The sequence below is a fragment of the Notamacropus eugenii genome, chromosome 6 (genome assembly GCF_028372415.1).
Source record: "Notamacropus eugenii isolate mMacEug1 chromosome 6, mMacEug1.pri_v2, whole genome shotgun sequence".
NCBI lineage: Eukaryota > Metazoa > Chordata > Mammalia > Diprotodontia > Macropodidae > Notamacropus > Notamacropus eugenii.
The window spans coordinates 141,743,523-142,320,238 of record NC_092877.1 but is presented as its reverse complement, the minus strand read 5'-3'; the positions used below and the strand labels follow the sequence as shown (position 1 = coordinate 142,320,238).

Genomic DNA, 576,716 nt, shown 5'->3' with positions numbered 1-576,716 from the left:
CAAGAAGAGAAGAATATTTATGTAACAACAATAACGGTAGAGGTTGATAGACATTCTTAAAGTAATGAGTCACAATCCTACAAAAATATTTTTGGAATGAGCAGACATCTCTTCAAAGCAATTGAAAAGGCTGATAAGAGGTACAGGCTACTGAATTTGTCCAATGTAACTGAAACTAATTTACTTCCAGTTAGAGCCAATGAAATAACTGCAGTTGAAGAATGGAAAAGGCTATGCTATGCCTTCTCCCCTTAAACCATCACCATTACCTCCACCCTACTGGAACCTGGGACTCCACTCCAGTATTAACCTGGGCTCATGGGTGAGCTTTGGCTTTATCTTTGGCTTCCACCACACTTCCCATTCATCACCACACCATGATCTGACACATAAAAACACTCAATAAATATTTTTGAATTGAATTGAACCAGAAGAAGGTAAGAGAGGGTGAACAGAGAGGGAAAGTCACTTTTCTAAGGTCATGTAACAGTTAGTGTGGGCTTTGAGCTTATAGCCAGTGGTAGAGCAAAGGGGGCTCCCTAAAAGTGGGCAACACTTGAGGGATGATCAAAGGGTTGAATTCAGTGCCCCAGGTCTCTGCCCCTTTGGCTTTGGCATAAGATCTACAGGGTCATGTGTTGAACAAGAATTCCTATCAGTCCCTTGTCAATCATTCTCTTCTAGGTGACAGACTATTAGGTGATACTATTTTAAGGCCATTATCTTTTCTTTTTTTAAGGTCTACCCATTGTTTTTCCTGGTCACTGCTCCCATTCATTTTCTAGTTAACTACCTTTCTAGTCTTCTGACTGGAGGAGGAGCTGGCAAATTTGATCATGAGTAAATTCCAATCTTCTTTCTAAGTCATTAAGGAACATCTCACTTCCCTTGGAAGCAGGGTACAATTACCTTTCCTAATGACTACCCTGTCTTCACATTCCCTTTAAAACTAGGATTAGTTCAGAGACAGTTTAAATTATATGGAATGTGTGAGTTTCAACAGGGAGGGTTTTCCTCCCTCATTAGTAGTTTCTTTGGGATGTATTCTAGAAGTGTGCAAGGAAGGTGTAAGTTGTCTTTATAGAGATGTTTTCTGAATATACACATCCATCCCTTGTCTTTCTCTTGAGTTCCAGTTCCTATATTACCGATTTCTTCCTGGACATCTCTACCTGGATGTCCCATAGTATTCTCACTCTAAATAAGTCCAAAATGGAACTCATTATCTCTCTCTTTCCAGCTTACCCTTCTCCCAAATCTCCCAATTTCTGTTGAGGGCACCATTTTTCTAATCACTCAGGTTCTCAATGACAGAATTCTCTTAGGTTTCTCTGTATCTTTAGGGTCTAACACAGTATCTGGCTCAGAGATGGATCCTAATAAACACTTGTTGAACTGAATTGATATAAAAATAAAGGGAAAGCATCATAATTTAATAAAGTGTCTGTGCTATTCTCCTTGGTATTTCTAGGGTCAGGGTCATCAGAAGTAGAGACTAAGTAGAATCCATAATGCCATGCTAATGACTGAGTTCTCCACATTTTGGGGAGTATGGTAGAAGGATTATAGCAAAGACATACATAGGAAGGGGCTAGAATTTCTTTTCTTTTTTTATAATTTCATTGTTGTCTTCTTTTTCCCAGACACCCCGTTGGATAGATATAGATACTGTTTTAGTGGCTTTATCAACTTCTGATAAACTAAAGCCAAATTTCCCCTTTTGAGTATGAAGGCAACAAGGCAACCAACATTTATTAAGTGCTCCCTATGTAAATACAAGCAAAAATAAAGATAATCTCTTTCCTCTAGGTGGTTATATTCTAACAGGAGAAGACAGCGCACAAAAGAGAATTGGAAATTGGTGATGGGGGGAGCAAAAGGAGATAACTATAGGGGGAGCACAGTGTTGAGGTTCAGAAAATCAGGAGCAGAGCCATGAGGTGAATGAAAGTTGGCCGTCCTTGACATCTTCCCAAAAGGGAGTCCCCGGGAGGAACTTGCCAATGGAAGAAGGGGGCTAGTGTGACACAAGGATGTTCTACGGTAAGAAGGCCCCAGCTGCTGAGGGAAGTCTCTAGCAACAAGCACCCTGACACACATCCAGGATGGCCTGCTGGCACAGGTTATTAGATCTGTTTTTCTAAGGAAAGCCACTTCTGAGGGGTCAACAATCTTCTTAAATCACATTCGCTGACAGACAAAATACAAGCAAAGAAATGAAGACCCACAGACAGGGCTCCGACTCTCTGACCATAAACAGTACATACGTCAGAGATCAACAGACAGATCCAAATGTCTGACCATTACATACATACGTAATTACCAGAGAGAGAAGCAGCAGCCTCTGAGTTTTCAAAGCTGGAGGGCTTTAAATGGCTACCTAGAGTCTCCTCTGGAACACAAACCTTCTTCCAAAGAGTAAGCCCCCAAACAGAACCTCACCTCAGAGTATATATATATATATACACACTTTTCAGAGCCAAGGGCGTCATGAACCTTGTGACCCAGTACCTCATTAGAAATTAACAAAAGGGGTTGGCCTTCCTACAAAACAAGCCTCCCCTAATGGAGTTTCTCTTCACCTGAGACCTGTTAATGGGAAAGGAAGATCTTTAAGCACCATTAACATAAATCTCATTAACATTACAAAGTTTCAGGGTGAGACTGCAGCTGAGGTATGATGTAGAAGTCAGGAAAGTCAGAAGCAAACCTGGGAGAGGATTGAACACATACTCATATGATAAACATATGGTGTAAATGCAGATCATATATGTAGTTGTCCAATCCACATTTATAACAAAGATAGCTTGACTATGCCATCTTCATTCTTCCATCATTGTTCTAGCACAATGATATTTTGGTCTCTGCTCCCAAGAGCTTTTCCCCTTCCAAGAAGGATGCCTCTGGCCATGATGTCATCTCCCAGAAGTCCTGCCTGTTTTCTGAAGTGGGGTCTGGATGATTCAGAGTAGTCTCTTGAAGTCTCTTCTGGCAAGCTCATCTTGCTCAGTAGTGCCGCCTTAGCCATCTCAGTTTCAGTTTGCTAGGATATATTTGGGGTTGGGAAGAAAAGAAAGTTATTCTCTGAAATGTAAAGAAAAGAATAAAAAGGAATTCAAAAGGAAACATAGACAAGCAGGTTAGCTTTGAAAGTAACATGCTGAATTTATTACAGATGTTTAAAAACAAGCTGTATATAGTAGAGATATGTGGTTTTGCAAATAATCCTCTTTTCTGTTCTGCTTTGTATATGGAAATGTTCATTTCTTTTTAATTTTCATTAAGCTCAGAATTTTTGAAAAATTAAACTAAAAAAGACTTGGGTTCATTGTTTTGAATCTCAGTTTCCTCATCTGTAAAACATATATAACAATACTTGGGTTGCCCACTTCACAGGGTTGTCTTGGAGACAGTGTTTTGTGTAAGTTCTATCTTATAAGCAGGCCTCCATATACTCAACCATGGTACCCATTTGGATGCCTACATTGTAGGATGAAAAAGAGAGCTGGGTTTTTTGGGACACTGTATTTTTATATTTATATTTTTCATTAGAGGGATTGTTATAGTAGTTCCAAGGACACAGAGAGTTCCAGTGTTTTTTGCCTGCAATGGGGGAAGGAGTATTCATTTGTATAGCATGTACTATGTGCTAGGTACTATACTAAGTACTCTTGCAAATATTACTTCCTACAACCTACAACCCTGTGAGGTAGGTGTTGTAATTATTGTCATTTTATAGTGGAGGTGAAGTAGAGTAATCTGCCCAGTGTCACACAGCTAGTCAGTGTCTGGGGCTGGATTTGAACTCAGGTCTTCCCCACTCCAGGCCTAGCATTTTATCCATTGGGTCACTGAGCTGCTGCCTATGAGGTCAACCAACCAGACAGCCAGGAATCTTGAAAAACTCCAAGGCCAGCTAGCTCTCTACCACTAAAACAGTTAATAAGCTCCCCAATCAATCCTACAAATTGGTGGTTTTAGTTGGATATCCTGAGAATGTTTTCAGGAGAGAGTCTAAGCAGAGTAGCCTGTGTCTTAACCAAGGTGTGTATGTGTTGGGGATGGGGTTTGGAAAGGGCAGGGAGGACAAGACTGGGGAATTTGAGTAAATCCTGAGGAGATGGTAGAGCAACTATGGGAGCTAAAGATGGCAGATACTATCCAAGTTCTCAGAAGTAGATCTTGTTCAGTAAGACTTTACTGGCTCCTCATTGCAGCTGTTCAGAGCAAAAGTGCTTCTCACATTCAACAGTGTCTTTCCAGTGCCAAATATTTCATCCCCGAAAGCCACAAACTGAAATAAAGAGCTACTCCTAGGACTGGAAATTAAATATAGCTTGGCTTTCCTTGCCCCAGAGATAAAGAGATCAATCCAGGTGTGAGACTTAGTTCTTAGCTAAGAACTCCAGTTCTTAGCACCTTCAATGACTGGAAGGGAAAGGAAGGAGCCTCCAGCTTGAAGATGACAGGACATCATCTTCCTTCCCTCCTCTTTTTCTCACAAGCTCAGTAATAAAGGGGTGGGGAGAGTAGGGGAAGAAATCCTTCCCTGAAGGAAATTTTCTTCCTCAGCCAAGGTCTCAGAAGCCAGGAAGGTAGAAAAAACCCAAAACATTCTTCAAGGTGAGAAGTCAGGATGAGCTGAGAGAGGCAAGTCAGCCAACCAGGCTTGTGAAAGAAGAGATTTCAGAGAATTCAAATCTTGACAGACAGAGAGGTGTCAATTATGCCTCCCAATGGATAGTTTATTGTACTTCCCTCCCTCTCGTCTGTGAAAAGACCTGAGCTACCTCCCAGAGTAAGACTAAAATAGCGAGCAGAAAGTCAGCTAGACTGCTTTTTATTTGATTGTCCTAGGAATATTTCACTTTCCCTTTTGGCAACAGCCTTGGCAGAATTGTAAGCAGGAATTTGGATGGAGAAGACAAAACCCCAGCATGCTTTGAGGTCATAGACTTTAACTACTTATCATGGACCTAACCATGTTCAGAGCATCCTCTGGCCAGGCAGCAGGCAGGTAGTCCATGGAGGAGAGTGGCAGTCCCTAGGGGTTGGTGGCCCCTACCTAGACTTGATAAGAGAGGGAAGTATATACTTCCTCCCTCTGGAAAAAGCACGTTCCACCCAGGCATTCTCTGTTGTTGGCTTTGTTACAGTTATTGTTACATTGTGTTTGTCCTTCGTTCTCCAAGAGGAACATGACCTCAAGAGGATGACATGACTGGCAGTTGACTTGGGTTTGAATGAGGGAGGGTTGTATTGTTTCTGCTACTGTTACAAAAGGAAAGCTGCCTCTCCAGTGTTGGTCCCCCTGATTAACCCATGAATGAATGAATGGAAAAGCATTTATTAAGTACCTATGTACCAAGCATCAGAAACATAAAAACAGAAGTAAACTGGTCCCAAGAATCTTACATTCTAATGGGAGAAACAAGAAGAATAGGGGCCACAGAGATGTATTTTGATTTGAAAACTTAAAGGAAAAGTGAGTGGAACCATAGGGAAATAGATCAACATACCCTTGCCAGTAGCACTATTTATTTAATCATAGCATCAGCAATTTTAGAGCTGGAAGGGACCTTAGAGGCCATCCAGTCCAACTTATCTTTTTTACAAATGAGGAAATGAGACTGAGAGAGGTAATTGACTTGTTCAGGTTGACACAGCTAGTAAGTGTCTAAGGCAGGGTTTGAACCCAAGTCTAATGTGATTCCAAGCCCAATGCTTCAGAGCTATGCAGTATAAGAATTATGGAGCTCCAAGTCAATGCTGATTACTGATCTATATGATGACAAGAATATCAGCCTGAGAGTCAGGAGGCCCAAATTGCAATCCCAGCTCTCCCACTTCTATCCATGGAATCTTAGGAAAGTTATCATCTCTCTGAGCCCTAGCGCCCCCATCTAAGAATGGGAGATCTGGCCTGGGTAATTTATTTTTTCTGTGCACCAAATAAAATGTACAGTTCAACATGATCACATTTCCAGGGCGGTGGAGCAGTTTCCTGAAGGATAGTCCTATGATGATGATGCTTGTGGCTTCTGATTGGCTGAAAGATCTCTGAATCTGCTATATTGCCTAAGGGTCAAGAGATCCTGGAAAGTTAGAGAAAGTTAAAAGAGGAAAGGGGCAAATCTTTGAACGGAGGATGGGAATTCTCCCCAGAGTCACAGGCATTGGAGGGCTACTCCCACATGTTCTTTGACCCCTAAAGACTGCTAAGAATGAGCACTCTTAGATGAAACTATCCTTTCGGTTGAGCTAAAATTTTATTTTTGCTCTGAAGTAAAAGAGCTTATTTACTGTTGTGTATCCAGTTAGATAGCACAGTGGGTAGAGCTTCAGGCCTGAAGTCAGCAAGACATGGGCTCAAATCTAGCCTCAGACACTTACTAGCTGTGTGACCCTGAAAAAGTCACTTAACCCTGCTTGCCTCAGTTTCCCCTTCTATAAAATGAGCTGGAGGAAGAAATGGCAAACCACTCCAGTATCTTTGACAAGAAAACTCCAAGTAGGGGACAGCTGAACTGATCCTATTGTTTACCCTAAACTGTGTAACTTCCCCCATTTTTATTTTACTATTTCCTTTGTAAAAGATGCTACTCAGTATTCATGGTCATCTTTTGTGTTATTGGCATTTGGTGGGAGGAAATTAGGTTGCACAGAGTAAGCTGTCACTCTCCCTTTCAGAGTGACCACAGAAAGTAGCTTTTGCTCTAAATTCCTAAAAGACAGTACCATACTTCTAGACTACAAACATTTGAGGTATGATAGATAAAATTCTAACCCAACACCCCTCTTAGAGATAGGGAAGTGAAGATCCTTCTAGTCCTCTACAAAGGTAGAAATCATAATTTCCCTTCGAGATAGAGTGGGCCAAACTCCATATATTTATCCATGCCACACATGGGCCATTCTATATTAAGTGGTCCAACCATATCTATCTATGTAATACAAAACAAAAAAGAAAAAGTGGATTTTAAATGAAGCTGCAGGTATCTAGGATATATAGCTTACTTTTCTTTTTAAGGATATAAGAAATTCAACTTGTGATTTTCAAAGTTGTCTTATTTGTCTGTATTTCCTTTTGACCTTCCATTTGTACTCTTTTGTGCATTAAAAATGCTTCAGTGACTCTTCCTTTCCTTCCTGCCACTTCCTTCCTTCCTACCACTTCCTCTCTCCCTAATTTCCTTTCCATCCTCCCTTCCTTCTTTCTTTTTTCCCTTCCTTCCTTTTCCCTCTTATTTCTAGCCTCTGGTTCCCAGACTTTCTCAGGGCATGACATCCTTAGTATCTCAGTAATTTTTTCACAGTACCCCTAGGCAAAAAGAAGTACCTGTGAGTTTAATTTATTAAATAGGTCCAGCCAACTTAATAAGTATTTATGAGCTAACAACTTAGTAGCCATTTGAAGAAAATAATATACACAAATGGAAAGAAAAGAATAATATTTTAAGTTCATTCTTAAATAACTACAATTACTGACTCAGTAGGGATGGATATGACTTTTGATTACTGCACTTCTTAAACCTTAGAATAAGATTAGACGCTGCCACTCTCATTTCTTGCTCCACATTAATTTTCTCCCTGTGCTTCCCAGTTTTAAAAATACTTTTTCAGAGGCAATCAAGGTTAAATGACATGCCCAGGGTCACACAGCTAGTAAGTGTCCAGTGTCTGAGGTAGGATTTGAACTCAGGTCTTCCACACTCCAGTGTCATGTTCTATCTTCTGCACCATCTAGCTGCCCTGTATGCTTTCCAGTTTTGCAAAGACATGATATCACAAAGGAGAAAGTCTGAAAGGTTACTGGCCTAATCCAAAGCACAAGTAAACCAAAACATATCTCAAACATTCAAGACTGTCATTGGAAAGGATGCAGTGTGATCTGTTTTGGAAACCGTGGACTACCTGTAGCTAGAAGTATGCTCCGTGTCCAACAGATGAAGGAATATCATGATGTTTCTCTCTAAAATTCAACATATTCCACCACACTTTTGTGTTTTCAGCACAGCATTTCCGGGCACCTGGTGCACAGTTTGGAGACTGGATTGAGCCCTTTTCATCCCCAGGCTCAAGGAAATGAAAAGGCTTGTTTCATGTTAACCTAGTGGTGGGGAAGAGGCTGCAATTCTAGCATCCCTTTTGCTTCTTCACTTTGCCATATACTTTTTATTTTATATTTATGTAGACTATAAAGTCCATATTTCAATAAGCTCCAAACCATGGGTTCTTAACACAGAGTCCATGAAGGTTTTTAAAAAATATTTTGGTAACTGTATCTCAATATAACTGGCTTCCTTTGCAATCTTATGTATTTCCTTTTTTGCATTTAAGAATAAAAATTATTTTTCTGAGGCCCTAGGTTTCACTAGACAGCCAAATGAGTTCATGACAAGAAAAGTGTTAAGAACTCCAGCTCTAGACTTCTATCAAATTGAGGTCAAATAGTAGGATATTTCCCACTGTATTTTATCCCTCTGGCTCATTAAAAAAAATTGGGAATTTCTAAGATTAATTCACATGTAGGTGACTCAGAGGAGGATGAAAACAAGTAATAAATTAACAACCCACGTTTTCCTTAATGAATACAATCTTGTTTCCTTTCCCAAAAAGTAGTTTGGGAAACAATCTTTCCAAACACTTCACACCTTCCATTCTACAGAAAATAAGACAGAGGAGTCAAAAAGAAATTCTTTATTTCTGAACAGATACTTTCCAGTAATGACTAGTAATGAGGCCTGAGGCATCCTTCAACCACTGTCTCAGTTACTCCAGTCAAATGAACCTGAGACAATAATATTTACCTACCTTCTTCACAGGACTATCCAAGTGGTTTAATTAGCTAACGTTTATTGTGTGCTTTGAAGATGAAAAGTTTTAAGTGCTGAACAGTATCATGATTCTTTCCTATGTTTTGGAGGAAGGGGGCAGTGGAGAATTGCCAGTGTTGTAGAATCTGTCTATGCCTTGATGCTCAGATATCCCAAAGTTGGATGAGGCAAGAATTTTTTGAGCTTTTCGAGGTGATTGAGGGTTTGAAGCATCCAGTTTCTGGCAGGGATTGAGGGTAGGATGGGAGAAAAAGGAGCTTGTCTGAACAGAAACTCCAAAGAGGTCTCCCCCTCCACTTGGAATTCTTCTGCTGTCTCAGCACTGACTTTGAACTCACAGTTTATTACATGGTACTTTTATAGCCCCATGCTTCATGGTATGCGAAAATATCTTCCCTAAACCCCAGCTACTCCTCCCTATTCTGTTCTGATGTAGCAGGGAGGAAGAACCAGAGTGAAAATATATTACAATCTGCTCTGAAAAGTTTGAGGTCTGTTTTATGGAACACTGAGCATTGGGAAGCATCTGATTTAAAAAAAGATAGCCTTTATGATGAGAAGGCTTGTATGAATCTATGCAAAGTAAGCAGAGCTAGGGACATGATACACCCGATGACTTCAATAATGGAAATGAAAACAACAGTAAAAGGCAGCTGGCCTAGAATTCAATGGAGTGACCAGTCTTGATTGGAAATAATGCATGCTGACCTTTCTCTTCTCGTGAAGAGGTGTGGGATCAACCACAGGTGCAGGATGCTCCCTATGTTGGGGATTTTGGGGTTGTAAGGCAGAGTTCAAGGGCAGGGGTGAAAAATCAGAGAATGACTATGGTATAAAAAACAAAAAACATGAATGCAGCTTATTTTAAGGCAAAACATAATACACATATATTTTACATATATGTGTATGCATACATACACATACATACTTTTTTCACATACACACACACACTTATTTCAATTAACAAAAATCTCTTTTCCTCTCCCTTCCACTTTCCACCCCATTGGAAGGGAAAAGGAAAATTGTGATAAATATGTATAGTCAAGGAAAATACATTCTAACATTGGTCCTGTGATGAAATTAGCATACTCTTTTGCATCCTGAGTTCAAATTTAGCCTCAGACATTTAATAGCCTCATGATTCTTAGTCCTACTAAGTACCCAGAGTACTAAGTCACTTAGTCTATCCATGCCTAGGTTTACAATCTGTAAAAAGGGATAATAATACCATCTACCTCCTGAGGTGATTGTGAGGAGAAAATGAGATCATATTTGTAAAGCACTTTGCAAACCTTAAAAAACTGTAGAAATGCTAACTATTACCATTATCAGCTCTCTATTCAGAAGTGTGTAGTCTGCTTTGTCATCAGTCCTCTGGGTCCTCATTGCTAGGATCAGAGTTCTCAAGAGTTTTAAAGACATTTCTTCATTAAAGGTCAAAAAGTTTTAAGTATACAGCAGGATCCTCATATTTGTTGAACTGAAAATATAGAATATTGTGATTTCCTCCTTCCTCCCTATTTTGTTTGACTTTGTGAATCCCATACAAACTTTCACTGTGGTGATTGGACCATTTTAATCAAGGGGGGAAGAGGGCCACTGAACCCTCTCTAGCAGCTGTCCATAGCTTTGCTGGACAGAATTATCTTTCCTGAAACCTTGCAGCACCTAGGACATCTACTCAATCATCGTGCATTTATTAAGCACCTACTATATTCTAGGCTCTGTGTTAGGGGCTGAAGATACATGTGTAAAAATGAAATAATCTCTGCTCTAGAGGACCTAGAATTCTATTAGGCTTACCACATTGGCTAACTGAGTAGGAAAAATTAAAACAGTGGTCCTTCAGAAAGGAGGAAAAGGTACAGGATCATGTGACTGTGTGAGCAACGGGCATACCAATCCTAACCCTTGGAAATGGGGGAAAAGACAAGGATAAAAGTTCTAGGAAGTAGAGTCCAAAGCATTTTAGGGTGTATTTATCGTTGTTGAGTGGAAGAGGCTATAAAGTTATTTTATTTGACTCCAGAAGAGCAATGGATAGAAGCTGGAAAGTCAAAGTTACCTTAGATACAAGGAAAAACTAAGCATAGTGGATTTCCTAGGGAAGAAGGGTATCCTTCCTTACTCAAGGTTTTCATCCAAACACTGAATAACCATTTGTTGTAGAGGGATCTGGTGGTCAGGTATGGGTGTAGAGGGGTCTGGTGGTCAGGAATGGCTATAGAGGGATCTAGTGGTCAGGTATGGGTAAGACTTGATGGCCCCTGAGATCCCTTTCAACTACGTATGAGAATCCTCTGGAACAATGTGGGAATACTGACTGTATACCAGTGTGGTGTTATAGTTCACTGGACAGATACAATAGAATGTAAGCTCTTTGCAGTCAGGAACTGTTCCATTTTTTGTATGTATCCCTAGCACCTTGCACAGTGCCTAACATGGTGTTATTGTTTGTTGTTCAGTCATGTCTGACTCTCTGTGACTCCATTTGGGGTTTTCTTGGCAGAGATATTGGACTGGTTTGCCATTTCCTTCTCCAGCTCCATTCTACAGATGAGGAAACTGAGGCAAACAGGATTAAGTCATTTGCCCGGGGTCACACAACTGGTAAGTTCCTAAAGATGGATTTGAGCTCAAGTCTTCTTGCTTCTACATCTGGCACTCTACTGTACTACCTAGATGCTTAACATATAACATATTTAATACATGTGTGTTGACTGATTGATAGAGTACTATATGTAGAGTCAAGAAAATCTGTGTTCAAAATCTACTTTTTAGCTATATGGCCATCAACAAGTCATTTAATCCTCAAGCTCTTCCTTCATAAAATGGAAACAGAAACACCTGGAGTACCTCCTGGGTTGTTGTGTGATTCAAATGAAATACTGTACATAAAGTATTTGGTAAATTTCAAAGTGCCATATAGGTGTTAATTAGAAATAATCAGCATTACTAAAAAAAAGCTATTGATAACAAATCATAGAGAAATAGGAAAATTAACAAAACAAGAAGAGAAAAACTCTAAGATCCCTTGACTATTTGCAAATAGTACTAATTAAAATGATTTACATAATTTGTTATGCATCTATTCTTAAATAGTATATGGTCAAAATTATGACTTACTGAACAGGCATCAGACAAAATTTTAGAAGATTTGATTGCACTAAACTGTATCTACTTATATGTAGTCTCTGTAATTCATTGTTCACACAACAATTTGTTAATTACTCTCAGTTGAAAGAAGGATTGAGAATATCATTCCTAACTATTTGAAAATAACAGAGGGAGAAACCTATTCCTGAGCAATATGGGTCCAGAGGTAAAACAAGGGTATTTAACAAAAACAGGCTTCTTCAAAGATGTTTATACTCTGTATATTTGAAATCAATTGAACATCAAGTGAACTCAAGCATTGTGCAAACCATACTCTGGGCGTCCTCATGGGATGTGTTGCTAGTAAGATATCACATAACAACTCAACAGTGGACCAGGAGTCCAAAGCCTCAAGTTTCAACGTTAGTTTTGCCACTAAGTGACTGTTAATGCTACAGGGAAAGTGGCTTCCCCTCTCTCGATCTCTGTCACCTCATTTGTAAAATGAGAGGTTTGATCATGGAGACCTCAAAGGTTCCTTCTTTCCACCTCCCTATCCCCCACATAAGAAAGGGACAGCTTGCCTTTTGTCTTTGTATCACACACAACACAACATAGCACACAACCATAATAGAAAAGGGAAGTCTTACAAAAAGACTAAACCAGGAGAACTCTAGTTCTGTAGTCAGGGGACAAAGGTTCAAAGCCTGTTCCTGATACTTAACTGCCTGTGTGACCTCAGACAAGTAACTTAACTGCCCTGAGCCTCAGTTTCTTCATCTGTAAAATGAGGGGATTGGACTGGATGAATTCTGAGGTCCCTTCCAACTCTAGATCTAAGATCCTGTGACCCTAAGATTGGGTAAGTAGGATTTCATTAGGATATTAACTAGTAACACTGTGATTTCTGTTGCCAGATAAATTCTCATTCATTCTAATTTTCATTATAATGGATACCAATATTGTGAGTAAACATATTGTGGATGAAGGCATGATAATATAGATGATGGTAGATATAGAGGCATAATATTAAAATGTATGCCAATAAGTTAATAAAGCTTATATTTTCCTAGCACTTTCTGTGTATGATCTCATTTGACCTTCCCATAGCCCTATGAACTGTAATTGCTTGAGATGGACCCAACAGCCGGACTCTCTTACTTAGTTCAGGTTTGATATCAGAAAGAAATGAAGCATCTGCAAACTACTGGATGGGTAACACCAGGAAACTTACTTTGCCCTAACATAGCTAAGATATGCAACAAGAATACAGTAGTACTGAGTTTCTCTGGATTTGCCTGTCCCTGCCCCTCCTCCCATACAGAAAGGCATCTGGTCAGTAGGGCAGGCTATGGTGACTCTTGGGCTCTTCAGAAATCCACCAAGGCAGAGGCCACTTGGGTGGGACTTTTTATGCCTTTGGGTAACCATGTAGATGGGGCAAAGGAATCAAGGGCCAGTGATTTCCAGGGATAGCTTTGTTGCCTTTTATGTAAAAGGAATCACAGTCCATAGGGAAGAAGGAGGAGTGGTCTTAACTCATATGAGCTGGAGTAGGAAGAGGGAGAAGACCTTACAAATACTGTGGAAAAACTGGCCAATATTAGTCCTAGCACAGTAATGCAAAAATTATTATCATTATTTTACATAAGGGGAAACTGAAACTCAGTGACTTAACTTTTCCAAGGTCACATAACTACTATGTCTTAGAGCTAAAACTCCCACTCAACCTTCTTATTTCAATTCCAGTACTCTTACTCTATGCCCCATGACATAGTTTTGAGAGTCAGAATTTTATCCTGAGGATGCTATCCTATTGTGCCTCTAATATTACGCCCAGGCATATTTCCTTTCAGAATTCCATACCCCAGAAGTCTGCGAGAGAGTTCAGCAACTTTCAGTATGCACAGGTTAAAAGGATGACCCAAATCTCAACAGGGGAAAGGGAGAAAGATGTGGGGAGATGGGTAAAGTGGAGCCCACCTGACCCTGATGTTTTGGAGACTGAGCAGAGGCTACTTTACAGCATTTACTCTCTGTTTATGGGTATTTGCCCTACCCAGGTAGAAGTTTAGCAGAAAAGTTTCCTTTTTTTTTTGGAGGAGTTGAGATATTGGGGAATTGTATGGGACTGTGATTCATGGATTGCAGGGGGAGTATAAAGAAGCTACAGCCATGGGGATGGGTACTACGTACTAACTCATCTTCATTATTCATCTTGCTTCCTACCTTGGTTAAAATTTTAATGGATTTATATGTCTAGGATAGAATACTCACTGAGTGGCACATAGTAGGCACTTTTTTGTCTAATTGTTGAATATCTTTCTTGCACTAAATTCTCTATACAGATAACTCCCATTTTTATAGTAATTGAAAGTTTGCTCTTATTATACTTGTAACAACCTTGGGTGGTAGGTAGTAAAGACATTTTAATCCCATTTCACAGATGAGGAAACTGAGGTTCACAAGGCTTAAGTGACTTGATGACCCATTCAATTTTAATTATATACCATGCAAATAATGTGGAAGTCAAATTAGAAATGCTGGACTTGGAAATGTCCCTTCTACCTTCATAATACCCTTTCTCCCCATTTCTTTGCATGCAGCTAAATCCCTAATCTAATTATCTCCAGACTAAATTATTACCACTTTGTTCCTGTTGCTGTCCTATTGGCCTCCTCTGCACTCAATGCTTATTTCTCTAATTGTATTTCAGTATATGTGTTCATACGTGTGAGGACATGTTTTCTCAGTGTATGAATAAATGTAAATCATCTGTCTAGTCATCACCATAATCATGAAAAGCATTTATTATCCATTTGCTTGCACGTGCTTTCCCCTTCCAAACAAACTGGCATGGTTCTTGCCATCCAGCTATTTATAATTTGGAACAGAGAATGTGGAGATAGATAAGGAGAGTTGAAGGAGTTAGGCCAACTTCCCAAGGTCCCTAGTTTACTTCCAAGTTATAGTTTGTGTTGGGGCATAGTTGGCTCAGTGTCTTAGATGAAAAACTTGCCTCACATTTTAGAATCACAGATTTAGAACTGGAAGGCCCAGTGGTCATCTTGTCTACAGGGTCTGTACATAGATTTCAGAGGGATCTGTGAATTGGAACTTTTCATAATTTAGTAACTTCATTCCATTAGAATTGGTTGTCTTTGTAATCTAGCATATCTTATTTTAAGTGTTTAAAAAACATAATTCTGTGAAGCAGTCCATGGGCTTCACCACACTTCCAAGGGCATCATGACACACAAAAAGGTTCAACCTCTTCATCTTATGGGAGAATAAACTGAGGTAGAGAAGGAGAAGTGGTTTGCCTAAAGTCATGTAGGAAGTAGGCAGCAAAGCCAGGATTTACACATAGTCCTCTGATTAAAATCCAGGGTTGTTTCCACTGTACCATGCTATATTAGTCAGATGATCACATTCTTAGAGCTGGAAAGGTCTTTAGAATTTTAATAGATGAAAAACTTTAGGTCTAAAAAAGTGACTTAACTCAGCTCATACAGAAAGTAAATGGAAAAGCCAAGGTTTGACCCAAGGACCTCTGACTCCAAATCCTTCTTCTTCCTCCCTCCCTTCCTTCCTTTGATCTTTTGAAAATTCTTTGTTCATAACTTTCGACAACGTGTCAACTGGGGAATGACTTTTGGTTTTATATCTTTATGATAATACCATAAATGTTTTAGATATTAGATTTTCTCAGAAGATACTTGATACAAAAATTTGTCTTTCCATTCTACAGTTTCTCTTTGAATTCTCATTGCACTGATTTTGTTTGTGCAAAAACTTTTAAATTTTATGTAATCAAATTTGTCTAATGTATTTCAGTGCTCTCTTCACTGCCTGGTACAGGGAAAATTCAGATCTAAATAGCTCCTCTAGATTTTCATAACACTTCCCTTCCCAGCAAACTTGTGATAGAGGTAATATAAAGTCATCCTGATTTTATAGACGTGGGAAAACAAAGTTCTGAGAAGTCAAGTGATTGCTTATGATTATATACATTCTTCCTTATCTTCCGCTGGGGCCTAGACCTATCAGATAAGCTTAAGTGAAAATTCAATTAAGTAATGAAGACTGTTCCTCTTTCCCGGAATACTCACCCCTCCCAGGCTTTACCTATCAAATACTACCTAATCTTCAAGGTCCAGGTCAGGTGCCATCTCCTCCAGGAAGCTCTCCTGGCCCCTCTGTTTCTTCTCTAAACTCCAATACATTTTGACCTTTAATCATGTATGTTCTTATATTGTATTTACTTAACTTTTTTATATGTGTATGTTTGCTTTCCCCATGAGATAGTGAAAGAAACAAGCCTTATGCTTGCTTTGCCTCACCCACAGCTAGTGCCATGATGAGATGTTCAAATAATACTTGCTGAATTGAAGATATCTTATGGAAATATTTTTCATATAATATTTTCTCCCACCTCTAACCTTCACTCATGAGAAGCAGCATTGCTTGATGGACAGAGAGCTGGCTTTGGATAGAGGGAGACCTTGGTTCATACAAGTTACCCTGGGTAAATCTAACCTCTCAGTGGTCTAGGCAAATCTGCCTATAAACCACAGAGAAGGTGCCATTTTGCATTGATTGAAACAGTTTCCTCATCTGGAAGTTCCTTATATCAGTGACACTACAAGTCCAGCCCCTACCTCCCTCTTCCCCATACCTAGAAAGCCCTCCCTCACTAGGATCACAGAGTCAAAGATATAAAGCATTTTTGAGTTGAAAAAGACATTGGCAGCTATCTATTCCAACCTACACCTGAGAAAGAATTCTCATTACTGCCTACCCCACAAGTAATCATCTAGCCTTTACCAGCAGAGCTCCATTGAGGGCAGAGTCCACTGTATCTCAAAGTAATCCATTTCATTTTTTTTTGAAAGCCTTGATTGATAGGAACCTTTTCTTCCTAGCTAGCTGGCTCAACAAATAGAACACAGAGCTTGAAATGAGGAAGACTCATCTTCATGAGTTCAAATCTGGTCTGGGTTACTTAGCTGTGTGACCCTGGGCAAGTCAATCCTGTTTGCCTCAGTTCCTCATCTCTAAAATGAGCTGGAGAAGGAAATGGCAAACCACTCCAGTCTCTCTGCCAAGAAAACCCCAAATAGGGTCAGAAAGAGTCAAACCCAACTGAAAGACAACAAAGTATGCCTCCCTCGTCTTGTGTTTATGAATGTTTTTAAAACCCAAGTGTGAGTCTTACATTTATCCCAATTAGATTTCCTCTTCCTAACTTCAGCCCTGGTTTCTAGCTTGTCAAGATCTTTTTGAATGCTGCCCCTGCCATCTAGGTGCAAGCAGTCCTTCCTTGTTTTGGCTTATCTTGCAAATGTCATAAAGCACAAATTAAGGCTGCCATTTGTGGCATTATCCAAGTCATCAATACAAAAAAAAAGCTAGCAGTTTCCCTTCTCTATAGGTTTTCAAATATCAGTGAGAGTTCTTTCAGTACCTCATGACAGAGTTTATCTTGACCAGGTGATGTGATTCAATCAACTCAAAGGTATTAAGTGCCTACTATGTGCCAACCACTGTCCTAGGTGCTGGAGATCGAAGTACAAAGATTGAAACAATCCTTACAAGAAGCTCTGGTTCTAATGAGGGAGACAAATACATAAATATCTAGCTGATCAATGCAGATATTTACCAAGTAGTTAAATACAAGGTCATTTGGAAAGGAGGACATTATCAGTTGAGGAGGGGCAGAGTGCAGCAAAGAAAGACTTCATGTAGAAAATAGTTCCTGCACTCTAACTAACTCAAAGGAACCGAGGCAACTAGATGGCTCAGTTCATAGAATGTGGGATTGATGACCTGAGTTTGAACGCTGCCTCAGACGCTAGCTATGTGATGTCCCTTAGTTTCCTCATCTGTAAAATAGGGATGCTACTAGTACCTACCTCACAGGGTTGTTGTGAGGATGCAGTGATTAGCATATATAAAGCACTGTGTAAAACTTAATGTGTTATTCTCTATGAGGCAGAGGTAAGGAGCATTTCCTACCCATTATTTAAAGCACATTCCAAATATTTCTTCTTCCAGGAAGCTTCCCCTCATGCTGGTCCAATTACTTGCACCCACATAGCATGCTTTGTACTTCTTTTTTGGTATATTTAATGTAATTTGTGTATTAGAGATATTTTATTTAAGTTATATCCCTCTACTAGTCTATAAACTCTAAAGTTTTTGTTGTTGTCATTGAGTCGTTTCAGTCACATCTGACTCTCTGTGACCCCATTCAGGGTTTTCTTGGCAGAGAGTGGTTTGTCTTTTCCTTCTCCAGTTCATTTTACATGTGAGGAAACGGAGGCAAACAGGGTTAAGTGACTTGCACAGAGTCACACAGCTAGTACTTGAGGGCAGATTTGAACTCACTAAGAGGAGTCTTCTTGACTCCAGGCCAGCTCTATCAACTGCACCACCTAGCTGCTCAAGTTCCAAAGTGCCCTGTCTACATTTTGTATCATGTCCAGCATGTAGTCCAATTCTCTGCATCTTTTTTTTGAAGGATGAAAGGGATTAGGACTTGTAATTTCATGGCTGAAACAAGCTCTCTTGTAAAGGAACTCTGTCAATTTGATGGGTGACAGTTCTATAATTTTTAGTATTCAAAGTTGCCTGGAACAGGAACCATTTTGAAGCAACTTGACCAAGGTCAGATAGTCAGTGTGTCAGAGAAGGATCATGAATTGTCCTGATTCCTGATAGACTCTCTTGATACTCTATATATCAGACAGCCTTTCTGTATAAAGCAGGTACTTACAAAAAAAAGGATTTTTGAGGGAATGAAGGAAGAGAAGAAAGGAATTCGATAGGGATATTAAAAAAAACTAATGACACAAGGTTTTAAAACATTTTGAATGAAGGAAAAAGCATAGTGTCCTCATTTTCAATTAAATTTTATTCTTTTCAGTTTTCATGCATTTTTTTCTTCCCTCTTACCTACCCCTCCCCCCTAAAGAAACCAAGCCAAACAAAATTCTTCTAACAAATATTCATAGTCAACTGAAACAAACTGATATATTGACCATGTCCAAAAACTCATCTTTGGTGCATCACCTCTCTGTCTGAAGATGGATAACATTCTTCAGCATTGGTCCCTTGGAACCATGCTTCATCACTGCATCGATTGCTGTTCTTAAGTATTTCAAAATTGTTAATTTTACAATGTTGTTGAAATTGTTCTCCTGTTCCTGTTCACTTCACTCTACATCAGTTCATACAATTCTTCCCAGGTTTCTCTGAAACTTTCTCTTTCATTCTTTCTTATAGCACAATAATATTTTATCACATTCATGTACTGTAATTTTTTCAGCCGTTCTCCCAATTGATGACCACCCACTTAGCTTTCATTTCTTTGACAGCACAAAAAGGGCTGCTATAAATATTTTTGCTCATATAAGACCTTTTATTCTTTCTTGGATTTCTTTGGGGTATAGACTTAACAGTGTTATCAGTGGGTTAAATTATATGCACAGTTTAGTAACTGAGGTATATAGTTCCAAATGCTTTCCGGAATGGCTGGACCAATTTACAGCTCCCTCAGTAATGCATTAATGTACCTGTGGCCCCTCCAGCATTTTCATTTTCCATTTTTTGGGTTCAACCTTGCCAATTTGATGAGGGTGAGATGGAATCTCTGAGTTGTTTTTGTTTACATTTTTCTAAATATTAGTAATTTAGAACATTTTTATATGACTTGAGATAATTTAGATTTCTTCCCTTTGAAAATTGCCTGTGTCAGTCACAATCTTTTATGTTATGTTTTATGTTACTCTTAATCTTTTATTATTCAGCGCTATTTTCTTTTATGTGCTCAATGTGTTTTCTCAAGGTGAAAGAAATGAAGTCTTTCACTTCCTGCTCAAATCCTCCCCTTCATTTAGGCCAAAGGTTCCCAAACTTATTTGACTTACTGCCCCCCTTTAAAAAAATTACTCAGTGCCTCCCTCCCTGAAAATCTACTTGATTTAACCTTTAATGGTGGTTTTTTAATTTGCATATTTTACATATGTTTTGAAATGAAGCATCTTAAATTTAATAAGTTATTGTAAATTTGTGGATTTTTTCCTACATTGAAAATCTGATGACAGTATTTCATCATATAACCTATAGTATCATATTGTAAATAAGTCATCACATGCACATATTCCTGCTGATGCATCAACAATGTACAGCGCACTCTTCTGCCAACACTTACTGGTTAAGACCTGTTTGTGGACTTGACCACTGATCAGTTATAAGTTGCATTTTGTGTGTTTGTTTGGAAAATAATGTAATTACTATGACTTTAACTCTGTTACACAATAGATGAAACATGTACTAATGGTTTTTCAAAATTTTCTTCTCTTCTTTCTTTATTCTTCCACCACCCCCTTATTTTTATAAAGGCTCCCAATTGCACCCGAGGCTACTACAGCTCCCCTCCCAGGGGGCGGTACCACCCACTTTGAGAACCTCTGATAGGCTTAGGTGAAAGTCAGTGGTCTGCCCAACTGAGGTCCAGACTCAGTTGTTCTGTATATACCAACAGATGTGTAAGCAGTGAGAAAGCAGGCAGCAGCAACATCGCCAAGAATTGCAGGCAAGCATGTTCTCTGGCCCCACTCTGTCCATATTCTCTTTTTAGACTGAATACCTGGGGTTAATTTGGACAGGTGCTGGGGCAGGGAAGTGGAAGATGGGGAGGGGTAGTAGGAGGATCAGAGGATGTTAGAGGCCGGAAGAGACTGTAAAGATAATGTAGCCAAACCAGTTCTTTCCACAGATAAGGAAATAGAGATTTTCCACAGAGGGAAAGAGATTTACCTAAGTTCACATAGCTACTCAATGGCAGAGCCAGAAATTAGCTACAGGACTTAGAGTGCTTTCTGTTTTTAACTCCATACTGCTTCCCTACACAATTCCCCCATTATCAAAAAACTGTCACCCATATCTTCTCATAAATTTGACACAGGAAACTCATTTAAATGGGTGGGAGAGTTTCTTCTCTTTCTCTTTACATTTCATAGATATTAATGGAGCATGAGGGCTATCTCTCATGTGGAAGGAGCAACATGGCAGCTGCTGTCCTAAAGCAATTTGGGCTAGTTTTTCCCTAAAAGATGTTGAGACAGTCCTTGAGACTTGATTGGCTCAGAGGGCTAAAGTCTCAGGCTATTGACATCATTTCCTGGTCATCTAAGTACCAAGTAGCCATGATATGCTCCTGGTACCCTCTTTGATGCTTGGTGGACCACTATGGGCAACCCAGGCAATTGAGCTTCACTCAGGTGAAAAAACTCCAGGTGTCCTCAGTGACTGTCTTTGTTGAGTAGCCCTCCTCCTTCTGTTACAGCTAAGTAAAATCTCTTTTGGCTATTTGTTGAATAGCCTCCAAATGTTTCATTTTGACTCAGTATCAAACCTAAACTACTAGAGAACTGTCCCAATTCAGGTCCAACCCAGATCACCTCATTATGTGAGCACCTCATCTTTTTGTTCTCATCATACATTTCTCTAATGATGTCCTCCTATGTAATTTTTCATTTATAAGGAGACTTGAACAGGTTGCTATCTGCATCATTGGTGGAAATATCTGTGCTGCTAATATCATGGAGGCATTGAAATAATAGCTGGCATTTATATGGAACTTTAAGATTTGTAAAGCACTTTACAAATATCTCATTGTATTCCCAAAACAACCCTGGGAGGCAGGTTCTATTGTGATGCCTGTTTTACAAATAAGGAAACTGAGACAGGCAAAGGTTAAGTGACTCACTTACATTCACACTCCTACATTTGAACTCAGGTCTTCCTGACTTTAGGTCTACTACCTCTGAAACTTTACCACATATGTTAAATTTATAAGGTTTAATCCCAGTATGAATCTCCCAATGTACAGTAAGATGCCATCCAGCTGGTAGACTATGGAAGGAGACTTAGGCTGAAGGCAGGGGTTGTCAGAAAGTGATGTGTTTCTTCCCAAATAGGCGATGCCTTAAATAAGTACGACTGTTTCTTTAGGACCCTGTTACTATGCTCCAGAAGTTTTGCAACAATAGCATTTGCTGGTTAAGAAATAATACTGGTTTTTGTTCTCAGACTTATTTCTCTTGTCATTACGTTACTTCTGGGTTCGTATTTCTTAATGTGTGAAGCTTTCTTTTTAGAAAAAGGAAGCAGCCTTAAGGGCAAAAGGTGATAGTCAGGTATGAGGTATAATAAGAGACCTAAGTGGCAACAATGACTTTGGGGGATGAGCTTTTTGGTGAAGCAACTCTTTTTGCCTTAAATAAGTTGGTCCTGCATTCTGGGTCACTGAAATCAAAATTGTGAAAAGCATGCATCTTTTTTTAATGGTATTTTATTTGTCCAATTATATGTTTTAACATTCATTTAAAAATTTTTTTGAGTTCTAAATTTTCTCTCTCCCTCTCTTCCCCCTCCCTGAAATGGCAAGCGATTTGATTTAGGTTATATATATGTGCAATCATGTAAAAAAAAAAATGTTCATATTAGTCATGTTGTGAAAGAAGAAATAAACCACAAAAAAATAAAGGCTGGTATGCTTTGATCTGCACTCAGACTATCGTTTCTTTCTCCGGAGGTGGATAGCATTTTCCATCATGAGTCCTTTGGAATTGCTTTAGATCATTACATTGCAGAGAAGAGCTAAGTTACTCATAATTGATTATGATACAATTTTGCTATTACTGTGTACAGTGTTCTCCTCGTTCTATTCATTTCACTTTGCATCAGTTCATGTGAGTCTTTCCAGATTTTTCTGGTTTACTTGCTCATCATTTCTTATAGCACAGTAGTATTCCCTTATATTCATCTACCACAATTTGTTCAGCTGTTTGCCAGTTGATGGACATTTCCCTTAATTTCCAATTTTTTGCCACCACAAAAACAGCTGCTATAAATATTTTTATACATTTTTCATGTACATTTTCAGTTTTGTGCAGCATTTTGTACATGTAGGGCCTTTTTATTTGAAAATCATGTATTTGGAAAGTGAGTGTTATCCCCTACCAGAGTCAAATAAGAAAATAAGTGAGGGACTGGGGGTGTGGAATGCAGTGGAGTTTGGAAGGATCATGACCAATTATCATGAAAATAGTTTATGAGAAGCTGAGAAGTCTTACAGAAACAAAAAAAGTAGAAACAATTGCTCTGGTAGAGCTTCATATATAAGCATGTGCAAATATGAAATACTGTTTTGGGGGAAATCAAGCCCTTTGGGTCTATGAAATAAAAATTATCCCACATTAGTGTAGCTTAAAGAACATCTTATATTTTGTTAAATAAGACCTTGGGGCATCCTATCACCCTATATTTTGTTAAATAAGAACAAGTTTTAAAATTCAATTTTTTTTATAAATTTATTTATTTATTTAACTTTTAACATTCATTTTCACAAAATTTTGGGTTCCAAATTTTCTCCCCTTTTGTCCCCTCCCCCCACCCCAAAACACCAAGCATTCTAATTGCCCCTGTCTGCCAATCTCCCCTCTCTTCTATCATCCCTCTCTGCCCTTGTCTCCATCTTCTCTTTTGTCCTGTAGGGCCAAATAACTTTCTATACCCCTTTGCCTGTATTTCTTATTTCCTAGTGGCAAGAACAGTACTCGACAGTTGTTCCTAAAACTTTGAGTTCCAACTTCTCTTCCTCCCTCCCTCTCCACCCCTTCCCTTTGGAAGGCAAGCAATTCAATATAGGCCAAATCTGTGTAGTTTTGCAAATGACTTCCATAATAGTTGTGTTGTATAAGACTAACTATATTTCCCTCCATCCTATCCTGCTCCCCATTACTTCTATTCTCTCTTTTGATCCTGTCCCTCCCCATGAGTGTTGGCCTCAAATTGCTCCCTCCTCCCCATGCCCTCCCTTCGATCATCCCCCCCCACCCTGCTTATCCCTTTATCCCCCACTTTCCTGTATTGTAAGATAGGTTTTCATACCGAAATGAGTGTGCATTTTATTCCTTCCTTTAGTGGAATGTGATGAGAGTAAACTTCATGTTTTTCTCTCACCTCCCCTCTTTATCCCTCCACTAATAAGTCTTTTGCTTGCCTCTTTTATGAGAGATAATTTGCCCCATTCCATTTCTCCCTTTCTCCTCCCAATATATTTCTCTCTCACTGCTTGATTTCATTTTTTTAAGATATGATCCCATCCTCTTCAATTCATTCTGTGCACTCTATATCTATGTGTGTGTGCATGTGCGTGTATGTGTGTGTGTGTGTGTGTGTGTGTGTGTGTGTGTGTAATCCCACCCAGTACCCAGATACTGAAAAGTTTCAAGAGTTACAAATATTGTCTTTCCATGTAGGAATGTAAACAGTTCAACTTTAGTAAAGTCGCTTATGACTTCTCTTTGCTATTTATTTTTTCATGCTTCTCTTCATTTTTGTGTTTGAAAGTCAAATTTTCTTTTCAGCTCTGGTCTTTTCATCAAGAATGCTTGAAAGTCCTCTATTTCATTGAAAGACCAATTTTTCCCCTGAAGTATTATACTCAGTTTTGCTGGGTAGGTGATTTTTGGTTTTAGTCCTAGTTCCTTTGACTTCTGGAATATCCTATTCCATGCCCTTTGATCCCTTAATGTAGAAGGTGCTAGATCTTGTGTTATCCTGATTGTATTTCCATAATACTTGAATTGTTTCTTTCTAGCTGCTTGCAATATTTTCTCCTTGACCAGGGAACTCTGGAATTTGGCCACAATGTTCCTAGGAGTTTCTCTTTTGGGATCTCTTTCATGCGGTGTTCTGTGGATTCCTTGAATACTTATTTTGCTCTCTGGTTCTAGAATATCAGGGCAGTTTTCCTTGATAATTTCATGAAAGATGATGTCTAGGCTCTTTTTTTGATCATGGCCTTCAGGTAGTCCCATAATTTTTAAATTGTCTCTCCTGGATCTATTTTCCAGGTCAGTTGTTTTTCCAATGAGATACTTCACATTCTCTTCCATTTTTTCATTCTTTTGGTTTTGTTTTGTGATTTCTTGGTTTCTCATAAAGTCATTAGCCTCCATCTGTTCCATTCTAATTTTGAAAGAACTATTTTCTTCAGTGAGCTTTTGAATCTCCTTTTCCATTTGGCTAATTCTGCTTTTGAAAGAATTCTTCTCCTCATTGGCTTTTTGAACCTCTTTTGTCAATTGAGTTAGCCTATTTTTCAAGGTGTTATTTTCTTCAGCATTTTTTTAGGTCTCCTTTAGCAGGGTGTTTACTTGTTTTTCATGCTTCGCTTGCATGTCTCTCATTGCTCTTCCCAGTTTTTCCTCCACCTCTCTAACTTGATTTTCAAAATCCTTTTTGAGCTCTTCCATGGCCTGATTCCATTGAGTGGGCTGGGATACAGAAGCCTTGACTTCTGTGTCTTTCCCTTATGGTAAGCATTGTTCTTCCTCATCAGAAAGGAAGGGAGGAAATACCTGTTCACCAAGAAAGTAACCTTCCATAGTCTTATTTTTTTTCCCCTTTTCTGGGCATTTTCCCAGCCAGTGACTTGACTTCTGAGTATTCTCTTCATACCCACTTTGCCTCCAGATTCACCCAGCCAGCACTTGGGGTCTGAGATTCAAATGCTGCTTCCCAGCCTCAGGGCTTTGGGCTGGGGCAGGGCTGCTATTCAGTGTGAGATTAGGTTCAGGTGCTCAGGTGGGGGCAGGGCCGCCTCATGGGCTCAGTTCCCTCCAGGGGTTTATGCAGAGACCTTCAACAATGGATCTGGGCTCCTGCCTGTTTGGGGAGCCCAGGTCTGCTCCCACCTCTGCTGCTGCCTCCCGAGGGGGCCTGAGTTATGGGGGCACTCCACTCCCCTCTCGACCTGCCAAAGAGACCCTCTCACCGACCCTTGTCACCTGTGGGTGGAGGGACCCGTGTGGCCGCTGGAGATTCTGTCCCTGAAGCCTGCTCGGATCTGCTCCTCTTGATGCACACGGCCAAGGCAGGGCTCAGCTCTGAGTCCACAGCGCGAAAGACCTTTTGTGAGAGGTTTTCAGGCTCTCTGGAACAGAAATCTCTGTTGTTCTGTGGCTTCTGCTGCTCCAGAATTTGTTGGGAGTTCTTTTTTACAGATATTTTATGGGCTGTGGGTTCAGAGCTAGCATATGTGTGTCTTTCTACTCCACCATCTTGGCTCCGCCCCCAATTTGTTTTCTGTTAACAAGCATTTGTTTTCTCTCCTTCCTCATTGGAAAAAAAGAAAAAGAAAAACAAAACCTTTGCAACAATATACACAGTCCAGCGAAACAAATTCCCAAATTAACCATGTCCAAAAAATGTATGACATCATTAAAAATTTAATAACTTTTGGAATATGGTTCCAAATTGCTGTTCAGAATTGCTGGACTGAGTCACAGTTCCACCAAACAATGCCTATATTTTTAGGTTTGAGCTTGGTTACATGGCAGTCCCTTACCATCTTTGAAATTCTGTGATTCTTAAGTTTGACTCCTTTTCTTTCTCCTTTCTTTCCTCTCCATTTTTTCTGTGTCCCATGCCTATGCCTTAGACATGTTGGCACAACCTACATGTTGCTCAGCCCCACTGGTGGTCTTCAGTACTAAAGAATTTTCAAATGGAAAGATCTTGTAATGGTCTAAGGAACCTGGGTATGAATCCTGCTTCTGCCACCCCTACCACCAGCACCACCACCATTGCTATTGCCTCAACTCAGACATTCTCTTCACCAAAGTTTCTGAAAGCTGAAAACTGGATTAGTCTTCTTCAAAGAATAATTCTTAAATAATGAGCGGGAAGACTTCAGGAAAATGCAGAAACATTTGCCTGCTTTAATGCTTAGTTGAAGTGAACAAAACCAGGAAAACATACATAGTAACAGCAGCATTTCATGATGACCAGCTTTGATAGACTTAGCTCTTCTCAGCAATGCAATGATTTAAGACAGTGCCAAAAGACTCATGATGGAAATGCTATCCACATCCAGAGAAAGAGTCTGACTGCAGATTGAAGCATACTATTTTTCCTTTTTTCTTTTGCTTTTTCCTTTCTTGTGGTTTTTCCCTTTGGTTCTAATTCTTCTTTACAATATGACTAATGTGGAAATATATTTAATATGATTGTATATGTATGGCCTATACCAGATAGCACACCATCTTGGGGAAATGGGGAGAGAAAATTTAAAATTCAAAATCTTATAAAAGTGAGTGTTGAAAACAATAAATAAAAATGTTTAAAACAAAAAGAATGGTTCTTAGACTTCCTTCACTAGGAAAATACAGAATTTTTTCTTGATGTATTTCCAATATATTCTTCTCAATTCCTTCACCTAGACACTTTTATAGCAACACCATCACTTCAATCTTCTCTTTCTTTTACTGCATTGGTGGAAAAAGAAAGCCACCTTGGGACATCCATGGCATTCTCTTAAAAGATCACAATCATCTTTCTTAAAAGGATGATGGCTTTAAGATGCTGCAGTCCAGGTGTATATGAAATGTGATGTAGGGAAGAACACTGGACGTAGTGTCAGGTAAAATATGTCTTCAGATTCCACCTCTAACAAAGTCACCCTCTTCCTGAGTCTGTTTCCTCTTATGTGAAATGGAGATGAAGAAATCCAGCAATACTTCAAGGGAGCAAGGTGGCAAAGTGGATAAAGTGCTGAGTCTGGAGTGAGGAGGACTCATCTTCTTGAGTTCAAATCTGACCTCAGACTAACTGTGTGACCCTGGACAAGTCACTTAACCCTGATTGCCTTAGTTTCCTCATTTGTCAAATCAGCTGAAGAAGCAATGGAGAAACCACTCCAGTATTTTTGCCAAGAAAACCCCAAATGGGGTCAGGAAGAATCAGACACATCTGAAACGCCTCGACAACGACAGCAAAAGTAGTGCTTGGGCTCACAGGATTGTTTAAAGGATCATGTATGGAAAATACTTCATAACCTTAAAGCATTACTTCCTTGATGTAGGTATTTCTCTCATTCACTCAGATGACAGCCCCTTTCATTTTAGTAGCCAGTCTATGTGGCTTGTTGTGCCCCAACCCTCCAAAACAAAAAATCAACTCTGTACGATCAAACCGAGACTGAACCTTTTTGAGTTTCACTAAGACAATGGCCTCGCTCCAGTTGCACAGACCATAGCCAGGCCTGTACTTGAAGGTTTTCCAGATTGGTTAGGACTTGTCAAGGCTCGTGTTTCACTCACATAGTCCTTGAGAACCTGGGGTCACCCCCTTGTCCCAGTAAAGCCCCAGACTAAGATATACCCACAGAAATTCACATCTACACATATATGTGCGTAAAAGAACACATTAATCACAAGCACATGTATCTGTGCAAGTGTGCTAATAGTCCTCAGTCCTTCTTGGGTCCCTGGCCATCTATCACATACAGGAAACCCTCCTATTACTGTTTTTACTGGATAGGAACCCACACTCCTAGAAATCTGCAAACACACCCATTTTCCTTGAAGCCCTCAGGACTGCTAAAGCCCTGCAGTTATTCAGCTTTTAGCACAGTCTAGTACATAGTAGGTGCTTAATAAAGGTTTACTGACTGATTCAAAGATAAGTAGGGGCCCCACCCATGGGAGCAGGGTAGATTTCTCCAGCCCTCTTCCCCTCAAAGTGAAAGCCTTCTTGCTGGATTTTGAAAGAAGAGTCAGGACTGAAATGACTTTGGGGATGAAAGGAACGGAGCAAATGGGTGGCTCATGTTAAAATCTGGCTCTGGGAAGGGGCACTGACCACTGCCCTATCTACTGCAGAAAGTGCATCTTGGGAAGCCAAGGATACTCCCTTTACTCCAAACTGGGCTCATTTCCCGCAGAATCCACGGAGACAATAGGAAGGCTGTAATCTCTGTGCTTTCTACAGAGACAGCCTGGGTGGGTTGAACCCGCCCCAATGGGCACAGGTTCAGAGACAGCCTTGCCCTCACTCCTCAGTCTTCTGCTCATCCTCTTCTTCCTTCTCCTCCTCCCACAGTACTCAGCCAAACCTCAAAAGGAAAGTTAGACTTCCTCATACACAGGAAATAGCCTCACTTGGGCACATGTACAAATGCATTTGCTAAATGTCTGAACAAGTACCCAAACTTGAAAGCAAAATAGAGGAGAGGGAGGAAAAAGACAAAGACAGGGCAGAAGGGAGAATGACAGGCAGGGAGGACACAGAGTCAAAATCAAACAGAAACCAGAGAGGAGGATGTGGGTCTTGGCTGAACAAGCTCCAATGCGCCCAGGGCGGCTGAGGAAAAGAAAGACTCTGAAGGCTTTCACAGGTGATCTCTTCACTTGCTTTGGCTGAGTGTGAGGATTTTTAGCAAGTGAGTTCCCCCTCAGGACAGTGAAGAAATTTCAGAATTCTTCATTATCCCTTTCTCTTGCAGGTATATCCAACATCCAAATGTATGTATGCCACTTAGGGCTTAGTCCTGGGGGGATCTTTTGTATCTTTACGAAATGAGAACATGATTTTTTTATCCTATAGGCATAAATAAAGAAATCCAAGAAAGAAACCAATGGAGAAAAAACCACACAGAACAAAACCATGGCCCCTGATGTCTATAGCAATCGAAGGGAACTACAGATTCTAACTCAGGCATGCAAACTTGACTTCCTAGGTGTTGCTCAGATGTAGTGAGATGAGTCCTGTGACTGGATATGGTTCTGGAAGGGTAGATTTTATTTAAGGGAAGCAGGATAAGCAAGAAAGAGTGGGGGGAGTAGATCGAGGAGTACTATATAGCAATGAGGTGATGGGGAAACTCATGAGGGGAAATTCCTGAACTAGAGGCAGGAAACATAGTGGAAACTATCTGGGGGGAGAGCAGCTGAGGCTTCAGAAATAAGACAATAGGATTACTGAAGTATACTACAGACCACTTATACTCAAAGGGGAGAAAGATGAGGGACCTGGGAAATCATGTTTGTCATAGATACTTTATGTAACAGGGAATAGGGGCCTTCAATTTTCCAGATTCCAACTGGAGTCTCTCTCTCTCTCTCTCTCTCTCTCTCTCTCTCTCTTTCTCTCTCTCAGTCTCTCTCCCCTTTTCTTTTCTCTTTCTCTCTCTTTCTTTCTCTCTCTCCCTTTTCTTTCCCCCCTCTCTTCCTTCCACATTCTCTTTCCCCAAAACAGAACATCTAATAATTTCTTGTGTTGACTTCATAATATTTCATCATTCAAAAAGTGGTGGAACCAATGAAAGGAAACTGCTGTTCTGAATCTCATTCTCAGCAACAAGGAGGAACTATGTGATGGGGTGGAAATGTTGCAATCTTGGTGGTAAGAACCATTCAATTTTAGAATGTCTGACATAAAAGAAGAAAATAATCTAGGCATAGCCTGACCTGCCCCCTAGATTGGAGGACAACAGATTTCAAAGAATTTAGAGGAAGGATTGGAAGGATTGCATGGTATGAAATTCTATGAGGGGAAGTCAGCCCAGATTGGGAAGTTCTTGAGAACGAAATCTTGCAGATACAAAAGGAAATAAATCTGATGAGAAGAAAAGACATGGCTGTTTACAAAGTCTGATGCAGATTTGCAGTGACCTCATCATTAGATTTTAAAAAATTATTTATCTTTAGTTTTCAGCATTCACTTTTATAAGATTTTGCGCTCTAAAATTCCCCCCCCTCCCCTCCTCCCTCCTCAAGCTGGCATGCAATCTGATACAGGTTATATATGTACAATTATATTAAACGTATTTCCACATTCATCACATTGTAAAAGAAGAATCAGAACAAAAGAGAAAAACCATGAGAAAGAAAGAGAGAGAGAGAAAATAGTCTGCTTTGATCTGTGTTCAGACTCAATAGTTCTTTCTCTGGATGTGGATAGCATGTTCCATCATGAGTCTTTTAGAATTGTCTTAGGTCATTGCATTGCTCAGAAGAGTGAAGTCTGTCAAAGCTGATCATCACACAATGTGGCCGTTACTGTGTACAGTGTTCTCCTGGTTCTGCCCCCTTCAGTCAGCATCAGTTCATACAAGTCTTTCCAGGTTTTTATGAAATCGGGAGGCTCATCATTTCTTATGGAACAATCATTTACCACAAATTGTTCAACCATTCTCCAATTGATGGGTATCCCCTCAATTTCCAATTCTTTTCCACTACAAAAAGTGCTGCTCTAAAAATTTTTGTACAAATAAGTCCTTTTTCTTTGTGTCTGATCTCTTTGGGATACAGATCTAGTAAGTAGTATTCCTGGATCAAAGGGTATGTATAGCTCCAAAATTCTCTTCAGAGTGATTACATCAGAAAAAACTTAGATTTTTAAAACAACCTGTAGAAGATGGAAGCAAGGGTTGTCCTTCATTTCAAAGAGGACCAGTAACATCACAGGTGATGTCTTGGCTTGTGTGTGTGAACTGGATTTAAGTGAGGCAGAGTTACACAAAGTCATCAGTCTCATTCTCTCTTCCACAGTCACTGAAGTCCAGTGGCAAGACAAAGTCAGGGTGACTGGTGATGGCCTGGGATGCAGTGGACCCCCTTGACATCTTTGATGGCTGACCAAGTTCTAAGCCTTTATGGACATCGAAATAAATTGTTCCCACTCTCCCTCTGGGGGAAGTCTTCACACGCTTGGGGTAGACATCACCCTAGCTTTTAGGCCTGTCAGTTACCCTCAACCTGGTTTAGCTTATCTGCCAAGATGGTTCTACCAGTGTGTGGTTGCTATTCCTGCTATAGACTCTTGGAGCCACAGGTGAGGGTTAAGTGAAAGGTGGACACCAAAGGGTGAGAGAGTATGAATACAAAAATATGGCCTGGTCCTATAAGAAGAGTGTCAGGGATACTTAAGTTCAGAATTACTTGTGGTTGCAAATAAAGCCATGAACAACAACAAAACAATTTAAGCTATATTACGCAAAAAAGGCAGACCAAAGGCAGATCAGGAATTGCTGCTTGGGGTGAATAGAATGATGATAACCTGCAGCAGAGAGAACATAGAACTGTTCAACTATGACTTTAATTCTGTTTTCTTTTCCAAAGAGAAAGATCTTTGGACTGGAAAGGACAGAAAAAAAAAGTTTAATAGGGAATTGATAAACAAAGAGATGAGATGAGAGCAACTGTCTTCCTTTGAGGACTTGAAGACAGGAGGCCCATCTACTAAGGATATTGTTAAGTTTTGATTATAGAGGCAATCTGTATCTCTGAAAGAAAACGGAGATCAGGCAGAATACATCAGACTCAGCAAAAGGCAAATGCTCTGATTTTCAAAAGAGGGAAGAGAAGGAAGTCTGCAGACTATAGGCTAGCAGGCTTGGCTTTGAATCCTGGAAAAATCAAGACATTTGACAAGGTTTCTCATTTTATTCTTGTGGGGGTAAAGGAAGTGATGGGGGAGAGCTGAAAGTCCAATTAGATGAATTTAGGGCTCTTTGAATGGCTGGACCCAACAAACTGTCACTCATGGTTCCATGTCATTTCCAATGGAGATCTTTAGTTCAGAAGTACAGGGATATGTGCTAGTATGCTAACATTTGTATCAGAAACTTGAATAATAAAATCATAAGTGGCGTGCTTATCAAATTTGCAGATAATCCAGAGTTAGGAGGGCTAGCTCACATGTCAGAAGAGATTTTGAGAGTCTAAAATTTTAGATTAAATCTAAAATTTAATGGGGATAAATGTAAAGTATTAACATGAGTTTTTTTTTAAGTACAAGGTGAACTAAGTATGGCATGACAGAAGGTCCTCCAAAGAGGGTCTGGGGCATTTTAGCAAACTACAAGCACAATAGGAAACAACACTGTGAAGGAAAAAGCTAAAAAGAACCTTGGTTTCAAGTTACCTTAAGAGAGACTTAGGGTACAAGGCTTAGGAAGTGATGGTCCTCTTAAGCTCTATGGTGATCATGACCCATCTATCCTAATGTGTTCTGTTTGGGGTGCCCATCAATGCCCAAGGATATTGATAAACATTGATTGGGCATTATCAGTGCCCAGGGACATTGATAAACCAGAACATGCTGAACCAAGGGAGGACCACCAGAATGATGAAGAGCTACGGGGTCATGCACTCCTGAATTAGCTGAAAGGTAGGGGACTTTAGTTTCAAGAAGACTTAGTGAGGCCATGATAGCTGCTTTCAATATCTGAAGGTCTGTCCCTTGAAAGAGGGATTAGCTTTATTTTGCTTGGTCCCAGAGGGCAAGAGTAAGAACAATGAATGGAAGTTGGCAAGAGGCTAGTAGTGGTTAGATTTACAGAAACAAAAACCCCAAACCCAACTTTCTGCCAATTGAAGCTCTCCAAAAGTGGAATGGACACTTCCATACTTAAGACCTTCCACGCTGAAGTCTTAAGTAAAGCCTGGAGGATGACTTAATGCATATGCTTAGAGGGAATTCCTGTTCAGCTGTTCAGATGGTTTCCAAGGTTCTTTCCAGCTGCAAGACGGTGATTCTGATATAAATAGCATGTGAGCAACCCTTGCACTTCAAAGGAAGAAGAAAAGAAAAAAACTCAACCTTGGAAACCTGTTTATTTCCCAAATACCGAAGGTTAAACAGATACAACCTTTTCTTACTTATTTATTTATTTTGCTTAGGGATCCAGGAGCTAAACTCTGAACATCAAACTTTCTAGCTATCAACTCTTTTATGCTAAGAAGTACAGATGACCCATCATTCTCCATAGTGGCTTGACTTCCACGTGAAAAGGTGCTTAGAATCTACCACCCCACCACTTCAGAAAAACCTGGAAAGACTTATATGAACTGATGCTGTGTGAATGAGCAGAACCAGGAGAACGCTGTACACAGTAACAACCACAGTGTGCAAGGACTAACTTTGATAGACTTGGCTCTTCTCAGCAACGTAAGGTTCTAAGACAATTCCAAAAGGCTCATGGTGGAAAATGCTATCCCCATCCAGAGAAAGAACTATGGAGTCTGAATGCGGATTGGAGCATGCTATTTGCTCTCTCTTTTTTCTTTCTTTCTCATGGTTTCTCCTACTCATTCTAATTCTTTACAACATGACCAATGGGAAAATCTGTTTAATTAGAATGGACATGTATGTAGAGCCTTTATCAGATCGCATACCATCTTGGGGGGGAGGGGCAAAGGCGAGGAAGGTGGAGAAAATTTAAAACTCAAAAGCTTATGGAAATGAAGGTTGTAAACTAAAGTTAAATAAATAAATCTAAAGAAATAAAAAAGAGTCCTCTACCTCAAAGGGCATCATGGGAAAAGTCTTCTTAATTAATGAATAAATCCGCAACCCCACCTTCTGAGACAAAGGACCAGCACTACATCCTCTGAGTTGCAAATCTAGAGTTAGAGAAGTGGCTGAAGTGACTTACTGTATATCTTTACTGAGGACAGAGACAACCAATTTAAACATCATTTTTCTTATTTTGTCTTATGGTCCTTTGTTGCTGTTGTTAGTCATGTCGGACTCTCCGTGAAGCTATTTGGGGTTTTCTTGGCAAAGATACTGGAGTGGTTTGCCATTTCCTTCTCCAGCTCATTTTACAAATGAAGACCTGAGACAAATAGGGTTAAGTGACTGGCCCAGGGTCACACAGGTGTGACACAATAAGTGCCTGAGGACAGATTTGAACTGAGGAAGATGAATCTTCTTGATTTCAGGCCCAATGTTCTATCCACTAGGTCACCTAGCTGCTCAACACTTAATATTATTCACAGAGTACCCAAGCTCCAATCATTTTTCAAGCATTGTTTCCCTGACTCTTTCAACATCCCTATGAGATACTAAGGGAAATGTACACTTTGTTGAGGCAGTCAGCTCTTGGTTACTTTAGCAATAATGGTTGGGAGTCAAGCTGATTCAAAATAACAGATTAAAAACAAAAACAACTCACTACTGTTTGACTCAGAAAAGTGATTCTGTAATTATAGTGGACTCTGGGTGTGTCTGATATTCTGACATTTCAATTGGAAATAATGAAAACGTACAATGAAGACAACTCAAGAGCTATCCAGTTTCTTTACCTAAGGAACAGATCATCTCTTGCTTTCTCTCTATTCCAAGTTCTCTCAAAAGGCTTCTGCAGGGGCCACCAAGAGTCAGGACTCCACAGAAGCATTCTAAGAGCTCACATACTTTGGAGACATTGTGGCACTGGAAAGGGATGTTTGAAAGTGGCTTGAATCTTTGTTAAGAATTCTAGGAAGCCACAGATTGCTGAATAATGGGTGAATCCCAGGAAAGGGACCTGCTTTTTTCTAGCCCAAAATCACCTTTGTAATGATGTAACAAGGTCATTGTCTTCATCTTCAGCTGAAAACTTTTAATGATATGAATAGACATCAACCTTGGCCATCGTCCAAGACTAGCCAGGGAGGAGGAGGTAGATGTGTTCTTCTCATAGACCTCTTTTGCAGGTTCCCAGAGTGGGTGATACTGCCCTCAGGGGGCACTGGAAAGATGGGGGTGTGGTAATAGCATAGGGTGCAATTGGGGGCATTAAAAAATAAGGGAGCAGGGGAAGCATAAGGGGAAAAGAGAAGAATTTGAAAAACCGTTCATGCATGTTTCCTCTGCTGTGTAACAGAGCTAAGAGTTGTAGGGATTACATTATTTTCCAAATAAACACACAAAATGCAAGTTATAACTGGTCAGTGGTCAAGTACAATAACAAGCAAGTGTTGGCAGGCAGATCTGTTGTGCATTGTTGGGAAGTCCAGTATGCATTGGCAGGAATGTGTGCACGTAATGACTTGTTTACAATACAATACTATAGGTTACATGACACCATATTGTGTCATTAAAATTTCAATGCAGGAAAAAAACCCACAAAATTATATTAAGTAAATATCAGATGTGTCATTTTAAAAATATATATATATTTTTTGAAGTGATGCAAATAAAATAAAACATTAAAGGGTTAAAGAAAGTAGATTTTCAGGGGGGCACTGAGAAATTTTTTTGAAAAGAGTTGGCTAAATAAGTTTGGGAACCTGTGCCTTACATGGATGTGGAATTTCTGATGACCCAGCTCTGAGCATGCTCCCCAATGAGCAGCCGTTCTCTCTTCCCTTCTGATATAGAGTCCATTTGGCTTCCATTCCATGAGAGCTCCCAGCATCTATTTCTTTCTCCATGTCCTGTTCACATATGAATTTTGGAAATACTAGATTGTCTAGTGAAGAGATTCTTTCTGCAAGATTTAAATGCTTGTTCTTGATGCCATCACCTTTCCGTTAGAAGGTGAAAAACATGCTTCCTCATAGGTCCCACGACCAATGATTAGTCTTTGCACTGTGTATCTGCTTTCTTCCTTCCGTACCAGTTCATATTATCCAGGATTCACTGAAATCGACTCTTCTGTCATATTCTTAAGGGATAATAATATTAAATTACATTAGTATATAAAAACTTGATTAATCATTCCCCAATTGGTAGATACTCAATTAGATTCTGTTTCTGTGTTTTTATTTTTCCACCTTCCGGATCAAGAAGTTTGTTTTCCTTTTGACCATTCCCTCCCTCATATTTGTTGTTCAGTTGTTTCAGTTGTGTCCAACTCTTTGTATCCCCATTAGGCATTTTCTTGGCAAAGATATTAGAGTGGTTTGCATTTCCTTCTCTAGCTCATTTTATAGATGAAACAAACCAGGTAAACAGAGTTAAGTGACTTGCCCAGGGTCACATATTGTAAGTGTCTGAGGCCAGATTTGAACTTAGGTAGGTCTTCCTGACTCCAGGAATGGTGCTCTATGCATTGCACCATCTATTATCATATTATCCTCTTGATTGCCTCCCCAAACATCCCTATTCGTTTCCCTGTTGAGTTTTATGTATTTCTACAACAAGTTGTGTGTGTGTGTGTATGTATGTGTGTCTGTATGTATGTGTGTGTGTGTGTGTGTGTGTGTATCCAACCCTCCTTTGTCTCTTTTATATTAGGGTTTTCATCTGATACCCACTTTCCTCATCCCTTCCTCCTAGTCAACGCACATAGTAGGCACTGTATTAATACTAGCTATCATCATCACCATCTTCATAATCAATGCATCCCAATTATGAGAAATAACAATTTCCATCCTCTTCTTCCTTTCTCCACACTAGTGTATTCTTTCTTTTACCCTTCCTTTTATTTTACTTCTTAAAACCTTCAGAACAGAAGCAATTCTCTTCCTGCCCAGGATACCTTCTTCACTCTTCCCCTCTACCCCATCCAATTTTTTGTATTGTCTTTCACAGCTTAGTGGGTTCCATGAATTGAGTGGTGGGTCTGGAGTCAAGAAGATATGAGGTTTTTTGTGCAGTCTGGGGGTAGAAGAAGTCATTTTTTTATCATTTCTCATTAGATTTCTGGATCATGATTTTTGCCTGGTACCAATTTCAGGTTTTTCTGTAATAGGTATGTAGAATCTTAGTGGTCTGCCTCCACTCAGGAAGTAATCTTGGCCTGAGGTCTCCTGTAGTCTTTTCAATTTAGCTATTTCCCTGTGTCTCCAGTGTTGTGGGAGCAAATCTCTCTGCACTGTTTGTGCAGCCCACACAAAGCTCTTACTCCCTATTTTAATGATGAAAACATGATCCTCCTCTCTCTATTCCAGTCTTCCCAAGAAATACACTGCTAAAAAAAAATGGAACTGCCATAGCTAGCCCAACTCTCTAATCCTATGAAATGACTTCCCTGATCTCCATCTTGGACCTTCATCTCATCAGTCTGGAGATAACAGGTAAATATTTTCCAATTATTTCCAAAATCATATTCTTTCTATACTGTTCTTAGGAAACAGAGGACTGGAGCAGTTAAATGACCTTTAGTCTAGCCTCTCACAGTGAGGAAGTCAAGGACAAATATATGATCCTAGGAACTGAATGGCTCAGTTGATGTTAAAGTGGTACAAAAATTTCACTTTATTTCCCTGTGGTCTGTACTGTTGGACTTCTCATGCCCCTAAGAACCTCATCATCCTGCAAGATTGGATCAGCTTTGATATTCATACCTCATTCCTACCCTCTGTAATTAGAGAGCTCTTCCCCAAACCTCCTTTTAAGAAGGGTGCCTACACTAACTAGTTGTTCATTTCCCACTTAGCTATACTCCTTGGATGTCTTTGTCACTCTACCTTAAGCTGGTTACCTTCTATTCCTTCCCCCCTTTCAGCTCTCTTTCAAGTACTGTCTTCCCTGGTTAGATTGTAAGGTCCTTGGGAGCAGGGACTGCCTTTTTGTCTTCTGGTATCTATATCTCCAACACTTAGCACAGTGTCTGGAATACAGGAGGTGCTTAATCAATGTTTGTTAACCGACTATTAATTGACAGCTTTTGATTAAAGCTAAAACTCCTTTGAGAGACAGTGTGATGAAGAGAGGGCACGAAGTGTGGAACTGAGAAAGCATGGATTCAAATCCTATCTTAGATACCTAATGTTTATGTGACCCTGGGCAAATAACTCAAATCTCTCTTTGCCTCAGTTTATTCATCTCTAAAATGGGTAGGGTCTTAGATTCAATGACTATTAAGGTCTGTTTCTACTCTAATTGTGTGATCCTATGAACTAGGAGGGTGCCACCTTTCTCTTCACAAATGTTTAGAATCACATGGGATCAGATAGTGAGTTTCTTAGATGCCAATGAGAGGATCAAAAAATCTTTTATGAAGAAAATCTCTCTGAGTAGTGGCAGGCAGTCTGGCCTTTTGTCTGCTGGACAGATTGCATTACATTATCATGGCAATAATTAGTCTAAAAAATGTCATTTCTGTGCCAGTGGTGAAAGGAACCTGTCTGGATGTCAATATAAATAGACATCGGCATACTCTGTGGGAAGTTGAAAATATCTCTGAGATGGTGGGTGTTATGTTGGCAAAATAAAGAGAGTGAGTAAGCACATATGTTGTTGCAGTAAGCCAGGGCCTGCCAGAAACCAGAGTGAAAGGGACTGAAGTGGATATGGGGGTTTCATGAACCAAGCATTTGCTTACTGTTAGCTGCAAATACCTGAGATGTGTCTGTGCAGGCTCAGGCCTGGTCTTTATCCTGGCACAGGGTGTGTAGGAAGGAAAACGTGTGCTCCAAGAAGGTATATGGAATCAGCTCTATTCACAAGTAGTCTTTAATTCAAGGGATAATATATTCTATTGTAGAATGAAGGGTTACATCTTAAAGTGACACGTATGCAGGTTGAGATGACAGCAAATAGCCTAAATGTTCTCTGGCACTTTTTTAAAATAGTAGGGTTTTTACTTTTAAATTTTAAAAAAATGAACAAGCATTTATTTTTTTTTCTCCCTTCCCTCCAACCGCCACTAGAAAGAAGAAAAATAGAACCCTTATGATAAGTATGAGAGGTCAAGCAAAACAAATTCCAATATTGTCCTTGTCCAAAAGTGTGTATCTCATTCTTCATCTCTGTTTCAGGAGCAGGGCAGCATGCGTAATTGTCAGTTCCCTGGAATTGTCATTGGTCATTGCATTGATCAGATGGTTCCCATGTCTTTCAAAGAGATTTGTCATGACGATGTTGTTGTCACAGGATCAGTCATCCTCCTGCTTCTCCTTAGTTTACTGTACATCAGCTCATATAAGTCTTCCTAGGTTTCTCATTATATTCATATGTGATCATTTATTTTCAGCCATTCCCTAAATGATGAATAGGGCTTGAAGGATATGAAGAGGCAGTTTTTGAAGGAAGAAACACAGGCTATTAACAACAACAACGTGCTAAACATCTAATAAGTGAAGAAATGAAAGTCAAAGCACCTCTGATATTCTGCCTTACACCGACTGGATGATAACATTGCCAAAAAAAGGGGGAAATGGCAGATGCTGAAGGGGCATTGTAAATAAATATTTGTGTACACGGGGGCTAATGCACTATTGGTAGAGCTATGAATTGCTTCAGCCATTCTGAAAAGCAATCTCAAACCATGTTCTCTCTCTCTCTCTCTCTTCCTCTCTCTCCCTCTCTCTCCCTCCTTCCCTCTCTCTCTTTCTCTCTCTCCGTGTGTGTGATATTACTGATCATTCATGTGATCTTATACAAGTTATTTCACTACCTTGGGCCTGATTCCTCATCGGTTAAAATGAGAAGATCAGATTAGAGGACCCCTGAGATTCTTTCCAGCTCCAAATATGTGATCCCTCCAAATATGGGATCCTATGTATCCCATATACAGATATGTGTCTGTCTCTCTGTCTGTCTGTCTGTCTGTCTCTCTCTCTCCAAACAGGGTGAAGTGACTTACCCAGGGTCACATAGTTTTCTCTATCTATATGATAGGGGAAGAAAAAAGGGAAAAAAAGAAATTTACACAATAATTTTGTTGCATATTTGGAGAGAATCTGGAGAATAAAATTGGAGAGAATAACAAGCTGTACATGATAAATTTGCAGTTTCATGCACCATCATCTTTTTTGTTTTACTGTGTCATGGAAATGCTTTCTTTCATTCTATGAACTGAAAATAAAATAAATTTTTAAAAACTATACCCCAAAAGCTATTACTCAGTTGTGAATATGCTTTGACCCAGTGATGCCAATACAATGCCTATTCCCCAAAGAGATCAAAGAAAGAGGAAAGGGCTTTACAAATATTTATTAATAGCTCTTTTTATATTGGCAAAGAACTAGATACTAAGGAGGTATCTATTGACTGAGGAAGGGCTGAACAAGTTATACTATATGACTCTAACACTTTTAAATGGATACTTTCAATGGCATTAAAAAAGTATATTCAAACATCCCTCTTCCTTTCCAATCTCAAGAAATGAATGGGATAATAATTTATGGATATCATAGGAACATTTTTGTCTGATAGCAAAGACCTGGAAACAAAGTAGATGCCCCTTCATTAGGGGAGGTAGTATGTATAGTGGAGGCTACTCTGACATTAATGTCAGAGGACCTGAATTCAAATCCCACTTCTTACCACCCATGTGACCTTGAGCAATTAACCACTGAATCTCAGTATTCTCATCTGTAAAATGGTGCCAGTGGATGGCCTCTGTGGTCCCTTCTAGCTCTTTATGATCCTATTTCCTTCTCCAGTTCACTTTATAGATGAGGAAACTGAGGCTAACAGGGTGAAGTGACTTGCCCAGGGTCACATAGCTAGTAAATGTCTGAGGTCAGCTTTGAACTCAGGAAGATGAGCCTTCCTGATTCCAGGCCGTGAACTCTATGCACTGTGCCAAGCAGCTATCCTTTAGCCATTCCCTAATCCCATGATTGTGGGTGCTTGAGGCTACCCCAAAGATGAATTGGTTGATTTAGAGTCTTATCTAAACCTTTGCTGGAGGATTCATTTCTTTACGTTGGCCTGGAGAAGGAGTCTTCATTGCTGATTTTGGGCTGCTTTTTGCTTGGTGCTTTCTACCTTTGCTGTAGAGATGTTAGGGGATGCCACAGCCATGTGTGTTCAGAGGACTTTTCTCCTCCCTCAGCCCCTACCAGGAGAAGCTAATAGCTGCCTTGAGGCAAAAAGAAATGAGAGTCACAAGTTCTCAAGAGGAGAATCCCTGGATGACTTTTCCCTTTCTGAGCACAGGCCAAAGACAGAGAGTAGATTTTCATAGCTCAAGAGATAGCAGCACTCAGGGTGGTAATAGAATGTCCTTGAAAAAGCACATATGAATTATGTGTGCTCGTTTTAGGAGCCTGAGAGGAGAATTTAAAGACAAGTTCTGGAGCCAGTTGCAGCTGGTTGTAGAAGGAAGATTTTTCTAGGTATCCTGTTCCTGGAACAAGAACCTTCTAATCGAATTTCTTGGGCAATGCCCTCTAAGGGGATCATCTTGGTAGTAATCTCAAATTCAAGAATTAGGAGATCTGCATTTTGCTAGAGAAGAAGGGGACTTTCCAGAGCAGAATGGGTGGAGGATCTTCTAGTAGAGAGCCTTCTCAGAGAAGGATCCATGGGTGATCATGTGACTCCCACAGCACAACATGGAGAAGGATCAGGCCTTGGCTTTGCTCCCTGGTGATAGAATAAGAGTCCTAGAGAAGGAGTATAGAACAGAGAGAGAATGCTGGACTTGGAACTGGAGGACCTAGGTTCTAATTCCACCTCTGCTACTACTGATTATCCATGTGACCTTATACAAGTCATTTCACAGCCTTGGGGCTGAGTCCTCATTTGTTAAGTGAGAGGGTTGGACCAGAGGAGCCTGAGATTCTTTCCAATAATATATGATTCCAGAGCCCTAGAAATTATTTGGGCAGTGTAGGTCTTATGAGAAGGAAGTCACTATGAGGCAGCTCCAAAGACTTTCACTTCTAGGGAAGTTCAAATCACAGAGAGTGGCAATGTGAATCCAGAGGGAAACTGGGCAGGTTCCTACAAGGAGAGCTGGCCCCAGTGACACCTCCCCAGTACAGTTTATGTCCAAGGGTAGACCCTACGAAGAAATAAGATTGAGTCAGAGGAATTCTAGGACTCTGTGAAGAGAGAGAAGAGAATTGGGGGAATTATGTTGATTTTTCATGGGCCATTAAGAATCCCTTTATGAGTTTTCTACATTTATTTATAGACTCCTGAGAGTCTTGCTAGTTTCGTGTGTTTTCTGAAAGGTTAAATAAAGACTGTTCTGTATCCAATACTACTGTTGCCTTGAATACTGTGTGGGAGCTGGACAGTGCGAAACCCTTTGGAAATATTATCTTATTTGATCTTCAGACAATCCTGGGAGGTAGGTGAATTAGGGATAGAGCCCAACGGCCTCTTTTGCAGGAGGAAAAAGACACAAAGAGTATCTCTAAGTAGCTTGCCTAGATTCAATACAGCTAGCAAGTATCAGAAGCAGGATCTGAACCCAGATCTTCATGATTCCAAGACCAGCACTATCCATTATAGGTGGCAACCTATTTGTGGAGGCATAGATGAGGAACTGTATTTGCAGATTTTCCCAGAGTAAACTCTGGCTAGTCTTACCACAAAACCACATTGTGTCCAAGGAAAGTCACTGAAAAAACCCAATGTTTTTCTTCCCTTAACATTCTCCTGAAGTTCCCACATGGCTATGAATCAGGCTATACCACGATCTCTATCCTCCCTTGCTAATGGAGTGTGATAGTGCATACAGTGTTCCATACCTATAGTCTCCCACTTCTGCAGAGAAGGGAAGAAGGTCACTTTTTAATCCTTTCTTGGCGACCCGACTTTGGAATTTTAATTACACCAAGTTCAGGGGTTTGGGCAGAGCAAGAGGGGATGTCACTAAATCAGTAAGATCTATGTTGAAGTCCCTTCTCAGACAACATACTTGCTATGTGACCCTGGGCAAGTCACTTCTGCAGGGCTGAGGTTCCATTTGAGTTAACAGAATGAATTCCTCACAGAAAGTTGTTTCCAATGAAATTATGTGTTGTTTTTTTTTTTTAAATCAAAATCTCTGGGTGAAGGCAATGAGCCAAAGAGATCTTTGCCCATCAAATCCAATTTCGGGAATGGTTCATGAAACTAGACCCAGGCCCAGAGCCATAAGTCAACAAGCATTTATTAAGTGCTTACCATGTGGTGTTTTTGGTGGGTTGGTTGTTGTCCTTTATGATGGAAGAGGGCAAAAATGGCATCACTATGTTAGAATCAAGTTTCAGTGTGTCTAACTGTGGCTGATCAAACCAATACAAACTCAGAATGTTCTGTCACAGGTTAGGTGCAAATAGCCCATGTGAACATTTGCGGTGGATTCTCTAAATTTGCACATCTTGTGTTTCTTTTGAACTACTTCAATTCTGCTTTGCTCATAGAGCACAGCAACTTCCCTGATGAGGGCACACCATGCTGGGTGATCCTGTACCAGTGTCTACCCTGTCACACAATCAATTTCAAACTTCTTAAGAGAGACTCTAAGAATACCCTTGTATTGCTTTTTCTGAGCATCATGTGAGCATTTACCCTGTGTGAGTTCTCCATAAAATGATCATTTTGGCAAGTGTGTGTTTGGCATTTGAACAATGTGGCCAGGTCTGCAGTAAGCCCTGGGGATATAAATATAAGCAGAAAGAAAGATATTTTCTGCCCTCAAAGAGCTTACATCCTAATGGGAGAAAATAAAACATAAAAGGAGCTGGAAAGAGGGTTAATGAGAGATGAAGGTACCCACATGGCCATTGTGGAGAAAATCCAGGAAAGGTAGGAGGACAACTTGGGGAGGAATGAAGCTGGGGATGGTTTGGATCGCCTCCTTAAAATGGAGGTTCTGGGAAGAACCAACCAGTCCAAGGGAGGGGCCCCAGAGCCAGAGGATACTTCCAATGTGAAGTCTAGGGGTGGAGAAAATTTCTGGGGTGCAGATGTTTCAGGCCATCACAGAGAAAGTCTGGGAGAGTTAGGAATGCATCCTGGAGAGGCCAAAGTTGCATAAGCTGAATACAAAGTTGAAGAGTTTTTCTTCCTCCTATTGGGAAACAAGACATTTTTTTCACCCAACTGAATATGCAGCATCCATAGACATTTGAGTGCTGTGATCTCCAATGCTGTTTCTCCAGCACCGGATCTTAGGCCATCTTATAGACTCCTATTCTCTACACCAGTTCCCCATACACTCTTGCATCAGCTCTCCTCCATCTCTTGGTCAGGACTCAATGGGTGTCCAAGCACTCTTCCTTGAAAATGACCCTAACTTTCCATAGCGATCCTCCTCTGGGTGGCCCATGAGCCTCCCTCCTGCCGATGTTGGCACTTGGTCAGCAGCTGTTGGGGAGTGTGTTCTCCCTCCTGGCCCCTCCACCAAGTGGACCTTTTACATCATCTACAATCTGTACTGATCTCACCATGGGGGATTTAAACTTGCTTAGCAACTCCTGGTCAACAGTTCAGTGACTAATTTTCAAGTACTCCTTTTCCCAGGTATCTCTCTGGGGATCTAAAAAGACTCCTGAATTTTAGACTGCTCATATAATGCAGTCACTGCATCTTTTAAAAAAAGAAAATACAAGCATTAATTTTCTCTTCCTCCTACCTCCTCCCACACTAGAAAAAAAAAGAAAGAAAAAAGAATAACAAAACCCTTGTAACAAATTGCATCATTTTTTCTTTATGCTGCCCCAGTATCTATCTCCCTCTTTAGGGAGTTGTAGAATTAGAATTAGGACTAGAAGAATCTCAGAGGTCATCTAGTGTACTCTCTCCTCCCCCCAGTCCCCATGCTTAAAAAGAAGGAAATTGAGGCTCCAAGAGGGCCTTGCCCAAAGGCCCAAAGCTACCCAGTATTAGGCTTGGAATTTGAATTCAGCTGACTCCATGGACAGCTAGGTGATGCCACGAGTAGAGTTCTGGGTTTGGAATCAGAGACTCATCTTCATGAGTTCAAATTTGACCTCAGATACTGACTAGCTCTGTGACTCTCTGTTTATCTCAGTTTCCTCATCTGTAAAATGAACTGGAGAAAGAAAAGGCAAACCACTGCAGGATCTTGGCCAAGAAAACCCCAAATGGGGTCACAGAGGGTCAGACACAACACAACCAAACAAATGACATTAACTCTTAGTTTCAGATATATGTATTTGATCACATTAAAGAAAGACCCTGCTATGCCTATAGGTTTTAGGATTTTTAACATAAACAAATACTATATTTTGTCAAAGGCTTTCCCCCCACAGTTACTAAAATTATGTTCTAATAAGCCAAGGGGAGTATATTACAGTAGGACCAAGATGGTTTGTTATGATTCACTGGTATTTAACTATTTTTTAATGTTGTTATCATTTATGTTATTAAAGTCATGGTACATATTGTCTAAGTTGGAAATGCACAAAGCAATGTTATCTCTGAAAATGGGAGAGGCCTTGGGGTATGTCATATGGGTCAGATATTAATGCTAGCTCATATATACTTGCATTTGGAAGAACAAGTATAATGGGCTGCCTTAGGAAATAGGGGAGTCATTATTTCTCTCTCCTCCCCCCTCCTGCCAATTCCCCTGGAAGTTTTTACATGGAGAATGAATGATTAATTAATCCTTGATGATATAGAGGAGATCCTTAGTCCTGTCCAGTTTTGAGAACTTATGGTTCTAGTTCCCATCTGTTACCCAACATGCATTGTGGCCATTCTGTTATCAGTTGGAGTGGACTCAGCATATACAAACTAAAATTATTAAGTCTAAATAAAATATCATTAGGAATAGGTAAATTAGTTTTAAACACCAAAGACAAACAGGACTTGGAATTGTCTGCTTTCCTAGACAGCACAGGGCCAGAGACAGATCCTTGGGACTTTCCACAAGAGATAATGTCATCTCCACGCTGAAATTGATCCATTATTGAACAAGATAAGGAAAATAATGCTCAGAAAAGTTTTATGACATGCTCATGGCCACACACTAGTTTCAATGGTGAAATTTATCAACTCACTATCACATCCTCCACAGCATCTCTTCTAAATCTTTCAATTTGTGGGAATTGAGGGGATTAGGTCAGTTAGTGGTTAATTGATGGAACTGAGTGAACCACACTGACTCCATCTTGTGACTCAATTCTGGAGCTAGCTCAGTTCTATTTCTATTCAATTATGGGTCTAGTTCAACTTCTGTCTTGTGAGGAAACTTTATTCAATTGTAGGAATTGGGAGAAAATGTTATTGTATTGTTTGAACCTAGCTATGCATGGCTGGAAAGCTGGACCACCTTTCCCTATTGCTGAGAGACCCTTAATTAAGAACCTAGGTTATGTTGACCAGAAATCAGTCCCAAAGATTGATGCAAGGAGTTTTTTCGCATCTGTACCTCTCAAGCAACCATATGTCTTAACTGAAAATTGGCCCCATTCTGATCAATCAGTTATTGTTTCCATGTTCCTTTGATTGTTCACAGATACTTGGGGGGAGTGAGCCACCTCTTTTTCTGAATGCAGAGAATTGTACCTGTTCACTCTTCTCTCCCTGTTTAAAAAGTCTCTAATCTTTCATCCAATGAGAAATCTCAGAGGTTATCTAGTATACTCTCTCCTGCCCCCCAATCCCTTCAATGCAATGCAATCCCTTGCATTAACGTTGCATTGTTTCCTTTTAATTAATTGTTCTTAATTGATTGTTTTTAATGTATTAAAGGCTGTCTTCTCCTATATTCGGGATGCAGCTTTAAGCTGAGGAAGGGGCCTTGGTCCCAATTTCTTAGTCAGTTGGCAGGCATCATTTAATAAATCAATGCAAAACCTTCCATAATTCCTCCTCATGCCAGTCTCTCAGCTGAGAACCTTGTCTCATGCTTTAACAAAAAAAATTGAGACTATTTGCTGTAAATTCTGCCCCTCTTCTCATTTCCTATCACTCAGATGCCTTCTGTCACTATCTTCCTTTATTCCTCTATCATATGCTTACCAAGTCTGACCCCTCTACCTGGTCAAGTGATTACATTCCATCATATCTCCTCCAATAGATTGCCCCCTCTGTCATTTCCACTCTTAAACTTATTTTCAATCTCTCCTTGTCTATTGGCTCATTTTCTATTGCCTACGAACATGCTCATGTCTTCTCCATCCTGAAAAAGACTTCACTTGAACCTTCCATCCCCACTAATACCCTACAGTTCTTATGCCCTTTATAGTTGAACTCTTCAGAAAGGTTTTAAAAAGTCATCTACACTAGGGGCTTCCACTTTCTGTCTTCTGACTCTTCTTGACCCTTACCATCTGGCTCCTGACCTTATTGTTCCACCAAAACTTCACTCTCCAAAGTTACTAATGATCTCCTAGTTGCCAAGTCCAATGACTTTTTCTCCATTCTCATTTCCTTGGCCTCTCTGAAGCCTTTCACATTATTGATCACTCTCTCTCCCTTGATATTCTCTTCCTAGGTTTTCGGAATACTGCTCTCTCCTGGCTCCCCTCCTACCCATCGGACTACTCTTCTATCTCCTGTCTGATTGGATCCTCTTTGAGATCCATAAGAGTCCCTCAGGGTTGTACGTTGGACCCTCTTCTCTTCTCTATACTCCTTCTCTTGGTTGTCTCATAAACTCCCATGAATAATTAAATCCATGGTAATTAAACCTTCTCTAGGCTGATGAATACTGTAGAGGACAACACTATCCTCCCAGTCCTTCAGGCTCACAACCTAGGTGTTATCCTGGATTCTTCACTATCTCTCACCTACCATATCCAAACTATTGCCAAAGACTCTTGATTTCATCCATGTAACATCTCTCGAATATGCCTCCTTCTCTTCTCTGACACTGCAATCACTCTAATGCAGACCCTATTGCATTATTGCAATAGCCTACTGATGAGTCTGCCTGCTTCAAAGCACTCCCACTCCAATGCATCCTCCATTCAGCTGCTAAAATGATTTTCTTAAAGTGCCGTCTCATTATGTCATTTCCCAAGTCAATCAACTCCAGTGGCTCCCTGTCACCTCCAAAATCAAATAAAAAATGTTTTGTTATTCAAAGACCTTCAAAGTCCTCTCCTAATTTCCAGTCTTCTTAAGCTTTATTCCCCCAAAATAATCTTCGATCCAATAGCATTGGCCTGGAACACTCTTTCTCCTGCATTCTCTGACTACTGACCTCCTTGGCTTCCTTTAAGTCCCAACTGAGACACTAAGATACATCTTTCACTGAAAGCCTTCTCTAATCCCTTTTTATTCTAGTGCCTTCCCTCTATTAATTATTTCCTATTTATCTTGTATAAAGTTTATTTTGTATATATCTGTTTGCATGTCAACTCCCCCATTAGATTATGAGCTCCTTGTGGGCAAGAGCTGTCTTTTGCCTCTTTTTTTATCCTCAGTACTTAGGACAGTACCTGGCAAATAGTAGGCACTTAATGAATACTTATTAATTGATGACTGAAATTTTAACCAGCTCTCAATTACAGTCTTTCCACTAAGACCCATGCTTCCAAGACAAGTCATTGAGGTAGCAATGAACATGGATGCCTTTCTTACTATCCACCATATTCTCCTGGAATTGTTCAATGGCTATAAATCATGGTATTCCACATATTCTGAAGCATATCAGTTGCAGGTGACCATAAGTAGGGTGTAGCATATTTCAAGCAATGATTCATGAAAAAAAAAATGTGGCATCACAGACATCATCCATTATATGTATGATTGGAAAAGGAGGTGAGACATTTATATAAAAAGAATGAGTAATAAACTTTGAAAGATTATATAATATGACCAAACCCAACTTCTTAAAACTGATATGCTTTCCACTTCTCAGCAGAGAGGTAGGTGATAGAGGAAAGACACAGAAGTTGATGTACATTTTCAGACATGGCCAATGTGTGAATTTGTTTTGCTTGCCTATACTTATTTGTTATGAGAGGTTTTCTACTAGCTATGTGACCTTGGGCAAGTCAATTAATTGACAATTGCCTTGCCTTCCCCTTCCAAAAAAAAAAGAGGTCTTCTGTGGGGATGGGAGGGGAGACAGAAGGTAGAAGGAAGTTGGTGGAGACAGATAGGGATACAAAAGGAGAAGAAATGAAAGAAGCATTAATGAAGCATTTAAAATACATAAAAGAAATCAGAAGGAATATTGACATCAGGGAAGTTTTATTATTGTTGTGTTCAATTGAATATACCCTTTAAAAATCAAATTATATATACTAGTTTACTGTTTTGTATGCAATCCTCCTCTCTGCTCTTCTTTGTATGTTAAAATGTTTATGTTAAGTTCAAATAGAAAAAAGAATGCTAATACATGGACAGCCTAAGTGCCTTAATGGCATCACAGAATGTTAAAGCCCAAAAGAAAGGTCTCCAGCATGTTGGATAGAGCCTCTATGAAAAATTTAGGGGAGAACATGGACAAAAAGAGTTGTGCTGTATACTTCCTACCAGTATTTGTCTTACAGGATTTTCTTTCTGTTCTGTTTAATCGTACTTAATGCTGGTTTTAAAAAAATTGAATTTTTGAAGTATACCAAGTGTTACAGGTTTAGAAATTTGTGGAAAGAGATTTAGAGGATCAGAATTTACAAATAAAATATTTTACATCTGTAAAAAAGAAAGAATTAGACTGTATGATAAGGCAGAGATGGCATGAGAAGACACTACATTATAGAATAACAGATATAGAACTGAAAGGAACCCAAGAGGTCATCTAGCCAAATCCTTCACTTTCCAAGTGTGGAAACTGAGGTCTAAGGAGGTTAGTGTCTAACCTCTACTCATAGGACAAAATTATCAGAAGTAGGATTTGATCCCAGCTCCTCTAACTCCAGAGTCAATGAGTTTTCTTTCCACTCTGCCATGATCTAAAAAAGAAATGTTAGGGGGCAGAGCCAAGATGGCAGAGTAGAAAGACGTACATACTTTAGCTGTTCCCCCATACCTCATAAAATGCCTGTAAAGAAAGACTCTCAACAAATTCTAGAGCAGCAGAAGCCACAGAAAGATGGAGTAGAGTAAATTTCCAGCCCAGGGTGACCTGGAAGGCCAAGGGGAAAGGTCTGTCACACCAAACGCAGAGCAGAGACTAGCTCAGCCTTGGTTCCCCTGCTCTGGGAGGAGCAGGACTGGAGCAGGTTTTGGGGATGAAATCCCTGGAAGCAGTAGCAATTAGTAGATCCCTCAACCCACAGGCACCAAAGGTCAATGAGAGGGCTTTAACAACCTGAGCAAAAAGGGAGCTGAGTTCACCCCTGGCACTGGCCCCAAGGTGGTGGCAGAGGCTGGGCAGTGGAGGATTCTGACCACAGCAGGCAGGGCATCCATTGTTCCATTGTTGGAGCACTGAGCATAAAGCCCCTGGGGGAATTGAGCAGCTGATCTGAATATCAGCCCAAAGCATAGAACCCTCCTCTTGACAAATGATTCAGAAGTCAAGTAACTGGCTGGAAAAATGCCCAACAAAGGGGAAAAAATAAGACCATAGAAGGTTACTTTCTTAGTGAACAGGTATTTCCTTCCATCCTTTTGCATGAGGAAGATCAAAGCATACTGTCAGAGGAAGTCAAGGCTTCTGCATCCAGTACCTCCAAAATGAATATACAATGAGCTCAGGCCATGGAAGAGCTTGAAAAGCGAGTCAACAGCTTGCTAAAGGAGACCCAAAAAAATGACTTGGAAAATAACACCTTTAAAAATAGGCTAATTCAATTGGAAAAAGGAGTCCAAAAAGCCAATGATGAGAAGAAGGCTTTAAAAAGCAGAATTAACCAAATGGAAAAGGAGGTTCAAAAGCTCACTGAAGAAAACAGTTTTTTTTAAAAATAAGAGTGGAGTTCAGGGAAGTTAATGACTATATGATAAACCAAGAAGTTGCAAAACAAAACCAAAGGAATGAAAAAATAGAAGATAATGTGAAATATCTTATTGGAAAAACAACTGGCTTGGAAAATAGATCCAGGACAGACAATTTAAAAATTATGGGAATACCTAAAAGCCAGGATCAAAAAAGAGCCTAGACAACATCTTTCATGAGATTATCAAGGAAAACTGCCCTAATATTCTAGAACCAGAGGGTAAAATAAATATTGAAAGAATCCACCGATCACCTCCTGAAAGAAACCGCCCAAAAAGAGAAACTTCTAGGAATATTGTGGCCAAATTTCAGGGTTCCCAGGACAAGGAGAAAATATTGCAAGCAGCCATAAAGAAGCAATTTGAGTATTGTGGAAATACAATCAGGATAACACAAGATCTGGCAGCTTCTACATTAAGGAATTGAAGGGCTTGGAATAGGATATTCCAGAAGTCAAAGGAACTAGGATTAAAACCAAGAATCACCTACCCAGCAAAACTGAGTATAATCCTTCAGAGGAAAAAATGGTTATTCAATGAAATAGAGGATTTTCAAGCATTCTTGATGAAAAGACCAGAACTGAAGTGAAGATTTGACTTTCAAACACAAGAATCAAGAGAAGCATGAAAAGGTAAATAGGAAAGAAAAATCATAAAGGACTTTCTAAAGCAAAACTGTTTACATTCCCACGTGGAATTCCTATGTGTAACTCTTGAGACTTTTCTCAGTTTTTGGGTAGATGGAGGGATTATACACACACATACACACACATATATACAGACAGAGAGCACAGGTTGAGTTGAATCAGAAGGAATGATATCTATAAAAAATAAAACTAAAGAGTGACAGAGGAAATGGAATGGGGCAAATTATCACTCATAAAGGAGATAAGAAAAATCTTTTTCAATGCAGGAGAAAAGGGAGGAGGTGAGAGGGGAAAAGTGAAACTTACTCTCATCATATACAGCTTAAGGAGGGAATAACATGCTCACTCCATTTGGTATGAAAATCTAGCTTACATTACAGGAAAGTATGGGAGAAGGGGACAAGTGGGGTGAGGGGGACGATAGAAGGGAGGACAAATAGGAGAAGGGAGTAATTAGAAGTAAACACTTTGGGGAAGGGACAAGTTCAAATGAGAGAATAGAATAAATGGGGGACAGGGAAGGACGGAGGGAAATATAGTTAGTCTTACACAACATGGCTACTATGGAAGTCTTGTGCAAAATGACACATATATAGCCTGTATTGAATTGCTTGTCTTCTCAGTGGGGATGGGTGGGGAGGGAGGAAGGGAGGGAAGTTGGAACTCAGAGTATTAGAAACGAATGTTGAGAATTGTTATTGCATATAACTGGGAAATAAGAAATACAGGTAATGGGGTGTAGAAATCTATCTTGCCCTTTAAGAAAAGAAAGAAGATGAGAATAAGGGACGTGTGGGGTGTGATAGAAGGGAGGGCACATTGAGGGTAGGGGTAATCAAAATGCAAGGTGTTATGGGGTGGGGGAACAGGAGAGATGGGGAGAAAAATTGGAACTCAAAATTTTGTGGAAATAAACGTTGAAATCTAAAAATAAATAAATAAAGCTATAAAAAAAAAAGAGAAATGTTACCTTGTCTAGTGTGGGATGGGGAGGGAGGGAGAGAGGAAAGGAGACAGTTCAGACCTTAAAATGCAAAAAAAAAAAAAAAATTTAATTTAATTTAAAAACCCTTTTTTATAAAAAGGAAATGTTCTATTTTTTTTTTTTCCAGATGAGAAAGCTGAGACCTAGGGACATGAAAGGATTTGATGATAGTCACCTGAGTAGCACATAGACAAACTGGGGGCTTGGACTCAGGTCCTCTAGACACCAAAGTCAATGTCCTTTCCACTATATCATGCTGCTTCAAACTTATACATCAGTATTCTAGCAAGCCTCTCAGTAATGATTGTGAAAGAATCAAATGCAAAGATGAATATACTGAGAAGAAAAATTTGCAATTTTTGATATTGTCTCCATTGTTTGGAAAACCACAGCAACGTAGCAATTTAACAGAAATTGTAAGCCAGAGTTGTTAACTACCCAAGGCAAACATCCTTGAGAGAAGGAAGACAAAAGTAGAACTAAATATATTGACAATGATGTGTACTGGGAGTTTGTTTCCTGGGGCTGAACAAAAAGTCAAGTGTCAAGATTTTAATCAATAGTTTATTCATGTGTTCTGATTTCTCTTTGATGAGATAACAATCAGTCCTTTATTTGAAGACACTGAGATCTCATTTGATTTCAGAAGTAAAAAATATGTCTTTTGATCAACAATTAAAAAAAAAAGTATTGTTGGTAAACCCAGGTACCTGAAATATTGGATAAACATATCAAAAGAAATATATTTTTTTATGCACTCAAAGGATTTAGAATCCTAAGGGACCTTAGAGGACATTTAGTCCAAAGTCCTCATTTTGAACTTTTACCAAGGTTCAAGTTCCCCATCTGATCCACACTGACTGTGTCACCCAAGGCAAGTCACATAATCTCTAATGTGTGCTAGGCAGTTTTTTAAGACTATAAGTTGCCAACCTTTCTTGGTAGAAGGAGTTTCCTCTTTGAGAAGTTCCCTATACAAATTAAATCACAGTTTTATAGTCTAACCAAAGACATCTGGTGGTACAGTGAATAGAGTGGTGAGCCTGAAGATCTTAGTTCAAATAAACCCCAGAGACCTATTTGCTGTGTGACCTTGGGCAAGTCATTTTAGCTCATTTGCCTCAGTGTTCTCAACTGTAAAAATGGGAGTAATAATAGCTTCTGTTTCACAGGATTGTTGTAAAAGGACCAAATAAGATAATATTTGTTTAAAAAATGCTTAGCACTGTACCTGGCACATAATTGGTGCTATGTAAATGATTTCTGTCATCTTCTACCCCAGCAGTTTCCAAACTTATCTGGTCTTCTTCCCCCTTTAAAAAAATTATTCAATTCCCCCTTAGAAATCTACTTTCTTTAACCTTTTAACTTAAAAAAATTGTCATTGAAAATATAAAAATATATATACATATATTTAATTGATGCATCTTAAATTTTATTATTTACTGTATATTTGTGGAGGGTTTTCAGCACTGAAATTTTGATTATGCAATATTGTATCATGTTGAATATTGTATTGTAAACAAGTCATTACATACATATATTCCTGACAATGTATGTTGGACTTCCTGACAATGCGTAACACTCTGGCCTGCCAACACTTTCTTGTTAAGACCTGTTGGCAGATTTGACCACTGATTAGTTACAACTTGCGTTTTGTGTGTTTATTTGGAAAATAATGTAATCATTATGACTTTAACTCTGTTACAGAACACATGAAACATGTACTAATGGTTTTTCAAAATTCTCTTCTCTACTTATCCTTCCACCACCCCCTTATTTTTATTCAGTGCCCCCCCAATTGCACCTAAGGCTACTACCACTCCCCCCACCCAGATCTTCCAGCACCTCCCCCAGAGGGCATCTTGGGAACCTATGCTCTGCCCCATGATTTTCAGACAAAAATTGAGTCCCATAAAGGAAAACTGAGTTATGTAAGGTTACAACAGTGATAAGTAATGAGAGAACCCAGGGTTTCTGACTTTAAATTTCTCCAGATCTCTTATTCCAGTGTTTAGTACATTCTGATTCTCACCTTTCCCTAAGATTATATCATATCTAGAAGATTTGCTGATGATGGACCATGCCAATCATTCCTACTATTGCTACTGCTCCTAACATTTAGACATGCTTTAATATGCTTTGGCATTTGCCTTTCTGACTGCTGTTCCATCTAGTCCCAAGCAACCCAGATGTTGTCTATAGATAGCCAGGAGTTCCAAGAACACAGCTTAAGTTCTGAGACTCAGGCTCCTTTCTTCTCCTACCACAGGGAGGAAGAAGAATCAGCTCCCTAGACAGTCCTGGCTATGTATGTGTGTGCTCCAGGTCTCCACTGGCTACTGCCTGTTGGCTTATCCTATTGGAAATTGTGATTGCTCCTCAAGGCTTTTTCAATGCCAGTGGTTTAGAACTCAATTCACTCCAGTTCTCACTGATTGGACCACTATAGGTCCCTGCTCAAGCACCCCTTAATGGCTATTTTGGGGCCCTCCTGGCTCAGAAGGAATGCAAATAGTAATTGTCTCTCTTTGGGGAGCAACCATGAGGGACTTCCTCTCCCAATTTGATTTTTTTTTATGAATGGGGTCATCCCTTGCCTCACTTCTTAAAGAGGCCTATTCACTGAATGGGTTTTGCCTCACTCAAAGTGAGAACTGGGAAAGACCTTAGCTTAAAAAGGCCAAGGTCTCCCACTGCATCCTGGGCCATCTCTAATCATTCTGATCTCCAATCAGGCTACTGGACCCAGATGACTCTGGAGGAGAAAGTGAGGCTGGTGACCTTACACGGCCCTCCCTTACTCAAATCAAAGTCAAGTGCAAGTCATGTCATGACTTGATGTCATGGTCCTCTTCAGGAATGAAGGACAAACACAACAACCACAACAACCTGTAGACCGCTTACCTTCAGCCACACCTCCAACTCACCTGACTCATCATTGGCCCCATGAGCTTATCCCTTTCTAGAGGAACAGCCTTATTATCATAATCTTGGCATTCAAATCTTAGCATAGGAAAGTGAATGCATACTCATATGTGAATTATCTTTGTAGGGGGTATCATCATGTCACCTTTACCCCCACATCTCTCAAAGTTCATATGCTGGCTAGCCCAATTCCATCTCCCCTTGACCCTCCCCCCCAAAGCACACATCTCTCTGATTTTATCTCTAATAAAAAATATCTCTGAGGATGGATGCCTTCCAGATATGCCTAGTATATACATTACTCTAAGCCTTCCTTCATACAGTAGGATAAAGAGAAAGCTTTAGCTATAGTAAATACTATCACTTTCTTTTTAAAATGCTTTTATTTACTTTTTTGTTTTGTTTAACACCTTAGGAAGTAAGGTTGTGCAATGAAAAAGGCGCTGACCCTGGAGCCAGACTGTGGGTTCAAGCTCCATCATTGCCTGTATGACCAGAGGCACATTTAGACTCCTTGTACCTCAGTTTCCTCTTCTGTAAAATGGACACATTGGACTAGACTTCCTGTGAGATTTCTCCCAAAGATCCATATCCCATGAACCCTCATTTCCTCCCATTTCTCCCCTCTCCACTCAGAGAATCATCCCTTACCAAATTTCAAGAATATCGTACAATTTTAACAACTGGAAAATCTAGGAACAGGTCAACAGGACTCATGTTTTCTGTGGTCAGAAAGGAATATAAGCTCAATGCCTCCCAGACCTCTGAGAAGCCAATAAGGTGCAGGAGGGATGTTATACACCAGAGAGCAGAAAAAGATGACATTCAAAAGTCTTTTCAACTTCCTCCAAAGTCTTTCCAGGAGACCTGCATAGAGACCTGAGTTTGAGCTGTCTTTATGAGTTCATCATAAAATCTATTTCAGACTCAGATCAGCTAAAAAAAAAAAAATGTCTTCCTCATCTGCAATATTTTCATAGCTAATTTGCAACATCTGCCTAAATAAACAAAACAAACTTGAAAAATCAAAACATAAAACCATGTGTCTGGTAGATGTAATAAACAAATCAACCCCAGATGGGGCACATGTGGCTGTGGGATGGCAGTCATTTGATTGCACACAGTTTGACGAAGACAGCGTCATTTAAAGTTGAGAGGAAGCTTTGATGCAAAGACGTTCCTATTGTGGATTCTATGACTCACAAATAGAATCACAAAATCTCCTCAGTCGATGCAATTTCACAAACCATCTAGTGCTAATCTAGCCTCTCTCTGAGTGATAATACTCTATAGAACATGCCCAACAAACACACCTCAAATTTAGGGGAACCTAGACCAATCTGTGTTACCTCAAATCTCAGTTTGCCTCTTTGTAACTTCTACCTGTTACTCCAAGTTCTGCCCTCTGGAGTTGAACAGAATAATTCTAACCCATCTGAATAGTTGTCCCTACACCATCTTCTCTCCTCTAAGATAAATGTCTTTAATTCTTTCAATTTATTAGGCCCACCCTCTGCTAGATACCTTCCATCTTCTCAATGTCCTTAAAATGTGATGTTGAGAACTGAACCTGATACTCCAAATGTGGTCTGACCATTGTGGGGTACTGAAGACTCATCTCCTTTGTCTTGGACATCGTGATATCTTTAATGCGGTCTCAGATCATATTAGGTTGCTGTTTTTGTTATTGTTTGGTTTTTTTATTGCCCACTATGTTACATTATTGACTCATTGAACTTGGAGTACATCAAAACTCCCAGTTTATTTTTTCAGATGCACTGTTTTCCAGCCACACCTCCATCTTGCATTATGTTTTCAATTTGAGGTTTCTTTCATGAAGTGACTGCTAGATTCTTTCTATTTTTATTTTAGCCTCTGATTCTAAGAGATTCTTTTATGGATTCTTGAAATATGACATCTGGGACTTTTGTTTCTTCATGGTTTTCAGGGAGTACAATGATTCATTAACATTTCTCCTTAACCTATTTTCCAGGTATACTGTTTTGGAAAATTGATACTTGACATTTTCTTCTATTTTTTTAAAGAATCTTTTGACTTTTTTTCTAATATTTCTTATTGTTCCATGAAGTCATTGAATTTTGTTTGCTCCAACCAGTTTTTCAGGGCACTCACTGCTTAGATAAGGTTTTCTACTTTCTGTTGTAAGCCACTTATTCTCTCAATTTTTTCCTCTAAAGCTCTTACTTTGTTTGTAATTTCATTTTTAATGAGTTTTTAAATTCTTGCTTCACTTCCTCTATCCTTTCTTCCAGCTGGCTGAACTTGCCAATGGACTTAGATTCTACAGGGAAGGAGAGACACCGGCAATGGTGATCACCACAATGGTTTATTAACATTGCAGGGAAAGTTGCAGAAGTGGGAATGACTGGGCAGTCTAGTTCAGTGGGGTACACACACACACACACACACACACTCACACACACACACACACACGCAGAGTAATCAAGAGAAGGGGAGAGGATAGTGGTCCCTTTTGGAGATGTACTGATAATTTATTTTTGCATAATGAGAAGATCTTTCCCATCCATTAATAGGCCCATGTGACGTATCTGAGTCACATGGAAGCCTGATTCACATGAATCTGTGGTGAGAGGAGCTTGTCAAAAAGGTGGAGCAGGAAGGGTGGAGCAGAAAGGGCAGAGTGGAGCTAAGAGGAAGTTGGATACAGCAGTTAGAGCTTAAGGAGAGAGAGGAAACAGGCAGCAAGCTGTGAGCATTCGTTTATGGGAAGGCCCTAGTAGGGGCATGGCTTGGGGATGGTGGTGCTCCCTACATTGTTATTGTGTATAGAGTTCTTTGTTGCTATGATGGATTTGGCTTTCTGGTGTTCAAATAAATATTTTGGTTCTGTCTTCCATATGAAGAGTCTGTTATATTTTGCTATTCAGAATTACCGCAGCATATTCATAGCCACCATAGGCACTGTGAATATCACATTGGCATTACGGAAGGGCAGATAAAACTCATTCTCACCAAGTCACCAGGTGCCTTCCTCCCATGTGCTGTCACTGTCGGACTATCTTTGGGTGGAGAGAGGCATTGTACTGTTGGAGCCCGAGTATTTTATTCCCTCACAGGACCTTATCAGGAGCAGGACAGCCCCCAGAACTCTTGCTGGTGAGTTTTTGGAGTGATGCCAGCCTTCCCACTTGCTTGCTGTTCCAATGATGCCAATATTCTCTCCAGGACTATGAGGCCTGAGCTTGCTGCCCAATCAATTATGTCCATGACATTTTCTGTCTTTTAGGATATGCTTATAATTGTGGCGTTATTCACTTCTATATTTATCTCTTAATCTCTAAATACATCATATTCTTTTCAATGTTGGGCATTTTCTTCTCTTCTTCATATCTGCAGTCTAACTTCCTATTTTAGGACTTTGTGTCAGAGTCAGTATATCCCAACTCCCACACTCTTGGATGAGGCAATCAGACCTGATTTGGTCTTGTTCCTGATTTCTGGTGTTTCTACCACTGGCTTCCTCTTCTTTTGGTGTTTCCATGCTTAGTGAACTGCCAGGCTTTAGATTCAACTAGAGCATTTCCTGTAAGGACTGTGGGCTTCAAGCCCCCATAGAACATCTCTGGCTAGAGTTGTGGGATTCTCTCCTCCTCTCTCAGCCCCCCCCCCCCCCCCAAGCTTCTCCAATTTAAGTGCGGTGGGCTGCTGGGTTCTTGGACTATCCTTGGTCAAAGTTTTCTGGCTTCAGGAGCCACTGAAGTCTTCAAGTCATATTAGTGGGACTTCACTACGTTTCTAGACCATTCCTAGTCAGAGTACTTTGAACATCCCAGTTAAAGCTAGTAAATTTCAGATTTATTTTTCTGAGCTTCTTCTGGTTTCTTTTAATGAGATCTCTCTCTCTCTCTCTCTCTCTCTCTCTCTCTCTCTCTCTCTCTCCCTCTCTCTCTCTCTCCCTCTCTCTCTCTCTCTCTCTCTCTCTCTCTCTCTGTTCCTGTCTTTCTGTTTCTCTTTCTTTGTCTCTATCTCTATATTTGTCTGTTTCTTTGTATGATTCTGCCTGTCTCTTTTTCTTTATCTCTGTCTCTCTGTCCCTATCTGTCTCTGTTTCTCTTTCTTTGTCTCTATCTCTGTTTCTGTCTGTCTCTCTCTGTTTGATTTTGTCTCCTTTTCTTTGTCTCCCTATGTCTCTCTCTGTGTCTGTCTCTCTTGTTTGCAGATTTCTGGTCATCTTTTTGTATGGTCCTGGTTTGGATAGAGAGCTTAGTGTTTCCCTTTTCATTCTTGATCATTATTCAAGCTTGTGGCCTTCTTAGACCTTTATTGGAATATATGTGGGAGAATCAGACTCTTCTAACTCTTTTCATGTTGCCATATTAACTGTAATATTCCCATCAGGCACTGGGAAGTAGACTTGTTGAATCCAGTTGTCCAACTGATAGGACCAATATTTCTCTGAAGCAGCTTCCTTCTTTCCATCCAAATAAGGGGTGATTTACCTGAAAAAAAGAAAGCTGCTCCATGGATGTTGATTGGCCTGGGCTTCCTTGCTATGGTTCTTAGTTCACAAGGAGTCTAGTTCCCACAGACTGGGTAGATTTCTGAAGAGCACACAAGTCACCATGAACTTTACCATCTGCCCTTATGACTAGACTAGTTTCCAAATGGATATGAGGGAGGACCATTTCTAAAGAAGTTAGCTTCTAGAATATCCATACTGTATAGTTTTGCTGAGTAAGGACAAGGGCAAAGTAAATCATTTGTGAACTGTTGAATGACTTGCAAGTACCTCATTTCATTCCATTATCAAACCTAAACTAAGAGAGTGTTGGTGTTAGATCTGTACCACTAACAAAGACATGACATTTATCTGTATTACACTTCATATTCTAAAATTTGGCCCAATATTCTAGCCTGTCAAGATCTTCGTGAATTCTGATTCTTGTCATACAATGTCTCAGAAATACTTCACAACTTTGTGTCCTGTAAAAATTTCATAAGGGTGCCATTAATACTTTTATCCAAATCATTGTTGAAAATGTTACACATCACAGAACCAAGCATAAATCTCTGGGTCGCTTCAGCAGATAACCTTTCAGGTTGATTTAGGACAATTATGACTTTGGGCCTGGTCATTTGATAAAATCTCAATCCATCTGACTATTCAGTCTCCTAGAGGATATTTCTTTCTTGCCCACAGGGATAGCAGGAGACATTTTGTCAAATTCTTTGCTGCAATAAAGCTAGCTTATTATCTATAGTATCCCCTTGATCTACCAGTCTGAAAAACCTGTCAAAAATAGCATGAGGTTAGCCTATCATAATCTGTTTTTGATGAAACCATGATGGCTTTCTGTGATCACTGCTTCCTCTTCTAAATGTCCACCAACCATCCCTTAAATAATTCATTCTCATATTTTGTCAGGAACCAAAGCCAAGCTCGCCAACCTATAATTTATAGATAGCACCATGCTCCTTTTTTCTTTCTTTCTTTTTTAAAAATTGGGACATTTGTCCTCATCAAGTCCTGTGGTCCCTCTTTCGCTATCCCTCATGTTTTAACAATCACTGGCAGAGGCTTTGCAATAACATCTGCCAGTTCTTTAAGTACTCCAGGTTGTAGTTCATCTGGACCCTGCTAACTTGAACTCATCAGAGGCAAACAGTTGCTCTCTTACTGTCTCTTTTCCAGTCAAAAGATAATTTTCCTTGGCAGAGAAAACGAAGATGAATGTGCCTTCTCCTTATTGCCAGTAATCATCATACTCCGAAGAGAATTCCTCCATCTTCTTGGATCTTCTTTCTCCGGTGTAGCTAAACAACAAAACAAAAACAAAACCTTTCTGTCTTTTGGATTTCTTTCAAGCCTTAGTTGACTCTGAGTTTTAGCAGTCCTAAAACTGTTCTTACAAGACATTGCCACCCTATTGTATTCATCATCATTTCCTATCATCTGCTGTACGTATCTTTTAAAAATCAAAGTTAGCTGATAAGTTTCCTTTGCATTCATATCAGCTGATTTAGACAGCCCCCCCCCTTTTTTCTCATTATAATTTTCTTTCTTTGTGACCTCAAATGATACTCTTGAGAACTTTCGTCTCTCCTAGAATAATTTGACATAAAAAAATTTAGCCTCTACAATACTGCTTATCCTTTCTCCGATCCCTTTGAAATTTGTTATCCTAAAAGTTAAATTTCATGGCAGACCTACATGAAACTTTCTTTCTCTCTCTCTCTCTCTCTCTCTCTCTCTCTCTCTCTCTCTCTCTCTCTCTCTCTCTCTCTCTCTCTCTCTCTCTCTCTCTCTCTCTCTGTCCCAAACTCTAAAATGGGTGGTCTCTGCTATGCAAGGTTCCCCTCATTCCACTCCAGCTCCCCTTTGTTGATAAGGAGAGATGGTTTTCCTTAGAGAAAAGACTTGAATTTTTTCCTTTGATCATTGCATTGTAGAAATGAGATAGAGTGAAGACACTGGAGTAGAGTGAAGACGCTGGCTTCATCCTGAACCCAGATGCCACTAGTCCACTAACTTCTGACTGAGAGAGATTAAATTCTGCACTGATGCATTGCTTTCCTCAGGGATCCGGAGATCACTGTGGTTATGCATCACTCATGTAGTAAGGCATGGTTATAATACCCATCTTTCCTTAGGAGTTTCAAGTTATCATTAGTTTCTTTGAATTGCTTAATATTTTTCTTCAAATACTAATTAGAAAGAGATTACAAAGTTATTTTAATCTCTCTTGGTGGTGGCAAAGAACTGAAAATTTCAGGGATGCCCATCAGTTGGGGAATGGCTGGTAGCGATGGAATACTATTGTTCTGTAAGAAACATGTACTCAGTGATTTTAGAAAAACATGGAAAGACTTGCATGAAATAATGAAGAGTGAAATGTGCAGAACCAAGAGAACATTGTATACAATAACAGTAATATTGTTTTAGGAATCACTTTGAGCAAATAAGTTATTTTGACTATTATAAATACCCAAATTAATTGTAAAGGACATATGAAGAAAGATGCTATTTGCATTCAGAGAAAGAATTTGTTTCTAATGGCAGCTGTATCTAGGGCAGGGAAAGGGGGACAGAAGGGAAAAACAGAAAAACAAGATATTTACATGATAACTTTATTATATATTTAAAAGGAATAGCATGTTGTACATTATAAATTTGCAGTTTCATTGCAATCATCTTTTTTATTACATCATGTCATGGAAATGTTTGCTTTATTCCATAAACTAAAAAAAAAAAAACCCATGCCTAGCCTAGTAGTATCCAGTTCCAGGGTTGTATGTGGATGGAGTGGAGTCTTTCAACATATTGCACCTTGCATCTGGCTGTCTCTTTAGTCATGGTTAAGCAAAACTACAGAAACCTGGAGGGTTTCTTTTCTTCTTAACTATATCTCATCATCAATAACTCCAAGCACTTAAGGATTTAAACATACCAGAAATAATGATATTTTTCTTAGACAATTGACAAGGAAAAACAAAACTAGATTACTGGTGAAATTCTATGAAATCTTCTACTTTAAAATTCTGGAGGGGATCCCATGTGGGATCTGGTGTGATTTCACCGGTGTGAGGAGCTACCTGCTATGGAAATTCCCTCCGCTCTTGCAGATGGTCAATTTGTCTGCGATTTACTAGTTCCAAGAGTAGCCTGCAGTTCTGAGAGGCTAAGTCACTGGGCCAAGTTCACACACAGTAAGTTTATGTCAGAGTCAGGCCTTGAACCTAGTTCTTTTTGACTCCAAGGTTGGTTTTCATTGCTTCATGCTGCCTCTTGGCCATCTAATCACAATAATGACTATAACAATCCCTCACTTTACAATTCACAATTCTAAGCACGTTAAAATTCACAAAGCACTTTAGCATCCTATGCTTTCAGTGAATTCTAAGAGTAGGATTCCACATCATGATGTTCTATCACATATTTTTCTTTTCTTTTTTCCCTTTTATGAATTATTCTTATTGACATATTTTGCTTTTTCTTCAACTTTATGCTGCTATATATCCTTCTCCACTCTCCTTAGAGAGCCATCCCTTTTAACATAGGATAAAAAAAGAGAGAAAAAAACCAGCACGTTAACAAAACTAACCAAAATATTCACCAAGTCATTCAATGTTCCAAACCCCTAAACTCCTACTTCTGCAAAGCAGAAAAGGAGGGACATTTTCATATCTCTTGATCGTTATAATTATACAGAATACAATTTCAGATTTTTTTGTCGTTTCTATGTATAAAACATTGTTGTCATTAACACATATTTTTCCATGCTAGAATAATGGCAAATATGATTTGAATCAGGAAAATTTCCATGAGATGTTTTCTACAATTGCTTAAGATGTACTCGTTTCAGCCAGTTACAGGGAATTGATATCCATGTGGATGAGAAAGATAGAACAACCCACTGGCAAGTCAGCTACATAAAATCCCTCCCAAATGTTCCAAAGACACACACATGCACGCATGCACACACGCAACTGCCTTAAGGATAGCCAAAGAACCAGAGGTAGAAGCTTTGTTGCTGCTAGGAGACTCTTGGAAATATTTAGCAAAGCCTATGGTTTTCATATGGTCCTTCAAGATAAGAGGCTTGATTAACAGATGAAACTATGAAACAATATTCGTGGAAATACCTGTGATGCAGGTCATAGATTTTTATCAGCAAAAATATGAATACAAATAGTCCCATTCTGATTTGATCATTCCTTATAGTTTTTTTCTCTAGTCAATGAGATGTTTGTATAGAAAAAGAAAAGGAAGAGTTCAGCATCCACTGACCAAGGAGGTTCAATTGTCTCTGTAGCAGGTTCCTTGCTTACATAAAGTCAAGATAGAGCAGTAACCCTTGGGCGACAGTATGGTAGAAATGTAATCACATGGAAAAAATAGAAGAGGGAGAAAGTCTAGAGCCATGCTGTAGAATTCCAGATAGACTGTGGTTTTGATAATTCCTCAAGCAACTATTGATTCAGTATCCAGCATTTGGGGAATAAAAGAAGTCTTTGGGGAAGAGGGGCTTTATGCTTTTGACATGGCAAGATTTTCACTGTTCTCTCAAACTGCTGCCACTAGGACCAAGACTGTACCTGTAAGGGATCAAGAGAAGGATGGGGAGTCATGCTGTCACCACGTTCTTCACAGTTTCATCATGGATTCTCAATTGATAATGTTCCTATATCCTTTGATCTTAGTAAAGATATAATTAGTATGGTTGTAATACAAATGTTCATCCACACCAGATCAAGACCCTGAAGACCCACCATCCTAATAAAACTTGGCATTTCAGCACTTTTTTTAAAAAATAAGGAATAGATGAAAAGCTGTCTTCTAAAATCAAAAACAGACAAATTCTCCACAATCCTGTTTTTAATGTGAATTAAGACTAAAATGTACCAGACCTTAAAGAGGTATACTTTCCCTATGGTATTTGTTCACTTTTTTGGGGGGTGGGGGGAGAATATAAAGCTTGGAGTGATTCACAGCATGAACTTGAGCCAATTTTAGTGCTAGCAAACTGAACAAAACCCCGCACAATTTTGCTTAATGTGTATGGAACAAAGTTCCATATGGATGGGTTCAAATTTGGGGGTTCCTTCCTAGCATATCTCTTTTGGGCTCATGCCTTGACCCTCCTGGAAATATCAGAATTGACTCATTTAACCCTACCTGGGGTTTTCTCTGGAAACACCAAATTTAGTTTAGGTCTAGGTTGCCATGAAAAGAGATAAAGTCTCTCAATTCTCATGTGAGAACCCAGGCTAGGAACACATTGAGTAAAGGGCAGATTTCATTTTACCCAGTACAACACGCAAAACACAAAAAATTCAAACATAAGCCCATAGTTAAGGTAACTCTGCTGCCTTTTTTAATTATCTTCCAACGTCTCAGGGACTTAGTCTTCCAGACATATCGTGTTACTCTGGTTGAGTTTTTCTTGAAAGTGGAAAGAAGTTGGGGTTGCTATCATGGTCCCCTTCATCAGCTAGAATAGTTCACTTGGCTTGTGGGATCAGTGAAGATCATGCAGCAGTTTTGTTCTTCTATATGTAGGTTCTAAGCCTTGATGCTCCTTTATTCTTTGAGCCAGGAAGTCTTTCCCTCAATCTAGGAATCTAGCAGAGAACTCCTCCCCTGAATGGTGGTTCCTTCTCTGGGCACTCCTTTGTAATTCTGCCAGTGTTAATCCTCTCTGAGGCCAAGAGGTTGGGGATGCCGGAGTGTGGATTAGGTTTCCACCTTACTCAGGGAACTGAGTCCACTATCTGTGTCTAACCTTTCCCCTCTTCGTCCTTCTGAGGCAGTTCTCCAGGTCTATTTCTCCTTTCTTTTTTTTAAGTGCCAAGTGCTTGTCTAAAGGTATTAATTTCATCATCAACGGACTGTAAACTGGGACAAAAGTTCTTGGAAATTTCATCAAAGTAGGGCTAATTTGTGATACCCAGGACAATGCAGGAACCATCGCCAAATGCCAGAAAAAAGTCTCAAATATTGTGTCACTGGAAACACTTAACTCTTATTACCCAAAGACATTTTCAAAACCAGACAATAACAACTGGTAAAATAAATTCAGTTGCAAAGTCATAATTACAATCTACAAAACCATAAGTTGTATGTGACTGAAAAATATAGGTTATATTTTATAACAATAACTTAACACATACAAATGGATGGTAAAGGTTGATCTTGTCCTCCAAAATGTAAACATTTTACACCCTTGTCAGTCCTCTCTTTCAAGGCAAAATGCTTTTTTGATACAAATAAATTAACCCATATCCAGCTCAAGGGGATGAGTCTCAGGCAATATCAAAAAAAAGGTTGGATTTTTTTTCTTGTGAATGTTTTACAGAAAGGAAGAATCAATAAAAGTGTTATTGTCTTTAACGTTGTGAACTCTTGCCTGGGTTTCTCCTGAGCTCACTCTCTCTGCATTAATTCCCTACTCCATCCCCATCCCCCAACTTGTCTCTGAGCTCTTAACACTGATTGGCCTCCCTCCTCTGGTGGTGCTGAAGTTGATGGTAGTTGGAGATCAAAGTGAAAGTGAAATCCAAAGCTCCAAACTTGCTTTCATGGAAAGGTCAAATAAAAGCTTGTATAAAGTGATTCATTTCTTAATGGTGACATTTTAAGAGAGTTAACAATTCAGAATTCTACTCCAGGTCATTAGCATTTGAATAAAAATGCAGCTGTTTTACTCATGAAGCTTCTAACTTCCTTCTTTCTTGGGTTTTGGGGTTTGGTTTTTTCTTTTGGACATAAGAAACTCATTTAGTAAAAGTGACCCTTAAACACACAAAGCACAATTGACTTCATCCAAGGAGAATTTTCTTCACATGTTCATACAGTTGTCATTTGTTTATACTAAATACAAACAAACGCCCTCGATTATTGGCACATTAAGCAACCATTGCCATATGTCTGACATCACTGTAGGGAGAGGGTGAATTTTAAAACACAATTTCATGCATTAAATGCCTTTTGGATGGAGTGCTGAGGAGGGAGTTCAAGGGATATCCTTAGGCAGAAGCTTCCAACACAAAAATTTTAATGCAAATTGAGAGGTGAAACTTGGAAATTCCCCACCACTAACGTATCACACATACTTTTTCCTTTACTGTTGGCCAAAAGATTTTTATTTTAAAGATTCATATGGTATATAGGTGAAATACATGTGTGCAGCTTCACTAAGAATGATGTTCTTGTAGGCACAAAAGCTACAAATATTGAAAAAACACATTTGGTGCACATAGAAAGGAGGGCAATTTTTTCAATAACTGATTACAGTTTAACAGATTAGCATCTTGTTGTATCCTCTGAAGCAGGTTTGTATGGCAATAACTTATATTCCCTGCACCGAGTGCCATAAGACTGGCCAAATGTTTTCTTCTCTGATGAGGTAGATAAGCTTGGTGAACTTATTCCCACTTTGCAAATGAAGAAACTGAAACTCAGAGGGGAAAAGTGACTTTCCCAAGGTTATACAAATAGTGTTAGTAGCAAGGTCTGAATGCACACGTGGAGAACACAAGTCTCATGCTCTTTCTGCCATATTCAGAAACCCCTCTGAAGACAGAATATTGGACTTAGAGTCAGAGTTTGAGACCTGTCCTACTACTTTCTAGCTGTGTGACCTTGGGCAAGTATTTAACTTCTCTCAAATTCAGTTTCCTTATTTGTAAAGGGTGGATAATCATGTTTGTTCTGGTTACCACACTCAGGGTTTTTGTAAGACTCAAATATGATAATGTCTACAAACCATTTTATAAGCCATAAAGACTCTGTAAGTGTCACCCACTAGAATTACTTTATTATTACTTCGTAAAGTAATCAGCAATGCTTTTCTTTTTTAAATGAAATTTTATGTTTTTATTTTGAACATAAGCAATCCCTTTGAAATGAAGGATGGAAGAAATGAGAAGAGAGGAATGGAGGAAAAAAGGAAGGAAGGAAGAAAAGAAGGAAACAAAGGGAAAAAGGAAGGGAAAAAAGAAACTCCCATATGTACAAGTAGGTCTTATAAGCTTTAGGGATATATATTTTTTTAATTTCTTGGGAACCAGAACTGTTGTTCATTATCCACCCTGTTCCTTTATTGAGAAAATTGAGGCCATTTGCCCTGAACTCCTCCTTCTCCTATTCCTTTTATTTTTTTTTAAAATTTCATTTTAGACTTAAACACCAAAACACAAATACAGGAGAGAAAAGAAACAAAAACACATCATAAACTTTAATATTGAAACTTAAATACAAAGTAAGAAAGGCAGGAAAAGCATGTCATGTGCATAGGAGAACATAAAAAAAGATTCAAAATATGTACCAATAAATTTCCATTTCAAAAAAGTCTGTATGATAAATACTATGGCTGTGCTGAGAGCAGTCCATCTTTTCTTTGCTTCCTTGTAAGTTTTCTTTTGTTTTCTGCTGTGCAGCTTTGGGGATCTTTATCCCACTCTTGTGGATAGAGCACTAAGCCTGGAATCAAGAAGACCCAAGTTCAAATCCAGCCTCAGACACTTAGCAGCTGTGTGACCCTGGGCAGGTCACTGAACCCTGTTTGCCATAGTTTCCTCATCTGTAAAATGAACTGAAGAAGGAAATGGCAAACCACTCCAGTACCTTTGCCAGGGGTCACAAAGAGTTGGATGTGACTAGAATGACTCAAAAAAGAAAATTCCACTCTCACAGAGGAGATGAGTTCCTAAGAGCAAGTCTTCCAAGTTTTTCCCCTCATGGTTCTAGAATACTTCTGAGGGGTCTGGGGGGGGGGGGGTCTCCTCTAATGCTCATTGACTTAAACCTCTATCTCAATGTTTTTCCAAAACATCCTTAGGGAATTATATCCTAAAACCATTTCACCAGTTCACATCAATTAGCTATTACAAAGGGATATTTATTTTTTATTTAATTTATTTGTTTTTCGTTTTCAACAATCACTTCCATAAGTTTAAAATTTTCTTCCCTCTCTCCCCAAGACAGCATACAATCTTCTATGGGCTCTACACATACATTCTTGTTAAACACATTTTCACATTAGTCATATTGCATAGAGGAATTAAAACGAATGGGAGAAACCATGAGAAAAAAACAAAACATAACACAAGAGAAAATAGTCTGCTTCATTTACCTTCCAGTTCCATAGTTCTTTCTCTGGATGTGTGTGGCATATTGCGTCAAGAGTCCTGTGGGGATGTTTAAAGTCCTTGCATTGTTGTGAAAGGCTAAGTCTATCAGAAACAGTCCTCGCACACGGTGGCTGTTACTGTGTATAATGTTCTCCTGGTTTTGCTCATTTCACTCAACATCAGTTCATGTAAGTCTTTCCAGGTTTTTCTGAAACCCACTTGTTCATCATTTCTTAAAGCACAGTTGTATTCCATTGCATTCATATAACACAACTTGTTCAGCCATTTCCCAGTTGATGGGCATTCCCTTGATTTCCAGTTCTTGGCCTCCACAAAAAGAGCTGTTGTGCATATTTTTGTACATGTGGGATCTTTTCCAAAGGGATATATATGAGAAAATATAGAATGAATAGTAAAAGAAATGTTCCTTCCCTTAGCACCTAAGGACACACTTTCCCCTATACCACTTCAGTCCCTGAGGACAGTGGGTTCAAACTTCAAAGTATTTGCTTCAAAGCATTTGCCTCCACCAAGTTCACTTCCACATGTCATCTGATCAATGTAAAGAGTTAATCCCTTGCTTGTAAGAGATAGCATTTTGGCTGCAGGGCCAATATATTGCTTGGTTGGGTCCCCTAGGCTGATGGATTGGGCTCTTTTAGATTCTAAACTGCTATAGAATGCAGCTCCTAGACCTCTTATGGCTCTTCCAGCCTTTCAAATGAGACAGGGTCACAGCTTAATCCATTCCATCTCTTTCACCTAAGGCAATAAGAATAGGGACTGCAGGGACAGAAATAACTCCAGGGCCATCTACTTGTGGCCTACTGCTGTCTCCAGGTAAGAGAGGACCTGAGGCTCCTCCCCCAGCTGGAGAGACACAGCAGCTCAGCTTCTTTGCTGGATCCTAGGGAAGGAAAAGAGTTAGGTTGATTCCTTGGGAATCTTTGGTCTGCACTCCTAGCTCCACTTTAACAGCCAAGCAAAAGTCCATTTCATTACCAAGTGATTAGCCATACTTTCAAGTGCATCTCTGGGCACCTTCATTTCACATCATCATGAACTTCCAGAAACAAATCCACCAAAGGAAGATACTCTCGGAACTGATCTCTCATTGGTCAAAGCCCTGTTAATATGAAGTTTGCTATTCAGTCATTTCAGTCATGTCTGACTCTTTGTGACTTAATTTGGGGTTTTCTTGGCAAAGATACTGGAGTGGTTTGCCATTTCCTTCTCTAGGTCATTTTACAGATGAGGAAACTGAGGCAAACAGAGTCAAGTGACTTGCCCATGGTCACACAGCTAGTAAGAATCTGAGGCTGGTCTTCCTGACTCCAGACCTGGCACTCTATCCACTGAACCATCTAGCTGTTCTTAATACTGAGTAGAAGAGGAAATAAGAGCATTATATGTGAAACCCTGAATCTTTTTTATGTATGTCAACAATGCCCTTGGAAACTAATACAAGTGACTTAACAAAGCTGATTGTATTAATGGAGATTTGATTCAACTGCACTTCACACAATTAAAATGAATGAACTCATTTTATCTTTATAATAACAATTCACATTTCTACAGCACTTTAGGGTTTACAAGCATTCTCACCATTAATGGCTCAGGTAGGTCAACCATACAGGCATTATTATCCCTTTTTTACAGATGAGAAAATTGAGGTTAAGCAGAAGCAGCATCACAAAGGTCACCCTAATGTGCATACATTAGAGGGATGGATATGCCCATGTGAGGCTTAATGTTTAAAAACAAATCAGTGTTGTCATAACTCTCCCAGAGTCTAGCCTAATATATTCTAAATATCTACCACTGGTGTACTCTGAGATGGCTACACATAAGAAAGGGCTGTGCTGGTGAATCAGCGTATTGCTGTTCAGTTACGTTTTAGTCATGTCTGACTCTTATTTGGGGTCTCCTTGGCAAAGATCCTGGGTTTGCCATTTCCTTCTCCAGCTCATTTTGCAGATGAAGAAACTGAGACAAACAGTTAAGTGACTTTCCCAGGGTCACACAGCTAGTAACTCTCTGAGCTGGATTTGAACTCAGGTCTCCCTGACTCTAGACCCAGTACTCTATTCCCTGTGCCACCTAGCTGCCCTCATCAGCATGGAATAGTAGAAATTTGATATCAGAGGACCAAAGTTCAAATCCTCCTTTTGCATCTTATTCTTTGAATAATCATGAAAAAGTCTCCTGTCCTTCAGCTCTTCATCTATAAAATAAGAGTGTTGAATTAACAGATTCTAAGGTCTCTTCCAGCTGTGAGTCTGTTATTCTATTTTTTATTTTTAAATTAAAGTTCAGTTTTTAATTTTTAAATGTAACAAAGGATTGGCCAATGACAGGTGAGCCTTTATGTCCAGCTTGGCATAATGAATATGGTGGTTAGTCTCAGACTGGACACTTCCTAGACATGTGATGCCACTAGGCAGTCTGAGTTTCCTTGTCTGCAAAATGGGGGTGATAATAATTCATACCTCTCAGTGTTGTTAGGATCAAATGAGCTCATATATGTAAAGTGCTCTGTAAACCTATAGAGCACATAGAACACATAACATGCTTGGAATTCTGCAGTCTCCTATGTGGATTTCTTTGCATGCACAGTTATTCTGTTTGTGTTTCCAGTCCATTTATTACATGTCCTTTGGATTCACTGCTAAGCCAGAACTAGGCATACATACAAAAGACTCCCACCGAGGCAGCTCAGTCTCTTTGTTCTTTGACTGCATTTGAGTAAAGAAGCAATAACTCCTATAAGCTTCCATGTAGGGAGACAGTCAAAATCCTAGTCTCCTCCACTGGACCAACGTGAAGTGAGAAGCTCATGGTTCTGCTGTCACTTCTCTCCCTGTTGGGAATATTATTTCCTGCCTGACATGAAGGACTATTGGAGATGAAACTCATTAGGCTGTGACCTTCTGAGTTTCAAATGGTCAGCAGGGGTATAGAAATTGAAGGACAATCCAAGGCTGCTGGCAGTTGAGCTGGTTGTCCCTGATAGCAATGGATGGATGGATGGATGGATGGATGGATGGATGGATGGATGGATGGAGCCAACAGCTAACAGGAATTTGGAAATGAGCTTAGTGCAGAATTCATTCTAAGCCTGAGCCTACTCTCCCTAAGAATCAAAATAGTATAAGAGAGAGTGTGCCTCTAGGTCAGCGGACTAAATATGTACCTCTCTTCTTTTTATATCTTCTCAGTAAATATCTCTTTGTGAAAGTTAATTGTTGTTGATTAGTTAAGCGATATTCAGGTTTCAATCAGTGGTATTGATAATATTAGAGAGGACTCACTGAAATGGTAACTTGACCTAATAGTCTTAGAAAAGATCCTTCCTCCAAACCTGGAACCCTGAAGGGTAAAAGCCTTGCCTCTGGGGACAAGCTAGGCTCATTAGCCAGAGTAGGAGTCAAGATAAGGACTGTTGTTGTTGTTCAGTTCAGTCCTGTCTAAACTCTTTGTGACCCCTTTTGGGGTTTTCTTTGCAAAGATACTGGAGTGGTTTGCCATTTCCTTTTCCATTCATTTTATAGATGAGGAAACTGAGGCAAGCAGGGTTAAGCGACTTGCCCAGGGTCACACAGCTAGTAAGTATCTGTGGCCAGATTCAAACTCAGGAAGAGGAGTCTTCCTAACTCCAGGCCTGCTGCTCTATCCACTGTACCACCCTGCTCTGAGATAAGGGCTATCATTTTTATATGGTTACTTTAAAAATCTGTTTAGTTAGATTTTAGTTTCTTCCATTTTTGAATAAAAATATCATCTTTTATTTTAATCCTTTAATCTCCTTTGTGAGGTAGCTTGACATACTGAATACAGTGCTAGTTTCAGACCAGACACTTCTTAGTTGTGTGATGCTGCTGGGCAGTCTGAGTTTCCTTGTCTGTAAGATAGGAGTGATAATAATTCATTCTCAGGATCAAATGAGTAATATGTAAAGAGCTCTGTGAACCTATAGAAATGTTAGCAATTATTATTATTATAGAGTATTCAATAAATCTTTGCCTCAAAAAATAAAATTATGTGGGCACATACACTAATAAAATGTGCTGCACTCCCCTAGGAGGGGAACATAATAGTAACTGTGAGACTTGAACCCAGATTGCCTGACCCTAAGTCCAGCATAACCCACTGAGGATCTAATTGTACAGAGATGTGCTAGATGCTGTACAAAATGGAATGAGGAATGACAGACCACTGGGCATGAGAAAATTGTTTCAATGCTCCTTCTTCTTCAGGCTAAAAAATGGCATCCTTGTGTTGAATACCCATTTAGGAAGGAAGGAAGGAAATAAATATTTATTGGACTAGGTATCAGGTACTGTGCTCAGAACTTTTGAAGCATTATCCACTTTGATATTCACAAAAATTCTGGGAAGTACGGGCTGTCATGACATCCACTTTACAGAGGAGGAAACTTGTGCAGGGTCATACAGCGAGGAAATACCTGAGGCTGAATTTGAACTCACATCTTCCTGAGTCGAGGTCCAGTTCTCCATCCATCTACTGTGCCATGTACCTGTCATCTACTGTATACCAAGAAAGTGATCTGTATGTATTAGGAAGAAAAATAATAAAGCTGGAGAGGAATTGTACATATTGTGGCTTGATGGGATCATCTGACTTCACAGGAGAAGCATTTGGGAAGCCATGAAAAAGCACTCTGAAACTGTCATAACATGGCATAAATATGGCAAAAAAGAAAGAACCATTTCGCCTCATTTACATGAATATTTCATGTGAAGGAAAACAACTACATTTTCCAGATAATATAAAAATAACAATAGTTCTCAAAGCATTGGAGCTTTCATATTTACAAAACATTTTCCTCATAGTGACCCTAATGAGACAGGAGGTGCAAGTATTATTACAGAATCCCATTTTAGAGTTGAGAATACTGGGATTCAGTAAGTGACATTACTTTTCCTGGGCTTAATGGGGTGAATATCAGAACAGGGATTTGAATTCAGATCCTTCTTTACATGTACTTCATATATGGTGCCTTTTCATTTTCTCTGGATCACTTTAACTTACTGACCAGATCAGAGACACTCTTCTTTAAGTGTTACATTGATAACATGATCCTTTTCTGGTACCTCTGTCAGAACTCTTTGTTTCCCAAGTAGATGATATTCAAAGTTAATGCCACTTCAAAAGTGGCCATTCAACCTCAGTTTTCCTGACTCCAAGTTCACCATGCCTCAAGTGTCCAACTCCACAACGATGTGCTTGATACTGCACAAAATGAAATGTCACATGGCATATCACCACACATGAGATGGATGTCCCTTTTCCTTTTTCTCCATATTTTTCTTCTTTAATTTAAAAGATACCATCAATAAAAACAAGTGTCCAGGAAAGATTGTGACCCTTAACTTCAAATAATCCTTGTAAAGAAAGAGGAATTTTTGTTCAAACTGTCATTGGTTATTCCAATAAACATGTATGAAGGAGGCTTTGAAACAATACATCTCCTCTGAGTTTAACGACAGGACACAATCCTTTTTTTTGTTTGTTTTAATAGTATCCTATTTTTTCCCCAGTTACATGTCAAGAAAATTTTTAGCATTCATTTTTACAAGATTTTGAATTCCAATTTTCCTCCTCCCTCCTTCGTCTCCCTTCTTCTGAAAATGGTAGGCAGTTTGATATAGTTTATATATGTGCTATCATGTAAAAAAAATTTCCATATTAGTCACAATTGTGAAGGAAGAAATAGACAATAAAAAAACACAAGAAAGAATAAAGTAAGCAAAAAAAATGTGCTTGTATCTGCATTCAGAGTCCATCAGTTCTTTATCTAGGTATGGATAACATTCTCATTTGTGAGTCCTTTGTACCTGTCTTAGATCACTGCGCTGCTGAGAAGAGCTGAGTCATTCATAGTTGATCATCAAACAATGTTGATACTGTGTACAATGTTTTCTTGGTTCTGCTCATTTCACTTTGCATCAATTCGTACAAGTGTTTCTAGGATTTTCTGAAATCTGCCTGTTCATCATTTCTTATGGCACAATAGCATTCTATTACATTCATATACCATAGCTTGTTCATCCATTCCCCAACTGATGGGCATCCCCTCAATTTCCAATATTTTGCCACCACCAAAAGGGCTGCTATTAATATTTATGCACATGTAGGTTCTTTTCCCTTTCTTATGATGTCTTTGAGATATAGACCTAGTAATGGTATTACTGGATCAAAGGGTATGCACAGTTTGGACATAGTTCCAAATTGTTCTCTAGAATGGTTGGATCATTTCACAACTCCACCAACAACGCATTAGCGTTCCAATTTTCCCACATCTTCTTCAACATTTATCATTTTCCTTTTCTGTCATATTGATCAATTTGATAGGTGTGAAGTGATACCTCTGAGTTGTTTTGATTTGCATTTCTCAAATCAAAAGTGATTTAGAGCATTTCTTTATACATGATATCTTTGATCCCTTCACTTGAAAACTGCCTGTTCGCATCCTTTGATTGTTAATTGGGGAATGGCTTGTATTCTTATAAATTAACTCTGTTCTCTATGTATTTGAGAAATGAGGCCTTTATCAGAGACACTGTAAAGATTTTTCCTAGCTTTCTGCTTCAGGACACAATCCTTTTGAGAAAAGTACCCACAATCCTGCTAATGAATTAATTTTTATTTATAACAATCACCTCCATAAAATTTAGGGTTTCAAATTTTCTCTCCCTTTCTCTCCTCTCCCTCCCCAAGACAGCATGTAATCTGATATAGGCTCTACTGATGCGTTCTTATTAAGCATATTTTCACATTAGTCTTGATGTAAAGAAAAATTAGAATTAATGGAAAGAACTATGAGTAAGAAGAAGCAAAACAAAAAACAACAGAAAAGGAGAGCAAATAGTCTGCTTCCATCGGCATTCAGACTCCAAAGTTCTTTCTCTGAATGTGGATAGCATTTTCCATCATGGGTCTTTTGGAATTGTCTTAGATCCTTGCAGTGCTGGGAAGAGCCAAGTCTATCAAAGTCAGTCACTGCACAGTGTGGGTGTTACTATGGACAATGTTCTCCTGATTCTCCTGGTCATTTCACTCAACATCAGTTGATATAAATCTTTCCAGACTTTTTCTAAAGTCCTCCTGCTCATCAGTTCTTATAGCACAATAGTATTCTATGACATCCATCCTGCTCATGAATTTTAACCATTAGGCATGATACATTGGGCAAAAAGACAAATCAAATTGTGCTGCAGAAATGACTGAGTTCTAATATACCAACAAGTTTGCTGGTTAGGCCTCAAAAAAAGAACTGAAAGAATCTTTACTTCTTAGATTCCTATCTTTGCTTATACCATGATGGAACAAGCATGGCAGAGTGAGAAGACCTGGCTGAGAAGTTAAGTGTTGCCATTTACTACTTTGTATCTCTCCAAATCTCAGTTTCTTTATCAGTAAAATGAGATGCCTGGATTAGATGGCCTTTAATGCGCCTTCTGGTTTAAAATATATGACCCCGTGATTTGGCCTGATTGGCCTGTAGCTCCCCTGTTGTGGTGACCTTTGATGAACTATGCTACTCACCTCCTGAGACAGAGAGGTGATGGAATCAACATACAATAGTAGACATACATTTATGGGCATGGACAACATGGGAATTTATTTAGCTTAACTATTCATATTTTTATAAGGAATTTTTTTCTCTTCTTTCCAATTTCAAAGCACGAAGAAGAGAAAATTAATGCTTTTTAATTGAAAAAATATTCCAAAAATTTGAAATGACCAAATTCTCTTACAGTTCTACATCAACACTTCTATGCTCTGGAACCTGGACAGGTCATGTGATCATAGATTTTTGAGGTGAAAAGGATAGTAAAAATCATTGAAGAAAAAAGGGGAAAAGAAAGTTAATCTCCTTCAATGTGATAGGAGGGTCTTAGAGGGGGGAAAAAGAGGTGACAGATCATGAGTCTCACAGCCTTCTAACAGTGGTGTGATAGAGTCAGTTCTTACTGGTGAGAGCCTGTTGTTAAATTTTCAGGGTGAACATTTATACTTTGACAATTCGCAAACATTACAAATCAGTGCTTGGTTTATTGTTCTGTTGATTTTCTGAACTTGAGAAAGTTACAGAGAAAATGTTAATAATGAAAATTAAACTTAAGAAGATATCCTAAGTACATTTCCCTCCATGGGGGGCTATTGCTAAATATTTACCAGCATACCCTCTGGCTAAACATTCACCAACCCCCAGAATGTGGGACTTCCTATAGGTGATTCTGTATCTTGTTGGAATGTTTGTCTGCATTTCCCTGGTACTTGATGTTGCTAATAAATTACAATACCAGTGGAAAAAATAAAGGTCATTGAGGCCAATTCCTTCCATTTATAGATGAAGAATTGAGATCTGAGAGATCATAAATTCCTTTCACAGTGTGGTACAATGGACAGAGCACTGGACCTGAATGAAGTCAAATCCAACTTCAGAGACTTAGACCAGCTCTTTCATCCTTGTCAAGTCACTTAATCTGTCTTGTCTCAGTTTCCTCATTTGTAATGTGAGGGGATTAGACTCAATGACCTCTAAGGTCACTCTAGATCTATGATGCTCTTATAAGGTGGGGGTCAATTTGATCAGTTACCTCCACTGTAATTAAATTAACTAATGAGATGCTCATACCTTTATCAGAGTAGGGGAACAAGCATTATTAAGTGCCTGCTATGTGCCAAGCATTTTACAAGTATTATCTCATTTGATCCTCACAACACCACTGAGAGGTGAGTACTCTCATGATCCTCATTTTATAGTTGAGAAAATTGAAGCAGAAAAAAATAAAGTAATTGATCCAGGGTCACACAGCTAGTTAAGTGTCTGAAGCTGGATATGAACTCAAGTCTGCCACACTCCAGGTCCAGTGATCTAGATCACCTAGCTGCTTATATGAGAACACCTCTACAAAAATCAATAAATCAAAGGCATTAAACTAGGTGTGAAAATTCCTTAATCAAATTTGGAGGGAGCAGTGGGATTTCCAGTCTTTTTCAGGACTGGTGAAAGAGTTAGTCATACCCTGTGGGGCTTGGAATGGTAGTGGAGCATAGTCATGAAGTTGGACACAACTTAACAACGAAAGTGGAGCTTGGTATAAAACTAGGAAGATACTTTGGAACAGGTCATTCCAATGGGAGGTGAGAATACTGGTGGAATCCATTGCAGCAATAGCCAGCTCCAGAGATAGAATCACCTGATAGAGGGCTTGGGGGGTGGAGAAGGGAGAGAGAGGAAAGAGGCTCCATCTCTCTCCCTCCCCTTGAGGAGAGGGTGACCTTGTGAGCTTTAAAAGGTCAAAAGATTTTGGACTTGACAAGAGAATTGATGCATTACAGAGCATAGAAATCTTCTCTTAGTAGAATTCTAAATTAAAAATATATGTATATATACATGTACATATGCATATGTACATATATGCATATACATATATGTACATGTATCTGTGTATGTTTCTATGTATAAATACATCTATCTATATAACAATTTTCTTGGCTAACCAGCACCCTTCCCATTTAACTGGGCCTTACTATACACATCTAGCTTCTGTGCTGTTTCAAGAGAAAACAATATGCAGGATCATCTCTCCTTATACCCTTCATATCCTTTTGTCTTCAGTAAACAAAAAAGAGGAAAAGAGGTATCTCTGCTGAGATCAGGAAGCTATGCCAGGGATTTGGGATACCTGAGGGCAAGCATGATATCCAGTAACACCAGCCTCCCTGCTGTTCCTCATATAAGATATGCTATCTCCACACTTGCCACATTTCCACTGGCTGTTTCTCATGCCTGGGATTCTCTTTCCTTATCTCTGCCTCCTCACTTCCTTCCCTTCCTTCAAGTCCCAGCTAAAATCCCATCTCCTATGAGAAGTCCTTTAATGCTAGTCTGGTTGTCATGACTTAGGCTGCATTGCCACTGGACTGCGATGACTTTGGAGGACAGAGTGAGGCTGATGAATCTGCACAGCCCTGCGTCACTTAAATGCAATTCACCTGAAAGTCATGACATCATCCTCCTGAGGTCATTGGTCCTCTTGGAGAACTAAGGACGAACAACAAACTATAATTCTAGTGCATGCCCTCCATTGATTTATTTTTCCAGCTTGCCCTGTCTGTATCTTGTCTGTAATAGTTGTTTGCATATTGTCTCCCCATTAGACTGTGACCTCCTTGAGAGCAGGTTTTTGCCTTTCTTTGTATCCACAAGGCCTGGCACAAGTAGGCACATCATAAATGAGACTGGCGGGTGACAGAAATAGAGACAGACAATGGAGCAGAGGAGACAGAGGGCTAGGTTTGGAAGAGGGCTTGGGTTGGAAGGAAGACTCTGTTATACGTTATCTATGGGCGCTTGGACAGACCACTTCTCTGAGACTCACTTTTTTAATTTATAAACTAGGAGAAAAGTAGACTAAGTGAGGCCAGCAAGGTGACACAGGAGATAGAGCACCAGGTCTGGAGTCAGGAATCCAGCCTCAGACTGCTAGCCGTGTGACCTTGGGTAAGTCACTTAACCCTGTTTGCCTCAGTTTCCTCATCTGTAAAATGAGCTGGAGAAGGAGATGACAAGCCACTCCAGTATCTCTGCCAAGAAAACCCCAAATGGGATCACAGAGAGTCAGACATGACTGAAAAAAAATAGCTGAACAACAAAAATGAGACCAGGTGACCTCCAAAGTCCCTTCTGGTGTTGTGTTCATAATCTTTTGATGACCTCAACAACTCTGGGATGTGGCTGATACTACAGAACACCCAAAGAGAAGCTCTCCACCACAGGGCTAGGTTTGAGGTAGGGCTTTAAGAGTTGCTACCTGTCCATGGGTCACAGAATCTTAGACCTGAAGGAGACCTCAGAGTTTTGGGGGTCCAATCTGGAGCTCAATAAGAAGCCTGTCTTTCGTCACCCAGATGAAGGGTCCTCCAGACTCTAGGTAAGAAATTCTAGCAAGGGGAGACATCCTATTGAATATCCCCTGGCATTTCATTTTGGAAGACCCTACTTGTTAAGAAGTTTTCCTTTTGTTGGTGGTGGTGAGTTGTTTTCAGTTGTGTCTGACTCTTCATGACCCCATTTGGAGTTTTCCTGGCAAAGATACTGGAATGGTTTGCCATTTCCTTCTGCACCTCATTTTGCAGGTGAGGAAACTGAGGCAAACAAGGTTCAGTGACACAGCTAGTAAATGTCTGAGGCCAGATTTAGGTGAATCTTCCTGACTGAGTCCAGGCCCAGCACTTTATCCACTAAGCCATCTAACTGCCCCACCTCCCAGGCTTATAGTGAGCCAAATGTGGCCTTCTTGTGTCTTCTACCCATTATTCCCTGTTCCATCCTCTACAGAGAAGCAGAATAAGCTGAATAATACTTCAGACATTCAGAGATAACTGTCATGTCTCTCGTACATCTCCTTTTCAGGGGCTATTTAATTAGTTTTTTTATAAGTGCCATTTTTTTGCTAGATGTGACATTCAAAAATGTATGTTCTGGAAAACACCTTTAAAAGGCCAACACTTAGCCTTGTCCTATTTTTGAGAGAATTGCCAAAAGTCCTTACCCTATTTCACTAAGATGATTAACTCCTCATACATTCCAGGAATATAACCCATGATTCATTCTGTCTACTGATGTGATCTAGGAGTGGGAATAAGCAATTATTTCCATCATCTCTTAGTCAGAGAGCACTGAATTGTTCAGCTTACTGTTCAGCGTGTTCAATAAAAAAACTTATCATCAGAATAAATAGAAATTGCTATCACTTGACCCTCAGAATGATGAATGCTAGGCAGATGAATCAAGGCTTCCCATCCTTTCAAGTAGGTTGAAAACCAGAAAAAGTATTAACCTCTTTGGAGTCAATTCATTAATCCTAGTTCTATCAATAAGAGCTCCATTCAAAAGCTTAACATAGTAACCAGATCTTAATCAAAATTTTAATAAAGTAACTTAATCACCCCAAATGAAAAATTAGGCAGAGGACATACGTGCTTAAGAAAATACAGGCATGGGAGGACATGAAGAGCAAACTAAAGGGTTATCAAAGGCAGACAAAACCAGGAATTGAGCCTGATTCCTTGAAAGTCCCTGTGACTCCCTATCCTCGGCATATATCCCAGATCCCCATTCTACCTTTCAAAAATACTGTCTGACAATAGTATGTTGTACTTTGTACCAAAATGAGGCAAGATTTCAACAGGGAAGGGAAGGTGATGAAAGATAGGAACATTGAGAGAACAGCAAAACTGGGGAAAAGAAGGGAGAACCTATGAGGAGGATATATGACTGACAAAGTGTTGGAAAGGCCAGGGCGATGGGCTCTCTGACACCTTCAGAATATCCCTCACCACATCCCCACAGGGTCACAATTTCCAGTTTGAGAACAGTCGGTATAAAGCATATGGAACTAAGGAAGACAATCTCTAGAATTTTATTTCTCATGATGCTTGGGGTTCAAAGAGAATTTCTCATGGACAGCAACATCCTGAATTCCATTTCTCAGAGACTCTGTTTGGACATAGAGTATTGACATCATAAGGCAAGGATTCTGGTTGGCAGGCCGATTTTTGGAAGAATGACTATTTTAAAAGCATGATACATAAGGGTGGAGCTGATGGAGAAGGAGAGAACCTAGCTGGTCTGTGGTCAATGGAAAAAAAGTGAGTCTGCAATGTTGTCCCTGAACCTAGGGTTTGGGCAGCCTGGAAGCAGGAAGGTAAATGTTTGGTAGGCTGCGGTAAAGGTCCACACTGGCTTCAGAGATGAAGCTGAAAGAAAATGTGAATCAAGTGACTCTTTGTCCAACCTCATGTACCCACATGGCTTTCTCTGCTGGTTGTTTTCTCATTGTCATTTACGTTGATTTAAGGACACTACTGGTTTGTGATAGGTTGGGCAGTGGAATGGAGCCTTGACCTCTATTTGCATAAATATCAAGGCATCCTGCTGACCTTAATATTCCAGAGAAGTGCTGGAGTTGAGAGTGATTCATGCTATATGCAAGATTTTGAAAGTAATCTATACAGATGTAAGATTTATTATTGTTATTGCCTTCCTTGTGATGAAAGGTAAAATAGCTTTATCGTGGACCCTATACAAACTGACATATAAATTGTTTGGTTCTAATGAAATTTTATTAAAATGAATGTTACAACTGCTAAAAAGCAGAGCTGATGTTCAGACACTAATAAATTCATATTAGAATAGAAATGCCTTGAGCTTAGTAGGACCTTAATAGGATATCACACACACACACACACACACACACACACACACACACACACACACACACACACACACACACACACACACACACACGCCCGAGCACGCACGCACTTTATATTCCCCATTCCTCTTTCTAGATCTTTGAGTGTGTTGTTTCATTTGAGTGGATCTGGAATTTAGGTGAGGGTGAGGTGGGTGGTTCAGATGTTTGAGGTAGGAAGGGATAAGAGTTCTTTAAAGAGGAATGTTTTAGAGAAGCTTTGTTTTATTTCCTTGCCTGCAGTGTAAACTGTCTACAATAGTGTCCTTCCATTATAGATTTCAGGTCTGTGAACAAGGTTGAGATACACAGAAATTCTTATTTTCACTAAGCTTTGTTCTCCTTTGTTGATATATGTACTTTAGTTTAGACATTTAGAAACACCATCTTGAGAAGGGGACTTCCCCCAGCTGCCAAAGGGGTCCATGATATAACTAAGATTAATACCCCCTGAATTAAAAAGAGAGATTGCTAGATGGGGAGTGGTCAGAGAAAGGATTGTGGCAGTTGTAAAGTGGCATTCTAAAATACTGTAAGTGTCATTCCTTGGGTAGAATCCACAAGCATGGCTTTGTTGTATAGAATTGTTCTTTGCAAGAGTATTCTTTATAATGAAGCAGCTTGGTTTAATGGAAAGAACATAGTGGGAGGTATGTGTGGAGGGATGGAGATAACTTAGAACTGAAAATAAAAATTAAATTAAATGAAAGAAAGGAAGGAAGGAAACAAAGAAGGAAAAAAGAACATGGAACCTGGAGTCCGAAGGATTTGGGTTTGAATCCTACCCTGGACACTTACTACATGTCTAACCCTGGGCAAGTCTTGGAACCTCTTAGAGGCTCAATTTCTCTACCTGTGAAATGGTGATAATAATATCTATTTCTCAGGGTTGTTGGATAAAATAAAATAGCATATGAAAATCACTTCATAAACCTCAAAGCTTTATTCAGATGTTGGCTATTCATCATTGTGATGGAACTTTTCTTGTAAAGAACAAATCCACAAATCATGATGGGGGGAGAGGAAAAGGGAGAAAGGGGTTTTTTTTTAAATTATTAACCTAACATACTAAATGCTGTAAAATGCACATGGTAACAATTAAAAAGTATGGGATATGTTTTAATTATTGTTACAGTTTGATTGAATGTACTGATACTAACATTACACAATTTTATTGAATGTGAATTTAATACATGGCTGTGCCACATAAGGTGTCTGCCTTTCAAGTGATTGTTCTAAGGCAAAATGATGTGGAGGAATTACACATAAAATACGCATGTAAACCCTAAGTGCACAAACGTGTTGAGCAGTTTTCAAAGTTTTAGATAAACAGAAGAAATTCAGAGAACCATGGGAAGATCTGCATGTTCTGTCATCAAATGAAACAATTAGAGCCAGAAGAACCATATACACAATTCAATAATAAAAATGAAAACAGAATTGGAAAGCACTTGATGTCAATTTAAATAAATGCTCAGCTTCTTCCAGAAGATACTACTTTGCTCTCAATAGAAAGGTGGGAGATTAAAGGTGCAGAATATCATACATTGTTGGATATTGTTACTTTAGCAGTAGGCTTGCTTAGCTGGTTTGCTTTATTACGAGAAAGGGCTCTGGGGAGGTGGTATACTGGGAAATGACAGTGGTATAAAAAAATTAATGACATCAACACTGCTTAAATAGGAAAATCAGCATTCTATTCTCTTGGAAGGTTTTTGCTTCCATTTTTTCCTAATGGTTAATTTTTTTTTTGATAGACTGAAAGAGACTCTCATGGTGGAGGGACAGTGGATGATGGAAGCAAGAGTCCTCATCTGACCTCCCTAGGCTAGGAATGTTTCTAACATGAAGTCAGATTTAAGAAGAGTCATAATGTCCCGACTTTTGGCTAGCCCTACACAGATCTTTTTCTCTATTGTAGACTCCCGGGATATGTGTGTGCTCACTTAAAAATAAAAATAATTTGAACATTGCCTCTAAATATACTGGACATTCTGCATAAGCATTTAAAAGCAAATCAGATATCAGTTCAATTCAGTTCAGCTAATATTAAGGTCTCATTTCATACATTGTGGTATAATGGATAAAGTATTGGTCTCAGAGTCAAGAAGACCTGGATTTAAATTCCACCTTTGACACTTATTAGCTGTATGATCATGAATAAGCCATTTAATTTCACTTAGCCTTGGGTAAATCTGCAAGATTATGGATCGATTGTAATCTGCATCAGCAGAGGCAGGCCCATACCAATAAAATCATAGGTCCTTTATGCATTAACGTTTAACTATAAGAACTACTGTTGGGCCCAGGGACCGAAACTCTACATCTCTTTGCATTCTGAAACCCTTCCACTCTGAACCCTAGGAGGTATATGGATTCAGTCCTGAGAAAGTCTGACTATCTACCTCACACGCTGGCTCTTTATACACCACCAGCTTGGAACCCCGGGGGAGAAATTCCTTACCACTTAGGTTTTGCCTCATGTCTAGTGTCTCTCCAAAGAAAAGCACTCAGTGAATAGTATAGATCAGCTATTAATTTCTTCTACTCAAAAGAAATACTAACACTCATAGGACCCATAAGTGTTTGTTGACAGAGAAAAAAACACCAGAACAATCTAAACCTGATCAATTGGAGTTCTTTCTTTGAAAATGACGTTTAAATATCCTTTGACTATTTGACTATCTGGGCTTTTAGTTTTACAGATTTGAATCAGTTCCATATATATCCTGGAAATGAAAACTTTATCAAAGAAACTTGCTACAAAGATTTTTCTTTAATAACCTATTTGCCTTATAATTCTTAATATGGTAAATTTGTTTGTGAAAACCTTTTTAATTTTATGTAATCAATGCTATCCATTCTGTTGTTTGTGTAGTCCTGAACTCTTCCCCTATCCATAGTTTTAAAAAAATGTAATTTTAGTTAGAAAAGTAAAAAAAAAAAGTAATTTCTTTCCTCAAATTTGTTTATAATATAAGACATGACCATTTCAAGTTTTTCCTTGTATGTGGTTGGAGGTGTTGGTTCAAACCTACTCTCCTCCAAACAACTATCCAATGGTTCCAAGAGTTTTTGACAAATAGTGAGCCAAGTAACTGGGATCTTTGGTTTTATCAAATACAATGATTGTGTGTTTCTTTGATTGCCTGTGTTGTGTACCTAATCTCTTCCAGTGATAGACCTTTTTTCTTTTAGCCAATACCAAATCATTTTGATTACTATTTTGTAGTACACTTTGAAATCTGGTACAGAGAAGCCCCTTCCTTTCTATTTTTTTTCCATGATTACCCTTGAGATTCTTGACCTTTATTTCCTACTTTGTTTTCCTTTGCCTGATCATAGGTGACTGGACAACAATCTGGATTTGATAACATCCAGACCTGGAAGCAGTCTTATGAGTTTGGCACAACTGAGTGGTAGAGGTGGAGAGGGGATGTAGAGGGGCAGGGTAGATGACTATTCACAGGGAGAAGTCAACCCTTGACTTGGCTTGCCAAAAAAACATGGACCTGGAAGAAATAGTTTGGACAAAACAAAATCAAAGTGAAGTATAAAACCCTTAATACTTAAAACAGCAAGATATGATGCAGTTTGAAAGACTCAAACTGCATCATATCTTGCTGTTTTAAGTATCAACCTTCTGGGAGAGTTTGACAATTATTATCTTTTGTTTGGTGGCATCTAAGGGACACCTTATCATGGAGTATAAGTTGATAGAATTGACAAATTGCATATAGGACACAGGGAGCTCAGTACACTTGGTGAAGGCAGATGAGAAGCTCTTTTCCATTTTCCCTATATTCTATAAAAGCAAGTTAATGGATCCTTTCATCACTAACTTTCTACAGGATTTCCTTTTTCTTTCCCCTGTTCAGAAGACAGATGACTGTGTAGTATAGTAGACCTGCATTCTGCATGAGAGTGAGAAACTAGAAGGGTAGGATCTATGTCCATGCATAGTTTTCTCTTCCAGGAGTGCTTGGTATCAACTTGCAACAGAAGAATATGGTCAAGGTAAATATGAGCGTTTATGTGACCTGAGAAAAGAAATCCTACAAGTACTTTCCCAATTCAACAAATGGTAACAACCAAGACTCTGATAGGTTTTCTACAGAACCAAATGGCAGGCAAACATGTGCTTGTCCACTTGACCCCAGAGAATCTTTTATACACGATATTCATGAATATTACCTATCTCCTGTGTGGAGGAAGAGGGATATTGAATTCCACTGGTAGTGTGTTCCCAGCATCCAGCCCTCTAGTCATAAAATAGAGATTTCCTAAGAAGTATCTCATAGGTTTGGGAGTTCTTGAGTTTGAGGAGCACATATTCTAGAGAGATGATATAGTATGCTTCTTGGAGAAAGATGATCAACCACATAGTCCAAAAGTGGATGCACCACACCACACCCTACTTGGATAACAGGACCAGTGAGTTACACAGATGATGCTGTTGCATATATGTCCTTAATTTTCTTTTTATTTTCTTTTATTTTTCATTTTTAACACAGTTCATATCACATAAAACAATTCCAACTTTTGGTCAGGTGATACCTCTTTTTAAAGCATTTACAATATAGACCACAAAAGAATTTTTTTTAGACATTAACCAACTGAGACACAAATAATATTTATGTTTGCTAACTTCACAAGCTTTTGACCTCATTGTATCCACAGTATTACTAAGAATTAAAGGATTCTAACTTATTGTTGTTGGTCTAAAGTCCTATGCCTAATAGCTTAATTTTAGATGACCTCAGATGTTCCCCTACCAACAATCTATAATTTAATAGATCTGGTATTAAGCTTACAAGCCTAGGAAATTGCCATTGAGAGTAGGTGTCCTTCCTTTTCAAAGAAGACCAATGACATCACAGGGTGTAATAAGAAAGGAATTTCTTATTCAGTAGCCTCCAAAGAATATGTACCTTCCTGAGGAGTCTAAACCAGAGGACGGAAATATGTGTCCTGCGGAGACTATGTAGAACTCTGTGAGAAAGAAAGATTCAGTACAGTGTCAAAGTGTTACCCTGATAGCAATCCCCAAGTTCATTTTCTAGAAGGAAAGAAGGCTGTTAAGCTAGTTGAATGTCTATGTGTCTTCTGTGTCTGTTTATGGGTTCATATTAGTGTCTTTTGCATTTTTTGTGGGGTGAAATAAAGGTTGTTCTGTACTTAATAAGCATTCAGTACCCAAAGAGCGAGTATGGGAACAAAGGCTCCCTTTTACCCATATTTGGGGTTACCTAGATGCAAATTATACCCTGAGGATATTCAGAGATTTTCTTGGAGCAAATCTGGGTATAGGCAATGAGCCAAAAAGAGCAAGTGATCAATCCCCATCAGGAAAAAGTCACCTGAATCAGACAAAGGTCTCTGTGAACCCAGAAATCATTATGGGGGGGAGGGGCCTGGGCCACAGGTGATGTGTGTGTGTTTGTCCTTCGTTGCTGAAGAAGACCATGCCATCAGAGAAATAATGACATGACTTGCACTTGACTTTGTTTTGAGTGAGGGAGGGCTGTGCAGGTCACCAGCCTCACTTCTCCTCCAGAGCCATCTGAATCCAGTGACCAGATATTCATCACGATGACTGGAGATGACCCAGGATGAGGCAATTGGGGTTAAGTGACTTGCCCAAGGCCACACAGCTAGGGAGTGTCAAGTGTCTGAAGTGAGATTTGAACTCAGGTCCTCCTGACTCCTGTACTGGTGCTCTATCCACTGTACCACCTAGCCACCACAGGTAATATATTATGAACAAGGCACAGAGTTATTCCTATGAGTTTTGAATGACTTACAGATACACCTGTATTCCTGTGAATCATTCTATATCCCTGTATATGAGTCTTTGGAAAATGATTGTTTTCATAAGACCTTCTCATTTAATCAACAAGTTGCCAGATAGGGTACACTACTTAGAAAGCAGGGGGATTTGGGACATAAGAGAAATTGAAGGCATGGGGAACTGGTGTAACCTCTAGTATAATTCAGCCTGGTCTGACCAAGGCTAGGAAGGCTCTATTGCCTTAGGACCTAAAGTTATTGAAGAGCTTCAGGAAACACCACTGTCTAAAATGTTCCTTTAATTTCAAATCATAAAATCCACAAACTGTGTTAAAAAGACAAAACATTATTATACCATTTTCAGTGCTTACTAAATTTTAGAATTAAGGTTAATCTTTACTAGAATATTCCAATATGCTCTTACTTGCATGACCTTTCATGGTCTATTAAAATGGGAAAATAGAAATATTTTCATTATGAAAAAACATTGAATTATCAGAGTCATACACTACAGGTAAATAATACCACCATCTTTCAAAATACTTACAAATTTGGTATAATATATGGTTAAACATTGTAGTTCCATCATAGAAATTCAAAAAATGTCATTGGAAAAAGATTAGAAGAGAAACTAGGTTCCTAGGGGTAGAGGCAAGAACCTTGAAGTTGAGGTCAGGAGGTTCAGACTTTAATTCTCCTTCAGTTACTATCAGTGTGACTGCAAATCACTTACTTAACAGGACTTCAGTTTCCTCATTTGTACAATGAGAAGGTTTTTCTAGATGATTTTGAAGGTCCTTTACAATCCTAACATTCTAGGAATTATAAGATATCCCCCAGGGCATGGAAGATATTCTACCTCCCATATCTTCCTCCTAACCTTAAGGCCAAGTTTCTTATCTTTTAGCAACTAAATGTTTATTCATCACTGGAACAAAGGCACATAATCCTAATTAATTTAAAGTGGATTTCAGCAATTCATTTTTTCAAGAGATTGTCGAAGTCTCTTATTTGCACCAGAAAATAAGTCATAATTGTCTGGCTGATTGTTTTTATCTCGTCTTTCTACGGTCCTAATGGGATTGAGACAACTAGAGCAAGAAGGAATTATTGTACCCAAATGAGCTGTCGTCAATAAATGCAGAGCTGAAGGGGGAAAAGACACAGCCCCTTGTCGGGAGACAGAGAGCCTGAGACACAAGCGTGAGGTTGTCATTGAGGAGTCTGAAATAAAGGAAAAGAAGGGAGGGCCAGACATCCCACTCTAGGGCCAAGACAGAGAACTTGAGGACGTTGGTTCAGTGGTGGACAGCTTGCAGAGGGAGCTCTTCCCAGGATACCATCTGGTAGCTTTCCATCAGTCTTACTAATTAGATGCTAAGCTCTGTTTTTTCTGTGCTTCTGAAGGACTAGATTATTGTAAGCACCCTTTAAATTTCTGGCCCTGGGGAAAAGCTCTGATCACCACACCCTAGTTAGAGCTCTGGGTAGGGGTGAGAGAGAGGGCAATAGCCTAGGGAAGAACCTTGAATAGGGTGAGGAAAAATTCTCATTGTCTCAGAAAAAAAGAAAAAATCAAGCATCTGGAAGCATTTTTTACAGGGAGGAAAGGAAGAGGAGAAGCTTTGCTGAACCTAATGAAATTAAATTCTTGACTCATGCCATTCTTTCCAGAATAGAGTGATTGTCAGTGAATAAGTCATCCTGAAGGCATTGGCACAAGACAGACTTCTGACTGTTCTTATTTCATGACCATTAGCACAGACCCACGTGAGTATTCCCAACATCCACATTACTCTGTGTTAACACATTTAACCAATGACCTTCGCTATGTTGCTTTTTTAATACCAAATTGACTTACAGCCTTATCCATTAGATTTAAATACTTGGATGATTCATCATTTACAGTAAGTCTATTAGAGAGGTTACGCTGCAAAATTCTCAATTGTCTGCATAGCACGCCTGCCTGGAAGTTAAGTATGGGAACGGAAACTGAAGCAGAGAGATTCCTATCCATGGTTTGAAATTTAAACTTAGCCGGCTATGACAAACATCTGAGCCCAAAGCCGGAGAGGGAAGAGGCATCTGTCACATGTTTTACATAGTTTACTCTAATAATAGTCTCAGATTGTTTCTGAGAGGAGACGAATGCCTTTCTCCATAAGGAAAAAACCTTGTATATGGCAATACATGAAAAAAGCAGGAATTTTTCCCTCTTTCCCCTTCTTACCAAATTTCTCATCTTAAGGCTCACCACACTGCCTAGGCAGGTGTGGGTCCCAGCTGTTGGCTTTGTGCTGGTTAAATATAGTCCTAAGCCAGGAGCTAGAGCTGGCTAGAGCTTACAGATGTTATCCCACTAATAGTAAGTGAGCTCATCTTGGTGCAGAGACTTATTCATTTGGGAGAGAATAATGAAAGTGATATGGTCATTACATCATCTTTTCCTGTACATTATTCTCCCCCCAGCTAACAGAGAGAGCAGTATGCTGTGTCAGTCTTAAACCATCTTATATTTTGCTTAACAGAAAGACACAAACCTAATCTAGGGACTCTCCTAATTTGAGTTATTTGGGAGGTTTTCTTGGATGACTTAGATAGTGAAACGTATGAGCTGGACTTTGTGGCTTGTAATTGTCTGAATACATGTGCTCTGGCTCTCTGGACTTGTGAGAGGTGCTTTTTTTTTTTCTCCGAGGCATCACTTTCTTCTCGTTTTTTGTAGGAATTGTTTTATTTCCCCCAAATGACCACTGGAGAGGAAAAAGACTTGGTTCTAGACATATGGAGACTTCTGAATAATGGAATAAACTTGTTAAAAAAAATGCTCATGAGATCATGGCTTGATATATCTAAATGGCTCATTACCTACCAGACTCCAACTCTAATACAGGGTATATTTATAAGCAATGGAGCAGAGAAGGACATGAAAAACATCCTTAGGTTGTATAAAGAGCAGGAAGCAGCCTTATAGGGAGGACTGTTATTTCCCAGAGAAATCACTTGACCCTCACTACTACAGAATATTTCTATAGGTCTTCTCTAAACAATATCTGTCCCTCATATATCCTTTCAAGGCTAAGCTCATGTGCTATCTCCTTCAAGAGATGTTTCTGATTTTCTCAAATATGTGTTTCCCTTCTCTCAAAATGACTTTATTCTATCTTTATTTATCCATATGTATATTCTGCCCCCAACGCTATCAGTAGTAAAATATAAACTCCTGAGGGTAAGGATTATTTCATTTTCATTTTTGCGTTCCATGAAGGAAAATGTATAGCTTCCTGCTGGGTTTTCAAACCCATCTTGTCTTTCTTTAGTGCTTTGCTTTCATAGAATTACAAACCAATGAGAGTAGAAGTATAGTAGTGCCAACAGTAATGATAAGGTCAATGTCCAGTTACCATTTTTCTTCAGAGGAAGTCCGCTGCTTCAATGGACATTCATATCCTCAAAGTTTCTTGGATTACATGAATTTTCTTCCCAGTGACCAAGTGCCATTCTTGGCAATAAGCACACTTACTTTTTGATGTCACCAGCAAAATGTTTCCATGTGAAATGGAGTATGGATATAGATTTGAATTGTAAGGATGTTGTCTGATGCTAGACCAGAAACAATGTCAAAGATAGGTGGTCAGGAATAACCACATCACCTGTTATAGGTGCTTCTCCTTGTTAACTTTCTGAGTTCAAAGACAGTGTAGTATGTATGTTGTGGTATAATAAATTACTCAAAATACAAATCTCTTTCTCTAATGGCATGAGCCCCCATTTTTCTTATGGATTCCCCTTCCCCTCAGTCTGAACACCAAAATCATGTAATTATGATTGCTGAGTTGTTTCAGTCACGTCAGACTCCCCATGATCCCATTTGGGTTTTCTTGGCACAGATACTGGAGTGATTTAATATTTCCTTCCCCAGCCAATTTTAAAGATGAGGCCAACAGGGTGAAGTGACTTGCCCAGGGTTATATAGCTAGTGTCTGAGTCTGAATTTAAACCCAGGTCCTTCTGACTCCAGGCCCAGCACTCTATCCACTGCATGTAAGATTAGACAAATCAGTGTTAATGGCTAAGTAATTTTTAGCAACCTCAAATACCATCGAATAACTCAGATATTGAAACAATGCATGAAAATACTCAGTAACATGGCTGCCTAGATTGAATTCTCCTTTATTCTTCCTCCCTGGGGGTCTGAGGGAGGTTAGAAAAAAAAGGGATTGAGATTTCAACCTTGAGTGGGAATTTTCCCAGCACTTCACTGAGGAGAAACGGAGAAAGAAAATGTGTACTGAACTTCTCTTGTTGTCATCAACCACAGGTGTCTCTGGTCTAATCCTAATCCAGGCAGCATGTTATGTCTCTACTGGGCTCTCCACTTCCTCCAGCTGGGCTAGTCTGTTCCTAATCTGGGGAGCTCCTCACACCTGCTCTCGCTGCTCCCCTTTCTTTAAAGAAATTGGGCTGGCTTCTATTCCTTGCTGGGCTTGACAAGAGGACTGTGGAAACCAGTAAGCTTGTAGTTCTCTTTCTCTACCTTGTCTATCATACAACCCTCAAAATCTGAGTAGAAGGACTCTTCCAAGCCACCAGAAGCAGAAAGCTGGGGATCTCCTACATAACCATGAACATTCTAGCCAACCAAATCGCTATGCCCTGGGGAATTACACTTTCTCACAAAAACATGGAAGGAGGTGGAAGGAGGGTGTCAGCCATGCTTACATGCATATACAATGAGTGCATCACAACGGGACCACTGATATATCCTACTAATCTCTCCTTTTGGTCCTTGGTCTCTTTTCTCTTATTCTATCAGTGCATTCTGCACCTTTCCCCTTTCCCCTCTCCCCTCTACTGATTTTCATCAATGAAATAGAGGAATCTCAGGCTCTAACTCTTCCACATCTTACCACAGAATGAACACAGCCTCTCCCATCCCAAGTCTATATTTTCCCTGGAAGGAAAGGCACTGGGAAGCAGTGAATGGTGAGAAGTAAGGGTTTCAATATATTTTGGGGGTCAACAAGCATTCATTGAGGACTTAACTGTGTGCCAGGTGATATGCTAAGTGCTTAGGAATACAAAGAGAAGCCAAAATGAGGTCCCTGCCTTCAAGGACCTATCTTCCCCTATAGGGGAAGATAACATGTGAACAACTATGTATGTACATATGTGAAGTAAAATGAAGTAATGTGAAGTAATCTCAGCCCTACCTCATTCCCCCATCCTTAGATACTCTCATGAAAAGATCAGAATCTCTAGAGAAGAGAAATATGAGGGAAAAATCTAACTACTAAACTTGGCTAGAAGTCAAGAGATTTGAGTTCTCATCCATTCTGTCACTAACTAGATGGGTGATAATAACTTGTCTAATGACGTGATTTCTTTTTATCTTTAGTTTCTTTGTAAATTATGAATAGTACTACCTGCCTTACCTCCTGTGGTAGTTGTTATATAGATCAGGTAACTGAATATATTTTAAAGCCCTTTGGAAAACAAAAAGTTTACATGTGTGAAAATGAAAGTGAAAAATGCTATTGTTATAATATAAATCTGGACCCCAGGCTTAGTTTACCTACCCAAGGACACTCTTGTCTCTTTGGTCCATATTATTGCATTGTTCATTTGAGTATATTTTTTAATTTAAAATTTTCTGAATTTAAACACACCAAAAAAAAAACATTTCCATTTACAAAAGACAGAAAGAGGATTTTATGTAAAACTGCAGCTCTTTCTCACATAAAGCTTGTTTTTTCAAGGTATATGATAAATTCAACATGTTAATTTCCAAACTATCTTGTTTATTTCTCAGTCCGTTTTGTGGATTCTATTTTTATATTTAATTTATTTTGTAAATTAATAAAAATCCATTTGGTTGTACATTTAAAAAAACTTCATCTACTTCTTTTCTTTTGTAACAGGGGCCTAGTTAATGAGCATTAGTCCTGGGAGCATTCAGAAATGAGGTGGTTTGGTGAGCCTGATTCTGGAAGTGAACCATGATTATGTGGAATGGAGGTGTCAAGCTCATCACTTGAGAACATTTGTATGTATTCTGGAACTGTTTTCTGTCTATACCCCAACTGGTGAAGAAAGGTCTTTTGGTTGACTTCTGCGATGGAAGTGGGAGTGTCTACAGAAGGATGCAACAGAGAAATTTGCTATTTCTTTTCTTGCTGGACATGAGATATAAGCACACACTACTCTCTAGGATTTCAAGAGGGTTAGGGTGCATTGAAGAAGGTCTCTTCCCTGACACTTGGATGGCCCCTGGGTGCCTGGTCTCCTGGCCATGCCTATGCCTGAAATGAAGCCATTTCCTGTTTGTGTCTTCTTTCCTTTGGTGTAGGGCCTTCTGAGACTTTGAGAGGCTGGAAGAACCACCAGATGGATGTCCAGCAACCAGACTCAGGAGTAACCTGCTCAAACCAGCCCAGTAGTGAATCTAACTAGAAGCCCAGTTGACATGAACTGGCAGCAAGGGTGTGGACCAACTCTTTGACTATGCCACGTTCAAAAGTGGGGAGGGGAAGGTTTCCAGCTGGGGGCATGAGTAAAGAAGTCCAAAGGAGTGTGGGTGGGTGGGAAATGAAGAGATAGCTGCTGTGGGTGTTCTCCTTAAATGGAGATTTTAGGAGGAGTTCTCTATTCCACTCTACATTCAGAGGAATCCCAGGGGCAGAGGGAACTAATGAGTTGTGAGCACCAAGGCTGTTATTTTGCAAGATGATGAGGTTCCTGGGAACAGGGGAAAAGGCTAATCTAAAAAAGATAATTGATGTTAACCGGTTACATTGATAGTGAGACACTAAGATAGGAGGCAGTTAGGTGACACAATGGATAGAGCTCTGGGCCTGCATTCAGGAAGACCTGAGTTCAAATGTGGCCTCAGACACTTACTAGCTGTGTGATCCTGAGCAACTCATTTAATCCCATTGCCTCACCCCTCCCCCCAAAGAATAGTATTTAATGACTATCTAGATATGTTTTTTAAGGCAAATAGAAACATTCATTTGGGTTGTAGGTCTATATGAGCAAGGAATGACATTTTCCCTTGAAACAATTATGGGGTGCCATTTTAAGTTATATGTTCTGATTTTTACCAGTGTTAACCATTTTGATAAATCTTTCAAATTTTTAAGTAATATCTCAGGATTTTGTCTCAATTTTTCCTTGAACGGTATTGTTTTTAAACCACTTTGCCTATTCTTTTCTTTCAATTCTGTCTTTTCCGTTATGAACTGGTTAGAACCATGACCTCTGTGGAACCAAAAAAAACAAAGCAGTAAGAACTGGGTTAATAAAAACAATTAATATCCTGTTGGTAGGGTAGGGGGAAAGGTAGACTCCAGAACATCTGTGTGTCTAAAGGTGCAGAATAGACATCTTCAAATAGCTTCCTACCACAGCAAACAATGGAAGGATGTTCATACATTCTGTATGAACCATGATAGCCCCCATATCCCCCATTCCTGACTCTTTGGATCCAACAACGCCAGAGACAGAAAGCCCTTCTCTGAACTTGTCAGTTGCTATCAGGGAATGACATCCACTCGAGGGAATGTGGCTCAAAGTGTTGTATATTTACTCTGACTATGTAAGACTGCAGACACAGACACGGTGGCAGAATTACATTTGGTCTTAAACAGAGAACCACGTGTTCTCTGTTTTCTATAAATGATCCTATTGATGTGAGCTTAGGAATTCTACTATTGCAGGCTGTCTGGTCCCTTTTTCCTGTGCTGTATTTAACCTATACTGTAACCTTAAGCATTGTTACTAAAGAACGTCACTTGTCTTAGTTTTCTCTGTAAAGAACACCCTGGTGCCAGTTTCTTCTTCTAAAATGTATTTTTGCAGAATCACAGGATCTGAATCCAATCCAACAAGCATGTATTAATTGCCTTCTATGTGCAAGGCACTGTGCTGAGGACAGGAATGCAAAAACAAAACAAAAATAGCCCCTCCTCTTAAAGAGCTTGCTCGGAGTTGGAAGGAATCTCAGAAGCCATCAACTTCAATCCATGTCTGAACTAGAATCCTCTCCACATTAGCCAAATAAGAGGTCATCTGGCCTTTACTTGAAGATCACTAGTGTTGAGGACCCTTCACTAAGATGACCTGAGGTAGCCCATTCTGTTTCTAATTCTTTGGGAAAGGTAGCAGTGGAGAGTGTGATGAGCCTGTAAGTCACGAAGACCCTGAGTTCAAATCCAGCCTCCAACACTTATTGGCTGTGTGACTCTAGGCAAATCACTTAACATTGTTTGCCTCACTTTCCTCATCTATAAAATGAGCTGCCAGGAAATCAGAAGAGTCAGATTGAACCACAACAAGTTGTTAGGGAGTTTCACCTCCTTCCTACTATCCCTCTTTCCCTTCCTTCCATCTTGGATTCAGCCCAACATTTTAGCTGGTTGAGATCTTTCTGAATCTTGACTGTTGTCTATTGTGTTAGCTACCCGTTCTGGTTTTGTGCTAGTTCTAAATTTGCCAAGTAATCTATGTCCATATCCTTTTCATTAATATCTCTTTTTAAAATTAACCATTCTAACTACATTTATATTAACTCAATTAAGCTTTCATTTTTTCTGTGGAGTCTTTCATGATTCCCCCAGATAAAAATATTTTCTTCTTCCTCTCATTTTCTGGATCTCTAATCTCTAAAATATTCTATCTTATATTTATCAAATTTGACTATATCCTGTTTTCTCCAATGTAGGCTTCTTGAGTGCAGTGTCTTTCATCTTTTTAATCCCACACCTCATGTGGTGTGTTGTATGTATATCATAAGCAAATGTAAACAAATTTTTATTTAATTGAACTGAATTGCATCTTACGCAACAGCAGCAACTTCGTAAAGAGAAACAATTTTGAAAGATTTAAACACTCTGATCAATGTAATAGATGCAGTAGTAATAGTAAGTAGTAACGTAATGGTAATAGTAAATTGAGGAAGCATGCTTCTCATCTCCTGAAAGAGAGGTGATTTCTCAAAGTGCAGAATAAGACATAGAGTTTCAGAAATTGCCAATGCAGGCACTTTTTGTTTGTCTACGCATATTTTTATAAGACTTTTCCTTTTCTTTTTTCACTTTCTCATTACTATGCTGCTAACTCAAGCCTTGACTGATATCACATCCCTCAACTTCCTCTCCCTTTTGATTGGAGGGCTTGAGGGTGTAGTACTAATTTCCTCCCAGTGCCTTCCTTTATAAGAGGGCAGAAATTAGACTTTTGACTCACCCTGAATCTGCTGCTCTGCCTGCTTTCAGTTCCACAGAACAAGATGCTCCCATCCTGGGTGCCTCCAGTCTCTTCCCTGCCTCCCTTTCCTACACTCTTTTGTGTTGTTAGATTAGATTATAAACTCCTTGAGGGCAAGGATTGTCTCTTAACTGTATCCTCAGTGGTTAGCTTAGTGCCTGTTAAATAGTAGACACTTAAAAAATCCTGAGTACCTTAGATTGGAGTTGCTAAAGAGAGAGAATAGTAATAGGGCTGTCAAAAAAGAAAAAGAAGAGAGTGTCATTGAAAAAAACTTTTTAGATGCACAGAAAAGAATAGAAGGAAAGCCAGAAGGAAATACAAATGAGCAGGATAATGTAAAAAGTATATCGTTACAAGGAAAGGGAAATCACACATAATGGAGATTCACCATTTCATGGATAATGGAATGCTTATTTTATTTGTGGAGTTCAAAATGAAAGATTTTTTAAAAGAGATTTAAAAAAGAACACTCCTCCCCAAAATAATTATTAAATATTTACTGTATGTGATGGTAAGCAATGGTGAAGATAAAAAATTTTGATGAACATAGTATCTGCTTTCATGAAGTTTACAGTATCATTGGAAAGTAAGATACAAACTATCACAGAAAATAATACATAGTAAGAGAATGAGAGAATGAGCTATGTGAAGCCTTCAGGAAAAAAGGAGGTATTCAGGGGTTGTTTTTCCGTTTCACCATTATGAAGGTGTTATTGCTCCATTAAAATCTGATACCTTAGAGTAGTGTCAAGTTCTCTAAGTCTACACTAGGGTAATACCAGCTATAGTAGGTCATACCAAGCTAGTGTAGTCAGGGGATCTAGTCCAATCACACAACTCTCCTCATTGGTGAAGATTGATTGATTATTCAGTATACCCTGGCTCTGTGGGGAATAAAGATGAAAAGAATTCTGGGGAAGAGAGATCTTTGGTTTTTTGGCTTCCAGATCTTCCAGGTCGAGGTTCTCAAAGTGAAAGACTCTGGGAAGAAGGTGATATGCAGAGGATTCAATATCTGTAGCCAACCTCAGTCACGTTTCTATCTCCAGCTTCTCCACTAGAGACTTCAAGAAGTTTTCCCTGGGGGTCCACATGTGAGGGGATAACAAATATATCGACTATATTAAAAAGAACTATTCAATCAGAGAATTCTATATTATAAAATATAGAATATGCTATATAGCAAAATTATAATACTGAGGTTGGGGGACAAGAATAATCTCCATCTCTACACATAGGAGGTATGATTTTTGCCTACTGTATGTTATAAACTATATAACATCAAAGACTAAAGAGGACCTTCTTTAATTTTATAATGACATTTCAGAAACCTTAGTTCAAAGGAAAGAGTGATGAATTTAGAGTATAAAGCTAACTTTGCATTCCTATTTCAGATCTGCTACCTATGTGGTTTTGCACAACTCACCAGTTTTCAGTTCCTTCATCTGAATGGACTAAATGACCTCTAAGTTTCCCTTTAGCTCTAAATCTGTGATCCTATGACCCAATTCTGTGTTCAACAAGTTAGGCATCACTTTTTCGTAAACATACTTTATCAACTCTCTACATTAATAATCAGTAAATCTTAAGGTTTCTGACCTCTGGACAGATACTTCACCTACAGAATTCCTAAAATCTAATCAAACAAGTTGAGTGACAAGTGGCATAGCACCCTTGGTCCCACTATTATTGGTAACCACCAGTTTATCATGTTGGCAGAGGTGGTTTCATAATAATGGGGTCTGGTCCTAATTTAAGGTGACAAGGTATGATCATGTGTTAACAGTGTAATTAGCAGATCAAGTCCATTGATATCACTTCAACAAGGAAATAAATAACAGAAAGGATAAATAGAAATCCAGTTCTGTAACTTGGTGACAGGTAAACCGCCTCATTTCTCAGACAATTAAAGCTTAGTCTTTTTATTTTACTTCTGAACAATAAAAGTAAGGAGACAAAAATGATTAAGAAGCTTAGAACAGACGTGAAAAAGCGAGTTTGTCTTCTCTACCTGAGAACAAGTTCCCTTGATGTGGTAGCAAGCCTTTTGTGGAGTTTGTAACTGATAGGGAAATTATTTGGATAATAATATTAGTTCATAAAAACAACAGCAAATGAAGGTTTCCAAAGCACTTTACTCATATCACTATCTCATTTGATTCTCATACAATACTGTGAATAGATAATTGTATTATCCATAAGTAATAGATGAGAAAACTGAGGTCCAGAGTGGTTAAGTGATTTTCTCAGGGTCACACGGCGAAAAAGCATCAGAGGCAGGATTCAAACCCAGGTCTTCTTGATATAAAATTCCAGTGCTCTATCCACTACTCCGTGCTGCCTCAGTAGTAGAGCACTTTGATATCATAGCTTGACATAGAGATGCAAGTAAAAAATGATGAACCCAGCTATGGTCCCCAGCCTGCATCTAAGGACTGACTCCCAAAGATCCCATCCCCAAGCTTCTTCCCTTCCTCTCATGTCCAAATACAAACATTGACCATTGGTGACTACACTTCCCCTCTAGTAGTGAGACCTTTGACCATTGCCATAGATCCTTGCTGTGCCTTGAAAAATCCCACAGTAAAGGTGGTGACCAGTGGTAGCTATGGGTAATAACTTCACTCTAATTATCCCTGTTTTGTAGATGAAAGGCTTAGGGGCATGGAGATAAAGAGATTTGGACAAGATCGCCTAGTCAATTACAGTGGATACAGATCTTTTGACTCATTCATTCACTGTCCCAGGCACTAGCCACTGGTTCATATTGTCTCCTTTTGCCCGTATTTATGGAATATGCAATCAACTTTTCCTTACAGTACAGCTTTATCCTTTTTGCTTGTTAAAATTAATTTTATTTTTAATACATGGAATGAAACAAGTATTTCCACAACATAATACTTACTAAAAAGATAATTATACACAAAACTGTAAATGCACAATTTACTATTCCTTTTAAATATATAATAAGGTTATTGTTTTTTCTTTTTCCTTTTTTCCCCTCCCTCCTAGTGCTAGAAGAATGTGTCACAGTTTCCTTTGATGCATTATCTTCCCAATTAAGATCGTAACCTCCTTGAGGGCAGGGACAGTCTCTCTTTTCCTTATTTGTATCTCTGAATGGCACATCAAAGTCATAAATATTTATTGAATTGAAATGAAGGCAAAATGAAGTAGAATCAAGGAAAAAAACATACACAATGACTATATCATTGGAAATGAAAAGAATGACCACCACAAAACAAGCAAAGGTGAATGTTTGTAGAAGCATAAAGAACAATTTTGGCCTCAGAGAAAAGATGGTAGTCCCCTGACTATCACCTCCTCTTCCCCACCCCCAGCTCTGTGAAAGCAACATGCTAGTTGGAGGAGATACTTGGGAGAAGAGCTCCAAATATAAGCTAGAGGATGTGAAAAAAATGGGACACATTCCCTGTTGGTAGAATTGTGAACTGATTCAACCATTTTAGAGAACAATCTGGAATTATGCCCAAAGAGTTATTAAACTACCTTTGACCTAGCAATACCACTACTAAGCTCTATTGCCAAAGATGATTAAGGAAAAAGGAAAAGAAAGAACCTCTATGTTCTAAAATGTTTAGAGCAGCTCTCTTAGTGGGAACAAAGAACTGAAAATTGTGAGGATGCCCATCAATGGGGGAATGGCTGAACAAGTTGTGATATATGACTGTGATCATATTTATCAGAAGATTTGAACCTACATCCTCTGACCTGAGAGCCAGTGCTCTCCTACACCACACTGACTACCCATGTTGAAATGGAGAAGGGTCAGTTTTTAGCCTCCATGGGTTTGGGATTTGTTTCTAATGTCCTCTGTTCTTCTATCCCCTGTTTGACCAGCTATCACAATTCTGTGACTTCACTGCCCTTTCGCCCTACACTTCTCTTTCTCATACTGTTTTCTTTTGATTTGAAATTTTATAATTCTAACTGTTCTGTGCTTAAAAGTCTCTCCATTCAGCATCCTAAGCTAGGAGAAAGAAAGACAGTATACTTCTCAGATGTCTCTTTTAACCTAAAATCCTTTCTGCTGCAATTTAAGCTGTTTTCCTGACATTTCTAAATCATAACAGGGAAAGAGACTAACAGAGGATCCTCTGGCCTCCCCTGGGGGGCCCCTCTGGAACCTTCCATTGTAGTGACAGAGATGGTAAAATCTCCTTTAGCTAGCTCAAGCCCTGCTAAGAAACCTCAGCCAGTTTCTCAGGTGCCTGAAAGGAGAGAGAGTCATTGCTCCCCCAGGAACATTGAAAATTCCATATGCCACTGAAGAGGCAAGGGCATCTTTGTTCTTGTCAACACCTTTGGAAGAGTGGGGTAAACCAAAGTCCTACCCTGGGCCAGGGATGCCAGAGATGAATAGCTTACTAGGAGTTTTGCCAAGTATGATTTTCTTTACAAGGATACTGTGCCCATCTCGTGGCTTTGGCTTAAGGGATGAGAGCTTAATGATTTTTTTAAGGTATTCAAATTCCTTTACCTTATAGACTAGTGATTCAGTTACTAAATTAATTTTGATTAAAGTTTATTTATACTATGTGGAAGGTATCCTGCTAAGTACTGGGGATACAAAGAAAGGCAAAAGTTCAGTCTCTGGTACAAAGGATTTCAGATTCTAACAGTGGATTATATATTTATATACAATATTTATATTTATATACAAAATATAGGCAGTGTAAATGAAAGGCTGTTGTGCTTGTCCTTCACTCTCAAAGAGGACCATGACATCAAGATGATGACATGACTTGCACTTGACTTTGATTTGAGTGAGGGAGGGCTGTGCAAGGTCACCAACTTCACTTTCTTCTCCTGTGCCATCTGGATCCAGTGGCCTGATATTCATCAAGAAGGCTGGAGATGGCCCAGGATGCAGTGTGAGACCCTGGCCCTTTTAGGCTAGGGTTTAATAGCATTCTCACTTTGAGTGAGATACATCCATTCAATGAATAGGCCTTTCCAAGTAGTTGCTCAGGGAATGGCGCCTTTAACAACAACAACAACAAAAATCAAACTGGGAGGAGAAGACCCTCAGGGTTCCTGGGTAAAAGAGAAACAATTACTGTTTAATATTTAAATCCACTCTGTGCTAGGTGGGTGGGGACTTGTTGTCCAGTTTATGAGCTCCAGAATGAATTGGGTTTGAGGCTTGATCTTTGAGCAAGAGATGTAGCCAGTGAACCCAGAGGAAACTATACGTATGTGTGTGTGACATATGTGTGATATATACGTGATATATGGAATATGTGTGTATAGTTATACATATACACACATGTGGCTTTCCATATTACGTGAGATTTTAGTGGGGACATAAAAGAAGTCAAGAAGGTCAGTGGTCAGAGGATTCTGTATCTTAATTAGAGACAGGGATTGTTTCATGTTTTGAAACTACTCAGCACCATCCTTGCACATTGCCTACCACATAGCAGATACCTTAAAAATATTTGCTGACGATTTGATTGGCTGACTACTTAGTCCCAGTATTTGACTTGATTTCATGAAACCATTAATATGGTGTGATAATGTATACAAAATCCTTTTCCCACACCAACACTATGAAGATAATAGTACAGTATTATTACCCCTATTTTATAAATGAGGAAACTGAGACCTAAGGAGACTCAGTGACTTGCTCAAGGTCTCATAGCTAAGATTAGAGATTCGCTTAAAACTCCACATCTCGTAACTTCCAAGTTGGGTCCTGATGAGACTACTTGGGTTTACCCCACTCTCCCAAATCATTTATATTATGAATGAATCAATGAATAGACAAATTAAATGAATGAAAAGCATTATTGTCTATTATGTATCAAATGCAAGGAATACAAACAGAAAGGTTGATATCTATATTTATTAAATATCTAAAATGTTCAAAGATTTGAGAATCTAAGATGTCTGCTATTTTTCTTAACTGTTTGGAGTTTTTAATTGTGTGTTTTTTTGCTTGCTGACACTCTTGCTTTTGTACTTGTCTGCTTTCATTTTCACCCATAATCTGATTTCTTCTATTTGCCATTAAAGGGAAAACTTAAGTTACTGATTTTTACAATCCAAAGAAATTAAGTCATAAATTATCTCCATTCAGGCTTTTTTACACTCTCACAGAAAGTGCCAGTAACTTCTAGCAAAAGACAAGGCATTAATAATTTAGTTTTACATGGTGTTAAATCACAAAACCTCAAAGGAGTATGTGGCAAAAAGAACAAATCAATAGGTTGGAGACTTCACATATCCTGAGTATGAAAGGAAAACAAGAAAAGGACAGGATGGCCATAAAGAAAGAGACTGAAAATCAAAATCACCGCCCTGCAGGAGAAGCTCCAGAAGTGTGAGTACCTGTGAAAAGTGACTACATTAAGTCAAGAATTCCAATGAAATAAAGATTCTTTATTTAATTTTAACTTTTTAATTTTAATTTTATTATATATTAATTTATTGTTTATTATAAGTAAACATATACTTTATAATTATATAACATTTAATTTATAATTATTTTATTCTTATTATTCTATCTTAATATTTATATTTATTTAATATTATCTTAATATTTTGAATCATTTTATCATGAATTTATGACATTATTTATTAGTTGTGCACATTAGATTTAATAATATTAAGTGGAGGCATTTTTCACTTAGTCAAAAATTTTAAAAAAGTTCTCCTCTCTCTATGAAACAATGAACTACAGTAAAGTAAAACAGGCCTAGAGTCAAGAGAGACTTGGGTGTGAATCTCAATCCTCTTTCCCTCTTCCTTTGTGTTATTTTGCTTGGTGATCTCATCAGCAGCCGTGGATGCTTTTTATCATCTCTACTCCTGATGATTCTCAAATCAGTTTTTCCAGTTCTAATCTCCCTCCTCACTCTAGTCTTGCATCTCTTTGGTCAGCTAGGTGGTGCAGTGATTAGAGCATCAGTGAAGAAGTCAGGAGGACCTGAGTTCAAATCTCACTTCAGACACTTGACACTCACTAGCTGTGTGACCTTGAGCAAGTCATTTAACCCCAATTGCCTCATCCTGGGTCATCTCCAGTCATCCTGATGAATATCTGGTCACTGGATTCAGATGGCTCTGGAGGACAAGTGAGGCTGGTGATCTGCACAGCCTCCCTCACTCAAAACAAAGTCAAGTGCAAGTCATGTCATCATCTCTCTGATGGCATGGTCTTCTTTGGCAATGAAAGATGAACACACAGTTTTGCATCTCTACTGGCTATTGGGACACCTCAGACTCAACATCTTAGATGTATTAGACTCAACATATAAAAACTGAACTCATCTTTCCCCCAAACTCTTCCCTCTTTCTTACTTCCCTGTTACTATCAAAAGAACTACCACCCTCTCAGTAATAGCCTACATGTGCCATCCTTGTCTCCTAACTCTCTCAGCCCTCATGTTCAATCTGTTGACAATATACCTTCTTTTCTCCTCTAACAATACCATCATCCTCATGCCTGTTGTTGCTCAGTCATGTGACCCCACTTGGGGTTTTCTTGGCAAAGATACTGGAGTGGGTTGTCATTTCCTTCCCCTGCTCATTTTGCAGAGGAGGAAACTGACTGGATGTGATGGTGATTTAAGGTTAATGGTATGTGGGGGGAAGATTTAAAGATCTTCCTCACCCATTAATGGGCCTCAATACCTTTTGTTAATTTCTACTGAGGCACTGGGTCAGAGAGTCCTGCCTTGGGGCTCTGAAAAGTGTATACATACTCTGAGGTGAGGTTTTACTTTGAAGTTTACTCATTGGAGGTATTTGTTTGGCCAGAGGAGACTCTGGGTAGTATCTAAGGAGCACCCAGATGTTGGTGCTTCTCTCTCTGGTAACTATGTACATATGTATGTATGTATATAATGGTCAAGCAGTTGGATCTGTCTATTGATCTGTGATGTATGTATTGCTTATGATCAGACAGATGGAAGCCCTGTCTGTTGGTCTTTATTTCTCTGCTTGTATTTTCTCTGAAGTTCAGGGTGCTGACTTTTTCCCCTGAACTAAGCGAATAATATATGTGCTTGATTAAAGTGATTGTTGACCTCTCAAAAGTTGCTTTCCTTTTTAAAAAGCAGATCAAAGAGCCTGTAATAGCAGGCCATCCTGGATGTGTCAGGGTGCTTGCTTTTATACTTGCCAGGATCATACAACTGGCAAGTATCTAAGGCCATATTTGAACTCTGAAAGAGGAGTCTTCCAGACTCTAGGTCTGACATTCTATCCACTGCACCACTTAGCTGCACTTCGTGCCTAGACTATTGCAATAATTCGATTGGTCTCCCTGACTCATTTTCCCCTACTCCAATATATCCTCCACTCAGCTATCAAAATGATCTTCCTAAAGTGCAGGCCTGATGATGTCACCTCCCTATTCAATAAATTCTAATGGCTCCCTATTACCTCCAGGATCAAATATAAAATCCGCTATTTGACTCTGAAAGCCTTGCATAGCCTTATCACTTCCTATTTTTCCAGGCTATCCACTTGATTTCTCTCTATATATTCTTCAATCAGTTGGAAATTTCTTCCTTATTCTTCCTCAGGAAAGACACTCCAACCCATTTTCTGCTGGGGATGGAAGCTCAATTCCAGGTGGACAGTCTCGGGCGGGTAAAGGTGGGAACTTCTAAATCTTAGAGTTCTCACGAGACCCCCCAGGAAACGACTGGGAATCGAGGTGAACCGAGCTATCTCGTGTATTTCCGCCTCTTCCCGTGAGAAACGTGATGGGAGAGAGCTCTCCCCGCCCTCGAGATTGTCCCGGATCTGGGCACACTATTGTTATCTAACAGCACGGTATTCAGATGCAAACTATGCTGCTGGAGAGTTTAAGTAGGATCAGGAAAGCCTGAAAGCTCTCTTGGGTGGAGGGGCGCGGAGCGGACAGGACAACAAGGCTCTGCTTTTCCTCTCTCCTCTCTCCCGTCCCCCTCTCTCCCCGCTTATACTTCTACTTCCAATCTCTTATTGTAAGATCTTTGCCTCCTTGGGAGATTCTTCGCTCCCTCCTAAGGAAGAATTCCCCTGCACTTGTAACTAGACCCTGAAATAAAGCTCAACCCTTGTTTGACTCTGGAACGTCCTTTCTCTCATACGAGCATCCGGTTTGGCCAACCGAAGACCTCTGATAGAGGTAAGGGAAGACTCGGGTAGCCCTCAGGCCTCTAGGCCTGGCAGTTGGCGTCCGAACAGGGACTGGGAGCACAAATATCCTGGGTGCTTTGGGAACACCCGGAAGGGGCTGTGAAAGACGCGAGTCCCGAATCCTAGATTCAGAAGGAGAGAAAGAGTGAGAGTAGCTTCCCACACCCATGGGAAAAGGGCAGGGATGGGGAATCAATTGCCAGTAATAAAGCCAGAGGAACAGGAGGTCTGGGCTGAGATACTTTACAGGGAATGCAGGGAGGCGGGGGTCACTATAGAGTTAAACGACCTCCGAGAATTTTGTAAAAGGATTTGGAAAGTTTCTCCTTGGCTCAAGCAGACAGGAATATCAAGAGAAAGATGGGGAGCGGTTGGAGAACAAATGACCGCTTATGAGCAACTATGCCCCAGGGCGCTGGAGGATTTAGATTTCCTGATATACGGTGTAATTAAGAGCCTTTTGGAAGGGCCGGAGAGGCCAGGGCGGGATTGGAATGAGAGTGGAAGCGGAGAGAGGGGAAGGGAGAACCCTGGTAAGCAGAAAGTTAAGGAGTGTAGAGAAAAAATAGATTCGGAGCTCCATCTAGCTGATGGGAAAGGTGAAGCAGGGGAGCATACGCCGTGTCTTCCCTCTGCGCCTCCTTATAGCATGCTCCATTTGTCAGACAGTCCAGGGCCACAGTCCAGTTTGGAAAAGGGAATACGAAAGGCTATAGAGAATGGAGAAGACGTAGGGACATTTCCTGTGCTAGAAATAGCGGACCCCAGTGTCCCCGGTGGGGTTCGGAGGAGCCACATACCTATAGAGTGGAAGAGAGTAGCGACTCTCAAAGAGGCTTGTACCAAGCACGGCCCTAATTCACCCTTTGTCATAGCCATGCTTGAGACTCTCAGTGGTCAGTTCGTTCTGACTCCTAATGACTGGAAGAGCTTAGCTAGAGCCTGCCTTACCCCTGGGCAGAATGTGATTTGGGTATCAGAATTTTCTCAGAGGGTAAAGAGCACTACCAGTGGGCTAGGGGCTCAGGCCCCCCAGGCTTATCAGCGATTTACAGGAACAGGGCAGTTTGAGGCTACAGGAAATCAATTACAGTATTCGGCCGCTGATTATGTCTTGATTGCTGGAATGGCTATTGCGGCCTGGAAGGTTATAGCCTCTAAGAAAGAGAGAGAGTTTCCCATGACTAGGATTACACAGGGAAACACTGAGCCATTTACTAATTTTGTGGCCAGGCTGCAGGAGGCAGTAGGCCGAGACATGGGAGAGGAGAATCAAGGGACAGAGATAGTGTTGAGGACATTGCTGCGGCAGAATTGTAATCATGACTGCAAAAAGGCAATGCTGGGACTGCCAAAGAATGCATCTGTTGAAGAAATGATGCAAAGATGTGACAGGGTAGGAAGTCAGGTCTACTTGGCACAGGTGCAAGGGAAGTACCTGGCCGCAGCCTTAAGTAATATCTCTTTGGAGAAAAAAATGTTTTAACTGCGGAAAACCGGGACACCTTAAGAAAGAGTGTAGGAAAGAAATAAGTACAGGGAGGGGCCAGGACCCTTGTTTTTCATGTGGAAAGCCAGGTCACCTAGCTAGACAATGTAGGAAGTCGGGAAACGGGGTAAGGGGCCCCTCGAGGGCCCTGAAAGTGTACCCTTTGGCAGAGAATCGGGATGGCCCCTTGGAGGGAAAATACAGGAGATTATGGGGCCAGAGGAAGGAATGCAACACCTTTACAGCTTAGAGAAGTGCCAGCTTGCAGCTCATCAGTTTACTATGATTCCCCTGAGAGACCCCATACAGGAGGAATCCCTGATATTACAGAACCCCTCTCATGCACCCGTAGTTATATATACAGGAGTTTATCCCACCGGCACCACAGCACTTCCATGCTCCAATGTGGTAGCCGAGCCAGCTCATATAGACAATCAGCTTCCCATAGCTATTGCCCTTCCCTTAAAGCACTCAGTTCAAATCCAGTTACTAAAGGAAATAGGACAGAATAGACCTGAGTGTACAATCTGGCTCAATGGAATTCCCATGACTGGCCTCCTTGATACTGGAGCGGATAGGACCTGCCTTAGCGGTCGCTCAGTACCCCGGCACTGGAAGCTTAAAGAAAGCCAGAGACCAGTGTGGGGAATAGGAGGGTGCCAAAATACCTTAGAGACAATGCACCCAGTAAAGTGGGAGGCAGAGGCTCGCCAGAGTACCGTATGGCCGTTGGTGATTCCAGGACTTAGTTTTAACATCTGGGGCAGGGACATTATGAGCCGCCTCGGAATGAGGTTATCAAATTTTTAGTAAGGGCCATTGCTGTTGCACTGGAGTCCCCACCCTTGAATTGGAAGTCAGACACCCCGATTTGGGTGGAGCAATGGCCCCTGACTCCAGAAAAACTCCAGGCACTACAACTATTGGTTAAGGAGCAATTAGAAAAAGGAAATATAGAGCCATCACAGTCACCCTGGAATGCTCCTGTGTTTGTTATAAAGAAAAAATCTGGGAAATTCAGGTTCCTTACAGATCTAAGGAAGGTAAATCAGTCTCTCATGCCTATGGGAGCCTTGCAACCAGGTCTCCCTTCTCCTAATGCCATCCCGGATAGTTGGTCACTTATAATCATTGACATTCAGGATTGTTTTTTTTCCATTCCTTTAAACAAAGTAGATTGTCCTCGGTTTGCTTTTACAATACCTCACCCCAATAACGAAGGACCTGCAAAGAGGTATCAGTGGAAGGTATTGCCCCAAGGTATGAGTTGCAGCCCCACCATCTGCCAGTGGTATGTTAATCAAGCATTAGAAAGCCCCAGACAGCAATACCAATGCAAAATCATCCATTATATGGATGACATCCTTATAGCTGCACCTCAGCTCAAGGATCTGGAGAAGTGTTTCCAAGCAGTAGAAAGGAACCTTCTAGGACTAGGATTAGTTATTGCTCCTGAAAAGATACAGAGAGGACCCAGTTACAAATATTTGGGATATCAGATACAGGGCACCATCATTTGGCCGGAACCCCTAAAATGGGATATAAAGATCCAAACACTCAATGATGCTCAGAAACTAGTAGGAGCTATCCAATGGATAAGATCAAAGGTGCCTATACCTCTACCTCTCATGCAACCTTTATATTCACTATTGACAGGAGACTCTGCTTTAAATTCCCCACGAACATTGACTCCTGAAGCAGCCAAGGCCATAGAGGCAATAAAAAAACAATTTTTAGAGTCCACCACATTCCGGTGGGATCCAGGAAGAGATGTGGAGGTATCTATTATCTCCACCACACCTCCCTATGCCATCATACACCAAAAAGAGAAGCCCCTAGAATGGGTATATTTAAGTAAAACAGGAAGCAGCTTACTAAACAAGTGGGAATTTCTAGGACGGTTAGCACTAGAGGCAGTAAAAAGGGCTACCCACATGTACCAAAGACAGCCAATTCTTTATGCTACACTCACCACTAAGGATGTAGAAGAGTTAGCTCAGAATCACGTTTCTTGGGCCACTATACTCCACTGGGCCCAGGTGAAACCAAATTCGACTTTCCTATTCAAAGAGTTATTACAGTGGGCCCCAGCACCAGTGAAAAGGTACTCACCAAACCCAGTAGAGGGGCCTAACATTTTTACAGATGCCACAAAACATCACAAGGCATCTATTTATAATTCGGCCTCCCAAGAGATATATATAGTTAACACACCCTACACCTCTACTCAACAGAACGAGTTGGAAGCTATAATCCAAGCTCTCCAAATATATAATGACATACCCATTAACATTATTACTGATAGTCAGTATGCATCTTTATTAATTTCACGGATTGAGGACTCTATTGTAGATTATCGGTCCAATATTTTTTCACAGTGTGAGCGGCTATTGACCACCATTAATAACAGAACACACCCTTTTTATGTTTTACATGTGCGCTCACATGCTAATGGCACAGGACCAATTTTTGAAGGAAATCAAATAGCAGACAATTCACTATACCTTGTAGGGTACACTGTGGAACCACAGGAAAGGGCCCAAAAGGCTCATGATAGGTTCCACCTAGCCACAGAAGCCCTCTGCAAATTATATGGGATAACTCAGGAACAGGCCAGAAAAATTGTTAAGAGCTGTCTCCAGTGTATCCCATTCCACCCATCTCTAGACCAGGGTGTCAATCCTCGTGGCTTGGCACCCAATGAAATTTGGCAAATGGATGTCACCCATCTTAAGGGCCAGTGCATACATGTGACAGTTGACACATGGTCCAGATTCCTTATGGTGACTTTACAGCCAGGTGAATCAAGTGCTAAAGTAATTCAACATCTTTGGCACTGTTTTTCTGTTTCAGGTTTACCCTTAGAAATAAAGACAGATAACGGTCCTGCCTATACTTCTCAAACCCTTACACACTTCCTCCGCGATCTAGGGATTCGACATGTTACAGGAATCCCCTACAATCCACAAGGCCAGGCCATAGTGGAAAGGGCCAATCTCACCTTAAAGGTGATTCTCGCTAAACAAAAAAGGGGGAGATTAAGAGGTCGCCTAACACAATCAGAGCTTGATACAGCTGTGTATACACACAATTTTTTGCATATCTCAAAAAATTCACATACTACTCCAGCTATGAGACATTTTGTGACTATTCCAAGACAACCCCGCAAGGAAAGTAATACCCAGGCTGGAAATAAGGACACATGGGCCATGGTAAAGGATATGGCCTCAGGGAAATGGAAAGGTCCGTATAAGATACTAATATGGGGCCCAGGGTATGTTTGTGTCTCCACAGGAAAAGGGAATGCGTGGATTCCCATTAGAAGGATCCGTAGGTGTAAACCGATGTCGGAGACGGCGGAGACGCAGGAGGCGGAGACCCCGGAGAGCCCAGAGACCCCGGAGAAGGATCATGTACCACCTGAGTCTGCTGATGACAGCTTTAACCCTGCTGCCCAGAGAGGAAGCAGCACTCATCCCAACATTGCTGCCCACTCCATCTAGGCATCTCTTTCCAGCGGCTGAAGGAGGACTTTGATATCACAAACCCAGGACATTGGGGGGGGGGGGGAAGGGGTGACCAACTTTTCGGGAGATGACCAACTTTTCGCCTGAACACCACAGGCTTGGCCATTAGGCTTGGCCGTTGAGATGCATTTGCATGACTGAGGGGGTGGTGATGTGTAAGGCGCCAGCACTAGCTGCTGCTCTTAGAAAATGCTTTGGAATTAGTGATTGCCCTTCCCCTTGTTGTAATTCAGCCATTTAGCTTCATCTTTGTTTTATTGGATGCCTCTCTTTGTCAGTTGTGCTAGCTGCAGATTTCTGTGTGAATGAAGTCTTGTTGTGGGGTACTCATATGCTAAAGGCCTTCCTAATCCACTCAGCCTCCAGCCACTGTTTGCTCTAGAGCCAGGTGCGTGCCGCGCAAAACAAAAAGGGGGAGATGCTGGGGATGGAAGCTCAATTCCAGGTGGACAGTCTCGGGCGGGTAAAGGTGGGAACTTCTAAATCTTAGAGTTCTCACGAGACCCCCCAGGAAACAACTGGGAATCGAGGTGAACCGAGCTATCTCGTGTATTTCCGCCTCTTCCCGTGAGAAACGTGATGGGAGAGAGCTCTCCCCGCCCTCGAGATTGTCCCGGATCTGGGCACACTATTGTTATCTAACAGCACGGTATTCAGATGCAAACTATGCGGCTGGAGAGCTTAAGTAGGATCAGGAAAGCCTGAAAGTTCTCTTGGGTGGAGGGGCGCGGAGCGGACAGGACAACAAGGCTCTGCTTTTCCTCTCTCCTCTCTCCCCTCCCCCTCTCTCCCGGCTTATACTTCTACTTCCAATCTCTTATTGTAAGATCTTTGCCTCCTTGGGAGATTCTTCGCTCCCTCCTAAGGAAGAATTCCCCTGCACTTGTAACTAGACCCTGAAATAAAGCTCAACCCTTGTTCAACTCTGGAACGTCCTTTCTCTCATACGAGCATCCAGTTTGGCCAACTGAAGACCTCTGATAGAGGTAAGGGAAGACTCAGGTAGCCCTCAGGCCTCTAGGCCTGGCAATTTTCATTAACAGTTGCCCAAGCCTAGAATTCTTTCCCTTTTCATCTGTGTTTCCAAGCTTCTCTGGCATCCTCAAAATCCTAAATAAAATCCATTCTACAAGAAGACTTTCCCAATCTCCCTTAATGCTAGTACCTTCAGTTTGTAATTATCTCCAATTTATCTTGTATATATCTTGTCTGCATACAGTAGTTTGCATACTTTCTCCCCTATTAAATTGTGAGGTCCTTGAAAGCAGGGAAGGGATATGTTTGTTTGTATTTTTTTGTATTCCTGGCACTTAACACAGTGCTGGTACATAGTAGGTTCTTATTAAATACTTGTTTTCTTGATTTGATTTGACTCTGACACTTATTGGCTGTGGACTAGCAGTATGTAACCTCTTTTCTCCTGGGGAAAGTAATATTTGCACCATCTTCCTCACAAAGGCCCCTTATTTGGCATAGACTGGAGCAAAGGAGAAGAGATTAGGGATAATGAAGAGGAGTTTTGAGCAGTAGAATAGGGAAGCAGATGATATACTTAAAAACATTAGTAATGTCAATTACAAAGAACAATTACTTTCTGAAGTGAAAAGAAAAAAATTAAGACAATTATCCTTTCAGGGAATAATTTTTTTTATAAATATTTTATTTTTTCCAATTACATGTAAAAACAACTTTTAACATTTGTTTCTTAGAATTTTGAGTTCCAAATTCTCTCCCTTCCTTTCTGCCCTCCCCCTCATTGAGAAGGCAAACAATTTGATATAGGTCATACATGCACAGTCATGCAAAACCTGTTTCTATGTTACTCATGTTGTAAAAGATAACAGGCAAAAAAATGGGAAAAATAAAGTAAAACATAGCATGCTTTGATTTACATTCATATTGCATCAGTTCTTTCTCTGGAGGTGGATAGTATTTTTCATGTTAAGTCCTTCAAAACTGCCTTGGTTAATCGTGTTGCTGAGAATAGCTGTCATTCAGTTGATCATTGTACAACATTGTCATCACTGTGTATGACATTCTCCTGATTCTGCTGACTTTACTTTGCATCAGTTCATGTAAGTCTTTCCAGAATTTTCTGCTTGACACTTCATATAACACAATTGTATTCCATCACAATCGTATACCATGACTTGTTCAGCCATTCCCCAATTGATGGGTATCCCATCAGTTTCCAGTTCTTTGCCACCACAAAAAAGAACTGCTATAAATATGTTTGTACAAATAGATCCTTTTCCCTTTTTCAAAAATCTCTTTGGAATGTAGACCTAGTAGTGATATTGCTGGGTCAAAGAGTATGCACAGTTTTATAACCTTTTGGGTATAGTTCCAAATTGCTCTCCAGAATGGTTGGATCAGTTCACAACTCCACCAACAGTGTACTAGTGTCTCAGGGAACAATTATACAGATAATTGCTCCAGATCTTCACTTGGCTTTGTCAATAATCATAAGCCAAAAAATATTTATTTAGATCTCAGCTGTAGGACTGGTTGTTCCACTTATTAGCTGTGCAACTTACATTGGATAAGTCATGTCACCTCTAGGAGCCTCAGATATAATCATTTGCAAACTGGGAATAATAAGGCCTGACCTTCTTCACAGAGTTACTGAGTAGATCAAATTAGATGACATATGTGAAAACACTTTGAGGACTTTACATGCAATTCAAATGCATTACTATTAGCATTATTTTAACGACTATTATTGAGCAAACCTAGATTGTCAGGCAGCACCACATTACATGTTAAGTGGTACATAATAGGATTTATATTAGGCACGCACTCTCAGGTAACTCATAAGTGGTAGCAGGATAACAGCTTAATATCTCCTTGTAAAATGAGGGTGATGTGGCTGCATCACTCCCCTTCTTAAAAAGCTCAAGTGTTTCCCTTTTGCCTCTAGAACCAATTGCAAACTCTTCTGTTTGGCATTTAAAGCCCTTCACAACCTGACTCCTACCTACCTTATCAATTTTATTATATGTTATTCCCCTTCATATACTCTCCAGTCCAGTCAAACTGGCCTTTTTTGCTGGTTCTCACACATGACAGGTTATCTCCTACCACCATGCCTTTGCATGCCCCCGTGTGTCAAATGCACTTCCTCCTTTCTGCTGCCTTATAGAATCCTTATTTTTGTTCTAACCGCAACTCTAGTGTGACTTTCTACTGAAGGCCTTTCCTGAACCCTTAAGGTGCTAGTACCTCTAACTCCTACATTACCCTGTACTACACTGAACATATTTTATGTTTATTTATATGTGCATAACTTTCCCTTCATAGAACAGAAACTCCTTGAAGACAGGGATTGTTTCATTTTTGTCTTTGTGTCCCCAGCACCCAGCATAGAATCTGGAACAAAGAAGGTGCTTTAAAAATGCTCTTTGGGCTACAAAAATGTGCATACCCTTTGACTCAGCAATATCACTTCTGGGACTGCATCCCAAAGAGATCATAAAATGGGAAAGGGTCCTGCATATACAAAAATATTTATAGCAGCACTCTTTGTGGCGGCCAAAACTGGAAATCAAGGGGATGCCCAACAATTGGGGAATGGCTGAACAAATTATGGTATATGAATGTAATGGAATACTATTGCGCTATAATAAATGATGAATAGGAAGACTTCAGAGAGGCCTGGAAAGACTTATATGATCTGATGCTGAGTGAAAGGAGCAGAACCAGGAGAACTTTGTACACAGGCAACAACCACAATATGCAAGGAATTTTTCTGATATACTTAGTCCTTCACAGCAATATAGGGACCTAAAAAATTTCCAAAGGACTCAAGGCAAAATGTCTTCCACATACAGAGAAAGAACTATGGCACTGGATCACAGAATGAAGCAGATCATTTTCTCCTGTATTATGTTTGTTTTGTTTTGTTTTATGTTTTCTCCCATTCACTTCAATTCTTCTATGCAACATGACTAAGGTGAAAATCTATTTAATAAGAATGTATGTGTAAAACCTATATAAGATTGCAAGCTCTCTAGGGGAGGGAGGTGAGAGGGGGGAAAAGTCTAAGATATATGGAAGTGATTGCAGAAAACTGAAAACAAATAAAACAATTTTCAAAAAAAGAAATGCTCTTTGATAGAAATAACAACAATTGAGATAATTGACATTTATCTAGTGTTTTCACAGAATTTTTGTGAGGACAGCATTTTGTAAGCCTTAAGCACTTTCAAGTTTTATAATTTTATCAATATTGGTCCCCTCTCCACTGACATAAACGATGATGCCTTTGCAACTGAGTAAATGGTCTTCAAGAGATGTGGCTGAACTATTCATCATATTGGGGATGAACTAGTTAATGACCTCTCTTAAATGTTAGGCTGGACTCCAGTAAACCATAATGAATATTTTCATGTGGAGCAAAAAGAGTTGACCATAGATAGGAGTGGATGGAGAAGGAGATAGTGGTGATGGTGGTATGTATAAATTACCCAAGGTCATTCTCTACTAAGTGGCAGAGGCAATGGAAGCGACCAAGAGAACTGGGGATGTGTTCTGCTCTGATAAATCAACGGTTCTCTATCATCACACCTAACATAAATCCAAGTCCTCTGATTCCAAATTCATGTTCTTTTGACTATTCCCATATGACCCTATGGTACAGATATGGAAACTGAGGTTGAGAGAGCCTCAGTCTCACCCAGGATGATACAGATTGTTAATGAAAGAGTCAGGATAATAGCTCTATTCAAGTATTTAACATGGCGTCATGGAGAAGGAGGTATTAGATTTATCTGTCCTTAAAGAGTAGAAGTAGGATTGGGTGGTGTTGGGGGTGTAAGCTCAGTTCTCACGTGGACAGTCTCGGGCAGGTAAAAGTGAGGACTTCTAAAACCTTAGAGTTCTCATGAGGCCCCCCCAGGGAATATCTGGGAATTGAGGCGTGAGACACGGGCTATCTCGTGCATCTCTGCTTCTTCTCCGTGGGATACATGCTGGGGAGAGCATCCCACCCTTGAGATTGGCCCAGGGTCTGAGCACACCTGTTGTTGACTGAACTAAGGGCTGAGAGAACGCCCGGTATTCACATGCAAACTATGCAGCGGGAGAGCTTAAGTAGGGTCAGGAAAGCCTGAAGGTGCTCTTTGTGCTGAAGGGCCCTTAGAGGGCAGAGGGTCCCTCCCCTCTCCCACTCCCATTCTCTTACTGTACGATCTTTGCCTCCTTGGGAGGAGGATTCCTCTCCTGAGGAAGAATTCACCCTGCACATGTAACCAAGACCCTGAATAAAGCCTAATCCTTGTTCGACTCTGGAAAGTCTCTTCTCTCACACGTTTATCCAGTTTGGCCAGCCGAAGACCTAAGACAGGTAAGGAAAGACTCGGGTAGCCCTTCGGCCTCAAGGCTGGACAGGGTAGAAATTGCAGAGAGGCAGATTTAGGCATAAGCTAAGGAAAAACTATCTAATATTCTGAGATGCTGGTTTCAAATTCCAAAATGCAATTGATTAGTCAGGAGGTAGTGGGTTCCTCCTCACTGAAGGTCTTCAAGCAAGGACTGACCACTAGTTGGGAATATTCTATCTAGAGGGATTTCTTCATCAGCTATGGTTTATAATAGACTATTTGAGATTTTTTGGTAATCTCTATATCATGAAAAGACATCAGAAGAGAACTTTAATGTAGAAATAGGACAGGGACCTGTAAATAGAGATAGGAGAAATGATGCTAACAATAAGAAATTCATGCTGGAGTATAGAGAATTTTAAGTGGGTTTGGTGGGAGTTGGGAAGGGGAAAGACAGCAGGTAAAGTTGGACCATGAGCAGGAGCCCAGTAGAAGAAACTCTCTGGCCTTCACTTCCATAAATGTTTGGGAAAACGGCAATCTTGCCAAAATGGCACGAAAGAAGTAGCTAATGACCACACAGTGACCTGTGATGGTGGGAGAACAGTGACCATTAAGATGGCTCTTCCCATAGAGGTAATAAAGATGGATCTGTATGTCAGCATCATAGACCAAAGCCCACTAACTCCATGTAATTCATGAATCTGAACTTTAGGACAAGAGAGATTCAATCCATCACCTGGCACACCCCTGAAGTTATACTAATTAAGGGGAAACCCATCAACTGAGGAATGGGTTAACAATTTATAACACATGAAAATAATGTTATATTATTGCACCACAAGAAATAATAAATGGGAAGGTTTCAGTGAAACCTGGAAAGACTTGTACAAACTGATTCATAGTGCAGTGAGCAGAACCAGTAGAAAAATCTAATAGTGATAATAGAAATAGTACACAAACAACTTTGAAACATTTCAGAACTCTGACCAATTGCACTTTCAGAGGACTGATGAGGAAGGATGCTGCCCACCTCCTGACAGAGAGGTGATGGACTCAAGATGCAGAGTGAGACATACATTTTTAGATGTGGCCAATGCAGGACTTTATGTTGCTTGAAAATATGTATTTCTTACAAAGTGTTTTATTTTTTTCAGGGGGAGATGGCAAGGAGAGACTGTAAATGCTTGTTAATTCAAAAACTTAATTTAAAAAAGATATTTGTAATGGAAGTTCTCCTCCCATCCCTCACCCTCCAGTTTTGTAGTACATCCTGATGGAGTTTCTACTACAGTGGCATAGCCTTCAAGAACTCAGGATGACCTTCTCTGCTAACATGAGATATGGGTAGGAAACTGTAATGGGAAAATGACTCGAGATATTACGATAATACAACTTATTTTTTAATAAGCAACGTGTACATCATAGACATTCAATATGTCCTTGTTGAATAAAGGGATAAATGAATATGTTGTCTTACCTCTCAAGCAGTAAAAGCACCTAACCAGATCTCTTTAGTAAACTTTATCATTTTGAAGATAGAAAGATCAAAAAATAACTTACTTTTTTTTTACATTGTCAGTTTTTCTTGAGAACAACAAAACAAAGAATTGATTTTAAAAATATATGGTAAAAGCTGGGTAATAATCTGACTAGTCAGACAACTGATTATAATCTTATGGGGTGGGAGGAATGGAGCTTTAATGAAATAGAGGACTTCCAAACATTCCTATTGAAAAGAATAGAACTGTGTAGAAACTCTGAAATACAAATGCAGGAATGAAAAGAAACATAAAAAGTAAATATAAATGAGCAATCACAAGGGGTCACAGAGAGAATCCAATAATACAGAGGACCTGGTGCTGGTTGTTTTTTTTTTATGTTTTGTTTATTTTTTTTAAAAGGAAAGATGAAAGAAAAGAACCTATTGTGGTAGGGGCGAGGGAAGGAGAGAAAGGTCAGGGAAAATTATTTCATATAATTGGTGTGTGTAAAAGACTATATAAACATGGAGAATGGGGTAAGAGGCAGAAGATATTTGAATCTCACTTTCATCTGAGCTGGTTAAAGGAAGGAAGAGTACATACACGCAGCTGGGTATAGAAATACATATTACTTATCAGGGAAATTGGAAGAAAAGAGAAGGAGAGAACAAGACAGAGGGTTAAGAAGAGGGACAGGGAGGAGAAGCAAATTGGATCAAACCTAGAGCACTGTTGCTAAGCACACCCCATTCTTATCACCTTCTACTTTATAAAGAAATTGATTAATCCAGTGGCCAACCAAGTGGTTTTCCTCAGGTGTCCTAGATGGGGGGGCAGGGTAAAGAGTAAGAGAATTTAAGAAAAAAAAATCCTGGTCCTTCTCTTTAGGAAGCCCAACTCCCCTAAGGTTGAACCTGGGTTTTCATATGAACTTTAAGCTAGGAGTGCCTTAGTGGGACAGCCTCCTAGGTTGTCACAGGATATGTTGTTACATTTACTTTATGAAAATCCTGCTAACAACCTGAAGGATCATTTTTCACACTAAAAAACAATTCCCTCTGCACCAGGATAAAACCTGATTCACATTGCTCCCCTCCTCAAAGAAGAATACTTTGATTTATGCTTTTTCTCCAAAACATTCAAAGTGTCCATTTGCATTGATTTTCCTAGGCAATACAAGACAAAGGCTTTATCCCCTTGCTTTTTGCAAAAGGAGAACTTTAAGGTTAAGAGGTTAAGATTCCACAGAGACTCAGTTGCACTACTCTCCAGATTGCTAGTCAGGTATTTGCTGGGAAAACCTATTACCTGCTCCCCTGCCCTTGTCCTGTAAGAATATATTCACACAAACAATAAAGTGAGTTCTCATTCAGAAGGAGAGGTTCCTTCCGGCTTTCAACAGCGCTTTGGTTTCATCTGAGAGACAATGTGGTCTAGTGGCTAGACGGAGCCCTGATCTTGGAGCCAGATGAGTCCTGTACAGGGTGAGACAGCTGAGCCACAAGGTCACCAATGGTGTGTGACCTTGGGCTAATCGGTTGCCCTCTTGAGCCTTGATCAAATCTACTGTAACAAAATAAAAGGACTGGAGTCTGGCTCATGCTTTTTTTTTTTTTTTTTTTTTTAGTAAATAAATACTCCTTTCAAAGGGAATTAAAAGAGACTGCGGAACAGCACACTTATTTCAACAACTCAGTAATAAATAGAAAAGAAAGCCAAGAAAGCGAACACAAATGTGAGGACGTAAGATTAAGATCTGAAGAGCATCTCCAAAGAGACATCCCTTCCCCTTGGGCTTCATTACTGGAAGTTTGGTTTCATCTTCCACTGTGCACAGATCTGCTAGATTCCTACTAGGCAGGGCTGAAAGGTAATGACATTTGAAGTGCTGAATTAATCATTCATTCAACAAGCATTTACTATGTGCCCCTATGTGCCTGGCATTGTGCTGAGTGACAAAAATGGATAGTGAGACTAAATTTAAGTGATTCTTTACAAATGTAAGAGAAAGAATCCTTCATCTTTCTAAACTTTTATATTTCAGTGGGAGACAGGTCATGGTGTGGTACTTGGAGTTAGGGAAAACAACTCCAGATACTGGCTGCTTGTGCAACCCTGGCAAGTGACTCACTTTCCTTACGTTTTCATTTCCTCATTTGTAAAATGGAGATAATAGCAACAATCTCAAAACATCTTTGTGAGGATCAAATGAAATGAGATCGTGTATGGAAGCATTTTGCAAATCTTTTATGGTACAATCTAAATGTCAGCTCGTTATTATTAAACCTGTGAGCTCAAACAATTTTATTTTTACTTAAATGATTGTTGCTATAAATTATGCATTTACAACAAACAGCAATTAATAATCAAGTTAAACATGATGGAAAATTATGTCAGATTGGAAGGAAGGAAATAAACAACATTATACCACACATCCATTTAGTCAAATAAGAATCAGACACATTAATGAGGAGACAACATGCATACATACACATCTACAAATGTAGGATTGCTTTGTATCTCCTCCTGAATATATGTCTTAAACACTCTCACCTTTGGTTTTGTAGGTTTACATATGTAGATATATATCCATGGAGGAATATGCATACACATACATGCATGTGTGGATGTACACAAGTATTATGTATGTATATGTGTATACATGCCCACACGTAGAATATACATATGTGTACATATCCATATATAGAATATACATATGTGTATGTGTATGCATATCCATACATGGAATATACATATGTGTATGTATATATGTATTCAAATGGATATATATGTATGTATTCAAATGAATATGTAATCTCTCATCCACATGGATGTTCCCCCAACGATGCAATCACAACCACCCATTACAGCCCATTCTATACAATATTGCTTATGCCCTTCTTTAAATACACCACAGAAGATCCACCCAATGGTCTGAACACTCCTTTTGATGACATTGAGAGGGTACCAGTGGAGAAATTGGTCTGTGTGACCAATCCAGCTTCTTTTTTTAATCATATATTCCCCTGATGATAAATTTTACTTCTGCTTTTCTTTGAAATTCTTTATTTTTTTATGCATTGCAGTATGTACTGCTCCTGTGCATGACACTTCAATTCTTTTGAGATATTTGAATTCCTGTGTCCTATAGTCATATAACACTGGTAGAACACTGGGATTAAAAAGATGGACCTTTATTTCTGGGAGAAATGGGGTATCCTAAAGGCAATCAGCTTACTTTCTCCTTCTTGCTTTATTCTGGGTCTAATTTATTGTCCACTTGTACTGCCTGTCCCATAACACAGACGGATAGATAGATAGATAGATAGATAGATAGATAGATAGATAGATAGATAGATAGATAGAGATAGACAGATAGAGATAGGTAGATACATAGATATGTAGACAGAGATAGATAGATAGATAGATAGATAGATAGATAGATAGATAGATAGATAGATAGATAGATAAATAGATAGATGGATGGATGGATAGATGTTCTTTGGCCAGTTTTTTGTAACCTGGACACCAGACACTCTTCATTCACTGTTCTCTTCTATGTGGATATTCAGGCCAAATAATTTTAAGACATTATGGATCTCTTTCAGAAAGTTCAGTGGGCTCAATGCAAACAGCTTGCTGAAATACTCAAAAAGGAGCATGTAAAGGACTTCACCGTCCCTCTTTCACTCAGACTCTGTGCCATTTCTCCTCTGTGACGGAATCGCATCACATCACCTTCAGTAAGCATATGTTTTGATCCTTTTGTAACCTCACCTCATGTTTATGATCCAGGATCATTGAACAAGTTTATTTTTATTGTTCCATCTTTTAAGGAATTTTGAATGATTTGATAGGAGATACCTTGTGGAGCAAGAATCTTCTAGGCAATGATTTGCCTGACCAAATAAAATAAAAGTTATAATCCACAAACAATAAACATGGTGGGATCTTGTATTCTCTATCCTGGTGAATTAATTGTTGGTACTAACAATGGTGGAATTTTGCTTAGGAAAGTCTATTTATTCCTTGCCCATAAACTTGACACATGTGTGGATGATGCTCATAAAAATTTTATATAGATGGGAAAATAGACAGATAGGTCAACAATTTATGATATTCTCTTGGTTTTCTTTTTGGAGTATTAACAAGGTCTGTGGTCTTTCCCCTGTTTTCGATACCTTTCTCTCCTTCATCTACCTTGTAAATTAATGCCTCTATGTGCTCACAATTGCGTCCCCTCCTGTAAGGATCTCCTTTACATACATTTGGTCCAGTCCAGATGTTTTCCCCTTCTTTTTCCTTTGTGCTCTTTCTGCTTCTTCTCCCGTTCTTGATAATCAATGTGTGTGCTATGTTGCTTGAGTTGATTTCACTTTGCATCATTGATGATAATGATTGACACTTCTGTAGCACTTTATGTATCTTTTCTCATTCGATGCTCCCAATAACCCCAAAGAGAGCTGATATAAGTATTGTCATTCCCATTTTACAGATGAGGAGACTGAGGCTTGGGGAGGTTAAATGACTTTCTGGAGTCAGAGAGTCAGTAAGTATCAGAGGCAAGAAGTGAACCCATTCTCTCTCCCCACTCTCAGGTCCAGCATTCTATGCACTCCATTCTACCCCCCTGCTTCTCACAACATATCTTTTCAAATGTCCTAGTACTTTTCACATTTACAGCTTTATTGTAGTTCTATTATATTTTGTTATGCTTATGTGCCATAATATATTTAACCATTCTCCAATCATTGACAATAAAGGTTATTTCAGGTTTGAGGTGCTCCTGATTAAATAGCTATAAATATTTTTGTACGGTTAAGGCCTTTTCTTATTGATCAATCTCTTTAGGATCTAGGAATATCATGGGAATTGGTCAAAGTATCCCAGACTTAGAACTGGGAGAGACATTTCTCATCTATAAAGAGCTAGAGAGGTGACAGGATTTGTCCAAATCACACAGGAAACAGAACTAGAATCTGCACCCAAGTCTTCCACTTTGGAGTCGATGATTCCATATCCAGCACTCTTTCCTTTGCATCGGAGGGAAATGATTCTTTTTGTGACTCAAACTATACTTGGTCAAACTGTTCTGTAAAATGTTTTCATTCGTATCAAATGAGTGTTCTGGCCTTCTCTCCCAGAGCCAAGCTGCTACGTTTTTACTTCAGCATGCTAGAGTGTAATTCTGAGAGAATGAAATGTCTCTTCTCTCCTGCTATCAATTCAAGCCCCCATTGTAAGGGGGCCAAAGATTAGCATCCAGATACATTCCTCCACTTAATATTGAAGACTGACTTTTAAAACACAGCAGGAAAAAAACTGTAAACTTTTCTTCTAATACCTTTGGGGTATAATCTTCCCTATACCACCTTAGTCTCTTGGGGGTGTAGACTTAAAACTTGGCTCAATTCCTACATAGTATTGATGCCATCAAGTCCCTGTCCAATATTCTGCTGAATAAGGAAACCTGAAGTTTCTCTCAAAGGTCGCTGTTTATTCCAAAGGGTGTGAGACTGGTTATAATATTCAATCTGTACTCTAATTCCCAGCTTCCTGTAACTCACTCTCCTGACCTTTTGAACTCCCAGGATTGGTGAATCTACTTCCTTCACTGGATGTCATGAGAAAAAGAGTCACTGAGATACCCTAAAAGTAAACGAATAGGCAGTCAAAGCAGGCAGATGCCTCCCAAGTCAGTCATATCATCCCCATCCCTCTTCATCAGTTCACCCAGGAACTACTTATGGAATTTGTACACATGCTCTACAATGTATCTTTGCAAGGCAGTTACTTTATACATTGTAATTCTCCTACAAGCAAGTTTGCTCATATTCTTCATATAGGGAGAGCCAAGCAAAGGGATGGAATCTATGCATGCAACAGACCCCCAGGACGTAAGAAAAGAAAGTGACTATTTCCCGGAAGCCCTACAAAAGTCGAATTTTGTTCTTCCCCTACTTTTGACAATTTAGCATCTCAAGTTTGGCTCCGTGTTTATAGTTATAATTCAGAATTTTTTCATGGCTCAAATTCAATCTCGAAGATATTTTTAAGATTTAGATTCTAAAACGAGTCTACATTAGGTAAAGGTGTAACTTCTATGGTGCACGTCATTCTCTTACAGTGAAAGAGACTGAACGTGGCCACCTTCTGTAACTACTCATTTGCTCTCCAAAAGAAGTCTGAATTTAAAACCATAAAGGTGCAAGGCAAGAGAGAGGAAATTCATTCACAAGGATCTATTGCCACCTACAGGTTAGTATTGTGAATTGCAAAGAGGCTACTTTTTCAATAATAAAATCATGTGATGAACATAATGGCATATGTCATATACCACTAAAAGAAATAAAATGAAGACTAAGAGAGTTTTGTTTTTAAAAAGCAAATGAAAGTAATTCATTATTTTAATTATCTTTTCCTGTTATTTCATCTAAGTTAAGTTTTGGAATAATATAGGATAACATTGTACATGATGCCTTAGCCGTACTTTCGAACTAATATTTAAACTAGTATTTAAAAGTGAATTCCAGGGCGCCCTCTTAAGAGTTAAAGTTTGCAGAGAGCTGCCCTCTTGCATGAGTCACATAGATCTCTATGTGACATTGGGAAAAATTATCCCAAGAAGATTATTTCTCAAATTCTCTGTTAGCCAAATCATTAATAATGCATTCTGTCAGGCATTTTTTCTACCATCTGAAGTGTGTGTGTGTGTGTGTGTGTGTGTGTGTGTGTGTGTGTGTGTGTGTGTGTGTGTGTGTGTGTGTGTGTTGCTTGAGAACAAACTGTTTCTAGTTCATTTATATTTAACTTGTTAACATTTCATGTTTAGGAAATATCTGAAGTCCAAGAAGCTCTAAATTATTTCCAAGTCTTTTATTTTTTCTTTGAAAAGAAAAGAAAGGTACATGTTGCCAATGGTAAATGAAACTTGAACCACAAAGACTCTAGTCCAGTTTTGAAAATTGGAAGCCCGAAATTTTCAAGTTAACAAAAAGCATAAGTGCCTCGTGATGGCTTCACATCTGGCATTTGGGACCAGCTGATCTACCAGAATAGGATTTTCCTGATGGCTAGTCCCATGCATGTGTTGTATTCAAGAACCCAGCAACTGTTTTAGTTATGTGTGATTTTGGACAGGTTGTTTCAGGAATGTAGACCATCATTTGATGAGAATTTAACGGATTTACATTACTTAGTCAGAAGAACTCTAACGAATGAGAGAGCAAATCCCTATAAAACAACCCTATGCTTTTAGAATGCTGATTTTGAGCCAGTATCATGGAAGTATTTATCTTTAACTGAAAAAATAAGAACAAACCAATATTGTATTCCCCTTCCCACCATCAAAGTCTTCTAGAAGGTACTAGTGACTTGTAGCTCTTTTCTAGGGGTGAAACTAGAGGCTGACAAGAAGATGCTAATAAACATATTTGGGACAAGAGTAAATTTTATGGACAAGTATAAACTTTTTGAGATTCCATATATAGAATGTCCCCAAAGTCTTAGTGTAGTTTACACTTTAGTATCTTAAAACTACATTAAAACTTTTGTGACATAAAATATGACTCATATTGTCTCACAAAGACATTGATTTCTCTTTGGTCATTTTAAATTTTCAGTGAATCTGACCTGGAGAAGGCTTTGAACCTTCAGCACTAAACAGTTTATTGGGGTTTTTTCATTCTTTCTCCTAAAATGTCTTATTTTCAGTTGCTTCCTCTAGAGCTCTCCTTTCATTTATAACACCATTTTAAAAATGCTTTCTTCTAAAAATACTAGTAGCCTTTGTGGTTTTGTTTCATTTCCGGAACTGAGATTTTTGTTTCAGGACAGGAATCTCAGATCACAGCCAGGAAACTTAGAACTTGCAACTGCATATGCTGTAGCAGCAAGATGGGAGTACAGACTGAGCAAAAGCTTGGCCATGAGAAGCCTGTAGCTGTGTTACTTTGACTTTGTAGCTGAGCAGGGGCCTGCCAACTTAAACTGGAAGAGCCACAGTCCTGAGTGAGACTCCTTAGGAAGCTGAAAGGGTATAAGTCACTGGTCAGAGTTGCCCCTTGAAGTTCACAGTGCTTAGTACCCAGAAGCAGCAGTAATAAGACCCCCAGATAATACAGGTCAAGGTTGAGCAAGGCCACATTCTTCCTCCTAGAAGGCATGGCGCCTAGTCCTGACACAAAAATCTCAATTCTGGAAATGAAACTGGAGAAACTAAGAAGAAGAAATCAGTGATAGAGAATATTATAGATCCAGGGACACCCAAGTCATAAACCCAGAAAGAGAAAACAATACTACATTTAAAAACAAAGCCTCAAACAAAACCACAAAGTCTACTTCTGGTTGTCTCTGTGTGGAAAGAAACTGAGCTGAAAAAAATGCACTTCCTGTATGTAGTTTTGCTTTATATTTCTTGATCATGACTAAGAAAAATGCTCTTTTTGAATCTTTACTGGACTAGTTGTGAGAAAGCTGAACTGTTCTGCACTTAGTTACTCTACCATCTTAGCCAGAAGTCAAACCATGTATATTTCAGATCTGTCGTCAGGGCTTACGTCAGTGGAAGGAAAGTGAGCACCCACTGGGTAATGAACAAACTGAGCTATATGAAAGCAATGGAATACTATTGTTCTGTGTGAAATGACAGATTAGAGGAATTCTGAGAAGTCTGGGATGAGTTCTATGAACTGATTCAGAGTGAAGTAAATAGAACCAGCAGCACAAATTATATGATGACCATAATATTGTCAAGTAGCTCTGAAAAATTTTAGAATTCTTATCAATGCAGAATCCAATCAGGACTTTATAAGCCTGATGAAGTATTTCTCCGGCAGAAAGATGGTACACTGACTTCATACATATAATAGGTACCTTATTTCTTGACTTCTCAATGGATGAGGATGGAGGTGGAGGGCAGGAGACATTTCGGTACTGAAAGTTTAAAGAAAAAGGAAAGAAAGGTGGGACACTATAAGTGAGAAATGAGGTTTGCAATATTAGACATGACCAAAGGATTGGACTTCTTTGCCTAACTTCCTTGAAACCAGGGAGCCTTCTATTTGGGAAAAGGGAGGAGAAGGGAATTAAAATGATTTTTTAAAACCATCAAAAACACACCCAGAAAAGGAGATCTGTACCCAGAAGCTCATGTGTTCAGTTATGGTTACTCTGCCCTCCCTATCACAGTATCCAGGTACAAGAGAATTTCAAGGAACTTTCATTTGGTTTCCACAGTGACACCTGAATATCTCAAAATGCCTTAAATTGTTTTTAGGTTGCAACTTAGCATTCAGAACTCTGGATGAAATCACTTCTATTCTCAGGATCACGAGTTAGAGCAAGACGAGCCTTAGATCTATCCACCCCCCCTTATTTTTACAGATGGGGAAACTGAGATCCACAGAGATGAAGTGGTTTATCCAAGGTCACAATAGTAATAAGTGGCAGGGGAGTGATTTAAATCCACGATGCCAAAGTTAATGTTCTTTCTTCTGTATTATACCATGACTACTTTAAAAATAGAATGGGTATATAGAAAGGACAACATAGGCATATGCATAGGAGGCTTCTTGAACTCACTGAGCAATACAGTTTGGAAATACTGTCATTGAAGTAGCTCACCTGGCTACTTCTTTCTCCTTAAGGCCTTCTCCCCTTTCACTTTGTGTTTTCAGAAAGATGGGATGACTTGTATTGCCCTAATTGCCTGGTTATGGTGGAGAAAGTAGAGCTAGTATTTACACACAGGGTTTGGTCCTACTGTGTAATGTTTTCTTAGTAGACAGAAATGTTGTTATCTTTTTGGTTTGGCTCATGATGACTAAGGTTCATTTGAATATCTCTTTATGTTGCCAGAGTTGTGGAATCATGTTTCCCAAAGAGAAAAATGGATATATTAGCCAACTCTCTTGTTTATTTCAGTAATAATCACTTTTTAAAAATGCATTGAGCCGAACTATTGTCAGAGCTCAGGGAATAAGAATAATACAGATTTAATATATTTATCATTAGGGTTTATTATAGTAAAAATGCCACTGAATTGTGTGTTCCCTCTCCCCAATCTTAACCCTCTTTTGGATAATCATTTACATGATGGGGGGCTGGAAATGCACATAAGTGGGTTTGAAAGGTATGACCCATATGTGAAAACCTGCCCATTGAAAGTAGGTTTTAAAGGGTCCTAAATGGAATTCTGTGTATTTGAAGCAGGGCTGATCTGTCTGTTTGCACATTAGTATCTACATGAAAATGGGAATTTCTTCCAAATGTGAGTCATGGTATATGTTGCTAAAAACAAAAGCATTTTCTGGCTCATGCTTTCATGTGCATCTCTTATTGTTCAAGATATCTCATTTTCAAGAGATGGCAGACACAAATCACAAGGAGGCACAGACAGAAAGAAAGCTATATGTATAGCTTCGTGTTTTGTAGCAGCAAAACACTGGAAATAAAGTGAATGTCCATTGATCAAGGGATAGATAAGTTGTGACGTATAAATGTTTTATCTTATGATTGCTCCATAAAGATCATGAATTAAAGGAGGAATTCAAAGAAACATGGACTTACTTCAAAATGAAGTAAGCAGAAGCAGGGAAATGACATATACAACATGAATGGAAAGAACAGTGGAACAAAGCTGAAGACTCTATAAAAATAATGGCCAAGATTGCCCTTGGCAGGCAGATGAGAAAACGTTTTACTCTCCTTTCAGGGAAGTAAAATATGGGTGTGAAATGTTGAACGTGCTGCTATATGCTGATATGCTGGGTGGTTTTCCTTAACTTTTCAAATCTTTATTACGCTAGCTGGCTAACCAAAAAGGGGAAAGAGAGAGAGTATATTCAGAAGGGAGTGCAATATAAAAACAAAAGGCATCAATTAAAATAAAATAAATTTTGGAAGAAACTAAGCATTGCATAACTCTAATGACCAAGCACGGCTTCGTAGAAGAGATGAGAAAGTGTAGCTCTGGTCTCTCCTTAAAGGAACTCTTGGCATGGAATGCCATTAGACATGGCCAACGTATTGTTTAATTTCACCAACTCTTTATCTTCTTTATCTCTGATACAAGGAAAGGCTCGTTAGACAGAGAACAAATAATAACAAAATAAGGAGAAGCATCTAGGTGGTACAGAGGATAGAATGCTGGACCAGAAGTCAGGAAAACTTGAATTCAAATCTTGCCTCAAACTCTTACTAGCTGTGTGACCCTGGGCAAGTCATTTTATCTCTCTGTGCCTCAGTTTTCTTATCTGTAAAATGGGGATAACAATAACACCTAATCCACAGGATTGTTGAAATAATTAAATGAAATAATATTTGTAAAGTGCTTTGCAAACCTTAAAGCACTGTGTAAATGCTAGCTATTATTATTATATACTTACAAGTGAATACAATATAAAACAGAAATGCAGGAATATATTTTTTAAAGACATCAAATATCATAGGATCTTTCAAAAACCTTAAAGTTTAGTCAATCTTATTCTTGACATTTCTTTTTGTGGATTGCAAGATGGCTTTTGAATTCTTGATGTATTACAAAAGTTTCAATCTGGAATAATGAGAACAATAAAATTTAGTTCAATAAAAAAATAAGTCAAACAAGCTATATGACATCATGTAGACTGAAGCCCTAACTAAGCAATGCAGTTATTTTCAGCTAGTTATTTTGGCAGAGAAAACACCACTCATATAAACTTCTTAAATTTTTCTGACTACTAGTAGTCAATAAGGTCACATCCATTGATTTTCAGTTTATATCCAAAAAGTTAGTTTTTTTAAAGTATGTATTAAATTAATTTAATAATCTAGTGTTCCATAAATCCAAAAATAAACCCAATAAACTGATGTAAGGACTATTTGACAAAAACTGCTGGCAAAATTGGATGACAGTATGGAAGAAATTAAGTTTAGACCTACACCATACAACATTATACCAAAATAAGTTTCAAATGGACAAATGACTTCGATATAAAAGGTCACAAATTAATGAAACAAGGAAGAAATTACCTTTGAGATCTATGGATAGGAAAAGAGTTTATGAATAAATTGGAAGTAGAGAGGAACACAGAAGATAAAACAGATACTTTTTTATCATGTAAATTTTTTAAATGTCCAGAGGCAAATCATATACAGTTAAGATTAGAAGGGAAACAGATAATTGGGGGAAAAAAATCTTTGTAACAAGTTTCTCTGATAAAGGTTTCACTTCCACATAATATAAAGAAATCATTCAAATTTATAAAAATAAGTCATTCCCCAGTATACGTGGGGCCAAAAGATATGAAATTAGTTTTCAAAGGAAGAAATTTAAATCATCTACACTCAGAGGAAAAAGAAATGTTTCAAATCACCAATAACCAGAAAAATTCAAATTAGAAAAACTCTGAAGTAGCATATCACTTCACACCCATTAGACTGGCAAAATTGACCAGAAAAGAAAAATCACAAATGTTGGGAAAACTATGGGAAAATCAGTCCATTGATGCACTACTGGTTGGAACTGTGAATTGATCCAGCCATTCTGGAAAGTAATTTGGCACTATGCCTCAAAAGTTACAAAAATGGACATACTCTTTGATCTAATAGCCTACGCCCCAAGGACACTAAAGAAAAAGGAAAAGGTCCTCTATGTGCAAAATATTTTCAGAAGCTCTTTTTGTAGTAGCAAAGAACTGGAAACTAAAGAGATACTCTTCAACCAGGCAATGGCTGAACAAGTTATGCTACAAATATGTAACAGAATACTATTGTGTTTTAAGAAATGAAGAGACAGTTTCAGAGAAACATGGGGAGATTTACATGAACTAAAGCAGAGAGAGGTAAACAGAACAAGAACAATTTACACTATAATACCAACTTTATAAAAAAAAATTAAACCCAAAACAAAACACATTGAAAGACTGAAGAACCCTTATTAATGCAATAATCAGATCTGATTTTAGAGGATGAATGAAGAAGAATGTTATCCATCTCATGCCAAAGAAGTGATGTACTAATATACAGAATTAGAAGCATAATTTTTGGATGTGGCTCACATGGGAGTTGACTTTGCTTGATGATGCTTATTTGTTACAAGAGTAATCTTTTTCTCTTTTTTTCTCCAATAGGGAATGTGGGAGGGAGAAAAAATAAATGCTTGCTCATGGAAAAAAAAAATGTAATAAAAATGTATATTAAATGTAACATGGTAGTAACAAGTGTGCTCTCAACTTGTGTCCACTTCTGAACTTCTAAAATTTTCTTCTATGTATTTTAAAATATTTTATTGATGGTTTTTTCTTTCTTTTTGTAATATCCATTACTATCCACTAACTGATTCCCTTCCCTCTAAGTATTTTCTTAACTGATTCATGAGTTTCATTTGATATCCACACAAAAAAATAGCTACTATATTTTTCTAGCAAATGAAGATTGAAACAGGACATTTGCTCCAGAGACAAGTGAAGAGCCACTAAAGACCTTAATTTAAAAGGTCCATTATCAATCCTTCTCTGAAAAATAAGACTAGTTTTAACTGGTTATTGATTTTACTTCAGCGTTGCATTCCAAGGCCTCTTTTCTCTTTATTGCAAAACAGAACAGCATGAAAGGTAAGTCACTGGGGAGCTGACATGACCACAAGCAGCCAGATTCTCAACACCAACAACTTTTGCATTAACTGCTCCATTAAATACCAAGAAGGCGCCATTCCAAATACGCCCCTCTGATGGAAGGGAGAGGGTCCAATGAAGATTGGAAGATTTCTTATGAAGAAAATCATTACCTTCCTTTCTACCACTTCCCTGAAGCCTCAACCATCAATAAACCAACGAAAACAGACTTATCACACACCTATTGCATTCCTAACATTTTAGTAGATGCTGTGGCATCAAAATCATCATCACCATAAAAATAAATGACATTTATAGAATGCTTTAAAGCCTGCAAAGAGCTTTATGCACATTGTCATATCTGATACTATTATCTTCATTTTACCAAGGAGGAAACTGAGGATTAGAGGAGTAAGGTGAGGTAACACATCTCAGCCAGATGTGTCAGAAGCAAGAATTGACCAGTGGTGTTCCTAACTCCAAGTACTGTTTGCCAATAACTATATCATGGCATTTAAGACATTACACCCACCCAAAAGGAAATTACAATCTCCCTGGAGAAATAAGACTTCATCATGATGCACTTGGTGAATGATTGCTTCCAAATCCAGATAGTATGGGATAGTTGAGAAAGCACAAACTGGGAGTCAGAAGACCTGAGTTCTAAACTTAGATCTGGCATTAACTACTTGTGGGTAAGTCACATTTCCTTGGGCAAATTACTTTCCTTTTCTATGCCTCATTTTCTCATCTGCAAAATAAGAAGTTGAACTAGATCATCTCCAAGGTCCCTTCCAGTTCTGACATCCTATAATTTAACAAACACAGTACACTAATTTGATAAAGTGTTAAATTGGGTCAAATGCCAACCGGGAACTATGACTGTGGATAAACAGAGCAGGGGATGGAGAAGATTAAAAGTTTAACATTTTGTCCCAGTTGAATTCCATGCCTGCAAAAAATTACTCAAGACCAAGGTTACAGATAAGCCACTGCTTTAATAGAAACATATGCAACAATCCTGGTGTAAAAACAATCCCCAAGGCAGTAAATAACAATCTAGAAGGAAAAAAGTCTGTAAAGGTTGCAGTCAAGGAGATAAAAAGCAGGGAGCAAAGACATTTTCTGGAACTACTCCAAGAAAATTCCTGAAACTGTGTTTCTATCTTTGTAAATTGTGTGTGTGTGTGTGTGTGTGTGTGTGTGTGTGTGTGTGTGTGTGTGTATGTATACACATCTATATGGGCATGTATATGTGAGCTGTAAGTATGCATGGTCAGTGGACATGTAGCATAGCTAGGTAGTTGATCTTGGATATAGGCTACCACATCTCCAACAGAGAATGAGATTTCCACCTTTCTGGGGAGCAGGAAGAGGGTCCTTTTGGTGCAGCCTTTTGAAAGAGATAGGCAGGATCTAAGACTGCTGTGGCTGGGTGCTTTCTCTATCATTCTTTTTATATGGAAGAGGGGCTTCAGACCATAATTATACCTCTCTGCCACAAGTCAACCAGCTCATTGTCTAGGGGCACATTTTCTAGGGATTCTTGAGTTCAGGATAAATGCTACTTCCTCTGATCCTTCTCAAGGAGAAAGTAACAGTTAACTTAATCTCATCAGTTTAGTTCCTTCCTATCACATGCTGTTTACACAAAAGATGGTCACAAATAGATATTAAATCTTTTTATCAAAGCAAACAGAAATTGGGAAATTTATACACATTAGAAAAGACTATAAAATACATGAATAAATGAGCTTACCAATGGGGAGCAAGATAAAATCTCAGCTCAACCAAAGCTAGATCTCACTAAAGGGGTGCTCTTGGCAGACTCTAGAGTTCTAGGTGCTAAGGATCAAAGGCTGGCTTTCCCATGTCTTCAGCTCCAGGGAGATCTCTCATACATCATTCAGAGGTTCAAGTTGACTTCTCTCAACCATCTATTTACTCATTTCTCTTGAACTTCTTGTTAAGTGCTTTCCACAGGTGAAGAGTCATAGGTCTCTTAATCGATGAGCAGTCACATTTCCTCCCCTACCCACTCACCACTGAACTGCCCCTCACCCATTACACACACCACTGGGCTGTCCCTTTCCCACCCCACTCACCACTGGACTGTCACTCAGGCAACTGTCCATCTTAGAAAGGAGTAGAGTTAAATCTTCCTTACTCAAAGGACCCATAACTAGGTCCCACATTAATCTGCTTGAGGGTAAAATTAATTCCAAATGACCTAGTCAAGCTTCACAACATCTTACCTCACTATACCCCTGGTTGGTGGTATGGGAATGCAGGAGTTAACTCATGCTTCCCTAGTTCCACTCGTACCTTTGGTCCACAACACAACTGATCACAAATCATTCCCACATCATTTTGCACTTTTTAAAAATCATATTTCGCTTTATCTCTCCCTTAGCACCAGGTATGATCCTAAATGTAGTTAGAATGGAAATTTAATAATAGACTGATTGAATACAGGAGAGTAATTCTTGTTTTGGTTCATTGAAATGAGATATAAAAGACAAAAGATATACGTAAGGAGGGATCTAATAGTTTGAAAATTGAATTTACTCCCACCTTGAGCAAATTCAATTCACTAATCATGTTCCATTTTCCATACCTCAAATATGCACAGAAGAAAGAGATGATGCACAAACATTGCCAACTCTCTAGGGATAAAACAGACTACGTAAAAGGAACAAGAGGTTTCACATACCTCCCTTCTCTCAAAAAAGAGGGGCAAGACTGCAGGTGCTGAACGAAGCGTCAAATCAATATATCACTAGTTTGGTTTTATTGTTTTTTGCTACGAGAGTTGTAGGGTCAGTGGTATTGGGACATTATAGAGCACTATAAAAATTTAAAAGAGGTACCAATAAAACTTTTTTTTCTTTATAAGAGGATTTGAGATTATTATCCAATGAAGCGAAGCTTCTTTGATTCAGAATAGAGAAGTAAAAAAGCAGTTGGTATGGACAAGTGGGAATCTCTTGCTTTGGACTAAGAATTGGAGTGAATAAATTATGTGGCCTGTATCTCTACTCGTGCATCAGGAACTTGCCAGCTTTACTCAGTAATGAATCTTTGTTAGAGGAACACTGATAGCCTTTCCTACCCAACAGGAAAAACCTTAAATATCTATGCTTACATGGTCATTCCTCTGCTCAGGAGAACTAATAGGTGTATTCAGTGTGTAATATGAATATCATTAAACATGGACACTGTACAATGAGATGAAATTTTTTTAAAGTAGATTTTATGTTGGTAATGTTTCTAAAGAACCTGATCAATATATTCCCCTCCCCAATTTGGTTTAATTTTTTCCCTAATTTTTCTTAATCTAGTGATATCTTCTTTCAGTTGTTCTTCAAATCCTCCTCCTCCTAGTTATGACAAAGGATGGATTTAAAACAGAAGTAACACAGTGGGGACCCAAGCAAGGTTGAATCAGACTATAATGTATAATGAGAGAGACAGAGACAAAGACAGAGAGAGACAAAGGGGCAGATACAGAGATAGAGTAAGACAGAGAGACAGGAAAAGATAGGGCCATAGAGGCATAGGGAAGTATAGAAGGATGCAGACAGAGACAGAGAAAAAGAGAAGCAGAGACAGAAGGATGGAGAGAGAGAGAGAGACAGACAGAGAGACACACTGAGAGAGACAGACAGAGAGAGAGAGAGACAGAGAAAGAGAGAGAGAGAGAGAGAAACAGAAAGAGAGAGAGAAAGAGAAAGAGAGAGAGAGAGAGAATAAGAATTCATTGCATGGTCTTAGATGCATATTTTAAAATTGAGATATTTTACATTCAGACAGAACTTACTATGAAGTTTGTATTCCAGCTGAATACTAATGTTTAGTTCCCTGCATTATAATTCTGTTGGTGAAAAGGTTATGACTTTGCCTGGAAAATAATCACATTAATGTTTTTCTTCTTTTTTTTAACATAGATTTTAAAAATGTTTTGGACTTGGACGCTGAATCTATCCCAAGGAATGCAACTTGGTCTTGAGTCTTCCCTGACAGCATTAGCTCCCCAAGAAGGAAGCCAGAACCGAGTCCCTAAGAACATGTGACCATGCACCACACTACAGCGAGCAAGCATATGGCTGGAGAAAGGGAAGCAGTGGTTTTTTTGGATGATGTAAAGCCAGGCAGCTGTCTTGACAATACCTAGGTTGTGATATGAACTTCATATTTTAAGTTTGGTAGGACATTTCACCTATTCAGAGGAAAAGACCTTGCCAAACTCTAGTGCCTTAATTTCACTGACTAGAGACCCAAGGGGTGAAGCTGTAGAGATAGGACTGTATACATAGCCCATAATCAATGCGTGTAGACTGACTGACTGACTTCCTGACAGGAGAAACTGAGTTAATCTTCTTTACTTCTGTCTCTCTGCTAGGACCTAGTGTGATACATTGTTCACAGCAATGCTTAATAAATATTTATTGGCTGATAAAAGATGAAAAAAATGTGAAAATATGACTCTCATGATAACACAATTAGTTCAGATTCAAACATTACAGGCGGCATCAATTAGGACTCTCATAGGAGACAGAGATTTGGACTTGGAATCAGGAAGACATGACTTTGAATTCTGACTCAGACATTTACCAGCTGTGTGACCCTGGAGCAGCCCATCACCTCCCTCAGTCTCAATTTTGTTGCTTTAAAATGATAATAAGAGCACCAAGCATACAGGGTTATTGTGAGGATCAAAGGAGATAAACCTCTGTAAAGTGCTTTGCAAACCTCAAAGTGCTATGTAAATGTTGTTTTTATTATTTTCATTATTATTGTCCTTTTTCTTGCCTATATGATATTTGGTTTTGTATTGCTGCTTGTGATAAGGGCAGCAAAGAGAGGGATTAAAATATTATGGTTAAGGGAATATATTGTAAACTTTCTCTTGCTGTGCCATAAGATGCCAAGATCAATATTTTACTTTTGGCTTTCCTTATGAGTCAAGGAGACATTCTCTTTAAGATCTAACGTTTCCCAATTAAATTATACAATATGGAGCTCTTAGTAATCCACCCCACTCCCTAACACACAACCGTAACCAAACTTTACTGTCTAACTGAAAAAGAAGAAACTCCAATTGATTTTTAAAAAACACGGGGGACTCATAGATGTGAAAATATTTATAGTAGTATTGTTGTTGTTGTTGTAATAAAGACCTGGAAACAAGGTAGGTACCCATAAATTAGGGAATGATTGAACAAATTTTGGTGTTTTAATTTAATGAAATACAATTGTGTCCTAAGATGACAAAAGGGATCGATTTGGAGAAACCTGGGAAGATTTGTATCACCTGATGCAGAGTGAGGTGGGTAGAACTAGGAGAATAACATACAATGACTACAATACTGTAACAGAAAACAGCTTTATTTAAGAACTCTGATCAATGCTCCAGAGGACTGAAGATTAAAAAATACTACCTATCTCTACAACAAGAGGTGATAGATTAAATATGCAGAATGAAACTCATTTTTGGACATGGTTAGTATGGGGGATTTGTTTTGCTTGACCATGCATATTTGTTATAAGGGTTGTTTTTTGTTTTTTTTTTATATTTTCCTTTTTTCCAGTGGGGGAAGGAGGTGGAAGGAGAAAAACTAAATGCTTGTTATTTTTTTCTTAATAAAAACTCTGGCTAATATAATGAACACCTTCAAAGGACTGATGATGATTCATGTTTTCTACCTTTTGGTTGGAAGGTAATAGAACCTAGGCTGAAAAAATGATTCAATATGTTGTTTTTTTTTCCTTCTTGGATTTCCTGATCAGAATTTGATCTGGTGTTTTGTTTGTTTTTTACCATCTCTTTGGAGGCAGTTGGGCTATACTTCCCTTTGCTGTTCTACCACCTTCCAGTCTCCTCATTTTACTGATAATTTGACTGTCACTCATCTTTGCTAGTAGATTTCAGGTGTCCTTGCACCCTGTCTTGGGGAGAGAGGAGGAGAGGGAAGTGGAAAAAATTTAAAACTTATGGAAGTGAATGTTGCAAACTAAAAATAAATTAATTTGTAAAAAGAAAACAACAGATGAATTCAGGTATTCTGAATGTCATTTAAAAATTAATCCCTTCCGTATGTCAAGGAAGCATTTGTTGTGCTTCTGTCCTCCCTCTCCTCCTCCTTCCCTGCCCTTTCCAACCCACTTAATCTGGTTACAGATAACAGGGGTAATAATATGACAACAAAGCTGTTAACACCTAAAGGTCCCTTTATAAAATAGGAACACCCTTTGTCTCTGATTGGATCAGAAAGGAGCAATCTCATTTGTTGGGAGATGGCAGGAATCTACTTCTGAGCAAAGACATCCTGAGTTTCCCTCTCACCTGGGTGGGACCAGCCCCTTTGTATCCACTGCACAGCCAGAAAAGGCTGAGCTGAAAATCTAAGACTCTGATATTCTCTTTCTTTCCAGAAGTGTCCAGGGGGGAAGCCTGGATGTTGCTACCAAACTAGCAGGGAACACTTGGGAAGCCAAGGTGCATCAAATGCAAGTTCAGGGGGCTTTGGACTTGGAACTTGGTGGAACCTAAGTAAATGGGAACTGGGCTGAGTTGGGAAGCTAATTCCCCTCTCCTCCCCAGAGCCTGGGATGGCATAAGGGGGAATTATAGCCTGCATTTGTTTTTCCCCTCCGTTGATCTCCTTGACTTCATCTTTGGCTCCGGTAACTCATCATCCTGCACAGTGGCATCAACCTCTGAAACTCACACTTCCTCAGTACCCCTTCTCCTGGGACTCCGCTCTCCGGAGGATGGGCACCAGACAACTCCTCCCAGGCCCACCGTCTGAGCAGCTCCTTTGCAGTTGCATCTCATTATTTCCTATCCAGCTGCAGTCTTCATCATGTCCCTATGCTGGGTACCCTCCTAACATTCTCCTCCTCCAACTTCTTTTCATGAAGTCTTCCTCTTTAGATTGAGAGCTCTGGATAGACAGTCTTTTTCCCCTCTTTGTATTTGGCACATAGTAGGTCCTTAGAAAAGGTTTACTGACTGACTGACTAACCTAAGATGGAGCAGCCATGTGGGAGATGGCAGGCACCTGCTTCTTCTAGAAGACATCCTGAGTTCCCCTACCACATGGTGGGTGGGACCACTGCATATCGCAGACTGGGTCATTCTCTCTTTCTAGGGGGTGAAGAATGGATGCTGTTGCTGGTCCAGCTAGGAACTCCCAAGAAGCCCCACTGCCTGGATGCAAGCTCAAGGGGCTTTGAATGTGGACCTTGGAGGGATCACGCTTGGGAACTGAGTGGAGCCATGAACCTAATCCTCCTCCCCTTCCCAGAACCTGAGGTGGTACAAGGGGGAATTATATTTCCCAGGAGTTTGGGGGAACAGGGAAATGTTCATTTATTTGTTCATGTTATACCTTTGGAGTAAACATTCCTTTTGTAAAAGCCAATGTGACTGTTAAGTGGTTAAAGGATTTGAGGTGCAAGGGAACTTTAGAACTGGAGGAATAACACTGGTGGTGGCTTAAGTCAGTAGCAGAAACTAGATGCCTTACAACTTCCCGAGGGGTACCAGAAAATCCTGAAGGCGGGGTGAAATGTAACATACCTGACTTTCATGAGGGAGGTGCTATAGTAAATAAAAAACTGAGTCTGGAGTCAGAAAAAACTGAATTTAAATGTGGCCTCAAATACTTCCAAAGGTGTGACCCTAGACAGGTCACTTTTCCTCAATTATAAAATGCAGATAATAGCACCTACCTCCCCGGGTTCTTGTGAGAATCAAATGAGATACTTGTAGAGTGCTCAGTGGAATGCCTGGCCTATGGTGGGTTCTTAATATTTGTTTTTTTCTCTTCCCCTGTATCTTTGCTATAAAACTTTTATCTGTGACATTAAATGCACATAGTTTTTCCCTACTTGTCTACTTACATTGATTTTTAAAAGTTTATGCAGAGGCAGATAGGCGGCGCCATAGTGCACAGAGTATTGGACCTGGAGACAGAAGCCCCTCGTTGAAATTCAGTCTCAGACTCTTTTACTAGCTGAATGACCCTGGGAAGTCACTTAACCTCTGCTTCAGTTTCCTCCGTTACAAAATGGAGATAACAGCACCTACTTCTGAGGGTTGTGAGAGCCAAATGAGTAAAGTGCTTAGTAAGGTGCCTGACATATAGTAGGCACTACTATAAATCCTTATTTCATCTATTCCATATAATCAAAATTGGTTTTCTCTTTTACAATCACTCCATGGGCATGAAATCTATCCTCCCATTCTCTAAATTATTTTTAATTTTATTTTTTACCTGTTGAATTCACATTTGGGTGTTACTTAAAGGATCAGCTCAGGAATCTTCCCAGAGGTTACTGTTCCATACCTCCTTAAATTACCTTATATGTGAGATTCCCAGTAAAATGCAAGCTCCCTCTGTGCTGGGCTGTTTATTTTTTTGCCTTTCTTTACCGAGACAGCCTAGGCCATGAGTGCCTTATGCAAGTTAATACTGAATCGGAATTGAATTCTAACAAGAATAACAAAATAACTGAAAAAGTTATTAAATGCTGTTAAATTGACTAAAACTTTTTTTATAATGTACTTAAAGCTGTTATCTAAATGAACCTTCTTTCCTATTCTTCCTTAGACTGTCTTATTTTGTGTCCCTACATTACATTTTTTGTGATAAAAAAAGTATTTTAAAATAATGATTACTTTTCCTTTTCAAAACATTTTCCCTCTCACAGATTGTCATCAAAGAAACTGTGATTAACTCATTTTACCAAAAAATTCTGGGGCTTGAAAAGACTATTGTTAAAGAAGCTGTATGATATTTCAATACTACTTACATGAATTTAAATCATGGTTTTCTTTTAAGATTGGAACTATTTTTGAAATAGGTTGCCTATTGCAAAGAAATCACAAATGTCACAGAAAAGATACCATTCAACTATGTTAACTCAAATATCCAATGTGGTAGTGGTGGGGGAGGGAGGAGGAAAAGAAGAAACACTAGAAGAAAGAAGAAAAAGAAAGGGAGGAGTGGTATGGCTCCCTAGAAAGGGATTGGGGTTGGATTGGGGTCAGAGAACTTGGATTCAAACTCCAGCTCTGATATTGATACTTGTATGACCTTGGGCAAATCGTGTCACCACTCTAGGTCAATTTCCTCATTAGTAAATTTTTCTTAATGAGGTGTCAAATATTAGAAGATACCCTGTTTTCCAGAGCTACAGCTTGGCATAACAACAATCCTTTGTGCTCACCCTCTGGATGATCTCACCCTCTGGTAAAATGCATTGCTTTGACCAACACCAGGTGTTCTCTTTAGGATCAGCTCAGGAGTCTTCCTAGATTTCCCAGAGGTTACTGGTCCGCACCTCCTTAAATCACCTTATATGTGAGATTCCCCATAGAATGTAAGCTCCCTCTGTGCTGGATTGTTCATTTTTTTTTGCCTTTATCTAGAGAGCCTAGGCAGTGAGTGCCTTACGCATAGTTAATATTGAATCAGAATTGAATTCTGATACCAAGCTAAACTTAATTATAGGATAACAAGAATAACAAAATAATTGAAGAATTTTATTGAATGCTGTTAAAGTGACTAAAACTTTTTTTCCCATAATGTTCTTCTAGCTGTTCATCGGCACTAGGACAAGCTCTGGACTTGAAGCCCTGCTGTGAATCAAACTTGTCAAGTGGTTGCAGTTAACCCTTGTTGACTGGACTATAGCCCACATTGCAACCCTTGGTATAAGTATTGAAACGTTCCTACACTGCCTCAGGCTCCCCTGGAGCTGTGGGGCCCTGTACATGTGTCTAGATCCCCTCTTGGCTAGCAAGTCATTTCCCTCATTTTAAAATTAAACTTTGTCTGATTCCTGACCCTCCTGTCTCTAGCCTACTGTTGTCCTGGTCATCCACAGGTTGGAGGCTGGTTTGGTCTGATTGACAGAAGGGAGCTACTATAAGTTCTCAACGTGGATTGTAAACTTCCTGCGGGCAGGGATTGTCTTTTCTTCCTCTTTTTCTTCTCATTTGTATACCCAGTGCCTGGCACATAGTTGGCACTTAATATTTACTCATTTGTAAAATGAGGAAATTGTAAGTGATATCTAAAGTCCCTTCCAGCTCCAGTCTATGAAATCCCTTTCAGTTCTAAATCTGTAAGCTAAACATGCCTTGAAAACAAATTGTCAGCATAACCTCTTGAGATAGCCTACTTTCACTGACAAGTTAAATTCAGAAAAACCCATCAAAGTGAACTAATGATTGTTGAGACTGTTGATAGATGCACTTGAAGGAACACATTTTACAAATTTTCAATTCAGTCTTTTGTTAGTTGTGAACTCTTCATGACGCCATCTGGGGTTTTCCTGGCAAAGATACTGGAGTGGCTCAGCCATTTCCTTCTCCAGGTGAGGAAACTGAGGCAAACAGGATGAAACGACTTGCCCAGGCTCTCACAGCTAGGAAGTGTCTGAGGCTGGATTTGAACTCAGGGAGATTCATACTTCCAAGCCTGATGCTTTATCCACTGTACCCCTTGGCTGTCCCTTTCACAAAATTTGCAGATTCGTATGGTTTCCTCTGGTATTCAATTTTGAAGTTTCAGTACATACAGCAACTTTTTCTTTATTTCTTTTCTCTGTATTCCAATAAATTCATTAACAAACACTTGAGGTGGACCATCCATCTAGGCCAGCCAAGACCACACATGCTGACTAAGAAGGAAGGCTCCCAGCCCTGGAAGGAACCTTAGGCGTGACCCACTCTTACACCTGCATTTAACAGGAGAATAAGAGGCCTACAGAGCTTCAATGGTCCCCACTCCAAGCATGCTCACCTTCCGTTACCAGTAGGATCTCGTCTGGAAACTGGAGCCTAGGAAGCACAATGAATTGTCAGCTCCAATAGCCTGGCATCCTGGGGCAACACTGGGCAGCTACAGGCCCCTAAATCCTTGTCAGCTCACGTGGAGGGAGGAGAGAGGAGGGAGGAGGCAGGGGGGAGGAGGGAGGGAGGGGGAGGAAGGACGGGGGAGGGCTCCCACGGGGCTGGTGGAGGAGAGTAAGCAGGGGTGAAGCACCCAGGTGCCAGGCCAAGCCCGGGCAGACAACCGAGAGACGCTGGGGAGCTCTGGGCCTACATCAAGGGCCTGCTTTGTCAGACCCACCGCAGGACGTAAGGACGGTGGCTGCGGTGCCCCTGGCTCGGGGTTCCGAGCCTCGGTTTCCCTCGTCTTGTAAAAGGAAGAGGCCCTTCGTAGGCCCTCCCAGGAGTTGAGTCACGTGCAGAATGTCCTGGCCCGCGAGGGCGCCGAGAACTCCAGGTACGAGGAGATCCCACTTAATATTCACGCGGCATTAAGTCGGATAAGGCGATCGATAAGGCGATCGCCCCGGCTCTCGCGGTGCTCCCTCGGTATGACGGAGGAGTTTCCCGGGCCTCGGTCTTCCGGGCCTGCAAGATGGAACTCGCTCCCGTTTTACTGAAAACCAGGGCCCGAAAAGGACGCCGGGACGCCTTCCAGAGCTGAGTCTTCATTGGCTCCCTGCAATAGTGCGCCCCGCCCACGGAAACCTCCAGGAGCGCCGCTTCTCCCTTCTGGGTTCGAATTGCACAAAGGCCAAACGCCGCCCGCCCCCGAGCAGAATCCGCTGGGCACTTCTGCGCGCCCTGGGCACGTGCCAGGCTAAGAGAGTCAAAAAAAATGGGCTAGAGGAATTTAGGAAGAGGAGAGCAGCGAGGATCAAGGTCTGCGGACGCGGAGGCAACCTCTTCCCTCCCACATCCTCAAGCTAGCTAACACCTCTCCTTGGCAAAGGAGCCCAACTATGGCCGAGGGGCGGCGCAGGGGCGGTCGGGACTTGTAGTCTCTGCGCGGCGCGTCGTCTCCCCTCTGGATCCAGCCCCAGCCCCGCCTCCTTCCACTCCCGCCGGGAGTCGCGTCTGGGGGTGGGCGGTGACATACGAGAGATCCTGTCTCCGCTCGCGTTCCCCCTCCCCCCCGTCGCTCCTCCCCCCTCCCCGACTTCCTGCTTCAGCCGGACTACAGCTCCCGCCGTCCTCTCGGCGCTGAGGCTGAAAGCGAAAATAAATCGGGTGCTCGGCACCTCGCTCTCGCTCTCGCTCTCGCTCGGGTTTCTCTCAGTTTTGTTTTCCCCGCGGCAGGACGGGCGCCTGGGCGGGCCCTGTGTCCTCCGGGGGGGTGGGAGGGGTTTTCCTGCCTCTTTTTTTTTGCAGCTCGGCTGGGGCGGCGAGGCGGAGCCGGGAGCCCCTCGGGATCGTTCCCTCCGCCGCCGTCCTCCCCAGCCAGCCGGCGCGAGGGAGCCGGGGGGTGGCCCGGGCCCAGCGCTCCGGCCTCCGGGGTGCCCTGAGGAGCCCGGCCTCGTGCAGAGGCAGAGAGGGAGGGGCGGGCATGGACTAGGCGAGGGACGCCTCGCCCGTGCACCGCCGCCGCCTCCTGCAGCTCCCGCCGCCGCTCCCGCTCCGCCGCCCCTTCCCTGCTCCCGCTCCTCCTTCTCCTCCTCCTCCTCCCGCCGCCGTCGCGCCATGTGGGGCTAGCCCCGGGCCGGCTTCTGCAGCGCGGACGGACCAACATGGAGCCTGCCGTTAGTCTCCCGGATGGCGGAGAGCCCGGCGGCGGCGCCGGGGGCAGCGGCCCGGGGGACGCTACGCCCATGGACGCCTATCTGCGCAGCCTGGGCTTGTGCCGGAAGCTCATCGCCAAGGACGGCTCCTGCCTGTTCAGGGCCGTGGCCGAGCAGGTGAGGACCCCGCGGGCCGGGCAGGGCCGGGGTGGGGGGGAGCCCTGCAGGGGGGCTCGCGAGCCCCGCGTTCTACGTGTCCGCCCCTTGTGTCGTCACAGCCGCCCCCCATTGTGTCCGTGGAATCTCCCGCCGCGGCCAGAGTGGGGTGCGAGGCGCCTTTCTCCCCCTCCTCCCTCGGCCGCCCTCGTGGTCCTGCCGATGGCGGTCCTGCCGGTGGGCCCTCCCGTCCGGGCCTGCGGCGGGGGGCCGGCCCCGCGGCACCTGTTGAGCCGGGGCCCCGGCGCCGCTTCCAGGAAACTTGGAGCGGCCCGCCGGCGTGGGGGAAGCGCCTCCCGCCCCGGGGCTGGCCCGCACCCCGGTACTCGGGGCCCCCAGAGCCGGGAGGAGCCGCGCGGGGGGCGCCCGGAGAAGCGGAGCCGCGCGGGAGGGGCCTGATTGCGGGGCTTGATCTCCGGGACCCGAGAGCCGGGCTCGAGCCGGGTGGTGTGGCCGCTCCGGCATCTCGGGCTACCCCTGCTTGGGCTTCAGCAGGGGGCGCTGTCTGCCGGGAGGCAGGCCCCCTCACCAAAGGTGGGCAGGACTCGGGAGGCCGGCGTGCTGGGGGCAGAAGGAAAAGCGAGGCCGGGGCTGGTGGGGCCCGGCTCCGGGGTGCCGGAGGAGGACCTCGGCGGGGCCTGCGGACCGCAGGGAGGGGGTGTACCCGCACGCACGTGCACGCGGGGTGTTGGGGTGTAACAGTGCGCGTAGATAGAGCATACACAGAGTGGAGGACTAGGAAACACTACCGGGAGGCCTCTGTGGAGGCGGATCTCAAGTCCGCGGGCAGGCCGTGTGGACCGCCTTCCAGAGTGCCCAGAGCCGGGAGAGGAGAAGCAGGACTGCATGCTCGGTGACAGCACCGCCCTCGGACCGCCGGTTCCGGGAGGAAGAAGCCGTTCTTGCGGCCCCATCACTGCCCCTCCAAGACTGCCCCACCGTGGGCACAGTTCTGCCGGTTCGGTTCATGGAGTCTTTGCCGAGTGTCTTGAGAGGGTGGTTCCTGTGGGACATAAACGCTTTCGCAGGAAGGCAGTAAGGACTGCGTCTTACTGGACAGTGGCTAGCAAGGTGCTCACTGCCCATCCTCCTTTGTGTCACCACAGTTTAGAGTGGGCCCGGTCACGTCTCCATCTGGAATCAGATTGTGCCCAGTGAGAAGGGAGAATCGTCCCCTCCTCTTGGACCAGCTTCTTGCTTTTTGCATCAAGGGCCTTCGTATGAAACCTGAATGTTTCACGTTCCCATAGTGTCCATTTTTTGGAGGGGATTCTGTTTTTCTTTCTTCCTAATGCATGTTTGACTCCTTTTTTTTTGCACATCAGTCATTTCAATCTCTCCTTTGAAATCATCCCTTGTAACAAAGCATCCCATGTCAGGCCACGTTTGAAACCAGATGCAGTATTCCTTATTGGTGGATGCCCTCCCCCCGTCTCTTTCAGTCATTCTGTATTTCACAACCCCTTATTTCAGATCTCTAGCATAAAGTCAAAATTTATTATTTTATAAGGATTTCTCATGGCCAGGGGCGTTATTAACCCTTTGCGTATCATCCTGAAGTTCAACAGGACTGATCAAACTGACTTGTTCAGAAGGAGGAGGAAATGGGAAGGGGCTTTTCTGAAACTTTTGCCTCTGTTGCAGGCCTTTTTCTTCAGGAATGTAGATTTCTTTCAGTGGCTGCTGTGAAGTATGTACACATATGCAGACCGCACACTTAGCTAGCTCTTTGTGAGTTGATGATAACAATTTGCTAATTTTCCATAGCCTTTGGATCTGTGCTTCTTGCAGCTTAAGAAACTACTTAATATCTCCAGAAGGAGGAAAAGATGAAATGAAGTTATTTTTGTATCTGTTCCCAGCTCTGACGAAAAGATAGGTGGGGGAAAGGAATTGGAAATGAATTGATAAAATGAATCTTAGGAGTTTGCATGTCACGTTCTTCAGGCTTTACCTGTATGTATACAGAATGAAGCATTTTATTTTTGTGTAAAAATCCTGTGATGTTACAGACATGTAAATAGTAACCTTGACTGTCCAGCCTTTTGTAGTGTAGTTTTAGGTTGGCCTTCAAAGTAATAATGATTCCATTTATATGTTGGTTATTTTGGATTGAAAAAAAATGGGGGCCCTCTAAATTGAGATTTAAATAAGTAATCCAGAAGCCTCACTTCAAGTTGTAAATCTCTGGTTGTTTTTTTAATTTTACTAGAGAAGAAGAGAGTCTTAAAAGTCCCACATTATGGTGAAGTACCAGTTTTACGGATTTAGGCTAATGATACATAGGTAATAGCAAAATGTATGTTGGGAACATATGCGAGTGGAATGTGGCACTGGTCCCAGGGCTTGGAAAAAATATGTGTAAGAATTTATTCTTAGCCTTTAGTTGGCTCAAAATGTTTTTAACTTCTGGGGTAGTGTTTCAGATACCTTAAACCAGGGGTGGGGAACCTGCTGCCTCCAGGCCCCATGTGGCTTTTTAGGTCCTTGAGTACGGCCTTTTGACTGAACAAGTCTGACAGAACAAATCCTTTTATTAAGGGGATCTGTTCTGTGAAGTTTGAATTCAGTCAAAAGGCCGCACTAGAGGGCCACGTGGGGCCTGGAGGCAGGTGATTCCCCACCCCTGCTTAAACTGAGGGAGTGGTGGCAGCAGGTTGAGATGGAAGCAGGAAGAGAGCACATGTAGGAATATAATATTGTAGTATAATATTGTAATATATAATAATGTAGGTCTCTAGATAGACCTAAACAGAGACCTTTTTCTTTTTGTACAGATGTAATCATAACAGTGTATAGCTGTTTAAGGTTTGCAAAAGCACTTTACAAAATACTTAATTTTAATCCTCTCAACAACTGGGAGAGCTAGGGGCCATCTTCAACCATTAGGTGTACCCTGCTCCCCAGGGAACTGACATGCGACTTCAGTAGGTCATGGAGATAAAAATAGGGTGCTCCCTAGGTAACTTGGTGAAGCAGCATTTGTTAAGTCTTTTCCCACTGTCAAACAGTGTTGACACAAAATACGGTTTTGGAGGAGCCTCTTAAGTTCTTCATGCCATCTGCATTGGTATTTTTATTTGCATAGTTCTGTATAAGTTAAATCATCAGAATTACTCCTCTGTACTGAGTTATAACGTAATGTGCTTAAAAAGTCATTTCCCTTTTCCAATATTTATCTTCATTTCTAGTGTTCAGGACTTTTTAGAAATCGCTGAATATTGTATTTTTGAGCAATAAGTTCAGAATTCCCTGGTTCTTTTTTTGTTGTTGTTGAAATGAAAAAAAGATAAATATATTCCATTGTTTTTGACTTAAAGTAAGCTTTATTCATAGTCTGCCAACTGTTGCTAGGTAAATGATTCTGACTAACCTTAGTTTTGCTAACTACAGGAAACCATATCAGATGACAAACTAGAGTATTAAAGCAAACTAACAATCCCTTAGCTTAATGGTGATATGGTTGCTGTGAATGAGCTTATAAGAATGTTTTTGGTTCCTTAATATCTGGGATTAGGAAAGAGGCATCAGTGATGGGGTTACCAAATTGATGGTACTGCAGTGGGAGCCAGCTTCTAAAATCGGTGTGAAGATCAGCGAGTTAGGAACAAAATGCTTTTAAAAATGCTGCCTTCAAGTTACAGTCCATGTCTTAAGGTGTCAGTTGCCTAGAATTGGGTATTGTGCAAGTATATATTTCCAGAGGTCCGAACAGTTTTACTCCCTATTGGGTATGGGAGCATGCTTAGTTATGACTTGATAAAAACTTGGAATAGAGTCCTCTAACTTCACTTTGGATTTTTTTTTGCTTGCACTTAGAATAATAGAGAATAATTAATTTTTAATATTCTTTACTTTGAACCCATGGACTGTTATATTTGAGAATCTGAGTTTTCTAACTTAAGCTAGGTTAATAGGCTTATATTTCCTTTGAAAAGTTAGAAATAGGAATTTTTTAAAAATTAAAAACAGTATTGACATCCTTTATTTTTTCTGTTTGCTTCTGTGTTTGTCCCTTTTCTCTCCCCATACTTAAGTAAACTATTCTTTTCAACAAAGGTCATAAAAGAAAAGCAGCTCAACAAAACTAAATAGTTCCCCATCTTGACAGTCAAAGGAGAGGGAAGTGAGTTTTCTCAACTTTAATTGTATTTAGTGAAATTAGAAATTTTAAGAATTTTTTTACAAAAAACTTTCCTGTTTCAGATTCAAGTCAAGACATATAAATACATGTATATATCTATATATACACACTTGTGTGTATGTATGTATGTGAGTGTGATCTTTTATCATTTGAGGGGCTGGGTAAGACATTCTAAGACCCTGAATCTTAAGAGTGGCTTATTTTAAGTGATAGCCTTAAGTTAACTTGGGAGATAAAAACAGCCTGGGACACTCTTCAAAGATAATGATAAACAGGATATTTATACTTTTAAACACTTCTTGAATGTTCCTTAAAGTCCTTTTCAAATATTAAAACAATGAATTTAAGGAATGATTGCCCTTAAATTTTAAAATCACAGGAATACATTTTTATATACAGGCTCTAAAATGTTTCAGAATAACAAAGGAGAAGAAAATACTTTTTTTTTAAAATCACAGGAGAATCATATCCATGTTGTCATGCATGCTCCATCCCTCTCCCAACCTCTCAGCAAAATTAGAATGGGAATCAAGTATTATGCAATTGTGGAAGGCTATTTTGTGTTGCATTTTTAAAATTAAGGCGTTAGTGTAGGGAAGCAAAGTGTTCCCTTAGCACAGGGCATTGAAAACTTCATAAAGTGTTTTTTAAAGCTAGAAGACACCATCTAATGCATCTCATTAATTTCATATGTCTAAAAAATCAAATCTCAGAGAGGTGGAGTAGTTTGTCTTAAGTTCAGACTGAGAACTAGTTGCATGTTCTCTATTGATATGCTGGTTTGCGCAGTGCTAATGAACTCTGGTTTCCGGTATGACTGCTTTGTTAAAGAAGTTTGGTAAAATACACATTTTTTAAAACTAGAAGTGCCTTTCGAATCTGTAAGTATTATGTCATGAAAGCATTTGCCTACTTCTAAGATTTTAAAGTATTTCCAGTGATAATAAAATCTAAAAAGAAGAGAGAACATGGATCTTGTAAGACATATTGCTATTAATCTTAGAAGAAGGAATTGAAAGAAAAAACAAGGAAAAGGAGATTGCTTGTCACATTGCTTCAGTTCTACAGAACAGGTTGAAGCTTTGGGACTGGAGAAGGTAATATTTAACTCATATGTATTCTTTTGAAAGAATGTCTCAAGAGTATGTTTTCTCTTTTTTAGGTATTGCATTCTCAATCTCGACATGTTGAAGTCAGGATGGCCTGCATACGTTATCTTCGAGAAAATAGAGAGAAGTTTGAAGCGGTAATTTATATCAGACTTTTTTTTTCACTGTGTTCATTGCTTAGGTCCCAATCATGGTCTGGGGCTTTCTGAAAATCCCATAAAACACTTCAATGGAAGGAATCAAGTGTAACTTTAATGAATTTTTATAAATTTGTTGTTGTTTAGTCAATTAGTTGTATCTGACTCTGTGACCCCATTTGGGATTTTCTTGGCAAAGACAGTGGAGTGGTTTGCCATTTCCTTTTCCAACTCATTTTATTGATGAGGACACCGAAACAAACAGGGTAAAGTGACTTGCCCAGCATCACATAGCAAGTAAGTGTCTGAGGCCAGATTGGAACTGAGGTCCTTCCGACCCCAGTGTTGGCAGTCCATCCACAGGGCCACCCAGCTACCCAGGATTTTTATGAATGCAATGGTGATATTTTTGAAGAATTTTGGAAATTACCTTCAATTATCAGATATAGTTGAATGCTCCCTGTGTGTAAGAAACATACAAGGATGAATAAGACAGACTTTAAGAATAGAAACTTTGTTACATAGCATTGTGAAGGAATGAACTGCTTAACAGATTGCTGTAGATTTTTAATTTGAATATGGGTTACAAATTTTCTTAGAATCATACATTAAAAAACATTTTATGCATCCTAAAGTAATGGCAAATAGAATTTAATCACAGGCACTTAAAAGGTCTTTTCTCAGGGTCCATCCTTAGAAAAATAATTTCTACCATACCATTTGTGTTAAGTGCTGATTAACAGGCAATATTGCTTAACAAAATGATAGCAACTTAATTAAGCTGTATTAGTAGTATGGTAAATCATAAAGTGATGTTAGTAATGGTCAGTTTTTATGATAGTTTAGAGAATTAGGATTGAAAATTAAAAATTTTGCAACTTATATACATGTCATCTGACAGTTTTACCTTGGTATTTCCTCTTGACTTGGAAATGGTTTTAGGAAAGACACCTTTTTGCATGTCTCAGTTCTATAACTTAAAAGGTAAAAAAAACATACCAGCTTCTAAGTTTAGCTAATGCCATCAGTTAAGCATTGAACTTTTAGGGCTTACTTACTACATTCCAGGTACTCTTTTAAACACTGAGAATTCAAAGGCAAAACAATCAGTGCCTTCAAGGAGCTTACATTCTTATGGGGAAGATAACTATGCACAGCACCAATAGACCATGTGATATGGTAGATTGAAGGCTGGACTTGGGGTTCTGGGAGACCAGAGTTTACCTTCTGCATCAGACACTTCTCAGCCTTGTGATCCCGCACATCACCCATAGACTCCTATCACCAAAATGGGGAGAAAATGAGATAATAAATGTGCTTTGCAAACCTTACAGTACTCAATAAATGTTAGTTGTTTTTATTGTCATTAAGGAAGAAGTATAATGGGTACTCAGTGGACAGTTCACATAGCGATTAAAATATAACATCCATTTGAATAATATAGCAATTAAAGTTCCATCAAGACAATTTAAACAAAAGAGGGTGGTACAGAATTACAGATATGAGACTTAGCCTTGTTTTTAAAAAACCATCCATGGTTGCTAATAAGAATATAATGTCATTGCATCTTAATACTTACATCTTCCTTTCGGTGATGAAGTGCTTTTGTAATCTTAACTAAAAATGAATAATTTGTCATTTTAGGTTATTTAATTAGCTTACTTCCTTCAACTAAAGTAAGTTTTACTCTTAAAAAAATAGTGTAGAACTTAGGAAATTGTATCAGATGGTATAAATAGCTTCTGGTCTCAATTGTTATGTCAAGGTAACTATGTAAAAATTGAAAGTGCTTTTTTTTTAAACATCTCAGATTGATTCTTTCCCTTTTTGCTCTATTGACACTAAGCTATCACTTCAAACCTAGATTGTTGCAGTCACACTAATCTTGCAGTAGGAGGCAACATCAAAGAGAATGTAGCCCAACAATAATGAATAGTTACCCCATCTACAACATCTTGACAAGTCATTGTCTCCGAAGACCTCTGACGATGGGGAATTCACTAGATTCTGAGACAAACTATTTTACTTTTGGACAGGCATAATTATGAAGGTTCTTACTTATGTCAAGCCTAAATATGCCTTTACACTTTAAATACCAATTGCTTTGATTTCAAGGAAGAATAAGTCTGATCCATTGTTCACATGACAATCCATCAAATACTTGAAGACTAGACAACTATCATGCCTCCTCTGCCTACTAGGCTAAACAACCCCAGTTCCTTCAGAAAATCTCTGTTCATTCACCATTCCTTTTAACTTTTCCTTGGAATGCATACCAGCTTCAGTCCTCAACATGTTTTGCCCAAAACTGAGCAGAGTACTTGAAATGTGCAGAATGTCTTATATTGCTTTCATTCTCTCTTCCAGTTATTCTGTATAGTTGCCAGGTGAATGTTTTTAACACAGGGCTTCTCAAGGCCATCGTTAATGTTAGAATCGTAGCCCCGTAGTTTTAGAACTGTGAGGGATGTTAGGGGTCATCTAGTCTAGTCTTGTCCCTTTCCAGACTAATGGCCTACTGCATAACAGGTTCATCTTGGATAGAGCCAGTCCAGTTTCCTCATTTTGCTGTGATCTTAATCACATTTGTTTCCCTTCTGCCTTTAGTCTGGTTTTTCTTGTACCTGGATTACAGTACTCATTCCTCCATACCAATGTACTAATATTCATCCTTCAAAGGAAAACTCAAATCCCCTTCTTCAGTGAAGCTTTTCTCATGATTTTAGCCTATATTGGGTGGGTTCTATTTTTTCTAATTAAGGAATATCACTGCACAATGAAAGGAACACTGATTCTGGAGTAAGAGGCTTTTCTGTGTGTGACTTTGAGCAACTCCCTTAACTTTTCTAGGTGTCAGTTTTGCCATCTGTAGATCTGTGATCTAATGATCCTAATTCCTTTTGCAGTATTAAGTGCAAAGTATGTGGCAGGTACTGTGCTTAGCTTAACAGAAGTCTCCTACCCTTGTCTTCCCCCCACCCACCCCTCTTCTTGGCACAGTATGGTCTTTTTACCATTCCATAAAAAATGTAAGAACTCAGAGGGCTCACAGGAACACATGCAGTAGAACACTAAAGGCCTTTATAGTAGCCCATAAACAACAAGTTCTTCCTCCAGCAAGTCCCACTTTCCACGATGTACCTAAGTTTTCTTAACTTACAGTGCCTCTTTATAGTTTGTACTTGGGGGAACTGAACTAGGAATTACTTAAATGAATAAAAAGCACTTAAGTATTAACTAATGTGTTGTGTTGGGGAGACAAATACAAAAGTGAGACAGTTCCTGCCCTTAAGAACATAGAATCTAATAGGGGAGAAAACATATTGGATCTAATTGCTAAGGAACAGCATTTTGGTCTGAAGTTTAAAAGGATGGTGAGTAGAGCCATAGGAGAATTGATTGACATGCCCTTTCCAAAAGTAGTGGTGGTATTGATTTAATTATAGAGTTTCTAGGGCAAGAAGAGCCATTGTATGAGTAGGTGGAGTAGGGGAACAGACCTCAAGAAGATGACTGGGGTGGGTGAGTGACTGGATTGTGAAATATGATCTAGTTCAGGGCCTCTTAAACTTTTTCCACTTGCCACCCTTTTTTGTCTGAGAAACTTTTGCATGACCCCAGGTATATAGGTATATTAAATAGGTATACAAGTCAAACATTTACTGATAATAAATTACAAAGAAATTTATTTTAAAACAAAGCTTTGGTATACTGGAATTTTATCATTCATTGAAGACAAAATTTGTATACTAATTTGTATACTAATGAGATGGGTGTGCGTGTTTATTTTTACATAAAAAATTAGATAATTGGGATAATATTTGATACTGCAGGATGTAGAGCATCTTCAATGTTTTTCAGTTGATTGATATTTTGATTTTATGATCTTCAGTGCCGAGAATGCTGCTTCACATAAATAGTACAAAATGGCAGAAGTATGTTCAGGGCTATATCAGAAATTGTTGGAAATTTTTGTCCTAATCCCAAGCCAAAATTCATCAAATGGTTTTGTATGTGCAGTAAAAATACTGCAATTCATAACATACAATAGTCTTTAATCTGAGCCGAGATGTTTCTGGCAGCGCTTGTTGGCATTGCATGGTGTGATGGCATGAGCAGTGCAAAGTGTGCATATTATACGTTCAGAACCAAGACTGCAGGGTAGTTACTTGATGCAACATGGGCAGGTTTTGCCAGAAACATCTCAGATTCATTACACATTGGATTTTGAATTAGCTTTTGGTCATGGCACATTTAGAAAACTTTTATTGTGACCAAATTTTTCAAGACCCCCACATTTAGTCACACAGCCCCATCTTAAGAAGATCTAGCCTAGTTGGTGTGGGGCCCACTAGTTAGAATGGAATGTTAGTGATATTTCCATGAATCCCACCCAGTCCCCTAGACTCCTGGCTTTACCCTGTAATTTAGAGTCTCTTTGGAAGAGGAATAAACAGAGATATTAAAATAGGCAGCACCTGAACATTCTGCCTTCCATATTACCATGAAAACTTTGGCTTCCCCATAAGGGAAATAGGGATTCTAGGCAACCCCTTTTCCATTTAGTAGCAGAGTACAAAATCAAAGGTTCTTCCACCCTTTCTTGCTATCTCTTTAGGAGTTCTTAATGCTCTGCTACTTCCTTGTCAGCTGCTGGCTAAAGGTTGTCTTCTAGGGCTGCCATACTGTTGAGATCATGTGGCTCCTTCGTTCCTTGCCCCAGAGGCCTTCATTATGGTCCCTACCCCAACATCACTGATCTTCTGTTTTGACTCTGGAAGAAAGGCAGAAAAAGAAACCAACTCCTTTTTAATGTTAACTTGTAGACACCCCCCCCCCACCCCCACCCCACCCCCTGAGAATACACTTAGAATCTGTTAAGGAAATAACTTGGTAAGTCTTGAAAAATTAGAGGTTGTATCAGTTGCCTTTGATAACTATTGCTAGGGTAGGGGGATTTCTTTTTTTGTGTGCTTCATTCATTTATTTTTATAACATTTATTTTTTTAAAATTTTGAGCTCTAAATTCTCTCTCTGCTTCCACCCCCTTCCTCACTCATTGAGAAGGCAAGCACTAAGATCCCCATCATACACGTGAATTTAGGCACAACTTTGCCATATTTGCCATGTCTGCTTCAGTCTGCATTCAGATTTTGCCATTTCTTTCTCTGGAGCTCTGTAGCATTTTTCATCTGAATCCTTTGAAATTGTCTTGGATCATGCCTTATGTAGAGTAGCAAAGTCTTTCACAGTTGATCAATGTACAGTGTTGCTATTACTACTGTGTACAGTGTTTTCCCAGTTCTGCTCATATCACTTTGTATTAGTTCATATAGGTTTTCTCAGGTTTTTCTGAAGTCATCCTCCTCATCATTTCTCTTTTTTCTAATTTATTTAATTTATTTATTTTATTTATTTAAATAAATTAATTTATTTAATTCAACATTCATTTCCACAAGATTTTGAGTTCCAAATTTTTTCCTCATCTCTCCCCTCCAGCTCACCCCAAGACAGTGTGCATTCTGATTACCCCTTCCCCTAATCTTCCCTCCCTTCTATCACACCCCTCCTCCTCATATCCCCATCCCTCTATTTTCTGGGAGGGCACGATAGGTTTCTGTACCCCATTGCATGTGTATCTTATTTCCCCGTTGCATGTAAAAACAATTTTTAACATTCATTTTTAAAACTTTGAGTTCCAACTTCTCTCCCTTCCCCCACCCCATCCCCACTGAGGAGGCAAGCAATTCAGTGTAGCTATATATGTGTAGTTATGCAAAAGACTTCCATAAAAGTCATGTTATGAAAGACTAGCTACATTTCCCTCCCTCCTATCCTGCCCCTCCATTTATTCTATTCTCTCTTTTGACCTTGTCCCTTCCCAAAAGTGTTGACTTCTAATTATTCCCTCCTCCCATTTGCTCTCCCTTCTGTCATCCCCTCACCCCTGGCTTACCCCCTTCTCCCCTACTTTCCTCTAGTATAAGATAGATTTTAATACCCAATTGAGTGTGCATGTTATTCCCTCTGTAAGCCAAATGTGAGGAGAATAAGCTTCACGTTTTCCCTCTCACCTCCCTTCTCTTCCCTTCCATTGAAAAAGCTTTTTCTTGCCTCTTTTATGTGAGAGATAATTTGCCTCATTCTATTTCTCTCTTTCTCCTCCCAATAGATTCTTCTTTCACCCCTTAATTTTATCTTTTTTAGATATCATCCCTTCCTATTCAGTTTACCCTGTGCCCTCTGTCTATAAGTATATAATCCCTCTAACTACCCAAATACTGAGAAAAGTCTTAAGTTACAAATATTATCTTTCCATGTAGGAATGTAGACAGTTCAACTTTAGTAAGTCCTTTCTGATTTCTCTTTCCTATTTACCTTTTCTTCCTTCTCTTGATTCTTGTGTTTCAAAATCAAATTTTCTATTCAGCTCTGGTCTTTTCATCAAGAATGCTTGAAAGTCCTCGATTTCATTGAGTGACCATTTTTTTCTCTGAAGTATTATACTTAGTTTTGCTGGGTTAGGTGATCCTTGGTTTTCATTTTAATTCCTTTGACTTCTGAAATATCATATTCCAAGCCCTTCGATCCCTTAATGTAGAAGCTGCCAGATCTTGTGTTATCCTGATTGTATTTCCACAATCCTTGAATTATTTCTTTCTAGCTGCTTGCAATATTTTCTCCTTGACCTGGAAACTCTGAAATTTGGCCACAATATTCCTAGTTTTCCTTTTGTGATCTTTCAGGAGGCAATTAGTGGATTCTTTCAGTATTTCTTTTACCCTTTGCTTCTAGAATATCAGGGCAGTTTTCCTTGATAATTTCATGAAGGATGATGTCTAGGCTCTTTTTGTGATCATGGCTTTCAGGTAGTCCCATAATTTTTAAATTGTCTCTCCTGGATCTATTTTCCAGGTCAGTTTTTCCAGTGAGATATTTCACAGTCTGCTGTTTTTTCATTCCTTTGGTTTTGTTTGATAATTTCTTGATTTTTCATAAAGTCATTAGCTTCCATCTGCTCCATTCTAATCTTTAAGGAATTATTTTCTTCAGTGAGCTTTTGGACCTCCTTTTTCCATCTGGCCAATTCTGCTTTGTAGGGCATTCTTCTCCTCATTGACTTTTTGGATCTCTTTTGTCGTTTGGGTTAGTCTATTTTTTACAATGTTACTTTCTTCAGCATTTTTTTGGGTCTCATCCAAAATAGATAGGAAATTGGCATACATAACATGCAAAAGTGTCAAAAAGTGTCCAACTATAAGAGTAGTTTTTTGAAACTGAAATTATAAGTGGCAACATGGAAATATGATTTGAATAACTAATCCTAAGAAATAAATGCTTTGATATTTACTTGACCCTTCAAATTGGCAAAGATGACAAAAAATGGGAAGAAATAGATGTCGGAAAAGGTTATGGAAACATAGGTATACTGAAACATTGTTGGTGGATCTGAAATGTGGTCAGACCTTTCTGGTTTTCTGTTTGTAATTGTGTAGGAAAACTTAGCTGTTTATATCTAGCATTTCTCCTACTGGTCATATACTCTAAGAAAGCTGGACAGGAGCAGATATCATAACATTCATAGCACTATTCTTTGTGGTCACAAAGCTTTAGGAAACAAAAGTGAGTGCATGCTATTATCAGAATATTGTACATGAATACAACGTGAGTATTGTGTATGAATGTCATTGGAACATGGGAGGAACTAAGAAAAACATGCAGAATAAAATAAGATCAGTCAAGAAAACAGTACATACAATGACTATGATAAAGATCACTTAAAAGGAAGCTGGACTCTGAGAAATGGAAGAACAAGTAAAGGTCCCATAGAAGACTGGCTGAAACATAAATAACACGGTTTCCTCCTTGTGGCAGAGAGAGCTGGAGATGCATGTTAGGACACATGTTTTTGTATAACATGATGTACAACAAGTCTTAGTGCAGTTAATCTTCAGTAGCTTAAAGTTTAAGCTTTAATAGCTTATTATGTTTAATTTTCTTTGTTACATGGGAGGATTTGGTGAGAAGTGACTGATGTGAAGACAAAACACAGTAATCAATCTTGAGCTTTTTAAAAAAGAAATAACTACCCTGAATTCAGATTTAACATCGCATGACTTTGTTAATCATATCTGTGTTTTTAAAATAATGTGTATATATACATATATATAGAAATAGTACACACATGTGTATTATATAAATATGTATGCTATGCATATGTAATCTGTAGAGGTTGTTTGCTTACTTACTACAGTGAGTCTGTTGCAATTTTGTTGAAACTCAGTAAAGATCAAAGTGACAGCGCTTGATGCATTTATTGTTTCCAGGTCCTTTTGCTGTAATTCTGGTTCCCTGCACAAGTACAATTCAGACCTTACTCTGTAGGATCTTACTGTATATTATCCTGTGCACTGTTCCATATGTCTATGTTTAATCACCTTGAGAGCCTGAATTATAATTTTATCCCCTACAGCTCCTAATGTGGTGTTAGGTACTTAGTGGGTGCCCAGTATATATTTTATTGAATTAATGAAAGTAAGCTTTATTGTATCAGTGAAGTAATATTTTTGAGGTAATTTTAAAATGGTATTCCTAATTAATATTTTTTTTTTTTTGGTTTCTTTCTAGTTCATAGAGGGGTCATTTGAAGAGTATTTAAAACGCTTGGAAAATCCACAGGTATGTTTCTTGTTTTGTCCGCTTAAATACTGACAATATAGATTATTGCCCATATATGGTTTAGTGAACTGCTGTGACTAAAAAAGGGTCAGATGATGAGTTGTCATCCTTTTAGTCTAAATTACTATATAATAGGGATAGGGACTGTCCCTGTAACGTCATTAGTACAGAGAACTTTGCAGCTCACGATGCTCCCTCTGCTAATGCTGGGAAGTTTCTTCTCTGGAACTTAAGATTTGCCTGGGACACTGAAAAATCAAGTGATTTACCCAGGGATATGCAGCCAATATGTGTAAGAGGTAGTGAGGCTGGCTTTCTTTTCTAAAATCTAATTTTTCAATTAATGAGGATTAATTTTTTTTCCTCCTCTTTATTGTGCACCTTTAAAAAAAGAAAAAAAAAACCCATGTAACAAATAGCCATAGTAAAGCAACACAAAGAACTGGGTTTTCTATGTACAAAATATATGTTTTATTCTGCATCTTGAATTTACCATCTCCTTTTCAGGAGGTATAATAGCATATTTTTCTCGTTAGTTCTCTAGAATCATGATTGATGCATTAAAGTCCTTAAACCTTTCATAGTCATTACAGTGTTATCATATACATTAGTCTTCTGGTTTTTCTAACTTCATTCTGCATTAGTTCAGATAAATTTTCCCAGGTTTTCAGAAAACCTCCCTTTTTGTAATTTCTTATAGCATGATAGTATTTGTTCAGCTGTTCCCCAATTGATGGGTATCTCTTTATTTTCTAATTATTTGCCATTACAAATAGAGCTGCAGTCAGTATTTTTATGCAATTTTATACTTTAAGTATTTCTCTTTGTGTATAGGCCTAGCAGTGGTATCATAGAGTCAAAAGGTATTTCCCATTTAGTAACTTTGGGGACATAGCTCCAAATTGCTTTTCAGAGTGCCTGGACCAGTTCAAAGCTCCACCAGCAGGGCATTATTGTGCTTATTTTTTTGCAACCCTTATAACATCTATATTTTCCCTTTTTCCCCACCATCTTTTGCCAGTCTGTACCTCAGAGTTGCTTTAGTTTGCATTTCTCTATGGTGATTTTTTTTGGACAGCTAAGTGGTACAGTAGATAACAACACTGAGCCTGGAGTCAGGAAGACTCACTTTCAGAATTGGGTCCCAGACACTTACTAGATGTGCGACTGGGCAAGTCACGTAATCCTTTTCACCTCAGTTCCTCATCTGTATAATGAGCTGGAGAAGGAAATGATGAACCCCTTCAGAATCTCTGCCAAGAAAACCCCAAATGGGGTCACAGAGAGTCCGACTGAACAAAAAGAGTGATTTAGAACTTTAAAAAAAAAAGCAAAAATGTGGTTAGATAGCTTAGATTTCTTTCATTGAGAACTTTGTTTCTTTGGCTACTTATCTGTTGAGGAATGGCTTTTATTTATTCTTATCAACTTTATAATTTCCTTATATTACTTGGGTACAAGACCTTTATCTGAGAAACTTCCTGCTAAGGTTTTTTCCCTTTTAATTTTCTGTATCTGACTCTATCCACCATACTATACCATCTTTCTTCCTATAGGTGGTATATCTGATTCTGTATTAATGAGCCAGACAGGACCACAGGAATTACTACGTAGTTTCCCAATCTCAGAGCTTGTTTTTTGTAGCATACAAAGGGCTTGTTTCTCCTGATTCCTCATTTCTTTTAAAGTAGATATTATGAGCACATTTTCTATTTGCAAACATCCCCAAATTGGCCGGAGGATGAGGCACTGTTTGACTAACTGTAAAGTGGAAGTCTTTAGGATGGTTTATTCATTGTCTTTTCTGTTGCAACTATCTGGTGGAAATAATACTGGACGTAGAGGCAGAAGACCTGGGTTTGAATCTCTGCATTGTTGTTTATTAAGCATATGGTATTGGACAAGTTATTCAGCCTTCATGAGCCTTAGTTTTCATTCCTGAAAGATGGGATAGTTTGTGTGTTCTGCCTGTCCTTGGACATGAGGATCAAATGAGTATGTAACAGTACTGCGTAAATACCAGTACAAATGCACTTCATGTATAGATACACACAGACACAAAGATACTTCATAAATACTAACGCAAGGTGTCAGCATGGTTATCTTAACGAAATTTGGTTTTTTAAATATATATTGGTGCTTTTGCAAGTGTGTGGATGGGAGAAGACGTTAAATTCTTTGTTTAGGAGTTTGAGGGACATTTAGATTACCTCTTGAAGTTACTCTTTTCTTGTGGCTTTTCCAACCTGGGGCTTTTCTGAGAGAGAAGTTGAAATTGTGTGGTTGTATACATGACTGTGGGGGGGGGGAAGGCAATCTCTAATGCCCTCATGCATCACCTTACTTGGTGAGGTGTGAAGGTGTTTTGTCTCTAGAATATTGATAGGTAAAGATTTCATGTTATTCCACAGCTGGGGTGAGATGTTGGTGGGGATGGGTTGACCACAGGTAAGATAAAAATAGAAAAACTTATGAATGAACTCTTTCTCCAAAACAGGAATGGGTTGGACAAGTGGAAATAAGTGCCCTTTCTCTTATGTACAGGTAACAGATTTTTATTTTAATAAAAAATACTAAATTACTTAATACAAAAATAATTGTGTGAAGAAAAATGGGAAAATAAGTATTTCACCATATTTCAGAATGTTAAATGCTCAAAACCATTTTACAGTTAATTAGCTGTAGAGCACATTTATTCATGTCCTTAAAACTACAGACTTCTTTCAAATGTAAATTTGCCAGTTTTAAAATTGGAAGTTAAAAATTTTTAAAAAGGAACAAATAAATTTTCTAGACTGTGTAAATTACCTTAGACAGCTAGATCCCTTCCCACATAACTAGAGCAAGCAGTAGTCTCTGTTAAGAGAAATGAGATGCACTGAACATTCTCTAATTTGATTGTGTCTTGCTACAAGTACAGAGAATCATTTCTTCCATCTCCTCCCACTTTTTGCAGTGTGTTTCATCTTCAAGAATTTATTTCCCTTTTTGTACTATGTGTAGGGAGCCATAGTATTTTTTTCCAGTTTTGTTTTTTATCTCTCCCCCAAATGTTTGCAAAACATGGCAAATTTATATCTTTATCAAGCCTGATTCCTTAGAGTATTTTTCATAAGACAGATTTTTCTGAAGTTTCTAATTTTTGTTTTTTAAATTTCAGGAAAGATTTTGTAATTTATCAGGAACCAAATGCTGCTCCTTCTCATGTAACTGAAAATAACTTTCCTGAAAAGGTACAACTTTTCCTAAATACTCTTACAGACATTGAGGAAGGGAGCTGCTCAGTTAAACTTAAAATTTCCAAGTCATGCATTTTTTTCCAATAACTTACTTTGAGAGATGTCAACATATGGGTCATTAAGTATTCCAGATCTTGTTTTTAAAGTTATTAAAAGGTAGCTAGCTACCTTTTAACTTGAGGGTATCAGTATGTACATCTTATTTACAAAATACCATGTTGAGCTGCGGATTGATCTACATTGAGAGCATTAATATTTTAAGTACAGAAAGATACTGCTATAGAGTAGCTCTGTCTTAATGCATTGGGATACTTTCATGTAAGGACTGAACATTACAATAGTCCTAAGGTTATTTGAATATGGAAGACCTTTCATGCAAGAGTGCTTGAAAGGTACTGTCTATTAAAAACGTGTTCACCTTTTATAAATTATAAAACCTCCAGGCATATAATGAGATAAAAGCTGTAGTTATACAATGCTAAAACGAACATTCGTTTTGGTGAAGTCAAATTTTGGGGGGGATGCATTGTCAGGAAAGTAATGGAGAATTGGTCTTTGTAAAAAAAAAAAATCCTTTTTTGTGACATTTTTACTTCATGGTTTTATTATTATTATTATGTTGACTAGCTTTGCTTTACATAAATCCATGTAATGCTTAATATTATGGCTCAGAAAGAAAATCAGTTTAATTACTCCCTTTCTGGAGAATTTATAGTGCTCAAACAGCTACTGCACTGAACTTTTTCCATTTAGTATTTAAGAATTTTACGTGACAACGTTGGAAGCAAACAGGTTTTTTAATTCGTAATTGACTTTTTATTTTGAAGTTATTTAGTAGTTGGGCCATTGCCATTGCAGATAATTACCAAAATGTATTTTTTCCCTCTTCAGGTATTATTGTGTTTTTCAAATGGAAATCATTATGATATCGTCTATCCCATAAAGTATAAAGACAGTTCTGCTATGTGCCAGTGTAAGTATTACTGCTTTAGACATAATATGAGAAAGGCAAGGTTTAAAACCTTAATTCTGATGAGATGAAACAGATATCACAGATTATAGAATACTACAGTCAGCTTACACAAAGCTAGGTCTGAGATCATTTGAATGAATATTTTTCCTTAGAGAAGAAAGACAGGCTCATGGGAGCTTCTCTGTTTTCAACTTCCCAGTGTTTCTGATTTGGATGGTTTGAATGAAGGAGTTCCATTGAGCATATTTTAGAAGACACAGGTAGAAGTGAAGTTGAAATCCTTGGTATAGGCCTGGTTGATCTACAGTACCTGCTAACAGGATAAAATCATCTGGTGGTTTCTCATTTCCCACTGATGCTTGGGGACAGTTTTGTACTTGTAAAATAAAATAAAACATTCCATTAAATACATTTCTCTGTTTTTCAATTGCAGCTCTCCTTTATGAATTGCTCTATGAGAAGGTATTTAATATTGATGTTAGCAAAATCCTGATGGGGCTAGAACCCTCTGTTGAAGCAGTTGAAGAAAACATTGCTAACAGTGAAATATCAGATTCGGAGGAAGAGAATTGCAAGTAAGAACCATTTTGGGCATAAATACTAATTTTTTTAAAGCTGGTGTATTATACAGGGAATAATACAGCCACTAGCTAAGCATTTAAAACTATGAGTTTTTGGACATGAGTTCTGTTCAGATGCAGCCTTGTTTTTATTTTCCAATAGTATTACTAGCATGCATTTCATGCTTGACACCACACACACTTCACAATAATGCATCTTTGCCTACAACAGCAAAATCTTTAACCAAAACTTGCTGATGTCATGACGACAACATTCCTCATTTGAAGTTCATCCCTCTGCTATAAGGAACAGTGTTTGAAAATTCATCTTTTTGGAGCAATTTTAATCATAGCATTTGATCTGATTTCTATTGTTCTCTGATGTATTTTCAATTATGTTACTGTAGTCATTGTGTATAATGTTCTTCTGGTCCATGGGGTTAAATTTCATCATACAACTGGAAGCAATCTTAGAAATTATCTTTTCTAACCCCTAATTGTATGGATTGGAACTCAAAAGATATCAAGGGATTTAATCTAAGGTTATATGGATAGTAAGTGACTGAATTGAAGTTTAAATCCAGATGCTAAGACTCTAAATCCAGTATTCTATCCAGTATTCCAGTAGCTATCTGATTCTTCTTTATTAAAAAATTCTTTATTCAATTTGCCAATAAAAAGTCAATTTAATACATACATCAAATTTAATACAATGTGAACTTAATGTTTACATCATATAATATAGTTTCCCTTATTTCTGCTTTTTTGACTGTTCATCAGTTCCTATGACTCTTTGACATTCTTTGTAGCATAGCTGTATTTTATTAAAACTCATCTACCTTGATTCATTTGGGTTTTGTACATATAGCACTTGAAAAATTTATAGATTACTCCAAAAAATACTACTAGGAATATTTTTGCTTGTATGGAGCCGTTCTGTCATTGATGTCCTTGGAATATAAATCCTGGAAGGGAATTGCTGGATTAAAGGTTATTTATGGTTTAATAACTATTCTCCTGTAATTCTAAATTGATTTCTATAACTTAGTACACCAAAATTCACAGCTCCATCTGTGGTGTATTAGTGTGTCTGCCTTCCCCCAGCCATTTGAATATTATCAAAGATGACAATTGTGGGGAAAAAAGTGAAAAATTTCTCCTTCTATTTTTTTGCACAGTATGTTTCCCAGCAGTTCTTCTTGTCCTTTACTTGGTTATGTTTTTACTTTCATTTGGTACTAAGTTGTTACTTTTCCTTTGCTTTCTGATCTTAGTCTATTAAGATTTTTAATTTTCAACTAGTACCAGACACCTTTGATGTCTTACCATGTATAGTCACACAAAACAAACTCCCGTATTCATCATGTCTAAAAAATAAACATGTCTTAGTCTGTACTCTTGAGTCCATCACCTCTTTGTCAGGAGGTAGATAGTGTGTTTCATTATGAGTCCTCTGGAATTTGTATTTATCAGATTAAGTTTTTAAAAGCTGTCTTCATAATGTTATTATGTAAATCATTTTAGTTCACTGATCATTAGTTCATACAAATCATTCTAGGTTTCTCTGAAGCTGTCCTTTCATCATTTCTTACACTACTGTTTCAGTCCTTTCACATTCATTTGCCATGACATAACGACTATAAATATTTTGGTTCATATGGGACCTTTGTCTCTTTCTGTGATCACTTTGGAGTATAGAATTAGTATATTTCAGTTGGTCAAAAGGGATGTGGTTGTGGGTGGGTGGTGTATATGTCATACATATATAGATACGTGTGTTTATCACATATGTGTACATATGTGACGTACACACTTGCCCACATGTCTATACATATGGACATACTTACATACTCACAGATTGTAGTAGCCTTTTGGACACAGTTCCAGATTGCTTTCCACAATGACTAGACTATTTCACAACTTCACTAACTGTGTTAATGTGCCTGTTTTCTCATAGTTCTTCTGGCATTTGTTAGTTTCCTTTTTTTCCCCACTTTGTTGATCTTCAGGGTTCTTGAAATTCGTTTTAATTAGACTTTTTTATTAAGGCTTTTCAAAGTTTGGATTTCTTCATCTAAAAATTGCCTGTTTATATCCTTTGACCATTTATAAATTGAGGGATGGCTCTTCAGTTAATAAGTTTGAATCACTTCTCTGAATATCTTAAAAATGAGACCTTTTAGAGATAGTACAAGGACTTTTTTATCCCATTCAACTTTCTTCCCTTCTTAGCTGCATTGGTTTTATTTGTACAAAACTTTTACATTTTTTGTGACCAGAATTGTCCTTTTATCTCATTTGATCCTTTGTTCCTTTTTTGGTCATAAACATTTCCTCCATCCACCGCTCTGACAGGCACTTTTCTTCCTTGCTTCTCTAATTTCTTTATGATATCCCTTTATGTTTAAGTCACATACCCATTTTAGCTTATCTTGATGGATGATGTGAGATAATTGGCCTGTACCTAACTTCTGCCAGGATACTGTCTAGTTTTCCCAACAAGTTGAATAATCATTTCTTACCATAATAAGATTCTTAAGGTTCTCTAGATAAACCATCAAGTCATCTTCATAAAGCAATTTTGTTTTTCTCTTTAGTTTTGCAATATTTTTTATTTGCAGTTTTTTAATCCTGATTGGTGTTTTCTTTGATTTCTAATTCCTCCACCTTTAGTTCCTGAACTGGGGCTTTGTGCCTCCTTTCCTATACTGCTCTTATGGCTGACTTTTAGTGCGGTTCTGGGAAGAATGATGTCTCTTAGCATTTCTCATTGGATTTCTTTTTCATTATGCAAACTTCTGAGTTTTTCTGGAATAGGTGTTGGGAGGGAGAGGCATGCTGCCTGTCATTCAGGCCACCCATCTTCACCCATTTTTCTGTTGGTGACTTGATTGCTTCACAGTTCTGTTGCATACATTTGTATTCGGTTAGATGGGTAACTGATAATTCTTAAAAATTTTTTAAGCTAATTATCTGATTAGTGAATAATGACAATGGATGGGAATGAATTTTAGTACCATTAATTTTCTCCTATCACCATTTCTTACATAATGGCATCTATTGTATAGTTACATAATCATTGTTTTAAAATTCTCAGATTTTCATTTTTCTTAGTTTTTTGAAGGGTCATTTAAGTTGGGGCAACATTGCCTGTCGTATATTGACATTATATCGACATATAATTCTAACACATTTCCTCAGTGAAAATAAAAAATGTTAATGAGTTTTCTCCATGTAGGACAGAGGGAGAAGTAGCTCAGTATGAATAGCCTATGAGAAGAATTTATCTTTGTTCTTGTCTTTTGCATAGGTCTGGTTGTTGGTTCTTTGCCAAAATTTCAATTAAATCCAAACTTTCAAAGCCCTCCACAGACATTTAACAAATGATTGCCTGATGATAGCTTTATAATTCTCCTCTCATTTGATCCTCATGACAAACCTGGAAGGTAGTTGCAGTTATTTACCTATTTTAAACACAAGAACACTGAGGTGAATTGATGAAATTGCTGAGGGTGACATAGCTAGAAAACGTCTGAGCCCAAATTTGAACTCTAGTCTTCCTGACTCTAGGCAAAGCATTTTATCCACTGAGCCACTTTGCTACATCCATGGATGAAGTGATGAAATTTCAGGTACAAAGCAAATTCTATCTGAGTGTAGCCTGAGAAGCTTGGCCAATTTTTTGGTTGTAACGGAGTTTTTCATGTATGAAATAGTGTTTGAAATAAATTTTAAAAAGAAATTCCTTTTCCTAGAAAGGTATTTTTGTTATTATGGCATTTAATTGATAATGGGACAAGCTGCACATTTTAAAACTACTTTTTAGGTTTTTTTCATCGTTACCTTTACCAAATTATTCCATTTGCATTTTCTTGGTAGTGAATGAGCAGCAACATTTCCTGAGAAGGAAAATCTAAGCATAAAATGCTGTAGATCTTAGTTAAGAAAATCACTTTGATCTGCCCAACAGCATTGCTAGGGGTAAGGGAGCCGAGAATCACTTATGCTTTCGAGAAGTGTGTTGGGAACTTTCATTATTTGTAGAGAAATTAAGTTTGGGGTTCAATAGAATGCAAACTTCTGAAACTTGTGAATGCTTTTATTTGCAGAAATCCTAATTATGGTTGTATTCTTTGTAGGGGTAAAGCTACCACAGTTAATGATATGAATGGATTTAAGTCTCTGTCAGGCAATCAGGTATTTTTTTTATGGTTTTAACTTTTATCATTTAGCTAGTTTTGCAAAAGCATAACGAATTTTTAACCTTTCATTTTTCTCCTCTGTGGTAACTTTACAATAATAATTTTATAAAATTGGTATCTTGAGCTTTTGACCTCTAATCATAAAGTTGAATTTGTTTAGTGTCCATTTACTGTTTAAAATTTTATATGTGGTTTCCTAAATTAATAAGGTTTTACCGTCCATTGAACTTTTATTTTTTTTATTTTGGGAATTAGACCTAGAAGTTGTATGAGAATATACTTCAGTGTTGCATGTACTTTACGTTGTTTTGTTTGTTCAGCATGTGAAGAACAATGGAAATACTTCTTGCCGTCCTGTATCGAGAAAAGTCCTTAAGTCGCTCAATCCAACTGTCTACAGAAATGTAGAATATGAAATTTGGCTGCAGTCTAAACAAGGTGAGAGCATCAAATTTAATATAAGAACAGTAGGCAGCTTTAAAAAAAAAAGTTGATTTGCATATTAAGCAAAAAATTATAAATTACTTGTGTTCTCATTTCCCCCCCCCAGCTCAGCAAAAGCGTGATTATTCCATTGCTGCTGGCTTGCAATATGCAGTTGGAGATAAATGCAGAGTAAGTGATTAGGAGGGAGGGTTATACTTGAGATTATTAAGTCATTGGTTTCAGGAAAACTGTTACTTATTGCTTGATTTTTAATATGATTTTTGGAAATTTGGATTTTTTAATGTGCACATTAATAGCTTAAAAGTATTAAATAGGTTCTATAAATTAACTGAATACAAGTTTATGAAAGAGAAATTTTGTGTTTTTCTGTTGCTAGTACATAAATCTCATCCGCCTGTCATGTCCCTTAAAAAAAATTGTCTCTAATATTTGAGTTTTTATTTCAATATCATTAATACCTTTTTCTTAGCAGAGGATTTTGTATACTAAATTTCATTGCAATTTAGTATTATGAAGTGTTTCTTCCTTATGAATTGTGCACCAGCTAAGATCTGTAAGGAAAGTTTGTGGGGGAAGAAGAAAAAGAACTCAAATTCAAACAGCTCACAAGTTTTCACTTCATGTCCATCAGATTGGCAAAATTGACAAAAAAAGGAAAATGATAAATGTTGGAGGGTCTGTGGGAAAACAGGTAAATTGCTACACTATTAGTGTAGCTGCAATTGATCCGTTCCTTTTGGAAAACAGTCTGGAACTTTTGCCCAGAAAAGGAATGTGTGTGTTTCTCCTTTTTCTATACCCAAAAGGATCACAGAAAGAGGAAAAGATTATAAACAGTACCATAAGGTGAAAGGGGACGGTTTAAGGGAAAGCTGGAAAGACTTGTATGAGCTAAAGCAGAGGGAAGGGAGCAGAACCTAAATGGTTTATACGATGTCAACATTGTGAAGACAAGGAATCTGATAAATGCACATTTCAGAGAATTCCTGGTGAAATATATCCCTCATCTTTGACAGGAATGATGGATCAGTGCAGGTTGAGACAGGTATTTTTGGCTTGACCAGTGCCAGAATTTATTTTGCTTTATAATAAATAGGTTACAATGACTTCATTTTTCTTTCTTTTTCTGTTGGAGAAGGCATATTTTGCTTACTTGAAAAAAAATAATTTGGAAGTGATTTGCTGTCATTTTGTAAATATTATCTCTCCATTCTACCTACCATGTGGAGTTCTTTGCTCCTCTTCCTTGATTGTACTCTAGCTAAGCTGTAGCACCTAGCTCTTATTCAGCAATGGCAAACAAATTTTATTAGGCTCCATGGACTACTTTGTTTATAATCTATGCTAAAAATGGTAGATAACCCCTTAGATTGGGGACAGTGTGGTCACTAGAAATAATCTATTTGGTTATCAATAGACATTTACCAGTTAAAATGTATTAAATGTTTTCTGTATTAATGCACATTTTCAATTTGTATTTAATTAACATCTTGCGTTAGTGGTGGTGTGGCTTATGTGTAGAGTACTAGTCTTAGAGTGATCCTAGTTCAGGTGCTCTGTTACACAAATCAGCTGCATGACCACGGGCATGTCCTTTCACCTCTCAGTGCCACATGCCTATAGCTCTGCCTCCAAGCTTGGAAGTTGTAGAACAGTTCTCCATCTGAATTGGTAGACAGATGACTCACAACATTAACTCTTAGGCTCATAGGTTTTTTTTCCCCCAATTTATTTATTTTTAGTTTTCAACATTCATTTTCACAAGATTTTGAGTTTCAGATTTTCTCCCCATCTCTCCCTTCCCCCACTCCAAAACACCATGCATTCTGATTACCCCTTCCCCCAATCTGCCCTTCCTTCTATCACACACCTCCCTTCCCTAATCCCCATCTTCTCTCTTTTCTTGTAGGACAAGGTAGATTTCTATACCCCATTACCTGTATTTGTTATTTCCCAGTAACATGCAAAAACAATTCTCATCATTCATTCCTAAAACTTGGAGTTATAACTTCTCTCCCTTCTTCCCTCCCCACCCATCCCCACTGAGAAGGCAAGCAATTGAGTATAGGCTATACATGTGTGGTTATGCAAAGGACTTCCATAATAGTCATGTTATGAAAGACTAACTATATTTCCCTCCATCCTATCCTGCCCCCCCATTTATTCTATTCTCTCTTTTGATCTTGTCCCTCCCCCAAAAGTGTTGACTTCTAATTGCCCCCCACTTCTCATTTACTCTCCCTTCTATCATCCCTCCACATTCCACTTATCCCTTTCTCCCCTACTTTACTGTAGTGTAAGAGAGATTTTCATACCAAATTGAGTGTGCATGTTACTCCCTCTGTAAGCCAAATGTGGTGAGAGTAAGCTTCACTTTTTCCCTCTCACCTCCCCCTTTTCCCTTCCATTGGAAAAGCTTTTTCTAGCCTTTTTTATGAGAGATAATTTGCCTCATTTCATTTCTCCCTCTCCCCAAAAATTTCTCTCTCATCCCTTAATTTTATTTTTTTACATATCATTCCTTCCTATTCACCTCACACTGTGCCCTCCGTGTGTGTGTGTGTGTGTGTGTGTGTGTGTGTGTGTGTGTGTGTGTGTGTAGAATCCCTCCAACTATTTAAATACTGAGAAAAGTTTCAAGAGTTAAAACTGTTCTCTTTCCATGTAGGAATGTAAACAGTTCACTCTTAGTAAGTCCCTTATGACTTCTCTTTCCTGTTTACCTTTTCATGCTTCTCTTGATTCTTGTGTTTAAAAATGAGATTTTCTGTTCAGCTTTGCTCTTTTCATCAAGAATGCTTGAAAGTCCTCTATTTCATTGAATGACCATTTTTTTCCCTTGGAGTATTATACTCAGTTTTGCTGGGTAGGTGATTCTTGGTTTTAACCCTAGTTCCTTTGACATCTGTAATATATTTCAAGCCCTGCTCTCCCTTAATGTAGAAGCTTCTACATCTTGTGTTATCCTGATTGCATTTCCACAGTACTTGAATTATTTCTTTCTGGCTGCTTGCAGTATTTTCTTCTTGACTTAGGAACTCTGGAATTCCTTTTGGGATCTCTTTCAGGAGGTGATCAGTGAATTCTTTCAATATTTATTTTACCTCTGGTTCTAGAATATCAGGGCAGTTTTCCTTGATAATTTCATGAAAGATGATGTCTAGGCTCTTTTGTTGATCATGGCTTTCAGGAAGTCCCATAATTTTTAAATTGTCTTTCCTGGATCTATTTTCCTGGTCAGTTGTTTTTCCAGTGAGATATTTTACATTGTCTTCTATTTTTTCATTCTTTTGGTTTTGTTTTGTAATTTCTTCGCTTTTTATAAAGTCATTAGCTTCCCTCTGCTCCATTCTAATTTTTAAAGAACTATTTTCTTCAGTGAATTTTTGAACTTCCTTTTCCATTTGGTCCATTCTGCTTTTTAAAGCATTCTTTTCCCCATTGGCTTTTTGGGCCTCTTTGCTGTTTGAATTAGTCTATTTTTAAAGGTGTTAATTTCTTCAGCATTTTTTTGGGTCTCCTTTAGCAAGCTGCTGACTTGCTTTTCATGATTTTCTTGCATTGTTCTCATTTCTCTTCCCAATTTTTCTTCTGCCTCTCTTGATCTTCAAAATCCTTTTTGAACTCTTTCATGACCTGAGACCATTGCATATTTATTTTGGAGGTTTTGGATGCAGAAGCCTTGAATTTTAAGTCTTCCTCTGATGGTATGCATTGTTCCTCCTTATCTGAAAGAATGAAGAAAATATCTGCTCACCAAGAAAGTAACCTTCTATTGTCTTATTCTTCTTCCCTTTTTTGGGCATTTTCCCAGACAGTTACTTGACTTTTAAGTTATTTGTCAAGAAGAGGGTATACTCTGGAGTCCTGTAAGTTGTCAGTTCCTCCACGGTGGCAAAATCAAGGGACAGGAGTTTACTCCTCTCCTGGCCTACTCTCTGGTCTGTGAGCGGGATTCCCTCTCCAAAGCCTCCACCGGCTCCACCATGGCAGCTAGAACTCCTCACCCCAGAGCATCCACTCGGGGCTGAGATTCAGATCAGCAGCTCAATTCCTCCAGGGTCTTTAGGCCAGGGCTCCAACAATGGAAGCTGCCGCTGCCTAAGGCCAGGGCTAGACTGCTGTGTTCCCTTCTCACCCAAGTAAAAGAGCTTTCTCGCTGACCTTTGAAGTTGTCTTTGGCGTTTGTGAGTTGAGGAATCTTGGACCCACAACTGCTGCTGGTGGCTCCTTGAAGCCTGTTCTAGTCCTGTCCTTCCCGCAGCAGGGTTGTGCTGGGTTGTGCTTTTCTCTGTGCCCGGTGCGATAGACCTTTCCTGTTGCCCTTCCAGGTTGCCTTGTGCTAGAAATCTCTTTTACTCTGTCATTTTGTGGCTTCTGCTGCTGTAAAATTTGTTTAGAGTCATTTTTTACAGGTATTTTATGGGCTTTGGAGGGGAGAGCAAAGAGTAGGTCAGTCCTTCTATTCCACCATCTTTGCTCTGCCCTAGGCTCAGTTTTTAATATGTATACATTCTGTTTTCAGGTAATGATACAAAAAATGATATTGAAAGTATAGTCCTTAAGTATGTGATTGTAAGAAAAGGATAGTTTTCTTTTTTAAAAAATTATGATGGGACCAGGTTCTTTTCCCATTATAATAGTATATTTAATTTTACAAAAATCAATAGTACCGATTTAACCATGAATTTTATTTGTCTTTTAAATAGGATATATTTACATCAACATTTTCTTTTCTTTTTTAAAATTAGTTTATTGAGTGATTGGTTTTTAGTTTTCACCATTTGCTTTTATAAGGTTTTGAATTCTAAATGTTCCCCCCTCCTCAGGATGGCATGTAATCTGATATAGGTTGTACATATGTGATCATATTAAATATATTTCCACATTAGTTATGTTGTGAAAGAAGAATTAGAACAAAAGCGGACAACCATAAAAAACAAACAAAACAAAGAGCAAATAGTCTGCTTTGCTCTGCATTCAGACTCCATGGTTCTTTCTCTGGATGTGGACAGCCTTTTCCATCATGAGTCTTTTAGAATGGTCTTCTGCAGTGACATTGCTCAGAAGTGCTAAGGCTAACAGTCATATGTCAGTGTTTTTAAGGGTAAGTTCTTTTAACTTAATTCCTAGTCGCCTCAGATATTCAGGAGTCATCTGTTTACTTCTGAAAGTCTCTTAAAAGTTTGTTTAGACACATTTCATTCCCAGTGTATTGATTATTGAAAACTAAGTGTAAAAGGATACTTTCCTATTAAATTCAGTTGAAAATAGTAGCACGGGACCTAAATTGACCGGCTGTGATTTGTTCAGTACTCTTCCTTTGTAAATGTTGGCAGTGAGAAGATGATTTGAATTATTCGTTTCCACTGATTCCTCTTCATAACTAGGTTTAGAAGCCCAGTGTCCCTCTATAAAAAAGAGGTAAAAATCTGTTTTTTTTAAGGGCACTTAAAGGAATTATGAATTTTGAGTCTTTTTACTTGTGTTGCTTTGCAGGTGGGTTTAGATCACAATGGGAAGTTTCAAAATAAAGATATTCAAGATCGTTCTGAGAATGGACCAGTGTTTGTGGAAGAGCTTGGAGTGAAGTATGTTCTGGTCTTATTGATAGCAGTTTCTGTATAATAATTAGCATAATATACATATGCTGAGAGAGGTTGGGGGGGAGGGCTATCAGTAAAAGGAACTCCCAGTGAAGATACTATAGATGGACAGTTGTTTTGCAAGTTATTGTCTTGTATTTATAGGTAGTAACTTAGATAGCAGTACCCATAGATACATTCTTGTCAATACAGATAGATATGGCTATGTCTATTGGTATCAATATCTATAAATAGGTATGTAGATAAACATATTTAGCCATAGATATATCAGTAAATTTATCTATCTGTCTATATATATAGATCTAGATCTATTGACATATCTGTGTCTTCTATGCCAGCCTGCTTTCCTGTAAGACTTAACTGCTCCCAAATAGATCTGTCCATTTTCAAATTTTGAAGATTAGAACGGTCAGAGATAAGTATATTTAACTGTTTAAGACCAACTCAGGCTTTAAGCAAAGAAGTTTAAATTAGATTAAAGAATAGTATTCAATGTACATAATTCTTACCTTTTAAAATATCTAGATGATTCTTCAATTCCCCCAGAAATTGGTTTTTAAAAGTTATTCTTTGAACTTTGAATCTGATTTTTCTTATTGCTTTTTTGCTAGACCTTTTTGTTAATTTGCAGGTATAAAGAAAGGCCCATTTACAAATTGACTGTTATTACCTACATCTATCATCATATGCAATATCATTTTAATACTTAGCAAAATATATCTGGATTTGGAGTTGAGAGTCAGGATCCAAATACACCTCTGCCATTTGCGAGTTTTGTGACTATTCACAAGTCACTTAAACCCTTTGCCTTTGTGTATTTGTAAAATGGACTGTTTTGATGATCAAATGAGATAATCTAATGTAAACATTTGGGAACCTTAAAGTGCCATAAATATTTTGATTCTTACATATGAAATTGTAACTTTATCTAGGTCTTCCCTTTGCACTGGGAAAGTAATTAATATTTTGTATAAAGGTATTGTTTTAAAAAATTTGTATTATGTGAAAATTTTCACCCCTAGTATAAAAATTGAATTACTGTAGATTTTGAGGGGTGTTTCCTCTCCTACTGCCCTGGCTCTTTGCAACATGAGCTGTAGAATGCTTCTGTTTTTCAGAGAGTGAATTTAGCATGGTTTAATGGAAAGAATCATGGACTTTGAGTCAGGAAAGACATGGGTTTGAATATTACCTCTTCATTTTTTAGTATTGCTGCATGTGCTCTGGATTAGTCATTTAGCTTTTCTGAGCCTCAGTTTTTTTTAAATGTGTGAAATGGGCATGTCAGTTATAGGTTTTCAGAGATGTTATGAAGAAAGCAATTTGTAAAACCTTAAAATTGTTCTTATCCAAAATAAAAGTCCGCCCAGCATTGAAGCTGAGGTGTTCATTTAAACAACTAGCCTATTCATTGCGGGGGAAAGTAAGCCAAACTCATTGATTGGATTCATGTTTAAAGGAGTGCCCTATAAATGAAAAATATCTGTCTACTGCTAGTATCTTCCCATCTTCTATCCAATGTGCATTTATCAAGAAGAACTGTGGAGTAGGTAATGGAGAGAGTTGGTTTCAGATCCATGACGTCCCTGAACCTCTGACAGTACTGATTATGTTGTGGCAAGTCACTTAACTTCTCAGTGTCCCACACAACTCTGTAGGACTCTGATTTGCAGAGAAGGTCCAGGTCTCTATTGGTAGAAGGAATTTCCTCATCTGGGATATCCTTAGACCATTGAAATCACAGATCTAATAACCTAGCCCTAACAGAGTGCCTGGCCTGAAATCAGTAAGAATCAAATTTCTGTGTTCAAATTTGGCTTCACCTACTCGCTGTGTGACTCTGGGGAAGTCAGTTAACCCTGTTTGCTTCAGTTTCCTTATTTGTAAAAATGACCAGGAGAGGGAAATGCTAAGCCATTTCAGTATCTTTATTTGCCAAGAAAACCCCAAATGGGCTCATGAAGAGTCAGACGACTAAAAAATGACTGTACAACAACATCCAGTTAGAGTGTCACTACTTAAGGCTATAGAGAGAAGAGATTGTAACTAATTTTCATGTTGGTAGGGCAGGTTCTCTGCCAGATTTTTAGAAAGTTACTTTAATGTAACTTAGTAGTCAGTAATTTATAGATTACTTATTCATGTATTGTCACAATTTGTGGTCTGTATCAAAATGATCATGAACTGTTTTAAAAAAAAATTTGATTGCCCCCTTGACTTGACTCTTCAGTGCAGTTAAGCTCACAAATGTGCTATTAACTTTTTGTTAATGTGCTTATCCAGTTACTTAAATTTTATGTTCCCTATGAAATATTAATTTGATTTGTTATGGAAACTAATTTTGTTTAAATACATCTGAATTGGAACACATTATTTAAAATTAAGTGCTAGTTTTCTAGCTTTAAAACACCCTTAGACACCTAGCTGATTAGTAAAGTTTCACATTTTTTTCTGTAGTAAACTGAAAATAAAATGTGAAGACAATGCCTGTTAAAAATTCTAACTAGAAGTAACCTGGAACCCTACATAACATCTTCTTCATTCTCTTTGTTCTTTAAGACGTTCCTCCTCACTGAAGAGCCTCAAGCCTCTACAGCAGGTAACTTCTACAGAAGGTTGGAACATGGTATCTTCAGGAAGGAAGATGAGAAAACCTTCCACTGGTGGACAGCATTTTCAGCCTGGTAAGAATCTCCCCTCACTTCTCCTCCCTTTTCTCTCACTCTCTTTCCCCTCCTTCCTCTTCTTCTCCCCCTTCTTCCCTCCTTTCCTCCCTCCCTCTCCTTCCCTCTTCTCTTCTTTCAGTTTGCCATGAGTCATACAGTTTCCTGCTTGTTATTTGTACATTTCTTCTGGGTTTTTGTCGTAGACATAGATTGCAGAGGGCCAAAGAACTCAAATAAGCCAATAAAAACCCCATCAACACTACCTCCTCGACTTCAGCATGTGGGAACTCGGCAGCATGCATATTCATGTCAGTCTTCTGGGTTACAGTCTCAGTTGCCCTCAAATGAGCACAAGACACAGAGCAGGACTTCTTCACAGATTCTGAGGTAAAGCTTTCATCCAGAAGAAATAGAAAATGAGGGGTTTTTTTGTGATTTTCAAAAAATCCTTTATTATAATAGAAATTTTTGGAGTGTCAGGACGATTTCATCTCTTTGTGGTAGTCTTATTGTGTTAGAGATAATAAAAAATTTTTTTCCCCAAGATTTTTCCTCTTTACAAACGCCTGATATTTTTTCAGGCAAGAGAAGAGTTGATTTTGTTAGAAAAATGCTGGAGTTTTTGTTTGCCTTTTGAAATGTCAACTTAAATTTTTATAGGTTAATTTTGGAATTCTGCTGGTTTGGGTTACTTTATTTAATATCAGACAAAACAAGCTATCCATTCTTAAATGATCTTTCATATTATTCTTAGAACTATTTGTGGACAATTAGTTATATGGTAGTGGTTTAGCACGTGCATGAAATTTTTGTGGTAAGCATGACTGATCTTTTTTCCCTCCATCTCTACCATACCTCCGTGCCAGCCACCAGTGCTGATGGAGAGAATGATTCTTTTCACTTTAAAAAAAAAAAACTTTGACTGTATACTGTTTGTTTACAAGTTTGTCTGGCTAAGGATTTGAACTGTGTAAACTGAACCACGAGCTGAGACCAGGCGTTAGAGGTTACTGTACAAGTAATATAGTGGGTTTTGTTTCTGTAAGCTTTCATAAATCAAGTTTTGGTAGGTTTTATAACATACATATGTCTTAATACAGAATGTGAGTTGTTGTTAGAAGTGATAATTACAAAGTCGCAAATGTCTATACAAAGACCAATTTCTTTTCCTCAGCTAGTCAGAACCCTTTAGAAAGTATTGTAGAACCTGTGCTTTACTACTTGTGTTCTAAGATTGAAGAAATGTTATGGTTCTAAAGTAACTGCTAACCTTGATGTTGAAAGAAAAAAAATATATATTATATCAAAGAAATGTTTTGGAAAAAAAAGATGATTATCATTCAGATGTGATGAAAAAACTTCAGTTGCATTTGTTTTGTTTGCCTTCCTACTATTTGTGTGTAACTTAGTTCATTTAGTGGGAGACAGAATAGAACAAGGTAAAGAATGCTGAAGTTTTGAGTCAGAAGACTTGCGTTCGAGTGCGGCCTCTGCTACCTAGCCCTTGTGTGCCTTGGGCCAAGTAACTTACCCTGACTAGATCTCAGCTTCATTACCTCTGTAAAATGAGGCAGTTGGGCTAGTTTCCCTCCAAAGGAAATCCACTTTTTAAAAAAACATTTCACATAAATGATAAGAGGGGATAGAATTTTTATAAGGAACCAACAACAAAAGTGTGAAGATGATGTACAGTTGTCAATATGTGTTTGTGTGGAAGAGAGGAACTTGGAAAGGGGGAGGGGTAAATTAAAGGATGCAGTGGTCAGAAGGAAACAGATTGAAGAAAAGAAGGGTGAATATGATGGAATTGTATTGAAGGAAATAGCACATTCAGCAGTCATAACTGTGAATGTGAATAGGATAAACTTACCCCATAAAATGGAAGAGGATTGTAGAAGGAATTAGAAACCATATTCCAGCAGTATATGTTACCTCTTATGCTTCAGCTTAAGAAAGGTAGGGGTGGCAATCGTGATATCAGACAAAGCAGAAGCAAAAATAGACCTAATTAAAAGAGATAAACAGGGAAACTTTTATAAAAGGTACCATCAACATGATGTAGTATCAGTACTGAACATATGCACCAACTGGGTATAGCATTAAAATTCTTAATGGAAAAGTTAAATGAAATACAGGAGGAAATAGAAAGTAAAACTATCATAGTTTGGAGGGAGCCTTGATTTACCTCTCTAACCGTAAAAGTTAGTAGAATTTTAGAAAAGTTATGTGTGGTAGACCTGGAAACTTGATTGAGAATAGAAAGGAGCATAACCGTTTCTCAGCTGTGCACGGCACCAAAAGAAAATTGACCGGTATTAAGGCATAAAAATCTCAAAAATATAAAAAAGCAGGAATGTTAAGTGTGTGTTTTTCTGATCTTAATGCAATACATGTCACATTCAGTAAAAGACTTTTAAAGCATGGATTAAATATTAGTTGGAAACTGAACCACAGAATGGCGACAGGTAGGTGGTGCATTGGACCTGGATTCATTTTCCTGAGTTCAAATTTGACTTCAGACACTTAATAGCTGTGTGACCCTTGGCAAATCACTTCAACTTGTTTGACTCAGTTTCCTCCTCTGTAAAGTGATCTGGTATTTTTGCCAAGAAAATCCCAAATGGGTTTACAAAAAGTTGGACATGACTGAAATTACTGAACAACAAAATAATCCTAAAATGAGTGGGTCAAAGAACAATTCATAGAAACATTAATTTTGTTAAAGATGATGACAACAATGAGAAAATCTGCCAAAATTTGTGGATAAGCCAAAGCAATAATAGGGGAAAATTTATATCTCTAAATGCTTACATCAGTAAGAGAGCAGATGAACAAATTGGATGTTGAACTAAAAAAATTTGATAATCAACTATTTACAAAGCCACAAACACCAAAATGAAATGCTGAAAATCAGAGGACAGATTAACAAATTTCTTTTTTTTTAAATTTGAACTAATAAAACTGAGAGCTGAGGTTTTTTTGGGGGGAAGGGTGGCATTGGCTAATTTGATCTTTTAAGAAGAGGAAAACCAAATTATCAACATCAAAAATGAAAAAAGGCGAATTCACAACTAATGAAGTTGAAATAACATTATTTACTGGGAGCTGTCTTGCCCAGTTAGATGTCACTAAAACTGAAAATCTAAATGAAATGACTGAACATTTCCAAAAATATAAATCATGCTTAGATGAACAGAACAGGAAATAAGATATTTAAATAGCCATCAGATTGGTGAAAATGGTGAATGCTGGAGGGGATGCGGTAAAATGACTACACTTAAAATAGTGTTGTGTAGTTGTAAACCAATCCAACCATTCTGGAAAGTAATTTGGTACTATGCCCAAAAATCTGGTAAGCTGTACATATCCTTGATCACTGATGCTGCTACTATGTCTATACCTTGAAGACATCAAAGAAAGGAAGAGGGCCCATAAGTATAATAATATTTATAGTAACTTTGTAGTAATAAGAATTAGAAACTTGAAAGGATGCCCATCACTGAGGGACTGGCTAAACAAATTGTTGTGTCTGAATGATGGACTACGATAATATGAATTGATGGAATGCTATTACAGATGATGAATGGGATGCTTTTAGAAAAACTGGGGAAAGCTCATATGAACTGATGGCAGAGTGAAGGGAGTAGAACCAGGAGAACAATGTATATAATAACATATTGTAAAGATAATCAACTCAGAGTAATTTTGATCAACACAATTCCAGAAGACTGATGATGAAATATGCTTTTTACCTCCAGAAAGAACTAATGTACTCGGAGAGTAGATTGAACAGTATTTTCTAATATACTCAGTAGATTGAACAATAGTTTTTCTTTTACTGTTGAAATATGGTTAATTCAGAGATTTTTTTTGCTGATAGTAATGAGTTTATTTTTCTTGCCTTCTCAATGAGTAGTAGCCAGAAGAAATATGGAACTGAAAATAAAATTGAATTTAAAAAAAAAAGAACTTGGAACAATGGTTATTAAAAGCAGTTGTAGTTACTGGGAGCTTTCTTTCAATATTGTTTATGTTAGAAAGAGCCTTGCAAGGTTCCATTAGTTGATCTTCATTTATAGGCATCTTCTCTTATGGCATTTTTGGTATACGTTTAGTCTAATCTCACTTTTAATTCAGAGGACGTGACTATCCCACAAGGCATCCCACTTCAACCTTGAACAAGTCTGATTGTTAGAAATTTCTTTGTTGAACTGAAATCTGTCTTGGGATATTCCTTTCTGGTGTTCTTAATTATTCTCTCTGGACTGATACAATAAGACTGATTTCTCTTTGATTTAAGATCTTAGTTATTTGAAGATAACATTCATATTTCCCTTTTCCTAGCTAGACCACCCCACTTCTTCAATAATTCTTAACAATGTCAAGTTCTTCAGTGTGACTGGGGGCTTGGGGGGAAGAATATTTTGGAATGAGATGTGAGTTTAAATACTATCTCCTTTGTATTGTATAAGTGGACTTGAGAAAAATCACTTAACTTTGATGCCTGTTTCCTCATCTGTAAAATGGAGATAGTGATAATTTCACTACCTATTTTACAGGGTTGTCTTGTCAAATAAAATAATGTATATAAAATCCTTTCTAATTCCCATCTCAGAAACCACCTTAGAATGACCGTTTGACCAGTTGGAGAGGCACTGATCCTGTCTTTTATAACCCCACTCACACTGTGCTGTTATTAGATGCTGTCACCATTTAAGATTTTGTAGTTGATGATTTTTATTGTTGATTCTCTTACTTTTCATTGTATGAACTGGGTTATATTTATATTGTAAGGGACCTGATGTATTTTATGTGTCTTGTGACTATTTCAGAAGCAAAAGTCAGAGATATAAAATGTTTTATTTAGTTTTCAGTTGTGGAGCCTTAACTATTAGGAATTTTAAATAAATTTGGTTTGCTAATAATAGTAAGCCAATTTTATATTACATATTGCATTGATAGGGCAGGATTTAGGGTAAGGAAGAAGACCTGGTTCATTCTCTTAGTAAAGAAACTCTTTGTGACCATAAATTATTGATGTAGTGTTTATTCACAGCGATGTAAATAGTTTACATCTAGCAGACAAGTGTCTTAACGTGGTAAATCACGGGTCTGAACCAAAAAAATTATAGTTCTGTATATCCAGTAGCATACCTGTTTCTTTCCCTTTATTTCTTTAGAAGTTTCAAAGTTATTTTTGTATCATCTTCATTTATAAATATATACTCTTTCTTAGCATTTTTAATGGTAAACGAAACAAAACATTTTTCAAATGTTCTTTCATGCCATTCCAAAGTACATTTATAGACTCTTTCTTAGTGAAAGTATCACATTTGAGTTAGTGAGATTTGAACTTGTCTGTCCTAAAAGCTAATATGAGTAGATAGTATTATCTCTACAATTATCTGTACAAGAAGGAATTCATGCTGCAGAAATTTTTTTTAAAAACTTTTTTGCACTGGAGAATGCATAACAAAATTTTTTGAGTCATAAATTTACCCTGAATCTATTAGGTAGGTTAGTATTAATCAAGTTTACATTTTCTTAACATACAAGACAGCCAAATGAATCCTGAACATCAGAATGAAGCAAAGTTAGGATTAACCATTTGCTGTGGATAACAGTCATTGTCATTTTTGGAACTCAGTATGTCTTACCAGTCAGTGTTTTTGAATAACCAAAATTGCCCTTCCAGAAAAGTAGAACGTGAGAGGATTGAGGATCCAGACCATGTTGGCAGAGATGGGAGTCATTTTGGCCTTTCTCCAGAGGAGCGAAGAGAGAGAGAAGCCTTTGAAGAATCACGTTTATTGTATGAAATTCAGCACAGAGATGAACAGGCTTTTCCAGCCCTCTCTGTACGTATAAAAATAATAGTTTCCTTATATAAGTGGGGTCATAGAATTCTAAACCTAGCAGGGATCTTGACCATGCTCTAATCTAACAATCTTACTTGTAAAGTAAGGGATTGAAGATCAGTCCTGAGATAGAATCACTTTCTTTTAGGATTTCAGAACTAGTTTATAAGATTTGTAATAGAACCCAAGCACCCTGAATCCTAGTCCAAGGTTCTTTCCCCACTGTGTCTTTCTAACCTTACTATGAATTAGAAGACTAGGCATTCAATCAGACATGCCTGAAGTGCAAGACTGATATTTTAAAAATGAGCCAGTCTGCATATCCCTTGAGTGTCAGCCTTCAAAGATAGCCAAGAGTGGTTATGGGTTTACACTACTGGTAACTACCACACATTTTGGTGTTTCAAGCCAATTTTAGCCACGTAAGGTGATCAGTTGGATTAATCCTGCCTCGTTAATATCCAACTTGATGACCTTATTCACAGACCTATCTCCAGATGACTTCTCACTCTTTCTGAAGGTAAAAATTCAGCCTCAAAGGACAAAACAATCTCCTTTGAAACTGTTCTACTGGTTTTGAAAGCATTTTCCAAGGTTAACAAAATTATTTTGGTATACCAATTACAGGAGTGTAGCACTTTTGGAATAACAAGGAGGACAGCTAGTATTTGGGCATTTACATGCTATCATGTTTGAAATAGTCATGCTTAAATTTCTGGTTAGTACGGCTTGTCTTTGAAGTTTATTTGAGCTTTGTTTATTCAGGCAGTTTCTGCCAAATGAAATACGCTGTGTAGTTGCAGCTAATCATCAACACTCAGTATTTTCCCCAAACACAATCCCTGCCCCCACTTTGGGGATCAAGTGAAAAACTTCTCTTGAATATGGTGAGTAGTACCATTCAAATAGAAGATAAAACAGTCATTATCTAGAATGTGGCTCTCAGAAAGCTCATGGCCTCCCGTTGGGAACAATGCATAGCAGTAGTCATGGGTTAGAGTTTCCTTGCTATACAGAAAGGGTTCTTTTTCTCTTAATAAACTGGCAAACCTTTTTGATATAACCAGAGAAGCTTTTCTGTTTGCTTTAATGCAGTAGCTTTCATTTTCTCCCAGACGTCAACATCTTGATGTGCTTTATTTATTTCTTGTATATGTGTAATATTTTGTCTGTGTTGGGGTAGGTGGTACAAGTCAGGGCCTCCTTTCATGTGGGCTCAACAGACATGATTTTGGTGTAAATGACTAGATTGAAGTTAGAAACAAAAGCTTCATGTGGGTTTTTAGTTAAATTTTTAACATATCTTGAGTTTTGTTTGTATCCATGTTTAAGAGCTCATCAGTTGGGCAGGCAGCTGTTCAGAGCAGTAGTACTGGTATGCAGAGAAAATCACATGGAAGTGAGAGAAAAGGAAGGCGAAGGATTGATGCTGAAGAACGAAGAGAAAAAGGTATGATGTAGTAGTAGTGGTGACGGTAACTAACAGCACCACCAGTAATAACTCACATCTATAAAATGCCTGTTGTGTGCTAGGCACTGTGCTGAGCGCTAGGTTATTTCTATTTCACAGATAAGGAATTGATGTAAACAGAGGTTAAATGATTTACCCAGGGTCACATCGCAAATAAGTGTCTGAGGAATATTTGAATTCCAATCTTCTTGGCTCCAGGCCTAGCACTTTAAAAAATACAGATGATTGGATGATTGCCTGGTATAAACGCACACACATGCAGAATCTCCCATCGCCACATTCCTGTTCATCCCTTTAGTGCGTATACTCCCCAGGGTTTTGTTCTTCACCCCCTTCTCTTAGCGCCTTCTTCCTCAGTGATCTTATCCTTTCTAGTACGCACTGTGGTTTCAATGTTAATGACTCCTACATCTGCAGCCTCTTCTCTTCTCTCAAGTCCCAGACCCACAGTCATTGTCTGCTGCTCAGCATGTTCCCCACCAGAATGACCATCTCTGGATTTTACCCTGTTCTCTCTTCTGATTTCCTAGATGACTCATAGTGTCATTAGTCAGTAATGCTGGTTCTCATTCCCTCTGTCCTGGAGGTTGTCGTGGACCTTGGAGTAGATACAAGCTTCCCTGGGCTGCATCTAAACCCCTTTGTAGCCTCACAGACCACAGCAGCCACTACACAGCCCTGGCTCCCTGGCCTCATTGTTTCTCACACAGGACAATTGATTTTCTTTGCTAGTGCTTTTGCATTGGCCCACCTCCACCCCCCCATACCTTCCCTCATCTCTCACTCCTTTACTTCAAAGATCAACTTTTTGCCACCTTTTGCATAAAGCCTTTACTGATCCATCCACCTGACAGCATTCTCTAAGTCGGGTGTCTGATGTGGGAACTAAGAATGGTTTTTACATTTTAAAATGAAGTTTTATTATATTTTAAAATGTAAATTCTTATTACTCTTGTTTATTTTGTATATATCTGTTTATAGTCTTTCATTTTTATCTTTGTATTCCCACTGTTTTATCTGATACCTGTTGTATAGTAGGTACTTAAATGCTTGTTGACTGGTCCATTTGCCACCAAATATCTAATTTCTTTACCTTGATATTGGGGAACTAGAGGGGTCAGGTTTAAGAATTTCTTAAGCCTCTTCTATACCCTAAACACTTTTCACAACAACTCTGAGAATTTGGTGCTATTATTACCCCATTTTAACTTTTCTCCCTTCATTCACATTACTTTCTTTAATATGTACTTGAGATTTTAACAGGCTTCTATTTTTCAGTTGCACTGTGAACCTTCTCACCTTTTTCTCATATTGTTCTTGCTACCTAGTATACTCTCTGCATAGCCACTTCCTGAGGAAGCTTTTCCTGATTCCCCCATGCTGATAATAATCTTTGTTGTGAAATCCTTTAGCACTTTGTATGTCTGGTTTTTCCTGTACATGTTAGCTTCCGATAGACTACATTCTGTGGGGGCACTTGCTGTCTTATCTGTGTATCCCTCACATCACTTTTCCTGGTTCCTTGGATAGACACTTAAATGCAGGTTTGTTACATAAATAAATAATCTGAAAGAGAGAACTTACTTCTAGAAAATAATTGGATGAAAACAGCCAAAATAATTTATGCTTTAAATCTCTTAAGCTAGTAAGTTTTCAAAACCAAAATCAGATTGAATTGTTTCTTTCCCTTTAGTTCTGCATCTTAATCAGTTACCATTCTTGTCATTGAGTTTATAAATTTTACTTTTAGGTCTTTCACAACTTTTTCTTGTGGGTTACAGATTCAAATCCGAGGCAGATACACTTGGATCAAAAACTTGAGGCAAGCACACCAGAGGTAAATGTGTTGAACTTTATTTTATTATATCATTCCTTTTTTTTTCTTAATCTGCTGTACTTATTCTGTACACAAGTGAAGCTTTCACTCAAGAGAAAAGCCCTTTGGATTCAAAGTCATTCTTCTGTTTTAGAGAGTTCTGTACTGGTAAAAAGTCGAGTTAGTTGAACAATTGTATTGTTGGCAGTGTTTAGTTTGGTATTTGTTTCAGATAGAGACGTTGTGATTTTCAGTACACTTGTTTTTTAGAATTTTCAGATGCAAATGGAGTAGAAAACAGGTGTATTTTTTTGTCACTTTTGAAAACCGTTTTCTAAATTATGGTCCTTTTAAAATGAACTCAGCATAAATAGCAACACAGTCTGCTATCTCAGGGAGAAACGGAAGCAGCTTTTCCCTGTTGGATTGCTGTTTGGCACTTTTTGTCTGTAGTCAGTGGTCCTTCCCAGAACAGTGGCTGTAGGTCGCTTTAACTCAAAAGCCACAGAATGAGATCTGTAAGGGGTTTGGCAGGGAAGTGAAGAAGCTTGGCCAGGGTTGTCCAGACCCTCAGAACTTATGCCCTGTGTTCTGCTACTTCCCTTCCATACTTCAGGTTGGTTGGGTTAGAGTCTGCTGATGGCAGGATCTGGGCTGTGAGGGGGTAGGAATGGATCTGAAAAGGAGATGACGTGTGTCCTTGAGGAGTGATTAGCTGATGGCTGTAGAAGAGGAAAAGAATGTGAAAAGAGTAAAACTTTGCTAAAGTAGTATCAGGATGTTTTTTAAGCTATGTTGATTTATCTAAGAAATACTGCTAGATTCTCAGATCTGTAAGGGTGGTCTGTATATTGGATTAGAATTTCCTAGAATAGAATAAAGATTTTATGGACCATATTACTGCAAAATTCTTCACAAAGTGGTCTTGACATAAAATTTTTCTGGTACCGTCATCCCCAGCCTTAAGCACACTTAAGTATAATGGATTCTGAATACTCTTTAAATATTTTTGAGGAGGTAATATTTGAAATGTCCATTTCAGGATAGTTTTGTGGTTAGAGAGTTGGCAGATATAGAATGTAACAGAATTCTAAATTATAAAATTACTCTGGCTGTTTAGTTTCCAAAGAATATTGAAGATGATGAAAAATGTCCACCAGCTTCTTCACCTTTAAAATCAAAGAAGATTGAGGGTCCATCTCCTGCTGAACAAGTATGCATGTTTTTGGTTTTTTCAAAGCATTCTTTTAAATCTCGATTCCTGATTCTGTGTGTGACAATCTAAGAAAAGGTAGAGCCTATGTGTTACATGAAAGGGTTTATTGTAATTTACAAACTTGTGTGTATAATTATCTCTAGGTGATTTATTATTTTATTTTTTAAAGTGAATATGTTCTTGACCTTTATAAAGTAATATAATTATACAGTTACTAGTATTTGCTCTTTTAGGAAACCACTACTTCCTTTGAGCTGATTCTCCTATTTAGTAGGAATAGAAGCATATACATGTTTAATGTGATACTTTATAATATTTACAAGTTAACATGCCTAAAATATTTTTTGTGCCTGAAGACTTTGGGTATGATTGGGAAACTTTCAAATTCCCCCTATACCACATGTACATTTGGTCACTCACATGGGGGAAAATAAAACTTTGTTCATTGAGGCAGTGCTACATTTAAGAATTCTGATGCTATCTTTTATATTGTAGATAAATTTTTTTCATCTGCTTCATATTTAGGTTCTCTAGCAGTCATCTGAATCTCATAACTTAGGAATTATTGTACAAATCAGACCTGAACTGTATACCCCAATTGAGATGAAAAGTTCATGATTTTGTTATTTTCCAGAACAATCTCAATTCTAATTATTTCCTTAAATAGGGTTGGGGAAATTCAGACCATTTTAACCACCAATAAATGTGAGATTTTTCCTAGAGATTGACCCAGATTTCTAATTCAGAGCCTTTTCTTGGTTTTAGTTCAGTGGTACAAACAAATAATTCTTGAGTTTCTTTGTGTACCTTTCCCCCCTTGGACTCTGAAGTGATGTGTTGTCCAAGGTTTATAGTCTGATTGTGTTGGTTTGTGGGCTTTTCCCAGCTCTCCTATAGGCTTCAGTGATTTTTGTAGGCTGCTTTTTAGGGACATTTCCTAAATTGCTGCACATTTACTCTTTTCCTCTAGCATAAGGAAACTACAGTAAATATTTAGTGGTTTTTTAAAGTACTTTGTTTTGTCACTGTTCTAGGAATTCATTTGTGTCCTTTTTAGAGAAAAAGAAGCAACCTAGGGAGTGTCTAATTTTAAAATTATCTACAAGCAATGTCACATAAAATGATTTCAGTGCCTTAGAACATGTGTGTGTCTCTCTCTCTCTCTCTTTTCCCAATCCTCTTCTTCCTTTCCCCCCTTTTTCTTAAGAATCCAGCAGAGCATGTGTTATTGGCAAATCCAGCTCCCCTTCAGGTTCCTTCAGAGGTGCATCTGCCTCCCACAGTGCCTTCTTTACCAGCCACTGTGCCAGTCTGGCCAAGTGAACCAACAACTTATGGACCAACAGGTTGGGGAAGAAAATCATAATTTTCAGTTTATTTCTTTTTCTCCTATCTTTTGGGAATGGATAAAGGCTCTGAGCAGCGTGAATAAGTATAAGGAGAAGCACTAACAACTTCCCCATAGGATCTGTGCTACTGTACTTCTCCCTAACCCACAGGGTTTGTTAATTGTCTAGTTTTTGTAGGACTGTTGGGGAATTACATGTTCCATGTAAACTCCATTCTTTCTCAGTTTGATTGGGTGGGTGGAAGGCATTTGAGAAGAGAAAAAGTAAATTCTAGTTGAAAAAATGTTTTTAAAAGAAATACTTTGGTTGAATTACTTATGTAGCAAGTCTTCTACAACATCATCACTACTGGAAAATCAAGGCAGCCCTTACCTCCTGTTGACCTATCAATAAGTGTTGTCATCATAGCATGTTATTTAAGATCACATTCTTGATTTAAGTTGTTATATTTTTGTTTCTCTGTAGGCATCAATTGATGTTTATTATAAAAGAAATTTTTGCCTGTATACATTTATCAGTCATAGATAGTATGAAAAATAAAATCTTGATTAAATAAAAACATAGTATCCAGAATAGTTGATGTGTGCTTTGTGGCAATCATATTTTCACATTTTTATGAAGAAGATTGATGTGCTACTATGTAACTAGAGGAAATCAAGTGGCTGTTGAGGGAACTTGTATGGAAATTGACAATAGGAACTGTACATTTAGTCTGGAGGAGGAAAGTCTAAAAGGGATAAAGTCACTATAATCAGGTTTGAAGGGTGTCATGTGACAAGAGATGAAAATTCTACTTGGCTGCAAAGAACTTGAATAGGATTAATGGGTAGAAGTTACACAGAGAGGTAGATCTAGTCTTAATATTAGAAATACATTTCTAACATTTAAAGTTGCCCTCAAATCGAATGGACTTGTGAAGGTTGGTGAGTCCCCTCTTTCATTGGAAGTGGTAGAGGAAAAACTAGTTTACTTGGGAATGTTTTAGAGGATTCATGTTTCCAATGGAAGTTAGCCAAGGGTTCTTAACTTTTTTTTGTGTCATGGTTCCTTTTGGCTGTTTAGTGAAGCCTAAATTATGAATTATGTTTTTATGTGGCTGAAAGGATATACAAATTATTATAAAGAAATCCAGTCATATTGGGATATAATTATCAAAATATAAAATGTTCCAAGTTCATAAGCCCTGTACAATCTATCCATAGACCTTTTGAGAGGCATTTGGACCCCAGGTTAAGAACCCCTGGTCTAGACATTGCTAATATTCCTCCTCTTAAATTCTGAGATTATATTCTTGGCATAAATTTTTATTTCTAGTTGAAGGTTGTTTTTAACCTTTGAGTAATCTTTGATTCTTGCTTTCCTTTTAGGTGTTCCTGCTCAAATTCCTGTTTTTTCAGTGACACAGACTTCTGGACCAGATTCTACTGTGTCCCAAGCTCAGTTAACACCTACCCCTGTTACTCCTGTTCCTATGTCAATTCAAGCAGTTAATCAACCTTTGATGCCTTTGCCTCAGACATTGAGCCTTTACCAAGACCCGCTGTACCCAGGGTTTCCTGTAAATGAAAAGGGTGAGCAAGCCATTGCCCCACCTCATTCACTCTGTCACAATGGGGAAGATTTACCTAAAGGTGAGCTTTTCAAATTAATTAGGAGTTACTCAAAAAGCAGAATTAGATTTGGGGAATAATAGGATAGGTGTGATTTAAGAGGTGTTGAAAAGGCTGGGTACTGTGTGTCAGTGAAAGGATTTGCTATGGGATACTGCCAAATCTTTTTTCCAAATTGAGTACTAGTAAAAGTGGATGTCTCAATTCTCTGATTTTAGCTTCTAATGAAGAAAATGTTTTATAGTCCTAATAATTTTTTGGCTTATCAGACTCTAATAGTTATATGAGTTGAAATCCGATTTCATCTGCTCCAATAAACATCAGATGTCTTCTGTCTTCTGCAAGACACTCTTAGTTGCTGGGGCTACAGAGACAAAGTGAAAAACTGTCTCCTCCAACAAAGGAGCTTCTTGTATTGAAGAAAAGGGAAAAGACATGAAATTTGCATGAGTTACTTTTGATTATGTCTTATGAGGAAGTGGCACTTAAGACTACAATGAAAAGTTTCAAATTAGTTTTTTATTTGGATTACATAGACTATCCATGTATAGTCATTGCAGAGTAGCGTATAGTCTAATAAGTAATTTATGAAGTGCCCACTCTATGTAAGGCATTGGGAGCACAAAAATAAAATGAAAACTAAGACCTCCCCTAAAGAAATTAGCATTGTACTACCTAAGGTAAAGTTGGGGTGGTGGTGAGAATAATTATTTCTCTCTATATTTGTGTGTGTGTGTATTCTTAGGTGAAGTTAGAAGGAAATATATTTTGGGCATGGAGGACAGCCTTTTGCAAAGTTTGAATACAGGAAATAGAATTACAGGTTTGGATAATAGTTAACCTAGGTTTTTTGGGGGTTTTTTTTTGTCTGAAATGCTGAATGTTCAGTAAGCAGAGGATAGTGTTCTGGAGATACGGTGTAGGTAATTAGGCATCAAATTAGAGGAATTTGAATTTTATACTGGAAGAGAGAGTCATTAAAGTTTCTTGGGCATTTGAGTGATATAGTTAAGTTTGAGCTTTAAGAGGATTACTTTGACAGTTATTTGGAGGCTAGATTGAATAAGAAGATGAATGCTGTTGTTGTAGTCCAGGCAAGAGGGGATAGATGGCATGAGTAGGTTGTTGGTCATGTGAGTAGAGGGAAAGGGACTGCTGTGAGCCATGGTTTTGAGCTAGCATTATTGACTGATTAGCCTCCAGGAAGTGGGTAAAGGAAAGGGAAGCAATGAGAGGGACTCCAAAGTGGTGTATATCTGAATGTCTGAAAGAGAAAGGCAATGCTATTAAAATTTACATAAAGAATTTTGGTTGGGGGGAAGTCTGAGTTCCATTTTGGTTAGACATGGTAAGTTTGAGATACTAGTGAATATGAAGTTGATGTGTGGACTGGAGCTCATGAGTGACTGGGGATGAATATGTAGATTTGAGGAGACTTTCATAAGGGTAGTAATTGAAGAGATGGTAGTGAACGCGCTTATAGATCAGAAAGTCAGTAAGCATTTATTAGGCACCTATGTGCCTCTGTGCTTGGCACTGTGCTAAGCCTTGGGCATTACAAAGAAAGGGAGAGCAGTCCTTGCCTTCTAAGAACTTGGCAATTTAATGGGGGAGAAAACACTTATAAAGAAGCTAAAAAGCAGGTGTGGAGGATGGAGAAGAGAAAGTTCCCCAGTCGGGGAGGGAGATGATCCGAGAAAAATTTCAGAGTTTGTTTCACCTTGCAGAATGATGTGTTTATGGAGATCGTGAAGTCCAGGAAAAACAGCCAGATGGAAAATGATCACTAAGTGAGGGTGTGCAGAGTTAGAAAAGATGCTTCAAGACAGAATTGTAGGGAGCACTCAGAAAGCAGATGAGGAGGGAGCAGTGTTAGGAAAAATACAGAGATTTTCCTGAGAGAATGTTGTATGTATGTGTCAGTATCAGATGTTTCAGAGAGAAAAAAAGAAGAGTGAGAGAGCAAAGAGAAGACTGACAGTCTAGTCTTGGTTATAATAGTTTCAGTTAAGTCAGAAGACAGTGTCAAGAGCTGAAAAATGAGACAGGATGGGAGCTTCAAGAATTAGGCTGTGACAGGAAGAGAGATGCAGTGTGATACTATAAAATAGGATAAGATCAATGAAGATGGGGGAAGATGTGAATAAATATACACTTTTAAACATGTTCTTAACCTCTGGGGTCCATGAACTAGTTTTTCATTTTTTGTAAGTGCCCATAGGCTTTACCAGGTGCCAAAGCATCTGGCAAAAAAAGTTAAGAAAGATATATAACATAAGGAGCTTGTCCTATAGGAACTTAGAATTTCTAAGTCTCATTAATTCAGAAAGCCATCTTCTAGTCTGGAGAAACAACTTGAGTTTTGATGTGGGATTGAAAGGAGTTACCAGATCCCCACGTTGTTGGGTACTGTTTGAACCATAGAAAGGACATATTTTTAAACAAGACTGTTGCCAAAAGGTAGGAATCCTGTGATTGTGGTGGAAAATGCTAACCACATCCAGAGAAAGAACTATGGAGTCTGAATACAGATCAAAGCATACTACTTTCCCCTTTTCTTTTAGTTTTTTCTTTCTCGTGATTTTTCCCTTTGGTTCTTATTCTTTCACAGTATGACTAACGTGGAAATGTGTTTAACATGATTGTACATGTCTAACTTATATCAGATTGCTTACCATTTTGGGGAGGGAGAAAAATTTGGAACTCAAAATTTTATAAAAATGGATGTTGAAAACTATTTATGTGTAATTGGAAAAAAATACTACTAATAAAAAAAGTCCTATGAAGGGAAAATTGGAGGATGCAAAATATTTTTCAAGAATTGTTGGATATTTATTTGTGCTGCTTGCCCTGTCATGTTGGGAGACGAGATAACACAGTGAAGGGATTGTTAGACTTGGAGTCAGGAGGTTTTGTGTTGACACTTGTACAGTTCAGTTATCTTATTGAATTGGGGGACACCATTTTTAGATTATTTGTCATGGCCACCTCATAATTCAGGATAAGCAGATATTTTTGTTGTTAAATATTAAGAAACATGTTTAATGTAAAGAATCTTTTTGTTACTAAATTTCGACATTATTTTGTAAACACTAGTGAGCTAAGTTTGATGTAAGCCAAATTGATTACTCAGTAGTATTGTGGTTTGGGAAATGAGCTGTACTGTGTGAAAATGGTTGCATAGCCAGTGTTAACATTATACAGCTAATATTATGAACAAGTGTTCTGTATGATTTAGGATCTTAGCCATTTAGTATCATAATTCACGTAACTTTAGCTTTCAATTTTGAGGGCTTTTAAAAAAATGAATAAATTGCTGTTTTGGAAGTATGCAGAATTAGGAAGACACATGTCTCTTTTTAGTCACTTTCATTTTATCAGACATAACTCAGAAAAGCACTTACAGATTTTTTTTGTTACTATCGTATCGTAATAGAACCCATTTTCTTATGATGGTGAAGCTAAAATTGACAACTACAAATTACTTACGTACTAAATAAAAGAACTAACAATGCAGCCTTGAAGAATTATGAAACCTACTGAGGCAGATATGGCTTCAGTATTTTATATCATTAGAGGGTAGGAAAGGAAAAATCTGTAAATTAGTGTATTTTTAATATGTGATTTAAACATATTCTTTTCTTCTTTAGATAAAAACATTCTACGGTTCTTCTTCAATCTTGGTGTAAAGGTAATGATGTAAAATTTTTCATAACTTTCAGTTAAAAAACAAACTGCTTGAAATAAAACCTATCTTTGGCTTTATTATAGGATAAACAGGGGCAACATCTTGAGCTAGTAGGTTTAGGTAGGATGGATACGTAGTGTACTATCATAGGTGTGTTTTGGGTTATGGGTTCCTGGTCATTTGGAAAATGGAATTGTTTATCTTACTCTAGCTTTCATAAATGAAGATGATTCTTTTAGGTGGGTAGGTGTGATTATAAACTGTTTTTTGGCTAATATTCAGAATGTCATAAATCAGTAATTGCATATCTAGCTGAGGTCAGCCATTTGATTAGTTACTATTTAACCTGGCTATTTTCTGAAATAGACATTTTCCCTTTATTACTTTTTTTCTTAGTAGCTTTTAGGGATTATTAGCTGCAGTAGCTATTCATTATACTGTATCTGAATTTTTCACTTGTTATTAGCAGGGACTGGTAGCTTGGATTATTTGAAACGAGACTTTCTTTAAAATTCTAAAGATAGTAGAAGCCAGACAAAGTGTAATGTTAGGGAGTTGTTTCCTATTTTCCTTTATGATATTATAAACTGTTTGGAGTCACAAGTTCACTTATTACAGACTAAAGAAACATTTATCACACTAATTGTTAAAAAAAAAGAATATATTATATTAATATAATATTAATAAAATATTAAGAATATTTTTAACTTTGTCCTTTTTCTCGTTCTTTCAGGCATATAGCTGTCCTATGTGGGCCCCACATTCTTACCTGTACCCTCTGCACCAGGCTTACATAGCTGCTTGCAGGATGTACCCAAAGGTTCAAGTTCCTGTGTATCCTCACAACCTTTGGTTCTCAGAAGCTCCTTCATCACAGAGTGAAAATGACTGTGCACGTACAGATGCACACTTTTCTATGCCAACTGAAGCTAATGCTGATGATCGTGGGGAACAGACTGAGACTGGGTCTCCAACGTTCTCTTCACCATTGGTTATTCCAACATCTCAGGTGTCGGAAAGCCAAGGACAGATGCCTTATCAGGGCGATATTGAATCTGAGAACCCTGGACAGTTGCTTCATGCTGATTATGATGAATCCATGGGCGGCAAGAACATATTTCCACAGCCATCCTTTGGACCTAATCCATTTTTAGGAGCAGTTCCCATTGCATCTCCTTTTTTTCCTCCTTTATGGTATGGGTATCCTTTTCAGGGTTTTATAGAAAATCCAGTAATGAGGCAGAATGTGGTCCTGCCTCCTGATGAGAAAGGAACACTAGATCATCCTCTGGAAGACCCAGATCTGTCTAAAGAATGTAGTTCAATTTCATCAGCAGATCAATTTCAAGAAGTGAGAGGTGAAGCAGCACTCCCCCTCCCTGTTGCCAGTGTTGGCAGTAAGCATGATGTCCAGGCTGAGCAGTCGCTACCTAGGATGCCTAAAGGGGAAAAAACTTTTGCTCCTGGTACTGTAGAAGTAAAAGGTCATCTTCCTCCTCAGATGTTAAATATAGAAAAAGAATCTTTGCCATTAGCTGTAGAACCTGAGCTTACTAAAAGAACCATAAGCAATCCTAAAGAAAGAGCAGAAAAAGTCAAAGATTCCAAGACCACTGATCACTTAGCCAGCCCAATGGCCTGTTTGGCAGACAGAGTACAGAGAGCAAGGGAAGAGAGTTCTGAGGATGAAAATGAAGTGTCAAGTATTCTGAAGAGTGGTAGATCCAAACAGTTCTACAATCAGACATATGGAAGCAGGAAGTTTAAAAATGACTGGGGCTACTCTTCTAGTAGAGGAGGGTACCAGCATTCAAGAAATGATGAGTCTTGGAAAGGGCAGTCCAGCAGAAGTAGGGAAGAAGGTTTTCAGTATCATCGGAACTTTAGAGGGCGACCCTACAGGGGAGATAGGAGACGATCAGGGATGGGAGATGGCCATAGGGGACAGCACACCTAGAAATGGTTACTTTTGGAGAGTATCAGAGTAAAAACCATTTGCAAAGTGGAATGACTTAGTGTTCCCACAGGCTTCTTATTTTTTTTAAGGAAGGGGGGAAAAAAACCCTGAAGTTGGAAATAGTGTCTCCCTAACCAAGTAACCTCAACTTGAGACTTAGGGGCAAGTGAATTCCTGGCATTACATTTTATTTTCTTCATTGTAAGTTTGTTTGATTTCAGTTGAGTGTTGCTTTCTTCTTCCCTTTTCCCCATAGGAACCTAGAAAATAAGTGTGTAAAGTATAAAAAATGTTTAATATAAAACATTGTAGATTTAGTATTGTTTTTTCCCTACTTATACAGTTTGAGTTTGTGATATAAGGTGTTGAAAATGTATGCTTACAATGTTTACTGAAATGACAGAAATATAGTGTTTGACATGATTTAGATTCTAAAAAGATAACATTGCACCAAATAGAAATGTATATTTTATTATGCAATGCCTTAGTCATAAACTGGGCTAAAAAAATTCTCAGCCTACAACACTGTTGTCTTTGATATGCTTCCAACCCAAAGGCCTTTCATCTCAATATCTGTCAAACTTGAATAATGTTTTCTCTTTAATATTTCATATAAGGCAGCCGATTAACCTGTGTCTTAGAAATGTTGTACATAGTTCTTTTAATATTCATAGGGTATATTTTTGAATTTTAGAGCGATTTGTTGAACTTGAGATTGCAGGCAAGAATAGCTATTTGTGGAAAAAAATAGGAAATTCAGTGATATGGCTGTTCCCACCAAGAATTCTTAGCACTGATGTAAATATCATGGTGCCTACTCGAACGAAATGTAGATGCTATGCATTCTGAAAATAATTCTGCACCTGTTAGAACCGCAGAAATTTTTTAATGCCACTTTAACACTAATGCACTGACAGATTCTAAATATTTTGTGAGAAGAGACATGTAAACATGAATTTTTTTTAGCTTGACAAGTTTATACGAAGAGCTACTGGGTTTTTTCATTTGCTTTTTGTTTTGTTTTTGGTTCTTCTTGCACTGTTGATTATGTTTATCATTCTCCATATGCATGTTCAGATTGCTGGCTGTATTCTATAAAAAAAAAGATGACTGTGACTTCCAGGCCTTTCTAGAGGATGCTGCTAGAAGATGGGTTTTGCTTTGTATTTTAAAACCAACTTGTTACCTTAGGTAGCGTTTGTGAATGTGTGATGAGAATGTGGTTTTTTAAATTTTTTTAATTTTTAATTTTAACCTTTCACTGGTCCCTCCAGTATTCCCATTTATTCCCTTTGCATGTTGCACTCTATCCTCATTTGGAGATTTGACTCTGAATAACACAGTATTAGTTATCTGTGTTTCTTTGTAAAAAAAAATAACTGTAGTTTATATTTTGTATCTGTATATACCAATGTGAAACATACCCTCTTTTCGTGTTTAAGAGATTATCTACTTTTTGATCAGGAAGTTTGAGTGAGACCATGCTATGCAAATAACATAGTGATTTCTCTTTGCATGCCATGTATAATGCCTAGCCAAAAATTAATGTAGTCGCTTTTTTTATTAGGAAATGTTTTAAAAAAACAAATATAATTTATTTTCATTTGATATCCTGAAGTAGATCAGTTTTGTTTTTTTCTGGTAATCTTCAGAAAAGTTCAGATGCTAGCTGGGCTTAGTGAATCTCTACTGTACTGTATTAGTGGTTATTTACCTCTGTGCTATTTTAATTACCCAAATTCTTAAGTTAGGGTACTACCAGTTTGAGTAGTGATTAAATTTTATCTGTTACCTAAAATTTTGAGAGCACTTTGAAAGATAGCATTTTATTATTGATGGTGCTAGGTCAAAATTTTTAATGACTAATTGTTTTGTGCTCTCAAAAATGCTTTAGCGAGATGGTGGTGATCACATCAGCCATTTTGTGAGCTAGAACAGTTGTGGAAGGTAATGCTAAAGTCTTTTTCCTTTAGTGTAGTGTGAATGGTTGAATTATGGAAGAAAAGTTAAGCTAGAAAAATCATACCTTTATAGCCCATGCTTGTTAATTTCCTACTGGTAATCTTCATGAAAGCCACATTTATAGATATGTTTAGATTATTAGGTTTGAATAAAGCTAAAAGTTCCAATCTCAGGAGGCAAGGAAATGTAGTTTTTCATCCAGTCTTCGTCTGGAAATGCTTAAAAATTGGCTATAAAAGAATATCGTTCGTTTCTACACAATCACTAGCTGCCTTACAACACTTGAGTGATAGAATAGACTAGGTTGTAATTTCTGAAGAAAACAGAACTGTTTTCCACACCCCATTTTAAGGTATAGAATTGAAACAGTGTTGAAAGAGATTTTTTTTAGGAGATAGTACTATGCTCAGTAACCTCTGGAATTAAAAAGAAAAACCCTGCTTTTAAGAAAACTGCTTTTATGATTTAACAATCCTTACAGATGTGGATTTTTTAAAATTTAGGGGCTTTTTTCTTAAGGTAACATCAAATTAGAGCATGATTTCCTTACTCCACTTCAACTTACTTTCTCTAGTAGTCACGCACAAGTTTCTGTGTGTGATGGCACAAAGTTAGAATGGTCTTAATGTGAGCAAGTTTGTGTATAGGAGAATGGACTCATTTATGCTAACAGCTGAAAATCCTGGGACTTCTCCATGTCACAGAAGTCTGCATCTTAAAGTGAAATTATCAAAGATCTGACCAAAGTTTGCCTACTAGCTCTTATTAAGTCAGGCATTGTCTCTGTGACTTGTTTTCCTGCCCTCATTCCTTCTAGTATTACAGAGCTCTCCGGTGCCCTCAGCAAGCTCGTGACCTGGGGAGAATTGGCTTTTTTCATTCTAGTTCTTTTCTAACCAGCATATTGTTGGCGTCTTAGGAATCCTGCGTACTGCTTCTTCACATCCACATGGCAGACCCAAGCTTGTGGTTTGTTATGAACTGCAGAGTTTGCCAGACCCAACTGTGATAGAGCTTTTGTGGCTGAATCTCCCTTTTCTCTTTCTCACTAGTGTGTTAGTTGCGCTTCTTTTGTGACTTAAGGTGGTTGTATTAAAATACTTATGAACTTCTAACTTGTTTCAGACTGGTGCAATAAAAGTTCCTTTCTAACCCATTCTGGCTTAGAAACTTGATCAGCCATCTCATAAACTAGCAATATTTATTACTGCATCTTTTTTGTTTTGCCTTCAATTTTTGATAAACTTTCTGACTTTCTCTTAGGGTACTAAGAAAGGTCCATAAAGAGTGTAGCCCAAGAGTACACATTTGGCTACTCTACATTTTCTTTGTTTACTGTATTTTTGCCCCAGATTTTATGTCTAAATACTACTGTGTATCTGTTTGGTTCAGTTGAAGTGATAGATGGTCCATATGTCAATTCAGTGAACTAAGTAATTTTGCCAGGTAACAACAGCCATTTATTTTTCACTAATTGGGACATTTTCCCAAAGATAGATTTTTCAGAAACACCAGTTATAGAATATTCTAGATGAGGGGTGGGTGCATGTCTTATTGTGGGGCAACAGCAACTTTGGGGTTGAAATTACTTGAATGGAATAGAAATTGCATTGTTACAGAACTAGAAAAAAATTTTATGTATGAAAAATGATAATAGCCTTACACTGAAAAAATAATACTTTAAGCATGTGAAGATGTGATCCTTTGTGATGTAACTTGTATAGAAATATATATATATATATACACACACATATATCTTTTGAAGTGTTGAAAGGAAAATAGTACTTTATATTCTTTATCATATCACTTTTTTGTAAGTGTTCAATATATTCCTGTTTATTTTTCTATGTTCTGTTTTGTAGCCTTAAGAAGTGTTTCAAAAGTATCTGAATGTATAAAATAATAGTAAATGCCCTACATGGTGTGATGCTGCATTGTACATAAAACTGTGCATATATTAAATTTTGTTTGTCTCAAAAGCTTCTGGAAATGCTTTGATTGAGAAGTTTTAGCAGATAGTATAGTACAGCATGTCAACACATTGTAACAGGGATTTGACCTGGAGGAAAAGTTTTACAGTATTTAAATGATTAAAGAGAAAGTATGTGAAGATAAAAAAATGTATAGTTAGAAAAATGATTTTTATTTTACTTTAGCTTTCTATTATGCATCTCTCCCAGAGGAGTTAAAAATCAATTAGAAAACTAAATTTTTCTTGTCATTTCTTTTTGCCTGTATTTGTACTTTTTCATGTTGGAGTTTTGTGTGCAATATTTTGTAAAGATATTTTAAAATATAATAGCTGCTAAGATACCACACCCTCATTTCATATGTAAAAATTTGTCCTGTGTCCACCTCCCTCTACCTTCCCTGGTTCCTCAGATTTGCTTTGATCCCACCAACTTCTTCAGTGTTGGCGGTTTCTACCTGCTCTTATCTTTTTTATTCTTTGTTCTTTTATATCATTAGGCTAAGAGTACCACCCAGAGAAATGGGGAGTAAATTGTTTAGTCACCTTTAAACAGTGCTCTGTGTAAGTAAATTATCTATTAGGATTACTTAAGAATTGATAGGAGGGAGTATTGAGAATAAATCAGCGTGATCATAAAAAAATTGCAGCTTTTTCTCTGGAGAAAATGTTTTAAATGATCATTTTTTTCTTCAAGATCTATCACTATTTCTATATATCCCTGACATCATATACTTCATTTCTGTTTAAGATAATTGTAAAATGACAACATTTTAGAATGAGAAAATGGCTGATCTTTCAGTTTCTTAAGTTGTGTTTGAAACTTAACTAAAAAAGAGTTTCAGATTTCTCATCTCTTACCAGTAAATTCCATTTTCAAAGTATGGAGAAGATTTGCTGCATGAATAAATTTTTATATAGTGGGCTTAAATGCCTCAGCAATTTTTTGTACTTAGTCTAGATCAGGGCTTCTTAAACTTTTTCCACTCACAAAACCCCTTCAGCCCTTCTTAACCTGAGTTCTGGGGTCTAGACCCACAGTGTAAGAAGCACTGGTAGATAATTTCTAAAGCCAAACTAATACGTGGTGGTCTTTCTTCTACTTAGTATGGCTGAGTAAGATTTTGAAAGGTCAAAGTATAAGGGTTCTGCTCTGTTTGGTTTGTCACTGTTCATTGTAAAAAGTATTTATCATTACTTATTGCTGTGGACTTAGCCACTTACCCCATATACTGAGAGGAGCCCTCTAGACTCTGAGGTCTCGTAATTCTGGGCAAGTTAAATTAAAATTTGGATTTCTGTACATACGAAATAGAAGTGTTTATGCTACCTGAAGGAGATGTAAATGTGATGAAGTAGTAGTAGTGTCTAATGATTATAGGCTTAGGAAGGGGAAAATCCTCTTCTCTTATGCCTGAGACAATAGTTGCTCAAATAAAGAGCAAAGAATTTAAAAACTTCTTTGAACTGATTTATTTTTCATTTTGGGAGTGGGGGAGAATCTAACTGCTTGCAACCTTTAACTATATAGAGTGCCCAGTCAGATCAGGAATTGAGGGGCTTCCCAGGTTAGTGAAGGGAGGAAGTTATATCATACAATAGCTCTTCTAAGTATGTTTACCTTTACCTGGCATGTTAGATACTTTTTTAGATATCTTTTCCTCTGCCTACCATTCAGTCAGTTGCCAGGTATTGCCTATTTTTTGTAATGTTTCTCATTTGTGTCTGCTTTCCATTTCTGCCACCACCTTTGTCCATGCCCTCGTTAGCATCTCTATTTGGAAGAGCTGCTTTCTTGATTGATCTCCTTACACCTGTGCTCTTTCCCCCTCCCCATTCTATCCTGCACACTGCATCATATTCCAAAATGCTACTTAAATCAGTTGCTGTTTAAAAATTGTAAGTCCTGTTTCCCTGGCGTTCATTACCTTCCATAGTTGAGCAGGGGTAGGGAACCTGTGTAGCCAACCTTACTTCCCACTATTCACTGTTTTCTGAGTGTATCTTCACAATATGTTTCTTTGCTCTTTCTAAGAAACTACTAATGTGGATGCTGTTTTCTCCACCTGCCTTTCTGTCACTTTCAGCTTAGAAGTCCCTTTCCCTCTTTCTTGATTCCTCTAGTGTTCCTTTTCTGTTGTGCTCTTTTGAAAATGTTGCCTTAAAAAATCCTTTTTTATGCATGTAGATAATTTCCAAGTAAATTATAAAATACTTGTGAACTGGGACTATTTTACAAGTATCTGCCATAGTGCCTGGCATATTATTAAGCACATAGTAGATTTTTAGTGAAATGAGTTACATGGGATAAAGTGAAAAAAAGTCACAGACTACACGTTTCCAGCAATATCTAGGGTAATACATGAAGACTGTCATAACTCTCTTCTGGGCATGGCTGGGTCATTTCTGAGAAGTAAGCTCAACATGAGATTGGTTAAGTTGCTTTAAGTAGGTTTAGTGCTGTAGTTGGGGGGGGGGGTGTCATATGCATTACCTTATTGTCCCATCTCTGTGATAAAACCTTGCAGGTAGAATCAGTTTTTAATAGGTACAGAGAAGTTCTTACTTGGTTATATTGCTACACCATACGTTGGGAAGGAAGATTTGAATCTTTCCACACTGCACTTTTTCAACTACATCTCTCTTGTCCTTTACCCAATTTGCTGCCTTTGAAAGGTGGAGAGGAACTCCTGGTACAGAATTTGACCATAGCTCTTTCAGTGTTTCTTAAGTTAGGATGTTGACACAAGGATGGCAAAGCCCAATGCTTAATCCTGTGCTCCTGTTCCATAACATCTGTAATCTATCTGGGACTTTTTCAAAGGGTTCCCTAAAACCTTTCGATAGCTCTTTCACCTTCCAACCCATGTGAGGTACCCCCGGGCTCCATCGCTGTAAAGATCTTCTAATACGTTAGATTGCCTTTGGCTCAGACTGTTGATCCTTAGAAATAAATAGTGGTTAAAATTGAATATTTATCAAGCCTTACTGCTTTGCTAAGGACTGAATTAGGTTCTACAAGAATGTACAAAAGTAGTATAACTAGTTGGTTTTTAGTAATTTATTGTGACAATAAAAATGAGTTGATTTTTAACTTGTTTCTCATGTTGAAAATTATGAATTCACTTGAATCCTAAAAGCACATAATCGTGATGTTAAAAGTTGTATATATGGTGCTAATATCAGTATTGCAACCCCGTGTACTCATACAAGTTAAGCTACCAAAGTCTCAGGCTTTGGGACTAGAGGACTAGACCCCAGGATCTCTAGCCAGTCTTAGAAACTTAGCTGGTAGACCATGATGGGTAACTAGAGGTCAGGGAGCTTCTTTCAGCTGAATCAATTTCCAAAGTCCTGCATCCATGTTTTTTGTGGAATGTCCTTGTTCTCTTACGGTTTTGTTATCAGCAGAATGCCAACTCAGGCCCCAGCGCAGGAGAGGGATAACAGGTGGTCCTGCCTGGCGATGGGAGAAGTGTTGAGGACCACGTTGACAGGGTGCAGTGGAACAGGCCCCAGCAGCAGCAGAGTGGGCCCTCCCTTTGCTTACTGTAATTCTAAAACTGATTACCCCCCCTAGCAGTGCTGTGCCCATTGGACAGGTCATGCCCAGGAAGTACTGACACCCAGGGAGGTGACTTGGGAAGGTGAACATGTCTACCCAGCTCCTTCAGAAGCGGGGCAGTTCCTTGGTGGCCTGCCTCCTCCTTTGGGACTTCCCGAAGTAAAGATCCTAGTTGATGGGCTGATGTTCCTGGTGCTGCTTCCCGCCCACCTCCACCCCCTACTGTGATTGGCAAAGATATTGTTTAGATCTGGTAGTTGATCCTTTCAAAGGGGTGGGATTGCAAAGCTTGGAATTTCTGGTTGTGTCATTTTGCCATGTTTTGTTTTTGCGGTATCTTAGTTTTTTTTTTTTCTCCAGTGCATTGGGGTTGATGTATAATGGTCCTAAAACCACTTCAGTGGTAGAAGTTACTCTAGAAGATTTAAAGGACTTCTCCACCAGGGTGTCTGATGAGGTCGGGGCCATTGCCAATTGTCCTGATTCTGGAGGAGAGTGAGGGTGATGACTGCACAGCTCTGTCTCACTCAAATCCAAGTCACTTGTGAGTCAAGGCGTCACCCTCCTGATGTCGCTGCTCCTTTTCAGCAACAATGGATAAACAACGAACAACGGTCGTCTGGTGTGGCAACCAGACCCTCCAGCCTGTGCAAGTTAGGCTAGTTTTCCCTTTAATTTTGTCTCAGGGCAGTGGAGGGCCAGGCACCATGAGAAACTGAAGCATTTTGTGATCGTTTGGCCAACCCTGATGGATAGACAGCTCAAGAGGAAGGGGAGCTATGCTCGGTGGAATCAGCTTTCCCTAGCTATAGTGAAGTCAATATTATTGTTGATTTACCTAGAAATGTCTCATCGCATTCCAATATTGAACATGAGGGAAGTGGCGTGCATTAGGCCTAGCTCAGAACATTGACATAATCATGGGTTTCATATTGCCAGTGTCATAGTGGAAAGATACCAACACAAGGGGATATTTCTTGTGATATTTAAAAAACTGACAGTATTTTTGTCTGAGCCAGTGGTTTCCTAAGTAGTTCTCTGATGGGTTTCCTGAATTGGCATGCTACATTGTAATTCCCTTTTCTCTGGAGAGAACTGTCGGCTCTAGATTGCTCCAGTGGCAAGGTCAGTCTGTGCAGAGGGTCCAGTGACTGACTAAATTGGATCACTTTGTAATTGAGCCAAAACAGTGGATTTTACCTATTTGTCAATGCAACTCATGCTGAGTTTTTAATGTAATTTTTTTTTTTTTTACTGTTGAGAGGAATGTACTAGGAGAAAGAGAAAGGGAGAGGTAAAATGTAACAAATCATCTCAAAATAAGAGGCAAGAAAGAGTTTTTACAATGGGGGAGGGAGAAAGGGGAGATGAAAGGAAATAATTGAGCCTTATTCTCATGGGATTTGGCTTCAGGAGGGAATAACATACTCAACTGGATATGGAAATCTATATAATATATAATATATCTATATAATCTTCCCTACAGGAAGGCAAAGGGGGAAGGGGACAGGAGGGGGAAGATACAGAAGGAACAGCAAATTGGGAAGAGGGATGATCAGAAGCAAATACTTATGGGAGGACAGGTCAAAGGAGAGAACGGGGAATGAAGGGCAGGATAGGACAGAGGGAAAGTGGTTAGTCTTTTACAACGTGTTATGGAAGTGTTTTGCATAGCTACACATTTGACCTACGTTGAGTTGCTTGCGTTCTCAATGAGGGTAGAGAGGGAGGGAGAAAAGGAGAAAATATGGGACTCAGCTTTAAAAATGAATGTTAAAAATTGTTTTTGTATGTATCTGGTCAATAAGATGTACAGGTAATGGGGTATAGAAATCTATTTTGCCCTACAGGAAAATAGAGGGGAGGGAAGTGGAAGGAGTGGGGGTGATAGAAGGGAAGACAGACTGAGCGAAAGGGTGTTCTTTCTGGGTGTCCATGCTGTCCTGATGTAGGGGTGGGGAGAGATGGGGAGAAAATTTGGAATTCAAATTATTGTGGAAGTAAAGGTTGAAAACTGAAAAATAAATTACTTTTTAAAAATTGTAAATTTTTAATAAATGATGATGTAGTCAACTAAGTAAAATTGTAATGAAAAGTAACACACCCAACGGGAGAGGGAAGTTCCTGCCTGGAATTCCCCCGCTGGCCGAATGAAATATTTGAGTGGTATAAGCACTGTCACAGTGAACTTTAAAAAAGTGTTTTCAGACATGTCTATCCAGTCAATCAACTGCCATTTTGTTTCAGGATAGTTCACTAAACCATAGAGCAAACAGTGAATCTTAGTAAACTAATAGCATAGAAGAATGTGCCACCATCAGTCCTTCCCTACAGAAGTTAGACTAGCTTCAAAGATGGGTGAGTTCATTAAATGGAAGATTTTCTGTGCTAGCATATTGCATGCTGTAATACTGTGTCATCAGATCCTGTGGCCAGAAACAAGTTTGTCCCCTGCTGCTCATCCTTCGTGGTGATAAGCATGTCCCGATTTAGACTGATGCGCCAGGCCCATGGTCAAAGCAACTTAAGGTCACTTGTTATGTGATGTTTAAAAGCTAGGTGTATTTTCATCTGAGCCAGTGTTTTCTTATACGGTTCTCCAGTTAATGAGTATGTACTTTATATCACTGTTTATCACAGGCTGTACTGTAGATCACTTTTTTGTGGAGGTAAATGTTGGCTTTAGTTCAATCCAGTTTCAAAGCTAGTGGAAGATTTTGTGGTTCTAGAATATAAGATGACCAAAGTGGAGCATTGGATGGAAATATCTGAGATTATTTTTGCGTAAGACAGGAAAAGGTAATTAGGGAAGGTTAGAGCAATGGTTCCCAGTCTCAGGTTGCAACCTCGACTGGTCTATGGGAAGAGACGACGTACAAGGGAAACTGTTTACATATTTAGCAAAATAATTTGAAACTGAACGTAATACAATATTACAGTGCTGTAAAAAAGGGAATACCCTAAAGCATAGTTTAAAGATTTGACTTAAACCCTAAAGGTTGCTGCAAAGTAAAGTACTAAGAATTGGGGAAAAAGACAAACTAAACATGTAGATGGGGGGACAATCCAACAAAACAGCAAACAGTGCTGCAAAATCATGACCAAGATTGGCTTTAAAATTAAGAAGCAAACCCCTTTTTTCAGGGTTGGAGGACTATGGGTGTGGAACTGGATACGTTAAACTTTTCTATTAAAATGTTTTGCTGAACTCTTCTACCCCTACACCTCCTTTTTTAAGTAAGCTTTCTGGAAGGGGAAAGGCAACATTAGGAAATGTAGGTGATGAGGGAAGAAAAAATCAAGTTTATCTTTAAAATAGACCAAATAAGAAGCATTTCCCAAAGTCTTATTCAAACAGGTTTTTGTTTTTTGCTGGGGAGGGGAGGATTGGCCACTTCATTAGCAATAGTGGTGGTCATTGCCTACCTTTGCCAATTAATCCTGCTGTCCACTGTCCCTGACAAATTGCACTATTTTCAAAGCCAATTTCTGATACTGGCTTGCTTTAGAGCTAAAGAGATATTTTGTATTGTGATTTATTATAGGGCTGAGAAATTTTGAATGAGATAACAAATTTATAGCATTTTAAGTTCAATTCAGCTTTTGCAAATCTGTGCAACGTGGGCATACAAAGACAATAATGGAACAGTCCTCGTCTTCAAAGACCTTATGTTCTCCTGGGATGGAGAAGATGGTGCCACTTGAATAAGTAAGTACTGAAGCAGATGCAAAAAGATAAAAATAACTGAGGAGACCAGGAAAGTAAGTGGCTGTATATCAAACTGTGCTGTCAAGGAAGGCTAAGGAGCCTGAGATGAGGAGTGAATTCTAAGTGTGGGGTAGCATTTGTGCAAAAGAAGTGCAATATCATAGAGTACTGGCGAGCAATATGGACATCAGCACGAAGGGACAGGAAGGAGAGGCGGCAGCCAGACTGAAGGTTAATGGCAGATGCCTACGTGTATAAAGTTTGGTTCACAATAGTCCTGTGGGATACCTCAGGTACTATCTCCATCATGTGAATGCCAAGGCTAAGCAGGGATGGAGGAAATAACTTGCTTTAAGGTTACCCAGATAGGAACGCTATCAGGGCCAGGATTCAAAGCTTGTTTCTTTACCCCACACTCAGCTTTTCCCCTCCACACTAGTCTGGTGCTAGTTTTGTCCTGCAAGTAAGTTCTTCCTATTTGGTTGGCAATACTGCATGCTAACCTCCTTTAATATCAGCATTTTACAGTTTTGACCTTTTAGTGCTCCTTAAGAGCCAGGAGTGTGCTGACCCGATGTTTCTGTCTGTATCCCCAAAGCTCAGTATGGCTTGGTATAGAGGAAATTGCTTAAAAAGGATTTTAAAATCATTTTAGGTTTTTATTTTGCCATGCTTAATATTTGGAGTTCTAAATTTGATTAGAAAAATCTTTGATTACTAGTAGTAGGCTTGAATCTCAACTAGTTTGTAAAAATGCTAGAAAACTGTTCAAAGTGTTTAAAAACTGGTTTTATCTGACCCTTAGTTCTCAAGCATAATTACACGTGCAAATCTCATGTACCTAAGAATATAGTTGTCACTTTCCTCTCCATTGTCCTACAGGTGTTAAAAGAATGTTCCTGATACACAGTTCTAACCATGTCACCAAATACAAATATCTCAACCTAGTACTTAGCCCTTCATGAGTGGGCTGCACTTGTCCTCACTCATGACATGCTATGTTCTAGCTGTTGCCGGAACTCAACATCTTTGGGAAGTCTCTTGTCCATTCCCAGAATACACATCCCTAGCTTCCTTCAAGCTCGTAACTTAAGAGCTCTGATGTGAAACTGTTTCCAAATTTACTCATTAATGCTCTCCATCCTTAAATTATCTTGAATTTACTCATCTGTGTGTTTGTTGTCCCAGTACACGTATGTGAACTTCCTGAGAGCCGGGGTCATTTTGCTTTTCTATCCACTGACACCCAACAGTGTCATGCAGTTGGTATTTGACATGCTGATTCCCCATGTTCCTTTTTCATCAGTTTCAGTGCTACATAGCTTTGTCATCTACTTTTTCACTGTGAAAAAAGGTTAGGGAAGCACTGAAATAATTTATACTTAGAAAGATTTACAAGTTGAGAACAGTAACATTGGAGGCTAGAGTATGAATTATGTAACTTTTGAAAAACTTTATTACGTACCAGGACATAAAGGAAGGAAAATTAGGCTCGTCCTAGAAGAGATCCTAGTAGACTGCTTTATTTTAGTGGCACGCAATTTGTTAATACCTTTAAAAGTATTTGAGGATGCCAAAAGTAAATTTAATTGTCCCTTGGTCAATTTCATTTTTATCATTTGCCCTTTTATTTTTCACTTGAATGTAATTCTTGCAATTTCTTACATAAGGGGCCCAAATTAAAGTCTTCATGGAAGCAAACCTTTTCTGTTAGGTTTATTTCTTCTCCTCCCCATCCCCAATTATGTTTTGTGAATTTTGTGAATATTACTAATTTGAAGCAAGTGTAGTTACTTCTAATCTACTTAGTAAAGTGGTGATACTTCTACTATATTACACAGGGTTGATATGAGGAAAATACCATATAATCCTTTAAGTGCTATATATACTTAAAAAAACCCTACATGCCATTTACAGATACTACCATACCAAATATGTGTGTACAGCACTATGCTAGGCACTTGGCTAAATTTAGATGGCCACATGGAATTAGTTGAGTAAGATTCAGCAGCCATCTGTGAGGTGTGAAGGGAAAGTTTGTTTTTTTTTTAAACTGATAAAAGGGGGCTTTTGAGCTGGCTTTTAAAGGGTGTCCAAAGCATCTAGAGGGAAAGAGGTAAGAGCCAATTGAGTCCAAAGCATGTTAAAAGAGTACAGAGATTGTGGAAATAACTAAAGTCTGGAAAGGTTGTGCCAAATTCCTTGGGCTTTTAAAGCTGGGCAGAAAGAGTTCGAATTTTACTCAGGAGGCATTAAGCTATTGAAAGATCATTCTGGCAGTAAGGAGATGGAAGTAGGGAGCCATGTTTACTGTGCTATATGTAGTCCAAGCAGTTCTGCACTAATGTAGTTGAGAGTGACATGGGACAGAATGAAGGACAAGGCTAGGAAGACTGGAGTCTGAGCTGGATTGCAAGTCTGGAGCTCATAAGAGTTAGATCAAACATCTAGTCCCACTCTCACTTTATAGCTGGGAAAAATGAGGTTCAGAGAAGGGAAGTTAACTTGCCTAATGCATGTATGTAATGAGACCATACACCTGGTATGTGGTAGAGTTGGGAATGAAATTCACTTCCAGTGACCACAAATGTGGGCTTTTCCCAAGCCACCACACTATCAGGGAGACTGTGGAGGACAGGAGGGTCAAGGACAAACCAAATAAGAGGTTTGTTAGAGGATGAGAGGCCAAGAGAGACGAGCAATTAGAAAAGCAGGAATATGGGATGCCTCTGATGTTAGAAGAGCTTCTGTTTCATGAGCAAACAGTATCCAACTGTAAAGGCTAGGAATTACCTTAGAGAAAGTTTGAGTGGACTGGTAGCCCATGTCATAAGGGGCTCACAGAACAGGAAGTAATAAGTAAAGGTATTTGGGAATTTAATGCCTTTAAATTTATTTTTTACTTTTATATTCTTCACATTTCCATCCATATATTCCCTCTCTGTTCATGAAAGCTATCCCTTGTAACAAAAACAAGGCAACTGACTCCAGTCACCCAGCATACATGTTCCTACATATCATGCCAGTTTTTCCCCTTTTACGTTTCCCTAGAAAATACTGTTCTTATATGTTAGTCATCTTAATGCCTCCACTCATTCCTGATTTCCTAGATTAAAAGTTATCACTACCCTGTTTTCTTCCCCATTAGAATGTAAGTTTCTCCAGGCACTTAGTACAGGAGTACACTACCAGTTGCAGCTTATTAAATGCTTTTTTATTCATTCAACAGAATAAAAAGGGAAAAAAAGTCTAGCAAAGCTAATGAAACCATCAAATAAATCTAAAATATGTAATGCTTGTGGTCAAGTTAACATTTAACAGTGAAGTGGAGATAGGCAAGTAGAAGAATGAAGGGAAGGTCTTTTTTAAGGCATATTATTTGTTGGTAGATGGAAAAGAAATCAATGACAAAAATATACTAGAGAAAGGGAGACATCAGCAAAATTCTGGAGGAGGAAGGGAGGGACCTTCAATCAGTAAGGTAAAAATGGAAGGAAATTCATAGAATTACAAAAAGCCCAGCTAAAATCATGTATGCAAACATAACTGCAACATATTAAATTCAGCTTTAAAAATGAAATGATTAGGATGGCATATATTATTCAGAAGAAAAACTGATGTGATTTTTGATTCGGTATCATTTTGTGTTGTAGGGTTTTTTGATAAATACAAATCAAATTATAAAAGCCTCATCATTAAAGTTTTAAGTAAACAATGTTCTGAGTTAATAAACTGACCTATTTCCCGGCAGCATTCCCCCCCGCCCCAATATTCCCTGGAAGTTATAGAGGTATAACTGTATGCAGTGAAGACAAGACATGCTCTATACTTCTGATGGATGTTTATTTATCAAATCCTCACCTTAAGAGTCTCTGACTGGCTTTTTAAAAGCAGCTTCTTCTATATCTTGACATACGAGGGTAAACCATATTGTACAGAAAACAGTTCTTAAAGATTTTTAAAATTGGAAACACTGGTCAGCATTTGGTACATGAATAAATTACACTTATAGCGAAAATCTCCCCATAAGTTTTGAAAATCTGGAGGTAATTCATATAATTTGAAATCTTAGAACGTTACATAGAGAATGGCTTTGTCAATGAGTACATAAAAGTGGTAGTGTCTGATGTTTAGAGCATAATAATATACAATGCTACTAGTTTCTGATGTTAGATAAAGTAAATCCTATTTCAAACTCCAGATTATGTGGGGCATTCTAAAACCTGATTAAAGTTTTATACACCAAAAATTCCGATTATATTTAGTTGTAGAAATGTATTATTTAAATGTCAGCTTAATCATCCAGGAAAAAGTAGTTTCCACTCTTCTTTTGTTCAACATCCTATAGGAAAAAGAAAAACAATCCAGGAATCAATACACTTTATTGATTACACTTCATGAAATCTATCCCCCAACCAACACCTGAAGAAGCCTCTTCTCATGGGGATGTTTCTGGCTTACAGCTTAGATACAACTTCTCTTTCTGGGAAGCTCCTTCCAACTACCCTGTACAAATCTACCCCCGCCTGGGTCTTTAAGAAGAAAAATGTGATGTAATATTTTTAAAAAGTGGTTATGACTTTATAAAGTTTTACACTACACATTAATTCAACAGAGCAAATGTAAAAGAAAGTGATGCTTGATGCATCTAGAGTCAAATGAGATGTGTAGTTATTACCCTCAAGGAAGCTCAAAATCAGACACCATGTATGTTCAATAATGATCATGTATTTTTCCAGTAATGTTGATATCCTTGCTATGATGCATTCAATAAATCTTCCCAAATGGAACCCAAATCTATGATCCCTCGCCTCACTGGAACTAAAAGATCTAATTCATTAAAATATCTTAATAGGGAAATGGATGGAGACAATAACAAACTTTGGCCTAATGCTCAATGATAAAGAGATATAAACAACAGAGTTGAACTAAAATGCTTCAAATGACAGCAATTTTCTTTCCCTAGAGGATTTGTTGGGTCTAATTTCTTTCCCCATCAACATCTCATAAAATGATCTTAGTACCTTCTTCAAGACAATGTTCCCACGTACCTTGATTGAATTAAGTTTATTTATTCTTGGCCTGTAGTTGTTTGGATCTCTTCTGAAAGTAATTTCAAGCTGAGACAAAAATTTATTCATACCAGCCAAAAGTGTTTGAGGACTAGAAAAAAAATATTTGGACAAAATTTTACACAAATGAAAATGAATATTGACTTTTACTGAAATACAACTGCATCTTTGAGGTTCAAGAAAATATCTGCTAAAGTCACACTCTGTAAAGAACAGCAGATTTATAAGATTTTTAAATTAGATTTGTTTAATATAACCATGACCTGTGTTCTTCATCCAGATAACAGAGACATACAAGATGAAACTACTGCCTTATCAAAGTGTTTCATATAAGTTATGTCTTATCAAGCTTCAAATTCAACAATTTGTTTTAGGAGAGAAAAGAGATTCAATAGAGAAAAAAATAACAGATTAACCTAGCATTCTAGAATTCTATTTACTTGATTTGAACATTGTAGGCCTGGTCCTATGCAGGTAAAGCCTGTCACTTCTATGTTACACTCCGTGCACTTACATTTCCTTAAGAAATGGAAAATTCAGAGATCCTGAAGGACTTACATGCTTTATAAATTTCTGGGAAGGCAATTCATATTTGTAAAAATGTGTATTAACTTATATAAATATCCAATTTTACCTGTTTGCAAGTGTGTTCTTAGATGGAATGCCATCAAAAACGATGACCCGATCCGCTAGATAGGTGGCCATGATAAAGTCATGTTCTACCACAAAGGCTGTCTTTTTTGCATGGAGAATGAAACTAAAACAAAAAAATTTTCAATTTTTTTTCAATATAGCTTCAGAAGGGGCACCAAAAAAGCATATTCAAAGTTTTGTTAAGCACCTTTGTGTATGAGTACACATACCCGCAAATCACACTCTAATGGGCAAGACAATTTACCGTTTGACAACTCTGGCTGCCATTAGACGCTGCTCAGAATCCAAGTATGCAGACGGCTCATCAATTAAATAGACATCAGCAGGCTTGCCCAAACAAAGAGCTAAAGCCACTCGCTGTAGCTCACCCCCAGATAATGTCTGCACCTGTGCGGAGAAGGGGTTTAGTAAACTGTGTTGTAGTAACAGGAATATATGAAAAGGAAAAAAAAATTTCAGAGTGCAGTACCTCTTGATCTATGATGTTTTCAATCTGCAGAGGCTTCATTACATCAGTGACAAATTGTGGGTGAGTATAAGCATCTCGTATCTTCTCATGTAATAACTGGCGTACACTTCCCTGTTTTAATTTTAAAAGAAAAAAAACAACAGCATTCAGAGTTTAAATAACTGTCCCCAGTACAGTGAATGGCAAGGAAAACACAAATCTGTAAATAAGATTCATATCCCTAATGATTTCCTTTAATCAGCAGAAAATAAAAATAACTCACTGTTGATTTGGGACTGATCTTCTGTGGTTTATAGCTGACATTTAGAACTGGTACCTCACCTAAAATATAGAAAACAATTATAATAAAAATGGTCTTGCTGGACAATTGAGATTGGCATAAATGCAAAAGATTAAACATTACCTCCTTCATCAGGTTTAAGTCGGCCAGCAAGCATTCTGATGAATGTAGTTTTACCAGTTCCTGGCAAAAATGAAAGTGAGGAAGATAACATATAAACATGAATTTTGACAATTAAGTTTTGTGAATTACTAATAAACATACTCTGAACATTTCAAAGCCAGACATTTAAGCAACATGTATGGGCTTTGTAGGTAACAGAGAAAAATATTCACTTAAATTTGTACTTGAGGATTTGTTAAGAAGCAAGTCTATCTGGGAGCACCACAGGTTGAGCTTAGGTTATCATTTCTGACCTAAATGTGGGTCTAAAATAAAAGTATATAATATAAATTTCAAGTTTTCTCAGGATTATTTTCTAATGATTTTCATGCAGAGAATAAGCTGTCATTTTAATGAAAATTCACTTCCATTTGCTGTAATTTCCTTCAACAAGAATGCAAACATATTATAATTCTTTCAACAAGCATTAAGTGGAGTGTATTAAGCAAACTAAATTTCTTTTGCAACAAATAGAATTTGAGTTTTGCAAGGTGTAAGATAACATTTAAAAAGTCTGTGCTTTTATTCCAATCATAAATTTAATAGTTGACATGTCTGCTAGCCAATTAATTTCATAGCTACTCTCATAATGGCAATCTAATGTTATAAATGTTGGCAATAAAATTGTCTACAATGGTAGACTCACCTGAATTTCACATAAGGAATGCTCCAAATGGAGATGAACATGGAGTTTTTTTTTTAAGCTGGGTTGCCTCTGAACAACCAATTTATCCATTATTTCCTAGTCAGTATCCAAGATGAATAACTTCCCTATCAATTTATACACAGAAAACTCAGCTCAGGAAAAGTATCTTATTTTTAATGAAGAGGTTTCTTTCTTAAATGTGCATATAAACTGGGTTGAGTGACAAAGATTTTAAGTGAGAAGTTAAGGTATACACACTATCACTGTCACAAAAAAAATCTGTAGTTGAACCTTCATAAGATCCACCCAAACCCCCACACCCTCAGACCTATAACCCAGCAACAAGAGTATTTCTTATGAGACTTTAAAAACATAAGCCTGTTGTACAACTTGTAGACTCAATTGTCCTATTATAACACTTACCATTTTCCCCTAGCATCACCATGATTTCAGAGTCTGTGAATTCTCCGGCAATGATTGCAAGCTCAAATTCTCCCATCTTTTTCTTCATTCCTGGATATTTATACATACACATCTTTTTCACTTCTTCCTCATTTGCTGTCTCAGCCACTTTAAAAACCAGTGATGCATCTCTGAACCTTAAGTTTTCCGTAGGAACATAACCATCTAAGAAAATATTTATACCTGTTGGATAAAAATAGTATCAATAAAAGGGGAAAGAGTGACCTAATAAAATACTATAAAGCCTTTTAAAATATAGGCAATAATTCTGCATGAAAGAGGATTAAATTAGTATTAAAGTAGAGCATCAATTTCTAGTATACAAATAATAATAAAGAATAAATAACACTATCTCATTTTTTTTTTGGTCTACATTCCTAAAATGACTTAAGATATCATGTAGTCTTAAAGGGAAATTCCTATATTAAATTCAAATATCTTCCACATATTATCAACATTTCAGTAGCTTTCAGTTTCTTTCTACACTAGAAATGATTAGGTAGGGATGACATTAAGGAAGAATTAGATTAGTATTTATTAAATAAATCCATTAAGGATCTGTGCTGATGTGTGAGATGAACTCAAAGCATGGGAAATCGGTCTCCCTCTACAAAACATCTATGACTTCGTACATAAACCTAGGGAGTGGACAGAGGCATATAAATTGGTTAAGGGACTAGCCTAGAATCATGCTGTCAGTAGGTGCCAGAGGAAAGGTTTGAACCCACAATTTTTGTTCAAAACAAATACAACCACTCTCTCCACTACACACCACCACCTCAAAAATGTTAACATGGCAAAATTAAGTTCAGTAGTCATGTCTACAAATAATTTAAGAATTTTATATGTGGGCAGAAATGGATGGGTTTTATAATAATCATCCATGACAAAAATATCCAGTCACAGACACACTAGAGAATGTGTGTATGTATGTGTGCACAGGCTTCACACAGAGAAGCTTAATTAAAAAAAAAGAAACAAACTATTTCAAAATAGTGAATTATTTTATATTTTTAAAGACTAATTTTTTAAAACTATATTGAAAGGTGAACATTATTTTAATAACTGTCATTGTATACCAGGGACAACTGAAGTTAAATGGTTAATAAACATAATACCTTTATCTATTCTGGCACTTTCTTCTTGTCCATGTTAATTTTTGATTTTAAACCAGGTTCTAAATGAAAATCACATTTACTTCAGTGATACAAAAGTTTGTATCTTCTTTTTTTTATTTGTATCTGATTGCCTTCTTCTTTCACATATCAGGAAAGTTGCTTGATTTGTCAAAAAATCTCAAATTAGAATTTAGTCCCAAGAATGAAAAAAAATTCTGTAATTTTAAAACATTTAAAAATCTGAGTGTGGTTAACTGTAGTCTTTACTAATTCAAAAATATTTTAATAAATTCAGTTCCTCAGAAAGCATATTTCTTGACCAAGTTTACTTTTAGTTTTGAAATGTTGATATTATGGATCGATATCCATTGTAGCCAATACTTAATTAAGGCCTGACCTAGCTGCCATGTATTAATAGGAAGAATGCTGGTAAGAAAATTAACCCTAAAGTAGCAACTCGACTATTACAAACTATTTATTAAAAAAAAATTATTTGGAAAAATTCAAGTTATTTTGTGATTTTCCAAATCATTTAAGAAGCATTTCATTCAACAAATATTTCATAGGACACAACTTCAAGTATGAAATTAGGTATCACATTTACCTTCTACCCAAACAAAAACATTCTACAGAGAGAATCTGAGGTCAAGAGATCTATCTATTGTCCTCTCAAATGAAGAACTTTAACATCAAGCCATTTTCCTATCTGTTAATATGTAAATTCTACTGACTGATAAGCTTTTATCACTTTCATTTCATGCGAAAAATGTTACTGAATTATAAAAAAAAACAAATGCAAATGATTAAGCCTTTAAAGAACAAAAAAGTATTTTCTAATAGTTGTAGTTGTAAGGCTAGAGAATCTTATATTTTATACCTAAATTTGGAAGAGACGTCATAGGCTACAAAGCAAGGAAATTTTAAATTACCTTCTCTTACGCTAAAAGGCATAGTGACAACACCATAAGCACTTGGCACTCCATACAAACAGCAGATGAAGTCAGAGAGATAATCTAAAACACTTAGATCATGCTCCACAACAATTATATATCTGAAAGTAAAACCATAAAGCATTTTAAGTTTTCTAATTTTACATGATTTCTTATCTATAAAATACTGAAAATAATATTCATAAGAGCCTATCATTTAGCTATGTATTATATTAAATGCAAATCATCCTACCAGACTGAGATGTGGCTTAAGTTATATGCACCATCTTAAAAACTTGTGCTTAAAAAATATCACTTTTACTGACTCACCCTCTCCACTCCCTTGTAACCAAAAAGTTGAGTCAAGCTAAACAAATCAAAAAACTTGCTTTGTCTGAAAAAGCACTCAGTTTTCCACCTCTTTGCTGAGACAAACATGCAGTTTTTACTAGTTTTTCTTTTACATTGTTGTCATGTATCACATATAACGTGTTACCTTTCAATTCAATTTATATACTGAGCTCTATACTACCTGTATGACTTGAGTTTCCCAGGTCTCAAGTTTTCTCATCTGAGGAGTGTTGTGTTAAATGGCCTCTGAGGTCTTTTCCCACTCCAAAACCATAGTTCTACATATGCCCAGCATTGTGGAAGGTACCACAAAATAAATTCATTTTCATATGAATGAAATATTAAAGGAAAGATGATTTCTCGGCTTTTTTTTGGTCAAGTAGTCTAATAGTTTTAAAATTATCTCTCCTGAATCCATTTTCCAGGTCAGTTGTTTTTCCAATGAGATACTTCATATTGTCTTCTATTTTTTCATTCTTTTGGTTTTGTTTTATAATTTCTTGATTTCTCATCAAGTCATTAGTTTCCATTTGCTCCAGTCCAATTTCTAAAGAATTATTTTCTTCAGTGAGCATTTGGACCTTTTAACATTTGGCCCATTATGCTTTTTAAGGCATTCTCCTCATTGAGTGTTTGGACTTCTTTTGCATTTAGGTTAATCTAATTTTAAAGCTGTTATTTTGGGTCTCCTTTAGCAGGCAGCTGACTCGATTTTCATGATTTTCTTACATCACTCTCATTTCTCTTCCCAGTTTTTCCTCTACTTCCTCTTACTTTTCAGAATCCTTTTGGCACTCTTCCAGGGCCTGAGACCAATTCATAGTTTTACTGGAAGCTTTGGATGCAGGAGCCTTGACTTTGTTTTCTTCTGATTTTAAGTTCAGATCTTCTTTATCACCAAAGTAAGATTCTACAGTCAGTTCTTTGATGATGTTTACTCATTTTCCCAGTCAAATACCTCTAATTCTGTCAAGGTAGGACTCTGTTTCCAGTGGGAGTGGATGTACTGTCCCAGGTTTCAGGGATTTTGTATCAGTCACTTGATCCCCCACGGTCTGTGGGCCCAGAGTTCTGAAAGCAGCCTCTGCTGACATGGCTGGTGCCGGACCTGGCCAGACTAGGCTCCTCCTTCACCCTGGTCCCAGAGTTTTTCCCACTGACCTTCCATGCTATCTTGTGGGTTGAGAAATCTGGAAACTGCCACAGCTGCCAATGATTCATTCCCCTGAGGTCTGTACTGGCTCATCTGTGCCAGTGTGGCCCATGCCAGAGTGTTCCACTCCATGCCCAGTGCAATAGACCCTTCCTGTTGACTTTCCAGGTTGTCTTCACATGTAGATTTTTTTCATTCTGTCATTTTGTGGGTTCTGTAGTTCTAGAATTTGTTTAGAATAATTTTTTTACAGGTATTTAGAGGACTGAGGGAAAGCTCAGGGAATTCTCTGCTTTTTACTCCACCATCTTGGCTCCACCCCTGTGAGCTGCTGTCATTACAAGTGATACGGAAACTATCACCTCAATTTTTGAAGGGCTATGTGATGAAATGGAAATGAGCATTTAAGAAGATGAAACCTAGAAGACTGAAGATTGGACCATACACATCCATAAGAAATTTGTGCTGGCAGTAGCATGGTTTTAAATGCATGATTATTTAGAGTATCAACATTCAGAAGTGCTAAAAGGAAGATTCCACAAGAAAGGAAGGAATTAGAGACAGTATTGTCCACAAAAAGAGGTGGTGTAATGTAGTAGATTAAACTAGTTATAAAATCAAAAGACCTGGTTCCAAGACCCACTTTTGAGACATATTGACTGTGTGACCTCAAGCAAGTAGCTCAACTCAGTGTCACCAGGCAACTATACAAGACTACAAACTGCCCAGAGGGAATTTCCTCACTGAAGAGTTCCCTTTGCCAAGAAAATCATATTACCTACCAAAAATGTAGAATAAGCAGATACTAGAAACTAGTGGCACATAGTGTCTACCTTGTTATCTCTAAAAAAGTATCTATGAGAATGATTTTTGCACACATAGGGGGTCTCTGTGATAAAAACAAAAAAATATGTAGACTATAATAGACTACTTCCTAAGCTAACCATTTCTACAGAATCATGTCGTTGACACTAAACATATCATTTGTTGATTAAGAAAAAAACCAAACTCTCTATCCCCTCAAACCAAACCAAAACATTCACTGCAGCAAAACACTGCTTTGGGAGTTCTCTACAAAGTGTTTCCCATATATGTTAAAATAAGGGTTCGATAAAATATTTCAAGAGAAACACCTGCTATTATGGAAGACATCCTGTTCCAAGTTCAAACAGAAGGATTACATACAGATGGAGATATCTGTCAGATGCTCCAGTTTACAGAGGTCATGTTCACTGCATCAAATTTGGAAACACAAGTCATTCTGAGTGAGATCTATCATTACTCAAAAGAGCAGCCTAGGAATTAATTCACACAGAAAAAATCCAAGAGGATGAATGAAACAATATAGATTACATCATGTAGTTGGATGGATGATTTACTGAGTTATTATATTTAGTACACAGACCTAGGGCAAAGTATACGGACAATGAGTTGATCCCAAAGTTGAACAAGAGACACGAAAAATGTGCAACACTTCAATGATCGCAAGAGGCTACGTGCTACAAAAGCTGATCTTTTTTTAGCAATGATATTCTCTAGTTAATGCTAACATGACAATTAATCATGGTACATTACCTAAATCACAATGGAAATAATTAGTAGGTGAAAATAGAGTAAAACATGTCAATGATTTGCATGTAAGAAGTGATATAAAATGTCTGATTCAGACATGTGTGACAAGGGCTGGCATTATGGACAACTCAGGTAACGCACTGGTTTCTGTTAAATATTACAAGAATCAGAGAAAATCTTCCAGCCTCTTCTATGTACTGTTTTTGTAAAGACATATAGTATCAAATAAGGCATGAGAAGAGGTGGATGGGCTGCAACTTCTATCAGTGGAAACACAGAAGTACTGAAGAGGAAGAATCTAGTTGTCCAGATGTGTAATAGAGAAAATACAATGGTGATTAGGAAGTTAAAGTTAACACAAGGCTTCAAGGAATTAACGGGACAAAGTCATCTTCGAAGACAGGAAGAAGAAATAAGAACAAGCAGCAACATGGGCTGTTCATATAAGACTCTCCAGTTTAATCACTCATTAAGTTGCAGGCTCATCTGTGTACACTCTCAGCCATTCCCAACTAGGGTAATGACCTCCATGACACAGAAGTATGCCAATTAGATATTTGTATCTTTCAGGGTTTTGTCATCCCGGGTTCAAAATGCTGATGTTCTGATACCTACAGTTTATATCTGTAGTCTGGCAATCTATGCAAGACAGGGTATGCCTGTCTCCAAGGTGGCTTGACCTTCAGTCTAGGGGGTGAATTTGAATCCTGCCTACTCCTGTGAACACACACACACACACACACACACACACACACACACACACACACACACACACACACACCGCAAAGATATGATTCTGACATCATCTTATAGCTTTTGGTAGTCTAGAGAATAAGTTGCTACGATATATGGTTCTTAGCTGTTCTTGCCTTGGTACACAGCTGCTAACTGTTTAAATCAGGTGTCTATCAGCTGGACAGGTAAACTAGGGTCAGATTATACAAGGCTTAAGTAAAATAATGAAGAAATTGTATTTAATCAGACATGCAAGATATTATCAAACAATATAGTATGGTGGAAAGAACACTGCACATGGAAATAAAAGTCCTAGGACCAAATCCCAGTTCTGACATTTATCTATGACAAAGGACAAGTCTATTTATCTTAGCTTCCACATCTGCACAAGAAGGATACAATTAATCACATTACATATCTTACAGGGCCACTATGAGCAATATGCTTTGTAAATCTTAAAGGGCCATATGACTGTACTTTTGTTATTCTTCAACAAAGTAATAATATAAAAGATTTGACAGTTAGTTTGATGGCAGTAGGCATGATAGACTGGACTAGGGATAAATAAGTAACTAGATCAGTTAAGAAGTAACTCAAGAATGCAGTTATAGGGTCTAGACTAAAATGGTAGTAATATAATCATGTTTTCCAAGGATTTGGGGAACATCTTAAAGCTAAAAAATGCTTAGGTTGATCAGAAATTGTACAGTTAGGATATAAAATAAATTCAACTTATCTGGAAATGCCATTTATGAGAAAAATAATGGCTTTCTCTCTCCTACTTTCTTGTTCCCACAGGACACCCACATGTAAATGGCACTCTGGTGGGCATATGCTCTATGACAGGCATTAGGTGGGGATTCCATTCTATTCTATGGCATACCTACTGTGGAAATGCCTTTCATTGATAAAGACAAAGCTTTAGGAGCCTAGAATTAAAAAAATAACTAAAAAAACCCTGAAGTGTCTGTAAATACTAGGTACTTACCTATCAGGATTTATTAGTGATCGTATAGTAATGGCAGCCTTTAGCCGCTGCTTAACATCTAGATAGCTAGAAGGTTCATCAAACATGAAACTACAAAGAAAACAAAAAAAAAAAATCCTCAACATTTTTAAAGGATGACTTATAAATTGCACATGTGTATACACAGAGATTGATTATCTATCTCCCCACCCACCCAAGCATAAACAGTATTATCTTGAAAGCCACTAGGAAATAAAAAAGGGATATTTTTAGAAAATTTGTTGGATCCAGAAGTCAAAAAAAGAAAGCTGATACAAAGAAAGCAGGGAAAAGTTTAGGTGAATTGACCCAAAATATCTTCCCTGACACTGCTTTTTTCTTTACTTTAGTTTGCCATACTTCCCCAAATTCCAACAATTAGAAATTAATTGGAGTCAATAAATACCTTTCTGAAACATCTGATTACCCTAATAGGAAGATAAGGACACTAATATGAACTAATTCAATCACATGATTTTTTTTCTCCTAATATTTAATGGAGGTAAAAATGGCTATCCTTATGGGGGTTGTGGGAAGAAAGGAGTGTGTGTTTAAGTGTAATTTCTTTAAGCATGAAATCCTTTGAAGCCTGAGAGTTGGGTGCTTAAATGGATAGATGGAAGCATGATGGCAATGGATGCCTGGAAAAAGAGATTGTGGAGGCTGATAAAACAAATCCTATGCCATTCTCCTCCTTCCTATATAGCCTAGTCTTCTACTTACAACTTTAAGCTGTGTGTGACTACATTATGGTTTGCTAAACAATCTTTGTGGGGTTAGCTTGGGTGCTCAAACAATAATTGTAACATAGTTTTTCTAGACAAAGTATCCCCAGTACCAAACAACTGACTTGCAAATGAAATTCTAGAACATATAGTATTAGTAAATTAGTGGCTACATTAGGTGTTTCATATATGAAACCCTGACATTTCTTCCTACTTGAAGACAAACATCTGTCAAATGAGGATGCTTTGTACAAATGAATATTTAATTGCTTCAACATTTCCCCCAATGCAAAACTTTTCATCCTATGCTCTCCATCTGTAGTAATATGATGCTTACATTTAAATGGGGCTATCATCTATTTTATCTCATCTGATATTAAAACAAAACATAAATTTACAAAACAGCTTAAGAATTAAGGCACAAAAAAAATGCAAAATTAACATACATATCTGCTTTCTGTATGCAAACAACAGCACAAGCAAATCTTTGCAACTCTCCTCCTGAGAGATCCTCAACGTTTCGTTCTTTGAGATGGGTTAAGTCTGTAACAAAAGAACACTGAACCGTTACATTTAATGTAACAATGGGATGGTTAATAAACATGCACAAAAATGGTTTTATCTTTTTAACAGCCCTCTGGAATTTATAAAAGTGCTTTTCACATATCTCTGTGAACTAGGGAGTACAAATATTATCTTACCACTTAAAAGATGATGAAGCTGCAGCTAGGAAAAGATAAATGATTCCTATGTGGTTACATACAGCTAGTGAACAGCTGGGCCAGGAATCAAACCCTGGTCTTTCTGATTCTAAATTCCTATCTCGAGTTACATTCATATCTGGTTTTGAGTCTCTTATTTTTGGTTAAGTATATTAAGATGCACAAAATTAATAATGTGAGAATTAAAAATGCGTTTTTAATTAGTATTGGCTATCCAGTATTATCTACCAAAAGTACAATTTTTTGCATGTATTAATGCTCCAAATACATTTTTAAAAAAAGGACTTACCAAGCTGCTGACACACAATAGCTTGTGTCTTTGTTTCATCCTTACGGTCCAAAATAGAACCTACGGTGCCCTGTGGGAAGGTATTAGAAATATGTATATACACACACATGCAGATGTACACTTTTGTTTTAATAATATGGGCAATACAATTAAACAAATATTTATGAAATTTCAGCTATGTGCAAGGATGAAAACAATGAGAAAAGACGGTCCTTGTCCTCAAGCTACACCCTAGCAGGGGCATCCACTCCTGGCCTCCCCTCCCCACCAATTCTATAAAAAAGATTAGGATTAAGTGAACAGTAGGGATGAGCATGTCATGAAATGGTGGGTGCATGGAGAATGTCCTAGGGAGTGACCCTTAATGGGTTAAACAAAGTTTTCAAATAAAGCGTATAGTATGCTCTAGTTATGAAACAATAATTATAGGACCCAAATTCTTCCAATAAATGACTGACCTTTGCAGCTTTGGGAATCTGGTCCACATACTGAGGCTTGATAATCGCTTTTAGGTCGTCTTCTAGAATCTTGGTAAAATAGTTTTGCAACTCAGATCCTCGAAAATAAGTCAAGATTTCTTGCCAATCTGGTGGATCCTTGACAAGTTAAGACACAAAATGACCTGAATACAGTGACTCTAACTGTAAAGCACAGGGAAAGGATGTTGGGAAAGGATCTGACTAATAGAGTGGCAAATAAGTACAAAAGTCTCTTCAGAGAAGTAAAGTATTTACAGAAGTCTCACCAATGCAGAATATTTAAAATGTTTGTCTTCTATCTTTGAGGAAAGATATAATGGAAAAAATAATGGATTTAAAATCAAAGGACCTAGGTTTAAATTATGGCATTGCTATTTACTGTACAACTTTGGGTAACTTGCCCCTGCCTCAGTATCCTCAATTTAGAACACTGGGGTGAGTGTTAGGTTAAATGGTTTGAGGTCCCTTCCAATTCAAGATCTTTAAGGTACCATCTAGCTCTAAATTCTATACCTTTAGGAGAAAAGGGGAGAGACCTGACATGAAGACAATGGTTAATAAACTGATTACTTGGGCTCATGAATCCCAAATAACCACTGAAATAGAGTTTATAAACTAAAATGATTAGAAAATCATTATGTATATAAAACTTGAAATGAGTTTCATTCATTTTCTTCAATATTACGGGCATTGTCAAAAGGCTAACAAAATTACCTTAAAGCAGTAATATTCACCAAGAATCAATACCTACATCATATTTTCCAAGGTTTGGTTTTTGCTTCCCTGCTAAAATTTTCAAGGCAGTTGATTTTCCAATACCATTAGTTCCAACTAATCCCAAAACTTCACCCGGACGAGGGATAGGCAACCTGTGTATGTAAATAAAAACGCTAATATTTAAAAGCACAGACTTGGCCATGGGAAAGCTGTTTCTGGGTCACCTACTTTAAAGGCATCTGCACCACACACATATGTGTTGTAACAAGCGAAAGGTAAACTAGAAAAAAACACCAGTTATTATTGGCAATTAGAAAATACAGCCGAGATTAACTTTAACTGTTAGTTGTTAGAAATGCATCCATAACCAGCATAATTCCTATTTTTGCTTATTAAACTTTCTTTCAGAGATCACTCTGGAGCAACATATTTTACCCTAACATATAAGGCTCACGAAAAAAGCAAAATATTTTGATATATAAAAATCTGATATAGTGGGTGCAAGTCCCCCCAGTCTTTTTTTTCTAGCCTGCCAATTTACTTACAAGGAGGAAGTGCCACATCAATGAGACATTCCACCTCCTTCCCCCTGCAGCAGTGGGTCCTTAGAACTGGCAGGCTGAGGAATAGCTTTTCATTAGCAAATCTATACTACTATATTAAAAATGTAAACGCCAATCAGAAAAAAAAAATCTCACTAAAAAAGTATACATTTTTCTGTTATTCAGTTCATTTTATGTAAGGTTTACTCTATAACTAAGCCTCTTATATAAATACAATCAAAGGTCAATTTCAAAAAGGGATATACTCACACTAGTGTGACTGTAAAAGCTGCTCCTAAATTTAATTGTCAAACCCCTTGTCTGAGATCTCTTTGAAAGATATATACACTATAAATAACAGTGATTACAGGATGCACTGGGGCAGCTAGGTGGTGCAGTAGATAGAGTTACCAGTGCAGGAGTCAGGAGGACCTGAGTTCAAATCTCACCTCAGACACTTGACACTCACTAGCTGTATGACCTTGGGCAAGTCACTTAACCCCAACGGCCTCATCCTGTGTCATCTCCAGTCATTCTGATGAATGGTCACTGGATTCAGATGGCTTTGGAGAAGTGAGGCTGATGACCTGCACAGCCCTCCCTCACTCAAAACAAAGTCAAGTGCAAGTCATGTCATTATTTCTCTGATGGCATGGTCTTCTTCGGCAACGAAGGATGAACACACACTCATGCAAGTCAGATTTCAGAAAAAAAGAGCTGGCTACATTTAAATCAATATGGCATATTTTGGAAAGCATACTATATACTCAAAGAAATGAATTTTCAATAAGTTTTAATACTGTACATCTACCTGGTGTATAATTAACAAACTTTTCTTCCATTTCCTCCTACCCTGAGAATCTGAAAGGCATATAAATTTAATCAAATGCATTTTACTTTAAAATATTTATGGTACATCAAAATAAAAAAGAAAGCTAGCTTGAAAATATACCTGTGAAGTTTGAAGGCATTGGCACAATATCGATGCGTTGTTTCCTTTTCGAGGTTGCTAGGTAAATTGACAATTGACAAAGCGCCAAAAGGACATTTCTGTAACATAAAGTAAAAGATTCATATAGAAAATACATTATCACCAAACCAAACACAATTTAGCAACTTTCTTTCAACTAGAGAGGACAGAAGTACTGGACTCTTTTGGACTTATGCCTGTTTTCTACCTTAAAGAAACATCTACCCTAAGGTAGGGACCTTCATTTTAGGCAGGACCTCCAGCCAGGCTTCACCTCATTCAAGCCTGGACCCTAACCTGCTACTCTGGAGAAACTGCTTCATAAATGCCTGCTGACGAGGCTGACTTTACCAACTGGCATTTCATTCTATGGGCCCACCATTTTCGGAAGGACATGTTTCACTAATGCCTGGACTCATCTCCACTTGCTGCCTTACCCTTATTCTATCTCTCCTTTATGTGCTGCCTTGCCTTGTTAGAATGTAAGCTTCTTGAGGGTAGAAATATTTATCTATAAGCATACAGGACCTATCAAGTGCTTAAGAAATACTTTCTGTATATAAGCATCTTTGTATCTGTAATTGTTAGATGTCAGATTTGGGGAAAGATGTACAGCACTATATCTGGTTCAAATACTATATCTGGTACTGAAAGATTAGTTTCAGCAGCCTCAAAGCTCAGAATAAATTGAAGCTAGAGGGGAAAGCACAGAACAGTAATTTTTTTGTTAAAGTTACACTGGAGAATTAAGGAATCAATAAAGGCGTATCTAGTTGCTCCTTTTACTTAATCATCTGGGCCAGATGAATTACATTTTCTGGTACTGAGGTAATCAGGGGATGTGAATGCTGTGTCATTTTCAGTATTATTTGATAGGTCATGGAGATGGAAAAGTTTTAGAGAAAACTGGTAAAGAAAGCTCTTCTAGAAGGCTCTAGAAAGCATGGGAAGGAGATTTAACAGGTTAGTGCAGGATGTACAAAGTCTTACTCCTTGAAAATCAGATTGGACCACAGTAATCGATGACAAAGACATGAGGATAGAAGTACCACATGACTGGAGAAGGATAAATACTGTTCCAATTTTCAAAAAAGGGGAGAGAAAAGAGTATAAATTATAAGCTAGTGAGCTTGATTTTGGTCCCTGTCAAAATTCTAGAATGTTTTATTAAAGAGATAGTTACTAAACATTTAGAAAAAGAAGCAGTGAGCACACTAAGAGCCAATATAACTTTAGGAAGAATAGGGTATGTCAGACTAACTTTATTTCCTTTTTGACAGGGTTGTAGAAAAATTCTGTAAATATAGTTTAATCAGATTATAGAAAAGCATTACACAAAGCATTTTATGCTATTTTTGTAGTTTTTCCCTTCTGTTTTTTCTTTCACAACATGACTGCTATGGAAATAGGTTTAAGATTGTACATGTATAGCTTATATCATGCTGTCTTGAGGAGAGGGAAGGGAAAGGGGAATAATCTACAACTCAAAATCTTATAAAAGTGAATGTTGAAAATTAAAAAATGAACAAATTAAAAAAAAAAGAGAGATAGATAAGAAACTAATGTAATTAGGTGGATTTGGAACTGGTTTAATGGCCAGGCTCTGAGGTAGTCAAGTCTGAAACTGGCCTGTTGTCAGGTTCTCCAGTGGAGTCTCCCAGAGATTTGTGCTATCTCTGTAATGTTGAATATTTTACATCAATTGTTTGAATTAATTTTATTCAATTCAATGATTTGGATGAAGGCATAAATCTGTATGAAATCTGAAGATGACACAAAGTGAAAATGAACAGCCAATAACATTAGATGAGAATTAGGATCCAAAAAGATACTGACAAGCTAGCACTGTACTGAATCTAAGATGAAATTTAACAGTTTAAATGTAAAATATTACTCCAGGGTTTAAAAAACATTCACAAATACAAGACGGGAGAAGGCATGGTCAGACAGCAGTTTCTCTGAAAAACAAAACCAAACCTGAGAGATTTGGTGTACTACAAGATTAAGAAGTCAACAGTGTGACATGGCAGCCAAATACACTTAAAACAATATTTTACTACAGTGAGTGTTAAGTTTCCAGGAATAAGAAGTTACTAGTTTTGCTTCGTTCTACTCTGTCCTAGTCAGGTCAGACCTGCTTCATTCAGTACTTCATCCAATTTTGGGCAACGTCATTTATGAAGGGCATTGATAAGTTTGTAGAGCGTCAAGAGAGGACAAGGAGAATGAGGTGATGAAGTGGTCTTGAGTCTCTGCTACCTAAGGATTAGATAAAATAACTAGAGAGGTGTAGCATGAAGAAAATCCAGGACATGATAGCTTCCCCCCAATATCAGAAGGGCTGTCAAAAGGAAGATTCATTAGTCTTGTCCTGTTTGATTTGAAGACAGAGCTAGGAGCAAGAGGCTCAAATTACAGAAATTAATTTAGGTTTGATGCCTGGAAAAACTTCTCAACAATTAATGATAGCCAAAAATAGTGGAACAGAACAGAACATTCTCCTTTGACTTATGTTTCTGAAGTAGAAGCAAGATGACAACTTCTAGGGTATTATAGTAGGGATTCCTTTTGGGATAGAGACTGACTAGACAGATAAAGTCTCTTTCAACTCTGAAGTTCTGCAATTCTTATTCAACTCATTCCTTATACAACAAAGTATAAAAATACACTGACAAATTATCTTTTTAAGCTGTAATACTGGAACAGGGCAGTGATTTTTAGGCTGTTTTATCTAACTATAAACATCCTATGAATCAGATTCTAGAGAAAAATATAGTTGTAGCAGAAAGACTTATTTGAAGTCCCACTTCAATGCCCTGTCACCTAAAAATGAACGTGTTTTTAATGCTTTGTAGTATGAAAAAAATGCCACCTTCATCCAGTTCAAAAACGTAAAAACTGTAAGAATCGTCAATCATTTGATAGCTATTGATTTAGACAAGTTCTAATTCTAGCCTTTATATTAACATGATAACAAATGTTTGGCAAGGACTTTTAACTTTTCATCAGGGTTGGGAGTTTTTTCTTAAAAGGCAGATCAAAGATAGCTCTCCAACCTACAGTCTTAGAGAACTGCCTGGGGCTCTGAGAAGTTAAGCGCCTTCCTCAGGGTCAGGCAGTCTCAATCACAGGTGGGGCCAGGTTATGCAGACTATCAAGTTAGTTCTCCAATCTACAACATCCCATAGTGCCCCTCCTACAAAAAAAGCTATTGCTTTTAGTTTATAGAAAACACATTTTTGGATTCTGCTCCATTTGGCCACCCTTTTCCTTTTTAAGAATGAGTTCATTACCTTCACATTCAACGTTAAGACTAACAGGTGTGCTTTCCTTTCCATTATATCCTATGAAAATGTTTCCTTTCTTTGGTCCCTATTCAGTCTAAGCCTTATTTGGAAAAAAATAAAAAAAAAAGGTGAGGAAAGGTGGACTTTCTCTCTTAACATAGTCTAGATGCAGATATCCATGTCTTATCAAGTCCTTTTAGTCCCCGCTTTATAAACGTCCCTTTGAAGTTTGTTTTACTTGAGACTCTTCCCTTTCCAATTCTGTCTCATTGCCCCTCCACCATTCTTTCCAGTCCCCACTTATTACCCTGGTGAGTTTAACGCATTTCTAAACTAACCTCTTTGAGTATGTTAAATTTTCATTTATTCAGTTCAGATAATATTGGGGTTCACAAATTGCTTTCTTCCCCACTTCTTATTATCTTATTATTATATCTCCTAACGTGCCCTGAGTATTTAAAGAATTTAAAATTTAATTTTAAAAAAAGAATTCTCACTTTCATTCTTTTACCCCAATACGAAGAGTACTGTAATAAAAGGTTACAAATTTAAAAAAAAAATTCAAACTCCATAAGGATGAAAACATTAAAACATTGCTTGTTAAGAGTTTACCATCATCAAATATGCTTTTTGTGTAAGCAAACAAGAGTATGACAGTCATTTTGGCAGTCAGTGAACACACACACACGCACACACACACGCACATACCCGTGCCAGTGCTCTGATAGGGACTTTTTAATCCTTCACAAACACATACCTAAAGATCTAAAGTCATATCATACATAGCCAACAAATTACAAGTTTTCAAGTACTTCACAAAACTGTTAAAGCAAATTTAAGCCAATGTAAAATGAAGCACATCATTAATTGAGATTAATAGGTATGGTGGCTGCTATTTTAAAAAATAAGTGTAAAGTCACAAATTAAAACTTAACAATATTAAAACTTTATATATTGATTTCTAGTATGTACAGAACATCACTCTTGGAGGAAAAATTGTATAATATTCACAAGTAAAAATCTTGTAATATTCCTAAGCAAATAAAAAAGACTACTTGAACAATTCAGATCATTAATTTCACAGAAAAGGTTAAGGAAATTTTTTTGTAGTTCTAAGAAATTCACAGTTAAAACAATACAAGTATTTCAAACTTTTATAATTCAAATGTATATTTACAACCAAGTCAGGACTGGAACATGTCCAAAAATTCTAGAGTAACACCAGTGGAGATTCTTTTTCTTCATACTGTCCCCCCCTTCCAAGGGAAATAAAATTGAGACCATATATATAAACCTATAAAGGTTTTTAACAGATATGTATGCACATATGTGTACGTAAGGATAGCATCTAAATCTAGCAATAATTTTCCCCATATATATAATGAACACATTTCATACAAGATTATTATATATTATTATGTGATTATCATATAATGGAAGAAAACTATTACTAAATTTTGATACTATCCTTTTTACTTTGCCTCTCAAAAAGTGATGTCATTCACAAGCTTTTATTTATTTTTGAGCCTAAAGTAGCCTCTGCAATAAGAACAAAGGGAAAGTCATTTACCTTAATACAAATACCACAACCAATGCAAAGTGTTTCAGAAATCCATGCTATTTTGCTCTGTGGTGTGACCTCTATGCATAGTTTTCCTGATAAAGAAACAAATACAAAATATTTTAACTAGAATAACTGTGACTTACTTATACTAACCATGAGACAATATAATACTAATTTAGATATTAACTTTATAATTTTGGACAGAACAGGATGACGAGAAGTTCAGACATTGATACAACTGTCTAAGATATACCATCTTTTTTTTCCTGCATAATATTTCACATTGGGAACTCTGTGCTAGCCCAACTAGACTGCTAGATGTTTTCCTATTTTATCTGACCCTTTCCTGCTTCTGTTCAGATTCCTTCTACAACTCTACCTGTTGAAATCCTTTTTGTTAATGTAAGATCCACTTCAGTCATCACATTCTTCATCAAATCTCCTAATTGTACCCTATGTAAAAAGTGATGCCTTCTTCAACTTCCTCTCTAATTTTTCCTTTTTCTCCCTGTTTTCTCCTATGCCCTTATTATATCTCAATTTGTATTAGAGTTATATGTGTACATATCACAGAATTTGAGAGTTGAAAGGGGCTTCAGTGGTCATCTTAAACTATAAGCTTTTGATAGTCAAATACTATTTAATTTTTTTCACCTTTGTATTTCCAGTATCTAAACCAGTGTATTGAACATAGTCTGTGCTTAAGGTTTATTAAATTCTAAGTGTACAAGCATGTTATAAATCTGCGTTGGAAATAACAAAGTTTCTACCCAAAGTAGGTAGAAGTAGGTTATTCAACCTATCTATCCCTCTCCCTGCCTACTAATCTAATCTAACCTAATCTAATCTCAGCATTGTAAGAATAATAGAAATGACAGAATTCCACAATAAACTGGAGTATAAACTTGATTAATTTTCCTTGTAGATTGCTACAATGTAGATTTTTCATTTGGTCTGAAAAAGGTTTTCTTCTTTATTAAGAAATTCTCAAGTCTGCAAAACAATTTTCTCTCAGAAAAGTTGAAAAAAACCAGACATGGGCAATCCCTTATGTGGGAATAAAGCTATTAGAAGAAAAATGTCAAGTCTATACCCAAAATTTTTCTGAAATTATCATTAAGCCAAAGTATTTTGTTTAAACTCTTCCATTTATGTTGAAATAATCTACATAATAACTTACCCATTCGCACTACTGGACAACTCTTTTTACACTCCTGTCGGCATTTCTTTGGCTTACATTTGTCATGATTGACAATAGCAATTCTCGTTAATTTGTCTGCCATATTCGTCAATGCAGGCTTACAATATAGTAAGAAAGATGACTTTGTAAGCAAGAGAAGCAGGAACCCAGGTCTTCTAGATCAAAAAAGGAAAAAAATACTGATTAAAAATGAATTATGACAAACTACGGGTCACTTATCATTATCAAAAGGTATGAGTAGGTCATAGAGCCAACAAAGAAAAATAAGAGTGTGAAATACAGAATTACCAAAGAGGAATAAATAACTCAAATGAATTTTCCATAACATCATTACCTACAGTGGACATATCATAAAACACTTGCATGATGTTTGGATGTGGGCATTCAGTTTCTGCAAAATAAAGCAGGTTAACATTGCTGTTCACAATTCTAAAATACAATATTTGAAGGTATGCTTAAATTCACTTTAGTTATGGAATCAAAACACAGTATTGTTAAATGGAGTTTCATTGTATTTATCACATACTTTTTTATCTGTCACAGCACAGGCTGAAGTAAAAGGTTTGTTTTTGATCATTTCTAAGAGGATTTATTTGTGGAAGAATTAGGGGGGCCTCATAATAACACTACTTACCAATAATAATCTTCTACTGGTATCATCAACCTAACTTCTACTTCAGTTCAAATACTTTGCTATACTGAAAGAGTTTCACTTACAGTCAATAATACATACATATACATATATGTATGTACACATATATATATAAATAAACATGACAATGATTGGAGTCAACTTATCTGCACTTCAAAAAAATGGTAATAGTAAAAGCAAAGACTGAAAGGTCAGAGTACTAAAACCCTACATAATGAATATAGATATTAAATACTATTAAAGATGTATCATCTGGGATGCTCAATTATGAACTTAAAAAATCCTCTTTGGAGTACAAAGAACTTACATTTTAAAAATTGTGAATAGTGAAGAAAAATATTTACATTATGAGATTTTGAAATATTGCACATCACAGATAAGTAAATGACTTGAATTGAAAAGGATATATGGTACATCAAAAAGTACGTGAAATTTTGTTATATTTAAGTAACAATAGATTCAACTATATAGTATCAGTACCAAAGTGATCAAATGTTAATTCATTAGAGTCCAGTATATTAAGGCAGACATAAGGGATATTCTTAGAATGGTGATTAAACTATTCCAAAAGGCACCCCAAACCTCAGGCTCAATCATATCTCAAAATGCCTACAAGGTTTATGAAGCTGTATAATCGAAATAGGATCCTAAAACTAGGTTTTTCTTACTGTCTGTATCAACAACCCTTGATCAGGTGGTAGGACTGAGTATGGATGTATGTAGTCCAGGATATTTCCAATTATTTAAAAAAAATTCTCTAAACACTTCAATACATTTTTTCATAAAAAACAAAACAAACAAAAAACCAAACCTTGGGGAAGAAGAGTACTGAAGTCCCTTTCAGTTTTAAAAGGTGGGAACTCACTGATTTTTAGTATTTGTTCAGTACTCATAACATCAAAAAAAAGGGGACTTGATAATCCCTAAAATCCCTTTCAGCTCCAAATATTAAGATTTACCCGTAATTTAATCACATCTGTTGAGCAGAAACCCTGTAATCAATCCTTTTCCTTTGTCTCGTTTTTGACACCCAGTTTCATCATTACCAGTTAATCTTTTTCATACCTTGAAATGGCTATAAGCATCTGAAACTCAACATGTCTAAAACAGAACTCTTTATCTTCCTCCCAAGATCCTCCCTTCTTCCCAACTTTCTCATTACTATCAAGGATACCACTATCCCCCCAGTTTCTAAGGCTCTAAACTCAGTGTTATCCTCAACCTATCTGTACTTTTATCCAATCTGTTATGATGTACGGTCATTTCCACCTTCACAACATCTCTATGCTACATCCCCTTATATCCACTTACACAGTCACATCTAGTTCCATCAGAACTTGATTATTATAGTAGCCTTCTGGTTGGCCCCCTTGCCTCAAGTCTCTAGTCACTCTAATCCATCTTGATAAATTCTTTACCAAGTTTAACATAAATCTATAAAACTGACAACAAATCACTGATTAGAGAGATGCAAATCAAAACAACTCTGAGGTACCACATCACACCTATCAGATTGGCTAACATGACAAAACAGGAGGATGATAAATGTTGGAGAAGATGTGGGAGAGTTGGAACACTGATTCATTGTTGGTGGAGCTGTGAGCTGATCCAACCATTCTGGAGAGCAATTTGGAATTATGTCCAAAGGGCTACAAAAATGTGCATACCCTTTGACCCAGCAATATCCCTTCCAGGACTGTATCCCAAAGAGATCATAAAAATGGAAAAGGGTCTCACGTGTACAAAAATATTTGTAGCAGCTCTTTTTGTGATGGCCAAGAACTGGAAAACGAGGGGATGCCCATCAATTGAGAATGGCTGAACAAGTTGTGGTATATGAATGCAGTGAAACACTATTGTGCTATAAAAAAGGATGAATAAGAGGACTTCAGAAGAGCCTGGAAAGACTTATATGAACTGATGCTGAGTGAAATAAACAGAACCAGGAGAACATTACACACAGTAACAGCCACAGAGTGTGAGGACTGTTTCTGATAGACTTAGAGACCTTCACATGACTAATGTGAAAATGTGTTTAATAAGAATGTATGTGTAAAACACACATAAGACTGCATGCCATCTCAGCGCAGGAGAGAAAATTTAAGATTTGAGGAAGTGATTGCAGAAAACAAATCAATTAATTAAAAAAAAAAAAAGATGACTTAATTGCTAGAAATCTTGCCTATAAACTACACTGCAAATAAACCTATATTAGGCAAGTGTAACGCAGTTGTCAAAGTGATTTTCCTGAAGTGCATGTCCAACTACGTTACACACACCCCTCCCAATTAAGGTCAAATATAAAATCCTGTTTGGCCCCTGATTACCTTTCCAGTCATATGCTTTTCTCCCCTCTATGCATGCCAAAGCCACACTAGCTTACTTGCTATTTCTTACTCACCAGCCCATCTCCTAATTTTGTGCCTTCTGAGTAGCTGCCCTCCCCACCTCCCCCCCCCATTTCTGGAATGCTCTACTTAGGGCCTCAAAACTCAGTTCAAATATTACTGGCTGCAAGAGACCTTTCCCTGCTGCCTCCCCTCTAAGGTTACCCTCCATTTACTTTCTGTCCGTATATCCATAGTTATTTTCATGTTGTCTTCCCCATTAGAATATTACCCTGAAGACAGGAACCCTGTTTCTACACACTTTGCACCACCAGCACACAGCACCATGGCTATCACATAATAAAAGTTTAATAAATGCTCAGTGACTGCTTCAGAACCTAAACTTTTTGAGGGTTGGGACTCGTCTGATTTATTATGTCTTGTATACAGTAGGTGATAAATGCTAGAATAAAGTCTGACCGCTGTAATCTCTTTAACTCCTTAAGTGGATGGTGATTTATTTTGCGTTATTTGTTTAAGCCTTATAAATACCAGCAGCTGAGGAAATCAATTCAGTGCATTTTTATTTTCTATGACATAACAGATTAAAGGCTGGAAGGTATTCAGATAATATAATCTTAAAAATTAAACATATAACAAGAGTATTTTTAAGTGCTATTTCTACCCGAATGAAATTCTTTACCAAGCGTAAATAATCTATAAAACTGATGGCATTTGATTCCTAAAGTCTTCTCTTGCAAATAAACCTACAATAAGCAGCAAAAATCAGAAATGTGTGCCTATAGATTCACTTTCCATGAAAGAAATGGAAATATTAAGAAACTACTTGATCATCTGAACTGTATTCAAACACTATTCCTATTTTTTCATGTTCAACAAAATGTTTTACAATAAAAATTTTAAGCTGTGTAACAACTCAGAAATTTTACTGCAGAAATAGCATTTGGAGGTGGTAAGTGCAGCAGCACAGGTGACTGGAAAATGATTTATATACTAAAACAATAAAATGTGGCAGTATCTGGGCTAACAGACAATTTTAAAAAATCTATTATTTCCACAGATGACAATTTAGTTGTGTGAACATTATCAACTCATTTTTCTAAGTCTTTTATGACCAAAATTATTCTTATTTTCCTCTTCCACGAGGAAAGAATGCTTACATGACTGTCCACCAACAGACAAGCATTATTAAAGGACCTGTTCTAAATGGTTGGGAAATAAATACAAAAATGAGACAGTCCCTGCCTTCAAGGAGCTTACATTTTACTTGGCAGATAGAACAACACACTCACAGATAAGTTAATAGAAGATAGACACAAAATAAATGCTCCTGTAATCTGAAGAGCAGCTCTGGCAAATGGAGGAGTAAAAATCTCAAGTCGATAGCATGTGAGGTGAGTTTGAAGTAAAATAGGGGTCCAAAAGGTGGAGAAAAAGGAAGGCATTCCAGGCACAGGGTAAAGCTGCATCAGGGGCACAGCAAGGGCCAGTTTGGTTAGAATTGAGAGTGGAAGTGGTGGGGAATAAAATGTAATCAAACCTAAAAAAAATACAGCCAAATTGTAAAGGGCTTTTTGCATGAAACACAAAGGTGTGATTTGGTCAAGTGACTCCAAGGAGCAGAAAAAATGGATCTAAACTATGTTTGATAAAGTGAGTGGAGGGTAAGCACAAATCCTCATATACCTCCCATAGCTGACATGAAAATGCAGACAAATGGAAACTGGATGCAAATATGCATTATCTAACACTAACAAGGGCATAAAAAAATGAAAGTTCTTTGTTTAAAAAGCTTCTTCAATAATAACTACTGACATTTATATTGGCTTTGTTTTACAAAATGCTTTTACATAAGTTCTACCATAAAATTTATGATCATAGCTTAGGAACAGGAAGGGACTTCAAAGGATAATCTAGTCCCACACCCTCATTTATGGCACAAAACGCTTACACTGAAGAGCAATGGTAAATGACCTGGTCCCAAGACATGCAGGTAGTGACAGATGCGAGATCTGAGCCAAATTCAGCAGTCTTTTCACTGCACTTGTTAATTCTCACTGCTTCAGTAAGTAGGGAAGGTTGCTATTATTATTCCCATTTTAAAAGATGAGGTGAAGTGATCTGTCCAAGGTCAGAGACATCAAAAGAATCATAGCCTGGATTCAAACCCAAGTCTTTCTGATTCTAATCCAGTTCAGTCATTAAGTTACTATGGAAAATGCAACAAAACTGATTCATCATGGTAATTAGTGTTCCCGTGGCAGTCAATAAATATTTAATAGTATCACATGAAAATTCACACATCTCTGCTGTTCAAAGAGAGGGATCACCACCATAAAAACCTTGTAACAGTTTGGAGAGGTATACAATTAGTTTCAAAGAGTAAACTTCAGACATTTATAATGCCTTGCCCGTTGGGGGTGGGGGTAAGGTCGGGGTAGGGTGAGTAGGTAGGAGCCCTGGCAGGTGATTTCACTGATTAAACTGCCAGTATGGGAATTCCCCTCTGACAACGCAGACTGGCAACTCTGTAACTGTAACATCGCTGCAAAGTAAATTCTAATAGGATCCAAGTTTCCTGAGAACAGGGTTTCATTTGTGTCTTTGTATCCCTAGTACCTAACATATAGCAGGCCCTGAATAAACGCTTGTTACAGTTTTGAGAGTTGCCTGGGGTCAGCCCTAAAACTGTTACATATCAGAGGCAGGATACCTCATACGAGGCTCACCTTGTGTGCTCGACACCGGGCAGCCAGGGAGATGCACATAAGCAGTCTTATCAATAAATTTACAGAATTTTAGTAAAGAATAGAAAAAATAAAATATCTTTAAAAATGTCTTTCCCTTTAATTTCCTAGTCATTAAAAATTCGGTTCCTTCTTCAAAAGCAATGTTTTTGGTGGGGGAGAAGTCTTCCTGTCAAAGATGAAGACCAACCCCTGGTGACATCTGACGGCCTGACTGGATGGCACACGGTGGTTATGTCAGCGCACGCAGGCTCCCTGCTGGGCAGGGGCCACAGCCAGAGCCATGACAGCGCCTGCCTGCCATCCTGGGGGCCGCAGGTCAGAACCTGGGAAAACTTCCCGGAGGCCAAGGGTGGAGGGCACCCCATCCCACTTGGCGGGCACCCTCTGACTCCTCACTCTGCCCCCCAGCCACCGCGCTGCTGCCCGAGGCTCTCGGACCCCGGCCTCCTGGGCTGCTCCGTGACCGCCTGTCCACTCCGGACGGTCTCCCTTCCCAGCCTGGCCCACAGCAGGCGCTGCATGAACACTTGGTACTTGACTGGAAGGGGTGGCTTCAAAGCCAGGCTACTCCAAGCGCTGGCATCTGGAGGAATCCCACAGAGGAGCGCAGGAGGGGAGGCACGAAGAAGCAGACCCGTCCACAGAAAAGCTAACTTCCCTCCCCTGTGAGAACGGCTCCAACGTGGAGAGGCTGGATGAGCACGGCCGGGGTAGGAGCGCGGAGGCCGGAGCCGAGGCCGCCGCAGATGGGCCGAGGGCTGGGGGGAGGGGACAAGAGCCCCATGATGGCACCAGGACAGCCACTTGGGTACGAAAGGCCGCCTTCGTGGGGGTGGGGGGCAGTGACTCATCCCCCGGGGAGGCCTGCTTTCCCCACGTTCCCGGGTGGGGGATGGTCCCGGAGGCTCGGCCCGGCTCCCTCCGGGAGGGGATTCCTTCCCATCACGATCCCCGAGTGGGGGTAGGCAGCGCGTGGGCGCCCCGGCCGGGGACAAGGCGGAGCCTCCGACCCGCGGCGGCCCCCAGGCTCGCGAGCCCGCCTCCCGGCCTACCCTCGGACCCGCTCTCGCTCCCTCCCTCTGGGGCGTCTTCTCCCGTCTCCGCTCGGCTCCGGACAAGGCGGCCGCCCCGCGCCCCGGCTGCCCACCTTACCTGGAGGAAAAGGACCGCCCTGGGAGCGGGAAGGGCGGCGGCAGCGACGACCCAGGATCCGGCCTCAGGCAGTGGGCCGCACAACGTGTTCCTGCGGCCACCGGCCAAAATGGCGGTGCCCAGCCGCCGCCTCGCGCGCACCGTAGAGACGGGAGTGCGCGCGCGCAGAGGAGCTCCAGGAGGGGGTCGGGGCGGAGCTGGGGGAGGAGTTGAGGCGGAGCTGGGCCCAGCCTGCGAGGAAGGAGGAAGGCTTAGGTGGCCCGGAGGAGCGGTGACGTCATCGGGGTGCGCCGCCGAGCGGCGTATGGAGGGCGGCGCCGGGGCTGTTGGGAGCCCGCGGAGGTCCGCAGGGAGCAGTCCAGTCCGTCCCAGGCCACGCTCGGGTCCTGGAGAACCGTAAGTGGAGGGCGGCAGGGAGGAGCGCGGCCCGGCTGCTCTTCCTGGTCCGGGCCCAGATGGCCTTCTCTGGCCGTCCTGGCTCCGCGGTCCGGCCCCGCCGCGGGTGCTGGACGGTGAGCTAGCCCGGAGCTCGGAGCGGAGGCGAGTTCTGGACTTGGACCTAGACCCCTGACCCCGGCTGTGCGGCCACGGGCCCTTCTCATGGCGGGCTGAGCTGTAAAATGGGCTGTCAGGGACCCCACGGGCGCTCCTTGGCTTGCCTCACCTGTCCAGCCTACCCCAGCCGGCTGTAAGAATGGGTGTGAGAGGACGAGCGACCCCTAGAACCACGTGGAGTGGGGAGCCTACTGGCTGCCGCCGGGGCTCCCCCGTGTGGGCTCCCCCGTGTGGGCCCCTCCATGTGGGCTCCCCGTGTGGGCCCCACCGTGGGCTCCCCCGTGGGCGTGGAGCTGGCCCCCACAGGCTGCCCCTCGGGGTCCCACAGCGGACGTGGGCCTGACGTTGTGGGAATCCTCGAAGTGGAAGCCCGTCGTGGCCTCCGCTGGGGAGCTGGCGTCTCTTGGGCTTTAAATCCGAGTCGATACCGGGTTTTTAGTTCTTCGCTCTCTCGGTGGTCTGGGAAGCCGCCTGGGAGTTAGAGCTAACGGCGGCGTGTACGTGGCGGAGTGTCGGGCTCGGGGAGGGCTCCCGGGCCACAGATCCGAGTTGTGTTGTGTTGTGGTTGGTTCTGTGGAACCTTCCCCAGCTGTGCTTTCATTTAGCTGGGTGGTGCTGGGCAGTTTGCAGCCTGCGGAGCCGAGTTCATTGTGGCTGGGGGACTGGCCTGTATGTACTTGACAGAAGCGTTGTAACGACCGTATTTGTTCTTGTACACTCAGCATCCGTCGGCCTGATTTCTTTCCTTAATTCTGTGTTTAGATTCAAGATGAAGCGAGCATTTCTTTTTTTAATTTAATTTTTATTTTTTCAATTTAGCTTCTGTTTCTTTGAAAAAAAAAAACCTTTGTAAAATATCCCTAGTCAAGCCAAACAAATGCCCACGTTGTCTTTGTAAAAGTCCTGTGTCTCATTCTGCATCTTGACTGTCGCTTCCGGCAGAAGGTGAACGGCATTCTTTATCATCTTAAAGAACTGTGGCTCGTCCTGACCTCGATCCGTTTGTACTACGTGGTCCTCCTGGTCCTGAAACCCTCCCCGGGTCACTTGCCAAGATGCGGTGGTGTGCTGCCATACTCATGAACGTTGTGTGCTTGGCTGAGTCTCCAGCCGCTTCTGGTTCTGTCTCCCTACAGCTTGAGCCGCCATGAACGCCTTCACATGGACGTGTGTCCCCAGCCTTTCTTGACCTCTCTAGATGATAGGCCCAGTTAAAGCACGCTTCAGGAACTCCTTGGCCCCTCCAGACTGCCTGGCAGAATAGCCAGCCAGCCCCTTGGTCTGCCCAGACCACGCTGGCGCGCTGTCAAGCCCTCCTCCCTCTGCCCTGGTCAGTTTCCTCTTGCGTCATCTTTGCGGTCTGAGGGCTGGGAGGTGGAGCCTGCTCTTATCCTTGGGCCAGGTATCCTTATTCCTACAGATCGAAATCAGTTCCTTGTGTATCTTGGAAATGAGACCTTTGTCAGACACTTGCTGCAAAGGTTTGGGACAGTTAAAATTTTTGAGACATAGTGTCTGGATATTTTAATCGTTTTATTGATAAGGCCATCAGGTTATTAATAAAAGGATGGTCAGTTGGCTGTCTCTCTTAGACTGAAGACAGTCATGGCAGCCGACTCACACAGTCTATATACTCTTTGAAAGAGTGGTTTATCAGTCAGGGGCTGAGACTGCTCTTTCCACCGAGAAGTTATTTCTACTCAGACCACTCTCACACTTAGGGTGTCTAAACAAAAGGATCTGCCTCTATCCAAGTTTGAATATAACACACACCTTAAATTAAATTCCAGGTAAGTGGAGTGGGATCTGACCAAGATTGAGGAAGAGTTAATTCAGCCTCATCAATCATGTCCAAGAGACTGAACTTTTAAAATTCAGGAATTTGGAAGAAGAGGAGAGCTCTGAGTCTCCCCAAGATATTGGTTATTAATAATAATTTCTCTCATGCTTCTAATTTTACCTGCATTGATTTTGTTCGTGCCAAATTTTTAATTTAATGTAACCAAAATGATCAATTTTACCTCCCATGATCCTCTCTATCACTTGTTTGGTCATGAATCTTTCCTAATTCATAGATAGATAATTTTTTTTCTGTGTTCCCCTAATTTGCTTATTATGTTACTCTTTGTGTCTAAATGATGTATTCATTTTGAGCTATATGGTGTGAGATGATGTTCTATGCCTGGTTTCTATGAGATTGCTTTCTAGTTTTCCCAGCAGTTTTTGTCACTGAGGTCTTAACCCAATAGCTGGGATCTTTGGGTTTATAAAAAAAAAAAACATATGAATGTTATTAATTATACATATATATTAATCATATGTAATTATATTTATTAGTGGTTATTAATGGTTATTGTGATCGCTTACTTCTATGTATTTGTGTTTCTAACCTATTCAGTTGATCAAACACTCTTAATTATTCAAGATCAAATTGTTTTAATGATTACTATTTTGTAATATGGTTTGAGACTAATATAGTTTGTAATATAGTTTGGTATTGCTAGGCTGCCTTAACTTTTGTTTTCTTTTATTCCCCTGATATCTTGACCTTTTGTTCTTCCATATGAATTGGTGTTTTTTTCTTTTTTCTAACTTTATAAAATTCTTTGGTTGTTTGATTGGCATGACACTGAATAAGTAAATTAATTTAATATCTCATTTTTTATTATACTGGGTTGGTCTACCTAAGAGCAATTAATATAATTGTTTAGCTACATCTTTTTTGTGTGAAGTGTGTTTTGTAATTTGTGTACTTAGAGTTCCTGTGTGTGTCTTGGCAGGCAGTTTTTCCATGTTACCCTAAATTTCCATTTCTCCAAGTATTTTATACTGTCAGAAATAATTTAAGTGGAATTTCTCTTTCCATCTCTTCCTGCTGGTCTTTGTTAGTAACATACAAAACTGCTGATGATTCATGTTTATTTTATATTCTGCAACTTTGCAAAATTGTGAGTTGGTTCTAGTTTTTTAGTTGACTCCCCAAAGTTTTCTAAATGTACCTATGTTGTCTGTAAAAAAATGACAGTTTTGTTTCCTTGTTGCCTTTTTTTACTCTATTGATTTTTCTTCTTAATGCTATTGCTAACATGTCTAGTATGATAATGAATAATAATTTTTGTAATGGATACCCTTACTTCTCCCCTCATCTAATTGGAAGGGCATCTAGTTTATTTCCATTACAAATGATGCTTGCTCTTGGTTTTAGATTGATACTAGTTAGAATTTTCAGAAAAGCGCCATTAATTCCCATGATTTCTAGTGTAAACAGGAATAGTTTTTTTCCAAGTTGCATGCCTAATTTATTAATTGCTCTTTCTCTTTTATTATAAGCATTTAGAGATATAAATTTTCTCCTAAATACGGCTTTGCTTGCATCCCACAAATTTTTCTATGTTGTCTTATTGTTGTCTTTCTTTTTAACAAATTGTTGATTGTGTGATTTGTTCTTTGACTTCTTTAGGACTAGATTATTGAGTTTCCAGTTAGTTTTTAGTCTGTGCTTCCAGGGTCCTTTATTGAACATCATTTTTATTGCATTATGGTCCAAAAAGGATGCATTTAATATTTCTGCTTTTCTGCATTTGTTTGTTAGGTTCTTATGCTTTACTACATGGTCAGTTTTTATGAAGGTGACATGTACAGCTGAGAAAAGGTATGCTCCTTTCTATACCCATCCAGTGTTCTCTAGAGGTCTGTCATGAATAATTTTCCAAAAATTCTGTTTATCTCTATAATTTTTTATTTTATAATTGTCTACGTTTGAGCTGGGGTAAATTGAGGTTCCCTACCAGTATAGTTTTACTGTCTGTTTCCTCCTATTATTTAACTTTTCCTTCAAGAATTTGCTTTGCCATTTGGTGCATGTACATACAGACACAGACACCCACACGTAGTATCGCTATTATTTCATTGCTTGTAGTCACTTTTATCAAAATGTAGCTCTCTGATTATCTCTTTTAATTAGGTCTATTTGCTTTTCCTTTGTCTAAGTTCATGAATGCTAGCCCTGGCTTTTTCACTTGGGCTGAAGCATAATAGATTCTGCTCCAACCCCTTATTTTACCTCTCTGTATATCCTTTTGTTTCAAGTGTTTTCTTGTAAGCAACACATTGTTGGAATCTGGTTTCTAATCCATTCTGTTCTCCTTTTCCATTGTATGGATGGATTCATCCCATTTACTTCACTGTTATGATTGCTAACTATATTTCCCTTCAGCTTATTCTCTTCTATTTATCCTTTTTTGTTTTTAACCCTTTGCCCTTCACAAAAATCTGTTTATCTTTGGATTACTGCCTCTCTCAATATACATTTCCTCCTACCTTCCTGTCCCCCCTTTTTTTCTTAGCCCTTTCTCCTTCTACCTCCCTGTTAGGTAAGATAAATTTCAGTACTTAGCTCTATATATAGAGAGAGTCTTCCCCCCTTGACCCAATTCACATGAGAAGGCAGTTCAAGCGTTGCACACTCCACCCCCTTGTCCACTGTAAAACCTCTTCCTTGTATTTTTATGTGAGATAATTTCCCCCTTTCTTTTTACCACTTCTCTCAGTACATCACTCTTTCTTACTCTTCCATTTTATATTTTGAAACCACCCCACATAGTAGATTCTCACTTATGCCCCTCTGTCTAAGGAGACTCCTTCTAATCGTGATAATGTTCTAATAATGATAAACCTCTTAAGAGTGACATGTATCATCTCCCCATATGGGAATGTAAACAGTTTAATCTTACGCTTTTTCATTCATGTTTATCTTTTAAGCTTCTTTTGGGTGGCATGTTTGAATGTCAATTTTTCTATTTGGCTCTGATCTTTTCAGGAATCAAGATCAGAAATGCTTGAAAGTCCTCTTCTTCACTTAATATTCATTTTTCCCCCACAAAGATTATGCTTAGTTTTGCTGGGTAGGTTAATTTTGGTTTTAATTCTAACTCCTTTGGCTTCCAGAATATCATAACAAGCTGTCTACTCCTATATAGTGGTAGCTATTAAATCTTATGTAATCACACCTATTTCCCCACAGTATTTAAATTATTTCTTTCTGGTTACTCTCAATATTTTCTCCTTAACCTGAGTCATTTGGAATATGACTATCATATTCCTGGGAGTTTTCATTTTGGAATCCCATTTAGGAGGTGATTGGTGAATTCTTCAATTTCCACTTTGGTCTCTGGTTCTATGATATTAGGACATTTGAAATATGATATCTAGGCTCTTTTTTTGATCCTGGATTTCAGGTAGTCCAATAATTCTTTAATTATCTCTCCTTGGTCTGTATTCTAGGTCAGTTGTTTTTCTAATGAGATAATTCACATTTTCTTCCTTTTTATTCAGTCTTTTGACTTTGTTTTGTTTCTAGATATCTGAATAAGAAATTAGATTTTCTTATTAAAATTGTAATATCATTCAGATTTAATAGGCCTGAGCTATTGAACGTTTAGTCTCAGGACTTGACCATTCTTTAAACCTTGTATGTCCTTGGCAATAAAAACAGGAACTCGCCACTCCTGAAACTGCTTATGTTCAAGGGGAGGTGGCCCCTTCCTTGAGCATAAGCACTTGATAGTGATAAAATGTGCTGAGCTTCAAGGTTTTTGAACATGTCAGCAATTAAAAAGCCAGAATTAGACCCAGACACACAAACTGCATATGCTAGGGAAGTAGGCTAAAACTCTGTATGTAACTGCCTTGGCCGAGAGCCTTCTTTTTTTGTGAACCCTATAAAAAGCTCGGACCACAAAGTCCTGTTGAGCCTCACCCGTGGGAGGACGCTTCGCGCGGGACCATCTTTACACAATTCAAGTTGTTCTGGCTGCGACGGGGCTCCCAGCCGATTGAGTTATTGGAGGTTCCCTTGAATTGGTGATGTATTCTCTTCCTCTATCTATCTATTGTAATTATAGCCCTTGTATTAATAATCATTATATTTGCCCTCTGCTTCTTCTGCTGTCCTAAACTGTCTGTACCGTGCCTTGTGTAATTAAAGCTTTTTACTTTCGTTTTGATTGAGTCCGAGAGCGTCATTTACAGGAGCGAATCCGAACTTTCTTAATACAGTATCTCATGGAATCATTAGCTTCTACTTGACCAATTCTGATTTTTAAAGAATTATTTTCTTCAGTGAAGTTTTAGAACTCTGTTACCAACCTATTAGTTCTCATGTCATAATTTTCTTTCTTTTCTCCTGCTTAGTCTTTAAAAAAATAACCAAAAGAAAACAATTTAATTTTTTTTTTGATGAATGAAAATCTTCATCCCTCCATGTTCCCTCCCCTATTTAAAAAGAAAGAACAAAACCTTTACAAGAAATATTCATAGTCCAATGAAATCCAATCCCATATTATCCATGTTGTGTGTGTGTATTTCTCAGTTTACAATTTCTTTCTCAAGAATCCAATAACATGCTTCATTAATAGACCTCTTATATTGTGGTTAGTGTAGATCAGTTTCCCCACCTGCTTTTTATAAAAAAGTTGGTAAGAGGAGTGTGCTCAGCATCAGAATTTAATGAGGTCTACTGCTGTGTCCTTCTTCCTCTTCTCTTTCCCTCAGGTTCTTATCTTTTCTTTCCTTTTAAATAAGTTCCTTTTCCAATCCAATCTCTGTAGTTAGTTTATTTTGCTTATTGCTACTCCCTCCCTTAATCTGCTGTCTCTCATTTTTTCTCCTTTGTCTTTCCCTATTTTTGTTGTTTTTCAGTCATTTCAGTTGTGTCCCACTCTTTGTGACACCATTTGAAGTTTTCTTGGCAAAGATACTGGAATGGTTTGACTTTCCTTCCCCACCTCATTTTAAAGATGAGGAAACTAGGCAAGCAGGGTTAAATAACTTGCCCAAGGTCACATAGTAAGTGTCTGAGACCAAATTTGAACTCAGGTCTTCATGACTCCAGGCCCAGTACTCTATCCACTGCACCACCTAGTTGGTTCTTTCCTTTTCCCCTGTTTCCATATTTACTAAAATATATTTCAGTATCCAACTGTGTATGTGTCTTCCCCACCCTTTTCTCCACACTTATATAGTTTTCTATTTATATACTCCAATTATACGAGATAATTTCCCTACCTTTTCTCTCTTTGGCCGCTTCAAGTATTCCTTTTCCCCTCCTTTTCCTTTCTTCGTTTAAGGTCATCAAAACGTAGTCTTTACCTTCCCCTCCAAAAAAACCCAAACCAAACCAAAATGAAACAAGCCATGCCCAGCATCTCTGTGTAATTAGACTTCTTTGATAACCCATGATGATAGGGTTCTGAAGGAACATGTCATAGTTCCATCGTATTTCCTTTTTACATTTCTCTTAACTCCAGTGTTTGTTTTTCAGAGTTTCTGTACTACTCTGGTCTTCAGGAATGATGGGAAGTGTTCTCCATTTCAGTAAAAGTCCATTTTCCCTCTGTTGTTTCTCCAGCAATTTACTCAATTCTGTATTTTCCTTTTTGTTTATCTTTCTGTTAGATTTATTAAAAGACAGGAGGTTAAAATCTCTTGTCACTTTTATATTATTTTGTATATCTTCTCGTAACTCATTTATTTTCTTCCTTTATGAATTTAGATACCAAAGCATTTGCAGTGTGTAGATTTGATATTGATAGTGGTTTGTTTTTGTGGCTCCTTTCAGCATAATATAGTTGCTTTATCTCCTTCTATGTTGTGAATTTTTGTTTTTGCTTTTTCCAACAGCCTGATTTTTAAAAATCACCTGATATATGGTAAATTTTGTTCCAGCAACTCATTTTTCTTTTTTGTACATCTTGGATTTTTCAGTATTTTTCTTGTAAGTAACAGATTGCAAGGTTTTGTTTTCTTATCCAACCTGTTATTCTTTTTTCCGTTTTACTGGGTTTTTTAAACCAATATTTTTTAAAGTTAGAATTTTCTCCCTTGTTCTTTATAATCACTGTACTTTGTTTCTTAACATACTTTAAGGCAACTCTATTTCCACAGACTCTCTTTCCACCATTGGCTGACCCCTCACCCTTCCTAATAAATTAGTTTTGCGTGGTTGACTGAAATTTCTTTTTCTTTCTCACTTTTTTTTCTAGTTATGTAATTCTTCCCCTCTTTTTTTCTTCTCAGTTAATGGTTAAATAGATCCCTCTTCCTTTTTAACTTCTTTTTATTAGAAGACTTTTTTTCTTCATTTTTTTTCGTATACCCTCTTATAAAGAGGATTTCTTTCTCTCATGCTTTTTCTTTTCTCTTTTAGACTTTTATTATTTGATTAACCATTCTCATGCTTGTTTATTCCTTCTTTAGTATCTTTTCCTGCATGGTATTTAATTCCTGGAATTTAAGTTTCTAATGTATCTATTTTGAGTTCCCTCTTCTAAACTGTTTCTGTGTTATTGTCGTGTAGAACTTTTTCCCCTCTCTGCTTTTTTCCTGTTACTCTTCATTCTTTCAGTTGCCTGCAGGCAATAGCAAGGATGGAAATATTGCTTAGTGGTAGAAATTTTCCGTTATGTTTAATTACAAAGTTCATTCCTCTGCCCTTGTCCCACCATGACTCTTTTCCCTACCTTTATCATGAAATCCCCTCTCCGTGTCCATGCCTTCTCACTCTTTTGGGTATTAGTTAACCTCAAGAACTATGATTCCCTTTCTTCTGAGGCAAAATTGTGTTTTTAGAGGCATAATACTTTCTTCAAGGTTGTTGTGTTTGACCTTCATTCTCAAAGAGGACCATGACATCAAAATGATGACATGACTTACGGTTGACTTTGATTTGAGTGACAGAGGGCTGTGCAAGGTTGCCAACCTCACTTTCTCCTCCTGAGCCATCTGGATCCAATGGCATGATACCCATCAGGATGACTGGAGATGGCCCAGGATGCAATGGGAGACCCTGGCCCTGTCAGACTATGGTCTTATCACATTCTCACTTTGAGTGAGATACCATATGAACAGGTAGTTTTCAGATGAAGAAATTAAAGCTATCTATGGTTATATGAAAAAATACTCTAAATCACTATTGTACTCTCTAAGCTCCAAATCCATATAGATTATATTCATTTAAAGTCCCAGTTTCCTGTTACAGAATATCTCTCTCCCCACACGGAAACACAGCAGTGCTGCTGCTCCCCTCCCCTGAATTATAATTTCCCCTATTCTTTAAGTCAGTTCTGGTCACATACTTTCCTACCTCACCCATTTTCCTGTGGGTTGTCTTCCATTTGAGAGGCTACTGTTGATTTACTTCAGGTACACCACACAGCCCCCTCTATCCTCATTTCCATTCATTCTCATTCTGCAGTTTGGCCCCCACAAAAGAGCATTGATTCATCCATGAGGCAGGGCATTATAAGTTTTAGTCCAGGATGATTCAGCCCTGTTCCTCCACCTTCTGTTTGTCCCCTTGTGTATGTTAGATGGGAAAATCTCCCAATGGTCCTTCGTGTTACTTTGTGATGTTGGTGTTAACCCCATGATGGCTTTCTCTTTCTAATATTCGCCTCCTCCCACCCCCCAGCAGTTTATTTCATCTACTTGGACCTTCCTTGATTGTATTTCCCTTTCTTGTGCTGGTCTCGTCTGAGGGGTTTGCAAAGCAGGAATTGAAGGTTTGTGGTGAGTCCTCCTCAAGCAAGTCTGTTGGTGCCATTTTTCCAACAGCATGTGCAGGTGTCATATTTGTGTCTTATTTTGGTAATTCTTGCAATATTTCAAACTTTTTCGTTGTTATTATATCTGGTATCATGATCTCTGGTCAGTGATCTTTGATGTCACCATTGTAATTGTTTTAGGGCATCAGTGTTCTGTGTGTTCTGACTGATCCGCCATTGACCTTTCAGGAAATCCCCATTCCCTGAGACACACCAGCCCTGAAATTAGGCCTCTGAGTGTTCAGGTGAAAAGAAGAATTCATCTAGGCAGCAAGCTTTATTGTGGTCTCATTTTAAGAAATTGTTACCACCACCACTCTGACCAGTCAGCAGCTGTTAACACTGAGGCAAGATCCTCCACTGGTAAAAAGATTGCAGCTTGTTGAAGGCTTAGATGATGGTTAGTGTTTTTTAGCAATAAAGGATTTTTCATTAAGGTATAAACTTTTTTACATAATACACTTACATTGAACACTTAATAGACACTTAATAGTATAGTGTAAATGATTTATATATGTAGTAGATAAGCACAAAATTCATGTGACTCAATTTATTGTGATACTCACTTTATTGTGTGGTGATCTGGAACTGAACCTGCAGAATCTCTGAAGCTACACATTTCTTGATATCATAGCTTAGTATGCACTTAGGTCTGCGTCATTAGCTCTTATTTCCTTTGCTAGTGTTTTATTCCTTTACGGTCTATAAAAGATGCATTTTTTTTTTTTTTTGCTTTTTTAAATGATTGGTACATGTACATGATCATTGTACATATATACTTGTACATACAGTACATGATTAGTTGTTGTAAATGTACCATAATATGCTAAGAAATATGTATATTCTTTAATATTCCACCCGCTATTTGAATATAGTCTCAAGTTATAACAGTTGTTTACAAAATACATAGAATTCCCTGGGGCAGCTAGGTGGTACAGTGGATAGAGCACCAGTACAGGAGTCAGGAGGACCTGAGTTCAAATGTTACCTCAGACACTTGACACTCACTAGCTGTATGACCTTGGGCAAGTCACTTAAGCCCAATTACCTCATCCTGGGTCATCTCTAGTCATCTTGATGCATATCTGGTTACTGGATGCAGATGGCTCTGGAGGAGAAGTGAGGCTGGTGACCTACACAGCCCTCCCTCACTCAAAGCAAAGTCAAATGCAAGTCATGTCATCATTTCTCTGATGGCATGGTCTTCTATTCCCTTCTCTTGCAGTAAGATGTTGTTAACTATATTTAAGAAATAGAGGGTTAATATCAAATGTTTATGATAAGTTTTTAAAGTTAGGATGGACAGTCATCAAATCCAACCCTTTTATTTTGTGGTAAAGAAACAGCCTGGGAGAATCATAGAAATTTTAGAAATTTTGAGCTAGATGATACATTAGAGGTTATCTAGTTAAAGTCATTACTTCTAGAGAAAAGTAGACTGATACTAGGGGAAATGAAATGACTTGAGTAAAGCTTCACACCTACTTAGTGACTAGAGCCAGGACTTGATAGTCTGTTTCCTGATTTATCCTCCCATGCTACCAGGCTGTGGGTGCATTGCCAGTCAGGAGGAATTTAAGAAACAGTTTATTATGGTTTCCTGTAAATTAACAGTGAAAAAATATAAAGATTCTAACTTTTTCTTATTTATTAAACCTGAAAAAACATTTAGGTCTCTGTAATCTGTCCATGTTCTTTCTTTTTAGAATAGTGAAAAATGACCACACCAAACAAGACACCACCTGGTGCTGACCCTAAACAGTTGGAAAGGACTGGAACAGTACGTGAGATTGGTTCCCAAGCTGTTTGGTCACTCTCATCCTGCAAGCCAGGTAAAAATAGTAATACTTTGTTTTGTAACACCTATACTGAATTTAAAACTTGTTATATCATCAGTGAGAATGATGTTCATTATATAGGTAGCTAGGGTGCTACCCTCAGGATGTTACAATAGAGGAAAATCTTCATTGGGTTGTGTGGATATATTTGGGGAATTTATGGAAATACATGAGTGGCAATTGCACAGACTATGAAAGCATCAAGAAGTTGTGATACACACCAATGGAGAGAATTATCTACTTGGGTCAGATCATAGATCTGTGTCTATATGACATCAAACCTTCCTATAAAATCTGCATTATGTCTCTACTTTGTTGGAAGGTAAGAAGGTCTGTGTTATTCTTTTTGCTCCCACCTCAACTGTACTGGTGTAATTGTTGTTCTTACTGGGGAATTAGACAAAAGTATCTGTAGACCTAGGGGTGTTGTACCCTTGCTGTGACGGAGGTGCCAAAAAAAGAACAGCTTTGTTTTTAGGGATCATGACATGGTCCCTTGGAGATCTTGCACTAGACAAAAGATAGACTTGATGCACTATTGCTTTGCCAGACACCTAACTCCATGTAATATTCAACCGTGCCGTGCAGTGGATGGTGCTCCCATTGTGTGTTAGGTTCAGCTGTTAGTAAAAAATTGACTGGAAAGAAAAAAAGTATTTTTGGGGGTTAAGCCTATGATTCATTGGTATTGGGAACTCCTTCTACCAGAGTAGATCAGGATCTGTTCTTTAGCTTATACTCTTAAAGTTTTCCTGCCCTGGGACAGGCACCTGGAGCTTTAGGGACTTCCCTGTGGTCATATAATCAGCATGGTCAGGGGCAGGACTTGAACTTGAGCGTACCTGACTCTAAAGTTGGTTGTCTACCCTCTATACCATTATCTCTTATATTGGGGACAATAAGCATTATGTTAAGTATCATAATTTGTTCAGCAATTTCTCAATTAATGGACACCTCTTTAGTCTCTAGTTATTTACCACTACAAAATAAAAGTTTGTATAGATACTTTGTAAAAGATCCTTTTCATCTTTTTTTGACCTTTTTTAGGGATAGACTCAGTCTATAATCTAAGGAACTGTTGGTTCAAACAGTATACACAGTTGAGTAATTTTTTGACCATATTTCCGTATTGTTTTCCAGTATAAAAAAATAAAAGCACATCATTTAAAAATTAATTTTTTTTCAAATGAACAAAATAAAAAAAAATCTATTTTTTCTCCCTTTCAACTCCTCTGCTCCCATTAGGAAAAAAAAAGAAAAACAAAACCCTTATGAGAAATTAAAGAAAGCAAATTCTTACACTGGGTAAGGCCAAAAAGCCTATGTCTCATTCTGCACTCCGTTTAGCCCCTAGGGAGTGGTAACATGTTTCATCCTTAATCTTCCAGAGTTGTGGCTGGCCAGTGAGTTCATTAGAATTGTTCAGTCTTTCAAACTTGTTTTTACTTCTCTTATTGTTGACTATTATTACATAAACTTTTCTATTGATGTTGCTTTCTTTGCTTTGTCTTGGTTCACACAAATCTTCCCAAGTGTTTTCCAAACCTTCCCTGGCTTTGTTCCTTAGAGTTCAGGAGTATTCCACTCCATTTATACCATCACTGATTCAGCTACTCCCCATTTGATGGCCTGCCCTTATTTTTTCTTTTTCCTTAAGGCAAAGACACTAATCCTATTTAATATTTTGCAAAGAGGAAAGTAAGGATGTCAGTGTATTTTTACAGTTGTGACTTTGGTTTCTTTAAAAATAATGTTGATAATGTTAAAAAAATCCTAAGTGGAATAACTGAAAAAAGAGAGCATTTATTTAAAAATTTTTTGATTTATATTTTTTCCTAGTTATATGTAAAAGCAATTTTAACATTGATTTTTTTTTTTTTAATTGAGTTCCAAATTCTCTCCCTCTGTCCCTCATTACCCTCTCTCCTCTCTGAGATAGTAAGCATTTTGATATAGGTTATACACATGCATTCATACAAATCCTATTTCCATATTAGTTGTTGTAAAAGAAAACACAGACCAAAAAAAAAAACCCAGGAAAAAAATGAAGTGAAAAATCGTCTGCTTCCATCTACATTCAGACTCCATTACATCTTTCTCTGGAGGTGGACAGCTTCTCTTGTTAGGAGTCCTTTGAAGTTGTCTTGGATCATTGTGATGCTGAGAAGAGCTGTTGGTCACATTTGATCATTGTCCAATGTTGCTGTTACCGTGTACAGTGTTCTTCTGCTTTCTGCCCTTTCTTGCCCTTATTTTCCAGTTCTTTGCCTCTATAGAAAGAGTTATTATAAATATTTTTTGTATGAGTTTTTTTCCTCTTTAATCACTTTGGGACAGTTTAGGAACTATTTGCTTTTAGTTAGTTCCAAATTGTTTTCCTGAGTGGTTGGATCAATTCACTTTAGCATCTGGAGGGGTACATGTAGCCTGGAGGATACAGGTTTTTCATCCCTGGGCTGACTCATTTAATAGATATTTATTAAGTGTATGTGACGGATATAAAAGTGAAAATGAAACTCTCACTTCTGTCATAATGCTTATGTCCTACTAAAGGAAAACCATATTTGTACAGATAAGTAAATACAAAATACATGAAAAGTAAGTAACAGAGCAAAAATGTTGGAGGTGTTAGAGAGAACCCTAACAACTAGGAGGATCAGGCAAGGCCTTGCTTGGGATATGGCATTTTAGCTAAGCCGTGAAGGGATATAAGGATTCCAAGATTCAGAGGTAAAGAGAGTTGAGAGGAGACATTTGAGGCTCGTGGGACAGTCTGGCAATGTTATGTTCAAAGAATAGTAAATAGGCTAGTTTGTCTTGAGTGAGAAATAGAACAGGGGCAGCTGGGCGGTGCAGTGAATAGAGAACCAGCCCTGGAGTCAGGAGGACCTGAGTTCAGATCCAGCCTCAGACACTTACTAGTTGTGTGACCTTGGGCAAGTCATTTAACCCCAACTGCCTTGCCTTCCCCCTCCACAAAAGAAGGAACAAAAGCTATCAATAAATTTTTTTTAAAAAGAGAAATAGGACAAATATTCAGAACCTTTAAGAACTATTCAGGAATATTCCTTAGGGGCTTATTAATTTCTCACTGGGAAGTTTATAAAAGGATACACCAACGATCATAAGTGTACCGTGTAAACTATTATTATGTTCAAAGATATCAATATAGTTAACATTATGGGAAACTTATTTGCGGTTGATAGGTTTTGAGCATATCTTTCCTTATTCTTCAGGAACTGGATTTCTTTGACAAAAATTTTTGTAATTTTAAAAATAATTCAGATTAGTTTATGATTCATGGTAATTGATATAGTTTTGCTCTGTGTTACAATATAGTAATTATAAAATTTTGCTTAACTGCAATGCTTAGAAAAAGGTGGGATTCTAGTCAATTGAATTTTCAGAATAAGTAGAAACTCCATTTTGGAGTTTTCCTTGCATTTTTGAAAATCTTTTTAAAATGAATGATTATAATAAGCAAAATTGGTTGTTTTAATTAAGGATCTTGATGGAGTTTCTTGTCATCATTATTGATGGTAATTATTATTGCCTAATATTATAATTTTGAGAATCACAGAATTCTAGAGCCTGTAAGACACCTTAAGTGTCTAACGTTCTTATTTTACATTTGAGAAACTGACACTCAGTAAGATTAAATATGTTGTCCGGCATCATAGCCAGCTAGTGGCATAACTGTGGCTAGGATTTAGCCTTCCTAGTTGACCATCCACTGCTCTCTGTTCGTTATCACGCTAGCCTCACAATTTGGACTAATGTTTGCTAACCTTAGTACATCCAGTGTGGGCTTTTCTTTGGTAGTGTTGATCATGGTGATTTGTGGGGGACTTGTTTTCTAAATTCTTTGTAGACTCATTTTTCTCTCATATGTCTATTTCTTATACAAGTTGAGTGCTAGGAGATATTGGAAGGAGTTTTAGATACATAAGGGTTCGCTTTAGTCTACATTGAACTGTATTGGTATTCAATTGACTATCATATATTTCTGATTCTCTTCTGGAAATTTGCATTTTGAGATTGTAGTCCTATTGTTGTCTTCTTTATTAGGATTTGGAGTGGATCAGTTACGAGATGATAATCTGGAAACTTATTGGCAGTCAGATGGCTCACAGCCTCATTTGGTGAACATCCAATTTAGGTAATTTTTTGTTTTTCAATTTGTACGGGACATTTCAGGAAAAATGTTATGATATTAGCCTCATTAAGTACAAAGATGAAAAAGTTTAAACTTAAACAGAACATTGCTCTTTTGAAAGCTTTGGGGTTTCTTCTGATCAACTAGAGTGTAAATATCTTGAAGGCTTGAATATTATAGTTTATTAAATGCCTCAAACTGGCAGTGCCCAGGAAATATTGATTAGTTAATTCTGGAAGTTAATAAATCTCAAAAAGTGTGTTTTGCTGATGACAGAATACTTAGATTATTACTTCAAGCAGATTTTTATAAGAATTGAGCACATTCTTTAGGTGTTTCAAATTTTCTATTTGAAAAGGAAATTTTTACTTGGGATTTCTAACAATTTTAAGTATTGATATCTTCATGTGATTGACTACAGTTCTGATCTGAGGAAGTATATACAAGCAATTAAATTGCTCAGTTTAATATATTTTTAAAAATCCCATCATACTAATTTTTGTGTAGTAAATATATGTTTTAAATCTGTAAAACCAAGGCTATGGTTTAAACTCTGCTTGTTACATCATGAGTGTGATTATTTTGTTCCTTTTAAAAACTGATGATTTTTCATTCCCCAACTGATCAAAGGATAAGGTCAAAGGATATAAACAGGGAGTTTTCAGAGGAAGAAATTAAAGCTATCTATGATACAGTCATAAGAAAAAATGCTCAAAATCACTATTGATTAGAGAATTACGCATCTAAACTCTGAGGTACCACATCACACCTATCAGTTTGGCTAACATGACAAAACAGGGAAATGATAAATGTTGGAGAAGATGTGGGAGAGTTGGAACATTAATTCATTGTGAGCTGATCCAACCATTCTGGAGAGCAATAAAAATGTACATACCATTTGACCCAGCTTCTAGGGCTGTATCTAAAGAAATCATGAAGATGGGGAGAAGATCCACATGCACAAAAATATTTATAGCAGCACTTTTCATGGTAATTGAAGGGTTGCCCATCAATTGGGGAATGGCTGAACAAGTTGTGATATATGAATATAATGGAATACTATTGTGCTATAAGAAATGATGAGCAGGTAGACTTTGGGAAAACCTGGAAAGACTTACATGAACTGATGCTGAGTGAAGTGAGCAGAACCAGGAGAACATTATACACGGTAACAGCCACAGTATTCGAGGACTGATTTTGATAGACTTAGCCCTTCTCAACAATGCGAGGACCTAAAACATTTCCAAAGTACTCATGATGTAAAATGACATTCACACCTGGAGAAAGAACTATGGAAATGGAACACAGAATGAAACAGACTGTTTTCTTTTTTGTTAGGTTTCGTTGTGTTGTGTTTTTTTCATGGTTTCTCCCATTTGTTATAATTCTTATATGCTAAGTGTGTAAATGTGTTTAATAGGAATGTATGTGTAGAGCATCTAAGATTGCATGCCATCTTGGGGAGGGACGGTGGAGGAAGGGAGAGAAAATTTAAAACTTATGGAAGTGAATGTTGAAAACTGAAAACAAATAAATTAATACATTTGAGGAAAAAATGATGACTTTTGTCTTTATAGTAGTCATTTTTGCGGGGTTGGGGGAGAAACTCTCCACTTCCATATGGACCAACTGCAGGTCCTCACCAGTAATATATTTGTGTAGCTACTTCTTCCCCCCCCAGTATTTAAGTGTAGTTAGATGTAGGAAAAAGGGAAAAATTTTTTTCTTTTGATTTTTTTTTTTCCTTCTGAACTTAAACAAGACCAAATAAGATAAGCAATTCATATACAAAGTAGAACAGAAGTTGGAGCACAGTCAAGATGGCAGAGTAGAAGGACAGACCTACTCTAGCTCTACCCCTACAGCCCATAAAACACCTGAAAAAATGACTCTAAACAAATTCTAGAGCAGCAGAAGCCACAAAACGACAGAGTGAAAGAGCTTTCCAGCCCAACACAGCCTGAAAGGCCAACAGGAAAGATCTGTCACACCAGGCTCGGAGTGGAGCACAACCCAGCCTTGGCCACATGGCATGAACAGGACTGGAGCAGGCTTCAGGACATGGACTCATGGGCAGCAGCTGTGGTTCTCAGATTTCTCAACCCACAAATGCCAAAGACAACTTCAATGGTCAGTGAGAAAGCTCTTTCACCCTGTTGAGAAGGGAGTAGGATTCAGTGTTCGGGCCACAGTCCCAACCCCTGGGCCGCAGCAGTTGCTGCAGCAGCTGTAGCATCCATTTTTGGAGCCCTCAGCTTAAAGACCCGGGGGAATTGACAGGCTGATCTGGGTCTCAGTTCTGAGTGGCTGCCCTGGGGTGAAGAGGAGTACTGGTGTGGTGGAGCTAGTGGAGGCTTTGGAGAGGATCATGGGCAGAAAAGCATGTGGTTGCTCCCAGACCACAGTGCAGACCAGGAGAGGAGTAAACTCTTCTCCCTTGATTATGCCATCTTGGAGCAACTGAGAACTTGCCGGCCCCTATAGTATATCCTCCACTTGACAAAGGACTCAAAAGTCACATAACTGACTGGGAAGATGTCCAAAAAAGGGGGAAAAATAAGACTATAGAAAGTTACTTTCTTGGCGAAAAGGTATTTTCTTCCATTCATTAGAGGAAGATATAAAAGTCAAGGCTTCTACATTGAAAATCTCCAAAAAACTATACAATGGTCTCAGGCCATGGAAGAGTTCAAAAAAGATTTTGAAAATCGATTAAGAAAGGTAGAAGAAAAATTGGGAAGAGAAATGAGAGCAATGCAAGAAAATCATGAAAAGCAGGTAAGCAGCTTGCTAAAGGAGACCCAAAAAGAATGCTGAACAAAATGACACCTTTAAAAATAGATTAATGGCAAAAGAGGCCCAAAAAGCCAATGAGGAAAAGAATGCTTTAAAAAGCAGAATTAGCCAAATGGAAAAGGAGGTTCAAAATCTCACTGAAGAAAATAGTTCTTTAAAAATGAGAATGGAGAAGATGGAAGCTAATAACTTTTTGAGAAACCAAGAAATTACAAAACAAAACCAAAAAAATGAAAAAATAGAAGACAATGTGGAATATCGCATTGAAAAAACAACTGACCTGGAAAATAAATCCAGGAGAGACAGTTTAATTTAATTATGGGACTTCCTGAAAGCCATGATCAAAAAAACGAGCCTAGACATCATTTTTCATGAAATTATCAAGGAAAACTGCCCTGATATTTTAGAACCAGTGGGTAAAATAAATATTGAAAGAATCCACCTATCACCTCCTAAAAGAGATCCAAAAAGAGAAACTGCTAGGAGTATAGCCAAATTCTAGAGTTCCCAGTTCAAGGAGAAAATATTGCAAGCAACCAGAAAGAAGCAGTTTGCGTATTCTGGAAATACAATCAGGATAACACAAGATCCAGCAGCTTCTACATTAAGGGATTGAAAGTCTTGGAATATATTCCAGAAGTCAAAGGAGCTAGGATTAAAACCAAGAATCACCTACCCAGCAAAACTGAGTATAATACTTCCGGGGGGAAGATGGTTATTTCAATGAAATAGAGAACTTTCAAGCATTCTTGATGAAAAGACCAGAGCTGAATAGACAATTTGACTTTCAAACACAAGAATCAAGAGAAACATGAAAAGGTAAATAGGAAAGAGAAATCATAAGGGACTTACTGAAGTTGAACTGTTTGCATTCCTACATGGAAAGATAGTATTTGTAATTCTTGAGACTTTTTTCAGTATTTGGGTATAGGGCACAAGGTGAGTTGAGTAGGAAGGAATAATATCTAAAAAAAATAAAATTAAGGGGTGAGAGAGGAATATATTGGGAGGAGAAAGGGAGAAATTGAATGGGGCAAATTATCTCTCATAAAAGAGGCAAGAAAAAGCTTTTTTCAATGGAGGGGGAAAGAGGGGAGGTGAGAGGGAAAAGGTGAAGCTTACTCTCATCACATTTGCCTTCAGGAAGGAGTAACATGCATACTCAGTTTGATATTAAAATCTATCTTACACTACAGGAAAGTAGGGGAAAAGAGGATAAGTAGGATTGGGGGGGATGATAGAAGGGAGGGAAAATGAGAGGAGGGGGCAATTAGAAGTAAACACTTTGGGGGAGGGACAAGGTCAAAAGAGAGAATAAAATAAATGGGGAGCAGGATAGGATGGAGGGAAATGTAGCTAGTCTTTCACAACATGACTACTATGGAAGTCTTTTGCATGACTACACATGTATAACCTATATTGAATTGCTTGCCTCCTCAGTGGGGATGTGGGGGGGGAAGGGAGAGAAGTTGGAACTCAAAGTTTTAGGAACGAATGTTGAGAACTGTTTTTGTATGCAGTTGGGAAATAAGAAATACAGGTAATGGGGTATAGAAATCTATCTTGCCCTACAAGAAAAGAGAGAAGATGGGGATAAGGGAAGGAAGGTGTGTGATACAAGGGAGGGCAGATTGGGGGAAGGGGTAATCAGAATGCATGGTGTTTTGGGGTGGGGGGAGGGGAGATGGGGGAAATATGAGACTCAAAATCTTGTGCAAATGAATGTTGAAAACTGAAAGCAAATTAATAAATCAAAGTAGAACAGAAAAAAGAGAACCATATGTATACCCATAGCTGCGTTTTATGAACAGTTTGGTTTTTTTTTTGTCTTTAAGCATATAATGAATTAATAAATAAATGTTATTTCCCAAATTGTCCCACATTGCATGCTTGTGTTTCCCTGACTTTCGTTCTTTCCTGTGCATTTTAGAAATTGCTTTGGTGGCTCTTTTTCTACCCTATTACCAGCCATCATTAACTCAGGAAATAAAAGCTTGTATTCCTTTTCTCTCTCCCATCTTTTAATATCATTAAACATAATAAAATTACTTGTAGGCCCTGAGTCTTATTCAGTACTTTCTGTTTTCCCAAATGACAACAGAGTTCTGAAGGGATACTTCTCTTTTCCCCCTTTAGAATATAAACAACTTCATCTTTGTATAATCCCTTCCTGTTACTCAGTGATATTTACCTTTTTATGTTTCTCTTGAATCCTGCATTTCTGTTTTAAAAGTTTCTGCTCAGCTCTGGTCTTTTCATCAGAAGCACATGGAAAATGTCTTTCAGTAAAGGGCCATTTTTTTCCCCTGCAAGATTATACTCAGTTTTGCTATGTGTGTTATTCTTGGTTATAAGGCTGTCATTTGCCTTTTGGAGTAAGAGGCCCTCGGAGGCTTGACGAGTAGATAACATTGGGTAATGTGGACAAAGGCATTTTGCTCGGCTTAGTCCACCTGGGGCTGAAATTTGAAACTGTAGCTTCATGGTCATCATGGGCGTTCCATGCCATATATGAGAAACAAAGTCCTGTCATCCCATTTCCGTCCCTACAATCCCTTCCTCCACTGGTGAATTCCTCTTGGAACCCTCATTTTGAGGAAATGCCTAGACTCGACACGGTCATTTTCTTCCCAACTCCGTACCCTTCTTGGCTCTCTTTCATTACTTGAAGGTAGGGGCTGTCTTTCTAATTGCTTGTATTTGCATTCCCAGTGCTCAACATAATGTCTCACACAGAATATTCTTAGTATATTTGTGTTGACTGGACTTGGAATGTTAGTTTTCCATCTCACCTGCTTCAAATCCAAAGAAAGATAGAAAATGGGGATTGTGTATGGAATTATGGATCCATTACATGCCATTATTTTCTTTTAAGCTATATATTAAATTTTTAAACAACTTAGAAAACATATTTAGATAGCATTTGACTGGACTATTAAGTAGAAAGTATTTCTTTATGCTTAGTATATATATGCCTTCCCTTTCTTAGGTTATTTTTTTCTTTTGTGCATAGATAACCTTTTAATTCTCCACATGACCAGATTATTTAATGATAAACAAGACTTTATGTAATCAAAGTTGTAAAAAAAATTGAACTTGATGTATATTTAAAGAATTTTATATTTTTGTCATTCATTTGATACATATTTATCAAATGCTTATTCTTTGTCAACATTATAAACCAGAGCTGACCAAGGCCAATTTGTTAGTTTACAGCTTCATTTCAGTTTTTGAGATTGGCATGGAATGGAACATTTGTGGAACATTAAACAGTTAATAATAGCATAGAAAAACTACTCAACAAGGATTCAGCACTTGACTTGGGCTTTATTTCTATACAATCTGTCCTTGTTATGACCTCAATGACGGGAAGTCATCTGCCAAGTCTGAAGAGCTCCGACTTCTTTTGGAGCAGACTCTTTTATTATTTTAGGTGATTGGGGTCTTAGGGTAGTTGCAATGAAAAGATAGATAGATACAGATGTAAACAGAGGGCACAGGGTGAGTTGGATATGAAGGGATGATATCTGAAATATAAAATGAATGTACTGGGAGAAGGAGAAAGGGAGAAATAGAACGGAGTAAATTACCAGGCATAAAAGAGGCAAGAAAAAGCCTTTACAGTGGAGGGGAAGGGGGGGAGATGAGACCTGGGGCAGGGGGGAGTTGATAGAAGGGAGGATTGTGTTCGTCCTTCGCTGCTGAGGAAGACCATGCCATCAGAAAAATGATGACACGACTCGCACTTGACTTTAAGTGAGGGAAGGCTGTGGAGGTCACCAGCCTCACTTCTCCTCTACAGCCATCAGAATCCAGTGACCAAGTACTCATCAGGATGACTAGAGATGACCCAGGATGCACTGGGAGACCTTGGCACTCACTTAGGATGAGGCAACGCCCATTCATTGAATAGGCCTGTTTAAGAAGTAACCAGGGCATGGCCCCTTTAATGAGGCCAAGAAAAAGAAAGACATCAGACTGGGAGAGAAACATTAACAGTTACTATTGGGGGAAGGGATAATCAGGATACATGCCATTGGCATAGGAGGAGGGGAGATGGGAAGAAAATTTGAAACTCAAAATCTTGTGGAAGTGAGTGTTGAAAACTAAAAATAAATGAATAAAAATAAAATTTTTTAAAAAAAATTACCAAAGAAGGCAATGTGTTAATTTATTTTACTTAATTGTATTTCTTTGTTATCAGACAGAGTTTTATTTGGGGTTTGGGTGCAGTCCTTGGTGAAAGACATAAATACTTTAAAAAACTTAAACCATTTTTTAAAGAAAATTACATATGGGACATAATTTTTTTCATGACCCAGAAATTTCTGTTATTGTCTAGTATTTAGATATAGTGATAAGCCTATTGAGGGGTTAGGTATATCCATTTTCCTCTACAGTAAATGGTCCCATATTGCTGTGTTTCTTGAGTTTTACCCACTTTTTATAAATTTCTTTTTAAATGTAGTTTTTATTGATATCTTTTGGTTGTAAGTTTCATTTCCCCATTGTAGCCTTCCCTCCCCACCCTCCCTAGCCTTCCCTTATAATAAAGAATAAAAAGGAGGGAGGAAAAGTTTTGCAAAATTAACCAGCAGCATAAAAGTCTGACATTATCTTCAATTCCATAGTTTTTCTTTTATCTCCTTCATTATTAGACTTAGTTGTCACTTCTTACTGCTGTCAACATAATTTTCTAGGTGTTTTTCCCATCAAAACCTAATTAGAATTTGCTGCATATAATCTGTTATGGATTGGGAAGTCAGCTAGCGAAGCATTTAAATGATATTTAAAATATGAGTAAATGAAGATTTGAGGAGCTTTGCCAAGAAAAATTTACAGGAACTTGATTCCATCTATTTTGGCCACTTAGAGAATTTTTTTTTGCTTTCTCTCTTCCCATTTCACTTTTTAAAAATTTTATTACTATTATTTTATTTGTTTTCAGCATTCTACAATCACTTCCATATATCTTAGATTCTTCCCCTCCCTCCCCTTCTTCCCGTCTATCTCCTCACTCCCTCCCTGATAGAGCATACAGTTTTATATAGGTTCTACACATACATTCCTATTAAATACATTTTCACCTTAGTCATGTTATATAGAAGAATTAAAATGAATGGGAGAAATCATAAAACAAACCAAAACATAATACAAAAGAAAATGATCTGCCTTATTCTGCCCCTCTCACTTTTATTAATGGAATCAAATTTTATTAGAAGAATGTGTAGGGCAGTCCTGAGGAAATAATGAGGCATCATAGCAAAGAAAGGAGCATTAGCCTAGGTGTCAGGAAGATTGGCCTTCTAATGCCACCTTTAGCACCAGCTGTGTGCATGCGTGCGGGCGAGTCCTTCAACCCTTTAGAGTCCCATTCTCTTCATCTGAATACAACAGGAGTACTTTCCTCACAAGAATGTTAGGAGAATCAGATGTGACAAGATAGGGAATCAAAGTGGTTTGCAGAATTCAAAGCTGTATGTAAAATAGGTACTATTTTAAAATTATTGTTAATAGAGATTGCTGGTCACTTATAGTCAGATCAATCCACAAATATTTATCGACTGTCCACCTTCATGATCGTGATTATTGTATATTTTGAAGGATATAGAAGTATATCTCATGGCCCCTGCCCTTAAGGAATTTACACATGGAGAAAAAAGATTCAGATACATGAAGTCATACTGAGGCAATATGATATAATTTATAATCTTGCTAAATTATGTAGCACATAGAGTAAAATGCTGTTAAATACTGATAAACGAGGTATCACTGTGATCAGGGCAGATGGAGTCGGGAAAATGGAATTGAATGAAGACTAGTTTGCTTGATTCTCATGTATCTATGAAAATGAGGATCAGGATTGAATGAGTGATATTACTGGATTTTCCCAATTTCTTGACTGTGTTCCATATAGTTAAGTTTGCTAAATAAAATCATCAGGTGACTGAGGTGTTCATGTGTCTTTATACTTTTTCACCTGACTCTGAATTACTCAAGCAGCTATGTGATCTCATCAATGTGATTCTTTCCGCCAAAGATGTAGATTGCAGTCCATACATGACTCCATCCTATATAGCTCATCTCAGTGTGCTAGAAATTATCCTTGCTTTCTCTTGACCTCATAACTCGCTCTCCCCATGTGACCCTTTAAAAAAAAACTCAGAAGCAACATATCTTTCTCTGAGATCCTTTACACTGTTGCTTTTGTGTAATTCTATATTTGTAATATTAGGAGAGACAGAAGGAATGAATTTGAGTATGTACTCATAATTACTAGCTGTGTGATCATGGGCAAGTGACAATGTCTGTGTGCCTCACTGTCTTCATCTGTAAGATGGGGATGATTATAACATTTAGCTCCCAAGATTTGAGAATTGTGAGGCTCAGATGAGAAACCATGTGCAAATTCCTTTGCAAATCATAAAATGCTATATAAATGCCTGCCTGTATCCATTGTGTATTTTTCTTCATTGCCCTTTTGGGTGATTGCCAGGCCTAGAGGCCTGAGGGCTACCCGAGTCTTACCTTACCTATCACAGGTCTTCGGCTGGCCAAACCGGATAAACGTATGAGAGAAGAGACTTTCCGGAGTCGAACAAGGGTTAGGCTTTATTCAGGGTCCTGGTTACATGTGCAGGGGGAACTCTTCCTTAGGAGAGAGAGAGAAATCTCCCAAGGAGGCAAAGATCTTACAGTAAGAGAATGAAAGCAGAAGTGGAAGTGGGGAGAGAGGGGGGAGGGAAGAACGAAGAGAGGAAAAGGGGCCTTCTGTCCTGTAAGGGCCCCTCAGCGCTAAGAGCGCCTTCAGGCTTCCCTGACCCTACTTAAGCTCTCCGGCCGCATAGTTTGCACCTGAATACCGTGCCTGTTAGATAACAATAGGTGTGCCCAGATCTGGGCCAGTCTCGAGGGCGGGGATGCTCTCTCCCATCACGTTTCTCACGGGAAGAGGCGGAAATACACGAGATCTCACTCCTCAATTCCCTGCTGTTTCCTGGGGGGCCTCATGAGAACTCTAAGGTTTAGAAGCTCTCACCTTTACCCGCCCGAGACTGTCCACATGGAACTGAGCTTACACCCCAACAGGTGATTCTCACTTTTGATTCTTTGGCTAATGTAGTGTTGCATGACTAATGGCTATAAAGCATCATCACAAGAATATTTGTGTTATAAAGTTGTATCATTGGTTTAGGGAGAAGATTGGGGTCATTAAAAGACTTGTAATTTCCCAGAGGCAAGCTAACATCCTCTTATCTTGTTTGACTACTAGGCTTTATCTGTTTTCAGTGGCTGTCACATAGAGATAAATGCACATACACATGCATGCACACTCTGATGGATGATGTCTGTAGGTTGTCCATCCAACTGAATTTGGAGTCTTGATAGTAGACATTTGTCATTCATTGGGACTCACACTAAATATCTATGATAGTGACAAACACCTTTAGTAAGCATATGTCTTTCTGTTTTTATGCCTCACTTTGTATTAATGTTAAGAGGATATTTATACAAGGCTATCTGTTCTGTCTTTCAAGGAGTCATGTTATTTTGACATCTCTATGGGACACGGCAGGTTGGAGAGAAAGACTTTAAGGAAGGGCTTTGTTCTGTCTCTGCAAATGCAGACCTCCTTGGATACCTTTTTTGGGGGGTTGGGGGCAGGAGGGAAGTAGCAAGAAGCTCCAAGATTTTTTTCCATAACTTTGAAATATTTTTTTTCTTTCAGAACTGTTGAGAATTAATGCTTCATTGATTTCAAGATTTTATCTCCAGTATGGACCCCCTCTGTAAATAATTGGTCTAGTACAACTGCTTTTGTCATGTTTGCCCTCTAGTGTTATTTCTGCTTCCTCAAAAAAAAAAATTCATCTAGAAGTGAAGGTAGAGCTCCAATGTGGGAGCTTCACTAATCTTGAAAATGATTTGTTATAAAAATCTCCTAAAGCAATTTCCATCTTTGGTCAGGTTGTTTCTTTCTTCCAGTTTCACCCTTTCATCCTTTTGTTCTTGGGATAACTCTGCTTAGTTGGGTCTCTTGCCAAGATTCTTTATATTGTTGTGTTTTTCCTTTTTCCACTGTACTTGTTTTGTTAGGCATTTCAGTTTATAATCTTCCGTCAATTTTCATCCTATGATTTTGCAAATGAAGTTATGTTTTAAATGTATGTTGCCCTTGACTGCTACATCTTTCTGCTTGGCAAGTAGGTCAAAGCATTTGTGGATAATGGGGCTTTTTAGGCTCTTTGGTCCTGTTTGGTCTTGTAGTGTAGCCAAAGAATCAAAACTGTTATTTACATCAGTCGTACTTGTATATGAAATTGTTTAGTATCAGCATCCTTTATCATACCTATTTTCCACTTTTTCATTTCAAATTTGTTTAAATAGGTTAGGTGGGAGTTATTTTAATTGTATTTCATGTCTTTTCCTCATCATTCTCCTAGTTTTATATTAATTTGATCTTTGCTCAAATAGTTTTTATACAAACAGCTTATCCAGAAATGATTCCCGTATTAGTAATGTGTTATTAGGTCTGTTTGATTTTTTTTCTTATGCTAATCAGTTAGCAAAGATTTATTAAGTGCTTACTATTTTTTTTTTTTTTTGCCAGGGAGGTAACTCAGTGAACCTGAAGTCAGGAAGATCTGAGTTCAAATTCAACCTTGGATACTTACTAGCTGTGTGACCCTGGTCAAATCACCTAACCTCTTTTTGCCTTAATCCACTAGATTAGGAAATGGCAAACCAGTCCATTATCTTTGTCAGTAAAAGAGTCCATGTAACTGAATAGCAATAACAAATATTTGCCAGGCATTATATTAAACTGTAGGGATACAAATACAGAAAACAGTTCTTGCCCTTAAGAGACTGAGATTGTAATGTGGGAAGTGACATATAAAAAACAACACATAAAGGATAAATCCATGATATATGATCTGTTAGGGGATTAAGGTTGGATTAATGAGTGATAGAAGAAGTGCAGAACTAGAAGATGTGAGGAAGTTTATTAATTTTGGAGCAAGCTCCAGGACATAAAGGGTATACAGCTAAGGGGTTGGCAGTGAGGAAATGGGCAAAATGAGTTGGGAGAGGGAGAGGTGGTTTTTTGACAACAGGAGATTTAGTACCATAGAGATGGAGAAAATAGGAAGGTATGTCAGTATGCTGGCCATTGGGAAGTGAGTCCATGAAGAGTAACAGCGAGTTCTCTTTGGAAGGCAGGTGACTAGAAGCTACAGAATGTTGGCACACCTCTTCAGATCTGTGAGGGGTTGGAAGTGACTGACACAATTAGGAGATGACGTATTTCTGACCAGAAGGCTGCCATATGCTGTGCATAATTTAAAAAAAAATTTTAATCAGCAAAAATCTACCTTCTCCTCTCCTCTTTGAGAATGAAAGACAAACAAAATCTCTTATGAACATGTATCATCAAGCAAAACAAATGTGCGCATTGAGTGTGTCCAAAAAATATGTGCCTCATTCTACATTCTTAGTCCTTTACCTCTAGCATATTTATATTTCATCATTAGTCTTGTGGCATCATGGTTGGTGGTTACACTGATCAGAGTTCCTAATTCTTTCAAAGTTGACTTGTCTTTACCATATTTTTATTGTTATGTAAATTGTTCTGCTAGCTCTGTTCATTTCATTTTGTATCAGTTCATGTAAGTTTTTCTAGATTTCTCTGAAACCATTCCCTTCATTATTTCTTAGAGTATAGTAGTATCTAGTCTCATTTATATATCAAAACATGTTTAGCTCTTCTCCCCTTCAGATTCCTTTTTTTTTTTTTTTTTTTGCTATAAGGCTTGAAAAGGGCTATAAATACTTTCGTATATTCTTAGAGTTTGTTTTGCTTAGGACTCATCTACTTAATCTGTCTTTCCTCTTATTTTGTCTTCCTTTTCCCTTTCTCCTGGTTAAGTGAAGTATATTTCTGTGCCCAGCTCGTGTGTGTGTGTGTGTGTTCTTTCTTTCTTCGATCAGATCAGGTGAGAGTGAGGCTCAGGTGTCAACTGCTCCCTCCTCACCCTCTCCTCTCTCAGTGATGGTCCTTTCACACTCTGCCTTTTTCACTGGCTGTCCCCCATGTTTTGGAATGCTGTCCTTCCTCCTCTCTACCTTCTGGCTTCCCTGTCTTCCATCAAGTCTCAAATAAAGTCTCACTTCTTACAGCAAGTTTTTCCTAGTCCTCCTTAATCATAGTGTCTTCTCTCTGGGATTATCTTCAGTTTATCTAGTACGTATCTTGTTTGTACCTCGTTGTTTACATGCTATCCCTCATTCTACTGTCCTTGAGAACAGGGATTGCTTTTTTGCATTTCTTTGTATCCCATGCCTGGCACATGATAAATGTTTATCAATGCTTCTTGGCTTGTCTCTTTACCAAAGACATTTGTTTCTTATACTATTAATTTTTTCACTTTATTATTTACAGAAGAAAAACAACAGTGAAGACATTATGTATTTATGCAGACTACAAATCCGATGAAAGCTACACTCCAAGCAAGATCTCCGTCAGAGTAGGAAATAATTTTCACAACCTTCAGGAAATCAGAGTAAGTCAATTACAGCTTTTCAGACATACCTGATCTTTTAGGCTTTTGTGCAGTGGAATAGCTTTTTGATAGAAACAAGTTGCTGTGATATGAAAGGAAAATCTTAAGTATTTTTAAAAAGGTTATTTCTGCTTACTTCTTTTGGGACTATTTTAGAAACATTTCGTTTTCCTTTTTTTTTGAATTTTATTCGGTTTATGAGACTTTTTTCAGAAAGACTATGCTTTGAAATGTAAAAGCAGCAAGCTTGTCTGACATTTTTGCTAATAACAAAAACTAACTTTTATTAAATGCTTTATAAAAAGTATCTCACTTTATCTTCATAGCAACACTGGGAGGTAAGGTACTGTTACTACCTCCATTTTATAGTTGAAGTCATGGAGACAGACAAGTTAAATGATTTGCCTTAGGTCACACACCTAATAAACATCTGAGACTGAATGTGAATGGAAGTTTCCCTGACTCCAGTTTTCATTCTCTAACCACTGTGCCATCACACTGGGTTATCCCAGAACAGAATTTGTTTTGCTTGACCAACTAGAATTCCAGAGTCCTCATGAAGAACCTTGCTAGTCAGCTCCACGTAAAGAGCGTGTCACCTTGGAGTGCAGGTTGAGGCTCGTGGCTTTTGTTTGGTTTATGGCCATGGCTAATGTACATGTGACATGTTTCTGTACCAGATTGTGTATGTTCATTTCAAGTAAGAATGAGGTGTATCTGATGCCCTTCCTCCATGCTGGCAGTACACTTTCCTAATGCCCTCACATGAGAGATCACATCTTACTGTTCCTCCTCCTCTCTACATTAGCGCATTCCTTCTTTCACTCTCCTTTCTCTTAAAACCTTCAGAACAGCATCCCCTCCGAAACCCCTGTTTTTCTTACTTAACTCTCTCAGAATGTTTGAAGAATTAAAGTTGGGATGGTTTCCTTCTTCCTGTCACACTTTAGCCCTTCATATACATACACTTCTACATTCCTCAGGTTTGAAGTCATTTTCCTTGTAGGATTATGTTCAGTTTTGCAGGATAAGTTATTCTGTAGCATTTGGGCAGTTTTTACTTAAAGATTTCTTGAAGTCTACAGGAAGTTGTTATCATGGTTTTTAGAGAGTCCAATAATTCTTAAATTGTTATCTCTCTTTGACCTGTTTTCCAGGTTAGTTGTTTTTACATCATGTATTTTATATTTTTTCAATCTTCCGATTTTGTTCTAATATTTCTTGCTGTCTCATAGAGTCATTGATGCTTTGTCTTTTCTCATTTTCAGAGTCAGTTCAGTAACATTTGCCATTTTATGTTTCCTACTGTTCTCCTTTTACTTTTTTTTTGCAGAGCTTTCATTTCATTTTTAAAACTCTCTTGCTTCTAGGTATTCCTGTAGTCATTATGAAAGATCTGTTTTCCCTTGAGTCCCTGCCTACAGTTATACAATACTTGCTCCTAGATTGCATTTGGGACATCTCTGGATAAAATTTCTTGTAGTAATTGGTATTTTCTTTGGTTTACTCATCTCTTTTGGTGTAGTGTTTTAGTTAGTGCTTCACATCAGGGCCAGGTTCTGGTTCTTGCTTTGCTTTCAGGTGGCATGAGGACCCCTGCTTGCTCTCTGCCTGGGTCACCTACGTTTCGCTCTGATCTCTTGCTCTCATTGTTAAGTGCACCTGGCTTTCAGAGACTCAGTTTGCTTAAATCTTTAGGGTCCTCTCTAATGTCTCAGGACAGAATGCTACAACACTCTCCTGACCCTCTTGCTGACTTCCAGTGTCCCTGACGTGGATTCCTGACCATTGCAGGATTTTCGGGTAGAGCCTTCTTTTTTCTGTTGCCTCTAGATTACACATGTCTCTGGCTGCTCTGATGAGGTTGGGAGACTGCTGCCACGGTTGCTAGAGCTGCCCGTGCTTTTGTTGACCTCCCACTTTCCTGTTGTCCTTGGAATTCTGGATGGTTTGGGGGCAGTTCTGGGCTGTAAGAAGTCCCTTAGCATTGAAGTTTCTCATTAGACTTGTTGGTCCTCTCAGCGTGCGGCCCTGTTTGTTTGGAAATCTACCCTTGCATGATTTTCATCTCTTTTTTTGTCTATTTGACTCTCATGTCCTTGTGGGCTTTTTTCCATTTGTTGTTGACACTCAGAGCCCTGTTGTGTTTGTGATTTAGTGGGGATTGTGGAACGGAGGGTGAGTGTGGAGTGTTGGAAGTGTCCACTAGATGTCATCGTTGTCCTTGATTGTTCGGCTTGGAGCTTATTCCTAATAATGTTCACTTTCAGTGATGGTGTTCTTATTTCACAGCGGTTTGTTGTTTATTTTTATACATGCACACTTCTGTGTGTGTGTGTGTGTGTGTGTGTGTGTGTGTGTGTGTGTGTGTGTGTGTGTGTGCATGTATACTTAAATATAGTGTGTATGTGTATATATACACATATATATGCAGGTGTCTATAGATGTACATATACATGCACAAGCTTATAGGTACCTACATTACCCGTGTAATTTAAAAAAAAAGAAATTTTAAGTGTTCCTGTGTAGGGTTCCCACTTTATGTATTAGAGAAAAGATATTTTAAACTCTATTGAAAGTATTACTAACTTTGATAGTAACTCAGTAATTTTAATAGTTTAACAATTATTTTCTTTTATACAGTATTTAGTGGCAGCCTTGTTTTTATAAAGCAGCTTTAATAGTAAAAATAAAGTATAAAAAATTCAGAAAGCTGTAGAAGAAAATGATTCTTTTTGATAATCTCCTTAATTTTACCTTAACTATGGTAGTATAAGTACACGCACACACACACACACACACACATACACAGAGTACGTACACACACTCATATGAATATCTCCATCATTTTCCTGAGAAGCAATAACACTAAATATACCAGACACATAGAATTTGTGTCCCTGCAGAGCTGGAAGAGCACACACCGCCAACTTGACACTAATAGACCAGAACGTTTGGCTGCTGCTGTAGAATGTTATCACTGAATACTGTGAGGCTCAGGGTCTTGTAGAAAATTTGGCTGGCATTTAAATAGCTTCCATTTGATGAATTTGTTTCACCACTTTCCTGCTTTTATAAGTTAGAGAAGGAGAAGAAACAGCACTGTTTTCTTTTTAAAAGCCAAGGTGAGGAGAATACTAAGCTTATTTTCAAATGCTTCTACTAAAAGTTCTACATGATTTTGCTTTATTGCTGGTTGTTCTGACTTCAGGGCTAAGACAGATCATTAAATTAGTGTGAACTGTTAGAAGATCTTTTGAGTAAAGCTATGTATAGACATTCCATTGGTTATAGGACTGATTAAATTGAATGGAAAATCCAACTAAATTTTTAAAAATGTTCTTTTTTCACCCCATAAATGCCTCCCAGTACACAAAATTTAGAGTATGTTATAGGTGGCTTTCGTTTATGTTTTTGGTTATTTTTGGTTTATTTACTCATGTAGGTCAAATCAACGATCATTTCTTAAGCACCTACTGTGGGCCTGCGCTGTGCTAAGCAAGCATTGGGAATACAAATAAAGGCAAAAAACAGTCCCTGCTGTCAAGGAGCTCCAAGTGTAATGGGGAAGACAACATGCAAACTGTGTACAAACAAGCCATCTATGGGATAGATGGGAGATAATCAGCAGAGGGAAAGCACTGGCATTAAGGATAAGTTAGAAAGACTTCTTGTAGAAAGTGAGACTTAAACTGGGACTTGAAGGAAGCTGGGAGTCAGAGATGAAAGGGAGAGAATTCCAAGCATGGTGGACAGCTACTGAAATGAATAGGGACAGGAGGTCAAGTGACTTGTGTGAGGAAGAGTAGGGAGGCTTGTGTCACTAGATTGCTGAGTACATGGAAAAGAATAAGAAGACTGGAAAGGTAGGGAGGGGCTAGGTCAATTTGGACTGTAAAAGCTAAAGAGAGGATTTTATATTTGCTCTTGGACGTATTAGGGAGCTACTAGAGTTTATTGAATGGAGGGGAGAGTTGTGATCTAATCAGACTGCCCCAAGCATAGGAGAATCAGTCACTTATTCAGCTGAGGGGAGATGGATTTGAGTAAGGAGAAGCTTGGAGCAGAGAGACCAACCAGCAGGTATTTGCAGTAGTCTAGGAATGGGGGTTGATGAGGGGCTGTATGATAGTGATAGCAGTGTTAGAGGAAAGAAGATGGTGTGCAGGAGAAATATCATGAAGGTCTTTGCAACAAATTGGATATGGAAGTGTGGGAGAGAGTGAGTCAAGGATGATACCTAATTTGTAAGCCTCAGTGACAGGAGGATGGTCAGTCAGTAAACATTTATTAATCACCTTCAGTGTGCCAAGCAGTGAGCTAAGTTCTGCGGAGACTAATAAGAAAAAGAAAGTCAGTCCTTTCCCTAAAGGAGCTTATAATCTAAAGGGATGACAGTATACCAAGGTGGGGAAGGATCAGGACTCAAGTGAGGGTACTGGAGTTGAACCAACCAAAGCAGCTGATGGAAAATAAAGTCAGCTGAAAAGTTTTGAGCATTCTATAAAACGAGGCTTTGGGAGGAGTTTATTGCCTCCCCCTCCAATCTTCCAGTCAGAGGGGAGAGGCGACTGAGAATGCTGAAGTGTTAGTATCAAAGCTGAACCAGTCTCCATGATGATGAGCTCATCTTGGGGGAAGGCATGATGTTCTTGGAGATGAATCCAAGCAGAGCAGCTAATGGAAAAGATTATTCCTTAAAAGAATTGGAAAGTTAGAAAGAGGGGATTGTTTTTGGGAAAAGAAGATTATTTTAATTTTGGACATGCTGTTTGCAATGTCCACATCCGGTTTGAGATGTCTACTAAGCAATTAGAGATGTGAAACTGGAAGTCAGAAGAGAGGTTAGGGCTGGATAAATCTGAGAATCATCTGCATACAATAATGGGAGTTTTTGAGATCACCAAGCAAAATAGTAAAGAAGGGGAAAAGAATAGGGACCAGGATAGAGTGATAAGGTGTACTGACAGTGAGCAGGCCCTACCTGGTTGAAAATTCAACAAGGGAAACTGAGAAGAAGCAGTAAGATAGGTAAGAGGAGAACTAAGAGAGAGTCCAGGGAAAAAATGAGATCCGCAGTGCCAAAGGCTGTAGCGAGGTCAAGAAGGATGAAGATGGAGGAAGTCATTAGATGTTTTTGTTGGTAATAACTTCAGGTTCATTTACATAATATAAAATAAAGAATTATCTTAGTTTTGCTATTTATTGGCAATAATAGTAATTTTTAAAATTAGAAGAGAAAAAATTGCTACCTTTTTTTTTTTAAGTTTTTGTGCACAACAATTTCACCATATTACAACTAAAATATCTAGTATTCTGCATTTTTTCCAGTCTCCTTGAAGGATTACTGCTTGAAGATCAGACTATTCCATTGACATTATCAAAAAGCTGTAATACCTTCCGGTGCACCTTTCTAGATAACCTTAGGGATGTACTTAAAATGACTCTAAAGTCAAGATTTCCTTCATAATAATAGAAAGTTGTATAAACTATGCTAGCCCAAGTAGATTGTTTTGAAACAGTACCTAACCTGAGAGTATTATATTCTTTTTTTTTTTTTGGAGGGGGGAAGAAGGCAAGGCAGTTGGGGTTAAGTGACTTGCCTAAAGTCACACAGCTAGTAAGTGTCAAGTGTCTGAGGCTGGATTTGAACTCAGGTCCTCCTGTCTCCAGGGCCACTGCTTTATTCACTGCACCATCAAGCTGCTCCAGCATAATATATTCTTCTTGTCCTTCTGTCATTTTCAGCCATAACTCCATTTGAGGTTTTCTTGGCAAAGAGACCACCGTGGATTGCCATTTTCTTCTCCAGTTCATGTTATAGATGAGGTACTGAGGTAAACAGGATTAAGTGAGTTGCCCAGGGTCCTGCAGCTAGTGTCTGAGGCCAGATTTGAATTCAGCGAGATGAGTCTCCCTGACTCCAGGCCTGGCACTCTCTCCTCTGTACCACCTCGCTGCCCATGTTATAGTCTACTTCCCATAAAGACCTTAGCCTAAGAAGGCCATCCAGGGCCATCTCCAGTCATCCCGATCTATGTCTGGCTACTGGCCCCAGATGGCGCTGGAGGAGAAAGCGAGGCTGGTGACTGCACAGCCCTGCCTCACTTCAGTCCGGTTCACTTCCTGATGTCATGGTCCTCTTTGAGAACAAAGGACACACAATAACTTTCCCATGAGGCGTGGAAGGTAATGATTCAGGACTATTGTAAATGGTAGAGCGAGAGTCTGGCTCTTCTCAGCATATTATCCAGCTGACTGTTGGGTTAGCTTTTGGCAAGTTACTTTGCTTGAGCAGAGTTACCAAACAAGATGCCCTCCCTTGAATTTGTAAAGCCCTTACGTTTTAGTGATGTCCTTGAGTTTCGTTTTACATTATAGAAAATTATTGCAATAAATGTATAGGGAATAGTTTTACATTAAGAGCTAAGAATATATGTCTTTAATCAGAAAAGTCTGAATCTTTTAAAGGAAATCTTTCCCAGCAAACGTCTATGACTTCTTAAACTTCAGTCAAAAATCAGCAGTCTTAAATGTGAATTTAAAAAAAAATCTTTGTGATCTGAAATTGTAGGATCAAGCTTAGAAACTGAAAGGACATGATATGGAAAAGAAAACTGTGGCCCAGATAGATGAAAGGACTTGTTCAGGGCCACATCAAGAGTAAGTAGCAGAGGCAGGGTTTGAAATCAGGTACCTTGAGTCCCAGCCCATTGCCTTTGTCACCGTACCGGGCTACTTTCAGAATTCTACATGTCAGCAGCACCCTTTTAAGAAGTGCCCACTATGCATCTCATTGTGCTAGGTGTTGAGAATATAAAAGTGAAAATCAATACAGTATTGGACCTTGAGTAGCTAAAAACGGTGATTGGAGATTAAGGAGGGGAACAAAACACTGTGATATAAAGAAGGCTGTATTAAGGGCAAAGGAGCTGCTGAAATACTATATAAAAATGAGTGTGTGAGAACAGTTTCAGTTTTAGGAAGATAAGGAAGGCATGGAAGAGATGGCACATGATCTAGGCCCTGAAGAAAGAAAAGCATTTCAGTAAAGAGAAAACTGAATGCAAGAAGCTCTGGGTATGGGAGAATGGCCTGCACAAAATCAGTCAACACGCATGTGTTTATATATCTCATTTTATAAAATCCTGAACTTAACAAACACTGAAATAAGCACTTTTATATTCACAGTGTGAACCTATGTATATCACATGCATCTTGCCTTTCTGATTATATAATAAATTTAAAATGCTACTTTCAGAACTGTCCTTCTTGTTTGTTACTATTTCTGCCCTGACTTTTGTTTTCCTTCTTTCCATTTAAAAAACAGGTTTCAATGTCCTTTTCATCCTCCCTTTTCTCGGTACCCTTATGTCTTGCTCCCCTTTCCCTCCAAAAACTCCTTCCCCCTAAATTGAGGAAAAGGGAAACTAAAACCTTTGCAACAAATATGAATAGTCAAGTACAACAAATTCCCAAATGTACACCACACTCTGTGTCTTGGGTTCATCAGATGTTTGTCAGAAGGTGCGTCGCAGGTTTCCTGATTAGTCAGTCCTCTGCTTGGCCTTTGTATTGGTCAGAATTCTTAAGCTCCTCGAAGCTGTTTGTCATTATAATGTTATTATTGTATACGTTGTTCTTCTGGTTCTGCTCACGTCGCTCTACATCATTTCATGGAAGTCTTCCCTGGTTGGGCAATAACATTCCATTACATTTATGCACCGTGATTTGTTCAGCCATCTTCCTGTTTCTGGGCACCCCAACTTAGTTTCTAATTATTCACCATTACAAAAAAGAGCTACTGTAAGTATTCTTGTACATCTAGATTCTTTTTCTCTTTGATGTCTTTGGGTTACAGGCATAATGGTGGTATAATGGATAGACTGTTGAACTTGGATTTTCAAATCCTTCCTCACATACTGACCAGCAGTAACCTAGATCATCTAGCTCCTCAGCCTCAGTTTCCTCAAAATAAATGGGGTTAATAATAGCACAGGAACTTCATAAGGTTATTGTGAAGATAAAATAAGATGTATAAAGAGCTGTGCAGACCTTCAGTAAAGCCCTTCTTGTTGCTGTTCCCATCATCACTGGGTCAAAGTGTGCACACAGTATAAAAACTTTTGGAGTATAATTCCAAATTATCTCTTCATGTGCCTGTTTCCTGGCCCAAAATCTTTCAGCTGTTGTCATTTTCCTTTTTTATCTTTAACAATATGATGGGTGTGAGATGGAAACTCAGAGTTGTTTCCATTTACATTTCTATAAATTATTGGTGATTTTGAGTATTTTTTTTACGTAGCCATTGGTAGCTTGGATTTCTTTTGAAAACTGTTCACATCCTTTTACTATTTACATATTGGTGAATGACTCTTATTCTTATATATTCAAAGTAGTTCTTTTTGTATCTTGCACGAGATCTTTATTAGAATAACTTGCTATAAAGATTTTTCCTAGTTAACTGTTTCCTTTTTAATTTTAATTACATTGATTTGTGTAAAAACTTTTAAATTTTATCTAATAAAAATGGTCTATTTTATGTTCTGTCTCTAACTCTTCTTTGGTCTTGGACTCTTTCCTTATCCATAGTTCTGAAAGGATTTATTTTCTTATTTAGTCCTCTTGTTTGTTTTATATATGATCTTTTTGTACCATATCATATATCAATTTGGAGCTTCTCTTGGTATATGGTATGATTTGTTGATATCTACCTAACTTGTACTAGACTACTTTACTTTACAGTTTTCCTAGCAATTTTTATCAGATAGGAAGTCTTTATTCTAGGAGTTGGAGTCTTTGATTTTATCAAGCACTTTCTTTCATTGTTCTCTCTGTACTTTACATCTTCTAAATCTGTTCTTCTCTGTCCATCTTGTCTACTCAGGATTTTCTCAGGTTATTATCTCTATCTTGGCATCCTTTTCCTCCCTCTCCAACCCACCATTGAACCATTTCAAGTGTTCACTGTTTTCTGCTCTTAAATCCCTTGCCCCAATGCTCTATCACCTTTTTTTTTTTTTTTTTTTTTGCCAAACCTTAGCCCTAGATTACTTTTACCTTCTGCCTTCCTTACCCCTACTCACAAGCCCCTGAGTGAAACTGGAAGTTGAACAACAGTGCCAACTAGGTCTGATACAAATTTAACCATCCTATCCAACCTCAACTGGGTCTTCACTGCACTAAGACACTCCTTTTATTCCTTCCTAATTGACTCCCCATCTTATTCCTACAGAAACCAAAAAGTTACAGAAGCCAGCTCTACCCTTCTCAGCCCCCTAGAACTGCCTTCTCTCTCCTATCTCAGATGAGAACCTTGCTGCTTACTTAACAGAAAACAATTAAGGCCATTTGATGTCAGCAACCTCTTCTCCCATTCTCTTCATATCAGAATTCCTTGAGATCATTTTCTGTTCTCTCTAACTTTCTTCCAACCTATCAGACAAGTGTAGCCCTTCTGCTAGCACTTAGAGAAGCCATTTCTTCTACATATGCACTCAATTCTAAGAGATTACATCCTTAATTTTCACCCTTTCCCCAAATCTTCAACTTTTCCATATTAGCTATTTTTTTCCCTGCCTCCTTTAAACATGTCCAAGTCTCTTCCATCCTTAAAAAAAAAAGTCTTCATTAGGCCTTGCCTTTTTCCCTCCCCCAGGCCACCATCCTATATTCCTTGTTCTCCTCACCTGTTCTCAGTCACATTTTTGGAAAAAGTATATAGTTCCTCTTCCACTTTCTCTACTTACACATTCAGGCTTCTGGACTTATCATTCAGCTTAAACTGCTTTCTCTAAAGTTATCATTGATCAGAAAGGTGGAGCCAAGATGGCAGAGTAGAAGGATGGACCTGCTCTAGCTCTACCCCTATATCCCATAAAATAACTGTAAAAAATAACTCTAAACAAGTTCCAGAGTAGCGGAGCCACAAAGTGACAGAGTGAAAGAGATTTCCAACCCAAGACAGCCTGGAAGGCTGATAGGAAAGGTCTATCTCACCAGGCTCGGAAGTGAAGCTCAACCTTGGCCACGCAACATGGCAGGGACTTGGGGCAGAATCTCTAGCAGCAGCTGCGGTTCCCAGATTGTTCAACCCACAAATGCCAAAGACAGCTTCGAAGATCAGTGAGAAAGCTCTTTCACTTGGATGAGAAGGGAACACAGTCTGGCCCCACCCACAGCAGCCACTGCAGCAGCAGCGTCCATTTTTGGAGCCCTCCACCTAAAGACCCTAGGGGAATTGAGCAGCTGACCAAGATTTCATCCCTGAGTGGCAGTCTTGGAATGCGGAGGAATGCTGGCATGGTGGAACTGGAGGTAGTTGTGGAGAGGGAATTCTACTCCCAGATCCTGGGCAAAAGTTTTTGGTTGTTCCCAGACCAGCGTGCAGACCAATCCTTTGATTGTGCCACCTTGGAGGAACTGAGAACTTACAGGTCCCTCGAGTATACCCTCCTTGACGAAGGACTCAAAAGTCAAGTAACTGACTGGGAAAATGCCCAAGAAAGGGATAAAAAATAAGACTACAGAAGGTTACTTTCTTGGTGAGCAGGTATTTTCTTCCATCTTTTCAGATGAGGAAGAACAATGCATAGCATCAGAGGAAGATGTAAAAGTCGAGACTTCTGCATCCAAAACCTCCAAAATGAATATGTAGTGGTCTCAAGCCATGGAAGAGCTTAAAAAGGATTTTGAAAATCAAGTAAGAGAGGTGGGGGAAAAATTGAGAAGAGAAATGAGAGCAATGCAAGAAAATCATGAAAAGTGAATCAATAGCTTGATAAAGGAGACCCAAAAAAAAAAATGCTAAAGAAAATAACACCTTTAAAAATAGACTAACTCAAATGGCAAAAGAGGTCCAAAAAACCACTGAGGAGAAGAATGTTTTAAAGAACAGAATTAGCCAAATGGAAAAGGAGGTTCAAAAGCTCACTGAAGAAAATAGTTCTTTAAAAATTAGAATGGAGCAGGTGGAAGCTAATGACTTTATGAGAAACCAAGAAATTACAAAGCAAAACCAAAAGAATGAAAAAATAGAAGACAATGTGAAATATCTCATTGGAAAAACAACTGGCCTGGAAAATAGATCCAGGAGAGGCAATTTAAAAATTATGAGACTACCTGAAAGCCATGATCAAAAAAAGAGCCTAGACATCATCTTTCATGAAATTACCAAGGAAAACTACCCAGATATTCTTAGAACCAGAGGATAAAATAAATATTGAAAGAATCCACCAATTACCTTTTGAAAGAAATCCAAAAAGAAAAAGTAGGAACATAGTAGCCAAATTCCAGAGTTCTCAAGTCAAGGAGAAAATATTGTAAGCAGCCAGAAAGAATCAATTTGAGTATTGTGGAAATACAATTAGGATAACACAAGATCTAGCCGCTTCTACATTAAGTTGGAACTCAAAGTTTTAGGAACAAATGTTGAGAATTGTTTTTGTATGCAACTGAGAAGTAAGAAATACAGGTAACAGGGTATAGAAATCTATCTTACCCTACAAGAAAATAGAGAAGATGAGGATAAGGGAAGGGAGGGGAGTGATAGAAGAGAGGGCAGATTGGGGGAAGGAGTAATCAGAATGCGCGATGTCTTGGGGTGAGAGGAGGAGAGAGATGGAGAGAAAATTTGGAACTCAAAATTTTGTGGAAATATTGAAAACTAAAAATAAATAAACATTAAAAAAAATAAAGTTATCATTGATCTCTTCATTGTGAATCTTTTCTAATTCTTAATCCTTTTGACACTACTGGCCATCATTCTTCCAGATATGTTCTCCTGTGGGTTTTCATGACACTTAACTTTCCCATTTTGTCTCCTGCCTGTTCCCTGTTAGAATGTAATCTCTCATCACGAGTAGGGATTGCTTCATTGTTTTACATATGATCACCCCACATGCTGTCTGGCAGCTTAGTAGATGTTTAATAAATACTCACTGATTGATTGTATTATATAATCTGTCCCACTGGTCAATTTTCCTGATTTTTTTTAACTAATCCTGAAAAATCCAGCCCCTACTTTTCTTGCTCCCCCACGCTCTGATCCAGTGACTGGCCTTGTTATTCCTCTAATAAGACATGCCACCCCCTTATTTCATGCATTTTTACTGACTGTCCCTCATGTCTAGAATTTTCTTCCTCCTCAAAATCTCAGACTCCTGGCTTCTCTGGCTTTCTTCAGATCCAACCTATCCCACGTTCTACAAGATACCTTTTTTTAGTCCCTCTTGCTTATTTCTACTTTATCTCTCATATAGCTTGTACATAGTTGTTTGCATGTTTTCTTCTCAGTAGATTGTTAGCTCCTTTAAAGAAGGAACTGGTTTGGTTTTTTTTTAATCAATTTTATTTATTTTCAGTGTTCCACAATTGCTACTATATAACTTAGATTTCTTTTTCCCTTCTTCCCTGCTACCTTCCTCCTCCCTCCCTGAGACGGCATACAATTTTATATAGGTTCTACACCCGCCTTCCTATTAAATACATTTTCACCACAGTAGTGCTGCATAGAAGAATTGAAATGAATGGGAGAAATCATGTAACAAACCAAAATGTAATACAAAAGAAAATGATCTGCTACATTCTGCAGTTGAATTCTGTAGTTCTTTCTCTGGGTGTGGAAGGCATTTTGCCTTAAAAGACCATTGGGAATTTTTTTTTTAAGTCCTTGCATTGCAGTGAAGTTCCAAGTCTACCAGAAAAAACTCTCGCACACTGTGGTTGTTGCTGTGCACAAAGTTCTCCTGGTTCTACTCCTTTCGCTCAGCATCAGATCACATAAGTCTTTCTAGGCCTCTCTGAAGTCTTCCTGTTCATCATTTCTTACGGCGCGATAGTATTCCGTTACATTCATATACCATAATTTATTCAGCCATTCCCCAGTTGATGGGCATCCCCTTGATTTCCAGTTCTTGGCTCAGAGTTGTTTTGATTTGCGTCTCTCTAATCAATAGTGATTTAGAGCATTTTTTCATATGACTGTAGATATCTTTAATTTCTTCCTCTGAAAACTGCCTATTCACATCCTTTGACCATTTATCAATTGGGGGATGTTTTGTTTTGTTTTGTTTTTTTAAGAGTGGGGAGGAAGGTGTATTTTTTTGCATCTCCCACAATTAAGACACTAACTGGTACATTATAAGTGCTAAAGAAATACTAGTTGACTGATTGGCTGACTTAAAATCTACTTTTCCTTGAGTGTCCTAGTGATTTGTACAATAAACCCCATTTAGTTAAGTGCATGGAGAAATCATGGTAAAACTGCTTAAATATTTCAACCTAATTTTAACATAAAACAACATTTTAACATTAGATAGTTAAAGTAGTTTAATAGAATTTCAGTATTTTTCTCCCAAATTGTTTTGCATATGTACAGCCTTCAGTCATTTGAGATACTTGATATGTCATATTTTAAATTTGCAATAGCTAGAACAAAACTGCAGTCTCTTTTATCCCTTAACCTAGATTGGTCTATTTGGTATTAGGGCATAATTCCTTCTATGATAAAATGTGTCCTGTAATACCTATTCCTCTGTGGTTGTTCTTTTTTTTTTAGCTTATGTTTTTTCTTTTGAAAATTATATTGATAGATTTTATTTTCCCATCATTATTATTTCTGGATATATCCCTTCATTTCGAAGTACATACTTTCTCCTCTCCTCAGAGAGCCATCCTTTGCAAAAAAAAAAAAAAAAAGAGCAAAAAAGAAAGTAGTTAAAAAGACAACTAAGATATCAAGCCTAAGAATTTGTTCTGTACCCAGAAGCCCTTATGTCTTCAAAAGCAGGAGGTGCTTTTTTTTCTTTCTTCTTCGGGGACAACTTGAACATTGTAATTAGTGTTCAGTTTCTTTGGTTGTTTACATTTGCATTGATCTAGATGAGTGTAACATTTTTCTGTTTTTCTTCACTTTGCATCAGTTCAAGTCTTCCCTTGATTCTCTGTATTGTTTTAATTTGTTGTTATAAAAGTTTTATTGATACCTTTTTAGAGCACTTTTATTTCCCATTCTATCCTTATTTTTCCTCCCTTGGAGAGCTGTGCTTTATAATGAAATAAAAAAAAACAGGTTAGCAAAACTAACTTATGTCAAAAAAAGTTTGCCTTTTGGGACAGTGTTCCACACTGACAGTCCTCTGCCTCTTCATAGAGGTGGGCGAGGTGTGCCTTTGTCATGTCTTTATTTTAGGGCCCATTGTCATTTCACAATATTCATTTTCAGTTGCTTTGTTGTTGTTTTTTCCATTTAGACTGTTGTAGACTGTTCACTTTCTATTACTTCACGTAAGTGCTTCTGTAGATCTTAGTATTCATTACTCATCTTTTCTTAGAGCACAGAAGCATTCCATTGTGTTCTTGCACCACAGCTATTTTAGCCATTCCCAATTGGAATACTTTGCAACCATAGAAAGTGCTGTTTTTGACCTCACTGTATTATGTACCCAGCAATAGGAACTCTGAGTTAGTGTCAGGACTTTAGTCACTTTTCTCAGTATAATTCCAGATTTCTTTCCAGAATGGTTGGGTAAATTTACAGCTTTGCCAAGAGTATCTTTCATCTGTCCTTAACCCCTCCTAACATTAACTGTTCCCATCTTTTATCATCTTTGCTTGCTGGCAACCCTATAGTTGATTTGATTTGCATTCTCTAATTAGTGATTGGGAGCAGTTTTTCATATGGTTGTTAGTATTCTGCAGTTCTTTGGAGAGAGAGTCATTCCTGTGCTTTGAAGTACTTTGGGGTAGTTGAAGTTTTCTCGAGAAAATTCTGAACTTTACAAATTTGCTTTCTGAGATGTTGCTTTCTGAATTTATAGTTTTGGTACTGAAGCCATTATGTTTGTCTGCTTTGTTCTTGCCAATGTCATTGATCCATGGAGAAGTTAATTTCCCTACCTCAGTATTTTGTGCCATATGAAAATTTTGAGATATTCTACTGCTCAGAATTCCTCGGCGACTTCTCGTTGCTGACAAAATAAGTTCCAAATCCTCCTGCAGACATTTATAGCCTTCTATAATCTTAGATTATTCAGCATCATGAATCCTTCATGGCAGTTAAACCAGTCAGACTATTTACTACTGTCTATACTTTCCCTGTTCGTTTATTCAGTTAATATTTGACTACTACGATTTACAGACCCTGTGCTAGGTGCTGAGGGGGCATACGAAGATAAATAAATGATTATGTGTGTGCGTGTGTGTGTGATCCTTGTCTTCCAGGACCTTAGAGGTTGGGAAGTTGGGAAGATGAGGCATGTGTTGTGTGTGTGTGTTTGTGTTATATACACACACACATATATGTATATATACACATATATGTATCTATCTGTATATATAGCTCTCTCTGCCTCTGTATCTCTAATCTGTATATCTAGATATATAACTACATATCTATGTCTAGATATATCTGTGTATAGGTATACAGATACACACACACAGAGACAGAGATAGAAAGAACTCTATTACAAGGTACTGTTGTCCATGTGAGGGGTCAGGAAACCACTGCCTGAGGCCCAAACTTAAGCTACCACCTATTTTTATAGGGCCAAGAAGCTCAGAATGGTTTCTCCATTTTATTGTGAAATGCAAAAAGAAAAAGCATTCTTAGCTTGTAGGCCATATTTTGTTGTTGTTTGCCGACCCCTGGCGTGTGCTCTGCTGTGCTGTACTGTACTGTTCCTCTCTCTGTCTCTCCACATACATGCACACATACTATATATGTATGTGTGTATGCATGTGTGTATACGTATCATGATATGTATATGAGAGAGAAAACTATGCAAGGGGACATTGCCCAAATGTATCTTCATTACATGGCATTTAACATACAAGTATTATGCTAGCTTAGAGAAAAGAGAAGTACTTCTTTATATCTTTACCTTTGTTCAGCCTATTTCCTGTGCCTGAGATGCCCTTCCCTGTACATTTTATGCACATTTCAAGGTCTAGTTCAAATCCACTTTCTTTCACAAAAGTCTGCCCTGGCTTCCGTGGCTGGAAGTGATCCCTTCCCTCTCAGTTTTCACAGAGCTTTTAACCTCTCAAATGTTCAGCTCATTCTTACTTCACTGGATGTGTGATCTCCTCGGTGTGGGCACATTTCATCAGTGCAGATCACAAAGAGGCTGCTCTTGTTCATCCTTTGCCTGTCTTTCCATAGAGGAATACTTCCATTGTGCTCTAGACCTTTCTTGAATCATTTAGTGTTTCCTTCTTATCTGTAGAATACTCAGACTTCACTGTTTAATCTGGGTCCTGCTCACTGCTCATCTGTTTCATTTGCCTGAGATGGATCTTTTACTGTACTAACTCTATATGGGCAATAGATATTTTTCATCCCCCTTGTTTTTCTAGCTGATCTCATTTGAGCAGCTATAGATTCATTGAGAAAACTTAATAGCATTCTGGGAATTGGTGCAGTTACTTGTTATCATTTGTGAATGCTCTGAAAAAAAAGATTTTAAAGAGGTGATACAATAGGTATGTGGCTCAGTAGTTCTGCTGATATCTCCTTTCAGTGAAAGGTAATTTCTGTTCTTTTGAAATCTACCTTCTTTTGAGGGCTTGAAAATGTATCCCTAAATGCCTGTGTAATTTTGTCACCTCCAGCAGAAATTTGGTCAGATTCAGCCACTCTTTCTGGCTTCATCCCCTTCAGGGTTATTGCCATTCCTTCATACATTGTGTGCTAAAATGGTAGTCATGTGTGGTAGTTTGCTACATGCTGCCAGTGAGAATAAATCATTATAAAAATAGTGATATAACTTTTACATCTGTTTCATTTTTTGTCACTTTAATCTACATATAGTTTCAGTATGATTTGTCTTAGCTAGATGTTAAGCCTAGTGTATAGCTTTTTCCCCCCTCTTCAATTGTTTTATCATTCTGTGAGGAAATACTAATTACAATTTTGCCTCATCTTCCTTGTAATAGTTTGAAAATGAGCTTGTACTTAAAACCGTATGTGGTCTCCGCTGATGTATTCTGTACCCACAGGAAGATTACGTTTTTGATGGCTGTCATGGTATCTTTTGCCTCCTCATTATCAGGTCTACTTTGCATCAATTCATCTTCGAGAAATACTGTATGTTTTCTCCATTTCCCTTTCTTTGCAGTTAAAAGAAAATTGACCAGATGGATTAAGTTGTAGCTAATGTAATTGTAGGTAACATTGTATTCTCATCTTCAACATTTTTTCTCTTATTATTAACTAGTCATTACTCAATAAAGAAACCTTTCAGGCTACAAGGAACAAGATAAAAGATTGTGTAACAAACTAAACATTTCTTATGTACAGTTTTTAAAAGAAATGTTTATTAAATTTAACATGGTCGAACCAAAATTGTCATATTTGTGTTCTCTTTTGTACTTTTTATTTTTCTGTATATTTTTAAAAGTTTTATTGGTGCCTTTTTTTTGCATGTCTATTATCTTCTAACCTATTTTCTCCATACCCTCCAAATAGAAGCCCTCCCTTATAGCAACTATGCATACTGAAGAAAAACAAATCAGTTCATTGGCTGTGTCTAAAAATGCGTCTTTCTTTATACCTTTGTACTAGTATTGTTAAACACAAATGGAAGTGCATCCTCAGTAGGCTGCATTTTGACTTAGAAAACCGTGAATTAATATCATCTATGTTTTATTTGTATTTATTTCTTTTAAAATTCCCAATTATATTTTAATCTGACTCCAGTTAGATTGCAAGTCTGACACCTGTGTTCTGGACCATCATCTGTCTTCCACAAGGTAGGAGGTATGTTTCATTTGTCTTTCAGACCTTGATTTGACCTCTGCTCTGGGCACAGTATTGAGATCTTAAGAAAATGTTTCCCTTCACTTTGAGTAGTGGTTACTGCACAACTTGTTTTCCCAGTTCTGACCATTACAGTTTATGTCAGCACATACGAGTCTTTCCTTTTTCTCAGTCTGTCATATTCACTTTTGTGTTATGAAGTTCTGTTATAGTCATAATCTAAAAAATGTTCAGCTGTTCTCTCTTCTTGATAGGCAGACACCTCTTGTTTCCAGTTCTTTACTGCAATAGAAAGTACCTCTATAAATATACTTATACAATGAATCCTTTTCCTTTCTTCTTTATTTCTGTGTGGTATATGCTTAGCATTTTGTTGGGTCAAAAAGCATGTACAGTTTAGTGCCTTTTGGGTTATAGTTTCAAATTGTTTTCTAGAGTGATTGAACTAATTCATAACTCCATCAATAGTACATTAGTGCAGCTTTTATAAAACTTTTTTTTTTTCCAAAACCTTAAACAGTTGCAATTTCCCTCTTTTTGATTTTCTAACCTATTGGAGTGAGGTGGAACCTTGGGGTTGTTTTAATTTATGTTTCTGTTGTTAGTGATTTTTGAGCATTTTTTTCCATTTTTTTATCTATATCCTTTCTATTTTGTTATTGATTTTGAATTTTGCTGTATTCATTTGCTTAACGATACACATGGAGCTGATTATGAAATAAATGTTATGTATGTAAATAGGAATTTTCTGTCAAGATAGAATCAACTTTTTTTTCTTTTTTTGGTGCGGTTGTGCTGGTGGTGTCCCATTCTTGGCATGTTGAGTACTTTCTGACTCGTAAAGAAAATAATTGTGGTGGATAGACATAAGGCTTCTAAATAGTCTGTAAGGCTTTGGTTACTTTCATTTCTTAATCTTAATCCCTCTTTCCCAAGAGTTTTCACCATCCTCCTCCATATCTATTTTTGCATTGAAATGAATGAATATCAAAATTTATGTTGACTTAATTTTGAAGAGCTTGTCAAGTTCTTCATAAACTTTTTTGACTTCACTCTCTATAATTGATGCTAACTCATAAATGGCAGTGAGCTTCATGGTGGTCTTTTTGCTTATGTTTGTCATGAACACTAAAAGGCAAGGTGACTAAGTGTTCAGGGGAATGATGTTTTTTATTGCCCTTGATTACATGATGAAACCAAGTCTTTTATGCAATTCCTGTGAGTCATGCTTTATTTAGGTACAATTTTATGTCTTCCTGTTTCATTTATACCAAGGCTGTCAATAGTTGTGTAGTTCAACCTCTTCATTCATGTGTAAACTTGTTTGTTAGTCCTTGGACAAATATCATCCCAGTTAATTGATGTTTATAGATGACCTAAGAACTGTATTATTTTAACATCTTCTCCTGTCACATTCTAACATGAAATGAGTGTAGAAGGATAAATTGGAGTCATATTTGGCCCTAAGTGCCAAGCAGGGAAGTTTGTGTTTTATCTTAAAAGTAGTAGGGAGCTGCTGAAAACCCTTGAGCTGTAGAAGGACATGTTAAGACTTTTGCTTTAAATACATTTATTTGGCTTTTGTATTGAGAGTACACTATCAATGTGAGGAACTTGAGGCAGAGAGACAAAAACATTTGCTATTCTAATATTTAAGAGAGGGGTTTTGAAGGCCCAGGCTGGGGACATATGTGAGATGATATGGAAGTAGGATCAACAAAATTTGGCAACTAACTGAAGATGGAGTTAAGGGAGAGTGAAGAGCTGAAGATGACTCTGAGACTGTGAACTGTAATTTTAGCAGAAATAGGGAGCTTAGGGAGAAGTGAGAGGAGCAAAGAGTAAAACACAAGTTTCATTTTGGAAATGTCAATTTTGAGAAGTCTTTGGGATAACAGGTGATAGAGATAGGTTAGAACTGGAGAGAAGAGTTGTCTGTTTATGTAGATTTGAGAGTCATTTGTATAAAGATGATAATTAAACCTATTGGAGCTGATGAGATCACATAGAGAAAGTATAGAGAGAAAAGAGGACGCAAATCACAATCCTGAATATAAGAGAATGAATCTGGATAATAATACAGCAAAGGAAGATGAAGAAATAGTCAGATAAGTGGGAGAACCAGGAAAGAACAAGATCATGAAAACCCATAGAGAAGAGAATATTCAAAAAGAAGTGAATTGTTTATAGTGTCAAGCATTGCAAAGAAGTTAAAAAGAGGAGGAACTGAAAAAAAGTCATTGGATTCAGAATTGTAATTATTGAATTAGAAGCATTTTAGACTGTTGCCTGACACTTCCCACCTTTGCCCCTGGCCTTCTCTCACATTTTTATCTTGAACTTAAACACCATAAAAAGGAGGCATTACACGTATAGTAGTACACAAAAAGAGAATTCTGTGTGAAACTGTAAATCTCCGTTTCCTACAGCTTGCTTTAAAAAAAAAAAGCATATAATAATGGGAGCGAAAGTGGCAGATTTGGGACAGCCACCTAGCTGAAGTCCCACAACATTCCTTGCTAAACAACTTTAAGACAATGCCTCAAATCAGATTTTGGAGTGGTAAAGCCAACAAAAGGTTGGAGACATTTTTCCAGTCCAAGAAAACCTAAAAGGTTGGGAAGAGAAGTCTCTGATAGCAGGGTGGAGGCCTGTCCAAACCCTCACATGCAGTGGTGGCAATAGCAAACACAGCACAACAGCAGCTTTAGTAATTCTCAGCCCAGAGATGGTAAGGGGGACAGACAACTGGTCAGAAATATTACAGGGAACCATTTGCTGGTGCTGGGAAGAGCTGTCATTGATTGGCAACTTTTTTTGGCTATATGCAGTTCTGGGTTGTAGTTCCAGGGCAGAGACGACTCTTGGGGGTCAGTCACTAGGGAGCAGGTACCCTGGTCACAGTTCCAAAGCAAAAAAAGAGTGCTAGCACTTATGGGTACAGAGGAGCAGTGACCCTTTTTGGGTAAAGAACTATCCCAGGATCACACCATTATTGAAGCACCGAAAACTTGCAGACCCCCAGAATTAACTCTGAAAACAGCAACACAAAAAAGCTTAAAGTTTGGGGTAGTGCCTCCCCATCCTTAGCTGAGCAGAGGCCAACCTTAACATAAAGTTCAAAGTCAAAAATTAGGCTGGAAAAATGAGCAAACAACAACAAGGAAAAAATCCGACTATAAAAGGCTGTTATGGTAGCAGGGAAGACCAAGACATAAACTCAGAAAAAGATAACAGTGTGAAAACACCTACCCAAAAAGCCTCAAAGAAAAATGCTAATTGGAAACAAGTCCAACAAGAATTCCTGAAACTGGTTTTTTGTTTTTGTTTTTGTTTTTTTTTAAAGAGGTTAAGAATGGTGGAAAAAAATTAAGAAAAGGAGTAATGCAAAAAAAAATTAGGAAAAAGAGAATTAAAAGCTTGTTCAAAGGGGCACTAAAAAAGACTGAAACAAATACCTTAAAAAACAGAATTAGCTAAATGGTTAAAGAGGTGCAAAAATCCACTGAAGGGAAGAATTTGTTAAAAAGCAGAATAGGTCAAATGGAAAAGGAGCATAAAAGTTCACTGAAGAAAGTTACTCCTTGAAAATTAGAATTGGTCAAATGAAAGCTAATGGCCACATAAGACATTAAGAAACAAGAAAACAAAGTCAAGTGAACGAATAAAGAAGAAAATGTGAAATATTTGGAAAATAGGTTGAGGAGAGATGATTTAAGAATTATTGGACTACCTGAAAGTCATGAAGAAAGAGCCCAGACATCATATTTCAGGAAATTATCAAGGAAAACTTTGCTGATATCTTAGATTCATAGGATAAAATAGAAATGGAAAGAATCTACCAATCACTTCCTGAAAGAGATCCAAAAATGAAAACTCCTAAAAGTATTACAACCAAATTCCAGAGCTCCCAGGTCAAAGAGAAAATACTTCAAGCATCCAGAAAGAAATCCCTATTATGGAGACACAGTCAGGATCATACAAGATTTAGCTGCTTCCCTGTGAAAGTTGTAGAGGGCTTAGAATATGATATTCAAGAAGGTAGAGCTGGGATTACAACCAAGAGTAATCTACTGAGCAAAAATCCTTCAGGGGAAAAAGTGCATATTTAATGAAATAGAGGGCTTTTAAGTATTTCTGATGAAAAGACCAGAGTTGAGTAAAAATATGACATTGAAACATAAAACTCAAGAGAAACATAAAAAGGCAAAAATGAAAGAGTAATCATAAGGGACTCAATAAACTGTTTACATTCCTTTGTGAGAAGAAGATATATGTACCTCCTAAGAACTTTATTATTATTAGGACAATTAAAAGAGTCTCCATAGACAGGAGACTTGTGTGTAAGTTGGTTATGTTGGAGTTATCTCAAAAAAAAATGAAGGGAGGAGAGAGAAGGCTGCACTACGAGATAGGAGAAGAGAGGTAGAAGGGGGAAATTTTTCTCGCATAAAAGAGACCTGCCCCCATTTCTCAAATATGTAGAGTACTGAGTTAAATTTATAAAAAATAAGAGCCATTCCCAAGTTGATAAAAGGTCAAAGGATATAAAAAGGCAGTTTTCAGAAGAAGAAATCAAAGCTACCTGTAGTCATGAAAAAAGGTTCTTAGTCACTATTAATTAGAAAAATACAAATTAAAACCACTTCACACCTTTCAAAAATGACAGATGCTCTAGGGGGATGAGGGAAAAATAGCTACACTAATGAACTACTGGTGGAGTAGGAAACTTCCTACAGTTCTGAAAAACAATTTGGAACTATACCCAATGGATTGTAAAACTGTGCCTTCCCTTTGACCCAGCGATACCACTACTGAGTCTTTATCCCAAAGAGGTCAAAGAAAAAGGAAAAGAACTTATATGTACAAAAATACTTACAGCAGCTCTTTGTGGTGCTGTTGTTCTGGCAAAGAATTGGAGATCAGGGAGATGCTTATCACTTGGGGAATGGCTGAACAAGCTGTGACCTATGATTGTGATAGAATCCTATTGTGCTGTAGGAAATGACAGTGGTGGGGGCAGTGTTTCAGAAAAGCAGTGCGAGACTGTATGAACTGATTTAAAATGAAGTGGCAAGATCCAGACCATTGTGCACTGTAACAGCTACGTTGTAGTGATGATCAGATTTGAAAGACTTAGTACAATGATCAATACAGGGATCCAAGACACTTCCAAAGAAGTCTTGATGAGAAAGTGCTGTCTACTTCCAGAGAGAGAACTGATGAACTCTAAGTGAAAATCAAAGTATAATTTTCTTTATTTTTCTTGCTTTTTTTTGGAAATATGGCTAATAAGGAATTCTCTTTTGCATGATTTCACATGTCTAATTGATGTATTGTTTGCCTCCTCAATGAGTGGGGGAGGGGTGGGGAGGAAGGAGAAAATTTGGGACTCAAAAAAAGAATGCTGAAAATAATACATTGGAATGTCTTTTAAAAGCATATAATAAATTCCACATATTATATTCACAATCATAGTATTTATCTATGCTTTCTTCTGAATTTCTTTCTCTTCTCTTAAAAAAAAAGAGGTTTCTTTGGTTCTTTTTTTCTTTGGCATCCCTTGTTCTCTTTTGCCCAGTACCCCAAGTCTCCCCCAGATAGAGAACTAAGAGAAAGGAAGAAAAAAGAAAGGAAGGAACTCTGGTGACAAATATAATCAAGTAAAACAAATCCACACAGTGACCATGCCAGAAATGAATGCCTCATTCTGCATTTTGTGTCTGTCACCTCTTTTTCAGGAAGTAACACGTGGAATCAAAAGTCTGAATATATAGATATATATGCATATATGTAGGAAATGTGTGTGTGTGTGTGTGTGTGTGTGTGTGTGTGTGTACACATGCATATATATGATTGGTCATTGCTTTGATTAGTTATTTTTCTTTACAGTGTAGCAGTACTTGTATAAACCTGTAAGAACTATTCTCTTGGCTCTGCTCATTTCACTTTGCATCAATTTTTACTTATAGGATTCTTTGAGATTGTATCTTTCGTTATTTCTTATAGCATAAAAATATTCCATTACATTTACCACAATTAGTTCAGCCATTGCCCTATTGCCTAAGAGGCAATATAAGGTGTCCTCTTAGAATGTAGTCATTTTTCCTTTTTTTCCCTTTACTTCATTACCCTTTAGAATCAGAAAGTTTGTTTTCTTGCAACTATTGCCTGCCTAATATTATTGCCTCTTAAACTGAACTTCCCTGCTTACTTCTCTATTAATTTGATGTATTTTTACACTAAACTCCTCTCTGTATGTGGGGCAGGTGTTATGGGGGTTATATGGGGTGTTTCAGCATGTTCATTTGGTGTACTGTTCATTTGGTGACCAGTCCCCTCATTCCTTCCTAAGTCAATTTCTATACTTTTCTTTTCTATACTTTTTTTCTCATACACCCTTCTGTGAGAAATAATATATTCCACATCCATTCTTTTTTCAGTACTCATATATTCTTCCTTTTCCTTCCCTTCCTAAAACCTCTACAAGAAAATCAATCCATTCCAGGACATCTGTTTTTCTTAAGTCTCTTAGTACCCTTTGAGGATATTAAGATTGTAAAGATATAATTGTGTCTTCTCCTGCATTAGCACCACATCCTCCAAATGTTGTTTCTAATTGTTTAAAGAAATAATTATTAGAAAGTTTCTCTTGAATCTTGTGTTTTTATTTTGGAATTACTACTCTGCTTTCTTGGTTGTAAGCTTACATCTTTTACCTTTTTGAATATTGCATTCTAAGGTCTCTTATGCATACTAGAAGACATTAGGGTCCTATGTGATCCAAATTTTGTTCCTTGGTATTTGAACTGCTTCTTTTTGGATGTTTACAGTATTTTTTCAATTGATGATGGAGATTTGGGCTTTTTTTGTCACATTCTTGAGGCTTTATTGTTTTGATTCCTTTTGTAGGTGATCTTTTTCATTCTCTGTTTCTAATAGATTGGGTCAGTTTTCATTTATAATTTCTTGAAATACAGTGTCTGAGTTTTTTCTTTTTTAATGGCTTTCAGGATGTCCAGTGATGCTTATATTATTGCTGAACTTGCTTTCCAGGTCATCTTTTTTTTTTTTCAATGTCAGATAGCTTATATTTTCTTCTGTTGTTACAATCTTTTGTTTTTGTTTTAAAATTTCTTATTGTTTCCTGGAGTCATTGATTTCTGCTTGGCCTATTCTAATTTTCAGGGATTTCTTTTCTTCTAGGCTGTTTATTCTACTTTCAATTCTGTTATCCAGAGCTTTTTGTGTTTTGCTTCATTTCTTCTATGTATTCATGTAATCCCTGTAGAAAATCTAATTTTTCTTTGAGTCACAAAAGAATATCTATGATTCAAATCAGATTAAATACTCCCTCTCTTGACAGTACTCAGAACCCTGTACCTTAGTAGATGTTTTGCATATATTGGTGTGGCCAACCTTCTAAGAATGAACCTTTCCAAATTTAATTAGGCAGGACATTGGATGGCAGATGCATCGCTGGGCCCTATGCTTGAGGCCTTTACAACTTGGGAAGACCTTCTGGAGTTTTTAGTTTACTGGAAAAACCTTTGTGACTGCAGTCAATCATGTTGTTGTTTATCCTTTGTTTTTGAAGAGGACTAGTGACATCCTGGGATGATGTCTTGACTCATGCATGAATTGGATTTAAGTGAGGCAGAGTTACACAAAGTCATCAGTTTCACCCTTCTAGAGTTGAACTTGAAGTCCAATGGCAAGATAAAAGTCAAGATGGCTGGTGATGGCAGGCAGCTAGGTAGCACAGGATAGATCACTGACCTTGAAGTCAGGAGGACCCAATTTCAAATCTGACCTCAGAGGGAAAGTCACTTAACTCTGATTGACTCAAAAGGGGAAAAAAAAGATGACTATTGATGGCCCAGGATGCAGTGAAACCTGGCATCTTGGATGTCTGACCAAGCTCTTAGTGCTCTACCATCTCAGATTCAGCTGCCTTCATGGCTATTGGAACAAATTGTTCTTATCTGCCCATTCTACCCAGGAAGTCTTCACATGCTTGTGGTAGAAATCCCCTAACTCAATGATCGGTTTTGAGACCTGTTGTTTCCCCTCAACCTGATTTAGCCCATCTTCTGAGATGGTTTTACAAGTTGTGACTGTTGCATAAGCTGCAGCTTCTTGGAGCCACAGGTAAGGGTTGAGCACCAGGTGGATACCAAAGGTGGATGAACAAATCAGAAAATGGCTCAGCAAGCCCTTACCTCAGAGGTACTAGTCCCCTTTGGACACCCATACGCAACATTATGCCAGTCATATAATAACAACAACTAATATTTATCTAGAGCTTACCTTGTGCCAGGCATGGTGGTAAGAACTTTACAAGTATTATCTCATTTGATCCTCACAACAACTGTGGAAGGTAAGTGCTGTTATTACTCTCACTGTACAGATGAGGAAACTGGGGCAAACAGGGTGAGTGACTTGCCCAGGGTCACATAACTAGGAAGTTATGAGATTGGTTTTGAACTCAGGTCTTCCTGAACTCCTTTACATACATTGTTGTGACCAACCTTGACAATAGCTTGACAACTTATTTCTCTTTGGGCAAATAAAAGAAAGAGTACCCGGCAAATTACAAGTTATCTTTCCTGAGATCTTCTACTCCATAGTACCAAATGTAAGTATGTTCTTGTATGTCCAGTTCTTAGAGGACAATAGTATCATCTGTAGACACCAGAATCATTAAAAATCTAAGACTCCGAGCTCAATTGGAAACTCTTGTTATTGAAATATTTTGTTTTTTAAAATCCCTTAACATTCTTTCAGAGAAATTAATTTTTTATTAATGTTAATGTTTCAGAGGTGTAATAGTCTAAAGACCCTTTTCTGGTCAAAAGTCTTTACATTTAGCTTGCTTAGAAGTTATTCATGCTTGAGATGGGCACATTAACGATGTTGGTTAAATAAGTTGGTTCTAGAAAATAAATCGGAATTATATGAAAACATTTGCTAAATTTTTCTTACCCTTTGACCCAGTGATCCTAGTGCTATACATATTATGTCCCAAGGAGATTAAAGATAGAAACATCCCATATATGTGCTGTGTACACATACACATAACACAGACACATGTTGTATAACCACATTTTGTGGTAGCAAAAAAAAAAAAAAATGGAACCAAGTGAGAGCTCATTGATTAGGGAAGGGCTGACCTGATTGTGGCATATGGATATAATGGGCTACATGAAGTATATTATATAGGGGAAAAGCAATGGATTTGAAGTCAGAGAACCTGAGTTCAAATTTTAGCTTGGCCCCTTACTACCTGGTGACTGGGAGCAAATCACTTAAATTCTCTAGGCCTCAGTTGTCTCATCTATAGGTTAGATTTGATGACCTCTTAGATTTATATATATATATATTTGTACATTTTGTGTGTGTGCATGTGTGCTTGTATAAAATCTTTCCCCATTAGTTTATGAATTACTTGCAATTAGCTATGATTTCTTTTACTATATTGATATCCCCAGTACCTAATACAATATTTGATACATAGTAAGTCTTTTTTTAAAAAAATTATTTATTTTAAGTTTTCAACTTTCATTTCCACAAAATTTTGAGTTCCAAATTTTCTCCCCATCTCTCCCCTCCCCGCACCCCCAAGTGCCGAGCATTCTAATTACCCTTACTACCCTTCTCACATCCCTCCCTTCCCTTATCCCCATCTTCTATTTTGTCCTGTAGGGCAAGATAAATTTCTATACCACATTATCTGTATTTCTTATTTCCCAGTGGTATGCAAGAACAATACTCAACAGTTGTTCCTAAAACTTTGAGTTCCAACTTCTCCTCCTTCCTCCCTCCCCACCCATCACCATTGGGAAGGCAAGCAATTAATACAGGCTATATATATGTAGTTTTGCAGATGACTTTCATAATAGTCATGTTATGTAAGACTAACTATATTTCCTTTCATCCTATCCTGCCCCCCATTTCTTCTATTCTCTCTTTTGACCTTGTCACTCCCCAAGAATATTGACTTCTAATTGCTCCGTCCTCCCATTGCCCTTCCTTCCATCATCCTCCCCACCCTGCTTATCCTCTTCTTCCCCACTTTCCTGTATTGTAAGATAGGTTTTCATACCAAAACGGCTGTGCATTTTATTCCTTCCTTGAGTCAAATATGATGAGAGTAAGCTTCACGTTTTCCCTTTCACCTCCCCTCTTTTTCCCTCCATTGAAAAGTCTATTTCTTGCCTCTTTTGTGAGAGATAATTTGCCCCATTCCATTTTTCCGTTTCTCCTCCCAATATATTCCTCTCTTACCCCTTAATTTCATTTTCTTAGATATGATCCCATCCTATTCAACTCACCCTGTGCTCTCTGTCTCTGTTTCTCTGTCTCTGTCTCTCTCTCTGTGTATGTGTGTGTGTGTGTGTGTGTGTGTGTGTGTGTGTAATCCCACCAACTACCCAGATACTAAAAAAAGTTTTAAGAGTTGCAAATATTGTTTTTCCATGTAGGAATGTAAACAGTTCAACTTTAGTAAGTCCCTTATGATTTCTCTTTCCTGTTTACCTTTTCATTCTTCTCTTGATTCTTGTGTTTGAAAGTTAAATTTTCTTTTCAGCTCTGGTCTTTTCATCAAGAATGCTTGAAAGTCCTCTATTTCATTGAAACACCATTTTTTCCCCTGAAGTATTACACTCAGTTTTGCTGGGTAGGTGATTCTTGGTTTTAATCCTAGTTCCTTTGACTTCTAGAACATCATATTCCAAGACCTTCAGTCCCTTAATGTAGAAGCTGCTAGATCTTTTGTTATCCTGATTGTATTTCCACAGTACTCAAATTGTTTCTTTCTAGCTGCTTGCAATATTTTCTCCTTGAACTGGGAACTCTGGAATTTGGCTATAATGTTCCTAGGAATTTCTCTTTTTGGATCTCTTTCAGGAGGTGATCAGTGGATTCTTTCAATATTTATTTTGCCCTCTGGTTCCAGACTATCAGGGCAGTTTTCCTGGATAATTTCATGAAAGATGATGTCTAGACTCTTTTTTTGGTCATGGCTTTCAGGTAGTCCCATAATTTTTAAATTGTCTCTCCTGGATCTATTTTCCAGGTCAGTTGTTTTTCCAATGAGATATTTCACATTATCTTCCATTTTTTCATTCTTTTGGTTTTGTTTTGTGATTTCTTGGTTTCTCATAAAGTCATTAGCCTCCATCTGTTCCATTCTAATTTTGAAAGAACTATTTTCTTCAGTGAGCTTTTGAACCTCCTTTTCCATTTGGCTAATTCTGTTCTTTAAAGCATTCTTCTCCTCATTGGCTTTTTGAACCTCTTTTGCTAATTGAGTTAGCCTATTTTTAAAGGTATTATTTTCTTCAGCATTTTTTTGAGTCTCCTTTAGCAAGCTGTTGACTTGCTTTTCATGATTTTCTTGCATCTCTCTTTTTTCTTCCCAGTTTTTCCTCCACTTCTCTAACTTGATTTTCAAAATCCTTTTTGAGCTCTTCCATACCCTGAGATCGTTGCATATTTATTTTGGATATTTGGGATACAGAAGCCTTGACTTTTATGTCTTTTCCTGATGGTAAACATTGTTCTTCCTCATCTGAGAGGATAGGAGAAGATATCTGTTCACCAAGAAGGTAACCTTCTATAGTCCTATTTTTTTCTCCTTTTTTGGGCATTTTCCCAATCAGTTACTTGACTTTTAGGTCCTTTGTCAAGAGTAGGGTATACTCTGGGAATCTGTAAGATCTCAGTTCCTCCAAGGTGGCACAGTCAGGCGTGTGCACTGGTCCAGGAGTAACCAGAAACTTTTGTGCCCAGAATCTGTTAGTAGTAGAGTTTCCTTTCCACAACCACCTGGCCTCCAGTTCCACCAAGCATTCCCCCAGGGGCTTTCAGTAGGGGAGGAGCATTAGGTGGAGGCAGGGTCACCACACAGGGCTGAGGTAAAGATCAGCTACTCAGTTCTCCCAGGAGTTTTACAATCCAACAATGGATGCCAGCTTTTGTGGGAGCTGCTGCTGCCAGATGCAGCCTCTGCCACCCCTGCCTGAGGCCAAAGCTATAGGAAGACCCTGCTCCCTTCTCAGCCAGCTGAAAAAACCCTCTCACTGATCTTTGGTACCTGTGGGTTGAGGGATCTGCAAACCACGGTTACTGCTGCTGGGGATTCCACCCACAAGGCCTGCTCTCATCCTCCTCCTGTTGCCTTGCTTCGAGGCCAAGGCTGGGCTCTGCTCTGTGTCTGGTGTGGCAGACCTTTCCCTTTGCCCTTTCAGGTCACCCTGAGCTGGAAATTTCCTCCACTGTGTTGTTCTGTGACTTCTGATGCTCTAGAATTTGTTGAGAGTCTTTCTTTACAGGTATTTTATGGGCTGTGGAGGAAGAGCTAGTGTATGTGCATCTTTCTACTCAGCCATCTTATAGTAAGTCTTTAATAAATGTTTTTTAACTGATTCTAACTCTAAATCTATGTTTTTATGATTCCATTATGTCTTAGAAAATTATGAATATGAGAAATTCAGAAAAAATCTTAGGAAACTTTGTATAAATTGATGTAGAGCAAAGACACAAGGATTAGAAAAATATTATATGTAGTGACAACAAAAATGTGATCAAAAATAATAGTAAGAGGCAACTGTTAATTCTTGGTCCCAGAGAACAGATGATAAAGCATACTTCTTTTCTCAGAGAGGTGAGAGATTATTGTATTGCCCAGGCAGTATTCATAGCACCAAGGGTGACTATGAATATGCCAGTGTAATTCTGAATTGCCAAGTATAACAGACTTTCCATATAGAAGACAGAAGAAAAATATTTATTTAAACACCAGAAAGCCAAATCCCAACATCAGAAAGCGAAATCCATCATAGTAACCAAGAAATCAATGCACATTAGCACTGCAGGGGACAAAGGCACTTCAAAGCCTTCCCCACCCCCATTACCCCTTTTGGGGCCTTCTCATAAACAGACACTCACAAGCTTCTCTGTGCTTGCTTGCTTATGTCCTTCCCAGCTCTGACTAGTCTGACCAACTTCTTCTTAGCTCTGCTCCCACTTTCCTGTTCTACCTGTTCAGGAAGCTCCTCACACCACATATGACTTAGTCTTCCATGTGATTTAAGCAAGTCATATAGCCTGTTAATGAATGGGAAAGATCTTCCCATTTAAATTACCATTACATTCAGCCCCAAGATCTTTCATATTCATTACATAGGTTGGTGGGGCAACTGATATCAGCAGAATTATAACAGGAATAACAGAAAATAAGCATATAAAACTGTATCTTAGGCAACTGGTGTCAACAGGACTTTACCCCAATATAACAGGGATCACACAAAATAAGCACCTAAAACAATATCTTAGGATGAGGCTTGAGCACAAGCACCCCATCATTCTCTCCTTGAGCGTATGGGGTCCAAAATCTTGGAGTAAGGTGCTTCCTGCTGAGATTATATGTAGAGCTGTCTCTGCCCCAAGAGGTCCCATTAGAGAGGTCAGTTTTTTAGCTGGCATCCAGAACTTGGTCGTCACAGGGCCAGGGGTGACACATCATAGCTGTGGACAAGGGGTGACATCTGGCTTAAGCAATCAGGCAGCTGCAGATGGAGGGTGCTAAGACTACAGAAAACAAATCTAGTAAATAAATTTAACAGAAAAAAAGCCCAAAAAGAAATAAGGAAACTATAACCAGAAGCAGGGTAGATATAGGATCAGCTATGCTTCTGGAGTCCATGAATCCACTGTCATAGCCTCATTCACGGTAGAATATGTGAGTTAAGGGTACAATTTGGTAATCATCTTCTCCTGAATAAACAACAGTTATAGTATTATGTTTCCTGTGTACTATAATTTTCAAAGCCTTTAGAGCATTGTCTGGCTTCCATTTTACCCATACTTTAGTTCCCAGTTTTATTTTATCAATAAAACCCAGTCCTTCAGTTCCTCTCCTAGTTATTTCAGAAAGAGGGTCTGTTTCCACATGGGGCATTGTTTCACAAGGAATAATGATCACTTATCTATTCTATCATTTTTGTTTGTTTGTTTTTTGTTTTTTTGTTTTTGTTTTTAATTTATTTATTTAACTTTTAACATTCATTTTCACAAAATTTTGGGTTACAAATTTTCTCCCCTTTTCTCCCCTCCTCCCCCAAACACCAAGCATTCTAATTGCCCCTATGACCAATCTGCTCTCTCTTCTATCATCCCTCTCTGCCCTTGTCTCCATCTTCTCTTTTGTCCTGTAGGGCCAGATAGCTTTCTATACCCCTTTACCTGTATTTCTTATTTCCTAGTGGCAAGAACATTACTCGACAGTTGATCCTAACACTTTGAGTTCCACCTTCTTTACCTCCCTCCCTCTCCACCCCTTCCCTTTGGAAGGCAAGCAATTCAATATAGGCCAAATCTGTGTAGTTTTGCAAATGACTTCCACAATAGTTGTATTGTAGAAGACTAACTATATTTCCCTCCATCCTATCCTGTCCCCCATTACTTCTATTCTCTTTTGATCCTATCCCTCCCCATGAGTGTTGACCTCAAATTGCACTCTCCTCCCCATGCCCTCCCTTCTATCCTCCCCCCCACCCTGCTTATCCCCTTATCCCCCACTTTCCTGTATTGTGAGATAGGTTTTCCTACCGAAATGAGTGTGCACTTTATTCATTCCTTTAGTGGAATGTGATGAGAGTAGACTTCATGTTTTTCTCTCACCTCCCCTCTTTATCCCTCCACTAATGAGTCTTTTGCTTGCCTCTTTTATGAGAGATAATTTGCCCCATTCAATTTCTCCCTTTCTCTTCCCAATATATTTCTCTCTCACTGCTTGATTTCATTTTTTTTTGAAGATATGATCCCATCCTCTTCAATTCACTCTGTGCACTCTGTCTCTATGTAAGTGTGCGTGTGTGCATGTGTGTGTATGTAATCCCACCCAGTACCCAGATACTGAAATGTTTCAAGAGTTACAAATATTGTCTTTCCATGTAGGAATGTAAACAGTTCAGCTTTAGTAAGTCCCTTATGACTTCTCTTTGCTGTTCACCTTTTCATGGTTCTCTTCATTCTTGTGTTTGAAAGTCAAATTTTCTTTTCAGCTCTGGTCTTTTCATCAAGAATACTTGAAAATCCTCTATTTCATTGAAAGACCAATTTTTCCCCTGAAGTATTATACTCAGTTTTGCTGGGTAGGTGATTCTTGGTTTTAGTCCTAGTTCCTTTGACTTCTGGAATATCCTATTCCATGCCCTTCGATCCCTTAATGTAGAGGCTGCTGGATCTTGTGTTATCCTGATTGTATTTCCACAATACTTGAATTGTTTCTTTCTAGCTGCTTGCAATATTTTCTCCTTGACCTGGGAACTCTGGAATTTGGCCACAATGTTCCTAGGAGTTTCTCTTTTTGGATCTCTTTCATGCGGTGTTCTGTGCATTCCTTGAATATTTATTTTGCCCTCTGGTTCTAGAATCTCAGGGCAGTTTTCCTTGATAATTTCATGAAAGATGATGTCTAGGCTTTTCTTTTGATCATGGCTTTCAGGTAGTCCCATAATTTTTAAATTGTCTCTCCTGGATCTATTTTCCAGGTCAGTTGTTTTTCCAATGAGATATTTCACATTATCTTCCATTTTTCGAATCTTCTCGCTATGTTCTGTGATATCTGTCTTTCTCATAAAGTCCTTAGCGTCCATCTGTGCCATTCTAATTTTGAAAGAACTATTTTCTTCAGTGAGCTTTTGAATCTCCTTTTCCATTTGGCTAATTCTGCTTTTGAAAGCATTCTTCTCCTCATTGGCTTTTTGAACCTCTTTTGCCAATTGAGTTAGGCTAGGTTTTAAGGTGTTATTTTCTTCAACATTTTTTTGGGTCTCCTTTAGCAGGGAGCTGATCTGCTGTTCATGCTTTGACTGCATGTCTCTCATTTCTCTTCCCAGCTTTTCCTCCACCTCTCTAACTTGATTTTCAAAATTCTTTTTGAGCTCTTCCATGGCCTGAGCCCATTGGGTGGGCTGGGACACAAAAGCCTTGACTTCTGTGTCTTTGCCTGATGGTAAGCATTGTTCTTCCTCATCAGAAAGGAAGGGAGGAAATGCCTGTTCACCAAGAAAGTAACCTTCTATAGTCTTATTTCTTTTCCCTTTTGTGGGCATTTTCCCAGCCACTGACTTGACCTCTGAATATTCTCCTCACACCCACCTCGCCTCCTGATCCTCCCAGCCAGCGTTTGTGGTCTGAGATTCAAATGCTGCTTCCAGCCTCAGGGCTTTTGGCGGGGGCAGGGCTGCTATTCAGTGTGAGATTAAGTTCAGGTGCTCAGGTTGGGGCAGGGCCACCTCTCAGGCTCAGTTCCCTCAGGGAGTTTATGCAGAGACCTTCAACAATGGATCCAGGCTCCTGCCTGCTTGGGTCTGCCGCCGCCCCTCAGCTTCTGCCTCCCGAGGGGGCCCTAGCCAATGGGGGCACCCCACTCCCCCCTCGACCCACCAAAGAGACTCTCTCAATGACCCCCGTCACCTGTGGGTGGAGGGACATGTGTGGCTGCTGGAGATCCTGTCCCTGAAGCCTGCTCGGATCTCTTCCTCTTGGTGCCGTGGCCGCGGCAGGGCTGCACTCAGCTCCCAATCCCGGCGCCCAGTCCGCAGCGCGAAGCACCCTCCGCGAGAGGTTTGCAGGTCTCTCCGGAACAGAAATCTCCCTCACCCCAATGCTCCGTGGCCTCTGGGTGCAGAACTCGCTGTGAGTTACTTCTTTGTAGATGTTCTATGGGTTGTGGGTTCGGAGCTATGTGTATGTGCGTCTTTCTACTCCGCCATCTTGGCTCCGCCCCTATTCTATCATTTTTACAAAACTAAATTTTGAAATGTCATAGTAATTTCTCCTTGATAATTAGAATCTATCACTCCAGCCCACATATTCCTGATTTAGGTAATATATGTCCAAAATGATTTTTGGGGATTCTCATACATACTCCAGTAGAGATTTTTCTTATTTCTTTTCTATCCAACCTAAAGTTCTCTAAACAGTGTAAATCACGTACTGCTTGCTGAACCAGATGTCCCTGGATACAGCGCTGGACATCTGACCTTGCATTCCAATACTCAATATTTGGGATCTTATGTGTTTGTTGATTTCTGATTTGCAGATTTGGGGTCATCATTCTGGCAGGAGCATTAGTCCCTACAACCACTCGATAAAATAATCTTGTCTGACCAATATGAAAGTCAGATGGAACATGGAGGATGACAGTGGATTATAGACAATTGAATAAGGTGACTCCTCCCTTGTATGCTGCTCTTCCAGATACCATTACCTTAAAAGAAAGGATCCAGAAATATGATGAGACTTGGTACGCAGTTATTGATTTATCCAATGCTTTCTTCACCATCCCAATAGCTTCTAAACAATGGGACCAATTTGCTTTCACTTGGCAGGGTCGACAATATACTTTTATATGCTTGCCACAAGGATATCTGCATAGCCCTCTCTACTTGTCATTAGATTGTGGCTGAACATTCAGATGATTTAGAGTTACGTGGTGTACAGCTTATCCACTACATAGATGATATTATGATACAGGGAAAAAATATAAAAGAAGTGGAGAAGGGTTTGATGTTTTTAACTGAGCACATGAAAAGCAAAGGGTGGGAAGTTAACCTTGTAAAGATTCAAGAGCCAGCTCAAATTATAAAATTTTGGGGTGTACAATGGAATAAAGGGCTACAAGAGGTTCTCCTGCAAGCCTGATGAAAGATTCAGGAGTTTCCTATTCCCACCAATAAGAAAGAAGCCCAAAAGTTTATAGGATTATTTGGATATTGGTGATATCACATACCGCATCTGGGAAAAATTTTGAAACCTTTACGTAAAATAACTAGAAACAAATATGAATCTGAATAGGGATGTGAGAAGAGTGAAGCTTTTGAAGAATCAAAGTCTGCTATACAGCTGGCCCTAGATTTATGGCCTATGCAAAGTGGCCTGGTGGAATGACAAGTGACTGTACAGGATGAATATGCAAACTGGAGTTTATGGCAAAAACAACAAAGCCCAAATGTACCCTTAGGATTTTGGTCTAGGAAACTCCCTTCATCTGGAATTCAATATATCCCTTTTGAAAAGCAGTTGTTAGCTGCCTGTTGGGCTTTGGCAGAGATTGAACAACTGACTTTGGGCCATGAGGTAACATTAAGGCCTGGAATCCTGAGTATGACCTGGGTAATGAGTACTCTAGCTTGTCACAGAATTGGACATGTGGAAGAGCCTAGCGTAATTAAATGGAAATGGTATATCCAAAATACATCTGAAACAGGCAAATGTGGAGTTTCTGCTTTATCTGCAAACATTTTTATCTACAGCAAACATAGATATTGAGAGAAATGATACACCCCCTGAAGCAAAGCAGCAGTTACTACAGTTCTTGCAAACACCTTTCCATGTCTCTAGGTTCCCCCTTCTGTAACCTTAGTTCCTAGTTCTCACAGGGTCCAGTGATTTTGGCTCACTTTCTTGCTGGGGAGGAATATGGTAAATCTTCCCTTCCTGGGATGTCTGTTTTCTTCCTCTAAATCCTTTCTGCCTCCAAATAGAGATTTTATACCCTGCAGTCCTATTTGTGACACCAAGTGTATCACCTAGGCAATACTCACAGCACCAAGGGCGACAATGAATATGCCAGTGTAATTCTGAATTGCAAAGTATAACAGACTCCCCATATAGAAGGCAGAAGGAAAGCATTTATTCTGATACCAGAAAGCCAAATCTGCCATAGTAATCAAGAAGTCAACACACATTAGCACTGCAGGGGACAAAGGCATTTCCAAGCTTTTCCCCTTCACTTACCCAGCCCCTCATCCTGCTAGGGCTTTCCCACAAACAAATACTCACAAGCTGAGCTGTGCCTGCTTGCCTCCATCCTTCCCAGATCTGACTAGCCTGACCAACTTCCTGTCAGTGCTACTCCACCCTTCCTGTTCTACCTATTCAGCAAGTTCCTCTAAGCATATGTGACATAACCTTCCATGTGATTTAAGCAGGTCATGTGGGCCTATTAATGAATCGGAAAGATCTTCCCATTTAAATTGCCATGACAACTATGAATGTTTAATGTTGTATATTTTGTCAGGTTATAGGATCATAGTTGTGAAGTTGCAAGGGAGCTTAGAAGTCATCTAAACCAAACCCCTCATTTTATAGATGAGGTTACTAAGGACTAGACAGGTGAAGCTGCTTGTTTAGGGTCACAAAATAAGCCTACTATGTGTCAGATACTCTGTGAGGTACTGGGAATACAGATATAATACTTTTTAAGGAATTTCTATTCAAATTGGGGGGATAATAAGGACATGTAAGTATATATAGAGTAAACAAAGAGGATAAATAAAATTGAAGCGAGTTTGCGAGGGCATACATTAGGAGTCAAAGGGACCAGAAGAGGCTCATCATGAGACTTGAGCTGTATTTTGAAGGAAAAAAGGAATTCTATGAGGAGAGAGTACATTCCAGGCATGGGATACAGCCATTGCAAAGGCATGGAAATTGGTGGTGGAGTGCCATTGTTTCATCCACATAGGGAACAGAAAGGTCAGTTTGGTTGAATCACAAAGTATGAGAATATGGTGTGGGGTGGGATGGAGAACAGTAGCCACTGAGACCGGAAAAGATACATTCATGCCAGGTTGTGAAAAGCTTTAAAAACTAAATTGGAATTTATATTTGATTTTAGACAGAATGCAAAGTCCCTGAAACTCATTTTGTATTAGAGTAACAAAGTTAGGTCTACTTTCAGGGAAAATTGCTTTGGTAGCCATAGGAAAGATAGACTGAAGTTGGGAGACCATTTAGAAGGCTGCCGCAGTAATCTAGGAAAGAGGTGATGAGGACCTGAACTAAGATAGTGGCTGTGTGAGTAGAAAAGAAAGGGCAAGATCTGCCCACTGACTGGCTGTTGGAGGCATGGAGCTGCTTTTGACAGAAAGAAAGAAGTTTGGAAGAGAGTTAGGTCTTGAGGAAAGAGAATGAGTTCTGTTTGTAGACATGTTCAGTGTGAGCTTTCTTTAGGGCCTCCGGTTTAAATAGATAATTGATGATGCTGGACTAAAATAGGAGACGTGTTTGTATGTACATACAACTACAGACATTGCAAAGTATTGAGTGAGCTGAGAGAAGTGGAAGCAGAAAGTGTAAATAGCTTTTTCTTAGAATTATAAGGTGATAGCCTGAGGATATGGTAAGGTCCAGTGAAAGTATTTTAAGGATCAAGGAGATTTGGACATGTTTGAAGGCAGTAGGGAAGGAACCAGTAGGTGGTTGAAATCTACTCTTCTTTCTAAGACACTTTACTGTCTTGTGCCTATACTTCAGAACTTAGTAAAACTTTATTTTAGTATGTGAGATAAATTTCAGTGAAGATGTTTCATGAACAGATATACCAAAGAACCCTTTGTCTTTCTGTCATTCTACAGATACTGAAAAAAAGTTCAGGTTAAGTGACTTCCTTAACAGTCTCCTAGATAGTAAATGTTAGAGCTGGGATTTGAACTCAGGTTGTCTTTATCAAAATCCAACCTTTTTGTGACTGCACCATGTAGAGAAATATTATCTCCTTCACCATTACAACATTATTTTGTTTTATTCACTTCAGATTTCAAATCCATGCATTATGTTAATTTGAGGAAACAGTTCATCAGAGTATCTTTTATTATCTCAGAGGGTATCAGATGGAATTTGCAAAATGTTTAAATGGTTTATCATTTCTCTGAAGAAAATATTCAAATGGTGTGGGAAAGAAAATTCAAACTTAGCAAAGTTTAATGGAATAGAAGTGGAGAAAAAATTAATTTTTAAATTGAGTTTCTTTTTTGCATTATTGGGATATGTAACAATGGCAGTACGTCATATAATTTTTAAAACCTATTTCTTAGGTTGTTTGTCACTTGTCATCTACGTCAGTTACCTCTTGTATTTTGGGATTGGTTTTATGAGAACCAAGGGTTACATTGAAAAAGTCCCCTATTAACTAGGAACAGAAGTATCAGTAACATACAGAATAGCCCTACCTCATTGAACTCCATTTAACCTGAGATCCTAGTCACTGAAGCTTGATGATAGTCCCCCAGAGTCATATTGTACTCTCTGCTGAGCACAAAGTTCCCTGACATTGGATCACCTAAGAAACTTCAGCCTGTTTCAAAACCTGTAATCTGGATTTTAATGCTCAGATAAGGACACTTTTGAGAAGCCCAAAGCTAGCATTTTTATATTATCTTTTGTGGTCTACTGTTGACTCTTGACCATTACTGGCTGCCTATGACTTTCCCTTTGCTTTATGATCATTGCTTAATCCATCTTCTTAATCTTTTGATACTTCTCAAATCAAGGTAGGAAGTGGCAGAGTTGAGTACAATCATAAGAGTATAAGAGTAAGCAGAATATGCCACAATTCCCTCTGCTTTTCCATGTTTAAAACAGGGTGTTGAGGGTGACTTGTATTCATCTCCTTTATATCAAGATGTAAGAATAAAACATTTTTCATATTGAAGTTCAATACTTCATTATCAGTTATGTTACCCGCCCTGAAAACTTGGGTCATGGTGTCCCATGCAGGTTATTCATTTCTGATATGATACAAGTGGAGATTTAATCCTTTTGGAATTACATGATTGCTTTGTGACATGTGGAAATGGAACCGATAAGGCAGCACTCTCATGTACATTTGAATAGAGTCTCATAAAGGCATTTGCTTAATTGAGATTCATTGTGGCAAAATATTCGAATTTTTAATGGTTTGCCATTCTTAATTGTGGACTATCATACAGTTGTGATTACAAGATTTTTTGTTGTATTTCAGAGATAGACACAAATCCAATGTAGTTTTGAGAAGGTCTTCACTTCCTTACATAACTTCTTTGGTTAGTAGAAATACTGTTTTAGTTTTAACATATCTTACTGAAAGCAGAATAGATATGTAAAATTTGGAATGAAAAAGTTATTTTATGACTATTTTAGGCTCTTTAACGCATTTCCCCTAGGCAATAAATGAAGGCTAGAGAGAGTCCCTGCTGTCGTAGGGTTAGTAACTTACTTATGGAAATGTTTAGGGTATGCTTGCACTGCCTTAATCAACCTTTCCTCTTGAGACCGTTTGGCTTCTACAATTGAACTAATCACTCCTGCTTGAAAACATTTCCCAGTGATACGAATGCTTGTTCTAGGTATTACCACGTAAGCTGTTAAGGGTGATCTAAATACGATATTGCCAGTTGTTTAGTTGACAAAATGCTCTCTAGTTCAAATGTGGCCTAAAATTTTAACATTGAAATGTATAGATTCCATTTAAAAAAAAAAACCTCACCTCTATTATAGAATCTCTACCCCATTCTTAAAAAGATGCCTTCATGTAGTTTCCTGAGATTGGATAGGGAAAGTCTGCTATCTTTTGATGACAGCCAAGAAAAACAATAAATAAAATAATTAAAAGATTTAATTCATATATGATAAGCAGAGAAATGAAAGCTACAGTCTTTGCTGCTTGTAACTGCCCTTTACTTTCATTGTTACTTGCTGAGATAAGTATTGTTTTTCTTTGGAGAAGTTTTTTTTGTATGTGTGTATGTGAGATAAGGCTTTTCTGATGTTTCCAGTGAGCAGTGGGGTACCTTCAATAAAGGGCAACTCATTGCTATAAACTAGGCTCAGCTGCTCTCTTGGCATTGATGCTATGACATTGATGTTGATGTTGTAACACTGCATGCTAAATTTGTACTCCTTTTTGCCTCATTGGTGCATGTCCACAAATTGAATGTAGTTCTTTGGTTGGATGACCTTGTCAGTTGACATGAGCCCATTAGAAAGCTTTAGATTGTCCATGCTATAGATGAGAGATGACCTGAGGGAAACGATGTTCCCATTTTTAAGATTATTTTATGATTTTGTGTTGCCATTAAATTAATTTTCATAGTTACGTGTGAAAGCTCGAATTTTGTACTAGCTAGGGTGCTAGACTTAAATCCCAGGGCTTCCTGACTCCAATTCTGTCTCATACAAGTAACGCAGGTTACTTAGCATGTCTGAGCCCCAGTATATAAAATGCGGGTAAGTGTACAAAGGTTGTACGTCATAGGCTTGTGGTGAGGCTCAAATCTGAGTATATAGTATGATACTTTGCAAAACTTAAAGCACTTTATTAATTCCAGTTATTATTACATACCATGAGTGGAATGTGTGGAGCACACCTCTCCCCTCAAATCACAGGTTACGCTTGCTAAAGCACGACAGTATATTGTGTCCAAAATGGTTTTTTTTACCTTTTTTTAGTAGAGATTCTCCATCGAACATTTATGTTTTATATTTCATTCATAATGTTATTCCAATCCCCTTATTTTACAATTGAGGAAAGTGAGGGCTAGAAAAGTGAAGTGATTTGCACAGTCACACTGACACTTAGCAGGAGACTTGGGATTGTAGTCCATGTCCTTTGACTTTAAATTCAGCAGTCTTTCTAATATTCCACACTGCCTTGCAAATTGCCTTGCATCATTTCCGTTAATATTAAAGGAGTAGTTTATCTTAGGAAAGCCATCGAGATTCCATTCTGTCAGTGTGAGGAACTGATATGTCTGTGCCATACAATCAAGATAATTTTAAAATTCCTTTGAACAGTTGTCATGTTTACAATGAAGATTAAATTAATTCAGTTATAGGTTATGAAACTTCTTGAATGCTTTTCTGAGTATCAGTTAGAATGACCAATTAATTCAATAGACTAATTGACCCTACTCACATAATAGAAAGATTTATAAATAAAGTTCTCTTTGCCAAACAATTGGAATGAAAACTCCTAAAGAAATTGTCAAGTCTTCTGATTGTCTTGGAATACTATTGATTCAACCAATAGACTGTCGAGTAGAGGTAGGTCCTATGGTGGTGGTGGTGGGAGGGTTATCAGGAAATAGGGAAGTGAACTATGAGAAAGGGGAGGCAGCAGGGTTTGGAGGGAAAATTATTAACCAGGAAAGATAGATGTGTGGGGGAATGGGATGGAATGGAGAGAGAAAGAGAAAACAGAAGGGAGGGAAAGAGCTAGAGGTAGATATGTAAAAGTTGTATCAGTGGGTTAAAGCCACATTTCATAAAATTGGTGAATTAAAATAACTTTAGACTATTTTTAGCTTTTATTATTTTCTTGGGTTCCTTTATATGCATGTTTTAATTTGCCATTATTGAATTGAACCCCTTTCTGTAAGACAAGAATGCTTGGTTGGCAAGCACAGCGCTGTAGTGAAGGCGGAGCATATTTGCCATTCTCTGGTCCTGTCTAATTTACATATTTGTGCCAGAATACTCAGCCATGCAACCTGCGGCAGCACTATAACCTTGAATCTTTATTGCCTACTTTCCCACCAAAGATACACGAAATATTTTCTGAGGTGATTTGGGAATGGGAAAAACATCTTAAGTAGCATTCTTATTCTTTTCTGCTTTTTTTAGTGTTGGGGAGAGCCATATACTTTATCTAAGATCACCAAAGCAATTTCACAATCTTTCTTCTGAGAAACAAGTGTTCACAGATGCTTTCAGAGCAGTGTAGTGAACCTACATCAGAGTTTTGTTTTAAACAGTTTTGCGTAAGGTAATATGGCTCCAAAAAAATAAGCTATGGGAAACCATTCAGCAGATGTCAGGCTTCATTGTAATACTGTAAGAAAGTGATAATTTGTTTTCCTGTTGGCTTTTCTTCCAAAAAAAAAAGCTAATTATTATCTTTTCAGTCTAAAAAAGACAGTTCAAGTCAGCAAATATCTGTCAAATTTTTTAAAAAAAGATTTATAATGAAAAGAATTGATGGTATATTTCACCTAGAGTAAAAAAGACAATGTGTAATAAGGGATTTTGTGGCTTTACAGCTCAGTGCATGTGTTTGAAAGCTGTTCTCTCAGCAACGTGGGTGGCAGGTTATGCTACCATATAATGTATTGTAGTTGGCTCTCCACACTTGTCAGGGTTAGTGTTCAACCATTCGGAAAATTTTCCCATTGTTCTATCATGTGAACCAAGACTAGTGTTGAATTCCCAATAAACTACCAAAAAAAGAAAAGATTTAATTAGAAAGTCTGAAATTTAATGATTTTTTGTTTATTGTTTTAATACAGTATTTATATTACAAGTATTTTATTATCTGTAAATACAATCACTTTTAGTCCAAAAGGATACCAGAATACCAAACTCGGAACTTTGGTAGGGTCTTTTTCATCAGATTTGAACAAAAATGTGTATGCTCAATACTGCCTTTTTTCTGTATTAACACTCTATTTCCATCTTAAACATGTTTGCTTTAGATGGACCATAGCTCTTGGCAGCTAGTTCATTTTTAGCAAATAATACTGTTTCTAGTAAGAGTTGCAGAGAAAAAAAAACTTTGTGTGAGGTCCTTGTAAACTGAACCTTTGGAACGTTACTTTTATTTCTGTTTTTTTCCCTTTTGTACTTCTCTGTGCCATGGTGTTATAAATTACTTCGTTTGAACAGAAGAATTAAAAACATTTTGTGATCCCTGGAATTATAATTGTTTTTTCTTTACCTGTTATTTCAAAGACTGGCACCCAGAGAAGTAAGCGATTATGGCATTGAAATTCCATTGTGCCAGCACCTCCAGAGCGTAACCCAAAAAAAACAGAGAATCGCCCGCTGGGGTGTGTGCAGCGCGCTTGTGTGAACATCAGTGTCTGCTGTTCACACATCGTTTTTTACTGAAAGTTCCCCCTGGAATAAAGACTCTGTGTTTTCTGAGTGCAGTGGGACATTTTGTTGGTTCTTAGCTTTTAAATTTTGTACAAGGTTCTTTTTTTCAAGGGAGATTTCATTAGATGTTTCATCATTATCAATCTAGCCCACCAAAGGGTAAGGAGTTTTTTGTATGCTTATATGTATTTGTTATAGGAAGCTAATTTTTCTCATTCTACAAAATAATGACATTTTGTAAATGAAAATACAACATGTAGGAGGAACTAGTGAAATAGAGACATCGTGGGCGTTTTATGAGTTTATGTTTTTATGAGCACATCTACATTTATATAGTTGGGAGAAGATGAATATAAATTACTACCTTTTGCCAACAGAATAACTTTAAACCAGTTTCTTTTTTTGTGCATATATTTTTAAAATAATACAAATTTATTCTGTACTTCAGATTTCTTAAATATGGTGGCTTCTTTACAACATTGTATTTAGTTGCATTTTATCCAACCTGTTGTAGCTCTGATCAAGGAATAGATAATAAAGTACATTTAAAAGCTTCCATCTTTGTGAACACCTTGTAATCCAGGCTGTAAAGTATGGAGATAACTGGCAGCGCAGCTGGAAAACACAGTACATTGTTATTGGCAGTTTCAGCATTTCTGCCCATATTTATGACACATCAAATAGACAAAGTACCTCCCAGATAACATGGAGCACCAGGTTCTTCAAACTTCTGTAAAATGGATCTGGTGAGTTGCTGCCCACGCTGCCAGATTCATTGAAGTTTTTTTGGTTCATTGACTATTAATGATTTTCCCCAGATATTTCTGTTATTCAATAACATGGTAAATATGCAGAGTGCCTTGCAGGAGAAGTCAAATTTTTATTTGCAAACCTGTTATTGGGAGCTAAGACAGGAAAAATCGTTATAAATTTGTTTCTAATTATGTGCTCCATTTAGTAAGCTCACTTAAAAATGAGGATGAGTTTGTGTCAGAGTGCATGCCATCCCTTTTTAGAATGAGATTGCCAAATTGTATGCCACTACTTAATATGTTTTTAAACTTCGTGTCAACTTTAATGTATCTTTTTCTTTTTCTTACTAATTGTCAAAATAGTATCGTGGTACATTTGGGGAGTAATAATTAGACACGATGTTGTTGCTTGAACATTTTTGCTTATTACTCCCTCATTCCTCAGGCTTTTAAGTGTTCTGGAAGACAGCTGTACTTCAGGTAGGGTGTAACTCACACTTATATCTTGGAAAGAAAAAAAAGATGCCTTCATGTCCATACGTTCTCTTATCTTTAAAGAGACTAAGGAGCTGGAGTCTTCTAATTTTTAGGCAACTTGGCGCATTGCCATTTCCCTACCAGGCTGGTGATTGGTTCTTATGAATAGGAAAAAATACTTTTGCTTGTTATCTGTCACTGATTAAAGTTCTAGGAAACAAATGACAGTTTTCTTCTATGACTAGACTAGACCTTGTGATATTTTTCCAAATGTAGGATTAATTCAGTACTTTTGAAATTTATGCAAATAAATTTCTAATATTCTGAATGTATGCAAATAATTTGCTAATATTCATTGGTTCAGACTTCAAATTTTTTACTTTGTATAATTTAATCTTAACTGTGTCTAGACAGATTTCCTGGATATGGCTAAACAATTTTGAGAGTAAATTATGAACTGATTTTTTTTGCACATTCGTAAACAAGATCTGTTTCCAGTGTGTATGCTAGAAATGGAATAAATGGAAATTGCAGGCTGTACAAGTGAAATGAAATTTTTTTCCAGTTGTTTGTCAAACATTATTGACAACACTAGAGATGTTTTGCATTTTTATTGTCATTTGAGTTGAATCAGATTTTACCACTCCCTGTGTTTATGATAAGACCTTCATTTGTTAGTATTGTACTGTTTAGCAGTTACACTTCTGTGTTTGCCTCTTTCAGTTACTTCTCATTAAAAGATGTTTGGGAAACAATGTAGGATTGTTATTTTATGAATTTACTACATTTAGTTTTAATATATATCCTTTTTTTCATTCCTCCTAGGAATCTTGGAAATTCCATTTTATTGTTGTCTTTTATAGTGTCATATCAGGAAATTGAAGATAACATTTTTACTTCAATATATGATGGACTGGTCATGTAGTAAGAATGAAGGATAACTGTTGCACATGCAGCTTGTGTATTCCACTTGGTATCATAATCCTACAAGAATGTTAGGGGGCCTCAGCACTTAGGTGAATTTGTGGCAGGACGTTGACAAGAGTCACACAGGATGGGTTACAAATTGTATTGTTGAATATGTTGAATAGATTGATTTTTTAATAAAGCAATATTCAGTTCAAGTGATAGATGAAAATCACGATATAGTATTGCGAAGAGTCTAAGTTTCATGGTAGGGTATATAGCTTTTGTTAACATCTCGGTTCCTTAGATGAAAGAAATCGTACAGTTTTCTAGCTGACTTGACAGATACCTTTGAAATCATCTAATCCCATTCTCTTTTTCTGCTGAGTTCATAGGCACAGAGAAGTGTCAAGATCATACAAGTTAATGGTAGAGCTAGGACATTATCTCGCATTATACAACCAGGAAGAAAGTTGTGAAATGGATCATCCTCCCCACAGAAAAATGTCTCGTGTCACATATCCAATCAGTTGCCAAGTTTTGTTGATTATGTGTCTCATATCCTACTCCTTTTCTGCACTCACAAGGCCACCTACTTGGTCACCTCTCATCTGGGCTATTGCAGTATCATCCTGATTGTGTTACCTGCCTTGAGTTTCTCCCTTCTTTACTCTGTCCTTCACACAACTCCAAGGAAATTTTCCTAAAGCACAGGTCTGACCATGTCACTTCCCTATTCAGTAAACTCGAGTGACCCTTATTGACCTCAGAATCAAGTTCAGACCTCTCTGTTTCTCATTTAAGAAGCACTGCAGTATTCTGGGGCTTGATGCAGTTAGCACAGTTAGCATATGGAAAAATTAACCATCTCTGGGAATTCTTTTCTTTAGTTGAATTTTGCAGTGGACAATTCATCATGATTCTAGCTAGCACCTTTGGCAAAGGCAAGTTTCCTTTTTTGATGCTTTACTCAATATAAATATTCAGAGGAACAGTGAAGAAAATTGTCTCCATTGTATTTTTCATGGAATCTTAAATTATTTTGACCTGGTTGAGACACACCTTGCTGGGGGAGGTATGTTGTTGTTCAGTTGTTTCAGTCATATTCGACTCTTTGTAACCTCTTTTTGGCTTGTTGTTTTTTTTTTTTTTGAATAGAGATACTTGAGACATTTGCCATTTCCTTCTCCAGCTCATTTTACAGATGAGGAAACTGTGCCAAACAGACTTGACCAGGGTCACAAAGCTAGGAAGTGTCTGAAGCTAGATTTGAACTTGGATCTTCTGTCCCCAGGCCAAGTGCTCTATCTACTATGCTACCTAGCAGACCCTGGAGGAAGTATTCTACTTCTTTCTATACTCAGTGTAGCCAACCTCCTGTTCTCATATTTTTTTTCACTGCCCTTTTCACTTAATCATTTGCATAGTGTTTTTCTCAACTAAATCAAATGTATCTTATATAGTCAGCAACCAGCTTAGCAAATGGCTTCTGATATTCTCTCTACCTTTTGGTCATTTCTGTAACTATAAAGTTTTAGTCTGCTGCAGAAATTTTATTTGGGAATATCTACTTTTTGCAGTCTTCAGCACGAAGACTTATTTATTGTGTAGACTGTTCTCATAAAATGCTTGTGGTGATAAGAAAGTGGGCATATCAGTCAGTAGTTTGATGCCTTTTTTTTTCCTTTGTAAATAAATAAGACCTGGGATTTTTTCCTCAGCCTTTGGTACCTTCTCTTTTGTGTCCCTTGATAATCAGTTGCTCAGAATTGAGTGGATACCAACCCAGTCTTCTCTCCATATATTCATTTTAGCCAACCTGCTGATCCCATATTTTTTTCAGTGCCTTCTGTACTTCATTATATAGCACATCTGAAACCATAATGTTAAGAGTTAAAATATTGTGCCTACACTATCCTGGCTAGTGAAAAGAGCCATAAAAATATTTATGAATCTTCTCAATTTCTTTATTCCTTGTCTTTTTCATCCTTCAGTGGCCTCAGGATAATTTTGCATAGTTTCTGACCAAAATTTCTCTAAACCTATTTTTTTCACTTCCTTTTTGCTGTTTTATAAGGAAATACTGCTTATAATTTTCCCCTCTTCTCATCTGCGAAACTTTCCCAATGACCCTGTGACTATGTTGTCTCTACTTGGCAAGGAGAGCAAATATTTGTTGTCTAAGTAAGCTTCTTGGCATTTTTACTTTTTTATGTCAACTGATTTATATAAAATTAAACTTATTTTGAAAGTGTACATTTCTGTTCTTTTATCCTTTTCCCATTTGTTGACATTAGTAGCTTGTTTAAATAGATCAGGTTGAACTGCCCCAATTGTAATTGTATACCATATCTTCTGACTTTTATTTAAATTTGGTGTGGGTTTTTACTATTGGTTTAATTCTACATAGTCAACTAGTTCGGAAGTTACTCTCACATCAGTAGTCATTTCCTGTCTCTTAAAGTAAAGTCAATTTCATTTGGTGCTTATCTTGTCTACTCTCTACTACTTTTTAATTTTATTTTTTTAAAAAAATTATTTGTTTTTAGCCTCCTTTTTAAAAATGTTTATTTATTTATTTTTAGTTTTCAACATTCATTTCCACAAAATTTTGAGTTCCAAATTTTCTCCCCATCTCTCCCCTCCCACAACTCCTAACACCTTGCATTCTGATTAACCCTTCCCTCAATATGCCCTGCCTTCTATCACCCCCCTCCCTTCCCTTATCCTCATCTTCTCTCCTTTCTTGTAGGGCTGAATAGATTCCTATACCCCATTACCTGTATTTCTTATTTCCCAGTTGTATGCAAAAATGTTTCTCAACATTCGTTCCTAATACTTTGAATTCCAACTTCTCTCTCTTCCTCCCTCCCTACCCATTCCCATTGGGAAGGCAAGCAATTCAATATGGGCTATAGATGTGTAGTTTTGCAAAAGACTTTCATAATAGTCATGTTGGGAAAGACTAACTATATTTCCCTCCATCCTATCCTGCTCCCCATTTATACTGTTCTCTCTTTTGACATTGTCCTTCCCCAAAAGTGTTTACTTCTAGTTACTCCCTTCTCCCATTTGCCCTCCCTTCTATCATCTCCCTCACCCCACTTTTCCCCTTCTCCCCTACTTTCCTGTAGTGTAAGATACATTTTCATACCAAATTGAGTGAGCATGTTATTCCCTCCTTAAGCCAAATGTGAAGAGGGTAAGCTTCACTTTTTCCCTCTCACATCCTCCCTTTTCTCCTGCATTGAACAATATTTTTCTTATCTCTTTTATGAGTGATAATTTGCCCCATTCCATTTCTCCCTTTCTCCTCCCAATATATTCCTCTCTCATCCTTTAATTTTATTTTTATAGATATCATCCCTTCCTATTCAGCTAACCTGTGCTGTGTGTGTGTGTGTGTGTGTGTGTGTGTGTGTGTCTAATCCCTCCAATTACCCAAATACTGAGAAAAGTCTAAAGAGTTACAAATACTATCTTTCCATGTTGGAATGTAAACAGTTCAACTTTAGAAAGTCCGTTATGATTTCTCTTTCCTGTTTACCTTTTCTGCTTCTCCTGATTCTTGTGTTTGAAAGTCAAATTTTCTTTTCAGGTCTGGTTTTTTCATCAAGAATGCTTGAAAATCCTCTATTTCATTGAATGACCATTTGCTCCCTGAAGTATTATACTCAGTTTTGCTGGGTAGGTGATTCTTAGTTTTAATTCTAGTTCCTTTGACTTCTGGAAAATCATATTCCAAGCCCTTCCATCCCTTAAGGTAGAAGCTGCCAGATCCTGATTGTGTTATCCTGATTATATTTCCACAGTACTCAAATTGCTTCTTTCTGGCTGTTTGCAATATTTTCTCCTTGTCCTGGGAACCCGGAAATTTGGCCACAATATTCCTAGGAGTTTCTCTTTTTTTTGGATTTCTTTCAGGAGGTGATCAGTGGATTCTTTCAATATGTATTTTGCCCTCTGGTTCTAGAATATCAGGGAAGCTTTCCTTGATAATTTCATGAAAGATGAGGTCTAGGCTCCTTTTTTGGTCATGGCCTTCAGGTATTCCCATAATTTTTAAATTTTCTCTCCTGGATCTATTTTCTAGGTCAGTTGTTTTTCCACTAAGATATTTCACATTATCTTCTCTTTTTTTTTTCATTCTTTTGGTTTTGTTTTGTAATTTCTTGGTTTCTCATAAAGCCATTAGCTTCTATTTGCTCCTTTCTATTTTCTTCAGTGAGCTGTTGAACCTCCTTTTCCATTTGGCCATTTCTTCTCTTTAAAGCATTTTTCTCCTCATTGACTTTTTGGGCCTCTTTTGCCAGTTGACTTAGTCTATTTTTTAAGATGTTAATTTCTTCAGCATTTTTTTGGGTCTCCTTTAGCAAGCTGTTGACTTGCTTTTCATGGTTTTCTTGCATTGCTCTCATTTCTCTTCCCAATTTTTCCTCCACCTCTCTTACTTGATTTTCTTTTTTTTTTAATATATTCATTTTATTTTTTTAATACTCTGCAGTCACTTCCATGAAACTTAGATTTTTTCCCCCTACCTACCCCCCCACAACCCTCCTCCCTCCCTAAGATGGCATACAATTCTGTATAGGATCCACACATACATTCCTATTGAATGTATTTTCATTATAGTCATACTGTGTAGAAGAACTAAAATAAATGGGAGAAATCCTATAACAAACCAAAACATAATACACACACACACACACACACACACACACACATACACACATACACACACACACACACACACACACACACAAATGATCTGCTGCATTCTGTGATTGAATTCCATAGTTCTTTCTCTGAATGTGGAAGGCATTTTGCCTTAGACCATTGGAATTTTTTTTTTTAATGTCCATGCATTGCTATGAAGATCCAAGTCTACCAGAAAAAACTCTTGCACACTGTGGTCGTTGCTGTGCACAAAGTTCTCCTGGTTCTGCTCCTTTCACTCAGCATCAGATCATATAAGTCTTCCCAGGCCTCTCTGAAGTCTTCTTCTTCATCATTTCTTATGGCGCAATAGTATTCCATTACATTGATATACCATAATTTATTCAGCCATTCCCCAATTGATGGGCATCCCCATGATTTCCAGTTCTTGGCCACTACAAAGAGTGCTGCTATAAATATTTTTGTACATGTGGGACCCTTTCCCATTTTTATGATCTCTTGGGGATACAGTTCTAGAAGCAATATTGCTGGGTCAAAGGGTATGCACATTTTTCTAGCCCTTTGGGCATAGTTCCAAATTGCTCTCCAGAATGGTTGGATGAGCTCACAGCTCCACCAACAATGAATTAGTGTTTCAACTCTCCCACATCCTCTCCAACATTTATCATTTTCCTGTACTGTCATGTTTGCCAATCTTATAGCTGTGATGTGGTACCTTGGAGTTGTTTTGATTTGCATCTCTCTAATCAAAAGTGATTTAGAGCAATTTTTCATATGATTATAGATATCTTTAATTTCTTCCTCTGAAAATTGCCTGTTCATATCCTTTGACCATTTATCAATTGGGGAATGATTACTTGATTTTCAAAATTCTTTTTGACCTCTTCCATGGCCTGAGACCATTGCATATTTATTTTGGAGGTTTTGCATACAGAAGCCTTGACGTCTTCCTTTGATGATATGCATTGTTCTTCCTCATCTGAAAGGATGGAGGAAAATACCTGATCTTCAAGGAAGTAACCTTCTGTTGTCTTATTCTTTTCCTCTTTTTTGAGTTCTTTGTCAGGGTCAAGCTCAGGGCTGAGATTCGGGTCAAGCTCAGGGCTGAGATTCAGATCAGCCGCTCAATTCCCCCAGGGACTCTATTTGGGGAGCATCAAAAATGGAAGCTGCAGTGGCTCCTGTTGGGGCCCAGACCATGCTCCCCTCTCCTGGGTGACAGAGCCCTCCCACTGACCTTTGAAGCTGTCTGTGGCGTTTGTGGATTGAGTGATCAGGGAACTGCTACTGCCGGTGGCTCCCTGAAGTCTGTTCAGGGTCCTGTTGCCACCACGTTGGTCTGCACTCCATGCTTCCTAGGCCACACGCTTCTGGGCTGCGTGCTTCCTGCGCTGCACTGCATGTGCTGCTTGCTTCCTGGGCTCATTTTTTAGCATTCTTTTAAAGAAAGTTTTGAGGTCCAAATTTTTTCCCTCCTTCCCACTCCTCCCCCAGTCATTGAGAAGGCAAGCAATATAATATAATTTTTATTTGTGAAATTGTGCAAAATGTTTTCATATTATCCATGTTGAAAAAAAAACAAGAAAAATAAAGTAAGTGAAAAAATACTTCAGTTTGTACTTAGAGTTCATTAGTTCTCTGGAGGTGGATAGCATTTTTCATCACGAGTCCTTTGGACTTAGCATGGATTATTACATTGATCAGAATAGCTAAGTCTTTCATAGTTGATCATCATTTCATTATTGCTGTAAAACATGGTGTACTGTCTCATGATTTTTCTCACTTCACTTTGCATCCCTTCTTATAGTTTTTCCCAGATTATTCTGAAATCATCCCCTTCATCATTTGTTATAGCACAACAGTATTCTATCACAATCAGATACCCTGCCACTTTTTCAGCCATTCTCCAGTTGATGGTCTCTCCTCAATTTCCAATTCTTTGCCTCTGCAAAATGAGCTACTATAAATATTTTGTACATATAGGTCCTTTTCCTTTGATCTCTTTGGAATACAAACCTAGTAGTGGTATTACTGGGTCAAAGGGTATGCCCAGCTTTATAGCCCTTTGAACATAGTTCTAAATTTTTCTCCAGAATGGTTAGACCAGTTCACATTTCTACCAAGAGTGCGTTAGACACCTTATTTTTCCACATTCCCTCCAGCATTTGTCATTTTCCTTTTCTGCCATTTAGCCAATCTGATAGATGTGAGGTGGTGCCTCAGAGTTGTTTTAATTTACGTTTCTCCAGTTAGTAGTGATTTAAAGCATTTTTTCATATGACTGTAGAGAGCTTTGATTTCTTCTGAAAGCTGCCTGTTCATATCTTTTGACCATTTATCAACTGGGGGAATGGCTCTTATTTTTATAAATTTGCCTCACTTCCCTATATATTTGAGAAATGAGGCCTTCATCAGAGAAACTTGAGTGTAAAAATTCTTTCCCAGTGTCCTCCTTTCCTTCTAATTTTGGCTTGCATTGGTTTTGTTTGTGCAAAATCTTTTTAGTTTTATGTAATCAAAATTACTCATTATACTTTTGGTGGGCTTTTCTAGTTGTTATTTGTGTAATAAACTTAAACTTTCTTGAAGAAAGAATTCACAATGCAGCCCAGAGCACTCTCCATGATAACTCCAGTGTTTCTAACTCCTAAATTACACTTTTAAAAAGTTTTCTGTTTATTTTAAATATAAACACCAAAAAAATTTTTCTGTAGAGATTATGACACAAAAGATTTTTGATGAAACTAAATTTTCATTTCCCAGCATTTGCTTATTTTTCAAAAATGCATTATAGTAAATATCACATGTTAGTTTGAAAACTGTCCTTTTTATTCCATGTGAACTTACTGTGCATTTTAAAAAATATTCCAATAACCTTCTCTGTGCCCCCATTAATCAGCAAAAAATGAGGGAAAAAACTCTTGTAATAAGCAAACATAGTCAAGGAAAACAAATCTAAATGTATCCAAAATCATGTCTCTCACTGCTCCTTCAGTCCATCACCTCTCTCAACAACAGTCATTTATTACACATATCCTATATGCCAGACACTGTAAGTGCTAGGGATAAGGAAAGTAAGTCTCTGTCATCAAGCTTGCTTTCAAATGAGGGAGACAACAAATGCATATGATACACAGATTGCCAATACAAGATAAAAACAGGGTAGTTGGAAGGAACGTTATAGGAGAAAACCTACCTTTGGGAACAGGAAAGTTCTTTGAAGAAGGTTTCATTTGAGCTAAGTTTTAAAGTATTATTAGAATTGCAAAATAGGAAGGAGAGAATGCTGGGCAGGAGGAAGAGCTATTGTAAAGGCACCAGGATGGTAGATGAAGTATAGTGTATGAGAAGAAGGAAGTAGGTAATTTTAGGTGGACTCTAGAATGTATGAAAGAGAGTAATGCATTAAATCTCCCAAAAGGAGTTAAATGTGATCCTAGAGGTAATAGGGGTGGGGCTATGTGACAAAATCATTAGAACAATCACTTTAGCAGCTGTATAAAGGATGGATTGGAATGAGGAGGGACTTGAGGCAGGAGTAAAGGAAAGAGGTAACAAGGACCTGAACTAGGGTTGTGGATTCTAAGCGGAGAAAAGAAGACATGAAAGATATTATGAAGGTAGAAAGAACAGGATTTGGCAATTGATTGGCTGTGTGAAGTGAATGATAGTGAGGAGTTGAAGATGACAATGATATTGCAAATATGGATAACTGAAAGGATGATGGTATCCTCAATAATATTAGGAAATTAGAAAGATAGGAGGGTTTGATGGAAAAGATATGAAGTTTCCTTATAATTTTGGTTGCATTGTTTTTATTTGTTGAAAAACTTTTTAATTTTATGTAATCAAAATTATCCATCTTATATTTTGTATTGCTCTCTATATCTTCTTTGGTACCAAATTTTTCCCTTATCCATAAATCTGACAGATAAATTATTCCATTCTCTCAGTTTATGGTATCACCCTTTATGTGTAAATCATAGACCCATTTTGACTTTGTCCTGGCACACTATATCAGATGTTGGTCTATGCCTAGTTTCTGCTATACTGTTTTCTAGTTTTCCCAACAATTTTTGTCAGGTAATGAGTTTTTGTTCCAAAGCTTGGGTCTTTGGGTTTATCATATACTAGATTATCATATACTAGATGGTCATTTACTATAATGTGATTTGTACCTAATCTATTCCACTGATCCACCACTCTGTTTCTTAGCCAATATCAGATTGTTTTGATAATTACCGCTTTATAATACAATTTGAGATCTGGGATGGCTAGACCACCTTTTTTAGCATTTTTTTCATCAATTCCCTTGATATCCTTGAGCTTTTGTTTTTCCAGATGAATTTTTAAATGTTTTTTCTAGCTCTATAAAATAATTTTTGATAGTTTGATGGGTATGGCACTGAATAAATAGATTAATTTAATCATTTTTATTATATTGACTTGGCCTATCCATGAGCAACTAATACTTTTCCAGTTGTTTAGATCTGTCTTTGTTCATTTGTATGAACAGTGTTTTTTATAGTTGTGTCCATATAGTTCCTGGGTTTGTAGACTCCCAAGTATTTTATATTGTCTACAGTTATTTTAAATGGAATTTCTCATTCTATCCCTTGCTCTACTGGACTTTGTTGGTAATATATTGAAATGCTGATAATCTATGTGGATTTATTTGGTATCCTGCAACTTTGCTAAAGTTGTTAATAATGTCAAACAGTTTTTTAGTTGATTGTCTAGGATTTTCTAAGTATGACATCATATCATCTGCAAAGAGTGATGGTTTTGTTTCCTCATTGCCTATTCTACTTCCTTTAATTTTTTTTCTTCTCTTATTGCTATAGCTAGCATTTCTAGTAGGATATTTAATAGAGGTAATGATGGGCATCCTTGCTTCACCCTGTTTGTATTGGGAAGCCTTCTAGCTTATTCCCATTGCAGATAGTGTTCTTTGATGGTTTTAGATAAATATTACTTATCATTTCAAGGTAAGCTCCATTTATTCGTATGTTCTCTAGTGGTTTTAGTAGTAATGGGTGCTGTATTTTGTCATAAGCTTTTTCTGCAACTATTGAGATAATTATATGATTTCTGTTGATTTCGTTGTTGATATGGTTAGTTATGCTGATAGTTTTCCTAATATTGAACTAGCCCTGCATTCCTGGAATAAGTCTCCCTGGTCATAGTATATGATCCTTGTGATTTATTGCTGTATCTCTTTGCTAATATTTTATTTAAATTTTTTACATCAATGTTCTTTAGGGAAATTGGTCTAAAATTTGCTATCTCTGTTTTGACTCTCCCTGGTTTAGGTATCAGCACCATATTTGTGTTGTAAAAGGAATATGGTATGACTCCTTCATCTATTTTTCCAGATAGTTTACATAGTGTTGTAACTAATTTTTCTTTGATAAAAAAATCAAATTTATGATAGAATGGTAGAATAGTAGAATTTGCTTATGAATCCATCTGGTCCTAGTAGGGATTTTTTTTAAGGAAGTTTATTGATGGCTTGTTCAATTTCTTTTTCTAAGGTTGGGTTAGTTAAGTATTTTGTCTCCTTTTAATTTGGGTAATTTATAATTTTTGTAGATATTCATCCATTTCATTTAGGTTGTCAAATTTATTGTCATATAAATGTAGCTCCTAACAGTTGTCTTAATTTGTTCTTCACTGGTTTCATTTTTGATACTAGTAACTTGGTTTTCTTCTTTCCTTTTTTAAAAATCAAACTAAGCAGTGGTTATCTCTTTTTTTTTTCATAAAACCAGCTTCAGTGGTTTTCTTACTTCCAATTTTATTAATCTCTCCTTAGATACTTCAGGATTTCCAGTTTGGTGTTTAATTGGAGATTTTTGATTTGTTCTTTCTTTAGTTTTTTTAGTCACTTGCCCGATTCGTTGATCTGCTTTTTCTCTTTTTTATAGAGGTAAGCATTTAGACATAAATTTTCCCCTACATCCTGCTTTGGCTGCGTCCTATAAATTTTGCTAAGTTATCTCGTTGTCATTTTCTTTAATGAAATTATCAATTGTTTCTGTGATTTGGTCTTTGACCCATTTGTTTTTTAGGATTAGATTATTTAGTTTGCAATTAATTTTTTAATCTCTCCTTCCATTGTCTGTTATGGAATGTAATTTTTATTGCATTATTAAGGATGCATTTACTATTTCTGCTTTTTTACATTCGGTTGTAAGTTTTGATGTCCTAATACATGGTTAGTTTTGGTTTAGGTGCCATTTACTGCTGAGAAAAAGGTATATTCCTTTCTGTTTCCATTCATTTTTCTCCAGATTATCATATCTGACTTTGCCAGAACTTTACTCATCTCCTTGACTTCCCTCGTTTATTTTTGGTTAGATTTATTTAATTCTGAGAGGGTAGAGTTGTTATAGTTTTTATAGTTGTTGTAGTGTTATTACCTATTTCCACCTTTATCTCATTCACCTTCTCCAAAAATTTAGATGTTGTGCCATTTGGTGCATATGTGTTTAGTACTGATATAACTTCATTATATAGTGTACCTTTCAGCAAGATAGTTTTCTTCCTTATTTCTTTTAATTAGATCTGTTTTTGATTTTGCTTTGTATGAGATCATGATTGCCTCCCCTGCTTTCTTTGTTTCAGCTGAAACATAATAAATTCTGTTCTGACCCCTTACCTTTACCCTGTGTGTATCTCTTCTTCAAATGTGTGTCTTGTAAACAACATATTGTTAGGTTCTGGTTTTTAATCCATTCTCCTATCCACTTCCACTTTATGGGTGAGTTCATCTCATTCACATTTATGGTTATAACTATATTTCCTGCCATGCTATTTTCCCCTTCTTTATCCCTTACTCTCTCTCTTACCCACAACCCTTTCCCACTTCACAATGTTTTACTTCTGATCACTGCCTTACCCAGTCTCTTCTCTCTTTTATCAGTTCCTCCTCCCCCTTCTATTATCTCCATCTCTTTTTACTTCCTTATGGGGTAAGATTGATTTATGTATCCAACTGAGTGTGTATATTATTGCCTCTTTGAACTAGTTTTGATGAGAGTAAGGTTTAAACTTTGTCCTCTACCCCATTCCCATTTCTTCCTCCATTATAATAACTCTTTCATGTCTCTTTTATGTGGTATAATTTACCCCATTCAATCTCTGCTCTTTTTCTTCCAATACAGTTTTCTTTTTCACCCCTTTATTTTGTTTCCTTTGTGGTGTCATCCCATCAAATTCACCTTATATTCACTCCATCTATATATATGTATATATATATGCCTTCTAATTGCTCTTATAGTTATAAAATTCTTCAGAGTTACAAATATTATCTTGTCATATAGAAATATAAACAGTTTAACCTTATTGAATTTATTGTTTTCTCTTTCTTGTTTCTTTTTTACCTTTTTATGTTTTCCTTGAATCTTGTATTTGGAGGTCAATATTTTTTTTTATTCAACTCTGGTCTTTTAATTAGGAATGCTTAAAAGTCCTCTGTTTCATTAAATGTCCGTTTTCCCTCCTGAATGATTATATTCAATTTTGCTGGGTAGGTTGATTCTTGATTGTAATCCTAATTCCTTTGCCTTCTGTTATATCATATTCCAAATCCTCCAGGTCTTTATTGTGGAAGCTGCCAAATCCTGTGTAATCCTGATTGTAACTCCACGATATTTGAATTATTTCTTTTTGGCTTCTTGTGGTATTTTTTCTTTGATGTGTCAGCTCTGGAATTTGGCTGTGGTCTTCTTGGGAGTTTTGATTTTGGGATTTCATTCAGTGGTGATCAGTGGATTTTTTCGATTTTCTTTACAATTTTCTTTCTTTCAATTTCTGTTTTACCCTCTGGTTCTAATATATCAGGATAATTTTCTGTGATAACTTCTTGAAAGATGTTGCCCAGACTTTTTTTTTTTAATCCTGGCTTTTGGGTCATCCAGTAAGTCTTATATTATCTCTCCCAGATCCATATTCTAGATCAGTTGTTTTTCCAGTGAGAAATTTCCCATTTTCTTCTATTTTTTTTTTTTTTACTTTTTTGATTGTGTTTTATTGTGTCTTGATGTGTCTCACAGAATCATTAGCTTCTACCTGCTCGGTGCTTTTGTACTTCCTTTTCCAGTTGGCCAATTCTATTTTGGGGGGAGTTACTTTCCTCAGTAAATTTTTGTCCTGTAGACTCTTTTTTTCGTGATTCTCTTGTATTACTTTTCCCAGTTTTTTTTTCTGAAAAATTTCTCTTCCCAATTTTTCTTCTACTTTTCTAATTTGCTTTTTAAGCTCTTCCAGGAATTCTTTTTGGGTCTGAGACCAAATTAGATTTTTCTTTGAGGCTTCATATGTAGCCATGTTGACACTATTATCCTCTTCTAAGTTTATGTCTTAATCTTCCCTATCACCATAGTTTCTTTATATAGTCAAGTTCTTTTTCTGTTTTTGCTTTTTTTTTTTGTGACTTGGTGTTTTTGTGTGAGAGTTGTACTCTGGTCCTGCGCTTTCTGCTGGGGCCCAGGGTCTTAACTACTTGCTTTCACTGCAGGATAAGATTCCCTTCTGGTTTGTACTGAGGGGTGGTCTCCCTGTTGATGTCTTCTTGGTGTGGGTGTTGGCTGCTTGTCTGCTCCAGAGGTGGGTCCTTGCTACTGGGTTGTTATGGTAACAGAATCTTTCTGGTGGCTGGCCCTGCGGGTTTGAGTCTCCTTATTGTCCAGCCCTCTGATGGGGCTTCATTACTGGTCAGCAGTGGGGTGGAAGCCTTGCTTGTGCCTTCCAGTTGGGGTGGAGCTTCTGGTGTGGGCCCCTTGCTGCCCTTCACAGACTGCTCACTTGCCTAGGCTGCTGCTAGCTTGCTGGAGAGCAGGGTCTTTCCTTCCATGCTGGTGAACTGCTTCCCTCTTCCTAGATCAGTTCTCTGGTGGTTTTCTAGCTGTTTGGAGGGGAATTTGGGAGGGTTTCAGAGGATTCCTTTCTCACTCTGCCATCTTGGCACTGGAAGTCTGGCACTTTTTTAAAGAGTTTCTTTTTCAACGACTAGCAGAGAATTGCAAAAGATTTAGGGTAATAGCTGGCATGCATGATAGGATCTAGGAAAGGTTTTTAAAGATGAGCGATATTGTGTTTATCAGCTGCAGGGAAGAAACTGACAGGGAGAGACTGAAGATTAGAGAGCCAGTCGTGATTATGGTGGATGCAGTCAGGAGGGAAGAAGATCAAAAGTATTTGTAGAAGAGTTGAGCTTGGTAGGCAGAAAAGAATACTTTATCATTGTGAAAGACTAGAGTGAAGGAGGTGCTAGTGGGATATAATAATCGAGGAATGTAAGATGAGGAGGGGGAAAATGAGAATTCCTAGTGAATGTCCTCAGATTTGGTTTTTTGTAGTGTATGAGGTGTGATCCTTAGTGGAGAGCTGGTGGAGGAGGCAGTGCTGGAAGAGGCTGGAGGACAGAAGAGGTTTAGAACAGCCTGTTTTGGGGTTGACTAAGTATACTCTACAGTAGACCAAGGGACTTGAAAGTCGAGGAAAGCATAGAGTTCAGCTGATTCGCCAACAGGCTAAGATTGAGAAGGGAGGAGAATGTTAGGTAAAGAAGAGGTGGTGACCTGAGGTAGTACGAAGGGATGGAGAAATTGAAGGTTACAGTGAGGACAGAGTAAGTTTAGGAAGAGGGGGCATATGGAGAGATGCAAAGAGAAAATAGTACAATCAGATAGCATTTTGAACATGGAAGTAGAGTACTTGTGGGGGATGGCAAAATAATGAGAATGAAAATCCCTGCGTGTGGATGAGTTGGATTGGAGGAGTAGGCCGTTAGAGTTGAATAGATTGAGGAACTGGGAAGTTTGGGTATTTGAGAGAAATTAATGTATGTTGACGTCTCGGAGAAAGATGGCAGAAGTTGTGATGGTGGAGATCAAGACTGTGAGCCAGTGACTGAATCCATTGAAAAAAGAGGAAGATATCTTGAGTGTGACTGCGGGAGTGAGGGGAAGTCAGTGTATAGGAGATACCAAAATATGAATTATATGATAAATGTGGAATCCATGAACATCCAAGGAGCAAGAGGTAATGGTGGTAGCGGGAAAGTCTGTAATTGGCATTTGGGAACAAAGATTACAACTTCCTGACCACAACCATTGCAGAAAAATACACTAAACAGCAAAGAAATTAGAGTTGGATTCTGAGGCTCTTATCTTTCCTATGGTACTTACCAGTTAGGTCTGTTACTGCTAGTACATCACTTCTCTGGTCTTCAAGTTCCTCATCTGTAAAATGAAGAGGTTTGAACCAATGATGCCTAATACCTTATTCAGCTCTAAATTTATGATCTTGTGATACTGTTAATCCTGTGACATCTTAGATAAGTGGGATGTCAAGGTATCCCTTTCCTGCCTTAATGGTTTAATTTTTAACCTGTCCTGGCCAAACTATATCTCAGGGTCCTGAAAAAATTTGTAATTTTAATTGCTGTCCTTCTTGAGGAATTGTGGAAAAGAAGAGAGATAATATAGGGCTGAAATTAGACAAATGTTCCAGTTTTCAAAGTTATGAAGAAAATGGATTCGTCAAGAATCCATTTCAGGAATCCAGGTCAGGAAGTTTTATTTTGATTCCTGGCAAAATAAAAAAAAAAAAAATTAAAGACTGGTGTGTCTAGCAGTTGAATGATTATTCTCATAATATAATGAGTTCTCTATCACTGAAAAGTATTCCACTTAAGGCACTGATGGAATTTCTCTTCAAATGTTAGTTGAATTGAGAGCCATTCCAACACCATAATTCTTTTATTTTATGAGTATGAATTTCATTTTCAGTTGTGTACAAAATAAAACTTACAGTATATTTGGCTTTTTATTACTACTCTTGTGCCTAAACTCTATGCTTTCCAGTTGATGAGGGGGGAAAATGACATAGTTATATAAAAATATTTTAGTAATTATTCATAATAGCAGAAAACTAGATATAATCTGTATGTCTAGCAACTGAAACCATTGTAGCATATGCAAGCATTCAGATTGCCATTTTTTATCATAATGGATGGCAAATGTGAAGATTAAAAAGTATGGAAAGACATGGTGCAGAACAGGAAAAGCAGTATCAGTAATGACATTGTCCTCAAAGCCTGGATACACTAATTATAAAAAGGTTGAGAAGAGAACATGGCAACCAATATATGATTTTGTTATCTTATTAAATTAATGTATAATACACATTTTATTTTATTTTTTTCATACTACAGGTCCCTTTATTTTTTAACAAAGGGTTTCTTGTTTAGGGCAAATTTGGGGGTATTGTTTTTGTCATTCGTTCTATTAGTCTTTCATTTTATTAGTCTGTTTAATCCATTTCTATTTCAGGTTTGGTTTTCAGCCTTGTGTTTTTTTGTATTGATTTTTATCTACTTTTAAGTCAGTATGTTGTTCCTGAGATTAATTTGCTTATGTTACTTTTATACTAATTTATTTCTACAGACTTTACTCTGTTCCCATTTACCTGCCCCATCCCAACTTCCTTGAATTTACTTTTATTATTAAATTCTCTTTCTTCCTACCCTTCTTATTTCTTTCTCTCTTTTTCTTGCCCTGTCTGGTTAAATGTGTGGTTCAAAATCTTCCCTTCCATCCTCAGCTCCAGACTACATTTTCAGTAGCATTCTTTTGCTTTGTCCTTTTCCAAGAAGTTTTCCTTTGCTTTCCCTTCATGGCATTTCCTTTCCTTTTTACTATGTTCTGAATTCTGTTCATGTTCATGGAACCTCATGAGGTGGCCATTTTTTCCTTTTTTTCCGGTTCTTATCCTCATCCCTCTCCTTCATGGTTATTTTGTTCTTTCACAGGTCTCTTCTTGAGAGACTGACAGGTTATCTTTTCTTCATTGCTTCCCTGTGGACTGGGGCGGGAATAGATTTCCATCTTCCTTTCTCATTCTTGAAACTTTTTATTGTGTTATCCTGGCATGTGTGTGTATAATTCTTGAGATTTTCTTTCTTTCACTTGTTTTTTGGTGCACAATCTCTTTCTCTTAAGAAAAATATAACCTATGTGTAGAGTCTATATAATAAGATTGTATACTGTCTCAGGAGGAAGGGAGGAGGGGGAGGGAGGGAAAAAAATGTAAGATATATGGAAGTGATTGTAGAAAACTGAAAACAAATTAATTAATTTAAAAAAGAAAAATATAATCTCTCTTATAAACATGTAGTCAAAAAGCAAATTCTTACATTGGCCATGTCCAGAAAAAAGGTATGCCTTCTGTGTACTTTTGAGTCAGTCATCTATCAGGAGATGAGTAACATCATAAAGTATATTGACTTACTTCTAGGGGATCTTGGAATTTATTCTATGAAGTCTTGATTTTATTTTTTATTCTGGTCTTTTGATTCTTTTCCTTTAAATCTGTTTGTGCTTTGGTCTTTTATCCATCAGTTCAGTTTCTTTTTTTTCTTTTTTAACATTAAACTGGGTATATGAGAGAATCACTTTCTTTCCTTGTATTTTCTTGTTAATTGTACTTAATTTCTTTTCCTGTGTTGCTCTTGTTTGGGGCTTTTGCAAGTCAAATATTATGCTCCCCTTCTCCCTTCTCCCTACAAATACCTCAAATTCCTGTCTTTCAAGGTTCATCTTTTTTCACTGATGATTAGGCCTAGTTTTTCAGGGTGTGATATTTTAGATTACAGTTTGAACTCCCTTGCTTTTTAGAATATTCTATTATTTTCTCTGATGTCTCATGCAAGAGTAATTCTGGATTATCTGAAGAACTTTTTCTTGAGTGCTTGCAAAATGTGTTGGTTGTTTACATTGTGAAACTGAATTCTCTAAGTGCTTGGAGTTTCAGCTGGTTTTTTCCTGGTGGTGACTTTTGAATCCTATTCCTTGGCGCTTTCTTTGCATTCAGAAGTTCTGACAGTTTCATGTAGTGTGACCTGTAACATTGTAACATGACATTCAAGCCTTCTTTGTTGTTTTGGCAGACCTGCGATTTCTAAGTTATCTCTGCTTACCATCATCAAAGTGAGCTACTTTGTCTTGTATAGGATTCACATGTTTTAACATTGTTACCATTTGCTTTCTTCTGCTAAATTCTGCATTTTTGTGTTCTAAATTTGCCATTTTATCTTAAAGAGCCTTTTTGTGGAGAAGATATTTTCTGATTTTTTGACATAATTTCATCCCTGATATCTTTTGACAGTTTCATTTCTCTTTTAAACTATTTTGGAGTTTCTTGATATTGTTTCATAATCTTTTGAGATGTTCACAGAGATTTTTTTTTTTGATCAGGGAATTCTAATTAATTTTCCTTCACATGTTCATTGCGTTCTGGTCTCTCCTTGAGTTTTTACTCACTTTTCCTTTTGTCTTTATGAACCTTTCTCTTGATTTACTTTGTCAGCTAGACTTTCACTCAGGCTTTCTTCCTTGAACTTTTTATATTTCAACCTTTCTCTTGTATTCCCAGTTACTTGTCTCTGTTCTGTACTCCTTCCTTTATGCACAGATCCCTGCGTAGACTGAGCATCCTGATCCTTGTTGATTTGGAGGGATGTGGCCGCCCAGCCCAGGTTCTTGCTCAGAGTAAATTCTCAGTATTGGCACCGGTTGTATTCCTAAGTCCTTTTCTGTAAGTTAGGTAAGCTCTTTCACTTCTGTCTGGCTCTGTGCTCCCACTTTTTCCCCCAAGTTTCTTCCCTTTCTTTCTTATGGTTGGGCAGAATTAATATCTTCTGCCTCTTATGGGATATTGGGAATAGGATTCAAGCTGAGTCCCTGCCATGGGGAGATTGAGCAAAGATATCCGAAAGGCAAATCTTGTAGTACAGATATGTGAGATTGCTGATGTTACTTGTGCCTGGTTTGCAGAGTAGGGATGCTGATTTGGAACTTTTAAGTACTTAAATTCTTAGTATTATTTCATGGGGGTTTTACCTTATGTGGTGATTCTGGATTCTTATCTTGTGAATTCAACTTTAGTGGCAGAGTATATAGTAAATAATTCCTTTTCCTGAGGTTTTTGGTTTGCAGAGGTTTGTAGAAAGCTGTTTTACAACCATTTTGCAGATTATACTATTCTCTATTAGATCTATATAACACACCTTTTAAAAAATCAGTTGCAAATTAGAAAAAGTTATTGTTTCATGCACACTCATTTAAAGTGATTTTTTTCTCTTTCTGTTGTGTTGTTTTTATACCTTGTAATCTGTTTCCTTTACCAGTTACTAGTCTCTTTAATGTTATCTGCTTAGATCATAGTTTTTTTTATAGACTTGATTTCTCTCTAAAGTTTGTTAATAAACAGTTTCTGGATCAAACATACATATCATTAGGAAATTTTATGATTGATTTCTACGTTCTTTTGTCTCTTAGGCCGTTCTTTGCATCTGATACTCCCTTTCACTTCATTCAGAATGGTTTATGACATTGCATTTCCTTTCTCATTCTTCCCTGTTACTGTGCTGTCTTTTCCAGTTACCTCTGAAGATTAACTGAACTATGGAATCTGGCTTCATTCCTTAAGGCTCTCCAGGAACTCCTGCTGTAACCGTTTTTCAACAGAAACCTTCTCTGACCTACAGGTCCAAAATGAATTCTTGACCATCTACGGCAGGGTGACTGATGATAACCACAAAGTCACCTTCTTAGGTGGTCGTATATTCACTAGGGTATAAGAGCTTGCTTTTCACAGTGGGTTCTTTGACTGAGTAAGCTTCTGTGTTTCTTGTTAAGCTGCTCTTGTGGTGTTCCTCCTTTTGACTCACTTGGAACTTCTGAAGTTTCTCTTGGATCAGCATAAGTTTTTTTTTTTTTCCTTCTGGAACTGGTATATCATTGCTATTAACTGGTTCTCTTCCTTCCTAAGTGAAGAGGTGGCTAAAGCCCAAAATCCCCTACTTCGTGTGTTGATGGTTTCAGTATTAGCATTATTCAGAATCTCAGCAGGGCTCAGCTGTGAAGCCTGCATGAAGGGAGATCAAATTTGAGGGGTGAGTTAGGGAGAATCACCTTTCTGAGAGCAATGACCAGGCAGTTGCCTTTTATCTCATTTATTGTGGAGGAATGTTTTTATAGCAACAAGGAAAGAAAGAAAACAAGAGATTTTCCCTTATTTTCTAACTTTTTATTTTACATTTGACTTGTTTTGTATACAGATAAATTACTTATATATTTTGAAAGTGAGATGTATTTATGTTGGATTTAACTTTTTTAATCATCTTCTTGAAAGGATTTATTGTTTAACATTTGTTGTTGTGCAGTCATTTTCAGTTGTTGCCCAACTCTTCATGACCCCATTTGGGGTTTTCTTGGCAGAGATACTGGAGTGGTTTCCCATTTCCTTTTTCACCTTATTTTACAGATTAGGAAGCTGAGGCAAACTTGGCTAAGTGACTTGTCCAGGTTCCACAGCTAGTATGTGTCTGATTCCGGATTTTAATTCAGGAAGATGGATCTTCCTGATACTTATTTCACTAAATGAAGATTTTCTGACTCTTAAATAAGTAAGAGAGAAGTGTACTGATAGTCACAAAATACTGAGACATTGTGGACAGAAGCTGCAGTTGTCAGTCTGAACTGACCTAGTAAAACTATTGCAAAGTTTGCCCACGTTATAGTTTACACCACTTTAAGGGGTGCCATAGTAGCAACTGAAATCAGAGGGAATTGTGAATGTTGGGAGACTCTTGCTTCTGTTCAAAACTGACATAGTATGGTCTGTGTTAATAGTGGTGGTAATTCTGTGGTTCTTTGCATGGCAGCTCCTGCCAATAGGGAGAATCCTTACTCTTTCTGCTAGGCCACTAAAAAACACTTAAAAAGTAAATATAATGAAATTGACCAAATGAGAGCATGGTCAAGCTAGGTAGTGAGATTTTGAGGGTGGGAGGAATGTATTTTTAATTAGCATAAGGAAATATTTCATTTTTTCATATCTTTGCAAACTAGTTTTAAATATTTGTGGAGACAAACATTTCCACTTGCCTAAAGAATTTTTATATGTAGTACCCTATCCAATCTCTATTTTGTATTCCTTTTTTCCATAACAGAGATACAGACTTATAAGCAGATATACACTGATTTTACCACAAACTTAGATTTAAAAAATATATATCAAGGGATAATAGAAAGATGCGATAGGACAAAAAGATGGTCTCAGGCTTATTTCATAGTATATTCAATATGATATGAAGGAAAGAATAAAGAAGAAACTGGTGCCATAGAGCAGAAATTAAAAAGTTGAGTCAATTATGTTGGCCCACCAGTCAAATTATTTTAGACTTTCAACATGTATTAACTTTTAGACTTATTGTATATAAGTGAAAACTATAATTGAAGGCACTGTGTTTTAATTAGATGGTCACTAATAACATCTCTCAGTAGTAAAAATATCACTGTATCTCTTCGTCACCAACAGTATTAATGATAAACAGACTGCTTTAGGCACCTTTCTTATACAAATAATGTGAAGACAGAAATTCAGCCATTAAGAATTCTGGGTCCCATATTTTAGGGAATATACAGTTAGGTTTGAGTGGTTTCAGAAAAAGGCATCCAAGATGATGAGAAGACTGAAGACCATGCCATGGATCTTGAAGACACTGGGGGATACTAAGGCTGGAAGACAAAAGACTTGGAAGTGACATATTCACTGTCTCCTGGTGTTGCAAGGTTGTCATGTGGAATACAGATCTGGCTTGTTCTACTTGACTGCACAGGGCAGGGAGAGGAATAGTGGCTGAAAGTTGTCAAGGAAAATGTCAGTTCCACAGAAGAAATCATTTCCTAATGATGAGATGGCCAGTGGCAGAAGGAGCTGCCACAGGAGCTGCTGAGTTCTGTTCCACTGGAGATGCTATTGAATAAGCCCTTGCTGGTGATATCTTAGGAGGCAACTCAGTGGATAGAGCACCAGGTCTGGAGTCAAGAAGACCTGAGTTCAGATCTGAGCTCATACATTTGCTAGATGGGTGACCCTGGGTAAATCACTCAACCTCTGTTTGCTTTAACCCACTGGAGAAGGAAATGGCAAACCACTCCAGTATCTTTACCAAGAGTACCCAACAGATAGTCCACGGGTATGGTCTGTGGGATCACAAAGTGTCAGATCTGACTGAACAACAGTGATACCATTGAGGGGAATTCCTGATCAAGTGGTGATGCTTAGATGTCGCCTGAGGTTCATTCCACCTCTTAGATGCTTTGAATTTTCATTCCTTATTCTTGTTGCCAAAAGCTTAAGAAAGGTGAGTTGGGAAGGGTCCTGGTTTTGATAGCTGTTTTAGAGCTGAGTGGAGTGAAGATTGAAATATAATTTCCCTTATTATATAGAAATTCGCATGTTAAAAGGAAAGCCATAGTTTGGGGAAATAAATCTGTAGGCAAAAGATTAGGCAATTTAGGCTCAGATTTTACCTTTTAAATTTTACTGGGACTTTCTAGACTGGGTATGAACTCCTTCCTTCCTTTACCTTTTCCTATACCCTTATTCTCATTCAGTTTAGCCTGTTTGTATTTTGAACCCACAGAAGGTCTGCTTCTAGGCCTTTCTTTGTCCTTTAGATCTTCCATGCCATTGTACAAAATTTATCATACCTTCTATTCAAATGTTCCACCTCCTACCACGGGCAGTTCTGGCTTTTATGTAAATTCGCATTACACAAGTTTGACTTTACATAAAGAATTCTGAAAGAAATCCACATTCCAAAACAATACCTGTGTTAATTTTAGTGCACAATGCTGTGCTCTCCATCTCTGTTTGGCTGCTCTGTGGTCCCACAACCTACAAAAAAACAACCCCAAAACCCTCCAAGTGAAAGAATGGATGTGCTGTCAGTCTGGACTGGGGGCTTGGCTTGAGACTTTTGCACTATGAGAAAGACGTTTGCCCACTCTGCCCACCTGCAGCATGTCCGTTCCCAGCTTTTCACCAGGTCTGTGTCCATGTGTGGCCTCATGTGTTTGCCACCTTCCACTCTGCCAGCCCTTGCATTTGTGTATTCCTCCTGCTCTTGCTTCTCTGTCCCCAGCCCCTTCCATCCACAGGTGTGTGGGAGGTTGTGGGTGCCTTTCCCCACATTCATGACAAATTTGCCTTATGTAAAAAAGCTGCAGAATGGTCCACTTTTGTAAAGCCAGTACTCTCTGTATAGGCAGCTAAGAGGCACCATAGTGCACAGAGTGCTTTGCCTGGAGTGAGGAATACCTGAATTCAAGTATGATCTCACACACTTACTAGGTGCTTGACCCTGGACAAGTTACTTAATCCAGTCTGTCTCAGTTTCTTCACCTGTAAAATGAGCTAAAGAAGGAAATGGCAAACCACTCCAGTGTCTGTGCCAGGAAGACCCTGAAAGGGGTCATGGAGAGTTTGACATGACTGAAAACAACTGGACAAGAGCAGACTTTTCCCTTTGCAGATGCCTTCATAGAAAATACTCTTTGCTCTGTACTACTTGCCGTCTTCTTATTCTCCATGTCATTTGACAACCTCCAGGGTCATCTTTTTGCTTCCTCTGTAACATCAGCACTTGACTTACAACCTGCCCAGTCACCTGCCCTCATTAGCAGCTTCATGGTTCACTACTTAAGCATTATGATGCCCTGACCTCATCATTGTTTGATTTGAGCCCCACTGACGTCTATCTCCACTTAAGCTACTCATTAATGGGACTGGAAGTCCGAAATTCATTCTGACCAGTTCTTCTCTTCTACTTTTTGTTCTTCTGTTCTTTATTGTAATGTTTGCTTTTCTTTCAGTTTATCACCTTGGTTCACATTTAACTTCACTCCCTGCTCAGCAGGGCCATAGTCCACCGTGTCAGCCGTGCACCCTAGGCCCCATTATCCACTTCACTTTATACCTTAGCCACCCTGCTAATCCCTAGTGTTGGATAATTCTCACCATCTTTTTTTTGTTTTCATTTAATGGCTTTGAACTGTTGCCAGTTAAAGTTACAAAAACATTATAATTGGGTACAGTACAAAATTATACTTTGTTCAGCTGGATCTTCACTGATAGTAAACAGTCCTTTCATTCATCTATTGCTAATTGTCATCTGTTCTACAGTGCACACTCTGAATGTTCCTCTTTTCAGGCCCTAACCCCTAATCCCTCATTTGAAGCAGTTCACTTTGTTTCCTTCCTAGTTTCCTCATAATAGTAGCTAGCATTTATATAACCTTTAAGGTTTGCAAGTGCTGTCTATATGTTATTTAATCTTCACAACACTCCTGAGAGATAAATGTTACTATGATCCACAGTGTGTATATGAGGAAACTGAAGCTAAGAAAAGTGAAATGGCTTGCCAGGAGTAACAGCTAGCAAATGTCTGAGGCACAGTTTGAACTGAGGTCTTCCTGACTTCAAATACAATACTTTATCCGCATTGTTCCACCTAGCAGCCCCCCGAAAGGACTGAATCTAGAACACAAGATCCCTGAGTTTCCCCTTAGTATACTTCTAATTTTCTGTATGTTTTCATCTACCTTCTGTTTCTTTGCTCTGATCTCTGGGAGGCAGCATTCCCTCTCCTTGTCAAAGTTAACCAATCCAGATAACCACAGAATTTGAGTTGGAAGATACCTCAGGGATCCTCTGATTGAAACCACATCTGAATAACCCTTCCACAAAAACCCTGACAAATGGAGTCATCCAGTCTCCCTTCAAAGACCATTAGTGATCCTTTGCTGTGTCGTGTGATAGCTAATTTACAATTCAGAGAGCCCTGCTTTTCAGGAAACCCTTCTATGTATGGCTATGTTTTGTAGGATTATTTGTCTAAATGAGGCTTTTTCTGCATCTTTTGATAGAACCATATGGTTTGATGTATTCATTTTTAGTATTATTAATTATATTCTTTACTTGCTGTTGATCCATTCTTTTATAAATTTTATAAATTCTTTTTATAAATCCCACTTAAGTAAGAGTCTCCAGGTTGCTTCATAAAGTCACTGGCTTCTGTTTTTTCTGTTCTTTTATTTAGGTATGGTTTTATCCTTCTTTTGCTACGCTGTTTATTCTCTTTCCAAGTTTTTCTTCCTGCTCTCTTTTCCATTATTTTCCTCACTCACCCTCATTTTGCCCACATACACACACACACGCACGCACACGCATGCACACGCACGCACACACACTTACACACATACACACACACTTCCTAGAAAGACCTTGGCTTAAATAGGCCAAGGTCTCCCACTCCCACTGGGGCCATCTGCGGTCATCGTGATCTACAAATTGCCACTGGACCCAGATAGCCCTACCTCACTTAAATCTGGTTCACTCGCAAGTCATGATGTCAACATTCTGATGTCATTGGTACCCTTCAAGAATGAAGGGCAAACACAGCTCGTATGTGTGTGTGTGTGTGTGTGTGTTAAACTCTTGAATAATTTCTTCTTTGAATTATAATTGAACTTTTGGGTAAACTATGTTTTCCTTCAAGGCTTTGATCATAAGTGTTTTGGAATTACTCTCCTCAATTTATTGGTTGTACATTCCTGACATCATAATAGTTCTTTTTCATTTGCTAGTCATTATATATATGTTCCATAATTAGTTATTCTTCCAAAGATCTATGCTGCGCTGACCTGAGAGCTCTGGGATCTGCATGCTGTAGCAGGCCTAACTTGCAACTCTGGGCACTAAGTCTGTCATCCTGCCCCATCCCTATTTCATGGATCCTGCTCTGTGGTCACTTGTCTGTAGTTTTAATTTATATCTTGAGCTATAAAACAGATCGATGGTAGTTTTGCTTTTAGTTTCCCAAACACTGATAGATTTGATGTTCTTAGATGTAATTGAAGATATTGTGGGGAGAGATGGGCTGTACTGCTTCTGACTACTCTGCATCTTAGCTTGATCTCTCTCCATGTTTTTTCTTTTTCTTGGTCTTTATTAATTAAAATTTTTTTTTTTCTATAATGATCCTCCCTCTGTTCCACCTATCACCTTCTCCTCTACCATTAAAAAAGAAAAACAAAAGCCCTGTTACAAAACAAATTCCTGCACTGACCATACTAAAATTATGTCTCAGTTCTACCATGAGTAAATCATTGCTCGGGAGGTAAGTAATAGACTTCATCATGGATTCTCTGTAGTCACAGTTGGTCACTGCATTGATCATAGTTCCTAAATCTTTGTTAATTGTTTATTTTTATGGTATTTTTGTTACGGTACAAGTTGTCCTTCTGGTCCTTCTTACTTTCTTCTTCATCAGTTCATACAAGTCTCTTTATGTTTACCTGGAAACTTCCCCTCCATCACTTCATACAGAGCAGTAGTATTGCATAGCATTCATATACTATAACTTGTTAAGCCATTCTCTGATTGGTGGTCACCCCTCAGTTTCCAATTCCTTGCCACCACAAAAAGATCTACTATAAATATTGTGGTATATGATATAGATCTATTTTGTTAGAGTTAACTGTTACTTTGTTTTGCTTAGTTTACATCTCTCCCTTAATCTCCTCACCTTCTTATTCCATCCATTCTTTTCTCCCCTTTCTTTTCTGCTTCCCTCTTGAACTGTGTATATCTGTATTCTTCACTCCTTTGGCCAGCTCAGATGAGAGTGAGGTTCAGGTGTCATATGCTCTTCCCACTCTTTCCTCCTTATTTGTATTGATTTCTACTTGGGCACCCTAGTGATGTCAAATAATTTTCTCTGTACTTCATCTCCCTTCTTTCTTATAAAATCATCAAAACATAACAGAAAAACCCCTTAGGCCCTCTGTCTATTTAGACTCCCTCCATTCCCTGCTGATGATAGGTTTCTGAGGAGATACATGTATCATCCACCATGTTAGAATGTTTACAATTTGTCCTTACTTAATCCCTTATCCTCATTCACTCATGTTTGCCTTTTAATGTTTCTCCGACTCTTACATTTGCACTTCAGAGTCTCTATATACTCCAGGTCTTTTCATCAAGAATGCTTGAAAACCTTCTATTTCATTAAATCTTACTTTTCCCCTTACAGAATTTTTTAGTTTTGCTGAGTAAGTCTTGCTTTTAAGTCTATATTCTTTGTTTTCTGGAATATAGTATTTCAAGTTCTTTATAGTGGAAACTGTTAAAAATTTGTGTTGTATTCCTGGCTGTAGCTCCTCGGTACTTGAGTTCTTTCTTGTTTGCTTCTTGTAGTTTGTTTGTTTGTTTTTTACCAGGAAGCTCTGGGTTTTGGCTGCAATGTTCTTGGGAATTTGGGTTTTCTTTCGGAAGGTAATTGTGAATTCTTCCTCTTTGCCCTCTGATTCTAAGAGATCTGGGTAGTTTCCTTCTAAAATTTCTTGAAATATGACGCCAAGGATTATTTTTGGTCATGGCTTTCGGGTTAGTTCAGTTATTCTTAAACTGTCTCTTCTTGATATGTTTTCCAGATCAGTAGCTCTTGCTGTGAGACACGTTACTTTCCTGCCCTTGTTTTCCAGTCTTTTCTTTTCTAGACAGTTAGATGCCTAGGCATTCAGGCACACTGAACAGAGTACTGGGCCTGGAATCGTGAAGACCTGAGTTCATACTCAGCCTAACACTTATTAGCTTTGTGAACCCTGGGCAAATCACTTAACCTCTATTGGCGTCAAAATTTCCTCAGCAGTAAAATGGGGATAATATTGTATCTGCCTCATAGGAGTGTTATGAGGATCAAATGAGATAATATTTGTAAAGTGTTTTCTTGGCACAGTGCCTGGCACTTAAGTAAATGCTTAATAAATGCTCGTTCCCTTCCTCCTTTTGACTTTGTTTTAATACTTTTTGTGGTCTTGTGAAGTCATTAACTTCTGTTTGGCCCATTCTGATTTTCAGGAAGTTTTTTACTTCGTTAAAGTTTTGTACCTCTTGTGACAGACTGTTCATTCTTTTTACAATTCTTTCTTCCATGGTTCTCATTTCTTTTCCAGTTTTTTTCTTCTACTGCCCTCTATTTATAAAAACATTTTCAATTTTTAAAAAACCCTTCCTTCATTTATTTCAGGAATTCTGGCTGAATCTTTGCTCAAACTGTATTTTTCCTGAAGCTTTGCTTGTAGAAGTTTTATGTCAGTTATTCTTTTCTTCTAGGTGTATATTTTGTGTCCCAGTCACTATCGTGGGTTTTTATATGGAGATTTTTTTGTTTGTTTATTTACTCTTCTAACCTACTTCCTGACATGAGAATTCATGATAGGGCTGGCCTCTGCACAGTTTTAGCAGGGAATGTCTGGGTTGAATTTGTGTTTGGAGGGGTTGTTTTCTTGGAGGTATTAAGTGCTGTGTTACTCCAGGCTCCTAGGCTGTGGACTGGCAAATGTTCAGTGCTCCCTGAGTGCTTTGATTGGGGCAAAGTCTGATCACTGAACTCTTGGTTTGAACTCTGCAAGGTCTTCATCTGGGTTTGAGTCTGAGTGGCAGGCTTTTGGCTTGGCCCCTGGTTGGAGTTCCAAAAGAATGCTGCTGAACTCTGCTATTATCAGCCATTCAGAAAGCTTGACTTGTTTAGAGCAGAACAACTTCAGGCTCTTCTGTGGTCTGGGTTTCTTGCCCTTGTTATTTCACTGAAGATTTCAGCCAAATACCATCTCATTTGATCCTCACAAGTGATCCTGTGAGCTGGGTCCTATTGTTATCCCCATTTTACAGATAAGGAAACTGAGGTTAGGAGTTTTGATGAGTTGCCCAGGGTTACATAACTGGTAAATATCTGAGACAGTATTCAAACTTTGTTTTCCTGACTTCCAAGACTTTCTAAACATCCTGTCTAGCTTTCTGTCCACCACATTGCCTAACTGCACCCTGCATTATTCACTCAGTTGTCAATCTCATCTATGGTACCTCTACAGGCTCTCCCACATCTGTTCTATTCTCTCCACTATCATAGCCATCACCTTAGTTCATACTTTTATCACCTCTGATTTAGAGTGTTGCAACATCCTCCCAATTTCCCTTCCTTCCTTATTGTCTTTTCTATTTCTAGTGTATCCTCCATGGAGTTACCAAAGTGTTTTTCCTGAATGACAAGTCTGACCATGTCATTTCTCTACTGAATATCTATTGGCTACCTACTGCTTCTGCGATCAAATATAAACTTCATAACTTGGGTCGAATCTAATTTTCTGACCTTATTTTTCATTACTTCCTTTTTTGCACAGATTTACCGTGGTTCAGTAAATCTGGTCTTCCTGCTGTTCTTTGTACATGATACTCCATCTTCTTTATCCATGCCTTTGCAAAGCTATCATCCATGCATGGAATGTACTCTTAATTTACCTCTTTGCATCTTTGTTGCCTTTGTTTCTTTCAAAACTGTACTGAAGCATCCAACATCTTCATGCCCCTTTTTCAGATCCCTCCAGCTGCCGCTGCCATTTGCATAAATTTAGATTGTCTTTATTTTTATTAATTTGATGTATACTTACTTATGTACATATTGTTACACCCAACACAATGTAATTTGTTTTAGGAGAGGGTTTTTTTTTTCATTTTTGGCCTTGTATCATCAGTACCTGGCATATAGTAAGTAAATTAAAATACTTGTTGATTTGATTGGTGGCAGTATCCTTTTTTTAAAATAAATTAATTTATTTATTTTTCGTTTTCAACATTCTCTTCCATAAGTTTTAAATTTTCTCTGCCTTTCTCCCCTCTTCCCTCCTCAAGACACCATGTAATCTCATATAGGCTCTACATATACATTCTTATTAAACTTATTTTCACATTAGTCGTATTGTATAGAAAAATTAAAATGAATGGGAGGAACTGTGAAAGCAAAAACAAAACAAAAAAGGAGAGCAAATAGTATGCTTTAATCTGCATTTAGACTGCATATTTCTTTCTCTGGATGGCATCTTCCTTCATGAGTCTTTTCTAATTGTTTTAGATCCTTATTTTGCTGAGGAGAGCTGTCTATCAAAGTCACTCATCACACAGTGTGGCTGTTACTGTGTACAATGTTGTGGCAGTATTCTTAAAGGACCATTTATATGTTTTATATCTGTTCAATTACCTGCCCTTAACTTTTATCTTTTATACATATCTCTTTAAATTGGGTGTGATTAGATTCTTTTGTTTGCATGTCATCACGGTTTTGTTCTCAAGACCTTCCCATTCTTCTCAGGCCAGGTCCTCTGTAAAATTTTAGATCACATTATCTTACCTATGAACTTTCTCCCTTTTTCCAGCAAGTTACCAAGCCCTTATCTTCTGTCTCTCCCACTGACCTCTTGAGATACTTTGTATAGATTTCAGGGGTCTTTGACTTAAAATTTTTAGTATTTTGATAACGTATTTCAATATAAGTGATTTCTTTTGTACTCCTATGTATTTTACTTTATGCATTTAAAAACATCATTCTGAGATGATATAAGTAGGTTTCACAACACTTTCAAAGTTGTCCATGGCAGAAAAAAGTTAAGACCTTTGCTTTAAAGTTATTATCAAATTATTCTCAACAGATTGCACAAACAGAATTAATTTCAATTTAATTTTTTCAGATAAAAATTGAACTTATCAAAAAGCATTTATTAAGTACCTACTTTGTTAAGAAATACTGTGCAAAGCTCTGGAGGTACAAAGACTAAAATGAAATAGTCCTTGCTCTTGAGGAACCTATATTCTATTGAAGGGGACAGCATATATCTTTATATGTCTATATATCCACATATACAAAAAATACCAAAGGTAAATATGGCAGGGGAAAGCACTTGCAGCTGGAGGGTGTCAGGAAAGGCTTCATATAGAATGTGATGCTTGAATTGAACTTTGAGGAAAACTAGCCTAGGAGACTGCCTAAGATATCTTTATGCCTTTCATCTTGAACTCCCTGTGCATTATTTCAGTTTATCAAACCAGCAATAATCGGTTTCCACTGCTCTAAAAACAATGGAATCACTATTCTAAATAAAATATAGAATGTAGATTAAACTAAGGAATTCTTTCCTTTATAAGCTCAATTATTCTGTTCTCAAAAGGTTTTACAGTTGGATTTGTTTTCTGATGCCCTTTCTACTTGACTACCTTTCATTGTTTTAGGAAAAAGACTAAAATCCAATAAACTCTCTAATCAATTTACACTGTGGATGTTTTCCTTGCTTCTTACTTTAATTTAAGCTCACTTCCCCTAACATTTCGTTACTGATGACTTCTGATACCTCCATCTTACACAGCTACTTCCACATCTGAACTATTTAAGACATGCGAATTAACAAATGTGTTTCTATAGATCAGTTTTCAATACAGAAAATTATTTGAAATGAGTTGGGAGACCCCTTTGCTAGTGGAAGTCAAGTCAGTAAACATTTATGAAGTACCTATTAAGTGCCAATCATTCTGCTAAAAAGCCCTGGGGAGATGAAAGAAGGCAGCAAGAAATAGGTAGGATAAATTGGAGGTAATTTTAGGTGGAAGGCACTAACATTAGAAAGGACATCAGAAAAGGAATACAACTGTAAAACCTTTCACAAACACAGGATTCAGTTCTTATTTAATGAGAAAGCATTACAAAGTATATAGTTATTACATGTCTGATAAACTATGAATTTTTTGTAAATTATAATTTTTATTAACTTATCTCATTTTACTGCCTATTGCCCATTTGTATATTTGGCTATTCAATATAATAGGATTTTGAATGAATAGATCTGAAATTTATATTTTTCTTTAAGACTACACTTTTGTTTTTCTCTTAGGAACTAGTAAGGCTTTACTGTCATTCCAGTGACAATGAAAAGGGCTTTGGGTGTGTTTTTTCCCTATCCTTCCAGTATTTCTGCACAGCACATTGATTTTTCTTTTCTGACATGGTCCTTATTGCTCCCTACTGAATTTTGAAAATCAAATCCAAACTAACTAACCAACTAAGCCAGAAGAAGAATGCTGAACAGCCCCTTTTTTAGCCTTTTGGCATGATTATCTTCACTGTGGCTTTCTGGGACTCATCCCATTGCCTGAACAAATGGTTTACTTCATTCTAATTTGAAAATGCCAAGTGAGATCCTTGCCATGTTAAACTCTTGTCTAGAGATTTTTATACAAAGAACCAGTGCTGTAGAATATGACTTTATGGAGACATACTGTCAGTTCAAAGGGAAAGAATAATTATTGGAACTAATTTCTTTTTTCCCAACATGGCTCCTCTGCCTTAATCAGTTTGGACTCTTTAATATTCTTCTACCCCATCTATACATTTATACTTGCGTGTGTTTGTGTGTATCTTGCTTGTTTTATTTCTTTGCTTTTACCCAAGCTACTAAGTGGCTACCTACATATTCCTGGTCATTCCATATGTTTCATTTGCATCAACAGTTCTATTCAGGTGTTTTCTTCACCTAGTCACATCCCATATAAATCACTAATTTTCTAATGCTGCTTGCTGCCTTTGGTCAAAACATATTTCAAGTAATTTCCTCTGCCATTTAAATGTTTTTGTATAGAAAATATTTGTGACCATATTAGAAGTGTAAGAAATGGAAAATAAAACATTTTAAGATCTTGAATATTTAAGAAAATTATTTTTCTATTAGTTGCTTTTACTGCCTGCATTTTCTATTAACACCTGAAGGATTAAGATAATTTTAAGAAAAGATAAAACGTGGCAGACAATATGGCAACCAGAATCCTAGCCAACAATGTTGACAAAAAGTGTTGAACAAATGGCCAGACCATGGAGATTTTGCTTATAGAAATAGTAGAATTTATAAGAATTATTCACAACCAGGTCATAGCTACCAGAAATTATAAACGTATTTTTCTTAAGAAGTCTGGTACTCTTAATCGATGCAATTATGAAAAGAAAAGGCATAAACTATGCAGTCTGTCCTGAAGGCTATAAAAATTTAGCACCTATCAAATGCCTAGCAAGAAAAGACCTAGGATAGAATGATATATTGATAGGTTTTTGTTTTGTTTTGTTTTGTTTTTCATGAATTAACAGACTACAGATCCCCAAACTATAAATATGGTCCTCAAGATATTCCTGGTAATTCAGCTAATGGACTTAATGAGATCATTATCACAGACAAGATTATTGCTTATTACTCCTTGGGCATAGCATTGATCCATAAGAATGTAATAATGTTTTAAACAGATGTCACCATACCAAATACTCATCATCTCCAAGCAGCATGGAATGAAAGAATTTCAAATTATAGAAACCTTGCAAAAGAAATCAAAATCTTGTGGGCATAGAATGAAGTACCCGTCATATGGTCCTTTCTAATGCTACAGTCATACTGATATCATCAAGGAATCTACAAAAAATGAGTGCTTTTATTTAATTCAGAAATCGGGTATTTTTATGAATAGATAGCAAGATAGCAGCTTGCCTCAGGACCATTTCTTAACTGAATTCCATTTTTAAAAAATGAGAACGTGACAATAGCCATAATAACAAAAATAGACTGTGAATTGCAAGGCAGGTCCTGACCCACATTAGTCCTGCTCACTTAGAGTGCATGCACTGATGAAATCTCAAGTGCATCCCTGGAATAGCATTAACCACTCCTGGTTATCTTTTGGATAAAGAAATTCAGATCCAAGAGTGGAACCAAAAGGCAGCAATGTGTTGACAAGGAAACGTTGAACACTGTTGATGGAACAAGGTGATGGACAATTTTACTCAGTCAGCGGGCATTTAAGGGGGCACACTCTGTGCCAAGCATGCAGCATGCCCAATTCCAGGCGTTTTCACCAGCTGTCACCCGTGTATGTAACGCTCTTCCTCCTCTTCTCTACCTCCTGGCTTCTTTAAAGTACAAATTAAAATCCCACCTTCTACAGGAAACCTTTCCCTGTCCCTCTTAATTCTGGTGCCTTCTCTCTGTTGATTATTTCCTATTTGTCCTATATAACTTCACAAAGCATAAAGACTACAGATGTACGGACATATCATTTAAAAGCTCAACTATTTAAATTTCTGTCACACTCATTTACTTTTATGAATTTTAAAAAATAAATTCTTAATTTTAGCATGATGAGACACACTGCCTATACATTATGTGTGCAACAGTTTCCCTATGCCATTTTCTTAGAGCAATAGAAGAAGCCCTGTTTCTTGGCCATTTTGGTCTGCTTATCTGTCTTCAGTAGACTTTTCTTGAGCACTTACATCAAAATCTCATTCTTTGGATGGTCCTAAGGCTAGGATTACAAATGCTGTCTTTACAATATAGTCACCGTGCAGCAGCTGATGAAAGTGTTTGCAAAGTTCAAAAATCACCTAGAATGATGTATAGCAATATAGTGGCTATGTTGAATTTTAATAAGAGGCAGTAATATTTACAATTTTAAATAACCTTTCATATTTTTGGTTTTTGTAAGTTTGTAGTGTTTAATTTTTGAGGTTATTAAAACTTAAAACTAATCGACTTGTGGACTGTTGAAGTTATGAAAGATAATTACAAAGAGCAGCTGGTGGGAACTAAGAAGAACCTCTTGTGAAAGTGGGATTTGAGGGGCCTTGAAGAAAGCCTGGGAAATTAAGAGACAGAGGGGAGGAGGGAAAGCCTTCCAAGCGTGGGAGGATGGCCAGTGCAAAGACACAGAGGCAGGAGATGGAGATGTAAGGCCAGCTTAGCTGGAGCCTGCAGTATTTGGAGGTGAATAAAGTATAAGAAGGCTGAAAAGTTAGGATAAGCCAAGTTGTGAAGGATTTTAAATGCCAAATAAGGATTTTGTATTTGATCCTAGATGTATGAGGGAGCTACTAGAGTTCTTTTAGTGCTAAGGGGTGTGGTGGGGTTATGTGTGACATGATCAGATATATGTTTTGGAAAAATCACTTTAGCAACTCACTGAGGGAGGAGAGATTTAAAGCAAGGAGACCAATGAGAAAGCCAGTATAGTAGTCTAGGCCAGCAGTTCTCAAACTTGTTGTTCAGAGGACCTTTTTACCCTCTTAAAATTACCCTCTTCTTAAGAGCTTTTGTTTATGTGGGTGATACCTATTGTTAATCACTATATTAGATATTAAAGCATCTTAATATTATGAAAATAGTTCTGACCTCCTGAACCCCACTGAAAGAGCCCTCTAGAAGAACCACTGATCTAGGCTGAAGGTAATGAGGGGCTGAACTAGGATGGCAACTGTATGAGTGGAGAGGAGACATAGACAAGAGATGTTCTGAAGGGAGAAACAATAAATCTATTGGTATATTGGCTATGGGGGTTGAATGAAGAAGCTTAGCATGATGTCAAGGTTTCAAGCCTGGTTGACTGGGCATGCCCATGACAGTAATAGGGAAGTACAGAGGATGGAGGGTTTGGAGTGAAAGATGATGAGTTCTGTTTGGATACAACTGAGTTTGATATTCCTGCAGAACATTCATACAGATTTGTTTATAGGATGATAGCGCTACAAGACCTCGCGATGGCTACAAGAAATTGCAGGAAAGTTTCCTTTACTTAAATAATGTCAATTTAAGTGGTATAAGGAGCTCTCCACTGAGAAATACTCTCTACCAACAGAGCTCTGTAGCAGCTAGGCAGCTTAGAGTTTTAAACAGTTGTCTAGGGACCCTTTATCTGTAAATAATCTGCCTGGGGTTACACAGCTAGTATATGTTATAAGGTCATATATCTAAAGGTAGAGCACATCTCAGAGTCTATCATAGTCACCCCCTTCATTGTACAGATAAGGAAACTAAGGTAGTGTCAGGTAAGATTTGAACCCAGGTCTTTCTATGAGACTGATTTTTCTATTTGCCATGCCACACTACCTCATTCTTAATTTTTAGGCAATTGAACTTTAATAGTCATTTCGTTTTATTTCAGTTTAACTAATTTCCTCATTATCTTAAAAAAACAATTTTTTTTAGTGGCTATATAAAGGGTGTGGCTGGAAATCATCCAGTGTGTACATAAACCATCCTGCAGAAAATTTAGACCCCAGACAAATTAACGCTTAAACTGGTTTAAAGAGTAATGTATAACCAGTAACGGTAACGTGTGTGTGTGTCTACACACACAGACACAATATATAATGAGGAACTATCTCACCATAGTGCTGTATGTACGTAGGTGCCTGAGAAATTCTTGTCCAGTGAATGAGTGTCTTTTTTTTATGGCATCTTTCTCTTACAGTATTTCCCTGCTAACATTAAATAGCAGTAGTCCTATTGAGGATAGAAACATACAGCCTTCATTTCCTTAAAAAAAAAAGAAATTACCGCAGTGTTGTCAGTCGTGTGCCCAGTCTATTGGAATTGTTGCTTTGTGTTATCTTACTTCAGTTTTCAGGGAGCAGAATTTTTGGTTTCTGTTTGTCTCCTGTGTTAAAACAATTTATCATTTTAAAAATATGTATAGGGGAAAAGTATAAGATGTAATAGAGACCATGGACTTGAGATGCAGAATGAGACATACTCCTAAACATGGCCAATGGGAGAATTTATTTTGACTGCATATTTGTTAGAAAGGCTTAGTTCTGCCTTCTATCCTCTCACTCCCCTCCCCGCAGAGGGATGGAAGGAGAGAGAGAAAATAATTTTTTTGTTAATTAAAAACAATAAGACTTTTTAGAACTCTAAGGGAGTGTTTCCTTTCATCTTTCCAAAGAACAGTGGTGACAGTTGAATAATGTTACCAAGAGGTTCAAGGATGCAGAAGTTATGAGGACAACTGTTGCCGTTGGTAAACTGTGTGGCTAGCCGGGCCTCCTTGGGATCTTGTCCCATCATGCTTTGTTGTCTCTGCTTTTCCTGAAGCTTACAGAATTGGAGGCACTACAGAGGCACGGCAGAATTTATAGGCACTCCAAAGAATGACACCAGGCAGGAGCTTTTGCCTCCCAGGTCAGCCTGCCCTGGATACATATGCAAGCCTCCGATTACAATAACAGGTCTGGAATCAGTATAAGTGGGTTACACTTGAAAATGACTTTTCTTCGAGTTTTACAAAAAATTGTTTCAAAACCAGTCAAAAAGCAGCATCAAACATGAAATGGCAAGTAGGCTGTGAGTAGAGCTGTTTCTGCATATAGACTAGAGCCTTGATCTGAAAACAGCAGGGGGCATGGAATCAAAAAATAAGCACTTTAACTTTTTAGATTCATTCTTCAAAGAAGTGCATTTACAGATACTGATCATCTATAAACTTATTTAATTTTATTTATCTAATAAAAGAGTGTTTTGTGATGCACAAAGCCAAATTAATTGATACATTGAATTCATCGAGTCCAATTGCTAGGAAGGATTTATTACAATATCTTGAAGAAACATATGAATGCATTGCGTAAAAGAGTGTACTTTTTTTGAAATTTGGAGTCTTCTGATACATTTACCCCAAATGACTACTTGGTAATTTCATGCAAAATAGGGCAAATAAACCCCTAATTTGAAGACTGTTAACTAAAACAGTTCCTTTCGGAATTGTGATACAAATGAAAAGGTGTAGAATTGAAAGGTTTGCATTCTTGTAGCTGAGGATAGATGTTAATTGTTTTGTATATACCTGGAGATTCAAACTACATCAAAGTTTACTGTTCATTTTCACTTTTTACTGTCACTTTCAGAAATGCATAAAGAGAAAATTTTAGTTAGTTGCTGATTTGATAAGCAGAAAATTGTTTTTAATTTTTCATTGTTCTTTGATAAATTGTTGGCTGTCGAATGAAAATTCATTTAGTAAAAATACAGATGTCTTGCCAAATTATATGCATTCGAGTATTACACCCTCACTTATGCTATTTATTCGTTGTTGTTGTTTGTCAGTCTTCTAAAGCTAGTTAGATTGACCTAGCTCATTTTTACAGTTCAGTTTGTCAGGGTGCAAGCAGTGCTTTAAAATATTTTATTTAAGCTTTTTTGGAAATCAAAATTTTCTAAATGATGTATTTATAATATTTTTGCAAAGCCTGCATCTGTTCATCTAAATACTTCACCTGCTCTCAGGAAAAAAAAGCCTTTAAAGTAGGGGGAAAAGATAATATATCCAGACTCTCCCATCTTTAATTCATCCTTTGCACAGCTGCAACATTGATGTTCCTTTTCTAAAAATTGATATATTTGTTTATATAGAACCAGCATTTCTCAATATATCTGTTTTCTTCTGTCCCAGAGAGCCAAAACTTTGAACAAAGGATAAAAAAGAAGAAAAATCAGTAAAACTAAAGAGCACCTAAAATTTCTTACAGTTTTTGCAGTCTTATTCCCCTACATCTGCAAAGAAGTGGAGAGCTGGGGAAGGTACTTTGTCCTATCTTTATTTTGGGACCAAGATACTGCCCCCCCCTTCCCTTACCAGCCTTGTATTGATTTTGTATTTATTCTCTGTATGCACATATATGCATACGTGTGTATATGTTTCATGTGTAAGCCTCTCCCATCAGAAGGTAAGATCCTTGAAGGCAGGGGCAGTATTTCTACTTGTATTTGAATTCCCAGTGTTTAACAGAGGGCCTGGCTCAGAGTCAGTGCTTCTCTGTAACAGAGAGTTTCAACTGTTTTATGTATCATGGTCCCCTTTGACCGTCTGAAGCACATGGATCCTTTCTCAAAATAACCCTTTAAAAAAACCCTTATAATTAAGGAAATGCTAAATTTCACTGCGAGATTAGTGAAAATAAAAATGAAGTTGTTTTCACATCCCAATTGCTGGCCCCCCTGTAGTCTCTCCACTGGCCTCTGTGTCATAAGCATCTCTATCATGCATCTCCTCTCTACCCAGTTTTTACCCTAGTTGAAGCTCTCATTACCTTTTCTCTGATCCCTTTCGATAGCTTTTTTTTCTTTTAAAATTATGTATTTAAATACCCTCCCCATGAGTATTCTGTTTACTCAGTGGAATACAAAAAGATTTTATATTGAAGCATGAGTGTGTGTATAATAAATTCTTCATGTTCCTTTCAAAACTGTCTTGCTTGTGTGTGGTTCCTTCTAAACTTTCTTCAGTTCTTTTTTATGCATTTAAAAGATATCTTAATGACTCTTTTTTTTTTTTAACATCATTACTGCTAAACCCCATTCACTAACCTCACTACTTCTAACTTCCCTCCAACTTAAAAGAGAAAAAAAAATACCTTGAGAAAAATATGCATATTCAAGCAAAACAAATCCACAGTGTCTATTACCAAAAATATATGTCTTTTCCCACACCTTGAGTCCATCACCATCACTTGAGTCTCTTTCACGAGGTGGGTAACATGCACCTTTATAAGTCCTCTGGAGCGATGGTTAGTCATTGCTTTGATTAGAGTTGTTTAAGTCTTTCAGAGTTGTTTTTCTTTTCATTCCTGCTATACTTGTATAAGTTGTTCTCCTCACTTCAGTCTGCGGTAGTTCATACTTTCCATGATTCTCTGAAACTATCTCTTTCATAATCCTGGAATAATCCTTTTAAAAAATATTTTCATTTTTAAAAAATAGCTCCATACAAGACAACATCCTATGCACAATGCCATGTCTCAGTACTGACCGTGGAACTCCAGAGGCTTGAAGAAGCAGGCATATTAGATATAACCTATAGAACTTGTAGTACATTTTATTTAGGGATAATTGCCCTTTTTTCTCTTAAGTCATCCATATGAGATAATTGGTATGATTGCTTATTTCTTTCAGGCACAGAACAAAAAAGAGACTTAAATTTATTTTTTTTGGAACAGCCAAAAAATAAAGAAGGGCGCAAACTTCTGAGAAGGAAAAAAATGCCTATAATTTTCTAGGAACTTTTCAGGTGCTCTTTTAACACAATCTTCTTTGCCGCTGAAGTAAGCTATAGTTTTCTTTTATTCATTTTAGAATCTTGCAATCTTACCACTGAACTTTTTGCATTATTTTAAATTTTGACGCGAGGACATAGCAAATACTTTCAAAAGTTATGGTGCCAAGAGATAAAAGGAGCAGAAAGTGAAGCTATGTGTATTGAGGAACAGGGCAAGTTTATGCATTGTTTATGCAGCACATTGAGAGAAACCCCCAGCCTATAAAGGTTATTTGCTGTGGTTCAATTTACTCAAGCTGCCTTGGATAGGACATGAAAATCTAACCAATGAAAACAAATGTTTGTGTCAAAAAAAATCGTATGCAAACTCAGATCTCTTGATCAACCTGTGAGTACCATTCAGAACACAATTTTAAGAGTTATTCTTTTCTGTATTTAAAAATCATCCTACAGGTGGTAACTAGAGAACCTTTAGAGGAAGCCTAAATCTCTTTGCCATGAATTATTTCAGTTGATTTTTACTGTTGATTTACTGTTGATTTTAAGATATGAATAAGTGTTTTGCTGCATTACTGCTACTGGAGAAGAAGGAGAGAGGGGATGACATTAAAAATAGGAGCACTGATGGACATTCCAAAAGACATGGCTCGATGTGCCAATGGTACCTTCACTTGCATCATTGCCACCTCCAGTGCCGGGGAGTGGCCATGGTACTTATTGAGCCTAATGTGGAAGAAGTGGGAAATTATGAAAATACAGCTGATCCCAAGCTGGAAACTGCTGAGCTAGAAAAAGCTGATTCCTGGCTTCCCAGATTGAAAGGAAGTGAGAGCAGCAGAGATCATCGTTACGGCTGAGTACAGCTAACGTTGTTGGAGACCTGAAGACAGGCATGCTGCTAAAAACTGGAGCACCAAATCAATACTAGTTTAAAACTAAAATTCTGAATGTTTCTGCTTCTGTTAGCGTGAGCTGAAAAACCTGTTGAATTAATTGTTGTGGTTCTAACTGCAAAATCCAAATGGAGGAGCCATTTGACTATGTCTTCAATTTAGAAAGTAACACACCTTTGGTTGCCGTTCTTCAACTCAAGTAATCCATTCTTCCACAGTTTTACTAATTACTAGTGGAATTTAGATAACTTTGTAATTTATGTATTGCTGGAATATTCAGGTTTCAGCTTGTGTGAAATATCCTCAAAACCGCTCACAGAAATATAGAGCTCTTCTTTGGTGAATAAACAGAGAACATCCACTGCCTTGAAGATTTTCAAGTTTCAGTGTATTTTACTATTCCTTTAGTCAGTCTGGCCTCATGATCTTTCACTTGTCTCCTTGGCTAGAATTCAGTGTGGAGACTCTGTCCTAAGAAGTCCCCCAAATCCCACTTCTAGTATTTGGTGCGCCTGAGTCAGAAGGACCCAAAGCAGGTATTCCCTTGATCTCTGCTGCCCCTTCCCCTCCACACTGTGATTTTGGAGAAGTTAGATGGCTGGCTGACATTAGTAAATCCATGTGATGTTTCACTCCATCCCCATCTACTACAATCCTAGGGTGGCAAAGGGTGAGGATGAGTGCTAGTGCTGCTGCCAGGGCTGACTCCCAGCCCCCTCCACACCTAGGCAAGTGCTTGTTCCAGCAACACTCCCAAAAGTACATAAGGGTATGACAGCAAGAAAGTGGCATATGATCATGGTTGAGGGGGGCCCAACCTCCATCCTTTCCAGCCCATTCTTCTTCTTCTGCTGCCACCATAGTGGGAAATGTCATGGTACAATAATATTCCACTCTATACATATGCCATAATTAGTTCAGCCGTTTCCTAATTGGTGATCACCCGTTTAGATTTCAGTTCTTTGCTTTCCCCTTTTAATTCTCCTTTCAGGATCAACTTGTTTTGCTTGTGCCTGTTCCTTCCCTGCATTATCCTCCCTCTGGACTCTCCCATCTCCTCACTTTTTGCCTTATTGAACATGATGTACTGCTTCACCAGACTTCCTGTATGTTCAGCCTTCCTTTGTCCATTTCAGATCAGTGTGAGGCTCTTCTGATGTCTGCTCCTGTGCCTTTTCTTCTATTTTAGTACATTCTTCTTAGAAACTTCAGCTCGGAGAAATTGCAAGTTTAAGCCCCTTCTTCCTCCTTTTTGTACTTTTCTATTCCTGTTACCTTTTCTTCTCTTTCCTCTCTCCAGACTCTCAGTACAGTCCTCTGGTTTTCTTAGTTAATTCCCATTAAGATTCTGAAGGGATATCTATTTCTTCTCTGGTTAATATTTTAGCACTGTATTATCATACTACCCCTTTCTAATGGCTCAGATAAATACACATCTCTGGTTTTTCTTGAGTCTTGTGTCTGCATTTCAGAATTTTTATTCAGCTCTGGTATTTTCATCAGAAATGCTTGAAAGCCCTCTATTCCATTAAACATGCAGCTTTTTTTTTCCATATAGGAGTACACGTAGTTTTGTGGGATAGATTATTCTTCATTGTAAACTCATATCTTTTGCCTTTGGAATAATGTTCTCCAATGTCTCCTTCTCTCTCCCTCCCTCCCTCCCTCTCTCTCTCTGTCTCTTTCCCTCTCCCTCCCCCCCCCCCTCTTTCTCTTCCCTCCTCCCTCCTCCCTCCCTCTCCATCCCTTTCCCCCTCCCCAGGTTTTCTGAATCCTAACTGGCATTCTCTAGTACTTGTACAAGCTTTTAATTTTCTTCTAATATTAATTTAATTTTCTTCTAATATTTTTTCTTATTGTCAGAAATTCCATTTTTTACCTAAATTTTGTCAGTTTCTCTTCTAAGGTATTTATTCTTTTTCCTCTATCCTCCAGAGCTTTTATTTCATTTTAAAATGTTTGCTTTATTTCTTTCAAAATGTTCAAGTCAAGTGATTTTCCTCAAGCATAGATTTGACCATATCAACCCCTATTCAGTAAACTCCAGTAGCTCCTTCTTATCTCTACCATCAAATAAAAACTCCTTTATTTGACTTTTAAAGCTCCTTACAACCTGGAACCTTCCTATCTTTTTGTTTCCTATCTTCCTAGCTTTTTGGGTTTTTTTTTAACACTGCTAAAATTTGCCATCAGAGGTAAGTCAAACTGGCATACTCATTGTTCCCTCTGCATAACTAACATTCCACCTCCCATCTCTTTGGGCCTGTCCTTCATGCCTAGAATCAGTAACTTTGTTCAAGGTTTTGCTCATGTGCCGCCTCCTTCAAGAGGCTTTTATTGATTGCCCAGATCATAAGAGGCAGATCACTGTCTGTTAATTTATGTGTATCTTGCATGACTTGTTTGTGAACGTGATGTGTGCCATCATTAGAATGTCAGCTCCTTAAAGGGACAGTCTCACTTTTGTATACCCTAGTGCCTAGCATGTAATAGCTACTTAAATACATTTTTGACCAATTCGCGTTTCTCTTCACATTGTAACTCACCATTACAAAGGTTCTGGCGTGCAGCTCACTTTTTCTGAAATAGTACATTAATTTAGAAGGTAGGCTTAGTGGTGCCCCCCAAACTAGTGCTATAAAGCACCTCATCAGTTGGCATGGACGTACCCGTCACTTAATCTCACCCATAAAGGGGAATACATTGTACTACATACGCCCCAAATACCCATGTACTGATGGGCAACATGATCCTGTGTTCTGTGTGCTTGATTATAAGGTTTATATCTAGCTTCAAGAACTCATTACTGAAAGGGAATTATCCAACTCATATAAGATTAGAATGGTAGTTGTGTTGCTGTGGCATGTCTCTCAGATGTCAGGTGACTACTATTGCTCCTCTGCCCATTAAAATCTTTGTTACTTGTACCGTAGGAACTATTCTTCCTTTGGGTCTAAAGACATCTTATACAATGGGGTTTTTTGTTTGTTTTGCAATATAGTGCTCATTTACTCTTGAATTTGAGGAAGCACAATCAATCATTAAGCATTTATTGAGCACCTCTCAGTGCTAAGCAGTGTGCTAGATATGGGATGCAAAGACAAAAGTGAAAATAATATGTGCCTTAAAGAAACTTAAGATCTAGCAAGGGAGGCATGTACATACACAGGCATATACAAAACAGATAAAGTGACTTGGGAGGGGAAGGCACTAGCAGCTGGGCAAATCAAGGTGGAGCTTCATATACATGGTGGCCTAGAGTTGAGCCTCACAGGAAACAAAAAGTTCTGACAAATGAAGGTGAGGAAATCTTGCCTGGCTATGCAGAAGCATAATCCTTTGTATGAGGAGCAGCAGAGTGTGTGGAGGAGAGCTGAGTTTAGAAGGCTTAATCTAGAAAATCCTTCATAATGTTGCCCCCTTGTAGGAAACTAGGTATTTTGGCAGCAGTGTAGACTTCTAGGCCTCAAGAGTACTACTGAATGCATGATTACTGTAATTTGCCAAATGATAATATTAATGATCTGGCAGGATTAATGCTTCTTTCAGGAGTTCTTATTTACTCCTAGGGAATAGTTACATATTGGGAGACTTTGGTTGATAATAAATATAGTTCTACCAAAGAACCAGGAAAAATATATGACCTCATTTCAAATTAGTGATGCACTATTCAAAAACAATTAAAAACTCTCATAAAGCATCTAGTATCCTAAGAAGATTTATTGAACTGGAAAAAGTCATTCTTCGATGGATTTTGATTTCTTTATAGTCAACACCTGTTGTTCATGTATGTATATTGTATGGTATAGTAGAAAGAGCACTGAGTTTAGAGTCAGAAGACATGACTTTCTAGTCAAGGTTTGATTGAGCTCTTAGGCAAAGCAATTACTTTCTTTTTACCTTAGTTTTTTTCTGTAAAATGGGGGTGTGCTCTACCTGTTTGAAAGAGTTGTTATGATAACAAATGGAGAATGGGATAATAAATGTGAAAGTACTTGGTAAGAAAAGCATTATATAAATGTAAGACATAAAATAACTTGTAGTGCATCTTTCTCAACATACTTTGAAAAGTGCGCCATGCTTATCATTCCTTTACCCTTACCTTCAGGGTTTTGCTGTGTCATTTTCCATTTAGTCTGCTTTTAGATGGATAAGAAAAGGCATGGGAATGTGAGAAACCATATCAAATGACATAGCCTTTTCCATCCACTCAAAAGTCAAACCAAGGACATTGCAGGTTTGAGGGGTTTTTGGTTGTTGTTTTACAATGTTAATGTTGAGAAAAACATCTGTATAAAGTTATTGAGGTTATCTGTGCACTTTGTTTTTATCTTTTATTTACTATTTACTATTACTTAATTTTTTCAGTTACAAAATTTCAGTCACACTGATGAATTTTAGAATGCCTTAGTGTAAAATGTTCATATTTATTTAAAGAATCCATTATCTATACTTTTTCTTGTTTTTTCTTGGCAGCAACTTGAATTAGTGGAACCTAGTGGTTGGATTCATGTTCCTTTAACTGATTCCCATAAGAAGCCAATTCGTACATTCATGATACAGATTGCTGTTCTAGCCAATCACCAGAATGGAAGAGACACTCACATGCGGCAAATTAAAGTATATACTCCTGTGGAAGAGAGTTCCATTGGTAAATTTCCTAGATGTACAACTATTGATTTCATGATGTACCGTTCAATACGGTGAATCATTTTTTAAAATTAAATGGGAAGCTAATAATGTGAAGTCTTTATTCTTCCTTCTTATTGATACTGTTTGAGGTATCTTTCAGTGGAGGAAAGAGTAGAGAATAAAAATGTTTAATTATATTGTATAATATTACATGTCTAAAATTTTTTGTTTCACTTTAATAAATAATTTAAATACATCTTGAGTTTCACTTTTTTTCTCACATCAAATAATTTCATTTTAGATTTCCGTAAACTTTACTTTTGAAACATTTTTTTGTTTTTAAAAATGTATACAAAAAACCACATTTGTCTTCTGTTAGAAACCTAATTGAAGAAAAAGCTTTGAGGGAATTTTTGTTTGCTTGTTTTTTTCTTTAAAAAAAAAAATAACTTACCAGGTGATTACTTCATGCAGTGGTTATACATAAGGGTATTTCATTGACTTTACTACAAGTTTGGGATAAGATCCAAAAATGTGTTCTGTTAATAGGTATGGTCTTTAATAGGTCATAGCTATTACCTTTTTTTCCTGCCCAAAGGAAGTTTATTCTTTTAATAAGATCGATTTTTTAGCTGTTATAAGTTTTTAAAAGGGACTCCATTGTGGTAAAAAAGCATGTTTTACTTTTGCGGAAAAGGTTATTATTTTAACTGGTTTAAGTGGGTTTCACCCTTCTACATAATTGGAACTGTAGCAATAATTTAGCAAAAGGAAGTGAACATTTATGAAACTATTCCATATGGTCCTCTTATTAAATTTGTATTCCATATGGTCTGTAACTATAGCTCGGTATATAATGAAAGTGTTACATGTGTGACTGGCATCACAAAGAGTATGCAAAGCACATTCCTTTACTTCCTAGAGTGATCCTGTATAATATCATAAAGTAAAAATGTAAATTTAAAAAGAAAAATGAAACTTAACTACCTGCTTATTTGGCACTTGATCCAAAGGTGAGCCCACAAATACACAAAATGACTAGGGACTTGTCCATTACAAGATAATGGAGCAGTCATGCTACCGCAGTCCTTCATCCTGAAGTACTGAAGTGGCAGGAGGAAAACTGGATTGCCCATAGCTGGTACTCTCTCAGCTTGTGGGAAGTGAGCAGATTCAGTCGGATTGTCCTCTTTAAAATGCAGGAAAGTGAATTTTGCTCTCTCTCTTCCTGGTCTTCTTTGTATGGCTTGAAAATTAAAAACTGTAAGCTGACAGATAGCCAAAGAAATCAGGCATCAGCTCCTGTGTGATTCATTTTAGTCTTCCATTAAGTTCATGAGAATTAACCAGCAACATTTTAGTGCCTGCCTTGGGATGCTCCTGAACACAACATCTCAAAGGAAGTCTTTAATAAATGGTCGCTGAATGAAGTGACTCCAGTGGTGTTCAAGTTGTTTCTTGGCCAGTGCCTTCACCCTCCCCACACCCTAAGATTTCTAGAGAGTTCGAATTACTGGGAGGGGAGAACTTTGACATTGTTTTCGAGGGTACCCTCCCTGTCATAGCAAGAAAAATTGGGATTTGTGGATTTGGCTAAAACCCTGTTTAGGGGGCAGTCCTAAGGTGACTTGGGTAAAAATATAAATGAGGTGTCTGCCAGAGATGGAGTGAGAAGAAGACACTGAGCAGTCAGCGAGTATGCAGGGATCTTGTGAGTAATTGTGGGAGGCAGAAGCTGGTGCTAATGATGGCCATAGAGCAGCAGCCGTTCGTGCCCCTTAGTCTCCAGTGACTGTTTATCCCACCTTTGCTTTTATTCCTTTGTTGGTGTAAGGACTAGAGCTTCTCTTTTCTTTTACCACCTGCTGGCTCTTGCTGGACTGCTCTCTCTCTCTCTCTCTCTCTCTCTCTCTCTCTCTCTCTCTCTCTCTCTCTCTCTCTCCTTCCCCTCCCCTCCCCTTCCCTCCTCTCCCCTTCCCTCCCCTCCCCTCTTCTTTCCTCTCTCAGAACTAACAAAAGCACTTGAAATCTTGAGGGACTGACTTGATTCCACTACCTAAAAGACAAGCCATCTTTGTTGATTTCCCAGTAGTATCACAATCCAAAGAGCTGGCCAGAACCATGTTACCTCTCAGTGATGCTTGTGAACACTGAGAACCTACTGCCTGGAAATGTGATGCTGGAGGTCTTCTGTTTTAAGGGGTTAGAAAATCTTGGAACACTACTGCCTGTTCTTTGTGGTGCTGTGGGGACCACTTGCTAAAATTAAATCCCTCATTGGGGACCAGCTCTCTGTATCTCACCTTTCACGTTTGACTTGACTACCTTTTCCTTTAGGATTCACTTCCACCAATCTTTCCTTATTCCTGGGGTCCATTTACCCAGATTTTATGCAAACAGAGATACTACCTTCTAACTTCTCCCATATCTACTATCTCTGAATTAAACATACAAGTTTTCCTGAGATTTTCTATAAAGTATTTTAATTGCTAGTAATAGGGAAACCATAGAGGCTTTTAAAATAACAAAAAGGGGTGGTCATTAAAGTTTTTTCTTAAATCCAACTTATAGGGATAGCTCTGCCTTCAGTGAAAATATAAAACTTAACCTTGATTTTAGCCCTTTAAAAGCTTGGTAATTCTAAAGTTCTTTATAAGCATGAGTTTAAGTATGTATTGTGTAGTAGAGTATAAGAGTCACTGGATTTAGAGTCAGCCAACTTGGCTTAGAGTATCAGCTATGCTGCTTGTGAGATGTAGGACCATAATACAAATCACTTCAGCTCTATGTGTCAATTTCCTCGTCTGTAAAATGGGGATCGTTCTTACACTGACACAGGGTGATTGTCAGGAAATTGCTCTAAACCTTGAAGCACTGTATAAATGGGAGTTTTTAGTAGGAGGTTTGTCTCGGTATGTGACATGATTGAGGGAAGATATCTGGGTCCAAAGATTCCTCTCGGAGACTTGTACTTCCCTTGTGACTACTTTTTCCTCCACTATTGCTAGAGGTCATGTGTGTGTGTCTGTGTCTGTCTAATACCTTAGAAAACCTCTAGGACCCTGGAGAAAAGGTAACTTAGAGGGTGAATGAGAGCTTTCTTTTAAGTTTTCATAGACTCTTCTCAGAGGAGAAAACTTACGTTTTTTGAGAGGTTGAGTCAGGAAGAGGTTGAACTCAGGAAGACTGAGTTCAGATCCTTTAATGATGCAATACATTTGTTATGATGGGCCAGTCAAGACTCAGTTTCCTCACCTGTAAAGTAGGGATAATTATGCCTTGTGGTGCCCATATGCCCCATAGAGTTGTTGTGAGACTCAAATGAGGCAATCTGTGTAGGATGCTTAGAAAACTTTACTGCATCCTATAAATAAGTGTTGCTTCTTTCCCCAAAGGACAGAGCAAGGACCAAGAGGGAAGGTACAAAGAAGCAGCCTTAGACTTGTTGCTCAGATAAACTTGCTAGCGCAGTTTTACTTGCTGAGAGAATGTGAAATGGGTTGCCTGGGGAGGTAGTGCATTTCCTTTCTCTGGATGTCTCCAAGTCAGCATGGGGTAGTAGTTTTTGTTCAGATTGGGACAGATGGCCCTTGAAGTCCCTTCTACCTCTGAACTTCTGTGAGTCTGTGATTATAGATCCTTAGAGTTTCAGGACACTCAAGGTGGGGTCTCTCCCCTAGCTCAAGAATGAATCTTCCCAGTAACCAAACTGATCACTGACTGGTTACACATTCTCGGCTCAGGATTCTCTGAGAACCTCTACCTTAGGAGGGTAGTAGAGACTATCTTTATCCTCATGCCCATTGGCCCTTTAAATTCATCACATACAAAATGGAACTTACCTTTCCCCCCTAAACCTGCCCCTCCTCTAAACTTCCCTATTTCTGTTAAGGATCTCTGCTGTTCTCCCAGCAACTTAGGCTATAAACCCAGGTTTCATTCTTGACTTGCTTCCCTGTTTGTGTTGTTGAGCTGCTTTTCCAGGGTGGCGAGGTGGTGCAGTGGATAGAGTGCCTTTTCTTCCATGACATCTCTTACACCTTGTTTCTGACTTCCTAACACATCTCTCTTCTAGCATCTTCAGTCTCCAAACCATCTTTTGCCCAGCTATAAATAAATGAATGAGTAAATGACCTTCCTAAAGTACATGTACATAGAATCATATTTATTGAATCATATCCAGAGCTGGAAGGGCCTGCAGAAACCATCTAGCCCAACCCCCTTATTTTGGACCTCAGGACCACTCTCCTTAGCAGACTATTGCTTCTAAGACAAAATACAAGCCCCTGAGGCTGGCATTGAAGACCCTCCACAATGTGGCTCCTACCTACCATGTTACATGTCTTCCATCTACTTTATGATCTAGTCAAACTGGACCACTAGCTGGCCACCAAATTCAACATTTTTTCTTCCACTTACATGCATTTAGAATGTAGCCTCTTCTCATTTCCATCTCTTAGAATGCCATCTTCAAAGCTCCACCTAGGTACTACCTCCTCAGAGTATTCTTTGAGGCCATTCTCTCACTTCTCAAGTTATCTGGTATTTACCATTTTGTGTGCATGTTGTATCCTCCAAATAGAATGTTAGCTTCTTGAAATTCAACTAATCTCCTTGTTCTTACTCAAATCTAATATGCCTTCCTCTACCTCCATGCCTCCTAATAGGCTGTTCCCTCATAACTGGATTGCTCTCTCCCCTCTGTGTCCCTTAGCTTCCTTCAAGTTTCAATTCATTCACCGTCTTCTATGGGAAGCTTTTCTTGGTCCCCTTAGGAACTTTTCCCCTTCTTATATTTGTTATATACATAAAGCTCCTTGAGACAGGGACCATTTTTACATATTTGGAAATAAAGGTGACATAAACACAAAATGCTAGTTAAAAAAAAAAATTGATCTGCTGCATAATACCTTTTTGGAAAAACACCTGCCAATCCTCTTGTTAAACTTCCATCAAAAATTTAAGGTTAAAGCTGTTTGAATTGCATACCACATATTGCCAAGCCTAGAGGCCTGTATTGGGCTACCCGAGTCTTTCTTACCTGTCCAGGTCTTCGGCTGGCCACGCCGGATGCACGTATGAGAGAAAGGACGTTCCAGAGTCAAACAGGGGTTGAGCTTTATTACAGGGTTTCGGTTACAAGTGCAGGGGCTCTTCTTTCTTAGGACGAAGAGGGGGAGATTTCCTAAGAAGGCTAAGCTTAAGGGAATGGAAGTAGAAGTACAAGCGGGGAGAGAGGGGGAGGGGAGAGAGGAAAGAAAAGAAGCGGAGCCCTACTTTTCTCTTTGGCTCCACACGTGCTAAGCGCTTTTAGGCTTCCTCAATCCTACTTAATCTTCAGCCACACAGTTTGCATCTCAATACCGTGCTGATAGGTAACTAGGTGTGCTCCAATCCGGGACGACCTCGAGGGCAGGGAGACTCCACCCATCAGGTATCTCCGGGGGAGAGGCGGAAATACCCGAGCTAGCCGAGCTAGCTCGGTCTGACCTTCTCGAACCCCCGCTGTTCATGGAGGGCCTCGTAAGACTCTAAGATTTAGAAGTCCCACTTTTACCTGCCCGAGACTGTCCACACGGAATTGAGCTTCCAGTCCCAACAACATATCTTCTCATTGCTTTCTTATTCTTTTAATTAGATATTGATTTTGATATCTTCTCTGATAAGTCAATGGTCTGATTATGTGTAGATAGTGATTTAAAAGATGAGTTCCAAATCAGTAATCAGTCATTTCCTTTCTGTCAAAATATAATCACCTTCACTTTTTATGAAGCATTTGGTAGTTAACAAGACTAGCCACACCTCCTTACTCATCTCTCAAAAAAAGCACTTATAAAATATAGGTGTGACATTTGACCCCATCCCACCCCCCCCCCAAAAATATATATAATGTAACAAATTATAGGCACAATCCTAGACCCAGTCCTTCAGTTATGTCCCACTTTATCATTTATTATGGCAAAGGAATGACCCAGGTTCTTGAAGAATATGCTAGAAGAACATAGGCTCTGGCAGATCCTACTAAGACAGAAAGACATTGTGTTAGACCATATATTTGTCTCAGGCAGGATTGTCCTCACCAAAAATAAAAAAGGCACAGATAAATTTCTGGGTAGGGCAGTTTTCAAAGACTAAGTACTAAGTTATTGAGGGGTTGTAACTTACATAGCTGGAAGGAGTAGTCAAATCCAATGGCGAAGTCATAGGTCCTTGGTACAAATAGTGTCACATCATTTTTTATTTTTAAAATACAACAAGCAGCAATATCATATTTGTCATTTTAATCTAGATACAATTATCTGTCCTATTGCAATATTTAGGTTTTTACTTTATGTCCTTTAAAATACACTTTTAAAAAATCAACTACAAATGTGAGGGAGAAAAAAAAGCATGGTACCCAGATTTCCACATTTCAGCAACTTCATTTAGTAAGGCTTAAAGGAATGTCATAATAACATGTGCTTGAAATGGCAATAGGCATTTTCAATGACACTCATGATGTGGCACTGATATAGACAGCAGAAAAAACAGGCTGTCAAGTGATGAACTCTGGAGGCAGAAGTTTGCTTCTTCCCTGTAATGGTAATTTAAGTGGGAAGATCTTTCCCATTCATTAATAGGCCCATGTGACTTGCTTAAGTCACATGGAAGCCTAACTCACATGTGTATGAGTCACATGGAGCCTGTGGTGGGAGAAGTTCGCTGACGGGGTGGAGCTAAAATAGAGCTGAGAGGTTATTTGGTCAGAGAGCAGTCAGAGCTAGGAAGGATGCAGGCAAGCAGGCAGCTGGCTAGCGTGAGTGAGAGAGCTTGTTTGTGATTTGTTTAATGGAGATGGTCTGTGGGAAGCCTAGCAGGGGAAAGGCTTGGGGATGGTGCTGTTCTCTGCATTGTTATTGTGCACAGATGTCTTTGTTGCTATGATGGATTTGGCTTTCTGGTGTTTGAATAAATGTTTTGGTTCTGTCTTCCATGTGCAGAGTCTGTGGTCTTTTGCAATTTAGAATTGCACTGGGATATTCATGGCTGCCGTAGGCGCTGTTAATAATGTGTTGGCAATACATTCCCACAAGAACACACTAAATAGTGACAGTTATGATCTTAAAAGCACCCCTGTAGGGCAGCTGGCATCATTACACCATGTAACCGTATGCATCTGCTGATGTTTGGCTTCATTCAATGTACTGTTTGTCAGAATTTCAGTACACTTAATCATTAATGCTCAGATTAAACTGAGCTCTTAACTAAACCTCCTGAATAAGAAGAGTATTAGGCCACAATATTTTTTGAGCTTCCATGATGTGGACTACAGAACCCTCGAGGTCTTCATCTGTGCAGTACTTCTTAAATTGTAGCAACAGTAAAAGATTTCTGAACATGCAATGACCAAAAATTAATTAAAAATCAAATGCATAATGAATCCTAGGTGTTTCTGGCAGCACTTGCTGGTGCTGCTTCAGGCACACTTTGCACATGCACATGCACATGCCCTCAGGCTATGCGATGGCTAACTAGTGCTGCTGAAATGGTGGGGGGAAGGGTTATGAAAAGTGGAAAAAGTTTAAGAAGCCCTGAGCTACAGAACTTCTCTTTTGGTCCATCTCCTGTGATGTGTCTTTTTACATTTTTGTGGTCATTTTAAATTGTGTTCTTTGACTACAGCAGTTCACATTTAATGACACAGTAGAGTCTGTATCTATGTCTTCCCTTTTCTGAATCATGGTTAATCATTTTCACATCAAGTAATGATTTGATAGTTTTTGCCAGTTTCTTTCCATTCATCTATGTGATGTCATGAGACTCTTTGAAACTGATGGATTTGCTATTGTTAAAAGCAAGTAATACTGTTATTTGGTACATCATCACCATGGCCACATAGGGTTTGGACAAATAATTCATTTTAGCTTCACCTGTGTAAAAATAATGTCACTATATAAGCTTTTTTCCACTGAAAGACTGACTGTAAAATAATTCAAACATCTGTATACTTTTTTTTCCCACTTGCTGAGGGATGAAAAATGTAGAGAAAGGAGACCAAGAAGCCATGTTCCTGCCTGTAGGACATATATTTGAAAAGTATTCCCAGATTGATGACAGTGTCCTGATTTTTTGTAAAACTGCTGAATTTGTTGTTGAGATCAGCACTGACATTCATGTCTATATACATTTGATGGAGTTTCCTTATTAACTCATATCCATCGTAAACTTATGCCTCCATGCTCTATTTTTTGCAATACCTATAATACAGTATTGTTCTTCAAATTCCAGAACTCTTTGTGCAAATAGAGTAGGTGATATTCCAGAAAGATTTTAGTCTCTGTAAAGTCTTTCCTCAAAAAGTTCAGGATAGGCCACATATAAAGCAAAGATGTGTAAAAAATAATCATTCAAAGCTGCTCTTTCAACATAATCCAACAGGACAGTAGCTTTGATTGTTGTTAAAAATTTGTTCCATGTTTCATCAAAACCCACTATTCTTGGTTTCAAGGACATTGCTGAGGAGAGTGGTCCTGAGGTAAAAAATAATGGGGTTGTAAAAATGGGAAAAGAACCTAAATGTACAAAAACATTTATAGCGGCTCTTTCTGTGGTGGCCAAGAGCTGGAAATAGAGGGGATGCCCGTCAATTGGGGAATGACTGAATAAGTTATTATATATGAATATAATGGAATACTATTATTCCATAAGAAATGATGAGCAGGCAGCACCCACCAGGGTCAGGGGTACCCCCCTCACATCATCATTATTAAAAGTTAATATTACCTGAAATTTAGAAAACTTAATATTTGCTCTTAGCTTTCATGTAATTTTATTTTCTTCTGATCAAATGAAATAAATGTAAAACACTTCGCAAACCTTAAAGTGCTGTATAAATGCTGTCTGTTGTTACTATTCTGCATGTTTGCTCTTTGTTAGAGGTTCTTAACCATTTTTGTACCTTGACCTCCTTTGACTGTGATACAAAACTTATTTATCTTTTTTTACAATGGCATTTTGAATGCGTAAAATAAAATATATAGGATTGTAAAGGAAAGCAATTATTGAAATAATTATCAGAATATTTTTAAAAGTTCAGTGACTCCAGGTTAAGAACCTTTGCTTTATGTAAATTAATTGCTATACCATTATAAAGTGACTTGAATAAGGGAGCACATGATATGCTCATCAAGTCTACAAATGACACAAAGCTGGGAGTGATGGCTACCACACCAGATGACAAAGTCAGGATTCAAAAGACTATTGACAGCATTAAACTGAATCAAATAATGTGAAATTAAGTAGTGATAAATGCAAAGTATTGCATTTGGAAAAAGAAAACCAACTCCACAAATACAAGATGGGGAGGCATAAATAGCACTTATTCTGGAAAGGATGGGGGAGGTGGGGAGGGTTTAGTCCACTACAAACTCATTATGAGTCAGTAGTGTGATGTGGCAGCCCAAGAAATTCATGGAATCTTATCCTGCATTAGGAAGACCATAGCTTCCAGGAACAGTGAAGTGAGAGGCCCACTGTACGGTACTGTGCCCTTGTCAGACCTCATCTAGAGTATTATATTCAGTTCTGGATACTATGATTTAAAAAGCAGAGTGTCCAGAGAGCAACCAGGATGGCAATTCATGACATACAAGGATCAGTTGGAGGAACAGGCATATTTAACCTGGAGAAGAGAACACTCAAGGAGGGACATGATAGTTGGGATCAAGTATTTGAAAAGCTGCCATTTCAAGATGGAATTGGATTTACTCTGGCCCCAAAGAGCAGAACTAGGAAAAATTGGGGCAAAGTTGAAAGGAGTCAATATTTAGGATTGAGGACAGAAAAAACAAAACAAAACTTGCTAACCATTGGAGCTGTCCAAAAGTGGATCGGAGAACCTTGAGAGGTGGTGGATTCCTCTTCCTGGTAGGTCTTCAGGTTCAGGCAGGACAACCATTTGTCAGGAATCTTGCAGAGACATATTAGGCTACATACCCACTGAGATACCTTCCTTCACTCAAGTGGCATGATTCTTATTTTTTTAACTTAGACTTAAACTGTCCACTCATAGTTCTCTCTCTCTACTCATAAATAAATCCCTTAACAGTTTTCACAGGCCTTATACTAGGCCAGCTATCCTCTTTACATTGGCACTCATCTACATCTGGAGATCAAAGTTCTAACGAGATATTTCCTGTTCTTACTGTAGCAGTATCAGAACTCTGATCGCTTACCAAGTAACAAATTGTCCAAGAAATTAAAGCAAAGAGTTCAGCCAGGTTGTAAGAATCATGTGTCAAATAGATACTTAGACAAATATTTTTGAGAAGAATAAGGAAAAGATGGTAGTCATCTGAGTAAAATGATAATGGATAGAAATCTAATCATACTAAATCATAACAATGCAATATTTACCAAAAAATAAAGTGAAGGGATTTTAATTTATTCCTAATTATAATTAGATTTCATTTTTTAAAAACATCATGTGGTACATTCAAGGACATTTTTCTCCTGTTATTTTTTTCTTTTAAAAATACTTCTAGAATAGTCTACAAAATAGATCTTTAATAGATAGATCTTTAGGGCATGTTAAATTCACTACTAAAACCAAAGGACTTAGTTTCTCCTTTCTCACTGTTTTCTAAAGTTTACAAAGACTGTAGGGTGGTCACACATCTGCCATTCTGTTAAAATGGAGATACATACATACATACATACATATATATATGTATGTATGTATATATAGATATAGATATATACATATATATATGTATGTATGTATATATAGATATAGATATATATCTTTATGACTCTCCTCCCTAGCTCTGAGGCATGTTGTGAGAATGAGAGTACATTGATAAAGCACTAAAAATTCATCCTTTAATTCCATTGTTCACAATACCTAGTTAGATAGAGAATTGACAGATATTGTCTCTTTATTAGGAAAAGTTGGATGAGTAAGGTAAATCAGATAGTGGTGGTTCTTAAAAGGGGATCACATCTTGTACTTTCAAACATCCCAATGCTTTCACTGAATTTAGAACATTATCTATACTTAAGTGTATCTCTATATCTTTTTTTTCTCTTCTAATGTTCTTAATGCACTTTACCGGAACTCTCTTGATCCCTGCTTCTGGCTTATCTCTATTTAGATGCCCTGTCAACACCTTAAATGTGACATAATCTGAAAGTTTAGAAGTGCCTCTGAAGCCATCTAGCCCAACCTATAACGAGAAAGGATCCGTCTTTATAACCTCTTTATAAAGGGGTATTCTAGCATTTGATTTGAAACTTACAAAAAGGAGAAACCACTATTTTCTGAAATGACTCTTTCCAGTTTTGGATACCTCTGATTGGTAGTATGTTTTTATTTAAGGTCTAATTTTTCCCTCTCAGTGCCAAGCAGAATAAGTATTCTTCCTAACTCAAATGATAGCCCCTTCCAGAGGCTGTTCTTGTGTAGAGAGAGACCAATATTTTTTCATGCTGATCAGAAATTTAATTCTGGTAGATCTGCATAATTAATGTAGAACAGTGTAGAAGAATAGTCCATTAAACTTACATCTAGCATTTTGATTTTGCCTTTAAATTTATTTCTATGACAATTAAGGAACATTATGATAGCTGAGGACAGGTTCTTGTCACCCTAAACTGACATAGCTTCTATGAGGACATAGACTAACAGGAGATTCTAATGGGACTTTTACCTCAATTCAAATACTTGCCTTGGGTTTAGGACTTTGAGTCAACCCTAGAATAAGTATGTCAAAAGAATAGACTTGGATTCAGGTATTGTGTGTTGGCTGGATATGGTTGCTCATAGAACTTGACTAATCACTAAAAGCTGAACTGTAGCGGCTATACCCCAGCAAATAATAAGAAAGAAGCAGATAGTGCTGAAGACTAGCAGATGGGAGGAGAACAACAGGTCTGTGACCACAAGATCAGCAGAGACACTTAATCTGAGAGTAAAGACTGTGCATGCAGAGATAATGCAACAAAGAGCAAAGTAATGACTTATTGCTAACTCTGCAGTGTCAGAAATGTGAATTGTCCTGGCCAGATATATTTCTATCCATGTACCTTCAATATGTCCCCTTTCACATGTTTCCTAGCCCACATATGTTCTGTACAATGTGCCTCTTTTTTTTACATGATCCCTGATCATAGGTTTTTTTGTACGTGTCCTCTCCTACTGGTAGTATGAGTAGGAGAGTGGTATGCAGACTTACACTCTAATAATGTTCCTTTGGCAGCTGAGGAAAGATGTCTGAAGTTGAGAGAGACTTGAGGCAGGAAGGCTACTGTAATAGTACAGGCATGAGGGTGGAGCCAACATGGCAGAGTAGAATCTTTCCACCAGCTCCACCAGGCAGTGCTCCTTTCCCCCACAGCCCATAAAATACCTGTAAAAAATGACTCCAAACAAATTCTAGAGCAGCAGAAGCCACAAAACAACAGAATGAAAGAGATTTCCAGCCCAAGACAGCCTGGAAGGCCAACAGGAAAGGTCTATCACACCAGGTGCAGAGTGGAGCGCAGCCCGCAGAGAGTAGCCTAGCTGTGGCAGGCACAGGACTGGAGCAGGCCTCAGGGGCTGAATCTCCAGCAGCAGCTGCACTTCCCAGATTCATCAACCCACAACGCCAAAGACAGCTTAAAAGGTCAGTGAGAAAGCTCTTCCACCTGGGTGAGAAGCTAACAGAGTCTGGTCCCAGCACCGGGCTTCAGCAATGTCCATTTTTGGAGGCCTCTGTCTAAAGCCTGCAGGAACTGAGCAGACAATCTGGGTCTCAGCCCTGAGTGGCAGTCCTAGAGTGAGAAGGAGCACTGCCTGGTGGAGCTGGTAGAGACTCTGGAGAGGGAATTCTACTCTCAGATCCTGCACAGAAAAACTTGTGATTCTTCCCAGACCAGAGCACAGGCCAGGAGAGGAGTAAACTTCTCTCCCTTGATTGTGCCACCTTGGAAGAACTGAGAACTTACAGGTCCCTAGAGTATACCCTCCACTTGAAAAAGGACTCAGAAGTCAAGTAACTGACTGGGAAAATGCCCAAAAAAGGGAAGAAATGATTATAGGAGGTTACTTTCTTGGTGAGCAGGTATTTTCTTCCATCCTTTCAGATGAGGAGGTACAATTTAGGTCTTTAGAAGAAGACCTAAAAGTCAAGGCTTCTGCACCCAGACCTCCAAAGTAAATATGCAGTGGTCTCAGGTCATGGAAGTGCTCAAAAAGGATTTTGAAAATCAAGTAAGAGAGGTGGAGGAAAAATTGGGAAGAGAAATGAGAGCAATGCAAGAAAATCATGAAAAGTGAGTCAATAGCTTGATAAAGGAGACCCAAAAAGATGCTGAAGAAAATAACACCTTTAAAAATAGACTAACTCAATTGGCAAAAGAGGTTCAAAAAGCCAATGAGGAGAAGAATGCTTTAAAGAGCAGAATTAGCCAAATGGAAAAAGAGGTTCAAAAGCTCACTGAGGGAAATTGTTCCTTAAAAATTAGAATGGAACAGATGGAAGCTAATGACTTTATGAGAAATCCAGAAATTATGGAACAAAGCCAAAAGAATGAAAAAATAGGAGACAATGTGAAATATCTCATTGGAAAAACAAATGACCTGGAAAATAGATCCAGCAGAGACAGTTTAAAAATTATGTAACTACCTGAAAGCCATGATCAAAAAAAAAAGCCTAGACATCATCTTTCATGAAAATATCAAGGAAAACTGCCCTGATATTCTAGAACCGGAGGGTAAAATAAATATTGAAAGAATCCACCAATCACCTCTCGAAAGAGATATGAAAAGAAAAACTCCTAGGAATGTTGTAGCCAAATTCCAGAGTTCCCAGGTCAAGGAGAAAATATTGCAAGCAGCCAGAAAGAAACAATTTGAGTATTGTGGAAATACAATTAGGATAACACAAGATCTAGCAGTGTCTACTTTAAAGGATCAAAGGGCTTGAAATATGATATTCCAGAAGTCAAAGGAGCTGGGATTAAAACCAAGAGTCACCTATCCAGAAAAACTGAGTATAATACTTCAGGGGGAAAAGGGTCATTTAATGAAATAGAGGACTTAAAAGCATTCTTGATGAAAAGACCAGAGCTGAATAGAAAATGTGATTTTCAAACACAAGAATCAAGAAAAGTATGAAAAGATAAACAAGAAAGAGAAATCATAAAGGACTTTTTAAAGTTGAACTGTTTACATTCCTACATGGAAAGATAGTATTTGTAACTCTTGAAACTTTTCTCAGCATTTGGGTAGTTGGAGGGATTATACACATATATATAGACAGAGGGCACAGGGTGAGGTGAATAGAAAGGGATGATATCTAAAAAAATAAAATTAAGGGGTGAGGGAGGAATATATTTGGAGGAGAAAGGAAGAAATGGAATGAGACAAGTTATCTCTCATAAAAGATGCAAGAAAAAGCTTTTCCAATGGAGGGGAAAAGTGGAGAGGTGAGAGGGAAAAAGTGAATCTTACTCTCATCAGATTTGGCTTAAGGAGCGAATAACATGCACACTCAATTTGGTATGAAAATCTATCTTACACTACAGGAAAGTAGGGGAGAAGGGGATAAATGGGGTGTAGAGGAGATGATAGAAGGGAGGGCAAATGGAAGGAGGGAGTAATTAGAAGTAAAACCTTTAGGGGAGGGACAAGGTCAGAAGAAAGAATAGAATAAATGAGGGGCAGGATGGGATGGAGGAAAATATAGTTAGTCTTTCACAACATGACTATTATAGAAGTCTTTTGAAAACTACATATATAGCCTATATTGAATTGTTTGCCTTCTCAGTGGGGAGGGGTGGGGAGGGGGGAAGGGAGAGAAGTTGGAACTCAAAGTTTTACGGATGAATGTTGAGAACTGTTTTTGCTTGCAACTGCGAAATAAGAAATACAAGTAATGGGGTATAGAAATCTATCTTGTCCTACAAGAATAGAGAGAAGATAGTGATAACGGAAGGGAGGTATGTGATAGAAGCAGGGGCAGATTGGAGGAAGGGGTGATCAGAATGCATAGTGTTTTGAAGTGGGGGAGGGGAGGGATGGGAAGAAAATCTGAAACTCAAAATCTTGTGGAAGTGAATGTTGGAAACTAAAAAGAAATAAATTAATTTTAAAAAAGTACAGGCATGAAGTGATGAGTGGCAGCTGTGTGAGTGGAGAGCTATACAAGAGATATAGTGGAGGTACAAATGACAAGGCTCGGCAGCTGATTGCCTAATAGTGGGGCAAATGTGAGTTAGGAGTTGAGAATGGCATGGAGAATGCAGACATTGCTCTACCATATCTTGTACTGGGAACAGAAATTAGGTCACTTTGGTTACACCATAAAGTGAATGAGTGCAATTAACCTCAAAATCGAGGCTGGAGTCATATTGCAAAGGGCTTAACATTCCCAAAAGAGAAGTTTGAAATCCTAAAGAAAATTGGGATCTCTGGAAGGTTCTTGAGCAGAAGAAAGACATGGTCTGACCTGCACTTTAGAAATATTTTGGAATCTGTGTAAAGCACAATGAGGCAAGGCATTTGAGGTTCAAGGACACTATAAAGTCAAACTGTAAACTAAAGTAAACTAAAGGGTCAAAATTTTGAAAGAAAGAGAGCTAGACCAGGAATGATAGCTTCAGAAAACAGGGCAAAGTGGAGGCTGGAGAATAGTTTATGGAGGGTTAAGGTACAAGGACAACTGGATTGACTAATGATTGTATGAAATGGAACTCATCAGATTAAAATGATAAATAGTCGTTTGCTTACGCCAACAGCTAGATGGTCCTTGTGCCAAGAAAACTGCTAACTTCTCCTTAGCAATGCAAGCATCTAAGACAACTCCAAAAGATTCATGATGGAAAATGATGTCCACATCCAGGAAAAGAGCCATGGAGCCTGATGCAGATTGAAGCGTATTACTTGCTCCATGTTTTTTGTTGTTGTTCTTGTTTTTGTTTCTTCTTTCTCATGGTTCCTCTCCTTGGTTCTAATTCTTTCTTACAACATGACTATTCGAAAATATGTTTAATATGAATGTATATGTAGAGGCTCTTATCAGATTACATTCTGTCTTGGGGTAGGGAGAAGAGGGAGAGGGAGAAAATTTGGAACTCAAAATCTTTTGGTAGTGAAAGTTGAAAATTATAGATAAATAATATTTTAAAAATAGAAAATTGGTAACTGGTCAATTTAAATTATATTGAAAAATAGAAGGGAAACACAACAAGGCATGAAAAATATACTACTGTAACCCCTTGATCTGTCTAGATGCCCTAATAAAGAATACATGGACTGTTTGATATATCGCTGTTCTGGGAAAATTAAATATGATCATATCCTACTATAAGGCACAGCCACAAAATTGGAAAGGGCAGTCATTCAAGTCAAACCACTCGGTGATGGTGACGATTTTATGCATCTGGTCCAGTGATAGCTCAGAGCCTAATTATTCAGAATCCTTTTTACTAAAAACAAAACAAAAAATATCCCAATATTCCCAGGCAGGAGTTCTGAAGGTGGTTAAAAACAGATCAGGAACACAAAGGCAGATAAAAGCTGTCGGCAGGAAGGTTAAAAGCAACAACAAGGAGCTTCTTGGAATCTCAGGAGCTGTCTCCTAAAACTCCTTTTATATTCTCTTTTGTTCAAAGAGACCACAGAAGCAAAGTTCACCCAAATTGCTCCAGATCTGCACCACAACTTGCTTGGTTGTAACAGTTAGCTCATGCCTCCCTAGTCTCCTGGCCCATAACATCTTCATTTTAGAAAAAAGTAAACAGAAATTGGGACTTGCCCAAGGGAAGCAGAAAAGGAAGAGGATAATATACAGTTATACAGTGCCTACTATGTGGCAGGCATGCACCCTGCTAAGAGCTCTACAGGTATTTTTCTCACTTGATTCTTACAACAACCCTGAGGTATAGAAGCTATTATGCTTCCCATTTTACAGTTGAGGAAACTGAGGCAGTCAGAATTTAAGTGAATTGGCCAGTCACAGAGCTAGTATCTAATGTTGGATTTGAATCCAGTTTTTTCTGATTCCAGGGCCAGCCCTCTATACACCTAACTGCCAAGGTCACACAGGTAGTAAATAGTAGAGCGAGGATTTGAACTTGGGTCTTCTGACTCTAAATACAATATTCTTTTCATTATACCACACTATATGTTTAAATATTTTTAAAAAGTTTTCCAGTAGACCATCTCTGATTTTTTTAAATAGAGAAAACAATTTGGAAAAAGCAAAATAGTCGATTATGGATACATAAGCAGAACCTAAAAAAAAAAAGATAGCTAGTCATGGGGTATTTAGGAGCAGAAATTTAAGTGGGCCTACAAAAGTAGGGCTAAACTAGCATCGATTAATAGCTTTTAGTTTTAGATATTTGTATTAAATGTGTTTGCTTTTTTACGGAAAGGCTAAGGTAATTGAGAGGTTTATTAATGAGAACTTTAACATTAGGCTATGGGCTAAGAAGACCAATTAGTACAGCTAATTACATTAATATATTTCTTTTGATTCTATTCTTTGGAATTTAAAAACATTTATTTTCTGGTCCTCTAGATCCTTCTTTGAATTAAAAATTAAATAGGATTTAATTAAATTCTGTTCTGTTATAGTGAATCTCCGTTTCCTAGACACAACATTACAAAAACAAGTCCAAGGTCACATAACCTAAGTAATGGATGCAGAGCTGGAGGTTTGTGCTTTCCTAGTCCTATGGTGTTACTGAACTATTTCTTTAGAACATTTCCTACTTACACTTAAAAGAATAAAATCAGGCAAAAACTAGCTGAGGGAAAATGTTGTTCTAGACCAAAAGTGTCAAATGTGTGGCGTATTCTCCCAATCCCCCTGCCCCAAGTGAACCAGGATAAAATGTAACTTGGAAATATTTAACAAAATAAATAAAAATAGCATAGAACCAATGAGGTTTTCTAAGTCAATATGGAGCCCACAGGGGTTTTTGTGCATTTCTTTCATTTCTATTTAACACAACTGATCTAGACTATATGGGGTGCTGCTAAAGAAAATAAGGGCCTCTGTACTGTCTCTCAAAAACCTTATGAAAACCCATTAGTTGAAACTAGAAAATTGAAGAGACTAAGTGGATAACTTCAACCAGAAATGACTGACTCCAATAAAGGAAAATTATGATCTTAGAGATATAGAGAAATTGAGATAATAGCTACTAAAGGATTATACCAAAGTGTCAAAGAATACCACCAATTATCTATTGAACCTCCGTAGTGCTGAATAGAAAGATCAAAAGTAAATAGAAGGTTGAGTCTCTGCCATTAGGCATTATGAAAATCTACCCCAAGTTCTAGATACCTTGTGGGTCAGCATCCACTCAAACCTTAGCTCATCAATAGGTTCACCAAGGTGTTCACTTTTACTTGCTGGTCAGAGGACACAGTAATTCAGAAATGTGGACATTTAGTTCAATATCATAACAAACTTGCAAGAAAATATCATTTTCCCTTCCTCCCCATGCATTACGTTGTACACCTCTAGAGGTTACCATACTTCCAGTGCAAAGATGTTGACTATTAGTAAGCAGACTGACCTATTGAGTAGGGGAGTGACATGGCATGACTATTTGTCTTTTAAGGTTCTTCCCATCAGACTCTAGTGGTTTATTATAATATTACATTTATTTGTATTTGTATAATATTATTGTTATTTCTGGTTTATTACACGACTCTCCTTCACTAACTCTACAATCCAGCCAAACTGGCTTGCTTCCCTTTCCAGTATGCAACATTCCAACTTATATCCCCATGTCTTTGCATAGGTTGCCCCTATGCCAGCAATTTACTCTCTTTTCAACTCTGCTTCACAGAGTCCCTAACTTCTTCCTTCAAAGCTCAATTCAGATATCACCCTCTACAGGAAGTCTATCCTAATCTCCCAGTTGCTAGTTCCCTCGTCCCAGAAATTATTTTACATGAATTTGCATTAATTTCCTCTATTCGTGTTGTCTCCCCCATAGGATATAAGATCCTTGATTACAAAAAAAGGTTTTGTTTAGACAGTTTACCCCCAGCACCCTGAATGGTATCTGAAATATAATAGGCACTTAAATGAATGTTTATTGAATCAGTAGATTGAACATTAGTTCAGTATTATGAACAGTTCCTATGAAACTGTTCTCTATTGAACCATGAAAGAATAATATCTTGAGATGCACTTTTTATAAGTAGATGAGTAATTATGAATTGCAATAACATTATTTATTACTCACTTTTCTTTGGAAACTGGAAAGGCAGTGCTCCACTCTGTGCAATTATGGCACTGTCTCTTGACTTCCTTGAGCCTCAATTTCCTCATTTGTAAAATGAAGAGATTGGTTGAGATGACCTTTGAGGTCCATTCTAGAGCTAAATGTTATGATACTGTGCTATGACTCTGTGATCTCACTGGTGTGAGTACTCCAGGGATGCAGATCACTACCCATCCATGCCTAGCCATCTTACATGACCCTTGGGTGTGTCTGCTTGTAAACTCTTTTGGAGACTTTGGGGTTCTCCCACCATAATAGGAGGATTCATCTAGCTCTTGGCAACATTTATATAATGAGCCATCCATTGGTTACCTTTTGCTCTTGCTGTGTGACCAGACAGCTGATCTTTTTTCTCCCCAAGTTGTACATCTTTCTAGTGCCATCCTTTACACACTTCTCCACAATTCTTCATTTGCAGTGTGTCCAAACTGGTAAACTGAGGCCCAGAGAGGCAAAATGACTTGCCCAAACAGTGATATTCTCACTGATATTCTTACCCAGATTCTGTGATTCCAAATCCAGGACCATTTTCGTCTCCACTATCCTCCTAAAGCACCAGTATTTAAAATATAGATAGATAATATCTTTTTTTTTTACATCAACTTAATTTTCAAACATATTCTCCTCTCCCCTCACTTACCCAGTGAACTTACCACTTATAAATAATGAAAGTAAACAAAACACAGTTCAGATAACTAATTAAGATGTCACCTGAGCCTGACCAGAACAAGCAAGATTCCACACCCACAGTCCTTCCACCTCCCCATTAGTACCTTGACCCTTTCAAAAAAAGGAATGAAGTACATTGTCTTAGCTTTTTTTCTGAGGCTCCCCTTTGCATCTGCTGCCCTGCCTGGTTTCAGTTCTACAAACAAGATGTCCCTCCCAATTTAAAGTCATTACCTCCAATATCATCAGAGAGCTAACTCAAGCCTTGATTGACACCCACCTCCCTCAGCCTCTGATTATAGGATGGAGTACAAGCTCTTCCCAGTGCTTTCCTATACAGAAGAAGGTTCCCTCCACTCTGCATCTGCTGTTTTTTCTTGTTTCAACTCCCTGCAACAAGATGCCCCCATTGTCTCCCCCTCCATTTTCTGCCTCTTTTTTGTAAAGTCTCTGCCATTAGGTTGTCAACATCTTGAGAGGGGTATTGTCTTTGTTCATTCATTATATCCCCAGCACTTAGAACAATGACTGGCATGTAGTAGTCACTTAATAAATGTTCATTGTTTTTATTGGATTAGGCTCAAAACAGTACAATGCTTAATTTCTTTTTAAAAAATTTTTCCATTTGCATTGTTGTCATTGTGTTCATCACCTTTTTGATTCTGCTTACTTCACTCAGCATCCATTTATATATATATATATATATATATATATATGTGTGTATATATAGTATGTATGTATGCTTATGCTTTCTTGAATTCTTCATACTCATTATTTCTTACAACATAGTCAATCAATGAGAGCCAGAGTGATTTAAGTGAAGAAAATGTGATGTCAGAGATCAAAATTTTTATTCCCTTTGGGCAGAGCACCCATAGGTAAGGATATGATACTGCTTGTGTGTTCGTCTTTCGTTGCTGAAGAAGACCATGCCATCAGAGAAATAATGACATGACTTGCACTTGACTTTATTTTGAGTACGGGAGGGTTGTGCAGGTCACCAGCCTCACTTCTCCTCCAGAGCCATCTGAATGCAGTGACCAGATATTCATCAGGATGACTGGAGATAACCCAGGATGAGGCAATTGGGGTTAAGTGATATGCCCAAGGTCACACAGCTAGTGAGTGTCAAGTGAGGTGAGATTTGAACTCAGGTTTTCCTGACTCTTGCACTGGTACTCTATCCACTGCACCACTTAGCTGCCCCTGGTAAGGATATGATGCCTTATGTGGAAAGGAAGGAGAGAGCTACATTGACCAGCTGGCCAGTTCTAGTTGGGTCTTCAGTGGGGCAACTTCTTTTCTTTCTTTTTTTTTTTTACATCAATTTTATTTATTTTCCGTGTTCTACAATCACTACCATATAACTTAGATAAATTTTTTCCCCTGCCTCCCACTTATCTCCCCCCTCCCTCTCTGAGACAGCATGCAATTTTATATAGGTTCTATACATACATTCCTATTAAATACATTTTCACTATGGCAACTTCTTTTCTACTCACAGAGGTTGTTCTTTGTCTATAGTTCTTGTAGAGGACCAGAATCCCAGACCAGGACCTACTTGGTCATTGTTTGAGCCCTGATTGGCTCAGAGTAAACGTAAATAGCAGTTGTTTCTGTTTTGGCCAGACACTCTAAGGGTCTTCCCCTACCAGACTGATTTCTTTTAATTAGGTAAAGAAGCAGTTTTCTACCTCTTTCTTATTTAGCCTTAATCACTGAATAAGACCGGTTAAAAACCTTAACTTTTAAAGGTCAAATTATTCCACTGTATCTGGGGCCATCTCCAGTTGTCCTCATCTGTATCTTTCCATGAGACCAGATGGCTCCAGAAGAGAGTGAGGCTGGTGACTTTGCACAGCCCTCCCTACTTAAATCCAATTCACTTGCATGTCATGGCATCACCTCTCTGATGTCACTGGTCTTCTTTGAGAATGAAGGACAAACATCAGTGAGAACAACATGCCATTCTATTACATTTATATACTACAGTTCGTTCAGTCTTTCCCCAATCAATGAATACCCACTTTGTTTCTATCTCTTTACCATGATCAAAAGGATTGCTCTGCATATTTTGGACCTTTTTCTGTCTTTAACCTCCTTTGTGATATATGACCAGTAATAAGATTTTGGGGTGAAAGGGCATGGACATTTTAGTAATATCCTTAGCATAATTCCAAAATTCTTTGAAGAATTTTTAAACCAGTTCACAGCTCTCTCAGCAGTGTGTGATGGTGTACCCATCTTTCTTCAGTCCCTCCAATAATGAACATTTTTCTCTTTTGTTATCTTTTAAGATTTGCTGGGGGTGAGATAAAACCTTGATTTTGATTTGCATTTCTCTTATTATCGGTGATTTGATCAATGTACAATTCTTTGTTCACATGTTTGTTCACGTTTGATCATTTATCCATTAAGGAATGACTTTTGGAGTCTCCTTCATTCTATAAGTTAACTTTGTATTTCGGTTTTAGTTTATCTTTCCTTACCAAACTGAGGTGACTTAAAAATTAAATGTAGTATAAGATAGGTCAGAGATTAATACAGATTATTATTTTTAATACAGATTATTATGCTCTCAGTTTTCCTATGTGACCAGTTCACTGCATTTGAACCCTGAATTTGGTGCTAAATTTTCTGCTTCCTAAGGGAAATGTGCTGGAGAGCAAAATTTTAACTTTATGATCAAAGAAAGCATTTAAATTCATCCAAAGTTATTTCCTGAAACTAAACTCAAGTGGACCCTATCCTATAGAGGACACTTCTTATGTTAGAAGGAACGATTTCAACCTCCCTCCCCTCATTATACCTGCATAGAGTACTGCTGCCATTTCCAAGTGGGCTTAGATCTGGAAGGGACTTTAGAAATAATTTGTTAGTTTAATTTTACAGATAATAAAATGGAAGCCCATGGAGATTAAGTGACTTATCCAAGGTCACACAGATTGTAAAGGGCAAAACTAGTATTCATACTAAGGTCTTCTCACTCCAGATCCAATATTCTTTCCCCTATATAATGCTGACTCTAAATAAAAAAAAAAGCATCAGGACTGGAAGAATACTTGTGATCTCCACAAGTTAAAGTAATTGAATTCAAAGACAGTGAAATAATCCAAGAATCACTGGCCTCTCCACAGAGAACAAAACAAACAAAACAAACCGTCCAGTAAGAAAAATCAGAATACTATTTTTGAGGAAATAATGCTAGGAAAGTTACCTGGAAGTATTGGAAACAATGAAGCATAGACTGAGGGATCCATAAGATACCATCAGAAGGGAAACCTAAGTTTAATTCAACCAGAGGTGCAATCGCCAAATTCTGTAGTGTGAGCTGGTGAAAACTGGTCCTAGCTCCCAAGACGAATGTATACTGAAGCTTCATTGACCTAGAAGCTGGGCATTGCCCCCCCACCACCACATGCTTTTTATTGCACAGTCGGAAGTAAATTTACTGAATCCTTGACCCTTATTCTTCATCCTTGTTAGGAAGTTCAAAAAAATACCCTAATTTTAGTCATCTAGACTATCCCAACTGCCTTGCCCTATAGGTAAGAGATGGTGCCATGCCAGCTCTTTGTCTAATACTCAATATAAGTTTGGTCCCTGAATGACTTAGGAACTAAGATCAGAAGGCACAGCTTGTTATGCATACAAGCTACTAGCCTATTTGTGAAACTGGGGCCAGTGAGACAGGAATGGTCCATTATGCTGTTTCCCGCTGACATCTGTTTTTCTTCCTGGAATGGTTACCATTCCTGTATGGCAATGTTGCTCTTTGGGAACAATTGCCTTCTTATTTGCCTTTCACAGAGATTTAGTATCAAAGAGAGAATTTTTAAAAGCAGCCAAGAGGGAAAAATTCACATCAAAAAACACCAATTTGAATTGCATAGAATTACTCATCAATTATATGAAATAAAAGACAAGACTAGACTATGAAATACTATAACAGAAAGTAAGGAAACCAATTTTTACCTCCAAATATCATATCCTTCTAAGTTGAGTATATTCTGTCATGAGAAAATATATTTATTTTCTTCAAGGTTGCAAATTTTCAGTCACTCCTCCTAAAAATGATCAATATTGGGCCATACAATTGATGTGAAAATTTGCTAAACAAAAGAAACTTAAGATAAACAAGTACACAAAAACTTAAATATGCTCTGCAAGAAAAAGATAAAAATGTTATGTTTTTATTATTGTTGTTTCAATTTTCATTCTCTTATGTTAGTAAAAATAGAATTGAGAAGGTAAGAGCCACTCTGAGTGTGAAGGTAAAGACAAGGAATGAGGTGTTGCAAGCAAAACAAACTATATAAAACTTTTTTGATGATTAAAAATAGCATTAAATGATTTGATAGAAGGAAAAGCACTTAATCGTTATAGCTATGAATGTTAATGGACCAAACTTGCCCACAGAGTGGGAAAGAGTTTTATACTCTATTAGAAAAACAATTAGCTGCACACAATAAATATACATAAACTATATGTACATTTATGGTAAGGGCACAGAATAAAATTATTATACTTCAACTGAATCTCCAAAAGCAGTAGTTGCAATCATGGTTTCAGAAAAGGCAATAGTTATAATTGATAATATCAAGACAGATGAACACAAACTACATCATACTTAATGGTACCATGTTGATAATAAATCAATCTGCATTATACATATGAATGTGTGCATGTATGCACACACACAGACGTACACATACACACATACCCTATGACACAGCAACTACTTTAAGTACTTAGAGAAAAAACAAAGTGAAATGTTAAAAGAGCTAGACAATTTATAATGTTAGGAGATTTGAACATTCTTGTTCAGGATTTTATGACAGGCAAATACATAATAAGAAATTTGGACAAAATATTGTAAAAATGGAAATTTGTGAATCTATGGTGATTTTGAATGGTAATCTTAAAGAGTATAATTATTTTTCAGAATCATATAAAATTTGATCAAGTAGGCTATACATAACATAAAATGCAAAAAGACAGAACTATTAAACACATCCTTTACATACAATAAGACCTAAAATGCATATAATTCTTTAAAATTTGCAAACCCCTTTGTGTATCTTATTTGACAATTCTTATGACAATGCCTTATACATTGTAGCCAGTAAAAAAGAGATGGACATAAAATGTAGGTTTACTTGACAGAGTGCTTGACCTAGAATCAGGAAGACCTGGATTCTGATTTTGCCTCAGACACTAGCTGTGTTATCCTGAGCAAATCACAACCTTTCTGGGCCTCAGTTTCTTCAGCTGTGAAATGAGAGGGTTTGATTTGATTACTTCAATAAGTCCCTTGAAGTTCTAGCTCTTTAGCTCTAATGTATTCCCTAAATCATGAGTGGGCTAAAGTAAAACTTATAGAGCCAACAAAAGTAATTAAAGAGAACAAGTGAGATAATGTGTCAGAATTTATGAGATGTAAGAAAATTAGTCCTTATGGAAAAATTTAAATCTCAGAATGCATACTGAAATAGGAAAAAGAGAGAGGAATGCATTTAGCCTGCAGTTTTTAAAAAAAGGAAAACCAGCACGCAGTGCAGCCCAGGAAGTGTGGAGCACACACAACGCAGCCTAGGAAGCAGGGAGCACATGCAGTGCAGCCCAATGTGGCATGGACAAGAGCCTGAACAGACTTCAGGGAGGCACTGGCAGCAGCAGTTCCCAGATTGCTCAATCCAAAAACACCACAGACAGCTTCAAAGGTCAGTGGGAGGGCTCAGTCATCCAGGAGAGGGGAGCACCATCTGGACCCCAGCAGCAGCCATTGCAGCTGCACCTTCCATTTTTGGAGCCCTTCACCTACAGCCCCTGGAGGAATTGAGTAGCTGATCTGAATCTCAGCCCTGAACTTGGCCCTGACAAATAACTCAAAAGTCAAGTAACTGGATGGAAAATGCCCCCCAAAAGGAAAAGAATAAGACAATTGAAGTTTACTTTCTTGGTGAACAGGTATTTTCTTACATCCTTTCAGATGAGGAGGAACAATTTAGGTCTTCAGAAGAAGACCTAAAAGTCAAGATTTCTGCATCCAAAAACTCTGAAATTCAGAGGTCTCAGGCCATGGAAGAGCTCAAAAAGCATTTTGAAAATAAAGTAAGAGAGGTGGAGGAACAATTAAGAAGAGAAATGAGAACAACGCAAGAAAACCATGAAAAACAAGTCAGCAATTTGCTAGAGGAGACCCCAAAAAATGCTGAAGAAATTAACACCTTAAAAAATAGACTAACTCAAATGACAAAAGAGGCCCCAAAAGCCAATGAGGAGAAGAATGCTTTAAAAAGAAGAATTAGTCAAATGGAAAAGGAGGTTCAAAAGCTCACTGAAGAAAATAATTCCTTAAAGATTAGAATGGAGCAGATGGAAGCTAATGACTTTATGAAAAATCAAGAAATTATAAAACAAAACCAAAGGAATGAAAAAAACAGCAGACTGTGAAATATCTCACTGGACAAACAACTGATCTGGAAAATAGGTCCAGGAGAGAAAATTTAAAAATTATGGAACTACCTGAAAGCCATGATCAAAAAAAGAGCCTAGACATCATCTTTCAAATTATCAAGGAAAACTGCCCTGATATTCTAGAACCAGAGGGTTAAATAAATATTGAAAGAATCCACCAATCACCTCCTGAAAGAAATCCAAAAATAGAAACTCCTAGGAATATTGTAGCCAAATTCCAGAGTTCCCAGGTCAAGGAGAGAATATGGTAAACAGCTAGAAAGAAACAATTTGAGTATTGTGGAAATACAATTAGGATAACACAGGAACTGTCAGCTTCTACATTAAAGGATCAAAGGGCTTGGAACATGATATTCCAGAAGTCAAAGGAGCTGGGATTAAAACCAAGAATCACCTATCCAGCAAAACTGAGTATAATACTTCAGGGGAAAAAGGGTCATTTAATGAAATAGAGGACTTAAAAGCATTCTTGATGAAAAGACCAGAGCTGAATAGAAAATGTGACTTTCAAACACAAGAATCAAGAGAAGCATGAAAAGGTAAACAGGAAAGAGGAATCATAAAGGACTTTCTGAAGTTGAACTGTTTACATTCCTACATGGAAAGATATTTGTAACTCTTAAGACTTTTTTCTGTATTTGGGTAGTTGGAGGGATTATACACACACACACACACACACACACACACACATACATACATATAGACAGAAAGCACAGAGTGAGTTGAATAAGAAGGGATGAAATCTAAAAAAATAAAATTAAGCGGTAAGAGAGGAATATATTGGGAGGAGAAAGGGAGAAATGGAATGGGACAAATTATCGCTCATAAAAGAGGCAAGAATAAGCTTATTCAATGGAGGAGAAAAGGGAGGAGTTGAGAGGGAAATAGTGAAGCTTAATCTCTTCACATTTGGCTAAAGGAGGGAATAATATGCTCACTCAATTTGGTATGAAAATCTATATTACACTACAGGAAAGTAGGGGATAAGGGGACAAGTAGGGTGAGGGAGATGATAGAAAGGAGGGCAAATGGGAGAAGGGAGTAATTAGAAGTAAACATTTATGGGGAGGGACAAGGTCAAAGAGAGAATAGAATAAATGGGGAGCAGGATAGGATGGAGGGAAATATAGTTAGTCTTACACAACATGACTATTATGGAAGTCTTTTGCAAAACTACATATGTATAGTCTATCTTGAATTGCTTGCCTTCCCAGTGGGGATGGTTGGGGAGGGAGGAAAGGAGAGAAGCTGGAATTCAAAGTGTTAGGAACGAATGTTGAGAAACATTTTTGCATACAACTGGGAAATAAGAAATACAGATAATGGGGTGTAGGAATCTATCTTGCCCTACAAGAAAGGAGAGAAGTTGAGGATAAGGGAAGGGAGGAGTGTGATAGAAGAGAGGGCATATTGAGGGAAGGGGTAATCAGAATGCAAGGTGTTAGGGGTTGTGGGAGGGGAGAGATGGGGAGAAAATTTGGAACTCAAAATTTTGTGGAAATGAATGTTAAAACTAAAAATAAATAAATAAACATTTAATAAAAGGAAAACTAACTAATTAATGATTCTAAAATAAGCAGAAAAAACAAAAGTTTTAAAAAAATCAAAGATAATAAAATTGGGGGAAAATTATGGAGCTTATGAACCAAAGAAAGATAATTTTAAAAGACTAGCAAAATTCATTAAAATTGCCTAATTTGATTTTTTAAAAGAGGAAGACCAAATCACCAAGATAAAAACTAAAAAGGGAGTAATTTTCAATGAAGAAGAAATAGTTATAAAAAAATTACTGTATCCAATTGTGTGCCATACAACCAAAATGGACATTTCATATTTTCTGAGTTATTATGTCCTGGTGAAATGTAAGCTTTTCACTGTTTCTGGAAATGAACTACACAATGAAGGGGTGCTCACCAATTGGGCAATACTGAACAAATAGTGATACATGAATGTGATGGGATGCTATTGTGTCCTAAGGAATGGTGAAGGAGATGGTTTCATAAAAATCTGGAAAGACTTGTATGAAGTGATACAAAGTGAATTGAGCAGAACCAGGTGAACAATCAATACAGAAACAGCAATATGGTAAATATAAACAACTTTGAAAGATTTAGGAACTCTGATCAATACAATGACCAACAACAATTCCAAAGGACTCATGATGAAATATTTTATCCACTTCCAGATAGAGTTTATGTACTCAGACTGCAGTTTGAAGCATAATTCTTTTTTGTCTTTTTCTGGGGGTGGGGGGGTGGGGGTGGTGGTGACAAGTGGAGCATAGTTAATGGGGGAATTTGTTTTACTTGACTATACATATTTGTAACAGATTTTGTTTTTCTTGCTTTCTCAAGGAGAAAGAGAGGTGGGAGAGAATTCAGAACTGAAAATAAAATAAAATATTTTAAAAATATAAGTTGCTAGAGGGATGTAGGCTACCTCGCTTTTGTATGTGTATTTCCTGTGCCTCAATCAGTATGTGGCACATAGTTATCACTTAAATGCTTATTGATGTGTCTATTGATTCAGATAATAAGTAAAATTCTTTTTAAAAAGTCCTCTTGTGATACAGTGCACTGGGAACCAAACACAACAAACTTAGGTTCGAAGTGGTCATTATTGGAAAATAAAAAATGACCATTAAAGTCATCATGGATTTATCAAAAGTAGACTAGTCTCATTTGCTTTTTTGACAGTTACTAGATTGGTAGATCAAGGAAATGCCATAGACAATACTAGCAAAGCATTTGTTAAAGCCTCTTTTGCTATTGAGATGGGGAAGGGATAATTCAGGCCTGGTTAAATGACAGATTTCAGGATGCCCATGAACTTGGAAAGGGAAAAATATGCATCTTTATTTCAATATATAGATTTTCTTTATAATTGTATTTACTTTAGGCATTTAGAAACATTCTTCTGAAAAAAATTGATTCGACTACAAAAGTGGTTCACAGTAAAAACAAAACAAAACAAAACAAAACAAAAGTTAAGAATCCCTCCCTCTAGAATGTAGTGCACATAAAGGGAAGTAGTATGAAGTAAAACTGGGTATGCAGGTAAGGTTAAAGAGTAGTCAAGCTGATAAACATTTATGAAGCTCTTACTACGTGACAGACATGTACTGGGGATAGAATTATATTGATAATGTATTTTTGCTAATTGTTAAAGTAATTTTGCTTCTTAATGGGAAGATCTTTCCCATCCATTAATAGGCCCAGGTGACCTGCCTGGGTCACATGAAAGTCTGAGTCACATGGAGACTGTGGTGGGAGCAGTTTGCTGAACAGGTGGAACATGAAGAGGTAAAGCTAGAGCAGATCTGAGAGGAAATTGATTAGAGTCTAGTCAGAGCGGAGAAGGACGCACGCAAGCAGACCACTAGGCTTGTGTGTGCTTCTTTGTTTGTGGTACGGTCCCAGCATGGGAGTGGGGGGAAGGTTTGGAAATGCTTTTGTCCCCTGCAGTGTTAATGTGTATTGACTTCTTGGCTACTATGACTAATTTGGCTTTCTGGTTTTGGGATTTTGCTTTCTGGTGTCTGAATAAATGTTTTTCTTCCACCTTCTATTGTTATATTTTGCGATTGCGAACTATGCTGGCATATTCATAGCCACCACCAAGGCTGTGAATATTGCTTTGGTGATACATTTGGCATCAGGAACAGGATTGCAGGGTATAAAATTTCTATTTGAAGGCAGAAAGAATTTAGAAGGAACAGATGTGGAGTCTATTATATTTTGCCTTTCAGAATTGAGCCGGGATATTCATAGCCATCATAGGCATTGTGAATATTGCATTGGTGCTACAAATGATGACAAGGATGGGATTATGAAATATCAGACCTCTATTTGGAGACAGAAAGGCAAAGGAGACAGAGGAAGAAATGGATGTCCCAGGGTGGGAGGATTTGCCTTATTCCTCTCTAATAAACGAATGATCTAAAGACACAGGGCTTTGTGAAAACTGGGAACCAAGGCTCCAGAAGGGAGAACCCAGAAACTTAGAAAGATGTTTGCAAGGAATACCAATAGAACTAGGAAAAGAAATGGCAGGCATGTGGAGGAGAGGCTGGGCCTTGCTAACAAGCTATGGAACTTTGTGTAAAAGCAGAGACAAGCTGCTAGAGGAGAAGGTTCAGATGGAAAAGGAGTTGGCTGGTTTGCATGGGAGGCTTTTTATGCTGTAGCATTCAAACTCTCCTTAGAAGAGCAAGCTGGAGGGTGTCAGGTGGTAGAAGAAAAAGCTGTTGTGAGTTTAGCTCACAAAAAGAAGCAAAAAAGTAACAAGAGGACCAATGTGTGGGTGGCTTCCCAGGCAGAAACACAACAGGAGAATCCAGGGGGCCACACAGTGTTTGGGGAGGTAACTGAGGATTTTACTCAGCAGGAAGTCACAGATATTTTGAGACAGTTCACCCAAAGGATGGGAGAGTCATTGGTATCTTGGATTGTGAGAATCAGTGAAAAAGATAAATTTTCTTGAGACAAGAGCAAATAACCAGTGGATTCAAAGTCAGAATAGACTGACAAAAAAAGAATTGTTTACTGCTCTATTGAGAGCAGGGATAGATTTTGGAAGAATAGACGGCATTCCAACTAAAGAATTGTATAAAATGTATGGAGGAAAGAGGCTTGATTTTAGACTGAGAAGGGAGATGAGAACTGCCCCGGCAGATCCCTCTGAAACATCGTGTCCAAGTTCATCACACCTGCAGGGAGAATGAGGGGTTGGTCAGGCCCCAGCTCAGATTAAAGAGAGTATGGCTCTAACCAGGATGAAGACCCCAAAACTGCAAATTAGAAAACATTAAACAGCGGTGAATGAGGCTATGAAAATGGGTTCATGGACTCCAGAAGCATGGCTGACCCTATATCTACTCTACTTCTGGTTATTGTCTCCTTGTTTCTTTTTGGCTTTTTGTCTGTTCACCTTGTTTGTCAGACTTGTTTTCTGCAGGCTCAGTACCCTCCACCTGCAGGTGCCTGATTGCTTAAGCCAGATATCACCCACCTTCCACCACTGTGATGTGTCACCTCTAGACCTGGCATTGACCAAGCTCCAGATGTCAACTAGAGGACTGACCACTCAAGTGGGATGTCTTGAGGCAGGGACAGCTCTACGTCCAATCTCAGCAGGGAATAGCTATGGAAGAGGAGACTTTCACCCCTTACCCCAAGATTTTGGGCCTCATTTGTTCAAGGAGGGAGTGATGGGGTTTTCTTGGCAGACGTACTAGAGTGGTTTGTAATTTACTTCTCCAGTTCATTTAAAAGATGAGGAAACTGAGGCATACAGCATCTGAGACCAGTTTAGAACTCAGGAAGATGAGTCTTCCTGACTCTAGACCCAGAGCTCTATCTACTGGACCACCTAACTGCCTTGAGGGAAGAATCAAAGATAATAAATTGCAAGGAGAATTCACGTTACTGTAGAAAGCAAATATACAGATGAAAGTAAAATAAGAACATTTTTAGATTGTTATGTGCATAGGATTAGAAGAGTGATCTGATTCTGAATTTATCAACTCAGTCTATGATTGATAATCAACAGTTAGTCATTCACTGGTGGACTTTATGTGGCAAATTTAAGATCCTCAGTGGGCTTCTGGACCATGCTTGTCATCAGTTGGAGTATCCTGAGATGAATTCTCTCTAATGAATTTAAGCTAATTTGAGTATTAGAATAAAATAATAATTAAGAAAATACATCATCTTCAGGTGAACCACATGTAAGGCAAAGCCCACTAGAAATAGCCTTAGCTTTATGGATTGTTTTGGATTGGTGTTTAGTAGTCATTTCCTTTCTCCTCCATTATCCCAACCTACAGATGATTAAAGGCAATGTGGATTCAGGGAAAAGAAGACCTGTGTTTAAGTCTTGTTTCTACATGACCTTGGAAAGCCATTTAACCTTTCAAGGTCTCAGTCTCCTTTTCTATAAAATGGAGGGGTTGGATTAGATGGCTCGGGACATCTGCTTCAGTCCTAGGTCTTTCATCCTGTTCTGTGAATTGTTGGTTTTTCTAGGACCATTCAGTAATTCATACATACTTTTTTTAACTATGGCGTTGAAATGCAATTACATTTGCATCTTGAGTCAAACAATTAAGCCACCCTGGATAAAATGTGGCTGATCTGCATCGACAGGAGGAATATCTACACTGATAAATCATGAGTCAATCAAAAATAAAACAAAAAATTCTACGTAGTGAATCTATCTTTTTATTCAATTTCTAAATATTCCTTTCTTAGTTCTTAAAGTGAAAGATACATTATTGTAAATTGTTAAATGTACATGGATTTATGAGACTTTAAGATACCACAAATTTTACAAGTGTTCACAGTGGGACATGGTTCATAAATGCTTGGGATGGAAAGCTGGAAGGGACACCTACTCCAGTTCCTTCATTTTGAAAATTAATTTTAGGGCCAGAGGGATTAGGCAACTTCCTCAAGATTATATAAAATAGTATGGGATTTGAACCCAGGCATCTAACTCTGAAACCAGTGCTTTTACTACTATATCATTAATTATACAATATAATAATATTGAGTACTACTGTGTGTTATATACAGATCTCTTCTCCTGATCAGAGGATGTAGCCCTTAAAATCATAGGGGTGACTTCTGAGCAGTGAAATGATCTAAGACAATTCCAAAAGACTCATAATGGAAAATGCTTTCTACATCCAGAGCAAGCACTGTAGATTCTGAATGCAGATCCAAGTAGACTATTTTCTCTTTTGTTGTTTTGGTTTTTCTTTCTTGTGATTTTTCCCTTTTGTTCTGATTCTTTTTTCACAACATGGCTAATGTGGAAATATGTTCAGTATGATCATACATGTGTAACCTATATCAGTTTGCATGCTGTCTTGCTAGGGGAGAAAATTTAGAACTGAAATTTTATAAAAGTGAATGTTGAAACCAAAAATAAATAAACATTTTTAAAAGATTGTAGTGTTGACTAATTCTATACATGCATACACAGAGTAAGACTAAACATGACTAATCAATGCAACCTAAGGAGGAAAATCAAGAAAATGTTCCATTCCAGAAGGAGAGCTATAAGAGAATTATTGTTAATATTGTTGTTTGAGCCGTTAACATTTGAAGGCATAGCCATATGAATGATAAATATGTGGAAAGTGAGCATGAATAGTATCCAATCACTTATTGCTAATAATTTAACATTCTACTGCATCCACTGGGTGGCTGGAGTTCTTATAGAGTATGGAACTTAATATATTCCTAGCCATAAACACTAGACAAGGCAAAATTTCAGGGAAACAGATGGACAAAAGGAATAATGGATAATTAGGGGGAACGCATAGTTGGAAAATTGGATGCGAGAGATTGCCTGAGGCTGGGATAGAATAACTCTTGGTGTTGATGGTATGTATGGATAAGTCAGGTATGTGGCCTGAGGTTTTGTTTGCTGTAATACCAAAGACTATTGAAGGGAGAACATTGTCCTGGACCCCTCACCTTTGACCTTATCAGAACTTAATCTATTAAATCTCTACTACATGTGTGAGACAGATGCATACACAGAGAAATAGTTGTGAAAATTGGAAGGAGTTGAAAATCTCATTGATTGACTTTTTCTTTCTCAAGGAGATGGTTGCTTACATAAAAAAAGGAGGGTAGAATCATTTAATTTAAAATTAAGTTTATTTTAGAATTAAAATCTTCCCCAAGCAATTAAGAAGATGCTTACGAGACTCTTTTGCTCTATAGATTTTCTTAGAATAAAGCTATTTAGATGATGGGTTATAGGATTTGAGTTCATTTCATTTTATATATGAGGAAATTGAGACCCAGAGGCACAGTGACTTACCCAGGGTCCCATAATTCTGTTAAATTTCTTGAATCTATTTTTCTGCTATGTTCTGAGACGAATTCAAGTTTTCCCAACTGTGGACTTATACCACTTTTTAAGCTTCCATCTAAGGCATATATTTCATCATTTGGGATTAGATTAAACAATTCTGGGCCTAGAGCACTCAGAAACTTGAGGAGTCTCATTCTGAATAACTCAGAGTGAGTCATAAATTACTTCAGCATTAAAATAATATACTCTTGACTGAATTTAATGTTATAATCTGTGGGCTAATCTTACTCTGGGTTTATTCATTATAGAGTTGCCTCTTGGGGATGGGAAGAAAAGTGAGAGAGTTCTTCTTTGGGGTGGGGAGAGGGTCCTCCAAAATTTCTCAGGTATCCAAAAACTTTAACATCAAAGAGAGAACCATTCTCAGGACAAATGACTTGGGAATAGCCAGCATATCCCTTTGATCCTTAAGACCAGACCTATTCTTCTGGCATCACTTTTAGGGTCCTTTCTCAACAGATACTCTGCCAAATTTCCATCTTATTCTGCTTATAATGTTGCTGAGAAGAGTGACTAAATGATAGTATTATTGAAAGCAGTATCAATCTTTGTGTTTTTTTAAAATGAAGATTGATCAATTTATTCCCATTTTCTAAGCATATAATAAAAATATACTTACCTCTCTGAGGTCCAATCTTCTAATTTGCAAATTTCTAATTTGCATTTTCTAATTTGTAAATAGTAGAAGTATTCCTCATCTCATCTAGTTATGAGGAAAGCACTTAGGAATATCTGCAAGAACCAGGTAAAAATTAACTCTTAAAAATATTTCATACACAGGATGTGTATGTAGGTTGTGTATGTAGGTTGCATAAAAGTTTATAGATGTAGGTGGCATTGATAGACATAATATGAGGGGCAGCTAAATGGTGCAGGGCACTGGCCCTGGAGTCAAAAGGACCAGAGTTCAAATTCAACCTCAGGCACTTACTAGCTTCAAGACCCTGGGCAAGTCACTTAACACTGATTGCCTCCAAAAAAAAGGGTATGATGTGACATTCCATCTAGCCTAGCCTACCTACCCTTCCTACTTCTTTGTGGGAAATGGGAGGAGAGAAGATTTTGTTTCATCATTGTATGAACTTAATAGATGGAATGAATACATTCTGTACATTCTTGGTCTCCAACATCCTCTCTCACAGCGTATATAGTGTTGTTTTAATTTTATCACCAGAATGGGAAAGTGAGAAGTGAAAAAGAGTGATGCAGAAATATATTCTTAATTCATTGCCTAGGGACGGAACCATACTTTTTACATCAATAAGACAGATGTGACGAGAGCTGAGTCATTTAAACTCTCTGGGTTTCCCTGCTCTCATATACTATACATAAATACTCTCATTGAGAAAGAGAGTCAATGCCAAGTGTGCCCTTGGTACTGATTAATTCTGACTTTCAAAACCACTGTTTGGTGTTTTGTTTTGCAAGAATCAGGGCAAAATAATAGCCTAGCAGAATGTGTAAAGAAAGTAAAACTCCCCAGCCGTATACTGGATCCTTATAAAGGAAGAGTATTTAGCAGAGTAGTTAAATAAATGGAGAAGAAACTCAGTACAAGGTTTGGTTGTTTAATTTGTCACTAGTCTAGAGAAAAATGTAGAAAAATCTCATTCCCAAACTACCATTTAAAATGGGATAGGAAGTGAAGAAACAGATTTAAAGAACATGAATATTTATGACTAAAAAGACCCATTATAAAGTATTTCTGTTTGTCTTTGCCAATGTTTTAATAATCCATAAGGTATTTCTGAAAAGGGAAGTATTTGAAATTAAATATAGACTTACAAATCTGAGGAACCAGAAACTTGAATAAACTGATTAGGGCTGGATAGTTCTGGGTGTGAAAAGAGGATATTTTTGTGATGGATTTGCTTTCAAATTTTTCCCATGTTGCATTTGGATAAGCCCTTTAAGGTTCTAGGAATCATAGGGAGTAAAAAGACTTGAAAGAACTTGGCATCAGAATGTAAACGTCTACTGCTTTAGGAGAGCAAGCTTTCAACTGTTCCTTGATCAGTTAGTCAATCAGTGAGCATTCATTAAGCATTTACTGTGTGTCAGACGCTGTTTATTCAAATCTTGAGAAGTTCCAAACAAGGACTGTCAAACTATCGGGAAAAAGATTTCTTGGGTCCACTAAGACTTGAGATATAACATCTTGTTATTCCTTTATGATCCACTCAGAGTTGCAGGGAATGGTCCAACGTACCCATCTTATCTTTCTCAGGGAATCTCAGTTCTGGTGATTCACAGACCAGGATATTTTGTGCCTTTTCCGTCCAGTTTTGTTCCAATAATCTTTTTAAATCTTTTAAAATATTTTGTTGATGTTCTTTGCCCTTTTCTTTCTTTTTTTGCTTATATAACTTACTTTCCAATTTCTGTTTTGTTTTCTGTGAACAAAGATGAAACAGGATATGTTTGTTTATAACTTTCAGCACTTTGATAGAAGAATGTAAACTTCTCTTGGCAGGGATAGGCTCATTTTACCTTTGTGTCACCACTACAGTACCATGACTGGCACATAGTAGGTGCTTAATAAATTCTTGCTGAATAGAATTGAATTCTATCCACTTACAGAATGTAATAGTTTAATAGTTTCTAGGACAACTATAGATAGCTTTGATCCCCCTCTCTTCCAACTTAGACTTACTAGAGAGATAGTTGGATAGTCTCTTCTCTTCCCCATTGTTCAACTATCAGTGTTCTCTGTAAGAATTTTAGATACCCCATTAGTATGGATTCTGTATGTGTATTTTTTTCTTCTCCATATGGCCATTTTGTTTTTATACATGCTTGAAGCAGCATAGCAGCCTTAGAGACAGGAACACCAGACTGGGTTCAAGACCTGCCTCTGAAACTTCCTGACTATATGACTTGGGAACAAGTTATTTTTCAGTGCCCTCTAAGACCAGAAGTTGCAGAAAAGATTCTGACCTGAATGAATCAACAGAGTTTCCTGTACCAGTGAAATCCCAATTGTGGTCCCTACAGGTGACCACATGAAGCAAAAAATGGTAGTATAATTTCAGATTCACAGGATCATAACACATTGCATTGAAAAAAAATCTTAGAGATTATCTGACCCTCATTTGTGGTCAAGATGACTGCCTGAATTGGAGGCAGTCTGCTCACTTCTTACATAGTTCTTTCCCCCTTTAAATTAGTTTCTTTCAATGAACAAAAATATGTGCTCTCTCCCTACTACCCCACCATGTCTAACTGAGAATGAAAGAAAATCTCATTACAGACCTGTCTCGGGAATTATAGTTGATCATGTAGTTGAATTTTTGTTTTTTTCACACTGGTGTTAAAGTATAAATTGTTCTTCTGGTTCTGTTCATTTCATGGCATCAGTTCACCCAAGTCTTTGTAAGTATATGATTTATATTCCTATTTCTTAGTATCTTATCCCTTTTAAATAGGGCAGCTAGGTGGTGCAGTGGGTAAAGCACCAGTGCAGGAGTCAGGAGGACCTGAGTTCAAATTTTGCCTCAGATACTTGACACTCATTAGTTGTGTGACCTTGGGCAAGTCACTTGACCCCAACTGCCTCATCCTGGGTCATGTCCAGTCATCCTGATGAATGTCTGGTCACTGCATTCAGATGACTCTGGAGGAGAAATGAGACTGGTGACCTGCATAGCCCTCCCTCACTCAAAATAAAGTCAAGTGCAAGTCATGTCAGCATTTCTCTGATGGCATGGTCTTCTTTGGCAACAAAGGACGAACACACATCCCTTTTAGATATATGATAAAGTTATTGTGTAACTGCTTTCCTTTTTTCTTCCCTCTTCCACTGATTTGCTAAGGGTATCACCCTTTATGTATAAATCATGTATCCATTTTGACCTTATCTTGGTTTATTGTGTGAGATGTTGGTCTATACCTAGTTTCTGCCACACTGTTTTCCAGTTTTCCCAACAGTTTTTGTCCAAATAATGAGTTATTGTCACAAAAGCTTGGATCTTTGGTTTTATCAAACGCTAAATCACTATGGTCATTTACTACAATGTATTTTGTACCTATTTCCTCTCACTCATCCACCACTCTGTTTCTTAGCCAGTGCCAGACTGCTTTGATGACTGCTACAAGGCTCTTGTTTCTTTTCTAATTCTTTCTGCTCCCTCTCATTTCATTTATGATATAATTTTAAAACTCCTTTTTAAACCTCTGTGTCATTTCTTCTAGGAAATTCTAATTGATCTTGTGAACAAGCTGTAGGTTTTGTGCCTTGGGCATCACTGACATAATAAAACTACATTTTTATTGTTGTTATTAACTCGTTTTTGGTGACAAGGCTTCAGGAGGTAAGTTCTAGGTCCTTTTGAGTCTGAGAATCAGATCAAAATTAACACGCTTTCCTTTGTCCTTGAACCTTTTCCGTCACTGGATGGTGGTGGTGGTGTGAAGTCTTCCCTTTGCTCAGGCAACACCTTTCCTTGGGAGTCAGACGAAGTTAGTGCTCCTTCTTTTGCCTGTGCCCTTTCCTTCCCCTGGACTCTGATGTTGCTCTCTCCTAGGATCAGCCATAGTCATAGCCTTTTACTTGGGAGGGGTAGAGAGATAATGAAGAGGTGGTTAATCTACAACCAAGTCCAAGCTTAGCCCTGCTATGGTGGAATGGACCTAGCTGAGGCTTTTTCCTGGACGAGAGAGGAAGGACTTTTTATTTATCTCATTATGTTGAGGTCTTTTTCTTCCACAACTGGCTAAGGCCTCTTCCCCCCTCCATCCCCTTCTTTTGTTTCCTACAAACAAAGGATAGCTAGAGCTAAGATTTTTTGCCTTCATTTTCATCTCTCTGAGGATCTGAATCAGATCTACCAGATTCAATCAGATCAATCTGGATAGATCATGGGGGTGGGAGGAGGGTTGGGAGGAAGGGAGTTGGGAATTGGGTTATTATTTAGTAGCAGGAAAGAGCTGAGCTGGACCATTTGTTCCTACTCTGTCAACTTAAGTTTTCCCCAATAAGTCTTAATTGGTTCTTTAAATAGGCAGAAAGATGGTATGAGATAGAATGCTAGGCTTGAAGTTAAGAAGTGAGTTCCAATTCTGTTTCAAACACTTCTAGTTGCATTACCTTGCATGACCCTCAAGCTGATTCTCCTTATCCGACAAATGGGTATAATTATGGTAACCCATTTCATGGGATTTTTGTAAGAGTTAAATGGCAGATTATACTCAAATTGCTTTAGAAACTTTAAAGCACTACATATTTATTATTTATTTATTCATTCAGGCTACATTATTGTCTCTTATTTTTTCCACATGTGTGGTTTCCCCTTTTCTCTGATCATATGTATCATCGATAATGTCTTTTGTATAACTTAAAAATATTTTAAATTTGAACCAGATGTGTGATTTATTTGATACAGGGAATTGACACTGAGGAAAATCCCTTCAGAAAAGCATCTTTTTTATAGCCTTAAAATTAAAATTTTTTTCAACTACCAATATTTTATTCATCTGTCTCTCCCACTTTGCCTCCCCTCCATAAAAACCATATTACCCTTCTTTTTTTTCTATGCAAACCATTGTTAGAAACTGGCTGATAATCTGCTTACTCTCACCTTGTATCTTTCCATTTTCCATTAGGTTACTTGTAATTTTGTTCTTTGCAAGAATGTGGGGTTTCATTATTGGAAGTCACTGAGTGACATTCCCCTTATCCTTTGTCAACTGCAAAGCGGGCTTCCCCACTAAAGCAGGGCCCTTTCTTTTGTGAACGCTTTTAATAAGTAAGATGCTTATGGTTTATGCCAGTATGTATATGTGTGGAAATGTGTTGAAACTGAACTATCACATGTAATTTTATTTCTGTGAATAACTCTCTAAACTTCAGATTCCATTTGGATTCCATTCTAGCACTAAATCCTTGGTTCTGTGATCTTGTGGTCTGTGATCACTTTCTTTCCTCCTTAACCATTCTTCTCTCACCCCGCCCAGCCGTCTGTCTTTACACACTACCCTGAAAGGGTGAACCCAAGGTCTTTGGACTCTTTGCTATATAGCATATTGTAAGTTCCCCTGGGGCAAGGCCTGTATAATTTTTTCTCTTTGCTTGCCCAGTGTGTCTATGTTGCTTCTGATGGCCATGTTTGTTGAAATGGATAGAATCTGTGGGTATTTTGAAATGGTCAGAAGGAATTCGGCATAACTTGAAACTCCAAAATGGTACCTCATCCAAGATAGAAATGGTAGACGATCCTCTATCACTTGTCTTCAATGATTCCTTCGAGCTCGCAAATCAAGTCTGCTGGACCCTGCATGTTGGGCAGGATTTGTTTGGGGAGGTGGTGAAAGAGGGGAAGTAAAGAAAAAACAGCCCCCTGACAGGTTTATGGCCAGCTTGTTAAATAAAAGCCTCTGTCCCACACTGGATTGCTTTCTTTTCTGGGTGTGGATTGACAGGCATTGACGAGATGCCTTATGTTCTAAGTCAGAATGCCTGGTGACAAATTATAACTTTGACATTCTGAGGTTATCAACATGCCCCCGGGTGACTCTGAGGACTCCAGAAGGCAGCAGCCATTCTGCTGTCTTCTCTGGGCCGCTGTGATTTAACAGGAGCACACTTGATCTCTTCACCTCTGAGGAGCAGATTAAGTGCTTCAGTAAATACAGCATTAAGATACCTCATTGTACTAAGGCCATTAATACACACCTCGAGTGTACTGGTCAACCGAGTGCTTTCCACCACCCAAGGAGTGTGCTCCTGACCCAAGAAAACGTCCCAACACTGTATTCGAGCATTCTCGTGATTAAATATGAGTTTAAAATTGCTTTAAAAAAGGGTTTTGTTTTTACTTTCTCCTTGTTGATTGGAGTAAAACCAGAACTGGAGAAAGTGTCTAATGCTACCTTAACCAAAACTGAATAATTCCCACCACTGCCTCTTCTTGCATCTTTGTGACTCTGACACTGTTAAACCCTTGGCCTTGGATCTTCGCCAGCCTCTGGACTTTGGTGCCTTTCGCCACTCACTGAGGCCCTTTCAACTTTTGTTTTTCCACCAGAGATGCTAAATTGTGAGTCGTTTAGTGAAAATGTGCACTGCTGATGTATGCTTTGTCTGTCACAGCAAGGTCGGCTTCAGCAGTTGTGTTTTATGGCTGCTTTCTTATACTAATGTATTTCTGTACCGTACTCGCTGTAGACTTACATCTGCTTGTAGAGATTAGATAATAATATATAATAAAAATAATAATGGCATCATGGAGTTTTAGAACCAGAAGACAACTACCATTTAATGGGGAGGGGCTCCCACCGTGCTCATCTGACTCCCAGTGATTCATGCAAGTTTGAACTGGGAGTCAGGACGACCTGAATTCAAATCCTTCCTCCGACCCTTCCTAGATGCTGGAAAGTCATTTAACTTCTATCAGCCTCAGGTTCTACATCTGTAAAATGGGTATGATAGCACCTGTTGGTTGCTGGGAGGGTTGTTGTGAGAATGAAATGGTATAGCATATACTAAGTAAATGCTAGCTATTATTTTTATCATCATAATTTATCATCATCATCATCATCATGTCTGTGCTTCACTTTCTAAGACCTTGCCCCAAATTCTTCCACTCTCCAAGTCAACAAGCACTTTATTACTTGCTTACTGCGTGCCAGACCCTGTGCTAAATGCTTTTTATACTCCCCATTTCCTTGCTATCCCTCCCCACTAGAATGTAAGCTCCTTAAAGTTAGAGATTGTCTTTGCTTGTACAGCTATCCTTTCCACATTGCCACTTTCCCCATTACAGGTCTCAGGTCAGCATAAGAAATTAAATGGGAATTTGGGGAGAGTTTTCCAGAAGGTGCAGACAACCCATGAAGACCAGCCGGCAACAAGAGCCTATGACCAAATGCTTAACCCAAATTTTACAATAAGGTACTCTAAACACCCCATAAAAGAAAAAGAAAAAAATGCAGACTTCTCAGGTATGAAGGGAGGGCCAAAAATTTTTATACAGACTTTCCAGATCACAGAGGCACCATGCCCCTAATCCCCATGATGTAGAAGGAATAACAGTATTTCTATCCAGTACACTTAGTGTAATACCTGGCAGATTTTCTCTCTCTGTCTCTCTCTGTCTCTCTCTGTCTCTCTGTCTCTGTCTCTGTCTGTCTGTCTGTCTCTGTCTGTCTGTCTCTCTGTCTCTCTCTGTCTCTCTGTCTCTGTCTGTCTGTCTCTGTCTCTCTGTCTCTCTGTCTCTCTCTGTCTCTCTCTCTCTCTCTCTCTCTCTCTCCTCATTTGATCTGACCCTCTCAGAAACACCAGCTGCAAAGTAGGAGCGCCTCTGAGATCATCTAGTACACTCCATACTTGACAAAGAATTCCCTCCTATGATATCACCATTTAGCTTTTGCTTGACATCTTCAACATCTCAAGGAATCTTATTCCACTTTTGAATTGTTTTAATTACTATGTGAAAGAAAAACAAAATCTCTTCTTTTATTTTAGACAAATCTGCCAGAGAAAAACTCTTATTAATGTACAAACATTCTGCTGTGAGAGGGTTTTTGAGTGGTAGAGTTTGTCCCACTAATTCAGAAAAGACCACCCTCCTCAAGTAATGTCCAATTTATATTTTATAATAATGCCAAAACCAAAAGTGAGGAAATTTGTCAACACTGATAAATACATTTTCAGTTAGAGTTTAGATTTCCTTTCCCTGAATGAAACTACTCTAACAACCCCTCTTTGAGGGTGATCTATTGTAAACAAAAGGTACTCCTCTTCATTTGGTTAAGAAAAAGACATTCCTACTTAGTTCAGTCAACCCTAAACAAAAGCATTCTTAATTTGATTCTTATAGACTCATTCCATGGATCTAGTTCCTAGCTTTCTTTACTTTATTTGGGGAACTAAATATATATCTTATTTTGATTGTCTTCTATACAAAAGATTGATTAGATTTTTTATTCAACTCAGGTTGATGTTGAATTAGGCATTCATATAACACAACTGGAGTCTCTGTGCTGTGTGTGTCCTCTATTGGGAGGTTGATCCTCCTGGCTTCTAGGGCCAATATCTGAAAACAGCTTTCATGCCCAACCTGGTCAGGGCTTCTTAACATTTGTGTGTGTGTGTATGTGTGTGTGTGTGTGTGTGTGTGTGTGTGTGTGTGTGTGTGTCTTGGACCCCTTTGGCAATCTGGTAAATCCCATGGATCTCTCCTCAAAATTACATTTTGAAATAATGGAAAAATACTAAATTTCAGTTAGAGGTTAGAGAATATAATGATATGCTCACCCCTTACCTCCATCCAAGTTCAAGGACTTTTTGAGATTTAACTTCAGATGTCTTTGTGGATCCCAGGTTAAAATCCCTGGCTTAGATCTTCATTTCTCCAAGTCAAACATCCCTAGTTTTTTCACTCAAACTTCATGTGGCATGATCTTAGGGCCCATCACCATAATGATTGCCTTTCTATGATTGGTTTCTAGCTTATTAAGGGTTTGAACATGGCAGAGTACAGTGGGCTATCACCTTTGTCCTGCTAATATCACAATAACACATAATAATACAATATGCAATAATTATTATACAGGACTTGCTAAGGTCACATTTGCTTCATGGGCAGTCACTCTCCACTGTTGCCTCTAGTCCACTAAAAACCTTCAAATCTTTTCCAGATGAATCGCTATCTAGCCACAGCTTCTTTTATGTGTGAAGTTTTTTTTAAAAAAAATTTGCTTGTGAAGTTGATTTTTTAAACTAAAGAGCAGGACTGTATATTTGTCCCTATCAAATCTAGTTTTATTTGATTAAGTCCGTTGTTTCAACCTGTCAAGGTCAGTTTGGATCTGACTGTCATCGCTGTGTTTGCTGTCCCTTTTAGATTTGTATCATCAAAACCTGGAAAGATTTACATGAACTGATGCAGAATGAACCAGGAGAACATTGTACACGGTAACAGCCACATTGTGCAGTGATCAGTCATGGTAGACTTATCTCTTCTCAGCAATACAGTGATCCAAGACAGTTCCTAAAGACTAATGATGAAAAATGCAATCCACATCCAGAGGGTTTTTCCCTCTGTTTCTTCATTCATAACGGAAACACTTTTGACATAATTGTACATGTATAATCTATATCAGATTGTTTGCTGTCTTGAGGAGGGAGCAGGGTAGAAAGAAAAATTTGGAACTCAGAATCTTATAAAAAATGAATGTCACATTTCTGTCACCTTAAGATTTGATAAGCATCTAAATCACTATTGATTAGAGAGATGCAAATCAAAATAACTCTGATATACCACATCACACCTGTCAGATTGGCTAACATGACAAAACAGGAAGATGATCAATGTTGGAGAAGATGTGGGAGAGTTGGAACACTGATTCTTTGTTGGTGGAGCTGTGCACTGATCCAATCATTCTGGAGGGCAGTTTGGAACAATGCCCAAAGGGCTACAAAAATATGCATACTCTTTGACCCAGCAATATCCCTTCTAGGACTGTATCCCAAGGAGATCATAAAAATGGGAAGGGTATCACATACACAAAAATATTTATAGCAGCTTTCTTTGTGGTGGCCAAAAACTGGAAATCAAGGGGGTACTCATCAATTGGGGAATGGCTGAATAAGTTATGGCATATGAATGTGATGGAATGCTATTGTGCTATAAGAAATGATGAACAGGAAGACTTCAGAGAGACCTGGAAGGACCTATATTGAACTGATGCTGAGTGAAAGGAGTGGAACTAGGAGAACTTTGTACACAGCAACAGCTACAGTGTGTGAGAAATTTTTCTAATAGATTTAGTCCTTCACAGCAATGCAAGGACCTAAAAAATTTCCCAATGGACTCTTGAGGCAAAATGCCTTCCACATGCAGAGAAAAAACTGTGGAATTGGATTGCAGAATGAAGCAGACCATTTTCTCTTGTGTTATGTTTTATTTTATTTTATTTTGTTTTCATGGTTTCTCCCATTCATTTTAATTCTTCTGTGCAACATGACTAAGGTGAAAATGTATTTAATAAGAATGTATGTGTAGAACCTATATAAGACTGCATGCCATCTTGGGGAGGGAGAAGGAAGGGAGGGAGAATAGTAGAGGAGGGAGGGGAAAAAAATCTAAGATATATGGAAGTAATTGTAGAAAAGTGAAAACAAATAAATTTATTAAAAAAAGAAAGATTTGATAAACATGCTGTCTATACTTTTATTTGAGATCATGCTAAATGTTAAACCACCAAGAATAACTTACTTAGCAAAGCTGAGTATAATCCTACAGGGGGAAAATGGGTTTTTTAATGAAATAGAGAACTTCCACACATTCCCTATGAAAAGACCAGAGCTGTGGAGAAACTTTGAAATTCAAACACAGAAGTGAAGTATAAAAAGGCAAACATGAATGAACAGTGATAAAAGTACTGAACAAGGATAAACTGTTTACATTCAAATATGGGGTGATGATACATATGTCCCCTTTAAATCTTATCATCAGGGTTCATAGAGGAAATACAATTAGACAAGACTTGGGGGTGAGTCTGTAATATCTTGATCTTAAGAATGGAAAGAAAAGGGAAGAAGAATACACTAGAGGAGAAAGGAAAGGAAGATTAAGGAAAATGATCTCACATAATTGGCATGTACAAATAGATATCTATATAAACAAGGAAAAGGGCATGAGGAAGCAGCTGACACTTGAATCTCAGAACAGATCAAAAGAAGAAAAAATACATACATACTTAATTGTGTGTATTCTGCTCGTTTCATTTAACAGGAAAATAAGTGAAAGGGGAGAAGGGAGAGAGGGAACTAGAGGGAGGAGAGATTAAAGGGAGGAATGAATCCTAAGCAAGACAAACTCTAAGGATATAAAAAAATGTTTATAGCTCCTTTTGAGGTAGCAAAGGATGAGAACCAAAGGGAATACCCATAAATCACAGAATGGCTTAACAAGTTATGGTACATAAATAGGATAGAATACAATATTGTGCTGAACTCTTATTAGCATAATGACCAGAGGATTAGAGATGAAATGTGTTAGCCACCTCTTAATAGAGAGGTAAAGAACTTAGAATGTAGAATAACATTTCCTTTGGACATGGCCGGTTTGGATATTTGCTTTAATTATGCATATTTGTAATGGATCCTATTTTTCTCCTGATCTCAGGAGGGGTGGGGTGGGAAAGTTGGGATGGGAGAATAAGAAGACAAGTCTTGGCAGATAAAAAACAAAATATTTTTTAAATACCTCTTTAAAATTCTAGGTCATGTGATTAATAAGATGGAGGACTAGACATTTTCTCCAGTCTTTATGTCTTTTCAGACCTCTCCAAAATAGGAATAATGTCCAAGAAATGAAACAGTTTCAGTGGTCTCCATGATCTGGGATACTGAGAACCCAAATGATGTAATAATTCATTGAAAAAAGCAAAGAAGGCTACTCATTAGCTTTTAATATGCTCACTCAGCACCCTTCCTGTACCCCTGCTATGCTACTCCAGCAGCAAGTCTGCACAGTCCCACTCATGGGCTCTATCCTGCTCTTACCTCTCTATCCTGCCAGAAATTCAGAAGATAGAAACTTGATCCAGCTATAACAGTACAGTGTAGTAAGTGCTCTGTGCTACAACCTAACTTAGCAAGAGAACTGAGGAAAAGAGGGGACCTGGGGCAGGATGCTCTACCAGGCCTGAGGTAAAGAATCCAGCATCCAGCTTGGGCCAGACTTGTCCCCAAGAAATCACTTAGGGCAAAAAACTGGGCTGATGAACTGTAAATTGCCTAGATTAATAGGAGACTGAGATGGTTTTGAGGTCAGCCCTCAGGAAAACCCCACTAAAAGAGGAAGGAATCAGGAAATGAGCAATATGGGGATAAAGAACAAAAATAAGACCCACATATACAAAAGTATTTATAGCAGCTCTTTTTGTGGTGACAAAAAATTGGAAATTGAGGGGATGCCCATCGATGGGAAATGACTGAACAAGCTGTGGTCTATGAATGTAATGGAACACCATTGTGCTAAAAGAAACGGTGAGCAGGTGGGTTTCAGAAAAACCTGGAAAGACTGATGAACTGATGCTGAGCTAGGGGAGCACAACCAGGAGAACATTGTGCACAGTAACAGCCGTATTGTGCAATGACTGACTTTTGTAGACTTAGCACTTCTCAATAATGCAAAATTCAAAGACAGCTCCAAAAGACTCCTGATGGAAAATGCTATTCACATCCAGAGAAAGAACTATGCAGTCTGAATGCAGATGAAAGAGTACTATTTGCTCTCTTTTTTTGTTGTTTTGTTTCTTCTTTCTCATGTTTCCTCCCGTTGGTTCTAATTCTTTTTTACATCATGACTAATATGAAATTATGTTTAATATGAATGTATATGTAGAGCCTATACCACATTGCATGCCATTTGGAGGAGGGAGGGGAGAAGGAAAAGGGAGAACATTTAAAACTCAAAATCTTATGGAAGTGAATGTTGAAAACTAAAAATAAATAAAAATTTTAAAAAGAATAGAAATAAGAAAGAAAATTAATATATGAATATGAATGTATGTGTGTGTGTGAGAGGGAGAGAGAGGGGGGAAGAGAGTGAGAGAATGCTCAGGAAGAAGAAAAATATATTAAAGACTTTGAACATATGCAGATAAACTTATAGGGAAGAAATGAATAACAAAAAAGAAATATGACGTACAGATCTGGTAAAGAGTTGAGATATCTACTAATGCATAATGCAAATTAAAGAAAATTTAATCAACAGATGATGAGACAGAGCATCTTATGGATTTCCAAGAAAGTTTAGAACTACATCAAGTTATTTCTTGATAGTTTAAAAGAGAAATAATAATCATAAAAGCAAAATTTATGGTCTACACAGCAGAAATAATTAAAAAATTTGAGTCTATGGGGACAAATTCCACCAAAGAAACAAAAGAAAGAATAACTGGGAATGCAAATACATGGAAGTGAAGGATGATCTTGGGAGAGGGGGAATCAAAAGGCAATAACACTGAAAGAAGACATGCTTTCCCTACAAATAAAATGTATTGACCTTGAATACAGGGTACAAAGAAACAGCATGAGGATTAGAGGTCTCCCAGAAGAACACGACAAACAAAAAAACCTGACCACAATTCAAGAACTAGTACAATATAATCTACATTAAATTGCTTGAAGGGGAAGGGGGGGAGTGTGGGAGAAAATTTGGAACTCAAAATTTAAAAAAAATGTTAAAAATTGTTTTTACATGTAATTGAAAAAATAAAACATTTTAAAATAGGGATAATACAAGAAACTGCCCAGAACTTCTGAAAACAGAAAACAAACTACCAGTCAAAATAATCTGCAAATCAGTTCTAGGGGAAGGAAAAACCAAATAAACCCTTACAAACAAACTCCAACGGTTAGATTGAACAATTCTGCTGTCAAACAACAAATTCAGCAAGCCATCAAGAGAAAAACCTTCAAATATGAAGAAAAGTATTGTGTATAACACAAGACACTTCTGCACCTACCAGAAATTACAGAAGGGAATGGAAAAATGTGTTCCGAAGAACAAAGGAGCTTAACATGCAATCCAAGAAAATAGCTCATTCAAACTAAATCAATTCTACAAACCTTTATTAAGCATCTACTGTGTATAAATGCTGTTCTGGGTACTGAAGATCCAACACAACTAAATCAATTTCTGGACTCCAGGGAATTTCATCATTTTGGGAGGCTACAATACATATGCACCCAACCATATGCATGATTATTTGAGTTGGAAAAGAGAACTGACAACTAAGCAGATCTTGCAAAATTTGTTGCTATGGTTATTTGTATATGTTGACATATTACACTGCAAATGAAGATTGCAAACGTTGTTAGTAGAAAATTAAAATCTTATCATGCAAGAACTTTTTAAACATCACAACTAAATCAGTGATGAGAAAGAGGGGGGAACACCATTGAGAGCTGCTTCATTATTTACAGATACAGCAGGAAAATGCTGTTAGCTTTGTAGAATTGAGTCAGTTATATAGCTTTTGTTTTCTCCTTGTAAATGCTTTATTGATTCTTTTTAATTTTATATCACATTATTTGCTGATATATCACCTTCTGATGCCTGCTGGAACCCTTTCTTATAATAAAGAAAAAAATCAAGAAAAACTAATTAATACAGTGATTGCATCCTACAACATATGCAACATTTTGCACTGGTCCTCCCCCATATATCTCATGACAGGGATGTGGAATGTTAATCATATGTTTCTGTGGTTAAAGATTAATCGCTATAATTACTCAGAACTGACCTTTGTAGTGTTCTTTTCATTTACACTATTATATTAATGGTATACTTTATCACATACTGTTTGAGTTAGAAATGGTACCAAAAAGAGTTTCACTTGCTTCCTCAGGGAAATTGATGCCTAGAAGTATCAGCTTTGTCTTTTAATATATTTCCATCATTGTTATTACCAGAACTGCTTATTTTATTGGAAAAATATAAAAAACAGAAATCAAAGTGTTCTCTCTTAACATTCATTTAATGAACTATTTCAGGAAAATGGTGTTTTGGAGAAGGAGGTAGACCATATTTTATTTTTTTTAATTTCAATTTAAATTCATACAATTTAAGCTAATCTCCAATTAATAAAGGAAATTTCAGCAAATTAGAGAAATACATAGTATTACCAACTGAATAAAATTGAAATTCCCTTTTTTGACCTTCAAGGACTTTCACAATCTGATGACTTGCCTTTCCAGCCTTATCTCGTTGCCCTTCTTCATACACCTATGTTTCTGCCAAACTAGACTACTAATGTGTCCCCTGTGCCTTTGTTCACGGTACCTGAAAAATATCGTCTTCCCTTCTTCATTTGTTGGATTTTTACTCATTCTTTGGAGTCCAGCTTAAATGTCATCTCCTCCATGAAACTTTCCCTGATTCCCCTAATTGGTAGTGATCATTTTTTTGAGATCTCATGTTGAACTTTGTACCTTTCTAAAGCAGTTTTCATATTATGTATTATACTTACATGTTTGTTTTGCTACTAGGTTGCAAGTTCTATGAGGGTGATATTTGTGTTTAATTTCTGTATATCCATCACTATTTAGCATCATGTTCTTCTGTTGTAACCACTTAATAAACATTTGTCAAATGAAAAAAATGACATAAAGCATGTTTTTTATTTACTTTATATTTTGTGAATTGAGGTATTTATGCCAATTTCAGGAAGAGTGCTTCATGACAAAACTCTAAATGTATATTCAATTCAATCAACCAACAAGTTTACCATGTGTCAGGCACTGTACTAAGCCTTGGGGAACAAAGACAAGCAAAAATATCCTTTACCATGGAGGAACTTATATTCAAATGGGGAGGACAGCATGTGAATGTAATAGTCATTCTGGCAAAGCTTAGACTTGTTTCTCAAAGGGGCCTAAGTCACTAAAGACCTTGAGTCTTTTACTTTTTCTTCTTACCCAGTCCACCAAGCCTGGGTGAATGAGAGGCAGTTGTTATCCTTGAAAATAGAAGGAAAGTTTGGAAGGGAAAAGGACTGAATGGAATGATAATGTGTTTTGTTCTGGATGTGCTGATTTTGAGATACCTCTGGAATATCCAGTCAAGATATCTAATAAGTAGTTGGTGATGTAGGACTGGAGTTCAGGAGAGAAACGAGCTGGATCTATAGAGCCAGGAATCATCTGTACAAAGGTAATCATTGAACTGATTGGAGCCAATGAGATCACCAAATGATATAGTATATAGAAAAAGAGAATAAGGTCCACAGTGCATTGGGAAACAATCGTATTTAAAGCAGGCATGATATGGATGAAGATACAGCAAAAGAAACTGAGGAGTGGTCAGACAGGTAGGAAGAGAAAAAGGAATGAGAAGGAAAGCATGTATTTAGGAAGATAAATCAATCAAAAGTATCACATACTATAGAGAGGTCAAGAGCATGTTAATTGAGAAAACGTCATTAGAATTTGCAATTAATAGATAATTGATAACTTTGGAGAGAGCAGTCTCTGTTGAATAATGAAACTGGAAGCCAGATTCCAAAGGATTTAGACAAACGTCAGAAGAAAAAATGGTGGCACTGCCTCTAGATGACTTTTTTTAAAACAACTTATTAATATAGTATTTATTTGTCTTCCCTCTGTCAAACCCTGAGCTCGTGGCTTTCCCCAGGGCCCATTGGTAAGCTGGAGAGGAAAGTATACACAAGTTGGAAGACACATGGAAGGACCAGGAGGATGAGGAGGAACCTTCAGAAATGACAGGGGATAGAAATGGCTCCATCACATGGTGAAGAGGATGAGGAAGGCCACCATCAGGCAAAAGAGCCCCATGGCCTCAGACAGGGCAAAGCCCAGGATGGTGTAGGAAAACAGCTGCTGCTTCAGGGAGGGGTTCCTGGCATAACCAATGATGAGGTTTCCAAACACAGTCCCAATCCCAGTTCCAGAGCCAGCCACCTCCACAGTGGCAGCCCCAGCCACAATAAACTTGGCTGCTGTGTCAATGTCCCTTGAGATGGCACTAGTTTGGAATCCACATCTGGGGACAAGTGAGGTCAAGGGAACTAATGTTGCCAAAATGCTGATGTTCTCATCTGTCTGAACTTCTGGCCATTTTAGTACCACTGCAGATAGTGGTCTCCTCAGCAGCTGAGAGCTGCTCCTCACAAGAGCAGGGGTAGAGATGAACTTAGTGCAGGCATACATTCTCAAGGGTTGAGGGGCAAAGCTGAAGAGCTGCTGGCAGAGCAGAAGAGAGAGAGAGGGGAAGGGGACTCTGGATGACTTTTTAAAAGAGTTTAGCTGAGAAGGAAATGAGAGATATAGGATGATAGTAGGAATGGTAGGATTAAGTGAAAGTCTTTAAAGATGGAGGAGGTATGTATATGTAGGTAAAAGACAAGGAGCAGTATATAGGAAAATATTCAGGATAAGAGAGAGGACAGGGATGATAATGGGGGACAATCTGCTGGAGAAGATAAAATGGGATCAATGGTCCACAAAGAGGTTTGGACTTGGTACAGAGAAAAGCCCCCAAATCATCCCAGGCTGGAATATGGAGGAAGACATCCAAGTGATATGAGTTGAGAATGGAAGAAGGAATTCTCAGCAAATTAAATTCTTTTATTTTTAGTGAAGTTCTAGACTGGGTCCTGAATTCAGATAGTGGGGGAGAAGGAGGGGTGTGTTATGCTTAAGGAGAGATGAGGTTTGGAATGGCTGCTGTGGTGAGTGGGACAGTGAATCACTAGGATGAGAGTAGAAAAATTATCTTGCTGCAGTGTGAGCCCACTTGAGATTAGATAACATACATTATAGGAGACCATATCAATACAGTTTTGTCGTTTTCTCCAGCTCTGTTCAGTAGCCTACAAATAGGAGTGAGGGAGACGTATACTGGGAACAATCCAGGGTTGGTATTAGGCTAGATGTGATTTGTGGCAGGATAGAGGGGCAAGTGATCTGATAGTAAAGAAAGTGTTGAGCTGCATGGATTCACTAAGGGAAGGGAAAAGAGTGTAGCCATTGCATGTGTGAATACTCAAGAAAAAAATTGACTATAGAGGGATTATAAGGCATAGGGAAAGAAATTTCTGAGTACATGAACATGGTCACGCAACGCTTGTGAATCAAAGTCGTGAGAAATGGTAGTAATAGAAGTAGTAGAAGATAGTAGTAGAAGTGAGTTGGTCATGGCAGTTAAGTGGTTTGCAGAACTGAGAATTAAGAGAGTTGGAGGGGGCACCAATAGCAGGAATTCCAGAGAGCATAGGGGAAGGGGCTGGAAGATCTTGAGTGGTACGTTGGTTGAGGTGGGTGGGAATGTTCATCTGGGGGCAAGGAACTAGGCTTGTCCATCAGTAACTAGTAGTTCTGAATCCCTGGGCTCTGGATTATACTATAGTATAGATAATATAGATACTGTAGTCTCACTATAGTCTAACTATAGTCAAGGTAGATATTGGCATTTCCAGTAACTTAGATACCTGCTAGCTGGCAATTTGAATGAACAGATGGTCTTGTTAGAATCCCTAAATCTGACAATATGGGCATTTCAAAGAGACCCGTATGCTCTTTTCCCTTTTCCTTTACCCTTATTTTTCATCGAAAAATTCCAAGGCTGTGAACTTTTATTTCTTGTGACAAACCCACTTATTTTTTCTAAATAAAATAGCTTTGTTTTGCTTTTTGGCTTTTCTCACTGTCGTCATTATCATGCTTTCTCCCCCATAAAGCATTAACAACAACTCTATTATATGTTGAGTTGTATAATATTAATCGGGTTAGTACAGTTCTTACCTTCTAGGAGTTTGTAATTTTCCCCTAAATGATATTGGATTGCTCTTGAAAATGTGATTTGATTAAACATTCCATTTGGCTTTTTAAAAATGTGTGTATTTTTGCTTGCTTTCCTATATTGAGGAAACTTTTCAGTTTATAGCGGGACCAGCCTCATTGGATTTAGCCAGTGCATGATTTCCTACTTAATGAGGCAATAATGGGTCATCATAACCAAAGAATTAATTATCAAGTGGCCAGGCTGACGGTGATGCATCTCGCTGCGTTCAGCTAGGTTGGAGTCTTTAAAAACAGACAGAAGCTGTTAGTAGGACTCTACACAAAGCTTTTCTCACAGGTACAACCAGTCAGGACTTGCCTCCAACTGGAATAATCTTTGAGATCCCAGAGTCATCTCCACACCATGATGACACATTGGAGCATCTTTGTTGAGAAAACATTTAGGCTCTTAAACAAGTGGCACGTGTGCTGGGTTCCGCTTGTACCAGCTTGTAAGAACCAGTTGTTAAATCTTCAGTGTGAACATTCATATTTCAGAGATTAGAAAATGTGGCATAACAAGGCTTGATTTATTGTATTGGAGAATGCTGAGAAAGTATTGGAGAAACTGTTAATCATTTAGACGAAATTTAAAAGTGTGCCATGTACACTCCCCTTCCTCCCCCCTCCCTCATCCTCCACTCCCACCAAGAGAGTCTGTTGTTAAATATTTATCTGCACATCTCTGTGTAAGGGTTATTCTACAACAGATCGTAGCCTTGCAATCATACATTGACTGAAAGGTGTGGAGAATATAGGATCCCATTGGTGTCTGCTGTTATATTCAGTTGAGTTAAACACACCTCCAACAAGGCATTTGTCATGAATGTGTCAGAATCATGTACGATATCTCAAAAGATGTAACAGCAGACATAACTTTGTATGGCAGCCCTTTGATTATCTCAAGTGAAACATAAAATGGAGTGATATATGTTCAACAGAGCTATTTGTCACTGTCATGAAAGAGGGCCAGAATGGAGTCCAAGTCCTCTGGTTTGTGGGGTCCCCAGGTATTCTGATTTGTGGATAACATTGTGCTGATTGTATTGCATCCCAGAATGTGTAAAACTACTTAAAGGAAAGTCATGAACACTCCAGAGTTTGGCCTAAGTATTCACACAGGAAAACCCATGGTGATGAAGAATGGGCATGGTCCATAACAGGCAGTTTGAAGAACAATTGGGATAACTTATTTATCTTTTTATTTTTTTAAAGTTTATTTATCAATACATATATCTAGGAGAGACACTGCAAATAGACAAACCTAGGCCTAGAGCTGAACAAGAGGAGGAAAGCAATCCAGATTGCCTTTGGGAAACAGTTCAGTTTGTTTAATGTCCCCTAGTCTTTCCCTGAAACAAAGTTCTATCTTTTCTAGCATCGGTATTTTTGGGGGATGTTCTATGGCCCCCTGCTGTAGACTCTGAAACACTGTAGTTGAGGATTACCTGAAGGGCAGGAGAGGGTATAGGCAGCTATTATCCATTACAAACGCAGAATTACTAAGGAGAAGTGGTTTATAGGACACCATCAGTGAAATGTAGAAGCAGAAAAGAAAATGATGCATCAGTCGTGTAGTGAGAACAAAGGAAAACCAACGGACAGCCTGTGTGTTCCATGGGTATCTCACAATGTCAAGAGAAGTGACTTGGCTGGGAGCCAAGATGGTGGAGTAGAAAGACGCACATACACTAGCTCTTCCCCCATAGCCCATAAAATACCTGTAAAGAAAGTCTCTTCACAAATTCTAGAGCAGCAGAAGTCACAGAGCAACAGAGTGGAGGAGATTTGCAGCCCAGACCTGAAAGGCCAATGGGAAAGGTCTGTCACATTGGACATGGAGTGGAGCCCAGCCGAGCCTTGGCCTCACAGCATGGCGCCAGGAGGAGGATGAGAGCAGGCCTTGGGGGTGGAATCCCCAGCAGTAGTAGCAGTGGTTTGCAGATCCCTCAATCCACAGGTGTCAAAGGTCAGTGAGAGGGTTTTTTTCAGCTGGCTGAGAAGGGAGCATCATCTTCCCATAGCTCTGGCCTCGGGTGGCGGCAGCAGAGCCCGCATGGGACTGGAGCAGCTCCCACGGCTTTGACCTGCAAAAAGTCTTTCTTAGTTCTCCTTAATCTTAATACCTTCCCTCTGAGACTACTACATTCAACATATCTGGCATGTATCCTGTTTGTACGTGGTTATTCCATGCTGTCTCCCCTGTCAGAGTGTGAGTTCCCTTAGAGCAAGGACTATTTTTTGCCTTTCTTTGTATCCCCAGGACTTGACACGGTGCCCAGCACTTAGTAGGCACCTAAATGTAAGCTGATTGACCCTTTAAGATCAGCTCAAAGCTCCCTTTTCTCCCTCATAAATCGCTCTGCAAATCTTTCCCTGGGACAGTGATTTCTCCCTGCTGTGAATTCTTGCAGTACCCATTGGCTGTGACCGTTTGTAATTCATGTGTGGTTCACAATTTGCTGCTGGAGGGAACTTTAAAAATTATCTACTTGCACCCCACATTTTCAATAAACTACCTTGTATTCATAAAAAAAAGAAAGAAAGAAAGAAGGCTCTTTACTTTGAATAGACTGCTGGGAAATTTAAGGGAAGACATGGGAAAAGATCCCATAGGATGGACAGGTATTAAGTAGTTGTGATCAGTATCATTGTACAGAACACTCATTGATGATATTACAGATCCTTTAGAGAAGTAGCGAAACAAATTTTTTCCTTCCTACCTTCTTTCCTTGCAATCTTCATTCCTTTGTCCCTTCTTTCCTTCCTTCATCTCATTGCTTCTTCCCTTCTGGCTATATTCTTCCTAAATCCTCTCTCCTTTGTATAATTAACTTTTTCTCTCTTTATTTCTCTCCTTTTCTAATGTATAGAAAATATTTATAATAAAAGCAATACATAAAAATGAATTTCTTCTTTTACTCCTTTTTCTAAGGTTGGGGTGGGGAGGTGGAGGGTGGGATTGGGCTAGGTGCCCTCTGGAGTTCCTTCCTATGGTGCCTGAAGTCCTATAACATTTTACAGTCTATATTATAGAATTTAGCCCTTCTTTTATTCAATAAACATTTTAAGTGCCTATTATGTGATAGACTCTGGGCATTGTAGGGATAAAAATGAAAGTGTCTCTGCCCTCAGGATATTTATATTCTATGGGGAGGAAAACAATATGTTTAAAGATAAGTAAATTCAAAATATATGTGTGCTGGGAGACTGGCCAATGAGACCTCAATCCTTATGAGCCTGCCTAATATAACCTCCACCCCAAATGCAAACTGTAGAGCATGTGCAAATATTCTGTGATTCTTTTCTGTCTGCTTACCATGTGGTGAAGAAAAGGTCTTTTGATTGACTGCTAAGCTGGAACTGAGTGTGCGCTAATGGGCCAAATCAGCCTCCTTTTCCTAGTGGCAATCAAGGCAAAGCATGCGGTAAGCCTCTGGGTGAGGAGAGAGAGAAGCCTCTAGTCTTCCTTTCCCCATTCAGGCGGCAGCCTGTTGGCACAAGGCTCAGCTGTTGCTTCAGTCTCTGTGATGTCCATGTTTTCTTGCTATTAAGTGCTGCATATTAGCAATCTCTGCAACTTTGTGAATTGAGGAAGTCCACCTTCCAGTTTCCTGGTAGCTGAGCCTGCTGAGTCACCGGTGACCAGCTTGAGCCAGTGCAGCAATAGATAAATGGTGGCCAAGAGGGACGAACCTGTCCGTTGGCTACTTGGCATTTGGAAGTGAACTTGGTATGGTGCTTTGTAGCAGATGCTTTAAGTTGAAGTGGATTCTCTGCAGGGGACAAGGTCTTATAAGGAGAAGGGTGACCCAAAGTTTTAGGGGATGATGCTTTTTAACTGATATTTTTATTCTCTGTTATCAGTAAATATCCTTTTATAAAAAACTAATTGAGAGTATCCGTAGACTATTTGTTGTGTTTGTCCTTCATTCTCAAAGAGGACCATGACATCAACATGATGACACGACTTGCAGTTGACTTTGATTTGAGTGAGGAAGGGCTGTGCAGGGTCATCAGCCTTACTTTCTCCTCCAGAGCCATCTGGATCCAGTAGCCAGATATTCATCAGGACAACTAGAGGTGGCCCAAGATAGTGAAGTGGATAGAATGCCAGACTGGAGTCAGGAAGACTCATTTTTCTGAGTTCAAATATGACCTCAGACCCTTACTAGCTGTGTGACTCTGGGCAAGTCACTTAAACCCATTTTGCCTCAGTCCTCATCTGTAAAATAAACCGGAGAAGGAAATGGCAAACCAGTCCAGTATCTTTGCCAAGAAAATCCCAATTGGGTTCACAAAGGTTGGACACAACTGAAAACAACTGGACAACAAAAACAACATAGAATCCTCAGTGAGAGATATAGCCTTCCTTACTGTGGAGGGCCAAACTTGTCAGTAAGAGCGGGAGTTGGAATAAGGCTCCCTAGAGCTTTTATGGGCTACATATAGAAAATAATCTTTGAGGAGGGAGGGACATTAACAATAGAGAGGTGGCACTTGAGTTTAGCTTTGAAGGAAGTTAGGATTCTAAGAAGGGATCATGAGAAGGAACCATTCCAGGTCCTGAATTGTTAACTTTTTCTGATGTGTGAGTTTAATTTTTCTAACTTCATTGTACACTTCCAAAGGGCAAGGGCAATGCAATATATACTTCTTTTATATGTCCCATAGCACCTGGTAGTGTTCTGGGTACGCAGTGCTCAATAAAGACTTATGGATTCCTTGACTGATTCAGTGGTGTTTTCTCTGAGCTCATGTACCTATAATCATGGCTTCAAGTTAAGTCAGTAATTAAGAAAGGAGTGCTCAAAATAGCCCTCAGGGCTGAGAGTGGGGCGGGGGAGTGGGGCAAAGAGCATGGCATTACTTTTCTTGACATCTGGCGCTGTCTACGCTAGGTGCTCAAAGCGTCTGTGGTTTTCATTCATATCTTTGCAGCCTGTGGGGGCAGCCCAAAAAAACCAGTGGAGAGACAGGAGAGTGTATTTTGATTTTTGTTATGACTTGCACATGAATGTTGAATTGAATTGCAATTAAGCTCGATGCACTTTCCCAAACTCCCAAACTTAATTATTATACCCTCTCCACCATACCATTCATCTTACTGTCCTTTCCTCCTCGCCCCCACGGGATCTCAGATTCCACTGTCTTGGCAAATACCAGAGGAGCCTGGCACCTTAGCTGAACTTTTAAGGCTTTTTTCAGGACTTGGTTATTATAAAAACTAATGAAGAAAACATGAGAAAAAAGTGGCATTATTTTCCTTCACAAAATCTTTTCTCTCCAGTTCTATTAACTGAAGTAGGCAACTACTTTCTGTATCAGGGCCAATTGAGGTAGTTAGTAAGACTGTAGTTCTTTGTTAAAATGATCACATATTATCTCCTGGCTTGCTCTGAGGCCCCAGTGGATTTTGGCATGATTCCTCTTTAATACCTAGTGAGCTGATGACAAGACGCTACATAGAGTGGAATGACACGCATCAGGACCTGAGCTTGCTTAGTCATTCCGGGCTGAGGAGGGAGTGTGTGTACATGTATGGGGGAGTGGGGAGGGGGGTGGTGGGAGAGGAGAGAACAGTCTATGTAAATGAATGAGTCAATTGACATTAATTCAGTTCATGCTTCAGAATGGACCAGAGCATAATAAAAATAAATGTAAGTTTAAAAGCAAAGGAACACTAAACACTCAGTTGATTTATGGCATAGCATAGTTATTTTATGATTTTGTTTAATGCACACTTTAACTAGAGCAGTGTTGTGCTCTCATTTTTTTTTTTTCTGTTAAATACTGTAGGTGTTTGCTGGTGCATGAGGTAATAACCCAAATACAATTAAAGTGTCCATAAAATTAAGGGTTGCTCCATAGTTTTCCAAAGATGGGTCTGTTTGAGGCTTCTAGTCTCTGGCATTGGGTGGTCTCCTGGTGGTGGAGAATACTTAAATGAGGCTTTTTCCCCCCTTAGGTCTATAAGGTGTTAAGGTGTTTTTGTAAAACCCCATAAACCCTCATTAAACACTTTTTCCCCCATAAAGTAAACTAAAATCTTTCACTCGATGTGTTTTCTATAACCTAACTTGGGCATTTTAACAAGCTCTTTTAAGAATCACCCTAATAATTGCTCCCAGGGTTTTTTTGGGGGGGAGGGAGCTAGGGTACATGTGTTCAGATCTGTGTACATCAAACTGCCTAAAGAGCCAATCAGCAAGTCCAGAATTTCAGTCTATTTTAATTTAATGTGTTGGGGGGAAAGATCAAATGAATCTCCAGGTGGAGAAAGTTATGCTAATTTGGGCAATACATATTAAGGGAAGGAAAGGAGGGCCTGAATGCTGACTGAATGAATTGTGAAACAAATATATTTTGGATTTTTATTATATTACATTCTACACAGGATTCTGTGAACTAACAGGTGGGTGAACTTTACTCCAAGGGACAAATTTCACATACGGCTTAGAATTTTCTACTTAAGCCCCTCGTGGTCTGAACCTTCATATTGTGAGCTACAAAATGTCCACAGAGCTTGGAAACAGGAGAATGATGGTGGGAGAGAATCCTTCCCCCTATTGTTAATGCCCTCTCCATTCATAATACTTTGCATTTTAGATTATTTATGTGCATACATGCTGCTACCAGCTGTCCCAAAAGGATGAAAACTCCTTGTGGGCATGCTGGGTTTGGTTTTTGTCTCTGTACTAGCATGGTACCTGGCACTTACTAGGCACCTGATAACCAATGGAATGTTCTGGCATTAGAGTAATGCTGGCATGAAGATGTCACGAAACAACATCTGCATCTTGGGTATTTGTAGTAATCGTCTCAGATTATAAGCTTTGTGCTTATTTTGGAATTACTTTGCATTTACATACATCAGTGTACATATGACCTCAGGCAAGTCACTTAAATCTCTTGAAGCCTCAGTAACCTCATCTGTAAAATGGGGACTGAATAAGACAACTTCAGAAACTCCTTCTAGCTTTAAAACCTATTAACCCACAAAAGTATATTGTATCACTGTTCCCGCCTCCAGAACAAGGTGAGCTCCCAGAGGGTATAGATCTATACCAGAAGGTATAGATTGACTTTTTTTTTCTTTTGTTGTTTGTTTTCTTAGAATCTTAACTACCTGCCTAGTAATGTTTCATAATAGTAGCTGCTTAAATAAAAGCTTGTTGAATTAGGAAACTATTTTAACTCTTCTTTTTTTAAAGAAAAGAAAGAAAGCTTCTTTCACAGCCATTGGGTATGCGTGCAGGGACCATTGTTGGCTCATTTTTGATTGTCATGATTGCCCCTTCACTTACATTCTCATCTTATGGCTCATCGTGGTGTGAGGGTGACCTTGGGTTCTCCAGTGGAGCACAAGCTCTGAAGAATTCTACCAAGATGAAAAGGTCTTGAGAACATGCCCAGTGCCAGAAAATCTGTCCATTGACCAAGGACCAATCTAAGTATGCAGATGTTCACCAGTCCCTAGAGAACAAATTGCTGTTGGCATAGCAAGACATGAAGACAGTCTACTGCAACCTTCTAATTGCTTCCCATCTTTCCCCACTCCAATCTATCCTCTACGTAATTGCCAAAGTGATCTTCCCAAAGCACAGGTCTGACCATATCATCTTTTTGTTTAGTAATATCCTGTAGCTTCCCTGGTCAAGGAGAAAATATTGCAAGCAGCTAGAAAGAAACAATTCAAGTATTGTGGAAATACAATCAGGATAACACAAGATCTAGCAGCTTCTACATTAAGGGATCAAAGGGCGTGGAATAGGATATTCCAGAAGTAATATTCTGTGGCTCCCTATTATTAACTCAGATCAAATATTCCTTTTAGGAATTTAAAACCTTTTACAATCTAACCCCAACTCACATTTCCAGTCTTATTATACGGTAGTTTCTTTCCATGTGCTGTGCTTTCCAGTCAAATTGGACTTCTTACTCTTTCTCACATTCAGTATTCCATCTCCCATCTCCACACCTTTGCATTGACTGTGCCCCTTTTCTGGAATGTATTCTCTTCTTCCCTCCACTTGTAAAAATACCTGGTTTCCTTCAAGACAGAGCTCAAATATCAACTGGGGAGACCTTTTCTGATCACCCATGGCTTCTAGTGCCCTGTCTCCCAAAATTACTTCATATTTATTTTGCATATATCCTCTATGTACTTATTCATTAACATACTTTTGAGAGGCAGCAAGGGCTTGCAATGGATAGAGTGCTGGACCTGGAGTCTGGAAGACCTGTGTTCAGATCTGGCCTCAGACACTTACTAGCTGTGTGACTCTGAAAAAGTCATATAATCTCTATTTGCTTCAATTTCCTTAACTGTAAAATGGGGATAAAGATAGCACCTACATCCCAGGGAAGTTGTTTGGATCTAATGAAATATTTGTAAAAATATATTTCACATAGTAGGTATTATATAAAGGCTTATTCTCAACCTTTCCCTTCTCTTCTTCAATAAAGGGTAAGTTCCTTGAAGACAGGGATTATTTCATTTTGGTTTTTATATCCCCAGTATTTCACAGAGTTCTTATCATGTAGCAGATATTTCATAAATACTTGTTGATCGATCATTTCAATGACTAGAGAATGGAGAAACTGTGATCTAGGTGGGGGAGCAAGTACTCATGGAAATAAAATCCTGGATTCTTGAAGGACTGAAGGAAATAATACTAATCATGAGTAAATGATGATGTCTTACATTTGAGGATCATTTAAAATTTAAAAAATCTTTCATGAATGGTGATTTCATTTGTAGTAGGAATAATCAAACAGATCCAAAAAAGGCTGTGAAGAAAAATGTTAGTCAATATAATCCAATGTTCCCAAGCTGGAACAACTGGAACCAAATTTTCCAGAATTATTGACTCTTGCTTTATTTTTCTATGTCCAGTAGATTTCTATGGAATCTAGTCTAGCCAAAGCTATTTTTTCCATGCTCTGCAGAATTGCACATGATATTTTGATAGTACACTTTAGTTAAGCAAGTATTGCAGAGAACCTCGGAACCTGAGAGTTGGAGAGCATCAGCAGCCATCTATTCTAATCTGTACATTAAAGGAATCCCTACTGAAACACAGTGAAGAGATGATCTCCAGCCTCTGCATGAAGACCTCCAAGCAGGGGGAAGCCAATGCTTCTTGAGGTAACCCATTCTCCCTTTCTGCAGCTCTTATTATTAGTCCATTAACAAGAATTTATTAAGAATCAACTACATGGCAGGCAAGGTACTAAGCATTGGAGATACAAAGAAAGGTAAGACAGTCAATGTCCTCAAGGAGCTCTCCGTTTAATGGGGGAGATATTATGCGAACAACTATGTACAAATGATATACGCAGGATAACTTGAAGATAATCAACAAAGGGAAGGCACTAGAATTGAGGTGGATCAAGGCAGGCTTCCTGGAGAAGGTAAGATTATATCTGGGACCTGAAAGAAGCCAGAGAAATGCAGCTGAGGAAGGAGAGAATTCTGGGTATAGAGAATATCCAATGAAAATGCAAGGAGATGGGAGAAGGATTGCCTTGGGAGAGAACAGCTAGTCTAGTGTCACTGTATTACAGAAAGGATCACAGAATGGAAAGGAGGAAGGAGGCCGGATTAAGAAAGGCTTTGAATGCCAAACAGTTTTGTTTTTCCAAATTTAAATTTGCATTTTTTGATAATTTCATTCATGATCTGCCCTTCTTGGTCAAAGGGATGAAGTCCAATCAATCCCACTTCCCTCAACTCTTTACACAAGCTATCATGTCTCCCGAATTTTCTTCTCTTTAGACCAAGTATCTCCAGTTCCTTCAGCTGATCACAATATGGCAAAAACTTGAAGCTTCCCCATTTCAGTCATCCTCTGCTCGATCCTGTCTAGGTTATTAGTGTGTTACCTAAACTTTGGTATGCACAAATGAATTGGATGTGTTCTGGGGAGGGCAGTATATGGTCAAACTACTTTCTCCTTCTTCCTGGAAGTCATGCCTCTCTTAATGGAGCCAAAGATTCCATTCACTTTTCACATGATATTTTATTGTTGAGTTATTATTGACCTAGCAGTCCCCTAAAAAATCCAAATCTTTTTTTTAAGACAAACTGGTCATTTTTTCCTTGCCCCCATGCTCAAGCCGTATACCTCAATGAGAAAAGATGCGTGAAGGGCGTACGATTTTGTTGATTTTGAACTGTTTTGCTATCATTATTGAGGTATAGATAGGCCTGTACTCAAAATAAGTAACAAGAAATAATTATTAAAAATCACTTTGATGCATCTGTGCTTTGTTCTCCATGTTTTCTGAAGTCAGAACAAGAGGAAATAGGCTTCAGCAGCCTTTGGTAGGAAAGACAAAGAAAAATCTTTGAAAAATATATCCAATGAATTCTCTTCAGTGCAATATAGAATGGGGTGAGAGGAACACAGGAAATGACTGCTAGTAGGAGAGGCAGGATGTTTTAGTGGATAGACTGGTAGAGTTGGAGTCAGGAATGCCTGAGTTCAAATCGAGCCTCAGATATTTACTAGTTGTGTGACTATATTGATAATGTAGTTTTGCTTATTGTTAATATAATTTTGCTTCTTAATGGGAAGATCTTCCCCACCCATTAATAGATCTGGGAAGATTTGTAGGAAGGCCCGCACCTTTTGTTAATGAGGCATTGGTTCTCAAGAGTTGTGATTCTGGCTGTGAAAAGTGTATAAAGATTCTGAGATGAGGTTTTACTTTGGGGCTTACTCATTGGAAATGTGTGTTTGGCCAGATAAGATTCTGGGCAGCTCTTAAGGAGCCTCCAGACTTTGAAAACTCAGGTGTTGGTGCTTCTCTCTCTGGTAACTATGTATGTATGGTCAGACAGTTGGATCTGTCTGTTGATCTATGATGTATGTATTGCTTATGTCAGACAGTTGGAAGTCCTGTCTGTTGATTTTGATTTCTCTGTATTTTCTCTGAGGTTCAGGGTGCTGACTTTTACCCCTGAACTAAGTGAATGATATATGTGCTTGATTAAAGTGATTGTTGATCCCTCAAAAGTTGCTTTCCTTTTAGAAAACCAGATCTAAGAAAAGCAGGCTCTCCAATGTATGTCGGAGTCCTTGCTTTTATAGTGGACAAGTCACTTAAACTCTTTCCATTTCAGTTTCCTCATCTCTCAAAAGGGCATTAATAATAGCACCTTCCTTACAGGTTAGATGTTGGAGGAATTAAATGAGATAGTAAATGTAAAGAGTTTTGTAAACCTTAGAGTACTATACATGTGGTTGTTCAGTCATTTCAGTCCTGCGTGACTCTTTGTGACTCCAACTGTGGTTTTCTTGGCAAAGATATGAGAGTGGTTGCCATTTCCTTTTCTAGTTCATTTTACAGATAAAGAAACTGAGGCAAACAGAATTAAGTCAGTTGCCCAAGGTCACACAATTAGCAAATATCTGAGGCTGGATGTGAACTCAGGTCTTCCTGACTTCAGGTCCTGTGCTCTATCCACTGTGCTATCCAGCTACCCAAAAGCACTATATGGATCTAAACTATTATTATTAGAAAATATTTTTGTCTGTGCCAGCTTTGGTAGAGGCATCTTAGATAAATGTCTTACAGCCTAGGCTGGAAAGGACTAACTTGTTCATTTTTTTTTTCTTAATGACCATTACTCTTTCAGGGTCAAAATATTCCCATCCTGTGAATGACCTCTTTTTTGGGGGGGAGGCACCAAATAGCCCATAGGGGTTAATAAATCTCCTCCAAAGTTAGCAATTCATTTTTTCTTTGAGCAGTAGGATTTTTCCTATGCTATTCGTGACTTCAGTATTTTCTCTCAGAACTTTGTTTCTGAAAAGGAATCGGCATTTTCACTTTTCTCACAGCCAACCATGGAATCCATGGATTTCTGTTATGGAAATTAACATCATCCATTGCACAAGTGACCACACTGGGAAATGCTGGGTAATTGAGCAGGCACATCTCATCACATTAATATAATGTTGTGATCAAAACCAGAACCCTATAGGCTGGAGCTGACATGTTATAGTTTGAAAAATGCCAGGATCTGGGTTTTATTAGTAGCTTAAGTCCCCCAGCTGGAAACATGTCAGCTCTACATCCAAAATATAGTATAATGCGGGATCTTGGAGCTCTACATTACACTCATGTAATTCAAGAGCATAATGCTTTAAATGAGACCCGTATGGATATAGGGCATATTAGCATTAAAAGGAACCCAACTCAGCCATGCAAATTAGCGGTTCTCTTTCCCCTCATTCTCACCCTCCCTACCTTTAGAAATTAGGTTAAGTCTTTAAGGAAACTAGACTCCAAATAAGGTACAATATTTAATGACACTTGAAATTAATACATATTACCTTGGACCACTGTCCTTTAAGCTGCTGATACGTACCTATACAAAGTATATGTTCTATAAGCACATATACTTATAGAAAAGCTTGAGGAAAGTGCTTGATCTGGTTAAAAATATACATTTACATACATATATACATGTATGTATACATACACATACATACGTATACAGATATAGAAATATCTGGGGAAAACCATTTAAGACATTCATGTACATATGTATACAGGTAGACATGTGTGTGTGCATACACACACATATAAGAGGCTATATACTTTTAATCTTGGCAAAGGCTTTTCCTTAGCTTTTTTCAGCACTCTGAAGAGCAGCAACTTGGGATAGTGTATATTAATTACCTTTTAAAATTTTAATATTTTATTTCCCCCCAATTATATGTAAAAAACAATTTTAAACATTTGTCTTAAATTTTTTTTTGAGTTCCAGATAATCTTCCTCCATCCTTCCTCCCACCCCCTTTGAAGGCAAGCAATTTGATATAGGTTATACATGTGCAGTCATGCAAAACATATTTCCATATTAGTCATGTTGTGAAAGAAAACACAGACAAAAAAAAATCCCAAGGAAAGTAAAGAAAAAGTATGCTTCAATCTGCATTCAGACTCCATTAGTTCTTTCTCTGGAGGTAGATAACATTATAACCTTTTTCACCAAAAGTCCTTGAGAACTGTGTTGGATCATTGCTTTGCTGAAATAGCCAAGTCATTCAGAGTTGATCATTATACAATATTTCTATTGTTATATACAATGTTCTCCTGGTTCTCCTCATTTCACTTTGTGTCAGTTCACATAAGTCTTTTCAGATTTTTCTGAGAGCATCCTGCTTGTCAGTCCTTATAGTACAACAGTATTCCATCACAGTCATATACAACAACTTGTTCAGCCAATCTCCAATTGATGGACATTCCCTCCCCTCAATTTCTAATTCTTTGCCACCACTAAAAGAGCTGCTATAAATATTTTTGTATATATTTTTGTTTTTTATCTCTTTGGCATACAGACCTAGTAGTTGTATTGCTGGGCCAAAGGGTATGCCCAGTTTTATAGCCCTTTGGGCATAGTTTCAAATTGCTCTACAGAATAGTTGAATCTGTATACAACTTCCCCAACAGTGTATTAATATCTCAGTTTTTCCACATCCCCTCCAATATTTGTCATTTTCCTTTTCTGTTATATTAGCTAATCTGATAGGTGTGGGTGGTAGCTCAGAGTTGTTTTAATTTGCATTTCTCCAGTAATGATTTAGAGTATTTTTTCAAATATCTATAGATAGCTGTGATTACTTCATCTGAAAACTGCCTTTGTCTATGTCCTTTGACCATTTATCAATTGAGGAATGGCTTTTATCTTTATAAATTTGACTCAGTTCTCTATAAATTTGAGAAATGAAGTCTTTAACAGAGAAACTTGCTATAAAATTTTTCACAGTTATTATTACTGTGTATTTTCCTTTGTCTCTCTCTCCTTTCACCCTGTCTGTTCTTAAAAATATGTTGCTTCTGACTTTTACCACCAATTCACCCTCCTGTCTATCAATCCCCCTCTTTCTCTTTTCCCCATCCCCTCCTACTTTCCTGTATGATAAGACATATTTCTATATTCAACTAAGAGTGTATGTTATTCCCTCTTTGAACCAATTCCAATAAGATTAAGGTTCATATGCTCCATTAAAAAAGTTCTTTCTCTTTTTTTTGTGAGATAATTTACCCATTTTCCCTCTCCCTTTCTCCATCCAGTACATTGCTTTCTCACCCCTTAATTTTATTTTTAAGACAATTTTTCCATCTTATTCAAGCCATATATGTCATGTAAACTCCTTATAACTGCCCTAATAAAGAGAAAGTTTTTAGGAGTTACAAGTATCATTTTCTCATGTGGCAATGTTTAACCTTATTGAATCCATTATGATTTCTCTTTCCTGTTTACTATTTTATGAAAGCTTCTCTTGAGTCTTGTATTTGAAGGTCAAATTTTCTATTCAGCTTTGGTATTTTCATCAGGAATGCCCATTTTCTCCCCTGAAGGATTAAACTCAGTTTCATTAGGTAGGTTATTCTTGGTTGTAATCCTAAATTCCCCCCCCTCCGGAATATCATATTACAAACTCTCCAGTCCTTTAAGGTAGGAACTGGTAGATCTTGTGTTATCCTGACTGCAGACCCATGACATTTGTTTTGTTTCTTTCTGGCTCTTGCAGTGTTTTCTCCTTGACCTGTGACTTCTGGGATTTGGCTATAATATTTCTGGGGAGTTTTCAATCTGGAATCTCTTTAGGAGGGGATCAGTGGATTCTTTTTACCCTCTGGTTCTAGAATATCAGGGCAATTTTCCTTGATAATTTCTTGAAAGATGATGTCTATGCCCTTTTCTTTCATAATTTCAGGTAATTCAATCATTTTAAAATTCTCTGTCCTCCATTTTTCAAGTCAGTTGTTTTTCTAGTGAGATATTTCACATTTTCTTCTATTTTTTTCATTCTTTTGGTTTTGTTTGATTGATTCTTGATATCTCATAAAGTCATTAACTTATACTTGCCCAATTCTAATTTTTAAGAAATTATTTTCTTCAGTGAGCTTTTGTATCTTTTTCCATTTAGCCAATTCTACTTTTTAAGTTCTTTCTTCAGAGAATTGTTATGCCTTTTTTCCCCATTTAGCCGTTTCTACTTTTCAAAGAGTTCTCTTCAATGAATTTTTGTTACTCCTTTTCCATTTGGGCAATTCTGCTTTTTAAGACATTTTTCACTTCATTAGATTTTTGTAATTCTTTTTCTGTTTGGCCTATTCTGCTTTTTAAGGTATTATTTCCTTCAGTATTTTTTGTGCCTTCTTTACCAAGATGGTGACTCTTTTTTCATGACTTCCTTGCATCACTCTCATTTCTCTTTCCAATTTTTCCACTACTACTCTTACTTGATTTTTCACAGTCTGAGCCCAATTTATTTTTCTTTGAATGTAGCAGTTTTAATTTTATCTTCTGAGTTTATATTTTGATCTTCCCTGTCATCATAGTAACTTCTGTAGTCAGGATGTTTTTCTGCTATTTGTTCATGTTTCCGAACTATTTCTTGACTTTTAACTCTAAACTAAAGTGAGACTCTGCTTCTGGAGTGGTTCCTGTCCCAAGCTTCAGGGTTTTCTGTGTAGCTGTTTTAAGAAATAATTATGAATTTTAGCTTCTTTAAAGTTGATATGATCTAGGGAGAGTTTATTACTGTCCTGACCTGTGCTCTGCTCTGTGAGCAACCACAAGCACTCTTTTCCACCCTGGAACTGTGACTAGGGTCCTAGCTCCCCTGTAGTGGAAAGCTTTATTGTATTAGTACTCTTTTTCAACCTGGGACTGAGACCCAGATCCAAGTATGGGTAATGCAACACAGTACTGCCCCCAGTGTCAGCAAAGGGACCCCTGTAACGTTTTTCTGACCAGCTCTCTGATCCCTTTACACTCAGTGGGCTGAGAGTTCCAGAAACTACCACCACAACCACCACTGATTCAATCACCCCTCCAAGGTCTACTGCTGGTGTTCTGGGCCTCTGCCTGCACTGGACTGAGCTCCATGCTCCACCCACCTCTACAACAGATCCTTCCTGAGGGCCTTCTAAATTGTCTTGGGTTGGGAAATTGTTTCACCTTGTCCTTTTGTGGGTTCTGCTGCTCCAGAATTTGTTTGGAGGCATTATTTAAAGGTGTTTGGAGAGATTTGGGGGAGAGCTCAGGTGAGTTGCGGCCTTTTCTCTGCCATTTTGACTCTATGTCTTACTTCCCTGCCCCTGTCATTCATCAGCATGTGTTAATATCAGATGATATTAAACATTGCCACTTGTTTGGAGCTTGGTGGTCTTGAGTCCTTGTCTAATTTTTTTCTAGTTCTGATAGTGCTGTTGGGATTTTATATATATATATATATATATATGTCCTAGCTCTAAGATTCTATCAATGTGGGGGAACTCCCAGTGTGGAGATTGCCTTCATCAATGTAGATTGGTATGCTCAAAATTTCTCGTGTTAATCAAAACATAGATTTGGATACATACATATACATGCCAACACACACACACATACACACACATAAACTCACACACTTTTCTAGTGTTATACATTACTTCCCTCTAAATATTCTACATACCAGCCACATTGGTCTTCTTGCTATTATCCCTCCCCTGCCATACTTCCTGGGCAATACCTATGCCTATGCCTATGCCTATACAGGGAATACCCCATGCCTAGAATGCTAATCTTGCTCACCTCCACATTCCAGCTGCTCTGACTTCCTTCAAGGCCCCCCTAAAACCTCACCTTCTCTAAGAAGCCTCTCCTAGGTTACCTTAATGCTAGTGCCTGGCTTCTATGATTATTTCTAATTTATCCTGTGAATATCTTATTGCAAGTTATCTACTATATTAGAATGTGAGCTGAGCTTAATAAATGCTTGTTGACTGATTAACAGACATAGAGAGGGGCAAAGTAAGGTTAAACAAACTGAAAAGCTCTATAAAATGGCAATAATCTCTTTGTATTACAGTGATTTCAGTAGTGTCTGGCACATGGCAGGTGTTGAATAAATGTTTCTTTATTAAGGACTGTCTTTATTTGCAGATCCCCAGATGAATGATCTTGAACTTGCTGATTTTCATGGGTTGCAAAAAGGATAACTCCAAAACATCCATCATTAGTTACAATTTAATTCTTTCTTCTAAGAGAATGAAAGAAAAATTCGAAGAAATAAAATAAAACCAACCAGTCAGTGGAGACATATTTCCCCTAAAGTTTTGGATTTCCTTTCATGGAAATGCACGGTAACACCCATTTATCCTTTCCATACAAACAAGACTTTGACCAATAAGCAGCTTGGCTCAGTTGACTTAGAAAATGGAGAAAAAGAAGCAACCTTGGGCTCATCTTTTTTTTTTTTTGCTCTGATTCCTACTTGAAAATCCAGTTTCAATTTTTCCTTAGGTATTGGATCATATGATAAATATTTATATGAAATAATTCTTTCAAAAAGATGTTTTCATAGAACCATAGAACAAGTGAAGCCTTAGTTTACGGATGAGAAAACTGAGGCCCAGAGAAGTTAAAATACTCCTCAAGGCCAACTGGATAGCTAATGAAAAAGTTCAAATTAGCCCAAGATTAACCACAACAAACATTTATTAAGTGCCTACTGTGTGCAAAGTGCCATTTTAGATGCTGGGATACAAAACATGAGGAAAAATCATCCTGACTTCAAGGAGTTTCCATTCTAATGGAGGATAAAACATGAAAGTATAAGTAAAAATATAAATAAATAAAAGATAATTTGAAGTAAGAACCTTAGAATTTCAAAAGGCCCAAGAGAGAAAGAGATTGCATTCCAGGTATAGGGGACAGGCTGTGTTAAAGGATGGTCATGATTTCAGAGTTGCCATTCAGAGGGTGCCAGGACTTGGAAATAAGACATATACAAAGACAATTAGGTGGGGCAATTCTGGACCTGGAGTCAAGAAAATCTGAGTTCAAACCTGGTCTCAGACACTTACCAGTTGTGTGGCCCTGAGCAAATCACTTACCCTCTCTGTCTGCCTGAGTTTCCTCAACTTTAAAATGGGGATAATAATGATAGTACTTCCTAAAAGTGTTGTGAAGATCAAATGTGATATGTTTAAGGTGCTTAGTGTGGTTTCTGGCATATAGCAGGTGCTCAAAAAATGCTTCCTTTTTTTCTTCCTTCCTTCTGTTCACCTTTCTTTCCTTCCTTCCTTTCTTTCCCCTCTTTTCCTGTCTATATCCCTTCTTTTCTCCCTCATTCCCTCACTTTCTTATTTTCCTTTCTATTTTTTCTCCCTCCCTCCCTCCCTCCTTCCTTCCTTCCTTCCAGCAGGATCTTCTAGGGTTCAGTTCAGTCACTGTGCCATATCGCTTCAGTCTTGAGTAGAGTAAAATGAGAGTTAAAAAAAAAGCCATGTCATGGAGTAAACCGAAAGTAAGATCTAGAATCTAAGTGAAGAAGTTCCAGTTTTCTCTTTTGATCAAAGTATCCACATTATGAAGGAATCATGGTGTGGATTTTATAATTGGCTTGGATGTCACTTTTCTATTGAGACCTGGAACAGCAATTCTGTTTTCTTGTCTGGAAATCAGGACAACAGTATTTTCTTCAGGGAAATGTCACAAGAATTTGTTAAGTAAAGTTAAATAAATGTGCCCATTTTACAGTCATATCAGTCATTCAGAAAGTAATCATAGGCTATCCTTGAGTCTTTCCCTCCTGTGGGTCATTAGCAACAAGCCAAAGAATAGGGAAAAGATCCAAAGAGTAGTTTGAAGGGACCTTAGAGATTTTCTGGTTAGCATAGTACACAAATGAAGAATCAGAGAGGTCTAGAGAAGGGACAAGATTTGTCCAAAGTTTAGCAGCAGAGCCAGGGGTAGAATTCTTGACTCCTGGGCCAGTACTCTTTAAACCCTAGCCTGTGTTCTTACCCGTTGACATTTCTGGGGAAAGATTGGATAGGTGAGGAGCTCAAATAAAACACTGGGCTTTATCTGAGAGTTTCAATCTTATAGCTTGTCTTTGTTCTTTCTTGTCATGGAGAGGGTGACTGCTGACACAAAAACATTACAATGAAAAAAATCATGACTGAATATAGGCTTATATGTTTTCAGCCTAGGATTTAACGGTGTATATAGGAGGCAGCAAGTTAGTGAAATAAGACATACTAAAAATTAAACTGTTTCCTCAACACCGTACATTTAGAAAATGTTTATGCTCATCTATAGCCACAGTAAGGTTATGTTTTATAATACTTGGTGAATGAGCAGCTCTTAGTCTGAATGCAATGCTTGTTTTGAAATTTAATTAATAAGCAATATTTTACATATATTTTTGCTTAAAATCACATTTTGTCAGATTTGGCTGTTAAGGCATATGGGGGAATCAGCAGATGCCTATCCAAAGGAAATATGTCCAGGACCACACAAAATGGTTCCACCATGTCATTTCTTTCAATGCTATTTCATGAAAACAAACCTTTTACCACAAAAACTCACTTGTCGTTTCCCATTCCTTCAAATGATCACTTGGAGCTTCATTTCTCTCTCTCCTTGTCTTTTTCCTAACTGTTGTCTACTCAAAAACATATCTGAAGGCTTGTTTATTTTCCTTTTTCCCTCCCCCTCCCTATTATTGCCCATTTTAACCACATTTTTGACCTTAAAATTATTGAAGTATGTTGAACCCTTGGGATATATCGATGTTTGCAGTGGAAGTCTTCTGACTCATTCATTTCAGTTTCTGTGGCACTGGGTTTTTTTTAAAAAAATAAAATATGTGATATTTCAGTGCCTGTTTTAGCTTCTCTTGTAGCAGATCATTGAGAGGACTCTTTAATCTGAGGATAGGCTGTATTTCCATCATTTCCCAAAACACCCAACTCAGTGCAACTTTCCTCAATGCTTCTTTCAGTCTGCTCACCACGATGGACGTTTGCAGAGTGCTTGTCATCCTGGAATCTTAGCACTTCTTGAAATTAACTGAAGATGCCAAATGCTATTTTGAAGTAAAGGCAGATGATTTTCCCAGCCATTTTGCAAATGGAAAATAGAATTCAAGCCAGAGCCTTCATAAGATGAGGGGGCAATCAGGAGTTGGTTGTATTTCCAATGATAAGTAGTACTTGGATTTTAATACTTTTATGGATCTCCTCATTATGAGTATTTTCTCTACCTGTAAGTAATTTGATTTTTCTTTTGCCACTTTTCCTGGGTGATTTTCGTCCATGTTTCCTCATAAGCTTTCCAGAAAGGATTAACCCCATTCTCCTGAGGTTCCACTTCAACCACTCTATGGAAGCCATTTTTCTCTTGAGTCACCTGTCACCCACTGCTCTTAGTATATGAGCATCCCCCCTCCTTTCCTAATCATACATTTCTCATTGGTAACTTTTATGCCAATTATTTTATGAAAGTTTGAGAAGTCCCCAAGGGTTCTGGCATGGTGGAGTCCCCCACTGCATCTTGGGCCATCTTCAGTTGTCCTGATCCATACCTGGTCACTGGACCCAGATGACTCCAGAGGAGTCTGGTGACTTTGCAGATTCATCCCTCACTTAAATCCAACTCACTTGCATGTCATGGCATCACCTCCCTGATGTCATGGTTCTCTTTGAGAATGAAGGACAACCAGCAACCTTTGGGATGGTGGGCAGGGGCAGGGTAACAGGTTGAAGGGGGGAAGGGAAAGGGTTAAAGTATGTCCTGCCATGATTAAAAATTATATTTTTGGTCCTTTCACCTAGAACATTAATAAAAATAGCTATAAGTTTTCACATTGATTCCAAAAGGTACAGTATCATAGATGCCCCCAGGTCAACATGACACCACTGAAAAATACCCTCTGGATACAACTTACAAGCTACTTATTCACTCACTTCACAAAAGCACAGTCAAAATCTAACATTCCTTACTTGTCAATGACAATGTGTCTTGGAGGAGAGAATCAAAAGTTACATTGAAATCAAAATATGTTCCACTGTTATTTTCCCCTATATTTCTGGGAGCTGTCAATCTGTCATGGGAGGAAATTAAATTGGTCTGGCAAAATTTATTATTCATAAAGCCATATTAGCTGCCTGCTGGTTTTTTTTTTATTCCGGACTGTGTGTGTGTGTGTGTGTGTGTGCACGTGTGTGTGCATGTACGCATGCGTGCATGTTCATATGTGGTGCACAGTGCCAGGTCATGGAATTCTGCCCCTGTTTGGTTTCATGGAGGGGAGAGCCCCAGGCTCTCTTTCTTAGAAGTGAGTAGAGGTTTTCTCCTACTGCACAGAATAGCTCTGTGTAGTCTGTGCTGCTCTGTGAAAGTCAAGGATAGAGGCATTGGCCAAGACCTGTCAGTAAATGTCATCCTGTAAACTGTAGGTCTTTTCTGCTAAGTACCATCATAGGTTGTTGGGTCCTTACGCCCAGGGAGTTCCATGCTATTCAAGATCAACAAACAAAATTAATTCTTTTCTACATTTGGATGGAGAAAGATACTTACCAAGCCTTTAGGGAGACAAGTTGTCCTGTGGCATCCCTGATTCCTCTAATGGTCTCTTTAGGTAGGGCCACTTTGAGAAGAGTCAGGGGCCAGAGTGTGGTTTATCTTGTCTGAGTCTAGTAAAGTGCACATCTTGTAGTCCCTGCTGGAAGGGGAATCTAGACACAGTATTTGCTTACCTTACATGACAGGATTTCCTATCCAACTGGAGTTCTAGCAGTAACTACTTTGGAGTAGCCAGAAGATTACCCATGGTTTATAGGATGGCACTTTAGCGTTGACAGGTCTTGGCTGGATATTTTGGCCTTTTTCTAAATGTATGTCTGTTAATGGAAATATACGCATCTTGCCACATAGTATGTGAATGGTACGTTTCTCTATGGACAATACATTGAAAATGTGTGCTACCATGATGATAACTCTTTCAAATCTGAATTAATTTATGCTTGGAGATGATGCATGGTAACATTTGTTGTACACATACTTGTATGTATGAATGTATGTATGTATGTATATTTAGAGGAAGATTATTTAGTACAGGGTGGACAGGCTGTATGGCACTGGAGTCACAGAATATCAGATCAGACAGCAATTGGGGATGAACTGGTCTAACACCCATGTATATGCCATTCTCATTCCTTTTCTCCTTTTCTTTTTTCCAGTATTCTCAATCATCATTTCCCCATCATGACTGTTCTCTAGGTATTACTATTTGGTGGCAAATCATGGAACACAGCGATTTCGGAAGAATAAAAAGAATAATTAACTTGAAGACTCTGGAATATCAAATGGTGGGTTTGCTTTTCCTTTCATGGAGGCTGCAGTATATTATTACATAGCTTTAAAGATGAAAGGTCTAAATGAACTCCTTCACTTTATGGATGGGGAAACTGAAACCCAGAGAAGTTAAATGAGTGACCTTAAACATGGGGGGTTCAAAAGATTTTAAACTGTAAAGGCATTCTTGGTTAATTGAATCATAGGATCAAAGATTTAGAATTAGAATATTCATCAAGAGATCATCTAGTCTAGACCCCCACTCCCCATTTTACTGATTAAAAGACTGAGGCCAAAAGAGGTTACATAAGTAGCAAGTAGTTTTAGAGGTAGGATTTAAATATGGGTCCTTGACTATAGAGTGGGTGTGTTTTCTACCACATTTCTTTCTGAACCTCCTCATTTCACAGATCATTAAGGTTATTTTTGACTAAAAGAGGAATCAAATTAGCCTTGTTATAAGATATGGATGAACTGAGTGATTAGAATTAGAAGTTAAATTTGCAAGTTCCAGGGGCGGAGCCAAGATGGCGGAGTGAAAGCAACGACTCACCTAAGCTCCTGGACAAACTCCTCTGGACACCTCTGAAAGGAGAATCTGACCAAACTTTGGAGGTGCGGAATCCAGTGGGTGACAGACTTTGACGGATTCGGAGCCCAAGTTAGACTGGAAGGTCCATGGGAAGGATCTGTTCCGCGGGGGTGAGCCCCCAGCGCACAGCGCAGCGCGGTCAGAGCAGCAGGGCGGAAGGGACCTGAGAAGCCTGAGAGCGGCAGGCGGAACCAGCGGAGCAGGAGACCAGCCAAACCGAGCCGGTGAGAGCCGCTGAGCGCCAGATATCAGCACAGCAGCCCTTGAAACCTTCAGCCTGAAGACTAAACTTTGGTAAGTCACCTACTTGAACTTCCAGGAGCCAGGATGGCAGAGTGATCAGTAAATACTCTCTCCTCCCCCCTGATGTCCGTGAAAGAACCATAAAATATTTCCCCAGAAAAATCCTGGATCAGCGGGAACGGCAGAAGGGGGCAAATAGTCTCATAACACCAGAGGCTAGGAAAATAGCAAAGGGGGATTCTTCCTACTGTGGCAGAGGCGATCTGGAAGGACAGAGGACCCAGGGCAGAGAAAATTCGCACTGAGACCCAGGCAAGCCTCAGCGCCAGGAGATGAACCCCAGGAGGGGTGGGAACACACATTAGCATTTAGGCGTGCCTCAGCCCTCCAGGGGAAAAGGGAAGACAATAGAGAAGCTGGGATTACCATCCCCTGAGCTTGCCTTTGCCTCAGTTCAGCTGAGGAGATCTCCTGTGACCAGACCACTCCTCCCACACACTTAACAAGCTAACCCCAGGGTTGATCTGGGAAACAATAAACAAAAACCTGCTTTTAGCTTTTTCATACATCAGCTCAACACAAAGTTCTGTACCTTCTGACTGAAAGAACCAGAAGCTACAACACTCAGCCAACATCATGAATAGGAAAAAGCAGACGAAAAGTGAAAAAACCATAGAATCTTTCTATGGGGATAAAGACCAAAACACAAACACCAGAGAGGTCAGAGCTGAGACTGTACTTCCATCTGAAACTTCAGAAGTGACTATGAACCTCTCGCAAGCACAACTAGCTTTCCAGGAACAGCTAAAGAAGGAAATAGAAGAAAAACTGGCCAATGATTTTAAAATTATAAAAAAAGAATTCACTGATGAGAACATCACTTTGAAAAGGAAAATTGAACAAATGGAAAAGGAAGTTCAAAAATTAACTGGAGAAAATAATTCCGTAAAAGGAAGAGTTAATCAAATGGAAAGGGAAACCCAAAACCGAATTGGGAAAATTGATCAAATGGAAAAGGAAACACAAAACCTAACTGGGAAAATTGGTCGAATGGAAAAGGAAGTACAAAAATTAAATGGAGAAAATAGCTCCTTAAAGGGAAAAATTGGTCATATGGAAAAGGAGATGCAAAAGTTAACCAAAGAAAACAATACGATGAAGATTAGAATTGGGCAAGTAGAAACTAATGACTCAATGAGGCAGCAAGAATCAGTCAAACAAAATCTAAAGAATGAAAAGATAGAAGAAAATGTAAAATATTTAATTGGAAAAACAACTGACCTGGAAAATAGATCCAGGAGAGAAAATCTAAGAATTATTGGCCTGCCAGAAACCCATGATGAAGAAAAGAGTCTGGACAATATCTTCCAGGAAATCATCAAGGAAAACTGTCCAGAAGTACTAGACTCAGAGGGCAAAATAGTCATCGAAAGAATCCACCGTTCCCCTCCCGAAAGGGATCCCAAACTCAAAACCCCAAGAAATATAGTTGCCAAATTCCAGAGCTATCAAGTGAAGGAGAAAATACTACAAGCAGCCAGAAAGAAACAATTCAAATATCAAGGACACACAGTCAGGATCACACAGGACCTTGCAGCTTCTACATTAAAAGATCGAAAGAATTGGAACCCAATATTCCGTAAGGCAAAGGAGTTGGGACTTCAACCAAGGATCAACTACCCAGCAAAGTTCAGCATAACATTTCAGGCAAGGAGAAAGTCATTCAACGAAATAAGGGATTTCCAGAGCTTCCTGACCAAAACACCAGAACTCAATAGACAATTTGATCTTCAAATGCAGGTCTCCAGAGAATCATAAAAAGGTAAACAGAGGGGAAAAAACAAAAACAAAAACTTGCTACTCAATTAGGGCAAACTGTTTACCTCCCTATAAGGGAAGATGATACCTGTTAATCTTGAGAACTGTGCAGCTATTATGATAAAAGGGATATATGTAGAGGGAACGGGCATAAAGTAAATGATGTCATGTCAAAAATATGATTTAAGTATGAGAAGGGAATGTAATAGGAGGTGCGGAAAGGGGGAAGCAGAAAATGGCAAATTATATCACAGGAAGAAGTACAAAACTATAGTAGAGGGAAGGAGGGGAGGGAGATGAGCATTGTTTGAGAGGTACTCTCATCTGATTTGTTCAAAGGAGGGAACAATAATGTTAAGTAGATAATCCTAACTAGCTCTATAGGTAGTAGGAGGGGAAGGGGGAAGAAAGGGGAGGGAAGCTAAAAGGGAGGAAAGAAGCAATAAGAGTAAAGGGGAGTAAAAGGGAGGGGGGCTAAAAGAAGGAGGGGAAGGCTGCAGGAGGAGGGGGTGAAAAGTGAATACTATTGAGGAGGGGAAGGGAGACGGGATAGCTAAAAGCACAAATGGTGGGAAAGAGGATGGAGGGAAATACACAGATTGTAATCATAACTGTGAATGTGAATGGAATGAATTCTCCCATAAAATGGAGACGGATAGCAGAATGGATTAAAAGCCATAATCCAACAATATGCTGCTTACAAGAAACACATTTGAAACGGGGGGATACACATAGGATAAAGGTCAAAGGATGGAGCAGAATATATTGTGCTTCAGCTCATGTAAGAAAGGCAGGAGTAGCAATCCTAATCTCAGACAAAGCAAAAGCAGAAATAGATCTAATCAAAAGGGATAAGGATGGAAACTATATCCTGCTAAAAGGCACCATAGACAATGAAGCAATATCATTACTAAACATGTATGCTCCAAGTGGTATAGCATCCAGATTCTTAGAGGAGAGGTTGGGGGAGTTGAGGGAAGAAATTGACAGCAAAACTATACTAGTGGGGGACCTCAACCTCCCCCTCTCTGAACTTGATAAATCTAACCTCAAAATAAATAAGAAAGAGGTTAAGGAGGTAAATAAAACTCTGGATAAGGTGGATATGATAGATCTTTGAAGAAAATTGAATGGGAATAGAAAGGAATATACCTTTTTCTCAGCAGTACATGGAACATTTACAAAAATTGACCATGTACTAGGACATAAAAATCTCACAATCCAATGCAGAAAGGTAGAGATAATCAATGCATCCTTCTCAGATCATAATGCATTAAAAATTACATGTAATAAAAGGCCATGGAAAGAGAAACCAAAAATCAACTGGAAACTAAATAATCTAATTCTAAAGAAGGGTTGGGTTAAAGAAGAAATCATAGAAACAATCAACAATTTCATTCAAGAGAATGACAATAGTGAGACATCATACCAAATCTTATGGGATACTGCAAAAGCAGTTATTAGGGGAAGTTTTATATCTTTGAATGCTTACATAAATAAAATAGAGAAAGAGGAGATCAATGACTTGGGCTTGCAGTTGAAAAAGCTAGAAAAAGAACAAATTGAAAATCCCCAAGTAAATACCAAATTAGAAATACTGAAAACCAAAGGAGAGGTTAATAAAACTGAAATTAAGAAAACTATTGAATTAATAAATAAAACCAATGGTTGGTTTTATGAAAAAACTAATAAAATTGATAAACCTTTGGTTAATCTGATTAAAAAAAAGAAAGAAGAAAATCAAATTACTAATATTAAAAATGAAAGGGGTGAACTCACCTCCAATGAGGAGGAAATTAAAACAATAATTAGAAACTACTTTGCCCAACTTTATGCCCACAAATTCGATAATCTAAATGAGATGGATGAATATTTAAAAAAATATAAATTGCCCAGATTAACAGAAGAGGAAGTTGAATACTTAAACAACCCCATCTCAGAAAAAGAAATTGAACAAGCCATCAATGAACTCCCTAGGAAAAAATCTCCAGGGCCAGATGGATTCACAAGTGAATTCTATCAAACATTTAAAGAACACTTAATTCCAATACTATATAGACTATTTTTGAAAATCGGGAAAGAAGGAGTCCTCCCAAATTCTTTCTATGATACAAATATGGTTTTGATACCCAAACCAGGAAGAAACAAAACAGAGAAAGAAAATTATAGACCAATTTCCCTAATGAATATAGATGCAAAAATTTTAAATAAGATTTTAGCAAAACGAATACAGCATCTTATCACGAGATTAATACATTATGATCAGGTAGGATTCATACCAGGATTACAGGGCTGGTTCAATATTAGGAAAACTATTAGCATTATCGATCACATCAACAACAAAGCTAACAAAAACCACATGATTATCTCAATAGATGCAGAAAAGGCTTTTGACAAAATACAACACCCATTCCTACTAAAAACATTGGAGAACGTAGGAATAAAGGGAACTTTCCATAAAATAATAAGCAGTATCTATCTAAAACCTTCAGGAAGCATTATATGCAATGGGGATAAGCTAGATGCATTCCCAATAAGATCAGGGGTGAAACAAGGATGTCCATTATCACCACTATTATTCAATATGGTACTAGAAATATTAGCTGTAGCAATTAGACAAGATAAAGATATTGAAGGAATAAGAATAGCCAAAGAAGAAACTAAGTTATCACTCTTTGCAGATGATATGATGATTTACTTAGAGAATCCCAGAGATTCAAGTAAAAAATTACTTGAAATAATAAACAACTTTGGCAAAGTTGCAGGTTACAAAATAAACCCACACAAATCTTCTGCATTCCTATATGTTAGCAACAAAGTCCAACAGCAAGAGATAGAAAGAGAAATCCCATTTAAAGCTAGGGTAGACAGTATAAAATACTTAGGAGTTTACCTGCCAAAACAAACCCAGGGATTATATGAACACAATTACAAGACACTTTTTGCACAAATAAAGTCAGACTTAAGTAAGTGGAAAAACATTAGTTGCTCATGGGTAGGCCATGCTAATATAATAAAAATGACAATTCTACCTAAATTAATTTACTTATTTAGTGCCATAACAATTAAACTATCAGACAATTATTTTCTAGAGCTGGATAAAATAATATCAAAATTCATTTGGAAAAACAAAAGGTCCAGAATATCAAAGGGACTAATGAAAAGAAATGCTTGGGAAGGTGGCCTAGCGCTACCAGACCTCAAATTGTACTATAAAGCAGCAATTATCAAAACCACTTGGTATTGGCTAAGAAACAGAGAGGTAGACAAGTGGAATAGACGTGGCACTCAAGACACAGTAGGCAAGGAATATAGCAACCTTCTGTTTGATAAACCCAAGGACCCCAGCTTCTGGGATAAGAACTCATTGTTTGACAAAAATTGCTGGGAAAACTGGATAACAGTGTGGTGGAAATTAGGCACAGACCCATACCTGACACCGTACACAAGAATAAAGTCCAAATGGGTACATGATTTAGGTATAAAGATTGATACCATGAATAAACTGGAGAAGCAAGGAATAGTATATTTATCAGATTTATGGAGAAGGGAAGAATTTTTTACTAAAGAAGAGATAGAAAGCATTATGAAATGCAAAATGGATAATTTTGATTACATTAAACTGAGAAGTTTTTGCACAACCAAACCCAATGCAACCAAAATCTGGAGGCATGTAGTAAACTGGGAAAGAATTTTTACAGCTAAGCTCGGGGATAAAGGCCTCATTTCTAGAATATATAGAGAACTGACTCAAATGTATAGTCATACAAGTCATTCCCCAATTGATAAATGGTCAAAGGATATGAACAGGCAATTTTCAGAAGAAGAAATTAAAGATATTTATAATCATATGAAAAAATGCTCTAAATCACTATTGATTAGAGAGATGCAAATCAAAACAACTCTGAGGTACCACATCACACCTATAAGACTGGCAAACGTGACAGAACAAGAAAATGATAAATGCTGGAGAGGGTGTGGGAGAGTTGGAACACTAATTCATTGTTGGTGGAGCTGCGAGCGCATCCAACCATTCTGGAGAGCAAGTTGGAACCATGCCCAAAGGGCTAGAAAAATGTGCATACCCTTTGACCCAGCAATATCGCTACTAGGACTGTATCCCCAAGAGATCATAAAAATGGGAAAGGGTCCCACATGTACAAAAATATTTATAGCAGCACTCTTTGCCAAAAACTGGAAGTCAAGGGGATGTCCATCAATTGGGGAATGGCTGCATAAATTATGGTATATGAATGTAATGGAGTACTATTGTGCCATAAGAAATGATGAACAAGAAGACTTCAGAGAGGCCTGGAAGGACTTATATGACCTGATGCTGAGTGAAAGGAGCAGAACCAGGAGAACTTTGTGCACAGCAACAACCACAGTGTGCGAGAGTTTTTTCTGGTAGACTTGGAACTTCGTAATAACGCAAGAACTTCTCAAAAAAAAAAAATCCCAGTGGTGGTTGTCTAAGGCAAAATGCCTTCCACACTTGGAGAAAGAAATATGGAAGTCATTCGCAGAATGTAGCAGATCATGTTTGTGTATGTGTATGTTTTTGTGTATCATGTTTTAATTTGTTATATGATTTCTTCCATTTATTTTAGTCCGACTACATAGCATGAAGACAGTGAAAAGGTACTCAATAGGAAAGTATATGTGGAACCTATACAGAATTGTATGCAGTCGTGGGGAGGGAGGGGGGTAGTAGGGGGTAAGTGTGGGGGGGATAAAATCTCAATTGTATGGCAGTGATTGTTAAACATTAAAAAATAATTTAAAAAATTAAAAAAATAAAAAAAAAAGACGTTTGTAACACACACACACACACAAAATTTGCAAGTTCCATTAAGGTGGAAGCAAATATTGACAGCCATAAAAAAATTGAAGGAACCAAAGAAGGCTTTCAGAACACTGGGTAGATCTTCTATGAAATTTATGGCAACATGTAGACAAGAATTACATAGGAGAAAAAGATACAAATGAACTGTCATCTACAGTGGAGAGAAACCCATGATAATGAACTTCATTAAAGTATGTGTTTTAAAAATATCTTCTTCTCATGTTCTGTCTTTTCCTCTGATTATATGTCTTTTCTCCTATGATAGAACTCATAACTTATTTAATTCCACTAAGTGCTTTCAGAACAAAAGATACCGCTTCATTTGACTGCTCAAGCAGTCAATAAATCTATGTCTCAGTCTGAGTCGCAAGACAATAATCTTGAGTAGGATCAACTAATGCTTTAGTGTTTCAATCTGCAACTGCACCACAGGGCTCATTTGATTGCCATAAGAATTCATGAATGAATGTGTATAAAGTCTTTGGAGCTTCTTAACTAAGATCTTCTATGCCACTTGGAAGCATTGCAATTATTCTTTTAATTAAGAATATGTAATGTTAATGTAAGGTTAATGGTAGGTGGGAGGGGGAAGAGTTAAAGATCTTCCCTGCCCATTAATAGGCCTCAATACCTTTTGTTAATTTCTACTGAGGCCTGAGGTCAGAGGATCCTACCCTCCAGCTCTGAAAAGTGTATAAATCCTCTGAGGTGAGGTTTTACTTTGGGGCTTACTCACTGGAAGTGTTTGTTTGGCCAGAGGAGACTCTAGGCAGCTGCTAAGGAGCCTTCTGACTTTGAAAATCTAGATGCAGGTGCTTCTCTCTCTGGTAACTATGTATGTATGGCCAGATAGTTAGATCTATCTGTTTATCTGTGATGTATGTATTGATTATGGTCAGACAGCTGGAAGCCCTGTCTGTTGGTCTGTCTTCTTGTAATTTCTGTTTGCATTTTCTCTGAAGTTCAGGATACTGACTTTTCCCCCTGAACTAAGTGAATGATATATGTGCTTGATTAAAGCAGATTGTTGACCCTTCAAAAGTTGCTTTCCTTTTAGAAAATCAGATCTAAGAACCTGTACAGCAGGCCCTCCTGTGTATGTCGCGGTCCTTGCTGTTACAGTATATTAATTAGGCCAAATTACTATAATCAGTGGTAGGGAGCAGACCCTTGGAATTAGGGTTGGCATTAGAATGATCTCATGATATTGGTGCTTCCACTCTGAACTCTATATGGAGTTCCAAAGTGCTGGATCCTTCATAGTAACCAAAGGTAAATGTCTTCATTCTTTCCATTGCCTGCAGAATAAGGGGAACCCAATTAGGAGTGAACATTAATCCACCTAATTTGAAATCTCCCTTGCCACCCTTTCTGTTGTGGCTGTTTAGTTGTTTCAGTCATGTCTGACTCTCCATGACCTCATTTGGGGTTTTTTTGGTAAAGATATTGGAGTGGTTTGCCATTTCTTTCTTCAGTTTATTTTACAGATGAGGAAACCGAGGTAAACAGAGTGAAATGATTTGCCCAGTATCACACAGCTAGTAAGTGTCTGCAACCAGATTTGAACTCAGGAAGATGAGTCTTTCTGATTTCAGACTGGGCACTCTATCCATTGTACCATCTAGCTTGCCATCCTTAGAGGGTTACAAAAATTCCATTTTATTAAAAAAAGCTAAATACTATAACACTTCAGAGTTCAAGAACCATCTCTCTGTACCTTTGACTTGTCACTTGTGCCTGGTAACCATTTGAATCCTCCAAGAAAATGGCTCTGACCACGTACTTTTGGTTAGCAAATTCAGTATAATATTGGGAGGGTCACTCTTGGTAAACATGATTCTTGGAAACGTTTGGTCTTCAGAAAAAGTCATCACAGCCATTCCAAGCAACTTCATGAAATTAATCTGTCTGACATCCTGAGAAAACTTTTCTTAGCCGTCAACACTGACTACTTTGTTCTGGTCATTCTTGAGAAGATTCAGTACCACAGTTATGGTCAGAGGCTTTTCTTTTATCCTGCTTACTGATCTGCTAAACTTTATAGTTACCTAAGGGTGAGAACAGGACAAAATTAATTTAAGAATACCTTGGGAGAAGATATTATTAACAGATGAGTAAAACTATGTTTTGATTTCCTATTCTTTTATTTATTTAGACTAAATGGTATATCACAGGAGGTATTTTTGTTTTTGAGTTTTTAGAATTGTTTTTTTGCTTTTACTTTCTTAAGGGGGTAAATTGTCCATAGAGGGAGCTATGTGATAAAGTGGATAGAGCACTGACCCTAGAGTCAGGAAGACCTGAGTTCAAATCTAGCCTTAGACATCTACTTGTTGTATGACCCTGGGCAAGTCATTTAACCTCTGTTTGCCTCAGTTTCTTTAACTGTGGAAAAAAAGAGAGAGACATAATAACATCTACCTTCTAGGGTTGTTGTGAAGACCAAATGAAAAAATATTTGTAAATTACTTAGCACAGTGTTTAGAACATAGTGAGTACTTGATACAGTGTGTATTCCCTTCCTTTCCCTTTCTGTGTGAACACAGTAAGAATTGTTTTAGCATTGAGCCAATAACAAGTAGCATTCAAGGAGGTATTTGACTATCTAGGAAAGAAAGGATAACTGTTTTCTGCCAACGGGAATGTTAGTGAAAGATGTATTTTCTTATGGATTTATGTTTTACTGGACTTGGTTTACTGGATTACTGGTGACTTCAAAAAAATTTAATGGTCTTTTAAAAATACATCTCAATTACATATAGAAAAGAGTTAAATTTGTTTTAAAAATAACCCATAAGCAGTTAAATTTGCAAGTTGCATTAAGGTGGAAGCAAATAGGGATTGATATTGATAGCCATCATCATCATCATTATGTTAATAGTAGACAGCAGGTCTGCTATGTTTAAATTTTTCAGGAAAAGGCTGGATAGGGAATAAGGAAAAGAAAAATAAAGCAATACTATCAAGTCATCATTCCTACAGCAGTTGAGAAAAAAAATTATATTGTTGGGCTTTATTCCACTTCAACTTCCTTAAAAATCTTTTAGAAGTTGCTGCCTGCAGATGACTATACTCTAAGATACACTTGACCAGGAGGTGTGCAAAGTATTCCATCTCATTATAGGTCAGTGTGGTAATATTGCTCTTTGATAGAACTAAAGAAAGTCAAAATCATCTAAGTTTGTGTCTAGGAAGTCTGAAACACAACCAAAATGGTTTTTTTTGCTAGCAATAGTGATCCCAAAAGTGTCATTGAACAGGTAGTCATTAGCCAATGACAGAATTAAAAATGGATAATCAAATCAAAAAGGTCTATATGTCTCTTGGAGGACCAGGAAGAGTATGTCACCAACATTGTAGACAGAGATGAAAAAATGGTGTTGTCATAGTTTAGATGGATAGAAAATGTGGATCTGTAATAAGCTTCCCACTTGGATTCTTGAATCATTTCATCAGTATCCCCTCTGAGTCACACAACACAAATAATAGACTGGTTCACCAACAATGAGATCTTGAATTGCATCCAGTTCATTTGTACTGAGGCAATTTGTTTGCAGTAACATAGCAAATTTCACTAAGTGAAATGCGTAGAGACTGGAAAGCATCCTCAGTCTTCCCCATCAAAACAGCCAGCCTCCCTATTCTTCAGTTCTCTCAAGGACAGAATCTTGGAGTTACTTCTACCACTTTGACAATTCTCTGTTTCATACACACATTCAACAAGCAGAACTGCTCATAAAAATCTTAAAAATGCTCTCCTGCTGTGGTTACTGTTCATTTACTGAGTTTCTGACATGGAATGAATTAATTTCAGTTGGTTAAATTGCTAGTTTGCTTGCTAGGTGCAAGGTGTGTAATGGAAAAAAGAAAACAATCTTGCCTTCATGGAGATTATATTCTACTGGGTGGTAGTGGAACAGAACAAGTAATACAAGTGAGTATGATATGAGAAAAGTAGGAGGGAAGGAGAGATGGAGAGAGAGAGAGAGAGAGAGAGAGAGAGAGAGAGAGAGAGAGAGAGAGAGAGAGAGAGAGCCAGAGAAATAAAGATACAGAGAATTCATTCACAACTGGGAATCAATGGACTGTAATTTAATAATTTGTATATATGACCTTGAAGAAGTCACTTGACCTCACTAAGACTCAGTTTCCTCAATTGTAAAATGAGGGAATAGAAGTGAATGATCTCTAAGATCCCTTTCAGCTCCAAATTTGTGATCTGTGAACTGCGGTAAGTGAATGGACCAGGGAAGGCATCTATGAAGGGGTAGTGGGGATGTGATTAGAAGGGGCACCTGAGTTGAGCCCTGGAGGAAAAAAGTCTTGAGAGGAGGAGATGGGAGGGGACTGTGTTCCAGAGATGGGGAAAGACCAGCAGAATGTAAGCACACTGAGGGCAGAGACTTTCTTTTTGTCTCAGGATTCTCAGTGCCTGGTACAAAATAGGGGCTTAATAAATAAATGCTTGTTGAGATGATCAGCTATGAATGACCTAGCTGTTCTGAGCAATACAAGGATCCAAGACAATTCCAAAGAACTCATAATGAAAAATGCTATCCTCCCCAAGAGAAAGAACTGATGGAGTCTGAACTCAGATCAAAGCATGCTAATTTTCACTCTCTGTATTTTTTTCATGTTTTTCCCCCCAGGTCTCTCTCTTCTTTTGCAACATGACTAATATGTTAATATGTTTTGCATGATTGAACATGTTTAACCTATATAAAATTGTTTACTATCTTAGGGAGGTGGGAGGTGAGGGTGGGAGAAAGTTTGAGAGAGAACTCAAACAAAATGAATGTAAAAATTGTCTTTACATGTAACTGGGGAAATTAATAGTATTTAAAAATATAAATACTTGTTGGATTGAGTTGTGCAAATGCAGAGAACAGAGAAATAGGGTCTTGAGTCTAGGGAAAAGCCATTAATATATTTGGGCCGGAATGTAGAACATGAGGAAGAGTCAGATGAAGTTAGGTAAGAAAAGTAGGTAAGGGGTCATGTTACAAGGACCTTAGACACTAGGCTAAAGATTTTGTGTTCTCGTCTATAAACAACAGGGAGCCACTGAAGATTGTCAAGTAGGGGAGTTATATGGTCAGAGCTGTCCCTGAGAAATGTGTTTTTTGGCACCTACATGGAGGACAAAATGGAGAAAAGAGAAACTAGAAGTTGGGAAGCCAATGAAGAGATGTTATGAATGATCTTTTAGTTTAGATAACTTATTACCATGTAGAATGTGGCACCACTGTGAGATCCTGAGAGATGACAGCTGAAAATATACCACTCATAGGTAAAAACTGGTAAAGGGGACTATTTCTGTTGAGAAAAAGTGATATTCAGATTGACTGAGGCAGGGTTTCAACCGGCTGCTGCTGTTGAAAACTCTGCCACTAGTCTTCAGGTTGTGTAATAGAATGGATAATCCAACTTAAGAAAAAAGAAGAAATTATTTCCCCCCAATGAGTTCTGACCTTCTCCCTGGCCCAACTTTTGTCAGACATACTAATAAAAAATTAGATTAATCTTTTTTTATCTCATATATTTCTTTCCCATAATCTGAGAGAAAAGGGCTAGTGAGAAGTGAAATATCAAAAGTTAAAAATAGGAAGAAGAAAGAACAAAAACAAAGGGTCTAAATTAGATTAGATAACGAGCCTACTGAGATTTTAATTTTGGGGGCAAAACCTGTGATTTTGTAGTTATAGGGAACTACTTCTATCAATGTATAATAACCATTCTGTAATCTAGTCAGTCCATCAGCAAGAATTTATTAAGTACCTACTATGTACCAAGCATTGTACTAAGTCTTTAAATACAAAAAAGGGCAAAAACAGTTTCTAACCTCAAGGAGCTCATATTCCAATGAGGATGACAACACCTAAAAGATTATGTATATATAAGAGAAATAGAATGGATGAGGAGGACCCAGAAGTCTTCTGCAGAAGGGTTTTGAGTTTGAATCTTAAAGGAAGCCAGAGATGTAGGGAGATCATTCTAGGCAGGGAGGACAGCCAGTGCAAATTTATGGAACTGGGTGTAAGGAACAGCAAATTGCCTAGGTTCTTTGGATTGTATCATGAATGGAGGGCAATAAAGAGTGAGAAGTCTAGAAAGGCAAGAAGGGGCCAGGTCGTGCAGAGTATTAAATAGCAAATAGAGTATTTTATATTTGATCCTGTAGGTAAGTAGAAACTACTGGAATTTACTGAGCAGAGGTATGACGTGGTCAGTCCTATACTTTAGAAAAATCACTGGCAGCTGTCTGGAGGGTGTGTTGGATTGGGGAGAGATTTAAAGAGGGTGACCAATTGAAAGGCTATCGAAATAATCTAGGCAAAAGATGATGAGGGCTTGCACCAGGGTGGAGCTATATGAGAGGAGAGAAAAGGACATAGAGGAAAGAGATTGTGAAACCATATGATTTGCAACTAATTGGATATGTGGGGTGAATGAGACTGAGGCATCAGGATGATGCCAAGGTTGAAAAACCTGGGTGACTAGGAAAAAGTTGGTGCCCTCAATGGTAAATTCAGAAACTTGGGGGCCCTGGGGGAAAAGATAGAGTTCTGCTTTGGACATCTTGATCCCTATGGGATCCCTATGGGATATTCAGTTCTAAATGTCTTCTTCCAGGCAGTGGTAGATGCAGCATTGGTGCTAAGAAGAGATTCTAGGACTGGAATTATGTGTCTTAGAACCATGTGTAGGAAGGTGCTAAGTGAACCAACAGAAACTGAGATCAGCAAATGAGAGAAGAAAGAAAAAAGAAGAGAGGGTCCAGGATAGAGCGTTGGGGGACACTCACAGTTAGGGGTTTTAACAAAGGTGAAGGTCTATCAAAGGAAAACTGGGAAAGACCTGTCAGACAGGTAGGGAGAGAATCCAAAGCGATCAGTCACAAAAACCCAGAGACTCTCCAGGAGTCGGTGATCAAGTGTCACATGCTGCAGAGAGGCCACAATGGAGGCAGATGAAGAAGAGGCCATAAGATTTGGAAATTAAAAGAGCCTTGGTAACTCTGGAAAGAACAATTTCATTTGAATGATGAGTCAGAGAGTTTCCTGGGACATTAAGAGATTAAATGATTTGTTCACAGCCGCACAGCCAGTATACATCAAAGGTGGGCTTCAACCCAGGTCTTCATGATTCTGAGGCCAACTTTTTACCCGCTGGGCCATGTGGCCTGTCAAGCCAGCAGCCGTGGATTTTCCTAGGCAGTCTTCCATCCAAGTATTAAGCATACATAGCCCTGCTTAGCTTCCAGGATCAGATGAGATTAGTCACATTTAGTCAGGTTGGTATTCCGTAGAAAATGGAATGTTTATCATATTGAAATGAATTCATTTTCCATTGCCATCTAAAGGTCTCTGCCCACTGGCTGCATATTTCCCATACAGAAAATCAGATTCTGCCATTACCTCAACCTCACCATATCCCAAACCTTTCCAGCTTGTCTGTTTATATTTTTGATGTCACCATTATCAACCGGGCTAGAAAACTTGGAGTTATTTTCACTTCATCTCTTCTTTTTTTCATTTCCTATAGACAAAGCTGTCATCAAATTCTGCTTTTTTCTTTAGAAAGGCTTCCATTCCTACTACTACCATCTTAGTCCAGACCTTCTTCATTTAGATTATTTCAGCAGTCTGTTAACTGGTCTCCTTACCACAAATCTGTCTCCCTCAAGTCCATCCTGTTTACAGCTGCCAGAGAGATCTTAAAATGCCACTTTCATGAAATCTCTTCCCTGCATAAGAACGTCTTCTGGTTCTCCTTTGCCAAATGTGTCAAGTCTGCTTAGTTTTCAAGGCTTTTCATAGGCTGCCTGGACCATATCTATCCAGTCTTATTTTCTACAAATCCCCAAGGCAGAAGTAAGTCTGCATAACGGGGCTTTGATTCAGAATGCCAAGCTGGAGAGCTCTTGGGGTACTCGCAAATCCTTTAGTTGTGTAAAAATATTAGAGTTCAGAATTAGTTAGGATAATCAACTACCATATCATTCTGGCATGAGCTCTTCCTCCCTATTCCTGTTTTTCTCCCCTGCTCCCAAGGACTGGCCTTTTACTAGTGTCCTCGAGTCTCCGTGCCTCTCCCCACAGGGTAATATCCCCCTTTTTCATCCCCTTAGCTACTGAGGTGCCTTTTGTGTCTGTTGCTCCAAGTATGGTTTGTGATGTATGCCTAGGCTGCAAAATTCCTACTTATGGCTCTGACAGTTTTACTTTCCAGCACTAAACCTGTTATTCAATGCCGCTGTTCAACTCACCATATCTTTATTATACTCCTCCACTTGCCTGAAAACCCTTCTGCTGGGCTCTCAATTTATCTGTCTTTGAAAGGCTCCAGGAACATAGACAATACTCTGATGTTCTCTGTTTCAGAACAGTAACTCAGAGACACTTTCAGCCATGACTTCTCCAATTAACCCTGAGATGTAGATGGTCATTTATGCCTCAGATCGTCATTTATTGCTTTCTAATTGCTTCAGGTGTGTTGGTCTTGTCTCCACAAGTGGATTGTAAATTCTTCTAGGGCAGGAACCGTGTCTCATACTTCTCACCTTTGCAGGACCTCACACAGCATTGGGCGCAGGGTAAGTGTTCAATAAACATTTTGCAAATCAAGTTGAATTTGCTTTAAACTGTGTGACATTATAAAAAGGCATTGCAAAAGCATTACTGAATTAAAGTGTCATTAAATGAATTTATGAATTAAAAAATCCATCATGGGTGGGGTAAAAAAAAATAGGACTTAGAAGTAACAGGAAAGGAAAGTATTTTCAAAAGACACTAAACAAACAACCAAGAAATAGGTTAGAAGGTTTTCATAGGGCCAGAAGGAACCGTTCAAAGCGACATTATCTAATTGTGGTCTAGCAACGCTTTCCAGTCGCCTGGTTTTAATTCTTACTCATCTAATAACATCTATGTGACTTTGGACAAGTCCTTACCCCGCTCTGTGCCTTAGTGTTTTCAACTCTAAAATGAAGAGATTACACTAGTTAAAAGTTCTTCAGCTTTTTTTTTTTTTTGGTGCCGTGGACTCCCTCCCCTTTGATGGTTTGTGATAAAAATCTATGTACTCCTCAGAATAGTGTTTGTAAATGAGTAGAATAAAATACATAGAGTTGCAGAGGAAATCAATTACATTGAAATATAGTTATCAAAATTAAAAAAAAAAAACATCCAAGTTGCCAGACCACCCCCCCCCCCCGGTTAAGTTTCTGGGATTAGACATCCTCAAATCCCCTCCACCTCCCAAGCTCAATCATTCTATGATTTCTTTCCTTGTTTTTCCTTCTTGTTGCTATGTCTCTTCCTCCTGTTTCTTGTATAAGGATTCTAGGTCGCTGACAGTGGGTATTGAGATAGAAACAAAAGAATTTTTTTTTCAAATGGTGAAATCAAAGAGAATGATAATAACAATGACTAAATAATACTAATGAATTTTAACTGAGTCCAAACTAGCACATTTGGATTTTATATCAATATATTTGAGATCTTCTATTTCATGTTTTTTAAATATGTTCCTCAAAACGTTGTAAGGAAATTATGTAAAACTGCAGGGGCTTGGTGAGGAAATAGAAACAACTGAGTGAAAAAGGAAGCTGTACGGAGATGGAAAAAGCACTGAAAGAGGATGAAGGAAACCAGGGTTCTGTCCCTTAGATACCCTGTGACAAGGGGCAGGTCATTCTACCTTTCTCAACCTCAGTCTGCTCATCTGTGAAATGGGGTTTTTTGAAGAAACATCTAAGGTTTCTTCCAGCTCTGATGTACAAAGAGCCAAGACCTACAACATGAAATAAAATTAAAAGTAGTAGATGTAATGTAAACTTTTCTTCAGTTGGATTAGAGGATGGGGTAAAAAACTTACTAGACTATTTCAGTGGCTCCCAATCTATGAACCAACAAATCCTGGGGTGGGGGTGGGAGCATGGGGCTATTGCAAAGGCTCCAAAATCCTCTTGTGCAATGAGAATTGTGCCATTTCAATCTCTCTTTAATGTTAATCAAATATTCATCTTGATCCAGTGTAATTAATAAACTAACCTTTCTTCCATAGCTTGAATAATGTATCTTGCACATATTTATATGACTTATTTTTTAAGCTTTAATAAATGAATAATTTAAATTATTTAAATATTTTAAATTAGATAATTAAATTTAAATATATAATATATAAATATATTATAGAAATATATAGGAATATATAGAGAAATATAAATATTAAATTAAAATAAATAATTTAAAATTTAAAAAGCTTTAATAAATGAATGTTATGGATGCCTTTTGTTTCTCTATGACAACTATTTCTGTTAATATCTCCATTCTTTTTCCCTTCTTGGAAAGTGAACCCATTTTTATTACTAGAAAAACAATTAAATGAAAACACCCGATTTAGCAATTTTGTCTGAAAATGAATAGAATATTTTGTTCTACCAATTTTCCTTTTCTATCCTATGAAGGGAAAGGTACGTGTCATCATCTGTTCTCCCAAACCTTTTTTGGCTTTTTAATATTCAGAGTTTGGATTCCTTGACTGATTTATAAAAATAGTCATTGTGTGTGTTGCTCTTTTGATCTAACTTCTCTTACCCTGCATCAATTCCTACAAATCTCCCCAAGTTTTCTTCAATTTCTGATATTTGTCATTTCTTGCTTCATAATAATATTACATTCCCTTCTTATATCACAATTTATTAGCCATTTCCCAGTTGATGGCTAATGATATTTTTGTTTTTATACCCCAATTATTACCAAAGAAAGACCTATCTGACCAAACCTTTCCTTCTAATAAAGTCATATTTGTCATTTCTTGCTGTACAATAATATTATCTTACATTATTCCTGTATCACATCATATTTAGTCATTCCCCAATTGATGAGCATGACTTGATGTTATATGTCAATCATTTCCAGATATTGTCACCTTTCTGACTAAACCCTCCCTTTTAACAAAGAAAAATAGATCAGCCCAAGCAGCTGCACTGATGTAGACTGTTTTGGGTAATATATGCAACATTCCATATCTCTCTACTGAGAGAAGGAAAATGTAGTATATACTATTATAGGTAGGTGATGAATAAAGTGCTGATTCATCTAATGGTGTTACTGAATTAATGGTAATTTTATCCTGGATCATTTCACCAAAGATCAATCAATAGTGTAATATTACTGAGGTGAGGGGGAGGGGCAGTCCTTGAAATTTTTAATAATGTTAAAAAGAGATCCTTACGCTCAAAAAGGTTGGGAACACCTGACTCTCTCTCTTTTTGGTCTGGTTGCCTGTAATAAATGAGCTGTCACTCAGTGAGCATTTTCTTTGTTAGGGATGGAATTTGAAAACAGAAACTGGCAATTGTTAAATTGACCTTGTATTGACAATCCCCCCCATTTCCCTGTACTTCCTACCATTTTTAGAGTTAACTTGAAGCTCCCCTCTGGCCTGCCTGAGGGTCTGGAGCATGGTATTTCCATCCAGTGTCATAAGTGTGTATTGGCTGCTGGGTAAGGCTAACACACACAGGGCTGTGCTTGAAGGCACTGCTTCTCTTCTGAACTTAGCCACTACTGGGCCAAGGCTTTAGGGCCCTCCGTGCATTTTCCCCAAACTCAGATCTTCTGGCTCATTGTCAGTCAAGCCATTGCCAGTGGTGCTAGCCAATAAAAGCATATAGGAAAAATAAATTTGTCATAGGAAAAGTACAGAAAAGTGATTACTTTCAGGCAAGAATACAGTAAGAACACTGTTAGGCCACATTTCACTGATGCTGAAAACAAAAAATGTTGCCAAATGATTTTTTTGGTCAATTAAAGCATAAAACGTGGGGGTCTTTTCTTTCCCTCCCAAGCACAGTCTCCCCAAGCTTAGGTACATAGAGAAAATGAGGGGACTTTGGAAGAGATATTTACCCAAGAACTGAGAGGAATGTGTATTACTCTTCCCCACCCCCACCCTCAAAATGGCAGGGCTATCCAGGCCCCCAGGTGAGAATACTGAGAGATGTGTGGGTTGAGTTTCAGTAAATCATAACAGGTGTAATGGTGGTCCCAGAGAAACACCTCATCTCTGTTCACAGAACAACAGATCACTTCACAGAGATGGGAGCTGGGCCAGCTCTTGCACCTTATAGGTCGAACTATGGGTCACATGTGGAGTGTTTCCAAAAGCTTTACAAAATGGCTTCAGCAAACAGCCTGTGAGGTTTTTGCCCACCCTGGTCCTGGCTATGGGGAAGTGGGCGCCTTTGGAACTGACACTTTGGGGGAGCAGTAAGACCTTGGAAATGGGGGCAGAGGGAAAAAGGAAAGTTTTCCCTCTTATGTCTCTAAGTCCAAATCTTTGCTTCCAAAGCCAAAATGTCAGGTTCTGGTCTTTATTTATTACAGCATAAACAGCTCTCCAGTAGGGTCTCCCTCCCCCTCTATAGATGAGATTCTTAACTAGGAGTTGTAAGCATGTCTTTGATTCCTTTAGGATTTGAGGTCATTGTTGGAACTCACTAATAGAGTGAGGATAGTCAATCAGTGGACTCCCCCCACACCACCCTGAGTGCCTATGTGTGTGGCATGAACTGTTCTAGAAATTGGAGTACTCTTTTGGGGAAATCTGCCATCTACTCCACTGACACACATCTGGTGAGACTAAGGGAAAAGAGTTCTAACTCAGCCATGTGCAGAGAACTGGAAAAATGCAGAGAATTCTCTTGGACCCTTCAAAAGAAATTTTTACTCTCAGAGATATCCACAGATTCATGAAAATTGGAGTGACTGCCCTAAACCCTGAATCCATCCCTTAAAACTTCGCTCTGGGAAGCTTGAGCTTCTGCTAATCCTCCAACTCCCATTAAAAACAAAACAACAACAACAACAAAAAAACTCCTTTGCAAATAGGTTTGTATGTATGCTCAGTCTGAGACAGTGTGGTGTAGAGGATAGAGAGCTAACCTTGGAATCAGGAAGATTTAGGGCTATTTTGTTTCCTCATCTGCCCTTTGTTGGTCGTGTCTTGATCAATGTTCTTAAGTCATTCAAAAGTGTTTGTGTTTAACGTCCTTTTGGAAACATTGTTTCTTCTTTCTGCTCTCTTCTTATACTGCATCAATTCATACTCTTCCCAGGTTTCTCTGAAATCACCCCTTTCATTATTTCTTATGGCACAATACTATTCCATTATACAAAATACTCTTGTTTGTTCAACTGTTCTCCAGTTGAAGTTTCCTTCAGTTATTAGCCTCTTAGTTTCCATTTCTTTGGCATCACTAAAAGAGCTGCTATAACACTTTTTGTACATATGGGTCCCTTTCCTCTTTCTTTGATTTCTTTGTGTGTATGGAACTGGTACTGCTAAGTCAAACAGTATGCACAGTTTACTTAGTTACTTAGCAAATTGCTTTCCACAATGGCTGGACCAATTCACAACTCCACAAGCTGTTAATTTCTTGCAGCACTGCCAACATTTGCCATTTGACTTTTTTTTTTAGCCAATCTGAAAGGTGAGGTAGAACCTCAGGGTTGCTTAAATGCTCATTTTTCTAATTATTAGTGATTTGGGGTATTTATATATCTGTTAATAGCCTGGATTTCTTCTAATGAGAACTGACTTTTTATCCTTAGACCACTTCCCAATTGCAAGATGGCTGTTATTCTTTTAAATTTTGAATCACTTCCTTAAATATTTTGGAAGTGAGAACCTTATCAGAGAAATATGCCATAAACCTTCTTCCCCCTCTCTCCCTGACTTACAAGATTCTCTTCTAGTTTTAACTGCATTGGTTTTGTTTGTGCAAAAACTTTTTAAATTTTTTGTAGTCAAGAATTGTCCATTTTATCTTCTGTGATGCTCTGAATACCTTGTTTGGGGAATGCTTCCCCTATCTGTAGATGTGAAAAGTAATTTCTTCCTTTCCCTTCTAATTTGCTTATGATGTCACCGTTTATGTTTAACTCATATACCTATTGGAATTTATTGTGGTATATGGCATATGTGGTATATGGTATGTGTGTGTGTGTGTGTGTGTGTATGTGTGTGTATTGTGGTACATGTCTACACTTAATTTCTGTCAGATTCTGTTCTAGTTTTTCCAGTAATTTTTGTTGAATATTGAGTTCCTACCTGTAATTATGATCTTTCTGTTTTATGCAACTCTTTTAAACAAACAATATTTGCTTCAGTATATTGTGTATCTAATCTGTTTCACTGCTTGACCTCTCTATTTCTTTTCATTTTTGGGGGCTGGGGGGAGTTGATGTCTTTTGATTTGTGTGTAAATAGGATTTAAGTGAGGCAGAGTTGCACGAAGTCATCAGCCTCACTGTCTCCTCCACAGTCATCATAGTCCAGTGGCAGCACAGAATCAAGACAGCTGGCCATGGCTCAGGATGCAGTGGGTGACCTTGGCATCTTTGGTGTCTAACCAAACTCTAAGTGCTGCACATTACCTGCTTCATCTGCCTTCGTGGTCTTTGGAACAAATTGTTCTCATCTGCCCATTCCACCAGAGGAAGTCAAATACCCTAACTAACACCCCCCTAACTCACCAATGGGTTTGAGAACCCTTGGTTACCCTCAACCTGGTTTGGTCCATCTGCTGAAATGGTTTACTGAGGTGTGGCTGCTGCGCATGCTGCAGCTTCTTGGAGCCACAGATGAGAGTTGGGTGGAACAGGTGGACACCAAAGGTAGAAAGAGCCCTGAAAAGGACTTGGAAGCCATCACACCAAAGGGGCTGGTCCTTCCAGAACACACCCTACGCCCCTCTATTTCTTAGCCAGTATCCAATCATCTGGGTGATTATGATATTGCAGCCTAGTTTGAGATTTACTCTAACCTCTTCCTTTCCACTTTTTTCATTATTCCCCTTCAGATTTTTGATCTTTTGTTCTTCCAGATGCATTTTATTATTTTTTCTAGCTCTATAAAAATAATCCTTAGGTAGTTTGATTGATATGCCATGGAGTTATTAAATTAAGTAATACTTTCATTTTTATCATTGATTTGACCTGCCTGTGAGCAAATGATATTTCTCTAACTATTTAGATCTGTTTATTTCTTTAAAGAGTATTTTGTAGTTTTATTCTTATAGTTATTGTATGTTTTGGCAGGTAGGCTAGCAGTTCTCAAAGTGTGGTCCATTTACCCTTGGGGGTCCCTTAGGCTTTTCAGGGGATCTGGGAGGTCTAAACTATTTGTATAATAAAACTAAGACATTATTTGTCTCCCAGCTACATATCTGTATGACCAGATTTTCTTTATGTACTTCAACCAAAATAACATATCACAATAGATTGAGTGCAGAAGCAGATATGAGTATCCAGCTGTCTTCTATTAAGCCACACATTAAAGATATTTACAAAAATATATACATGTTACTCTTCTCACTTTGATTTTTTTTTGTTTTGGAAAATGTAAGGTTAAAAAAACCCCAAATTTATATTTATATGTAATGGGTTTATTATTATTTTAAATGAATAAATATTTTAAAATTTATCAGTTCTAATTTACAAAGTAGTAGCTACCTATAGATATAATTCACAAAAACAAAACTATTCATTGTTCTTGATAATTTTTTAGGGGTATAAAGGGATCCTGCAAAATTAAATTTCAAAGAAGTTGACAATATGCTTTGGTAGAGGAATTTTCCTCAGCTGAGAGTTCTGTAAGTCAATGAAATCACTGGTTCAGCCTCTGTCTCTAGTAAAAGTAATGCTGTTCAACAACAAGGAGAATCTATGTTCTATATCTATCCAATTGTGATTGCTGTTTTTAAAAATCAATATTGGCTAGAGGATTTTGTGAAGATGGCAAAATAAGGGACACAATTACCTGGGTCTTCTAGATCCTTCCACAAACAACTTAAAACAATGCCTCAAAGTGACTTTGAGCTACAGAAATAATTAAAGGTCAGGGTAAACTGGTTGTCCACTTAAGATAACTTAGGAGGACCTTAGGAAAGACCTGATCTCTGGGATGTAGGTTTGGGCTGATTGAAATGCAGATACCTCTGGGCAAATATTGCTGAATCAACAAATAACCCTTGGGGGTAGCTGTGTTGAGTGGCAGCATCAGGTTCAGAAACTTTCACCTCATGGAACATTGTGGGGTCAGACGGTTGATTAGGGGAAGATTGCAGGGTCCTTTGCCAGCTCTGGACTCCAGACTCATGTGTGCTGACCAGTGAGTGTGGTCGGAGAGGTGGCAGTGGCCCTGTTATGAAGAGTGGAGTTCCAGCTTTTGGTTCCAGGGCAGAGGGGTGAGTTGAAAGCATGCAGCTGGGAAGGACCACAAGGAGTGGGAGCAGCTGAGATGGACCAGTGTTGCTAGGGGCCCTGGTCACCAGCTCAAGGACAGTGAAAAGTACTTGAGGTCAGGTTCTTAGATAGAGCTCAGAAAATAACAGCACCCAAATCCCTCACACATCAGAACTAGAGCCTGACTCTAGCACAGACTTAACTGACAAAAAAGAAGCCACTAAAAAAAGCAAGCAAAAGAGAAAAAACCCAACCATACATAGTGACTATCATGATAGAGAAGATCTGGGTTCAAACTCAGAAGAAGATGATGAAGTGAAAACAGCTACTTCTACTTCAAAGAAAAAAGCAAAATATTCACAAGCCCAAAAAAAAGTTCTTGAAAGAACTTAAAAAGGACTTTAAAAATAAAATAAGAAATGTTGAGGAAAAAATTGGGAAAAAATAAGAGTAATGTAAAAAAAAAATCAAGAAAATTATGAAAAGAAAGTCAACCAATTAGAAAAAGAGATCCAAAAACTTATGGAGAAAAAATATCTCCTTAAAAATTAGAATTGGGCAAGATGAAGCTAATCACTTCATCAGACACAAAGAAATAATAAAACAAAATCAAGAAAATGAAAAAATATATGAGAATATGAAACATTGCACTAGAAAAACAATTGACCTGGAAAACAAATCAAGGAGAGACCATATAAGAAATGCTGGACTACCTGAAAGTTATGGTAAAAAAAAAAATAGAGTGTAAACATTATACTTTGAGAGATTATTAATGAAAATTGCTCTGAAGTTTTAGAATCAGAGGGTAAAACAGAATTTTTAAAAATCCACTGGTCACCTGAAAGAGATCCCAAAATGAAAATTCACAAGAACATTATAGCTAATTTTTTAAAATGCTCAATCATGTAGCAAATATTTTATTTTACATTTCCCCACATAATAGTATTTTATTTTTTCCAATTACATGTAAAGATAGTTTTCAGTATTCACTTTTATAAGATTTCAAATTCCAATTTTTTTCTCCCTCCTTCCTCTCCTCCCTCCTCAAGACAGCAAGCAATCTGATATAAGGTATATATGTACAATCATATTAAACATATTTCTGCATTAGTCATGTTATGAAAGAAGAATCAGAAAAAAAGGGAAAAACTATGAGAAGAAAAAAAACAAAAATGAGAAAAAATATTCTTTGATCAGCATTCAGACTCCATCATAGCTAAGTTTTAAAACTCCCACGTGAAGGACAAAATACTCGTAAATAGAAAAAAAATTAAACACCATAGAGCTACAGTCAGGATAACACAAGATTTAGTAGCTTCTGCATTAAAGGACCAAAGGGCATGGAACATTATATTCTGAAGAGCAAAATAGCTGGGTTTGGAGCCAAGAATAATGTAACCAGCAAAGCTGAGTGTAATCCTGCATGGAAAAAATGAATATTTAATGAATTAAAGATATTTCAGATATTTGTGAAGAAAAGATCAGAACTGAATAAGAAATTTGACCTACTAGATTCAGGAGAGATATAGGAAGGTAAACATTAAAGACAAATTATAAGGGATTTAATAAGGTCAAACTGTTTATGTCTTATATAGGAAAATGCTATTTGTAACTCTTAAGAATGTTATCATTATTTGGGTAGCTTGAAAGAGCATACATATATATATATATAGAAAGCTTGGAGCTGAGTTGAATATGATGGGATGATCCTAAAAAATAAAATTGGACAGGGTTTATATATTTTATAAAGGTGCACTTTATAAAAACTGACTGCATATTAGGGCATAACAAGTTTATAGTTAAATGCAGAAAAGCAGAAATATGAAATGAATCCTTCCCAGATCATAATTCAATAAAAATAATATTTAATAAGGGACCACAGAAACACAGAGGAAAAATTAATGGCAACTACATAACCTAATTTTAAAAATTGAGTGGATTAAAGAACAAGTTATAAAAATAATAAATAATTTTATTAAAGAGGATGATAATAATGAGACAGCATACCAAAACCTATGTGATGCAGAAAAAGCAATAAACAGAAGAAAATTTATATCTCTAAATGCTTACATCAATAAAATAAAGAGCAGATCAATGAACTGGGTATGCAATTAAAAACAAAACTAGTAAAAGAACAAATTAAAAATCTCCAATTAAACACTAAATTGGAAATCCTAAAAATTACAGGTGAGATTAATAAAATTGAATGTAAGAAAACCATTAAATTAATATATAAAACTAGAAGTTTATTTTATGAAAAAATCAAAAAAATTGATAGACCATTAATGAATATGATTAAAATGAGAGGAAAACCAAATTACTACTATCAAAAATAAAAAGTGAATTTATCACTAAAGAAGACAAAATTAAAATAATTATTAGGAGTAATTTTGCCCAGTTATATACCAATAAATATAACAATTTAAGTGAAAGGGAAGAACGCTTACAAAAATATAAACTGCCTAGATTCACAGAAGAAGAAATAGATTATCTAAATAAACGAGTTTTAGAAAAAGAAATTGGAAAGGCCACAAATGAACTTCCTAAGAAAAAAACAACAAGACCAGATGGATTTATGAGTGAATTCTACCAAACGTTTAAAGATCAACTAATTCCTATATTAAATAAATTATTTCGAATAATAGGCAAAGAAGGAGTTTTACCAGACTTCTTTTGTGAAATAAATGTGATGCTGATACCTAAATCAGGAAGAATAAAAACAAAAAATAAAATTATAGACTATTTTCATTGAATGAATATGGATGCAAGAATCCTAAATAAAATACTAGCCTGGAGACTACAACAATATGTCATAAAGATTGTAGATAGTGACCAAGTGGGATTTATACCATGAATGCAGGGATGGTAACATAAGGAAAACTATTAACACAATTGATGAATCAATAACAAAGTAACAAAAATCATAAGATTATATCAATAGATGCAGAAAATGCTTTTGACGCCTTAAAACACTCATTCCTGTTAAAAACAAACTTGAAAGCATCGATATAAAGAGATTTTTTTCCTTAAAACATTTACCTAAAACCATCAACAAGCATTATTTGTAATGGGGATAAGCTAGAAGCCTTCCCAGTAAGATCAGGAGACAAACAAGGATGCCTGTTCCCATTAATATTATTCAATGCTAAATTACAAATTCTGTCAATAGCAATAAGAGAAGAAAAATAAATAAAAGGAATCAGAATGGGTAATGATGTAATGAAACTATCTTTTTTTTTGCAGACAAGATGATGATAAACTTGAAAATCCTAGAGATTCAACTAAAAAGTTTGTTGAAATAATAATTTTAGTAAAGTAGCAGGATATAAAAATATCCACACAAATCAGCAACATTTCTATATATATCACCAACAAAACCCTGCAAGAAGAGATTTAAAATAACTATAGAAGTATAAAATACTTTGGAGTTATACCTGCCAAGAAAAACCCAGGAACTATATGGACATAATTATAAAACACTTTTTTATACAAATAAAGTCAGATATAAATAATTGGAGAAATGTTAATTGTTCATGGGTGGGCAGAACCAAAATAATAAAAATGACAGTTCTTCCTTACCTAATCTACTTATTTAATGCCATTCCAATTGAATTACCAAAAAAAATTTTATTGAGTTGGAAAACAATAACAAAATTCATTTAGAAGAACAAAAGATCAAGAATAGAAAAGGAATTAATAGGGAAAAAAAGTAAAGGAAGGAAGTTTTGCAGCACCACATCTTAAAATATTTTATAAGGTAGTAAATATCAAAACTACTACTTGCTAAAAAATAGAAAGGTGGATCAAAGGAGCAGAGTAGACATATAATATACAGCTGTAAATGATTATAGTGACCTTGTGTTTCACAAATGTAAAGAATTAGGTTTTTGGGATAACAATACATGATTGGTAAAAACACAACGTTGATAAGACTGGAAAGCAGTTTGGCAGAAATTGGGTATAGACCAATATCTTCTGCCATTTACCAAGATAAGGTAAAAATGAATAGATGACCTAGATATAAAAGGAGACATAAAAAAATTAGAAAAACATGGAACATATTACCCATCAGACTCTAGAACAGGAGAAGAATTTATGAGTAAACAAGAAAGAGACAGAGAGCATTGTGAAATGTAAAATAGACAATTTAGATTACATTAAATTAAAAAGGTTTTGTACAAATAAAATCAGTGTAGCCAAGGTGAAAAGGAAAATAGAAAATTGAGAAAAAAATTTAATAGCTTCTCAAAGGTCTCATATCTCAAATATGTAGAGAGAACTTAGTCAAATTTATAAGAATATGAGTTATTCTTCAATTGATAAATGGTCAAAGGATATGAACAGGCAGTTTTTTGATGAAGAAATCAAAACTATGTATAGTTATATAAAATTCTCTAAATAATTAGAGAAATACAAATTAAAACAACTTTGATATATTATCTCACACCTATCAGATTAGATAAAATGATAGAAGGGGAACATGACAAATGTTGGAGGGGATGTAGAAAAATTGAGACACCAATATACCATTGGAATTGTGAAATTTTGGGGACCAATCTGGAATTGTGCCCAAAGAGTTATTAAACTGCTTATACTCATTGACCCAGCAATATCACTATTAGGTCTGTTTCCCAAGGTGATCAGAGAAAAAGGAAAAGAACTTATATATTCTAAAATATTTATAGCAGCTCTCCTTGTGGTAGCAAAGAACTGGAAACTGAGGGGGTGCCCATCAACTGGAGAATGGTTAAACAAGTTGTGGTATATGATTTTTGATGGAATACCACTGTGCTGTAAGAAATGATGAGCTCAATGATCTTAGAAAAGCATCATAGGCTTGCACAAAATAATGAAGAGCAACAGAGCCAGGAGAATGTTGTGTGTAGTAGCAGCAATATTGTTTGAAGAACAACTGTGAATGACCAAGTTATTCCGAGTATTACAAACACTCAAATCAACTTCAAAGGAACTATGAAGGGAGATGCTATCCAGAGAAAGGAGTGAGAAACAGAAGTGTGCATAGGATGGTTTTACATATATTTATCAACCTGTGTTCTAATATTGGCCTTTTCTAGTACAAGGTGGGAAGAGGAAGTACAAGGAGGGAGAGAGGGAGACAGTTTGGAATTTAAAATGTAACAAAAAAAAAATTAAATTAAAATTGAAAATCAACATTGACAATGGTTAACTGATCTTAGACACACATACACAGTTCCTGTGAATAACATGATCTCATAAGATAGCTTTTTTATAGCGAAGTTGTTGCCTGAGCATCATATCATCATCTTGATATGCATTTTCACTCCACTGCAGAATTTATTTTGAGGACCCCATTCAAATTAATAAACAACTGGTACTTGCCACAAATGATTTTAATATTTATGAAATGCATAAGTTCAAACGATATTTCAAGGATCTGTTATTTCATTGGCATAGTCAATTTAATTCAATAAATTTTATTAAGCATCTATTATTAAATGTGAGGTACTGTCCTAGGTGCTGGGGATAAAAATGAGACACTTCTTATTCTCATGAAGCTTATAATCTACTCTATGGATACTACTTCTGCCAACACAGATGAAACCCTTTTATAGTGTAGTAGACAGTGTTTGAAAAATTGGTTATTCTGTGACCAAGCTGGTGACAAGGTGCATTTCTAAAAAAAAAAAAAGATAGTTTTTTTTAATGACTATTTATTTTTAACATTATTTTCTTTTTAGGTTGAGTTCCAAATTCTTTCCATACTCTCCACCCTCCTCCACCCACTGAGAAGGCAAACAAAATGATATCAATTATACATGTGAAATTATGTAAAACATATTTCCATATTAGCCACATCACAAAAAAAAAGAAAAAAAAGAAAAAAGAAAGTGAGAAAATTAAACTTCAATTTGTATTCAGAATTCATTAATTCTCTCTCTAGAGGTAGATTGTATTTTTAAAAAATATTAGTCCTTTGAAATTGAATTTGATCATTGTATTGATCAGAGTAGCCAAGTATTTCACAGTTTATCATTATTACAACCTTGCTATTTACTGTGCACAATGATGTCCCAGTTCTCACTTCACTTTGCATCACTTCATAAAGGTCCTGCCATATTTCTTCTGAAACCATCCCCCTTATCATGTCTTATAGCACAATAGTACTCCCTCACAATCATATGCCACAAGTTGTTCAGCCATTACCCAACTGATGAGCATCCCCTCAATTTCCAATTCTTTACTACCACAAAAAGAGCTACTATAAATATTTTTGTACATATAATTCTTTTTCTTTTTTCTTTGATCTCTTTGGGTTATAGACCTAGTAGTGGTATTGCTGGGTCAAAGGGTATACACAGTTTTACAGCCCTTTGGTCATAGTTCAAATTGTTCTCCAGAATGGTTGGACCAGTTAAAAACTCTACCAAGAGTATATTAACTTATCTATTTTCCCTCATCCCCTCCAGAATGTGTCATTTCTGATAGGTGTGAGGTCATATCTTGGAGCTGTTTTAATGTTCATTTCTCTAATCCATAATGATTTAGAGAATTTTTAAAGTGACTATAAATAAATTTGATTTCTTCTTTTGAAACTTTCTTGTTCTTATCTTTTGACAATTTATCAATTGGAGGATGGCTCTTAGTTGTATAAATTGGACTCAGTTCCTTATATATTTGAGAAATGAGGTCTTTATCAGAGAAACTTGCTATAAATTCTTTTTTAAAATAATATTACTTCATTGCCTATGATACTTTATAGCAAAATGTAGTTTCCTTGATTATCTCTTTTAATGAGGTCTCTTTTTGCTTTCATTTTGTCTGAAATCATAATCACTAACTGCCTTTTTTTATTTCAACTGAAGCATCATAGATTCCACTTCAGTCATTTCTTAAAAATCTGTGTGTGTCTTTTGTTGGATTTCTGTTTCTAATCTATTCTGCTATATGCTTCTGTTTTATGGGCAAGCTCACCCCATTCACAGTTATGTTTCTTAACTGTGTATTTCTCTCCATTCTATTTTTTTCTGTTCCTCTTTCCCTCTCTCTTTTTCAATCCTGTTCCTCCTCAAATATCTGTTTTACTTCTGACCACTGACTCCCTTAATCACTTCTCCCTTTTATCATCTCCCCTCTATCCTCCCCCGCCCCTGGCCATATATCTTATGCCCTTCCCCTCCTATTTCCCTATGGGGTAAAATAGATTTCTATACTCAACTAAGTATGTACATGTATTCTTCCCTCTGACCCAATTCCAATGAGAGCCAGGGTCAAGCATTGCTCCCCTGCTTTTCCCTTCATTATAGAAGCTCTTCTTTGTGCACCTCTATTATGTAAGAAAATTTTCCCAGTCTACCTCTCTCTTCTCCCTTCTCTTAGTGTATTCTTTTCACCCCTTCATTTTCCCCCTCCCTTTTCTGGAGACCATCCCAACATATTCGACTCATGTCCTCTGTCTATATAGACTTCTTCTAGCTGCCCTAATAATGATAAAGTTCTTAGGAGTCACATGTATCATCTTCCCATATAAGACTACAAACAGTGCAACTTTATTGAGATAATAATACTTTAGTGTTATATACTAAATAATTCTTTAGGCTGGGCTTCAGATAATGATATTTCTGGGACAAGAAACTATCCTTGTAGTCAATATTTAATAGATGAGAGCATGAGTGGATAAAATAATTTTTTTGTTATTAAATAGCAAGGTTCTTTTACACACTCTACATTCCAGCTAAACTGGATTTACTCCTTGTTTCCTGTTCGTGACTTTCTCCATCTTTACTCTGTGCATTTGTGTGGTTTCTGTCTTACGTCTTCTCCTCCCCCACTTCACCCCATCCCTGGTATCTTTGTCCATTGAAATCTTTGTCTTTCTTCAAGGTTCTGCCCAGGTCTCATTTCCTCCATGATGCTTCCTCTGATTCTTTCAGCTAGAAATAAACCCTCTTTCTTTGAATTTCTAAGTTCACTCTAACTAGATTCCTTGTCTAAGTTGTATGGTAACTCTTTGCATATACATAGCATCCCCTTCAGGGCAATGTAAACTCTTTAGAGTAAAAATTATTTTTTTCTATCTTTGTATATTGAATGCCTAGCACAGTACCTTGTAAAGAGTAGATTCTTAATAGATGTTTGTTGGATAGAATGTAATGGCTTTGCCACAACAGGACCCATTGCAAAATGGAATTAGGCATGATAGTAGAAAAACAAATAGTCTCATTTTAATGTTTTCACTTGAAACATAGTCCCATGCTATGGACGCTGAGGTGAAAAATAAATGGAAACATCCTGGTGTCTATCAGGAGTACATAATAGTTGTTTTCCTTTAAGTTTCCCCATAGCACTGTCCAAGGGAGAGAATTATAAACAGCAATTTATTTTTTTACACCAAGAGTATGGTGGGAACAATATCCTAACCCTTTCTGTCATGCAAATTTAGGCTAGCTTTTCCTCTATCAAGAGTAGATTGGTTCGGGGGGCCTACCAGCTCAGACTGTCAATGTTACTTCCTGGTATCCTGATAATAAAAGAGCCAAAAGAAGATACAAGTACTTTCTGATACTTGGTTGATGGGTCATGATGGGCAACTTGGGCAAGAGAGCTAAGTTAAATCAAATCAAAGGGTCATCATACATAACCTTGGTGAATATCCTTCTCCTTCTATGGCTAAGTGAATCTCATTTTATTGCTTTTGAGTGATCTACTGTGACTTTGAGAGACATAGTTTCTGGATAATTAATCATTTTATAATGCTAGCATGTAATTAGTAAATATTAATGATATTATTGTTAATAAAATGGATGGTCATTTGGCTGTCTCTCTTGGACCAAAGACAAATCAAGGCAAATCACAGTTTATATGCCACTGGAAGAATGGATGTGCCTGAGGGTGGCAATTAACTCTGGTTAACAAATAATCAAAGAATGAATATTATAATGAGAGGTGGGCTTATTCCAATGAGGGTCTTGGTGTTTGTGACACTGTACACCCAGTCTTGGTCAGAGACTTGCCAATATCCGTATTACCCATCTGACAAAAAGAAAAAACCATATTTTTCCAGACCTGTCTGAGTAAATGCAATGGGCTGGAATTCATCAATTTACCTAACTTTATCTTTTGGAGAAGCTGAATTCTTTCTCTCAGTATCAGTCCTGCCCTTTAAATTCTGCCTGAATAATCTACAAGGACTGATTTTTGAATGAGGAAGTAAAAAAAGGGGAAAACCTTGGTCCTAATTCAATAATTAGTTATTAAATACAAGAAAGAAATAATCCTTTCTCTCATTACAGATGTTTTCCTTCATTCTAATATTGAATATAAAATATTAGGAGACTAGCCTGAGTCAGGCCTAGCCCAGAACATGGGGCAAGAAGCATGAAATATGTACTCAAATTAACTTTGTAATACACAATTTAAGAGTATAAGAGAGATTTAGTTGAGGATTAGGAGAAATTAATTAGATATGATAGTGTCTTTGAGCTGCTGAAGGAGCAAGTATGTTAAATTTTGATGCCCTTGGGGAAAACCCTGATTGCCTCTCCTTAGTTACTTCTATGCCTAGGGACCCAACACTTCATAAATCCCAGGCTCTCCTTTCATACATGTTCCCATAGCAATTCAAAGCTGGAAGACCCATGGATTGTAAAAGAAACTATAAAGATGAAACAGCAGCCTTTCCCCCCGAGTCTGAGCCGTGACTGAGGCAATGATTTCTCATGGTGAAACCCAGAGAAATGAATAGTGACTAACGCAGCCTAGAATTGATGTGGGGGAGTGAGAAATGAAAGCATCCAGTCATTGGGAGCTCCATGGGGAAGGGGACAAATTGAACTGAATTTTCTTTGGCTTGTGATCTGAGGCTGCTATAGAAAAGACTTTTTAGAGGAAATGAGGGAAATACCAAGAGGGGTAGTGAGCGAAATGTGGGTTAGATAAGACCCTGGACATGATGTACTTGTTGAAATGATCAAACTGTTTTGATATTTTGCTATTTTTTTGCCTTACCCCAAGGCAGAAAGCCCAGAGAAACAGCCTTCAGTCTGTATCTTTGGCCTTCTGATCGTTTTTATCAACATGGGATGTTTATTGAGGACCAGCCATATGTTGGCCTTCATACAGCCCCTTGAATTTACAGTTTTAAAAGCTGGGTCCATCCTAGGAGGGAATAATGCCAGTATTTATCCAGATGACTTGGAAATGAATTATAACCCATACGCTACTGCCCTCTAACCCCACTCCATCTCTAAATATCCAAATGGATTTAACATGATTGGTGGGGGATTGTCTTTCTGGAGTTTTTCTGTACTTATTAATGGAAAACCTCCCATTAGCTATTTAGATCCCTGGGCCTGATGCAAACAAACAGGCAAACAAAGTCAGGGAAGGGATAGGAGAAAAGGAAAGGGAAGAAATGTCCATTTGGAAGACCAGTTCCAGGAAACATTGTGAGGTAACTGGTGTTTGTTTTAGGTGCCCTCTTCCCCAAATCCTTTTTGTTTCTTCTCTCTCTCTCTCTCTCTCTCTCTCTCTCTCTCTCTCTCTCTCTCTCTCTCTCTCTCTCTCTCTCTCTCTCTCTCTCCTATCCAGTTATCTGGGCTTTTATGTGTTAAATCTTCAAGGTTACTCAGAGGATCCCTACACTGAACTTTTTTTGAAAAATTAAATAAATATTTTATTGTTGCTTGATTTTTTTCCTTTTTTACATTGGTTTTACTTTTTAAAGTCTGTGAACCCTTCCTTAGAACAAAATCATATAGTTAAATAAAAACAAACCAACACATTGGTCATTTCTGACTATGTGCATCTCATTTTGCACCTGTGGGTCCCCATCTCTCTGCTGAGAAAAGGGAGGTATGTTTGTCTGCAAAAGTTGAGTTTGGCCCTGAGTTGGTCAGGATTCTAATAGTTTTCAGTGTTGTCTTCCTTTACCTTATTACTGTGATTATGTAGTTTGCTTTCTTGCTTCTAAGCTCACTTCACTCTATTAGTTCATATAAGTCTTCTCAAGTTTCTCTGAATTCTTTATTTATTTCTTATGACACGACAATATTCTACTACATTCATGTGCCATTCCTCTAGTCAATGGGAATCCATTTAGTTTCCAGCACTTTACCTCTGCAAATACTGCTGTTATAACACTGGTGTGTGTGTGTGTGTGTGTGTGTGTGTGTGTGTGTGTGTGTGTGTGTGTGTGCTCCCTTTGACTTTAGAGAGACTCTCTTTTCACTCCCGTGGGTAAGTGATTTAAAGTTTCATCTCATCCAGGAGTATTTGCATTTTAAAAGAAATTCCTAGATATGTTGGCTACTTAGCTGACAGGAATGAACAGTTAACAGTGACGTTTCAGGAAATGTGGGAAGGGCTTTTTCTAAGTGGGGAAGACTTATCCCCACCATTCTGAGCTTATTCCTTTGGACAAAGATCAAGAGTGAGCAGGTTCAGTGAGTCAACTTTGCTCCCCTTCTGGGTCCTCTATTCTCACTGATAATGATTTGGGTTCCTCCTTCTATGCCCCACTCTGCTTATGAGTGCCAGCTTTGTCCCATGCCAGGTTAGATAACAGCCAGTAGTGAAAAGAAGGTTGAATTTGGAAACAGGAGACCTGGCTTTGACCCTTACTACGTGTATGACATTGGCAAGGGACTTCACCTTTGTCAACCTCCATTTCTTTATTTGTAAAATGATTTTTTTGAGTAGATGACTTCCAAAGTATCTTTTGTCTCCAAATCTATGATCCTATGACTAGGTGATCTCTGATGTCCTTTTTTAGCTCTCAATTCTATGATGAAATTCTGAAGATAGAGAATGTGAAGCAGAGGAAAGAACACTAAATTTGATGTTAGGGGGCTTGAGTTTGGATCCTGGCTCTGCCCCCTTGTTACTGTGTGACCTTGGATGAGCTACTTTCCTTTTCTGAACTTCAGTTTCCTCATCTGTAAGATTGGGGGAGGGGAAGTTGAGCTACTTGACCTTATGGCTATACATCTATGACTCTTATTATGCCATATAACTCTTGGCAGTAGGAGCCACCAGGAGTGCCTCTTTCAATCTGAGGCTCTGATGTCAAAACAGTTTATTCTAGTTAGAATAAATTCAGAAATGTAAGTGTCAAGTAGATGGCCTTGTTATATCAGAGAAAGTGGAGGCTCTTTTTCCCTTGGAGGACTGGCCAAAATATGAGAGGAGAAAGGTAGGTAAAGGGTGGTTCTCCAAACAAGGGTGGTTGTTTAGCAATAGCTCCACATTTTCTCAAGAGGTTCCCACATTGACTACAGTCCCACAAATGACTCTCTAAACGAGATTGTGGATGCCAAATAGTTCCAGACATTGCCTTATGTTCCTCAAAATTAGATCATAGAACTGAACCTTGAAAGTGTTATGTCACTTCAATGGATCAGTTATCTCATAGATATCGGTACTCCTTTTCAGGGACAACTCTTCCTCACTTTCTCATTCTGTGATATGTCCATATTCTCCCATAAATCTGCCACCAAGGCAAATGGATATAATAGAGACCTTGAATTTTTCTTTTTTCATGGGGACCAGTGCAAAACTTGGACTGTCTCTTTTCCTTATTTCTCACTGGATGATCATCCCACCTTTTTGGATCCTACCTTTCCTGGATGTTATTTTCTATAACATTCTACAGCCATTTGTATGCTGGTCATTGTAGGGCACATGCTCCACCTTACTTCTGTCCATGCTTGTTCTTTGGTCACCTCTACTTGTTATTTTTCAGAGATTCTGAAGTTCCATTATTCTCAGGCATCACTGGGAGACTATTGGTGTTAGAAATAGATTTTCTGTTGTGGAACAACATTAAAAAGGGTCATACAATTTCTCAAATGCCATCCAACCTACTTCCTTCCTCTTATTCAATTATGGGCCCAGTTTGCCATTCATATACAATTCCTGTTGTGAGCTGGTACTGATGGACAAACTCACTGGATTGCCTAGTCAACTTCATATCTTATTTCTGAATAAGGAGGCAGTCTTCATCTGTTTTTTATTTCTTGCACGGACTATTAGATGGCTTTCTTTGGTGTGATCATGAGTCTTGGTGAGGTATTTTTGGAGGATTCTAGGCTTCAATACAACCATCACAATGTCTTCCTCAAGTAGAAACATCTAGAGGCCCTCACCATATACTAGGAATTCCTCTTTCATTTTTCTCCTTCCTTTTACCTTCACATCCTTCCAAATGTCCACCTAGGTAATCTTGTAGTCTGTCTGCCAAAGCTGTCCTGCTCCCTTCACCACCCACCCCTGGGGCCTTGGAATTACATCTGTCCCTTCATAATTCATGTCTACAGTTCCAAGAGAAATCTATCCACTCATCTTTGGAACTCATGCTCCAGGACCTAGCTTTCTTGGGTAATGACTGAGTGCAAACCATCCAACCCATTCCACTCTATCTAGCTGGTTCCAGGACTTACATAGTATTTCACTATCACAACCTTTCCAAATATCTATCCAGGCCATCTTACCACACTCCTATAACCATGTATTCTTCATACTCTTCAACCGTATTCCACTTCTTTCTTAGACCATAATAATTAATAACATATTATTTACTGCCATTTGTATCTACTCATCATCTCTGTGACCTTTCAAACCCAAACTCCCTTTCCTAGCCAATATTTTCATATATATATATATATATATATTCTTTATTAAAATGTTAGACTTTTTAAAATATTAGACTTTTATTTATATTTGTTTTTTATATTTTTATTTATATATTATTTATATATTTATTTATATTAAAATATTAGACTTTTTAAAAAAATTAATGAATTTACTCGTTTTCAATTTTCAACAATTACTTCCATGTCTTTTTTCTTTCATTTATTTATTTATTTATTTGTTTATGTTTATTTTTCTATTTTTAAAAATTTATTTATTTAACTTTTAACGTTCATTTTCACAAATTTTAGGTTCCAAATTTTCTCCCCATTTGTCCCCTCCCCCACCCCAAAACACCAAGCATTCTAACTGCCCCTATCACCAATCTGCCCTCTCTTCTATCATCCCTCCCTTCCCTTGTCCCTATCTTCTCTTTTGTCCTGTAGGGCCAGATAACTTTCTATACCCCATTACCTGTATTTCTTATTTTCTAGTAGCAAGAACAGTACTCGACAGTTGTTCCTAAAACTTTGAGTTCCAACTTCTCTTCATCCCTCCCTCCCCACCCATTCCCTTTGGGAAGGCAAGCAATTCAATATAGGCCATATCTGTGTAGTTTTGCAAATGACTTCCATAATACTCATGTTGTATAAGACTAACTATATTTCCCTCCATCCTATCCTGCCCCTCATTGCTTCTGTTCTCTCTTTTGATCCTCTCCTTCCCCAAGAGTGTTGACTTAAAATTGTTTCTTCCTCTTATTGCCCTCCCTTCCATCATCCCCCCCACCCTGCTTATCCCCTTCACCCCCACTTTCCTGTATTGTAAGATAGGTTTTCATATCAAAATGAGTGTGCATTTTATTCCTTCCTTTAGTTGAATGTGATGAGAGTAAACTTCATGTTTTTCTCTCACCTCCCCTCTTTTTCCCTCCCTTAAAAAGTCTTTTACTTGCCTCTTTTATGAGAGATAATTTGCCCCATTCCATTTCTCCCTTTCTCCTCCCAATATATTTCTCTCTCATCCCTTAATTTCATTTTTTTAAGATATGATCCCATCCTATTCAATTCACTCTGTGCTCTTTGTCTCTGTGTGTGTGTGCGTGTGTGCGTAATCCCACCAACTACCCAGATACTGAAAAGTTTCAAGAGTTACAAATATTGTCTTTCCATGTAGGAATGTAAACAGTTCAACTTTAGCAAGTCCTTTATGACTTCTCTTTACTGTTTACCTTTTCATGCTTCTCTTTATTCTTGTGTTTGAAAGTCAAATTTTCTTTTCAGCTCTGGTCTTTTCATCAAGAATGCTTGAAAGTCCTTGATTTCATTGAAAGACCATTTTTTCCCCTGAAGTATTATACTCAGTTTTGGTGGGTAGGTGATTCTTGGTTTTAGTCCTAGTTCCTTTGACTTCTAGAATATCATATTCCATGCTCTTTGATCCCTTAATGTAGAAGCTGCTAGATCTTGTGTTATCCTGATTGTATTTCCACATTACTTGAATTGTTTCTTTCTAGCTGCTTGCAGTATTTTCTCCTTGACCAGGGAACTATGGAATTTGGCCACAATGTTCCTAAAAGTTTCTCTTTTTGGATCTCTTTCAGGCAGTGATCTGTGGATTCTTTCAATATTTATTTTGCCCTCTGGTTCTAGAATCTCAGGGCAGTTTTCCTTGATAATTTCATGAAAGATGATGTCTAGGCTCTTTTTTTGATCATGGCTTTCAGATAGTCCCATAATTTTTAAATTGTCTCTCCTGGATCTATTTTCCAGGTCAGTTGTTTTTCCAATGAGATATTTCACATTATCTTCCATTTTTTCATTCTTTTGGTTTTGTTTTGTGATTTCTTGGTTTCTCATAAAGTCATTAGCCTCCATCTGTTACATTCTAATTTTGAAAGAACTATTTTCTTCAGTGAGCTTTTGAACCTCCTTTTCCATTTGGCTAATTCTGCTTTTGAAAGCATTCTTCTCCTCATTGGCTTTTTGAACCTCTTTTGTCAATTGAGTTAGCCTATTTTTCAAGGTGTTATTTTCTTCAGCATTTTTTGGGGTCTCCTTTAGCAAGGTGTTGACCTACTTTTCATGCTTTTCTTGCATTCTCTCATTTCTCTTCCCAGTTTTTCCTCCACCTCTCTAACTTGATTTTCAAAATCCTTTTTGAGCTCTTCCATGACCTGAGCCCATGGAATATTTATTTTGGATGTGTGGGATACAGAAGCCTTGACTTCTGGGTCTTTCCCTGATGGTAAGCATTGTTCTTCCTCATCTGAAAGGAAGGGAGGAGATACCTGTTCACCAAGAAAGTAACCTTCTATAGTCTTATTTTTTTCCCCTTTTCTGGGCATTTTCCCAGCCAGTGACTCGACTTCTGAGCGTCCTCTCCACACCCACCTGGACTCCAGATCCACCCAGCCAGCGCTTGGGGTCTGCGATTCAAATGCTGCTTCCCAGCCTTAGGGCTTAGGTGGGGCAGGGCTGCTATTCAGTGTGAGATTAAGTTCAGGTGCTCAGGTGGGGGCAGGGCTGCCACACAGGGCTCAGTTCCCTCAGGGGGTTTATGCAGAGACCTTCAACAACGGATCCGAGCTTCTGCCTGCTTTGGAAGCCCCTGTCTGCTGCTGACTCCGCTGCTGCCTCCCAAGGGGGCTTGAGTTATGGGGACACCCCTCTCCCCTCTTGGCAAGCCAAAAAGACTCTCTCACTGACCTTTAGCACCCATGGGTGGAGGGACCTTCGCTGCTGCTGGAGATTCTCTCCCTGAAGCCTGCTCGGATCTGCTCCTCTCAGTGCCGAGTGGCTGAGGCAGGGCTGGGCTCTGCTCCAGGTTGGTGCGCAGCAGACCTTTCAGGTCAGTTTTTCAGGGCTCTCTGGAACAGAAATCTCCTCTGCTCCTTTGTTCTGTGGCTTCTGCTGCTCCAGAACTTGTTGGGAGTTCTTCTTCACAGGTATTTTATGGGCTGTGGGTCTGGAGCTAGTATATATGTATCTTTCTACTCTGCCATCTTGGCTCCTCTCCCTCCACTTCCATAAGTCTTAAACTTTCTTTTCCCCTTCCTCTCCCATCCATCCTGGAGATGGTATGCAGTCTTATATGGGATTTATACATATACAGAATGCAGACTTCTTAAAGGCAGAAACTCCCTGTCTTTTTGTGTTGATTGCTAACTCTGGGACTTAGCAAAGTGTATCTCCATTCTGGCACATAGTAAGCACTTGATAAAAGCTTTCTTATGAATTCATTCAACATTCTTTTTGCCTAGTACACATATCTCCCTGTTTAAAGCCCTTAATATTGAGCATCAGAGAATGATTGGGCAAAATCAGCTCTGTGGTTGCATCTGTTCAAATCATCAATCAACAAACAGTTATCAAGTGCTTACCATGTACCTGCTACAGTGCTAAGTTCTGGGAATTCAAAGAAAAAACAAAAATACTGCCTCCCTTCATAGAGCTTAATGGGAAAGACAATATGTGTATAGAGGCAAATGCAAGATACATATAGAATAGATTGAAAGAGAAGGCATTATTATTAAGGAATCTTTTTTTTTTGTTTGTTTTTTACTTCAATACATACATAGGAAACACTTTGGTGGAAGAGAGACCTTCTTTGGTTTGACCAGATGGTTCAGTGAATAGAATGCTAATTCTGGAGCCAGGAAAACCTGAGTTAAATTTGACCTCAGATACTTACTAGCTATGTGACCTTGAGCAAGTCACTTAACCCCTATTTACCTCAGTTTTATCAACAATAAAATGGTGATGATAATAATAGCACCTACTTCTCAGGCTTCTATGGATCCTATGAGGCAATACTGGTAAAAAAAAATAACACAGCACAAATGCCTGGCACATAGTAGGCTCTGTATAAATGCTTATTCCTATAAAGTTGTATTTTCTCTAACTAAAATAAACAAACAGGCACCATGGCCTATAAAGATGGTCAGAGCAGAAAATTATTTGTGAAAGACAACTTGAGATCTTATTTTGTCATAAAAGTTTTCATTGAAATGTCAAGTTCATTCTCATAAGAATTTTATAGAGGTGAGAAAGTAGGCGCAGGGGTGAAGAGCTATTGATGTACCCCCATTCAGTTACTTTTTAGGGTAATAATGTCATCTATGACTGTTTTTGGAAGTTATTTGGTAGTTCTTCCTCTTTCATATATATTTTTTAAATTGTCAAAAATTTTTTAAAGTATCCTCCCCTCTGGCCCAGATTTATTTTTAAATAGAACTTTTTTTCGCCACTGAACCTAAGTTTTTTTGTACGTGGAACTCCTGATAAAGAAATTCCCTCTACTATTATAGATCAGTATCTGCTCTGCAATTTGTGATCTTGGAGAGTTACTTTTATATAATAGTAATTTTAATAAGAAGTCAAATCAGTGAACATTTATTTAGCTTCTTCCATGTGCCAGGCACTGTACTAAGTGCTAGGGATTCAAAGAAAGGCAAAAAATGGCATTTACTGTCAACAAAACACAATCTGTTGGGGAGAGTACTTATAAACAATTAAGCACAAACAAGATATGTACAGTATAAATTGGGATTAACCTCAGAGAGAATCCACTAAGATTAAGGAGCACTCAGAGAGACTTCTTATAGAAGGTGGGACTTTATTGGAGACCCAGAGAAGCCAGGAGGAAGAAATAAAGAGGGAGAGAGATCTATGCATTTGGGATAGCCAGAAAATACTAGGAGGCAATCCACACTTCCCAGAGTATGTTAAAGGGAATAAGGTGTTAGAAGACTGGAAGGTAGGAAGGCATTTCACATCATGTACTCTCTATATAAGTTAAATAAATAAGGTGAAAATATACAATTGTTTCATGTTCAGTTCTAACTGTTGCTTCTTGACAGGCATACAGGTTCCTCTGGAGACAAGTGAGATGATCTGGGACTTCCATCTCTTTGAGGACTTGCCACATTTTGTTGTGATCCACATAGTCAAAAGCTTCTTTTAGTTAATGAAGCAGAAGGAGAAGTTCTTCTCCCTTGCTTTCTCCATAATCCAGTAAATGTTGACAATTTGGTCTCTAGTTCTTCTGCCTCTTTGAAAACCAGTCTGTTCTTCTGGTTGTTCACACATTGCTGAAGTGTAACTTGCAGAATCTTAAGCATAACCTTGCTGGTATGTGAAATGAATGTAATCATTTAGCAATTTGAACATTCTTTGGCATTGCCCTTCTTAAGGATTGGATCGTAAAATGATCTTTTCCAATCCATTGGCCACTGTTGAGTTTTCCAAATTTGCTGGAGTATTGAATGCAGCACTGTAGGAAGAACAATTTGACAGATAAATGAAGAATAGTTTGAGAGTGGGGAGAGATGTAAGGTGGAGAAACCAACCAGCAGGCTATTTCAGTAGTCCAGTTTTGGGTGATGGTTCCTAGACCAAAATGGTGGCAGAATGAAGAAGAATGGAAGCCAAGTATGTAGAGTTTTAAGGTTTGCAGAGGAATTTAGATACATTACCTTATTTGATCCTCACAATAACCCTGTGAGATAAGTGGCATTATCCCCATTTTACAGATGATGGCAACTGAGGTTTAAAGGTCACACACCTATTAACTCTGAAATGGGATTAAAACCCAGGTCTTCTTGATTTTAAGTACTACTTTCTAATTACTATACCTTGTTGTCTTTATATGATATGCCTGATGTGGTCCAAATTTTTGACATGATTTCCTTTTCTACTCACTCCCTCCTATACTGCAGAGCGCTGTGGTGAGTTTGATAGATTACTATAAAAACACAGAAGGTCTATTCTGTTTTTGTCTACTTGTTGACCTAGTTTCATCTATAAATGTTCTTGGTAGGATATAGCTTAATTTTCTTAACTTATAGTCATTCATTTCCCTGAACTCAATTCTCTCTTTCAATGAATTATTTTGTTCAGTGAGCTTTTGAATCTTTTCCTCCATTTGGCTAATTCTGCTTTTTAAAGCCTCCTTCTCCTCGTTGGCTTTTTGGACCTCTTTTTCCAATTGAGTTAGCCTCTTTTTAAAGCTGTTATTTTCCTCAGTATTTTTTTGGTTCTCCTTTAGTGAGTTGCTAACTTGTTTTTTAAGGTCTTCTATTGCCTGAGTCTAGTTTAAGTTCCCTTTGGAGGCAGAGGCCTTGACTTCCTGTGACAGTATGCCTTGTTCTTCCTCATCCGAAAGGATGGAGGGAGATACCTGTTCCCCAAGAAAGTAACCTTCTATGGTCTTATTTTTTTTCCCTTTTTTTGGGCATTTTCCCAGCCAGTTACTTGACTTCTGAGTTTCCTCTCCACAACCACCTGGCCTCCAGTTTTGCCAAGCCAGCACTGGGGACTGAGACTCAGATGAGCTGCTCCAAACCCTCAGGGGTTTTAGGCAGGGGCAGGGCCTATTCAGTGTGAGATTAAGATCAGCTGCTCAGGATGGGGCAGGGCTGCCACACAGGACTCAGTTCCCTCAGGGGGTTTATGCGGAGACCTTCAACAATGGATGCGGGCTACTGCCTGCTTTGGGAGCATGCTGCCTCTGCTGCCTGTACTGCTCACCTGAGGAGGCTTGAGTTATGGAGACACCCTGTTCCCTTCTCAGCCAGCCAAAAAGACCCTCTCACTGACCTTTGACACCTGTGGGTTGAGGGATCTGTGCTGCCACTGGAGATTCTGTCCCTGAAGCCTGCTCTGATCTGCTCCTTTTGGTGCCATATGGCCAAGGCTAGGCTGGGCTCTGCTCCAGGTCCGGTGGTCCCGTTGGTCTTTCAGGTCACTCTGGGATAGAAATCTCCTCTGCTCCGTTGTTCTGTGGCTTCTGCTGCTCTAGAATTTGTTGAGAGTTCTTCTTTATGGGTATTTTATGGGTTGTTGGGTAAGAGCTAGCATATGTGCGTCTTTCTACTCTGCCATCTTGGCTCCACCCCTCTAGTTTAGTTTTCTTACTAAGCTTTATGCAAACCTTGCTTTTCTCTATTTTGTGATATGATAGTGCTTGTTATCTTTGAATTGATCAATATACAAAAATAATTTTTTAGCAACTACTGTGTTCTAGGTTTTTAAATTTATATTATATATATTTATATAATAAATTTAGATTTATACAGATATACACGACATACCCTATTTTCAAGGAATTTACAATACGGGCCATGAAATATTAGACTTGGAAATAGTTTAGCCCACTCCCCTCACTTTATGGATGGGAAACTTTAGGTATTTGTTAAATGTAAAATATGTCTGATTTTCCAAATTTCTATTTCTAGTATTTTTAATGTTTTATTTATTTTATTTTTAATTTATGGAATGCAACTGGTCTATCTGTCTCTCTTTCTATCTAACATAGTATAATAAAAAAGATGATTATGCATGAAACAGCAAATCTATTATATACAACTTGCTATTTCTTTCAAATATGTAATAAAGTTATCATGTATATTTCCCCCCTTTTCTTCCCTTTCCCCCACCCTAGAGATAGCTACCATCAGACTCAAATATGTACATATGTAAAATCATTCTACACATATATTTATCAGTTCTTTCTCTGGATACAGATAGTATCTTCCTTCGTAGGTCCTTTGTCATTAATTTGGATATTTATAATAGTGAAAATGACATATTCACTCATAGTTGTTCTTAAAGTAATATTGGTGTGACTGAATACAGTGTTCTCTTGGTTTTACTCAATTTGCTCTTTCCAACATCATTGAGCTGATCATTTCTTACCGTGCAGTAGTAGTCTATCACAATCATATACCATAACTTATTCAACCATTCCTTAACTGACAGGCATCCCCACAATTTCCAATTCTTTGTCACCAATTCTTAGTGATTTCTGCTTTCTCAAATGATCATGCCTTTACTTACCTGCTTGAGAATTGTATTCCCTCATCAGAATGTGTGCTCCTTGAGGACAAGAATGAGTTTATTTCTGTCTTTACATCCTCAAGCCTGATTCCCAGTGTCTGGTACATAGTAGATGTTTTAATAAATGCCTACTGGACTGAAGTGAATTATCCACAGAAGAAGGACAGTTCTAGGACCTGATTCTCCCACATTTCTCAAATCACTTTTGGAAAGGCTATCAAACAGGCAACTTCATTGACTTTTCATTATATTTCTAAAGGGTTGATTCCTTCCCTTTCTCTCCCTCTAATTGTGGCAAGGTGAGGACCTTATTTGTCTTACATTTTGGATGTAGCTGCAGGTAACTGCCAGTCACACAATAGCTTAATCAGATAAGCCCTTAGACATTGCTACCAGTTAACCTGGTGAGTAAAAGGAGTTACCTGTTTAAAATGAATGACTTCTCTAAGTAAATAAGGAAGATCGAGAGGAACAGACACATTTTTCCTGGAAACTGATGAGGTCTTTTGAAACTAATGTCATTGACTCTGGCTTAAATTCTTTTGTCCACAGTTAGTAAATATTCCCAAAGGAGCAAAGACAAAGATGGTCATACTCATGGAGAAAGGAGAGAGGAAGGAAGGAAAATATTGTAATCAGGAAGACCTGTGTTCAAATTTTGCTTCTTATATTTAGTTCAATTAATCAAGGGTTTATTCAGCACCTACTGTGTGCCAGGCAGTGTGCTAGGCATTGAAGACAAAAAGAGAAAAATGAAATAGTCCCTACCCCTCAAGGAGCTTACATTTAATCAAGGGGGAAGTATTTACCCTGTGCAAGGCATTTAACCTGTGTGTGTGAGGAAATTGCCTAATTATGTGCAGAATAATCACCATCTTCGGGGTAGAGGGAGTTCCCACACCAGTTCCTGCAGAGCTGATGAAATCAACGATGCAGCTCAAACTAGTGAATTTCCTTTGTTTTTTTTTGTATTTCCAAATATTCTTTAAAAAAAAATAGGAAAAAAAAAAGAAAGGCCAATCCCCAAACCACAGAGATCATTTCCTGGGAAAAAGTGAGGTGTTTTCATTTAAGGTTGATCTATTTATTTTTGTTTGGGGTGTTGGGTTGCTTTGTATGGTTTCTGGAGAGTGGGCTCAGATTATTCCATGACCACCTCTACTGTGACTAGGTGTATTTCAAGATAAACAAGTCAGCAGCCACTCTTTATGCATTTTGAACACACACGTTGTCACAGAGGACACTAACTGAATGTGAAAAATGGGAACCCGCATTACTGTCCTATTGGATGCCACATTTCATAGATGCAGATCTTTTCCCCAGCAGAAAATAGTGTTGCTTTGTTGATCAATATCTTTTAGGATTACGTTGGAAAAATGTTTTGGAACATTAAATCATCTATGCGCTTGGACTGCTGAATATGATGCCGTATGAAGCAATAGGGCTAAAGAAAGGCTTCTTTATGATGGCATATGGCAAATCTCTCTAATGAGAGGCCATTTACTGCCCAAGCCTCCAACATGTGGTAGTTGACAGCAGGTGTCTGGAGAAAATCCTGCAAACATTTTGAAGTGTACTATTACTGGCAACCAGGAGAGAAAATCTTAAATTCTGAATGTCCAGGCTTGAGCCAGGAAGGAGAATAAAGTGCAAAATAATAATGAAAGAGAAAAATCCACCTCACCAGCTTGTTTCTACATTAAAGAAATATATAAAGCGCTCCTTCGGAGACTACTAAACATGACATATTGCCTTCATGGCAGAGAAAGAGCTTATTGTGCTCCTGCCACCAAGCTACCAAGGGCTCCCTTCTCAGGAGAAAATGGATGCAAACAACTGGGTTGGCTCACATGGTGTCGATTTTAATTAAACCACATAAAGCTGGGCTGCAAAAGCTAGAATTGCTGAATGTAGATTTCATTCATTCATTGATCAAACATATATTAAGTACTAAGGTCCTGAGAGACATATTAAGAATAAGCACGTGGTTCCTTGCCCTCCTAGAGTTTAAAATCTAGTAGAGGTCTACAAATAAGTAAATAAAAATTTTGTGGGAAAATAGTCATTTGTATGTATTTCACGTACAATATTTGAATCTTATGCGTAATATTTTATGATACGACTCTCATACTGAAATCATGCAAAGGGCCAGAATAACTCAGAAGGCAACTTAATATTTGCATTTCTACTTTGAAAACTGACAAAAGGGGGGGATATTTTAGCTCTATCTCGCCCCTCCTTTTTATTTGCACTTGTGGTATGTCATTGTGAGACTCATATTAACCTTCTTGGGAGAGACTATTTAACTTTAAATAGTGAGTGAGGACTGAACATGTGCACTCAGAAGGTGGTACCCTCCATTCTTCCTTTTCAGTGCTCACTTGGTGTTCCCAAGGATACTGGGTGGCCAATACCATGTGATGAGCAGTAAATTCAGGAATGAAAGGTGGGCAAATCTGGCAGGGGATGTTTCAAATTATATTGCTTGTGCTGAAGATTCCACTGTGGCTAGGACGAGAGTGAGAACCAAGGAGAGAAAAAAAATTAATTTCCCAATACCTATAGTTGTCACTAGGAGTTTCCATTTGGTCAATGTTAAAAAAAAGAAAGAAAGAAAGAAATTCAAATTATAGATTTCCTTTGACCATCCTTTGGTTAGACCACTATTTATCATTTCTAGGTGACTTTTCTCTCTCTTTGTCATTGTCTCTCTCTTTCTATCTCTCTGTATCTCTGTTTCTGTCTTTGTGTCTCTCTTTCTCTCTGTCTCTCAGCAATTCCTTAAAAACAGCCTCTAATCTCTGTGTATTCAGCTCAGCCAAGATTTTCTTCTGGGTTCTTCTAATTTCTAGGATTGAGCCCTAGAGAGACAGAGGGCAGATCTTTCTTTGGAGAAACTCATTCAATGTTGGAATTCTTTGACCCTGGAAAACTGGCCAAGCTTACCTTGAAAGTACTGTGAAAAATATATTCTTTAAAAAAATGAAAGACTTTTTTTGTTTTAAATTTAATTTTATTATTTTTTCGATTGAAATAATTTATTTCCCTCTCCTCTTACTCTATCTTCCATTGAACCAAAATTATAAAAATAAAACTTTAACAGCTATACACTATATAATCCAAGCAAAGTCCCTAATTGGCTATGTCCAAAAAGATAATGTGTATTTTAAGTCCATCACCTCTCTAGGAGAAGGTGAGTAGCATGCTTCTTCAGTCCTCTGGAATCATAACTTGGCATGGACCGTAGATCAGAGTTCTAAAGCCTTTTCACTTTTTAAAAAATAAAGTTGTTGTCATTGTATAAATCCTTCTCCCAGTTCTAATCACCTTACTCTGCTTCAGTTTTTCCAGGTTTCCTCTGAAACCATACATTCTGTCATTAAAGAACTGAGCCCTTCAAGGACCTATAGTTTCCATAGTGAGACCTCATTGTCTAGTGATGCAGGTCACAGCCCCTCTTGGAGTTAGTAGATGGTCTTTAAGAGTTGCTGGGGTTGGTACATTTATTCACTTTAAAGATAATTGGACAAAAGCTTTTCCAAACCCAGTTGGGCAGTTGCCTGCCAATGGACAGTCCATCACAGGGTCTGTTCTTGAAGCCTTTCCCACTCAGTAGATATACCAGTATTTCTGTACTGGCATAATATCTGAGAACTCAGAGTCACCTCTTTGTCAGGATGACACACTTTAGTAACACGTTATCTTTTAATAAAGGTTGACATCATAATAATTTTAATAAAATTGAATATAAGATTGATGTACTTTTGCTCTGTGGTTCCAAGGCATTGATTTTCACTGACAGGAAATAAATGCATTACTGCTTGAATGCAGGTAAGTAGACAGATGGAAGAATCTTTTTTTTTGGCAAATAAAAGACTTTAAAAAATGTTTTAGTAAAACTTTCTTTTATATCACAATCATTTCCCAACAACCCACATAGAATCCTTATTTCTGTAACCCTAGGAACAGCTGTATTAGACTTGAATCTAATGATGGAGCTTTAAAAGTCACCAAATTTATTGTAATTCTGCCATTGGAAATACAGTTATGAAACATATGAACAGCATGTAATTATGCCCCCAGCTGTATCAGGAGGTCTCTAATAAGGGACTGGGGAATTGATATCTCGTCCCGTGTTCATTCTTGTGTGGGTGTTCCACTGCCTCATGACAGTAAGGAACAACACACACAAAAATACAAGGACAGAGGAAACCTGTGTGAACTGAAGGAGATCAAGATGAATAGAACTGGGAGAACAAGTTATACAATGACTACTATTTATGAGAAAGAAAATTAGATCCTCTGATATGATCTTTAACAGAATAAAAGGATAAATAAATAAATAAATGAAACAAATAAATACAAATAAGATAAATGAAAATAAGATGAATAAAAACAAAATAAATAAGAATGAAATAAAATAAAACAAACAAAACAAATGAATAAAGTAAAATAAATGAAATAAAAAATGAACAAAAAGGACAATAAAAGGCCGTCACATCCTTATAAAGTGAGACAGGAGGCTAGGACAACCAGTTTCTTCATGTCTATTTTTTTCCCTGACTACTCCATTCATATGAGCGAATGCCAGTGATTTAAAAAAAATAGCTGTATACCTCTCTGTGCATTTGGCATTCACCTCTCATGGTCTCTGATGGAGGCATGGATTTGAAGAAACGCGCAGATGGAGGGGTCATCAGGGGCCAGGTCATGCTGCTCCAAGTATCGGGGGGCCCCACCCCTACCTCTCTGCTCCATGTTCCCTCGCAGGAGATCAACTCCCACCATTGAGAGGAAAGCTGGCGGACCAGCTCTGATCTTAGTTAGTTTCCTGTCTTCCTACACTGGGAAGAACCACAACTCCTAAGTGACTTCAGTCCCTCTGCAGGCTCTCTGCCCAACCCTTACTCAAGGCCTGTTACAACCATAACAAAAAAAAAACCATTTGAGCAAAACCAGTTGCCACAGTGGCCAAATCTGGTCATTTGTGGTGTTCCCCTTCTCTACAAAAAAAGAGGAAAATGTATTTCATTATCAGTCCTTTGGAACCAAAGTTGGTGATGGATTTTGGGGGACAAATACTCTGACATGTGGTGATATCTAATAGCTGAAAATTGTTCAAGGAATACATAAAATAAGCCTTGGTAAAACTGATGTAACAAGAAAGGGAAATCTAAAAATGGCGTTCTCTTTTACATGGCTGTCCAAGTTCCATACAAATCATCTTGTCCCTTTCTATAACCTTTTTCTTGGTGATCTTATGAATCCTTATAGGTTAAGTGATCATTCCTAGGTACATGAAACAAAAACCTGTATCTCTACCCCAAATCTTTCTCTTGGAGTCCAGTCTTGTATTACCAATGGTCTACTAGATGTCTTCATTTAGATATCCTATAGATATTTGTGGTGGACTGAACCTGACTCATGCTGGTTCCATGGTAGTTTAGTTATACTAGAATAAAATGAGACACTCCTGGTCATTTAATAATTAAAAAAGTAGATTTAATTATCTTTAGCATAGAAAGTTATTCAACAAAGTGACAGCATCCTTGCTTCCACAGAGAACTGGATCTGGTAATCAGGGAAGGGTGTGGTGACTTGGGCAAATGTTGGCACCTCCCTCAAGTCTGAAAAGCCACAACTCTGTGTTGATGGCCTTTTTTAATGCCTCTAAGGGAATGAAAAGCTATGCCAGTATGGCCCGAGGCCACTAAGAAACTCTATTAGAAACTGGGTGGCTTAAGCTTTAGCTCCAGGGGTCAATTCAGTCCTGGGGAAAACTTATTTGGCTTTTAGGAATTGAACTAGGCTAACCTACATGGCAGGGTATGACAGGAAACTCTAATCTATTAATGCATCTCAGACATAACATGTCCAAAATAGAATTCATTTTATTTTCCCTTAAACCTTTTCCTTTTTCTATTGAAAATTGACTTCCCTATTTCTACTGAGGATATAACTATCATCCACATTTATCACCTTGGCATCATTCTTCACCTTTTCCTCCTCTTCAATTTTGATAGGTAATTGGTGGCCAGGTCTTATTGATTCTAATGTTATAACACTTCTCTTGGAATTTGCCTCTCAATTCACAAAGTCACCATGCCAGTTCAGGCTTTTATTGTTTCACAAAATAAACTGTTGCAAGTGACTCCTAATTGATTTCTTTCCTTCTGTTTTTTTTTTAATTTCTCCAATTCATCCTCCAAAGGGCTGCCCATTGATCTTCCTAAAGCACTTATTTGACCAAAACCACTGCCATACTCAAAAATCCTCAGACTCTCCTTATTGCTTCTAATATAAAATATATGCTCCTCATCCTTTTTCAAAGTGCCCAACAATATAGTTCTCATCTACCTTTTTTTCTTATTTCTTCTTTCTTCTTTTTTTTTCTTGTTTCTTATTTCTTCCTTCATGTGCTTGACAAAACATTTAACTGACCTACAAGCTTTCGGCTACATTGAGCCTCACCCTCACCTCTTCCTCTTATAATTGCTTTCTTCAAAACATAGGTCAAGTGTCTCCTTCCAAATGGGCCTTTCCCGATGTCTTCTCTGTACTCTTCTCTCCTCTTCCATTGATTAGAGTTGTCTTGAAATTACCCTCCATATGCTTTGATGAAACAAAAACCTGTCTCTCTTTCCTTAATCATTCACTTGGATTCCAATCTTGCATTACCAATGGTCTACTAGATATCTGTGTACACATTATATCTTTCCCCCTCCTCCACAATAAAATGCAAGGAAGGGTATGAACTGGATTTACTTGTCCTTTGTAACTCCAGTGTCTAACATAGTGCCTTTGCACAGTTATCCTGTGATAAGTGTTTGGCAAATTTTAATGAATTCAAATTTTAATGAATTCAAAGAATTAGGATTTTGTCCTGGTATTCAGTGGAATATATATACACATATGAGTAGGCAGAAAGGCATGTGAAGCACGTGAGGATTTCCCCCTGGTGTAAGGTGGATAAGAACAATGTATTCCAATGGCCTTGCAAGCAGCTGAAGCAGGAGCTGTGGAGATCTTAGATCTTGGTTCAACATTGAAGATGTCCAGTTCATCCACTGTTTCCTGGGCCATTGCCAATTGTCTTGACTTCAGGCTTGCCATTGGACTTCAATAACTCTGGGAGAGAGAGGCTGTCGACTTTGAGCAACTCTGCCTCACTTAAGTCCAACTTACTCTAGAGTCAAAACATCATCGTGTAATGTCATTGACCCTCTTTGAAAATGAAGGGCAAACAGCGGCAACAGAAAGTGGTAATATGAAGAACTGGCCTGTATTAAAGATAGGAAGACCCTGTGGAAGTTCTGCCTCTACAATGTATCAACTGGGTGATCCTCAGGAAATCCCTTAACTTCTCAGCGGCCCAGGAACCTCTTGGAGACCATACGTTTCAGAGGCGTTGTCTGTCTGCATGGACAGAGGAAGCCTCCTGACTGAGTAGCTCCCTATACCGATGACATCTTGAGTCTATACCAAAAAGAAATGAAATGAAATGAAAAATATTATATATGTGTATGTATATATTTAAAACTCCTAGAAAAAATGATGCAAGAATATCCATTTCAAACAGTTTTCATAGTTTGGTAAATACAGACTTTTTTTTTTAATTCCAAATCCATCTTTCACTCTGTTCTGTGGTTTAGACAGCTGATTCTTTGACAATTCTGAAGTAATCCACCAAGCTCCCCTGTGGAACCCACTTCACACATTATCATCCACATTTGCATATGACTGAGACGGAAATTTCTGGCAAGAGTAGAAGTGTTCATGGAGGCCTTGTGTGTTTTCTAAAAACAAACAAATAGAAGAAATGAGGTCTCGGGTCTTGGTTCAAAGATTCCGGGCATCTCTGCATCATTTCAGTGGGCGTAGGTCAAAGACTGCCTGTTTTGATAGCGTTTTTCCGAGGGAGAAAGGAATGACTTCCCCCCCAATGCTGAGTGAGAAAGAAAACTCACAGAGGCCCTTTATGGTGAACCTTGCTCCAGCAGCAAGCCGTGGGGTGAGAGGTTGCTGTGGCAATGACCTGTATTACATAATGCCTCCCATCTGTCCACAGATGTGTGAGTTTGCTTAAATGTTTTATTAGGTTTTTATTACACTATAATATGGCTCTGGCCCTTCTGCAGTTGCCAGCTTGGTCACAAATTCGAGAATACCTAATCCTTTAACTATTCAATATATATAGATACATGTTTTCTGACAAGGGCCCCCAGTACCATTTGAGTATTGCTAAGATTCTATGGCCTATGGGAGGAGACCCCTAGTAGGGCTCTGATGATGATGATGAAGATGATGATGACGACCACAATGAAGACGATGATGATATCCGTCTGGTCCAGCTCAGTGCCAAGGGCGCAGGAAGAGAGTTAGTCTTCCGTATTTGGTGTTTTTTCCTCTGTCTGTCAGCTAAGTTATAAGTATGAGCAGCCCAGCAAACAGGAATAGGACACTATGGTTTGTGAAGTCTTCACTCTTTACTTTTTGGATCAGTAATATTATAGAAACATTGGTGTTCTGAATCCATAGTAATGGAGTCCAGATGGACTTAGGGCCATAACTAGCAATTTTGGTGCCTGGGCCAAGCTTTACAAAATTTGTTCTCAACTTTTTAGGACATTTAGCACAAAATTCATTTGGGAAGTAAGACTCTGTGGAGGGGAAGACAGAGATCATGGGATACCAGTCCTTGTGGGAGGAGATTCCAGAAGAGTGCAAGATGCTGTTAGAGAGGATGACTCCCAGAGAGGGAGTGGAACAAGATAGAACCAGGTCAGGAAATAGCTAACCCCAAGAACACAGCTGTGCCATTGTCTTGTTTCTTATTTTAATGAATTATTTTTGATAAATGGATACTATGCTCCATGGTTTCTAAGGTACCAATAGAGTATAAAATTGTCAGCACCTGTTAAATTTTGATGCTCTGGAGCAAATCCTAATTACCTTACACTGTTTTAGTTCAGGTTGAAATGGTTGTTGCTGTATTTTTTTATTTCCACATCCGTGCAGATAAATTCTTTTTTTGGTCCTGAGATGTCACTGCCATTTTGTAAATGATATGTGTAGTGGTGGAAATTAGGTTGTTTTAACTCCTATGAGGCAGCGTGTTTCTATAGAAAGGGTCCTAGATTTAAAGTTAGAGGATCTGGGTTAAAATTGAGGCTCTGTCACTTATGAGACCTTGGGTCAGCTAATTCAATTAATTGTTCTGGGTCTCAGTTTCCTCATATGTAGAATGAGGGAATTAGACTAGGTGATATTTAAGCTCTAAATAATGTAAAATCCTAAATCTATGATCCCATGATTCCATTATTTTCAAGGGATTTGAGCTTGAGGCTCTGTTGATATATAGCTATGGTACCAAATTTAAAACTTTTTAAGCTCGTAGAACTCATTTACTTCTAAGTTTCTGTTTTTCTCCAAAAACTTGTCAGTCTGATTACGTATTCATACCTTAGGTATGAATACAACAATATTCATTCAGTATTCATTCATTCAATATTCAATAATTCCATATTAGGTATGCAACAATAAAGGTTGTATTACATACCTTAGGACCATGGGTTACCATTCTCTCCCTAAAGCCTCCCATAACAGAGAGTGCAGAATTTTCCAGCTAACTCCATTGCCCGTCATAGAAACATCACCCTGCATGGTGGGTGCCCTCTAATGGTCCCACACCTTTTCAGCTTCCTTTCCTGTGTCCTCTTCCTTCATTAGACTGTGAAGGCAGGACAGGGATTGCCTTTTAAGAAAAGGTATCCTCAGCCCTTAGCAGTGTCTGTCACATAGTAGGCGCTTAATAAATGTTTATTGACTCTATCTATCTATGTCAAATCTTGTCATTCCTTCCTTCAATTTCTCCATAAATATCTTTCTCTTCTTGCACATAGCTACCTGTTTAGCCCAGCCCAGACCTTTAGCTCTCCTGGTCTGGACTTTTGTAATGACCTCCAAATTATTCTCCTTGTCTGAAGTCCAGACCACCCCAATCCACCTTTGTCACAGATAAAACTGCAATTCCTTCAAAGCCCAGGTCTTACCATGTCACTTACCCTTTTCCCACACTCCACTCAATAAACTACAATAACTTCCTATTGATTTGAATACTGTTGTAGCTTTATAATGCTAGTATAATATTATTTGTATATATAAATAAATGTACACATATGATGTATGTGTGCGTGTATGTGTGTGTGTGTGTGTGTGTGTGTGTGTGTGTGGGCTCATCTTTTTATTTTTGGAAATGCATAAGCTTGGAGGCCACGCATCTAGAGAATGTTCTCAGGTGAATTATACAGATTTTATCTTTGTCTGGGTGGGATTTAGAAGTAAAACTTCCAGGAGACTAACTTTATTCCAGTAGAAGGTAAACTTTTTGAGGTCAGGGATTGTTTCTTTTTTATCTTTATATGATCAGAATTAGCACAGAGTAGGCACTTGCTACTTATATATTGGATTAAACTGAATTCCTTTACTTTAGCTGAGAAAGTCTTTTGATTTTTGAAGTTCTATTTCTGGCCTTCTACTGTCAATAAAAGTTTCTCTTCATTCACAATCATGTAGGTAATTGTTTTACTCAGACCTTGTGTGCAAAAGTAATATATTTTCAAGTTGTTTGTCCCAGAACAAAATGTGTTTCACATATATTGGATGTCAGGAAATAATATCTTTCCATTTATATTTTAGCATGTGCTAAATTCATTGTGGTGTTATCCTGTGATTCATTAGTTCATTTTTACTTAAAAGGAAAGCAACGATAACTTGAAACATCCTGAAATAGCTGTTGTTTGGTGGACATGTCCCCAACTTTCCAGCTCTCATTCCATGATCAACTGTGCCAAGGGCAGTCAAGGGGGTGGAGGGGTGAGGAGAGAAATGGTTTGCAGGTGCCATGGAGGCCTAGTGTTTCATTCCTATTCAGTAACTCGAGGAAGGAGAAATTCCACAAGGGAAGCCAGGCTTGATGTGTCCAAAGAAAGCAATGAAGAACCTCAGACGTTGAAAATAAAAGTATTTGGTTTTGTGAGAGGATGAGTCTGCATTTAGTCACTCAGTTGAAGATACAACACTGGGAAATTGTGACTGTATCCAAAGGCAGGGAAAGACAAATAGATGAAGTTTCCAAATCCCTGTCTCACCAAACACATCCACCAGAAGCAATTTACCTTCATCATCTTAGAAATATGGTCTAAGGAGGCTCAGAAGGCAAGTTAGTTATAAACATAAACTAACCTTCTTTCCCTCACTTTTATTTACATCTTCTTCATTTTCATGAATATCTTTTGTGCTCCCAATCTCTTAATCAATAATAGTGCCTGTTGTTACAGATAAAGGTCTTCAGTCTTCCAGGAAGGGATAAGGACCAGAAAGAAATGAGACAACCATTAAGATCCAATGAACAGCTGTTCATGTATTAACCCAAACTTGATTTACCTGATCAAATTCTAATAGGCTATTTGTCTTGTGCCAGGCCTAGAGGCCTGAGGGCTACCCAAGTCTTCCCTTACCTCTATCGGAGGTCTTCGGTTGGCCAAACCGGATGCTCATATGAGAGAAAGGACGTTCCAGAGTCGAACAAGGGTTGAGCTTTATTTCAGGGTCTAGTTACAAGTGCAGGGGAATTCTTCCTTAGGAGGGAGCGAAGAATCTCCCAAGGAGGCAAAGATCTTACAATAAGAGATTGGAAGTAGAAGTATAAGTGGGGAGAGAGGGGGAGGGGAGAGAGGAGAGAGGAAAAGCGGAGCCTTGTTGTCCTCACACGTGGCCCCTCCACCCAAGAGAACTTTCAGGCTTTCCTGATCCTACTTAAGCTCTCCAGCCGCATAGTTTGCATCTGAATACTGTGCTGTTAGGTGTGCCCAGATCCGGGACAATCTCGAGGGCGGGGAGAGCTCTCTCCCATCACGTTTCTCACGGGAAGAGGTGGAAATACACGAGATAGCGCGGTTCACCTTGATTCCCAGTCGTTTCCTGGGGGGTCTCGTGAGAACTCTAAGATTTAGAAGTTCCCACCTTTACCCGCCCGAGACTGTCCACATGGAATTGAGCTTCCATCCCCAGCAGTCTTGAAAGCCTTAAACTCATGTGAGTTACTCATGAAGATCACTGTCATTTTTAGTATAAAATGTTATTAATTCATAATATAGAAATGTATATTTCTATATATCATATCATATCATATAAGTATATCATATAAGTATAATATAATTACAAATAATTATTAGCATGAAATCATATTAATTTGGTATACGATGTTGTTAATCTTATTAATTTTGTATAGCTGAAACTTCTTTTCCTTTGACTGATTAATCTCAGAGGCTGGTTTGGATCTTGGCTCTGTGGAGTTCTTGACCCAATGGCCAGTCACTTCAGTGTTTATCATCCTTCTCTTCTCCTGCATCTTTCCCTTGTTTTTCCTTCTGATGTTCCTGACTTGCTAATGCCAAACTCTGGTTTATTTTCACTCTCTCCATTTTCTCTCTTGCTCATTCAAAGTAGTTCATAATTCCTTTTTTTGGCTTCCAATCCCACGCTTCATGGTCTGAAGTATACCAGCCAACAATATAGTCTCCTCTCCCCTAATTCCTTGTCTTTCCCTGATAACGTTCCCTGATAGTGATAATTTCTAACACTGGGTGACCCCTGACCTTACCTTCACCAGATCTACTTTTTGAGCAGCAGAGCTACTAGAAAAAAGTCATGAAGCTGTGCTGACTTTACCCACTACAAATTCATATGATCTTTCCTGAGTTGGGTTTCTATTCCTTTACAACTCCTTTTTTTTTTTGGTTTGTTGATCACATCCCTCATAACAATTAATACAAGCTTTCCTCTCTGTCCTCAAGCCTTCAAATTCAGTCCCCACTCAGTTCTTTAGCAGAGAACCTTACTTCCTATTTAGTGACTAAATGGAGACAGTCTCTTTAGTCCTCCTCCTCCATACCTTGGAGCCTACCTATATCTTTCCCTTACCTCCAGTTTTAGGAGATACATTGGTCTACCTCCTTGCCAAGGATAATCCCACTTCTCTGTATCTTTGCTGCAATCCCCTTCCTTCCTCTCTGGGTATATGATCCATCCATTACCCTTCTACTTCTTACATTTTCAACTTCTCCCTACTAGATCCTTCCTCTTTGACTACAGAGAGTATGGTGGAAGTTCTCTCTTATCAGAAAACAAAACAAAACACTTTACTTTGACCCTTCTATACCTCCCAGAAATTGTTCTCCTTTAATTTTCTCCTTTGTCACCAAATTTCTGGAAAGATTAGTCCACATTTGCTGTCTCCTTTTTCATGTCACCCACTCATTCTTTAGCCCAAATCAATCTAACTTACATTAATCTACTAATCAACCAGTACAAATTTATTAAGCACATTCTATCTGCTAGGTCCTGGGACCATACAGCCCTTGTCTCTGATATACTTACATTCTGCCTGAAGGAAACAACACATTCTCATATCAGTAAATATAAAGTATAAACAAGGAAAATACAGAGTCATTTTGGTGGATAGAGTTCAGGTAAGTTCTCAAGTAGGTAGCTCTTAAATCAAGCACTTAAAATAAGCCTTTATTAAGTACCTATTATGTGCCAGGCCCTGCGCTAAGTGCTGGGGAGACAAAAAAAGGCAAAAATAGTCCCCGACCTCAAAGTGCTCACAGTCTTCTGAGTTGAGCTTTGAAAGGAGTTCAGGATTCAGGTGGAAGTGAAGAGGGAGAGTATTCTAGGCATGGGGAGTACACAGGCTGATTCCCTGCAACCACACTTCATGCCTGAACTGTTGAGTAGTGACCATGAGAATAAAGAGAAGGAGAAAGATGGGAGCTATATTGTGGATGGAGAAGACACAAGTCTTGAGTTCCTAAGTTTTCCAGTGGCATTAGGATAGGTCAACAGTAGGATCAGAAAATCATTGTGGATGATAGAATTTCCTAGGATTGGAGATTGTCAGTGTGGGAAACAGGAAAATTTGATTATGCAAGGGTGGAGAGGAGTATATCATTGAAATGATTTTCCCCTTAACTTCCCTATTTCTACTCTTGGAACAATCAATACCTTACCAGGGGTGGGGAACCTGCAGCCTCGAGGTCACTTAATTGCTACCCTTGTTTAAAACCTTATTGTCTTCTCTTACCCAGGAGGTATTGTAATAGTGTCCTAATTAGCTCCTCTGCTTCCAGACCCTGGTTGTTCTCCATACCACTGTCAAAGTAATTTTCTTCATGCATGGAACTGATTGTACTCAGGCCACACAGGTGGAAAACCAGTGACATTAGTGGTAGAAGTGCCTAGTCTGCTTAAGGTTGAAGCAGTCAAAAGGTCTGGCTTATAACATCAGCTTCAGGGGACAGAGAAATGGATGAGGTGAGAAGGTGAGTGACTTCTGATGGGGTAGGATATGTAGACCCCCAAGGTGGAACAAGGGAAATACTAACACTTAAACCTGGAAAAGATAGCATTGAATGAATGAATGATTGAATTACAGAGAATTTAGTAGGCACTTAGGTAGCTAGGTGGTGTAGTGGATAGAGCACTGGGTCTGGAATCAGGAAGACTCATCTTCCTGAGTTCAAATCTGGCCTCAGTCACTTACTAGCCATGTGACTGTGGGCAAGTCACTTAACTCTGTTTCCTCACCTGCTAAAGAAGGAAATGGCTCCAGTATCTTTGTCAAGAAAACCTCAAATGAGGGCATGAAGAATGGGACATGACTGAAAGAAGTGAACAAGGAGTAGACACTTACTATGAGCTGAGCACTATGCTGAGTGATGGGGATACAAATTTTAAAAAATAGAGGCAGTTCTTTTCCTCAATGGGTTTATATTCTTATAGGGGAAGACGGTAGGTAAAGGGGAGTAATCACTGGAAAAGGGACTTTTGTTCTGGGGAGGGGGTGGGAATCAAAATTAACTTACCTTTGGGATCCAGATAGGAAAGAGTCATTTTTTAAAATTAAATTATTTTATTTGTTTTCAGTGTTCTACAATCACTTCCATATATCTTAGATTTTTCCCCTCCCTCACCCTCCTTCCCCCCTCCCTTCCCACTCCCTCCCTGAGAAAGCATACAATTTTATATAGGTTCTACAATATATTCTTATTAAATACATTTTCACCTTAGTCATGTTGCACAGAAGAATTAAAATGAATGGGAGAAATCATAAAACAAAACAAAACATAATACAAAAGAAAATGGTCTGCTTCATTATGTGATAGAATTCCATAATTCTTTCTCTGGATGTGGAAGGCATTTTGCCTCAAGAGTCTATTGGGAATTTTTTAAGTCCTTGCATTGCAATGGAAAGAGTCATTTTTTGAAAAAAGTTTTATTGATGCCTTTTTATATGATCATCATTTTCTGCTGTTTCCTCTCAATCCCTTACATGTAACAAAGCAGTATAATTGAACAAAACTGACAAATTCTAAGATGATGAAACTAGAACTAAGTAAATATCAAGGTCTAGATGAACAATTTTGGCCCAGAGGGAGCTAAAGAGAGTCAGAAATTCAATCCATCAGCAAGAATTTATTAAGTGCCTACTACAATCCAGGCCCTATACTGCACTCTAGGGAAACAGATATAATACATGAAATAATCTCTCCTTGCAAGGAGCTCAAATATCTTATAGTTTGTTTAGGAACAATTTAATGGTAAGCCAGGCTTAATCTTTTCGTCTGCTCATCTTCTCCTGTTAATTCTTCCTCCCAAACTCTAATTGTAAGTTCCTCTGTGGTGCTTTACAGTAAATCTCCCCTATCCATGGTGTCCCAAAATTCTTAGTGCAGTTTTAAGTGGTTAAAGACAGAAAGACAGAGACAGAGACACAGAGAGACAGAGAGACAAAGACAGAGAGACAGAGATAGAGAAAGAGAGGAAAGAGACAAAGAGACACACACACAGAAGACAGAGACAGAAGGACAAAGCGATAGAGAAGAGAGACACACAGAGAGAAAGACATAGAGACATAGAGAGACAGACAGACAGAAAGAGACATTGGGAGAGACAGAGAGACAAAGAGAGAGGGGAGAGAGGGAGAGAGAAAGTGCACTGGAGGAAAGTTTATGCTTATTCTAGGGGACATTATGAATAATGGGGATAAGTTTGGGAGACTGGAAGGCATTGATAGGGATAGGGCAGAAAAAGTACCAAGGAGAAAGCATCTAGGAGAATGAATTGTTTCTTGATATTTTAGTTAGAATACTGTGTGTGGTGGAGAGCCCTGGAAATTATCTCCCCATCTCCCCATTGGTTGAATTATGGTTTGGATGCTGTCCTAACTTGATGGCTTCAGTCTGGGAGGGGACTGACGTTTAAGGACCACCACACTTGTATATTCCTGTATCTAGTAGTTCACTGGTAAGAACAATTTTCTAATGTCTAGCCAAAATGCTTCATGTTTCAGCTTAAGATCATTTCCTCTTGTTCAAAATTATGAGAAATGGCACTTAAATATCTGAGGACTATTGTTAAGGTTTTCCTTCACCTCATCTTCACTGAGCCATGTGATATTTCCATATGATAACACTGCCTTACAATAATTAGCTCATTTTAAGCCTATCGGCCATTATAGTGGTTCGTAAGGTCCATGTGGTTCTCTCCTCTGCAACTTTTAGGGAGTTTATTCTAGATTAAAAGTTCTGATTTCAGTCGCAGTTGCTCTAAGCCCCCTGTTAGGAAAACCTCGAACATGTAGGCAGAAGTTGGGCTCTCTGCCTAACTTTACATTTATCTCCACTTAACCCCTGGCTCTTTGTGGTTGAGGCAAAATTCAATTTACTGGAAACGTTTGGGTAACAAAACAGCAGATTATATTATAGTGTTTGTGGATAGACAGGCACCAGCAGGGGAAATTAAGGAGAGAGTCAACCTTTCGTGGGATTTTCCTCAACCTAGATTTTCTGCTTTTAGATACCTATGTGGCCTTTTAACATGACTCTTGATATCAGCTCAGTTCTACTTTTCTCCTTTGGGGTGTATTAGGATGTCATTCTTGTTCCAATACCTTGAATGAACTTGGTGCTAGTTTAGCATGGTAATTTGTAGATGATTCCTGGGTATGGCCAAATTTCTTCAGTCTGAACAGGATTTTTCTAAACTCCAGGACTATTTTACACTTAGGCCTTCTAGTGGGAATGGTTGATTAGGAAATTTATCCCTTACTTTAGGTGGGGTAGGATTGGGTCAATCAAATCACCCTACACCATCCATTAGGAGGGCTCCAAACCCAATTTTATCCATTCTTTTGAGAAAGTAAGAGGCCCAAGTTTGGTAATGTTAAAAGTTCCTTTCCCACCATGGCTCCAGAAGGTGGAGACTCTCTGTAGGTCACATATCTCCAGCCAATTTTAGAATTTTAATAAAGTGACTGAAAAGTAAGTGTGGTAAAGATTGCAGCATTCTGTAAGGAGGGATAAAGAATAATGATTCCTATCTCATTGTCCTGGCCACAATTATCAGTTATGAAAAGAGAGAGATTCATGATTCTCATATCTTTTCAATTCCTCGCATGACTATGCTCACAGTTGCCAGATGACCTTTGGATCTTGTGCTTTTGTGTACATGGACCATCTTTGTGGTTGGGTTGAGGCTACCATTTTATGGCTTGTTTTGGTGGTGGGTGACCAGGGAGAACCAGAGTTACATATGAACTCTGGTTCCATTGCAGAGCAAGACTGGACAGCCTGACCTAGCCCAGATCTGATTCTCACTTATAGGGGTGTGGAATTGGTATTGGCTTTCACTTGTCCAAGAATGTTACTAGAGTCAGCCCTGCCCCCTGTCCTCCCAGTAGTGGTATGAATCATACATACAGAAGATGGTTTTAAGCCAGTTGACATGCAGCCAATGCATGGTTCTGTCCCTTCCTCCTCTCTCTTCCCCCAAGGCTTCATCCTCCATCTAGCCCTTCTTCTTCAGTGGGGTAGATATAAATTCTGTCTGGAAGCAGACAATGCAGATGGTACTCTTGAGGGGAACAGGGAGGTTCCTAATATGATCAAATTGGACAGCAGATTGGAGACTGTGATGGGAGAATGAAAGATTACGTCAAATGTTTGCTTAAGGATCAGGAGAGCGGACCCATCCTCTTTGGATGGCCAAATGTTACAAGGAGCATTGTAAAATCAAATTCTCACATCTCGTTGTCCTCCCATTAGATCACATTAAACTTTGGCAGGGAAGACTGGCCTGCCTTGGTGGTTTTCTGATTTGTGGTTTGCACTTGGCGATCCTTGTAGGCTTTAAAACCGATTTTATTTTGTGAACAGCCAGTGATAGTCAGACTCTGGAGCAAACTTGCCTGGGCCAAAATTTTCAGTAATAACATTTCATATTATCAAGAGTTTCCTGAAGGACAGAGAAAGAATGAAAACAAAGACCGACATGAATCCCCTGGCACATGTTTTATGAATAGGGGGGTATCTGTGGTGATGACCATGTTTTTCTTCTGCTTCTGGGGAATTGTGGAGCTGAGATATTGTGGTCCTCACAAGGAGATGCTGCTCCTTGTTTTTAAGGACAGGACACAAGAGACCAATAGGTGATTGGGAATGTGGCAACATTCCAAGACTTTCTGGTGATCTGGGACACAAGTATCCTGTCCTGATGGAAAGAGAATGGTTATGTAACAGAATAAAGAGGCCTTAGAAGAGGGTGATAGTAGAAGACTTTTAATTCCTACAAAGTGACGTTGGGACGTTGAGTGGGGGGGGGGGGGGGAGTTGCTCCTGTAGAGCTGACTACAAAATATAACAAAGTCACATTACGGTTTAATGCAGATGTGGTAGAGGCAATTTGCCCTCCATTATGGGAGGGACCTCTGGGTGGGGAGGTGTTCTTTGCTGTTTTTTTTTGCATCAAGATAGTGAGCTGTTGTGAGCAGGAGGCATGGGGGAGATTTTGTAGGCATGTACCCCAGGGAAGGATCCATGTGATTGAAATCATAACCATTATCCTTCCTTTTATAAAGAGTTTCTGCCTTCTGCTTTGGTGGCTACCCCTTCCATGGGTATTGATTGTGGTGGGGTTCCAATCTCATTACTCAAGTCTGGTTAATCTAGCTATGGAGTCGTTGGTCAAACTTTGGTCACTTTCATGCCACCGGTTCTAACATGTTGGATATGAGCAAGTAACTTCCCTGAGTCTGTTTTCTCATTTGCAGAATGAAGGGGGGAACATGGTAGATAACTTTTGTCACCTACTTCTAAATCGGTTATCCCAGGATTTTATGAACTGTTTTAAGGTGTTTTTTTTTTTATGACTTGATTTGTTAAATATGTAATACGTTCCCCTTTATTTCATGGCTAGAACATTATCTTCTTCTTGAGAGGCAAAAAAGGAAGTAAATGTTAAATTTGTGTCAGTCAACCAAAAAGCAGGAAGATACTACAATCAAGAATTCTTCCAATGCTTTGATAGTTGTAAAAAAAAAATGCTATTTATACTATTTATAGAAATAGTGGGAATGACATTCACAGTCAAGACCACAAAAGAAATAACCAATATGTATTTTTGAGTGGTCTCTGGATAAAATCACAAGTCAGTTAATGGAAAAAGTAAACAAAAAATCAGGTGTGGTAGCAAGCATTGGATCCCAATGCATGCTGGAGTCAACACAAACCAGCTACAGATAGCTGATGGTTAAATTTTCAGTTTGAACATTTGCACCTTGAAAGTTGGCAAGCTAAAATTGAGGTTGGATTTATTGTTTTGTTGGGTGGCTAAACTTAGGGAAGTGATGGAGAAAACACTAATAAATGCATGTTACACTTAAAAGTGTGTCTTGTATACATTTTTTCTCAGAGGGCTGGCTGATAATATTTACCAGCATGTTACTGGTTAGATCTAGGTTTGGAAGGATAGAGGTGAAATGTGGGAAAATCCCTTGAGATGGCCAAAATATTTTGGGAAGATCTCTTAACTTCTCTGGGTCCCTGCATCCTCATGAGTAAAATTGGGGAGGTGGAGGAGTTGATCTCTGAGGTCCCTTAAAATTCTAAGATTATGATCTTGACTATTTAAGATGCAGATAAAATATGTTACAGACTCAATTTTAGAAGCCAGGTAAGGATAATCGACTCCCAACTTTCAAACAGAACTTAAATATTTGCAGGTTGAAATTTCTGGAAATCTTTTTGGCAGATTAGAATTTGGCAGTCAATTTTCAAGATTCAGTTCAATTCAACAATAAGATTTAAATAGTCTCTTCTATCTACTAATAGCTATGCCAGGTCCTAAGAACACAGAGAAAGAAAGAAAGAAGGAAGGAAGGAGGAAAGAAAGAAGAAAAAAGAAAGGAAGAAAAAGCGATCCTTGTCTCCAATGAACTTACATTCTGCTGGGGTGAAGGGCACAGCATAACATGTTAACAAATAAACAAACAAAAATATATGTATATATATATAAATTAAATATAAACTAATTTGGAGTGGGGAAGCACCATCAACTGGGGAATATGGTCAGTGTGTATTATACACTCTATTTACCAAAAAGAAAAAAAAAAGATTCTGGTCTCTTTTGCGGTAAGCAATTCCAGTATGTTACAAGCTTTACAACGTTTATTTGTTCTTTCTGTGAATCTCTCCTCTTGGTCAGATGGTCAGGAGTTTCAACCTCATGGCAAACGGGGCGTACACCAAGTGCTGAGGGGCTTCGGGATGTTGTCTAGAAATAGCACATATTCCTTCAAGGACTTTGGAACTTGAAACTGCGTGTGTGTGTGTGTGTGTGTGTGTGTGTGTGTGTGTGTGTGTGTGTGTGTGCGTGTGTGCGTGTGTGTGTGTGTGTGTGTGTGTGTGTGTGTGTGTGTGTGAGATTACTTCTTAAGAAAGAAAAAGGAAGTGACTCCAACGTCTTCTTCCGCATCTTCTCTTCCTGATTGTTGGAGGTGGCTAGCATCCATGGCTATCCTAACCCTATCTGAATTCTGTAGAGCACCAAGCCATCTTCAATATACCTCTCTAAGTAAAATAACTTTTTAGTTTTAAGTAAATTATCTGGCATAATAATCAACTTGACTGAAAAAACAGATCTGTCACTTTAAAGAAAATAATGTCTTGTGCTATTCTAGGAAGTAAGTAGTCTCTAAACTCACTATATGTCCGTCAAATCAGGCAGAAAAGACAACTGCAAACTGAAAACAAGTACCTTTATTTATTCAGAGACATACATATAATAACTAAGGGTCAGAAGGTAGAGAAATGAGTGCTAGTAGAGTTGCTGAAGGATTTGGAATGACAGCAGTCAAATGGGGTTCAACAAAAGGCCTGGGATCACAGGTCTAGAGAGAGAAGGGACCTCAGAGGGTCACCTTAACCAGTCCTCTCATTTTACAAATGAAGACTCTTAGGCTCAGAGAGGATAGGACTTCAGTCACAGATACTTACTAGCTGTGTGACCCTGGGCAGTTAAACCTCTATTGCTTCAGTTTCCTCATCTGTAAAGCAAGGATAACATAGCATTTAATGTACCCGGTGAGAGAATATTTGCAAAGTGCTTTGCAAACCTTAGAAGACCACATAAATGACAGGTGGCCATTACCGTGACACACCCCAGTTGTGAGATCACAGGCAAATAGCCTTTTCCATTTCCCAGGCAGCTCTCTTAATGAATTAACATGAATGGCAGACTGCTTGCTTGTCTGCAGGGGTGGAGGCAGTTTCCACACCAGGATGAAATCGCAGCTCTTTGCTCCCCTCTCTACCTCCAGATGTGCCAAGCACCATGTAAAAAGCTGAGAATACACATCCAGAGAAAGAAATAGGAAGTCTGAATGCAGAGCGAAGCACGCTATTTGCTCTCTTTTTTTGTTTTGTATTTTCTGATGGTTCTTCCTATTGATTCTGATTCTTCTACACAACATGACTAATGTGAAAATATGTTTGATATGAATGCATATGTAGAGCCTATATTAGATTGCACACTGTCTTTGGAAGTAGGGAGGGGAAGGAGGCAGAGAAAAAATTAAAACTTAAAAAAATCAAAATGGAAATACAAAATGCCACCCCCCCCCCCAAAAAAAAAGAGAAAAAAAGCTGAGAATAGAAAATTCCATCAGGTGACATATGCCATATACCCAGATAAATGGGGTGTAAGGTAATGAGTGACGGAGGTGAAAGAGGGATCCAGGGAGTGCTTCAGGAGTATTTGAGTGAGGACTTTGAGCTTGCAGTGACCAGGATGTGACTCCTGGAAAAATAAGGATTCTAGGGTGAATAGAGGCTGAAAAGGCATCTTTCAGAGGCTTGTTGAGTTGGAGGAAGAGTTAATAGTTGTCCAGTCTGGCTGGAACATAGATTTCATGAAAGGAAATAAAGTGAAACAAGGCTAGAAAGGTATGTGGGAACCACATTTCATTGAGGGGTCCTGAAGTTGGGCTAAGGAGTTTGTACTTGACCCTATAGGCATCAGAGAACCACTGAGAGTTTTTGAAAATGGAAAAAAAGAATGGAAAATTATTTTATATGGAAGGATGTAAGCCAGCTACGTTGAAGGATGGATTTTGGAGGGGAGAGAACAGAAAAAAGGTTCATTTTGAACACCCTTCTCATCTCTCCTGCTTCTTCTCCTTCCTGGCTGGTTCTACCTTGGTCTTCTCTCCTTCCTGGACTTTCTTGGTGAGTTCATCAGCTTCTTTGAGTTTAACTGTTTAACATCATTTCTGTGTAGAAGATTACCAGGTCTATGTATATAGCCCTAGTCTGGGGGTGGGGAATCCGTGGCCTTGAGGCCACATGTGCTAGGTGCTTGGGTGTGGCCTTTTGACCGAATCCAAGCTTTACTGAACAAATCCTTTTATTAAGGGTATTTGTTCTGTGACCTTTGGATTCAGTCAAAGGGCCGCACTTGAGGACCAAGAGGACCACATGTGGTTCCCCACTCCTGCCAACTCTCTTCTAAGCTCCACACCAGAATCAATATGTGCCCCCTGGGTATTTCCGACTGGATGTCTCACAGATAGGGCCAAATCAGAACTCATCTTTTTTCCCAAGATCGGACCTTCTTATTAATCTCATTTTATTTATTAATTAATTCCCATTTTATTATTCCCATGCAAATTTGCAGCCCAAGTGATCCTAGATTTTAGGATCTCCTTCACCCTCTCCTCCATCCTGCTTCCATCCAGATCTTCAGTCTTGTTTATTCTGACTCACATGTCTTGCTCTCGTTCCCTTCTGTCCACACACAAAACCATTCATCTAGCTCAGGCCTTTTCAACTCTTCATTCCTTACCCTTTACAATATTCTGTCCCTTGGGCTGTAGCAGCAGTAGAAAACTAGCTGGTCTTCCTGACTCCAGTCTCCACCCTTTTAATCCATTCTCCATAACCTGACAAAGAGATATTTCCAAAGCACTCTCACCATGGGTAACTAGTTTGTACAATGGTTGAGGAAGACCTGAGTTCAAATCTTACCTACTTTCTTAACTGTGTAACCTTGGGCAAGTGGCTTAAAACTGTCAGTCTCATTTCCTTCATCTGTAAAATGGAGACAAGAACACCACCCACCTCACATGGTTGTTGTAAGGATTAAATGAATTGATAAATGTAAAGTATTTTGTAGACTTTGGCCAGGTAGGTGTTGCAATGTATAGAGTGCTGGGCTTGGAGTCGGGAAGACTTGAGTACAAATTCAGCTTCAGGCACATGCTAGCTGTGTGACTCTGGGCAAGTCACTTAACCTGTTTGCCTCAGTTTCTTCTTCTGAGAAAAAAATGTCAAACCACTCCAGTATCTTTACCAAGAAAATTCCAAAAGGGCCACCAAGAGTTGGACATGACTGAAAGCAATGTTGAATTTTGTGTACCTTAAAGGAATATATAAACGCTGCTGTGATGATGATGGTGTTCAAGAAGACCCAGGAGCTTTCAGGTACCTTTAGGATAAAACATAAATTTCTCACTTTGTCTTTTAAAGCCATCACAAGGTGTCTCCAGCTTGCCCTTACAGTTCATTGACGTACTGACTCAACCCTTCTTCATGCCATCTCTGGCTCAGTCAGACTTACCTAGCTGCGTTTCCTTCATCTTTTCCTTCCATCTCCTACAACCATCTTTGCACAGCTGTCCTCTATAGCTAGGATGCATCCCCATCTCACCTCTGCTTCTTAGAATCTCCAGAGCTCTGAGAAGCTCAGCTAAATTGCCCTTCCTCCAACAGGAGGCTGATCCTGATCCCACCTGTGTTAACCTCTACGCCTCCCTGCCCTGCCCCCAATTATTTTGTATATATTTTGTATTTGCTTTCCATGTTTATTTTGTTTTCCCAGATATAATGTAAGATCCTTACAGGGACTATTTTATGTTTGTCTTTGTTATCACTGATATTTAAAATAATATGCATAGTATGTGCTTAAGAATACCTCAAAGAAATGTTAAAAATTGTCTTGACATTAACTGGGGAAAAATAAAATATTATAAAAAAAAAAGAATACACCAAAGGACCAAATAAATTTTTGAATACTAGTGATGAGAGTTAGAACCATGTGAGCAGAGAGAAAGAGATATTATGGAGGTAGAATTGATGGGATTCGCCAACTGATGAGATGGATTTGGGGTCAGGGAGAGGGAGCCCAGCAGAGAAACCAATAAAATCCATTGTCATGGGGGAGGATGGTTCAAAAATATTTTGTTTCTCCCTTTACTAAGCGCAGCTCAGTGGGTTTAGCAAGTAATGGTATTATCTGGCAGGCATTCAAAACCTTTTACACTGTGGCATCATCCTACCTCTCCAGTCTTATCTCCCATTACTCCTCTTTACAAACCAAATTGAAGAGCTCACTTTCTTCTTTTCCTCTTCCATGCTTCTGTTCAGGCTGTTCCCTATGCCTTGAATGCCCTCTCTCTTTATGTATTGAATTCCTACTCATTCTTTAAAGCCCAAATAAAATGCCATTTCCTCTAGGAAGTATTCTCTTATCCCTCCCTCTACTTTTGAAAACAACCTTCCCACATCCTATTTGTTCTCTCTCCAATACTTATGTAGCAGTATATACGACAACAATTTGTTTGTCTCTTGTCCCCATAAGACCATAAATACCATTTAGATGACTTGGTAAACTCAGACTCTCTGCCCCCGCCTCATCGGAACACAATGCTTTGTATACAGCAGGTGCTTAACAAATGTATGTTGTATATTTTGCTCCACTATTCCCCACCCCCACCCTCTGAGCTTCCAGATGTTTATACAAAGGGGAACCAAACTCCCAATGTCTTCAGAGGTCACTAGTCTCTAAATACAGGTGTGACTAAAAAGGTTGACAAAGCCAGGACTTCCAGCGGGCCACCACTCTCGCTGAACTCTCATTAGGCCCCTGTTCTGTTTGCTTTTCATGGCTCTCTGAAAGTCTAACAGGCTTTTTAGAGACACCTGTGGAGACTGCTGATTTTACATGGAGACCTACGTTTTCGGAGTGTTTTTAAGTGTACCTTGGGGTAAAAGGAGGAGGGGTGGGTTGGTGAGGATGACAAAATCCATGCCCAGATAAATAGAGTTATGTCCACCAGAGCAACCAAATCCAACATCCACATCGCCTTCTATTTTTGCACTGATATGCCCAGTTGCAATGCCTACACCGTCCCCTTCATCTGCAGGAGCCTGTGTGCTAGCAAAAGCATTATAGTTGGCAAGAGTGGAATTGGCAGCTGCTCTTGCAATGGTTTTTAATTTATGTTAAAATGTAAAGAGCTGTTTTTCAGGTCCCCTCTGAATACTTCACAAAGTGAAGCTTAGTTTTTCAAAGCCTGGCCTAATAAAAGAAGCTCTCTCAAAGACTTTCCTTTCAGTTTTTGCTACACTAAAAGAACCCTTTGCTTTCTACCTGCTGGGCTCAGCTATCTAGTTAGCAATGGAAAGACAGTGTGTTCTGGCTGATCGCTGGTTAGGAGTAAGATCTCCGAGGATTTGGTCTGATTTTGATGCGATGATACTTTGTGCTTTTGAATATAGGATCGTAGACATACAGTTGGAAGGGGCAATAGAGGTCATTTAATCTAGCATCTCCATTACCCCATTTTACAGATGAGGAACCTGAAGCCCAGTGTAATTACGTAACTTGCCCACAGTCATCCAACTAGCAAGTAACACAGCTAGGATTTGAGCCAAGATTCTCTGACTCCAAATCTATCACTTTTCATTACTCTACATTCCATGAGAAATAATTAATTTAATGTTAAGTGAACAGAATAGACTATAAAGATTTCAGAAGTAGGTAGGATCTGTAGGAATGAAATATAGTTCATGAGGAGATATCCTGGATGAAATGAGGTTTAAGCATGGCCTTGAAGAATGGGATAGATTTAGATCAAGGGTGAGGGATAACTCACATCAGGCTAGGGAAACAGGACAGGCAAAGGCATTAAAGAATCAAAGAATCTGAGAACTGGAAGGGACTTTGAACACTTTTCTATTTCAATATGTTGTTGTTATTCTGTCATGTCTGACTCTTCATGACTCCATTTGGGGCTTTCTTAGCAAAGATACTGGAGTAGTTTGCCATTTCCTTCTCCAGCTCATTTTGCAGATGAGGAAACTCAGGCAAACAAGGTTAAATGACTTGCCCAGGCTCCCACACCTAGTAAGTGTCTAAGGTCAGATTTGAACTCATGAAGTGATGTCTCCCTGATTCCAAGCCCAGTGCCCTATGCACTATGGCTCCACCTCCCTGACCTATTTCAATATGTACCTGAAAGAAACTCAACAAACCACAACACTCTACAACATGCTCAAAATTGACCTCTTGATAAACATACCTGTAAGGAGAAACGCACTACTGTACAAGGAAGTTCATCCTACTTTTGGATATTTTTCATTCTTGCTATGAATCTGGCTTCCACTTATACCTGGGGGTTTTTGCTTGTGATTATACATAAAGGGAATCATAACCCCGGAACAGCAGAGAGAATGCTGAATGAAATGCTAAGGACATGTGTAAGGGATTTACTGGGAGGGTTCTAGAAAAATTTGTTGGAAAGATATGTACAGAAGACACTCCAGGGAGGGGGTTGTGATAGAGACTTTGGAATGACAGACATACATGAAAACCCTGTCTCACCATGTTGCTTGAAATTCTAGAGATTCCTGAAAATGGGCACCCTCTGGTGAGATTGTTCTCTCTCTCTCTCCCCCCTCTTTCTCTCTCTCTCCCTCCCTCTCTCCCTCCTTCCCTCCCTCTCTCTCCCTCCCTCTCTCCCTCCTTCCCTCCCTCCCTCTCTCTCCCTCCCTCTCTCCCTCCTTCCCTCCCTCCCTCTCTCTCCCTCCCTCTCTCTCTTTCCGTCTCTCTGTCTCTGTCTCTGCCTCTGTCTCTCTCTCTGTCTCTGTCTCTCTCTCTGTCTCTCTGTCTCTCTCTGTCCCTCTCTCCTGGTTGGGATTTTATCTTCCTCCAATTTGAAGAGCTCATTCACTGTGTATTCTTTTTATACTCTAATCTATATAAACTTTCAATTTCTGTTTTCCATTTTGTTTGAATAAATGGGTTTACTCAATATTTTCTCTTTTTGATGATCTTTCGCATATCCAGCACTTGTTGGGAAGGAGCCAAGTGGTGATTTTAAGCTAAAGACTATCTTGTCCCTTAAAATACCAGTCTGGGAAGTAGCTTTTGTCCTGAACCTTTTATCCCATATCACTTTCTGGTAAAGAACTTGCATTCAGTTCAACATTCATTTAGTATCTATTCTTTTCAAGGCATTCTACTAGGCAGTAGGAATACAAAGACAAAAATGGAAGATTCTCTGTCCTCAAGGACCTTACCTTCTAATGGCTGTGAGGAGTGGGTAGTTTAAAAAAATGCACAGATAAATCCAAAATAAATTCAAGAGGGAGTTGGGGCTATAAGATAAAACATAGGTTTACTGAAGTTTTTGTCGCTTCTTCAAATTATGTTTTCCTGAGCTGTGTTAATTCTCTGGCCATGACTGTTGCTATGAATTCCTTCTGATGCTTGCCTAGACCTCAAATTTGGTTGCCCTGTGAACTCTGGCTTGACCCAGTATAGTGTTGTGTTTACTCTCCCTGATCTCACTGGAAGTATTTTCTCCCTCAGGCCCTGATAATCCCTAAATAACCAACATAGGTTTGCCCTATCCTTCCAGTTTCTCCAAGCTGGATCAAAATTAATTATATCCTTCCCAAGTCCTAACAACTTCTTCTTGTTACGTGGTCTATGAAAAGCACATTCGCTCATCAATAATATGTCTTCTTTGGCATACCACCCAAGGTAGAAATATGTCATAAGTTTACTTTCACAGAGATGTGTCTTTTTGTCATGTACAGGAAATGTACCTGTGTTGAGGAAGGTGTAGACAATTTCCTGGACAGGTTGATTGAAGAATATCTTCTGAGCTCTCTTAATATGTCAAATGCAGGGAAGAAATAAAAAAGAAAGGTATTAAATAGATCCTACTTGACAATTTCATTCTTCATCTCTGGGATACTTCAGGACTAATCAAGTCAAGTTTGTTTTATTGCCTCTGACATTTCAAAATATCAGAAGACTATACATTGTGCTCATCGTGTTCATGGAGAGTCCTCCACCCATGAGGGGCAACCAATGCGAATTCTGTGGCCAAACAGAATTCCTGAAAGACTGATATAATGCCTCTGCCCTATGAATAGTGTGAGTACTTTACAAATATTCTCCTTACATCATTCCTGTGACATCATCTTATGGTGATCCCCACCTCTAAAATAGAGATGGGGAAGTTCAATGTCTAATGCAACATAAATATCCTGCCCACCTCTCCATTTTCTTCTATGCTCTTTCCATTATGATGTGGATGAAATCCAAGTTTATCACCCTCCTCCCCGCTTTAATATTTTTTGCAAAAGTTTCTGGGTGTCTTGGGATGATCTGTTTGTCATTTCTTCCCAACTACCTTACATTTATATAACTTTTTAGACTTTCACATATATTCTTTCATTCATTTCCAAATGAATCAGTGAGATAGACAGGGCAGCTCTTATAAACATCATTGAATGAATACAAAAGCAGTTATTAAATTCCTACTATGTGCCAATCACTATACTACATGAGAAAAGTACAGACATGAAAATGAGGGAGCCCCAACCTCCAGAACCTCATCTTCTAAGATGGACATTATTGCATACCTACGGGAGCAGTGGTAAGGGAAAGGAGTCTTGGTCTGGGGAGTCACAGGGATCGTGATGAAATCCTAGGACCATAGATTGGCACACTCTTTCAGTAACAAGTGATGGTAAGATAAAGACCGCCATGACAGTAAGACTACAGATGGTCAGGAATGTGATAGAAGCACCTATAGTCCTGTGGCTAGAACAGTTTTTTTTTTCATCAGCTACACTGCCCTCTCCCCTCCCAATCCCTGTCTTAAAGACTATCAGCCTCTTAAAAGCCAGCATCAGGCACATTCTGACATTGATGATCTGATTCTATAAACTTGCCCCCATTTCACCAGGGCAGGTTGGTGTCACGCTTGAGTTTCACAGTTGGAATCCTTATAGAACCACATGAATTAATTTTTACAGTATTGTAACTTCTCCTCTTGTTGCCTGGTTGTATGAATTTGTGAGTATTCCTGGGGAACCTGCATATTTGGGTCTAGGTCTAAAACACAGTATCTTTTCTGTATATGTGAAGGAGATTAGGGGCCTCCAGGTGGGAGAATAATTATTTTATACCTATGGACTGAGGAAATCCTTACGAAGGCTGTCTACAATTGGCACCTCCATTTCCTTTTCTCACTGTCATCTGAATTTTGTACTCATCGTTTAACTGAAACTACTCTTTCCATGATAGCTCCATTTTGTTGTTCAGTAGGTCGGTCTTATCTGACTCTTCAAGACCCCATAGACCACAGCATACCAACACCTTCTACCTTAGAATCTAAGAATAGTGTGATACTTATGTACTCTGCTTTCTTCAACCAATACCTGAAATATTGTGTTCAATTCTGGGTACCACATATTAGGAAGGATATAGAGAAGTTGGAGAACATCCAGAGAATAAAAAAGACATAGAGTTCATGCCATATGAGGGTGAGTTGAAAGAATTTGGGATGTTTAGTCTAGATGAGAGTGCTTATGGTGGTTGGCAAATAGTTTATTGCCTTCAAGTATTTGAAACTCTGTCACATGGATGAGGATATGGATTTCTTCTGTTTGATTTCAGAAGCAGAACAAATTCTAACAACAAGGGTAAGTTGTAAGGATGCAAATTTAGTTTTTGTATAAAGAAAAAGTTCATAATAATTAAAACTCTCTTAATGTAGAATGGACTATTTTGGGATGTAGTGGTCTTTCATAGGAGGCTGGATAACCACATATTTTCTACGTTGTAGAGGAGGACATTAAATAAATGAGAAAAGGATAAGATCTGTCAAGAATATTGGAACAAGTCATTTGTCAGTGACAAATCGCACTTGGATGATATAGAAATTGCACCAAAGGGAACAAAAATCAGGAGAATATCTAGACCAAACCAATTTCATGTTGCTGGTCATGTTGGAGGTAGCACAATTTTGAGAATGCTAGTGGATTGATCTGAAAATATAAAGGGATGTTTAATGCATGTAGGAAAGCAAGTGTTGGTCACCAAGCCAATATGGCTTCCTCAAGAATGGATCACACCACACCAACTACCATCCTACCTTCTTCCAATAATCTTCAATCTTTCCCTGTCTACTGGCAGCTTCTCTGCTTCCTACTAACATGCCCTTGTACCCCATTTTTCAAAAACCACCCACTTGACCCTTTCTTCTTCTCTAGCTATTGATCTATATCTCCCTTTTTATATCTGCTGTTGCTCACCTGTCATTTTTGGAAAGGATCAATGACATCATGGGGTGATGACTTGCTTGTGAATTGGATTGAAGTAAGGCAGAGTTGCGCTGGCATTTTTACCGTCTGTTCCTAATGCCTGTAATGCAGAGTTGCACATCTTTGTGGCTAAAATCCTAAAAATGGCAGTCTACAATGGACACCTCCATTTCCTTTCCTCGCTGTCTTCTGAACTTTTCACTCACCATCCAACTAAAGCTTCTTTCTCCAAAGTTGCCATAATCTCTTTGCAATGACCTTTTCCCAGTCCTCAGTCATCTTCACCTTTCTGCAGGTCCCATTGGTGTTTCTCACCCTTTTTCCCATGACACTCTCTTCCCTCCAGATTTTGGTGACACTGCTCTCTCCCTATTCTGCAACTACTCGTCTGACTGTACCTTTGTCCACGTTGTGCCTGATAACCCAAGGTAGGCCCCAGGCTCTATCTCGGATCTTTTTCTCCCTCAATACTATTTCTCTTGGTGATCTCATCAGGTCCGATGGTTTTAGTTATCCTGTCTATGTGGATGATTCTCCTATCTATTTATCCAGGCCCAACCTCTCTCCTGACCTCATGGGTCAGCCTCTTACATCTCCAACTGCCTCTTGAACATCTCGAACTGATTTCCTGTTGGCATCTTAAACATAAAATACAAACTGAAGTCAGTTTATCTCCTACCAAACCTTCCCCTTTTCCTAACTTCTCTGTTATTGTTGAGGGTACCATCATCCTTCCATCTATCTAGGTTTGCAAGCTAGGTATTATCTTGAATTCTTCACTCTCTCTCACACATCTAAATCATTGCTAAATTCTATCAATTGTAAAATTGTAAAATCCCTCTTTAAAATCTATCATGTAAGCCCCCTTCACTCCTCTGATATTGCCAAACCCTCATCACCTTCTGCCTGGAAGATGGCAATAGCCTGCTGGTGGGTCTGCCTGCCTTGAGTTTCTTTCTGTTCCAATACATTCTCACTTAGTTGTCTAACCTGTGACCTTCCTAAAGAGCAGGTCTGATTATGTCATTCCCCTACTTAATAAACTCCAGTACCTTCTAGTCACCTCCAAAATCAAATAGAAAATTCTCTGGCATTCAAAGCCCTTGGTAACCTGCTCTTTCCTGAGACATTTCCAGTCTTCTTATACCTTGTGCCCCCCCATCCCCACTCTACGATCTAGTGATACTGGTCTCTTTGCTGTTCTTAGCACAGAACAATACATCTTCTGACTTCAATCATTTTTACTGTCTGTCCCTAAGGCCTGTAATACTTTCCTTCCTTATCTCATCTCCTGGTTTCCCTGACTTCCTTCAAGTTCCAGCTAAACTTCCAATGTATACAAGAATACTTTTCCATTCCCAATTAATTCTACTACTTTTTTTTCTGTTAATTACTTCCAATTTATCTTATACATAATTTTTTGTTCATGGCTATTTGCATGTTGTTTGTCCTATTAGACCATAAACTCCTTGAGGGTAGGAGCTATTTTTGGCCTTTTTGTGTCCCCAGTATTTAGTGTCATACCTGACTTACAGAAGATGCTTAATAAACTCTAGCTGGTTTGACTTAACTGACCTCATTTTCTTTCTTTTTTAAACAGGGTTGATTGATTAGTGGATCAAGGGTACTGTGTAGCTTTAATTGATCTATTTTTTAATCAAAACTTTTAATAGATTCTCTCATGCTGTTCTTGTGAAAAATGGGGAAAGTAGAGTAAACAATAATATAATTAAGTAGATTTTGGATTGTTTGACTTTCCAGACCCAAAGAATGGCCATTCATGATTTAGTATCAGCTTGGAAAGTGGCCTCTTGTGAAGTAACCTAGGGAATATGTATTGCTTAATATGTTTTTTCCAATGAGTTGGATAAAGGTATGAATGGTATGGTCATGAAATTTTCAAATAGTGCAAATCTGGGTTTAGTAGCTAACATGCTGGAAGATAGGGTCAGAATCCAGGAAGATGCTGACAAGTTAGAACTGGTTTTTTCTGAAGAAAGATCAAGGAGATTTAGCTTAATGTAAGTCAACAATATGACATAACCAAGAAAGTCAATGTGAATTTAGGCTGGATTGACAGAGACATTTTCCAGTACTACAGACATGACAGGCCAATTTATTGCACCTTGGTCAGATCTGGGTAGGACAAAAGGACACCCATAAATTGGAGATTATACAGAGTAAAGTGACCAAGTTATCAAGGGACCTAGGGATGATAAAATATGAGGATCAGTTGAAGTACAGAAGGTGTCTGAGAACATTGTAGTCATGGTTAAGTTTTTGAAGTTTTGTCATAGAGAACGAGGATGAATTCAGTTTGGTTTGGTTTCAGAAAGCAGAACCCATAGCAATGGGTAGAGATTACAAAAGGGTAAAATCCAGGCTTGTCATAAGGAAATTGTTCTCATTAATTTGAACTGTCCCAAAGCTCCAGGAGATAGTGGGTCCCCCTTCACTGGAGTCTTTCAGACATAAGAATAAACTGGGAGATCTCTTGCTGGATACGTGCAGATGGGATTTTTGTTCAGGTGCAGGTTGGACTAGATAACTTTTAAGATCCCTGATACTCTGAGATTTTGTGATTCTTTTGTCTTGGATAGGTACTCTGATTGGATAATGAATTAAGAACAAGATTCAATAGTTGGTGAGTTCCCCCTCACTGTATATTTTCAAGCAGAGGCTTGTTGACCACTTGCCAGGTTTATTGTACTAGGGATCCTGTTTTGGGTGTGCAAGATGTCCTTTAAGACCTTCCATTTCTAAAAGTATACTATTCTATTCCTGTCTCCATCTTTAAAAAAAATCAGCAAACATTTATTAAGTGTCTATTAATGCATCATGCCAGGTACTATCCAGGGAATTCAACAGATTGGAAGAAGATGCCTGAGGGGGAGAGGAGGTAGCTGGATATCTGATGGTGATACCTACCAGAACAATAGATCTAACTCTGATCTCTCTCTTAAACTCCAGAAGGGAGATTTCAACCACTAGCTAAAATATTTTACATAGATAATCTTAATCTCAAGATGCCTAAAACCTGGATTACTTTCTTTTCTAAAAGATCTGCTCCTCCTTTATCTCTCTCTCTCTGTCTCTGTCTCTCTGTCTCTCTCTGTCTCTCTGTCTCTCTCTGTCTCTGTCTCTGTCTCTGTCTCTCTCTGTCTCTCTCTGTCTCTCTGTCTCTCTGTCTCTCTGTCTCTCTGTCTCTCTCTCTCTCTCTCTCTCTCATGTTCAAAACCTGTTATTTTTATTTTTCTTCTCCCTTAACCACTAAATTGAATCATTTGCCTCTGTCATTCCCACAATATGGATTACACCTGCCTCTTCTCTGTTGCTATTGCCACCACTTTAGATTCCTTCATGACCAAAATCCTGGGTTATTACAATAACTGGTTTTCATTATTCCAGTCTCTTCTCTTTCTAACTATTCCTGGTCAAAAATCAAATCAATGAGTTAATTAAAAATTCTTATCTCTGACGGGAAGATCTGTTAACTTGGAGCTAAATAGAGATATACAATCTGCATATAAGCTGCAATATAATTGGGAATAGATCACATCACATCTCTCCTCTGTTCCAAAGTTCCATACCTAACTTCTTGCCTGTCGTCAATTTAGCAGAGATTAATTCAGCACCTACTTTGTGTAAATCACCACATTGTTGGGTTCTGGAGCCAAGCTGATGAAGTTTAAGACAATCCCTTCATTCAAGAGGCTTATAACGTAATTGAGTGGTTTTCTCTTATTTCTGTTTTCTATAATTTAAAAACATAAATATCTGAACATGACCAGTATGAAAATTTTGTTTGCTTAACTGTGTATATTTGTTGTGATGCCTGGTTTTGCATTTTTCTCCTTCTCAGTGTGTGTATGTGTGTGTGTGTGTGTGTGTGTGTGTGTGTGTGTGTGTGTATGACAAAATAAATGCTTGTTAATTGGGGGAAAACAAGACGATGAAAAGACAGTAGAATCTTTCCACAGTACTTATCCCTAAAGACTTGGTTCCAATCCTACTACTTAGATCTTTTCCTTGGGGCTTTTCCGATGCGGTAGATGGGAGCACATCTATGCAGAGTATCCCTGTCGTGTGAGGGAAGTCACAATTTTTAATTTGAACTGCTAGCATGACTGAGCTCATAGATCTTTGATTTTCTGCTTTATGGAAGCAAGACCTGACTTCCGAGTCTTCTGAGAACATAGGGTACTGTCCTCAGGGACGATTCTGTTGTAGGCTTTGAAGATAGAGTGCTGAGTTAAAGTTAAGCGATGGATGACAGCATTACTGCTATATAAATGTTTCTTGTTCAGCCATTGTGTCTGGCCTCAAAATCCTACTTAAGCGGTATTCTGTTTTCATCTGGCTTTTCTTGAAGTCTTATGCACGTCAGTCTCCTATTAATTCAGAAACTATTAACACCACATATTCATCAGGGAAACCACAAAAATTAGACTTAAATGGGTCTTCCTCTTGATTCCCTCTAATCTTCTTCCAGTCTGTTTCCTTCTTCTTCCTCTCTTTTGTTTGCTTCTGTCTTCGTTTTGTTTTGACATGGTTTCTTTCTCTCTCTTTTTTTCATGCCTCCCTCCTCACACTTCCTTTTGTACATTCTCTGGCCAAAATTTTCTCACTTGGGCATGGTTTCTTACATCTTTCTTTCCTAGCTCCCAAATTCTTCCCATTTTTGTTCTTTAACTTCTTGAAGAAGTATTTTTTCCCAAAACCAGAGAAATAATAGGAGACTAGAAACCAAAGTCCCTTCATGTCTCAGTTCTGTCTGTCCCCAGATCCAGGACTTCTGAAAATGTCAAAATATGAGAAGTAGGTAGTCTGCCCTCATCTCTTCAAAATTTGGTTTTATATTCCCACCACTCTTGGGTCCTTTTCTGCCTGAAACTCATTATTAATTATGATTTTAAAAACTCCATTATTATTAACATAAGCTCTTTGTTTTCTGGACCTGATTTAACCTTGAAGAAATCTCTTTAAATCTCTCTTTTTAGCTCATGCCCCAACCCAGAGTGTTCCTTAGGCACATCAGACTGTAATTCATGACTTGATACTACCAAAATATTGAGCATCCATTCTCAGCTTCCTGATAAACACTCGACCTAAAAATACTTTGAATGTAGGACAAAGTTCATTGGATCCTACAAAAAAAAAATGAAAGGAATTACATCTGACAGCATAAGTATGGCTACCCTGCTACTTTGGTTGGTCTCTGACCTCCTCAGGGAGCTATACAGTATTCCAGACTCCTCTAAGGTTGCCATTCTCCTGATTCTATTTTCCCTCTCTTTCCTCCTGTACTTCCCCCATCCCACCAACCATCACCAGATACACTCCTCATTTGTTACAAGAGGAAGGATGATGCACTTGAGGCTACTGGAAATTCTATACCTCTCAACCTGACAAATTTTCACTTCTTCACCCTGTATTTCCTTTTGAAGATGACAAAATATGAGAGGTAGGGAGTCTGTCCTCATCTCTTCCAAATTTGGTTTTATATTCCAGACCTTCCCTGTACCCTGGGTTCAGGTTTCCTGGTAGGGAATGGCATTCAAGACTGTTAGATAGTCAAGCAACTTTTTCTTCCAGGTAGTTTTAACTTCCCACGTAGCTATTTCCCTCCAGAACTGTAGCACTTGAGATTGCTTCCAAATTAACCCCTTTCCTCTGGACATGAACAGCCTGCGTAGCTCATAGTCCTAGGGCAAGATCTCTGCATGCTACATCACGGCACAGCTGTTTTTTGATTCTTCTTGGTCATCTAGGAATTGCTCCATTATTTTATTTTATTTCACTGCTGCACTGGCTGTAGCTCACAGCTTGACCCAGAAACTTCTTGTTATTTTGCTGCTGTCTTTGGCCATCATGAGCTCCTGGGCCACAGGACACACATGATGGTTCTTGAAGATGCCCAGACTTCTTTTCCCTCGTACAAGTCACTCTGTGGAGGCCCTCTTCTTTCTGTGTCTTTTAACTTTGGTATTCTCTATCTGTGTCTACTTTTCCTGCAAAGGAGGAGGCTCTTGTATGACTAGACATGACTCAATAAATATTCTCAAATATGGTATCATTTGAGATAGAGGGACATCTTCAACACTGAATAAAGTTTTCATTAGTAGATGTGATACAGGATTATACCAGGGTCCACACCCTATATATTATAACTATTTGAATTTCTAGTGGATTTGATGGTTTGCACAACCCTGAGAGGTAGATAATATTAGGTTCATTATCCTCCCTTTTACAGATGAAGCAATTGAGACACATAGAGGCAAAGTCACTTGTCCAAACTCACAGAGATATTATACAACAGGGTTGGAATTAAATTCCAAATCCAGTGATTTCTAGTAGTCAAGAAGTTCTTAAGTTGAGTTTGTGCATAAAAAATATTTTGATAACTGCATTTCAAAATAATTGGTTTTTTTTGTGATCCTATGAATTTTATTTTATACATTCAAAAGTTTTTTCTGAGGAGCCTACAGACTTCGCCACACTGCCAAAGGGATCCATGACAAAAAAAAAAGTTAAGAATTCCAGTCCTAGACTATGCTATGTCTATGCGGGTGACCTTTTGCCTTTGTTACCTATGCCTGGAATTCTCTCCCCTCCTCTGTCTCTTAGAATTTCTAGCTCATTTCAGGTGTTGGTCTAAGAGCAAGCACTTTCTGACTCCCCCTATTTGTTAGTGCTCTCTGCCAACACAAAGTACATTGCACTTACATGTATGGGGAAGTGTGGCATTCTCCACACATAAACTCTTTGGAAATGGTGACTATTTCCATTTTTTTTTGTTTTTTTCTTGACATCAAAGCAGTGATTGACCAGTAATAGACACATGGCAAATGATTTTTGGATTGAATTGAACATTTCATAATAATATACTATACCTACCATGGATACAACAGTCCATTGGTAGTGATAGTGGAAACTTACAAACCTTTGTATTTTTTGCTTTTCTTCTGGCTCCTGTGCCATACACCAGAATTGAATATATTCTCAATTAAAGGGACTGTTGAAAGCACTAGAATCTGGGCATAACTTAGATAATGCAGTGATTAAATTATGTCATTATAGATTTTTTTTCATAAAAAATAGCATGCCTATGTCTTCTTTACCTTCAAGAAACCCTTACATGATCCATCCTTCTCCTTTATATCTCTCCTCCATTTCCTGGCTAAACTCCAGAAAGCCATCTATAATTGGTGCCTCTATTTTCTTTTCTTTCCCTCTTTTCTTAACTCTGCAGTCTCACTAACAGCCTCCTCATTCAACTAGAACTCCTCTCTCCAAAGTTACCAGTGCTCTCTTAATTGCCAGAATCTAATAGCCCTTTCTCAATCCTCATCTTTCTTGACTTTTTTGTAGTCTTTGACACTGTGAATCACCCTCTTTCGCTGTCTTTAGGTTTTTGTAATAGTGCTCTCTCCCAGTTCTCCTTCTCCCTGCTTGACTACCTCTTCTTAGTCTCCTTTGCTGAATTTTTATCCAGGTTTTGACTGCTAACCCAGAGTATCCCCCAGAGCTCTGTTTTGAGCCCTCTTCTCTTCTTCCTTTATATTATTTCACCAGTTCCCATAGATTGCATTAACTTGATGAAGAAGATTCTCCAATCTATTTATCCAACCTTAAACTTCTTCCTCACTTGTGGTTTTGCATCTACAACTGCTTATTGGACATCACAAACTGATGCTTGTAGAGATCTTAAATTGAGCATGTTCAAAACTGAACTCATTATCTTTGACCTAAAACCTTTCCCTCTTCCCCAGTTCCCTATTACTTGCAAGGGTACCACCATCCTTCCAATCATTCAGGCTTCCATCCTGGATGTTCTCACTTCTCTCCGCATATCTAATCAGTTGTCAAGTCCTTTTGATTTTACTTTAAGAACATCTGCCACATATGCTCCCTTCTCTTTTCTGATGCTGCCATAACTACCTCATGCCTAGACTGGTGCAGTCGCCTGCTGGCTAGGATCCTGGCCACAAGTCTCTCCCCACTCCATGCAGCTATCAAATTGATCTTTCTAAAGTGTAGATCTGAGAGTGTCATCCCCTTTATTCAATAAGCTCCAGTGGTGCCCCATCACCCCAGGATCAAATATAAAATCCTCTATTTGGCTTTTACAATCCTCCATAGACCTGATCCTTTTCTACCGTTCTAGTCTACACCCCCTAGACCCCACCTGGCATACTTTTAACCTTGGCCCCTCTGTTGTTCCTTATGCATTGCACTCCATCTCCTGACTGAGCATTTTCACTTGCCTATCCCATGCTTGGAAAGTTCTCCCCCTTTTTCTGCCTTCTGGCTTTTCTGGTTTCCCTCAAGTTTCAGCTCTCAATCCCACCTTTTACAAGAGATCTTTCCTGATCTTCCTTAACACTAATGCTTTCCCTCTGAGATTACCTCTAACTTTTCCTTTAAGTCTTGTGCCTATCTTGTTTGTATATGTCTCCCTCATAAAATGTTAGCTTCCTAAGGATAAGGTCACCCAGAACTTTGCTCAGGGACTGGCATGTAAACTTAGAAACAAGCTTAATAAATTCTTATTGACTTGAGTTTTCAAAATAAAGTAGAAATAAAGACTAAAAGGGCAGCCAGGTAGTGAAGTGGATAGAGAACCAGGCCTAGAATCAGGAAGATTTATCTTCCTGAGTTCAAATCTGATCTCAGACACTTACTAGTTGTGTGACCTTGGGCAAATTCTTTAACCCTATTTGCCTTAGTTTCCTCATCTGTCAAATGAGCTGGGAAAGGAAATGGAGAACCATTCTAGTATCTTTGCTAAGAAAACCCCAAATGGGTTGAACACAGCTGAAAAATGACTGAACAAGGATTAAAAAATAATACATCCAATGTATTAACTTCCAAAAGTATTTTTAAAGAAATGTTTGAGTTATCTTAAGTTTACATCTCTTAAAAGATGATTAAACTATTCTACAATCTCAGATGCAAATTCAGTACCATAAATTTACTTATCGTTAGTGTTAATGTCACTGACAATACTCAATGTAGGAGTTTGAAATGTGGTCTTTGGAAGTTCTCCTCTTCCAGGAACATTGATTTTTCGTTATTATTCGTACGATATTTTTTGATTGACAACATTAAAACATTTTTAAAGTCTATAACATTTTCTTCAGGTCCTAAATACTAAATAATTACTATTCTTTAAGCTTAACAGATCTTAAGAAAAAGCAGGGTAACATACCACTTTTATATGTCATTTATGAACCACCACAACAATCTAGAATGAACCTGTAAACACCAAGGAAAGAGGGAAAAAAGACCTGGAAAAGATGGCATGAAGTCTGTGATGCCATAGACTCATGGATAGAAATTTTGAGTGAGAAGGAAAGGGACCTTAGACATTGCATGATCTAAACTTACCATTTTATAGAAGAGGAAATGGAGGTTTAGGGAGCCTGGTGATTTGCAAAGCTGGTATCCTCTTCTCCCAGCCTCCCTTCGGGGCCCTCTTCCAGACCACTTCCACTTTATAGAAGCTTTTACCCAGGGCCAATTTACAGTTGTTTTCTAGACAGACTATTCTAATAAGTTTGGTGCTCTGTTTTCTCAGTCTAAACCTGATTAGATGTTGCAAACTTGAGGGAAAGTGCTACTTATCAAAGAAACAAGTAACAGGTAACCACAAAGAAAGAAGAAAAAACAAGAAACAGCATTATTTTTTAAAAACCATTTATTTATTTTTAGTTTTCAACATTCACTTCTGTAAGATTTTGAGTTCCAATTTTTCTCCTTTCTCTCCTTCCCTCTCCCTAAGCTGTTGTGCAATCTGATGTATGTTCTACATGTACAGTAATATTAAACATATTTCCACAGTAGTCATGTTGTAAAGAAGAATTAGAAACAAAGGGGAAAACCATGAAAAAGAAGAAACAAAACAAAAACAAAAAGAGAGAAAATAGTATGTTTCGATCTTCATTCAGACTCCATAGTTCTTTCTCTGGATGTGGATGGCATTTTCCATCATGAGTCTTTTGGAATTGTCTTAGATCACTGCATTGCTGAGAAGAGCTAAATCTATCAGTTGGTCATCACACAATGCTGTTATTGCTGTGTACGATGTTCTCCTGGTTCTGCTCACTTCATTCAGTATCAGTTCATGTAAGTTTTTTCAGTTTTTTCTGAAGTCCATCTGTTCATTATTTCTTATGGAGCAATAGTAATCGATTACATTCATATACCATGGCTTGCTCAGCCATTTCCCAATAGATGGACATCCCCTCAATTTCCAGTTCTTGACTGCCACAAAAGAGCTGCTATAAACATTTTTATACATATGGGTCCTTTTCACATTTTTATGATCTCTTTGGGATACAGACCAAGAAGTAATATTGCTGGGTCAAAGGGTATGCACAGTTTAAAGCCCTTTGGTCATAGTTCCAAATTGCTCTCCAGAATGGCTGGATCAGTTTACAATTCCACCAATAAGGGGGCGGAGACAAGATGGCGGAGTGAAAGCAACGACTCACCTAAGCTCCTGGAAAAACTCCTCTGGATATCTCTGGGGGGAGTCTGACCAGACTTTGGAGGTGTAAAATCCAGTGGGTGATGGACTTTGACGGATTCGGAGCCCAGGCTGGACCAGAGGGTCCATGGGAAGGATCTGTTCCGCGGGGGTAAGACCCCGGCACACAGCGCAGCGCGGTCGGCGCGGCAGGGCGGAGGGGACCAGAGGAGCCCGAGAGTGGCGGGCGAAACCAGCGGAGCAGGAGATAAGCCAGGCCGAGCCGGTGAGAGCCGCTGAGTGCCAGACATCACCGCAGCAGCCCTTGAAATATTCAGCCTGAAGACGGACTTCGGTGGGTCACTACTTGAACTTCCAGGAACTGGGATGGCAGAGTGATCAGTAAGTGCTCTCTCCTCCCCCCTGATGACCGTGAGGGAACCATAAAATTCTTCCCCAGAATAATCCTGGATCAGCGGGAACAGCAGAAGGGGGCGGGTGGTCTCATAACACCAGAGGCTGGAAAAGTGGCAAAAGGGGATTCTTCCTACTGTGGTGGAGGCGATCTGGAGGGACAGACGACCCAGGGCAGAGAAAATTCGCACTGAGACCCAGGCAAGCCTCAGAGTCAGGAGACGAGCCCCAGGAGGGGCGGGAACACGCGTTAGCTTCTAGGCGTGCCCCAGCCCTCCAGGGGAAAAGGGAAGACAATAGGGAAGCTGGGATTACCATCCCCTGACCGTGCCTTTGCCTCAAGTCAGCTGAGGAGATAGCCTGAGACCAGACCACACCTCCCACACACCTAACAAGATAACCCCAGGGTTGATCGGGGAAACAAAAAACAAAAGCCTGCTTTTAGCCCAGACACACATCAGCTCAACTTAAAGATCTGTACCTTCTGACTGAAAGAACCAAAAGCTACAACACTCAGCCAACATCATGAATCGGAAAAAGCAGACGAAAAGTGAAAAAACCATAGAATCTTTCTATGGGGATAAGGACCAAAACACAAACACCAAAGAGGTTAGGGCTGAGACTGTACTTCCATCTGAAACCTCAGATGGGACTATGAATTTCTCGCAAGCACAACTAGATTACCTGGAACATCTGAAGAAGGATATAAAAGAAAAACTGGCCAATGATTTTAAAACTATAAAAAAAGAATTCACTGATGAGAACATCACCCTGAAAAAGAAAATTGAAGAAATGGAAAAGGAAGTTCAAAAATTAACTGGAGAGAATAATTCCCTAAAAGGAAGAGCTAATCAAATGGAAAAGGAAACCCAAAACCTAATTGGGAAAATTGATCAGATGGAAAAGGAAACCCAAAACCTAACTGGGAAAATTGGTCGATTGGAAAAAGAAGTACAAAAATTAAATGGAGAAAATAGCTCCCTAAAGGGAAAAATTGGTCAGATGGAAAAGGAGATGGAAAAGCTAACTGAAGAAAACACTACGATGAAGATTAGAATTGGGCAAGTAGAAACTAATGACTCAATGAGGCAACAAGAATCAGTCAAACAAAATCTAAAGAATGAAAAGACAGAAGAAAATGTAAAATATTTAATTGGAAAAACAACTGACCTGGAAAATAGATCCAGGAGAGAAAATCTAAGAATTATTGGCCTGCCAGAAACCCATGATGAAGAAAAGAGTCTGGACAATATCTTCCAGGAAATCATCAAGGAAAACTGTCCAGAAGTACTAGACTCAGAGGGCAAAATAGTCATCGAAAGAATCCACCGTTCCCCTCCCGAAAGGGATCCCAAACTCAAAACCCCAAGAAATATAGTTGCCAAATTCCAGAGCTATCAAGTGAAGGAGAAAATACTACAAGCAGCCAGAAAGAAACAATTCAAATATCAAGGACACACAGTCAGGATCACACAGGACCTTGCAGCTTCTACATCAAAAGATCGAAAGAATTGGAACCCAATATTCCGTAAGGCAAAGGAGTTGGGACTTCAACCAAGGATCAACTACCCAGCAAAGTTCAGCATAACATTTCAGGCAAGGAGAAAGTCATTCAACGAAATAAGGGATTTCCAGAGCTTCCTGACCAAAACACCAGAACTCAATAGACAATTTGATCTTCAAATGCAGGTCTCCAGAGAATCATAAAAAGGTAAACAGAGGGGAAAAAACAAAAACAAAAACTTGCTACTCAATTAGGGCAAACTGTTTACCTCCCTATAAGGGAAGATGATACCTGTTAATCTTGAGAACTGTGCAGCTATTATGATAAAAGGGATATATGTAGAGGGAACGGGTATAAAGTAAATGATGTCATGTCAAAAATATGATTTAAGTATGAGAAGGGAATGTAATAGGAGGTGCGGAAAGGGGGAAGCAGAAAATGGCAAATTATATCACAGGAAGAAGTACAAAACTATAGTAGAGGGAAGGCGGGGAGGGAGATGAGCATTGTTTGAGAGGTACTCTCATCTGATTTGTTCAAAGGAGGGAACAATAATCTTAAGTAGATAAGCCTAACTAGCTCTATAGGTAGTAGGAGGGGAAGGGGGAAGAAAGGGGAGGGTGGCTAAAAGGGAGGAAAGAAGCAATAAGAGTAAAGGGAACTAAAAGGGAGGGGGGTCAAAAGAAGGAGGGGAAGGCTGCAGGAGGAGGGGGTGAAAAGTGAATACTATTGAGGAGGGGAAGGGAGACGGGAGAGCTAAAAGCACAAATGGTGGGAAAGAGGTTGGAGGGAAATACACAGATTGTAATCATAACTGTGAATGTGAATGGAATGAACTCTCCCATAAAACGGAGACGGATAGCAGAATGGATTAAAAGCCATAATCCAACAATATGCTGCTTACAAGAAACACATTTGAAACGGGGGGATACACATAGGATAAAGGTCAAAGGATGGAGCAGAATATATTGTGCTTCAGCTCATGTAAGAAAGGCAGGAGTAGCAATCCTAATCTCAGACAAAGCAAAAGCAGAAATAGATCTAATCAAAAGGGATAAGGATGGAAACTATATCCTGCTAAAAGGCACCATAGACAATGAAGCAATATCATTACTAAACATGTATGCTCCAAGTGGTATAGCATCCAGATTCTTAGAGGAGAGGTTGGGGGAGTTGAAGGAAGAAATTGATAGCAAAACTATACTAGTGGGGGACCTCAACCTCCCCCTCTCTGAACTTGATAAATCCAACCTCAAAATAAACAAGAAAGAGGTTAAGGAGGTAAATAAAACTCTGGATAAGGTAGATATGATAGATTTTTGGAGAAAATTAAATGGGAATAGAAAGGAATATACTTTTTTCTCAGCGGTACATGGAACATTTACAAAAATTGACCATGTACTAGGACATAAAAATCTCACAATCCAATGCAGAAAGGTAGAGATAATCAATGCATCCTTCTCAGATCATAATGCATTAAAAATTACATGTAATAAAAGGTCATGGAAAGAGAAACCAAAAATCAATTGGAAACTAAATAATCTAATTCTAAAGAAGGGTTGGGTTATAGAAGAAATCATAGAGACAATCAACAATTTCATTCGAGAGAATGACAATAGTGAGACAACATACCAAAACTTATGGGATACTGCAAAAGCAGTTATTAGGGGAAGTTTTATATCTCTGAATGCTTACATAAATAAAATAGAGAAAGAGGAGATCAATGACTTAGGCTTGCAGTTGAAAAAGCTAGAAAAAGAACAAATTGAAAATCCCCAAGTAAATACCAAATTAGAAATACTGAAAACCAAAGGAGAGATTAATAAAATTGAAATTAAGAAAACTATTGAATTAATAAATAAAACCAATAGTTGGTTTTATGAAAAAACTAATAAAATTGATAAACCTTTGGTCAATCTGATTAAAAAAAAGAAAGAAGAAAACCAAATTACTAATATTAAAAATGAAAGGGGTGAACTCACCTCCAATGAGGAGGAAATTAAAACAATAATTAGAAACTACTTTGCCCAACTTTATGCCCACAAATTCGATAATCTAAATGAGATGGATGAATATTTTAAAAAATACAAATTGCCCAGATTAACAGAAGAGGAAGTTGAATACTTAAACAACCCCATCTGAGAAAAAGAAATTGAACAAGCCATCAATGAACTCCCTAGGAAAAAATCTCCAGGGCCAGATGGATTCACAAGTGAATTCTATCAAACATTTAAAGAACAGTTAATTCCAATACTACATACACTATTCTTGAAAATTGGGGAAGAAGGAGTCCTCCCAAATTCTTTCTATGCTACAAATATGGTTTTGATACCCAAACCAGGAAGAGACAAAACAGAGAAAGAAAATTATAGACCAATTTCCCTAATGAATATAGATGCAAAAATTTTAAATAAGATTCTAGCAAAACGAATACAGCATCTTATCACGAGATTAATACATTATGATCAGGTAGGATTCATACCAGGACTACAGGGCTGGTTCAATATTAGGAAAACTATTAGCATTATCGATCACATCAACAACAAAGCTAACAAAAACCACATGATTATCTCAATAGATGCAGAAAAAGTTTTTGACAAAATACAACATCCATTCCTACTAAAAACATTGGAGAATGTAGGAATAAAGGGAACTTTCCATAAAATAATAAGCAGTATCTATCTAAAACCTTCAGCAAGCATTATATGCAATGGGGATAAGCTAGATGCATTCCCAATAAGATCAGGGGTGAAACAAGGTTGTCCATTATCACCACTATTATTTAATATGGTACTAGAAATGTTAGCTGTAGCAATTAGACAAGATAAAGATATCCAAGGAATTAAAATAGCCAAAGAAGAAACTAAGTTATCACTCTTTGCAGATGATATGATGATTTACCTAGAGAATCCCAGAGATTCAAGTAAAAAATTACTAGAATTAATAAACAACTTTGGCAAAGTTGCAGGGTACAAAATAAACCCACACAAATCTTCTGCATTCCTATATATTAGCAACAAAGTCCAATAGCAAGAGATAGAAAGAGAAATCCCATTTAAAGTTAGGGTAGACAGTATAAAATACTTAGGAGTCTACCTGCCAAAACAAACCCAGGGATTATATGAACACAATTACAAGACACTTTTTGCACAAATAAAGTCAGATTTAAGTAAATGGAAAAACATTAGTTGCTCATGGGTAGGCCGGGCTAATATAATAAAAATGACAATTCTACCTAAATTAATATACCTATTTAGTGCCATACCAATTAAACTATCAGACAATTACTTTCTAGAGCTGGACAAAATAATATCAAAATTTATTTGGAAAAACAAAAGGTCCAGAATATCAAAGGGACTAATGAAAAGAAATGCTTGGGAAGGTGGCCTAGCGCTACCAGACCTCAAACTGTACTATAAAGCAGCAATTATCAAAACCACTTGGTATTGGCTAAGAAACAGAGAGGTAGACAAGTGGAATAGACTTGGCACTCAAGACACAGTAGGCAAGGAATATAGCAACCTTCTGTTTGATAAACCCAAGGACCCCAGCTTCTGGGATAAGAACTCATTGTTTGACAAAAATTGCTGGGAAAACTGGATAACAGTGTGGCGGAAATTAGGCATAGACCCATACCTGACACCGTACACAAGAATAAAGTCCAAATGGGTACATGATTTAGGTATAAAGATTGATACCATGAATAAACTGGAGAAGCAAGGAATAGTGTATTTATCAGATCTATGGAGAAGGGAAGAATTCTTTACTAAAGGAGAGATAGAATGCATTATGAAATGCAAAATGGATAACTTTGATTACATTAAACTGAGAAGTTTTTGCACAACCAAACCCAATGCAACCAAAATCCGGAGGGATGTAGTAAATTGGGAAAGAATTTTTACAGCTAAGCTCGGGGATAAAGGCCTCATTTCTAGAATATATAGAGAACTGATCCAAATGTATAATCATACCAGTCATTCCCCAATTGATAAATGGTCAAAGGATATGAACAGGCAATTTTCAGAGGAAGAAATTAAAGCTATCTATAATCATATGAAAAAATGCTCTAAATCACTATTGATTAGAGAGATGCAAATCAAAACAACTCTGAGGTACCACATCACACTTATAAGATTGGGAAACATGACAGAACAAGAAAATGATAAATGCTGGAGAGGATGTGGGAAAGTTGGAACACTAATTCATTGTTGGTGGAGCTGCGAGCGCATCCAACCATTCTGGAGAGCAATTTGGAACTATGCCCAAAGGGCTACAAAAATGTGCATACCCTTTGACCCAGCAATATCGCTACTAGGACTATATCCCCAAGAGATCATAAAAATGGGAAAGGGTCCCACATGTACAAAAATATTTATAGCAGCACTCTATGTAGTTGCCAAAAACTGGAAGTCAAGGGGATGTCCCTCAATTGGGGAATGGCTGAATAAATTATGGTATATGAATGTAATGGAGTACTATTGTGCCATAAGAAATGATGAACAAGAAGACTTCAGAGAGGCCTGGAAGGACTTATATGACCTGATGCTGAGTGAAAGGAGCAGAACCAGGAGAACTTTATGCACAGCAACAACCACAGTGTGTGAGAGTTTTTTCTGGTAGACTTAGATTTGTGTAATAACACAAGAACTTCTTACCAAAAAAAAAAAAAAATCCCAATGGAGGATCTCAAGGCAAAATGCCTGCCACACTCAGAGAGAGAAATATGGAAGTCACTCACATATTGTAGCAGATCATGTTTGTGTATGTGTATGTGTTTGTGTATCATGTTCTGATTTGTTATACGATTTCTTTCATTTATCTTAGTCTGACTACATAGCATGACTATAGTGAAAATATACTCAATAGGAAAGTATATGTAGAATCTATACAGAATTGTATGCAGTTGAGGGGAGGGAGGGGGGGAGTGGGGGGTAGATGGGGGGGATAAAATCACAATTGTATGGCAGTGATTGTTAAACATTACAAAATAAAAAAAAAAAAAGAATCATACAGGTAGAACCCCCAATTTACAAAGGAGTTCTGCTTCAATCATTAAGTAAATAAAATTTAACTTTAAAAAACAAACAAAAAAAAAAAACAATTCCACCAATAATTCATTAGTTTTCAAACTTTTCCACATCTTCTCCAACATTTATCATTTTCCTTTCTTGTCATGTTAGTGAATCTGATAGGTATGATGTACCTCAAAATTTTTTTAATTTGCACTTCTCCAGTCAATATTGATTTGGAGCATTTTTTCATATGCCTATAGATAGCTTTAATTTTTTCACCTGAAAACTTCTTGTTCATATCCTTTGTGTATTTATCAACTGAGAAATGACTTGTATTCTTATAAATTTGACTCAGTTCTCTAAATATCTTAGAAATGAGGCCTTTATCAGAGACACTGGTTATGAAAATTGTTTTATGCTTCCCTTCTAATTTTGGTTGCACTGGCTTTGTTTTTGCAAAATCTTTTAAATTTAATGTAATCAAAATTATGCATTTTGTATTTCATAATGTTCTCTGTCTTTTGTTTGGTCATAAATTCTTCCATTCTCCATAGATCTGACAGGTAAACTATTCCTTGTTTTCCTAATTTCCTTATGGTATCACCCTTTATATCTAAATCATGAACCCATTTTGAATTTATCTTGGTATGTGGTATAAGGTATTGGTCTATGCCTAGTTTCTGCCATACTATTTTCCAGTTTTCCTAGAAGTTTTTGTCGAATAGTGAGTTCTTATCCCAGAAGTTAGAGTCTTTGGGTTTATCAAATAGTAGATTACCATAGTCATTGACTACTGTGTCTTTTGTACCTAACCTATTCCACTGATCCACCACTCTATTTCTTAGCCATTACCAAGAAGTTTAGATGATTGCTGCTTTATAATACAATTTAAGATCTGGTATGGCTAGGCCACTTTACCTTACATTTCTTTTCATTAATCTCCGTGATATTTTGGACCTTTTATTCTTCCAGATAAATTTTGTTATTATTTTATCTAACTCTATAAAATAATTTTTGGTGGTTTGATTGGCATGGCACTGAATACTTAAATTAATTTAGGTAAAATTGCATTTTTATCATATTAGCTAGGCCAACCCATGAGCAAATGACATTTTCCCAATTTTTTAGATTTGATACAAATAGCATTCTTAAAAACTAGAAAAACACAGTCATTAAAATCAATTTATGGGAGAGGCCCCAATATCACATAGCTCAGGACAGCCATTGGTGTTTGTAAAGATGAGCCTGAGCCATCAGAAAGAGATTAAGTAGAATGGAAACATTTTAAGGGCAGGGACAAGCTTTCTTTTTGTTGTATCTCTGGTCCTTACTATAGAGGCTGGCACAGAGTAGGTGCTTAGGGGAATGCACTGAACTGACTTAAGCTCTGTTCTCTTCATTTTTGATGCTTGCTGCATGTCCAAATCTCCTCCTACTTCACCTGGGATATTCATTTAGGCCTAGGACCAGTGGAAGCTGAGATGTCTGGAAGTCAAGTATTCCCACTGCTTTCAGAGTTGGGTGAAGGAATAGATTGGGGAGGGACTGAGTTAAACTAGCACATTGTGAGGTCCAGTGACAGTACAGTGGAGTAAAGGATTACAACCTGAAGACCAAAGTCCTTAATCATTTGTAGCCCATATTATTAATTGTTATAAGACAGAACAAAACAAAAACCCAAACCTGAACATGAGAAAATATGACAAACTGCTCAAGTGTGAGATGCTCAGTTTTGTTATTTGGTGACACTGGATTATTGTCCTAATAACAGATCTAAACATAATGAGGGAAATTCCTCCTCTGCCCTAAGTAAACCTCTCAGGGGTAGGGATTTTTATTTTTCCTTTAGATCCCTAGCATCTAAGACAGGTCTGACACATAATATGCATTTAATAGATGATTGTTGAATTGAATAGCATTTAATAAATCAGGAGAATCCATGAACAGAAAGATCTGCATCAAAATGGCAAAACAAACCAGTGAACAAATAAACAAGCAAATAAAAAAATAAGAAATAAATAGAGTTTGGGTTTTTTAAAGGACACAACTGTAGTTATCTGGCAAATTCAGTTATGTAGAAGACTTTCATGTGCCTGAAAAAGGGAGTGCTTCTGTAGAAGGCAAGATGGTAGCTTTTCTTCAGCATTTTCCATCTTTGATACTGCTGAATAATATTTTTTAAGTGGTGCTGGCTCACTTTCTTGACATTTGCACAAAGAGATTATAAAAAAAGCTCTAAAACAAACTGTGGTTTGACTTTAAGGGCCCAGTGAATTTACTTACTCCTCTGGGAAGCTTGCACAATAGACTTTGACTCTGCTGTTGCCCAAACCTCAAAAGAATACAGCTATGAGCTGGGAGTGAGACTTGGAAGTGACTCCTTCTTTGGGCCAACATGGGTGAAAAAAGAAAGAGCAGAGCAAAGTCAGCTGGGGTGGAGGATGAGGTGGACTGACTTCAGGGGGTGCATAGGGTTGTGGTGGGGTAAAGAAGAGCCAACAAAAGGGAGTGTAATTCAGAGCAGGTTTCTTCTAGAACTTGCCTTGGTATAGAAGACAAGGGAGTGGCATTGAAGGGAATTGTACAGGAGTTCAGGAAAGCATCCAATGTGCTGAAAATAAATGAATAAGTAAAACATCTGGAAGTTGACAGAAAAGAGGAAATGACTGGAAGTGTAACTAGGGGAAAGGAAAACAGGATCCAGATTGTATCCGATCTGGAAAGATCAAGAGCACCCTGAAAAAGATCTTGCAGCAGAGTGATGTGTAATGGGAGGCAAACAAAGGCTGTGGGATGTCCAGGTTGAGAAACTGAATTGGGCATTTCACCATGTCTTCACCACCATGAAATATAAATGAGAGAATGAGGGCCCCAAAGAGCCAGGAATTCTGGTGATTAAGCAAAGATGGCAGTACTGGAACAAAAGAGGAAAATCTGCTGAGATGAATGGAGATGGTCTATGTGAGCGGTAGGTCATTTGTTAAATAGAAAACAAGCTGATTTCATTACCTCTTCAATCATTCTTTCATGTCCTCACATTCTGCACTCTCCACCATGGAATCTTTTCAGGAGGCCCTGGGTCACAACATCTCCGAGCTGCTCAGATGACACATGACACACTCATGTGATGTACCACTAAAGAAGCATCTCATGAGTCTGTTAGCTCTGCATAATGATAGCACTGAATAATGACTACATCAGCACAACCAGTCATAAATCATGCTATCATCACACTTTCCAATCATATGGAGCCAATCATAACTTTCCCTCTCTGTTTCAAAAGAATGCAGAATAAGTCCTTCAACACAGTCCTTCACACATGGAGTTTGAACATTACCCGCTGGCTTCTTTCCTTTGTCTCATTTAAATCACCAAAGAATGAACCCACGGTGGTATCTGAAGCTATAATGGGGATCCTTGTCATGTACAACTTACTAGTGATGAGAAGGCAAAGACTAGTAGCATTATTGCCTGAATCTTTCTAAGGGAAGAGGAATCAGAAATGACATAAATGGTTAGGAAAATGATGGGGCTATTTGCCAAGAACCTGGTTATGTGACCAAGGAAGAATATAAATCCTTCTTTGTGATTACCTTCTCACTCCTCTGTATTTTCTTTGGGACCTACTGCTCAGTTTTTCCAAGAAGGGTAGAGCTGGACCTAGAGCTTTGGTGGGCTCAATTAGAAGGACTGGCAGGCCTTAGGGTTTGATGATGACCACTTCACTTTTGTTAGAACTAAGTTATACTAATCTAAAATGGAAGCTGGTCATAGCTCAGAAAGAATTCTGCCTCTGAGGAGAAAAGAACAGAAAACACTAGCTTGATTTTGGCATCTATCTTGAGTATTCTTAATCTACTTTAGCAGGAACTAAGCTCAGAACTCCTCAGTCCTAAAAAAGGGGAAAATGTCTCCTTCTACTTCATCTTACTATTCTGCTAAGTTCTTTAAATTTGATAATAAACATTAAGCACCTACTATGGCAAGGCACTATGTTGAGCATTTGGGATACAAATAAGAAAGACAGTTCCTGCTCTCAAGGAGCTTATAATCTAACGCTTAATAAATTTTACCAAGTTTTCTATAGCCATGTCTTCAGCAACACTGTCCTAGGAGGGATATGAATTATCCCTACTATTCCAAGAGAAATAGATCTGGGTCTGAAAGGAATTTCAGAGGTCCCCCAGTCCATTCTCTTTCCTCCTAATCTCCCAATTTTCCAGATGATGAAACCAAGGCCAGGGAGGACAAATGACTTTCTCAAAGTTTCATAGGTAGTATATATTACATTCAGGATTATTCATACTTGCTTCAAGGAAATTTTTTTTTCTTATTTAGTTGAAGTCAAAGGGGCATAGGTATAAGGGTATAGGAGAGGAAAAACAAATTAACATTATTTTTAAAAAGTATTCATGAAAAAACAGGTCTTAGACATCTATCTAGGTATAATGTTAATTATGTTAATGAGAGTTAAAGGTCTTTCCCACCCATTAATGGGCTTGCCCATTAAGGGAAGCTTGATTAGGGGAGATTTGTTTTGTAGGAAGGTCCATACCTTTTGTTAATTTCTAATGAGGCGTTGGCTCTCAAGGGTTGTGATGCTCTCTGGCTCTGAAAAGTGTATATATACATACATACATACATACATACATACATACATACATACATATATATATGTATGTATATACACATACATACATATATATATGTATGTATATACACATACATACTCTGAGATGAGGTTTTGTTTTGGGGCTTACTTATTGAAAGTGTTTGTTTGGCCAGATGAGACTCTGGGTAGCTGCTAAGGAGTCCCCTGGCTTTGAAAACCCAGATGTCAGTGCTTCTCCCTCTGGTAACTATATATATATGCGATGGTCAGACAGTTGGATGTCTGTTGATCTGTGATGTAGTTTTTGCTTATGGTCAAACAGTTGGAAACCCTGTCTGTTGGTCTTTATTTTTCTGTTTGTATTTTCTCTGAAGTTCAAGGTACTCACTTTTCTCCTGAACTAAATAAATGATATGTGTGCTTGATTAAAGGAAATTACTGACCCCTCGAAAGTTTCTTTCCTTTTAGAAAAGCAGATCAAAGAACCTATAGAGCAGGCCCTTCTATGTACATTGGGGTCCTTGCTGTTACATTATGCTACATGTTACGCGCCTCTTTCATTTCTTGATACTAACACTTGCTACTTCCACCTATGCCCCTTTGCCCCTATCTCCATTGAGGCAAAAGACTTTAAAAAAATTGTCCTTTTCTTATTGGGCAATGATGTGGAGAATGGATCTATGTTGTAAGTTTAGTGAACATTTCAATTAACTATCAACAGTGGGGCAAAGTGAATTTCAGCATTACATGAAGAAAATGTCCAGAGGGAATTTTTGATTTTTTGAATATATGGGAAGAAGGTCCTCAAAATCTTAGTGTAAAATTTTAATAAGACTTTGGGAATTTACTGTATTTAAACACTTACTTTATGTGTTATATTTTTCCAATTTTTTTTCCAAGAATTGAACTCAGAAAGGAAATTTCAAAAAGCTGAAAACAAAACAAACTCTTGAAGAAGCATGTCAACAGCGAACATTTATTTTGTACCCCCTGAGTAGGGGTTCCAGGGATACAAAGACAGCAATGACAACAGTCTCTCCCCTCAAAGTTCTTATAGTCTACTGGAGGGAAACAACAAACATAGATATAAAAAACGCAAAGTAAATTTGGGAGAAAGTGGGAGTGCACCAATAATGATCTCACTTGGTAACAGTGGCACAACCAAAATTTTCTCATAGGCAGGAAAATACTTTGGTTATTTTTTACAAAGATCATGTCGGCCAGTTTTTAATGATTGCAGGAGCATTTTTAAAAAGTCTCTTAAGGGGCTGGAAAGTTAGCATCTTTCTCTGCAGGTTACTAGATTTTCACTTGTCTCTTTCCTAAGGAATGAGAACGTGAAATAGAGGTAACTGTTCATATGGTGAAGGGTCATTATTTGACAAAATGAAAAGGATAGAAGAATTTTCTACTCTCAGCTCAACAAAACTTTCCACAGTTTTTTGAAAGACTCTAGATCTTTTCTCCTGAACCATTCTTAAAGTTGTTTTCTTTTTGTTTTGTTGTCATTTTGGGGAAGGCAGAGTGGGTCAGTGGAATTCTTCCTGTGTGGCAACACTAATAATTAAATTATGAAAAGCATTTGGGTCTGAAAATTATGAAACAAATTCTTTGTGAAATCAGATCTGTGCCTATAAACAGTGGTGTTTGTTAAAAATCTGTCTAAGTATTAGAAGGCTTGGATGAAGGCACAGGACATTTCTGGCCTAATAAGTGGCAGTATTGATTTTCATAACTCCTTTCACTGCAAAGGCTCAGAATGTTTTATACACATGACTTGAACCTCATGTGCAAGACTAGCCAAGAGGCAGGAAATAAGGAAATACAGTTGAAAATGCAACTTAAGAATCAGGGAAAATTAGAGTTGAAAGGACCCTGAAAAACCATTTTGTCCAACCCCCTCATTTTACAGACTGTGGAAAGAGTAGAGTGAGCTGGCTTCCTGCTCACTGGAGGTCTTTGAGCAAAAGCTCCATGGCCACTTGGCTGTGCTGGATTGGGGATGTTTTTTTTCAGGTAAGAGGCCACTGAGGTCTCTTCCAATTCTGTAATTCTGTGACAATTCTAATTTACTATCCAGAAGCAAATACCACCCCTTCTAAGCAGGGCTGGACTTCTCTCAAGGGGATCATTAGGTATTTTATCTAGTGGTCAGTCGGGTAAAATGTACCTTTTGTACTTGTTCAGAGGCAGGAGAGGACATGTAATTGGGCTTTGGAAACTTTACTTAAGTCAAGTTACCAAGCGCTTGATGGTGGGGTTTTTTTTGTTTTTTTGTTTTTTGGCCAGGCACTGAGCTAAATTCTAGGAATAGAAATCCAAGCAGAGAGAAAGACAACCTTGCTGTTTGCATTCTAATCTGTTGTTATGTTTTGGTCATTTCAGTTGTGTCCTACTCTTCCTGTGTGGCCACACTAATTGAATTATGAAAAGCATTTGGGTCTGAAAATTATGAAACAAAACAAAAATAGTCTACCGGAGGGAAACAGCAAGTACACAGACAAAAAAATACAAAATAGATATAAAAATGCAACGTAAATTTGGGGGAGAGTGAGAATGCTCTAACAATGATCTCAATTGATAAAAAAACAAAAAGGTTTGGGATTTTCTTGGCAAAGATACTGGAGTAGTTTGCCATTTCCTTTATGATTTGCCCAGGTTCATGCAGATAGTCAGTGTTGGAGGCCAGGTTTGAACTCAGACAGATAAGTCTGATTCTAAGCCCAGTGCTCATCCACTGCACTGCCTAGCTGCATGATAGGGCAAGATAATCAGAAGGAAGCTGATAAAGATTTTGGGAGTGGGTGCCTTCAGGGGTAGAGGACTGAGTAGAGAAAACTGGGAGAACCATAAGGCAGGAGAGAAATGAAGACATTGCTGGCCTGAAGGCTTTCCCTAAAATGGAGGTTCTGGGAGGAATTAGCCCATCAGAGGAAGTAAACCACAGGGGCAGGAGTGAACTTCCAGAGTGAGGGAGCACTTGTCAAACTGTAGAGAAAGAAGAGTCAGGAGGGAAATCTGGAGAGGAAAGAAGGCCTGATGGCTTTACATCCTATGAAATGTGCCCAGTGTCGCCATATGGGGATAACCATTTACTATTTCTCATCCTGGTCACACTGGGTTCTCATTTCTCTTTTCCTTTACTCCTCACTTGCTGTAAATTCATTACAAATGGAGACAAAATTTGCTTTTTCAGGTAACTGAGGAACCACCTAGTACTTTACTTTGGCCAAACAATAATCAAAATCCCGGTGGTACCAGGTGAATGAAGACTGCATTCTAGCCTCCTGGTCAAGACCTATGCTTTCTTCAAAGCCTTCCTTGTGCCTAGTGAACATTGGTGAAGATAATGACTCTCCTGTCAGCCATGCCTGGAACTTATCTCAGAAACGTGAGTGTACCTAAGAGATGTGCCAAAGCTAACATCACTAAAGACCCTTTCTGTTTATGAAGATAAGAGCATCATAGAAATTAGAATTGGAAGGGACCTTGGAGAACATCTGGTTTAATGTGGCAATTTTACAGATGAGAAAACTGAGGTCCAAAAGGAGATGAGGTGACCTCCCTACCCCAGCAAAGTGGAGTTTCAGACCCTGCTTCTCTCAACCACATTAGGAGTGTCCTTTCATAAAGAGACCCTGGTGAAGACATTTTCATCAGTTTGATTTAACATAGGGCATACTCCTCGTTCATTTTCTTTTCACTGCTAGCATTCTTCTGTTCCTCAAATTTATTTGTTTAAATGTTATATCTCCACCACCATCTCCTAATATCATGCAAGCTCCTTGAGGAGAAGAGACTGATTTTCTATTTGTCCTTTATCTGTAATGCCCAGCACATGGGAGGTCCATAATAAATACATACTGAATTGACTTGAAAAAATACTGCACAAAGCAGATGAACCTCATCTTTAGGTTAAGCCAGTTAGGGAGTCCATTGATATTCTGAAAGGTAATGACAGCTACTGTTATTTATATAGACATCTCTTTCTAATCACTCTCTCTTTCGAGTTTTTAAACAACCCTGTGAGATAAATACCATGGGCTTTATTATCCTCACTATACAGATAAAAAAATTGAGGCTCAGGGAGCCTGACTGAAGGTCACATAGCTTATATGTAAAAAAGGCAGTGTGGTGGACAGAGCAGTGGACTTAGAGTCAGAAAGATGGGTTTGAATCCTGCTTCGGACACTTGCTATCTGTGGGCAAGTGACTTAATGTCTCTAGACCTCGGTTTCCTCCTCTGTACAATGAGACAGTTGAACTTTTCTGGTGTTAATGCTAGGATCCTAGGAAGTGGTGGGATGTGAACCAGGGTGCCATCCATTATATGACCTCAATTCATTCCTCTTTTGATCCATTTGAAATGATTTAGTGAAAAGCAATCACTTTCAGAGCTAACCTAATCAGTTTAGAAGAGGTAGCCTTATTCATTGGAGAGGCAAGAGCCAGTCTTTTAAGAGGGAAAGCTACCAAGTCTGGTCTGGCTGAACTAAGGGGTCCACTAGGTGGCAGGATTTTTAAGTGATCGTGAACCTCATGTCCCAGAACTTGGAGAGGGATAGTCAGGAATCCTCCACATGGACTACTCAGAGAAGGTGTTTAGCAAGCACATGTCTGTGGTTCCATTTGATCACCTTGTTACTTCCCCCTCCCCCATGTGAAGTTTATTTTTCCAAGCAAACAATGTATTAAGAATGTGTCTTAGCTTTCGACCTCATGTCCCAACTGCAGAAATGATTTTAATCATAGGTCTTTGAACTGAAACACATGTTGTTCCTTGCCTTTTGGAGAGAGAGAAAGGAGGATGTTCCAGTGTTTAAAACTACAAGAGGTTGGATCTTTCCCATCTGCTTGAAATCTTCGAGTATCACTGGAAGAGAGATACAAACACAGGACACATGGTTAAGACACCAGCATGATGGAATTCAGCACTGATCTAAGGTAGATTGCAACACTAAAGCTAGGTCTTCTCTTAAGTGAACATTAGTCCAGCTACCTCATTTTGCAGAAGAGACTGGAGTGAAGTGATTCATCCAAGTTCACACAGCTATTCAGTCATTAAGTTCCAACAAAGACCCCGGGTGGGCCGAGGAGAGGCTTTTGGCTCCCAATTCAATAGTCTTTTCAATATATTGTACTGCAATGACTGTCTAGATCCTCTTCTCCAATGGTGTCAAACTCAAGTAGAAATCAGGCCACAAAACCGTGTATAAAGATTCCTACAGGCCACATAGTGACTTAGAAAACCATATCTTAACATTATCTATGTTTTATTTTTATTTATTTTGCTGGACATTTCCTAATTACCTTTTAATTTGGTTTGGGTCACACTTGGAAGTGTTATTTGCTCCCTCTGTTCTGTGCCCAATGTATCCCTTTCCTTTGCATCCATAATGGATGCATTATTTATGTATTCATCCTTCATTGCCAAAGAAGACCACGCCATCAGAGAGATGATGACATGACTTGCACTTGACTTTGTTTTGAGTGAGGGAGGGCTGTGCAGGTCACCAGCCTCACTTCTCCTCCAGAGCCACCTGAATCCAGTGACCAGATATTCCTCAGGATGACTGGAGATGACTCAGGATGAGGCAATTGGGGTTAAGTGACTTGTCCAAGGTCACACAGCTAATGAGTGTCAAGTGTCTGAGGTGAGATTTGAACTCAGGTCCTCCTGACTCCTGTACTGGTGCTCTATCCACTGCACCACCTAGCTGCTCCCTAGCTGCAATATTTATGAAAAGAAGGAGAAATCATAGCCCTTCTACTTCTCTAAAAATCAGATTAAAAGGAAAATATAAAATCCTTAACCTGACATTTAAAGTTGTCCATAACCTGGTTCTCCCCTGTCTACCTTTCTAGTCTCATTTCATCTTACCCTGCTTTATGCCCTCTCTGTTCCAGTCAAATTGGTCTAATAGCTGTTCCCTGTTGGTGATGTGCCATTGCTATTTTCATTTCATTTTATAAGCTGTCTTCCATGATTTGAATGTTCTCCCTTCTCATTTTTACCTTTTGGAATTTCTGTTTTCCATCAAAGCATAGCAAGGTACTGCTTTCCTACAGGAGGCATTTCCTGATCTTTTATGCTTCTTGAAATTCCATTGTATGTACTGTGCGTAGAATGGTATTTATATATCCATGTATGTGCTGTTTCTCTTCAGAAGCTTGGAGTGCCTTTGAGGGAAGGTACTGTTTTACTTGGTATCTTCCTATCCCTAGAGCCTACTACATACAGTGGTGTGCCTTTCATATAGGTGGCATTTAATAAGTCTCTGTTGAATCAAATGGTGTTGAACCATGGTCCAACCCACCATGTGGTAGAGAGGTGAGTTGAATTTCATTACTTCTTTGAATAAGAACCATGTACATTTACTGACTCCTAGTTCTTAGATTCTACAAGTAATGCAGAGAAATTCCAAAATAGCCAATTACATTGGATGTGAAGAAGAAACTTGTTAGCAGTTAGATCTGTCCTAAAAGTGCAATGGGATGGCTCAGGAGGTAATGGGCTCTCTCTCATTCTCCCTTCAAAAAGATTGGATGACTATTTCTGAGGTAGGTTACAGTGGGGAATCCTTTAGCGTATGGGACATGGAGGTCCACCTAACTCTCAAATACTGTGATTTTGTGATTATAGATTTAAAACTGGAAGAAACTAGGTCTAACCTTCTCATTTTACAGATGAGGTACAGAGAAGTCAAATGTCTGAGTCCAGGTCACTGCATGTTTGTGAATAGAGAACTCACCTCAGAGGCAGGAGAAAGGTCTGGGTTCAAGTCTCATCTTTGATACATACCGGCCAAATCACTTAATCTTTCTGCGCTCTCGGCAACTAAGATGAGAAACTGCAGAAGAAGTACCTCCTTGTATTGGAAGAGGGAATTAACTTATCAGGAATTCCCCTATACCTCTGAAATCACTGCCCCAGATCCTATTCCACTCCCTTTCTCTTTCATAAAGGCAGCAGAGCTGGGATTTCATTCATTCAGTTTCAATCTAGTCATGCCAAATGTTCCATCACTGAAAAATGGGAATCAGGGTTTCTGATTCAGTACAAAAGTGGCACATCTCATCAAGTCTAGTTAAGTTGGAAATTAGTGCAGATGCTTTTGGAATAACTTTATTGAGTACAAATGGAAAAACAAAAACAATTTTTTGATTATCTCATGATAATCTAGCACAAATTGCCAGGCAGATCATGAAGTAGACTTCAGTTAATAAACACATGGGCACAAATACCACCTTTGGCACTTATTGACTGAGTGAACCTGGGCAAATTACTTTATCTCTTTACCTTCAGTTTCTGCATCTCTTAGAATGGAGGTAGTGTCAGCATCTGTCTCAGAGGGTTATTTTAAGCATTATATGTGTACCATACCTTATAAAAGTTAAAGCACTGTAAAAATTAGTTATTAATAGATTGATATTGGGTCACTTAGGTGGGACCTGGCTTGGAGTTAGGAAGACCTGAGTGACCTCAGACATTTACTAGTTGCGTTACCATGGGCAAGTCACTTGACCCTGTTTGCCTCAGTTTCCTCACCTGCAAAATGAACTGGAGAAGGAAATAGCAAGCTACTCCCATTATCTTTGCCAAGAAAACCCCAACTGGGGCCACAGAGAGTCAGACATGACTGAAATGATTCAACAAGAAGGCTGACATTACTAAATTACTAGGTTAATAATAATAAATAGGTCTATAATAACTCATAATAATGGGATGTTAATAGACTGCCATGATTGTGTGTGTGTGTGTATGTTATAGGTAGCAGTGACAGATCCTGACAGTTCCATCACAGATAATTTGAGGTTATATTACATGAAATGAGTCTTTGAAATTAAGTTGAAGGGTGGTCCTTTGGTACTCCTTTGGTACTGTTAATTAATATTCATAAATGGATCCAAGAAAAAGAGTCCCACCCAAATGATGACTTCCGTTGAGAGAAAGATTGCTTTCAATTGGAACTGAAGAACTCAATGCATGTAATTCCACTCCCTCTTCCCAAGCCCCTCTGCTTTGGATTTCGATACCAAACACCATGAAGTATTTACGTTCTGGCTAACCTGAATTTTGGTATTGAATAGGATGTAAAAGATTTGAAGGATATGCTTCCAGCATGAAGGCAAGCAGCCTGTCTTCAAAATTAAGGATCACATCATAGATGCAGCTGTTGGAAAAGTGGAGACACAGAAGTCTCCCCAAGCCTGTCTGTGGTAGACTGTCTTGTCCAGTTCACGTGACTGTCTTAGAGACACCATACATAGGCATACCTGTTCATAAACGCCTTTCATGAAGAATGAAAAGGGTGGAAGGGAACACTGTCAGGGTGAGTGATGGGTGCGAGGTGAGTGGGCAAAGTTCTGGCAGTGGGGTTGAAACGTGAGCTATTCCAGTCCCTTGGAGCAGGACATCTAGATTGGCCCATACTTCTCAACCTTACTCCTCTTTGTTGTTGTCATTGAGTTGATTCACTCATATCTGACTTTTTGTGACCACATTTGGGGTTTTCTTGGCAAAGATAATAGAATGCCTTGCAATTTCCTTCTCCAGCTCATTTTACGAAAAAAAAAACTGAGGCAAATAGAGTTAAATAACTTGCCCAGAGTCACACAGCAAAGAAGTGTCTGAGGTCACATTTGAACTCAGGTCTTCCTGACTCCGGGCCAGGTACTGTGACACCTAGCTGCCTACAGCTTCAGCTCCATATCCTTTACATCCAGTGTGCAGTACCTCTCTCCCTCTGTCTTGTTCCCTGAAAGTTACCTTTCTCTTCCCTGATTCTTTTTCCTCTGATACACTCTTGGTTAAAGCAGAGAGGAAATGTTTGGAAAGGATTTTGTGTCTGGTAGGATCTACCATCATGCCTTGTACTTATTAGGGACTCAATAAATACACATTGAGTTGAGTTGAATTAAATTGTGTAAGATTATGATAGAGAAAAAGATAGAGTGCAGTGGGAGAGAGTGCTGAATTTGAAGATGGAAAACCTGAGTTCAAATCTCAGCTCAGGTAGTTACTAGCTATGTAATCTTAAGCTAATCACTTCCCCCTTGCTCTTGGCCCCAGTTTCATCATCTGTACCAGATGACCTCTGAGTCCCCTTCCAGATTTAAAGAAAAGATCTTATGGCTTCGACACTTGGCTAGAGGACTCTCTTTGTGGCCAGTATGACATTAACTGGTATTATTACAGAGAAGACAGACTCCTCCGTTTTCTTGGCTGTTAAACAATAGAAGTTCTTTCTTAATTTTGAAGTAAAACTCATCTTGGCAAGATCCATTGTTGTGGGTTTGGTGACTTCAATTCACATCTGTAATTCTCTAGTTGAAAAAGCGCACTTGACTCAGTAGCTACAAATATACTAAAAGCATCTTCTCAAGATTCACAGTTAATATGCTTTTTAAAGAAGCTGTGTATGGTAGAGGGGAAAAGGCACTGATATCAGAGGGTCTGCGTTCACATTTTTGCTGTGATGTTTGCTATCTGTGTGATTTTGGGAGATCGCTTCTATTCTGGGAACTCAGTTTCCTCATCCATAAAACCAAATAGAAAGGCAAATGGCAAAGTAGCTAGAGAACTGAATGGGAATCAGGGAGACCTGGGTTCAGGCCCTGCCTCTTCCTCCTTTTTCTTTCTCCATGACCCTGCAAAAGTCTCTCAATTTCTCACTGTCCCCAGCAAACTCATCAGTTGCTAAGTGGCATGGGTAGAAGAATGCTTTGCCCCAGCAGTTCCTTAAATGTATGGAATCATAAGACCCTCCCAATGAGTGGGTTGCACTAGATAACATGTAAGTTACCTTCTAATCCCAAATCCTATGATTTTGTATCCTTAATAAAATTGGTGAAAAGGACAGTCTGAAATGATTGCCTCCTGATTTTGCCTCATCCTAAGATGGTTATTAGTAGCAGCTAGGCAAGTGATTTTCCTGTGGAAGCATTTGAATCATCCAGACTTGGCATCTGACCCCTGAAGTTACACTGCGAAAAGACAGCTGCAGAATAAGCTATTTTAAAACAGAGTTGCCCCATGTCCAGGAGGCTGACTTCTCTTTACAGTCTTTCTCACATTGTCCAATTCAATTCAATAAGCAATCATTAAAGTACCAGGCACTGTACACTCCAACTAGCTGCTGGAAGATATAAAGGCAAAACAAAAGAAAGCTTCTATTTTATTAAGGGAAAAATTCTAAGTACCACAATTTCTTTTGGAGAGGAGAAGATTACCTTTTCTTCATATAGTCAGCAAGTAGTACACCTAGGGCATCCAACATGTGACCCGTAAACTAAGGTGACTTACCTAAGATTTTTCACAATGCTTTTTGTTTTTTCATACAATAAATGGCACGTGTTACCCATGGCCCAGGAGGGCCCACCATCTTCCCAGTCCAATCATTGTATGAAAGATTACCACTAGGTGTCATTGCTACTCCCCTCCCCTCATTCCATGATCTAGCTAGCCCTACTAGACTGCCTGTTATTCCTGATTCCTCTAATTTTGTGATTTTGCCTTAGTGGGCTCCCATGCCTGAGATGTACTTCCTTACTTCCAGCTCTTAGAATCTCTTGGCTCCTTAAAATCTCTACTCAAAGTCTTTCCTGATCCTTCCTCCAACCTCAGCTGCTTGTGCCTTTCCCCATCTATTTTCTTGTATTTATGTATATATATATATATAATATATATATACATATATAGGTATATATAGTTTTATACACACATATATGTATATATGTGTATATGTATGTATATAATATCCTATACACACATATACACAAAAATATGTGTGGGTGTGGAGTTATGTGTGTCTTTGTGTATGTTTTGTCTCTCACAATAGAATAGAAGTTCCTTGAAGGCAGGGATGATTTCATTTTGTTTTTGTATCTCTGGTACCTAGCACAGTGACTCTCAGTATTCTATCAGTGAATCCTAATCTCTGCCTCCTGACGTCCATTCCCTGGCTTCTGTCAAATTTCGTCTTCTATAAAAAGCCTTTCCAGATCCACATTAATGCTAGTTTCCTTCTCTCTGTTGATTTTCTCCAATATATACTGTCTATATGTTGTCTCCTCCAATACAATGTGAGGTCTTGGAGGGCAAGGACTTTCTTTTGTCAATTTTTGTATTTCCAGCCCTTAGCAGAGTGACTGTCATGGAGTAGGAGCTGAACTGACTGGCCCATTGACTGACCAATCTTTGTGGTTGTCTTTTCAGTTTTGTCTGACTCTTCTTGATCCCTTGGGGCTTGGTAAAGATACAGGCGTGATTTGTCATTTTTTTCTCCAGTTCATCTTACAGATGAGGAAACTGAAGCAAACAGGGTTAAGTGACTTGCCTAGTCACTAGTAAGTATAGTAAGTATAGTATAGTAAGCTCGTAAGTATCTGAGGACGGATTTGAATTCTCAAAGATGAGTCTTCTTGACTCCAGGTCTAGTGTTCTATCCATTATGCCACCTAGCTGTCCCTCCGACTGACATGCTAGGCACTTAATGAATAGTTGCTGATTGATTAGATAATCAAAGTGGAATATAGCTAATCATATACCTACAAGTTACCTTCATGACTCTTTAGTGGTCTGTGAATATCTGTAAGGCTTTAATCTCTCTCACTGATAGGACTCTCTGCACACTCTCTCTTTTTTAAATCTTATTTTGAACTTAAGAAACAAAATAAAATGGCATTTCCATATACACAGGAGATAAGCAGGGTTGTATATGAACTGTTGATTTCTACTAAGTGCAGCTAGCTTTTCTTTTTAAATTATACCAAGTGTCAGCTTAAAACCACACTAAGACTTTTGGGACACCTGTGTAATAATTCACCCTGTAGCTTTCAAAATTGATCTGCTTGTCTGTGCTTCCTGCTGGCCTTCCTTCTGTTCTCATTTTTTAAAAAGATGCTTCAAATTTTTCCTCTTTTTCCCCATTTCCCTCTCTTCTTTCTCTCTCCTTTCTGTCTCTCTCCCTTTCCCGTCTCCCCCCATTCCCTCCACCATATTTGTGCTCTCTGCTTTTTCAGATGTCTGTCAAGAAACTGAGGCAAACAGGATGAAGTGACTTACCCAGGGTGCAGCTAGTGAACTACTCTGAGGCTGGATTTGAATTTCGGAAGACGAATCTTCATGAGTCCAGGCCCAGCCCTCTGCCCACTGGGCCGCCTGGCTTCCCCCACCAAATTACTTTCTATTTATGTTGTAGATAGCTTATAGCTACTTCTCTCTTTGCACCGCACCCCTCCCAGGAGAATATAAGCTTCTGGAGGGTAAGGACAGCTTCATTTTTTTCTCTGTACTTCTTTCCTCCCCCTCCCCAGTGCCTAGTACAGCACCTAGAATATTTACTAATGCTTAAACTGAATTGAATTTACTTGACTACAGAGAACCTCTACTCCAGAGATTCTTAAACCAGAGGTCCCTGAACTTTTTTTTGAATTATTTTATTCAAAGTTCTCAGAAGCTCTTTCCTTTTTCTTCTCAACATCTTGCTCTGCAGCCTCCTTGGCTCGTTTTGCCTGGATTCCAAAGAGACGAGCATTGGCCCGGGCCATTTGAAGACTAGCGAATGCCTTGAAGTTCTTCTTGTCTTCAGCAATGGCACGAGCTTTCTCCTTCTGGTAGACATTTCCGATGGACGTAACTGGTCCTGTAAGCTGTGTTGCTAGCTTGAGTTTTTCAGCACAGCTATCTCCCTTCTTGGGTGCAGATGGTTTCCTTGGGAAGAGGCTTAGTTTGCAATGATATTCTTTCAACCATGCACATTGGCCTGGAGAGACTCTGTAGACTTATTTTGGGAATGAGGGTCCATGGAGATCCCAATGATCCATGCCACTTTTTTATGGATACCAGCCACCCGAAGCTCTTTCAGGCTGAATCCTCTACCAGCACGTACTTTGGTGTGGTATCAGATAGGAGGGCACCTCATGATGGGCCAGATAGGACCAGATGCAGGGCGAGGAGCCATTTGGCGGGCTTTTGCTTGATGAGCCTTTCGCCTTCTGATCTTCCTGGTTGGCTAGTTAAACCATGTAGCAACTCGTCTTTGCCAGTCTTTGTGGAAATGGGGCTTCAGACCCACGCCATTTTGACTGGCCGCCATGGCTGCTTAGAGCTCTCCTCACAGGCACCTCAGCTGATAGGAAAGCCCTGAACTTGTTTTTTAAAAATATTTTTGATAGCTCTATTTATGTTCTGAAAAGGAGTCTGTAGGTATCATCAGGCCAGGGAACCTGTAGCCTCAGGACCACATGTGGCCCTCTAGGTCCTCAAGGGCAGAAGGACTCAGTGGCAGAACTGGAACCAGAGCTCAGGCTCTTGACTCCTAGTCCGAAGCTCTGTTCTCCAGTAAACAGGATTCTGTTGTATTCTCAGCACTGGCTTTGGAGACACTTAATATTCGTGCGAGCTTTGGTTAGTCTCAGAACTGATTAGGACCTCAGTTTTCTCATCTTTAAAATGAGGGGGTTGGATTAGAGGCCCTCTAAGGCCACATTTAGATTTAAAGTTCTATAGTCATGTAATTCTACATTGAAACCCCAACTCTTACCCTTATGTTTTTCCTTAGGCAAATCTCTTAACATCTCAGGGCCTTATTTTTCTCAACTATATAACAAAGGTGGGGGTGGCGTGGGGTGGACTAGATGACCTTCAAGGTCTCTGCCAGTTTTTATTTGCTGTGAATTCTTTTTCTCCACTAATTACCTCTGCTTAAGAGATATGAGAAAAATTGAATTTTCACTGTCCAATCTACCTACCTTCAGATGATCATCCTTACATGTGAGAGATAGGAAACAGGTGGTTTAGAGCTATGAGAAAGGGAGAATCAAGTGCTGTCTTCCCAGTTGTGACCTCCAGGCCGGCCTATATATGTATGCCAGGAACAACTATCTGAATAATGAATCTGAAGTTTATAAGTCTTCTTTAGTAGAATGTAAGTTATCTCAAAGACAAGGAAACACAGTTTCATTTTATATTCCTAGCCATTAGTAAGTACTTATTGGATTGAATTGAATTTTCATTAAGTATCCCCTAGCCCAGAATCATGGCCTTAATAAATACCATTTATTGATGATCCACTGATAAATCCTTTGGATTAGAATGTCTGAGGATCTTTGAGGTTGGAATAAAGCTTGGTCTGAAGCTTCTCTGTCTCTATGAATGTGAAATAAAAGTTCAATCATCTCCAGCCACAATCTCCCGCCCAACCTGCCCTCTGATGAATCTCGTTCCAAGGGAAGGGTGTATTGCCAAGCATACTGGATGGGAGATCTGCAGTGTGGAATGGAAAGGACAGTCTTGTCCTAAGTTGGGAGGTGTTATTTTTCCCATGGTTTGATTTGCCTGGCATTCTTTGCCTGGCATTTTTCCTCCCTTTTCCTTTGCAAGGAAGAGGAGAAGAGAGGAGGGCAGGTTGCTGACGAAGTCAAGAGGGCGCTTGGGCTGGCTGGGCTTATTGCTTTTGGCAGATGGTGCCCGTGATGTGGTTTTACTTCCTATTTGTAGAGCCTTTCTAGAAACCTATACTCTGTTCATCAGTGAGTCTTCCTTGTTCATACACACACATACTGTGCATGTATGTGTATTTGTATATGCAGAAACACAAGAATACACACATATGTATGTATATTTACACGCACATATTTTGCATTTTATCTGCTTTCTGGCAAGCACATATAGGTCCCGTAAGAAAATAGGACATCTGCATTAGGGAGCAGAAGGAGGGACTTCATCATATAATCACCATCTTCCTCTCTAAATTCAGAATTTGCTTTTTTAGCATAACACTCTTGCTTAGGATCAGAGATTTAGAGTTGGAAGGGTCCTAAGAAGCCAGTGAGTCCAATCTCTGCCCCCCCCCCCCCAATTTTACATTTGAGGAAACTGAGACCCAAAGAGATTTGGCTAATGTCATAAAGTAAAATGTCAGATACAGGGTTTAAACCCTAATCCTCTGACTCCAAACGGGTTCTTTTCCAGTTCATCTGCTTTCAGTAAGAAGAACACTTTGCATACATTCTTATTGGAATGTTGGATTTTCTGGATCTGAGGAAGATGGCTTAGACATTTGATTGTGTTAAATTCCTAACTTTCACAAAAACACACCTTCACAGTCAAACTGGCTGGTTTCTATTCCCCAAGAAAGCAACTCATTCAGAGGTTCACACTTGGTTCATAAAATCATTATCTCCCCAAGCATTCAGCTTGCTGGGAAAATATTGCTCTTTTTGCCAACATTTCTATTTTGAAAACAGAAAGAAAAGGTTGAAATAGTTGTGTGTAGTGCAAGTATTGTATAACGGCCCCACTGTGTTACAAGTCTAAGGAAAACAAGAGCCACTTACTTAGCAAGGAGAGAAATGCCAAGACTTGAATGTAGCTTTAAGCCAGGAATGTCTCCAATTTGCACACGAACAAAAAAAAGTGTCTTGTTAATTCAAGGGGAGTTTCTAACAGGCTGTGGAAATAGGGAAAAATAGAGAAGAGGTAACCATATCTGCAGACAGGAAAGAACCATTTAGTTGTGTTTAAACAATGATCTGATGATTGGGAGTCTGGGTGGGTTGGGTCGGTAGAAGACTGAGGAGGGTAGGAATGGTTGAAAGCACCAGTGTTTAAGTCAGGCAGATTTTTAATGAAGAAATGAAATGATGGGAATCATGTTTCTTCAACACACAGGCTACTTCCCCACACACCTTCCAGCAGGGGATTGTCATTGGAGAGGGCTTCCTTTTGAGAGATGCAGAGGGAGAGCCAGGGAATGGGAACGCTGGGGCAGGGGAGGGAAGGGGTCCTTTGAGGTCTTCAGGCTCAAGACTCTCATTCCTCTCTGGGGCCAAGAGGGTATCCTTCCTTGGTTTCAACACAGCATTGTGGGGTCCTGTCTCCTTAGAACCACTGGACTTAGAAGTGGAAGGAATCTTAAAGATCATCTTTTTCTTTTTTGCATTTTCTTTTTAAATCCAACTGCATTTTATTTTTAGTTCCAAAGCCTCTCCTTTCCCAACCTCTCCCCCATCCATTGAGAAGGCAAGAAATAAAAAAAAATTTTATTACAAATATGAACTCAAGCAAAACAAATTTCCCCATTAGCCACGTTCAGGGAGGGGGGAGAAAAAAATGAAAGAAAAAATATACTTCAATCCACATTAAGAATATATATGTTTTCATCACGCATCCTTTGGATTTGGGGTGGGTCATTGTTTGATCAGCTACTATATTTTTCACAGTTGATTTATCTTTACAATGTTTTTGTAAATTGTTTGTGTAAACTGTTCTGCTTCTGCTCACTTCACCTTATATCACTTCATATGTCTTCCTCAGTTTTTCTGAAGCTTTTCCTTTCATCATTTCTTATAGGACAATAGTTTTCTATCATAGTCATGTACCACAACTTGTTCAGCCATCCCAATCAATGGGCATCCCCTCGGTTTCCAATTCTTTGCCACCACAAAAAGAACTGCTAGAAGGATTTTTCTATAGGTGAGTCAGAGATTATTTTTTAAAACCTTTCCATTTTAGAGATAGTGAAACGGACACCCAGAGAGACTAAGTAATTTGCTCAAGTCACACAGGATTTGATCTTAGATCTCTGAAAAAACACTGGATTTGGAGTCAGAAGACTTGGGTTTGAATCCCACTCATATATACTGTGTTCCTTGGGGTAAGCCATTTAACCTCCCTAGGTCAGTTTTCTCATCTGTGAAAAAGAGGAGATTGGGTTAGATATCTCTTCCGGTTCTCAATCCAATGCTCCTTCCACTATATTTCACATGGGACAACTCATCATCAGAAATATAGTTGAAATGGGGGACCAGAACTCAGGTACAATTGAGGTAGCTGGTTTTTTGAGGGGTTGGCACTATGGTCTGGGGCAGGGGGAGCCTCTCATTCAAAGCTGAGTAAATTAAAGAAAAAAAGACAAGAAGCCTCCTGGCCAGAGGAACACCAACAGAGGCAGGGAATGCCATGGTTGGCAAAGTGAGTGTTTCTGCAATGACTCCTGGCCTTCGAAGTCCCCACCCAAGCAGCGGCTCTTCCCCATGAGGTCAAGGGTAACTTCTCTCCAGCTAAGCCTGGGGTAGGGATGAGGAGGGGCGCTTTTCAGTTCCTCTCCGTTGGAAGTCTCTCCTCACTACATCACACCTAGCTGTATTTCAAAGATTAATGATCAGCATCCTGTCAGGTTTGATATATCGCCCTGGGGGAGTGGACTTGGCCGATGTCATCATAAATTCCCGGAGCTGCGAATTCTACCTTAAGGACTTAGCATGAGGTTCGGGTGAGAACTGAAGAAGAGGGAATGGCCGTAAAATGTGGAAAGTGCCAGTTTTGAGAGAAAACTGTAAATTTTCTAGGACATTAGGTTTCAAAAGAAGGATTACGCACAGACTAAACAAAGTAGAAGTCATAAAAAATTTAAAGACACCACAAAGCATAACAGAACTTAGATCCTTTTTAGGTATGACAGAATCCGAAGAGGAAACTTATACCAAATTATGCCACCCAGGCAGGGCCATTAATTAACCTAATGAGAAAATATGTTCCATTTCCATGGGCCTAAGCGTGTCAGGAAGCTTTTGACATTTTAAGACGGAAAAAAAAAAGGCAATTGCTCCATTCTGAAAACTTCCAAATGTTAAAACTTATCGGTTCAAGTTCCCTGAGGTACTTCTGATAATGGCCTTCTGGGCTCTCTAGGGGGATATGGTAATTGGGGCATAAGTAGAATGAGAATTAGAAAAACAGGGAGGGAAGAGGAAGTTGGAATCCAGAGAAAGATCAGGGCACCAGGAATCAGAAATCTTAAGCAGGAGCTAGTCATTGACTTCCCAGCTAAGCCTGCAGAGCAGAGGCTGAATAGCCCAGTGTATGGGAACAGTGTAGACAGATAAACAAAATGATCTTGACTCCTCACTGTCCCCTCTCCCATTGTTGACCTAAATTAAGCTGTGTTTATGTATGAAAAACAAAGTGGAGAGCTGAGGTAATCATTGAATTATTTGACTCTAGAAGAATTCATCTGAATTATTCAGATTTCTTTTGGGGGGTAAGGAATGTGATTTTTTTTTGGACTTAATTGTTTATGGGTTGACATAAACAAGAGATCTGGAAGAAGTTCCCTCCCCACTCATTTGGGATTTATGAGACAACATGGACAAGGAAGGAAAGAAACAAGTATTTATTAAGGACCTACTATGTGGTAGGTACTGTACTAAGTACTTTACAAATATTATCTCATTTGATCCTCAAACAACAGCCCTGGGAGGTAGATACTATTACTATCCCCATTTTACAGATGAGGAAACTGAGGCAAAATAGAGGTCCTGTGACTTGCCCAGGATCCTACAATTACTACACATCTGAGGCTGGATTTGGTGTCCCTGACTCATGCCTAGCACTCTCTCTACTGCTCCACAAGTGGTTGCACTGGATAAGCAAACATGGATGGATTACCATCATCATTGATGGATGGACTATATACATCTTTGAAATCCCAAATCCATTGGAATTTTTAATTGTTGGATAGTTCAATTCATTATTTTACTCTAAGTATATAAGCAACTTTCCACAATCTCCCCAATAAGAGTTATATTTCTGTTCCTGGTTTTGGGTGCTGGTCTTCCATAGTAGTTGGGCTCATGGTGGAATTGACAACTCTTCTTTCCTGTCTCCTATCATTTTATCTTCTTTGCTTGCTGCATGCTAAGTTATTGCTGTTACTGGCCTCTTACTCTACTCTCTGGAGTCATTGGAGTCCAGTGGCCAGATATAGATCTACATCATTCCTTTTCCTTCTCAGTGGGACCATTCTAAGACATAAGTTATGTCTATATCTTCTGCCTGAGAATACCAACACTGGATTTCATATTGATTGTGTAGTCATGACTTCTAAGTGACTCATCACATAAACCCTCTGTTCCTCAGTTTTTTTCCATCTTTGAGATGGAGATGATAAATCTCCCCATCTCTTTCACTGAATTAGTTTCAAGGATTATTGAGGTAATATGGTTAAGGGTTTTGAGGTCTTCGGATGAATGGGGTAGAGATGTGCCACATTAATCTGTCATGTTCAAATTGTCGCATAGTCTTGTAGTACCAAAGTTGTAGTTCTGGGCAAGGAGGTTATTTAAATATTTCCACTTCAGATTACTTTCAGAGCTGAAATTTCAGAGTTATTTCAGGTGCATAGGAAACTGGGAGTGGTGGTATGAGGGTTTTTGGTCTACTCTGAAGCTGTCCTAGGAGGGATTATAGCCCCAGGATTAGGTGTTTGCCTGACAGTTTGTGGGAATGACTTTGTATATTTCCAGAAGTGATAGAGAGAGTAGTAGTCATCTGGAAGCCCTAGGGATATATATGCCCAGCCTGCTTTGGGGAGGCCAGTCTTTGTTGGTCTTGTTCGTTCAGAGGTTGTGTTCCAAAACCTTCCAGATCACCAGAGAGAGAACTGAGTCGCTTGGGACCACCCTGGTTCTCTTCCTATGCTATGCTGTGGAACCTAGCATCCACTCAGACTTCTGGAAGCCCCTGTTATTGTACCCTTATCCCAGTGCTAATGCCAAATAGCTTGGTGCCCACTGTTGAAATATTGGGAGCTAGTTTGAAATGTGAGCCCTCCAAGAGCACCCAGACACCATTTCACAGCTTCGAGGACCTGTGACTTCTTTGGTATGGATTTTCCTTTTGCCCACAAAGATCAAAATCTCTCCATAATTTAACTGACTTGTCTTTAAGAATTATTGTGGCCCCCCAAAATAACCCTTGAGCCAAGCTGGTGATGAGCCCCCTGACTTTCCCAGGCTATTAGTAAGCGCTATCATGAGGCTGAGGCAAGACTTACCCAGGGTCACACAGCTAGTATGTGTACTAGCTTACATTCCTTCCCTTTACACACTCTACTCTCCAGCCAAACTGGACATTCTTGCAAGTCTTGTGAAATTCCTTCCTTCAAGGCTTTTTCTACAAGAACCCTGTCCTCTGCGTTTTCCTCCCTATTTCTAAGTGCCCTCCTTCCTGATCCTCCCCACCTAGAAGTCACTTTGGATGGATTTTGTATTTACTCATTTTGTATATGTGTTGTACTTACCCAACAGAATGTAACATCATTGAAGGCTGTTTTTTCAGTTGTTTTTCAGTAGTGTCCAACTCTTCATGGTTCCATTTGGACTTTTCTTGGCAGAGGTACTGGAGAAGTTTGCCATTTCCTTCTCCAGCTCATTTTATAGATGAGGAAACTGAGGCAAACAGGGTTAAGTAACTTGCCCAGAGTCACATAGCTAATGAGTCTAAGACCAGATATGAACTCAGGAAGATGAGTCTTTGTGACTTCAGTCCCAATACTCTATTAACACTTTCAAATTAATGAGAGCTGGTATTGTTTTATTTCCATCTTCATACCCCACATTGTTTAGCCTAGTGCCTGGAATCTATGCTCAAGAACATTTGCTAGTATTTATATCACACTTTGTAAACATCTCATTTTATTTTCACAACAACTCTGGAGGTATAGGGACTATTATTTTCCCCATCTTATAGATGAAGAAAGTGAGGCAGAGGTTAAATAATGTGTCCAGAGTCACACAGCTAGGAAGTGTTTGAGATTGGATTCGAACCCCAGTCTTGTTGACTTTAGGTCCAGTGCTCTATCCTCAATGCCACTTAATTACTTCATAAAAGTGACTTAATAAATGCTTGATGGATGAAAGAATGGATGACCTTCAGGCAATGGAACTATATTGCATCACCAGGCCAATGCTGCGACTATGCTAGAAAAGAGGGTGTTTGGAGGAAGACACAGGAGAAATTTGTTTTGCGTGAAGAAGTTATTGTGGGGATGGAGAGGAAGGGATCAAGATTTTCTCGTATTGAAGATATGTCTCTATCAAGGATAGAAAGAGATGAAATGAATTAAACAACAGGCACGATGTTTAGGTTAAATTTCTAAAAGTGGCCTGATCTGAGGGGTCATTAATCACTGGAGCGGATTCTGGTTACTGTTCTTGGAGCTGCTTATAAGGACAGGGACCCATCCATCTGAATGAGTGAAGCCTGTCAGAGCAGGATCTCTGGGGTCCTGCACCTCCCTGTGATTATTTCATAGCCTGGAGGTTTGGACTCTGAACTCTGGAGTAAGTGGCACTCACCTCTGAGAGCCCTGTGGCCTCTAGGCCTCTGGCAGTTCTGGGGCCCCTGACTCAGCTCTGCCAGAGCTCTGAATGAATGTGAGAGCCAGGTGGCCAAGGGGCCTCACACTGAGAATCAGCTTCACATGTTGCCATACAGGGTTTTATTGCCAGCTGCTCATCAAAACAGCTACAAAAGGGGGAGGAAGGGAAATTAAGTGGACTGAACATATGAACACGCTTCATGCAGGAACCACAAAGACAAGGGCAAGAGGGACAGACAGACGGAGGAAAATAAAGAGAGACAGGGAGAGGAGATAAAGTGAGAGACAGAAATAAGAAGAGACAGACAGAGACAAAGAAAGAGAAAATGAGAGGCAGGAACAGAGAGAGAGAGAGAGAGACAGACAGACAGACAGAGATAGAGAGAGACAGATAGAGAGACAGGGAGAGAGAGACAGAGAGAGAGAGAAAGAGAGAGGGAGAGGGAGAAGAAAAGGGAGATGGAAGGAAGAGAAAAAGAAAAAAGGGAGGGAGAGAAAAGGGGAGGGGCAATAAAGAGAAAATGAAGGAAAGGGAGAGAGAGGGAGAAAGGGAAGAAAGAGGGAGGAATGGAGAAGAATCATGGGTGGATTAGGAGGCTTTGTCCCTGCAAGGCCAGAATGGACAAGGGCAAGCATACGGGGCAGCCTCTTTCTAGCCCAAACGAGTGTCAGTAGACAGCTGAAATATAAATAGCATCCTTGGTGGGCTTTGCTGCCATTCTCAACCAGGTGTCTGGCATCAAATAACATTGCCCTTGACTGAAAAACATTAGAGAAAATTTTAATGAAAATTAAGCAGTTATGATAAGAATGAGTCCGCTATCTCACCTCCCTTACTGGCTTCCTCATCCACCCTGAGGATGCTGGGATATATGGATAACACATAGCCTTCAGGAATCAAAGCAGAAACACTGAGATCCCTCTCCCTCTCCCTCTCCCTCTCCCTCTCCCTCCCTCTCCCTCCCTCTCTCCCTGTCCCTGTCCCTCTCACTGTCCTGGTCTTTCTCTCTCCCTCTCCCTTTCCCTCTCTCTCTTCCTTTCCCTCTCCTTCCATCCGTCCCTCCCTCCCTCTTTCTCTCTCTGACTGTTTGCATCTGTGTGTGTGTCTGTAGGTTGGGTTGCCATCTGTGCCTCCACATACATAGTACATATCCTGTGGGTCAGATGCCTCATCTGAGGCAAATTGAGCCAGGCTGTGCCAATTTTAAGGGTCCCTTCAGATCAACATCCTACAACCCTGCACAACCTAGCATGCATTTATTAACTGCCTAATAGGTCCAAGAAGGCCCTGTGGCATAGAGGATAGAGGACAGGTCTTGGAGTCAGAAAGTCTGTGTCTTGTACATGCTTACCGGGTGACCATCCCCTAGGATCAGCACCCCAGACAACTCTCTAAGATTTTTAAGGCAAAGAGATATTTCTGATCTATTTGAGTGGATGGAATTTCCAAAAGAGGAATTTCTCACGAGTTGAAATAGATGTCTAGAACCCTTTTCCAGCCCCTCCCAAACACCCCCAACAGTAACAGTAAAACCACACAAGGCATTGCTGAGGTGTTGGAACTGCAAAGACAACATACAAGACAATCTCTGTCCTCAAGGGCCTTATATTTCATTGGAGAAACACAACAGGGATGCAGAGAAGCATTTGCTTGTTGTTTTGAGGAGGAAGAAAACAGCCATTTGACCGCTAAGCATCTTCTGTGTGCCAGGCACCAGGCGAGATTCTGGGCACACAAAGACAAGAGTGAATCCAGCCCTGTCTTTAAGGAGCTCAGTCCTATGCAGGAGACAACATGTGTACATGAAAGTACATATGAAATAAATTCAGTCTTTTTTCAAGGAGGCACTGACCTTGGAAGCATCAGGAAGGCCTGGCATTGCATTTTGAAGGAAAACTAGAGATTTTGAGAGGCCGAAGTGAAGATGGAGAGTCATTCCTGCAGGGAGGCAGCCTGTGCAGATAGTGATGGATGGGTGATGCTATATGAAAAGTACAGCCAATAGGCCAGTTGGGCTTCAGATGGTGCTGTAGAGTATATGAAACAGATTAGCATATAAGACTGGAAAGGCAGTTTGGAGTCAGGCTGAGGAGGACTTGAAAGGCCAAACAGAAGAATTTGCATTTGATCCTAAAAGCAGGCTCACATAGGGAGCCACGAGTTTCCTGAGCCAGGGAGTGACCTGGTCAGACTTGTGCTTTAGAAATGCCATTTTGAGAGCAGTCTATAGGAAGCATGGTTGAAGGGTGGAGAGAGTTGAAGAAAGCAGAATTATTAGTATGGCACTGCAACAGTCCAGATTAAGAGTTCAATAGGGCCTGAACTAAGGTGGCCACTGTGTCAAGAGCAAGAAGGGGATGGACAGGAGAGATGTGAAAATAGAATGGAGAAGATCTGACACTGGATTGGATATGGGGTGTAAGAGGAAAGAGTTGAGGATAACACCTGAGTTGTGAGCCTCTCACACAGGGAGGATGGTAGTACCCTCAAAAGAAGTAAGGATGTTTGGAAGAAGGGTGGGTTTGAGGGGAAAGAGAATGAATTCTGTTTTGAGCATGTTGATTTTGTGATACTGATGGGGCATCCAGCTCAAAATATCGAATAGACAGTTGCTGATGTAAAATTGGGGTTCAAGGGAGAGACTAGAGCTGGCTATATAGATCTGGGAATATCTTCATAGAGATGATGACTCAACCCATTGGAGCTACTGACATCATCAAGAGAACGCAGAGGGAGAGAAGAAAGTCTAGCATGGAGGCTTGGAGAACACCCACAGTTATTAAGTGGGATACAGAGAGCACACAGCTATAATCCTGTTTCCTTGATGATCATAATTACCAACTTATCACTACTGAATGTTCCATTTTGACATGAGTCTTGTACTGTTCTGTTCCTTGTTAGGGTAATTTATGACACAGTGCTGGGTCACTTCCTGAGAGTGCTGCATAGACAACAGGCTGGCTCAGCATACCTGCAGTTAATGACCTTCAGAGAAAGGCAAACATAGACTTTCTAGAATCTATCTCCTGCACCTTCTTGTGAAGAATGCTTTTCAGTGATTTTAACCTTTTAGTGTTTTTTTTTGTCCTTAGTTCTTAAAGAGGACCATGACATCTGGGAGGTAATGCTGTGACATGCAAGTGGATTGGATTTAAGTGAGGCAGTCACCAGCCACACTCTCTCCTCTGGAGTCATCTGGGCCCAGTGGCCAGATACAGATCAGGACAACTGGAGATGGCCCAGGATGCAATGGGAGACCTTGACCTCTTTTAGGCTAAGGTCCTTAACAGGTCTCAGCTTGACTAAGGCAATACCCATTCAGGGATTAAGGCTAGACAAGAAATGAGGCAGAGAATACTCTCTTTACCAAGTCAAAAAAAGAAAAGAAATTGGTCCAGGAGGTAATGACTAAGGATTTCTGGTCAAAACAGAAGTAATTGCTTTTAGCATTCACTCTGAGCCAATCAAAGCCCAAACAGTGACCAAGTGAGGCTTTGTCTGGGACCTATTGTTGGCCAGTCCATGAGAGCCACAGTGATTTGGGTTTAAGGTATGGTCTTTAAGGGAAAAAAATGTTTCAGAGATCAAAATTTGCATTCCTTTGGGCAAAGCACCCACAGGTAAGGGTATAATACCCTATATGGACAGAGAAAAGAAGAGACAATTAAAGAAAATTAAAGAAAAGAAAAGAAAGGAGCTGTGTTGTCCAACTGACCAGTTCCAGCGATGTCCCCAGTGGTGTAGCTCCTACTACTCACAGAGGTTGTTTGTTTGTGCTTTCTTCTCAAAGAGGACCATGACATCAGGTTGCCTTTAGTTAATGACCTTCAGAGAGAAGCAAGCACAGGCTTTCCAGCTTCTGCTCCTCCAGTTTGACCTGCCCAATCACTTCTTGGGAGGAATGCTCCACTTCAGTGATTTTAGCCTTTTGGTGGCACCAGAGAAAAGCAAGTTACCACCAATGTGGACTAGTGGTGACATCAATCAATTCATAAGCAAGTATTAAGAATCTACTATGTGCGAAGCATCATGCTGAATATACAAAGACAAAAGTTAAAAATTGCCTGTCCTCAAGGAGTGTATATTCTATAGGAGGAGATAGCATGGACTTACGCCAAATGAACTGTAGTGTGGTGGGAGATAGTGTCTTAAAGGCAGCGAAACTATGTGAAAGGATCTCCATCCCTGAACAGCAAGAGATGGGCTCTAGAGGTCAGCCAACAGAAAAAATATGAAGACCATCATGCAAATTAACTTTTCTTTTTTCTTTTTGCCTATGAACACTGTTTTGGATTGATTTCTTGTAGCCAAAGAAAATTTTTAAGTCCATAGTAGCAGCAAGAAGTAAAAATGCCTTAATTTTGTTGTTTCTTTTAAATCAAGGCTTTTCTTTGAATTTCTTCCATTCTAGCCATAACTATGGCGGGGTGATCGGGCTTTGCCACTGGCTGCTGGATTTAGAAGACAGCCATTTTAGAGGGTGCCAACAATATTTTCAGTTATTTGGTGCCCTAGAAACACTAGAACTTGGTAGTTGCACTAATCAGTTAAATCAGGAAGCGATCAGATGACAAGCTCAAGTGAATTCCACCCAGACAGCATCCAGCTCCCCAGAACCTACAAGGCTGACTCCAGAAATGGCCTCAAGCCAGAGGACCATGGCCTCCATCACTGGGTCCATGGGATATTGTCCCTCCCTCTCCCATTTTCCAAAGAGGACTAGCTTTATACTGTTTCCCCTGGGTGCAAGCATTTCGAGTTACAACTCTGATTTTATTTATTTAGACATTCAGTGATTACTAACTTTGACTCATTCTGTGGCCAGGACCCCTCCTCTCAGATACAATTATTGCTGCTGCTTACTGGGATAATGTATCACTTCTTCCATTTCCCATCTCCATGCCTTTGTATAAACTGTTCTGAATGATTTTCCTCCTCCTCTTGGAAACTTGAGCTCCCTTTAAGGCTCAGCTCAAGTGGCAACACGTTCAAGAAGTCTTTTTTTGCTTCTCTTGGTTCTTAGTACTCACATATTTCCATACATTTTCTATCTATTTTATATTTTCTTATCTGTGTACATGTTGTTCTTTACCCCCACTTCTCTTCCTTTCTAGTAGAATATAATTGTTTTGAAAGCAGGCACTGGTTAGTTTTTCTCTTTATGTATCTAGCACTTAGAATGGTGCTTGGTACACTGGAATAACTACTTGCTTAATTGAATTGAATTGAATTCTATCATGCCCCAGGCCCTTAATTATCCTTGCACTTCCCCTCTAGAACCTGCAGGACAGAAGCATCTGAATAGAGAAGGGAACCCTTGTCTACTGACTCCTGATAAAGCAATGCCTGGTGGACATTGCCCAAAGGCAGGGTAGGCCATCTGGCCCACCACTAGCCTTCTACATAAAATTCAAGGCCCTGATTTTAAAGGCTAGGTGAGCTGAGTATGATGTTTTGGCTCTTTCTGTCCCTGATTCTTCTGGTAGCTGAATTCTCTGTTACATGCATCTCATCTGTTGATTTGAACTGCTTAGAAAAATGACATTAGGCTAAATGGAAGTGAGCTTGAATCATTCCAGACTTGGCTTTCTCACTGGGCCTTTTTTCTGTGAGATGGGGATTGCATGGGCTGCTTCTCCGGAATGCCTGTAATGAAATGAACCCTGTCTGTCTCCTTAATGAATAGCAGTGATGTGCCCTCACACAGAGCTTTTCATACGAAGATTTCTTCCAAATATGAACTTCCCCACATCTCCTCTATAACGACGGGAGAAGTGAGTTGGGTCACGTAGTAAGCCTGGCAGAGTGTACTGCTTAGTCCCCAGACCGATCTTTGGAGCCCACATCCTCCTGCTTCAACATCTGTATAACTATCTTCAGTTTGTATCTCAGGATCCATGTGCCAGAGATCATTGACTGGGCCTATTATGCTTGAACTGTATTCTCATCAAATGCCATCCTGTTCCTGGCCCAGGGCAGGCTGGGGGTGGGGGGTTTGGAAGGCAGTTTCCAAGTTTGGGCCTGTTTTTTTGCTACTACCACTTTCACCAACTGCTTTGACTGGAACCAAATGGAAGAGATGTGCTCAAGGATTTGAAATGAGGAGCTTTGTGGTAGAAGTTGGAACATACGATAAATAAATAAGAGAATTTGAATTAAGGGTCTATATAATAATATATCTATATGTATGAGAAACAGTGTAGTGGAGTGGACAGACAGCAAGACAGGAGGGAGGATAACCTGAGTTCATGCCCCACATCTGACCTATATGGGTTGTACGTGCTTTTACTTAACCCCTCACTGCTAGGAGGGAAATCTCTAAGGCTATAAGGAGTTGCTGAAAAGGTTCCAACCTGAGCTGATAGGAGTTTCCTTACCAAGAGATTACCTACACCAGTGAAATCCCAGGTTCAGGTTCAGTCCTAGTCCCTATCCCTTATTCAGGACTTCACGGTTTTTTGGAAAGAGCTCTCGATTTGGAGTCAGAGACCTTTCCTTCATATCCTGGTGCTGCTTCCTTCTCATCCTCAAAGTTCTTGTCCTCCTCCTCCTCTTCCCCTCTCCTCCTCCTCCTCGTTGATAACCTTTTTATAGCACCTACTATGTACCAGGTACTGTGCTACGTGCTTTACAAATAGGATCTCACTGGATCCTCACAACAACCCTACGATAGAGGTGCTGTAATTATCCTCATTTTAGAGTTGAGAAAACTGAGGCAGAAAGAGGTTAAGTGATTTAACCAGGATCTCATGGCTAATAAGTGTTTGAGCCTGAATTTTCACTCAGGTGCTCCTGAGGACAGTGCCACCTTAGTGTTCACACTCATCATCTGTGTGACACCACTTGTTACTTCTCTGGGTCCCAGTTTCCTCATGTGTAAGTGAGAGGGTTGAACACAACTTTCCATTCTAAATCTATGCTTTTAGACAGTGAATGTCGACAGTGATTCCATTCTCTTTTAATGGATTATGTAGGATTTCCCATGCTATGATATATGTAAGATGAAGCCTTTTCTCAGAGTCAGAGGCCTAGATTTGAGCTCTGTTGGTGTGTTAACCCACCAAACCAGAGATAGGAATGGAAATGTGTTTCTTTTCCTGAACTGATGTTTTAATTTCCCAAGTAGATTATAGGCTTTCTCGGGGAAGGGACTGGGTTTTGTTTTTCATTTTCGTAATCTCCCACCTTTTCTACCTGCCATACACATACTATGCCTAGCATCCTGTACACACAGTAGGCTTCTAATTGATATATTTGCCTCTTTAATGGGTCAATTTTTTTTTTATTTCATTGATGTCAGAAACGGTAGATCCAAACAGAGCTGCATCTAGAAATGTTTTCAGTTAAGGTTAAAATAATTTGGGGAGAACAGGGTGGAGGGGTGATGGTAGTGATAATGGTACAGAAGACAGTCCAACTGTGGGAGGTCCATCTCATGTCTCTGTGGGCATCAGGAAAGAAAGACATTTGCATGGGCTACCATTGCAATGCACCCCTGTGGGTGTTGTTTGCACCATGGGGCCAGAGTGGTCTGGCAGAGATCTATGAGCTGAGGCACTGGGATGATGGTTGCCAGGGGGAGGAACACATTTACCCTACCCTGGTCTCAGCACCCTGGGACAAAGTTCAGTTTCCCTAGACTAATTTTGCTCAGCTCTTGTTTGTTTCTGTTGTTTGAATGATGAATTTCCAAGTGAATCTAGAGTCTGTCCAAATGGCTTTGGAGCAGTGTAGACACTGTAGACATAGAGTGCCAGACTGACTTCCCCAAACTTTAGGAACCCAGTATCCCTTTCACATCAGCAAGCTACCATCACACGTTAGTGAGACTTCCATGGTCAACCTAGTTCAGTTTTGTAGGAAATTAACTATTTTTGGTAAATTGTGTAAAGCACATAGAAAGAAATGTTATATGTTTGATTCAAACAAGAGGATAAGAAACCATTAAACAAGCTCTTAAGAGGAAGTAAGAAATGATTATTTTACTCCATTAAACCTTAAACTTATAGGATTGAGAGTTGGAAGGGACTTTAGAGATTTTCTAACCCAACCCCCTCATTTTATAGAAACAGGAAGCCAGGTGGTGTGGTGGCTAGAGCACTGGCCCTGGAGTTAGGAAGATCTGGGTTTTAATCCTACCTTAAGATACTTTCTTTCTTTCTACATACTAATTCCATCTGCCCCCATTTTTCCCTCCATAAAATAAGGATAATAATGTTGCTACTTCCCAGGGTTGTTTTATGAATAAAATGAGATAATATTTGTAAAGCACTTTGTCAACTTAATCACTATTCAAACCCTATGATAATCATGATAATAAGGAAGAAATAGACTCAAATGTGAAGAGCCTGCCTCTGTCACTTCATCGTTGTGTGACCTCAGGCAAGTTAATTGCTTCCTTAGGCCTGGGGTTCCTTATTTGCAAAATAAATGGGTTGAGTTAGATGGCTTAAGTCCATCGTCTTTATGATCTCTATGAAGACTAGCTTATTCAAAGTTATCCATAGAGTCAGGAGAAGAGCTGATATTTAAATCCAGGTCCTGTGACTCAACTTTCCATTTTCCAGCTCTTTCTATTACAGAGAAGGAATGAAAGCTCAAACAAATCTATCACTGAGTTAAAAATATGGCAATTCTCCCATGAATGCTTAGCTTCAGAGAAGCCATTAGAAGGAGGCAGCATGGATATCTTGGGTCCAGAGTTCTAATCCAGGCTCTGCTACTGTGTGACCTAAGGCAAGGCATTTCCCTTCTTTGGGTTTCCATTTCCTCAGCTATAAAATAATGAAAATGAACTTGTTGAGACTCGAGCCCTAGGTCTCTGATTCTATGAAGTAGTCTTTAGCTTTCAGTATTTGGTAGCCCATGGACTTTTGGCAACACTCTATGGACTTATCTTATTTTATTTTTACCAAAGTTAGTAGCATATTGAGGCAAGCTAAGTAAACACGTGTCTTCCTAACAATAGTAACAACATTGTTAGGCTTAGTTTCAAAAATAAATGTTTGAAAACAAAATGGGAATAAATATTGCCATTAACTTGGCCATCCCACTGTTGAAAGAAACAGTCTTGGCATTTGGGGAAAATGAAGTCACTCTGTAATTCTTGTGTTTGCTTATTAGGAATGGATCAACTTAAATGCATTCCAAAGTTGCATTTTTTAGCTTGCTTATTGGTTAGGGTTATGGCGGCCATGGTCATCGTGGTTGTTTCTTTTACCCGCTTCATCTACTGATGTTTTTACTGTTTTCAATTGTTTTCAGTCCTGTCCGACTCTTCATGACTCCATTTGGGGTTTTCTTGGCAAAGATACTGGAGTGGTTTGTCATTTCCTTGTCTAGCTCATTTTATAAATGAGGAAACTAAGGCAAACAAGTTAAGTGATTTGCTTTGGGTTACACAACTAGTATGTATCTGAGGCCAGATCTGAACTTAGGAAAATGAGTCTTCCTGACTTCAATTCAATTCAAGCCACCTGACTGCTCCCTATCTTTTCATAACTCAGATCAAAGGCCACCTCCTTTGGAAGGTCTTCCCTGGTCTACCTTGTCTACAATGACCTTTTCCTTTTTCTATCTCCCACAGTCGCATCTCTCTCAGTCTTATCATATGTTAATAGCTATCCATGTACATTCTTGATTCTGGTACTAGATTGTGAGCTGCTTAAGAGCAATGACCATGTATGTCTTCTTTCTCTCTCTCAGTATATGGCATGGTGTGCCCACATCAGAGAAGTGCTGTGCTGTATGAGCAAAGCAGAATTGAAACAACTCAAAGGAAATGCAGGATGTGCAAAGTTGGAGTAGCCACCCCAAATGTTCACATGGACTATTTGTGCCCAATCTGTAGTAGAGCATTCCAAGCTCATATTGGTCTGATCAGCCACAGTCAGACACATTGAAACTTGACTTCATCATAATGATGCCATTTTGGTCCTCTTCAAGGTGAAGGACAACAACCAACCAACAAGTCGCTAGAGTAGGAATCTAATAACTTTATTGAATTGGGTTCCAGTTCCATATCATCAACTGTCTATTGGACATTTGCAATCACATATCAACATGTCCAAAACAGAACTCAGTGTATTTTTTCCCAAGTTCATCCCTCTGACCTTTCCTTTTTCTGTTGAGGGTGCTACCATTCTTCCAGTTACTTGGTTTCCCAGCCTTAGAGTCATTCTCAATCTCTTTCACCCCATATATGGTAGGTGCTTAGTCAATATTAGTCGAATTGAATTTAAATTGTTACTATCACTTAGATTTTAAAAAATGCTTTATCATAACAAAACTCTTCTATATACATTATCTCATCACATTTTGTCATATGGTAGCAGTGAAAAGATGAACCTTTAGAGTCAGGCATAAAATCAATGAACCTTATTGGCATTAATATAGTACTTTCTACTTTTCCAAGGACTTTCACATGCATTATTTTTTTTTTTTTGATCCTCACAGCAACCCTGTGGGACATTCATTCATTCATTCATTTATTCATCCATTCAATAAACATTTATTGTGTCTGCTGTGTATGGACCATTGTGCTAGGCACAGGAAAAAAAATAATTGCTAGAATTTCTATAGAGATGGTCTGGAAGGATAAATCAACAGGACAGGACAGAGATTGAATATGAGGGTAGTGAGGTGGATACATTAACATATTTAAACCCTAAGGGAGGGATAAATCAAGGGGACATGACAACTGATTGAATGTGGGTAGTGGTGGTGACAGAGGTGGAGACATTAGCATATTTAAACTCATGAGATAGGTTGTATAACTATTAATATTTCCCAGTTTTCCAGAAGAGGAAATAAAGAATAATTTTAGATGACTCATCTAAAATCTCACACTCAGTGGGATTAGAACCCAGGTCTCTTGAGTCACATAGTCTTTTCGGTACACTTTGATACCATAACATGGCTTTTCCTTGCTTTCCTTTCTTCCTTTAATCTGGGGCAGAGAGTAAAGTCTGGTTCAAAAATTTCACACATAGGAATGGTATGGCATATAGAGAGCCAGCCCTGAAGCTAGCAAGACCTGAGTTCAAGCCTTGCCTCTGGCACATCTTGGCTATGTGACCTTGGACGGTTCATTTAACCACTCAGTACATTAGGAACTCTAAAAGTATAAATTACAAGAAGATGCCAAGCTTCATTGGCAGGGTTACCTATAACAATGAAATCAGAAGTCTAGCTCCTATTCCCATATATTTACATACGCTGAGATTAGACAAGGGCATTGAGGTCGTTTTGCTAAGGAAACAGCGTAGTTAGCCCTTTGGTCTCCTTGATCTCACATTATGCTTCAGAGGAACTCTGTCTGATGGCATCCTTGTCCTATTTAACATCATCTATCCAGGCTAACTCTTTCTTTCTCAGTATCTCTTCATAACCATTTATAGCTCTCTCACTCTCAAATTTGTCCAAATCCCATTGAGCTCTGATGAAAGTTACTTAATGTGTGTTGAATCCTTTAGCCAGAGGCTAAAAATAGTCTTCTCAAATAGGCTATGGTAAGAATTGGGGAAATGAGGTAGTTGTGTCCCTAGTGGGAAAAATCAGTGGACTCAGATTTACATGATCTTGGTCTGAGTCCTGGATTTGCTACTTAGCAGCTATGGAGCCCTGAGGAAACCATTAGATCTCAGTAACTGATGGCTTCCTCAACTGTTGGATGGGGAGAATTTCCTGGATCTTTCTACTTTACAACTTAGCTGTAAATAGTTAATTAACTTGTAAGAAGTATTTTAGAAACGATAAAGTGTTCTGTCAATTCCACGTTATTACTATACTTTCCAGCTTTGTTCCTGGCTTCAGTGTGACGACAAAAGTTTATTATTTATCTGGTATCTATGATGAGTGTTGTCCTATGCCTTTCAGCTCTACATATATCTGGACCTTAGTTTCTTTAAGCCAGACATGTCTACAGCCTGTAACATTCCTGAGTACAGCCAGAACCAGACTAGAATATAGTATTTGGGGAAATAGTTAACAAACTAAATAAAAATACAACAAGACATAGATAATATTAATATGCGGTTTTCTAAGTCATTAGGTGTGTGATTTCTTTTGTATGTTTAGTGGCCCTGTTTCTTTCTGAATTTGACATAACTCTTTTAAATTTTAAAATGAGGGGATTGGATTAGATGACTGTAAGATCCCCTACAGCTCTAGGACTGTGATCCTTTGATATTGAGACTGTTGGCTAAGGAATCATGGCTCTTGTTAATAATGTTGGTAGATTCTAGTCTTAGAATCTAATTTAGAGTCCTGAAGTGTACTGCAAGGACAGGTTTTAGAAAGGAGAGAAGTCAAAACAAAAAAGTTTTGCCTTGGACTACACAAGATTGCCTTGACCTTGGCCTGAATTCAATCAAGGAAATAATGGAATATTGACTCTAATGGCAAAGAGAGTCAATTAGTTGCCGAAATATTCCAGTGGAGGGAGGTTCTATTCTGGGAGTTTCCCACAGCGATGGAATCACAAATATAGACTGTGCATGATTTAAAAAAAAAAATGAATGTTAGGCCACATGGTTTAATGAACAGAATACAAATGGACAGGCCTTGGAATCAAAGAGTAGGGCTTAATAAGCATTTGTTGAATTGAATTAATGTAAAAATTCTTACCCCAGATATATGGACATTTACAAGCTGATTCTTTATCTCATTCTCCCACAGCCCCCAAAGCAAGACTCCAGATTGGAAAGGCATCAATCAACACCTCAGAACCCACCCAAGCACAGCTGACCCAGGGATAGGGCACTGACAAACCTAGCCCTATCTCTGGGTGGGTAATAGAGTATGTAGATATAATACAGTCCCTCCTTCATGAAGCCCATCAATCAATCAGCCAATCAATCAATCAATATTTATTAAGTGCCTATGTGCCAGGCACTGTGCTAGGTGTCTATAGTCAAATTGTACCATAATTCTGTGATAGAAGGTACTAAATAACTATGCTGACAGAACTCTGTAATTAAGGCAGTCAGAAGACCACTAGCATTTTCCCCAGGGCAATGACATCCATCCAGGTGTATTTCTTCTCTGTTGGACCCTAATCAATAAACCTCTGGTTGACTGGTCTTAGGCCTGTACCCTTTTCATGACCCATTTCCTCCTGGGGGTTGGGGGTCGAGGTAAAATGACATGTCATAGGGACTGAAGATGGTTTTATAGAGGACAAGCTTTTCTCAAAGTGACCACACCCAGGTAAACTGTTCTCTGCCCCAGATCCTCATTCGGTGGAATCCATCCCAGGCACCAAAATTCCTTGTTGGGACTACATACCAATCTTTCTTTGAAGAATGCGCAAAGACTTTAGTTGAGACTGGGATCTTTTCTGAGCCTGTCAGCTTTCCTTTTTCTAGCATCACTAACTGTGTCTAAATAGCCTAGATGTTTACACTCTTGTACTGCTCAAGACAGATTTTCTAAATGGTTAACATTCCTGAGAACAATCTAAATCGGAATTTATCTGCTTATTGATATCATTTTGGGAATGGCAGCAAGATATATAAGCAAATTGGAAATTTCAAAGATGTGAAACTAGGCGTAAAACAACGTTAGGTAAACTCCCTTCTGCTAACAGTTAATAGAAAAGCATATGGCACTGTAACTTTAAGTTGGCCACCATATATTATCCATGGTGACTTGCAAAGTGATATAAAAAGTACTATGAAAGATATGCCTATCTGTTGCTCCAGGGCCTCCCATTGCCTCTAGGATCAAAAGCACACACCTCAGTGGGGCATCTAGAGCCCTCTAAGCTCAGTTTCCCAAGCTTATTACACATAACTCTCTTTGAGCTCCATAGTCCAGTCAACTTGACTGACTCGTTGCCCCTGACATACAACACATCTCCTGTCTCTGTGTCTGGAATGCTATCCCTCTGCCACCTCACAGAACCTCAGGTCTCCTGCTGGGCTCAGCTAAAGTGCCCCTTCCTATGTAAGACCTTTTCTGATTGCTCTTAGCTTCTAGTGCCTTTCTTGCTGAAATATCTTGTACATACACACACACACACACATAAAATATATATCCACTGTGTGTGTATAAATACACAACGCATATGCACATATATATGTATATCACACACAGAAACACATATATTATATACATATACACACAAATTTGTATCTCCTCATCTGTATAAATGTTATTTCTTCTAATGAAAAGGAAGGACCTTCAGAACAGGTATTCTGTTTTTGTCTCTGTATGCTGTCCAGTTCTCAGCATGGTGACTGGCATATAGTAGGTACTTAACAAATGCTTATTGGTTGATTGGTAAGCTGGTCATATAGAGTGATAAGGCAACCTTAGAGATTCACCAAGAATATGAAAAGGTCCAGAGAAGGGCCTCCATTGTCTTGGGTAGATCCTCTGGGGAAGATTTATGGAAAGGTATGAACAAGAATAATGCAGAATGAAAAGGCATATAGTCTGAACCAGAGGAGTAGGAACCCATGACAATGGAGTGGCAGCTTTTTTTTCTGGTGGTGGTATTAACAGAATTATAGAGTTTCAGAACATGGGATCATCTAGTTGAAGTCCTTTTTTAATGTAAGGGAGTTTCCCTCCCCACATTCATTTATCTAATGTCACAAAGGCATTAGGGCTCTCTCTCTTCTCTCTTTTTCTCTGTTTCTCTCTCTCTCTTCTCTCTGTTCTCTGTCTCCTCTCTCTCATCTCTCGTCTACTTCTCTCTCTTTTTCTCTCTCTCTCCTTTCTCTCCCTTCGTCTTTTTTCTCCCTCCCCTCTTCTCTCTTTTTCTCCATTTCTCTCTCTCTCTCTCCCTCTCTCTCTCTCTCTCTCTGAATTACTGGAAGATAAGAAATAGGTCATTCGGATATAGCATCTGTAAAGGTCCTGTCATCACTGTCCCTAGATACTGGAATTGTTCTGTGGGTACTGTTTTACCAGCTAGCCTCCCAGCCTAGCCCTCACTTTCTTCATGCTCCCTCAGACAGTGTTCCTCCTCATGGCAAACCCATCCCTTTGTGGATCCATCCCTTAGCACACCCACCAGCTTCTGGGGCTCTTTACTAGAACACATCCAAGCTTGGTCAGGAGTCTGCACCAGACACACCTATGAGCTGCACCCAGACACACCTTTAAACAAACACATGAACTAACTTACACACTTTTAGCTTCCACACAGTAAAGTCACTCTCTAGTGATTCTCTTTCTGAGTCAGCCCACTAATTATGGACCCTAACACTAACTCTCTGTCTGCACATCATTCTCTGCACTTTGTAGTTCACATTCTCAGAGAATAATGTCTTAGCCACATCTACAATACTGATGATCAGAGTTAGAAGAATGCCTTGACCATTCTTTTATAGCCTAGGGAGGGAGGATAATTAACAATTGTCCTGTTCTTTTTCTTGGATACAGTAGTTCCCTGTTCTTAGGGTAATAGATTGAGGGCTGAAAGGGACCTTAGAAGTTATCCAATCCAAGCTTTTAATTTTACAGATGATGAGACTAGAGATCAGAAATAAAGTGGCCAAGGTTTTACTGTGGCAGAGCCGGGATCTAGACTGAAGTCCTCTGAGTCCAAACCCAACACTCTTTCCACTATCCTAATGAACGGATAACCTTCATGTATTGACAGTCTTCTTCTGATCTTTTTCTCCAGTAATCCCAGCAAAAAGGGAAATGAAGTAGTCTGGCATGACTGACTCTGTGAACCTATGATGATGATCACCTGATTATCCTCCCTGTTCTTTTGAAATACTCGGAAATCACTCATTCTTTCTATTTCTAAGTCTTTATGAGGATCTAATGTTTCTTGGAATCCACTTTTTGGAAGCATATTGTGTTCTGATACCAATTCTTTTCTCTGCCCTGCAAAGATTACTGACTGTTTTGGGACCATATTTGCGATTTCTTTAAGTAACTTGAGTTATTATTCATCTGGATCAGGGGAAATGAACTCATCTAGAATAGTCAGGTGCACTTTTTCTATCTCCTCATCTATCTTAGGATACAATTTGGAATACAAATGAGTTTATGATACATTCTCTTTTGTGTTTGCTTTTCTGACTGAGCAATTTTGCCTTTTCCCTCATCATTTCCACTGCCCTAGTCAATTGGCCCACTCAATCCATGTTCTTCATCTGACTCTTGTTTAAAAAATATATTTGTTTTAATCCAGTGAAATCCACGTTCTCACTCTTCCATCTCAAACCCCTTCCCCAAATGAGAGAGAATACATCTTCATTTTACTCTTAAGGTACTTTAAAGAAATCTCTTCCTCTTTGTTGTCTACTAAAGATGATAGCCTTAATTCATTCTGAGTTTGGGATCCTAATCTTCCTGTTATTTATACAGAGCCATGGCGTTGGTCCTTTGTCTTCATATCTGGATGTATGTCTCTCTTTCTACATGTTCTTTAAAAATTTAAGCCAATCAGGCAAATCCCAGTGAACCCATGTCATTTGTTTAAGATGCTTCCCCATTTCCCCCCCTTATTGCCATCATTCATAACTAAACGATCAGAATTTCCTTTTCGAGTACTTCCCCTTAAGCCATCTTCCATGTACAAATTTCAGGCTACGGGTTCACGCCTATTTCTTCTCTGAGCTTTCTCCTCTCCCTAATATGACATGGTCATTTCACCCAGCTTTCTTGTTACTTACATGTTAAACATTCTTGATGGATAGATGTTGCTTGCCCTAGTATCTTCCTTTACCTTCTGAGGAGCGATGCTCTTCTGCAGAAAACTTTGGTCCATCAATTGCTTTGACCATAGAAATGGATGTCCATGATACCCTAATGAGTGCATATGAGCCACATGGATTTTGAATCAAGGACTAGTTTAATTATAAGACTATAAATATGTCAAAGGAATCTGGCAACATCTTACTAAGTTACATGGGTGAGCTCAAGCACTTTCTAATTCTGGCACAGTCACAAGAAGAACAAATTTTTATAGTAAAGAACTACACAGCCTTTAAAATTTTTTTAGGTATTCATGATACAAAATGCTTTATGGAAACATGAATATAAATCAGGTTGTGAAAATATAGAAAAAACCCATTTAATATGTCTTGTTCTTCTGTACACTGTGTACTGTTTTTCTTATAAATGCCTCTCCTCATTTCTTTGAATAAATGCAGGATTAGGCTTCTTTGGAACCTTTCTGAATCATTAACTAGGAGAACCAATGCTTGTCCTGAGGAGCGATGAAGTGTGACTGCTGCTTTAAGAAATACCTACTGGAAAATGACAGAAAGCAAATCTCAAAGTTTCTAATGTAACGAGCAAGTATGTTATGGATAAAGTTCTGTCCTCCCCAACCCCCCATCTCTCCCTGCCTTCTTCCCTCCCTCTGTCTCTATCTCTCTTACACACACACACACACACACACACACACACGCACACACACACACACACACGCACACACCTTGGGATTGACTGAGCAGAGTCTCAGGCAATTACCTAGACAGAGATGCAGCCTATTTGGTCTCAGGATGACCATATCACACTGATTTACTTCTACCAGAGATGACCCTTAGCCATCAGAGAGATTCAAATCATAATCATAGCACACAAGACATGTTGAGAGGAGGGGAAACAGATAAATCATTCTTTTCTACTCTGCTCTCCTGGGTACTTTCCCATGGGTCTGAGTTATAAAGTAACACTAGCTGGATCACAAACAGTTCGGTTTGAGTCCTGAAGGCTTATTGGGGTCTGAAGTCCTCTTGAAAATAATCGACTATTAACAAATTCCTCAGTTGAGGCCAGTCTAATTATTTTTTTAAAAAAAATTAGCAGCAGTTACTCCCTCCTCCTAGCTACACACATCTTTAATGGTGTAGTGTAGCCCAACTGTGGCTGACTCCGATGCATTTTACTAGCCATGGTGCTGACCCCTGTATATGCTAATGGCTCCCTGCCTTCCCAAGCCTTGGTGCTCACAGTCTCTGACTAAGCCACCCTCCCACTCACACTACAATTAATTCCCTACTCATCTGCTTCATTAGCCACTGCTCTGATAGATCATAGGTTTCTGGATCTAGAGCTGATAGGACTTCCGAGGTCAACTAATTCAGTCCTTTCCTTCTACAGATGAAGAAATTGAGGTCCCGGATGGTTCAGTAATAGTTGTGGTGTGAGAATAAGAATAATATTAGTAATAATAATATTGGCATATCTATAGAAAACTGAGGTTTCCAAAAACCCTGTGAGGTAGGGAGCACAAATTTTTTTTCCTCATTTTACAGAGAGGCTGTGGGACTTGCCCCCAAGTTAATAAGCATCAGTATCTTTCTTTAGATTTATCAAAATGTTCTGTGACAGCATTGATTGTTTATTTGATTCTTGAGTATTAAGTACTTAATTTGGAAGTGAGGTTGCCCTCATCATGCACGCTACAGAAGACAACATAATGGGGATTGATAAGAGTTATGCTTGTGGTGTTGAGATACTTCACCCTGCTCTGTAACTGGAGTACATCTTCAGCTGCTCCACTTACTGAAAGCTTCCTTCATTTTTTCAGTCAGCTAGCATTATTAAGTGCATAGTAGGTACTAAGTGCTAAGTGCTTGATACACAAGGAAGGCAAAAGATGCCTTGCTACTAAGAAGCCCAGAATCTAAGGGGGGAGATAACATGTGGACAACTACATATAAATAATATATGTATATGTGAACTTCAGCCAAGACTTGAAAGAAGCCAAGGGAGCCAAGAGGTAGAGATGAGGGAAGAGTGTTCCAGGTATGGGTGACAGTTTGTGGGATACTTTTCATTTAGGAACTTCCTTCACCAATGAAGGCTGCAATCACTCTATGACTTAGCAGACAATCCTAGGGAACTACTCAAGGCACACAGAGTTTAAGCGATTTGCCTAGGGTCACCAAGCTGGTAAGAGAAGGGATCCGAGCCCATGTCTTCCCAACACTAGACTTAACACTTTATCGACTCTGCTTGCTGTCTGCACATTTATATTGATTGCTGGGTACTCTGAGGGATATTAAAGAAGCAGAAACAACAATTCTTACCCTGCAGGAAGCTTAGAGTCTCCAAGAAAACATGATTTTTCATTCCCTCTCCCCTCTTCTATCTGTCTGTCTGTCTCTCCCTCCACCCCCCATAGTCATAGCACACCAGACATATTGAGAAGAGGGGAAACAGACACATTATTCTTTTTTACTATTGCTCTGCTCTCCTGGGCATATGCATTCTGTACACACACACACACACACGCGCGCACACACATGAAAGAACAGGAGACACTACAATCTAGGGCTAAATTATGTGGTATGCACCCCCAAATGCTAGAAGTATAGCTCAGGAAACTAAATTCTAGTACGATGTTGGTCTATGACAATGATGCACTAAATGGTATTTGGAGTTGTTATGAAAAGTGAATTTGCCTCAGTTGTCAGGTGTCAATTTTACCATAAATGAAGCAGCACTGAGCACCCTACCCCCTTCACAAGGACCTCTCACTGCCCCCAGCTAGGTTCGTAGATTTGATCCAAGTGCATTTTCTGACCTGTCTGGGAATAAAGGAGCAGAGATGCGTATATTTTACTTTCCCAAAGAATGGATTTTGGGTTTATGCTCATATGAACACTAATGAGAGGGCTAGACGTAGACAAAAACAGGGCTGTTTTAACTGACAGTAGCCTCTCATTTCTGGATCTTTTTCTCACCCCCATCTTGCCTGGTTTCTCCATTTTGGGCATCCAACATCCCACTGCCCTATGTTCTACACTTCCCCTACCAAGTGTGGCTCTTGTGCAAAGACCTCATATCAATCATTTACACCTTAGACTAAATATAAGTCCATGGGGATATTTCCCCCATTGCATTTGTATCTTAAAACTAATTTTTAATTGCGGATGGAAGCACTTAGTCTCCCTTAAAAGGAATCTCAGCTATCAGCCAGTCTTGAGGGGTTGAGGAAGAAGATGGGGAGGTTGTCAAGAAGGATCTTCCCAGAATCTTTAAAATCATATGATCTATGTCACAACCTACTGTGTCTAAACATTAAATCAGCTCTCAATATTGGTAAACATTTTTATGAATAAAACTTCTAAGCTTTAGCATGAAAAAAATTATATTACCAAAGGCAAGGATGATTGTAAGGAAGCAAATGGGATGTAGACTGCTTTCAAAATGGTTGTTTATAAAGTTGGTGCAAATATGAAACCTTTAATGCACTTCAAATTATTCATTTCACCATAGTCTTTAAATTACTGAAATCAAATGATTTAAAAGTAGCGCATGTACATTAGCTCATAAGATAAAGTTTAATACATTTTATCAGTTTAAAGGACAACAACACCACCAATCTAACCAGAATTCCAGGCATGCATTTACATAAATATATTAAATTAAGGAAAGAAATTATACACTTAAACATCCTTTTTTGTCTAGAAATCATTAAATCCACAGATCAACAATAAAACCAGTTCTCTGCATTTACCACTTCAAGATACAACTGTTCCATTTTCCAGATAACACAAATACACTTGTTAGAATTTATATGCATTATACATATATATTACATAGATAGTGTGTATACATATATAGTGTTTGTACAGGTAGATAAATACATACATATACATGGGTGTGCGTCTGCATACAAATCCACACTGATGTATTGTATGCAGTATGTACTGGTCTTGCTGGATGCTGATAGCTAAAGTGGAGATAGTTGGATGTATATTCTCCATCTTTTCCAATGGACTTTTGAGCATAGGGATCCCAGCCTCCATCATCGTACACCTCTTCATCTCCCCTATACGGCTTAGCCCAGTGCCACATCCATAGTAGGCACTTAAGAAACATCTATTGAATGAAGGAATGCTGTTTTATGGAATATTATGCACACTATTTTTCCTTGGTTAAACTTGGAATACAGAAGAAGAAACTGTACTAATGAAACTGTGAGGTCCTTTGCAAAAAAAAGAAGAAAAAAGTTGCAACAGTCTTGAGTGTACGAACCTTGATTCTGTCAACATGCATCTGCCTGCTCAGCTTGTTGCCACAGCTGTTTGCCCTTTACTGACAAAGATGCTAACGTGGGCTGGGAACAACATCTTTTGAAGAAAAGAGTCCAGAGAGATCATTCTCACTACCTCTGTTTACCCAACAGCACATTAAAGAAGTGAGGAAGTATTCTAGAATTATGAAACAATCATTTCATAATTCAATGAGAGTGTAACAAATCTGTCAGAAATAGAGAAAGCCAGGAGACTTGAGTGATATTCTTGTGGTGCTCATATTTTTATACTTATTAATCCTTGTCACATTTTGTGATGTTTAGTTTAAAAAAAATAACCTAATAGATGAACAGTCAAATATCACAATGATAGAAAGAAGTACAGTAGAATCCCATTAGAATTATCCTGTTACATGACTTTGAACACCCCATAGGACAGATTGTCCCTTAAACCATAATTATCTACTGAAGTCCATAGTCTGGGTTTTGGTCTGGCTCTAGTAAATAGTCCTACAGATGGGTTTTACTGACTAACAATCATGATTTATCCCAAGAAATGTACAACTGAAAACTGTTGAACTAAAGACATGCCCAACCTCCATGACTATCCAAATAAAAAAGTGCATTTTATGGCAGAAACTGGACTGACATTCTCCTTGAAAGTAGGACACTATTGACTGGTTACTCATAAACGGAACAGGAGAAAAAAAGGAGCAGTTCTCCACTGGTGGAGAATTTCACCCTTAGCTATGTCATTTTGAGTCTCCTACTCTTACCCTTGCCCCAGGAAAATAGAGTAGATTTACTATGAGGTCATAACAAAATTCTTTACTGTCCCCACTCCAACTTTGATACTCAGGCCTCCTGAAGAAACAATATCGTAAGGAGGTGAGAATACTCACTGTTTGCATATTGCCTCTTACTTATATATACTCTGCCTATATATGTACACACAGTTTGCAATTCAGTGCTATATCATTCTTACCCCATACGCAAAGATAAAATCGCTTTTGATTGCCAACTTCATCATATACCAGCCTTCACAACTCATGACAGACCTGACACTGCATCTTTTGGGCAGAGGTCGATGAAGATTCTGCCTGAATAAAGATAGTAAGGACTATGGGTAATACTGATAAAATGGGACCATTCTTCTTCAACGATTTTCCTCTTACTGCATCCTCAATATCACACATCTATTTTTTAAAGTTGTGAGAAATGAGATTAGGTCAACTTTACACATTTTAAAGGAGAAACAATTTTAAAAATTACCAGTCTGATACCTGGATATATCCAGTCTAGAATGTTTATTGAGCTGACTAAACCATCTCCTTTTAAATAGCTACACTTATGGGATTCATTAAATGCACACAAGAACAATTTTGAAAGAAATACACTTGTAAGAACTTGTGTCATTGGAAGGCATGATGACCCCTTTTCATGGCCTAATAGTGGAGAGTATATCTCTTTTCAATTGTCCTTAGCATTTCTTGCTGTTCTCCAGGTCTCGTTTATGATTACTTCTGTGACTAGTTTGTATGTGAAACTGAAATGAAGTGCATTCATTCCTCTCATTCCCTTTTGCTTAATTTAAGAGGAAGCTTCCTAACTATTATAAGCATTCAGAACAGCGCTCTCAGATTTCTGGGACTGTACGTATCAATACAGGAGTTCATTGATATCCTGGAGGATGTGCTTCCCTCCCCCTTGCCCCCCAGATGCCTGTGTAATCCCAAATGCAGCTATGAAGTCCCTACTAAGGAAGCACCCTGATCTCCTTCTCCTCTTGCAATGGCCATGCTCATTGCTCTTAGAACAATGTTCTTTAAAATTGCCTCCTGTGTGACAGCTGCTCCTTAGGTGGGAAACAGCTGCTAACTTTTCCTCCTGCAGCTCTCCCCAGCTGAACCCTAGATTCTATAAGTAGAACATTTGAGACTTCTGCCCTTGACCTAGAGGATATGGATCTGTGGTGAAGTGACCAGTTGAGCTGCGACATCAAGACCTCATTTCATTCTC

At 38.4% G+C, this 576,716-nt stretch overlaps 3 protein-coding genes and 2 pseudogenes across 20 annotated transcripts; 2 read left to right on the top strand and 3 right to left on the bottom strand.

The window, feature by feature from the left end:
* Positions 1–144,712: 144,712 nt before the first annotated feature.
* OTUD4 (OTU deubiquitinase 4) lies at positions 144,713–199,587 on the top strand. 4 transcript variants are annotated; one of them, XM_072621152.1, is made up of 21 exons: positions 144,713–144,880; positions 150,226–150,309; positions 158,938–158,988; positions 161,486–161,532; positions 162,149–162,221; positions 163,119–163,200; positions 163,634–163,775; positions 167,900–167,957; positions 168,283–168,400; positions 168,513–168,577; positions 173,909–174,000; positions 176,575–176,699; positions 176,885–177,068; positions 182,377–182,539; positions 183,872–183,989; positions 185,792–185,847; positions 186,947–187,039; positions 188,250–188,388; positions 189,759–190,022; positions 193,652–193,692; positions 194,423–199,587. In XM_072621152.1, the coding sequence occupies exons 1-21, from the start codon at positions 144,713–144,715 to the stop codon at positions 195,644–195,646; spliced, it is 3,387 nt and encodes a 1,128-aa protein (XP_072477253.1). In that variant the 3' UTR covers positions 195,647–199,587. The 4 variants fall into 4 exon arrangements, with proteins under 4 accessions (XP_072477253.1, XP_072477254.1, XP_072477257.1 ...); XM_072621153.1 differs by lacking the exon at positions 144,713–144,880 and adding an exon at positions 145,358–145,453; XM_072621156.1 differs by lacking the exons at positions 144,713–144,880; positions 162,149–162,221 and having other exon boundaries at positions 150,239–150,309.
* Positions 199,588–210,675: 11,088 nt separating this feature from the next.
* Positions 210,676–239,106, bottom strand: ABCE1 (ATP binding cassette subfamily E member 1). 3 transcript variants are annotated; one of them, XR_011969713.1, is made up of 18 exons: positions 238,859–239,106; positions 231,936–232,111; positions 230,762–230,847; positions 225,887–225,984; positions 224,427–224,544; positions 223,655–223,792; positions 223,197–223,266; positions 222,632–222,728; positions 221,443–221,532; positions 216,644–216,765; positions 214,558–214,779; positions 213,450–213,509; positions 213,309–213,367; positions 213,047–213,157; positions 212,787–212,964; positions 212,558–212,680; positions 211,903–212,014; positions 210,676–211,193 (listed from the first exon to the last, which is right to left on the bottom strand). XR_011969713.1 is itself a non-coding variant. In XM_072621157.1 (18 exons), the coding sequence occupies exons 2-18, from the start codon at positions 232,036–232,038 to the stop codon at positions 211,146–211,148; spliced, it is 1,800 nt and encodes a 599-aa protein (XP_072477258.1). In that variant the 5' UTR covers positions 232,039–232,111; positions 238,859–239,106; the 3' UTR covers positions 210,676–211,145. The 3 variants fall into 3 exon arrangements, 2 of the variants coding, with proteins under 2 accessions (XP_072477258.1, XP_072477259.1); XM_072621157.1 differs by having other exon boundaries at positions 212,822–212,964; XM_072621158.1 differs by having other exon boundaries at positions 212,822–212,964; positions 231,936–232,108; positions 238,859–239,032.
* On the top strand, positions 238,323–434,633 carry ANAPC10 (anaphase promoting complex subunit 10). 13 transcript variants are annotated; one of them, XM_072621167.1, is made up of 6 exons: positions 239,148–239,254; positions 250,722–250,847; positions 254,922–255,012; positions 268,247–268,367; positions 400,843–400,970; positions 402,925–404,769. In XM_072621167.1, the coding sequence occupies exons 2-6, from the start codon at positions 250,733–250,735 to the stop codon at positions 402,962–402,964; spliced, it is 495 nt and encodes a 164-aa protein (XP_072477268.1). In that variant the 5' UTR covers positions 239,148–239,254; positions 250,722–250,732; the 3' UTR covers positions 402,965–404,769. The 13 variants fall into 13 exon arrangements, with proteins under 13 accessions (XP_072477263.1, XP_072477268.1, XP_072477267.1 ...); XM_072621160.1 differs by lacking the exons at positions 400,843–400,970; positions 402,925–404,769 and adding exons at positions 243,006–243,065; positions 358,619–359,030 and having other exon boundaries at positions 239,168–239,254; XM_072621172.1 differs by lacking the exons at positions 400,843–400,970; positions 402,925–404,769 and adding exons at positions 243,006–243,065; positions 286,066–286,137 and having other exon boundaries at positions 239,168–239,254.
* On the bottom strand, positions 410,262–410,765 carry LOC140511899 (ATP synthase F(0) complex subunit C2, mitochondrial pseudogene; annotated as a pseudogene).
* A 110,378-nt stretch (positions 434,634–545,011) lies between the features above and the next one.
* On the bottom strand, positions 545,012–545,670 carry LOC140512151 (large ribosomal subunit protein eL13 pseudogene; annotated as a pseudogene).
* Positions 545,671–576,716: the final 31,046 nt, after the last annotated feature.

Excerpts from the sequence above, each read along its gene's own strand:
- OTUD4 (XM_072621152.1), top strand. The coding sequence starts at position 144,713 with ATGGAGCCTGCCGTTAGTCTCCCGGATGGCGGAGAGCCCGGCGGCGGC. Across the intron at positions 167,958-168,282 it reads AGTCTCTGTCAGGCAATCAG|CATGTGAAGAACAATGGAAA; the intron begins GTATTTTTTTTA and ends TTGTTTGTTCAG. Across the intron at positions 174,001-176,574 it reads GTGGAAGAGCTTGGAGTGAA|ACGTTCCTCCTCACTGAAGA; the intron begins GTATGTTCTGGT and ends TTGTTCTTTAAG.
- ABCE1 (XM_072621157.1), bottom strand. The coding sequence starts at position 232,038 with ATGGCAGACAAATTAACGAGAATTGCTATTGTCAATCATGACAAATGT. Across the intron at positions 213,368-213,449 it reads ACTTAAACCTGATGAAGGAG|GTGAGGTACCAGTTCTAAAT; the intron begins GTAATGTTTAAT and ends TCTATATTTTAG. Across the intron at positions 212,965-213,046 it reads AAAACATCATAGATCAAGAG|GTGCAGACATTATCTGGGGG; the intron begins GTACTGCACTCT and ends TTCTCCGCACAG.
- ANAPC10 (XM_072621162.1), top strand. The coding sequence starts at position 250,733 with ATGACCACACCAAACAAGACACCACCTGGTGCTGACCCTAAACAGTTG. Across the intron at positions 255,013-268,246 it reads TTGGTGAACATCCAATTTAG|AAGAAAAACAACAGTGAAGA; the intron begins GTAATTTTTTGT and ends TATTATTTACAG. Across the intron at positions 268,368-358,618 it reads ACAACCTTCAGGAAATCAGA|CAACTTGAATTAGTGGAACC; the intron begins GTAAGTCAATTA and ends TTTTCTTGGCAG.